General features: G+C 39.8%; 5 protein-coding genes and 1 pseudogene across 15 annotated transcripts; 1 reads left to right on the forward strand and 5 right to left on the reverse strand.

Annotated features, from left to right (window-relative positions):
* Positions 1–11,835: 11,835 nt before the first annotated feature.
* On the reverse strand, positions 11,836–101,283 carry LOC106827904 (uncharacterized). The gene is made up of 6 exons (XM_070499717.1): positions 100,683–101,283; positions 77,059–77,138; positions 52,730–52,801; positions 52,369–52,535; positions 22,225–22,306; positions 11,836–12,534 (listed from the first exon to the last, which is right to left on the reverse strand). The coding sequence occupies exons 1-6, from the start codon at positions 101,281–101,283 to the stop codon at positions 12,520–12,522; spliced, it is 1,017 nt and encodes a 338-aa protein (XP_070355818.1). The 3' UTR covers positions 11,836–12,519.
* A 2,261-nt stretch (positions 101,284–103,544) lies between these two features.
* Positions 103,545–280,979, reverse strand: ADAM9 (ADAM metallopeptidase domain 9). Of its 3 annotated transcripts, none has more exons than XM_070500114.1 (22): positions 280,617–280,979; positions 259,806–259,903; positions 254,826–254,884; positions 238,575–238,653; positions 230,821–230,897; positions 229,676–229,871; positions 228,476–228,541; positions 226,554–226,625; positions 225,238–225,407; positions 221,876–221,957; positions 221,227–221,360; positions 193,152–193,323; positions 185,023–185,115; positions 183,839–184,034; positions 166,083–166,188; positions 159,698–159,881; positions 126,659–126,739; positions 126,301–126,406; positions 120,372–120,513; positions 118,833–118,920; positions 106,848–106,915; positions 103,545–104,958 (listed from the first exon to the last, which is right to left on the reverse strand). In XM_070500114.1, exons 1-22 carry the CDS (start codon positions 280,711–280,713, stop codon positions 104,865–104,867), a joined length of 2,460 nt encoding a protein of 819 aa, XP_070356215.1. In that variant the 5' UTR covers positions 280,714–280,979; the 3' UTR covers positions 103,545–104,864. The 3 variants fall into 3 exon arrangements, 2 of the variants coding, with proteins under 2 accessions (XP_070356215.1, XP_070356216.1); XM_070500115.1 differs by lacking the exon at positions 280,617–280,979 and adding an exon at positions 280,261–280,551; XR_011498901.1 differs by lacking the exons at positions 103,545–104,958; positions 106,848–106,915; positions 118,833–118,920; positions 120,372–120,513 and adding an exon at positions 137,091–137,217 and having other exon boundaries at positions 280,617–280,961.
* On the reverse strand, positions 185,652–187,138 carry LOC106838944 (chymase pseudogene; annotated as a pseudogene).
* A 78-nt stretch (positions 280,980–281,057) lies between the features above and the next one.
* On the forward strand, positions 281,058–288,314 carry TM2D2 (TM2 domain containing 2). The gene is made up of 4 exons (XM_014867856.3): positions 281,058–281,531; positions 282,349–282,436; positions 284,124–284,239; positions 285,202–288,314. The coding sequence occupies exons 1-4, from the start codon at positions 281,305–281,307 to the stop codon at positions 285,413–285,415; spliced, it is 645 nt and encodes a 214-aa protein (XP_014723342.1). The 5' UTR covers positions 281,058–281,304; the 3' UTR covers positions 285,416–288,314.
* A 372-nt stretch (positions 288,315–288,686) lies between these two features.
* HTRA4 (HtrA serine peptidase 4) lies at positions 288,687–298,023 on the reverse strand. Of its 2 annotated transcripts, XM_044762410.2 has the most exons (9): positions 297,490–298,020; positions 296,959–297,058; positions 295,999–296,203; positions 294,934–295,128; positions 294,468–294,500; positions 292,981–293,095; positions 292,527–292,584; positions 292,007–292,102; positions 288,687–289,168 (listed from the first exon to the last, which is right to left on the reverse strand). In XM_044762410.2, exons 1-9 carry the CDS (start codon positions 297,968–297,970, stop codon positions 289,003–289,005), a joined length of 1,449 nt encoding a protein of 482 aa, XP_044618345.1. In that variant the 5' UTR covers positions 297,971–298,020; the 3' UTR covers positions 288,687–289,002. The 2 variants fall into 2 exon arrangements, with proteins under 2 accessions (XP_044618345.1, XP_070356217.1); XM_070500116.1 differs by lacking the exon at positions 294,468–294,500 and having other exon boundaries at positions 297,490–298,023.
* Positions 298,024–298,648: 625 nt separating this feature from the next.
* PLEKHA2 (pleckstrin homology domain containing A2) lies at positions 298,649–372,011 on the reverse strand. 8 transcript variants are annotated; one of them, XM_014867851.3, is made up of 13 exons: positions 353,697–354,016; positions 353,291–353,384; positions 342,682–342,845; positions 329,943–329,999; positions 324,047–324,095; positions 322,224–322,321; positions 316,572–316,712; positions 315,843–315,989; positions 315,448–315,516; positions 314,999–315,069; positions 311,642–311,705; positions 302,936–303,013; positions 298,649–302,491 (listed from the first exon to the last, which is right to left on the reverse strand). In XM_014867851.3, the coding sequence occupies exons 3-13, from the start codon at positions 342,820–342,822 to the stop codon at positions 302,129–302,131; spliced, it is 1,278 nt and encodes a 425-aa protein (XP_014723337.1). In that variant the 5' UTR covers positions 342,823–342,845; positions 353,291–353,384; positions 353,697–354,016; the 3' UTR covers positions 298,649–302,128. The 8 variants fall into 8 exon arrangements, with proteins under 8 accessions (XP_014723337.1, XP_044618325.1, XP_014723338.1 ...); XM_044762390.2 differs by having other exon boundaries at positions 353,725–353,898; XM_014867852.3 differs by having other exon boundaries at positions 353,291–353,365; positions 353,697–353,888.
* Between the last annotated feature and the right edge of the window lie 32,346 nt (positions 372,012–404,357).

The raw sequence follows: 404,357 nt of genomic DNA on the forward strand, positions 1-404,357 counted from the left end.
ACAGAGTAGGTGACCAGGAAGACCGGCTGCTTTTCAGCTGCTGAGACCGTGGACCCCTGATGCAGAGAGTGGACTCCTCGGCTGACATCCTCAGTCACCTGGTCTGGTCTGTGGGGTGGGGAGACACGGAGGAAGGCACCAGCAGGGGATCCGGGAAGGGGGCTTTAGGGGTCCCAGAGCTACAGGAAGCTGTTCATCAGGAAGAGCCCAGCCCTGCTCTGAAGCAAAAGGAGAAGGAAGTTCAGGCTGCTCTGGTCTTACCCAGGCGGGCGTGCAGCCTTCCAAGCTCAGCGAGCAGTGCAAGGAGAAGGAACATGGCTGCACCAGAGCGCAGGAAGCACGGCCAAGGTTGAAGGCGGTTGGCGGCTCTCAGGCTCGCGGGCACGAGGCCTCAGGAGGACAGCGCGCCAGCCTGGGCCCCTGGGCAAAGGGCTGCAGCTGCTTTCAGCCGCGCTGCTCCTCCTTAGGGATCCTGAGCGGCCGGGCACTTCCACCAAGTGGGGAGGGGAAATGCCAGACACAAGCGTATGCGAATGTGCACAGCCAGTTTGTTGGACTAAGTTTACATTGTTTAAACCTTCAGTAGTGACGTGGGGGCAAGTAAGCATGATAGGCTTTTCTGGTGAAGTTCTTGGTAATTTCATTTCTCCATGACACAGTTTTCTGCCATTTTTTATTTACTGTGGTAGGGGAGAAAGAGGAAAATAGAAATGTTAATTTTTAGGAGAAATTTTCTACTTAAATCATGCCGATGACAATAATTTATTGTCTTTGCAAATAAAGAAAAAGTAAGAATATTGAACTTGATCTGGCTAAGGCAATTTAAAAGCACTTTTCTTCAGCTGAGTGCCTGTTCTTACAGTGTTCGATTATAATCGATGGAGGAGAAGGAAAGGAAACTTGAAGACCCAACCTAAGTGTATTTTGTTAACAATTACTTTAAAGCGCTAAGGAAGCTGGAGAGATGGGAAGGGCAGCACGACAAATGGAGAGAGGAAAATGACACCACTGGAGAAGAGCAGGCAGTTGTCTGAATTTTCTGACAACTATCTTAAACTGCACAAAACCTAACTCAACTTCTATCCCATTTCTCACCCAAACCTTCTTTTATCCCAGTACACCCCATGACAAGGATGACTTGTGGCAGCAGTTGCAAAAATAAACTCTGGCCAGGCTTAAAACCTGGGCCTACCAGGTAATAGTACACTTGATAACACTGATCCTCAGAGGTTATCAGAATAAAGCAGGCCTGTGATCATAATGCCCCAAATGAGTGCAGTGAGGATGACGGAAACTTAGGGAAGAATGAGTCCTATGTGTACTTTTTTACCACACAATTCACCCACTTGAAGAGTACAACTGAATGATAGTAGGACTTTTAGTATCTTCACAGATATGTGCAACCATTACCACAGTCAATTTTAGTTTCATCATCTCAAAAAGACATCCTGTACCACTTGGCTATCACCACCCCTCACCTCAGCTCTTCATCCCCCAGCCCTACTCCCAGCCCTAAACAACCACCGATCTTTGTCTCTAAAGATGTCCCTGTCCTGGACATTTCATACAAATGAATCATGTTTGGTGTTTGTGACTGGCTTTATTCACTCAGCATAATGGTTTCAAGGTTCATTCATGTTGTCGCAGTATCACTGCTTCATTCCTTTTATGGCTAAATATTCCATTGTATGGATAGACCATATTTTGCTTATCCATTCATCAGTCGAGGGACATTTGGTAAAGGAAACTCTTGGGCTCTGTGGTGAGGTACTCCCACCCTTGACCCAGGAGCATCTTTGTTTATTGATGGAGGCTCCATAGGTCCTATTAGACTCCAGGTAGGCTGATGGTTCCTCAATCCATGTAGAATGCTTTGAGGTGTCCAGAAGTGCACTCATCCAGTAAGAGGGAGATGGGGAGAGGGAGCGCTGAAGCAAGAAAATCTTACCCAGAAAAGCTCAGTTTCAGTGAAGAAAGAGCAGCAAGTCGGGGTTCCCCCAAAGGACAAAGATATATCCTAGATCTCAATTCACATGAGGCCAAGGACGTATCACCTGGAGACAGAACAGTTATCTATGACCAGGAACTCAGTTTGAGCAATTCTTTGAAGATAGAATGGATGCTAGTGACTATCTGGGGGCTCTGGGGCTGGCCATACCTAGTAACACTTCCTCTCAATATCCCAAAGCCGGCAAAGGACAGAGCAAGGGAATCATGAACTATTGGAGAGGTGCCAACTGTAGGTGTTCTCTCTTGAGATGGGAGCAGTTTGCGTAGGCATCTGAAGGCAGGCAGTTAGCATGAGTATCTCAGGGCAGGCAGCGAGCATGGCATCTGAGGGCAGACAGTGAGCATGGGCATCTGAGGGCAGGCAGTGAGCATGGGCATCTGAGGGCAGGCAGTTAGCATGAGTATCTGAGGGCAGGCAGCGAGCATGGCATCTGAGGGCAGGCAGTGAGCATGGGCATCTGAGGGCAGGCAGTGAGCATGGGCATCTGAGGGCATGCAGTGAGCATGGGCATCTGAGGGCAGGCAGTGAGCATGGGCATCTGAGGGCAGGCAGTTAGCATGAGTATCTGAGGGCAGGCAGCGAGCATGGCATCTGAGGGCAGGCAGTGAGCATAGGCATCTCAGGGCAGGCAGTGAGCATGGGCATCTGAGGGCATGCAGTGAGCATGGGCATCTGAGGGCAGGCAGTTAGCATGGGCATCTGAGGGCAGGCAGTGAGCATGGGCATCCGAGGGCAGGCAGTTAGCATGAGTATCTGAGGGCAGGCAGCGAGCATGGCATCTGAGGGCAGACAGTTAGCATGGGCATCTGAGGGCATGCAGTGAGCATGGCCATCTGAGGGCATGCAGTTAGCATGGGCATCTGAGGGCAGACAGTTAGCATGGCCATCTGAAGGCAGGCAGCAGCAGTGGACAATGGATTGTTTTCAGCTTGGGATGTGACAGCCTCCCAAGTTCGAAAGAGGCAAAGCTGCTTATTTCCTACTAAAGGATCCCAGAGGGGAGAAGAATCAATAGACAGAAACCTACATACTTTCACTCACAGGATTTATTTTGGTTTGTGAAAATGAAAGCTCTAAGTCATAGCAAAAGGACAGAGAAAGCAGATTTTTTCGTTCTTGGATCAGGCCAGTTAATGGTGAGTTTCTTAGTAATATCCTTTCTCCAACCTCTAGCTTTTTGACATTATTGTTTACTCACTGTTCTGAAAGAAATAAAGAAAAATAGAAGTGCTAAGTTTTAATTAACAAAAGCTGTCTAATTTTACTACACAACTACCGGTATAACAATTAATTAGTGCAGTAAGACCCTGGTTATAGTCTCACAATCTATGCCTGTGCTCCACAAAATATGTAAAGCCAAGTTCCTTTTCCTGAATCATTTGTGACAGCCACCTTAGAAGGAAATATTATAAATTGATGTTTGTATATGTTTCATTTACATGGTCTCTATACTTTAGGTGGGTAAAACCATTCTTCACTCCCCTGCACTTCCTCACTCCACGCCAAACTGGTTCTTAGTCTACTATACGATATGTCACTAGTAAAAGGTGTCATTATCCATGGTGTCAGAAATGTTTGTCTTCGTAGTTCTCTCTTATTCCAACCCACATATGTCCCTCCAGTCACCACTTCGCTTGAGTCTACCTCTGTTACTTCTCAAGACTTTTCTGTTCTTTTCCTCTTATCCAAGCCTGCCCTCACCACACCTTTCCTGTGGATTCTGTAGTCTCAGCTGTTTCACTGGTCTCCAGTTCTGACTGAATCCGACTGAATTCTCCCCTCCCTTATCCCAGTGGAATTTGTAAAAAGCAAACCATACCATGCTGCATCCCTTCTTTACCACCTCAAAATTGGTTTAACTATGTTCTTATTCATATACGGGAAAACTTAAACTCCCTATCATGGCATCCCAGACACTTGTCGTGGCTCCCTATTACCTATGTATATTTTATCTCTCATAAATTTTAAAATGTATTAAGAGCACAAACTTAGCAACAGGGAGGTCTGGCTTTACATTTTACCCTTGCTATCTTCCTGCTTTATATCAATAAACATTATTTAAACACTTTTTATTACACTCTACATCCACACTGTCAATTAATCCTGTTGGTTCACCTTCAAAATTTATTCCTAAAGCCATCCTCACTGTCCCTGGTCTGAGGTACTATCCTTTCTCTCCTGGATTAGTGCAGTAGTTTCTGCACTAACTGGTTTCTCTACTTCTACTCCTGCCACCATACAGACTACTTTCAACAACCCAGACATTAAAAGTGTAAGTCATGTGCTTGGAATCTAAAGCTTCCAGTGATTCTTCCCATTGAATCAGGGTAAAACACAGATGGCCTCCAAGACCTCCCAAACCCTACAGGAGTTTGATTTCTCTGACCTAATCACCACCGCAGCCCTCTTGCTAACTCTGCTTCAGGTACATTGGAATCACTGTTACTCATCAAACATTCCTGACATTTTTTCATTGGATCACCGTGTGCTTGGAAAGCACCTGACCAGATGTATGCATGGATAGCTCTGCCAGCTCTATGCCTGTGGAAGATAGAGTTGATTTACAACTGGAGTGGAAAAGGTCTATCTCTATGTCTGGGAAAGGCTAGATGTCTGGTTTCACTTTGTGCCAAGATAGGGGCAGCGGGATTTAAGATGGGATATCTAAAATTTAAAATATGGAACCTTGAGACCTTGAGCACGAGGTGCCTCCCTGACCCCCAATGCTTGCCTGTACTCTCTTCTGCTGCGCTGCATCCTTTGCATTTACATAAAGCCTTATGTGAGCGGCCCCTGTGAAGTCAGATGACTCATTTCAAATGTCTAAACTGGGTAAATACTTGCACCTCCTCCAATTATTTGCTTACATGTCACTTAGTAATGCCTACTCAGTCAACCATATTTCAAATTGCTATCCAGTTCCTCCCTCAGCATCAACTCTCCCAATTATGCCTACTGCTCTGATCTTTTCCATATGATTAATCACCTTTCAATACACTAGATAATAAACTTATAAAATATGTTTATTACTTATGGATTGACGCCTAACGCACTATCTCAAATTCTTGGGGCAAAATCTTGATGTAACTATAAAGTGCTATTGGCAGGAGAAGGCTGTGAAAAAATAGTAAAACAAGATATTGAATTTATGACAAGAGTTGGAAGAAATCAGGGAATTGGCAAGCTCACTATATTGCTTTGGAGGAAATGACTGAAGTTGGGTGATGTGAGGAGTTCACGATGATGGTAAGACCATGACTGAAGGACGTGAGAGGAAGACAGTGAGCCAAGGGCCAAAATCCTTGCCTAAGATGTGGGCTTTTAATAATGTTATCAAAGAAGAGGTAGAGATTGTTCTTGGCAGAAATAAGACTATTTTACTTTGAGGGTAGGAGATATAAATGTTTTCTGGTTTTCTCTAAACAGAGATCCATTGACCTAACTCTGGATTGAAGTCAGATATGGGAATTAGCGGATAAGTAATTGGATTAACTCTTGATCTCACTCTTGGTTGAATTTGATTTTTTCCATTTACTCCCAGTGATAGGTCTAATATGATAAATATCGTGATTTCTTTACACACATGAGTTAGAAATTTGAACAATATATGCTGACGCCTACTTTATCCCATTTTATAGTAAAGAGTTGTCTTTCTGCCTTGGAGAGAGAGTGCCTCTAGCATTTTGCCTGGCATCTAATAGGCCCTCAATAAATGTAAATTCCATTCCCCATTCTCAGTCATGTATCAAGCATATGTCAAAATCATGGGGTTCTTAAGAGTTTAAACCCTGGAGACTGATTGTCCTAAACTCCAACTCAAAACTCTACTAAAATTCTACACACATGGGAAACTATTTAAATTCTTTATGTCTGTTTCCTCTTCTCTAAAGTAAGGATAACAATAACCGTGGAGCCTTACTGAGGAAGAAATGCAAGTATCGGGAGACAGTCTCTGTGAATCTACCAATTAGAACCTTAAATACAGGAACAGGATGCATGATTGCTCATAAATATTTTAAGAACATATTTAAAATATCTTTAAAATCATTTCTTACTGCAAAAATATTGGTTAATAAATCTCTGGCTAATATTAGTTAACATGAAATATTCCTAAATTAGTATAAAACAAAGTTGATATCAAATGCTTTGTTTTAGTATATGATATTGACAAATAGGAATCAGGATGATGAAACATGGAAACAATACCTTTCTTATACTTAAATATTCCTAAAAAATTTTTTAAAACTATTTCATGAATTATATCATTTTGTCAATAATTTCACTCAGTTCACCTTTAACTCTATATGTGACTGGATGCTGTTACTATTGCTGTCTTCTGATATAGATCTGCATAAAATAAACAGCATTAGTTTTAGGGTTAGGAAACAGTATAATCTTAAACAAATTCAAGAAAAGTAAAATAGGTAGATTTGTACTAATTGCTCAATTACTATGTACCAATGTCCACTTTACTTCCTATGTCCCACTCAGTGATCGTCTGTTCTAGTGTTTGGTCTTCTCTAATGTTGATTTAACTTTCAAAGATTTATGCATTTTTTAAATTTCAAACTAAAAATCCATCTATTATTTTTCTCTATCTTACCTACATGGAAGACAGGAGGACATATTAATATATCTATGCTAAGGCCTCTCCAAAGTTAAAAGGTAATTTACATGCAAATATTCAAATTCTTAAATTATTATCTGTGCAATTATAATATTTCTATTAGAAATCTACATAAATAACGAATATTTCACTTTTATTAATGAGTTCCTTAATGAAGTCTCTATGTCTTTCAGCTATGCTTAGTTACATTTTGTAGTATTTATATAGCTTATGTGTTTGTCCTTAGAAAATTCCTATACATCCCTAGTTCCTGTTGAAAAGGAGTGTCATGGTGTCCGGGTTCCTACTACATGGCTACAATTCCTTGGTCACAGATGATAAGATTTGAACACCTAACTCAGACAGACAGAACACTGACTGAATTTAGGTACGCTTGCACGGCTATTTTCTTCTGTCTCTTGAGAATATGAACTAAAAGGCATTGGCTATGGACAGATTATTGGTGTTTTATTTGAAAATGAATCTACAAAGGGTTGAGATATGTATGCTGGGCCATGTGCAAGCAGAGCAGTCATTTTGGAGAAAATGGGCATAGACAAGAAGAGACGATGTCAATCATAAAGCCTTTGGGTGAAGGACTGAACGACCTAGTTCCTGACCACCTAGATTATTGCCACCCTCCTGTGCTTCAGCTCTAAATCATTTCTTACTCTTGCAGTCCTGAAACCACTTGTTGCTCTAGTAGACTTAGCCTGTCATGACCAGATTTGTTATTTATGATCAATGATCCTTTAAGATAACATCTCTTCCAAAAGTCAGATTTACTTCTAGCAACTATTCAGATTTTTCCAAGATGTCTTAAGTAAAAACACTGGAGGGTTTATGCCAGATATCATTCAACTAAGTCAATTTATAACAATTCAATGATCACGTAAATTTGTATATAAATCATGCAGAATACAACCCTGAATTTAACTAATTGCTGCTAACTTGTTAATAAATAACATTAACTAACTTGGGAAATAGAGGTGTTGGTGGAAATTTTATCTCCGTCTCCATAAGTAAGAAAGAGAACCATTTTTGTTTAGTACAGAATGAGACCCACTTATTTATCCTTACTTCTGCATTCTCATCTTCCTAAATATTCACTAAGCAAATTGTGCCTTGCATTCGTGTTAAGGCAAAGAAAAAAGCTGTGCAAGTACCTTAATTTTAATTTTAGAAACACATGAACAATATTAATTATGTGTAAAATGGGGACTATCCTATCTGTGTTCTCTCCCTCATTCTTTGCTATGTCATACTTTTCTCACCTTCTACATATTTTATTCACAGAATTTGCTTCCCTATCTCTATTAATCTCCTTGACACAACTGAATGTCAATGCAAGGAAGATGGGGTTGCTTGGGAAGTAGAACCTCCTAAAGCAATTATAGCCACCATGGCTCTCTATTTGAAAGGCACTGAGGATTGACTGAGTAGCTTCAATTGTTTCTGGGCCTATTAGAACGTAAAGGATACTTAACTACCTGAAATCTGAAAAAAAATTTGGTACATACTAAGACCCAGTAGTTTTAAACATCAACCCAATCCATCCAAGGATCTCTACTTGTAATATTCTGAATTACATTTGAATTATTCCTATAATGCGTTTTTAATATTTACTATGAAAAATAATGAGTTTACTTACCCTCCACTTACTATTCCCTCTCTATTCCAGAATTTCTTCATTTTATTCCATTTAAGAGCAATGATGGCACTTAAAATAAGGAAAGGTAGAAAAATGTAGAAACTGATCAAGAGGCCATTTTCTCAAGGAGCAGCATGTCATTTTACAAACAAGTGTGTAATTTTAGCTGAAAATGTGAGATTACCTTGTAGCTTTTTCAAAAATGGTATTTAAGGTTATTAGTAGTTTGAAATTATAACAATTTTGAATTCAAATAATACAGCTATGGAACAAATAAACTTAAATTTAAAAGTGTTTTCAATATTCTGTGACTATTCCCCAAAGTGCATTATATATTTATGTCAACTCAGTCAATATAAATATATATCTCATTGATATGGTTTATTTTTAATCTTCATATGCATATTTCATCTTTATTTATGTGCTGTATTCTATTTTATTCTATTATATTCCCTTCTATGAATTGCTGCTTATAATACATTAAATTTACATTATCTGATAAGTTTTCCCATTTAAAATATAGAGCTATAGAAACGTGGTCCAATCAAACAAAAGAAATAAACCAGACAAGTAAAATACAAAAAACGAAATCAAGCAATCAGAATTACCACCAAAGCAACTACGATGATATTAAATGCAAGTGAATTTAATGCCCCTGAAAAAAGACAAAAAAATCGGTAACTTTAAAACACACACAATTCAATTATATGTTGATTAGAAGTGACTTACCTAAAAGAAAGTGATTCAGGATGTTTTATGTATTATGGGAAATAAATTGGCGAACATAGTCCTGTGCCACATAATGAAGTTTCAGTCAATGACAGACTGCATTTACGATGGTGGTCCCATAAGATTAGTACCATACGGCCTAGGTGTGCAGTAGGCTATACCATCCAGGTTTGTGTAAGTGCACTCTATGATGTTGACACAATGACAAAATTGCCCAGTGACACATTTCTCAGAATGTATCCCCATCATTAAGCGACACATGACTGTACTAGTTTGAGCATGCTGGAAAAAAGAGCACCAAGAAGATCCCGATTTCTCCACGTCCTCATTAGCACATTTGGCCTGTATTTTTTATTACAATCCCAATCAGTGTAAAGTAATATTTGCATTTTCCTAAGACGTTGAGCATCTTTTCAGGGGCTTATTAGCCATTTGTATATCTATGGAGATGTGTTCATTTAAACCCCTTTCCATACTTAATTGGGTTATTTGTCTTTTTATTATGAACTTGTGTTTTTTATATATTCTGGACACAAGTCCCATAAGAGATAAAAGATTTGCAAATATTTTTTCCCATTCTGTAGTTTGTCTTTCACTTTCTTGATGGTATCATTTGCAGCACAAAAGTCCTTAAGTTTGATGAAGTTCCATCAATCTATTGTTCTTCCCCTCACGTGTCCTTTGGTGTTTTCTATAACATAGCCTATGCCAAGGTCACAGAGATTTCTTTATATGTGTTCTAAGTGTTTTGTAAGTTTAGCTCTTATATTTATTATCTATGATCCATTTTCAGTTAATCTTTGTGAATGTTATGACGTAGCAGCTAACATCTTTCTTTTGCATGTGGCTACGTACTTGTCCCAACACCATTTGTTGAAAAGACCGTCTTTCCCCACTGAAGTGCCATGGCATCCTTGTCAAAAATCAAAGACTGTAAATATAAGGCTTTATTTCTGGACTCTCTATTCTAGTCCATTGAACTGCACAGCTATCCTTATCCTTAGGACAGTACCACACTGTCTTGACTATTTTAGTTTTGTAATATATTTTGGAATTGAGAAGTGGGTTTTCAGTTTCAAGTTTTCTGGAAAACTATGTTTTCAAGATTGTTTTTACTATTCTGTGCCCCTGGAATTTATGTATGACTTTTAGGATCAGCTTGTCAATTTCTGCAAAAAAGACAGCTTTGGTTTGTTAAGGATTTTGTTGCATTTTCAGATAATTTTGGGAGTTTTCCTATATTAACAATATAGAGTCTTCCAATACATGAACATGAAATCTCTACATTTATGCAGATCTTTCTTCCCATAATGTATTTTTAGTTTTCAGTGTATATCTTACACTTATGTTCATGAGATTATTTCTAAATATTACATTATTTTGGGTGATACAAGTGGAATTTTTTCCTAATTTACTTTTTTATTGTGTTAAAATACACAACACAGAAAATTTATCATTTTAAACATTTTTAAGTCTACAATCAGTGGCATTAAGCACATTCACAATGTTGTGCATCCATTACAACCATCAAACTCCAGGACATTTTCATCCTCCCAACTTGAAATTCTCCACATTTCCCCCTCTTGTCAGCTCCTGGCAACTACATTTCTGCTTTCTCTCTAGGAATTTGACGACTCTAGGTACCTCATAAAAGCGGAATCATCCAATATTTGTCCTATTGTGGCTGGCATGTTTTAGTTAGCATAAGGTCTTCAAGTTCCACCCATGTTGTAGCATATGTCAGAATTTCATTCCTTTATAAAGCTGAATCATATTCCAATGTATGTATATATCACATTTTGTTTCTGCCTTTACTTATCAATGGACATTAGGGTGTTTCCACTTTTGGGCTATTCTGAATAATGCCGCTATGAACATAAGTGTACAAATATCTGTTTCAGTCTATGCTTTTAATACTTTGGGGTATATACCTAGATGTGGAATTGTAGGGTATGGTAATTCTAAGTCTAATTTTTTGAGGAACCACCATACTATTTTCCACTGAGTCTGATTCATTTTATATTCCCACCAGCAATGTCCAGGGGGTCCAATTTCTCCACATCCTCATCAACACTTGATATTTTCTGAATTTTTTGGATAATAGCCGTCCTACCAGGTGTGAATTTATATCTTGTTATGGTTTTTACCTGAAATTCCCTAATAATTAGTGGTGTTGATCATTTTTTTCAGGCGCTTAATGGCCATCTATGTATCCTCTTTGAATAAATATCTATTCAAGTTTTTTGCATATTTTTAATTGGGTTATTTGTTTCTTTGTTGATGAGTTGTAGGAGTTCTTTACACATTCTGGATATAATCTTTCATCAGATTTATGATTTGCAAACATTTTCTCCCATTCTGTGTGTTAACTTTTATTTGTTGATAGTATCCTTTGATGCACAACAGTTTTTAATTATGATGAATTCCAATTTATCTCTTTTTTCTTCTGTTTCTTGTGCTTTTGGTGTGATATCCAAGATATCATTTCCAAATCCCATGATATGAAGATTTCCACCTCTGTTTTATTCTGAGAGTTTTATAGTTTTAGCTCCTACATTTAAATATTTGATCCATTTGGAATTAATCTTTGTATATAGTTAAAGTGTCCAACCTCGTTCTTTTGCATATTGATATTCTGTCATCCCAATACTATTTGTCGAAAGGCTGTCCTTTCCCCTTTGAATGGTCATGGCACCCTTATTGAAAATCATTAGACCATGTATGTGAGAATTTATTTCTTGGTTCCCCACTGTATTCCCCTGAAAAATTTCATTTTTCTTAATCTGTTGCCAAAACTAATGTATCAACTTTCAAGAAGGTACAAAAGAGCCCTGGAGTCCATTTGTCGTTTTATTTTGGCTTCTATTGAGCACAACGAGAATTCAGAATTTTTTTTTACCGCTATAGTAATAAAGACAAGAATATTGATGGAGAAAGACATTTTATAATTTTTAATCAGACAAATGCAAAGAAACAGAGAGCAAAACTCTAGCCTGTAATGATGATGTTGAAATTGGTCATAGAATTGAAATCCCATAGTATGAGTCTTCTGACGATGAAATCATAATTTTCTTCCAACTCAAGAATCAATGACTGAACAGATTATTTCTAATGACAGAAAGGAAATACGGTATTCTCATCCAGTTAGTCATACTTCAGCAAGCAATATTTTGTCACAAATATCTGGAACATTCTGTATTGTAAAGAAAATCTAAAATATATCCTTTCATCTTTTATAACAAGTGGACATAAACATTTTTTGATATGGTTCACAAGTGGACAAATATGTATTCAAAATTTATTGGAAGGAGTTAGATGGCATAGGAGTGATAAACATTAAGATTAATCATTTTAGGGGGCTGGCCCCGTGGCCGAGTGGTTGAGTTCGCGCGCTCCGCTGCAGGCGGCCCAGTGTTTCATTGGTTCGAATCCTGGGCGCGGACATGGCACTGCTCATCAAACCACACTGAGGCAGCGTCCCACATGCCACAACTGGAATAACCCACAACGAAGAATATACAGCTATGTACTGGGGGGCTTTGGGGAGAAAAAGGAAAAAAATAAAATCTTTAAAAAAAAAAGATTAATCATTTTAATTGGTGTTTATAAATACAAAATAAAAATACGTTTGATTATAGTACATCATTTACAATTGCTGTAAAGAAAAATAACAACTATGAAATAGAAAAATATGAAATAATAAAACACATGCAGCCTGGTGAACATTACAAGATTCTGATACAGGAAATCAAAGAAGACTTAAATAAATGGAGAGACATAATGTGTTCACAGACTGGAAGTTTCAATAATAAATAGTAAAGATGTAAAATCTTCCTAAATTGATCCTTAGGTTTAACATAACTTGTATAAAAGTCACAGGAAGATTTTTTTGTAAACATAGACAAGATTATTCTAAAATGTATAAGAAAAAGAGAGACTCTAGAATAGCCAAAACAATTTTGAAAAAGAAGAATAAAGTGGGAGGAATCACTTTTCTCAATGTTAAGATTACTGTACAGCTACAATAATCAAAACAGTGTAGCATTGGTGGAAAGAAGGACATGTAGATGAATGGAACAGAAAAGAGAACTGAGAAATATACCAACACAAAAATGTCCAATTAATTTTTGACAATGATGCAAAAACAATTCAACAGACAAGAAACAGCATTTTCAAAGAATTGCGCAGGAGAAATTGATATCCATTAATCAAAAAATTAATCTCTTACCCTTTATAAATTGTAACTGAAAATGGATCATGGACTTAAACGTAAAACAGACAACCACATCTTTTAGGAATATCACAGCAGAAAGCCTTCAGGATTTAAGACTGACAAAGAGTTCATACACTTGACACCAAAAGCATCATCGAAAAAGGAAAAAGTAGACCTTATCAAAATAAGAATTAAAAAAAGTTTTTGGTCTGAGAAAAAACCAATTACAGACTTGGAGAAAATACGTTCAAATTACATATCCAACAAAATACATGTATCTAAAAAATAAAAAATTTCTGAAAATTCAACTTTTAAAAAACAAAAAATCCAATTAGAAAATGGGCAAAAGATATAAACAGACTTTTCACTAAAGAAGATATGCAGATGCCAAATAAACACATTAAAGATATTCAACATCATTTCCCCTTAGGGAAGTGCAAATTAAAAACACAATGAGATATTAGTACAGACCTAATAGAATGGCTAAGAAAAAAACAAGTGGTATCATCAAACATCAGTGAGGATGCCAAAAACCTTGGTCATTCATATATTATTGGTGGGAATCTCAAATGTTACAGTGACTCTGAAAAATAGTTTGGCAGTCGCTTTTAAAACTATAAATAGCTTACAATCAACCCAGCAATTTCACTCTTGAGTGTGTTCCCAAGAGAATTAAAAATTTACTTTCATGCAGAATCTTCTACATAAATATTCATTGCAGATCTATTCATAATAGCTAAAAATTGGCAACCACTCAAATGTCCTTCAGTGGGTGAATAATTAAACTTTTTTTTCTTTTTGGTGAGGTAGATTGTCCCTGAGATAATAGCCATGCCAATCTTCCTCTGTTTGTATGTGGGATGCTGCCACAGCATGGCTCAATGAGTGGTGTGTGGGTCCACACTCAGGATTCAAGCCTGTGAACCTGGGCTGCCAAAGCAGAGTGTGCAAACTTAACCACTATGCCACTCAACCAGCCCCTAAACAAGTTTTGAGAGAACCATACAAAGGAATACTAGACATAAATAAAAAGGAATGAAATATTCATACATGCAACAGCTTGGATGCAGTTCATGCAAATTATGCAAGAGAAAAAAGCCAATCTGAAAGAGATACAAGCTGTATGATTCCATTTATATAATATTCATAAAATAGCATAAGTAAAGAGATGGAAAGCAGTTTAGTAGTTGCCCGGAGTTAGGAATGGGGAAAGAGAGGACCAGTGTTGCTATATAAAGGGGTAATATTAGGGGCTACATAGTGGTGATATAGTTCCGTGTGTTGACTGTGGTGGTGGTTACACAATGTGAACCTGTGGTAAAACTGCACAGAATGAAATACACACACACAAATGAGTGCATGTATACTGGTGAAATCTCAATAAGGTCTGTGTATTTTACCAATGTCCATCTCCAGTGTCCGCTGGTTCTGATATTCTACTATAGCATTGAAACATGTTAACATTGACAGAGGCTGAGTAAAATGTACACAGAACTTTACATTTCTTTGCACCTCTTTGTGAATCTATAATTATTTCAACATAAAAAGTTAAATAAAAATCACAATAGAAACCAAAAAAATGACGATATCAAGTGCTTCTGAAGTGTGGATCATCTGTATAGAGAAAATGGAACTCTCACAGATTAAGGAAGAGAAGGAAAAATGGTACAGCCACTTTGGAAAATAGTTCATCTGTTTCTTATAAAATTAAAAATACACTTACTAAACAAAAGAATCTGACTCGTAGGTATTTACCCACCAAAAATGAGAACTTGTATGTACTCAAAAGCATATGTGCTCATGTTTCTAGCAGCTTTATTTATAATTGCCAAAATCTAGAAACAGCTCAAATACCTTTCAGTGGGTGAATGGATAAACAAACTATAATACATCTTTTTAACAGAAGGCTACCTAAGGGCCCGCCACAGTGGCCTAGTGGTTAAGTTCCATGCACTCTGCTTTGGCAGCCCGGGTTACTGTGTATAAATTTGTTTAGAAAACCAAATATGCTAAATAAAAAATAACTATTGAGGGGCCAACTGTCTAATATAGTTGCTGCCAGCCACAAGTGGCTATTTAAATTTACATTAAATAAAGTAAAATAAAAGGGAGATTTTAGTTCCCTAGTTGTCTTATTCACATCTCATGTGCTCAACAGCCACATACACAGTGGAGATGTTCTGACATTTCTGTGAGTGCAAAAAGCTCTAGTGGAGCACACGATCTAATACTAACTTTCCACAAGCCGAAACCCATCATCAGTACTTCCTCCTGGTGATGATGGTGTTGGCTCACAAGATGGAGGAGAATATCCAGCCTCACAGTGACAACTAAGGAGAGTATTGCAAGCCTAAAACCAAAACCAAATAAAAAACAAGAACACTTTATATGCATCATAAAAATTAAATGCATTATTTGTGATTGTCACTCTGTATAAGTTATTAAAGTATTGTAGGTTAGTATATTATAGCTAGGTTTTTTTTACTATGGAAAATAATTTTCAAAATAAAATATAATAAATGTCCATGCAATATCTTTTCAAATGTCATGGAGATTTCCTCTTATTATCTCTTGCATTTTAAAAATAAAATTATGTAACATTCTTGATACATCTGAAATGACTTACTCTCGAAAGGCATAGAAATTATAAAATAGTGGAAGTTGAAATTTATTACAAATTGTGCTAAAATTTTAAAAAGTTACTTTGATAAGAGCCAATATTTACCAAAAATAGAGGGAAAACTAAAGCTTGTTTAATCAGACACAGATAGCAAAATTTATTTTGCTAAAAAATAGGAAGGCTAAAAAATATCTATAAATGTGATCTGGTATATGAATCACAGCAAAGATTGGAAGCAGAATAGAGAATCTAGAAATAGGTTAATGCAAAACTAAATTAAAATTGAATAAGAAGAAAAATAAATAGAAAAGAAACTGTAAATAATAGGATATGTGAGTGATTTAGGAAAAAATTTTGATACAATACACACAGGTCACTTTTTTTATGGATTACTAAAGAAAATATGAAGCACCAATATGGCAGGAGACACTAGCCACAAAGTAAAGTGAAAAGCATGTTTGGAAAAACTTACAAAGTTTATAAAATTTGTATAACCCAGTACTTTCACAATGGATGGACGAATAGAAATGCAAATGGCAAATAATGACCATACATACCTACTTAAGAATTGTACAATTAATTATGAAATAAATGTAAATTAACGATGGATTTAACATGTTAGAGGAGATTAAAAAGACTGAGAAGCTACCCGGCCAGAATTGGACAAAACGCACATTTTTATACATGACAGGTGGGAACAAACACTGGTATATTTCTTGAAGACAATATAATATTTATGAAAATTTAAATGGTGCATATATTTGACCCATCAGATTTCATGGCTAACAATTTAAGAAATCAAATAGATGTGCAAAAGTGAATGTAAAACAAAGTCCATTGCACCACTTTTTATAATAGTTAAGTAAAAGTTTTTAGAGTTTTTGTTTTTATGGTATATTTTCACAATCTTTTACTTCCATTACGTGCCATATTTTAGACACATCAGTTGTAAGCAGAACATGTGCATGCGTGTTTGTCTTGCATGATAATCTCTGTCTTTGCTTTTAATGGATCTTTATCTTTGGTTTTTAATTGCAGTACTTTGTCCCTCTACATCTCTGGAGACTGAGACACTGGTGGGGGCCATTGTTCTGAGCTGGTACAGGCGTGCTGATATGGACACGGGTGGGGGCCATTGAGGTGCATCCCTTGGGCTGTTAGCCCAGGGGTCTGCCACACCCACTAGAGCACAGATTTAATCCAGTTCAGGCAGGGCAGGCAACCTGCCCTAGGGTCTGGCCCCACCTAACAGCAAGCCCTCAGGCTACTTTTCAGCCTGCATTGACTGAGTGCAAGGGTGTCTGCCTCTATGGGGCAGGGCTTGTGTGAGGACCAGGTGAACTGTGGAGGGCATTGGGGCAGAGGTGGGGGCCTCTGCAGTGTGGCGTTGGGGTACCCAATTAAGAGGACAATTGCAATAAGAGTGTGCTGATAGACTTTGTGGCCAACAGTGCTGAGGCCCCTCCAAACTGGATTTACAAAGAGCTGCCCCTTTGTCCCTCTCTTCTCCTTCTGGGACACCTATAATCTGAATGTTAGCACACTTGACATTGTCCCAGAGTTCCCTTAGACTGTTCTCATTCTGTCTAATTCTTTTTTCTCTTTTCTGTTCTGCTTGGGTGATTTCCTCTAGTCTTTCATCTAGCTCACTGATCTGTTCTTCTGCTTCCTCTACTCTGCTGAGTCCCTCTAGTGAATTTCTCGTTTTCAACATTGTATTCTTCATTTCTGATTGTTTTTTTTAAAAATTATCTTCCAGTTCTCTGCTGATGTGCTCACTGTGTTCATCCATTCTTCTCCACATATCTGTGAGCATCCTCATGATATTTTGTTTGAACTCTTTGTTGAGTAGGTCACTTGTTTCTGTTTCATTTAGTCCTTTCTCTGGGGTTTTGTCCTGTTCCCTTGTTTAGAAAGTATTCCTTTGTCTCCTTATTGTGCCTCTTTCTCTGTGCTTATTTCTATGTATTAGGTGAGTCGGCTATGTCTCCTGATGTTGGAGAAGTGGCCTCATGTATGAGATGCCTTATGAGGCCCAGCAGTGTGCTTCCCTCTCCTCACCAGTCCAGAAGATCCAGGAGTGACCCCTTTGTGGGGTAGTTGTGTCCTTTTGCTGTGGCAGGGTTGCTCCCACTGCAGGTACCCAGGGAGTATAATCTTTCCTTCCCTGGCCAGCTGTTTGTAAATCTGGTTTGTGGAGCCTCAGCACCCTTGGCTACAAAGTCTATCAGCACACTCCTATTGCAGTTTTCCTCTTAACTGGGTTGGTACCCAGTGTAGCTGGTTGCTAGGCTCAGGGGCTTACAATTGCTAAATGCCTCAGGCCTATAAGGCTGTTGTCAGTTCTCTTAGGAGTGCAGCTGAGTGGGGCTGGCCCTAGGCACAGGAGCACTCAATTGTTTCAGGCTTTGGAAGGTGGGACTGATCCTTTTTATGGCTATTTGTGAAGCACAGGTCTTCTGCCACTGATAAGCCTCACCCCCCAGAGGACCAAATACACTGTCAACACAGTCCTGGTCCGTGTGCACTTCTCAACCCCCTGCAGCATACCCCGATGCTGCACTGCAGAGGCCCCAACCTCTCCACCAATGCCCCCCCACAATTCACCTGGTCCTCACACAGGCCCTGCCCCACAGAGGCAGACACCCTTGCCTGCCTGTAGAGAATCAAGGCACTCAGTCAATGCAGGCTGAAAAGTAGCCTGAGGGCTTGCTGTTAGGTGGGGCCAGTCCCTAGGGCTGGTTGCCTGCCCTGGCTGAACTGAACTAAATCTGTGCTCTAGTGGGCCTGGCAGACCCCTGGGCTAACAGGCCAAGGGATGAACCTCAATGGTGTCCACTGGGTTCCATGTCAGCACGCCTGGGCCAGTTCAGAACAATGGCCCCCACCAATGTCTCAATCTCCAGAGAGGTCCCTCCTCTCACCAAGATGCCCCCAGAGCCCACCAGGTGAGTCTCGTTTCACCAAAGGACTGTCCACCTTCTCTCTGGTGATTTTAGGTTGCTGCAATGAGTGAGTTTGTGCGTGGGCCTTTTAAGACCCAGGTCTTTTCAGCCTTTGGCCAACAGCTTTTCTGGGGGTATCCTCACTGCAGTTAACAGCCAGCAAAGCCAGACAGTAAGACCACCGTCTCAGTTGGGCTGAGTCTGAAGGATGCTTATAGCAGTATCGGACCCTGCTCCGGACCTCACGCCTCCAGGGAGGGCTGCATACCTTAGGGTGGCTCCTGCCTGGCCAGCTGAGAAGCTCCGCTGCTCCCAAAGGTGGCTTTTTTCCCCTCCCGTAGGAATATCTGCCTCTTCTGCCTTAGTCAGGACTGTCCCTTGTTGTGGGTGTTCTTTTTAACCAGTTTTAATTTTTCTCCCCAGGGTAATTTTTCCAAAAATAGTTGTAACCTGGTTGTGTTCGTGGGCGGAGATGAGTTCTGAGTCTGCTTACGCCACCATCTTGATGAGATCTGTCTCCTATAATTTTTAATTGCTATATTTCCCTAGTGAATTGAACTTGCTATCATTATGAACTAATATTCTACTTCTATCCAGTAACGCTTTTTTTCTTATCATCTACTTTAGCTATACCACCTTTCTTTTAATTAGTATTTGCATGATACATAGTTTTACTTTCAATCTTCAGTTTTCTTGTTTGAAATATATTTCCATATATCTCAGCTTATATTTGGATTATTTTTCCATGCAGTATGATAACCTTTGTCCTTTAATTGGATAATGTAGTCAATTAATGTATTTCTGACATTTTTGGATTCAATTTTTTCTATTTGTTCCAGGTAGTTTATATTTCTTTTTCTATCTTTACTTGTCCTCTAATAATTTAATAGCTCCTCTAATTCCATTTTTCTGTTCATATTTTTACTGATTACCTGGTAAATTACAACATACATACTTATCAAAGTCTAAAGTTAATCAACATCTTTTATCTTCTTCCGGGACAATACTGCTTCTTAAAAAAAAAAAATTTTATCTCCATTTACGCTCCTTCAATCTATATATTATTATATGTACAATTTAAGGTAATGTTAGATGCTGCTATAAACAAGCATCTAAAATCTTAGTTGTTTAATACACACACATAAAGCCCAGTGCAGATACTCCTGGGTAGTGGGTAGACTTCCACATGCTCGTGTTGAAATACTTACATATTGTGCTCCTGTCCTTATTTACAGCCTTTCTATTAAGCTTACCAGCAGAAAGGCTCACACAGTTTTAACTGCTCCAACCAAGAAGTGACATACATTACTCCCATTCATATTATATGGCTTGATCTAAATATAACAAGGTCTGAGAAATGTAGTCCCTGAATTGGCACATGCTTTCCAGCCACAGCTGTAGACAGTGGTATCAGCCTATGACCCATTATTGTTACTTGTTTTAATTTAATCTTGTCTCTATTTTAATTTCATCAGACACCATTATTATTGATTCATACAGGCTATGTTCAAACAATTATTACTTTCATTACTCTTCATTCCCTCTGAATCGCAGATCTCCCATCTGGGATCACTTCCTTCTGCCTGAAGTATATTTATAATTTCCTTTGGTAATATTAAGGAAATATTACCAAATAACTGTTGGCATATAAGTGGAGGCAAAGAAACAAAGAAGAAAAATGGAAAATAAGGTGATAGTGTTAACTCTAAAAATATCAATAATCACAAGAATGCACATAATTTAAACTGAAATTAATTAAAACACATTTTTATATTGAATAGGGAAAAATAGTTCCAGTTATATGCTGTTTAGAAGAAACACTCCTGAATTGGCAAGGATTATATGTAGCTGCATGAGACAGAAAACTCAAAATAATAACTAATAATAATAAGTTTATTTCTCTCTCACATGAAAGTAGCTTCTTGATCTTTAGGGACCTGGACTCTCCAGCTACCTAGTCCATCATGCCTAGGTAATGACCTTGTCTTCACATGGCATTTTAAATAGCAGATTGGAGAAGACCACAATGAAGAATTGGTACCATGCCTTTAAAGAAGCTTCATGGAAGTTCCAAATATTATTTCTGCTTGCATCTCTCTGGATGAAACTTAGAAAAATCTAGCTACAAGAAAAGCTAGGAAATGAAGACTTCTATATGAGCAGGAGTATGCATATCTGAAAACTGAGGTTTGTTTAAAAAGAAAAGGATCAAATAGAAACTGGAAGAGGTATGTAGAGAGATATTTATGAAATATTGTTTGTAATGGCAAAAATAGAAACAACCAAAATGCCCAAGAAAAGTGTAAAGGATACAGTGCAGCATATTCATATAATGAAACATTACACACCAGTGCAAAAAATTAACTAGACACAAAGGATTTTGAGGACAGTGAAACTACTCTGTATGATAGATCTAACTCTAAAATGTTAGATATATGTCATTATATATTTGTCAGAAGTCATAGAATGTACAACACCAAGAGTAAACTCTAATGTAAACTATGGACTTAGGGTAATTAGAATGTGTCACTGCAAGTTCATCATTTGTAACAAATGTACCACTCTGTGATGGGATGTTAATAGTAAAGGAGGCTATGCGTATGTGGGAGCAGGGGATATATGGGATATGTCCATGCTTTCCTCTCTATTTTGCTGTGAACCTAAAATTTATCTTTAAAAAAAAGTCTTAAAATAACTAAAATTTCATGTATCAGGATGGATAAATCTCAAAATTCTAAGTGGAAACAAAAAAATTCAAATTGCAGAATGACACAGTATGATACGATTTACATTATGTCTAAGGCATAAGAAACAATTCTTGTTTAGAGATATGTTCAATTGTTGCAAAAGTATAAGAGTTTTTAAACGAAATGTTTTGTAAAAGTATAAGTATAAAAGCTCTGAATTCATCTCCTCCAATGGTTCTATGCTACACCCTGCCTCAGTCATACATTCCTATGGCTCCCACCCTATGCCTTGTCAACAGACCTGTATCAATAAGTGCAACTCCTCCATCATCTCTCTAAAGTGCATCCCACATCCTGACCACCTACTTTCTTTCCTGATCACTCCTCCAGGACCCAACTGCAACAATCCATGTACCCACCAGCATATCCAAACCATGGTTCCCACATTTTCACTGTTCCTGACTTCCTTAGTGACTTCTCTCCTTCCTTAACCAGTTCAAATTCTCTTACAAACTGAGGAAGCTGAGGAAGCTGAGGAAGATTCACCCTGAGCTAACATCTCCTGCCAATCTTCCTCTTGTATGTAAGCCACCACCACAGCATGGCCACTGACAGACAAGTGGTGTAGCTCTGTGCCCAGGAACCAAGCCCAGGCCACCAAAGCAGAACGCACCAAACTTAATCACTTGGCCACCAGGGCTGGCCCTGGATAATTCTTAAATGTACAAATATTTTAAATAAAAAGATTAAATAATTACATACCAAAGCAATTCCTGCAGAATAATGGGTAATGCACATCTTTCCAGGAAACGCTGCTCCCACATAATCTGGATAATCTTTATAGCTAAATAAATAGGTATACGTTTACAATTAATTTTGACAAACAATTCAAAGGAGAGAAATTCCAGTAATAATTTATCTGTAGTTCATAAAATCCTAATCTAAGGCAAATTGGGGTATGATCTTTCCATATGTCCTTAATTGTTTTGATTTTGGAAGATAGTCTTCATTAAACAAGATTAAGCACTCTGGATTTCTAAAACATACCCCACAGATCCAAGTTTTTGATGGCTTTACTGTTCTCATCACATTTGGTTAGGACTGCCACAGACTTTGACCAAATATTTTGATCAAAAGCATTATGTTGAGTGACAATGAAAAAATTTTAATGCATGGATTAAAAATTTCCTTCTCATGTAAAAAAGCTCACCAGTTTCTCATAGGAATGACTTTATTGTTCTACAACTTAACATTATTATTTTGAGCAAGGGCCCAAATAAATTGTTATATAATAACAGCACTGTTCTCAGAGATATACATAAATTATTCCATTTACTCCTCAAATCAAGCCAGTGAAAAAGATGTTATTTTTATCCCCATTGAACAAATAAAACATCAGATGGAAACTATAAATAACTTTCTCAAGGTAGTATGATTAATAAGTGCTACTGATGAATTTGAACTTGGGCAATCTGAATCCAGAGCCATACTCTCAATCACTAAGGTATAGACACTCCCAACATATTCTGCCATCTTAGAGCCCCCACCAAAACAAACATTCCAGAATGTGTGTAAAGAAGCTTGGTATTCAATTCTCAATTCGAAATGCTCCTTTGGTCTCAACTGCACTTCAGTTCACAATTGCACTGTGTCCTCTCTGCTGCCTTTACTCTGGCTCTTTGATATCGTTTATACCTAACCCTTCCAGCACTTGTTTCCAAGTATTTGCTCTCAACACCCAACTCTGGCTTTCTAATTCAATGTCTAAGTATTGTTTACACTCTTCTCCATCCAAGAGACTTCTCCCAATAGATAAGAGTTTCCCTAAAACTCTAGGCATACTCCTAATAAGCTGGACTCAGTAATAGTTATTTTTTACTTAATACTGCCCACCCAGTCTCCACATCAAATCAGTTGTCAAGATCTACCGTTTCACTTCTTCCATGTTTCTTGTATCCTTTCCCTCATTCAAAGTTCCAGCTCTAGTTCTAACTATGAATTCCATATTCTTTGAAAAGAACTACAAAATTATTTAGTCTCATGCCTCTAAGCACATTGTTTCCATAACCTAGAACACCTTCCTATCCCTTCTCTGAATTTAAACATACCTAAACTCTGCATTCCCACTTTTAATTTAATTAGTACTTGTTTAATTTGGGCTTTTCGTTATACATGACTTTGAGTCAATCTCTCTCTCTCTCTTGCTCTCACTCTCATTCTTTTTTCTCCTGTAAACTATAAACAAGTAGAGATAATGCACTAACATTCATCTGTGGAGTAACATCAGCAAGATAGCAGAAGGGGTGTTTTCAGCCCTCATCTCCCCACAGAAATGATTTTGACAACTACCCACGGATAAGAGTACTTTCTGGGAGTCCAAGAGTCCAGAGGAGAAGTCCCAGCACCTCATTGGAGGGAAAATCCAAGAATAGATACAAAGGAGGAGGAAAGAACAGTTTCACTTTACCCCAAGGCACTACAGCTCAGTGCTAAGAGAGACACCCTGAGCCATGATTTCTCAGGGGAAGATGAGAGCATATTGAGTGCCTCCAGCCATGTGGGATTCTGCACAAGAGGCCCACTTCTTAAGTGTCCGTTGACAGATGAATGGATAGAAAAAATGTGATATATATATACAATGGAATATTATTCAGCCTTAAAAAGGAAGGAAATTCTGCCATTTGCAACGTAGATTAAATTTGGAGGAGATTATGTTAAGTGAAATAAACCAGACATAAAGACAAATACTGTATGATCTCACCTAAGTGAAATCTAAAATAGTCCAACTCATGAAAACAGAGAGAAGAATGGTGGTTGCCAGGGGTTAGGGATGGAGGAAATAGGAAGATGTTGCTCAAAGGGTACAAAGTTTCTGTTCTGTAGGATGAGTAAGTCCTGGAGATGTAATGTACAGCATGGTGACTATAGTTAATAATACTGTATTGCAAATTTGAAATTTAGTAAGAGAGTAGATCTTAAGTTTTGTCACCACAAACACAAAAAGATGGTAACTATGTAAGGTGACAGGTATGTTAATTAGCCTTACTATGGTAATCATTTCACAATGTATACATATATTAAAACATCACACTGTACACTTCAAATATATACAATCTTTATTTGACAATTTTAATTCAATAAAGGTTGTAAAAAAAATAAGAAAAATAAAGGTGAGGGAACTGAGGCAGAGGTGGCATTTGCCCTAGGTGACAGAGCTAAGTTAAGGCAGGCAGTTGGCCTCCAGAGCTTAAATTCTGAATCACTATACTATACTATCTCAATAAACATTTGATGTAAAATGTTTAAAAGAACTTAAACTTGCAATGTTCATAGTACCTACTGTATGACTTATTCATACCAGATTATAAGCTTCTGGAATACAGAGACCATAGAAAATTATAATTAATTATTGTATTTTAATAGTACCTATTCTAGGACCTTACTCATTGTAGATATGCAAAATATGTTGCTGCAGTAAAATAATACCAAGATACCAAGGAGTATTACTGAAGTTCTAGGATGCTGATTGTACCCTAATTTCTCCATTTCTAATGGGATAAATTCTCTTTCAGCAATCTCACTTATTAATGGAATCAAAGTTCAATGTTCTATTTAAAAAATAATACATCATGCCAAAGTGATGTTTCTTCTAGGAATGCGAGGACAGTTCAAGGTTGGGAAATATATTAATATAATTATTTGTTTTAAGAGAGCTAAGGAGAATATCTTATATCATCCCTATAAAAGCTGAAAGATTATTTTTCAAACTGTTTGTATAACGTGGATCTATGGCTACTGCCTTAATATTATACACACACAAAGATATGGGCACACATGTGCAAGTGCACACACACACACACACAAACACACATTTTAGCCCAAAAAGCTAAAAAGCATACTACTGAACAAGGTAATATTCCCACTAAAGTAAAGAAGAAAACAGACATGACCCATGTTACCATTATTACCACTACTATTTAACATTGTATTAAATTAGCCAGAGCAGTAAGATTAGAGAAAGAAATTGAAAATACAAAATTAGGAAAAAAAGAGATAAAACTACTTGTACTTATAGATGGCATGATTGTATGCATGAAAAACCAAGGTAATAAACTTAACTATTAAAAACAATAAATTTAGTAAGGCAGTAGGATATAAAATAAATACAGGCATACCTCAGAGATATTGCAGATTCAGTTCCAGACCACCACAATAAACTGGATACCACAATAAAGCAAGTCACAAGATATTTTTTGTTTCTCAGTGAGTATAAAAATTACGTTTACACTATACTGTAGTCTTTGAAGTGTGCAATAGCATTATGTCTAAAAGAATGTAACATACATTAATTTAAAAATACTTTATTGCTAAAAAATGCTACCCATCACCTGAGGCTTCAGTGAGTTTTAATCTTTTTGCTGGTGGAAAGTGTTGTAAAAAATACAGTTATCTGAGAAGCACAATAAAGCAAGGAGCAATAAAATGAGGTATGCCTGTATATGAAAATTAAGTAATTTTTATACATAAAAACAACATCTTGTTAGTAGACAGCTGACCCACTTATAACAGCAACCAGAAAGATAAAAAACCTAGGAAAAGTTATCAATAAATTTATAAAACCTATAGAGAGAAACTAACTTCTGAAGGACAAAACAAGTAGAAAAACATGATACATGTGTGATTTGAAGACAACAATTCTCCATAAGTTGATTCATAAATTTAATGTAGTCCTAATAAAAATACCATCATTTTTTAGAAGCTGGACAGGTTGATTCTAAAATTTCCATGGAAAATAAATTTAAAACTTCCTTTATAACCATGAAGTGGGAAGGCCTTTTTAATTATGACTCAAACTCCAGAAATCATCAAATAAAAAACCGAATCAATTCTGCATCATGAAAATATAAATATTTTGTATGGCAGTTTAAAAATACGCACACAAAAAGCCAAGTCAAAAGACAAATTACCAATTGGGAAAGAAAACTACTTCTCATTGCAAGGGAAGGAAATTTATTTATCTTTATGTCTATATCTATCTATCTACCTGCCTATCTACCTGCCTATCTATCTATCTATCTATCTATCTATCTATCTGTCTGTCTATATGTCTCATAAAGAAGAAATTAAAATGAAAACTATGCCAAGGTACCACTTCTCACATACCACACAGGTAAAAACCCAAACTTTGACCATACGCTTTGTTGGCAAGACTGTGGGGACAGAGACCCTCTCATACATTATTGATGGGTATGCAAAGTGCTAAAATCTGGTATTAGCTATCAAAATTATAGTTACACTACCCAGTAATCTCATTGCTGGGAATTTACCTTCCAGACACATATGTACATACATAAAATGACACATATATGAAGTTTTTTTACTGTAAGATTCTTTATAACAATAAAATATTGGAAGTTAGCTAAGTGCTCATTATTAGGGAACTAGATAAATAAACTACACACAATCACATGATGATTTCTAGCCCCTATCATATAGTGGTTAAAAATAAGAAAGAGCTTTATGTTCTTATATGAAGAAGACTCTCAAATATTAAGAAACAAGGCAAGGGCAAAATAAGAGTCATATGACAAGCATCATTTTGTTTAAGGAGACACAATAAGAATAAATAAATAGGAATAAATTATATTTGCACAAAGACCAATAAAAGAATACACAAGTTACTAATAAAAATGATTTGAGTCCCTGAACCAAGAAGCAAAGGATGGAGGTGGGAGTGTGAAAGGGAGAATTTTCTGTAAAGATGGTTACATTAGTGTTAACTGCTTGCTATGTTGAGAACACTGTTATTTCAGGGAATGGATGTGATAGCCATTCTGTAATACATTTAGAAAAGTGTTTAAAAATGCATGTAATATATCAAGATGGCAGCATAGGCAGACTCTAAACTCACCTCATGCCACAAACACAACCAGGTTACAACAATTTTTAGAACAATTACCCCTGAGAGAGAACTGAAAACTGGATAAAAAGAATCCCCACAACAAGGGACAGTCCTGACTGAGGCAGAAGAAGCAGAAATTCAGGTCTGGAGAGAAAATCCCACCTTCACAAGCTGCAGAGCTTCAGGGACGGCCAGTACACAGCTTTCTCTGGAGGAGTGGGGGGCCTGAGCAGGGGAGTGTTGCCATTATAAGCATCCTTTGGACTAGCATGACAGAAAGGCATCTCATAATATCTGGATTTTCTGGCTATGAACTACAATGGGGAATGCCCCTAGAAAAGCTAGCAGACACAAGTGGAAAACAAGCCAGCTCTTAAAGGGCCCACACAAAAATTCACCATTTCAGAAGGCAACCTAAACTCACCAGAAAGAAAGGTGCACAGTCCTCTGGTGAAAAGAGACTCACCTGATAGGCTCTGGGTGCGTCTCAGTGAGAGGTGAGACCTCTTCAGGGACTGAAACATTGGTGGCAGCCATTATTGTGATGTAATACATGTGTGCTGACACAGATGCTGGCAGATGCCATTGGAGTTCTTCCCCTGGCCTGTTATCCCAGGGTCTGCCCCACCAACTAGAGCACTGACTTAATCCAGCTCAGCCAGAGCAGGCAGCCAGTCCTAGGGACTGGCCCCAGCCAACAGCAATGCCTCAGGCAGCTTTTGGGCCTGCAGAGATGAGGTGCCTGGATCCTCTGCAGGTAGGTGAGTGGGTTGGCCTCTGTGGGGCAGGGCCTTCATGGGGAATGGATGGAGAGTGTGGAGCATTGGTGGAGTGTGCAGGGGCCTCAGCAGTGGGGCAACAGGATCCACTCCAGAGGTTCAGGAACTATGTGTGGGCCAGGACTGTGTTGACGGTGGGTGTGGACCTGTGGGCCATGGGGCATATCAGGGGCAGAAGATCTGTGGTTCTCAGACAGCCACATAGGGGATCAGCCCCACATTCCAAAGCATGAAACAATTGGGTACTCCCATGGCTGGGGCGAGCCCCACCTAGCTGCAATCCTAAGAGGGCTGAAAACAGCCTTGCAGGTTGGAGGCCTAGAGTAACTGTAAACCCATGAGCCTAGAAACCAGCCACACTGGGGACCTACACAATTAACAGAAAACTCCAACAGGAACATGCTATTAGACCTTACAGCCAACTTTGCTGGGGCTCCCCAACCCTGATAAACTGACTGAAGGATCCACAGCAGCCACATGCAGCTAAGCACTACAACCAGCTGGTCAGGGAGACAGCCTAGACTCCCTGGGCACCTGCAGCAAGAGCAACACTGCCAAAACTGGACACATGTAGCCCATACAGGGGCCACTCCTGGGACATTTGGAAGTGGTGACAAGAGGTAAGCATATTTCTAGGCCTCAAAAAGTGTGTACTACATAAGGCCACTTCTCCAAGATCAGGAGACATACCTGGCCCACCTAATACACAGATATAAGCAGAGAGAAAGAGGAACAAAGAGGAGGCAAAGCAATACATTCCAAGCAAGGGAACAGGACAAAACCCCAGGAAAAGAACTAAGTGAAACAGAAATAATCTACCTGACAAAGAGTTTAAGGAAAAAAGTCATAAAGATGCTCATCGATCTTGGGAGGAGAATGGATGAACACAGTGAGAATGTCAACAAAGAACTGGAAAACATAAAAAAGAACAAATCAGAGCCGGCCCAGTGGCACAGTGGTTAAGTGCGCACGTTCTGCTTCTCGGCAGTCCGGGGTTCACCGGTTTGGATCCTGGGTGCGGACATGGCACTGCTTGGCATGCCATGCTGTGGTAGCCGCCCCACGTATAAAGTAGAGGAAGATGGGCACGGATGTTAGCTCAGGGCCAGGCTTCCTCAGAAAAAAGAGGAGGACTGGCAGTAGTTAGCTCAGGGCTAATCTTCCTCAAAAAAAGAGAAAGAAGTAAAAAAAAAGAACAAAACAGAAATGGAGAATACAATACTGGAAATGAAAAATTCACTAGAGAGAATCAATAGCAAAGTAGATGATGCCGAAGAATGGGTCAGCAAGCTGGATGAAAGACTAGAGGAAATAACCCAAGGTGAACAAAAAAAAAGAAAAAAGAATTAAAAAGAATGAGAACAGCTTAAGGCAACTCTGGGACAATATCAAGCCACTAACATTCATATTATAGGTACCAGAAAGAGAAGAGAGACACAAAGGGGCAAAGAATCTATTTGAAGAAATAACAGCTGAAAACTTTCCTAACCTAAGGAAGGAAACAGACATCCAAATATAGGAAGCACAGAAAGCACCAAGCAAGATAAATGCAAAGAGGCCCACACCAAGACACATTACAATTAAAATGTCCAAAATTGAAGATAGAGAATCCTAAAAGCCATAAAAGAAAGACAACAAGTGAGATACAAAGGAAATCCCCTAAGGCCATCAGCTGACTTCTCAGCAGAAACCTTACACGCTAGAAGGGAGTGGCATGATATATTTAAAGTGCTGAAAAGAAAAAATCTACAGCCAAGAAAACTCTACCAGGCAAGGTTATCAATCAGAATGGAGGGAGAGATTAAGAGTTTCACAGACAAGCACAACTTAAAGTAATTTATCAGCAAGGAACTAGTTTTAGAAGAAATGCTAAAGGGACTTATTTAAGTGGGAATGAGAAGATCACAAATAGGAATAAGAAAATTATCAACAAAAAAAGAGGCAATATAATTACTGTTAAAGGCAAAAGTACAGTGAAGGTAGCAGATAAACCACCTATGAAGATAATATGAAGGTTGAAAGATAAAAGTACTAAAATTACCTATTTCAATGATAACAGGATGATGGATACACAAACACAATATAACAGGTAGATACGATATCAAAAACATAAAATGTGGGAAGAGAGAAGGGAAAGAGTAAAGCTTCTTAGAAAGAGGTCAAACTAAAGAGACCATTGACTCTATATGGGCTGCTATATGTGTAGCTTATTATATATGAACCTCATGGTACTCATAAACCAGAAACCTATAACAAATACACAAATAATTATGAGAAAGGAACCCAAACATGATACTAAAGAAAGCCATCAGATGACAAGAGAAGAGAGCAAGACAAGATGAAACAGAGAAGAACTAATAAAACACTCAGAAAATAAGTAACAAAATGGCAGTAAGCACATATTTATCAATAGCTACTTTAAATGACAATGGACTACATGCTCCAATCACAAGGCATAGCATGGCCAACTGGATAAAAAAACAAGCCCCAAATATACACTGCATACAAGACACACACTTCGGACCTAAAGACACTCACAAACTGAAAGTGAATGGATGGAAGAAGATACTCCATGCAAATAGCAATGCTGGGTTAACAATACTCATACCAGACAAAACAGACTTTAAGACAAAAACTGTAACAAGAGACAAAGAAGTGCACTAAATAATGATAAAGTGAATAATCCAACAAGAGGATATAACACTTGTAAATATCTATGCACACAGCATAGGAACACCTAGATATATAAAGCAATTATTAACTGACATAAAAGGAGAAATAGTAACAGAATAATAATAGGGAACTTCAACACTCCACCTACACCAATGGATAGATCATCCAAACAGAAAATCAATAAGGAAACATTGGGCCTAAATGACACATTAGACCAGATGGACATAGAAGAGATATATAGAACATTCCATCCCAAAACTAAAGAATGCACATTCTTTTCAAATGCACATGGAACATACTCCAGGATTGATCACAGATTAGGCACCAAAATAAGTCTCAACAAATTTGAGAAGACTGAATTAGTACCAAGCATATTTTCTGATCACAGGTATGAAACTAGAAAACTACAAGAAGAAAATTGGAAAAGCTACAAATATGCAGAGATGAAGGAGAAGGCTACTGAACAACGATTGGGTCAATGGAGAAATCAAAGGAGAAATCAAAAAATACCTAGAGACAAATGAAAATGAAAATATGACACGACAAAATCTATGGGTCACAGGAAAAGCAGTTCTAAGAGGGAAGTTTACAGCAATACAGGCCTAACTCAACAAACAGAAAAATCTAAATCAACAATCTAACAGTGCACCTAAAGTAACTGGAAAAAGAAGAACAAAACAAACCCCAAAATCAGTACAAGGAAATCATAAAAATCAGAGAAGAAATAAATGAAATCAAGACTAAAAAACAATAAAAAAAATCAATGCAAGCAAGAGCTGGTTCTTTGAAAAGACAAACAAAATTGACAAACATTGAGCTAGACTCACCAAGAAAAAAAGAGAGAAGGCTGAAATAAATAAGATCAGAAATGAAAGAGGAGAAATAACAACAGACAGCTCAGAAATACAAAAGATTATAAGAGAATACCACAAAAAGCTATACATCAACAAACTGGATAATCTAGAAGAGATGGATAAATTATTAAAATCACACAACCTTTCAAAACTGAATCAACAAGAAATAGAGAATTTGAATAGACTAATCACAAGTAAGGAGATAGAAACAGTAATCAAAAACCTCCCAAAAAATAAAAAGTCTAGGACCAGACAACTTCCCTGGTGAATTCTACCAAACATTCAAAGAAGACTTAATACCTGTCCTTCTCAAGCTCTTCCAAAAAATTGAAGGTGGGGGGGGTGGGGGTGGGAAGCTTTCTAACTCATTCTACAAAGCCAACATTGCCCTGATACCAAAGTAAGATGAGGACAACACACAAAAAGAAAATTACAGGCCAATATCACTGATGAACATCGATGCAAAAATCCTCAACAAAATACTAGCAAATTGAATAGAACAATACATTAAAAAGATCATACATCATGATCAAGTGAGTTTCATTCCAGGGATGCAGGGATGATTCAACATCCACAAATCTATCAATGTGATACACCACATCAACAAAATGAAGAATAAAAATCACATGATCCTCACAATAGGTGCAGAGAAAGCATTTGACAAGATACAACATACATTTATGATTGAAATTCAGAATAAAATGGGTATAGAAGGAAAGCACTTCAACATAATAAAGGCTGTATATGACAAATCCACAGCTAATATCATTCTCAATGGAGAAAAATTAAAAGCTATCCCTCTAACAACAGTAACCAGATAAGGATGTCCACGTTCACCAATCTTATTTAACATCGTATTGCAAGTCCTAGCCAGAGAAATCGGGCAAGAAAAAGAAATAAAAGGTATCCAAATTGGAAAGGAAGAAGTGAAACTGTCACTATTTGCAAGTGACATGATTTTCAACATAGAAAACCCTAAAGAATCCAACAAAACATTTCTAGAAATAATGAATATGGTAAGATTGCAGGCCACATTATCAACATACAAAAATCAGCTGCATTTCTATACACTAACAACTAAGTAGCAGAAAGAGAAATTAAGAATACAATCCCATTTACAATTGCAACAAAAAGAATAAAATACCTAAGAATAAACTTAACCAAAGAGGTGAAAGATCCATACATTGAAAACTATAAAACATTGTTGAAAGAAACTGAAGACACAAAAAAATGGAAAGATGCTGCACTCCTGGGCTGGAAGAATTAACATAGTTAAAATGTCCATACTTCTTAAAGCAATATACGGATTCAATGTAAACTCAAAAGTTCCGACGACATCTTTTACAGAAATAGTACAAAGAATCCTAAAATCTATATGGAACAACAAAAGAACCAGAATAGCCAAAGGAATCCTGAGAAAAAACAACAAAGCTGGAGGTATCACACTCCTTGATTTCAAAATATACTACAAAGCCATAGTAACCAAAACAGCATGAGACTGGAACAAAAACAGAATCAATGGAACAGAATCGAGAGCCCAGAAATAAACCCACACATCTATGGACAGCTAATTTTCAACAATGGGGCCAAGAACACACAGTGGAGAAAGGAAAATTTCTTCAATAAATGTTGTTGAGAAAACTGGACAGCCACACACAAAAGAAGGAAAGTAGGCCACTGTCTTACACCATACACAAAAATTAACTCAAAATGGATTAAAGACTTGGATGTAAGATGTGAAACCATTAAACTTCGAGAAGAAAACATAGGCAGTATGCTCTTCCACATCAGTCTTAGCAGCATATTTCCAAGTACCATGTCTGACCGGGCAAGGGAAACAATAGAGAAAATAATCAAATGTGACTACATCAAACTAGAAGCCTTCTGCACAGCAAAGGAAACCATCAACAAAATGAAAAGACAACCTAACAATTGGGAGAAGATATGTGCAAATCATATATCTGAATAGGCATTAATAGCCAAAATATATAAAGAATTCAATATCTCAACGATAAACTAACAATCCAATTAAAAAGTGGGCAAAAGATCTGAACAGACATTTCTCCAAAGAAGATATATAGATGGCCAACAGCACATGAAAAGACATTCAACATCACTAATTATCAGGGAAATGCAAATCAAAACTATGAGGGGCTGGCCCCATGGCCAAGTGGTTAAATTCACGCACTCTGCTTCGGCAGCCTGGGGTTTCACTGGTTCAGGTCCTGGGTACAGACATGGCACCACTCATCAGGCCACACAGAGGTGGCATCCCATATGCCACAACTAGAAGGACCCACAACTAAAATATACAACTATGTACTAGTGGGGTTTTGGAAGAAAAAGAAAAAAAATTGGCAACAGTTGTTAGCTCAGGTGCCAATCATTAAAAAAAAAAGAAACTACCATGAGATATCACCTTATTCCCATCAGAATGGCTAACGTTAACAAGACAGGAAACAGTAAGTGTTGGAGAGGATGTGAAGAGAAGAGGACTCTCATACACTGTTGGTGGAAGTGCAAACTGGTGCAGCCACTATGGAAAACAGTATGGAGCTTCCTCAAAAAATTAAAAACAGATCTACCAAATGATCCAGCTATTCCACTGCTGGGTATTTATCCAAAGAACTTGAAAACACAAATGCATAAAGATACATGCACCCCTATGTTCATTGCAGCATTATTCACAATAGCCAAGACTTCTAGCAACCTAGATGCCCGTCAAGGGTTGAATGGATAAAGAAGATGTGGCATATATACACAATGGACTACTACTCAGCCATAAGAAAGGAGGAAATCCAGCCGTTTGTGACAACATGGATAGACCTTGAGGGTATTATGCTGAGTGAAATAAGTCAGAGGGAGAAAGTCAAATACCGTATGATCTCACTCATAAGTAGAAGATAAAAACAATGACAAACACACACATAGAAACAGAGATTGAATTGGTGGTCACCAGAGGGGGAGGGGACAGGGCCAAATGGGTGATAAGGCATATGTGTGTGGTGATGGACTGTAATTAGCCTTTGGGTGGTAAACATGTTGCAATCTACACAGAAATCAAAATGTATAGTGATGTACACCTGAAATTTATATAATGTTACCAACCACTGTTCCACAATAATAAAAGAATAAAAAAGAAAAAGAAAGAAAAAGGAAAAGAAATGGCCCAATTGTTTTCCAAAGGAACTGTACCATTTTGCATTCCCACCACTGATGCAGAAAAGTTCGTTGTTCTGCATAATTTCCAGCTGGTGGCATTGTCTGGTTTTTGTTTTGTTTTGGTCTGATTTAGCCATTATAATAAGAGTGCAATGGTTTCTTATTGTGGTTTAATTTACAGTTTCCTAATGAGTAATGATGTTAAGCATCTTTCCATGTATTGATTTGCCGTCCATATACTTCTTTGGTGAAGTAACTTCAAATACTTTGTCCACTTTTATTGGGTTGTTTTTTTATTATTGAGTTTTAACTGTTCTTTAAGCATTCAGGTCTATGTCCGTTATCAGATATATGATTTCAAATATTTTTATGAGTATTTGGCTGCAGTTTGTCTTCTCATTTTCATAACAGTATATTTCAAAGAATAGAAATATGATAAATTTCTTATCAACTTATCAATTTTTTATTTTATGAATCATACTTTTGGTGTTGTACCCAAAAATATCTTTGCCTGACCAAAGGTTACAAAGATCCCTCCAGTATGTCTTGTACTAGAAGTTTTAAGCTTTACTCAGTTACATCTATCATTCATTTTGAGTTACGTATTGTATATGCTATGAGGTACAGACAGAGGCCATTTTTTGCATATGAATAACTAACTATTCAGCACCAATCCTTGAAAAGACAATAATTTCTCCATTTAATTGCTTTTGCACTTTTGTCAAAAGTCATTTGATGTTATATGTGTGAGTCAGCTTTTGGTCTATCCTCTTGTGAATAAAACACTGCCTTGATTACTGTAGCTTTATAAAAACTATTTAAATCAAGTAGTGTAAGTTCTCCAAATGTGTTCTTCTTTTTGGAAATTATTTTGGTTATTCTAAGTTTTTGCCTTTCCACGTAAGTGTTAGAATCAGCTTCTCGATTGCTACAAAATATCTTGCTAGAATGTTGACTGAAACTGCATGGAATCCATACATCAGTTTAGGGAGAACTGACAACTTAACACTATTAAGGCTTTCAATCAATGAACATGGTATATATCTCTCCATTTACTTAGGTTTTCTTTTATTTTTTTCCTCAGTGTTTTATAGTATTCAGTATATAGATCTTTCTCATACTATGTCAACTTTGTATCTAAGTATTTCATGTCTTCAGTGCTATTTTTTGAACACAAAATGAAAAAACTTTTATTTAATTCTTAATTTTATTTATTATTGAAATATACTTGACACATAACATTGTATAAATTTAAGGTGCCCTTAAACAATATTAGTGCTGTTGTAAATGGTTCATTTTGTTTCAGTTTCAAACATTTTATTGCTAGGATATAAAAATCAGATTGATTTTGAAACATGGAAACTTGCTAAACTCATGCATTCTGGTAGCTTTTTTGTGAACTCTGAGATTTTCTAAGTAGACAATCACATCATCTATAAACAGTAAATATTGTATTTATTACTTTCTAATTCATATGCCTTTTACTTTATTTTCTTGCTTATTGAACAGGCTAGAATCTCTAGTGTGATGCTGACTACCTGTGGCAAAAGCAAACACCCTTGCCTTTTTCCAACCCTAGAGGCATAACATTAAGTCTTTCAAGATTAACTATGTTATTCATAGTAGGTTATTAATACACGCCCTTTATCAGAAGAATGAAGTTACATTCTGTTGCTAGTTTGTTGAACGTTTTTATCATGAACTGTGTGTTGGGTTTTGTCAAATGCTTTTTCTGTGTGTATTCAGATAATCATATAGCTTGTCTTTTTTGGCGTGTTAATAGGATGAATTTTATTAACTGATTTTTGAATGTTGACCTTGTATTTCTGGGGTAAACTACATATGGTCAAAACATATTATCTTTTTTAGATATTGTTGGATTTGACTTGCTAAAATTTTGTTTACAATTTTACATCTATAATCATGAAGGAAATTGGTCTTTAGTTTTCTTTTCTCCTAATATCTTTGTCTAGTTTTGGTATCAAGGTAATTCAGGCTTCATAAAACTAATTAGGAAGTGTTTCCTCCTTTTCAATTTTCTGGAAGAGTTTATGTAGACATGGTATTGTTTCTTTTTTAAATGTTTAGTAAAACAAGTGGAGTCTAGACCTGGAATTGTTTTTTTTTTTTATTGGAAGATTTTTTAACTGCAAATTCAATTGCTTCTTTAGATGTAGAGCTAAAAAGGGTCAGCTGTTTCTTCTTCACTGAGAGTAGTTTGTGTCTTTTAAGGAAGTTTTTTATTTCAATTAAGTAGCCAAATTTATTGGCATAAGATTGTTCATTATATTCCCCTACTGAATTTTTCATGTCTATAGATTCTCTTATTCCTGATATTGGTAAATTGAATTGGTAAAACTTTGACACTATTTTGACTGTGATAAGTTATGCATATTTAATGTAATAGCTATGGCAACCACTTAAAAAGTTATATAAAGAGATACACTCAAATAACAATAGATAAATCAAAATAGAATTCTAAAAAATGTTCAAGTAACCAACAGAAAGTCAAGAAAAAAAAGAAAACAAAGGAACAAATAACAGAGAGAAAAAACAGAAAAAAAAATTAAATGGCAGTGTTAAGCCCAACATATCAAAAATAACATTAAATTTAAATAGTACAAATACACCAATTAAAGGAGAGATTGGCAAAGTGGATTAAAAACCATGATGCAACTATACACTGTCTACAAGAAACTCACTTCAAATATGATATAGGTAGGTTAAAAAGATATATCATGAAAACTTTAATTAAAAGAAAGCAGGAGAGGCTATATTAATATCATTGTAAAGTAGACATCAGAAGAAAACAATTATTAGAGCAGGGAGGGACATTATATAATGATAAAAATGGTCAATCCACCAAAAAGACATAGCAATCTGAAATCAACATGTACCAAACAACAAGCTTCAAATTTTGCAAACCAAAAACTAATAAAACAAAGAGAAATAGATACACCCACAATTACAATTGGAGACTTCTACATGCCTATCTCAACAACTGGTAGAACAATAAGACAGAAAATCAACAGGGATATAGAAAAACTGAATGACACCATCAACCAATGGATTGAATCAATATTTATAAAACATTCCAACCCAATTCCACCAACTTTTCAAGTGCCCATCAAACATATACCAAGGTAGACCATATCCTGGGCCATAGAACAACTCAACAAATTTAAGAGAATTTAAATTATATAAAATGTATTCTTGACCACAATGAAATCAAACAATAGATCAATAAGAAAAAGATAATGGGGAAATCTCCAAACACTTGGGGGAAAAAACAACATACTTTGAAATAAACCATGGGTCAAAGAAGTCTCAAGGAAAATTTTTTTAAATTACATTGCACAGAATAAAAATTTAAAAATAACATCTAAAAATTTGTGGAAGAAAGCTAAAGCAGTTCTGAGAGGAAAATTTATAGTACTAAATGCTTACATTAAAAAAAGGAAAAGTTTCAAATCAATAATCTAAACTCAAATTTAAAGAACCTAGAAAAAAGAAAAGGAAAATTAACACAAAAAAAACTAATGAAAGAGATAATAATGATCAGAGATGAAAATGAATACAGAAAATAAATGAAATAAATAGCTGGTTCTTTGAAGAAATCAATAAAATAGACTAACCTGTAGCAATGCTGACAAAAAAAACAAGAAAACAAAAATGAACGAAATAAAGGCTATCACTAAAGATTATACAAATCTATAAACAAATCTACACACATAAATCTGACAACTTAGATGAAATAAATCAACTTCTCAAAAAACACAAACTACCATAATGAAATAGATTATTAGAACAACCTTATAACTACTCTAGAAATTGGATATATAGTTTAAAACTTTTTAAAAAAGAAATCTTCAGGACCAGATGATTTTACAGGAGAATTCTGACAAACATTAAAGAATAATTAATACCAATTCATACAATCTCTTCTACAAAACAGAAGGGGAGGAAAAACTTTCAATTCATTTTATGAGCTAATATTACCCTGATACCAAACCAGAGCAAGACAGTACAAAAGTGAAAATTACAGACCAATGTCCCTCCTGAAAATAGACACAAAAATATTTAATAATATAGCAAATAGAATTCAGAAATACATAAAACACTATGGGCTCATGGGATTCATTCTAGGAATGTAAGACTGGTTCAATATTTGAAAACCAATCGATGTAATCCATTGTGTAACAGGTTAAAGATGAAAAGTCACATGATCATATCAATTGATACAGAAAAAGCATTGGACAAAGTTCAAGACTCATTTTTGACTAAAAATCTAACTCTCAGAAAACTAAGAATAGAGGATAACTTTCTCAAATTGATAAAGGGCTTTTACAAAAAAAAACTTACAGCTAACATTACAATTATGGTGCAAACTGAAGGCTTTCCCACTAAAGTTTGGAACAAAGCAAGGATGTGAGCTCTCACCACATTTATTCAACATAGTACTGGACATTCTACCAGTACAATATGGCAAGAAAAAAACAAAAGACGTACAGACTAGAGGGGGAAATAACCCACCTGTCCTTATTTGCAGACGACAGACTGCAGATGCAGACTGTCTTCCAACATAAGGCTGTTTATCTACATTGAAATCTGTTGTCTAGAGTAGCCACCTTCGTTAATTGTCTTCACTAGGTCTGGATAACTTGCTGCAGCTTCTACATCAGCACTTGCTGCTTCACCTTGCACTTTTATGGAGACGGCTTCTTAAACCTCATGAACCAACCTCTGCTAGCTTCAAACTTTTCTTCTGCAGCTTCATCACCTCTCCCAGGCTTCACTGAATTGAAGAGAGTTAGGGCCTTGGGCTAGATTAATCTTGGCTTACGGGAATGTTGTGTCTGGTTTGATCTTCTATCCAGACCAGTAAACCTTTCTCCATATCAGCAATAAGGCTGTTTCACTCTCCTATCATTTGTGTGCTCACTGGAGTAGCACCTTTAATTTCCTTCAAAAACTTTTCCTTTGCATTCACAACTTGGCTAACTGGCACAAGAGGTCCAGTTTTTGGCCTATCTCAGCTTTTGACATGCCTTCCTCACTAAGCTTAATCATTTCTATTTTTTATTTAAAATGACATATGTGCAACTCTTCCTTCCATTTGAACATTCAGAGGCCATTGTAGGATTACTAATTAGCCTATTTCAATGTTGTTGTGTTTCAGGGAATAGAGAGGCCCAAGGAAAGGGAGAGAGACAAGGGAATAGCCCGTTGGTGTAGTAGTCAGAATACACACAAAATTTATTAAGTTCACCATCTTATGTGGGTGCAGTTCACGGCACTCCAAAATAATGACGATGGTAAGATAAAAGACCACTGATCACACACTACGATACAAATATAAGAATAATGAAAAAGTTTGAACTAGTGCAAGAATGTGACACATACCAAAATGTGACACAGAGAAGGAAGTGAGCAATGTTGTTGGAAAAATGGCACCAATAGACTTGCTTGACACAGGGTTGCCACAAACATTCAATTTGTAAAAACACACAATGTCTGCAAAGCGCAATAAAATGAGGTATTCCTGTGTGCCCAACTGATTATTGACAAAGATGCAAAAGAACTTCAATGGGGGAAGGATGGCCTTTTCAATAAATGGTGCAGGAACAATTGGAAATCCACAGGGTAAAAAAGAACCTCAAACTAAGCTCAGCTCCCATACAAAAATTAACTCAAAATGGATCACAAACTCAAATATGAAATGTAAAATGATAAAACTTTTAGAAAAAAAGTGTAGGAAAAAGTCTTTGGGATCTGTGGTTACACAAAGAGTTCTTATGCTAGACCCCAATTACATGATAGATAAAATTAAAAATTGATATATTGGACTTCATCAAAATTAAAAACTTTTTCTCTGCAAAAGACTCACGTAAGAGGATAGCAAACCAAGTTATTGACTGGAATAAAATTTGTGCAAACCACATATCTGACAAATAATTATTTTCTTATATATACAAAGAACCCCAAAAACTCAATAGTAAGAAAACAAACAGTTCAGTTAGAAAATAGACAAAATACATGAATAGACATTTCAACAAAAAGGATATGCAGATGGCAAAAAGCACATGAAAATATTTTCAACATTATTAGCCATTAGGAAAATGTAAACTAAAACCACAATTAGGTATCACTACATACCTATCAGAATGGTAAAATTACAATTAATGACAAAATCAAATGCTGGCAAGGATGCACACTCATATATTGCTGGTTGGAATGTAAAACAGTCGAGTTACTCTGAAAAACAATTTGGTAGTTTCTTTGATTAAGGGGTAGCCCCTGGACAGCAGCCGCAAAAACTGAAGCACCAGATGAGCGCACAAGCTCCTTCCAGGAGATACCAGTGACCTCAAGTAATGCAAAAGGAGAGTGCAAAGATGGCACCTACAGGCCTCTGTCTTCAGAGAGTAATTCAGTAGGCCCTTAGATGTGTGCTAAAGTTGATGCCTGCCTTTCACGATGAAGCTTTAAGATAAGCAAAAAAATCTTCTTTCACAGAAAGACTGGACATTTCAATCTGCTGCCTCTGCATTAGGTTCTGTGGGGTAGCCAGATGAGTCCACACGAGCCCTTAAGAAGTGTTTCTGTTTGCTATATAGCCTCTGGGTCTCCTGACACAAGCCCGGTTGGTTTTCAAAGCTAGATGTTTTGGGGGCTTGCCTCTCAGGCACAGGACTTAAAAGTTGGGTTGCAAGACGTGGGGTTCAAACCCTTCATTGCTCAGGAAGAAGCATGGAGTTGGGCTCCCTCCAATTGTGAGTCACCGTGCCAGGGGTATTATGGCAAGATTGTGTCTCAGCCTCTCCTACCTGTTTCAATGGAGATTTGTTCTCATTTGCCTGATGTGCAGCAGTTGCTCAGCTAGTTTTTGGGTTTTTTCCAGAGGAAATTTTTGCGTATGTAACTGTAGATTCAGTGTGTCTATGGGAGGAGGTTAGTTCAGGATCCTCCTACGTTACCATCTTGAACTGGAACCTATTTTTTTTAATTGTAGAAAAATAACACACAACACAAAATTTACCACTTTAACCATTTCATTTGTACAGTTCAGTAGTGGTAAGTTTATTCACATTGTTGTGCAACCAATCTCCAGAACTTTTTCATCTTGCAAATCTGAAACTCTATACCCATTAAACAACTTCCCATTTTCCCCAGTACCTGACAACAACCTTTCTAATTTCTGTTTCTATGGATTTGACTACTCTGAATACTCCATATACGTGAAATCATAAGAGTATTTGTCCTTTCCTGACTGGCTTATTTCACTTAACATAATATCCTCCAGGTTTGTCCATATTGCAGTATGTCAGAATTTCCATCCTTTTTAAGATTGAATAATATTCCATTGTATGTACGCACCACATTTTGTTTATCCATCAATCTGTCGGTAGACACTCAGGCTACTCCCATCTTTTGGCAATTGTGAATAATGCTATGAACATGGATGTACAAATATCTCTGAGATTCTGGTTTCAGTTCTTTGAATGTATACCCAGAAGCTGAATGCTGCATCATATGGAATTGTACTTTTACTCTTTGAGGAATCTCCCTCCTCTTTTCTATAGTGGCTATACCATTTTAAATTCCCACCAACAACACACAAGCTTTCCAATTTCCAGACATCCTTACCAACACTTGTTATTTTGTTTGTTTTGTTGATAGTAGCCATTCTAATGGGTGCAAGGGGTTTTGTGTGGTTTTCATTTTCATTTCTCTGATCATTACTGATGCTGAAGATCTTTTCATGTGTTTATCAGTCACTTGTCTACCTTATCTGGAGAAATGTCTATTCAAGTCCTGAATAGGACTTTTGTCCATTTGTTAATTGGGTTATTTGTCTTTTTGCTGTTGCGTGGTAGGAGTACCTTACATATTCTGGATATTAAACCCTTATCAAATAGATTATTTAAAAATATTTTTCCCCATTCTGTAGGTTGCCTTTTCACTCTGTTCTTCAGGTCCTTTGTGATGTACTCCAATTTATTTTTACTTTTGTTCTTTGTGCTTTTGGCATCATGTCCAAGAAACCACTGCCAAATCCAATGTCAAGAAGCTCTTTCCCTGTGTTTTCTTCTAAGAGTTTTATAATTTTAGATCTCACATTTAGGTCTTTGATCCATTTAAAGTTAATTTTTGTATATGCTGTAAGGTAGTTGTCCAACTTCAGTCTTTCCCACATGAATATGCAGTTTCCCCAATGTCACTTGTTGAACAGACTTTTTCCACCATTGAGTGGTTTTGGCACCCTTGTCAAAAATCATTTGACCATATATGCAAAATTTTATTTCTGGGCTGTCTTTTCTATTCATTGCTCTGTATGCCTGTCTTTATGCCAGTAACACACTATTTTGATTACTGTAATTTTGTAGTAAGATTTGGTTTTAGTTTTGTTTTGTTTTTTAATTGATGTAACACTGGTTTATAACATTATGTAAATTTCAGGTGTACATCATATTTCAATTTCTGTGTGGATTACATCAGTTCACCACCGGAAGAGTAATTACACTCCATCACCATACACACGTGCCTAGTCATCCCTTTCACCATCCTCCCTCCACCCTTCCCCTCTGGTAACCACCAGTCTAATCTCTGTCTCTATGTGTTTGTTTGTTGTTGACTTTATCTTCTATTTGTGAGTGAGATCATACGGTATTTGACTTTCTCCCTCTGACCTATTTCATCTAGCATAATATTCTCAAGATCCATCCACATTGTCACAAATGGCAAGATTTCAACCTTTTTTATGGCACAGTAGTAGTGCACTGTGTATATATACCACATCTTCTTGAACCATTTGTCCCTTGATGGGGACCTAGGTTGCTTCCAAGTCTTCGCTATCGTGAAAAATGCTGTAACAAACATGGGGTGCATATATCTTTATGCATTCATGAATCGTCTTCTTTGGATAAATACCAAAGACTGGAATAGCTGGATCGTATGGTAGTTCTATTCTTAATTTTGGGAGGAATCTCCTTACCATTTTCCATAGTGCCCACACCAATTTGCACTCTCACCAGCAGAGTATGAGAGTTTCCATTCTCTACATCCTATTGAACACTTGTTATTTCTAGTCTTGTCAACTATAGCCATTCTGATGTTAACTTTTGTGTATGCTATAAGATAATGCTCTACTTTCATTCTTTTGCATGTGGCTGTCCAGTTTTCCCAGCAACAGTTATTGAAGAGACTCTCCTTTCTCCATTGTATGTTCTTGGCTCCCTTTCTGAAAATTAGCTGTCCATCGATGTGTGGGTTTATTTCTGGGCTCTCAACTCTGTTACGTTGATCTGTGTTTCTGTTTCTGTGCCAGTCCCATGCTGTTTTGGTTACTATAGCATGTAACCAAATTTTTGCATATTTGTAGTATATTTTCAAATCAAGGAATGTGATACTTCCAGCTTTGTTCTTTTTTCTCAGGATTCCTTTGGCTATTCGGTGTCTTCTGTTGTTCCATATAAATTTTAGGATTCTTTCTACTATTTCTGTGAAAAATGTCATTGGAACTTTGAAAGGGATTGCACTGAATCTTCAGATTGCTATAGGAAGCATGGACATTTTAACTATGTTAATTCTCCCAATCCAAGAGCACAGAATATCTTTCCATTTCTTTGTGTCTTCTTCAATTTCTTTCAACAATGTTTTACAGTTTTCAGCATACAGGTCTTTCACCTCTTTGGTTAAGTTAATTCCTAGGTATTTTATTCTTTTTGTTGCAATTGTAAATGGGATTGTATTCTTAATTTCTCTTTCTGCTCCTTTGTTGTTCATGTATAGAAACACAACTGATTTTTGTATGTTGATTTTGTATTCTGTAACTTTACTATACTCATTTATTATTTCTAAAAGTTTTCTGGTGGATTCTTTAGGGTTTTCTATATATAAAATCATGTCATCTGCAAAGAGTGACAGTTTCACTTCTTCCTTTCCAATATGGATATCTTTTATTTCTTTTTCTTACCTGACTGCTCTTGCTGGGACTTCCAATACTACATCACCTATGAGTGGCTAAAGTGGGCATCCTTGTCTGGTTCCTGTTCTTAAAGGGATAGCCTTCAGATTTTCTCCATTGATAATGATACTAACTGTGGGTTTGTCATATGCAGCCATCATTATGTTTAGCTACTTTTCTTCTTCACCCATTTTATTGAGAGTTTTTATCACAAACGGGTGTTGGATCTTGTCAAATACTTTCTCTACATCTACTGAGATGATCATGTGATTTCTACTCTTCATTTTGTTAATGTGGTGTATCACACTGATTGATTTGCAGACGTTGACCCATCCTTGTGTCCCTGGTATATGTCCCACTTGGTCTGGTGTATAATCCTTTTAGTGTATTGCAGTATTAAGTTTGCCAATATTTTGCTGAGGACTTTTGCATCTATGATCATCAGTGATATTGGCCTGTAATTTTCCTTCTTGTGTTGTCCTTGTCTGGCTCTGGGATCAAGATGATGTTGGCCTCACAGAATGAGTTAGGAAGTGTCTTGTCTTCTTCGATTTTTCAGAACGGTTTGAGAAAGGTAGGTATTAAATCTTCTTTGAATGATTGGCAGAATTCTCCAGAGAAGCGATCTGGTCCTGGATTTTTGTTTTTTTGGAGGTTTTTGACTACTGTTTCAATCGTTTTACTTGTGATTAGTCCATTCAGATTCTCTATTTCTTCTTGATTCAGTTTGGGGAGGTTATAGAAGTCTAAGAATTTATCCATTTCTCCTAAGTTATCCAATTTGTGGGCATATAGTTTTTCACAGTATTCTCCTATAGTCCTTTGTATTTCTGTGGTATCTGTTGTAATTTCTCCTGTTTCATTTCCAATTTTATTTATTTGAGGCTTCTCTCTTTTTTCCTTAGTGAGTCTAAGGGTTTGTAAATTTTATTTATCTTCTCAAAGAACCAGCTCTTTGTTTCATTGATGCTTTCCATTGCTTTTTTGTTTTGAATTTGATTTATTTCTGCTCTAATTTTTATTATTTCCCTCCTTGTGTTGACTTGGGGCTTTGTTCTTATTCTAGTTCTGTTAGGTGTAGTTTAAGATCACTTATTGGAGATTTTTCTTGTTTGTTGAAGTAGGTCTGTATTGCTATAAATTTCCTTCTTGGTGTCACTTTTGCTGCATCCCATAACAGTTCGTATGTTGTGTTCTCATTTTCATTTGTCTCTAGGTATTTTTTGATTTCTCCTTTGATTTCTTCATTGATCCAATGGTTGTTCAGTAGCATGTTGTGTAGTTTCCACATATTTGTGACTTTCCAGAATTTTTCTTGTAGTTGATTTCTACTTTCATAGCATTGTAGTCACAAAAGATGCTTGATATGATTTCAATCTTCTTAAATTTATCGAGACTTGCCTTGTTTCCCAATATATGGTCTATCTTTGAAAATGTTCCACAGGCACTGGAGAAGAATGTGTATTCTGCTCTTTTTGGATGGAAAATTCTACACATATTTATTAAGTCCATCTAGCCTAGTGTTTCATTTAAGGTCATTGTTTCCTTGTTGACTTGCTGTCTGGAAGATCTATCCATTGATGTAAGTGTGGTGTTGAGGTCCCCTACTATTATGTGTTGCTGTCAATTTCTCCCTTTAGGTCTGTTAATAGTTGCTTTATATACTTTGTTGCTCCTGTGTTAAGTGCATATATATTCATAAGTGTTATGTCTTCTTGGTGGGATATCCCTTTCATGATTACATGCTGTCCCTCTTTGTCTCTCATTATCTTTTTTATATTGAAGACTGCTTTGTCTGATGTTTAAGTATGGCAACACTTGCTTTCTTTTGCTTGGCATTTGCTTGGACTATCATCTTCCATCCCTTCACTCTGAGCCTATGTTTCTCGTTAGAGCTGAGATGTGTTTCCTGGAGGCAGCATATTGTTGAGTCTTTTTTTTAATCCAGGCAGCCACTCTGTGTCTTTTGATTGGAGAATTCAATCCATTTACAATTAGAGTGATTGTTAATATATGAGGGCTTAATATTGCCATTTTATCTTGTTTTCCAGATGTTGTATATTTCCACTGTTTCTTTTCCCTTGTATTTCTGACGGCCATTTCAGTTTGGTGGTTTTCTCAGTTTTCTCTTTCTTTATGATTTGTGGCTCTGCTCTAATGTTTTGTTTAGTGGTTACCATGAGGTTTGTATAAAAGATCTCATCAATAAGATAGTCCATTTTCTGAGAGCCGATTATCTCCATTAGCCTAAGTAGGTTCCATCCTTTCCCAACTATCCTTCTGTATTATTGTCACAAATTATTCTTTTTTGTGTTGTGAGTTTGTGACTAAATTGTTTATAGTTATTTTTGATGTCCTCCTTCCCTTTATCTATTATAGTTTGCTAACCTATTCTGATAGAGAGCTGCAACTTTCTGATTCTGTCATTTATCTCCTTTCTCAAAGCTTAATAGACCTTTGCCTTTTTGTTTCAGGTAAGAGGATTTCCTTAATCATTTCTTGTAAGGGAGGTCTAGTGGCAATGAACTCCCTCATCTTTTGTTTATCTGGGAAAACTTTTATTTATCCATCATATCTGAAGGGTAGTTTTGCTGGATAGAGTATTCTTGGCTGAAAGTTTTTGTTAGTGTTTTAACTATATCATTCCATTCTCACCTAGCCTGTAAGGTTTCTGCTAATAAATCTGCTAAAAGCCTGATGGGTGTTCATTTATTTTCTTCTGCCTTACTGTCCTTGATATTTCTTGCCATTGACTTTTGAGATTTTTAATACTATATGCCTTGGAGAAGGTCTTTTTTTTCTTTTTTGGAGGGGAAGTTTCACTCTAAGCTAACATTGCTTGCTAATCTTCCTCCTGTTTCTTTCTTTCCCTCCACTAAAGCCCCAGTACATAGTTGTGTATAGTTGTAAATTCTTCTAGGAGGTATTTTTGCATTGATGTAATTCGGAGTTCTATTGGGTTCATGTACTTCTAAGTGCAGTGCTTTATCCAGGTTGTGGAAGTCCTCAGCTATTATTTCTTTGAACAAGCTCTTGCCTCCTTTCTCCCTCTGAGATACCTATAATCCTTATATCACTTTTCCTAATTGAGTCAGATACTTCTTGAAGAATCTCCTTTTTAAAAAAAATCTCAGTTCTCTCTCCTCCTCCACCTGAAGCATTGACATATTTCTATCTTCTAAGACACTAATTCTGTCCTCCATAAGGTCTGCTCTATGTTTTATGGTTTCTACATTATTTTTAATCTCATTAGTTGTGTTCTTCATATCTAGAATTTCTGTACAGTTTTCTTAAGAGCTTCAACTTCTTTGATGAAGTATTCCTTCTGTTTATTAATTTTATTCCTGAGTTCACTGAACTATTTTTTGTGTTTTCTTGTAACTCTAGTTTCTTTATGACAACTATTTTGAATTCTCTGTCACTTAGATTATAATTTCTGTGACTTCAGGTTTGGTTTCTGAAGACTTGTCATTTTCCTTCTGATCTGCAGTGTTACTGTAGTTCTTCATGGTGTTTGATGAATTGATCCTTTGCCAGCATATTTGTGGTACTATCAAGTCGCAGATTCCACCTGCCACTGCTGGCTGTGGGCAGGAAGTGTATTTTCTGATCCTGCCCTGTCTGGTGGTACTTGTGCCAGTGGGGTCACTCTGCATTCATGTTGGCTGGCCACAGCCACTCAGCAGGTGGAGCCAATTGAGCTGGTGCACTTGATGGGTGGGACAACTTCTCATGGGTTCAGGCACCACCACTCTGTGGGAAGCATTCATGTGGGTGGGGCCACCTCAGTAGGTGGGTGCTCCCGCAAGCTGGGCTACCACTCCAAAAGCACTCATGTGTGGGCTGGGCTGTCCCCATCTCCACTCATAATTACACCAGCCACTGTGTGAGGATCCGCAACCTTGATCACTCTGCCACTGGGGAGGGGAATGGGTCCACTCACCTAGATCCACTACTTCTCCGGGATCCAGTCCTCCCACCTTTAGATGTGTAGCTGTGTGGATCTCTCTGGTGCCGTGTTGTGTAGGGAATCCTCTGTTGGTTAATGAATGTCCATTTAGTTGTAACAAAGAGGGGATAAACAAGAGGAACGGTTCACTCCACCGTGATACTGATGTCACTCTCCAAGGCAAGAATTGTTAACTAATGTTAAGACCAGTTGGTGAAATGTTGCTCCTGAACTCATACGAAAAAAAAAAAAAATCTTACCTCTTATTTTCAAAAATGCTGCTGTCCAATAGAGAAACCAGGTTATATTTCCCTAATTTAGTTATCAATCTTAGCATCATTGATGGTACCACAGCCACATATCATGCTTTACTTGTGCGATGTAATAAGAGGTATAAATCATCAGTTATCATGTATTCTAGTCACACATGCATACTTGTATCTATCAAACTTTTAGATTTAGCTTCCAGTTTACACGAACCAGAGAGACAGAAGAACAAACTAATCTAAAGGATACCACTAAGAAACAATCAGACAAGTCCAAACTGTGGAACATTCTGTAAGTCAAGTGGCCCACATTCCAAAGAGTTGATGCCTTGAATAGACAAATGAGACCTCAGGGACATAACAACCAAATGCAGTTCATGTTCCTAGATTGGATGCTAACTAGGAAAATGCAGCTGTTTAAGTACATTTTGGAAGTCAACAGGGAAATGTGAAAATAGACTGAGTATTAGATGAATTACTATTTTATTAAATGTAACAATGCTATTTAGGCTATGAAAGAAAATGCTCCTTTTAAAAGAGACATATCCAAGTGGCAGGATACAAAATCAACATGCAAAAATCAGTTGTGTTTCTACATATGAACAACAAAGTCACAGAAAGAGAAATTAAGGATACAATCCCATTTACAATTGCAACAAAAAGAATAAAATATCTAGGAATAAACTTAACCAAAGAGGTGAAAGACCTGTACACTAAAAACTATAAAACATGTTCAAAGAAACTGAAGACACAAAGAAATGGAAAGATATTCCATGCTCTAGGATTGGAAGAATTAACGTGGTTAAAATGTCCATACTTCCTAAAGCAATCTATAGATTCAATGCAATCCCTATCAAAGTTCCAATGACAATTTTCACATAAATAGTACAAAGAATCCTAAAATTTATATGGAACAACAGAAGACACTGAATAGCCAAAGGCATCCTGAGAAAAAAGAACAAAGCTGGAGGTATCACATTCCCTGATTTAAAAATATACTACAAAGCCATAGTAACCAAAACAGCATGGGATTGGCACAAAAACAGACACACAGATCAGTGGAACAGAATCAAGAGTCCATAAATAAACCCACACATCTATGGACAGCTAATAATAAATAAATAAATAAAGGAGATATACTGAAGCTAAAAAGAATTTCCTGTAAAAGTATTAACAAATGGAATTCCAAAACTTTCTCTTTACCTTACACTGGCAGGATGGTAATACTTAAATAAGAAAAAAAAAAAAGCTGAAGAGAATGCACTACAGAAACTTGGCAGAGAGCAATGAAGAGAAAAAGTTTGAAAAGAATAAATTCCAAAGTTGGGACTTCTGACCAATTTCTCATTCTTGCAGTTTAAGGTCAAAACAAAGCTTTTATTGCTATCCTATGAAAAATATGAAATAAATTATTAGATTGAAAAAAAAACTAAAGGAGCTACTCCTACACATCAGGTGCACAAGAAAAACCCATATCAAAACAGGTAGGAAAGTCTGATACACAATTCATTAGAAAAATTCTTAGATTAAAAAAATGAATTTATAACACAAAGAGTGAACTCTACTGTAAACTATGGGCTTTAATTTAATAATGTATCAATATTGATTCATCAGTTTCAACAAATGAACCACACCAATGCAAGATGTTAATAATAGTGAGCACTGTGGTGGGGGTGGGGAGGGAGAGGGAATATACAGCAACTTTCTAGACTTTCTGCTCAATTATTCTGTAAAACTAAAACTCTTCTAAAAGTAAAGGCTATTAATTTAAAAACATGAATTTAGCACTTACAAAAATCTATTACATTTCTATATATCTTCAAACATGTGGTCAAAAGTTAAAAAATATATTTATATTAGCACAAAAATTGTTAAATACCCAGAAATAAATCTCACAGTTATCTGGAAGACCTCTTCCAGATAATATAAAGAAACTATACTATAAACTATAAAGCTTTTCTGCAAGACTTAACGAAGGCCTTAAAAATATGGAGGGATATATGATAATCAATGACTAGAATATTCAGTGTTATAAATTTGCATGGATTGGAAGACTCAACATTGTAAACATGTCAGTTCTCCCCAAACTGATATACAGATTTACTTTAATCTCTCTAAAAATTCCAACAGATTGTTTGTGGAACTTAACAAATGCACGACAAAGTGGTAGTTAAATTTATTGCAAAACTGGCTATCAATGTAGCAGAATATTAAATTGTAATTCACTTTTATATTATACAAAAATTAGCTGAAAATGACTTAATTATAAAAAGTAATAATATTAATCCCTCCAAAAATTATAAAAGTAATAATAATAATTCCTCCAAAAATAATCTAGCAGACTAAATTTAGAGCTGGGAGAGATCTTCATCAAACAGAAAATGCAGAAGTAAAAAACAAAAGATTAACAAATTACCCCTATAAAACATAAAAGATTTTATGTAGAAAAAAGGTTTTTAATATCTATAGAAAAACTATAGATATGGAAAAAATGTTTTTGATACAGATAAACAAAGGATTAATAACTAAACATTCAATAAACCCTTATGAATTACAAGGAAATAGTCAAATAACATGAAAAAGCAATTACAGAAGGACAAATCCAAATGATCAAGAAGCATATATATGAAAAGTTGCTCAAATCTACTAGTCGTTGGAAAAGCAAATTAAAAAACACTACATCAATTTATTTCCATTAGACTAACAAAAAATGAAAAGTGCAATAACACTTATTGTTGGCAGAGATGTGGGGAAAAGATTAATCTCACATATGCAAAAGGAAATGAATGTTTACCAACTCAAAAAATACATATATACAGATTTATTGAAAGACATTTGCTGATTATAATTGCTAATAAATTTAATATGAATAAAATTATGAATATAGACTTATAATTGATCATTAGAAAACTAACATTTAAAAATAATGAGGAAAATTTACTAGGGTAAAATATTTTTAACCTATTTTATCAAGCCTTTGATCGAAAACAACAAAAATATAAACTTCACAAGATAAAACCCATCTCTTTATGTAATGGTTAAAATTATGGGCTCTGGAGTTAACAAACTGTAATTTCAAACCCTAGATACACCACTAGATCCGAGAGTCCTGAGATAGTTTAACCTCTTCAAATCCCAATCTTCCATTTGTAAAAGGTTGATAAGCATAGAAATAAATTTTAGCAATCTTTTTTTATTCTCTGACAACCAGAAAGAGAGCACAAGGCCTGAATAAAGCACATAATGGTCAAAGTGCAAATAGTGAGAAATGAATAACAATTCCCTAAAATTAAGCAACTTCCATTGTCACAGATTTTTGTTTTCTTTCTAAGAATACTCAAACATTATTCTTACATGAATAAATATGCAATATCATGAGGCCTTAGGGTAAGATAGGACTTTTTCCATTCTGAAAATCTACTCAATAATTCATCCGCCTCACCAACTGTAGAAACCTTATTTTTATCTGACCACAACTCCAATGATGACAGCACAACAGTAACTTTAAATTGGGCAAACATCTAAAAACAGAAGAGATAAATAGATGAAAAATTAATCTTTATGTTATTTTACCATAACCACGAAATAGATTCAATGTCTCAACAAATCCTCACTCGGTTTATACGGATGACTTAATTCTAAAGCAAATTCATGCAAATTATCACTCAAAACCAGGATGAGTCTTTCTAACTAGTACGAAAAGGACAATACTTACCGAATTTACAAAGCCAATAATTTCGATGATTTTATTTGTTATAATCATGCGATCAGAGCCCAAGTAATCATACTGAAAAACAAAATTAATTTTAAACACAATTTGTTATGTAATATATTTGAGATTTGCTCTCCATCTACTCTCAGAGGTTTGAGGCTGCTTTGGGGTTAAAACAGTTCAAAATAAGACAGTAATGAAAAATGAATATAAGTTGGCTCAATGATACATACTGGTGGGAATGTAAAATTGTATAGCCATTCTGGAAAGTAGTTTAGCAGCTTCTTTCTTTCTTTTTTTTTTTTTTTTTGAGGAAGATCAGCCCTGAGCTAACTACTGCAGTCCTCTTCTTTTTTCTGAGGAAGCCTGGCCCTGAGCTAACATCTGTGCCCATCTTCCTCTACTTTCTATGTGGGACACCTGCCACAGCATGGTGTGCCAAGCGGTGCCATGTCCACACCCGAGATCCGAACCGGCGAACCCCAGGCCACGAGAAGTGGAACCTGCAAACTTAACCACTGTGCTACCAGGCTGGCCCCAGTAGCTTCTTTCAAAACAAATAATGAATGTATCATATGACCCAGCAATTGTACTCCTGGGCATTTATTCTAGAGAAATAAGAACTGATGCTGACAAAATCCTATAAATGAATGTTCACAATATCTTTATTCATAATAGCCCTAACTTGGAAACAGCTTATATGTCCTTCAAAGGTTAACTGGTTAAATAAATCGTGGTACATTCATACCGTACCATAATACACTACTCAGCAATAAAAAGGAACTGAACTGGTGATATATGGAACAGTTTGGATAAACCTCAAGAAAATAATACTGAATATAAAAAACACCTCAAAAGGATACATAATACATGATAGCATTTATACAATATACCTGAAATCACAGAGATGGAGAACAGCTTAGTGATTTGCCAGAGGTAAAAAAAGTATAGCGAAGGGGGGAGAGATGGGTATAACTATAAAGGGATAACGTAAGAGAGTCTTATGGTGATGGTACTGTTGAGTGCCTTGATTGTGGTAGTGATTACACAAGGCTACATATGTGATACTATCACATAAAACTACAGAAAAACACACAAAAGAGTGTATATATAACTGCTGGAATCTGAATAAGCTCTGTGGAATGTGCCAATGTCAAATTCCATATCTATAAATCATCTCTCTAGAGAACACCATCCCTTGGATGCTCCAGAGGACCCTCAAATTAAACATATCCAAAACTAAACTCATCAGGCTCCCTCAAAAATCTGCTCCTACTTACATTTCCAGTACTTTAGTGAACAGCATTATTATCTATGACCTCCCACACTTATTATACTACATGTTCCATGACAGCAGAACATTCTCTGTTTTATTCACTGCTGTGTCCTCAGTAAATAGAACTCTAACTGGCACCTAGATGATGCTCAATAAATTTATTAAGTGAATGAATAAATCAAATCAATTTACAAGTCTTTCTAATTCAACCTCATCAGTAACTTTTAAAAGTGTCCTTTTCCTTCTATTCCTACTACTACTAATTTATAAATTTTTACTTTAACTACTTCAATAGTCTCTTAAATTGTTCTTCCTTCTCCAATTTTCCCACCAGCAATCCAGTCCCTACACTCCTACAAAAATTAGGATTCTAAAATGAAAACATGAACATGTCACTCCCCTGCTCAAAATCTATCAATGACTCTCCATCACGTTTAGGATAAAATTCAAATATCATGTCAATTCTTCATTTCTTTCCATTTCCCTTCTTCAATCCTGTGTATTAATCATACTAAAATTCTTGCAGTTTTCTGAAAAGAACCTTCTCTCATACTTATCTGCCCTTGCAAAGGAAGGTTTTTCACAAAGTCTTCCCTGGTCCTACCCTCCCCCTGTTACCCAACTAATCAATCCAGAATCCAACCCACAACCACCTCCATTATCAGGCTCTTATACTCCAAGCCATTATTCCCCTGCCCTAATCACCCAAGGGCCAGGTACCAGACAACCAGAGACAACCGCTACACCCCAGAATCCACTGAAACTAGCCTAGTCTAAACCTGTTTACCTTACCTTGCCCGTTCCTTCCCACAGAAACCACAATCGAGGCTCCTTGCTCATGTTTTCCCCTTGCTCTCTCTGTCTCCTGACCTACCCTGTTGCTCCCCTATGTGGTTTCTGCATGATGTGGTGTGCCCTTTCCTTTTAGGAATTCTGAATAGTAAACTATCGTTTTTATTGTTGGTTACAGTCATTTAAGGAAATCTCTATCAATTCATTAGCTGACCATTAATGGAAAATAGACTTTAGAGACAAATCATAGTCTATAGCAAAAATAGTTCAGAAAAATCACTAAACAAACAAACTACAACCCACAATAAGCAAGAATGGCAAACCATGAGAAGGGTGGGAAATTTGATTTCTAGAGTTACCACTTTGTAATATTCAAAATGTCAGTTCTCAACGAAAAAATATGAAGCATGCAAAGAAACAAGAAAGTGTGGTTCATTTGCAGGGAAAAAAAGAAACAGAAACTATTCCTAAGGAAGCCTAGACATTGGACTAACAGGCAAAGATGCTCACAGAGCTAAGAGAAACCATGGAGAAAGAACTAAAGGAAACAAGAAGAATGATGACTCACCAAGTAAAGAATAACAATAAAAATATAGAAATAATAAAAGAGAAATTCTGAAGCTTAAAATACAGTAACACAAAGGAAAATTCAAATGTCAAAACAAATCAATTGGGGCCGGCCTGGTGGTGCAGCAGTTAAGTTTGCCCGTTTCGCTTTTCGGCGGCCCGGGGTGCACTGGCTCAGATCCTGGGTGCGGAAATGGCACTGCTTGGCATGCCATGCTGTGGTAGGCATCCCACATATAAAGTAGAGGAAGATGGGCATGGATGTTAGCTCAGGGCCAGGCTTCCTCAGCAAAAAAGAAGAGGACTGGCAGTAGTTAGCTCAGGGTTAATCTTCCTCAAAAAAAAAAAATCAATCAAGGTTATTCAGTATGAGGAACAGAATTAAAAAAGAATAAGAAAAATGAAGAGTCTAAGAGACCTGTGGCACATCATCAAGAATATCAACATATGCATAATAGGTGTCCCCAGAAGAAGAAAAAGAGAAAGGAGCAGAAAGGAAATTTGAAGAACTAATGGGTGGAAACTTTCCAAATTTGTTGAAAGACATGAACTTACACATCCAAGGAAATTGAAAAACTCTAGGTGGGGTAAATTCAGAAGGATCCACACCAACACACATTAAAATCAAACTGTCAAAAGCCAATGATAAAGACAGAATTTTGAAAATAGCAAGATAGAAAGCAACTCATCATGAACAAAGGATCCTCAAAAATATTAACATCCAATTTCTCATTAGAAACCATGGAGGCAAGAAGCAGTGGGATGACATTTAAAGTGCTGAAAGAAAAAAACTGTCAACCAAGAATTTTGCATCTAAGAAAACTAATCTTCAAAAATGAAGGGGAAATTACGACATTCCCAGATAAACAAAAACTGAGGGAGTTGGTTGCCAGGAGATCTGCCAGTTATGGGCTGAATTGTCTCCTCTCAAAATTCATACACTGAAGTCCTAACCACCAGTAACTATACTTGGGGATAGGGCCTTTAGAGAAGTATTAAGTTTGGTCATTAGGGTGGGCCCTAGTCATAACTGGTACCCTTATAAAAAGAGAAAATTAGGATAAAGACACATACAGAAGGGAGACCATGTGAAGACACAGGGAAAAGATAGCCATCTACAAGCTAAACAGAGAGGCCTCAGAAGGAATCAACCCTGCCAACACCTCGATCTCAGATCTCTACCTCCAAAACTGAGAAAACAAATTTGAGTTGTTTAAACCACCCGGTCTGAGGTACTTTGTTTTGATAGCCCTAATACACTATCCTCAATAAATACCAAAGTTAGTCTCTCAAGCCAGAATGAAAGTACATTAGGTAACTCAAAGCTGTACAAAGAAATAAAGAACATGGTAAATGGGACTACTTTGGTAAATACAGGAGCCAGTATTATTATCTTTTGGCTTGTAACTCCTCTATTTTCTCATACTATTTAAAAGCAAATGCACAAAGCAATAATTATAAATTAATTTCAATGAGAGTACAATGTGTAAAGATATGATTTATGACAACAACATAAAGGGATTAGAAATATATAGGAGGAGAGATTTTTGTAAACTATGAATGCTAAATTAACATTAATTAAAACCAAGATTATTATAAATTTAAGATGTTAATTATAATGTCCAAGGTAACCACTAAGAAATTAAGTAAAAATATACAGAAAAAAATGAGAAGGGAATCAAGACAATACACAAGGAAAAAATAAAATAAACAAAAGAAAGCAATAATGGCATAGTTGAAGAACAAAAATATATATAAAACATAGAAAATGATAAAATGTCAGGAGTAAGTCTTTCCTTGTCATTAATTACTTTAATTGTAAATGTATCAAACTCTCCAATTAAAGGACAGAGATTGGCAGAATGGATCAAAAAAATATGATCCAACTATATACTTTCTAAAGAGACTCACTTTAGATCCAAAGATACAAAAAGTTGAAACTGAAAGCATGGAAAAAGATATGCCATGTAAAAGTAACCAACAGTAACTGAGATGGCTACACTAATATCAGAAAAAATATATATATATTTTAAGCCAAAAAATTTTAAGAGACAAAGAAGGATATTATATATTGATAAATGGGTCAATCTATCAAAATACACAATTAAAAACATATACATACCTAAAAATAGAGCCCCTGTGGGGGCCTGGAATTGGCCACCCCAAGGTATGTCTCTTTGGCATGAGGATTATTTGTGGCTCGTTACTTTGCAGACAGGAAAGCAACTGAAAAGTAGAATTTACTTACCCTTTGTAAGAGACATTTACACTGTAAAGGAATTCTCCATCTGTAAAGATATCTCCCTCTCTACCAGGAAGAAGGGGAGATGACCTTATCTCTACAAACTCTTAATCAATGGGGAAGGCAAGGACTTAAATCTGCACTTATTTATTGTGCTTGCCTGGTAACCTTCTGTAACTGACTCCCCCCACCCCCAACATCCTCCTTTGTCTTCAGCTGGATATGATATTTCAGCTGTGGGGGTTTCAGCCATTTTGGCGAGTTGCTCAGCTTGCCTGAGCAGCTCCCAGGTATACATTGACAAATAGAAATGGCAAGCAATAGGATATATTGGAGTACATGAGGAAGCCATTTGGTGTAAACCTAATTCGGCCTGACTTTGCTATTTCTTCCAAAAGGGCCTGACTGTGGCCATTGAGCACGCATTGTATATCTGCTTTAAAACAGTTACTATGGCAAGAACAAAGGCCCTTGAGATAAAGGTGCAACTTCCCTCCCCCTCCCAACGTTGGCATTTCCTTAAGGATTAAGCATCATTCCTTAGGCTAGGAATTGATTGCTGCACTCACCTGTGACCACCCAGCTTGAGACAATAGACTTGCCTCCTGCTATGCCCTCCGAGATAGCAGACCCACTACCTGCTGTGTCCATCAAGCCCTGTGCCAACAGGGCAATCTTGTGACTATTGTGGGAGGGACATTTCAATCATATGTGAAATGTCCTGTTTGGGGATATATAACCACTCTGTACACCTCACTTCTTTGGTGCCCTTTCTTCCTTCGGGAAGAAAGGCCCCAGGCCATGGTCCTCAGATTTCAGCTCAGAATAAACTCTCCCAAATTTTCATTTATAGATTGGTTATGGATTATTTTTGTCGAGAAAAGGAAGATGGGCATGGATGTTAGCTCAGGACCAGTCTTCCTCAGCATTAAGAGGAGGATTGTGTGGCAGATGTTAGCTCAGAGCTAATCTTCGACCCCCCCCCAAAAAAAGAAAAAAGAAACTTCTCCTCAGCTAAAAAATTTCATTTCTTCTTTCTCAGAAAGCATTCACCTGAGCCTCCTCTTTTTTCTTTGTCTGCCCAATGGTTTTGAAAAAGTTATTTACGCTTACTACTTTCGGTTTCTCACAATTTGCCTCTCCCTAATACCATGTAGTCTAGTTTTACTCCCAAAATTTAACTGAAACTATCCTCTTGAAAGTCACAAATTAATTCCAAGCCAAGCTTTTTCAACTCATTCATCAAAGAATGAAACCCTATAGAAAGTTATTTTGATTATTTTCTCAATTCCCTGAAGGATGGCACATAGCTAGTACTATTTTCCATAAACTTCACCAGCTCTCACAATAGTGTATGATCTAATTTCTACATTAAATCCCTTATTCCACATCCCTGCTGGTGGCCCTGCCTCCCTGATAAACCCTAACTGATACAGTCAGTTACAGGTTCACTTCTTAGTGTGATATCCTGTCCTGATTATAAAGGCCCTGCAGGTTCTGCTAATTTAAGATTGTATCGATTTTTCTTCAGGAGGTGAGTCACTATTTTTTCCCTTCCTAACCCCCCTAACAAAAGACTACTTGAGGCATTAGGACCAAAAATTTAATTAATTCACAGGAGAGCGTTTATTCATCTGAAACAACTAAAAATGTTAATAACAACTATATTCGTAATTTTTAATACTCAATTTTTTATTATAAGTAAACAAATTCATATAAATAAAATAAAATGGAAAACTAAAGAATAAAAAATTACCTTCACTTAAGGTGCACAGTATATGGTTTCTCATCTATTGGAATAATATAGGATATCTGTTCCTAGAGAGTCCAGAACAACTGAGAGTGAGGACAAATGTAATAGAAGAAGCAAAACAACAATTTTACATCAATTAATCCTTTCAAACAGTGCTTAAAATTTGTTGATTAAAATGTCTCAGACTACGTATGATATAAAATCTGCAACAATATATCAAAAATTATAACTTGTATTATAAAATTTGTTGATTAAAATGTCTCAGACTACGTATGATTTAAAATCTGCAACAATATATCAAAAATTATAACTTGTATTATATAAGCCATTCTTACTATTTCCAGAAAAATAAGCCCAACCTAAGGGTTAAAAATCTATTTGTCACTGAATTTTAAACTCTTCTGAAGGAGAGACTGTGTGCTGTCCTGCAGTGTCTATCCAGGTGGAGTCACTGGGAGAGTAAGCTATTCAATATCAGTGAAGTTCACTCCACTAGGCACAAAAATTATTTATTTTAACCATTTTACTAAAATGTATTGCCCGTTTCCTATATTTTCAAACAGAAGATTATTCAACAAAATTTGGTATTGTTTCTGACTCTATCACTACTGTTCTCAAGTTAAAACATGGAGAGCAATAAGCTGTAACATCGGTAGGTCAGTGAACCTGACTGATGAGATTTTATCCAGCAAAAGAGAACATATGCAAAACAAGAGTTAGAGCATCATGAAAAGAAAACTTAGAGCACATAAAGCCCAAAAAGACACAAATATCAGAACACAGAAAAGATGAGCATTCCAGGATCTGTGAAACTAAGAAGCAACAGGAAGACCATACAAATCAAAAAAGAATAAGGCAGGTTGTTAAAGGGTCTAATGAATGGTCAAAACTGAAATAGGAAGGTACCGTCACTGCGATAAGTCAAGTTGCTTTCATGTGCCCCCTGCTGTGATGTGATGAGAACAGTATTTAACGCTGCGGTAATCTTCCCTAAAACTCACAACCTCAGTCTAATCATGAGAAAACATCAGAGAAATACAAATTGAAGGACGCTCTACAAAATGTCTGACCAATAATCTTTAAAACTGTCAAGGTCATGAAGAAGTAAGGAAAGACTGAGAAACAGAGCCAAGGAGACTGCGGAGACAGGACAACTCACTGCAAGGTAGGATCCTGGAATGGATCCTGGAACAGAACAAGGACGTTAGCGGAAAAACTGGTAAAATCCAAATAAATCCTGAATTTTGTTAATAGTAATACATCGATGCTAATTTCTTAGTTTTCACAAATATAATGTATCAACATAGTTATATAAGACGTTGACTTTAAGGGAAACTGAGTGAACATATACGGGAACTGTGGAGCATCTCTGCAATTTTTCTGTAAATCTAAAATTATTCCAAAATTGTAAAACTTTATCTTCTAAAAAGTAAAATCAGAAATAAATTGAAGACAGAAGCAAAACAGGTATATGGGAAACATAAGACAGCAATACCACACATGAAAATCCTGACACTGAAGCAGCAGCATGTCCTGGGGTTCAAATTTGCATAGGTGAGAAAATAGCCCCTTAGTGAGCCTGATCTGAATATAACTGAACATAGACCCTGGAGCATTTTTATCTCTTTTTCTTTTTTGTGTGTATGTGAGGAAGATTGGCCCTGAGCTAACACCTGTGCCAATCTTCCTCTATTTTATGTGGGTTGCTGCCACAGCATGGCTTGATGAGCAGTGCTAGGTCCATACTCAGGATCAGAATCTGCGAACCTCTGGCGGCCTAAGTGGAGCTCGTGAACTTACCACCAAGCCGCTGGCCAGCCCCATCTTTTTTAAGTGGATCTGCTGAGCAAGTTCTCCTAAGTTGTTCTTGGATGAATATTCTTCTCAAAGCAAAAACTTAATAATCGTTAAGATGTTAGTGTACCAGACACACTTCCTTTAACTGTCCTTTCACTAGCATGAAATGCACTCTATTTGCAGACTATGTAGAGAAAATTAGCTAGATCTTTAAAGAATGTACAGGAGTTGATTAACGAAAGTCATAAGAGAATTTACTGAACAATACTGGCAAATTTGTGTTTTAATTTTTAATAACAGACTTTAGATGATCAAGAAATTCTATCCCTTCTGGAACTTCCCCCATATAATATTTCAAATAAGTCTGCCAGAATGTTATTTGCAAAGTGTTATAATAATTTCAATAGTTTCAGAAAACACTTTTCCTTATCACCTGCTCGTACAGTTCCAAAATCACTCCCTTCACGAAATATATTTTAGTAAATGTTTGGAAGCCCTGTAGATCTTTAAGCATTTGGGGACTGAGAAGAAGTAGATTGATCTGAATTTACAGTGACCTACATTGGCAATTTATCTTTCTGTTTCACAAAACTATGGATTAGTTGGATAGTGTCTTAGGCCGGGTTCCCTAGAAGCAGAGTCTGAAACAAGGATACTTTTGCAAGTGCTTTATTGAGGGAGCACTCTCAGGAGGAACCTGGAAGAGAGTGAGAGAAGCAAGAGAGGGAGGAAGATGCAGCTAAAGTATACGATTTCAGGGAAATTCTAGCCTTAGCCTGATGCCCTAGGGGACCTCTAGAGTATAAATTGTGCCTTAGAGTCTTTCCCACCTTGAGACAAGGGGGCTGGGCTTTTGTATCCCCTGTACCGACTGTCTTCAGCTGAAGGGCTGCCCTGGGGGATGGGGTCAGGGAGTAACTCCAAGACAACTCCAGGAGAGGTAACTCAACAGCCAAAAGGCAATTCTCCAGAGAAGATTACCAACTCTTGGAATAGTACCTCAACTCTTGGAATAGTACCTCAAGAGCCCGGGAACAAACAACACAAACTGAACCTATAAAGCAATTCTGGCCAGGGACTTGGGGTTGTAGGCACACCAACAGTGCCTGCCACCTCCCTATCCTAGAAATTCATCTTGATGCCCTAATGGACACTCATCATCTCCTTGCTCTACTGTCTATTCTAGTTTGTCCTTACCCTCAGTCATCACTTCTTCTAGATGGCTAGCCTGATAGGGTGAACCAGAGACCTTCATCATCCCTCGGGGTTCTAAAGCCCCAGTTACCATACCCTTATCAGGCCATACTTGCTATATTTTCCCATTTACAGCTAAAACTAGGCATGAGAACTTTCAGAAAAGCCTCAGTGGATCACTTGAGTGCCAAACACTTGCCTTTCTGCCCCTCCATACCCATTGTTCAGCAGCATCCCTAGCTCCTCATGATAATCACAGTAAATTATCCTGAAATATGGTAATTTCTTTTCTTTCCTTTTTTTTGGCTTGTTGTTCTACTGTCACAAAGAATGAAAAATGACTACATGGCAGCCGTAGCTTTAAGGTTAGTGGGAGATTTACGCTGTTCCCTGGTAGAAGCATCCTTCCACTGGGATCCAGAACCTTTATACCATCACAGCATAAGGTTGTAGGTAATGGAATCAAATACCCTCAAGGTGTTCACTGGAAGTGCTGGTGAGTAGGGGCACTTCTACTACCACTCTGCGGTTCTTGGACAATATCCATTTGTTTAATGTATAGACTACACTCTGTAGTACCTCATCCTTCCAATTACCACCTCCAAGCTGGAGTTTAACTGCATTTTTAAGAGGCCAATCCATTACTCTATCAGGCTGGTTGCTTCTGGATGGTGCCTTATGTGGCAGGGACCAGTGGATCTCACAGTCATGCACCCATTGTCACACTTTATTTGGCATAAACTGGATCTCTTCATCTGATCCCATGTCCATAGATCAGACATACGGTGAAACCCTGGATAATCATGCCAGACAATGCACTGCAGAGAGTGATGCTGGCCAAGTTGCTTTGGTCAGGAAAAGTAAGTCCATATCCAAAAATATGTATCAAGAACAGTAAGCAAAAAGCCTTGCCCATTCAACAATGGAAAGAGTCTGATGTAATTAACATGTTAACAAATAGATGGTTGATCTCCTCGAGTGTACCATTATGTGGGGCTTAGAATCAATCTCTATTGCTAACAGGTCAGACATTCAGAAGTAGCAATAACTATAGCTTGGTGAAAGAGAGCCTAAGCTGTTGGACTCATGCATAGCCTCCTTCTCTACCATCCACAGCTATTTCATCCATGAGTCCATTTGTGGAAGCACTGGAACAGCCAAGGACAGAGGTTGACTTTCATCTGCTGGCTGCGTCATCCATCCATTTGTTTGTTTTGTGACCCTTCCATAGTGCATGCTCTCTGGTATGCATTAACATGCAACACAAGGTCCACTCACATGCCTTTTCCCCAGATTCCTCAATCCAGTCTTCCTGACAAAACACCCAAAATTATTTGCCACAGCACATGAACCTGTGTATATTTTTACTTGGCCTATTTCCTTCTTTAAAAAAAATGGATTATCAGGTGTACCACCTGAAGCTCTCCCATTAGGAGGACGTCCCCTAACCACTGTCTTTAAGGGCCAACACCAATAGGAGGGATAGTGAAGCAATAATCCAGTTTTGGTTTATACCAATATCCCAAGCTAACTCATTCATGAACCAAACTCAGTTTATGTTTTCTTCTTTCATTACATGCATATAGAGACCCCTCACAAGTCCACAGGTGTGAGCTAAAAGAGGGGCATTAGTGCAATAATAAGTGATGACATGAAACTTACTTGTGCCCTCTAGATGTACTCAATCTCAGTCTCAGATGTATTGCCATTGGGCCTAACCAACTTTACAATTTAGTGAATCTAATAGCGCCTGTTTGTGATGGGTGGTTCTGGTTGCAGAGTCATTTAATATCTCACGGTCAGATTCTTAGTCTCTATCAAAGACCAGCAGTATATCAGGAGCTGCTTTTTTGAATGGTGTATAGTTCTCTGATGAAGACAATATGGCCTTGCTCCAGAAGTCCAGAGTTCTGGTGCAGAACTCTCTTATTGGGTTTATCTGAGACTCCATACAGCATCTATTTGCACCATAAATACTTCCAGTGCCATGGGGTCTACTGGTTCATATAGCCCAAGAAGCAGGGATGCCAGTACTGTAACCTGTATCTGATGTAGAGCTTTCTTACTTTGGACTCCCCTTGAAACTGGCAGTCTTCTAAATCACTTAATAAATGAGCAAGAATAGTATTCCCAAGCGCAAATTATGCTGCCTCCAAAACCAAAAGAGGCCTACCAAGTGTTATGGCTCTTTCTTAGTGATAGAAGGTACAAGGTGCAACTATCTATTCTTCATCTTAGAGGGGATGTGGCAGCATGTCACTCACCACTAGACTGTAAAAATATCATTGATGCATCAGATACCTGAATCTTTATAGGATGCATCTCTCATCTTCTTGGGGCTATAGTTTACCAGGGCTCTGGAATACTTGCCATTTTTTATAATGTCTATTAACTTTATGTAATTGGTATAGAGGACCAACATGAAGTTCTATGGAATGTCCAGATGATCTAGATTCCTTTGACTATATTATGACAGAGAACAGAATTAATATGGCAAAACTATGAATTTAAATGGTTGTCCATCACAGGCAAGTGTGAACTTCTTTTGATCTCCTTCCTGAGATGCTGAAAACTCACTGACAAGATCAGTAGCACTCTGAAGTTTTGGAACTCTTACAACTAAGCCCTGGGCTTTCAACCACATAAGTCCTCTAACTGCAAGAGATGAGGCTCATTACGAAGCTGGTCCCCTGACGTTCACATGCCATTTAAAATTAACGACTAAGTAGCCTGAGCCTGTCATTTACTCTTTTCAATGCCTTAATGATACTGAGCAACAGCCATCAATTCCATAATCCTCACAATTACCGTTTCCCCTGTACCTGTCAAACACATGAGCTACTGTGCTAGCCAGAACATCTATTCCATCTATTTACCATCACAGCTCACTGCAACTGAAAATTTTAGTAATTTCACTGCTATACCTGTCATAAATCACCAGCATCCCACCTTTCACGAGGGTCCTCATTGCCAACCGAATGGTAGATAATCCAACTAGAGAATCCCATTCTTAAAGTCAGCTTCCTAGAACCACCCCATTTCTGGTACCAACTGTCTTAGCTGGTTTCACAAGGAGCTGAGTCTGAAGGGAGTGTTATCTTGCAACTGACTTAATGAAGAAGCGCTCTCAGGAGAAACCTATTGGAGAGTGAGGGAAGCAGAATTGGCAAAGGGTAAGAGTTCAGCATGGATATAGTTTCAAGCGAAGTCTAGATTCAGCCTGATCCCAAAGGGAGCTCTGAAGAGGAACTGTACCCCAAAGTCTATCCTGCCTTGAGGTATGAAACCAGAGTTTGTAAATCCTCACACTTGTCAATCATTGGCCCCTGGAACTCTGGATGAGGTAGCTCCAATACCCCAAGGCAATCTTCTGAAGAAATCTGTAGGTGTGAGCCATTAGCAGTAGCACCCATCGCAGCCTGATGATGGGAAAACTCAAGCAAACCAGTAAAGGAGTACCTTAGGATCAGCGTAAAACACTAGCAGTGTTTGCTGTAGATGAATTGAAAGGATAAACAAATCCCCTTTATAATAGAAAGACCTATAGGCAAGACAAAATTATGATGACAGTGTAATCACTAAATCCCTTCTAAAATCAAAGAGAGAAACTAGAATATTAAAAAAAAAATCAACATCTCCATCAGTGTATCCTCATAAACCAAAGATTATGGTGCAGGGGGAAGGGGCAGAGGAATGCAAATCAAAGACAACAGTAGAACCTCCAGAAGATCTGTACAACGTCATCAGCTGTTTGGAGAAGGGAAAAGAGAGGGGAGTTCTTCTACTCCGAAAAATCCTAGGACGAGAGAAATTACCAATTCTTTCAAAAGGAGTGAAGCCCACACTAAATGGAAAGCCTCGGTAAGCATGGTGACCTGCAAAACCATGACATAGTTCCACACGGCCCAATCTTCAGGAAATGCAAAAAAGACCCCATAAACAGAGACACACTAAGTGTCTATAGGAAGATTAGATGCAGGTTGACCTAAGCCTGCTAGGGTCTTGGAAACACCCAACAAAGTCTTTCTTTCAGAAGGATAGAGGGCCTGCTCATAGTAGAGTACAAGCAACAATGTAGGCAAACGAAAGGTTCAGCTGCTGGGGGAAAGAGTTCCAGAAACTCAGCTCTATGGAGCTGCCTATACAGAGAGCCCATACTGATAATGCTTTAATTTAAAACACAAGAAGGGAACCCTTACACTATGAAGCTAGAAAAGACATTCTGGCCTCCCACCACTGAAAGATAAATCTCATCATAAACTGCAGAAAAATCCTTATCATTTAAAAATGAGAAAGAGAAAAAGATCGCAATTGCGCCCTATACAAAGATATTGTAAGAGAAATGATAAAAATCAGTAGAATAGTCTACGAATATCTGAGGAAGGCACACCAGAAAAATATGACAATACATCAGGTGAAAACTGTCACCTAATATGACAAAATAATCCAAAATAAAAATAACTATAAAGCTACAAAACAACAGCAAAAAACAGAAATATATGAGATGGCTAAACAGAAGAGAATGTGAAATAAGGGATAACAGAGCTCAGGATAAAAATTGAAATTAAAAAATTATTTCAGAAATTAAAATTAGACACAAAATCCCATACATCACAAAGCATAATAAAGAAAAATAGAGACTAGAAGGAAGAAGTATTTTAAAAATCAAAGGGGAAAAACTACACGAACACAAAAAATTAGAAAATAATAAATGGAAAAAACAAGCAACGAAGATTTAACATATTGAAGTTCTCAAAAGAGTAAGCCAAATTAACAAAAATGAGCAGATATTTAAAATTATTATTCAAGAAAACATTCCTGAAATAACAGAAGACTTGAAGGAACATTGAGATATATACATGAGAAATGTATATAAATATGAAGTATATAATGTTATATGCATTATATAAATTTATTTGTATATAAATATGCAAAATAGATACTTTAGATATTTCAAAGTAAATAAAATGTATAAAATACAAAATGCATATTATATAAATACATAAATTTATATATGATATGTTATTTAAGTAAAATGTAATACAAATATATAATACATATATCACATTATATATGGTTTATTCATATATAAATACTGAAATTTAAAAATCCATGTTGATATCAATAAAACCCAATGGGCTTAAATCACTTATTAAAAGGAAAATATTTTCTGATTACTTAACAATGTAAATTTTAATTCCATGCTAAATTTAAAGACATACTTCCAACAGATTTTAAACAGATTCTAAAAGGTTAAAAATAAAGGATGGCCAAAGATATACCAGGCAAATGCAAATAAAAAGGAAGAAGAAATCACAAACTTAATACCAAATAAGGCACAACTCAGGCCAAAAATGCATGAAATGAGAAAAGAACAGACTTCTTAATCATGCTAAAGTTTGCAATTGACCAAGTTAAAATACTCACTATATCTATGCACCTAGTATCACAGCAACAACTTACAGCAGAAATCACAAGAGCTGCAAGGAGACAGACAGAAACAAACTAATATTAAAATATTTTAACCAATCTCTCTCAGTCCAAGAAAGAAGTGGTTTGTAGTAAACAAAGGTAGAGTGATATATAATAAACTTTGAAACCCCTCCCCAACAGAGAATTCACCTCCTTTTCAAGCGCATGATAAATTTCCATAGAAGACATACAAAAAGTAGTAACAGAACTCTCCTATCAAAAGTTATCGAGGCCAGATTTTTTCATACAGAAATTCTACTAGACCTTTAAAAATCAGATAATATTAAAGCAATTCTAAATAGAAAAGAAGGAAATTTTTTGAATTCTTTTTTTGAGCTAAGTATTACCTTAATACCAAAATCTGACAAGATTACACACACATAATACCCCATAGACTAAAAAGTACTTATAAATCTCAGTACAATAAAACAGACAAAAATGTTGGCAAACATAATCCAATAACCAAATGGGAATACAAATGTAATTCCATTTTAGAAAATCCATTACTATATTTCATTACATTAACCTATCTAAAGAAAAAGTCAGATGATCATTCCAATGCCAAAATCCAGAAAAAATGACAATTTTAAAAATCACTATTTTATAACATCTAATGAAATAATGGAAATGGGCAATAACTAGGATCAACACTAGGAGAATAATAAACACTAGGAGAAAAGCTGAGGGAGGATTTGTTAAAGGATTGGACAAAAACACCTTCCAGCGATCAACTTTAGCATCGTTAAAAGAGGTGCAACCATTTGTGTCGTGTACCGCTCATGCGATACAATCCGCAGTGCTCAACTCCACCCAGGCAGTGTTTTCGTCCCTCACCCAAAAAGAGGCTAAACCTAATCAAACCTGTAGGTCAATGATTGTAAAACTTTAGTGAGCATCAAAATTATCCCCAAAGATTCTTCTTCAATAGGCCAAGAGTAAAACCCATAAATTTGCATTTCTAGGTAATCCCGATGCTGAGATGGTCCACAAAACATACTTTCAGGAATACTTCCAAGTCCTGTTTGGAATCAGCTAAAGCCAGACTGGGGGACACCCCATAAGATAAATCAATGGCATTCAAAGAAAAGGGGGGTAGCTATAGAAATAAAATTTTAAAATAGAAACACAAAATACAGTGTTTGAGCCTTATTTAGATCCTGTGTCAAACTAAATGTAAAGAAATTTTTAGAAAATTGGAGACATTTGACAAGGTACTAGGATTGGATGATATAAATGATTTTCGTCTTAATTTTGATATGATGTGACAATTATATGATTGGTTATATATAAAAATGTTTATATCAGTTAAAGATGCGTGCTGAAGTATTTATGGATTAAATGACTGAGATTTGCTTTGAGATACTCCAGCAAAAAAAAAAAGATTGGCAAAATGTCTATAACTTTTGAAGATGGGTGCTAGTTACACAGGGTTCGTTTTACTCTTCTCTCAACTGTTTGTATTCTGAAAGTTTCATAACACAAAATTAAAAATAATAGTAGAGCTCTTCTCATCATAATCACAGTTATAAATTTCTAAAGAAATGGTAATATATACACTCAGAAATTTTTGTGGCTTTTCTCACTATATATACTCTATCTGTTTATAGTTTGTACATTTTGTTCACCCTAGAGGCCTAAAACAAGCCAAAAGATCAGGAATCAGCTTATCCACTTAACTGATGACATAGCAAATACAAATGATAATGATAAGTAATAAGAAATGACAAGCAATAAAAGACTAATGACACCATCATAAAAGACCAGTCTTGATTCTAAGGCTTTATCAAGTAGTAAATGCAGGTGTAAACACAACTCTACAACAAAAGCACTTTTCGGACCACTAGATGACAGAAAGAGTTGTTTATCCGTCTCTTCCTTTAATGATGGACCATTTCTCCCGTTCTCACTGCGACTGTGCTTAGCAGTTCTCTACCTTGCTTCCCTCTACTTACTCCTCTCTAGTAAGTTACTACAAATAGCCCATGGACTGAGAAACCAGATAACTGAGCACATTTAGAATTCTATGATATCGCCTTCTGAAAAACTATAATGAACACATTTTAGTGAAAGTACAAAAGCCAAAGCCAAAGAAAAGATTTTTAAAAGGAGTCAGAAAGAAAAAGACAAAATTCAGAACGAATGACAAACAATCTGAAAAGGCATCTCAAAACAAGAGAATTGAGGGCTGGCCCGGTGGTGCAGTGGTGAAGTGCATACGTTCCACTTCGGCAGCCCGGGGTTCTCCAGTTCAGATCCCGGGTGCTGACATGGCACTGCTTGGCAAGCCACGCTATGGCAGGTGTCCCACATATCAAATAGAGGAAGATGGGCATGGATGTTAGCTCAGAGCCAGTATTCCTCAGCTAAAAAGAGGAGGATTGGCAACAGATGTTAGCTCAGGGCTAATCTTCCTCAAAAAAAAAAAAGAGAGAGAGAGAATCGAGAAGACAATATCTTCAAAATCCTGACACATGCAAACAAAAGAGTTAATTTAGAATTTTGTGCCCACATAAATAATCACTGAAAAATAAAGGTGAAATAAAGACTTTGGGGACCAAAAAAAAAAGTGTTTGTCACCAACAGATGCACAGCAAAGAAATAGCAAGGAATCTCTTCAAAAATAAGGGAATTTAACCCAGAAGGAAAAACTGAGATGTAAGAAGAGATGGTAAGCAAAGAAATTGGAAAGCATCAGTAAATCTAAACAAACATTGGCTATAAATGATCATATTTTATACTTTTTATTATAATTATTATTTAGCAATTTTAAAAAACAAGGAGGATCTAAAACAGTGGTTTGCAAATGGGAACAAATTTTGCCCCCCAGGTGTCATTTTGCAATATGTGGAGACATTTTGATTGTCACTGATTGGGAAGATGTTACTGACACATAGCGGGTATAGGCCAGGAATACTACTAAACTACAATGCACAGCACAGCCCCCCAAAAGAAAGAATGATCTGGCCCAAAATGTCAGTAGTGCTGAGGCTGAAAAATCCTGATCTAAAATAATAGACAGTAATAATATGTAAAATAAGTAGGGGCCATTCAAGTTTTAAAAAACTCTAATTCATTGCAAGGTCAACGAGGAGGGTAGAGATAGTGACTAACTTTAGACAAATATTTGTGTCAGTCAGAGTTCAGTCAAGAAAACAGAAGCCACTTATATATTCCAAACATAAAAGGTTTTAATACTGAAAAATAGAATAACCACTAGAAGAGCTAAGTGAGCAAAGGTCTCTGATACTGAAGTGGGTGGGTATCAAAAGTTCACCAGAAGTTCTTGTAAATCTTAAGAGCCTCTAGGAAGCACTTGCCAACTATCTCAAGCTGAAGCACCATCTGAGTGATTCTTCAGAATCTGCCACATGCTAACTCATCTAGTTACAACACTTTGGCAGATGATTCACAGGATCTTGGCTGAAAGTTATTGAATAACCTTAAGTTTGCCCTCTGCCTATGCATCTCTCTGCAAGTGCTTTGACATACTTTAGCCTCCCCTCCTGCATCTTGAAAATTTCTTTCAGTGTCTCTTACCGAAAGACTCTAACCCAGAAACATACCAGGGAGGGGAATTACGAAACCTATATCTCCTCTGTGATACAAATGAGACCACACAAGGGAGTGGCATAGTACCTAAGATCTGACTAAGATAAAAAGACAAAAGGGAATATTATGTGCAGCTTTGTATGGAATTAACAAATTCCTTGAAAGTAAGAAATTATCAAAACTGATTAAGACAAAATAGAAAATCTGAATAATTATATATACATATATATATATATCAAGTTGAATTGCTAATTTAAAGCCTTCCCTCAAGTGAAGCACTAGGCCCAGATGGCTTCACTGGTGAATGCGATCAAATATTTAAAGAAGAAATACTATTAATCCTTTCTCAGGAAACAGAGGATAAGGGAACACTTCTCAACTCATTTTATGAGTCCAAAATGGTACCCTGACACCAAAAGCAAAGACATTAGAAGAAAATAAAACTATGACTAATAGCCCTCTGAATATAGAAGCAAAAAAATCCTCAGTAAAATATTGGCAAATCAAGTCTGACAATATATAAAAATATTAAAATAACATGAGAAAGTGGGGTTTACTGAGAAATGCAAAGTTGACTTGAAATCTGTAAATCAATCAATGTAATTCACTATATTACATACATGACATAACATATACATAATGAATAACATATTAACAGAAAATTTGGGGGAAAACATGATAATGACAATGTATGCAGAAAACTCATTTGACAAAATTTAACAGTTATTCATGATCAAAACTCTCAGAAAACTGAAGAGAGCTTCATCAAAATGATGAAGGGCATCTATGAAAAACCTACAATTAATAACATACTTGATGAAAGTTTTCCCCCTAAGATGAGAACAAGACAAAGCTGTTTGTTCTCACCACTACTATTAAAACTGTATTGAAGATACTAGCCATTGTAATGGCTAGAAATAAAGGAAGAAAATAAAAGGCAAAAAGATTGGAAAGGAAGATATAAAACTGTCTTGTGGAGATGATGATGAGCTGCCATGAACTTAACCAAGTTATAGCCCCAGTTGAAGCTGCTCTGCTGGATGCCGTATCCACTAGAAGAGATTAGCACAACCTCTGGCACTTGGTACACGGCTATTTTTCTAGTGAATACATTTTTCAATTGCCATCAAAAGAATTAAAATTAGTATGCATTCACTTGCACTGAATATCAGTACACATTCACAGTCTTGTCCTAAGGCTATGCTAACTCTCCTCTTCCCAATGACGAATAGTCCGAAGGGACTATTAATCATCTGAATAGTCTACAGAATATCTCAATGGTCCATCATACTGATGACATGTTGTTCAGACCTGCGAAGAAGGAACTGCCTGAGAAGTACACTGGGAGCTCTAGTAAGACACATATGATAGAGAGAAAAATATTACAAAGAGTAAGAAGCTTGTCATATCAGTGATTTTTAGGGGTCCAGTGATTGTGGACATGCCAAGACATCCCTTTCAAATAAAAAAACAAGTTACTACCGCTTGTATCTCCTAACACTAAAGAAAAAAGCAGACAACTTGGGTTTGCCTTTCCTGTCCTTAGTGACTCAGCAATTTGTACTATCCAAGGATTCAAGGACTGTCTAAGTATGTCATTATGCTATTCCACATAACACTGCCTTGGACAATAGAACCAAAAAACTTTACAGTGGAAGAGGGGCAACAAAGGAAACATGATCGTACAATCCACTGGTCCTACCATACATCGTGAAAGTACTGAAATGATCTCTTAGAAGTGCAAGTAAGGTGTCAACTCCTTGTTCTTCGAGATTCTTCAAGATGTACTATATACTTTGAACAGTGGCAAACAGGTAAAATTTAACAGGTTCCTGAGAACAAGAGGTAGAAGTAGGAATGGATTAAGAATGGCCCTGGTCAGTGACATTCTTCACATCTAGAGATCCTGGTTCCCAGAGGAAGTAAACTTTTACTGGACACAGTAAGGGTTCCACAAAACCTAAAGCTATGACTTCTTTCCAGTCAACAAACAACAGTTACTACACTAGCAAAGATAATTGATGATGATTAACAAAAGGAGAGAGGGCAGCTATGATATAATTGAAGAAGCATGGAATATCTCTGGAACTCATGGGATTCAGTAGGACATCTCCTGTACTTTCATGCACAGAGATAATACAAATGAACTATTGCAACAACCACAAACCTGACAAAGGTAGAGTAATCAGGGGTCCAATCTCTCAGGGATGAAGTTCTGGATTACTCTCTGGGCAAGCAACCTCTACCAGCCATTGTAGTGTCAGGACAACCTGCAAAAAGACTGTAGATTGTCAATAACCCTCATGTTGTACATATTTGTTTTTATAAATTTTCACCAGATACACCTTGAAAACCAGGGATGGGATACAGTGAACAAAAGATCTGAGATGTGCAATAGATAGGCTGTAGTGCATGACATTAGTGTTCCACACTTAGACCCTAAGGCCTTATCATTGTAGCTTACACCAGCCCAACTTCCAACTGGCAATGGCAACCCACTTTGCCTGCAAACACCAAAGACTGAAAATGTTTAAGAATTAGTGCCCCCTGCCCCAGAAGTAACTCTCCACCAATGACTGTTAGGAGTTGGAATGTAAATGCCCCAGTTTATTTGTTCCTTGTTTGAATAATTCTGATGTGCTTTTCAACTGACTCTCAGAGTTTTCCAACATGATTATGTTCCAGTTACCCACAGTGGTAACTAGTTTAATAATGTACCATTTATATGCTGCCTTTCCTGTTCTGTCTCACTTCCCCACTACTAGTATAGGATCACCTCACAAATAAACTACTTCCACATTAATCTTTCTACAATGAAAACTCAAACTAAGACAATAAAAGAATTTGTCAAAGTTAGTGGATACAAGATCAACATACAAAAATTAATTGTGTTTCTCTCTATCAGCAACAAATAAGAAATAAAATTTTTAAATGACATTTCTAAAGGTATCAAAAAACATGAAATAACTAGAAAAAATCTAATGAAAAAATTTGCAAAACTTCTGATTGTACACTATAAAATATCATGAAAAGAAATTTTATTTCTCTTCCTATAATAATAAGACCCAATAAGTGGGGGATGTATCATGTTCATGGATTAGAAGACTCGCTATCGTAAAGATGTCACTTCTCCCCAAATCAATCTATAGATTCAACTTAATCATAATAAAAATTCCAGAAGGCATTTATTTTGCTGACATTGAAAGGCAGATTCTAAAATGCATTAAAAAATAGAAGGAACCAGGGCCAGACCCATGGCCAAGTGGTTAAAGTTCCACATGCTCTGCCTCAATGGCCCAGGTTCTCAGGTTTGGATCCTGGGCACAGACCTACACCACACATCAAGCCATGCTGTGGTGGCGACACACATACAAAGTGGAGGAAGACTGGCACAGATATTAGCTTAGGGATAATTTCCTCAAGCAAAAAAAAAAAAGGAAGATTGGCAACAGATGTTAGCTCAGGGTGAATCTTCCTCAGGGGAAAAAAAAATACAAGGAACCAACAATAGCAAAATAATTTTGAAGAACAATAAAGAATATGGAGATCTATTAAAAAGATGGAGTAATTAAGACAATGTAGTATTGGTGCAAGGAGACACAACCCTACTAATAGAACAGAATAAAGAGTCTAGAAACAGGACCAGACATATAGAGCCACCCGATTTATGACCAAAGTAACAATACTATGCAATGAGGAAAGGATGGGTTTTCATTAAATGGATCACTGTGTTTGAGCACAACTCTCATTCAAAAATTGGAAGACACTAAACTACAGAGACATAAGGTTAACCTCTAGGAAACCAGGCTTACAGAGAAAAATAGGAATTTTTTTAAATCAGTAGCAGCATAACATGGAGAAGACCCATTTCAGAGATTTAGCCAAGACAAGTTACTAAACAAATAATAGGACAACCTTCAAAAGGAAAATAATCAGAATTCAGAGTTGCTATACTAACTAAAATGTAAAATTTTCAACAAAAATTATAGGACAGGCAAAGAACCATGAAACTGTGACCCATTCTCAGAAAAAAAAAAAATCAGTCAATAAAAATTGAGTGTCTCAGTATTGGATTTAGTAGACAAAGACTTCAAAGCAGGTACTATAAGTGTTTAAAGAACTAAAGGAATCTATGTTTAAAGAATCAAAGGAGAATATGGCAACAATGAATCAACAGATTAAAATTCTCAATAAGGATCCAGAAATTTTTTTAAATAAAATATACATCCTGTAGTGGAAGAATACAATAATTAAATGCAAAACTCTTTAAAGGAACTCAACAGCAGATCAAGGTTGGCAAAAGAAAGAATAAGTGAACTTGAAGGGAGGGCAATAGAAATTATCTATTCTGAAAAACAGAGACAGCATAGACTTACCATATGACACAGCAGTTTCACTCCTAAGAACCGACCCAAGAGAAAGGAAAATAGATGTCCACACATAAATGTTCAGAGCAGAATTTAATAGCCAATATCTGAAAACAATCCAAATGTCCTTCAACTGGTGAATGGATAAACTAAATGTGTTATGCACATCTACTGAAAAATAAAAATTAATGAACTATTGACAAATGCTATGAAATGGATAAACCTAAGTGAAAGAAGCCCAATGCAAAGACCAACGTATCATGTTTCCATTTATATGAAATGTCCAGAAAAGGCAAAATTATAGTAACAGAAAACAGATCAGTGGTTGCCAAGGGCTGGGGACAGAAGCAAAGAACTGCAAATAGGTATGAGAGTACTTGCTAAGACAATAGAAATATTCTAAACTGGATTGTGGTAATATTTACAAAATTCCATTTATGTACTAATAATCATTGAGCTCAATGGGTGAATTCTGTGGTGTCTAAATTATACCTCAATACAACTTTTAAAAATAAAGTGTTACCAAAAGATCGGCTACTTACAAGCAAGGCTTGCTTTACTGTATTTCTTTTTCTTACCCCCTAAGACATTTAGCATATAGTTATGCACATAACAAGTCCAGAGAAATATCTGTTAAATAAATCAATGAATAAGATAAAGTATCTCCCCTTCTAACAAAAATAATAGAATAAAGGGTTTCTTCTCTCTGAGAACTGGTAGAATAAAGGGTTTCTTCTCTCTGAGAACTGGTAGAGGCATGGCAGGGGAGAATAAGGCATGAGGCTTTCGTTAAAAGAGATTCTCCTCAATCATTTTGGAGAAAATTGTTCTCTTCATTTGAATTATCTAGATATCCTTAGATAAGACCCTAATTCTGCTACATTATTATCTGTATTTGAATTTTTAAAAATAGTTTTACCATGAGGATATGAGAAATGTTAGACAAAATAGAACATTCTTATTTATGTATTTGCTTTTACCATCAAAACTTTAAATTCCTTATCAGTAGTGATACTGGATTCTTATATTCATACTACAGTCATGTGTCACATAACATTTCAGTCAACGACAAATCACATATACGACAGTGTATGATTAGTACCATATAGCCCAGGTGTGCAGCAGTCTACACCAGCTAGGTTTCTGTAAGTGCACTCTATGAGGTTTGCACAAGGATGAAATCACCTAATGACGAATTTCTCAGAATGTGTCCATGATGCTAAGGGACACATGACTGTATAATGGGCTTGATATATCTCACTGCTATGTAATAAAAATAAGAAATTTCATATAATAATATTGATGGCAGAAAATATCTCTTACGTCTTCTACTTCTGAACCATTGCTTGTATTTGCTTGGATTTTCTCTGGAAATATAACTTGTATAAATGAGTTTTCAGAACCTGAAGAAAGCGAAAAAAAAAAAGCAGTTAATAACTGAGTCAAACATCTGTTCAGGTTCTTTCATAAGATTCACTTATGCAAGTATGAGTCATCACTGTGTACTCCTATAAAAAATCTTGAAAACACTTAATTTAAAAACAGAAAAAATAGTTAAGAAAGACCAAAAAAGGTCAGGGGGAAGTATTCAACTTACACAAAATTTGCTATTTCTGAAGAAAATAGAACAAATACACCAAAAAATAATCAAAAATATACTTCAAGAAAACTTTCCTGAGGGGCCAGCCCAATGGCACAGTGGTTAAGTTTGCACGTTCTTCTTCAGCGACCCGGGGTTCACTGGTTCAGATCCTGGGTGCGGACCTACACACTGGTTGTCAGACCATGCTGTGGCAGGCGTCCCACATGTAAAATAGAGGAAGCTGGGCACAGATGTTAGCTCAGGGCCAGTCTTCCTCAGCAAAAAGAGGAGAATTGGCACCAGAGGTTAGCTCAGGGCTAATCTTCCTCAAAAAAAAGAAAACCTTCCTGAAATAAAAGATTTGAAACAATAGACTGGAAAGTACACTGCATTTCAGCAATACCTGTTAATAATTAAAACTGAGACATATTCTACTAAAGTTACTGGATGTCTACTGGATGTCCCATAGGATACACGAGCAAAAAGAAAAAACCATATTGGTCATTACAGGAGAAAATAAGGCTGGCTTGAGAATTTTTTACGACAGTATTCAATGTTAAAATACTGAAGAACAGTGTCTTAAAAAATATCTTCAAGAAAAGACAGTGTGGCCCCAGGAATTTTATACCCAGAAAAACTGTTATTCAAATATAGAAGCAAAAGATAGACATTTATAAGCAAAAACTCAAGGAAAATAGTTTGCATGTGCCTGTCACAAAGGGCAGACAAACTTTTCCCAATAAATACATCCGTAAAAGGACCTCACAGTGAGCATTAAATAAACTTAAATATAGAATAAAGGCTAAAACAACTGTGGGAATCATAGTCCTTTAATAGGATGTAATGTCATAAACTATGACTATATAGACACACTGATATGCACAATAACGTGTAGCAGAAGAGGAATACCATATGTGAATACTGATTTTCTGAAATTTATAGCTGTGTGGTAAAAAAACTGTGACTTAAATCTGATTAAATATTCCAAACTAAGAAAGATCATACACAAGGCAACCATAAAATAAATCAAAAAGTTACAGATTTTTACAGTGAAATACTTTTTATCAAAACAAAAGCATAAAATCAGAAAAGTATGACATAAATAAGAAGCACTAAGATTAAAAATCTCAGTCATATCAATAAATGTATGTAGGATGAACTCAACGAGAAGAAAAATTCTCAAACTGGATCCACAAAATCAAAACACACATACCCAGACTTTCTATGGAATATTAAACACTGGCTCTAAACTAATACTGGTTTTTGAGGACCTAAAATATCACTGTGGTTCACTTCAGGAAGAGATGTATGCTTTCAAGGAGGAGTCAGTGATGAATGGAATTTAGGTTCCATTGAACCCAAATGGGTCTACAAGTTCCTCCTATCATAATTTGCCCAATTATGGAATAGTGTGTGGAAACAGATATAATTACTAACTTGTGGAATCCCCATCTTGTCTCCTTGACCCATCAGACAAGGATTATTATGGTAGAGAGAGCCAAATGGAAGCCTCTGAATATCACCTGCACCATCATCAAAACATTAAGTCAAAAGTCCTTCTGAATCCAGAAAGTAGTCACACCATGAAAAGAATTGAAATATACAAGGGCAGGGATTCCTATTATATTTCCATTTTACTTATTTGATCTGTGCAAATGATAGATAAGCAACAGAGAATGACAATGAGTTGTCTTAAGTTTAATTAGGTGATGACTGCAATAACAAATATTTTCCCAAATATGGCCTCTTTGCTGAAACAAATCAACACAGGCACTGGCACCTGTATGTAACCATTGATAGCGAAAGGTGCTACTTTCTTTTTATCAACAAGCAGAGAATTCCAGGAGCAAGTATGCATTTTCGCCTGGCAGTGATGGCAGTATACCTTTACATCCATATTGCCTCAGGTCTTTATCATCTCTGGTTCTGCTTCTACCTGGATCCTAAACATCTCAATATCTACGGGTAGAATAATCCCTCCCAAAATGTCTATAGGCTATACAGTATGTAGCCTCTGGACCATTCCAGATTAGGGTGGATTTAGGAATCCAGTGACAGGTGTCCTACAAGAAGAGAAGGGGAGAAGACACACAGAGGAGAGGGCAATACAAAGATAGAGGCCGAGGTTGGAGTAATATGTGTACAAACCAAGGAATGCCAAGGATTGCTGGCGGCCACCAGAAGCTAGGAAAGAGGATGGAATGCATTCTCCCTCAGAGCCCCAGAAGGAATCACCACTGCCAATCCCTTGATTTTGGATTTCAGGCCTAGAGAACTGTAAGGGAATAGATTTCTGTTGTTTTAAGCCACCCAGTGTGTGGCACTTTATTATGACAGTCACAGGAAACTAATACAGTATATAACAATATCTCTTTTATGAAAGTTTCTAGCTCATCACTAGAGTCTGATAGAGGTTAAAATTCAGACCATGTGATACTATATGGTCTTGCAACCTGAGCCACTCTTCACAGACTGACATCGTCAGGCATTCCCAGGAGTACTCATCAAATGTTAAGTGTTATATATAAGATTGTGTTTGAACGGATCCTGAAAACTTTAAGTTGCATAACCAAGTAATTCATATTCTGGTAGGTCTACTCCTATCACAATTCCATCACTTCTTAAAACCTGCATTCATGGTTTCCTATGACCAGCTAACTGAGGGAGGAAAAATAGGCGCACGAGATGCCAATAATACTCAAAGTCAGTCAACTGGTATAACCTTACAAACCCATTTATACTTGGCCCCAAAAGAGAGTAGACAAAGGAAACGCTCCCAGTAAGTGGAATTTCAGGTGATACACTTATCTGTCTAGTTCTCCTGTATAAGGAATGATTATATTAAATGAGGCAGAAAAAAGTTATTTTTTGTGTTGTTTCTTGAAAGTTTAAGAATGGTAAGAAAGATGAATATGAATGTTAAGTAGCACACCTAGAGGTGGACTGTGGGATACTGTTGATGGGCTCAATCATTCTACCTACTTCTACCTTGTCTCCCTCTGCTATCAGAGGGTGGGAACCAAATAACTCATATACTAGACACCGTTGCAAGTAGGGTGGAGTATATGACTAGGTCACACACCCAGATAAGACTTAGATGCAGAAGCGAGCATTGTCAGGTTGTAGTCACCTGTGAAGATTTGGTCCTGCTGACATATGTGGTGATCGAATCGTCTGGTCCTTTTGGATCGCTGGGACAGAGATTAAAAAGTCTACAGGAATTTTTTGAAACAACACAAGATGATTCTAAAGTTCATATGCACAAAAAATAAACAATTAAAACTTGGCCAAAAATTTCTGATGAAGAAAATTAAAGAAGAGGGACACAGCTAGGAATAGAAGGAAATTTCCTTAACTAGAAAAAGAGAATTAGAAAGCAAACATAAGAAATTATTTTAATGATGAAACACTAAGGAGAATTTCAAATGAAGCTAGGTAAAGAAGTCTATTATCACTGCCATTTTAAAAAATGTTTTGAATGCCCTAGTTAATATGATAAGATGATAACAAGAAAGATGTGGTATAAATACTAGAAAGGAAAAGACAGTACGTCATAATTTGCAAATGATATAACTATTTAAAGTTCTTAGAGAATCAATAGAAAAAGTCTAAACTACTATAATTAAATAACTGAATTAGGAGTCATCAAAAAAATAATGGAATAGAATATACGAAAAGGTAGCATTTCAAATCACTGGGGGAAAATATTCAATGGATGGTGAACATCCATTTAAAAAATAATTAAGTTGGATTCCTACGTGTGTGTGTGTGTGTTGCATATGTATGCAAACATGTACAATTCAATTCAAATATGTATTTTGAATATCTGTATTCAAAACCCAAAAGTCAAAAGATAAACATATTTTAATAAATAGAAATATTTTTAAAATCCTTAAAGACATAGCAAAGATTGGAAGAAAATACATACTATGGAAGACAAAGGATTAACATCCATAATGTGATTTCTGATTAAAGATAGCTGACTCACCACATGTTTCTCTCTTCTGTCAACCAAAACCCTTCTAAAAGTATAAAAACGAAAGGAGCTATCAGCAAATAAGAGGTTTCAACAATTTTCCAGAAGGCGAACTAAAAATGAAAGTGGTATAATTCTTGAGAGATCCTAGAAAAACTCCAAAGAATTTCAGAAATCAGATGTGATAAGTACACTAGAAGGTAAGAGTAAGACATAAGCCAAAAAAGCTTAAGTGAAAGTCTCTATACAAGACTCAATTTTCATAGGCCACAAATTCAAGTGTGCCAAAAATACAACTTCCTTTTTCTTTACCTTGTATGACTAAGCCTATAAGTAGACTATTGCAAAAATGGCTACAAGAATCTCCCTCCCCATAGTCTCTCCCATTGGTAGACCTCTCATTAACTCTAGACTTAGCCATGTGACTTACTTTGGCCAATTAGACAATAACAAATGTAACACAGGCAGACTTGAAAAGTGCTTGTGCACTGTGGCTTGTCCTCTCACTGCCTTAGAATCCTGAAATCACACGTAAGCGAGCCTGAGCTAGCCTACAGGAGGCTAAGTGACCCCTTGAAAGGGAACCAAAGCACCCTAGCTGAACAGATTCCAACTGACAGACCAGTGTCTCAGCCCATCCTAGATCATCCAGCTGCCAACCAACCCAGGAGCTGACGACAGATGCAGGAAACAGCATAGCCGAGCCAGAGTTGAGTTAAGCCGGTCTAAACCTGAGAACAGCACAACCAACCTAGAGAATCATGTGATGGAATAGAGAATGCTGGAGGTGAAGGTCAGTTTTAAATAAGGCAGTCAGTGAAGGCTCACTGAAAAGGTGACATTTGGGCAAAGACTTGAAGGAGGTGAAGAAGGGGGCCAAATGAACATCTATGGCAGAACACTCCAGGGAGAAAAAACATCAAGTATAAAGGCTCTTTTGGAGGAGTTGTCTGGCACGTTTGAGGAGTGGTAAGGAAGCTACTAGAATAGCTGGAGCAAGGAGGAAAAGAATAAGAGATGAGGTCAGGGAAGATTCAAGCTGTGAGATCCTATAGGGCATTATAGGTCATAGTTAGGGCTTTAATTTTTATTCTTGGTGAGATGAGAAACATTGGAAGATTTTAAGCAGAGGAGGGCTACGATCTGACTTACATTTTAACAAGAAAACTTTATGTTGAGAATAGACTGAAGGATGATGTATCAGTTATCTATTACTGCACAACAAATTATCCCAAATTTAGCAGCTTAAAATGATGAACATTTATTAATCCCCAGCGTCCTTAGGTCAGGAATCTGGGCACAGCTTAATTGAATGTCTCTGGCTCAGTGTCTCTCACAAAGCTGCAATCAAGGTATTGGCCAGGGCTGCAACCATTTCAAGGCTTGACTAGGGTAGGATCCACTTCAAAGTTCATGCACTTAGCTGTTGACAGGCCTTGGGTTCTCCTAGGCTGTTAATGAAAAGCCTCAATGGCAAGGGCCAAACAGATCTCTCCATAAGGCTACTCACAGTATGGCAGCTTGCTTGGCCCAGAGCAAGGGCTCTGAAATAGAAAGATTGAAAGAGGGCACCCAAGACAAAAGCCACAGTCTTTCTGTAACCTAATCTCAGAACAGACATCCCATCATCTTTACCACATTTTATTCACTAGAAGCAATCGTAAAACATAGCTTGCATTTAAGAGGAGGATTTACACACCAGTGTGATTACCAGGATGTGAGGAACATTGGTAACCATCTTACAGGCTGCCTACCAGAGGGCAAGAGAAGAGAGCGAAAAATTTGGAGTTATCGGTATCAAGATGGTACTAAAAGTTGTAGACTCAATGAAATCAACAAGAGAAGGGGGAGGGAAGGAGCCAGCTACAAGGAGTGGATCTTATTTGGACGCTGATTCAAACAACGTGTAAACATTATTTGGTTGATGATTACAAACTGTAAGGAAAAATATTACACTCATGAAACAATTGAAAATAACACAGACTGGATATTGGATGATATAAGAAATCATTAATTTTTAAGCTGTGAACTTGATACGGCAGTTATATTTCAACAGCATCCTTTTTGTCATTTAGCAATACATACTGAAATATTTAGAGATGAAATAATGTCTACAATTTGCTCCAATTAATATGAGAACAGAGGAAGTGGTGGGGAATATAAAAATGAAACAGAATTAGCCAAGAGTTTATAATTGTTGAAGCTGGGTTGCTTATATTCTTCTGCCTACTTCTGCATTTATTTGAAATTTTCATAATTAAAAAGTTTTTTATATAACAATAACGAAAGAGGCCAAAGAGCAATGGAGTAATATTCTCAAAGTGCTACCGGAAAAACAACTGTCAGTCTCAAATTCTACATCAAGCTAAACTGTCATTCAAGAGTGTGGGAGATATAAATATATTTTCAAGTGAATAGACAGATAATTTACCGCTGAGACTCTTGACGAAAAAGCTACTGAGGAGGAAGGAGGAGGGCACTAGAAAAAAGGTAAGCAAAGAAAGTTGTAAACTTGTGGATAAATCTAAGTGAGCACTAAGTAAACAAATAGTAATAAAGAGGATGACTAATTTGGGAAACAATAAATAAAAGGTGCACTAAATTCTAAATAACAGTATGTAAGGAGATGAAGGTGGTGCCTCACAACTTTCTAAGGTCATTGTAATTTTTGGAAGAAAATATACAGCTTAATTTTACACTTTGTAAGTCAATTACACGTTACACTAAAATTATAAATACAAAACACATAAGACAGGAAATGAGATTTTTTTAATGATATCAAATAAAAAGAATACTAAATAGAGAGCATACAATATCTTAACAGACACATATAAGTATACCCTCCTTGAGAGTTGAATGGCTTTTTCAGTTTACTTCCTGTATTTGGAAGTTTCCCGGCTTAAGGGTTATTTTAATTCTCAAATAGTCAAAATCTTGCTTAATCTGAGTTTGAAGTTCCTTTGGCAACACACGACCCTCAAAAACTCAGCAGTTTCTCATCTAGTTGCTTTCAGTAAGTTCGATGTGCAAGTAACATACATACAAAATTTTTTCAAGTCACAATTTTCAAATCTGCTTTATTTCTTTGCCTTCTATATTCTGGATACTAGACCCTTTCCAGACAAATTATTTTCAAGTATTTGCTTTCATTCTGTCATTTCTTTGCCTAACTCCTATTTCTCCCTCCCTCCTCTCTCATTTCTGTCTCTCTCTCTCAACTTAATGATGGCAAACTTGAGTCTATCTAGAAAAATATAATTTAAGGCCACACCTTAATTACAGCTCTGCCCTGAATAATTTTCTCTAATTGAGAATTTTTACTGAGGCTTTGGTGCTCAAACTTTGTGGTTTTTTTTGAGGAAGATTAGCCCTGAGCTAACTACTGCCAGTCCTCCCCTTTTTTTTGCTGAGGAAGCCTGGCCCTGAGCTAACATCTGTGCCCATCTTCCTCTACTTTATATGTGGGATGCCTACCACAGCATGGCATGTCAAGTAGTGCCATGTCCGTACCTGGGACCCAAACCGGCGAACACCGGGCCGCCAAGAAGCAGAATGTGTGAACTTAACCGCTGCACCCCGGGCTGGCCCCAGTGCTCAAACTGTTCAAATTCCATTTCTTACTATTTGGAATCTGGAATCAGTCACCTTTTAAAAACTTGCAAGGCCCCAAGTTTCTGGACTTATTCCCTACCATTTCTATTTGCAAACTAGCCAACTGTTTCCTGAGATGCTCTCTTTCTGTTAACACTTGGCCAAACTTGGGCAATGAAACCCACTCCACTGCTAACATTCTGTTATCTAACTACTGTAGAATGTAGGCTGTCAGAGCTTGCTCTGATTTTACCAAATGTTTTTTGACTTCCCAGCACAGATCTCCATTTTTTTCCAGCTGGTTTCAATTTCTTGTGACCTGCTATGCATCACCCACCACTCACTGCCCAGCAGCTAGGTCAAAGGCACATATTTTAAGTTTGTTATGGCAGCACACCACTTCAAAGTTCCAATTTCTATATTAGTCAATTTAGGCTGACAAGGCTATAAAATGGTAAGACATAAGCCTTGAAATCTCGGTGGCTTAAGACAATAAGACCTTATTTGTTTTTCATGCAAAGTCTGATGAGAGTCACCAGGAGCTCTCACTGAACTAGTGACTCAGAGATCCAGGCTCCCTCCAAGTGGTGACGCTATAAATTCAGCTTACGGCTTCTAAGGTTACTGTGGCAGCAGAAAAGAAAAATGGAAGAAGGATACCAGTTCTTAATTGACTTGATCCAAAAATGACACACATCTTTTCTTCTCAACCCCATGAGCAAGGGCTAGCTCAACTGACCAAGTCTAAATGGAAAAAGGCCAAGAAATCTAGGCAGGAACATGGACATTCTGTGATCAGTAGGCGCTCTGACACATAAAAGGATGGAAAAAAATGTTTACAGCACATGTTAACCAAGGAAAAACTGGCCCAGCTACATTAACATTAGCACAAGTGGATTTTAAGGGAAGAATAAAGTATTATTAGGAATAAATAGGGGCAGTATATAGTTTAAAAACAAAAGAGGGCCAGCCCAGTGGCGTAGTGGTTAAGTTTGCACGCTCCACTTTGGGCAACTCAGGGTTCGCAGGTTCGGATCCTGGGCATGGACCTACACACCACTCATCAAGCCATGGTGTCAGTACATCCCATATACAAAATAGAGGAAGATTGGCACAGATATTAGCTCAGTGACAATCTTCCTCAAGCAAAAACAAGAGGAGGATTGGCAACAGTGCCAGCTCAGGGCCAATCTTACTCACCAAAAAAACCCCAACAAAACTAGAATAAACGCAAAAAAATTAAGTTGGAACCCTACCACAAAAAAATACACAAAAATTAACTCAAAATGGATTAACATTAATATAAGAGTTAAAACAATAAAATTCTTAGAGGACAGGAGTAGGGGCTGGCCCCACAGCCAAGTGGTTAAGTCTGCGTGCTCCGCTTTGGCAGCCCAGGGTCTCAGCGGTTCAGATCCTGGGTGCAGGCCTAGCACCACTCTTCAAGCCATGCTGAGGCTGCATCCCACATAGCATAACTAGAAGGACCCACAACTAGAATATACAACTATGTACTGGGGGATTTTGGGGAGAAGAAGAAAAAAAAGAGATTGGCAACAGATGTTAGCTCAGGGCCAATCTTTAAAAAAAAAAAAAAAGAAGAAGAAGACAGGAGTAAATCTTCTTCATGACTTTGGATTTGGCAGTGGATTCTTAAATATGACACCAAAAACATGAGCAACAAAAAACAGATATATTAGACTTCATCAAAGTTAAAAACTTTGTGAGTCAAAGGAAAGGGAAGACAACATACAGAATGAGAGAAAATATTTGCAAATCACTTTTCTGGAAAAAATCTAGTATCCAGAACATAAAAGGAATTCTTACAATGCAACAACAAAAAGAACTAAATTTTAAAAATGGGCAAAGTACCTGAATACTTATTTCTCCAAATAAGATATACAAATGGCTGATAAGCACATGAAAAGATACTCAACATCACTAATCGTTAGGGGTAATGCAAATCAAAGCCACAATGAGACACCATGTCATACCCATTAGGAAGACTATAGTCATAAAAAATAAAGTAAAATAAAAATAACACGCATTAGCAAGAATGTGGAGAAATTGGAACCCTTGCGCACTGTTGGTGGAAACGTAAAACTGTACAGCCACTATGGAAAAGAGTGTGACAATTCCTCAAAGAATTATAAATGCAATTACTGTATGATCCAGCAACTCCCCTTGTAGGTATACAGACAAAAGAATTTAAAGCAGGGACTCAAACAAGCACATGTAGATTCATGTTCATGACAGTATTATTCATAATAGCCAAAAGGTAGAAGCAATCCAAGTTTCCGTCAACAGATGAATGGAGAAACAAAATGAAATATATGTTTTTCTATATGTATTTCACACAATGGAAGATTACTCAGCCTTTAGAAAGGAAGAAATCTGACACAGGCGACAACATGGATGAACACTGAGGGCAACATGCAAAGTAAAATGAGCCACTCACAAAAATTTTTAAAACCGTATTAATTCCATTTATATAAGGCACCTAGAGTAGTCAAATCCACAGATAACAGAAAGTACAATGGTGGTTTCCAGTAGCTGGTGGGATGGGATAATGAGGGGTTAATGTTTAATGAGTACAGAGTTTCAGATTGGGAAGATGAAAAAAAGTTCTGGAGACGGATGGTGGTAATGGTTGTACAACAAAGTGAATGTACTTAATGCCACTGAACTGTATACTGAAAAATGGTTAAAATGCATACCAAACAAAATCACAGAGCTGACAAATACAATAATTGAACTAAAACATTCAATAGAGGGATTCAAAGGAGACTAGATCAAGCGGAAGAAAGGATCAGTGATCTTGAAGACAGTGCAATAGAATTCATCCTATCAGAGAAGCAAAATGAAAGAAGAATGATGAGAGTGAAGATAGCTTTAGGGACTTGAGAGAGACCATCAAGCAGACCAATATACACATTATAAGGGTCCCTGAAGGAGAGGGGGGCAGAAAGCTTATTTCAAGAAATAATGGCTAAAAACTACTCTCACCTGGGAAATAGACATCCAGATCTAGGAAGCCCAAAGAAGACCAAAAAATATGAATTCAAAGAGACCCACAGGAAGGTACACTATAATTAAATTAATTGCCAAGTAATTAAATTGCCAAAATTTAAAGACAAAGAGACACTGTTAAAAAGCAGCAAAAGAAAAGCAAATTGTTACATACAAGGGAATCCCATAAGACTATCCGTGGATTTTTCAGCAGAAACCTTGCAGGCCAGAATGAAGTGGGATGATATATTTATTCTAACTGCTGAAAGCAAAAAATTGCCAACCAAGAAGACTATAACCAGCAAAGCTGTCCTTCAGAATTGAAGGAGATACAAAGAGTTTCCCAGAAAAACAAAAGCTGAAGGAGTTCATCACCACTAGACTGAACTTACAAGAAATGTTAAAGAGTTCTTCATGCTGAAAAAAGAGACATGAAACAGGAACAGGAAAAATTATGAAAGCATAAAACTCACCAGTAAAGCTAGAAAAAAGAAGAATCTAAAAAAGAAAGGGAATACTGACTACAGATGTTTTCCTCAATTAGATCCTATTTAAAAAGAGGAAATATCAGCAAAAAAATGTTAAAGTAGGAAATTTTATGTTATGAATGTTTTACCACATTTTTAAATTTACTATATAATAGGCACACAGCTTCAGTTTTGCAAGATGAAAAGGCTTCTTGGTGGCAGTGCATATAGAGGAGAGTCAGCCTGGGGAACTCAGTAAAAGAAATGTTGCTGATATCATACTCTGGCAGGCTCAATGCCCAGCAGAGCCCAGGCCGTGCAGCTGGAGCTGCAGGAATCTGAGATTCCCATAAGGAGTTTCTTTCCCGTGTACAAGGTTGGTGTAAGAGGGTTCCATAGGCAGACTCCGAACTCACCTCCCCCCATAGATGCAACATCTACTATTGGAACAATTACCCCTCAGAGAGAACTGAAAACTGGATAAAAAGAACCCCATAAAAAGGGACTCTCCTAACTGAGGTGCAAGAGGCAGAAACTCCTTTCTAGAGAGAGAAAAAGCCACAATTGCAACCCACAGTGCTTCATCGCCAGCTGGGAGCAATCCTAAGGTACACAGCCTTCCCTGGAGGAGCAGGAGACCTGAGCAGGGGAGTGTTACTGCTATAAGCATCTTCTGGACTCAGCACAACCTAGACAAGTGTCATAATATCTGGCTTTACTAGCTACTAACAACAATGGAGAATGCCCCCAGAAAAGCTATCAGACATAAGGGGAAAAAAGTTGGCTCTTAAATAGCCTTTGCACAAATTCACCTGTTTTGAAAAGCAACCAAAATCACAGTCCTTCGGTGAAGAGATTCACCTGATAGGCTCTGGGTGCATCTCAGTGAGGGGTGAGACCTCTCCAGGGACTGAGACATTGGCAGCCGACATTATTGTGACCTAGGACAGGATGCTGTAACAGAAGCTGGAAGACACCAGTGGAGTTCTTCCCCTGGTCTGTTAGCACAGGGGCCTGCCACACCCACTAGAGCGCCAATTTCATCCACCGCAGACAGGGCAGGCAGCCTGCTCTAGGGACTGGTCCCACCTAACATCAAGCCCTCGGGCAACTTGTGGGCCTGCATGGGGGGGTGACTGGATCTTCTGCAGCCAGGCAAATGGATCCACCTCTGAGGGGCAGGGCTGCGTGAGGAATGGGTGGAGCGTGTGGGGCATTGGTGGAGTGTGTGGGGCCTCTGCAGCTGGGAGGCTGGGTCTGCTTCAGGAGGTCAGGGTATGCACACAGGGTAGAACTGTGTTGATGGTGTCTGTGGCCCTGTGGGTAGTGGGGCTTCTTAGCTGCAGAAGACTTGTGCTTCACAAACAGCCAGATAGGGGATCAGTCCCACTTTCAAAAGCCTGAAAAACTGGATTCTCCCATACCTGAGGCAAGCCCCACTCAGCTGCAATCCTGAAAGAACTGACAAGAGCCTACAGAAGTTGTAAGCCTAGCAACCAGGCATGCTGGGGGCCTATTCACTTAACAGAAAAGCTACAAAACAAATGTGCTATTAGACCTTGCAGCCAACTCTGCTGAGGCTTCCCCCCACGGTAAAGTGTCTAAAGGGTCTATAGCAGCCACACAGAGCTGAGCATTACAACAAGCTGGCCAAGGGGACAACCCAGCCTCCCTGACTCCCTCAGCAAGAGCAACCCTGTCACAATAGAAGAACACACATAGCCCAGACAGGGGACACAACTGGAAGATTTAGGAATGGTGACAAGAGGGAAGCAAACTCCTGGGCCTCATAAGGCATCTCTTACACAAGGCCACCTCTCCAAGATTGGGAGATTTAGCTGACCTACCTAATGCATAGATATAAGCAGAGGGAAAGGGGCAGATGGCGGAGACAAAGGAATATGTTGAAAGTAAGAGAACAGGACAAAATCCCAGAAAACGAACTAAATGAAACAGAGAAAAACAAGCTACCTGACAAAGAGTACACACTAAGAGTCACAAGGATGATCACTGATCTTGGGAGAAGAATGGATTGACACAGTGAGAACTTGAACAAAGAATTGGAAAATATAAAAAAGAACCAATCAGAAATGAAAAATAAATACTGGAAATGAAAAATTCACTAAAGAGACTCAACAGTAGAGATGATACAGAAGAAGGAGGTGAGCTGTCAGCAAGCTGGACAAATGACTAGAGGAAATCACCCAAGCTGAACAGATAAAAGAAAAAAGAATTAAAAAGAATGAGAAGAGGGGGCTGGCTCAGTGGCACAGCGATTAAGTTCACATGTTCTGCTTTGGCAGCCTGGGGCTCACCAACTCAGATCCTGGCTGTGGACCTATGCATTGCTTGTCAAGTCATGCTGTGGCAGCATCCCACATATAAAGTAGAGGAAGATGGGCAGGGATGTTAGCTCACAGCCAGTCTTCCTCAGCAAAAAAAGAGGCAGATTGGCAGCAGATGTTAGCTCAGGGCTAATCTTCCTCAAAGAAAAGAAAAGAAGAACAAGAACAGTCTAAAGGACCTCTGGGACAACATCAAACACATTAACATTTCATATTATAGGTGTCCCAGAAGGAGAAGAGAGAGTCAAAGGGGCAGAGAATCTATTTGAATAAATAATAGCTGAAAACTTTCCTAACCTAAGGAAGGTAACAGACATCCAAGTACAGGAAGCACAAACAGCACCAAAAAACATAAACCTGAAGAGGCCCACACCAAGACACATTATAATTAAAATGTCCAAAGTTAAAGATAAACAGAAAATCCTAAAAGCCGCAAGAGAAAGACAACAAGTGACATACAAAGGAAATCCCATAAGGCTATGAGCTGACTTCTCAGCAGAAACCTTACAGGCTAGAAGGGAGTGGCATGATATATTTAAAATGCTGAAAGGAAAAAACCTAAAGCCAAGAAAACTCTACCTGGCAAGGTTATCATTCAGAATGGAAGGAGAGATTAAGAGTTTCCCAGACAAGTAAAACTTAAAGGAGTTTATCACCAAGAAACCAGTTTTACAAGAAACACTAAAGGGACTTATTTAAGTGGGAAAAAGAAGACCACAAATAGAAATAAGAAAATTATCCAAAAAAAGGCAATAAAATCACTGGTAAAGGCAAAAATACTGTAAAGGTAGCATATCAGCCACTTATGAAGATAATATGAAGGTCAAAAGACAAAAGTACTAAAATTACCTATTTCAATGATAAGAGGGTAATGGATACACACACATGAAAAAAATCACAATATAATATCACAAACATAAAATGTGGGAGGAGGAGAGTAGAAGACTAGAGCTTTTAGCAAGAGGTCAAACTGAAGAGACCATCAACTCTATATAGATTGCTGTATACGTAGGTTATTATATATGAATCTCATGACAATCTCAAACCAGAAACCTATAATAAATACAAAACAATTAAGAGAAAGGAACTCAAACATAATACTAAAGAAAGCCATCAAACTACAAAAGAAGAGAGCAAGAGAAAACAGGAACAGAGAAGACCTACTAAAACACCCAGAGAAAAAGTAACAAAATGGCAATAAGTATGTTCTTATCAATAGCTACTTTACAGGTCAATGGACTGTGCTCCAATCAAAAGGCATAGGGTGGCTGACTGTATATAAAAAAAGCCCCATATATATGCTGCATGCAAGAGACACACTTCAGACCTAAAGACACTCAGAAATTGAAAGTGAACAGATGGAATAAGATGCTCCATGCAAATGGCAATGAAAAGAAAGCTGTGCTAGCAATACTTATATCAGACAAAATAGACTTAAAAACAAAAAATGTAACAAAAGACAAAGAAGAGCACTACAAAATGATAAAGGGTACAATCCAACAAGAGGATGTAACACTTGTAAATATCTATGAACCAAAACAGGACCACCTAAATATATAAAGCAATTAGTAACAGACATAAAAGGAGAAAGGAGAAATCAAAAAAATACCTGGAGACATTTAAATGAAAATAAGACATGCCAAAATCCATGGGACACAGAAAAGCAGTTCTAAGAGGGAAGTTTATAGCAATACAGGCCTACTTCAACAAACAAGATAAATCCCAAATAAACAATCTAGGTAACAGTGCACCTAAAGAAAGCAGAAAAAGACGAACAAAGTCGAAAATAAGTAGAAGGAAGGAAATAATAAAAATCAGAGCAGAAATACATGAAATAGAGACTAAGAAGAACAATAGAAAAACTCAATGAATCCAAGATCTGGTTCTTTGAAAAAACAAACAAAATTGACAAACTTTTAGCCAGACTCACCCAGAAAAAAAGAGAGAAGGCTCAAATAAATAAAATCAGAAATGAAAGAGGAGACATTAGAGCAGACATCTCATAAATACAAAAGACTATATAGGGGCTGGCCCGGTGGCACAGCAGTGAAGTGCGCATGTTCCACTTCAGCAGCCCAGGGTTCGCCAGTTCAGATCCCGCATGCAGACATGCCACTGCTTGGCAAGCCATGCTGTGGTAGGCGTCCCACATATAAAGAAGAGGAAGATGGGCATGGATGTTAGCTCAGGGCCAGGCTTCCTCAGCAAAAAGGGGAGGATTGGCAGCAGGTGTTAGCTCAGAGCTAATCTTCCTCAAAATAAATAAATAAATAAATCTTTAAAAGGAAAAAAGATTATAGAGAATACTACAAAAAGCTATATACCAACAAACTGGATAATCTAGAAGAAATGGATAAATTCTTAGAATCATACAAACTTCGAAAACTGAATCAAGAAGAAATAGAGATTTTGAATAGACCAATCACCAGTAAGGAGATCAAAACAGAAATCAAAAACTTCCCAAAAGATAAAGGTCCAGACTGATGGCTTCCCTGGTGAATTCTACCAAACATTCAAAGACTTAATACCTATTCTTCTCAAACTCTTCCAAATAATTGAAGAGGAGGCGAAGCTTCCTAACTCATCCTACAAAGTCAACATTACCCTGATAACAAAACCATACAAGGACAACAGGAAAAAAGAAAATTCCAAGCCATTATCATTGATGAACATTGATACAAAAATCCTCAACAAAATACTAGCAAATCGAATACAACAATACATTAAAAAGATCATACACCATGATCAAGTGGAACGTATTCCAGGAATGCAGGGATGGTTCAACATCTGCAAATCAATCAACGTGATACACTACATTAACAAAATGAAGAATAAAAATCACATGATCATCTCAACAGACGCAGAGAAAACATTTGACAAGATACAGCATCCATTTATGATTAAAACTTTAATAAAATGGGTATAGAAGAAAAGTACTTCAACATAATAAAGGCTGTATATGACAAATCCACAGCTAATATCATTCTCAATGGAGAAAAACTGAAAGCTATCCCTCTAAGAACAGGATCCAGACAAGGATGCTCACTTTCACCACTCTTATTTAGCATAGTATTGGAAGTCTTAGCCTGGGCAATCAGGCAAGAAAAACAAATAAAAGGGATCCACATTGGAAAGGAAGAAGTGAAACTGTCACTATTTGCAGGTGACATGATTTTATATTCAGAAGACCCTAAAGAATCCACTAAAAAACTTCTAGAAATAATAAGTGAATATGGTAAAGTTGCAGGATACAAAATCAACATACAAAAATCAATTGCATTTCTATACACTAACAACTAAGTAGCAGAAAGAGAAATTAAGAATACAATCCCATTTACAATTGCAACAAAAAGAATAAAATATCTAGGAATTAACTTAACCAAAGAGGCAAAGATTTATACACTGAAAACCATAAAACATTGTTGAGAGAAATTGAAGAAGATGCAAAGAAATGGAAAGATATTCCATGTTCTGGGATTGGAAGAATTAACATAGTTAAAATGTCCATACTTCCTAAAGCAATCTATAGATTCAATGCAATCCCTATCAAAGTTCCAACAACACTTTTCACAGAAATAGAACAAAGAATCCTAGAATTTATATGGAACAACAAAAGACCCTGAATAACCAAAGGAATCCTGAGAAAAAAGAACAAAGCTGGAGGTATCACACTCCCTGATTTCAAAATATACTACAAAGCTATGGTAACAAAAACAGCATGGTACTGGCACAAAAACAGACACACCGATCAATGGAACAGAATCGAGAGCCCAGAAATAAATTCACATGTTTATGGGCAGCTAATTTTCGACAAGGGAGCCAAGAGCATACAATGGAGAAAGGAAAGTCTCTTCAATAAACAGTGTTGGCAGAACTGGACAGCCACATGCAAAAGAAGGAAAGTAGAGCATTATCTTACACCATACAGAAAAATTAACACAAAATTGATTGAACACTTGAACATTAAGACCTGAAATCATGAAACTTCTAGAAGAAAAACACATACGCAGTATGCTTTTCAACATCGGTCTTAGCAGCATATTTTCAAGTACCATGTCTCACTGGGGAAGGGAAACAATAGAAAAAATAAACAAATGGGACTACATCAAACTAAAAATCTTCTGCACAGCAAAAGAAACCATCAACAAAACGAAAAGACAACCTAACAATTGGGAAAAGATATTTGCAAACTGTATATCAGACAAGGGGTTAATATCCAAACTATATAAAAAACTCATATTTCTCAACACAAAAAAACTAACAACCCAATTAAAAAATGGGCAAAAGATCTGAACAGACATTTCTCCAAAGAAGATATACAGATGGCCAACAGGCACATGAAAAGATGTTCAACATCATTAATTATCAAGGAAATGCAAATCAAAACTACAATGAGATATCGCCTCACTCCCATCAGAATGGCTATCATTAACAAGACAAGGAAACAACAAGTGTTGGAGAGGATGTGGAGAGAAGGGAACTCTCATACACTGCTGGTGGGAGTGCAAACTGGGGCTACCACTATGGAAAACAGTATGGAGATTCCTCAAATAATTAAGAATAGGACTACCATATGACCCAGCTATTCCACTGCTGGGTATTTATCCAAAGAACACAAAAACACGAGTGCATAAAGATACATGCACCTGCATGCTCATTGCAGCATTATTCACAATATGCAAGACTTGGAAGAAACCTAGGTGCCCAACGACCAGGATGAATGGTTAAAGAATTTGTCGTATATATACACAATGGCATACTACTCAGCCATAAGAAATGATGAAATTTGACTATCTGTCACAACATGGATAGATCTTGAGGGTATTATGCTAAGTGAAATAAGTCAGAAGGAGAAAGACAAATACTGTATGATCTCACTCATAAGTAGAAGATAAAAACAACAATAACCAATCACATAAAGACGGAGACTGAATTGTTCATTACCAAAGGGGAAAGTGGATAGGAGGAGGGCAAAAGGTGTGATTAGGCACATGTGTTGTGGTGATGGATTTTAATTAGTCTTTGGTTGGTGAACATGATGTAATATACACAGAAATCAAAATATAATGATGTACACCTGAAATTTATATAATGTATAAACCAACGTTACCATAATAAAAACTTTATTTTAAAAAATAGGCTTCTAGAGATACGTTACCAACAATATGAATGTACTTAACACTACTGAACTATATAGGTAAAAATGGTTAAAATAGCAAGTTTGCAGGATACAAGGTTAATATATAAAAGTCAGTCACTTTCCTACATACCAGCAAGGGATAGTGAAATTTGACATTTAAAACACAATGGCATTTACATTAGCACCCCCAAAAATGACATACTTAATTATAAATTTAAGAAAGTATGTACAAGATCTCTATAAGGAAAACTATACAAGTGATGAAAATTACCAAACAAAAAGTAAATAAATGGAGAGATAGTCATGTTCACACATAGGAAGATTCAATATTATCAAAGTGGCAATCCTTCACCAACTTCTTCTATTGATTCAATGAAATCCCCCAAGAAATCTCACCAAGTTATTTTGTGGATATCAACACATTTATTCTAAAGTTTATATGAGAGGCAAAAGACCCAGAATAGCAAACTCTATATTGCGGAAGAACAAAGTTGAAGGACTGACACTATCTGACTTATAGACTTATACACTACAGTAACCAAGACAGTGTGGTACATGCAAAAGAGACAGACAGATCAATCAGATGGAATAGAGAGCCCAGCAAAAGACCTACATAAATAGTCAACTGATCTTTGACAACAGAGCAAGGGCAATACAATGGAGCAATGATAGTCTTTCCAATAAAAGAGGTTAGAACCAATGGATTTCCACATGCAAAAAAAATCAATCTAGACACCTTTACATACTTCACAAAAATTTACTCAAAATGGATCATAGACCTAAATGTAAAATGCAAAATTTATAAAACTCCTAGAAGTAGGAGTAAACCTACATGACCTTAACTATGGCAATGACTTGTCAGACACAACACCAAAGGCACAATGCATGAAAAAAAACTGATAAGCTGAAGCTTATTAAAATTAAACCTTCTGCTCTGAGAAAGTCAACATCAAAAGAATGAGAAAACGAGTCACAATCTGGGATAAAATATTTCCAAAAGGCACATCTGATAAAAGACTGTTATCCAAAATATACAAAGAACTCCTAAAACTCACTAAGAAATCCAACCCAGTTAGAAAATGAGCAAAATACCTGAACAGACACCTCATCAAAGAAGACATATAGATGGCAAATAAGATGAGAAGATGCTCTCCATTATATGCCACTAGAGACTTGCAAATTAAAACAATAGTGAGAGAACACTATACATCTACCAGAGCGGCCAAAGTCAAGAATGCTGACACCACCAAATGCTGGCAAGGATGTGAGGCAACAGGAGCGCTCACTCATGGCTGGTGGGAATGCAAAATGGTACAGCCACTTTGAAGGACAGTTTGGCAGTTTTTTACAAAATTAAACATACACTTACCATATGATCCAGCAATTGTGCTCCATAGTATTTACCCAAAGGATCTGAAAACTTATCTTCACACAAAAACCTGCACATGAACGTTTACAGCAATTGTTTTCATAATTACCAAAACTTGGAAGCAACCTACACGTCCTTCATTAGGTGAATGGATAAATAAACTGGTACATCCAGACAATGGAATATTACTCATCACTAAAAAGAAATAAGCTATCAAGCCATAAAAAGGACACAGAGGAAACATAAATGCATATTACTAAGTGAAAGAAGCCAATCTGAAAAAGCTGCATACTGTATGAGTCCAACTACCTGACATTCTGGAAAAGGCAAAACTGTGGAGACAGTAAAAATAGCAGTGGTTTCCAGGAGTTAGGGGGAGGGATGAACAGGCAGAGTGCAGAGAATTTTAAGGGCAGTGAAGCCATTCTATATACTATAATGGAGGATATATATCATTATACACTTGTCAAAATTCATAGAACATACAACCCCAAGAGTGAACCCTAAGGTAAACTACCGACTCTAAGTGTTAATGATGTGTCAGTGTGGGGTCCTGACAGACGTATCACTGTGACACAGGATGTCAACAGCAGAGGCTGTACATGTGCGATGACAGAGGGTGTACAGGAAATCTCTGTCCCTCCTCTCAATTTTGCTGTGAACCTAAAACACTCTAAAATATAAAGTTTATTCATTTTTTAAATGGTTAACATGGTAAATTTAATGTTATGTGTATTTTACCACAACTTAAATTAAAAATTTAAAAATGAAGGTAATACATTAAAAAACACATGGGTAAAAGATCCACTAAAGTTCAAGATAGACCAATAAATTTTAATATAGCATATTAAAAAAGTTCATCGGTAGGTTTTAGCTTCTGCATTGCAACTAACCTTTACCACTTAAGTTTTGGTGTAGTATCAAAAGAAGAATATTGGTAATTATCTGAAAAGCCTATCAAAACACTCTTCCCTTTTCCAACTACATAAACTGGATTTTCTTCATGTATTTCAAACAAAACATATAGCAACAGACTGAATGCGCAGGTAGGTATGAGAATCTAGTTGTCATCTATTAAGCTAGACATTAAGGAGATTTATAAAAACGTACAACAATCTCCCTCTCTAAATTCTTTTTGTTTTGGAAAATATAGTTTTTATTTTTAAAATGTGTTACTTATGTTAACACATAATAAGTCAATCCTGTTATTTTTAAGTGAATTAATAAAAATTCTTAAACTTCCATATTATGTGGACAGTGACAACAAAATGAAGTAACATTTGTCAAGGCTTCTAAAAAGGAGCTGGGAGGGGCCAGCCTGTTGGGGCAGCGGTTCAGTTCACGCACTCTGCTTTGGCGGCCTGCGGTTGGCTAGTTGGGATCCCAGCCACCACTTGTCAAGCCATGCTGTGGCAGCATCCCACATACAAAGTAGAGGAAGATGGGCACGGATGTTAGCTCAGGGCCAATCTTCCTCAGCAAAAAGAGGAGCACTGGCAGCAGATGTTAGCTCAGAGCTAATCTTCCTCAAAAAAACAAATAAATAAAATCAAAATCAAAATGGAACTAGGAAGCCATTAAGAGAATGGGACTTAGGCACACACACTACATCTCTACCCAGATAGGACATAACTTTTCAACTGGGCTATACTGCTGTCATCTTGGCCTTCTGTCAAGAGATACCCTTATTCCCATAGAAAAGAACCTTTTGCCTTAGAGATGGCCTTGGCAACGAATCAGTATAGCCAAGAAGTAACAGTTGTTGCCAGTACAATTCACAAATTTTACAAAACCACCTGTATGATTTCTCTTTTTGCTTTTATAAACCCTTGCCTCTTTTGTCTTCCTTGGAACACATTTTGGGTTTCTACCTGACTCTGTGTCTCCCAAATTGCAACTCTAATTGCCCAAATAAATATCTGCTGTTTGAATTCTAGTGAATTTTTCCTTGGTCAACAATTAATTTCTAATATGATAAATATCGACACATTTAAGCAAAAATACAAAAGCTCTTTGAGACTTTCAATAATTGCTAACCTCTAAGGAAAAATTCTAAAAAGTTTGAGAACCATTGCATTAAAATCTTTCATGTGGGGGCCGGCCTGGTGGCGCAGTGTTTAAGTTCGCACGGTCGGCTTCTCAGTGGCCCGGGGTTTGCGGGTTCAGATCCCGGATGCAGACATGGCACCACTTGGCAAAAAGCCATGCTGTGGTAGGTGTCCCATGTATAAAGTAGAGGAAGATGGGCATGGATGTTAGCTCAGGGCCAGTCTTCCTCAGCAAAAAGAGGAGGATTGGCAGCAGATGTTAGCTCAGGGCTAATCTTCCTCAAAAAAAAAAAAAGTTATATTAAAAAAAGAAAATCTTTCACGTGTTCTGGTGAAGTTTTGTGTGCCCCGAAAATTCATGTTGAAGCCCTAATCCCCAATATGATGGTAAAAAGTGGGACCTTTCAAAGGTAATTGGAGTTAGATGAGGTCATGAAGGTGGTGCCCATGATGGAATTAGCGCCCTTATAAGAAGAGACAGTTTGCGCCGTCTACACACAAAGAGGAGGTCATGTGAGCACAGCAAGAAGGCAACGGTCTACCAGACAGGAAGAGACCTCACAGAAGACCCCCCTGAGGGCACCCTCATCCCAGTCTTGCGGCCTCCAGAACTATGAGAAAATGAATTTCTGTTGTTTACGCCACCCGGTCTTGGGTATTTTGTTACGGCAGTCTGAGCTTACCAACACAGCACATAATAGCAAAAGAGACTGGAATCAACCCAAAAGTCCGTTACTCAGAGAGCTGGCTAAATAAATCGTGATGCCTCCAAACCCGGAACGCTCTGCAGAGGGGGGCGGGGCGGGCATTCCAGGACTGAGCGGGACGGCAGATTCGGAAGAGCGGACAAAAAGGGAAGGAAAACAACATAGGCAAAAATTTCACTCGCACCCAAACCTCTCCTGATGTGTTTTATGTTTGAGGACTCTGTCTACTGTTCTTCGTTTCCCGCCATAATCTACCTCTGTCGGTGTCAGCGGAGCAGGCACTGAATGCTTTTTTGTCGCAGGACAAATTACTGTACGCAGGACAAGCTATTCTGCCGGAACAAACGCTCCTCGGGGACAGTCAGCTTTTTGATGTCTGGGTGGACTTTCTAGAAGGTTCTGGGATGCTTTTGAGCGAAGGAAATTTGGAGGCACTTCTGTGAAGCGCACACGGGCCCACCACGAAGACTGGGATTCAAAAGAGCAAGAGCCTCGACCCTGAGCCGGTCACACGACCTGCCCTCTTCTGAGTCCCCTCTCTATCCCGACGCGGCGCCCACACTCGCCGGGTGGCAGGGTGTCCGGACACGAGGAGCCGACCAGCGGGGGAACCCGGGTTTTTCCCGGAGTTCCCTCACAGTCCGACGGGAAGGGAGGAAAAGAAGAACCTTCCTCCGCCCCAGAGCGCAGCAGCAGGGTCTCCAGCGGCTTACCAGGTCTGGACGCCAGCGCGCCACCGAGCCCCGCAAGCAGCATCAGGAGGCGGAGCATGCTGTGGCTTCCCGGCTCCGTGTGGGGACTGGGCCGCCGACCGTTGGGCCGGCTGGAGGCGGGCGCCGCTCCCGCCGACCCGGGACGCGCGGCCCCTGAGGCCGCCTCCCCGCGCGGCCGCTGCGCCGGCCCAACGGTCGCCCCGCCCCGCCCCGAGCGGACCCGCCCCGAGCCGCCCCGAACCGCCCCGCGCCGCCCGCCCCCCAGCCGCCCGGAACCTCCCCGAGCCGCCCCGCGCCGCCCGCCCCCCAGCCGCCCGGAACCTCCCCGAACCGCCCCGCGCCGCCCGCCCCCCAGCCGCCCGGAACCGCCCCGAGCCGCCCCGCGCCGCCTCCCGGCCGCCGGCTCTCCCCTCCGTCGCGGTCGCCGTCCCCCGCCCCCCGTCCCCCTTTCGCCCCGTGGGGACGGACCTAGAAGAACTAACACGCCGACTGTGCGCTGTTTTGTCTCAGGCACTTCCATGTGCTTTAAAAGGCGAACGTGTAATACTTTCTGCATTGAAAATACACCCACGCACGCTCGCACACAAATATACATGTTCATTATTACTGAAGCTGGGTTTCTCAAACTAAAAAACAACTAACCAGATGTGTGAAGAAGATTCCAAGAAAGGGAAAACCGAGTAGATTTTGCTCTCCTTGGAAAGAGCCTGCTACGGCTTTCCTCCAGACCCACTTGCCCAAACGCACTTTGTGACCGGGCTGTGTCTACTTTTTCCTCCCATCGACCTGGCTCTCCACGAGCTCTCGGCTAAAATTCATGGGTTGCCATTCTCCTGTTCAGTAATTTCTCCGGACAAGGAATATTCATTCACTCACGCAGTGAATGAGATGCACGAGATTCTTGCCCATAATTACAGTGTGTATGTTCCAGTAGAGAGTTCTAGCCAAATTCCTCAGCAGAGTATTCAGTTTTCTGAATTCGGAGCGCAGGCTCTGCGGCCCGCTTTCTCCCGTCCCCAGGGCTCAGCCGCCTCGACCTCGGGTCTCTCCTGAGTGAACAGCGGCTCATGCCCTGGGGCTGCAGGGCCTCCTCCCTCCCACCCTCACCCCCAGTCTCACCTATACACACCATCTTTTGTTTCTTTTCAAATCCCAAAGCACGAATTCATCCCTCATACTAATTAACAGAAAAGCAAACACGCAAACTAACAGGCCCCGTGGGAACACAGAAGCTCACTTGGGGAATCACATCCAAACTGACAGCTGGGATGAGATTTCATGGATGCAGAGGATTTCGGCAGGGCAATCGCAGCCTGAAAAGCAATAGCGTGAGCAAAAACAAGGCAACAAAAATATACACTTAGCTAGTATCTCAACAGGAACAGCCAATGCTAGACTAACACTGCTTTTAAGTAGTTGAGCCAAAAGTTGGGTTCAGAGTATTAGAAGAACAATTACAGTAAATGCTTAGACTTGTCAGCGGTGTTTTGAATGAATTTCTAGTCCTTTCCTTTCTTCGTTACTTCCCTCTCCTCAGCCTTTCCTGTCTCAATCTTTAATAGATTAGATTTTATATTATTTTTACTTGTGTATATAGCCCTTTCCGTAACAGGATGCATGTCCCATCCAGAACTTAGATATCACAGTACCTAATATGGTACCCGCAAGAGGTAGTTTCAGTAAACATCTATGAAATTTAATAAAATCTGATTTGTGCTTAGAACACTGGGATTGTGCTTAACTATATGGTTAGAGACCCAGGTATCCAACTGATAGAAAGGGAAAATGCAATACAGTAGTCCCCTTTATCCAAAGTTCTACCTTCTGTGGTTTCAGTTACGCGTGGTCAACCAGGGTCAGAAAATATTAAATGGAAAATTCCAGAAATAGACAATTCTTAAGTTTTAAATTGTGCCCTTTCTGACTAACACGATGAAATCTCCTGCTGTCCTGCTTCCTCCCGCAAAGGATGTAAATCATCCCTTTGTCCAGCGTGTCCATGCTGTATGCGTCACCTGCCCACTGGAATAGGAAAATACATAGTACATATAGGGTTAGGTGCGATCTGTGGTTTCAGGCATCCACTGAGGTTCTCGAAAGGTATCCCTCACGGATAAGGGGGGACTACTGTACCCTGAACAAGGTTAATTTTCGAACACATAGTCACACAGTGCTATCAAAGATACACATAATTTATCCTTGATTATTGAAACATCTTTTGCAGATGGCAAGAAAGCACTTTAATATTTTCAAATTTTGAAGTGGCATCTATGACTAAGAAATTTTACAATTTTTAATAGCAATGCAAACTAAATCAAGGACAAACCTAAGTGAAAAGCATACAAAATGTGTAAAACTATCTAAATAAGTAAAAGAAGTTTAGGCTGATCAAACAGTCTTTTAGAAAAACTTTCTAAATATTCAAAGATCCGAGGAAGTATCTATTTCCGAGGAAAGCTTTAAGTTATGTAGTTAATATATTACCGACTATAAAATTTCAGTGATATGAATTACAATTGCAAATATTGAGACAGATGACAAACGTTTAGTCTTCTATGAATTCATTCAGAGATTTAAATTGAGAAGAAGACTCTTAGTTTGGGATTGTTGACAATTTTTAATATATACCTGATTGTTAAAATAATGTACTATCTTCAGAGAACTGAAATCTCTCTCTTCAAAACTAATCTGTCTACCTTTAATAACAAAAAGCCATAGTGCACAATTTGGCAGAAGTCTGAGAAACTAGTGAGATAATATCTGTAAAAGTTTGACTAGTAGTTTTATCTAAAACTAGTATAATGTTTTAATTAACAAAGTTATAAATAGCTGAACATTTAGAAAGTTACTGGGCGACACAAATGAGAATTTCAAGTATTTTATTTATTGTAAATGTTATATTTGTATACGTATATATACACAAATCAAAAATTTTTTGAAAAACTAATGAAATTCAGTTAATAAAGCTATATTAAACTTTATTATGAAAGGTTATGAAAAATTTTTAAATGTTTAAAATTTTACCATCCATACCATTTCTTCCACAGTAAAAATTTATTTTTTTAACACAGCTGGGATGATAACTCACAGATACCACACTAACTTTTTTGCATTTATCTAAGAAAACCTTTTCTTCCTTCCTTTCTCCAGGCCAATTTCTTTGAAAATATTAGTGTCAACAGAGACATGATCCAGCACACCTTAGAAAATGTAAACATTCTAAATTATATTAATAGCAAGCTTCAAAGTTTCAGATTTTAGACTTAAAGTGCTCATGAAATTCTAAAGTGGTTTTATGACAGCTCAGTTGATTGAAGATATTATAATTGCTCCTGCTTTATTATAGCCATGAATCAACAGCATATCTGATTAGTTCTATTAAATACTTCGTACCTTAAAGTTTATAATTTATTTAAAATAATGCTATTGTAAAAGGATGTCATGCTTTAACATGATTCATAATAGAATTTCTACTATTAAATTAAATTTTCTAACACTCCTTACCCATAGATAGAGCCACAGAATCATTTATCCATAGAATGATCATAAAAATGGAAGAAAATAACTGTGTGTGAATACACACATACACACTTGTAGTGTACTTTGTACTTTCAAAATATTATGATATCTCAGTTGTGGGTTTTGTGCATTCTTCTGAAGACAAAATATTCCTTTATTCATGTAGTGAATGAGATATGATGATTATTAGTCTGTGCAAGATGAAAAATATTAGATATTATTGGTAATCAGTTTTCATAGGTATTAGATTATCACATGTTCAACCAGAAACTACATTAATGATAACTAAGATCAAAATTCAGAATTACATTTCAGCACATATTGACAAATCAATACAATTTATTTGAGAATCATTACAATAACATGTTCAAAATAATATAATCCATGTTAGGTGCATTAACCTCACACATGACTGAATAAGACTTATTCAGGGATGGAAATGGAAATGTTATTCTAAATTCCTTGGCTTTACTGCATTTCTTATATTTCTCAATTCCTACTATTCAATTTCTGGGTTTTCTGCGTTAGTAAAATTTGTTTTGCAGTATTGTGTTCTCATTCATATTGCAGCAGGAAGAAAGGCTTTTCAAGAAAGTATCAGGAGAAAAAAGTATTAGCTCAGTTCCCTGAAGATATCTGCAAAAGGAAAGGTAACAAAAAAAATCAAGTGACGGTACTATACAAAGGAGGTGCTGGAGCAGGACGAGCAGGAATGAAATTTCCCTGAGATGATACTTTCGGTTGTGGTGGAGGTGGCCTGTGAGGGGAAAAAAGACAGTTAATCGTGTGTTTCAATTCAATGAAATAATGCTACATTCATTACAAGCCCAGCATAACACCATCCTTAACATCACTGACAATTCTTAAGGGTACATTACGGTCTGAGATTATTATTAATCTGATATGCAATGGTTAGGGGCCTCCAATCAGAGTCTAAAATGGAGTAACTACCTTAAATCAATGCTATTCTATAATTGACAATGCTGGATGAAGGTTCTGCTTTATATGTTTTTAAAAAGAACAGTACATGACATTGAAAAGATAAATTGTAAAAGATAAATGAGGACACTATGTAGATTAAGCATCTCTTGTGCTGTTAGGATTTAAGGGCAGTAAATTACTGCTAAGTGTAAACCTTACCTATATACATAGGGCTGAAATTCCAGCTCTCCAAAGCATAATATCCACTCTGAGAATTAAACCTGCTGTGACTTCTAGACCGTCCTTCTTTAATCTATGGATAGCCTTCCTTAAACTCTTCATCCAATTCTAGTATACCTGTACTCTAATAACACACTGTCTTGCTATTTATATATTCTTCTCTTGATGCTCAGTTGGACTTCAATGCCCTCTTATTGCATAAAAAGATTATACATAAGACACTACTCACTGTTGCAATTCAATTGTAATTTGAAGGACTTTTGGAGGTAGGAGAGGCGAAATACATTTTATGTGAAGCAAAATATAGTAATAAATGTTCTCCTTTCTTGCTGATTTCAACCCCTCCGCTGAGTCTTTAATTTGAGTTCTTATTTTTTTCAGTTCTAGAATTTCCATTTGATTCTTTTCTTTAAGTTTTTAGTTCTGTGCTGAAATTATCAATCTTGACTATTAATTCCATGACATAATCATCACAGTTATTTCAAAATCCATGTCTGATAACTTTAGTAACTGGATACCCTCTGAGTCTGTTTCTATGGTCTATTGCCTTTCTTGGTTTTAGTCACAATTTCTTTTCTTATATGTCTGGTTGATTGGGGGCCAAACATAAAACATTGTAGAAGTAAGTTAAGGATCTAGTCCAACCCTACTCCCAGGTCCCAACACAAAGCCTGGGATGTTTGCAGGTCACTTCCTCCTTGGCAGGTCTCCAGTTTTTGTCCCATCAGCCCTGGGAGTTTGTAGAAAGCTGTCCTCGGCATGCTAGCCTCTCAGTTCTCACAGAATAGATAGACACAGCTAGGACAGAAAAATGGCCCCCAAACCTGGGATCATCTCCAGACTGCCTTCCTCTCCTGGACCTTAGCCCCACAACTCTTCATTTCCTTGGTGGTTCTCTGATGCCTTCAAACACATATTTTCTTATATTGTCTAGCTTTTCTAGCTGTTCTTAATGGGAAGGCTGGTCCAACCCCTCCGGATTCCCATTGCTGGTTGTTTTAAAGGCCCTTGCTTCTGAATCTTATGTACACCAAAGCTGCACTAGCAGCTGATTGCCTTGCTCAAGTTTCTTTAAAATTTCACTTTGACACCACACTAAAATGACAAAACTTATATAAAGTTCTTAAAAATTTTTCTGCAATTTGTGCTCTAAACTGTTGTCAATAAATACCTTGTCCTAAATTAAATTAAAATACAAGGGAGGGGCCAGCCGCATGGCTGAGTGGTTAAGATCGAGTGCTCTGCTTCAGCAGCCCAGGGTTTCACTGGTTGGGATCCTGGGCACAGACGTGGCACTGCTCATCAGGCCATGCTGAGGCGGCGTCCCACATGCCACAACTAGAAGGACTCACAACTAAAAATATACAGCTATGTACTGGGGGGACTTGGGGAGGAAAAGCAGAAAAAAACAATACAAGGGAAGATATTAGACATTAACCCTGGGTTTCGTTCTGGTCAAGTAATCTAAGCTAATTCACTTCAGACCTTGATGGGAACTGCTGAGGTTGCTTGGCTGCGTAAGTTGGTACTGGAAATCTGTTTGCATATACAGGCTAAAAAAGGAAAAAAAAAGGTATTACCGCAATGCACTCATAAATATATTTTCTATACAGTCTATTTCCCATATAAAAGTAATCAATATATTGAAAATCAACAAATAGATGATTGACTTATAATGCTGACATTTAAAAATATTTCTCTTATTCAACATACCTTTGCCACTGAATGTGGAATACTTAATTCTTTAAAAGCTATATCTTTTAATTCAATAATACTTAAGTATTATAATCTTGGTCCTAATCAACTACCTTAGTTAAAAGGTAACATATTTCCTCTGTCAATATATTTTAAATAAAACATTCCAAAAATGTATTGCCAATTATAGTACCTAACTGGTACTATAAATACCACTAATCTACAACCCTTGATTTTGGAATTCTTCCTTGATGAGGTAGTTGACATGAAGCTTTGCAACAAGTGAGACTCTATAACATGGCCTCAAATAAGAAAGTAAAAGTAGGAATATTTTTCACAGATCACATTACAATAGGAAAAGTTAGGGAAAACCAGAGGGAATTACTAAATCACTGACGAAGTGACCTTGACCAAGATGTTCTCCACCGTCATCTACCATTATTTCCTAAAGCTCTGTGAATTGCAGAATATGCACAGTGTTGGAGAAGAGCTTGAATATTCCCTGGGTCCCAATGTGGAACTGGTGGTCTATCACCAGCTATTTTTTGCTCCACACAGTGATTTGCTTGTACTGTAAAAATGGAGAAAAGACGCAAGAAAATGTCTCCATCCCTTTCTACCAAGCCATAGGAGCAGCACTTCAAAGGAATAAACTCCACTTCTTAGAATTTACCTGACATATTCTTTTACATGTATGCAGAGACCCATAGGCAAGGATGGTTGATGCCGCATTTTTTGTGGTAACAATATTTGAAACAACCTGTTTTTAAACTTATGTTAAATCCTTAATATGGGAAGGTATGCAGTTATTAAAAAGAATAAGTACATGCTCATTACTCACAAAGAGTGGACTAAAATGTTCCAAGTAGAGGGCACCTAAAATGCTGGTTAAAATATTAACTATGTACTTTTAAATGCTTGGATGAGTTTCTAGGAAGTGAAACATCTTATAGACCAAAAACAATAAGAAAGTATGAGAGTCCAGAGTGTGTAGTAGCATTTTTCCTGTCAATATCTTCCCATCCTTGGTGGGCTACATTATGCATTTTCAAGTAATATAGACCTAGAAGACGAAACCTGGGGCCTGAGTTGGATGGAATACTGAAGATAAGACCCTCCATAAAGCCTAGACCCCCGAAGAGCAATATCCCCACCGGGTTAACGAGATAAAGAAACACCTGTCCCAAGGAAGAACAGTGAAGGGACTGACTATATAGGCCTTGGTACTGGTAGAGGGAGAATAAAAGAAAACGATCATCATGGAGAATTTCTAACCAAATGCCCACCCTTACAAGGGTTTAGGGGCCAGAGTTCATAACACTTGTGTGACCCAAAAAACACCAACAAAATTTTAGTTCAAAGGCATCAAAGATTGACCATGACCCCAGGCATCTGACCAAGGAAAATATACACTCTCTGTAGGAACTCACGATAATTGAGGACTGAAATAATTTCCCCATATAAAGTTCCAAAGAACATAAGTTTACAGTCAATATCACAAAGCACACTAAGAAAGAAGACACTGCAAGACAGTCAGCAGTAATAAACTACAGAAGCCACCAAGACCGCACACATTAAAATGATCAGATAAAGGACCAAAAGTAGGCATTTTCATATGTTTAAAGAAATAAATGCTTTTAAAAATACAATGAAGCTACAAGAAACTATCACAAATAACCAGCCAGATTTGAAATCTAATTTATTTAACAATGTGTCTTGAGACTAGCAGAGGAGGAAAATGAAATGGGGCAAGGGGAAACTAAATCAACCCAAAAGAATACAAGAGAATTTCTGGTGTGGGGAGGAAACAGAAAAAGCAGGAAAACAGTGAAATCATAAAATAATATGGTATAAGAACTATATTAATAATTGCAATCAATGTAAATTGATTAAAGTCTCCAATAAAAGGCACAGAGATTACTCCAAAGAAGATATACAGATGGCCAACAAGCATAGGAAAAGATGCTCAACATAATCAGCTATCAGGGAAATGCAAATTAAAACTGCAATGAGGTATCACCTCACTCCGGTTAGAATGGCTATAATTAACAAGACAGGAAAGAACAAATGTTGGAAAAGATGTGGAGAGAAGGGAACCGTTGTTCACTGCTGGTGGGAGTGCAAACTGGTGCCACTATGGAAAGCAGTACGGAGTATCCTCAGAAAATTAAGATTAGATCTACCATATGATCTAGCTATCCCACTGCTGGGTATTTATCCAAAGAACTTGAAAACACAAAGGCATAAAGATACTTGCACCTCTATGTTCACTGCAGCACTATACACAATAGGCAAGACTTGGAAGCAACCTAGGTACCCATCAAGGGACAAATGGATAAAGAAGATGTATTTATACGTGATGGAATTCTACTCAGCCATAAGAAATGGTGAAATCTGGCCATTTGTGACAACATAGATGGACCTTGAGGGTATTATGCTGAGTGAAATCAGTCAGAGGGAGAAAGTCAAATACCATATGATCTCACTCATAAGTAGAAGATAAAAACAACGACAAACAAACACACGGCATTGGAGATTGGATTGGTGGTTACCATAGGGGAAAGGGGGAGGAGGGCAAAAGGGGTGATTAGGCTCACATGTGAAGGGATGGATTATAATAATTAGTTTTTGGGTAGTGAACATGATGTAATCTACACAGAATTTGAAATATGTACATCCGAAAGCTATGTAATGTTATAATCCAATGTTACTGCAATTAAAATAAATAAATAATTTTTAATCCAAGATATTCTGTTTACAAGAGACAACATAAGGACAAAGAAAAGTTGCATGTAAAAAGATACAAGATAAATAGTAAACAAAAAGAAAAATTTGATATTGCTGTATTAATATTTTAAAAAATGGATTTGAGATGAGAGATTATTTTTCCCAATCTCACACATAAGGACTTTACTGACAGTTGAAAACCTAAACACAGCTATCAGGGACTACTTTAAAGACTTCTAACAATCAATATGAAAGATGTCACTGGAAGAACATGGGGAAATTTTTAAATACGCCAAGGAAACCAAAAGCTTGTCCCCCTAAGATCAGAAATAATGCAAGATGCTTGCTTTTACCACTGCTATGCAACACGGGATTGGATGATCTAGCAGAACGACTAACAAGAAAAAATAATAATAAAAGGCATCCAAATTGGAAAGGAAGAGGCATTACTATCTCTATTTCTAGACAACATGATCCTATATGTAAATTGAAAAGCCCAAAGAATCCACAGAAAGCTACTAGAGGTAATAAATGAATTCAGCAGAGATGCAGGATATAAGATGAACATGCTTTAAAAATCAGTTTTGTTTCTATACACCAGCAATGATGAACAATCTGAAAAGGAAATTAAGAAAGAAATTCCATTTATAATAGCATCCAAAAGAATAAAATATCCAGGAATAAACTTGACCAAGAAGGTGAAAGACCTGTACACTGAAAGTTACAAAACATTGCTGAAAGAAATTGAAGTAGACCTAAATAGATGGAAAGACAAGTAGTGTTCATGGATTCAAGGACTTAATATTGTCAAGATTTGTCAACACAACCCAAGGTGATCTACAGATCCAACACAATCTCTATCAAAATTCCAACAGCCTTTTTTGCAGAAATGGAAAGTAGATTCTCAAATTCATATGGAATCATAAGTGGCCCTGAATAACCAAAACAATCTTGAAAAAGAAGAACAAATTTGAAGGATGCACACTTTGCAATTTCAAAACTTATTATAATGCTACAGTAATCACAATGGTGTAGTACTGGCATATGGATAGACATACAGACCAACTGAATGGAATGGAGAGTATAGAAATAAACCCATACATCTATGGCTGATGGATTTTCCACAAGATGTCAAGTCCATTCAATGGGGAAAGAATAGTCTCTTCAAAAATAGTGCCAGGACAAATGGAGTTCACATGCAAGAGAATGAAGTTGCATCCCTACTTCACATCATATACAAAAATTAACTCAAAATAGGTCAATGACCTAAATATAAGAACTGAAAAGACAAAACTCTTAGAAGTAAATCTTCAGGACCTTGTATTTGACAATGGATTCTTAAATATGATATCAAAAGCACAAGCAACAAAACAAAAAAATAAATTAGATTTCATCAAAATTAAAAATTTTGTGCATCAAAGGACATTATCAAGAAAGTGAAAAGGCAACCTACAGAATGAAAGGAACTATCTGCAAATCCTATATCTGATAAAGGGTTAATATCCAAAATATGTAAAGAACTCCTACAACTCAACAACAAAAAGACAAACAACCCAATTAAAAAATGGGCACAGGACTTGAAAAGAACTGAAAATAGAGACTCAGACAAGTACATCCATGTTCATGACAACACTATCACATCAGCCAAAAGGTAGAAACAACCCAAGAATCCATCAACAGATGAATGAATAAACAAAATATTTTATATACATGATAGAATATTAGTCAGCCATAAAAAGGAACAATGTTCTCATACAAGCTACTATAGAAATGAACCTTGAAGACATTGTGCTGCATGAAATGTCAGAAACAAAGGAACAAATATTGTATGATTTCACTTGTATGAGGTACCCAGAATAGGCAAATTCATAGTGAAAGTGGAAAAAGACCACAAACAGCCAAAGCAAGCTTGAGAAAGAACAATGAAGCAGGAGACATCACACTTTCTGATTTCAAACTATAAGCCAGAGTAAACAAATCCATACAGTATGGTACTGGCAGAAAAACAGACACATAGGTCAATGGAACAGAATAGAGAGGCAAGAAACAAACCCACACATATATAGTCAATTAATTTACCATAAAAGATCCAAGATATGCAGTGGGGGAAAGGACAGTCTTTTCAATAAATGGTGGTGGGAAAACTAGACAGCCACATGCAAAAGAATGAAACTGGACAACTATCTTACACCATACACAAAAATTAACTCAAAATTGATTAAAGACTTGAGTGTAAGACCTGATACCATGAAACTAGGAAAAAAACATAGGCGGTAAGCTCCTTGACATTGGTCTTAAAGATGATTTTCTGGGTTTGACACCAAAAGCAAAGGCAACGAAAGCAAAAATAAACAAATGGGACTACTTCAAACTAAAATGCTTCTGCACAGCAAATGAAACCATCAACAAAATGAAAGACAATCTATAGAATAGGAGAAAATATTTTCAAATCATATATCTGACAAGAGGTTAATATCCAAAATCTATAAGAACTCATACAATTCAATAACAAAAAAATAAACAATCTGACTAAAAAACGGGCAGAAGATCTGAATAGACATTTTCCCAAAGAAGACATATAAATGGCCAACAGGTACATGAAAAGGTGCTCAACATCACTATTCTTCAGGGAAATGCAAATCAAAACCACAGTGGAGAAGGGGCGGAGCAAAATGGTGGGGTGAGCTGACCCGGGATTCTCTCCCCTCCAAAATACAACAAAGGATTGGAAAAACTGAATTTCAGAGAAAAAATCTAATGCCAACACGTTAGAGACCTACAATACCAAGAAGGCGGAGATCATAAACCTTCCTTACGGCCTCGGAGGTGCTGGAATGGTAGGAGAGAACATCGCTCCCTCCCCTAGAGTCTGCCATTGCTGCTGCGCGGGTGGGAAGGAGTGGGGGAGGGGCCGTGTGACTGGGGATCATCCAGGACTCCTGCCGCTGGTTCAGTGGAAACCCACTGACGGGGGAAAGCTCCCATCCGCAGGGAGCCCATAAACTCAGGGCCTCGGGAGACCAGAGAACAGAACTGATCTGAATGCAGATTGGCGCACGAGAATAGCAGCCCCTCCCTCCTAGCAAAGCCACTGGGCGCAGCAATCTTGCCGGAAGGCGGAGAGCTCATAACACACGGCTCTCGACCCCCATCTAGTCGCGACAGGCTGTAACTGCAACCGAATTCTACCACCATGTGAAAAAACCGCTCCTCTGCCATCCAGCAATTTATAAAAGCCCCAGACCAGAAGGAAAACAATAAAAACATAGAATTAAGTCCTAAGGACTTGGAATTAGGTAAACTAAGTGAGAATGAGTTCAGAGCAGCTATAATCAAAAAACTCAATGAGGTAGAGAGAAAGATAGATAAACAAGCCGAGTTCTGGAGTTACTTCACAAAAGAGATTGAAATCATAAAGAAGAACCAAACAGAATTACTAGAGATGAAAAACACAATGGACCCGATAAAACAGAATACGGATTCCCTGAATGCCCATGTAGACACTATAGAAGAGCAAATTAACATAATTGAAGATAGACAGGCGGAATGGCTCCAAAGGAAGAAAGAGAACTAAGAATTAACAAAAACGAGGAAAATCTCCGAGAGATAATGGATTCAATGAGGAGTAAGAACATAAGGATCATAGGAATTCCCGAGAACGTGGAAAAGGAAAATGGAGCAGAAAGTGTGCTTAATGAAATTATTGAAGAGAACTTCCCAAATCTAGGGATTGACGGAGAAATGTGTGTAGGGGGAGCTTTCAGCTCTCCTAGATTTGTCAATGTAAAAAGACCTACTGCAAGGCACATAGTAGTAAAATTGGAAAGAAGGAAAGATAAGGAAAGAATACTCAGGGAAGTAAGAAAAAAGAAGAGAATAACCTATAAAGGAGCCCCTATCAGACTTTCAGTGGATTTCTCTACAGGAACCTTACAAGCTAGGAGAGAATGGAGTGACATATTCAAAGCTTTAAAAGATAAAAATCTTCAGCCAAGAATACTCTATCCAGCAAGAATTTCTTTCAGATATGAGGGAGAAATTAAATCTTTTCCAGACAAACAAAAGTTAAGGGAATTTGTAACTAAAAGCCCTCCACTGCAAGAAATCCTCAAGAAGGCTCTCATACCTGAAAAAAGAAAAAAGGGAGAAAGGGGTCACAATCCACAGACTAGGGAGACCGATGGATAGAACCAGAACAGGATAGCAAATATTCAACTATAGCATTAGGGTAAAGGTAAGGAAACTACCAAAGCAAGGATGATCTTATCACTCTAACTACAAATTCATAACATGAGTTGGAATAAGAAATGAAAATAATTATTTAGGAGGGGAAGAGCAAAGGGTCTAAATCAGTATTGGTCAAGTAAGTAAGAGACCACCAGAGAATAGACTATATTATACAAGAGATTCTAAATACAAACTTCAAGGTAGACACTAAAATAAAACACAGAACAGAGTCACAAATCATAAATAAGGAAAAATCTAAGAAACCCAGCATAATAAATTGCACTATTAAATGGGTAGTCTAAAGCACACAGGAAAAGAAAGGCAGGAAAACAAGATAATGAGCGACAGATTGACAGCATTAAGTCCACATGCATCAATAATCACTCTCAATGTAAACGGATTGAACTCTCCAATAAAGAGACACAGAGTGGCAAAAAGGATTAAAGAACAAGATCCAACAATTTCTTGCCTCCAAGAAACACACCTCAGCCCCAAGGACAAACACAGACTCAGGATGAAGGGGTGGAGGACAATACTTCAAGCTAATAGTAAGGAAAAAAAAGGCAGGTGTTGCAATTCTTACATCAGACCAGGTGGATTTCAAAATAAGACAGGTAAAGAGAGACACAGAGGGACAATATATAATGATCAAAGGGACACTTCATCAAGAAGAAATAACGCTTATAAATATCTATGCACCCAACACAGGAACAACAAAGTTCCTAAAGCAACTATTAACAGACCTAAAGGAAGATGTTAAAAACAACACAATAATAGTAGGGGACCTCAACACCCAACTCACATCAATGACAGATCATCCAGACAGAAAATCAACAAGGAAATACTGGAGCTAAATGAAAAACTAAAACAATTGGACTTAATAGACATATATAGATTGCTTCACCCTAAAAGAGCTGAATACACATTCTTCTCAAGTGCACATGGAACATTCTCAAGGATAGACCATATGTTGGGAAACAAGGCAAGCCTCTACAAATTTAAAAAAATTGAAATAATAACAAGCATCTTCTCAGATCATAGTGCTATAAGGCTAGAAATTAATTGTAAGAAAAAAGCTGAGAAAGGCACAAAGATGTGGAGACTAAACAACACACTACTGAACAAGCAATGGATCATTGAAGAAATTAAAGCAGAAATAAAAAAATACCTGGAAACTAATGAAAATGATAACATGCCATACCAACTCATATGGGATACAGCAAAAGCTGTATTAAGAGGAAAGTTCATCGCAATACAGGCACATCTTAACAAACAAGAAAAATTCCAAATAAGCAATCTTAACGTACACCCAACTGAACTAGAGAAAAAAGAACAAATAAAGCCCAAAGTCAGCAGAAGGAGAGAAATAATAAAAATCAGAGCAGAAATAAATACTATTGAAACGAAAAAGGCAGTAGAAAGGATCAATGAGACAAAGAGCTGGTTTTTTGAGAAGATAAATAAAATTGACAAACCACTAGCCAGACTTACAAAGAAAAAAGGGAGAAAGCGAAAATAAACAAAATCAGAAATGAAAGAGGAGAAATAACAAGACTCTGCAGAAATACAACGGATTATAAGAGAATACTACGAAAAACTATATGCCAACAGAATGGATAACCTAGAGGAAATGGATAAATTCTTGGACTCCTACAATCTCCCAAAGCTCACTCAAGAAGAGGCAGACAATTTGAACAGACCAATCACAAGGAAAGAGATTGAAACAGCAATCAAAAACATCCCAAAGAATAAAACCCCAGGACCAGATGGCTTTCCTGGGGAATTCTACCAAACTTTCAGAGAGGATTTAATACCTATCCTTTTCAAGCTATTCCAAAAAATTAGGGAAGATGGAACACTTCCTAACACATTCTATGAGGCCAACATCACGCTGATACCAAAACCTGACAAGGACACCACGAAAAAAGAGAACTACAGGCCAATATCACTGATGAACATAGATGTAAAAATTCTAAACAAAATTTTGGCAACCAGAATTCAACAATTCATCAAAACGATCATACATCATGATCAGGTGAGATTCATACCAGGGACACAGGGATGGTTCAACATCCTCAATCAATCAACATGATACACCACATCAACAAACTGAGGAATAAAAACCACATGATCATCTCAATAGATGCAGAGAAAGCATTTGACAAGATCCAACAGCCATTTATGATAAAAACTCTGAACAAAATGGGCATAGAAGGAAACTTCTATGGGGTGGGGTGTGGGCACAAAGGGTGAAGTGGTGCACCTACAACACGAATGACAAACATTAATGTACAACTGAAATTTCATAAGATTGTAACCTATCATTAACTCAATAAAAAAAAAATCAAAACCACAGTGAGATATCACCTCACACCTGTCAGAATGGCTATTATCAAAAAGCAAGAGATAACAAGTGTTGGCAAGGATGTGGAGAAAAGGGAACCCTTGTGCACTTTTGGTAAAATATAAATTGTTATAGCCACTATGGAAAACAGAATGGAGGTTCCTCGAAAAATCAGAAATAGAACTACCATATGATCCAGCAAATCCACTTCTGAGTATTTATCCAAAGAACATGAAAACACTAACTTAAAATGACATGTTCATTACAGCATTATTTACAACAGCCAAGTGCTGGAAGGAACCTAAGTGTCCACCGATGGATGAATGGATAAAGAAAATGAAGTGTGTGTGTGTGTGTGTGTGTGTGTGTGTGTGTGTGTGTGTGATGGAATATTATTCAGCCATAAAAATGAAGGAAATCTTGCCATTGTGACAACATGGATGGACCTTGAGGATATTATGCTAAGTGAAATAAGTAAAACAGAGAAAGACAAATACTGTATGATGTCACTTTTGTGTTGAATCTCAAAAACATAACAACGAACAAACAAATTCATAGATAAAGAGAACAGACTGGAGGTTTGGGGCTGGGGGACGGGCAAAACGGGTGAAGGGGGTCAAAAGGTACTAACTTCCAGTTCTAAAATAAATAAGTCCTGGGGAGGTAGAGCACAGCATGGTGAATACAGTTAAAAATACTGTACTGTATATTTGAAAGTTGCCAAGACAGTAAATCTTAACAGTTCTCATCACAAGAAAAAAAAAATTGTAACTTATTGTGGTGATCATTTCACAACATACACAAATATCAAATCATTATGTTGTAATCTGAAACTAATATAATGTTATATGTCAATTATACCTCAATTTAAAAAAAAGTATAATAGTGGTGGCAGGGGGTTATGGGGAGAGGAGAATGGGGAGTTATTTCCTCATGGGTACAGAGTTTCTGTTTGGGTAATGAAAAAGTTTTAGAAATAGATAGTGGTGATGATTGCACAACATTGTAAATGTATTTAATGCCACTGAATTGTACACTTAAAAATAGTTAAAATGGCAACTTTTATGGCACATATATTTTACTGCAATTAAAAAAATACATCAAGGATGAAGAAGAGTATATATGTAATTTCTAACCTGTATATATAGGGACTGTGTGATCATCCTATATATGTAGTGATATGGAAAAATCTCCAAGATATATGGTTAAGGGGGAAAATGACATCATAATTTTTTGTTTGTTTTTTATAAAGGAAAAGGAGTAGAATAAGGAGATCCCATATATATACTTACATTTTTTAAAACATGAGGCAGGATACCTAATCATTTTACCTACACATAATTGGAAAGACTTTAAAATCTGAAAATACCAAGTGTTGGCAAACATATAGATCAACAGGAATGCTCATACACCACTGACGATACAATCACCCAATCGTGTAACCTCTTTGGAAAGCAATTTGGCAATTTCCAGTAAAAAGTCACATATCTTTCAACCCAGCAATTTAATTCCTATATGCCCCTAGATCGGTGCTAATAGACTCTTCTGCAGTGATGGAAATGTTCTATGTCTGTGCTGTCCGATACAGTAACCAGTGGCCACATGTGATCTATTGAGCATGTAAAATGTGAATGAGAAATGGAATTCTTAATTTTATTTAATTTAAAATGAAATTTAAATAGCCACATGTAGATAGTAACTACTGTATTTAAAGACAGCACAGTCCTAGAACTCACACACATGCATGAGAAGACTATATAGAATGTTCATCTCAGCCTTGTTCATGGTAATGAAAAACTGGAATCTGGTAATAGGAAAATGCACTTTTAAATTGTGTAGTATTTATGTAACATAATATCAACAGCAAAAATGAATGAACAAGAGTTATACGTATCAATAGAGATAAATCACACAGCAATATCAAAGGAAAAAGCAGGTTGCAGATATATGTGTAAAACAGCAAACAAAACATTATGCAAAACTTAAAAACAGATAAAGTAATCTCGTATACTTCTTAGGGATATATGCATATAAGAAAAAGTACATCATTATCCCCATGTTCCCTAATACATTCAGAGGAATAGTGATTACTGGTCCCATTGTTGGGACAATTAGGCCTATTCCAGGAGCTCAGCACCAGATATTTGGTGACATGCCTGAGGGAAGCCAGCATGAAAACACAAAGATCACAGACATCGGAAAAAACAGTGATAGCAAAGGTCCAATATCTCACTTCCCAGGCTTGGTTTCAGGGTGAGGCATTCTCAATGTCTAGGTGTTGTCTTCTCTCGGTCTCCGCTGAGCCAGGGACCCAACTGGTATTCGTCTCACTAACCCAGAGACAACCTAAGGCCACGCTCCTAAATTCTTAAGAAATTATCTGTTACGTCTATATGCATGTAACAATTACTTTTTCAATCTTTAAAAATGTGATACCATAATGCGTAAAGAAAAAGAATTTTTCATTTTAAACTTACAACTTCTCTGGAAGGAGTCACTGGAGAAACATGTCGAGGAACACTCACTGGTTGTCTAGAAACTTTTGCTTGGTTTTTGCCATCTGACCTGAAAGATACAATTACTTTTGAGCCAAATTAAGATTAAAACACTTCTGCATGACATATCACACATACCTCACATTCTCCCAAATACAGAATAGTGACATTGGTGGTAGTGATGACGATGATCATGACGACAGCTGAAATTTTTATGGGATTTTTAACAGCTTTCACACTTTTTTTTTGGTGAGGAAGAGTCACCCTGAGCTAATATCTGTTGCCAATCCTCCTCTTTTTTCACTTGAGAAAGATTAGCCCTGAGCTAACATCTGTGCCAATCTTCCTCTATTTTTTGTATATGGGATGCTTCCACAGCACGGCTGATGAGCAGAGTAGGTCTGCACCTGGGATCTGAACCCACAAACCCCAGCCGCCGAAGCGGAGCACATGGAACTTTAACCACTCGGCCACGGGGCTGACCACATTTCACACATTTTTAACCCCTGCAGTCCTAGAACATTTTATTAACCCCATTTTACAATTAAATAAACTCAAACTAGAAGAAATTATGAAATTCGGTCAATTAGGCCAGTGTTCTCTAACTTTTCTCCTCATGTCTTCCTAAAATCAGAGAAGAGTAAAAGCATATTCTTAAGCTACACAGACAAAACTTGTAGTCATCACTAAAAATTCTAATGCCAACATATCAGAAGGAACGGTTGAGAGACAGTTGTACAAGAGTCCAACACACAGACTAGAAATGTCAGGTGTCTGAATTATGACAACCCTTTCTTCCATCAAAACTTATTTCTTAAAAGCTTATAATTCACATCTGTTTTTCAAAACTGAGATTTGAAAGACTCTTCCTCTGTGAGAACTGATGCTTGAAATAGGCATGGAAGAACATTTTCAATATTTACATTTTTTTATCTTTATCCTGTATTTTAATCTCTAATTAAGAGGTCCAGAGCCAGCCCTGATGGCCTAGCAGTTAAAGTTCGGCACACTTCACTTCGGCGGCCTGGGCTCAGTTCCAGGGTGCAGAACCATATCACCTGTCTGTCAGCAGCCATGCTGTGGCAGTGGCTCACATAGAAGAACTAGAAGGACCTACAACTAAAATATAAAACTACGTACTGGGGCTTTGGGGAGGGAAAAAAAAAGACGGAGATTGGCGACCGCTGTTAGCTCAGAGAAAATGTTTACCAGGAAAACAAAAAGCCCAAATCAGAAGTTGTAGTCCAGAATTCTACTGACCCCACTATCAGAAATCAATGTCAAGCAAAATGAACCCTAACGGCCATTTTCAGTAGTGTACAGGCTGGTCACCATAATCCTTTCCCCTCCCATTATAAGAGACAGCTGAGTCACCACTGTCCTTTAGTCCCTGCAAATCATGTCAAAAAACAGAGAGATAACCTAGGATGCTATTTTCAGGCCAGCCTCTATGATATGACTATCACCATAAATAATTACTTTACCTAATTTAACATGAATTTAAAAGAAAAATCTAAGTACTCATATGTTTGTGATCTCTTCTTTCTGAAGCAGCTTTTCCGTAGCTGATGTCTCTTCATGAAGACAAAAGCAGCCAACACAGTAAGGGGAACGATTACGAAGAAGAACACCAGAAGCCCATCCCTCAGTGCAGTATTCTTTTCTAGAGAGAAGAATTTTACATTAGTGATCATTAAATTAGAAGTTAACTCATACTAACTAGAACATACTAAGCGATTCTAAATGTTTTGCATTAATTTTCGCATTGTTCAAAAGTCAAACTGATATAAATTGAATACACTGAGAAGTCTTGGTTCACACCTCACCCTGCCCACTTCACTTTTGCCTTTCCAAAGATAACCACTTTCATTACTTTCTTACATAATCTTACAGTATTTCTTCATGCAAATATAAGAACAGAATATGTTTTTACTGTCAACCTTTTCTCACATGAAAGGTAGCACAGTACACCACAAACAGTATTCAATAAATCACTTTTTATCTTCCCAAATCACTTATCTATTTATCGTCCCAAACCATACATACAGGACTGCCTCATTTTCTATACAGCTATACAAAACTCCATTGCAAGTATGTCCCACAGTTTATTTAACTAGTAAGTACACGACTGATATTTTCATTTTTCCAATCTTTTGCTATTACAAAAATGATATAATGAATAACCTTGTACATGTGTCACGTCATATGGGTGCAGGTATATCTATAGAATAATTTCCCAAAAGTAGAATTGCTGTGTCAGAGGGTAAATGAATTCTTCTTTATAAGGCATTGTCAAATCGCCCATAGGAGTGGTGGTTACAATTTAGCATGCCAGCTAGCAATACACAAAAATTCCCCACAACCCCACGCACAGAGTCAAATTTCTGCAGCTCTGCCAACCTGGTAGGTGAAAAACTACACCTTCTGTAATTTTAATTTGCATTTGTTTTTTATACTATGAGTTAAGCAACTTTTCCTGTTTACAGAAACACTATTCTTTTTTTGCTCAGTCCTTTGACTATTTTTCTATTGGTCTCTTGGTTTTTTTCTTCTCCGTTCTAAAAGCTCTGTATATACTTGCGAGTTTAGCTTTGTCTGTGATATGAGTTGTGAACATTTTCCCCATTTTGTCATGTGGTACAATGCTTTTCTTAGGTGGTTGAATTTATCAATCCTACTTTTTATGGATTCTGGATTTTAAGTCTTGTTATAACTTTAAAAAATTCATTAACATAATTTTATCTGTTCCATGTTCTTTAGGGAAAGAATATAGCAAATATGAACAGGAGTCATAAACTGTGAAATTTTCCTCATAATTTTAAGTTTTTAAAAGTATCAAAACTTTCCATTTAAACTTGTAGGAAACTACATGAAACAACATTCAACCCAATTAAAAGTAGAAATATGAAAAATTAAAGCAAGCTTGATATATCATTTTATACTTACAAAAGAATAGACAAAATTTAAATTATAGCATCCAACACTGGTAAGGTTATGTTGAAATTGGTACCTTCATACTGTCAGTGGCATTGCTCAAATTGATTTGGAGTTTTTATCAAGAACCATAAAAAGAATTCAACCTAATAATCTCACTACTGGCAATTTATCCTTCAAGTGGAAAAAAATGCATAAGCATTAAGATGTGCACTACAATGTTATCGGTGCATATCAAAAACTTAGAAACAAGCTAAATGTCAAATAATTAGAAAACATCTAAGTCAAGTTATGGCACATCCACTTGATAGAATGATACACAGCTATTAAAATCCATAGTTCTGACTTCCATTTCTAGCCAAGCCAGAGTAACAGGGACCAGATTTATCCTGCAAGCTATAATAACCAGAAAACCAGACAAAATACATGATGCAACAGCTTTTAAGACATTAGACATAGGCAACAGAGAACAGTGATCCCAGAGAGACACAAAAGAAATAAGATGAGCTTTGTAACTGTCCCAGTATGCTGCCTAGAGAAAAATAACAGATCATGACGAGGGATGAGAGAACCCAAGCAAAGCTCGGTGTCTCCTTGAATTGAGGAGATGGAGCTGGTTGTCTAAGGAAGCCACGGCAGCTAGAGTTCACTGGGCAAAGTACCAGAAGGGAGACCGCTGCACAGACAGAACTTGAAAGGTCTGTAGAGGGTTCTCCTCAAATATTCAGCTAAGTACTGATCAATGTATGCACGTAAGGAAACCACCTGAAGCCAGAGAAAGAATCACCTGAAAGGCTTAGTGGGAACAAACCCCTAATTCACACAGGACTAAAAAGGGTGCCTGTTCCTACCATGTCCAGCAGGAAACAGAATTAATATGGCATTGAGTAGAATGAACAGAAGGGATTTTGCCTCAATAATGGGGAAAAATCAGCCTTAGACTAAATGCTGCTCAGGTCCTCCCTAATAGAGCTTAAAAGCAAGACCCAAAAGGATCAAGCTATGTCCAAGTAACTCAAGCACACTAGAACAAAGTTCATCAATAGAAATCCAAAAATAGCTAATATCCAACAAGGCAAAATTCACAATTCCTGGCATCAAATAAAACATATAAGGCATGAAAAGAAGCAGGAAAGTATGACCCAAAATGAGGAGAAAAATCAATTAAGCAAAACTGACTAAGAAACTACACCGTTGATAGACTTAGTAAACAAGGAGATCAGAAGTTATTACAACTGTATTCCATATGTTCAAGAAGCTAGAGTAAAGACTGAACATGCTATGCAGAGACATGAAAGATACAAAAAAAGGAAACCAATAAAACTTATAGAGATAAAAACTACGTCTGTGATGAAAAAGACACTGAATGAAGTTAATGGCAGATCAGATATCACAGAAGAGAACTCGAAGAATAACAATAGAAACTACTCAGAACTAAACCCAGAGAATAAAGAAAGTTTTTAAAAATCAAGGCAAATCATTGAGATGTGAAAGAACTTCAAGTAAGCAAACGTTATGTAATTGGAGTCCCTGAAGGAGAGGAAAGAGGAAGACAGAAAAAAATTTTGAGGAAATAATGGCCAAAATTTTTCCATAGTTGAAGAAAACTATAAAAGCACAAATTGAAAAGGTTCAACAAATCCCAAGCACACCAAGGCATATTATAATCAAATACTAAAAACCAGAGATAAAGAAAAAATCTTACAAGCAATCAGAAGGTAAAAAAGAAGATGATAGTACAAACAAAAGAGTAAAAAAGAAAGATGATAGTACATTTCTCAGGAAAAAAACAATGCAAACTAGAAGACAATACAGAAACATCTCTGAAGAAGTAAAAGGGGGAGAAAACTGTCACACTAGGATTTTTTACCCAGCTATCATTCAAGAAGGAAAGTAAAATAAAGATTTTTTTCAGATATACAAAAGCTAAAAGTATTTGTCACTGGCAGACCTGCATTATAAGAAATGTGAAAAGTCCTTCCAGTAGAAATTAAGTGATGCCAGAAGGAAATCTGACTTTACACCAAAAAATGAAAGAGCACCAGAAATGGTAACTGTGTGGCCAAATATAAAGAACACTTCTGTTATTTAAATCTCTTTAAGAGATAATCAACTGTTTAAATCAAAAATACTAACAATGTATTGTAGGGTTTATAACATATGTAGAAGTATGACACAACAGTACAAAAGCCAGGAGAGAAATGAGGCACACTGAAGTGATGCAATATCACACAAAGGGAGACTGTGATACAAAAATATCAATATGGTAGCTTTAAGCCCAAACATATCAATAATCAAAGTAAATGTAAATGGTGAAAACAACTCAATTAAAAGGCAGAGATTGGACGACTGGATAAAAAAGCAAGACCTAGGGCTGGCCCGGTGGTGTAATGGTTGAGTTTGCGTGCTCTGCTTCAGCAGTCTAGGGTTTGCAAGTTCAGATTCCAGGCACAGACCTAGCACACTCATCAAGCCATCTGTGGCAGTAGCCTACCTAAAAGAGAGGAAGACTGGCACAGATGTTAGCTCAGCAACAATCTTCCTCAAGCAAAAAGAGAAAGACTGGCAACAGATGTTAGCTCAGGGCCAATCTTCCTCACACACAAAAAATGCAAGACTCAGCTATATGCTGCCTATGATAAACCTGCTTTAAATATAAAGTCACAAATAGATTACAAGTAGAAGGAAGAGAAAGTGTTTCCCAAGCTGATTAATCAAAAGAAATCTGGAGTAGCTATATTGATATCTAATTGTAGAGCAGAGAATATTATCAGGTATAAAGACAGCTATTTCATAGTGATAAAGGGGTCAATATACCAAGAGGACAGAACAATCCTAAATGTTTTTGCACCTAATAACAAAGCTTCACAATACATAATTTATAAAATTTATAGAATACTCCACTCAATTATAGAAGAAAAGTATATACAGAACTTATTACTAAGATAAACCACATTCTGGACCATAAAAAAGGTTTCAAAAAATATAAAAGGATTTAAATCATACAGAGTATGTTCTCTGACTACAGTGGAATAATGAGAAAGCAAGAACACTAAGATATCTGGAAAATCCCCCAGACACTTTAAAACAAAGTAACACACTTCTAAATAACTTGCGAGTCAAAGACAAAAAAAAGTATATTCGAGTTATTTTGAGCTGAATGAAAACGAAGACACAACATGTCAAAATTTGTGGGATGCAAAAGCAGTTCTTAGAGGAAAACTGATAGTACTACAATGACTATATTAGAAAAGAAAAAAGGTCTCAAATCAATGACCTTACCTTCTACCTAAGAAACTAGAAAAAGAACAACAAATGAAACCCAAAGTAAGCAGATTGGGAGAAAAAACTTACAAAGTAAGTATTTCATAAAAGACTTGTATCCAGAATAAAAAATTATCAAAATTAAAGAAGGAAGACAACCTAATTAAAAACTGGGCAAAAGATCTGAAGAGACACATCACCAAAGAAGATATGTGGATTGCAAATAAGCACACGAAAAGATGCTCAATATCGTTAGTAATTAGAGAAATACAAATTAAACCCACAATGAAATACCACAACACACCTACTAGAACAGCTAACATTAAAAAGACTGACCATACAAAATACTGGAGAGGCTATAAAGAAATTGGAACCCTCACATACACCTGGAGAGAAGGTAAAATGTACAACCATGTTGAGAAACAGTGTGGCAGTTTCTTAAAATGCTAAACACAAACCTATTCTATGAGCCAGCCATTCCACCTAGTATTTACCCAAAAGAAAGAAAGTATATATTCTCACTAGGAAGATACTGCTGAAGAAGGAGTTCATTCATAGTCTATCAGGGAATAAAAATAAGTAAATAAGTAATTACTATAGTATGTGATAGTGTTTACAGTAACAGGAGAACACATAGAAGACGCATATTAATTCAGATTTAGGCACTCAGGGAAAATGTCCTAGAGGAAATAAAGGATAAGCTGAAATCTGAGTAGCAACTAGCCACGTTCCAACAATGTGAATATAATACAGTATGAAGGCCCAGAGGTAAAAGAGAGTAACTTTTTAGAGGAAATAAAAGAAGCCACAATATCTTAAGCATAATGAAATGAGGCTGGAAAAGTTAAACCAGGGGCAAATCATGCAGGGTACTTAAGCCATGTTAAAGATTTTTGGACTTCATTCTAATAACAACGCAGAAACACTAAATTTAAAGCAGCACACTGACTTAATCAAAATCGAATTCTTGAAGAAACAGTAAAACTCTGTAATGTAGTGTGGATCATGGATTATAGGAAGCAAGATGGGAAAGAGGGACCCTAGTTAAGAGGCTGTTACATAAGCCCAGGCAAGAAACTGAAGGTAATTAATGGGGATGAAAAAAATGAAAACATTCATGAGGAATTTAGGAGGTAGAATCAACATAATTTAACATATAACTGACGTGGGAAGTGAGGGAGAGGTACAAGGATGCCCAATTTCTGAGGTGGGCCGTGGAAAAATCACACTAATTTTCTTCTATATTACTTGCCATTGTATGTAGGTCCACTGTCCACACTTCCTCCGTATCCTTTAGTCTCACAATTTGGGGGAGCCCAGCCATTTTCACAGTGACAATTCTTATTGTTATTACATACCTTCAAAACAATCAAAATACCACTTTTGTTAATTGTGAATGTTGCTCTAAATCATTAACTCAAGAATGGAAACCAGGAGAAAGGACTAAATTCATGCAAATTCATAGACACTCTTTTCAAAAATGAAAAATTTATTGGGTATCTAAATTCTCCAATATCTAAAAATCTTGAGAAGTTTCATCTAACCCTCACCAGGAATTCTCATTATTCAGCACTACTTCCATGAACAAACCAAAAGAAAGTATCACCTACCCCATGTCCATGACACTTTTTCTGTATATCACAGTCATAATTCAGAACAGAAGCATTTACACACTGGAAGTTTCTACAGACCTGAAAAAGAAAATGAAGTAATGAGTAAAGAAAAATTGAACATATTAATAAACTAGCCAGAAAAAAAGACCTGGACATAATTATCTTATTGGTGAATTCTTTCAAATTTTTAAGGAACAGTTAATTCCATATTATACATTTGAAAACATAGAAAAAGAAGTGAAATTAACTAATGGACATATAACTAATGATCAAGAAGACAAAAATGAAACAATGGACAAAAACAAAGATAAAACTATAATCTATCCTTCCATACAAATATAGATTTGAAAATCCTAATATCACAAGTGGAGTTTTTTCAAATCAAAAGTACCCAGATAGAGGTAATCCCACTAGTACAAGAAAGGCTCAATGATAGGAAATCTATTAACAATTTCTCACATAAACTGTCACCGTTAAAACAGATACCAAAACAGCATGTGATAAAATTAGAAATATTTTAATTTTTAAAATTCTTCCAAAAATAAGAATAAAAGGATACTTTCTTGATAAAACAAAACCTATCTTCCAGTACCATGATTAATTATGAAACAACAGAGGCATTTCTATTAAAAGTACTATTGAAAATAAACCATCATCTTCTATAGTTCTAGAAATTCTAGTTCATGTAATAAGATATGAAACAGACATGAGTCCTAAACATTGAAAGAGATATAAAAAGTATCATTATCTGAGAAAAATATTAAAGATCTAAAGGAATCAGCTAAAAACTTAGAAATTTTCCAGTTTTCTGGAAAATTGACATCTTTATGAAAAACTGCCTTTTTGCGATGTTAGAAAAAATGAAGACTAACCTTTTTTTTTTTAAAGAATGTTGAGTGTTATTTTAAAGTTTTATTAGGTAACCAACTACACAAAATCAACATGTTTAAATGCTCTAATGAAATAAAGAGCAATTAAGAGAACAAACAATGAAATATCAATAGAGCCCTTTACTATTCTAAAAACTACATAGGTTCAACAGCACTATAGAGTCAGAGGATCCTCAAAATCTGTTTCCTTTGATAATTTTCAATTAATTTTTTAAATATATATATATTTATATGATTAAAACATTTTTAAGTACAAAAGATTCCACAGTCGTAAGTCATTCCTCAGCTGTCCTGCACCCACCCATTTCTCCTGCATAAAGATTTTAAAATACTTTTTTGTATATCCATAAGTCTTTTGAGGACATATTTACCAATAGGTTCCCTATTCAGCCAAAAGGAGACTTTTCTTTCAATACTGATTTACAGTGGACACTTGAGGCATTAAATCAGATCAAAGAAATACGATGAAATGTGTTAATATCTGGAAGATTTACTTTAAGGAGCAGAAAAATTCCAAGTTCTGAGTGGAAAAGGGTGTTCTGACTGGCAGTGTTTACTTTCTGGAATGGGTAGAACCAAACTGGGAGGAACACACTGATAAACATCTTGGAGTAGAAAAGTAAGCCCGTCCGCTCCAACACCACCCACCCCCGCCACCACTGACCACCACACACAAAGGAGGGCAGATGAAGGTAGCTACAGGTCTTCTCGTTTACAGATTTCAGGATATGAGTTTAGAGCCAAAGAAGAGCTATCTTGGGACAACAAAAAAAAGAAGCTGAATGAGTTTTCTTTTTCCATTTTTTTCCCAATTAATGTTTAGCTTCTCCACTAAATAAATGTTGGATACATATATAAAGAATATAGGTCTGAAGTAGTACCAAATTGTCAGTCTGCTCAAAGTGCCCAGAATCCACCCTTTAGTAAAGGCCAGAAAGGACAGGATCCAACCTATCCTACCTTATGGCTCTTCAAAATGTTTGGTGTTTGATTCCATCAGAGTGACAGTATACACACATACCAAGCATTTGCCATCCTTCTTGTACACAAATGTTGTTGACATAGTAAGAAAACTAACAAAATGAAAAAAGACAAAAGGCCTTAACATATATCTATATATGTTAGTAATAACCTGGAGTTTGAAGCCAATATTTTTCCAACAAAAAAAAAGCACGTGGAGGTTTGGAAGTAACAGTGATACATCTTACATGGGAGAAATCAGTGAACACTACTTTCATTCTTGACGTCAGTGGGGAAAATATATTAATGTGTTTTTCATGCTATAAAAAAACAAATAGTATAACAGAAAGAAAAAGATATATAATTGCCAAACTGAACTCATACACACACATACACGCAAACATACAACTTGTGCAGTACAGCAAGAGGAAGATAAAGCAGGAAATATTAAGAAAACATTTAAAAACAGCAAATAAGAAGTTCTCTAGGAGGCAGGACCAAGATGGCAGAGTGAGTAGTCTTCTTTGTCTCTCCCTCTTCGAATCTACAACTAATTGGACATTCACTGGTTTACAAAGGATATCCATATAGCATCTCGACGCCTGAGAGACCCGTGCTGCTATACATCAGATGGCAGACGGACTTCCCCCTGGGAGGAGGTGGAGATAGGTGAAAACTCTCCGATCCCTGACCCCCGGACAGCCTAGTACCTGCAAGAGGCTCTCTTCCAGCAGACTACCCCATAGCATCGCCACGCACCAAGGGCAGGAGTGTGCACTCACCGGCGGAGTGACAGTGGAAACAGGTGACTACAGCCCTACCTAAGGCCCCCACGATTACACCTAAGCCCAGGGGGAAACTCCAGGGTCCCGCACCTGCCGGCAGGGAAAGCCTCTGCTCGCCATTAGCACAGAGGCCCCACCCAGCATTCAGAACACCGGGAAGCTCCCAAACTTTCCCGGCAGGGCACCAGCCCACCAGCCACTGCCAGGCCCACAGACCCTGGCTGTACATGGGACAGTGCAAGAGGCGCCGCCCAGAGTTCCCGTGGGCATGCTTGGGGGCTGGGTGGAGCTCCAGCACCTGGCTTGGTGGCCCAGGGGGAAACTCCAGGTTCCCACAGCAGCCTCAGCGAAAGCCTCTGCACAGCACTAGTGAAGAGTCCCCCACTGGCAATCACAAGGATGGAAGGCCCTGGGGCAAAAGTAGCACAGCTAGGTGAGCTAACCCCAGACTGCAGAAGATACCCATAGCTCTGCTGGGACCTATAGAGGACAAGTGAGATCTTGTGGGCTCTGACAGTGACAGAGCTGCGATTATAGGTGATCCTGCTCCCGGCTGCTGGGAAAGCCCATAACATCACTGCAGACCATAAGGAGGGAGCATGTCTAGGTGGTCTGCAACAGTAGGCACCAGCAGCCTGAGGCCCCCTTGTGATTGCCCCCACAACTGACGAGGGACCCCACAGGACCACTGTGAATACGAGGAGGAGCCCAGGTCCAATAGGTAACAGCTGACAGGGTTGCTGGTCGGTGCAGTCTAACCAGCTGCTATCCCCCCCCCAACACCAGTTGCAACAAGTGGAAGCAGTAACTAAACTCTATCTCTATGTGGAGGCACAAATCCACACAATCAAGCAGTATGAAAAAATATATTAAATCTCCAGAACAGAAGGAAAATGACAAGTAGAAACAGACCCCAGAAAACAACCCCAAAGACAATGAAATCTATAACCTAAATGATGATGATTTCAAAACAGCCATTATTAAAAAACTCAACAAGTTAAAAGAGAATTCAGATAGACAACTCAATGAGTTCAGGAGCTATGTCACAAAAGAGCTTGATACTATAAAGAAGAACCAATTAGAAATACTGGAGATGAAGAACACAATGGAGGAGATTAAGAAAAATATGGACTCTCTGAACAGTAGGGTCGATAATATGGAGGACAGAATTAGCAATTTGGAGGATACAAATATAGAAATGCTGCAGACAAAGGAGGAGAGAGAACTAAGACTAAAAAGAAATGAAGAAACTCTCCGAGAATTATCCGACTTAATTAGGAGATGCAACATAAGGATTATAGGTATATCACAGTGAGAAGAGAAGGAGAAGGGGGCAGAAGGCCTGTTCAAAGAAATAATGGCTGAGAACTTTCCAAACTTGGGGAGAGAGATGGAACTTCATGTGACAGAAGCCAATAGATCTCCAAACTTTATCAATGTAAGAAGACCAACCCCAAGGCATATAGTAGTGAAGCTAGCAAAAGTCAATGACAAAGAGAAAATACTAAGGGCAGCCAGGCAGAAGAAAATAACCTACAAAGGAACCCCCATAAGGCTATCAGCAGATTTCTCAGGAGATACCTTTCAAGCTAGAAGAGATTGGAATGAAATATTCAAAACTCTGAAGGACAAAAACCTGCAGCCAAGAATACTCTACCCAGCGAAAATATCCTTCAAATACGATGGAGAAATAAAAACTTTCCCAGATAAACAAAAGTTAAGGGAGTTCATTGCCACAAGACCTCCTCTTCAAGAAATGCTCAGGAAGAACCTCATACCGGAAAAATCAAAAGAAGGAAAGGGGTTAAAAAATCCAGAACAAAGGAGATAAGCAGAAGGACAATAACAGAAAGTAGCAGCTCTCCATCAGAACAGGTTGGCCAAAGTTAAATAAAACATTAAAGATAAATGGAACAGAAACACCAAGAATAAATATAACCTTGTCATTTTAACCACAAACTCACAACACAAAAAGGAAGAAGAAAAAAAAATCTGACAATAACAACCTAGAAGGGGAAGAGAAAAGGGATGGAACGTTTTAATTTAAGGAAATAAGAGGCTATCAGAAAAAGGACTATCTCATCTACAAGATGTGTTATACAAACCAGCTGGTAACCACTAAACAAATAACAAGAATAAAGACACAAATTACAAATAAGAAGAAAGCCAATACAGAAATTTACCTACTTGAATTAGGAATCCAAAAATCATGGCACGAGAAACAAAGGAAATGCAAAAGAATGGAAATCATGTAGTAAAATGACAGCAGTAGGCCCCCACACTTCAATAATCACTCTAAATTGTAAATGGATTGAACTCTCCAATCAAAAGACACAGAGTGGCAGGATGGATCAAAGAACAAGATCCAACAATATGCTGCCTCCAGGAAACACACTTCAGCCCCAAAGACAAACAGACTCAGAGTGAAGGGATGGAAGACAATACTCCAAGCTAATAATGAACAAAAGAAAGCATTTGTTGCTATACTTATATCAGACAAAGTAGACTTCAAAGCAAAACAGATAAAGAAAAACAAAGAGGGACAGTATATAATGATAAAAGTGACACTCCACCAAGATGACATAACACTTATAAATATATACGCACCCAACACAGGAGCACCAAAATTTGTAAAGAAACTATTAACAAAACTAAAAGGAGACATCAACAACAATACAATAATAGTAGGGGACCTCAACACCCCATTAACACCAATGGATAGATCATCCAGACAGAAAATCAACAAGGAAATTATAGAATTAAATGAAAAATTAGACCAGATGGACTTAATAGATATATATAGAACACGTCATCCAAAAACAGCAGGTTACACATTCTTCTCAACCGCACATGGAACATTCTCAAGAATAGAGCATATCTTGAAAAACAAAGCAAGCATCAATAAATTCAAGAGGGTTGAAATAATATCGAGCATCTTTTCTGATCATAATGCTGTGAAACTAGAAATCAACTACAAGAATAAAGTTGGGAAAGGGCCAAAAATGTGAAGACTAAACAACATGCTACTGAACAAACAACAGATTATTGAAGAAATTAAAGAAGAAATCAAACATTATCTGGAGACAAATGAAAACGAAAACACGCCACACCAACTTATTTGGCATGCAGCAAAGGCAGTCCTAAGAGGGAAATTCATTGCAATGCAGGCTCACCTCAATAAGCAAGAAAAATCTTACATAAACAACCTCAAACGACACCTAGCAGAATTAGAAAAAGAAGAGCAAACAAAGCCCAAAGTCAGTAGAAGGAGGGAAATAACAAAAATTAGAGCAGAAATAAATGATATTGAAACAAAAAAGACAGCAGAAAGGATCAATGAAACAAAGAGTTGGTTCTTTGAAAATATTAACAAAATCGATAAACCCTTAGCAAGACTCACTAAGAAAAAAAGAGAGAAGTCTCAAATAAATAAAATTAGAAATGAGAGAGGAGAAATCACAACAGATACCAAAGAAATACAAAGGATCATAAGAGAATACTATGAAAAACTATATGCCAACAAATTGGACAAACTAGAAGAAATGGATAAATTCCTAGACTCATACAACCTACCCAAACTGAGTCAGGAGGAAATAGAGAATCTGAATAGACCCCAATCACAAGTAAAGAAATTGAAATAGTAATCAAAAACCTCCCCAAAAATAAGAGTCCAGGACCAGACAGCTTCTCTGGAGAATTCTACCAAACATTCAAAGAAGATTTAATACCTATCCTTCTCAAACTCTTCCAGAAAATTGAGGAAGATGGAGCACTCTCTAACACATTTTATGAAGCCAACATCACCCTGATCCCAAAACCCGACAAGGACAACACAAAGAAGGAAAACTACAGGCCAATATCACTGATGAACATAGATGCAAAAATCCTCAACAAAATTTTGGCAAACCAAATACAGCAATACATTAAAAAGATTATACACCATGATCAAGTGAGATTTATACCAGGGACACAGGGATGGTTCAACATCTGCAAGTCAATCAATGTGATTCACTACATTAACAAAATGAGAAACAAAAACCACATGATCATCTCAATAGATGCAGAAAAAGCATTAGACAAGATCCAACATCCATTTATGATAAAAACCCTCAATACAATAGGTATAGAAGGACACCTGTTAGAACGGCAAAAATATTCAAAACCCAGAGTGACAAATGTTGGAGAGGCTGTGGAGAAAAAGGAACCCTCATACCCTGTTGGTGGGAATGCAAACTTGTGCAGCCACTATGGAAAACAGTATGGAGATGTCTCAAAAAGTTAAAAATAGAAATACCTTATGACCCAGCCATCCCACTACTGGGTATCTATCCTAAGAACCTGAAATCAGCAATTCCAAAAGTCCCATGTACCCCAATGTTCATCGCAGCATTATTCACAATAGCCAAGACATGGAACCAACCTAAGTGCCCAGCAACTGATGATTGGATAAAGAAGATATGGTATATATGTACAATGGAATACTACTCAGCCATAAAAAAGGACACAGTCGTCCCATTCACAACAACATGGATAGACCTTGAGGGTATTATGTTGAGTGAAATAAACCAGACAAAGAAAGATGAACTCTGTATGACTCCACTCATAGGTGGTAGTTAACATACAGACAAAGAGAGCTGATCGGTGGTTACCAGGGGAAAGGGGGGGTGGGGGGAGGGCACTAAGGGTGAAGTGGTGTACCTACAGCATGACTAATAATAATGTACAACTGTAATTTCACAAAGTTGTTAACTATCATAATCTTAATTTAAAAAAAAAAAAACAAATAAGGGGCTGGCCCAGTGGCGTAGTGGTTGGGTTCGCATGCTCCAATTTGGCAGCCTGGGGTTTACAGTTTCAGATCCTAGGCATGGACCTACACACCACTCATCAAGCCATGCTGTGGTGGCATCCCACATACAAGATAGAGGAAGACTGGCACAGATGTTAGCTCAGTGACAGTCTTCCTCGAGCAAAAAGAGGAAGATTGGCAACAGATGTTAGCTCAGAGCCAATCTTTCTCACCAAAAAAGAAAAAGAAACAAAAAAACGGCAAACAAAATCACAGAAATAAGATGAAATGTTAACAAATTACACTGTCAATAAAAGTCAAAGCCTAACAAAATTATAAAAATACAAAAAGCAAACAGTTTATATTATATTCGGATATAAAAACATTTTCTAAGCACGACATAAAACCAAGATAAAACAGACAAAACTGGAATGATTCCATGATATTTTAAAATTTCTTCATGACAAAGACAAATGACAAACTGTAAAAATTTTAACAATAGACACAACTGACTGTTAATATTCTTTATATATGAGGAGCCCTTAAAAACAATAATAATATGACAACTCCACAGAAAAACAGAAAGATAAGATCATGGACTTATAAAAAAAATACATAGAGCTAATAAAGATAGGAAAAGTAGCCCAAGAAGGGAAATGCAAACTAAAATAATAATGAGGCTTTTTGTCACTTAACCAGGATGTCAAAAATTAAAAGGATGAATAACATACAATGTTAACAAGAATGTGGCAGAAAATAAGACACCTTCACATACAACTAGTGGAACGTAAATTGTTACCACCTTATTGAGAGGCGAATTGGTAATTTCTACCAAATTTTTACTGTATATCTCTCTTAATTTAAAAAACCTACTCCTAGAAATCTATCCTACAGAAGTACTCACAAAAGTAGGTGAGCTTAAATGTCAAAGACTGCTCAGTGCTAGTAAAAAACATATATAAATAAACTGCAGACAATATAAATTTCTACAATGTGGTTAAGTAATTGGTATATCTACAGTGGAATGAAGTGCATTATCATATAATGAGATAAAGGATCTCTGCACTGTGTGGTTGAGTAAAAACATTTCAGATTATTTAAAGTCTAGTCCTAAAGTCTAACGGGGGTGGTGGGTAGTATACATTTGTACATGCCCAGAAAGAAGACTGGACAGATATACAACATAGTGTTAACAGTAGTCACCCCTAGGAAATGAGTTTGAAAAAAGAAACAATGAGTAGGAATTCAGCAGGGGATCTTTATTTTTTGTTTTACACAATATTTTTGAATATTTTAATAATTAAAATATGATAGTCCCATAATTTTTTTAAAAAACCTTTTCCAAACAAAGAAAAACTCAGATTGAGCCATAAAATAAAATATAATTATATGCTATTCACAAGGCACACACTTAAAACAAAATGACCCTGAAAACAGTTGGGCAAAATTCTATTAGGAAAATTTAAATATAAAGAAACTGTGGTAATAGTACCAATTAAGGTAAAATTTAAGATAAAAACATGAAGATATAGCAAAATACACTTTAAACTAATAAAAGATATAATCCACAACTAAAATGTAACAGTCAACAAACATAGTTTCAGCATTCTTTGTGCAAAAAATGTTGTAACTGCAAGGGAATATGAAAAGAGAAAGCTACCAGGAGACTTTAACAGTCCTTTCTTTAAATCTTTATCATGTTAAGAAGAAGAATAAAGGACTAGCCCCATGGCCTAGTGGTTAAGTTCGGCGCGCTCCACTTCAGTGACACAGGTTCAGTTCCTAGGCACAGACCTACACCAATTATTGGTAGCCATGCTGTGGTGGCAACCCACATGCAAAATAGAAGATTGGCACAGATGTTAGCTCATGGAAAACCTTCCTCAGAAAATATATAAATAAATAATAATAATAAATAAATAAAATAAAGCTATAAGAGGAGCAATAAATAAGAATGTGAAAGATCTGAATATATAATTATCAAGCACTAAATAAGTAAGAATACACTCTCTTCAAACTCAGAACCTTTATCAAAAAATGAACATATACAGTCAACTCATTAAGTATGGGTTTCATTCCTAGAAATGACCAAAAACATTAAACCAAGCACAAAACACCTGGTGGTTTTTAAAGCTATCAGAGCATGTTCAATTTCTAAAGCAAAGAGTCATTTTCATACTCAGTAAATCTTTTTGCCTTCTCTCACATTACATTTTGGGAAAAGAAAAAGGTATGTTTTTGGTTATGATTTTCAAACCAGGCAATCAGCACTTTTTTCTGTTACAGCAACAGTTTCCAAGAAAAATCTCATAACCTTGGTAACATGTAAATTTTTAAGTAATCAAGCATTCCAGCAAACTGTATCACCACTATCATGAATTCTTCCTGCTGTAGATTCACTCAGCCTATGATGTCAATCAAAGCCTCTGAATGAACACGCTGTGCTACTCTCAATCAAGCTGACAGAACACTTCCAAAGTAACTTCTAAAGAACAGGGTACCACTTAACCTTCGTTTTTCATTTAATTTTTTTAAAACAAAATAATACATGCACATGGTTAAAAATCTAATATTGCTAAAAGTGCCTATGATGAAACCACTCCATGACTCCATTCTATCTCCTCTGCCACTCTAGCAGTCGGGAGGCAATCACCATTGCCTCTATTTTAAATCAGTATACTATTTCTTGACATCTATTCCAGACGTCATCAATTAACATCCTTGATGATAGATAAGAAGTCAGCTTTCTAACACAAAACCAAATTCCCCTCCTCAACCTTCTCAAAGTAAACATTGCTTAATATTTACACCATTAATACCAGGATACAATCCAGTCAGTAGACCAAACGCCACTTTTCCTTGAGCTCAGAACTAGGTGACAGACGACAGGGGAGGAGGTCAATTGCCAATAAAAGTACCATCTTTATTATCAATAAAGCATTTAACACGACTTAAGTAAATAGCAAAATGGGCTTCCTAATACTGCATCCCAAAATCAAACTTACCTGCCTAGTCCCAGGCTGCTCTGGACAACCACAGGCCTCCCCCAACATAAGCAGAGGCTACCCTGCTAAATTTACTGCATGGTTGAGAGAGCAGGCCAGAATGCACCCTCTCTGCAGCCAGGTAGATCTGAAAAGAGAAGACAGAAGGGGCTGAGCCACCCATGCACATGTCTTCTCCCAAACTCATTACTTGCATCAGTCACTTTGCTTCCCTTGGAGCAAAGTGAAGGAGGAACACACTGAGACCAGGAGTGTTACTTTTTTTCCAGCTTTATTGAAATATAATTGATGTATTATGTTGTGTAAGTTTAAGGTGTACGACATGTTGATTTGATAAACTTGTATTTTGTGAAGTGACTACCACAGTAGCATCAGTTAACACCTCCATTACTTCACAAAATTGCCTTTTTTTTGTAGTGAGAACATTTAAGATTTACACTCGTAGTACTTTCAGGTATATAAATACAGTATTGTTAACTATAATCACCATACTGAATATTAGATCCCAGAACTTATCTTGTAACTGGAAGTTTGTACCCTTTGACCAACATCTCCCCATTTCCACCACCCCACTCCCAGTCCCTGGCAACCACAATTCTACTTTCTGTTTCTATGAGTTCAACTTGTGTGTATGCATGTGTGAGGAATAGCTGCCTTGAGCTAACATCTGTTCCCAATCTTCCTCTTTTTTGGCTTGAGGAAGATTAGCCCTGAGCTAAAATCTGTGCCAATCTTCCTCTACTTTGTATGCAGGATGCCTCCACAGCATGACTGATGAGTGGAGTAGGTCTGCACCCAGGATCTGAACCCGTGAACCCTGGGCCATCGAAGCAGAGTGCACGGAACTTTAACCACTTGGCCACAGTCTGGCCTGAGTTCAGCTTTTTAGATTCCACATATAAGTAAGATCATATAATATCTGTCTTTCTCTGTCAGACTTATTTCACTTAGCATAATGCCCTCAAGGTCCATCCATGTTGTTGTAATTGGCAGGATTTCCTTTTTTCTCATAGCTGAATAATAGTCCCTTGTGTGTGTATATATATATGTATATGTATACATATATATCCCATATCTTCTTTATCCATTCATCCATAAATGGACACTTAAATTGTTTCCATATCTTGGCTATTGTAAATAATGCTGCAATGAACACAGGACCAATCCATGAGAATGGGATATCTTTCCATTTATTTGTGTCTTCAATTTCTTTCATCAAAGTCTTATAGTTTTCAATGGACAGACCTTTCACCTCCTTGGTTAAATTTATTGATAAGTATTTTATTTTTCTGATGCTATGTGAATGGAATGGTTTTCCTTTTTTCTCTTTCAGATAGTTCATTGTTAGTGTATATACATGTAACTGATATCTGTATGTTGATTTTGTATCCTGCAACTTTACCAAATTTGTTGATTAGTTCCAAAAGTTTTTTGGTGGAGTCTATAGGATTTTCTATATAAAACATCATATCATTTGCAAACAAAGACAATGTCACTTTTTTATTACAATTCGGATGCCTTTTATTTCTTTTTCTTGCCTGACTGCCTTGGCTAAGACTTCCAGTGCTATGTTGAATAAGAGTAGTGAGACTGGGCACACTTGTCTTGTTTCTGATCTTGGAGAAGCTTTCAATTTTTCACTGTTAAATATGATGTAAGCTGTGGGCTTGTCATACATGACCTTTATTACATAGAGGTTCATTCCTAATATGTCCAATTTGTTGAGGGGTTTTTATCATGAATGGATATTGTATTTTGTCAAATGACTTTTCTGCATTTATTGAGAGGACCATATGATTTTTATCTTTCATTTTATTAATGTGGTGTATCACATTTATTGATTTGCTTATACTGAACCATCCTTGCATTCCAGGGATAAATACCACTTGACCATGGTATACAATCTTTTTATTGTGCTGCTGAATTTGGTTTGCTACTATTTTGCTGATAATTTATACAGCTATATTCATCAGGGATATTGGATTGTAATTTTCTTTTCTTGTAGTGTCCTTTTCCAGCTTTGGTACCAGGGTGATGCTGGTCTTGTAAAATGAGTTTCAGAGTGTTTTCTCCTCTTCAACATTTTGGAAGAGTTTAACAAGGATTGGCATTAATTCTTCTTTAAATGTTTGGTAGAATTCACCACTTAAATCATCTGCACCTGGGCTTTTGTTAGGAGATTGCTGATTACTGATTCAGTCTCCTTACTTGTTATTGGTCTCTCCAAATTTTCTATTTCATTATGATTTAGTCTTCGTAGGTTGTATACATCTAGAAATTTACCCATTTATTCTATGTTATCCAATTCATTAGCATATAATTGTTCATAGGAGTTTCTTATGAATCTTTGTACTTCTGTGGTATCAGTTGTAATGTCTCCTCTTTCATTTCTGATTTTATTTGAGTCTTCTCTCTTTTTTTCTTAGTTACTCTAACTAAAGGTTTGTCAATTTTGTTTATATCTTCAAGAAATCAGCTCATTGTTTCTTTGATTTTTTTATTGTTTTTCTGGTCCCTATTTCATTTATCTGCCCTGATCTTCATTTTTCCTTCCTTTCACTACCTTTGAGCTTAGTCTGCTCTTCTTTATATATTTTCTTGAGAGGTAAAGTTAGGTTTTTTTGTTTGAGATCTTTCATTTTTCTTAATGTAGGATTTATCCCTATAAACTTCCCTCTTGGAACTGCATTTGCTGCATCCCATAAGTTTTGGTTTGTTGTGTTTCCATTTTGTTTCAAGATATCTTTGATTTCCCATTGGTTGTTCAGGAAGGTGTTGTTTAATTTCCACATATTTGTAAATTTTCAAGCTTTCCTCTCATTGTTGATTTCTAGTTTCATACCACTGTGGTCAGAAAAGATACTTCATATGATTTCAATCTTCTTAAATTTGCTAAGACTTGTTTGGTGATCTACCATATGATCTATCCTGGAGAATGTTCCCTGTGTGCTTGAGAAGAATGTGTATTCTGGGGCTGCTGGATGGAATGTTCTTTATATGTCCGTTAGGTCCATTTGATCTAAAGCATAGTTCAAGTCCAATGTTTCTTGATTGATTTTCTGTCTGGATGAGTTATGCATTGTTGAAAGTTGGATGATGAAGTCAGCTACAATTTTTGTATTGGTGTCTATTTCTCCCTTTAGATCTCTTAGTATTTGCTTAATATATTTAGGTGTTCTGGCGTTGTACTCATTTATATTCACAATTGTTATATTCTCTTGATGAGCTGACCCCTTTATCATTATATAATGACCTTCTTTGTCCCTTGTTACAGTTTTTGACAAAGTCTATTTTGTCTGATATAAGTACAGCTACCCCCGCTCCCTTTTGGTTTCTACTTGCATGGAAAATCTACTTCCGTCCCTTCTCTTGGAGCTTATGTGTGTCCTTAAAGCTGCAGTGAGTCTCTTATAGGCAGCATTTAGTTTAATCTTGCTTTTATTATCCATGCAGCCACTCTAAGCCTTTTGACTAAAGAATATAATCCATTTATATTTAGAGTAATCATTGATATGTAAGGACTTACTAATGCTATCTTATAGTTTTCTGGCTGTTCTGTAGTCTCTTGTTCCTTTCTTCCTCTTGCTGCTCTCCTTTGTGAAATAGCAATTTTTTCCATAGTGGTATGCTATAGTGGTATCCCTTTCCTTTACCCTTTGTGAAACTACTGTTAGTGTTTGCTTTATGGTTAGCATAAGGATTACATAAAACATCTTATACATACAACAGTTGATTGTATGGTTGACCACACACAAAAGCTCTACCCTTTTACTCCTCCCCTTTTATGTTTTTGACGTCACAATTAACCACTTTTTATGTTGTGTATTCATTAACAAATTATTTTCAATACAGTTATTTTCAATACTCTTGCCCTTTAACCTTTATACTAGAGTTAAGTGATTAACACACCATCATATTACAGTGAATTTGGCTATATATTTACCTTTACCAATGTATTGTATATTCTCATATGTTTTCATGGTACTAATTAGCATCCTTTCATTTCAACTTAAACTTTGCAGCATTTCTTGTAAGGCAGGTCTAGTGGTAATGAACACCCTCAGCTTTTGTCTGGAAACATCTTTATCTCTCTTTCATTTCTGAAGAACAACTTTGCTGGATAGAATATTCTTGGTTGGCACTTTTTTCTCTCAGTACTTTGAATATATCATCCCACTCTCTCCTGGCCTGTAAAGATTTCTGCTGAGAAACCCACTGAAAGCCTTGTGCATGTTCCTTTGTAAGTTATAAGCTTCTGTTCTCTTGCTGCTTTTAAGATTTTTTTTTGTCTTTTATTTTTAACAGATTTATTATGATGTATCTTGAACTGGATCTCTTCAAGTTGAGCTTGTTTGGTGACCCAATTGCTTCATGAACTTGGATATCCAATTCTCTGCTCAGCTTTGGAAAGACCTCAGCCAGTATTTTTTTTTAAATAAGCTCTCTGCCACCTTCTCCTTCTCTTCTCCCTCAGGAACTCCAAGAATTTGCCAATTGTTTCTTTTGATGTTATCTCATAGATCATAGCAGCTTTCTTCACTCTTCATTCTTTGTTTTTTCTTTTCCTCTGAATGGATAATTTCAAAGTTCCTGTCTTCTAATTCATAGATTCTTTCTTCTGTTTGATCCATTCTGATGTTGATGCTCTCTATTGTATTTTTCATTTCATTTATTGTATTCTTCAGCTCCAAAATTTCCATTTGGTTCTTTTTTTATGATTTCTATCTCTTTGTCAAACTTCTCATTTTGTTCATGTACTGTTTCCCTGATTTCATTAAATTTTCTTTCTATGTTTTCTTGTAGCTCATTGAGCTTTTCTAAAACAGCTATTTGAATTCTTTATTGGTAAATCACAGATTGCCATGTCTTTGGGATCAGTTACTGGAAGATTATTGTAATCCATTCGTGGTGTCATGCTTCCTTGGTTTTTCACATTCCTTGAAGTTTTGCACTGCTGTCTTTACCTTTGAAGTAGCAGTCAACTCCTCCAGTCTTCACTAAATGCCTTCAGGAGAGAAACACCTTCCTTCACTCCAGCTAGGGATTCTGAGGCTTTCTCAGAACTTCTATAGATATGCCTGTATCACACTTCTTGCTCCCTCTTGTGGCAGAATTCTTAAGCTTATTACCTTCTCTCAATCCTCCAACACAAGCCAGGTGCTGACAACCTCCTTTTTGCTTTCCCCAGAGTGGCACTAAAGTCAAGTTTGTGGTCTCTCTCTGGCTCACAGATTTTGGCTGGTTTTCTGCACACACTACTACCTGTCTGAAAAGCTTGCTCTTGTCACTGCTGTTGGGAGGGCACATAGGGTGCTGGCCACAGGGTGAGGGGGTGTCTAGGTGAGGCAAACAAAGCACTGAGGGTACCCACAGGTCACTTGGGGGGATCCACAGGCAAGGCTTCCCAAGCTGCTTCTGGGTGGGCTTCTTGATGGAGTCCAGTACACAGTTAGTAAGATCCACAACACTTTAATGTCCTCCAACAGTCCTATGTGCCACTCTCCCATGCTCTCCCCATCTACCAGTCATGCAGCTCACAAGTAAGTGCTCTGGATGGGGTGAGAAAGAATGGGCCCCACACAGCTGGGGAAGCCAGGCGCTTACAAATCCACTCTCATTTTCCCCCTGCAGGAGAAACCAAGGGCTGAGAAATCTCTCCTGGTCCTAAGCTGTGCCACCTTGGGTGAGGGGTGATGCAGGTAAAGTCATACTCTTATTTTTACCTCTCCATTGCACCCAAAGTCATATTTTTTTTGCTCCAACATTGTACTGGAACTTCTCCACTTGAAACCTGGACCTTACAAAGGTTCTCTCATTGTGGCTGACTGTCTAGGACAATGTTTTCCAGGGGCTTCCAGACCTTGGCCCAGAAGGGCTAGAGCCAGGCACAGGCCACTGCAGGGTCCACAGTAAGGACTGAGGTCTGTATGCCTATTACCTGACTCATCCAGGGTCTCTTGACATATGGTACTGGATCCCACCACTCCCACAAAGGCACTTTTTTCCGTGGATGGATGCCAATTGTTCTTGTTGGTGGGGAGGGGAGGACATTGACAAGGAAACAAGGAAGTGGAGAATAAGTACCCCTCGCCAACAATTAAGACAAAACACCGTTGATTTCAAAGCTATGTACTAAGGGTATATTTCCTTTATTATATAGCTTTTGTTTTTACTATAGCTGACACTTGCCTTTGTTCTTACACAACTGGCCTTTGTCATATCAATATTCAACCTCCACCAAAAAAAAGCTAGCCTGTTACTTCCTCTTTTTTCTTCTTTCTCTAGAAGCCTCCCTACCTACAGGGTTCCCTTGCTCCAGTCTAAACTAATTCTCTCCTGGCCTGATACACAGCTGTTATCTTGGAATTTCTCTTTGACATTCTTCTGCATCCTAGATTACAATTCTTTCTCTTTTTGGTTTACTTCCTCATTTACTGGACTATTATGTTAGATGATTTCCTAAGAAAGGATAAATAAAAGATAAATTTACTGAGCCTTCAAATGTGTCAAATGTTTTTATTGTGTCCTCTCACTTGATTGAGACTTTGGCTGTGTATGGAATTCTAGGTTGAGAATCTTTCAGAAAGATGAAAGTATTGCGCCCTTATCTTCCAGAATTCAGTTCTTAATCTCATTCCTTTATATCTGACCTACTTTTTCTTTTGGTCTCTGGAAGCTATTAGGATTTTTCTTCACAAGTATTCTGAAATTTTACAACTGTCCACCTTCTCTGTTTCTTTTCTGTAAAATAGAGATTTAAATTTGTTGGATTTTAAAATCTTTGATCCTCATAGGCTTGAATCTTTTCCATTTTTTTATCTCAGTCTTTTTGTTCTGCTTCCTCAGAGCATTGTCCAACTGTATGTAACAATCCGTCTACAGTTCAGTTATGCCTGCACCAAGGGGAGCAGTGCACTAGGATTAAGATAGGGAGACAGGCGTCTCAAAGGAGGATGGCCAAATATAATACCAAAAATCTTACCTCCTCATCTCCAACCTAGAGAAACAGGGAACTGCTTACTTATGCTTTGTTGACAGGATAAGAGAAGTGGACAGATAGGAGAAGGAGTTGGCCTCTCCATTAGTAGACTAAAAGTAATTCCATTTTCAGTCTCCTGCTTCACTCCACTCTTGCTATGACCATTCATTCCAAATCACCAATTTGTTTAGGGTTCTGCCAAGATACGGTCTTCTTATTCACATCCTATCAGTTTGCACTGCAAGTTGTAGGTTCCACTATTCTGTACTCTTTCAGTTTTTCAAAACTTGTTGAAATCTTTATCTATTGATTCATTTAGTATATTTCATACTTTGGGAGTTATTCCCTATTTATTCCTTTATCTTTTGAGATGTTTTGGCAGACAAAGAAGATAAATGAACATTACAACCCACCATCTTTTACAGATGCTTTTTTCCAATTCATACTTTTACTGGGAACTTCATTAATTTGCAGCAACTGACTGTGATGATTACTCTTATGTGTCCACTCATATGGACACAGGGTGCCAAATATTACTCTGAATGTTTCTATGAGGGCTTTTTGGTGAGTTTAACATTTAAATTAACAGACTGAGTAACACAGATGGCTTCCCTAATGTGGATGGGCCTCATCTACCCAGTTGATGGCTGAAATAGAACAAAAAGGCTGACCCTCCCTTGAATAATACAGAATTACTCCTACCTGCCTGTCTCTGATCTGGGACTGCAGTTTTCCCTGCCTCCTGATTTGAACTAAAACATCAGCTCTTCCTGGGTCTCAAGTCTGCTGGCTTTTGGACTAGAACTATCATCAGCTCTCCTGGTTCAGAGGCCTTTGGACTCAGGCTGGAACTACACCACACTGTCTCTCCTGGATCTCCAGCTCACCAACTGCAGATCTCGGGCCTTGTCAGCCTCCATAATCGTGTGAGTCCATTCCTTACAATAAATCTCTTTATATATATATATACTTCCTATTGGTTCTGTTTCTCTGGAGAACCCTGACTAATGAAGATATTGATACCAAGAGTGGTTCTATAAAAACAGGTTTTAAGGATGAGTTTTCTGAATTGCTTCCTGGTTTTCTGGAATTGGCACTTTTACCCAATTACATTTGAAGATATTAATGACTATTTCCAATAGTAAAGAGACTACTGATGGTCCATGGCATGATCTGGAAATAGAGACACAGAAAATATCACTACCAGTTATTCCTAATCAACCACTTATAAGAATCAAGGATCTGGGTAACTGTGTATGATACTTTTGAACACTTTTGTCAAACTAAGAAATTTGAGATTGGATGGTTACTCCTAAAATCACTGGACAAAGTGGGGAAAGAAAAGGATGAGCACATAAATTTGAATTCCCAGCTCAAGTAGGGTATAAATGAGCTTAAGCTTCTAGGTGTGAAGGAGACCCTCACTTCCTTTAGTAGAAGGGCTGAGATGTCTGAAAAGCAAACCCAGAATCTCATCCTGCAAATGGCAAGATTACAGCACAAGTGGAACTCCCGGTCTCGCAGGGTATCTACCATCAAAGTGACGGAACCGACTGGGAAAGAATGAGATCCTGAAAGTTCGAAGGCGGATGTGTGGGAAGACCCTGATGAAGCTGGGGACACAGCTCCTAAATTCTGATGAGTCTTCTTTGCCGGTAGAAGCAGCCTCCCTACCCTCAATAGAGGCCTTTCCACTCCCAAGAAAAGGGATTAGCACTGCATTGCCTGAAGAAACTGTAATGGCCTACTTTGAGGAAACTGCCATGCAAGACAATGTTGATTGTCCTCGGGACTTACCTCTACTACCCTTGCATCTAGACCTATAACTAGACTCAAGTACCAGTAGGCCCTTAAAGGTGAGGTACAAAGTATGACCCACGAGGAGGTGTGCTACATACCAAAAGAACGACTTGAGTTTTCTAACTTATACAGACAGAAATCCAGGGAGCATGTGCGGGAATGGATATTAAGGGTGTGGAAAAATGACAGAAGGAACATAAAGTTGGGTAAAGTCTAACTTATTGATATGGACTTCCTATGTAGAGATTCTGTATTCAACGCTGCGGATCAGGTATTTAGAAAGAGCTACAACAGTTTGTTGGTTACTCGGCTAAAACATGGAACTAAAAGGTAGCCCATGGTGAGCAAGTTGGAAATGCCGGACCTGCCTTGGTTTAAGGCAGAAGAAACAATTCCAAGGCTTAGGATGATTGGAATGTTAGAATGGGTTTGCCATGTAAGACCTACTCACTCGCTAGAAGGGTCCAGAAGATACATCTTTCTCCACAATTGTGAGAAATAAATTTCTGAGGGGAGCTCTAGCATCTCTGAAGAGTTCTGTGATCGCTATTCTCTATAGGCCAGACCTTACAGTGAGAACTGTGGTCACTGAATGGAGAAACTGAAACACAATGGGAGTATTAGGATTCCAGGGTAACAGGGGCCAAGTGGCAGCTCTCAACTGTGAAACAAATATGAGCAAGTTTAAAGTAATGGAGGTGTAGAATCAAAGTAGCAATCAGAATAATCCAACTCTCAGAGACCTGTGGTGTTGGCTAGTTGATCATGATGCTCCTGAAAGTGAAACAGATAGGAAAGCTACTAGCAAATTCTTACTAGATTTGTATAAGCAGAAAGTTCTAGGTCAAGGGAACAAGAGTATAACCTGAATTTAAAAAACACAGTCACAGGCCCTCAACCGATTCCCAGACTTGAGCCATATTACAGACCCGGAACCCCTTAAATGAAGAAGAGGACAGGTCTCCTTTAGGAAGGACCCTGATACACTGCCAAAAATTTATACTGTTAATCTTTCTTTCTCCAACAGGACCTGTCTTTTTACCAAGGTAACTGTGCAAGGTGGAAAACGAAATACTCAGACCTTTCAGGGACTACTGGACACTGGCTCTGAATTGACACTAATTCCAAGAGACCCAAAACATCAGTGTGTTCTACCAGAGTAAGGACTTATGGAGCTCAGGCGATCAATGGAGTTTTAGCTCAGGTCCTTCTCACAGTGGACCCAATGGGCCCCGAAACCCATCCTGTGATTATTTCCCCAATTTCAGACCACACAATTGGAATACACATAATCAGCAGCTAGCAGAATCCCCACATCAGTTCCCTCACCTATGGAGTGAGGGCTATCAGGATGAGAAAGGCTAAGCGGAAGCCACAGAAATGCCACCACTGAGGAATCTAGTAAACCAGAAGTAATATCACAGTCCTAGAAGGACTGCAGAGATTAATACCACCATCAAGGACTTGAAAGATGGAGGGGTGGTGATTCCCACCACATTCCAATTCAACTCACCTATCTGGCCAGTGAGAAAGACAAACGGATCTTGGAGAATGATAGTGGATTATCATAAGTTTACCCAGGTGGTAACTGTAATTGCAGCTGCTGTAGCAATTATGGCTCCATTGCTTGAGCAAACTAACATATCTCCTGGTACCTGGTAGGCAGCTACTCAAATGAAAAAATGGTTTTTATCCATATTGGTCAATAAGGACCACCAGAAACAGTTGCTTTCAGCTGGCAAGGCCCACAATACAGCTTCACTGTCGTCTCTCAGGGGTACAGCAACTCTCTAGCCCTACGTCATAATTTAGTTTGCAGGGACTCTGATTGCCTTTCCTTCCACAAGATATCACACTGGCCCATTATGTTGATGACATTATGCTGAGGGGACCTAGCGTGCAAGAAGTAGCCACTACCATAGACCAATTGGTAAGACATTTGTGTGCCAGAGTTGGAAAATAAATGTGACAAAAATTCAGGAGTCTTCTACCTCAGTGAAATTTCTAGGGGCCCAGTGGGGTGGGACATGTCCAGATTTCCCTTCAAAAGTGAAGGATAAGCTGTTGCATCCGGCCATACCTACAACCACAAAAAGAGGTAAAACACCTAGTTGGCCTCTCAATTTTGGCAGCAACATATTCCTCATTTGGGCATGCTATTCTAGCCTATTTATCAAGTGACCTGAAAAGCTGCTAGTAGAGTGCAGACCAGAGCAAGAGAAGGCTCTGCAACAGGTCTAGGATGACAAGCAAACTGCTCTGCCACTTGGGCCACATGATCCAGCAGATCCAACGGTGATTGAAGGGTCAGTGGCAGATAGTGATGCTCCTCTGGCAGTTTCCTACAGGTGAAGAGCACTGCAAGCCCTCAGGATTTCAGAGAAAATCTCTGCCATCCTCTGCAGATAACCACTCTCCTTTTGAGATACAGCTCTTAGCCTGCTGCTGGGCCTTTGTAGAGACTGAATGCACAGCAGCATTTCATCATCAAATGAAAGTGGTACATACATGATACAGCCTGAGCAGGCCCTGAAGGGACTAGTGAGTTACATGAAGAAATGGCCCAACAGATGTTAGCTCAGGGCCACTCTTCACCAGCAAAAAGAGGAGGATTGGTGGCAGATGTTGGCTCAGGGCTAATCTTCCTCAAAAAGAAAATAAAAGAAATGGCCCAATTGCCCATGGTCTCCATTCCTGCTACACTGTCTTCTCTCTCGCAGCCTGCACCTATGGCCTCATAGGGAGTTCTCTCTGATCAGTTGAGAGAGGAAAAGAAGACTTAGGCCTGGTTTTCAGATGGTTCTGCACAATACGCAGGCACCACCCAAAAGTGGACAGCTGCAACATCACAGCCCCTTTCTGGGACATCCCTGAAGAATAACGGTGAAGGGAAGTCCTCCCAAGGGACAAAATCTCAAGCAGTGTACCAGGCTGTTCTCTTGGAAGTTTGCTTGGAAAGAGAAATGGCCAGACATGCTTTATATATCAATTCATGGGTTGTGGCCAATGGTTTGGCTAGATGGTCAGGGACTTGAGAAAAGCATGATTGGAAAATCGGTGAGAAGGAAATTTGGGGAAGAGTTATATGAAAAGAACTATATGACTGGGCAAAAAATGAAAATATTTGTGTCCCATGTGAACGCTCACCAAAGGGTGACCTCAGCACAGGTGGATTTTAAGAAGCAAAAGTGGATAGGCCGCTCCATTTGTGGATACCAGTCAGACTCTTCCCCCAGCCATCCCTGTCAATGCCCAGTGTGCTCATGAACAAAGTGGCCATGGTAACAGTGATGGAGGTTATGCATGAGCTCAGCAACATGGACCTCCGTTCACTAAAGCCAACTGGGCTCGGCCACTGATTCCCAATCTTCCAGCAGCATAGAGTAACACTGAGTCCCCGATATGGCACCATTCCTCGGGGCAATCAGCCAGCTACCTAGCAGCAGGTTGATTATATTTGACCTCTTTCATCCTGGAGGGTGCAGAATTTTGTTCTTATTGGAATACACACTTACTCTGGCTATGGATTTGTCTTCCCTAGATGCAATGCTTCTGCCAAAACTACCATTGGTGAATTGACAAAATGTCTCATCCACCATCATGGTATTCTACAATGCATTGCTTCCCATCAAAGAACTCATGTCACAGCAAATGCAGTGATAGAACGGGCCCATGCTCACGGAACTCACTGGTCTTATCATGTTCCCCACCATCCTGAAGCAGCTAGTGTGATGAAATGGTAGAACGGCCTTTAGAAAGTTCAGTTACAATGCCAGCTAGGTGGCAGTACCTTGCAGGAAGGGGCAAGGTTCTCCAGAAAGCTGTGTATGCTCTGAATCAGTGTCCAATATAATGTGCTGTTTCTCCCACAGCCAGGATTCATGGGTCAAGGAATCAAGGGGTGGAAGTGGAATGGCACCACTCACTACTTCTCCTATTGACCCACTGGCAAAATTTTTGCTTCCTGTTCCCACAACCTTATGCTCTGCTGGCCTAGAGGTCTTAGTTCTAGAGGGAGGAAGGCTTCCATCAGGAGACACAACAATCATCCCACTGAACTGGAAGTTAAGACTGATGCTCAGCTACTCTAGAGTCCTCAAGCCTCTGAATGAACAGGCAAAGGGAGTTCCTGCGCTGGCTAGGGTGGACTGATCCTGACTACCAAGGGGAAACTGGACTGCTCCTCCACAGTGGAGGTAAGGAAGAGTATGTCTGAATACAAGAGATCCCTTAGGGCATCTCTTAGTACCACCATGCCCTGTGATTATGGTTAATGGAAAACTACAACAACCCAATCAAGGCAAGACTCCTAATGGCCCAGAGCCTCCAGGAATAAAGTTTGGGTTCACCCTGCCAAGTAAAGAATCATGACCAGCTGAGGTGCTTGCTGAAGGAAAAGAGAATATAGGATGGAAGAAGTGGAAGAAGATAGTTAAAAATATCAGCTATAATCATGTGACCAGTTACAGGAACAGGACTTTAACTGTCATGTGTATTTCTTCCTTATTTTGTTATGAGTATGTTTGTATGTGTGTACATGTATGAAATACCTTTGGCTTTTTCCCCTCTCTTATTCCCTTGTCATGTAACATAAGATGTATCGACTTTATATCACAGTACTTAAGTATTGTTAACATCATAGGATTTCAGCTACAGGATATCAAGAAAAGTAATCAATGCTCAAGGACTTTATCTCTCCTTTGAGGCAGGATTTAGTGCATTTTCAGTTGTATGCAGGTTAGTTGTATCATGTTAGGTGGGATTATGACCATGTTGTTATCTTCACTTGGAGACTATGTACAGTATAAGGAGAGGCATATGGGCACCAAGCTGACAAGGGTTGGACTTATGATGATTAATTTTATGTATCAACTTGACTGGGCCACAGAGTGCTTAGATATTTGTGCAAATATTATTCCAGGTGCTTCTCTGGGGTGTTTTTGGATGTGCTTAACATATAAATTGATCAACTGAGTAAAGCAGATTGCCCTCTCTTATGTTGTGGCTCACCAATCAGTTAATGGCCTAAATAAAACTAAAAGGCTGACCTTTAACTGAATAAGACAGAATTTCTCCTACTTGTCTGGCTTCAAGCTAGGACACTGTTTTTTTTTTCCCATTTCTGGATCTAAACAGAAACATAAGCTCTTTCTCGGTCTCGGACCTGCTGGCCTTCAGACTGGAACTACATCATCAGCTCTTCTGGGTCTCCAGCTTGCACAATGCAGATCTAAGGATCTGTTAGCCTACATAATCATAAGGCAATTCCTTGTAAGAAATCTTATATACATATACATACACACACACACACACACACACACCATTGGTTCTGTTTCTCTGGAGAACCCTAATACACTGATCAATATTTCTCACTCATGCCCAGACCAAGAACAAACAAACACTCGAAACAACTGAAACATGCAAATGTTGAGGGAAAACAGACTTTAGGCACACTGGGCAGGATGCACAACTCAAGAGCGAAAACTACATGGGCATGAGGCAGGAGCGAAATTATCCCATTTCTACCAACCAAAGTCCATTCTAGCGGCTCTGTGTTATGGACTCAACGTCTGTGCCCCCTCAAAATTCGTATCTTGCAGCACTAACCCTCACGTGACGGCATTAGGAGATGAGGCCTTTGGGAAGCAATTAGGGTTAGATGAGGTCATGAGAGAAGAGCGCTCATCCAGTGGATTAAAGCCTTTATAAGAAGAGATGCCAGACTTTGCGCTCTCTTTCTCTCTCTTCCCCTGCATGCACAAAAACGAGGTCACGTGAGCACACAGCAAGATGGTAGCCACCTACAAGCCAAGAGTAGAGGCCCAAGGAGGAAATCTACCTTGACGGCACTGTGATCTTGGACTTCCCAGCCTCCAGAACTGTGAGAAATAAATTTCTGTTGCTTAAACCACACAGCAGATGGTAATTTTTATGGCAGCCTAAGCAGACCAAGACACTCCCACTAATGCCCAACCTCAGGTACTGAAACTGCAAAAAACAGATAAGACTATAATAAAACTTGGCTGTAGTGGTGTCTAACTATTTTATTACTTTCATTTCTGTATTTTGTTGACTTTTTTCCCTTCTCCTACCCAATATGATTTCCCATCTCTTTTTCTTTTTTCTGAGAAATTTACCTAACTCTCCATCTCCCCTCATAGCAGAGGATTAAGCACGTGGGAGAACACGTACTCCAGGTCCTAGCAATCGTATTCCTTTATTCCTCTGGACATTACAACTGGTCCTTCAAGCTGTACATTACATTCTTTTTCCAGAATGTCTTGACTTCCAGCTGGAGAAAAAACAAACCTACCTAGCTCTGAGGTGCTGGAAAAATGTGAGGTTGGTTTTTCCCTGTTATATGGTAAAGATCTGTGTGTAGCATGAGGAAATAAAGCCAACAAGAGAGGAGTGACATCAGCAAGATGGCCAAATAAGATGTCCATCAACTACACCCCCCTCTCCTCAACAATAACAATTTGGAATCCATCCACAGACCAAAGTGCCTTTGCGAGAGCTCTGGAATCCAGGCAGGAGACTATGAAACCCGTGCAGTCCAAGACTGAGGAGAGCACATTTTGAGAAGGCAGGCTCACACCCAGGAGGCTGACTTACCAACCATGGTCCTGGCTACAGACACAGAAACAGCTCCTTATCCCTGAGGACTTGGCTACAGCCCCATTTGGCTTTGGGTCTGTCACCAGCACCATACACCAAGGCACCCATGAGGAGTCACATCCACCTGTGCATCAGGTAGTAAGCATACAGACCTCAGTCCCTGCTGTAGACTCTGAAGTTGTCCATGAACTGGCTCTAGCCCGTCCAAGCCGCGGTCCAGGAGTCCCTGGAGGTAGGCCTGCCAAACTCAGTCAGACTATAGATTCTGAAAGGGCTCAACTCCAGGCCCCTCCAGCCACAGTCCTCAAACAGGCTTGCTCACACAGGAACCCGGAGGGAGAAAGTCCCATCTATGCCCCCAGAGATCCTGAAAGGGTCCTATACTAGGCAGGCCTGCTGGCACAGGGACCAGGCAGAAGAAAGTCCTTTTCGTACCTCCAGAGGTCCTGAAAGGGCCCTATACTTGGCCCCAGTCCCTACCAACTGCAGTCTATGAACAGTCCTGCTGGCACAGGGACCCAGAAGGAGACACTCCCAGCTGCACCCCCAGAAATTCTGAAGGACTCTATACTCAGCTCCAGCCCCATCACAGCCACAGTCTACCAACAGATCTGTCAACTGAGGGACCCAGTAGGAGGCACTCCTATCTCCTGCATGCTCAAAGATACTGAAAGGACCCTCTACTTGGCTCCAGCACTTCCCATTCGCATCCACAGCAGTCTTTCTGGCCCAGGGAACTAGAAGGAAACGCTCCCATTTTCACTCCTAGATATCCTGAAATGGCTCCACATTTGGTTCCAGCACTTTCCAGCCTCAGTCTGCAAGCAGTCCTGCCAACACAGGGATCCAGAGGGAGATACTCATGTTTATGCCTCAGGAGATCCTGAACTAGCCCTATACTCAGCCCCAGCCCCTCTAGCCAAGGTCAGGGAGCAGTCCAGCAACATCCAGGGACCTGGCAGGTGACACACCCATTCGAGCCTCAGGAGCCAGGTCTACAGACCTCAACCTTGGCTATGGAAGCTGAAACAGCCCTGGGATTTGGTTCCAGCCCATCTCAGCCACAGTCCTGGGCCAGTCCTGCCCACTGAGGGATTCAACTAGGAAACAGAGAGCAGCCCTCTGAGTTACCTAGTGGGAACCACACCTGTCCATGTACCCGGTAATAGGCCTTCTGTCTGAGGACCCAACTGTGGACTCTGAAGCAGACCTTTGTCCCAGGGCGACCCTACTGAACAAGGTACTGGAGCCAGTTCAATCTACCTAGGGAGCAGTTAGCATCCAAGACCCTGATAACAAGCCCATCAATCACAGACCCCACAGCAGACCCAGAGACAGCCTTGTAATCAGCTGTAACCCAGCCTGAGATTCTGGAGGTAATCCCATCAGCATAAAGAACAGACAGGAGGTCTCCACCTGCTGAAACTAGTCTGTAACGACTAAAAGAGGTGTTTGCTCCTTCAAATGCACAGACACCAGTGCAAGGCTACATTAAAGAATCAGGCAAATATGACACCACCAAAGGAAATTAATACAGCTCCAATAAAAGATCCCAAAGAAATGGAGATCTATATTTTGCCTGACAAAGAATTTAAAATAATCATTTTAAAGGAACAGAATGAAATGAACAGAGATAGACTGCTAAACAAAATCAGGAAAACAATGAACAAACAAAATGAGAAATTTAGTAAAATAGGAGAAACCATAAAAAGGAACCAAACAGAAATCCTGGAGCTGAAAAATACAATGACAGAAATGAAAAATTCAACAGAGAGCTTCAACCACAGACTTAATCATCCAGAAGAAAGAATCAGTGAACTCAAAGACAGATCATTTGAAATTAGCCAGTTAGAAAAACAAAAAGAAAAAAAGAATGAAAAAGAGTGAAGAAAGCTTATGTTAATTATGGCACACCATCAAGTGAAAAAACATTAGCAGCATAGGAGGCCCAAATGGAGAAGAAAGAGGCAGAAAGTTTATTTAGAGAAATAATAGTGGAATACTTCCCAAATCTTGAAAGAATACGGACATTCAGGTACAGGAAGCTCAAAGGACCCTAACCAAGATCAACCCAAAGAAGAGTACTCTGAGACACACAATAATCAAAATGTTAAAAGTCAAAGATAAAGAGAGAATTGTGAAAATAGCAAGAGAAAATGACTCATTTCATACAAAGGAACCCCTATTCAGCTATCAGTGAATTCTTCTAAGGAAATCTTGCAAGCCAAGAGAGAATAGGTTGATATATTCAAAGTGTGGAATGAAAAACTTCCCAACCAAAATACTATACCTGGCAAAACTGTACTTCAGAAATGAAGGAGAGTTAAAAATACTCCCAGACAAACAAAAGCTAAGGAAGTTCATCATCATTAGATTTGCCTTACAAGAAATGCTAAAGAGAGTTCTTCAAGTTGAAATCAAAGGAGACTAAGTCACAATATGAAAACATATAAAAGTATAAAACTCACTGGTAAAGGGTAAACATATAGTCAAATTCAGAATACCCTAATACTGTAATGATGGTGTATAAATCACTTTACTTCTAGTATAAAAGTTTTTTAAAAAATATTAAAAATAACTATAGGTACCATAGTTTGTTAATGGATGCACAATATAAAAAGATGTAAAGTGTGACATCAATAGCATAAAATACACGGAGAGGAGAAGTAAAGTGTATAGTTTGTGTGTGCAATTGGAAGCAAATTGTTATCAGCTTAAAACAGACTGTTATATCTATAAAATGTTTTATGTAAGACACATGGTAACCACAAAGGAAAAAGACTTAAAGTAGATACACAAAAGAGAAAGGAACTAAAAGCATACACTACCAAAAATAAATCACAAAGGAAGACAGTAAGAGAGGAAGAAATGAACAAAAGAACTAAAAATCAGCCAATAAACAATTAATGAAATGGCAATAAGTCAGTCCTTACCTATCAATAATTACGTTAAACTTAAATGAACTAAATTTCCATATCAAGACAGGAAGAGGCTGAATGGATTGAAAAAAACAAGATCTAATAACTTATTGCCTACAAGAGACTCACTTTAGCTTTAAGTATACACATAGGTAGAAAGTGAAGGGATGGACAAAGATATTCCATACAAATGGTGACCAAAAGAGAGTAGGAATGGCTACACTTATATTACTTATAAATAGACTTTCAGTCAACATCAGTCACAAGGGACAAAGAGGGTCACTAGTGAGAAAGGGATCAATTCATCAAGAGGACATAAGAATTTTAAGTGTATATGCACCCTACATTGGAGCACCTAAATATTTAAAGCAAATAATAACAGAACTGAAGGGAGAAATAGACAGCAATAAGATAACAGTAAGAGACTTCAATACCCCACTTTCAACATTGGATAGATCATCCAGATAGAAATTTAATAAGGAAACAATGAACCTGAAGAACACTGTAGACCAAAATGGACCTAACAGACACACACAGAACACTCGATGCAACAGCAGCAGGATAGATACTCCTCTCAGGCGCACACAAAACATTCTACAGGATAAATCATATGTTGGGCCACAAAGCAAGACGTAACAAATTTAAGACCAAAATCAGATCTAGTAACTTTTCCAATGGTAACAGAATGAAACCAGAAATCAATAACAGGAGGAAAACTGGAAAATTCACAAAAATATGGAAATTAAATAACATATTCCTGAACAACCAATCCTGCTATTTGCAACAACATGGATGGACCTTGAGGGCATTATGCTAAGTGAAATAAGTCTGACTGAGAAAGACAAATACTGTATGATCTCAATGATATGTGGAACCAAAAACAAAAAGCCAAATTCATAGAAACAGAGAGTAGAATGGCTAGTGGGGGCTAGAGAATAGGAGACATGGAGAGACGTTGGTCAAAGGGTACAAACTTCCAGTTATAAGACGAATACGTTCTGGGAATCTAATATTCATCATAGTGATTATAGCTCACAATACTGTACTTGAAAGTTTCTAAGAGAGTAAATCTTAAATATTCTCACACAAAAAATGTCGTATTTATATGAGGTAACGAATGTTTTACCTAAATTTATTGTGATAAACATTTCACAACATATACATGTATCAAATCAACACATTGTACACCTTAACTTTATATAATATGTCAATTATATCTCAATAAAGCTGGGGAAAGAAAAGAGCCAATGAGGAAAGGCAGAGATGAGAGATATGGGAAAAGAATTGCAGAAACATTATCTGCGATTCTGGGGTCCAAAGCTCTTTAATTTTGTGATTTAAATCAATAAATTTCTGGTTATACTTTAATTCAGTATTAGCTGAGTTTTTATGAGACTTAAGAGTACTGACTATAATCCAGAGTAAAATTTCATAAATTCAAAAAAAAATTGTAAGTATACAGCTTCAGAAATACAAAAGTATATTCACCAGCACATAGAATCCAAGAATATATCTAAAAAAATTCAATGTTACAAATGTTTGCTCCAGTAATGTAAAGATAATTTGATGTTAGGGAATTTATTGATATAACAGCACATCAATAGTTCAAAGGAAAATAATGGTTATTTCAATAGCTGTTGAAAAAACTACTTATAAAATTTTAAATCTATTACTTTATTATTCTTATTAATTAGGATTAAAAGGATACTTCATTAAATGAAAAATACTCTCTACCCTAAGCCAATAGCCAAAATCATACATAACCTTACAAAGTTAGATGCAGTCAAGCTAGGGACAAGACAAAGACGTACACTATCATCATTATTATTTAAAATTATTCTGAAAGTGCTATCATTGCAATTACCCAAGAAAATAAGTCCAAAAAGTAAATATCAAAAGAGGAAATCAACTTTTTATCTTTTATAGACGATGACCGTTTACCCAGGAAATTCTAATACAACCAACAATAAAAATATGTATCACTAAGTATATAGCTGATAACAAAATAAACAAATACAAATGAAGATTTTTTTCTGAATATCAATAATACTCAGTAAAAAATATAACCAAAATAGCTTTTATTCTCAATAAAAACCAATTTGAAAGTATAACCTAACAAATTAGAAAATATAATAGGAGAAAAGGGGCCTATTCATAATAGCAATAAAACATAAAATACCTAGGAATAAAACTAACAAAAAAAATAGAAAGGATCTTTATAGCTAAATCTTTAAGAAAAGACCCCCCCAAAATGAAGAGACATCTCATGCTCTTCCATGAGAAGAATCAATAACGGAAACATGTCAGTTTTCCCCATTATAAACTTATAAGTTTAATGTCATCCCAACCAAAATTCCAAAGCTCTTTTATTTATTTATTTTGCACCTTGACAGAATGATCTCAAGTTCATCTGAAATGATAAATGAATAAAACAGCCAAGAAAACTATGGGGAAAAACTGAGGGTGCATTTGTATGGCCAGACATTAAAAATATAAAACCAACAAAACTAAAACAAAGCAGTACTGACACGAGTAGTCAGATCAATAGACACGAAGAGAAAAGCCAAAAATCAAGCCCAAGTATATATACAAATTTAACAAGTAATTTAAATAGGATTTCAAATTAGAGGGGAGAGATTATAACTGAGCTTAAGGCAAATGATAAACCATTCTGAAAAAAATAACATTAGAACTCAACATATAGGAATCATTTCTGAATGAAAATGACAAAAGGAGAAAAAAAATGCCAACCTCATACTATACACACTCAATATTCCCCTGGATTAGAGACAAGTGTTAAAACAAAAGACCTACTAGAAAATACAAGAGAATAATGATCTGATACTATACTGAGAAAGGTCTTGTAAAATATGTAAGCAAATTTAGAAACCATGAAGGAAAGGAATAACAGATGTGAATACATAAAAATGTAAACATGGAAAAAAGTACTAAAATCAAAAGAAAGAGAGACGCAATAAACTGGGCAAAAATGTCATATATATTACATTATGTTTTATATGACGTAAGTTAAAGTTATTTAAAATCGATAAGAAAAACACACCAATTTTTAAACACACAAGGAACATCAATAAGCAAATCATAAAAAAATAAAGAAATATAAGAGAGAAAAAAATTCAAAATCACCAATAATCAAGAAAAAGTAAAATAAAAAGGAAATTACCAATGAAAGCTTTAAAACAACAGCAGCTAATCTTGACTGTGGTGTGAAGAATTAAAACATTTATTATTGAAAATTGGTTGGAAGGCAAACTAGTAAAAACATTTCTAAAGAGAAATTTGGCAAAACTATATATAAACCTTAAAAGCATGCATACCGTTATGGAAGTTTAACCTCAGGAAACAATCAGGATGTTCTGAAAATTTATTTAGAAAGCCATTTACCTCAGCTTTGTTTATAATACCTGCAGCAGTCAAGCTTATGTAGCAGCAAGGACAGGCACAAAAATATCAGGGTCTTTCTGTAAGAGGTGAGGAACAGAATTGGAGCTGAAAACTTGGCAGGAAGTGAGTTAACTTGAAGGCCCGCCTGTCTTTGGCATGTGTCACATCATAGGTCAGCTGTGTTCTCTCTCCTCCTCCTCCTCCCTTCTGCTCTGAGTCGGTTTCTTCAACTTGCTGAACAATCCTGCTCCCTTATATCTCTTGTATGAGGCTTAAGCTCGCCATAACTCTTTTAGCCCTGCTCCTACTTCATGGCATCTCTCAAACAATTCTTAGCTCCTACCCTACTCTTAACTACCTTTCTTTAATTATATATTCTCAAAAAAAGGAATTTGGTCTAGCTCATCTTCGCATATGGAACCACTGATAATAAGTCTGGGGCTGACCAACTCTTGGCTCATATCTGATCCAAACAGCTGTGGTTAAGGGAGCAGGGAGCATGAGCAGGACAAGAACCATGACGTTTCTAATGCAGAGACATGCATGCATGCATGTGCACACATATCCACCCAAAATCCTGGAAATCACCTAAGTGTGCCAATAATAGCAGCCTGACCAACAAATTATAGCACATTGATAGGGGACAGAAATATGCACAGTATCTTGCAACACAGAAACCACAGGTTATAACATTTGACCCCAATGAAGAAATCTAGATAGAAGATTTATAGCTATTCTTAATCTTGTTCTTGGTGGGCTTTGTATTTTCCAAAATCTCTACAATAAATATAGATTTCTTTCATAATCAGAAAAGAACAACCACTTACTGTGTATAACAATTTTTCAAGTTTTTAAAATTTTACTTTGTAAATAGAAAACATTTTGATTACCTTTCCAACATCACATCTCGTGCCTTCATTCACCATCCCAGGATCTGGAACATCTGATCCTAGCTGGAAATCCACACCCCAACATTTGGTGCCTCTACTGGGAGTCTGAATAATAGCAGGCACAATTCCAAATACAGGCATGTCTTGTACATTCTCACATTGAAGTTTTCCACATAAAGCATTCCTATAAAGAGAGAGAAATAACACAAACATAAAATGCATCCAGTGTAGACACAAAAGAAAGATTATACATTTATATAGAGACAGAGATTTACGGAGACTTAGCTGAAGGGACTCTCAACAGAAAAAGAGTGTAAGAGCAACAGAGACCAATGCAGCTCTCCTTAAATATGGTAGAGAGAGAATAAAAGAGATAAGTGGATGCTAAGGTTTAAATTAGTGGGGTACCAGGTGGTGCTGATGCTCCCTCTTTCCCCACACCTAATCCCTCCTTGCTATCTGTCTAGGGCTCAGAAACTAATAAAGTTGTTTATAAATATGATATAATTTTATAAATACTATTACACAGAAAATAACAGAACTATACCAAAATTCAAGTGTGTCTTCTTACAGAATTAAGGTAAGGAGAAAATTAGACTCTGTAACCTAAAATGACTAAGAAAGGATTCCACCCTTCTTGGTTTGGCTAACTCTTAGTTAATTACTTAAAGACTCAATTCATTAACTCATTAATTCACTAATTCATTCATTAATTCAGTATTAGAACTCTATGAAGCCATCCCTGACTACAGTTCCTATCACCAAGGCTGTGCGAGTCAAATGTCCTTCCTACAGCCTTTCATAACACACTGAGCACCCCTAACATCAACTCTTATGATGCTGTACTGAAATTTCCTATTTGATTGTCTTCTCATCCAAGCACCTACCCTATACTTGAATCTCCTCTAGGATATCACTGCCAGGTCACTATACGATATTGTTTTCTAATTCCTCTAACTTACTACCTCCTGAAAATTCCCATTCTGGCTATCATAACATTCTTTTACTTCTTGAGATAAAATCTATCTCCCCATACCTTTTCCTCATTGGTCCCAGATCTTCCACATGAGACCATACAGATAGTGTCTTTTCCTTCTTCCACATGATAGCTAACTCAGGACAATTAACATGGAGCTCCTAAATACTTCACCAGGACAATATCCTACAATCATTTCTCATGCAACAAGGAAGCTCCCCTCTAAATATGTTCCAGTTTGTCTCACTGCCTCTTGAAGCACAGTGCTCAGAGCGGAGCATGAAATTTCAGCTGTCACCTGACAAGCAAAGAAGAAAACGGAGCTCTCATTTCCTTTATCCTACATACTTTACTCTAGTAAGCCCAAGATTACAGTAGCTTTTACGGTAACTACATTACACAACTGATGCCCCCAAACTTACCACTAGCTAAAAGCCCTATTTATTTTTTCCACATGCCACTATTACGTCTCCTCCTCCTTCCATCCGGTATTCAAGAGTTAGTCATTTTGTCCCAACTTTATATTTATTCACTAGATAACCTAAGTAAAGCGCTTAAACTTTCTGAGCTTCAGTCTCTTCATCTGAAAAACCATAGAGAATAATGCCTATTTCACATACTTGTTTGAATTATATATGAAAACTTCTAAAATAAAGCATACTGCAAAGTAGACCTCAGTTAACATGTGTTGGAACCTACCAGAATTTGTGTTGCTATGACATACTCAGTGTTTCATAAGTAGTCCTGACAACATATTAAAGATTAAAAGGAAAATACTCTTAATATATAAAAAACCGTTACAAATCAATAAGAAAAGGATAACCATTTCAAGAGAAAAAATTCAACAGCAAAGATCTAAATATGAAATTTACAAAATAAGAAATGCAAACAGCCAACAAAGCTAAGAGATGTTCGTTATCATATTAATAAAAATAAAATTCTATTTCAAGCCTCAATAGAATAATTGCTTCAGACAAGGAGCATCAATGTATGCTAAAACCATGAGGTGAAACATTGGTGGGGAGCTCCATACTCATATGACACAAAATCACCACTTCACATATTACTTGACAGTTGCAATGAGAGAAACATAACTTTACAATAGCAAGATCTAGTCATGGCCACTTAGTAACACTTATATAAGACAATCCAGGATTATGTGCCTTCTTGATATAATACACCACTTATGGCGTATTCTTCCCCAAAATGTTTAACCTGAATCTAATCAAGACTTTAGATTTAACTTCTGATTTATAGAAAATTCAGGGGATAGAGATACAAGTTAAGCTACATTGAGAAAAAACTATCAAACAAATCCAGAACACGGGCCATTCTAAAAGACCACTGGCCCAGTCATTTCCTTAGCTCACTGTCACTGAAAAGAAAAAAATAAAGTGAAGAAGAATATTTTAGATTAAAAGTGACTTAAGTGACATGACAACTAAATGCAATGAGTGATCCCTGTTTGAGTCCAGATGTAAGAAAAAAACAGCTATGAAAGACAATTTGAGAGCAATTGGAGAAATTTTAATATTGACCAGGTATTATGCGATATTAGGAAACTGTTAATTTTGTTAGGTATGATAATGGTGTTGTGAATGGCCTTATATGTTGGAGATGAATGCTGAAGAATTTAGAAGCAAAGTATCATAATGCCTATAATTTACTTAAAAATGGTTCAGCAAAGTCTAGACAAAGTAAATATAATATTAGCAGTGTTTCAATCTGGGATATATGGATGTTCATCATACTATTCTTTCTACTCCTCTGTACATTTGAAATTTTTCATTTAAAAAGTTTAAAAAGATGATGCCATCTACGTACTAAGAAACAAGACAGCTCTTTCAGTGAAACAGAACAATACAACGTGTACAGCGGCATCTGCAGTATGCACAACAGAAAGGAGGAAGTGGGGTGGGGAATAGGAGTATATATTTCCATAAAGAAACTCTGGAAAGACATACAAGAAGCTAAAAGAAATAGGTACCTCAGGGGTAGGGTGGGAACAGAGAAAAAGAGGATAGGCATGCAAGTCACATTTTCTCTATATCCCTTTAAACATTTTTTCAACAATAGAAAAAATTAAGTAATTATTTACAAATTCATTTAAAACAAAACTGAAATATCTATTTGACATAACACATGGGAAAAGCATTTTTTAAGATAATATGCTGGCATTGGTAAGGGGGCAGTGGAAACACAAATCAGCTAACCACATTAAAGGTCAATTTGGAAGTATCAATGAAGACCCTAGAAACTATCCTCCCTATCCTTTGACTGAGAAAAATCTACTAAGAAAATAATCAGAGAAACAAAAAAACACTTAAACTCTATCACAGCCTTGTTAAAAAATAGCAAATTACTAGAAACAAATCAAATTTCTAATACACAGAAATGATTAAAAGAAGCTGGGTTCATCCTATAAATGCTCCTAATATAGTGGAAAGTCAACACATCAATTTAGAAAACAGTATAAATCATAGGAGGCAATTTTGTTTATACATAGAGATGTGGGTTTCTCTGCACACATACGTGTGTGTCTATATATATGTATGACATACATAGACATGTTTATGAATATATATACACGAGAAGGAAATACCACAAAAATTTAACGGGGTATTTCTGGATGTAGGGCCACATGTGATCACTTTCTTTAGGTTTTTCTAGATTTTATACATTTTCTATGATGAGGATGATTATAAAGACACTGACGATGATGACAATAATAATGAGTCCTATAAGGAACCAGACACTCTTCTTAGTACTAACATCCATCACCTCATTCAGTCTTCAGAACAACACTTGGAAATAGGTACCATTATTATCCCCATTTCACAAGAGGAAAACGAGTTATAAGTGAAGTAACTTGTCCAAAGTCTCAGAGATCTTAAGTGGCTGAAGTAGGATTCGAACCCAAAGAGTCTACCTTCAAATGTGTATTCCTAATAACATAAGCACCTAAGAAGACAAATTCAAAACATATACAGCAAAAATGTATAAAACTAAAAGGAGGAATAGACAACTTCATAATCACAGCTTGAGATTTTAACATACCTCTCTCAGAAATTGAAGGACAAACAGATAAAACACACACACATCAAAGATATAGAAGGGTGGGAAAGACCATTAACTTACTTAACATTTACAGAATAATACATCCAACAACTGCAGAAGGCACTTTTTTTTTTTTTTTATTACAATTGCACATGGAACACTCACCAAACAGACCATTTGCTGGGCAACAATTCACATCTCAAGAAACTGTAAAGAATTCAAGTCATACAGAGTATGTTCTCAATGGAATTAAACTAGAAATCAAATACAAACACATAACTAGAATAGTCTCAAATATTTGGAAATCCGCAATACGCTTTCAGTAACTCATGAGTCAAAGGAGAAATAACAATGTAAGTTAGAAAGTGTTATGAACTGAAAACATATCAAATTCAACGAAAAAGAAGCATACAACTTTTTAACCAGTTTATCCTTTCTTCAACCTTCAAGTTGCTACTTTTCTCACGTTGATTTAGAATAATTATGATAGCCAAGATGGGTCCAATCTCCCCAAAATGCAGGACAGAGCCCTCCGTGGTTTTTTCTAAACACCATAAAAGAATCATGAAAATGTTATGTCTAGAACTGTATCTTACTTTCCTTTTATCTGGAAAATTACCTATTAAACTACCTATTTTATTCTAAGGCAGTATCATTTTTAAATGATTGCTCTTGCTAAGGCAGTGGTTTAGACATAAAAATCTCCTCATGGAATTGAAATATACTAAAAATTTATTGAGAATAATAGTTTGAATTCCCCAGAAAAACAATGCTATATAAATGCAAGAGAACTTATCTCTACAACTACTTTTGAGACTACACAAGATAGATAATCGAAACAATTATGTTCATATCCCCTTTTGAAATACGTTCTTGGTTTTTAACCTCCCTCAATCTATTCTGTTTTATATATTAAGAAAGGTATATTCTGAATATTCTGTGAAATACACCTTAAGTGGATAACTAATTTTTAAAGAATTAGAACAAAATTAACTTAAAATAAATTTAAAAAAATTTAAAGAAGCTGATAGCATTAAGAACACCTATAAAAGGGACATCCAGTCCTGTTAAGGCAGTTGAGGAAGTCTTGCTTAGAGAAATCATACTCGAACTAAGATCTGGAAGGGAGAGAAAAGCATGCCAGGAAGAAGGAACAGCATGTGCAGAGGCCCTGTGGCAGAAGGCCAAAGTAGCCCAGTATAGCTGAAGCATTTCACAGCATTTAATGTCTGGGTATAAAAAGATGAGCCTACAAATAAACACATTAAAGAAGTATCCAGAAACATAGAAAAAATACTAGAAGAACATTATACACAAAAGCCAAGGAAAGAGGTTTCTTAAAAAGGAGAAAATGGTCAACATAGTTGAATGGTACTGAAAGTTCAAGGAACGTCTGTTGGATTTAGCAATATGAAGGTCATGTTGTTATTTCTTCTTAGTAAGCATCGTTTCACCACAGTTGTTTAGCCTAACAGGCAGAGTAGGAGGTAGAGTGGGTAGAAGAAAAGATACACAGTATTAGAGAATAATTCCAATTATGTAAAATGTCAATGTGTATATACACAGTGCACAGAAACAAAAAAGGGAAGAAATACACCGAAATTAGTGCATATATATGGATTGAGATTGTGGATGAGTTTTCTCTTATATTATTTTTTAATCTTATTAATTTACAATGAGTAAACGTTATAGAAAAAAGGTTTCGGGGCTGGCCCCGTGGCCGAGTGGTTAAGTTCGCGCGCTCCGCTGCAGGCGGCCCAGTGTTTCGTTGGTTCGAATCCTGGGCGCGGACATGGCGCTGCTCATCAGACCACGCTGAGGCAGCGTCCCACATGCCACAACTAGAAGAACCCACAGCGAAGAATACACAACTATGTACTGGGGGGCTTTGGGGAGAAAAAGGAAAAAATAAAATCTTTAAAAAAAAAAAAAAAAGGTTTCAATTTGTCACTTTAAAATTATATAGAGCTAGAAGAAAATAATGAAGTACAGAATTAATTCTGTAGGTATCTTTAGGATTACCTAAATTCCTGCTAAATTCTGTAGGATTAGCAGCATGATCTTTTAATGAAAGGAAGAGGAGGAAGAGTGTTTACTTGGGGTTCTCATGATAGAACAAAAACAAAGTAAGATTCTAAAAGCCACTATCTTTTAGACAGGTGACGTCAAAGGGTGAACTATTTTACCCGTTCGATTCAGGGTGTCTCTGAAGCCTTGTTTTACAACATCGTAAGTCTGAAAAGTTAGGCATTTAAGCGGGAGAAAGTCGGCAGTCACAAGGAGTCAGAGAAAAGACTACGATGACTGGTCTCACAGCCTGCCATACTCCTTTACGACCTGGCCTCCACTTACCCAGTGGCACACTTCTTGTATTCATTGCCAGAGAAACCACAATTGCCAAATCTGTCACCTTTAGAATTCACATCAATGAAACAATCTTTGGGGGCAGCCTTGGCTTCTGTAACATTAAAAATTAAAAAGAAAAAGTTATGGCAAATTTAATTCAGAAATAAAAATATTCCCTATGACAGTCCATACACCTGGATGAACTGCCTCAACATCTCTGACAAAGCTTCAGGTCTTACAGATAAAACATTTTTGTTCCACATTTTATACATAACAACAGAATGTAAAAATAAAGCTTAGATTGTATTTAAAAGTTAGCCTGGACTCGAACACTCAGGACCTAAAAGAAATGTCATTAAACAGATGAAATTACAAATTATAAATCACGCACAGTATGGTAGCATTTCCAGCATATTCATTCTGACTGCTCTCAAACACATATCTACTGCACCCCTGGTTAGAGCAGGCTTGGGAGGGTTGGTGAAAACATTGCCAGCTATTATTATTTATTTTTTATTTATCATATATAGATGTTTAATTTACATAATTCCTACTAATTAGACGGATAGAAAAACAGCCATGACAGCTGATAAAGCATCAATCCATTCTTGCTTTCCGATATTTTATATAGGTATGACTTAATGATGACTCTTTCCACTTAATTATACATTCCTAAAAATGGTTTATTTGGAAAAATTCTTAAGCCAAGTTGCTAGTTCTTTCTATTTAATAAAGGAAATTCAGTTGCCTAATTTACACATTCAATACTATATTGTCTAGTTTAAAAGAAAATGGATAGCAAGTGAAAGGAGTTGGAGCAGAAAAAGAGGCAGGGAATCAGAAAATACAAAAAACGAGTGCAGAATTCTTGCAGAAGGTAAATGTCACATGGCACTATCCCTAGCAAAGCCCTTCTACAGAACAGATGTAGCTATAAAAATTCCTGATAATCTCCAAAGAAAAAAATAACTGTGGTCCCTTTACTCCTGGACTTTTCTGTAGGCCTCTATGAAGATAATATCTTTGCCAAATAATAGTATTTACTTCATTGAATGCCTATCTGTAATTACTTTTGTAGTATGGAATAACCTACCTATTCCTTCAAAATATATCAGAAGTTGACAGATCTCTACCACTCTATCCCATGACCTCACATAAATAAGGCCCATTTAATTCTTAGATGGTCTTCTTTCCTCAGGCCCTATGACCCACCATAAGATAAGAAGTACAGCAGACAGAAACTAGAGACAGCAGAAGTCTGGTCAAAATCAACAACACTAGCTTTAGAGAATCCAGTCCAGTAACCACACCTGATCTTTCAAACTAAGTAAGAGAAACCAACATAAAAATAGAAGATTTGGGTTTTCTTTCCTTTCCTTTCTCTCCCTCCCCCCCTTCCTCCTTCCCTTCTCTCTGCCTCCTTCCCTTCTTTCCTTCATTAAATATGTATTAATCCCCCACTAGGTGTCCCGCACTCTGATAGGTAATGGATATAGTTTACCAGTAGCTCACTGAGGGGAGACAGAAAAGCTCCTATTTTTTCCTACAGGAAAACAGGACTCCAGTATGGTTTTGGCATAAACTATCGCTGCCAATTATCAACCAAAGCCTAGTTGTGCAGAAAAGCAACCTTTTCCTTGAGAACCTCAGTCACCTCAAGCCAAGAAAGGAAACCCAAGGATACAACACAAGGTAGAGTATCTACTGTTGGAGCACTGTTAGCACCAATGTGTAACGCAAACAAAGCCGACTGGAGATGCCACCATGCCTCAATGTAAACTCTCCATGGGCTCTCACCAGGACAACTACAAAGCAGACGTCAGCATCATTCTATCAGCTGGAAGAGTGAGTTGTTTATTTTGTCTCTTCCCTCCAAGTTACAACTAAATGGACATTCATTAATCAGCAGTGGATTCCTTACACAGCACAACAGGGTGCCTGAGAGATCCACGCAGCCATACTTCTGAAGGTGGGTGGACTGGATCCCAGGGAAGCAGTGAAACTAGATGAGCACACCCTTCCCCCTCCCTGGCAGCAGCAATCCAGGTCTCAGATCCTCACACAGGGGCTCAGTACGAATGAGTGAAGGTGAGGGTAGCCCGGTCCATGTGCAAATACTTTCAGCATGACAGTGTGGCCGGCAGGAGCACCCCCCATGCCACAGCAGGCCTGTCCATGGGAACACTTCCAACCCACTGGCAGCAACCAAGCCCCTGCATAGGCGTCCCTCTCACCTAGTGAAGCAGCACAGCAAGCCTCCTAACAAGCGCAGCAGCCCCACCCACGTGAGAGTAACCTGCCTGCCAAGCACAGAGCCACTACTGGCAATGCACAACCTGCCCTCCTAGTGCAGAGGCCTCGTCCATGGGAGTGCAACCTGTTGAGTGGCTGCAGCCAGCCTGCACAAACACAGAACGGCCCTACCAGCACAACTACAGCAGACGGGGAGGGATCAGAAAACAGCTGAAGCCCTGCCCCAAGTGGTGGCAGGTGGAATCTGTGACCAGATACTACAACAAATGTGCTAGCAAAGGATCAACTCATCAAACACCATAAACTATAGTAAGACTTCAGAGAAGAAGGAAAATGACAAGTCTCCAGAAAGCAAACCTGAAGTCACAGAAGTTTACAATCTAAATGACAGGGAACATTCAAAATAGTTGTCATAAAGAAAGTCAACGAGCTACAAGAAAACTCAGAAAGACAATTCAATGAGCTCAGGAATAGAATTAATGAAAAGAAGGAATACTTTACCAAAGAGATTGAAAGTCTAAAAAGAAAACAAACAAAATCTGGATATGAAAAACACAATTAATTAGATAAAAAATAATGCAGAAACCACAACAAATAGAGCTGATGTTATAGAGGACAGAATTAGTGAATTAGAGAATAGAAATATACAATTGCTTCAGGAGGAAGAGGAAAGAGAAGTAAGATTTTTAAAAAATGAAGATTTTTTCAAGAAATATCCAACTCATATAGGAAAAGCAATATCAGGATTATCAGTATTCCAGAGGGAGAAGTGAGGGAGAATGGAGCAGAGAGTTTGTTCAAAGAAATAACAGCTGAGAACTTCCCAAACCTGGGGAAAGAAATGGACTTAAAAGTAGATGAAGCCAATAGAACTAATAACATCAATGCAAAAAGACCTTCTCCAATAGTAAAACTGGCAAAAGTCAATGACAAAGAAAAAATTTTAAGGGCAGCAAGGCAGAAGAAAATGAGGTACAAAGGAACCCCTATCAAGCTTTCAGCATATTTCCCAGCAGAAAACTTACAGGCTAGGAGAGAATGGAATGACATATTCAAAATACTGAAAGACAAAAACTTTCAGCCAGGAGTACGTTATCCAGTGAAACTATCTTTCGATATGAAAGAGGAAAAAAAAAGCTTTCCCAGATAAACAAGAAATACCCACTGGATCAATGAAGAAATCAAAGGAGAAAATACCTGGAGACAAATGAAAATTAAAACATGACATACCAACTCTTAAGGGATGCAGCAAAAGTGGTACTAAGAGTAAAATTTATAGCAATACAGGTCTACCTCAACAAACAAGAAAAATCTCAAGTAGACTTAAACTACACCTATCAGAACTAGAAAAAGAAGAATAAAGAAAACCCCACGTCAACAGAAAGAGGGAAATAATAAAAATTAGAGTAGAAATAAATGAAATTGAGACTAAAACAATAGAAAGAATCAATGAAACTAAGAGCTGGTTCTTTGAGGAGATAAATAAAATCAACAGATCCTTAGCCAGACTAAGAAAAAACGACAGAAGGTACAAATAAATAAAATTAGAAATTAAAGAGGATAAATTACAAAACACACCTCAGAAATACAAAGGATTATAAGAGAACAGTATGAAAAAGTATATGCCAACAAATTAGATAACCTATAAGAAATAGATAGATTCTTAGACTCATACAGCCTCAGAAAAATTGAAGCAAGAAGAAATAGAGAATCTGAACAGACCAATCACAAGTAAAGAAATAGAAATAGTAATCAAAAACTTCCCAAAAAACAAAAGTCCAGGACCAGATGGCTTCTGTGGAGAATTCTACCAAAAATTCAAGGAAGATTTAATACCTATCCTTTCTCAAACTGTTTCAAAAACTTAAAGAAGATAAGATGCTCCCTAACTCATTCTATGAAGCTAACATTACGCTGAGACCAAACCCAGACAAGAACAACATAAGGAAGGAAAATTACAAGCCAACATTACTGATGAACATAGATGCAAAAACCTTCAACAAAATATTGGTAAATCGAATACAGCAATACATTAAAAGGATCATACACCATGATCAAGTGGAATTTATTACAGGGATCTAGGGATGGCTCAACAACTGCAAATCAATCCATGCGATACATCACATTAACAAAATGAGGAATAAAAAAATCAAATGATCATCTCAACAGATGGAGAGAAAGCATTTGACAAAATCCAACATCCATTTATGACAAAAATTCTCAACATAATGGGTATAGAAGGAAAGTACCTAACATACTAAAGGTCCTATATGACAAACAAACCCACAGCCAACATCATACTTAATGGTGAAAAACTGAAAGCCATCCCTCTGAGAACGGGAACAAGATACAGGTGCCCACTCTCACCACTCCTGTTCAACATAGTACTGGTGTTTTGGGCCAGAACAATTAGGCAAGAAAAAGAAATAAAAGTTATCCAAATTGGAAAGGAAGAAGTAAAACTCTCACTGTCTGTGGACAATATGCTTTCATATATAGAAAACCCTAAAGAATCCACCAGAAAACCATTAGAAATAATCAACAACTACAGCAAAGTTGTAGCATACAAAATCAACCTACAAAAAGCAGTTGTATTTCTATACACTAATAACAAACTAGCAGAATGAGAAGTCAAGAATACAATCTCATTTATGATCACAACAAAAAGAATAAACTATCTAGGAATAAACTTAACCAAGGAGGTGAAAGATCTACACACTGAAAACTATAAGACATTATTGAAACAAATTGAAGAAGTTATAAAGAAATGGAAAGATATTCCAAGCTCATGATTGGAAGAATAAACAAAGTTAAAATGTCTATATTACCTAATGCAATCTACACATTCAATGCAATGCCAATCAGAATGCCAATGACATTCTTCACAGAAATAGAATAAAGAATCCTAAAATTTACATGGAACGCCAAAAGACCCCTAATAGCCAAAGCAATCCTGAGGAAAAAGAACAAAGCTGGAGGCATCACAATCCCTGACTTCAAAACATACTACAAAGCTATAGTAATCCAAACAACATGGTACTGGCACAAAACCAGACACATAGATCAATGGAACAGAACTGAAAGCCCACAAATAAACTACACACCTATGGACAGCTAATTGTTGACAAAGGCACCAAGAACATACAACGAAGAAAGGAAAGTCTCTTCAATAAATGGTGTTGGGAAAACTTGACAGCCACATGCAAAAGAATGAAAGCAGACCATTATCTTACAGCATACACAAAAATTAACTTAAAATGGATTAAAGACTTGAATGTAAGATCTGACACCATAAAACTCCTAGAAGAAAATATAGGCAGTACACTCTGACATCAGTCTTAGCATCTTTTTTAACACCATGTCTACTCAAGAAAGGGAAATAGAAAAAAATAAACAAATGAGGCTACATCAGACTAAAAAGCTTGTGCAAGGCAAAGTAAACCATCAACAAAACGAAAAGACAACCCGCCAACTGGGAGAAAATATTTGTAAATCATATATCCAACAAGGGATTAATTTCCAAAATATATAAAGAACGCATGCAAATCAACAACAAAGAAGCAAACAACCCAATCAAAAAATGGGCAGAGGATATGAAGAGACATTTTTCCAAAGAAGATATATAGATGGCCAACAGGCACATGAAAAGATATTCAACATCACTAATTATTAAGGAAATGCAAATCAAAACTACAATATCACCTTACACCCATCAGAATGGCTATAATTAAGACAAAAAATAACAAACGTTGGCAAGGATATAGGGAAAAGGGAACCCACATACATTACTGGTGGAAATGCAAACTGGTGCAGCCGCTATGGAAAACAGTATGGAGATTTCTCAAAAATTCAAAAATAGAAATACCATATGATTCATCTATCACACTACTGGGTATTTATCCAAAGAACAAGAAATCAACAATACAAAGAGCATTATGCATCCCTATGTTCACTGCAGCATTATTCACAACAGCCAAGATGTGCAAGCAACCCAAGTGCCCATCAAAGGATGAATGGATAAAGAAGATGTGGTATTTATATACAATGGAATACTACTCAGCCATAAAAAAAGACAAAATAATGCCATTTGCAACAACAACATGGATGGACCTTGTCCATGGGTATTATGTTAAGTGAAATAAACCAGACAGAGAAAGACAAACACCATATGATTTCACTCATATGTAGAAGATAAACAAATACATGAATAAGGAGAACAGATTACTGGTTATGTGAGAGGAAGGGGGGTTGAGGGGGCAGCAAAAGGGGTAAAGGGGACATATGTATGATGATGTATAAAAACTAGAGTATCAGTTATGAATACAATGCATTCTACACAGAAATTTATATATAATAAGGTACACCTCAAATTACACATTTATAAACCAATATGACCTCAATAAAATAATTTTTTTAAAAAAAGAACTACTACATATCATCTTCTTGATATCCTTTCTCTGCTCCTTCAAAACTATTCACAATGTTGCCAAAGAAATCCCAAAAGCAAATCCAATCATGCCATTTCTATGCTTAAAATCCACAGTTCCCCATTATCTAGGGAGAAGATGATTCCCCACTACCTAGGGGAAAAATTTTAACCTGAAATTCATGACCCAAAAAACATTAAGATTAGCAATCTGGAGTACACAGTCAAAATTCCTGGAAAAGTCTAAATTTGACATCTAACTCTCTTGTCTCATCTCGTCTCGTTCCCTCTACCTGTACTGAAGTTCTGGGAGGATATATTCTGGCCTATGAAATAACAGTAAAAGCCAGGATTTCCCATCAAATAATCCTGTAAAAGCAAGAATGTCACAAGAATGTCTTCTTCTTTCAGCCAACTACTGGGACAAAACAGAAAATCCAGAAATAGACTCAAGTATACATGATGTTTGGCATGTTGATATAAGTGTTATTTCAGATCAGTAGGAACACTGAGTATTTAATAAATCCCAGAACTAAAGACTTAAATGTAAAAATAAATCATAATAGTACTAAAAGACCAAGTAAAAACCCTGAGGAATGAGAATTTCTAAGCATGATACCAAAGACAGAAATCATAAGTGAAAATATATATTAAATGAGAAAAACTTGGGATACTATCAAGAAAACGAACAAAACTAAAGGACAAAATGAGAGAAAATTTTGGCAATGTATGAAAAATAGTTAATCTCTTTAATCATAAAAGAATCTTTTAAGGGCCAGGCCGGTGGCGCAGCGATTAAGTGCACACATTCCGCTTTGACTGCCCAGGGTTCGCCAGTTCAGATCCCAGGTACAGACATGGCGCTGCTGGCAAAAAGCCATACTGTGGTAGGCATCCCACATATAAAGTAGAGGAAGATGGGCACAGTTGTTAGATCAGGGCCAGTCTTCCTCAGCAAAAAAGAGGAGGATTGGCAGCAGATGTTAGCTCAGGGCTAATCTTTCTCAAAAAAAATTTTTTTTAAATCTTTTAAAATAAAGTAACAAGGAATAAATATCTTAGTAGAAAAAATGAACTAAGGACAGGAACAGGCAAGACATAAAAAAACACAAATGGTCAATATCAATATAAAAAATTGAATTTCACTAGTAATAAAAACACATTTAAAAATAAAAATATGGCTTGCACTTATTAAATGATGTAGGTCTTTTTTTAAAATGGAAACACTCAGTGTTGGAAATATTTGAGGAAATAAACACACATGTATAGCTAATGAGAGTCTAAAACAGCATAATAATTCTGGAAATTATGTGGAAATGTCTTAAAAGTCTTTAAAGAACATACTTGTTAACACTGCAATCCCACTTCCAGGAATTTATCCTGAAGAACAAAATGGATGGTGGCAAAGACTAAAATAAACTATAGAGATAGTCACAATCAGCATTGCTGGCTAGTTAAATAAATGATAGTATGTCATTAACATGATGTTGTAGAAAAATACTTAATGACATGGAAAAGTATTCACAACTGACTGTTGGTTTTGAAAAAAGTGTAGTTTTGAAGCAGTATGATGCCCTCATATAAACATAAAAAAAGATGTGAGAGACAGTCATCAGATTTTTAACAGTGGTTACTTATTCAGGATATTAAGAGGATAGGCAATATTTATTTTCTACTTTGTGATAATCTATATTTTCAGTATTTAAAAAAACATGTACTATTTCCATTTAAGAAAGTAAACCAACTGAAGTTATTTTCTTTTACTGATCTCCTTGATAAATTCCAGTAGCAGCTCTTCACACTATAGTGGTTAAGATCACGGCTCTGCTGCCTTCTATCTGTGTGACCATGGGCAAACCTTGTGTTTCTCTGAGCCTTAGCTTTCTCATGAGGTTGTTTTAAGGCCCAAATTTGATAATACATATCAACACCCCTCTTATACATTCCCTCTCAAACTCTTCATTTTTTAATAAATATTTAGTGTTTACTATAAGGAATGAGGAATTTGAAAATGCATAAACTAGCAAAGGACTTTCATATCCATAAGTTCAAAAGTTCATAGGAATGAAAACTAGACCTATAACACTTCAATTAACCATATCTTTAAAATTACAAGCCATCAGCAGATTTCCGGTAAAAAGTTTGAACACATGTATTTATTTTCCCTCCCTCCTGAAATCCCACTTGGACAAAGAAAACGGCTTTTTTTTTAATTCATAAACTCAAACAGACAGTGGAACTGGGAGAGGAGACAGCACAAAATATTAGAAGCTGAAAAGCAGACCGTTAAGTGGTAAATGACTCAGTGTATCTGAAAGAAAACAAATGCTAAGCTGACAGTGCAGAAAGCAGAGATCAACCCTTTTAACACCACAGAATTCTCCAAAGATAAGAAATTGGTAGTACCAGATACCTCTGAACACAGGGGTAACGAAGGGCAAGCGGCTAAAATAAAGAAAAGAAGCTGAAAGACTGTTGAAGAAGCAGCTAGATCCTCAGATCACCTCTGCTCTTTGTGCAGCCGGGTGGCTGTCCCTTCCCTACCCTAGCAAAAGACCTGAAGTTTAACCTCTGGGTAGACTAAAGATAGGGGTTCAGGACTCAGAGATATCACTAAAAAGCTGAGAAACTATTCCAAAAGTAAGGGGATGAATCAGACACTTGCCTACCCAATTCTGAGATCCCCAGTCTTATTCTCCCCACTTCCCTCTTCACTCTCAGGATGCTGGCAGCTTCCAGCATTCTCAAGGACTTTACCCTCCAGACTGGAGATAGAGTAAGTCTTTACAAGGGACTCTAATGAGCCTAAAAGGAAAAAACCTAAAGATGTGGATTTTAGCATTTCCTCAATTAAAAAGCTCATCCATGTCACTCTACAGGAAAGTTTACAGTTACGAAGCCTCACCCAAGAACCTAGTGTGACCCATCTGGTCCTTCTTCCCTTCTCTTGGGGAAATCAGGTATCTTCCTATCAGACATCTGAGGAAAACTTCTAATACAAAAGACAGATATCCAAATACACAAAAAAGGTAACTTGGAACACAAAGTATGCAAAGAAAACTTACAAAAATTATCATTAACATACTGAGAGAAATAAGAGAAGATGTTCATGCATGGAACAAGAACAGAATATTATTTCTTAAAAAGAAGTGTGAAAACACTCAGAGAACATAAGAGTTCATGACAACCAAGACTGTGGTGCCTGAAATGAAAACCTCAGTAAAAGAATCAGAAGATGAAGTTGAAGAAGTCACCCAGAAAGTGGGCACAAAAAACAAAGAGATAGAAAACAAGAAAGAAAAGATTATAAAAAAAAAAAATCCAGGAAATGCAATATCCAAATAATGTGAGCTATAAAAAGAAACCAGAAAAAAAAAAAAACCAAGGGGAAAAAATTTCCAGAACTAAAGACACGAGTTGGCAAATTGAATGCACCCACCACATACACAACAAAATGGGTAAAAACAGACCAACATCAAAGCATATCACCTTGAAGAGACGACCCTTCAAGCCTTCCGAGAGACAGAAAAAAAAAGGCCGTATGCAAGAATCAGAATGGCATCAGACTTCTCAACAGCAGCTGTGGAAGCTAAAAGACCATGAAGCAATGACTTCAAAATTGTGAGGAAAAATGATTTCCAATCTAGCCAAACTACCAATCAAGTATTTAGATAAAACAAAAATATTTTCATACTTCCAAGATCTCAAGAAATTTACTCCAAGCTCAAGATTTCTAAGGAAACTACTAAAAGGAAAACTCCATGGAAAGGAAGAAATAAATCTAGACAGAGAGAAAGCAATGGGAAATGGGAAATACAAACAGGAGAGAGACAATGGGCCACTCCCGGATTATGATGAAACGAAATCTCAGGATGAAAGTTGAGATAGATACAGGGGGTGTGACGGTTTATTGCAACTGTCAATCTTGATTGCACCAGATATTTGGCCAAACATTATCCTGCTTGTTCTGTGACAGTGTTTTGGGATGAGATTAACATTGAAATCAGTAGAGTGAGTAAAGCAGATGACTCTCCCTAATGGGGGTGAGCCCCGTTCAATCAGCTGAAACCTGAATAGAATGCAAAGGCTGACCCTGACTTGAGTAAGAGGGAATTCTTCCTGACAGCCTACAGACTGGGACACTGGCTTTTTTCCTGCCTTTGGAGTCAAACTGAAACATTAGCTCTTCCTAAGTCTCAAGCCTGCCAACCTTGGAACTAGAACTACACCATTGGCTCTCTTGGTTCTCAGGCCTTTAAAATCAGACTGTAACTACACTACCGGCTTTCCTGGGTCTCCAGCTTACAACTGCAGAATCTTGGGACTTAGCCTCCAATATCACATAAGCCTATATCTATATCTATGTATCTACCTATCTATCTACATACATCCTACTTTTTCTGTTTCTCTGAAGAACCCTGATTAGTACAGACTTTGGTACCGAGAGTGGTTCTAGAGGAGAAGAAGTTAAGGATGAGTTTTCTGAACTGGTTCTGGGGTTTCTGGAATTGGGTCTCTAATCTGATTACATTTAAAGATGCTAATGACTATTTCCTGTAGTAAAAAGAGCACTCATATCCTATGGCATTATCTGACAATAGATATTTCCAAAATATCACCACTGGAGACTCCTATTCAATCACTTATAAGAAGCAAGGATCTGGGTAACTGTGTATGTGATAATTTGAATATTTTTGTCATTTGTCAAACAAATGAGTAGGATGAGATTGACTGATTGTTCCTGATATCATTAGACAAAGTAGTGGGGGCGGGGCAGAGCAGGAGGATGGTGATGCTCAGCTATTCCAATGCCCAGCTCAAGCACTGCATAAATGACCTGAAAGCTCCTCTGTTTGCCCTGAAGAAGACCCTTATCTCCTTCAGTGAGAGGGCCGAGACTGCTGAAACTCAAACCCAGAAGTTCATTCTGCAACCCGCTGAATTACAGCCCAAAGTTGAACTCCCAGCCTCATAGGGTGTCTACTGTTAAGGTGAAGGCATTGATTGCGAGAGAATGAGATCCCGAAAGTTGGAATGGGGACATGTTGAAAGACTCTGATGGAGCTGGGGACATTCAGCCCCTAAATTCTGATGAGTCTTCTTTTTCAGGGGAAGCAGCATCGTCTATACCCTCATCTAAAGGGATTAAGCCTGCATTGCCTGAGGAAACTGTGGTGGCATCCCTGAGGAAACTGCCATGCAAGACCATGCTGATTCTCACCAGAACTCACCCCCACCACCCCTCTTTGCTTCTAGACCTATAACAAGATTCAAGTACCAGCAGGCCCCTAATAAGTGTGACTCATGAAAAGAACTACTTGGATTTTCAAGTTTATACACAAAGAAATCTATAAAACATGTGGGAGAATGGATATTAAAGATGTGGGATAATGGAAGAAGAAACATAAAGTTGGATAGGCTGAATTTATTGATATGGGCTCATTAAGCAGAGATTCCACATTCAATGTTGCAGCAAGGGGAGTTAGAAAGGGCTGTAACAGTTTGTGTGATTGGTTGGCTGAAACATGGACCAAAAGGTCAGGGAGCAAGTTGGAAATGCTGGACATGCCTTGGTTTAATATAGAAAAGAGATCCAGGAGTTTACAGAGATTGTACTGCTAGAGTGGATTTGCCATTTAAGACCTACTTACTCACTCTGGGAGGATCCAGAAGACACACCTTTCACCATGACTGTGAGAAATAAATTTGTGAGGGGAGCCCCAACATACCTAAAATATAGCTCTGTGATTGCTCTTCTCTGTAGGCCACTTTACATTGGGAACTATGGTCACTGAACTGGGGAACTTAAATGCATAGGGAGTAACTGGATTCCCAGTGGCAAGGGCCAAGTACAAAGGCACTCAACTGCAAAGGCAAGGTGGACATGGTTACCATAATGGACAGCAAAGTCAAAGGAGCAATCAGACAAGTCTGACTTGCACAGACATACGGCACTGGTTAGTTGATCACAGTACTCCTAGAAGTGAAAAGATAGGAAGCCTACTAGTAAATTCTGACTAGGTCTGTATAAGCAGAAAAGTTCCAGGTCAAGTAAACAAACGGCCAACCTAAATCAAATAAACAGTTATGAGCCCTCAATCGACTCCCAGACTTGAGCCATATTACAGATCCAGAACCCCTTAAATGAAGCAGAGGACAGGCCCCTCTGGGAAAGACCCTGATGCACTGCCAAAAATTTATCCTGTTAATCTTTCTCCCATCCTTCTTTACTAGGGTAACTGCATCGTGGAAAAGGAAAAGATAAGACCTTTCAGGGACTATTGCACACTGGCTCAGAGCTGACACTAACTCCAGGAGACCCAAAACATCACTGTAGTCTACAAGTCAGAGTAGTAACTTACAGATGTCAGGATATCAACGGAGTTTTAGCTCAGGCCCATCTCACAGTGGGCCCAATGGGACCCCAGACCCATCCTGTGGTTATTTCCCTAGCTCCAGACTACATAATTGGAATAGACATAATCAGTAGCTAGCAGAATCCCCACATCAGCTCCCTGACCTGTGGAGTGAGGGCTATCATGATGAGAAAGGTTAAGTGGAAGCCACAGAAATGCCACCACTGAGGAATCCAGTAAGCCATAAGTAATATCACAGTCCTAGAAGGACTGCAGAAGTTAATACCACCATCAAGGACTTGAAAGACGGAGGGGTGGTGATTCCCACCACATTCCAATTCAACTTACCTATCTGGCCAGTGAAAAACACAAATGGATCTTGGAGAACAATAGTGGATTATCATAAGTTTAGCCAGGTGATAACTGCAATTGCAGCTGCTGTAGCAATTATGGCTCCATTGCTTGAGCAAACTAACATATCTCCTGGTACCTGGTACGCAGCTACTGAACTGACAAAATAGTTTTTATCCATATTGGTCAATAAGGACCACCAGAAACAGTTGCTTTCAGCTGGCAAGGCCCACAATACAGCTTCACTGTCCTATCTCAAGGGTATAGTAACTTTCCAGCCCCATGTCATAATTTCGTTTGCAGGGATCTTAATCCCCTTTCCCTTCTACAATATATCTCTTTATGGGCAAAACACATGACAATATTTGTGTTCCACGTGAAACCTCACCAAAAGGTGGCCTCAGGAGAGGAGGATTTTAATAATCAGGTGGGTAAGATGACCCATTCTGTGCATACCAGTCAACCTCTCTCCCCAGTCATCCCTGTCATTGCCCAATGGGGTCATGAGCAAGGGGCCATGGTGACAGGGATGGAGGTTATGCATGGGTTCAGCTACATGGACTTCCACTCATCAAAGCCAACCTGGGTATGGCCACTACTGAGTGCCCAATCTGCCAGCAGCAAAGACCAACACTGAGTCCTCGATATGGCATCATTTCCCTGGGTGATCAGCCAGCTACCTGAAGGTAGGTTTATTACATGCGATCCTTTCCATCATAGCAGAAGCAGTGTTTGTTCTTACTGGACTAGACACTCTGGCTAAGTACTGCCTTCCCTATATGCAATGCTTCTGCCAAAACTACCATACATGGATTGACAGAATGTCTTATCCAGCATCATGTTATTGCACACAGATTTGCTACTCATCAAAGAACTCACTCCACAGCAAATGGTGTGGTAATGGGCCCATGCTCAAGGAATTCACTGGTCTTAGCACATTCCCCACCATCCTAAAGTGGCTGGTTTGATGGAATGGTGGAATGGCCTTTTGAAGACTCAGTTATAGTGCCAGCTAGGTGGCAATATGTTGCAGGAAGGAGCAAAGTCTCCAGAAGGCTGAATGTGCTCTGAATCAGTGTTTAATATATGGTGCTGTTTCTCCCACAACCAAGATTCATGGGTCCAGGAATCAAGGAATGGAAGTGGAATGGCACCACTCACTACTTCTCCCACTGACCCACAAGCAAAATTTTTGCTTCCTGTTCCCAAAATCTTTGCTCTGCTGGCCTAGAGGTCTTAATTCTAGAGGGAGGAAGGCTTCCATCAGGAGACACAACAATGATTCCACTGAACTGGAAGTTAAGACTAATGCTCAGCTACTCTAGAGTCCTCAAGCTTCTGAATGAACAGGCAAAGGGAGTTCCTGCCCTGGCTGGGGTGATTGATCCTGACTACCAAGGGGAAACTGGACTGCTCCTCCACAGTGGAGGTAAGGAAGAGTATGTCTGAATACAAGAGATCCCTTAGGGCATCTCTTAGTACTACCATGCCCTGTGATTATGGTTAACGGAAAACTACACCAACCCAATCCAGGCAAGACTCCTAATGGCCCAGAGCCTTCAGGAGTGAAGATTTGGGTCATCCCACCAGATAAAGAACCACAACCAGCTGAGATGCTTGCTGAAGGCAAAGGGTATATGGAACAGATAATGAAGAAGGTTGTTAAAAATACCAGCTATGACCACATGTCTAGTTAGAGATATGAGGACTTTAATTGTCATGAATATTTCTTCCTTTTTTGTTATAAACATATTTGTGATTATATATACATATAATATCCTTGTTTTGTTCCCTCTCTTATTCTCTTATCATGTAACATAAGATGTATTGAGTTTATATGATTGTATAAATATTGTTCATTTTACATCCTAGTGTTTAAGTTAAGGGTTATCAAGGAGAAGAGTAAACATCACTCCAGGACCTTACCTCTTCCTCTAAGGAAGCGTTTCGTGCATTTCTGGTTGCACACAGGATAGCTGTATCATGTCAAGTGGAATTATGACCTTGTTATTGTCTTCTTTTGGAGATTACATATGGTGTAAGGAGATGTGCAATGGTGCCAAGTTGACAAGGGGTGGACTTGAGATGGTTAGTTTTATGTGTCTACTTGACTGAGCTACAGGGTACCCAGATATTTGGTCAAACATTATTTTTATATTATTCTGTAATAGTATTTTAGATGAGATTAATATTTAAATTGGTAGACTGGGTAAAGCATTTTGCCCTCCCTAATGTGAGTAGACCTCATCCAATCAGTTTAAAGCCTACATAGAACAAAAAAGCTGACTGTCCTTGAGCCAGAAGGAATTCTTCCTGAGGGCCTTCAGACCAGGACACCTTCAGACTTGACCTGACTCATCCAGTCCTCCTGGGTCTCAGGCCTGCCAGCCTTTGGACTAGAATTACATCATTGCCTCTCTGACTCTACAGCTTGCTGACTCATCCTGCAGATCTGGGACCTACCAACCTCAGGATTGTGTGAGCCAATCCCTTATAACAAATCATATATATATATATATGTGTGTATGTATGTATATATATCCTACTGGTAACATAATACCTGATGCCTCTAATCACTTCAGGCCACTGATGAATAATTTGCAGTCCAATTAGTGGTAAGAACATAAAAAACTAACCAAACCCAAAGACAGAGAGAGAATTATTAACTCAAGAGAAAAAAAAAAGCAAGAAAGCAATTGTAACTTACTACATAGCTCAGCTGTAAATAGCATTAATAAGACTATTATACAATACACAGTTCCACCATGTGTGTGTTTTCTCCACACCACCAAGCAATTCTCTGATACCGTTGGGTGTCCTGTGATGGGACTCAATTCTGACACTATCTTCCTGAAGATCACATCAGATCTTACAGGTTAAAGGGCTCAGTCAAACCACAAGACTTCCCTCCTCCCCTGATTCCCCCCATCCAGGGGCCAATCCTAAGTCCAGGTTGTCACTTGTGCTTCTGACCAACAGGCTGTAGATTGGAGGTTCCTACAATCCCCTCCTTCGGTTTAATTAATTTGCTAGAGAACTCAGAGAAACATTTTACTTACTAGATTACTGGTTTATTATAAAAGGATATAACTCAGGAACAGCCAGATGGAAGAGATGCACAGAGCAAGGTAAGGGGAAAGGGCACAGGACTTCCATGCCCTCTCCAAGTGCAACACTCTCCCTGAATCTCCACATGTTCACTAAGCCAGAAGATCTCCAAACCCTGTCTTTCTGGGGTTTTATGGCGGCTTCATGATTGATTAATCAGTGGCCTTTGGTGACTAAACTCAATCTCGGAGCCACTCTCCCCTCCCTGGAGGTGGAAGAACTGAAAGTTCCAACCCTCTAATCATAATGCTGGTTCCCAGGCAACCAGCCCCCATCCTTAGGTTACCAAGGGGCTTTCCAAAAGTCACCTCACTGACATAACAAAAGAAACTTTATGACTCTCACCACTTAGGAAATTCCAAGGGTTTTAAGAGATGGGTGCCAGGAACTAGACAAAGACCAAATATATATTTCTTATTATAAATCACAATATCACAACCGTCAGCACTGCTCTAACTAAAATTACAATTAATCCATATTAAGAGGATGGAGAATGGCAAATAAGCCTGAGTATGATGAGAGTTGACAAGAGTTGAGAGAAGAGAAGGAAGGAAACTAAATTCTCATCTTGCATGGTGAGAAAACAATAGTTAACACCTATAATGAAAATATCAAAAAGCAGCATTACCAAGAGATTATCTAAAGACCTGGAGCAAGTAATAAAATAGTCAGCTAGAAAAGGTAAAAGTGGTTGCTTCCAGAGATGGGGATATTAGCTGGGAGTACACTTTATTTTTCCATAAAACCTTGTAAATAATTTGACTATAACCTAAATGTACATATAATTTTGATAAAAATGAAAACTTCAAAAAAATAAAAAACATCCTAAATACCTATCAGTAAGAGAACAGATTCCATTTATATAATGGAATATTCTAAGGCACCACAACCTAAATGTATCAATACCAATGGATCTCAAAAGCATTTGAATGGACCATGAAAACAGCAGACCTTCGTGTATAATCCCATACTGTTTCCATAAATTTACTAAAACTAGAATAGAATACTGTGTGTAGATATATGAAACATCATTCATATACATAGGATACAGAGGTGAGAGAGAGAGAGTAAAAGCAAAAATCACCAACTGAATCGCGACACATCAAATTCATGAGCATGACTGCCCATGGAGAAGGAAAGAGGGAGATCTGACAGGAGAAAAGAAACAGGAGAACTTCAATTTTAGCAAGAATGCTTTAATTCCATTTGTAACAAAACTAAAGCAAAAAATAAAACCAAAGCAATCAATTATAAATAAAATATCTTACTTGGGCCAAAGATGACTTGACACTGAGCATCATAATACTGGCACACGCCATTGTAACAATAGGCTTTGTTATTCTGGCAAGGATTTCCATTCTGAATAAAAACATCGGGCTGACAGAACTGAGAAGAACCATTGCAATATTCTGGAAGATCACATTCATTGGTTTTTCCTCGGCATAAAGTACCTCCTGGAAGAAACTAGGGTAATAAAATTCAAATTGAACAGGAATATCAGGACAATTCCTACAAATTGCTCAAATCTGAAACCACAGTATTCATATCTATAAAGAGTGCTAACAACAACAAAAGATTAAATAATCCAAAAGAAAAAGGAACAAAGGCCAATAATAGGTAATTCGTAAAAGTCATGAAATATGAAAAATGAATAAACATAACTTCATTGATAACCAAAAGCAATGCAAATTAAACAAAGATATAAAAGCACTCTACATCTATCAAACTAACCAGGATTATAACACTTGCTCACAACTAATGCCAGCATGAAGAAACAAGCATCTGATTACACTGCAAGTACAGACTGACGCATTTGCGGAAGGTATATAAAATGTGTGTCAAAAATTTTAATATGCATACTCTGCCCCAACAATTTTACTTATAAACAAAAATTGGAAACAAACTTAATGTCCATCATTAGTTAACTAAAGAAATTATAATACAGCCATACAAAAGAGTACTAACCATATAATCATGTAGACCTACAGAAACGAAAGGAAAGTCCACGGCATCTTACTGAAAAAAGCAGGTAGTAAAAATACGTGGATCTGGGTTTACCCACTTACCCACACACACCTATACACATATACACACTCACATTTGTATAGGAAAAGTGACTAAATTAATAACAAATTATCAACAATGGCTACCTGAGGAAGGTAAAATGATAGATGGTCCTTCACTGTCTACTTTATATACTTTGCAATTGTTAAATTTTTAATTAAAAAAGCATAGATTACTCTTAAATCATAAAAAAAGTGTTAACTTAGGAAAAAATTTCACTAGACTATGTCATAAAAGATTGTGACAAAATTGCAAACAAGCGGCATCAAATTTTTCATATAATCATGTAATAAAAATAGAGCTCTTACAAATCAGAGAAAACAAATTTTGAAATACACGTATTTTTCCTTTTTTTATTTTTTTTTCCAAATAGGGAGGAATTCCTTACCCGACAGTCTTTACAACAGTCGCCATATGCACAGTCAGCAAAAGATTTAAGCTTACAAGTACTTCCTTCGCAACAAGGGTCCAATTCACATTCCTATGAAGAGAAAATGACTGTCAATAAAGAAATGAGTTATTGTCATCAACATCCATCAATAAAATTCTTACCTTAGACCTAAAATCTACTTCTTTCTAACCTGGCTAGAGCAGTTACTCTCTGGAAACAGTCACTTAGTATCCTTCTGGATTTATCAATGACTCTTTAGGTAAAACTACTTAGGTCTCAATATATTTCAAAGGACTGAAATCATAGAAAGTACGTGTCTTTGTCTGCTAGGACTGCCAGAGCAAGACAGCACAGACTGGTGGCTGAAACAAACAAAATTTATCATGCCACAGCTCTGGAGGCCAGAGATCCAAGATCAAACTTCCAGCCTATGTGGTTTCTGGTGAGGACTCTCTTCCAGGCTTGTAGGCAGCTGCCTTCTTGCTGTGTGCCCACATGGCCTTTCTTCAGGGTGTGTTTAGAGAGACAGAGAGAGAAAAGACAAGTGAGCTCTCCCATGTCTCCTCTTCTTTTTTTTCTGGAAGCTGGGTCTTTATTGAGGTTTACTGAGAATTCTGTGACCTGGATGAAACTTCTTGAAGTTTAAGGATATGATAGGACTTCAGCAGGAACCAGAGGCAGCTCCAGAGTGAGTGGCACAGAGAACCTCCTCAGGTCCACTTCCAGATTTCCCCTCAGGCTGGTCCAGGCTCCAGGGTTAATTCCCCTTAAGAACACTATTGATCCAGGGCTGGCACTGGGAAATCTGGGTGAAGACAGCAGAAGGCTTTGCATCCCACCATCCACAAGAGACAGTGCCCTGGGCTATCCCAGCACACAGAAGAGGACGCCCTGAGTCTCCCTCAAATGTAGATTTTGTCTTCCTGGGATTGTCAACACACAGCTGGAGATTGTGGTCAAAAGTTGTGAAGTGTCTGCAGGCCTGGGGATCCATGAGTGAAGTGTCTGCAGGCCTGGGGATCCATGAGTCTCAGCTTCACCTCTTTTGCACTACAGTGCCTGATTCCTCCACTTCTGTTATTTCCCAGCCAGCCACCTGGCACATTCTCTGAGGAGGGATGAAGTTGAATTGGGGTGGAAGGGGAAGTATCCCCACAGCCAGCATCAGGTTGGCTTTCTCCTTCAACTTTAGTAGCTCGATGTCATGGCAAACAGTAAAGTCATCATATTTTGGATGAGAGAATTATCTTATGACCTCAAGCTTCTGCCATGTGTCTACTTTCTCTTTTATGTTATGGGTTCCAAGTGTGACCGTTATAGACCTTCAGGCTTAGTAAGCAGCCGTCAGCACAAAGTTCTGTCTTATCAGGAAACCACCACAAGTCACCAGGTCATCTTGGGGAGTGACAATTTCCAGGTGGGCCAGGTAGGAGTGGGAGTGCGGCTTACACTCTGTGACCCCAATGATCTCTCCAGTTTCAGCTGTGGAGCACAGGAGAAAGAGCAGCAGGGGGAGAGGAAGATGATGCGTCTTCTCAGAAAGGCTGCCCAGGGTAGGCGCTACTTCTACTGTCCAGTCTTGGGTTTTATAACTCCCAGCAAGCAAGGGAAGGGCAGAGCTGGTAACCACAAAAACTGCATGGTCATGTTTTCCAGGGGTTTTTGCTTTTTATTGAGGTAAAACTGGTAGATAACATTGTATAAACTTCAGATGTACAACATTATAATTGGATATTTGTATATACTATAAAGTGATCATCATCATAAGTCTAGTTACCATCCATCAGCATACAATTCTAGTGTCTCTTCTTATAAGGACGCTAATCCTATCAGATCAGGGCCCCACCCTCAGGACCTCATTAAACCTTAATCACTTCCCTAGAGGTCCCATCTCCAACTACAGTCACATTGGGGTTAGGGCTTCAACATACAAATTTCAAGGGGACACAACATTCAGTCCATAACAGTATGTTTAACGATCACTGGAAAGCAAGCTTCCTTGAACGCATTTCTCTTCATGCTTGGGGGGTCTGATTTCTCTGCTGGGTGGTCTTCACCTTATGTGAACATTCTTTGTATCTAGCTTGGCTTCTCTCACCCTACTCTGAGCCATTACAGCTCTCCACACCTCCCCAACCTCCCACCCACAGAGATACCTACTCTCCTATGTGCCAACTAATGTCTTCAGGTCTGAATTGTTTGAGAAGGGAAGGAGATGGGGGAAGGGGAGAGAAGACAGGGGGAAAGAGGAGGAAGAGAGACGGTGCAGGGGAAAGAAGCTTTCTCTAATGTTTGAAGAATATTTTTGCTATGTATAGAATACTAGGTTGACAGTTTTTTCCTTTCAGAACTGTAAATTTGCTGTTCCTCTGTCTTCTGGCCCTTCTGTTTCAGAGAAGAAATCTGCTACCATTTGTAGTTTTGTTCCACATTGTCTTCTGGATTTTTCCATTATTTTCTGTTTGTCTCAGCACTTTAATTACAATGTAGTTGGGTGAATTTTCTTTGTAATGATTCCGATTTGGGTTCTCTTACTGTTTTGGAATGTAACTCAATGTTTTTCCTTAATTTGTATTTTCAGCCATTGTTTCTTTAAATATTGTTTCCCTCTCATTCTCGCTCTCCTCCTGGGATTTCACTTATGGTTATATGAGACTATTTGATATTGCTACATGTCCCTGATGCTCTGTTCTTTTTTCTTTAACCTTTCCTATTTGTTCTTTAGATTCGATTATTTTTTTTTCCTACTTCATGTTCATTGACTCTTCTTTTTTCTGCCATCTTAGTCTATTATTAATTCTCTCCAGTGAATCTTTCATTCATTGGACTTTTCAGTTCTATAATTTCCATTTGGTTCTTTTTTAGTTTACATTTCTCTGCTGAGATTCCTTATCTGTTTACTCATGAAGATCATATTTTTCTTTAATTCTTTGATGATAAACAATGAAATACATTCATAGCAGCTTTATTCATAATAGCAAAATGTTATAAACAATCCAAATGTCCTTTGATGGGTGAATGGTTAAACAAACTCCAGACAGGACCTCTGGGCTGGTGAAAATAACAGCATAAACACTATTCCAAGTTCTTTGCAGTAATAGCCATACAATGGAATATTACTCAGCAATAAAAATGAATGAAATATTAATACATGCAGCAACCTATATTAATCTCAAGTGCATTACACTTAGTGAAAAAGTCAGTCTCAAAAGGTTACGTATTGTATAATTCCATTTATATAACATTATTGAAATGGCAAAAACACTGATGGAGAACAAATAAGAGGTAGCCAATGGCAAGGATAAGGGCTGGAGTTGGGGTAGGTGTGAATACAAAGAGGTAGCAGGAGGGAGCTCTTTTGTGATGATGGAATAGTTCTGTATTTTAATTGAGGTAGTGGTTACATAAATCTATATATGGGATAAAACTACATACACACACACACACACACACACACACAAATGCAGGTTAAAAATGGTAAAAACTGAATCAAGTCTGTAATCTAGTTAAAGTACCAATGGCAACATCCTGGTTTTTATAAGATGTCACCTTTGTGGGAAATTGGGTGAAAAATACATTTGCAACTTCCTGTCAGTTTATAATTATTTCATAATAAAACTTTTAAAATAAATGAGCTATAATCTATACCTAGTGCCATACAAAAAAATCAAGTCAGAATGGATCATACACCTAAACGTAAAACCAAAAACTATAAAGCTTCCAGGAGAAAGCCTTTGCAACCTTGGATTAGGCAAAGATTTCTTACATATAACAACAAACGCACAACACATAAAAGCACAAATTGATAAAATGGGTTTCATCAAAATGTAAAACTTCTACTCTTCAAAAGATACTATTAAAGTAATTAAAAGACAAGCTACAGGTTGGGAGAAGATATTTGTACATCGTATATCTGATAACGGACTTGTAAGCAGAATATAAGAAGTACTCTCAAAACTCAATAATAAGAAACCAACCCAATTTTTAAAATGGGGAAAAGAATTTAACACAACATCACCAAAAAAGATACACAGATGGCAAATAAGCACATGGAAACATGCTCAATGTCACTAGTCATTAGGGAAATGCAAATTAAAACTTCAATGAGGCACAACTTTACACTAATAGAATGGCTAAAATGGAAAAGACTGACCACATGAAGTCGCAGCAAGGGTGTGAAAGAACTAGAACTCTCATACACTAATACTGGGAATGTTAAATGGTACAATCACTTTGGAAAACAGTTTGAAAATTTCTTGAAAAGTTAAATATACACCTACCATATGATTCAGTCGTTTCACTCAGAAGTATTTACCCAAGAGAAATGAAAACATAAGTAAGTCCACATAAAGACTTGTATATGAATGTTCACAGCAGCTTTATGTGTAATAGCCAAAAACTGGAAACAATCCAAATATACATCAACAGATGAAGAGATAAACAAATTGTAGTATATCCATACTACTCAACCATAGACAACAATAAAAAGAAATGAACTACTGACACAGGAGCAACACGATGAACTGCACAATAATTATGCTGAGTGAATGAAGCTAGACAAAAAAGAGTCATTCCGTTTATATGAAATTCTAGGAAATGCATACTAATGTATAAAGACGGAAAGCAGATCAGTGATTGCCTGAGGAGGATGGGGGAACAAGGGGTGAGATGAAGGGACTACCAAGGGTCACAAAGAAATTTTTGGGATGATGATGCGTTCATTATCTTGATTGTGGTGATGGTTTCACATATGTTTACATGTATCAAAACTTATCAATTTGTATGCTTTAAATACGTGCAGTTTACTATTGAGCAAATGTTCATAATTGCCTATTATCTTTTACTTTGTCTTGACCAAACTTTAGTAAGGCCCCTAAACTCTCCTTGTCCCCACAAAAAAAGTGGAAAGTGCCCCCGCACCCTCATCAGCTTCTCTTGGAAATCAGCTGACCACAGCAGGTCACTTTCCTATCAGACCTCATTGGTCCTTGCCCCTTACTTATCCAGCTTCCCCTTAAGACTCGGCTTACCTCTGTTTGCCCCCACCTTTGCCCTGTAAAGGAAGACCTTCTTCTGTTCGACTGTGAGATGCTTCAAGATTTATGAGATAAGAGCATTCTCCCTATTACAATAGTCTTTCTTCCGAATAAAGCCTTTCCTTATCTAAGTCCGAATTTGCTTTTTGACATTGTTTTCAATTATACTTCAATAAAACTGTTAAATTTTTTTCAAAACTACTGTGCAAGTCAGACAGATGGCCTCATAAAAGAATGGAGAATCAGGAAATAGACTATGTATACAGGAATTTTGTTTATTATAAAAGTACTACTTTAAGTGTTTTTGCAACAACTGATCATTAGTGGATAATAGTTAATTCTCTAACTCACTCCACATGAACCCCCCTCAATTAAAGAGCTAATATAAAACTTTTAAATTAAAGAAATACTAGAAGAAACTATAGAGGGATTATGATAATAACCTTGAAACAGGAGTACTAAAAGCCTGATCAAAACACAAAATTTAAAAAGTCTTAAGAAAAAAAATTGATAAAGTTGCCTTCACTTAAATTTTAAATTTCAATATAATAAAATACATCATATGAAAAGCTAAATGCCAAAAGTGAGCCCTAACATAAACTACAGACTTTGGGACAAAATGACGTGTCACTGTAGAGTCATCAATTGTAACAAAGGCACCACTGTGCGGCAGGATGTGGACGGTGGTGGAGGCTGCGCGTGTGTGGGGACGGGGGGGATACAGGAACTCTTGGAACTTTCCATTCAGTTTTGCTGTGACCCTAAAACTGCTCTAAAAGATAAAGTTGATTAATTTTTTAAAAAGCCAAATGGTAAGCTACAGACAGAAGGGAAATATTAGAACATACACAACGAAGGACTTTGCCTATAATATACGGATTTCATCTAAAAATCAATATAAAAGAAGAATCAATAACCCAACAGAAAAATTGACAAAGGATATAAAACAGTAATCATAAAAGAAAATTATGCATTTGGCTTATAAGCATATGAAAAGATATAAATTAAAACAACATCTTATTTTTCACCCATCAAAATTAAGAAAACATTTATTATCCCGCGCTGGCAAGTCTACGGAGGGGCATTGAATGCCATGAGATACCGTTGACGGAAGTGCAAATTGACAAAGCTTTTTTGTAGGAAATTTCATAGCCTCTAATAAAATTTAAAACGCACATACTTTTCAATTCAGCAATTCTGCCTTTATCTATTTATCTTAGAAAAATACTCGTATATATACACATGCAGCGTGCACAAGGACGTACTGTTCACAACAGAAAAACACTAATTACAGTAAGTAAATGCCCATCAATGAGAGTATGGTTAAAGAAATCCTTATATTGGAAAACAAATCAGTAGATTAAAGAATTATGTCTACATAATGTAATGACATAGAAAAATCTCCAAGATATATTAATAGAAAAAAAACCTCTGCACACAACATAGTAAGTCTGATTTCATTTATGTAAAAAAAAATCCAACTATTTACAAATGTACATAATGTGTATATTATGTGTGTGTGTGTGTGTATATAAACATATACAGAACAAGAGAGAATAAAGTCTAAAAAGAAACACACTAAACCTGTAAGAATGATTACCATTGCAAAAGGAAGCTAAAAAATTTATGGGGGGAATAAAAGTAGGAAAGGGGAATTTTGTTTGTACTTACTATTTCAAACTTTTTTAAAGATTGGCACCTCAGGTAACAATCGTTGCCAATCTTATTTTTTATTTTTTCTGCTTTCTCTCCCCAAATCCCCCAGTACATAGTTGTATATTTTAGTTGTGGGTCTAGCTGTGGCATGCGGGATGCCACCTCAGCACAGCCTGACCAGCGGTGCCATGTCTGCGCCCAAGATCCAAACCGGCGAAACCCTGGGCCGCCAAAGCGGAGCGTGAGAACTCAACCACTCTGCTACGGGGCCAGCCCCTTGAAACTTTTATACCAAGAAAAAAACCTGTGATGTTTGAGGGGGCAGGGGGTACATTTTTAAAGAGTAATTTTGTAGTGTGAAAGCTCAAGAAGCAAACAAAGACTATTTCAATAAGTTTGATAGCGAAGTAAACAGTCAGGAGAAAGCAAAACATATAAAATATTTAAGGAGAAAGATCCAAGAATGCCTGGAAAGGAGAAGGGCTTGGTCATGCTAACGGCATAACGTTAATTTAGAAATTAAACATAACCTCATTAGGCCTTATTTTCCTCATCTGAAAGTGAGAATACAAAAAAATATCAATCTTATAGGGTTACTGTGAGGATTATACCATGTAAGACATTTAGCAGAAGTGCCTGACATGCAACAACAGTGCGATGAAGGCCCATTACAATTTCATCATAAAATGCATACTGCTTTTCTAGAACATGAAGCCTTCTGGCAAAAGCCAGGTGTGGTCAGGTAAAGAAGCAGCAGCAGCACTTGTGGAAAAGACTGAGAATACAGTAAAGCTTACACAACTGAACAAATTTCTTTAAATTTAGTGCAAGGCTTAGGAGGAAACGGCTTCAGTGGCTCATTTTGAGAGGAGGATGGCTAAGATACAGAACAATAATAAAAATAGACATGGGCTTACAGCAATAAATGTGGGTAATACGTGTGATAGAGCAGGACACCAGTAGGTAAACTGAAGCTTAATAAGAGAGAATGCTAATGTGAGTAGCAAGAATTTTGTAATGGAAGGACTCTGGAGAATGGGCCGGCTTCAATTTATTATTGAAATGAGTTCAACTGAATAAAGATTTCTGCAACGGCAGTGCCAGAATAGTGAAAGCTTACAAGTAAAGAGCCACGGGAAAAACTGGTTAGTTCTTTAAAGCAAATACATGACTCAATGACCATAAGAGAAATGGCAGAAGGTAGCAAAAAGTAGATGAATAAACATGCTGCTTTCCTTGACACCAGAATAGACGACTCCATTAGTTATGTTCTGACCAATCCCAGGAATACATCCCCACAAGCAAAATACCTATCCTCATTTTGTCACTGAACTTTACTTTAGCTCCTATGCCAGAGTTGCTCACAGCAAGCTATTTTATTTTTTGCAAACCCTGAAGCAACTTCACAAAGCAAAAATCAAACATTACACTAACCTTAGGAGTACCACAGTCACACTCTTCCCCGGAGTCCACCAACTTATTTCCACAGAAGGGAGCACTATAGGCTTCGTCTGGCTTCGGAATATTAAGAAGGCAGCTTCCTCCTTTATTTAAAGTTAACTTCTCAAAGTCCTCTGCACTGCAACTGCTAAAGTTTCTGGAACCTCTATAATAAACATTAATAAAAAGATCTCATTGTCATATATATAAACAATGGAATACTACTCAGTCATAAAAAAGACAAAAATCATCCCATTCGCAACAACATGGGTGGACCTTGAGGGTATCACGTTAAGTGAAAGAAGCCAAACAGAGAAAGACAAACATCATATGATTTCACTCGTATGTGGAAGATAAACACATGGACAAAGAGAACAGATTAGTGGTTACCAGAGGGGAAGGCGGTTGGAGGGTGGGCATAAGAGGTGAAAGGACACAATTATATGGTGACTGACAAATAATAATGTACAACTGAAATTTCACAATGTTTTTAACTATTATAACCTCAACAAAAGAAAAAGAAAAAGACCTTATGTCATAGCAATTACTCATTTCAAAAATTTTAAGTCATGTCTTCAACCAAATGAATATTTAAAATGACAGAAAATAAGCTAATAAAAATAGAGAGAATGGGAATTAATCTCTATTTCTAATAAATATAGACCATTGTTTCAATTACTACATAATTCAGTATTTTGGTTACAATATATTATACCTCCATGAAAATATCTTCCAAACACATCACTTACATTGAAAATCAAAATCATAAATCTCATCATCAGGAGAGACCTTAAAAATTATCTATCTAATCCTATCCTGAATTAAGTTTTACTTACCTTCCATAGTAAAAGTTCTTCAAATATTTGAAGCTAACTATATGCTTCCCCAATCTTTTTTCACTCTGCACAGTAACATTCTTATGTTCCCTCACTGCCACTTACAGGGAGTCATATGAAAATAGCGTGAATGGGCAATTCCAGTGAGGGCGCACTAGAGTCATCCAGTAGTAGAACGCACAGGGGAGAACTTAAGCTTCAGTTTGAGGTTTAAATACCTTTTATGATAACTCCTAAGAATGACAGTTTATACTCTGAACGCTAGATGGGCTTCTAGAAACTCTTCAACTGCAGCTATGTGAGATTTATATGTACACAATTACACATACAATCTTGATGTATTCTACATGTTGTTGGGGGTTTTTTAGTTACTCTTTTACTCAATAACTATAAAATATTTTCAGATAGTCCTATTGGCTATTTTTACTTTTTTTTTTTTGGTGAAGAAGATCAGCCCTGAGCTAACATCTGTTGCCAATCTTCCTCAATTTTCTATGTGGGACACTGCCACAATATGGCTTGATGAGCAGTGTGTAGGTCCACACCCCGAATCCAAACCCATGAACCCCAGGCTGCCGAAGTGGAGCATGCAAACTTAACCACTATGCCACTGGGCTGGACCCTATTTTTACTTTTGAAGACTAGTGGGAAACACACCAATATATACAACAAGAATCTCTGAGAAATCTAAGTCACATTAAATTTCATCAGGGGAATATGGGGTGCCCTGAAAGAATCTGTTTTCCATTGGTTTGAGTAATGGTGCCAAAAGTAGCAGTGGGAGTGAAAACCGTTGCATTATAGCGATTGAGGAGGTCTCCCAATCTAAGCTGAGTCTTTTGCACACTCGTGGAATCTAAGAAACAGTTCCTTCGTATGAGACTTTGCCCCCTGGGTATACGTGTTACACTCTTCTTTGCTAACTGGCCCAAATCTCCAGGGAAGTAGACAGTTCTGGCTCTTTTCTCTTGGGAGTGGAGAGCAGTCTGCCTGGAACATTTTAGTACTGTTAACTATTTCACAAAAAGGTCTTTGCACGGAGGATGCTGAAGGATTTTAACAGATTAACCGGCAGAGAAAGAAAGCAGAAAGAACATGAATAATCAATTGTCTATAATAAAAAGCTAAACAAAGACAATATTTGAATTCATATGGAAAGAAAAGACTTACCACAAGGTTTTTGACAGTAACAAAAATGCTTATTTTCTGTATTCTTTTCCTGCTACTCTCTGTTTAAGAATATTTTGAGTAGGAGTCCTTTTGTACAATATCATTCATTCAACAAATATTTGTCAAACATCTATTATGTACAAGGCATTCTTCTTTTTGCAAGGGATAAAATAGTAAAAAGAAGCAGACAAAAATCCCCACTCCTGTGAAGGTGACATTCTAGTGAGTGGGACAGACTACAAACATAAGGAAGTAAATTTGATAGTATATGAGAAGATAAGAGCCATGGGGGGAAAAGCTAAGCAGGTGAAGGGGATGACCTGTGCAAGGGGTGGGGGGGGGGGGCCAGTGCAATTTTTAAAAGAGCAGTCAGGACAGACACTCCATACATTGTGACAATTGAATCAAAACTGGATATCTAGGGGGAGAACATTACAGGGAGAAGGAAGAGCAAGTGCAAAAGCCCTAAGGCAGTAGCCTGCTCCACAAGTTCAGGGAACAATAAGGAAGCCAGGGGGTTGGAATGGAGTGAGCCAGGGAGGGAACGCATAAGGAAGAGCCACAGTCAGAGAAGGTGGGAATAGGCCATTGTAAGAATCTGACTTTTTACTGTGAGTGAAATGGGGAGATTCTGGCAGGGGGGATGAGACAGTGGAAAGTGTTGAGCAGGACGAACATGATTTGACTTCTGTTTTGATAGAATCACCATGCTTGCTATGTTAAGCAGGAAGACCACACAGAAGGCTCTTTCAGAAATCCATTCAAATGATGATGATGGATCAGCAGGGTATCAGCGGAAGCACTAACAAGTGTTTGGATTATTTATATGTTTTAAAAGAACAGCCATTAAAACGAAGAATGTGGGGGAAAAAAGAGAGATGTCAAAGATGACTCCGAGGCTTTCATCCTGAGCTACCAAAAGGAAGGTGTTACCATTAACTGACATGGGGGAGACTGTGGGTAGAGCAGGTTTTAGGAGGGACAATAGTAGTTTGAGTCTAATAGACATCAAGTGGAAATGTCAAACTAAAGTATACAATAATAATTTGATAAACAAGAGACTTCCATTTAAACAGAGGTTTGTAATTGTTTTTTATTTCCTATTATTGGTCTTTATATGGTCAGTACAGTGTCTGCCACATAGTACACATTCAACAATGTTTTCTGTTAGAATATATTAATCAGCCAACAGCGATGGCAGTTGTGCAGACATACGCATATTCCTATATTTGAGTCTTCAAGTTTAATCTACACAAAGTCCACCACTTCTAAACAGGTTATTTTTAAATAAGCCTGTTGTTTTACAGATGGAACACATTTTCTCATAGAAACAATGCTTTAAATGTTTGATCCTAAAGCAATCTACAAAAAGAAAGTCTGTTTCACCCACAATGAAGTTGACTATAGTACTGAAGAGGATAACAAAATCATAAGCACTTCTGGCACTTTTTAGCAGATGGAGATAGTAACAAACATCCCCAGGTTGGCCTTCAGCAATGCTTTCGAAGCTAAAATGAAAACATTCTTGTCCTAGTCATCCTTGGATGGCACCTACAGCAATAAGAAGGATAATCTTTCTCCTGATACTTGGCTTGAATAGCAAGTAAAGTTTTCCTACTCTTCTACCTATCACTTCTGGGCAATAGGATATTAATTTAAAATATCTCCTTATCTCTTTTCTCACATCTAGGTGAGTCTCCCAAAACTGCTTCAAAAGGAGATAGATGTGACTGAGAATAACGGAAATGGTCTACCAGAATATGATAAAAAAAAAAAAAAATCAACTATCATGTAGAACATTCTTTATACCAATAATCTAGAAATAACCAGAACACATTCCCACCATTAACATCCTAACACCCACAGCCTAGAAATAGGAAGACCTAAGAGAAGACTCTAAGTGATGGCACTTAGATTTAAAAAGGAAAAAAAAAAAAAAACAGAGCACTCTGATTTTGGAGACCTTTGGTGTAGGTGGCACTGAGGGGGAGTTAAGAAAGCCATTTCTCCAGAAAAATACCTCCCAGGAAGAGCACCTTACAGTTCCAGGAATCCAAGAGCTGTGTGTGAGAAGAACACTACCAGGTTGCCCACATATCTTAAATAATAATGAATATCATGTTACAAAGTTAGATTATAACTAATATTTACCAAATAGCATATGAAGTAGAAGGTGAAAAATCTGTCCTCAAAAGAATAAGATTTAACACCACCAAGGATAACAAATTCCTACTTGTCAAATTATTCTTGCCAAAAATTATTCAAATACAATGGCCAATACATTATCAAAACACAACATAGAGACACAAGATACTATGATAACCACTATGAGAAAAAGAGACACTATAAAGAAAAAAAAAAGATACAGTCCAATAAAGTCTCCAGATACTAGCATTATCAAACAATAACCAAAAAAAAATCCCTGCTTGCTACAGTCAAGGAGAAGAATGACAAGCATGAAAATTTTAGCAGGGAATGAAAATCCACAATATAGGAGATTTGAAAGAGAACCAGATAGAAATGTGGCAAATGAACCATAAGGGGAAAAATTAAGAATTCAGCAGATAGGTTTAACAGCAGACTAAATACAGATGAAGACAGGATCAGTGAACTGAAAGATGTCAAAAAAATTACCCAGAAAGGGGCTGGCCTGGTGGCGCAGCAGTTTAGTGCACACGTTCCACTTTGGCGGCCCGGGTTTCACCAGTTCAGATCCCAGGTGCGGACATGGCACTGCTTGGCAAGCCATGCTGTGGTAGGTGTCCCACATATAAAGTAGAGGAAGATGGACACTGATGTTAGCTCAGGGCCAGTCTTCCTCAGAAAAAAGAAGAGGATTGGCAGCAGTTAGCTCAGGGTTAATCTTCCTCAAAAAAAAAAAAAAATTACCCAGAAAGAAACACAAAATGATAGAAAATATAAAAAGAAAGAGTAAGAGACAAAGAGCACATTGTGAGGTCTCACACACAGTTAGTGAGAATAACAGAAGAAAAAAGACAGCAAATATGCAGAAGCACTATGTACAGAGGCAATATGTGAAAACATAATGACTGAGAATTTTTCACAACTGACAAAAATTATCAAACCACAAACCTTTAAACTCAAAAAACCCTAAGTAGGATATGAATGCATATTTTGTATGTGTTTCTGCATGTTATATATATATTTTATATATACATATATACATTTATTATATATACTTACAAATATATTTATAAATATATTACACATATTTATATATATATAATATATATATTTAACTTGAACATGATAGTGAAACTTAAAAAAAAATTAGGGTGGAAGATGATACTCCAAGCAATGGTAGTTGAAAGAAAGCAGGTGTTGCCATACTTCCACCAGACAAAACAGACTTCAGAAAACAAAGGTAACAAGAGACAAAGATCGGCATTATATAATAATAAAGGAGACAATCCACCAAGAAGACATAAACATTTATTAATATATATGCACCCAACATAGGAGCACCAAAATATATAAAGCAATTGTCAGACCTCAAGGGAAAAACTGACAGCAATACAATAATACTATGGGACTTTAACACCCCACTTACATCAGTGGACAGATCATGGAGAGAGTCAACAAGAAAACATCAGCCTTAAATGACACATTAGACCAGAATGACTTAACAGATATATATAGAACAATTCCATGCGAAAGCCGTAGAATACTCATTCTTCCAAGTGCACATGGAACATTCTCAAGGATAGACCATATGTTAAAATATAAAACAAGTCTCAATAAATTTAAGAAAACTGAAATCACATCAAGTATCTTTTCTGACAAGAGTATGAAACTATAAATAAATTACAAGAAGAAAACAGGGAAAATCACAAATTTGTAGAGATTAAACAACATGCTACTAAACAACTATTGGGTCAATGAAAAAATCAAAGGAGAAATTAAAAAATACATGGAGATAAATGAAAATGAAAACATCACATACCAAAACCTATGGGATGCAGCAAAGCAGTGCTAAGGAGGAAGTTTATAGCAATGAAGGACTACCTCAAGAAACAAGAAACACCTCAAATAAACAATCTAACCTTAACCTACAGGAATGAGAAAAAGAAGAACAAACGAAGCCCAAAGTGAGAAGGAAGCAACATGGAGGCAAAAAAAAAAGAGTGAAATACCAACATGCTGACAGAAAATAACTGACAATATAGAATTCTATATTCAACAAAAATATCCTCAAGAATGAAAGAAATAAAGACACTCTCAGGAAAAAACAAAAACTAAGAGATAGTAAATACTATCAGACACACACTAAAGGAAATTCAAAAACAGTTCTTCAAGGACGTTAAAAAATGATACCAAACAGAAGGTCAGAGATGCAAGAGGATCAAAGAGCAACGGAAGTGATCAATATGCAGGCAAATCTAAATGAATAGTAATAAACAATGCTCATTAAACATTAATAACAAACAATGATAACAATATCTTTCTGGCACATAGCTATACAAGTCAAGAAGGGAATTTGTTGTTAGTGCTATTGAGTCAATTCTGACTCCTAGTGATCCTGTGTACAGAGAAGCAAATGCCCTGTTTTGCTATCCCATCCTCTCATCTTCTGGTGTTATATCAGACGATGCTCCACTGTTATTCATAGCGTTTTCATGACCAATTTTTTCAGAAGTAGGTGGCCAGGTCCTCCTTCTTAGTCTGTCTTAGTCTGGAAAGTCTGCTGAAATCTGTACACCATGGGTGACTCGCCATGGGGTATTTGAAATACCAGCATAGTTTTCAGCATCATGTCAAGACCACAGCCACCACAGTATGACAATCAACAGACAGGTGGTGTGGTTCCCTAACCTGGAAATTAATCCAGGCCTCGGTGATGAGAGCACTGAATCTCTGCCACTGGACCACCATAAGAACGGGAGAAAAGGAGTTAAACTGCTCCAAAGTCCAAGAATTGTGTAAGGAAGGAAATGATTTAATATTAGATACAATAAATTAAGAACATGTGTTTTAATTTCTAGGGTAACAGCTAAGAAAAATAATATAATAAAAGACTAAATAAGTTCCATTCTAATAGAGGGGAAATAATGACTATCGAAAACACACTACCAATACAAAAGAAGAAAGAAGACTTTTTTAAAAAGAACCTAAAAGAAGACAAAAAAGACATTATAAGATGGTATTTATACTACTACTACTGTATTTCATTAATCCTAAAACATATTTTTTATACATTTAAAATACTCTGAAATTGGGATTCATCTTACAATTAAAGTATTAATTTAATTGGCACCATTTTTTCTTTTTTAGTGATATGTAAGGGTATATCTTATAATCAATGACATCTACATTGCAATAAATACAGTATAGTACTAATTACATTAATCATAAGTAAATTAAGTGATACAATTAAGAGACAAATATTGTTAGGCTGGATTTAAAAATAAAACCTAAATGCATGTTGTTTAAAAGCATACACCTAAAACAGTAGGATAAAGAGAAGTTCAAAGTAAAAGGATGAAAAAAATACACTGTTGACATTACAAAATATATCTGGGGAAGCTAAATTACTATCAGGCAAAATTGACAGTCCTAGCCAATGCAATAAGAAAAGAAAATGAAGACATACAGATTGGGAAGAAAGAAATAAAACTGTCTTTGTTTGCAGAAGACATGATCATCTACTCAGAAAACCCAAAAGAATCAACAAAAAAATTTCTGAAACTAATAATCGATTATAGCAAGGTTGTAGGATAAAAGATTAATTTACAAAAATCTATTGCTTTCTTATAGTTCAGAAACAAACAATGGAAATTTTCAATTAAAAACACAATACCATTTATATTAGCAGAAACAAAGACAAAAAAACAAAAGAAATATTTAGGTATAAATCTAACAGAATATATACAAGATCTATGAGGTAAACTACAAAACTCTGATGGAAAAAATCAAAGAAGATGTAAATAAATGGAGAGATACTCCATATTCAAGAACAGGAAGATTCAATATTGTAAAGATGTCAGTTCTTCCCAACTTGATCTATAGATTCAATGCAATCCCAAACAAAATCCCAACAAGTTATTTTGTGGACATCAACAAACTGATTCTAAAGTTTATATGGAAAGGCAAAAGTTTCAGAATAGTAAACACAATACTGAAAGAGAAGAATAAAGATGGAAGACTGTCACTATCTAATTTCAAGACATACGATAAAGCTACAGTAATCAAGGCAGTGTGGTACTGGCAGAGAATAAATAAATAGATCAATGAAAGAGAATAGAGAGTCCAGAAATAAACACACACAAATACAATCAACGTATCTTTGTACCAAAAAGCATATCTTTGGAACAAAAGCAATTCGATGGAGACAGGATAGGCTTTTTAACAAATGGTGCTGGAATAAATGGACAACCGCATGCAAAAAAAATGAATCTAAACACAGACATTATATCCTTCACAAAAATTAACTCCAAGTCAATCACAGTCATAAATACAGAATGCAAAACTATAAAATTCCTGAAGATAACCCAGGAGAAAATCTAGGTGACCTTGGGTTTGGTGATGACAGTTTAGATATAACACCAAAAGTATGATCCTTGAAAACGAATTGGTAAGATTTTATTAAAATTAAAAACTTCTGCTCTGCAAATACTCTGTAAAGAGAATGAAACAGCAAGCCACAGACTGGGAGAAAATATTTGCAAGACACCTATCAGATAAAAGGCATCTAAAATATACAAAGAACTTTTAAAATTCAACAATAAGAAAACAAATAACCCAACTTAAAAAATGGGCCAAAGACCTTAACAGAACCTCACCAAAGAAGATAAACAGATGGCAAATAAAAATAACACATTATGGGTAATACATTATTCCAGGAATAATTTTACATTACAATATCAATGAATATTATCCTCTACTTTGAAAGAATAAGAAGAAAATCATAGGATTATCTCACTAGAAACAAAAAAGAGCATTTGACAACATTAAACATCCATTAATAATAAAATCTCTTAGATCACTAGGAAGAAAACAAATTCTCACCAGAATGTTGGTTCTGCAAGGAGAGAAATCTTTGTATTATTAATATATCTGAGGCACTTAAATTAGGGCCTAGCAGAAACACTTTGCAACAATTACTTCTTCTTGAATAACCCAATAAGGGATATTTACAAAATCTTCAGCAAACATAACATTTAATGGCAAAATGCTGAAAGCTTCTCTTTTGATATCAAGAATAAGACAAAGATGCACATTACCATCACTTCTATTTGAACATTGTACAGGAGCTCCTAGCCAGTACAATAAGGTAACAAAAATATATAAATAAGTTTTAAGGACTGATGAGAAAGAAAAGAAATTATCATTATTGCCAGATGATATGATTGTATAAGTAAAAATCCAAAAGAATTTATAGGTAAATGTTTAACACTAATATAAGAGTGTAATAAGGCTGCTAGATATAAAATAAATTTTATTTTCATATAAAGAATTAGAAATTGAAGTTTTAGAAGATACTTTCAGCAGCTTCTAGAAATATTAAGTAGAGAGAAAACACTAACAATACAGGAAGTTTACATCTCTACAGAGATAACAAAAGTATTATAAGAGGAATTAAAGAAGACTCCATACTGAAAATACGTTAATTCTTCACCAAACTAACCTAGAGATTTAATACAATACCAATCAAACTTCCAATAAGACTTTTTGTGGAACTTGACAAGCTAACTCTAAAATTTACATGGGAAAGCCACAACTAGCCAAGACCCTCTTAAATAAGTAGGTCAAAGTAGGATAACTTGTTTAATATAACCCATTATAAATCCGTGGGAATTGGGAAAGTGCAGCATTGATGCAAATATAGACAAACAAACAAAAGAAATAGAAGCAAGAGCGCAGAAACATACACATATATTTGTGAACACCTGATTTATGACAAAGGTGACACTGCAAAGGAGCAATAAAGGAAAGTCATTTTAACAAATTGTGCCAGTTCAACCAAGTATTCATATTGGAAGAAACAGGACCTCTACTTAGACAATGCACAAATGGTAATTCTAGGTGGATGATGAACCTAAATAGGAAAGTCAAAACAGATGAAGAGTTGGGAAGACAACACAGAAGGATATCTCTGTGACAGCAAGCTCAGGGAACAATTTCTTAAGACACAAAAAGCAATAGTCATAAAGGAACAGATTGTTATACATGACTACAGTAAAACTATAAATTAAGAACTTTTCACTTAAAGTCATCAAAAAATTTATTTAAAAACTTCTATAAACCAATAAAGATAGACACCCCAGTAGAAAAACTGGGAGGAAATTGAACAGTGTCTTCACATAAAAGGAAATCCAAATGGCCTATAAGTATGAATAAGCGATCTAACCTAATCTCATTAGTAATCAAGGAAATGCAAGGTAAAAGCACAATAAACTACTACTACGTACCCAACTTATTATTAAAGTTTCAAGTAGAAGAATATCAATTGTTGATGAGGTAGCTAGTGGGAGCTCATTGTGCCCCACAACACACCTCCTCCACCCACCTTTGATTTCAGCAAAGTCATAGTGGACAGTTCCCCACAACTCCTACCTCTAAGCTTATTTGCTTCAGGTGTAACTCAAAAGTACAGGGGAGTTAAAATCCCTGGGGGCAACCCTCAAACCAAAGGCAGTGGAAGCAACAAAAATTAAAATGTACTGCAGCTACCTGCATCAGGATGGGCAAACATCCCAAACACAATGTCAACTAATAAAAGCCACACCAACAGGAAACATACCATATAACTCTGCTTATTACTCTATTTTATCTATTCTATGATTAGAGCTCAAAAGAGACAAAAAAATTAAAGTATTTAAGAATACATATTTAGGTTGCACAACTGTAAAGAAAAGCAAGGAAAGGATTACCATGAAAATCAGGATAATGGTTAACTTTGGGGAAGGAGGTATGATGGGGAAAACCACAAAAGGGACTTCTGAAGATACTTGTAGTGACTTGGGTAGTTACACAAGTGTTCACTTTATAAAATTGTGCTCAGCTGTACACTTGTTTAGCTAGATTTGCTGTATATTTTATTTTCACAATAAAAATTGGGCTTTTTTAATGTAGCACAAGTTGCATCAGAATAAGAAGGCCCAGCAAGAGTTATCCTTGCAGCTTCCCTTCCTGCAGTCAGGCTCCGTGGCATCTAGTAGACCAGAAGGGTACTCAGTGAGGACTGAGAAATCCTTTAGGAGAAAAAGGATGAATTTGCTCAACCTGGTGGGGGTTGTCAGAGATCAGAAAGCTGACATGGAGTCATAACTTTTACAGGAAGTAACCATCAATAAGAAAATAGAATCATAAATAAGAGGCAAACATATTTGAGACAATCTTATATTCACGCTTAGGTTTTAATATGCAGTAAATTTTAAATGTAATATTCATAAGACAATTATTTTCAAACTATTTTATAATTACTTTAGACTTTAGGTCTCTTCTTTGACACAAGATTTACTTAGCAGAGCATTTTAAAATTACCAGTCCATTTAGGGGTTTCTGTTATGAACATTTAGTTTTACCACTTTGTAGTCAAAGAATGAGAAATGCTCTGTTTCTGCTTTTTAGAAATTATGTATGTCTTCTTTTGGAAAAATATATGATCAATTTTTGTTGAAATTCCTGGACACGTAAAATGAAGATTTATGCTCTGCTTGTGCAGAGAGTTATATTTTTATCTATTAAACCAATCATATTAATATTTATTTATGACATAACAAACAATTATGAAGAATGCTCATGAATGATTGTATATCTCATAAATTAAAAGTGTTCATTTTTGCCTTATATTGAGTCTCTTTGCTTCAGCTATGTTTCCTGGATACAACATAAAATTACAGTGGTTTGTGATCTAGTTTAAGAGGCATTTCACATATATTTGTCAAAACTGTTACATTTGGCCCTAAATCATTGTACCTTACACTTCGTATTTTGGAACACTTTAGTGATATGTTTTTGCTTTCTTTTTTCTATGTAAAATAAATTTCCTGTTATCAATTTTACTTAGGGGTTATTACCATAACAATTTAAGATAAATTAGACAGAAGCAAGATCAAAATGGCAGAGTAGGAAGGTCTGTAGCTCACCTCCTTCCACAGACACATGAAAACTACAATTATATAGACAGCAACTATCGCTGAGAACAACCTGAAGACTAGCAGAACAGATTTTCCACAACTAACGATAGGAAAAAAAAGCTACATCAAGACAGGAAGAGGGGTGGAGACAGTCTAGTCAGGACCCACAGCCCCCAAACAATGACACACAAGTAGGAGGGATATCACAACTGAAGAGGTCCTCCCAGATGAGCCAAGGGCCCAAGCCCCACATCAGGTTCCCCAGCTCAGGGGGCCTGCACCAGGAAGATGAGCCCCCATAGTGTTTGGCTTTGAAAACCAGTAGGGCTGACACCCAAGAAAATGAGAGAGCTGGAAAAACCGAGACTCTGTTCTTAAAGGGCGTGCACACAAACTCATTCGTTCCAAGTCCCCGTGCGGAGGAAGCAGTTTGAAAAGTGCCTGGGTTATATATGAAGGAGATTCATTGACTAATTTTAGGACACATGCCAGAGGAGCAGGGATCTGTTGGAACTTTCTCTGGGGACAGTAATGCAGGGTAGAGGTTTTTTTTCTTAACTTTCCTTCTACCTAGCTTGCCCGGTACTGGCAGGTACCATTTCTGATACATTCCATCTACCCTCCCAGCACCATTCACCCCACTCCTGTTTTCTGCTAAGGACCTGCCCTGGTTCTTGCCACACTCCACACAGTAGGTGGCCCCGGTTGGCACCAGAGCCTCTCCAAAGCACCCCCATCCTGACTTACCCAGAAGCCCTAAAGGAAGCCCCTGCCCCGGCCCACCCAGCAGGTGGACACAGCCAGTACCAGAGCCCCTGCAAAGCAGCTCCCACCCCAGAGGGCCAACCCTGCACATCAGTGCACCCACAGCAATTACAGCTCAGGCACAACAGCTGGGTGCATGCAGCCTACACAGGGGTCACACCTGAAGCACCTGGCTCCAGTGACTAGGGGGCCTGTCTACTAGGCCCCACAGGACACCTTCTATTTAAGGCCACCCCTTCAAGACCAGGAGATGTAGATGATCCCTAAAACAGAGAAAGAAACAGAGTTAAGCAAAACGAGGAGCAGAGGAGTATGTTCCAAAAGAAGGAACAAGACAAAACTTCAGAAAAAGAACTAAACAAAACAAAGATAAGCAATCTACCAGATAAAGAGTTCAAAGTAATGGTCATAAAGATACTCACTGAACTCAGGAAAGGTATGGAGGAACACAGTGAGAACTTCAACCAAGAGTTAGAAAATATAAAAAAGAACCAATCACAGCTGAAGAATATAACTACTGAAATAAAAATACACTAGAAGGAATTGACAGGAGACTGGATGATGTAGAAGAATGGATCAGCATTCTGGAAGGCAGGGAGATAGAAAGTACCCAATTGGAACAGCAAAAGAAAAAAGAACTTAAAAAACTGAGGATAGTCTAAGGGATCTCTGGGACAACATCTAACATTCACATTGTAGGGGCCCTGGAAGGAGAAGAGAGAGTGAAAGAGACAGAAAACCTATTTGAAGAAATAATGGCTGAAAACTTCCCCAACCAAGAGAAGGAAACAGACATCCAAGTCCAGGAAACATGAAGAGTTCCAACTAAGACAGACCCAAGAGACCAACACCAAAACACACTGTAATTAAAGCATCAAAAGTTAAAGATAAAGAGAGAATCTTAAAAACAGCAAGAGAAAAACAAATAGTTACATACAAGGTAAGCCCCCTAAGACTACCAGCTGATTTTCTGGCAGAAAGTTTATAGGCAGAAGGGAGTGGCATGATATATTCAAAGTGCTGGGGGTAAAAACTTACAACCAAGAATACTCTGCCTGGCTAGGTTATCATTCAGAATCGAAGGAGAGATAAAGAGTTTCTCAGACAAGCAAAAACTAAATGAGTTCATCACCATTAAACTGGCCCTACAAGAAATACTAAAGGTTCTTCTTTAGCAGAAAAAACAAGGCCATAAGTAGAAAAAAGAAAATATATGAAAGAAAAAAACCCCACTGGTAAAGGCAAACATTTAGTGAAGGCAATGGATCAGCCACTTAAAAAGCTAGTAGGAAAGTTAAAAGACAAAAGTACTAAAATCAACTATAATTACAATAAGTAGATAGGGGATAAACAAAATAAAAAAGCAGAAAATATGATATCAAAAACATAAAACATGGGGGAAAGGAGAGTAAAAATGAAGTGCTTTTAGAATGTGCTCAAACTTAAGCAACTATCAACTTAAAATAGACTGCTCTATAAATTTGTTGTTATATATGAATCTCATGGCAACCACAAATCAAAAACCTACAATAGAGACACAAAAAATAAAGAGAAAGGAAAACAAACACTAAAGAAAGTCATCAAATCACAAGGGAAGAGAGCAAGAGAAGAAGGGAACACAGAAAAACTATAGAAAGAACCCAAAAACAATTAAAAAATGGCAATAAGAACATACCTATCAATAATTACTTTAAATATAAAATGGACTGAATGCTCCAACCAAAATACATATGGTTGCTGAATGCATAAAAACACAAGACCCATCTATATGCTACCTACAAGAGACTCACTTAAGATCTAAAGACACTCAAAGTTTGAAAGTGAAGGAATGGAAAAAAATATTCCATGAAATTGGAAATGAAAAGAAGGCTGGAGTAGCAATACTTATATCAGATAAAATAGACTTTAAAACCAAGACTATAACAAGAGACAAAGAAAGACATTACATAATGACAAAGGTATCAATCCAACAAGAGGATATAATGCTTGTAAATATCTACACACCCAACATAGAAGCACCAAAATACATAAAGCCAATATTAACAGGCCAAAGAGAGAAATCAACAGTCATACAATAATAGCAGGAGACTTTAACATCCCACTTATATCAATGGATAGATCATCCAGACAGAAAAGCAACAAGGAAACAGTCGTCTTAAATGACATATTAGACCAGATGGATCTGGTACATATATACAGAAAATTCTACCCAAAAACAGAATATACATCCTTTTCAAGTGCACATGGAACGTTCTCCTGAAGAGATCGCATACTAGGCCACAAAACAAGTCTCAATTAATTTAAGAAGACTGAAATCATATCAAGTATGTTTTCCAACCATAACAGCATGAAACTAGAAATCAAGTACAAGAAAAAAACTGGGAAAAAACACAAACATGTGGAGGCTAAAGAACATGCTACTAAACAACCAATGGGTCAAGAAAGAAATCAAAAAGGAAATCAAAACATACCTTGAGACAAATGAAAATAGAAACACAACTTTCCAAAATCTATGGGATGCAGCAAGAGTAGATCTAAGAGGAAGTTTACAGCAATACAGGCCTACCTCAGTAAAAAAGAAAAGTCTCAAATAAACAATCTAACCTTACACCTAAAGGAACTAGAAAAAGAAGAACAAAGCCAAAAGTTAGTAGAAGAAAGGAAATAATAAAGATCAGAGCAGAAATAAATGAAATAAAGACTAAAAAAAGAAAAAGTAAAGATCACTGAAACTAAGGGCCAGTTCTTTGAAAAGATAAATGAAATTAATAAACCTTTAGGGAAACTCCAAGAAAAAAAGAGAGAAGTCCCAAATAAACAAAATTAGAAATGAAAGAGATGAGGGGGCCAGCCCCATGGCCTTGTGGTTAAGTTCAACATGCTCTGCTTCAGCAGACTGGGCTCAGTTCCCAGGCGTGGACATACTCCACTCATTGGCCACCATGCCGTGGCAGTGACCCACATACAAAATAGAGGAATACTGGCATAGATGTTACCTCAGGGCCAATCTTCCTCAAGCAAACAGAGGAGGATTGGCAACAGATTATGTTAGTTCAGGGTGAATCTTCCCCTGCCAAAAAAAAAAAGAAATTTATTTTTTAAAAACAGAAAACAACAAGTGCTGGCAAGGACTTGAAGAAAAGGGAATCCTCATACACAGTTGATGGGAATGTAAATTGGTGCAGCTGTTATAGAAAACAGTATGGAGGTTCCTCAAAAACTTAAAAACAGAACTACCATGTGATCCAGCAATCCCACTTCTCGGTATTTATCCAAAGAAAATGAAAACACTGATTCAAAAAGGTATATGCACTCCTATGTTCATTGCAGGATTATTTACAATAACCATGATATGGAAGCAACCTACATGTCCATCAACAGATGAATGGACAAACAAGAGTAATGGAATATTACTCAGCCATAAAAAAGAATGAAACCTTGCCACTCGCGGCAACATGGATGGACCTAGAGGGTATTATGCTAAGTGAAATAAGTCAGAGAAAGACAAATACCATATGATTTCACTTATCTGTGGAATCTAAACAAAACAAAACAAAACAAAGCAAACAGAACAAAACAGAACCAAACTCATAGATACAAAGAACAAACTGTTGGTCACCAGAGGGAGGAAGATGGGGGGATGGGCAAAAAAGTGAAGGGGATTAAGAGGTACAAACTTCCAGTTACAAAATAAATAAGTCATGGAGGTGTAATACACAGCATAGGGAATATAGTCAATAATATAATAACTTTGTATGGTGACAGATGGTTGACAGATGGTTACTAGACTCATCAGGGTGATCATTTTTTATAGGATATAGTTGAATCACTATGTTGTACACCTCAAAATACCACTGTTGTGCTTTGCTTAACAATGGGGGTACATTCTGAGAAATGCATCCCTAGGCAATTTCGTCACTGTGGGAACATCACAGAGTGCACTTACACAAACGTAGATGGTATACAGCCTACCACACACCTAGGCTATATGATACTGATCTTATGGGGCCACCTCACACATGCAGTCTGCCATTGAAGGAAACGTCATTATGTGGTGCATGACTGTATAACACTGTGTGTCAACTATACTTCAACAAAAATAAATGAGAGGAAATTTCAAAATAAAATAAAACACAATTAGACATATATTTCTCCAATTATCAGCAATTTTCTACCTCGCCCACTCAGTTACTTTTACTTTTTTCTAATATATATTTTAAGTTGCATTTGTTCTGGTTGCTTCTCCAGTAAGTCCAAAGGCCCTGAAACTGTCTTTCCACTGTGTTCTCAACATCTATCATATCTTTCTTTTAGTCTCTATGTCCCTTCCCCCTGGAATCTGAGAAAATTTATCAAGATTGACTTGCAGATTGTTTTCGAACAGGCATCAAGGAGGAGCCACCCAACCAGGGCCAAAATGAATTTCCTATACTAGGACTGAGATAAATTCAGACCCCTAGAACCCACAAACAGAGGTCAAGAGGGAACCCTAAACACTTTACCCTTCTCCACCCCTAACACACACACGTGGCCTTGGCACCACTATCTGCCTTTATCTCATTATGTCCTTTATTCCTGTTTTCATCAATCACCATACGAAGCTGCAGCCCCTGTGTAGGCCCTTGTCTCCTGCACTCTAATACCCACGAGGCTTCACATGTATCCTGTTCTCTTACCATGCACTCTAATACCCACGAGGCTTCACATGTATCCTGTTCTCTTACCATGCACTCTGGAAATCACAGTCCACCATCAGCAAAAACTCCCAGATCTTCAACCTCTTCTCTGAAAGTAGCCTTCACCTTCAAGCTCTACTTGAAATTCAACCAGCTCCTGATTTCACAGCTTCCACTAGAACCATCTCGAGTGGTGGCAGCTTTTTCCCACAACTCTCATACATCTAGAGATGGAATCAGTGTTCTCCCTTGATTGCTGCTTTTAGGCCATTCTGTCTCCCTCCTTCCTAAAACCTCCAAGCTTTGAATCTTTTAACATGAAATTAGCCACTATCTTTGTTACTAACATCTACCAACCCCCAGGTTACTCCTTCTCATATCCTTCTTGCAAACACTTTGACGTAACATTACCCTTGTCTTAATTTTTGCTGATTTCAATATACAGGTCGATAATCTTATCAATCTCTTGGGCTTTCAGTGGCTTGAACTCGTCTCCTCCAACAATCTTATCCTCTACCATGTCAATCACTCATGCCCACGATTTTAATGGACACCTTCTCATTACCAATAACCATAACTTACAATCTCAACTTTATGCGTTCCACTCTCCCTTTAGGATAGCTATAGTCTCCAAAATCTCTTTAATCCTACCAGGACATCCAATCCATTGATGTTTCCCGTTTTTACTTCTCTCGTCCCCTTGATGTCCTCTATTTCCTAAGCCTTATCCAGTTTAAATGTCATGGTCCACCAGTATAAGTACTGCTTTGCATAAAGGTTTGACTTCCTTGCCCCCTCTTACTTTATTGTACTTGGCCTAAACACAACCAACTCTCAAGTACCTATGCAATTGAATATGGCTGGACAAAAACACAATTCTATACTGATTAATCTCACTTAAAATTCATAACTGTGAATCTCAAGTGGCCCCATTAAAGCTGCCCAGGGGCCGGCCTGGTGGTGCAGGAGTTAAGTTCACACTCTCCACTTCCATGGCCTGGGGTTCGCCAGTTTGGATCCCAGGCACAGACCTATGCACTACTTAGCAAGCCATGCTGTGGCAGGCATCCCAAATATAAAGCAGGGGAAGATGGGCACAGATGTTAGCTCAGGGCCAGTCTTCCTCAACAAAAAGAGGAGGATTGGCGGCAGATGTTAGCTCAGACCTAATCTTCCTCAAAAAAAAAAAAAAAAAAAGCTGCCCAGCAAACACACTCTACTCCATTTACTCTCCCATTCTACTAGATGCCTATTTCATACCTTCTCCTATTTCCTGAAACCCCCAAGAGCTCCTCCCAATCCTGTGTTTCAGCTGAAGAACCTACTTCCTACTTCATTGACAAAACTGACCCACAGACTCCCACTACCACATCCCTCCATCTACCAGCAGCTACCTCCATTTACTCCTGTTACTTAAGATTAAGATACCCCACCACTTCTCCACTAAAGCAAAGCCCTCCACTTGTGCCCCAGCTCCCAGACCCTCTCATATACTCAAGGAAGACTCTAGCAATGTTGCCCTCTCCATCCTAGATCAGCAATTTTGCACCCTCTACTAAACCAGTTCTATCAGTGTATAACCCTGCTGTAATTTCTTCCATCTTGAAAACAAGAATCTATCCTGCCCGCACTGTTTTTGTACTTGCTCTTCACTCAGATACCCACATTGCTAACTTTCTGCTTAACTTTCTTCAAGCATTTGGGCCAACGTCATCTCAAAGAAACTTACCCTGACGATACAAATTTAAAATTGAAAACTGACCTCTACCACCACCACCACACCACCCCTGGCCCTCCCCATCGTCCAATCCTGCTCTATTTTATTTTCCATAGGGTTTATCATCTTCTAACGTTCTATATTATTGATGTATTTATTATGTTAATAGTTTTTATTCCCCCATTAAAATATAAACTCCATGAAGGGCAAGTCTTTATCTAACTCACTGAGACATTCCAGATGCCTAAAACAAAGACTCCCACAAAGTCAGGGCTCAATAATTATCTGATGATTGAATGAATAAAGGATGAGTCCACCCTTCATCAGTTCTCACATCATTTTAAATTCCACTATGGCACTGTTTCATGACATTCCTTCCTTAAATCTGAACACTCCCTTTTTCATCTTAGTCTCCTGTCTTATCACATTGTTGATTATTCATTTCTTGTTCCCTGAATTCATTTCTTCCTCAACTTCACTGTCCGCCAAAGCAAACACTAAATTTACCTCTCTCTCCTACAGGGAATCTTTTACAGACTTATGACTTTTCTTGTGAATATCACTATTTTTTTATTAAGTATAGTTTTTTCATAAACACTATTCTATTTCTTCCTTTTCTATTTTTCAGCCTAGTATTTGCTCAAAAACAAATCCTGCAGTAAATTCAACTTGAGTGCTTCCCTTTACACCAGGATGTGATTAGAACTGTACTCTCAGATCTGAAGATAAAGAGCTGGCTAATACAAACTGTTATGATTCTTTCAGTGCTCCAGGAGCTGGAGGGAGGCAGAAAGGAGTGAACACTGGGGGTCATAGATATACCCCACATGAAATCTTCACTTGTGTTTGTTAAAGATGAACATCTTTCATATCTAATTTAGGATTGAACAGTGGGGGTCATGGCTATACCCCACATGAAATCTTCATCTGTGTTCGTTAAAGATGAACATCTTTCATATCTAATTTTTCCTCTGGCTCAGCTTCTACTCCACATATGCATTGTGGCCATGCCCAGCTCTCTGCTTAGCACTACTGCCTACTAAATTAGGAAGGAATCTTGTTACCTTATGAAATCTGCATCAAAAAGCAGCCCAGCAAATTCAACGGTTTTGTTTGCCCTCAGACCCTCTACTGTAATTATTTTTGAACCCTGCCAAAGGAAGGGGTTCTAAGATCCCCCACAGCCTCTGGACTCAGACATCCTGACTTCAAATTCCAGCTTTACCACTTATTTAGATGTGTGACCTCATCGTAAAAAGAGATAACAAGGTAGCTACATCTCAAGAGGGTGTTGAGCATTAAGTGATTAGTATCTTTTAAGTACTTAGACCAGTGGCTAATACATAAAAAGAGTTCTATCAATGTTACCTCTTGTTTCTCCTCCTCTTTGTCTTCCCTCCCACACTTATCTATAAAATTGGGGATGTTAGCAGGACTGTGTCAGGACTTCTTTTACTTACAGTGACAATGCAGCACTTTCTCAAGGAGGAGTTTGTGAGTAAATTCTCCAATCTAATCCAACCTGCACTGAATCTAGCAGAAACTCTTGCCTAGTTTCTACTTCAGATGCAAATTATTACAGGTTCTTATAGTTCTTTGGTCTGTCAATTGGTTTACAACAGAGTGTAGCTACATACCTGTGCCTACCTAAATGTTTCTTTCTTAAAGCTCCCTGGAATTATTTATTTAATTTAAAAATAGACTTTTGAGTGGTGTATCATGTAATTAATTTCAGGGAAGCAAGGAATAATTTTCCTGTTTTTTCAACATAAGACATGAGTATAGCACAGTTTAAGAAACACTGATCTAGAGATCTCAAGATGGCGGTGTGAGCAGATGTTGAACTCGTCTCCTCCCACAAACACAACCAGGTTACAACAATTTTTGGAAAAATTACCCCAGATTGAAAACTGAAAACTGGATAAAAAGAATCCACAACAAGGGACAGTCCTGACTAAGGCGGAAGAGGCAGATATTCCTTCTGGAGAGGAAAAAAGCCACCTTTGGGAGCAGCAGAGCTTCTCAGCTGGCTAGGCAGGAGCCACCCTAAGGTACGCAGCCCTACCTGGAGGAGTGAGGTCCGGAGTGGGGGCGATACTGCTACAAGCATCCTTCAGACTCAGCTCAATTGAGACAGGGGTCTTACTGTCTGGCTTTGCTGGCTATTAACTGCAGCGAGGATATCCCCAGAAAAGCTACCGCTGAAAGCCGAAAGGACCCGGGTCTTAAAGGGCCCACACACAAACTCACTCAGTGCAGCAACCTAGAATCACCAGAGAGAAGGCTGACAGTCCTTTGGTGAAACGAGACTCACCTGGTGGGCTCTGGGGGCATCTTGGTGAGAGCAGGGACCTCTCCGGATGCTGAGACATTGGTGGGGGCCATAGTTCTGAGCTGGTCCAGGCATGCTGACACAGACCTCAGTGGGTGCCATTGAGGTTGATCCCTTTGCCTGTTAGCCCAGGGGTCTGCCACACCCACTAGAGCACAGATTTAACCCAGTTCAGCAAGGGCAGGCAACCAGCCCTAGGGACTGGCCCCACCTAACAGCAAGCCCTCAGGCTACTTTTCAGCCTGCATTGACTGGGTGCCTTGATCCTCTACAGGCAGGCCAGTGTGTCTGCCTCTGTGGGGCAGGGCCTGCGTGAGGACCAGGTGAACTGTTGGGGGGCATTGGTGGAGAGGTGGGGGTCTCTGCAGTGCGGCATCAGGGTACGCTCCAGGGGGTTGAGAAGTATGCATGGACCAGGACTGTGTTGATGGTGTATGTAGTCCTGTCGGGGGTGAGGCTTATCAGTGACAGAAGACCTGTGCTTCAAAAATAGATATAAAAAGGATCAGGCCCACCTTCCAAAGCCTGAAACAATTGAGTGTCAAGGGCCAGCCCCACTCAGCTTCACTCCTAAGAGAACTGACAACAGCCTTGTAGGCCTGAGGTGTATCACAACTGTAAGCCCCTGAGTCTAGCAACCAGCTACACTGGGTACCAACCCAATTAAGAGGAAAAGTGCAATAGGAGTGTGCTGATAGACTTTGTAGCCAAGGGTGCTGAGGCTCCACAAACCAGATTTACAAACAGCTGGCCAGGGAAGGAAAGATTAGACTCCCTGGGTACCTGCAGTGGGAGCAACCCTGCCACAGAAGAAGGACACAAGTATCCCACGAAGGGGTCACTCCTGGTTCTTATGGACTGGTGAGGAGAGGGAAGCACACTGCTGGGCCTCATAAGGCATCTCAAACATAAGGCCACTTCTCCAAGATCAGGAGACATACCCGACTCACCTAATACACAGAAATAAGCTCAGTGAAAGAGGCATAATGAGGAGACAAAGGAATACTTTCCAAGCAAGGGAACAGGACAAAACCCCAGAGAAAGGACTAGATGAAACAGAAACAAGAGACCTACTCAACAAAGAGTTCAACCAAAACATCATGAGGATGCTCACAGATATGGGGAGAAGAATGCATGAACACAGTGAGCACGTCAGCAAAGAACTGGAAAATATACAAGAAAACCAATCAGAAATGAAGAATACAATACTGGAAATGAGCAATTCACTAGAAGGACTCAATAGCAGAGTAGAGGATACAGAAGAATGGATCAGCGAGCCAGATGAAAGACTAGAGGAAATCACCCAAGCAGAAGAGAAAAGAGAAAAAAGAATTAGACAGAATGAGAACAGTCTAAGGGAACTCTGGGACAATATCAAGCATGCTAACATTCGGATTATAGGTGTCCAAGAAGGAGAAGAGAGAGACAAAGGGGAAGAAAATTTATTTGTAGAAATAATAGATGAAAATTTTCCTAACCTGAGGAAGGAAACAGACATCCAAGGTCAGGAAGCACAGAGAGCTCCAAACAAGATAAGCCCAAAGAGGCTCACACCAAGACATATTATAATTAAAACATCCAAAATTAAAGACAAAGAGAGAATCCTAAAAGCAGCAAGAGAAAGGCCACAAGTGACATATAAAGGGAAGCCCATCAGGCTGTCAGTGACTTCTCAGTTGAGACCCTACAGGCGAGAAGAGAATGGCATGACATACTTAAAGTGCTAAAAGGAAAAAACCTACAGCCAAGAATATTCTATCCATCAAGCCTGTCATTCAGAATGGAAGGAGAGATAAAGAGCTTCCCAGACAAGCAAAAATTAAAGGAGTTTATCACCAAGAAACCAGTTCTGCAAGAAATGCTGAAGGGACTTATTTTAGTGGGAAAGCAACAACCACAAACAGAGTAAAAAAAAAAATTATCAAAAAGACAAAACAACAACAACAACAAAAAACCAAGACAATAAAATCACTTGTAAGGTAAAAATATAGTAAAGGTAGCAGATCAACTACCTGTGAAAATACTATGAAGGTTAAAAGACAAACGTACTAAAATCACCTATTTCAATGATAAGAGGGTAATGGATAGACACACACTAAACAAGAGACTAAATATGATTTGAAAAACATATAATGTGGGAGGAGGGCAGTGAAAAAGTAGAGCTTTTAGAAGTAGGTCAAGCTAACGAGTCTATGAACTCAATATAGACTGTTATATGCATAGAATACTAAATAGGATCTTCCTGGTAATCACAAATCAGAAACCTGTAACAAGCAAGAAAAAAAGACAAAAGAAGTCAAACATATTACTAAAGATAGCCATCAAACCACAAGGGAAGAGAGCAAGACAAAAAAAAGGAACAGAGAAGAACTACTAAAACACCCAGAAGAAAAAGTCACAAAATGGCAATAAATACATATTTATCAACAGCTACTTTAAATGTCAATGGACTAAATACTCCGAGCAAATGCAATAGGGTGGCCAACTGGATAAAAAAACAAGACCCATGTATATGCTGCATACAAGAGAGACACTTCAGACCTAAAGACACTCACAAACTGAAAGTGAAAGGATGGAAAAAGATATTCCATGCAAATGGCAAAGAAAAGAAAAGGGGGGTAGCAATACTTATATCAGACAAAATAGACTTTAAAACAAAAACTGTAACAAGAGACAAAGACGGGCACTACATAATGATAAAGGGAACAATCCAACAAGAAAATATAACACTTGTAAATATCTACGCACCCAACATAGGAGCACCTAAATATATAAAGCAGTTATTAACAGACATAAAAGGAGAAATAGTCAGTAACACAATAATAGTAGGGGACTTTAACACTCCACTAACACAAATGGATACATCACCCAAACAGAAGATCAATAAGGAAACACTCACCTTAAAGGACACATTAGACCAGATGGACTTAGTAGATATGTACAGAACATTCCATCCAAAAACCACAGAATACACATTCTTTTCAAATGGCCATGGAACATTCTCCAGGACTGATCACATATTAGGCCACAAAACAAGGCTCAATAAATTTAAGATCAAAATAATACCATGCATCTTTTCTGATGACAAAGGGATGAAACTAGAAATCAACTACAGGAAGAAAACCAGAAAAGCCACAAAAATGTGGTGATTAAACAAAATGCTGCTGAACAACGATTGGGTCAAGGAAGAAATCAAAGAAGAAATCAAAAAATTCCTGGAGACAAATGAAACTGAAAACACGACATGCCAAAATCTGTGAGATACATCAAAACGGTTCTAAGAGGGAAGTTTATAGCAATTCAGGCCTACCTCAACAAAGAAGAAAAATCCCAAATAGACAATCTAAAAGGGCATCTAAAGGTACTGGAAAAAGAACAACAAACAAAGCCCAAAATCAGCAGAAGGAAGGAAATAATAAAAATCAGAGAAGGAATAAATGAAATAGAGGCTAAAAAGAAAATAGAAAAAAATCAACGAATCCAAGAGCTGGTTCTTTGAAAAGATAAACAAAATTGACAAACCCTTAGCTAGACTCACCAAGCGAAAAAGAGAGAAGGCTCAAATAAATAAAATCAGAAATCAAAGAGAAGAGATTACAAAGGACACCTCAGAAATACAAAAGATACTGAGAGAAAACTATGAAAAGCTATACGCCAAGAAAGTGGATAATCTAGAAGAAATGGATAATTTCTTAGAAACATACAACCTTCCAAAACCGGACCAAGAAGTAGAAAATTTGAATAGACCGATCACCAGTAAGGAGATCGGCACAGCAATCAAAAACCTCCCAAAAAATAAAAGTCCAGGACCAGATGGCTTCCCTGGTGAATTCTATCAAACATTCAAAGAAGACTTAATACCTATCCTTCTCAAACTCTTCCAAAAAGCTGAAGAGGAGAGGAAGCTTCCTAACTCATTCTACGAAGCCAAGATTATCCTGATACCAAAACCAGACACGGACAACACAAAAAAGGAAAATTACAGGCCAATATCATTGATGAACATCAATGCAAAAATCCTCAACAAAATACTAGCAAATCAAAGACAACAATACATTAAAAACTTCATACATGATCCAGTGGATTTCATTCCAGGGATGCAGGGATGGTTCAACATCCGCAAATCTATCAACGTGATACACCACATTAACAAAATGAAGAATAAAAATCACATGATCATCTCAATAGATGCAGAGAAAGCATTTGACAAGATACAGCAACCATTTGTGATAAAAACTCTAAATAAAATGGGTATAGAAGGAAAATACCTCAACATAATAAAGACCATATATGACAAACCCACAGCAAATATCATTCTCAGTGGAGAAAAATTGAAAGCTATCCCTCTAAGAACAGGATCCGGACAAGGATGCCCCTGTCACTACTCTTATTTAACATAGTGTTGGAAGTCCTAGCCAGAGCAATCAGGCAAGAAAAAGAAATAAAAGGGATCCACATTGGAAAAGAAGAAGTGAAACTGTCGCTCTTTGCAGATGACATGATTTTATATCTAGAAATCCCTAAAGATTCCACTAAAATACTTTTAGAAACAATAAAGCAATACAGTCAAGTCACGGGATACAAAATCAACATACAAAAATTGGTTGCATTTCTATACACGAACAAGGAAGTAGCAGAAAGAGAAATTAAGAATACAATCCCATTTACAATTACAACAAAAAGAATAAAATACCTAGGAATAAACTTAACCAAAGAGGTGAATGATCTGTACACTGAAAACTATAAAACATTGTTGAAAGAAATCAAAGAAGACACAAGGAAATGGAAAGATATTCCATGCTCTTGGATTGGAAGAATTAACATCGTTAAAATCTCCATACTTCCTAAAGCAATCTATAGCTTCAACGCAATCACTATCAAAGTTCCAACAACATTTTTCACAGAAATAGAACAAAGGATCCTAAAATTTATATGGAACAACAAAAGACCCCGAATAGCCAAAGGATTCCTGAGAAAAAAGAACAAAGCTGGAGGTATCACACTCCCTGATTTCAAAATATACTACAAAGCCATAGTAACCAAAGCAGCATGGTACTGGCACAAAAACAGACACACAGATCAATGGAATAGAATTGAGAGCCCAGAAGTAAACCCACACATTTATGGACAGCTAATATTCAACAAGGGAGCCAAGAGCATATGATGGAGAAAGGAGAGTCTCCTCAATAAATGGAAAACTGGACAGCCACATGCAAAAGAATCAAAGTAGACCATTCCCTCATACCAGGCACAAAATTCAACTCAAAATGGATTAAAGACTTGAATGTAAGACCCAAAACCAGGAAACTTCTAGAAGAAAACACAGGCAGTATGCTCTTTGACATCGGTCTGAGCAGCATATTTACAAGTCCCATGTCTGACCGGGCAAGGGAAACAAAAGAAAAAAATGAACAAATGGGACTACATCAAGCTAAAAATCTTCTGCACAGCAAAGGAAATCCTCAACAAAACGAAAAGACAACCTAACAATTGGGAGAAGATATTTGCAAACCATATATCAGATAAGGGGTTAATATCCAAAACATACAAAGAACTCATACAGCTCAACAACAAAAAAACCAACAATCCAATTAAAAAATGGGCAAAAGATCTGAACAGAGATTTCTCCAAAGAAGATATACGAATGGCCAACAGGCATATGAAAAGATGCTCAACATCATTAGCTATCAGGGAAATGCAAATCAAAACTACAATGTGGTATCACCTCACTCCAGTCAGAATGGCTATAATTAACAAGACAGGAAACAACAAATGTTGGAGAGGATGTGGAGAAAAGGGAACCCTTGTTCACTGCTGGTGGGAGTGCAAACTGGTGCAGCCACTATGGAAAGCAGTATGGAGTATCCTCAGAAAATTAACAATAGATCTACCATATGATCCAGGTATTCCACTGCTGGGTATTTATCCAAAGAACTTGAAAACACAAAGGCATAAAGATACTTGCACCCCTATGTTCATTGCAGCATTATACACCATAGCCAAGACTTGGAAGCAACCTAGGTGCCCATCAAGGGACGAATGGATAAAGAAGATGTGGTATTTATACATGATGGAATACTACTCAGCCATAAGAAATGATGAAATCCAGCCGTTTGTGACAACATGGATAGACCTTGAGGGTACTATGCTGAGTGAAATAAGTCAGAGGGAGAAAGTCAAATACCATATGATCTCACTCATAAGTGGAAGATAAAAACAATGACAAACACGCAGATAGCACTGGAGATTGGATTGGTGGTTACCATGGGGGAAGATGGAGGAAAAGGGGTGATTAGGCTCACATGTGAAGGGATGGACTATAATTAGTTTTGGGGTTGTGAACATGATGTAATCTACACAGAATTTCAAATATACTATGACTTACATCCAAAAATAAATTAATTAAAAAAAAAGAAACACTGATCTACAATACTATATTAAGAAGAAGAAGAAGAAAGAATTCAGTTACTCACGATGCTCCTGAATTCATGATGCAGCTCTTTGCTCCACAAAAACAATCTCTCCCATCATCATGATTCATTCCAAGGTTATGACCCAACTCATGAGCAACAATGGATGCGAATGTCTCCACGCTGCTTTGCCCAAACTGTCCAAACACAGGAAACTGTTAAATAGGTTTATGAACAAAAAGGATATGTTTTGTCTCCCAGATTATTTTTCACAAAAGGAAATTTATCGCTACAATGTTGACAGACTATATGATAAATCAAGCATCCAACATCAGTCTTCATACATTGCAGTCTAGTGAGAAACTGTTGTGACTCAACACACTGATGATGGAGGCGGACCCTTTAAGCAATGGAGCAATTTCTTTAGCACCAATAGTCACTCATGGTGGTTCATGGAAAAACAAATTCATGGTCCTAATTTAATTTTCTTAAATAGTGTCTGTATTTCCTTATCAACAATAAAGGACATATAATAAATATTAGAAAGCTTAATCCAGTCTCCAGGGAAAGAACACATCTGCCACTCTATCATGCCCCTCATTATACCCAAAATATTGTTGTGAAGACTAGGGGAGGAAGTATGGAGTCAGTAAATGCTTGACACTGTCCTAATGCAGATGCCCAAAGTCAAACAGCAAAAACAAAAACGTACCACATTAATGCCACCTGCGTGACTCCTTGAACACACTGTCCCCACAAATGCCATTCCTGCAGTCCCACCAAAACCTTTCTTCCTAAACGAAAAGAACAGGTAAAAGTTAAAAAATATATTTGGGAGAAAAAGGGAATACATTGCTCCTATGTGGGTAATCTCAAACTGGATTGGTAGAACCTAAAAAAACGGGAACAATGGCAAAGATAAATAACATTTTAAAATCAGAATACAATTAAGCCTTATCTCTTTTTTTTTGCTGAGGAAGATTCGTCCTGAGCTAACATCTGTGCCAATCTTCCTCTATTTTACATGTGGGATGCCACCATAGCATGACCACTGACGAGTGGTGTAGGTCTGCACCCGGGAACCAAACACAGGACACCAAAGTGGAGTGCTCCAAACTTAATCACTGGCCACAGAGCCGGTTCCTATCTCTTTTTTATTATCAAAGAATGAGATTAATATTAAAAATTCATTTTTCAGACAAATGAAGATATGTTTTAGATACCAAAACAAGTTTTCTTCTACCTTCTAAATGAAAAACCTTCCTAAAATGCATTACGTTTATTTATTCAAAAATCCTAGAAGCTGGCCCAGTGGCCTAGTGGTTAAGTTCACACACTTTGCTTTGGCAGCCTGGGGTTCACAGGTTCAGATCCCAGGCATGGACCTACATACCACTCATCAAGCCATGCTGTGGTGGCCTCTCACATACAAAATAGAGGAAGATTGGCACAGATGTTAGCTCTGGGACAATCTTCCTCACCAAAAAAAAAATTCTCGTGAGGAAAGACAGGTAACAAACTCAGTGAACACATACACACAGGAGGCCACAGGCAGGGAGCACAGGGAACAGAAGAGCCATGATGGCCTCCATGTGTCCTCAATCATCCCAGCCACACCTGTATCTCAGGACCTATTCCCTCTGCCTGGAACTCCCTTCTCCAATATACACCTCCATTCACTCCCCTGCTCCTTTAGGTCTTTACTCAAAAGTCATCCTCTCATTGACGCCTCCCCTCACCACGTCACCTATAATTTCAACCTCACTCCTCCAATAGTTTTACATCTACCCTCCCTGCTTTATTTTTTCCCCTTAACACTTATCATTATTTAACACATTACATATACTTATTTATCTCATTTATGGCCAATCTCCTCCACCAGAACATGAACTCGATGAGAGCAAGAATTTTTGTCTGCCTTGTTCACCACTATACCCCAGTGCCTAGGGTATATGCCTAATAAATATCTTTTAAATGAATGAATAAATCTCTGGGACATCTGACCAACCAGGAGAAGAGGACTGGAGATCCTGACAACAGGGAATTGCCAAGGAAACACTTCGGCCAGATCACCCTAGAGCAAACGTCATGGTCTCCAAGCCCCACTCATGGACTCAGTGCTTCCACAGGCTTTTTAGTGCCCCATCCTTAACCACAACCAACCAACCAGGGATCATCAGACATTTGGGAAACGCCTCTAACAAGACAGACGGAGACCAAATTGGAGGGGAAGAGAGCTTGGTAGGTGGGGCTGGGCAGGCATAGGGAGATGGCTCCACACCTGTTCCTTTGACCTTTGTGAGCCAGATGGTATGCTCACTGGAATGAGGACAATTGCAGGTTCAATTTTACTAAAAATTAACAAAAAGCTTGGGACCAAACCTTTGTGATTATGGGGCCATAAAAATCCATTTTGGCATTTTCAGTGTCTTGCTTTAAATTAACTCACATAACAAAAGAAAACAAAATAAAATCAAGGGAAATCTCTTCTCAGAAAAAATCGTGAGCTTTAGGTACCATCAACATTGAGGGAGGCAAAAAAAATATTATATAAATTAGAACAATTTTTTTTGCAAAAAGCCAGCCTATCAAGCTAGAAAACTCTGAAGAAGGATAAAATGTTTTAAATATTTTTAAGCGAGAGTTTTGCTCTAAGTTTTTGGAATGTATTTGTATTAAGTGATTTATATAAGTTTAAATTTTATTATAGTACCACAAAAATGCTATGTAAAAGAAGAAAATTTTAAAAACATAGATCAGTAATATCTCAAAGAGAAAAGAAAAACCATTATATCCATGAAATAAGAACTTGATTATATAAAAATATTAAGGGGGACAAAAAGCTGTTAAATATTAAAAATAAGAAAGCAAAAATGAAAATCTCAATAAAAAGCTTAGAAGATAAATTTAAGGAAATATCCCAGAAAGTAGAACCAAAAGACAAAGAGAAGAAAGGGGACAAAAGGTAATAAAATTAGAGGACACGGCAAAAGAAACTCAATAGACAAGTGACAGGAATCCCAGAAGAAATGAAGAATAAAAATAAACAGGATGAAATCAGCTACAAAATAATTTGAGAAAAATTCCTGAAACTTCAGGACATCAGTTTCAAGATTGAAATCATCCACTAAGAACACAGCACGATGAGTGACCAAGCATATCATCAGGAAAATTCAGAGGCCTGGCAGCCAAGAAGATCCTACAAGTTTCCAGAGAACCTAAAAAAAAGAAAAAAGAAAGGCCACATATACAGGATCAAGAAAAGAATGGTCTAAGCCTTCCCAATAGTACTCCTGGAAGTCAGAACACAACAGAGTCACGCCTTCAAAGTCCTAAAGGAAAAGGATTTCATACCAGCCAAGGAGTCAAAACAGGTACTAAGAAAACTAGCAAGCACACCTCTGAGAGGCTGAGTTACCTGGGCACTAGGCTAATCGGAGGTCAAATTGAGGTAATTTTTAAATTCTGTTCTGAGACTGTGAAACACATCTTCTGACATGCAGGATGTCAAAATTTTTTCTTTCCATATGTATTCTCACAAGAAAAAACTAGAAAACATGCCATGCCAAAATGAGGAAGTAAATACAAGCAAGAAGCAGGTCATGGGATAAAGGCGACAGAGAATCCAACACAAAAGAGAGTTCTCATTCTCATACTGTCACTTGTCCTATGGGTATCAAACTAAGTTTTCCATATCTAAACGAATGCCCAAGAACTTTAAGAAAATATGATTCTAATAAAAGAAAACAAGGAAAAATTACTCTGCCATTTCATTAATAGTACTTCTTTTTCCTGAGGAAGATTTCCCCTGAGCTACCATCCATTACCAATCCTCCTATTTTTTTTTTTTTTTTTTGCTTGAGGAAGACTAGCCCTGAGCTAACATCCGTGCCAATCTTCCTCTATTTTTTCGTACGTGGGCCACCTCCACAGCTCGGTTGGTGAGTGGAGTAGGTCCGCATCCGGGATGCAAACCCACAGACCTGGGCTGCAAAAGCAGAGCTCATGGAACTTTCACCACTTCGCCAGAGGGCCAGGCCTGATAGTACTTTTTAAAAAAAAAAAAACACTTACAGAACTAGCTGTGCACTGTCATGTCTCCGACGTGTTATAAGAAACTTTTCCCGCCACTGTACAAAGTTCCCCAACACGTCATCAGCACCTCCAAGAATGCTGATCTGGTTTCCAGTTGTCCAAATCTCCAGTCCAACCAGCACAATTCGAATATTTAACATAATATACATCTAAGAAGAAAACAGAAATAAAAGTATATAAAATACCTTAAAGAATACGAGAGTTTTTTAACTTATGATGAAGTCACACAACAACGTCTATTAAAAATAGGACTCCTCCCCTCCAAAAAAAATATTTCCATCAATATAATGAGATTCTAGCCTCTCAAGGGTCTTGGTCTCCTCATCCATAAAATAAAAGTAATGTAATTTCAAAATTTTACCTTCCATTCCAAAATCTGACAAACTCTGGAAATTTAAAGTTTTTGGTAAATTGGGTTTCAAAACTTGCCCCAAACTAATACAAGCCAACTAATAGTCCATATTTATCTCACTTAATGTAAATATTCATAGATTTCACTACAGAAATATCAATGAGTTGGATTACAAGGTGCTACCCCAAGATCCTGTTGGAGGTGTTATGTAATAAATACACAGTGAACCACATTACCTTTCTAAACTTTTATCTAAAATTCTAATTGCATGTGCCCCATAGGTTTCGGATAAAGGATTACAGAACTCACATCTATTTCACAGAGATACTGGAAGGAATAAATGAGTTAACAGATGTAAAGCACTTGGCTCGTTTCTAGCATATTATAAATACTCAGTAGGATGCTATCATCATCATTATTATTATGGTTGCTATTCAGACCAGGGGAAAGCCTTATAGATGAAATTATCTCATAAGAACATGCATCTGATTATTCAGCATCTCCTACTGGATGAATGAAGTCCAAAATCTCAAGCCAAAGCTCTGTCCCTCTTCCTCCCCTCCCACCCCTTCCTCTCCCCGACAAACACATTAATATCGTCATATCATGGTGGCAGAGGAGGAGGCAGCCTTATTCAAAATAAGATTCTCTCAGTAAACGTTCAAAGATCTTTTCATAAACACCAAAGTACCTTAGCCTGCACTCTGAAGATAAAGCAGATGCTAAGATGAAATCTCTTGCTTGTCTCAAAGTCTCTCTACAATTGTACTTTCTTTTCAAACATAAAAAGTTACAAAACAAACTAGAAAACAGAACCCTGAAAGATTGAGTTATTTAGGCCCTAGGATAATCAGGGCTCAAAATAAGACAATTTTAAAATTCTGTTCTGAGACTGTGAGAGGAACAGAGAGAATAATCCCAGCTGAAAGGAAATACGACTTACGCTATCCAAGTAGTTTGCTAAACGAATCATCTCTTCTCTCACTGCAGTCTGATTTCTCCCCATCATGTCATACTGAAAAGCACAACAGGAAAATTATCACCAAAGTAATTGAGAAAAAGATCTCTATAATCTGTTACAATAAAGCTAAGAATCCAAAAATTTCCTCTGAACCAAAAATTGAGGCATTTAGACATTCACCTGTATTTCAAATTAATAAATCTAAAGGATACATTTTAGTGATAAATAGGAATAAAAGAAAAACAGGTACAAGCATGAAATGAATAATAATGTAAAAGCATTGAAGTCTTCATTTTTTCCAAATCAGTACTTTGAAGTGAATTCTCTTCTTAATGTTCTTTTTATTCATTTTGATGCAAAAATATTAAGCATTTCACAAAGGTAGAGTTTGAAACAATCAAAATGCACAGATAAGGGAATAAAGACAATCTAAAGGATTTTCTGACCCTTTCACCCCCCAGGCTAAACACATCACCAATAAACCATTTCTAAACTCTGGGCTAATCTAACAATGAGAGATTAACCAATGAATGTTCACTAGTTGAAACACATTATATGTGGGTAAAATATAGAGATATTTAAAAGTTTAAGTGTATTAAGCCAAATAGCTGACATGACTGATTCTTTTCTTTGAGACCTGGCTAAATCCAAACGTCTACTATTTTAACATTATTTTAATACAACCAACTTAACAAAAAGGAAATTTTTAAAAGAATGTATGATTTTGCGCTGTGATAAGGGCATTAATATCAGAATATATCAAATCCCATCAATTAGGCATTTTATCACGGTTCTCCTAAACAAGAAAAAAAATGTAATACATTTGACGAGGTTTGATGAAAATGGAACCATTTTTATTTTGAACCATTTTCTACCAGTATATAACAAATCTATCTGGAGAGAGTGATAAAGAAAAACATTTCAAATCTCTATTTTTGTCACTTGTTCCAACATTCTACAGAAACTTTTTACCCATTATCTGGGGCAGAGTTCATGCTTGTTCATATTCCCTGTGCCTTTTCCTTCTACCACTTGAGGGTAACAAACCTATAATGAACAATTCTGAATATATCTCTATCTCAATAAATATGGCTTGTTCTCCTCCAACCTACACACAATAAGGGATTTTTTAAAACCATAAAAATCCTTGAAACTGTCTCTGCAGCTTATAAGAAAGGAATTCCAGTCATGTTAAGTTTCTACAAACAAGCCTTTCACACAAACAAAAAGTTGGCAATAAAAGACAAAACATTTCAAATAATCTTATGTGTTAAATTATATAGCAGCTATATCTAAAACTGATAATCCTGTAAATGCTGAAATAGACCCATTTCTTTTCTTAGTTAAGTTAAACACAATTCTTAAGTATGAATAAGGAAAATTCCGGGTGTTATTCTGTATATTGAATTTAACAGTAAATGCTAAAATGAACCATTCTCCTTTTTCCCTCTAAAGCATGCCAGGAGCTGGAAGATTTCTCTCTCTTTAAGCAAAGCAAAGGTTAGCTGAAATTCTAGAAGGCAAAGCAATTTTTATTAGTCAACAAAGAAATATATGATTAACTGGTTTTATCACCACAATCCTGTACAGTCATTTGAAAAGGTCTCAAGGCTCTGAAAAGCAGTATAATTTCACTTAAATTAAGCATATGCAAATCACTCAAAAGGGCAGGAAAAAGAATCACAAGTGAAAAATAAAGTTAGAGGTAGTCTCATTTGCTACATTCAGCTTCTGGTGGAATCTTGTGAATCTTAAGTGTGTTTAAAGGAAAAAAGCCATTTTAGTATTAAAATCACATTTAAGCAAAATCAATACAAATATACTCTATTTTATATTTCCTTCATGGGATGCTCACTTCTCATCTGCTTTTCATGAAAAAGAAGAAAAACTGTCACCAATCCTACCCTTTCCTTGTCTACAACAATGAACAGCTCCACATAGCGGGTCTGCGGCAGGACAGCTCTTCTTCTCTGTCAAAAACATGAACATCATAGAGGAAAAACAGTTAGAAGCCTGCACGACTTTCATATGTAATGATCTTACCCGAATCTCTAGTCACTTATTTCAAGTCTGTTAAGAACATCATAAAATTATTATACTTACCACATCCTAGATCAATAAAACCAAAAACATATGTTTTTAAGTGATATCTCCTATTTGTACTCATCTAAGAAAAATTATACTTAAAGACAACGTGAGTTATTCAAGCTTCCAAAGCAGACTTACTGGTTTTCTAATATCAACCACACACACACACACACATTTTAATGGGAAACCCCATTACTATGTTGAGAGTGAAAGAAAGAATATCCACTAATAATCCAGAACAGAAGTGAGGACAACATTGCAACTTTAAAAAAATGACTAATTTTGTGATTTTACAGAAATTCATATAAAGTAGAGAAGAAGCTAAAATTTAAATGTTTTCCAATGATTAACATTAAAAAGAACAGTTCAATAGTCAAAAGAGTGGATGGCAGGTGAGGCAATGAAAATAACACATAAACTAGTATGAGTTAATGAAAACATACAGGAAGAGGCGCACGCCTCTCCCAACACGGTAGCAGCATCTCATATGTAGGAGGTGCATTGCCTGCAGCAGAGGATGATCTATTTCTAGAAACACTTCAGTCTAAGAGACCCATGTCAAGGGTAAGTCAAGAAATCCCAATGAAGACCCAAAATAGGGATACAAACAAGTGTTCCTGGAAGACGTGAAATAACTAGTCCTAAAGCCCTACCTCTCTTTCTCCAATCCAGAGCTCAAGAATCACCATTCCAGTTTGTATAAAACGTATCCAAATAAAAAAATTCTACTGCTCTCTAAAAGACAGTATAACAGACTATTATGTAGCAATGATAAAAAGAAATACGATTACTGTTTAAGATTTAAGCCCCAGTTTCTAAAACACATAGGAGCTTGACTGTATCCAACTTGGTGGCAGGAACGGCATTCTGATCATCCTTTTATCCCCTAGTACTTATCACAATGTCTGGCACATAGTTGGCAAAAACACAGCAATAATAAGTATTGGTTTAATGTACAAATACATGATTTTTTAAAACTCTAGTCTGAGCCAAGAAGAAATATATTATTTCCTTACTCGAAGTAGTTGAGTGATGCTAGGAGGCTCTTCCTCTTCGTCCTTTGTGGTTTCTTTCTCTATATCCTTGTTGGAAACCCCACATTTCAGAGGCTCGTTGTGGACATCATCCATTCGATAAAAGATGTGCTCAAAATGAGAGCTGTCTTGCAGGGGCTCAATCCCATAACTCACATTGTCTATGTGCAGCAGTCCTCTGAGAGTTGCATTAGACATACACAATTTTTAAGAATGAAGACAAAAAATACACAGGAAAAGGAATCAGAAAACCTGAATGCAAGTGCTAGTTGTTAACAAGTGTAAGAAAGGGCAGCATGGTATAGAGAAAAATATAAGGCCTTAGAGTCAGGCAGACCTAAATTTCAAGCTCCAGACTACTTACCAGCATTGCTTCCTGAACACTACTGAAACTCTCTGAGTGATTACTGTATGATGGAAGGCAAGACAGGCGAGCCAGAGAACCAGTCTGAATCACAAACGTTTCCTACCAACTGTGGGACTCTGAGCAAGTTATTTAACCTCTGCGTAGGGTTGAAAACTAAATATTTAGAACGTTGCCTGGCACACAGTAACTGTTCTACAGGTGTTATTACTTAAATAAAGCTAATCAGAGCCAACTTCCATAGTTGGTTTGCGAATTAAAAGTAATATTTATTAGTTCAATCAATCATGCAACCAACCAATCAGCACAATATGACAATATTGCCAGGCCCTCAATAAATGTAATTTTAATATTATCATCACTTCACCTGAGACGTGATACAAGCCTCTGAACCTCAGTTTGTTCAACTCAATCTGGAGATAATGAGCCCCTTTTCACAAGTCATTATGAGACTTAAGTGAAAGAATATAGGTGAAAATTTATAAACACAAAGTGCTACAGAAATTTAAAGTATATTTTATTTTAAATAAAAAGTATTTATCAGTCTCAAAAGACAAAATTTTCTTTTTAGATATTAAATTCGTTAACTGTAATAATTTCCAAAATAAACATGCAAAGAATGATCTCCGAAACACAGTTCTAAACACCCTCAGCAACATCAAAGTAAAATCTAATTTTGTTAAGTCCTCCAAAATGACTTGATCTGGAAACAGTAAGAAATAGAGGAAAGAAAAAAAAAAAGCTGATACAGAAAATTCCTTACCTGAGTCCAAAACAGTCGCTAAGAGCAATGGATGAATTATAAACTCCCTCCACATAGCCCCGATAATGACAATGATTCTAAATGATAAAAATTATATTATCTTCAAATACTGTTACTTTGCTGAAAATCATCATAGAAATTCACAGAGCTAACAAAATTATTTAAAGTCAGTAAACTAAAATTTTTACTTATATTATTGGCATCTTATAACATCACATGGCAGTCTTTGGACTATCTTCAGACTCTACTATCGCCCTACAAGTACACAATGTTTAGGCAGAATTCCAGAGGATAGTAAGTATAAACAGCTCTACCCCAATAACCTGTAAGCCTAGAAGCAAAACAAGATAACATTATGTCATGTTTAACATTTTAAATGACAGTCAAACCAAGAAGAAACAGTAGCCAATTGGCATGTAATACGGAAGAGGACCTTGTGACAGGCTAATGATACCAAGGGAAAAGAAAGACAGTATATGGGGAAAAAAAGGTGATTTTGATCAGGTGATTTTCTTTTCTTCCTACAGGTATATTGATTATCTTATTATTATTATATGCTATACATTTAGCCTTATTTAAAAACCAAAGAGACTTTATCCTTAATTTTGAGCAAGAAAATGACTAGTGGAAATACAAGCATAATATCACTTACTAATATCACATTTTTTAGTACACAATGAGATTTTCTGATCTTTAAAACTATTACAAGACACTAAAAAAAAACCCAAGGTGGGGAGGTGGGGGGGTGGCTGGTACTAGCCATACCAGATATTAAGACATATCACAAGGCCTTAACAATTAGAACAGTCAGGAGCCAGCCCTGATGGCCTACTGGTTGAAGTTCAGTGTGCTCTGCTTCAGCAGCCTGGGTTGGGTTCCCGGGTACGGAACTACACCACTTGTCTGTCATTAACCACGCTGTGGTGGTGGCGGCTCACACAGAAGAACTTACAACTATACACAACTACCTACTGGGATTTTGCGGGGGAAAATGAAGAAAAAAGGAGGAAGATCAGCAACAGATGTTAGCTTAGGGTGAATTTTCTCTTGCAAAAAAAAAAAAGTCAGTATAGTACTGGTGGTGCATTAATTGAGAGAGCAACCAGTGGAACAGAACACAAGTCTCAAAATAGACCAAAGCACATATGGAACTTTATATGATAAGAGTGGCATCTCAAATCACTGGGGCAAGATGTACTTTTTAATAAATGGTGCTTGGGCCACTGGTTAGACATTTGGGAAAGGATAAAAATTGGATCCATACCTCACATACATAAGAACAAACCCCAAATGGATCAAGAATCTAAACCCCAAGAAATGAAACCATACAAAACCTAAAAGAAAACAAGATTCAATTCCTCTTTAACCCTGGGTGTAGAAAAAGGCTTTCTAATTATCACTCAAGATCTAGATGCAATAAAAGAAAAGATTGATAATTTTTACCATATAAAAAAAGTTTTTTAAACTTCTACATGGAAAGAAACACCAAAAAACAAAGTTAAAAGAAAACTCACAGACTGGGAGAAAATATTTGTAACATAATAAACAAAAGGTTAATACCCCTAACTATAAAGAACCCTTAAACAATGAAGGGGAAAGCTTAAAATCTCAACAGAGGAAGGAAGAAGTAAAAGTGTCACTATTTGCAGAGGATATGAAATTATATAAAGAAACTCCTAAGGACTCCAACCAAAAAACTGTTAGAAATAATAAGGAATTCAGTAAAGTTGTAGGACACAAAATCAGTATACAGAAATCTGTTGCATTTCTATACACAAATAACAAACTATCAGAAAGAGAAATTAAGAAAACAATCCCATTTACAATTGTATCAAAAAGAAGAAAATACCTAGGAATAAATTTAACCAAGGAGGTGAATGACCTGCACTCTGAAAACTGTGACATTGAGGAAAGAACAGAAGAAGACACAAATTAATGCAGAGATATTTCACGCTTACGGATTGAAAGAATTAATATTGTTAAAATGTGCATACAACCCAAAGCAATCTACAGATTCAAAAACAATCCCTAAAAAATTCCAATGGCATTTTTCACAAAAATAGAATGAACAATCCTAAAATTTGTATGGAACCTCAAAAGACTCCGAATAGCCAAAGCAATCCTGAGAAAGAAGAACAAAATTGGAGGCATAGTGTTCCCTGATTTCAAACTATATGACAAAGCTATAGTAATCAAAACATTACAGTACTGGCATAAAAACTGACACACAGATCAATCGAAGAGAATAGAGAGCCCAAATATAAACCTACGCTGATATGGTCAATCAATTTACAACAAGGGAGCCAAGAATATACAATGGGGAAAAGACAGACTCTTCCATAAATGGTGTTAGGGACACTGGACAGTCACATGCAAAAGAACGAAACTGGATGACTATCTTACATCAGACATAAAAATTAACTCAAAATGGATTAAAAACTTGAATGTAAGACCTGAAACCATAAAACTCCTTGAAGAAAACATAGGCGGTAAGCTGCTTAACATTGGTCTTGGCAATGAGTTTTTGGATCTGACTCCAAAAGCAAAGGTAACAAAAGGAAAAATAAACGAGAGCGACTACATCAAACTAAAAATCTTCTGCACAACAAAGGAAGCCATCAACAAAACGAAAAGGCAACCTACTGAATGGGAGAAAATATTTGCAAGTCATATATCTGATAAGTGATTATCCAAAATATATAAAGAACTCATACAACTCAATAGCAAAAAAACCACAACAAGCCAATTAAAGAATGGGCAGAGGATCTGAATAGACATTTCTCTAAAGAAAACATGCAGATGGTCAACAAGTACATGAAAAGATGCTCAACATCACTAATCATTAGGACAATGCAAATCAAACCACAATGAGATTATCACCTCACACCAATCAGAATGGCTATTACCAAAAAGACAGGAACTAACAAGTGTTGGTGAGGATGTGGAGAAAAGGGACCCTTCGTGCACTGTTGATGGGAATGTAAGTTGGTGTAGCCACTACGGAAAATAGTATAGAAGTTCCTCAGAAAATTAAAAATAAAACTATCTTGTGATTTAGCAATTCCACTTCTGGGTATATATCCAAAGAAAATGAAAACACTAACTCAAAAAGATATATGCACTCCTCTGTTCACTGCAGCATTATTTACAATAACCAAGATATGGAAACAATCTAAGTGTCCATTGATGGATGAATGAATAAAGAAAATATCATATGTATGCAACAGAAAATTATTCAGCCACAAAAAAGAATGAAATCTTGTCATTTGCAACAACATAGATGGACCTTGAGGGCATTAAGCTAAGTGAAATAAGTCAGACAGAGAAAGATAAATACCATACAATCTCACTTATATGTGGAATATTAAAAAAAAAAAAAAAAAAACCAAGCTCATAGATATAAAGAACAGATTAGTGATTGCCAGAGGTAGGGTTTTGGGGGTAGGTGAAATGGGTGAAGGGAGACAAAAGGTACAACTTGTAGCTATAAAATAAATAACTCATGGGGATCAACATGCAACATGGAAACTATAGTTAATAATACTGTAATGCATATTTGAAAGTTGCTAAGAGGACAAATCTTAAAAGCTCTCATCACAAAAAAGAAATTTTTGTAATATGTATAGTGATGGATGTTAACTATTGTGGCGATCATTTCACAATATATACAAATATTGAATCATTACGTTGTACACCTGAAATAATAGAATGTTGTATGTCAATTTTATGTCAATTAAAAAAAATTTCTGGGGGCCAGCCTGGTGGCACAGCAGTTAAGGTTGCACATTCTGCTTCTCAGCGGCCCGGAGTTTGCCAGTTCAGATCCCAGGTGCGGACATGGCACCACTTGGCAAAAAGCCATGCTGTGGTAGGCGTCCCATGTATAAAGTAGAGGAAGATGGGCACGGATGTTAGCTCAGGGCCAGGCTTTCTCAGCAAAAAGAGGAGTATTGGCAGTAGTTAGCTCAGGGCTAATCTTCCTCAAAAAAAAAAAAAATTTCCTTAGGAGGCTGGCCCAGTGGCATCATGGTTAAGCTCATGTACTCCACTTTGGTGGCCTGGGGTTCACAGTTTTGGATACCAGGCATGGACCCACATGCTGCTCACCAATCCATGCTGTCGTGTCCCTCATACAAAATACATAGAGGAAGAGTAGCAAGGATGTCAGCTCAGGGACAATCCTCCTCAAGAAAAAGAGGAAGATTGGTAACAGATGTTAGCTCAGGGCCAATCTTCCTCACAAAAAAAAAAAATTTCTTAGAGGGACAAAAAAATTTAAAAACTAAGCAAAAGAACACAAACAGAGGATTCACAAAAGAATATAAAAATGCCCTTACATATGTGAAAAGATTTTTAATTTCATTCACGATAAAGTAAAATCCATGAGTCTGCATGATACAAACAAATGACAAGGGAAAACTCTTCCCTACAAGTAGAAAGCACTAATGAATATAGAAGCACAATGAAATTAGGAAACCACCATTTCAACAACCATCCTAATAACAACTGATTGAGGCAAACACTAAATACTAAAACTAGTGGGTAAAAAGTTGAGAAGTAAGAGGATATTCACATAATACCAAAGTAACCATAATATTAATTAAAAAGGTAAAAACAGTAAGTTTACAGAGGAGACAGCTGGCAGACAACTCCTTAACCAAATGATCAGTTTTAACCCTATCAGTAAAGGGACTCACAGCAGCACATCCTCGCTGCTGCGATATACTGAGGACACGAGCACTCGGGTGGTATTCCTACCAAAAGTGCACAATCTGAATCTGATCATGTGTAAACACCACACAAACTCAAATGACAGGACAGTCTACAGAAAGGAGGCCTGTACTTCTCAAAAACGCAGTGTCACGAAAGACAAGGGGAGCTAAGGATTGCCAGGTTAAAGGAAACTAAAGAGACATGACTCCCGAAGGCAACACGTGAACGTGGATTTCCTTTGGCTACAGAGTACATTATTGTATAGCAGACAAAGAAATACCAACGAGATCTGTAGACCAGACGACAGTATGGCTTCAATGTCAACTTCCTAATTTTGATGACTGTACTTTGGTTACATAAAAGGATTCCCTGTTTTTAGGAAATTTACTCTGAAGTATTTAAAGGTAAAGGGACACCATGTCTCCAACATATTCCTACAAGATTCAGGGAAAAAAACAGAAGAAAGAAAGCATAAAGCAAATGTAGTAAAAGGTTAACGTTTAGAGAATCTAGGTGAAGGGGATGCCTCAATGTCTTATATTATTCATGGAACTTTCCCTGTAAGTCTAAAACTGTGAAAATAAAAAAATTAAACCATTATTCACTGAGCAATACAAGCTGAATTTCATCATTTTACCACTTTTTCTAGTGTGGGGCAATTCACAACCACTAATGCTTTTCTTTCTAGTGTTTTGTAGTTAACGTGTAGCTTTGATATTGCCTTCTTCTCACTAGGGAAAATAAATACCTTCTGCTACTACGGATGAGGTAACACTCACAAGATAGTAACACAGTAATTCAGGCAATGATGGACTGCACATACAACGGTGGTCCCACGAAATGAGTACCATATAGTATACTCTGTGATGTTCACACAAAGAAACAATTGCCTAATGACACATTTCTCAGAACATACCCCCGCTGTCAAGCGAGACGTGACTGTAATAGAAGCTCTCTTATGTGACATGACTGAAATCCAGCACTTGGTTACTTAATCTACCACCTTGATGGTATTTTTTTTAATAACTAGGTTTTATTAAATCCCTCCAAGGCCTTCAATTTAGTTTTAAAAAAATAACAAATCATATTCCATAAGTTTACAAAACACCTAATTAAATGCCATGATTACAGTAAAGTTGCAAATGGCATAAACAGTTTTGGAAACATACAAACTGTAGGCAAAAAACTGAACTAGTGGGGGCAGCAGTGCACAGAGCTGTCGGAGAACAGCCCGCGGACCACAAGAGCCCAGTGAGCCTCGGGCAGCCAGTGCATTTTTCAGAGGAAACAGAGCATTGATTTATTAAAGGAGTTAGCTAAGAGGCTTTCTAGTGTGCTTGCAAGGTACCCCGAAGTTCTAAGGCAGAGCAATTTGGAGCTTTATTTCACACAGCAACTCACAGAAAGTGGTTATTGAAACTTTGTTTCCTTATGAAAAATGGCCTTGTGAAAGACACGGATGATGAAAGCCAGATAATAGCTTTAGAAATTACTTTAATCGTATACAACACATCTTTAAATTTTCTCAGTGTAACTTAAATTGCATTTTATAGACAAAAGTATATGTCATTATGATATCTAACAATACAGCCATACGCAAAAAAGTCCCAATACCAGTCTTAATTTGTATCTCAAATCTACAGTCAGACTTTCATTTATCTGAATATTCAATAGCCAAGAAAAAGTAAAAGATTCCATCTGCCTTAGTTTGTATTTTTCAAACACCCAGGAAAGTATAGTTACATAGTAATACTTTAAGATAAGAGTTGCATAAATTTCTACGTAACTGAAATCTATTTTAGCAGTTTTAAGCATACAGACTTTCAATAACAAAAATAATAATACTTACTGAGTTAAAAATTGTCAGACTGACCGTTGTAAAGTATCTTACAAGCACTAACTCATTTAAGCCTCCCAGTAACTCTGTGAGGTTGTAACTGCTATTCCCATTTTAAGGTGAGGATACTAAGGCACAAACAAGTTAAAATAGGTTGACCAGCAAATAAATGCTAGAGCTGAGGATTCAAATCCAAACAGGGTATGCCTCCAGAGCTCATGCCAGGAAACCCATGCCAAGAAAAAAAAATGCCTTTTTAAGATCACTGCTTTTGTAGAGTGGCATAAATTCTGTGGTCTCTGGCCTCGTGCCATAGCAATGTTTGGATGGACGACAGGATAGGTGGATGAAAGGATGGATGGATGATCTGTGATCTGGTTTATGCCATCATGTAAACTGAAGCTCCTCCACTAATTTGCCATTAAACAAGGGACAAACAGAACACTGAGACAAAAGAAGCAGAAAGTGGACCAGAAAAGGAAACAGCTAAGTCAGCATTTCCTTTTTATTTTTTAGAGTACTAATAATTAACCTAAAACAGAGTTTTTTCCTTCAGTTTATGCAAGGAGTTGCAAAAGAGCATAACTAACATAAACAATTTAACCTAGCAAACTTTACAAAGCTCAGGGGAAGAATAATATATGTTTAATGGGAAGGAAGACTTCTCATGAAAGCTATTAAAAAAGATAAAAATAAATAATACCTCACTGCCAAAAAGGACAGCAAAATAGTCTTCCCGAATAAAACTGGAAATGTTTATGATCTAATTAACAATATATAAAGCCAAATTCTACATCTGCCAATTATTTCAAGTATTTGTTTTTTCTTTAGTGTTTGTTCTTTAATAAGCAGTAATGGCAAAGACGTGCTTCCAGAGATATTAACTTTCAGCAAAAAAAAAAAATCTACTTTCAAAATATATCCAACTTAATATATAATCAGTAACAATTATTGAATAGAAGAGATTACTTTGCTGGTCTTTAAAAAAAACACTTGAGTACTGAGTACCTAGAGAGCTCTAAGGTACAGTTCGGTTAATGTAAATGCCGCCGCCACCCCCATCCAGGACAATTCCATATATTGTAACCTCAAAGATGGCCCTTGGAGTTCTGCAATACAACAGTACTGAGTGTCTGAGTAGAATTCACTTTAGAACTATACTTGTCTTAAATTCTGCTACAGGATCAAGAGGAGAACATACTACCTGTATATCAGGATGGTCAGACATCAGAGCCCCTTCACTGTCGTAGGTATAAACTACAAAATCTTCAGGCAAAAGGTCTCTGGAAGAAGAATAAAACAGACCATTTAAAATTATTTTAAATTTTAAATAATTCAAACATACAGTGGCATTTGGAATTCTAGCAAAATTACTTTCAGGGTGAACCAAGGAGTCATTACTGTCTTGATCAAGCCTTCTGATGACAGATCCAACAATCCAAGAGGTTTCTCCCTTTTGCAATAAATTGGGAAATGTGAACAAGGGCATTGTCCTTCCAAGAAAGACAGGGAGAAAATAAAGTAAGAAGCAACAGTGAGAAACGGGTTAAAAGCCTGGTCCGCTCATCGTGGGAAAGCCGTCTCCTTCGGATGCCGTCAGCTTCAATTCCTAGAAATCTTCATTTCAGGTAACTGGATGGTATGTGGGTCCAGCCAGGGTGCGCTGCCTTCTCCAGGTGCGACACCTGAATCCAGAGTCTGAATGCCAAACTCTGGAGTTTGGCAGCACAAGCGTCAGTGAGCAGTGCCTGATAGGGGCCCTGAAAGAGCGGCGGGAGTGGCTACTTTGGGAGGTGTCTTTTTCGGCAGACAAAATCTCCAGGTTGAAAGTGTGGTGTGTGGGTTTTTGTCTCCAGGAGCACGCTGTGAAGAGATTGCTCTGCTAAAGGGTGGTTATCGTCAACAGAAGCAATCAGGCCTTCACGATGTTGAAGTGTGTCTCCCTTTAAAAAGCTGTGAATCGAAAGCAGCAGGAGCCAAGTGCATGGAACGTCCTGTAATTATCTCAAAAGGTAAGTTTTTGAGTCCCGAAGGACCTAAGATTGAGAAGAACCAGTGGCAGGGGTTTTAGCCAGGGTATGTGGAGGGTTTCTACAAACTTCACCAAATGAGTCTCAATAACACCGTTAGCAAGTTTGACCAGACCAGGAGACCGAGGATGATAAGCACAGCGAAACTGCTGCAGAATTGGCCAAACAGCACAGACTTGTCGAAGCACCTGGTGAAATGAGTTCTCAGTCACTATCAAGTTCCAGCCGGGCTCCCCAGGTGGGGATAATCTTTACTAAAAGAACTTTAGCCACAGAAATAGCAGAGGCGTGTCAACAAGGGAAGGCTTGAGTCCAGTGAGAAAACATACAGACCACGACCAAGACACATTTATCCCCATGAGACGGGGGAAGCTGTATGAAATCCATCCGCGAACCCCTGAATAGTCCATTGGGCAGTTTAAAGTGTCCGGGAGCAGTGAACACAGGTTTTCTTGCATAGTATTTCGGTCACGTATAGGCACTTCTGGTGGCTTTATTAATATTTGCCCACCAGTACTGGTGCATAAAGGGCACCATTTTATCAGTAGAACAACAGCTCGAGGCATGTACAGCGGTTTGCAGTCAGAGCTTTCGAGCTTCCGATAGGACTGGGCTGCAATTTGGCCTGAACCAAAGCTTTCTTTTTGTCAAATCAACAATTGTTGACTTGTTTTTTCCTTTACTGAGGTCAATTATTGGGCTTCTCTAGCCAGTTTTTCTAAGTTATTATTTGGGGAAATATCCCTTTGGACCATGACAGAGGTTCCTGTAAGGGCTGCATTCCTCGTGGAAGTGTCAGTAAGGTGATTTCCTTTAGCTTCCATAAAGTCAAGCTTAGAATGTCCTGGGATCTTAATAATAGCTAAAGCAGAAGGTAAAAGCATCCAGGGGCTGGCCCAGTCGTGTAGTGGTTAAGTTCACACATTCCACTTTGTTGGCCCAGGGTTCGTGGGTTCAGATCCTGGGCACAGACCTACACACCGCTCATCAAGCCATGCTTGTGTGATAGTGGTGGTGTCCCACATACAAAATAGAAGACTGGCACAGATGTTAGCTCAGAGACAATCTTCCTCAAGCAAAAAGAAGTTTGGCAATGGATGTTGTTAGCTCACAGCCCAATCTTTCTCACACACACAAAAAAAATGTAAAGCGTCCTGGACATAGGGGACATTTTTTATTTTATTTCCGATAGAAGGAAACCATGTTGCTTTCACAACATTCCAAAATCACGAGCTACTGAAAAGCATATCTACTATCAGCATAAATATTGCCAGTTCTGCCCTTGGCTAGGGTGTGGGCACATGCAAGCGCATATAATTCAGCTCACTGGGCCATAGTAGCCAAAAGCAAAGGCACTGCTTCAGTTGCATCAAAACGTGTTATACCGCATATTCAGCACGACATTTGCCATTGAAACCGTTTAAATAAGAACCAGCAGTGAACCAGGAGAAGCTGAGTTCCCTGCAGATCATCACGAGGGGTCAGGAGGTGATCCGTCAGGGTTAGGCAGCTGTGTGGGACTTAGTCAGAGACGGAGGGTGGAAGAGCAGCAGGGCTCAGGTTATTGCAGCCAGAAGGAGTTATGTGAGGCGCAGTTAGTAAGAGATCTCCCAAGAGGTGACACGGCTGGAAGATGTTGAGTGTCGTAAGAAGTTAGGAGGGCTTCCACTACATGGGGTACAAAGATGGCTAAAGGAGATCCCACAACAATTTTCTCAGTGACCTTAACCAAAAAGGCAGTGGCAGTATGGCCCTAAGGTAAGGAGGGGACCCTTGTGCCACAGGGTCCAGGTGCTGGCTCTAACACCCTAGGTCAATGGTGGCCCCTTGTGTTTTTGGGTGAGCACCCAAGGGGGATTCCCTTCCTTTTTATATACAAAAAGGAAAAAGGGAAGCTGATAATCGGGATGTCCAAGGGTAGGGGGCTTCATTAAGATCTCCTTTAAGTCTTTAAAGCCTACATCATCCTGTTCTCCCATAAAATTGGATCAGGGTTATTGTCCTTTGGTAACTCATACAGAGGTTTGGCCAAAAGAGAAATTTGGAATTCAATTTCGAAAATAGCCAACTAACCTAGAAAACCTCACAGCTGACATTTAGTTTGGGTTTTGGGAAACTCAGGCCACCACGAAGCCTATCTGGATCTAGGTGTAGCCCTCGTTCTGATATCAGATGCCCTAAATACCAAAACTGGGTTTGGACAAGTGCAATTTTTCCTCCGTGACTTCGTGTCCCTTTAAGACTAAAAGCTTTAGCAGGTGGATGCTGTCTTCCTGTGAGGAGGCCTAGGAGGGAGAGCAAAGAAGCAAATCCTCCACAAATTGCAACAAAGTAGAGCCTCTAAGAAACTTTATATCATCCAGATCAGCCTTCAGGATTTGTGAGAAATAAGAAGGACTTTCAGCATTACTGTCCAGGTGTGTTGCCATTCTTCCCAAGTGAAGGCAAAAAGCTAAGATTCCCGCCTTCCCAACTGGAATACTACGGAATGCACTGCATAAATTAATTAGAGTGAAAAATGTGCTTTCAGTCGGACTGGATGTCAGCAGCACATGGGGGTTAGGAACAACAGGGTGCCAAAGGATGGTAACAATGTTGTTTATTGCTCAGGTCCTGGACAAACCTCCATCCTCCGCCACTGGGTTTTCGCACAGGCAGACAGGAGTATTATAGGGACTAGTGCAGGGGACAAGAAGGCCTGTGGCCTCATAGTCCTCTATTATCAGCTCGATGCCCTAGAGGTCCTCTTTATTTAGAGAGTATTGATTACTTCTGGGAAAAGTCTTTGAGAAATCTTTTGGGACCTTAACAGGCGGTGCACTGTGGATTCTGCCAACATCTGTTTTGAATTTTCCCATAAAGAGGGTGGTAGCTGATCAAATAGGGACAAATAACTAATATCCTTGGAATTTGCTTTAATGTTGTCAGAGACAGAGCAAATAAAAGACGCTGAAGGGTCATTTAATTCACCTAGTTGACCACTTTGATTGCTGCTGTCAAATTCTAGAATTATTTCCCCCTTTTGAGAGAAAGAGATTCCAACATGGTATTTTTCTAAGAAATCTCCACCCAATAAATGAACAGGAGCAGAGGAACAAAGAAGAAAAGGATAGGTATTTCTCAAAGGGCCTAAATAAAAGAGAATGGGTTTAGAGACAGGGACCCCTTGCGGTTCGTTTGAGACCCCACCGTTTGAACTATTTCAGTATTCTGGGGCAGGGCTGTTTAATAACACTGGGGTGAGCACTGAGAGCGTGGCTCCAGTTAATAAACACAGGAAAAGATTCATTCCCAATCTGGAGAGTGGTTTCCCCAAGGTGATTAAGGGGAAAGACTTGGAGCCTCATCACTGGGGATTAGGAAGGCACTGGGAAGGGTGGTTAGAGGGTCGAAAACCCCTGGAGTGCTTACACTTGAGACAGTGTCTCTTCAAATGCCCTGGATTTTCATAATAATAGCAAAGACTGGAAAATTTCTGGTTCTGTCTGAGGATCTCCATTTGGTGAAGTTCAAAATTAAGGATTTTTGTGGTCCTCCTTTCAGCTGAGTAATCTAGGGCATGAGAGAGCCAATTTGCCAGACTGACCAAATCTGGAGTGGACACAGTCTCCCATTCCATCCTGGTCCTTCTTACTAGAAGAGAACGGTCCTGGTTCAGCCCATTAATAACCATACAATTAAAGGCTACCCAAATGGATTTAACACCCATGGCGAGGCCAGAGCTCTCTCTAAAAGCGATCTGAAGCTGATCATAATAGTCATGAACAGACTCACCTGTGAAACCCTGAATTCTGTACAAGCCTGAATCCTGTTCTAATCAACAGGCTTAGGAAAGCTACCGTACTCGTTCGGGGAAGCTCTCTAGTGAGTGTTCCAGTATCTTGCCAAATGTTAGGGGTCTGTTTTTCTAAATCCCTTTCAGGGTTTTCCCATCAGGCAAGTTTCATCCAATGCTGGGCCTGACCTTCACCAACAAGCATGTGGACTAATTGATATAAACCTGAGAAGCCAGGTTGATAAGTCTGAAAAACTATGTCAAACTCTTCAGCAAACTTATGGGGGTCCTCAGTTACTTTGGGAGACTTGAACTATGGTTCACCACTCAGCTTTAGTCCAGGGAACATAAGAAATGTGGGCTTTATCTGGATCCTCAGAAGACTTAACTTTAAAGGGGCAGGTTCTGATAGGTTCAGAGGAGGAGCGGGGAGAGGTTCAGAGATGGGAAGTTTGGCAAGAGCATTAGAATGGGGAAGTGGAGGGTCTAGAGAAGGTGGGGCAGCACAGAAGGGAAAGAGGAAGACGGTGCTGGGAGTGGCACAAGCGACGAAGGAGCAGGGAGAAACCGACAAGATGGTGCCTAAGACAAAGAAGCCAGAGGAGGGGAACATGAAGATTTAGAAGCCATTTCGTTCTCCTTTAGTTAATTAATTAGTTAGTTAATTCTCCTCTCGGTTAATTTAGTTTTGGTGTTCTGCAGAGAGGCAATTTTAGAGTCCCGAGTATGTTTGGAGGCCTTGAGGTAGCTATTAAAATAGATATCCCATTCAGTTTATTTAATTTCAGAGTGATGGGTTTTCTCTAATTTAGTACTGAGAAAAGCAAGTTTGGGAAGACCAAAAATCCCCCATAATAGCCACTGCTGTTCTGAATCACTTTTGGTTAAATCAGTTCATTTAGTTAAAAGTGTGCATGAGGAGGGACCATCGTTTTTAAACATGAAATGAGCCAGGGCACCTAAAGACGGGCTGCCCTTAGAGCACTTAGATGACTGGGATCCCATTTCTCAAATTTTCCTAAGGGCAAAAGAAAATTCTTAGCTAGCCTGATCCCAAAAGGATCAGATTCAAAAAAAAGTTTCAGCGTGCTTCCAAAAGGAAAATAACCATATATTCACCAAGGACAAAGCCTTGACAATAAGGATGAGGCCCTGAACCAGAAAGGACAAAGTCTTTCACAATCCCGAACAAAATCAGAGCTTGAAACACAAGGAGAGGGGAGCTCAGAATCCAAGAGGAGAGTCACGGAAGCGATGAGCGCAAGAGGCTCAATGCAGGTACCCGCTCGATTCCGGGGGTCGTCATCTCTCAAGGGTTGCCTCCTTCAGATCCCACTTTTTAACACCATTTAATGAGAACTTTAAAATACAATCGCCAGTTATTTTACCAGGAAAATGAGTTTATTCAGGAACAGCAAAGGAATTGCAATTCGGAGCATGCCAACTATGGTGAACAGCAGGTAAGTCCAAAGAACAAAAGAGGAAAGCTCACTTATAGAGAAAGAGGGAGAGTTGGGTGGGGCTGTTCTAAATGAAAGTTCATTGGAGGGGAGCAAGAGTTGAGGATGGCAACAGCTCCTCTTTGGCTGAGCTGCAGCATTTTCCACGGGCTGGGCTTGTTGCCAGGTGAAAAGAAATTCTTCCTTCCTCCTGCTGGAGTAGCAAAGTAGCAGCCCACTTCCTGTTGGAGATGCAAGGTCTGTCTCTTCCTGTTTTGGGTAATTGATGAGGAGTGGCAGGGCATGAGAGCTCCTCTACAGGCCTTCCTGACTCAATTTTAGTTGAGGTTTCCTTTTTTAATTTTTACGTACAACTAGGGACACAACTCATAAGGCATTATCCCTACAAGAGATGAGTAGGAATAAAAAATTTCACCTGAATTAGATTACTTAAAATAATTAAATTATTATAAAAGAACGAGGTACCATAACACTAAAAGCTCATAAATGGACTTGCATCAGAAGTCGTGTGCTTTACTTCCTCATAAAGAATGTTAGGCTGCACGTTTGTTCCAAATGTCAGAAAGTGCTGGTTGCAAAAAACTTAAGTAATGTCCTTAAATTTTTCTGATACATCTCATAGGAATAGTATAAATTAGGTAATATTGTAATCATATTTCTGGAAGAAAAATAAGTGCTTTTACTCTTTTCTAAAAGTCCTATGTAAACAAGAAGCACTCATTGCCTTACCTCAACTACAGAGGCAAAATTTGTGTCAGTTGTTGGAAGAAACAATTACTGCCGATTCCTTGCATGTTAAGGGAGCTGAGTAATGTAAACCACATGTGTAAAGATAGGGTTATCTTTGTTTAAGAAAAAAATGTTCAATGACACTTTACTCAGGACCATCGCCATAGCACAGGGACCACAGCAATGGGATTTTATAGTGGGGAGAGAGATCAGGCTCAACTCTAAACACCAGGTGGACAAGTGGGAATTTACAGCCAAGGAACAGGGTGGGGTCTGTGGATGGAAAATTACTAAGAGAAAACATCAGGAGTGAGGGGGGTTCTAGGTAAACCAACCTAACACATTCTTGCTGAAGACAGGCCAGGGTGATCAGACATCCAGAATGATCAGATGTTGGGGGGGGGGGGTTCCTGATAAACCGATTTAGCAGGGTTCTTACTGGATTTTACAAGGAAATGCACCCATAGGCCTAGGAGAAGGTCCAGCAGTCTGACTAAAGTCTAGTCAAGCAAAGAATCTTTGTTAGTCTCTCCTGTTGTTCAAGGAAAGAAGAGACATTCTTCTTTCTTCTGAACAATATAAGTCCATTTTCTCAATTGGTTGCCTTTTGTTCATTAAGCACCAGCTGAATCATCTACTGGGACTTGGCAGTAGAGGATATTTGCTAGATGGTGCTGGCAGTCCAGCATTTAATGAGGGGAGTTGCTATGAAAATAAAAGAAAAACAAAGACTAATAGTTAGGAACCCAGTTTCAGAGTCCAGTGGGCAGCAGTCAAGACTTTTAGACCTGAGCTTGAAGCATCTTTAGAGGGTAGAGTGAGGATGGCATTGGCCATCTGACAAATTTTCCTAGTTTGCAGTTCGAATGTCCCTGGTGATGGCATCAGGTGTTCTGGTGAACTTTCCGAGTGGTCCATACAGCAGGAGGCACAAAGGCTGCCCATAGGTGATCTGTTATGGTAATTTTTTTTTTTTTTTGAAGTTTATATCAAGTTGTCTAGCTTCAGCTTGCAGAGCTTTGGCAAAAGCACAATTTTAGTTCTCAATGATTCCAAGTCAGAAGGGAGAAAAATCAGAACGTTAATTTGGAGACTTGTAGCCAGATATTGGAGGAAACTGGAAGAATTCAGGATTTGGTAAGGACTGGCAAAATGTGCAAGAAAGAATCAGCAAGAGTATGCTATAGTTTTCCATTGAAACAAAAAAATTTCTCTCTATAATCATTCCCATTGTGCAAGAAAGAATCAGCAAGAGTATGCTATAGTTTTCCATTGAAACAAAAAAATTTCTCTCTATAATCATTCCCATTTCTGCCAAAGAAAATCAAAGTAAGACTAATTTTTTGGAAAGTAAGTCTAGTCTCATTAAACCTGGCCTGATCATTTGCATAAGTGCAGCAAAAACAGTGTTTGACCACAGAGGCCCTTGTTTGAGTTTGCTTTTCTGGAACATTTCACAGGAAATCTCAGATTGGACTTTTAAAAGCCTCTCAGGGCTGGGAAGCCATGTCGACTTGCCACCAGATCCTGCCTGCAAGACCTATAGATTTGGGTGGATTCCTCTCTTTTTGAGGTCCCCAAAATATCTTGAGCTTCCTGAACCTGCTAGAAGTGACCTTCCTTACTCACCTGTGAGGCAGGAAACCCTGTAAAAGCCAAGTACAGGCTGGCTTTTCCAAGGAGGGCTTTATAAACCTTGGATCCTTAACGTCAGCTTTAGTTCATTAAAGCTGTCTGGTCATATCTGATTCAATGCACTTCATTCTCAAATAAGACCTTCCAGTCAAAGCCTTGGTGATATAAGCAAGGTTTCCAATTGTGTTCTGTTACAAGGAAAACAGATTCTTACTGAACTTATGCAAATAACTATATTGCCATGACCAGAAGAATACTCTTTCTAAGAGTTTCCAAAGTCTGGAGGGCTTAGGTAGGGAGAAAAGATAAATGCCTCAATTATGTTTACAAAGGTATAATTTACCAAGTTGCTATAAGCTATACATAGCTTAAGAGAAAAAAGAAAAAGGTTTCCTTAAATCTAGAAAATAAAACATTGAAGAACCAAATGTTCCAAACAAATCATAAAAAATTATAATCATCCTCATAAGTTCATTCAGTCCCATGTAATTAAACTCTTGTTCTGCTTGATCTTGAGTTAGCGGTTTTATGAATCCATCAGCTTCTTCACTAGTTCTAGAAACTCTCAGTCCAGTGGCATGGTCTCAAAGTTTTCAAATAATGCCATCATGGACCATTCTCACGTGTAGCTGATTATGAACGCTTTCAGAAAAGAATCAGGGTAAAATAATAACTGTGAATGACAAAAAACTTAATAGTCATGGTTAAAGATATGATGAGCATTCACTATAATGCTATTGACAAGGAAATTTGGTTATTTCTGTGATATACAATAATTTAAGATAATAACAGACAATAAGGATATTGACACATTTCTATGAAGTTCATACAATTTCTGAAATACCTATATTAGTAACATATATCCATACACATATAACCTAAGGTATACCATCACTTCCTATTTGACAATGCTTGCCACATAACTTAACATATTAAATAAGCCTAATTAGTTCAACATCTCTCTTTTTATAAGAAGAAAGACTGGGGCCGGCCCGTGGCTGAGTGGTTAAGTTCACCCACTCCACTTTGGCAGCCTGGGGTTTCACCGGTTCAGATCCTGGGCACAGATGTGGCACTGCTCATCAAGCCATGCTGAGGCATTCAGAGCCAGAAGGACCTACAACTCAAATACACAACTAGGTACTAGGGGGCTTTGGGGAGAATAAGTAAAAAAAAGATTGGCAACAGATGTTAGCTCAGGTGCCCATCTTTTAAAAAGAAAAAGAGACAAATCCTTTGAGATTTTTCCAGGGGCCCTCTGGGAAATCACAAAGTTAGTTTGAGGTCAAAAAAACCCCACTTAGAATTTGATTTGGGTACACTGCAAAAATGTCAAAAGGCTTGAACACTTGACTAAGTAGGATTACAGGTCCTTTTAATTGTGATGAAACTCACAATTAAAAGATTTCAAAGGCAAATACAGACAGTTACACAGTTGTAAAAAATTCTTAGCTCTCTTAATATTGAGAATATTGGTTTTCTTAAATAATCAAAGACCTGATAAATATGAAATGAAGCACAGGAAATTATTTTAAAACACAAAATCTTGTTTTCCCAGGTAGATTAATTAAAGAGTAAAGAAAAACAACCTTTTTAACAATTTCTTATTAAGAGAAAACCAATAATCTAAGTAAAACTTTGTTGTTTTAACAGAGAAATAAAACCAAACTCTAGTTTTGCATCAGTGTACTATTGACACGAAGGCAAATTACAAAAAAAAAAAACTTACAAATAAACCCATCCAATCTTAGCCAGCTTTGACCACATAAGGAAAAATTCCTATTCCAAGGTTCCTTTTCCATAAACCTAAAAAAATTTTCTTATATCCGTTCAGTTTTTGTCCTACTCTTTCCTTCTTATTCTACTTTAGCCATTCTACTTTAGGACAAATTACTCTCTTTTTCCCTTAACACACCTTTCATATGTTTCCTTGCATCCAGAGTTTTATTTTCTTTACCCTTTTTCCTAATAGTTGCATTTACATATACTGATTATATTTTTTTAGCCATTCATAACCCTGATTTTTAGTGAAAATTAGGAAAGCAGGCAACTGCAAACCATCTGCCACATACCATCATTTTGTAGCAAATTTATGAATATATAATTTCATAATTTCTAGAGACATATGTCTTTTTCATAGTACAATTCCTCATGTTTATTAACAGACTCAAATATATTTAGCTTCTCTATACCATATAAAAACAAGATGCCAAAAGTAAGTAAAATTAAATTTATGTTTCAATGTTTTCTTTGGAAATGATCTAGACAGTAAATGAATATCTATCATTAACTTACTATAGCTTTAAGGTTTCAAGTTATGAAAAAGACTTTTGAAACAATTTTTAAAGAGACATGATAAAATATAATTATCATTGAAAAGTTCATAAACTTTTATCTCATTTACATATATTTAATTTACTTGTGCTTAACAATTATGCTTGAATTACTCATGAAATTTCATGTGGCATTAATCAAACAAAGCTAGCCATCCATCATCTTAAGTGATTTTTCTTGTTGACAAATTGGGCAAGTATCAAAAAAAAAAATCGCAGAGCAAAAAACCTAAAAAGTTATACAAATGATTCTTCCCTCATTTTTTTTTAACTGCTGTGCCTGACACACATCAAGCGATTTCTTTTTGTGATACATTTTGTTCTGAGGTTGGATTTATAGTTCATAATCTTAAACATCTAGTAAAGACAACATAAGCTTGTCTGACTAGCAAACATAGGTAGAAAAATATATCTGCATTATACATTTAATACTGACAACTTTGAAGTTGTCAGAGTTTATCAATAATTTTATCAACAATTTAAAAACTAGCTTTATTTACCAAAGATTATCCCAGATCATTTGAGCTTAAAAAAAAAAAAAAAACACTTAGGTTAGTTTCTATATTTCTGAGAGTTTTAGGAAAACAATTTATATAAGTGCTGATTTATCCCTAAGCCAATCTGAACAGAACTCCTTTAAGGGATTTCAGAAAGTAAACTGGTAATACCATCCAGAGGTAGGAAACTATCACACATATATAACATACTCCTATAGAGACATATACATATACATGTATGCAGACAGACACAAATAGAGATCTTACAGCTTCCATTCTAAAATGTTAGCTATGAGTCAGTAAAATAGTAACTACAATCTCACTGGTTTATCTCCACTTTGTCTTTTGGGGGGTTTTTTGGTGAGGAAGATTGGCCCTGAGCTAACATGTGTGCCACCTGTCCTCTATTTTGTATGTAGGATGCCGCCACAGCATGGCTTGATGAGCGGTGTGTAGGTCCACGCCTGGGATCCGAACCAGCAAATGCCAGGCCACTGAAGTGGAGCATGTGAACTTAACCACTAAGCCACAGGGCTGCCCCTCCACTCTGTATTTTTGTCCAAATTGTGTTTCCGGCAAATGAAACAAGTTGAGGTTATCCACCTAACAATATTTGTGTAGGAGACTTTTAAGATCTTCTTTTGCCCTCAGACGTAATCTTATGGAGGCTGTGGGCTAAGGAGACATCCATCTGCTGTCTGGACGTTTCCAAAGCCCATGTGAGTGGACAAGTCATCCAGCTCTACTTCCAAAGAGACTTCTTTCTCTTTTCAGCCTCAGGTAGTTGCCTTCAGGGATATCTGAGGCCGCTGAGAGCCCCCAGTGGAGGGCAGGGGACCTAAAATTCAAGTGACTGTGGGGAAATGAGGAGCTGAAGTGGGAAGGGAGAAGTCTAACAGGGGCGGACAGAGGGATGGAGGAAGTAAGGGTTTGCTGGAGGACATATCAAAGGATTCCAGGGAAGTAGAGGGAACATGGAAGGTGGTAAGAGGAAGGAGCAGCAGAAGCAGTGGGAAGGGAGAAGTACTAGAAGAGTCCATTTGAGATCTTAATTTTCCCAAAGAGGCCAACGAAGTTCCAAATTATCCTCAGCAAAACCATGCCAACAAGAAAGGAAGCAGGCACAGCAGAACGTTGCAGGAGTTTGAGAAAAGGGTTTCAGCTGACTGAGAAGTGCCTATGGGAGAAACGGGATCCAACAGAGAGAACAGAGAGACCTCACAGAGAGCCAGGAAGAAGAGACTTCCAGTGCAGGGAGGTACCTTTCAAAAGAAGCCTGGGACTCTAACCCAATGTCAGAGAATACACTCAAAATCTTAAGAATCAAGACCCCTCCTTACCAGCTTCAACGGACGTTTGTCCGGAACAACAGTTTAAGAGTCGGACACAGCAATGGATCCCCAGTCAGTCAGGGGTAAAGACAAAGCCTTCAAAGGTGCACACTTACGGTCCTGGGTGAGAGATGCAGGGGCCCAATAATGAATCTGACCCTGAGTCATGGCACCATGACTGGCGAAGAAAACAAATATTCCATGACCCTTGTTAAAGATGGTAAGGCAGACTTTATACTCAGGACCATTGCGGTGAGTGTAGGGACCACTGCAATGGATTTTACAGTGGGGGAGAGAGAGCGCAGGCTCAACTCCAAATACAGCATGGGCAGGTGGGAATTTACGGCCAAGGAGCAGGGCGGGGTCTGTGGATGGAAAATCACTAAAAGGAAACATCAGGGTGAGGGAGCCTCTGGCTAAACTAACCTAACAGATTCTTGCTGAGACAGGCCAGGGGGATCAGACATCGCCTGGGGGGCGGCGGAGGATGAGGAAGCTGATCAGATATCCAGAGGGATCAGATATCGAAGGTGGGGATTCTTGCTAAACTGACTTAGCAAAGTTCTTGCTAAAGCTGGACTTTACAAGGAAGTACAGAGACGGGCCTATGATAAGGCTCATGAGCCTGGATAAAGTTTGGTCAAGCAAAGAATCTTTGTCACGTGCAGAACTGGAGCAGCTCTTCGCCTATCTCCAACGCTTACGGACAAGTCAGGAATGCAGTGCGCTAGCTAGCGATTTACAACGTGACATTTCAAGTTCTACACTCCCCAGGAGGCCTCCAGGACCAGCCGGTCTACATTGTTTAGAGATGGATAGATCGATGGTTTGCATGCAGTTTAATCAGTCACACAGCCTGACTTCAGCCATATGACCAGCGTACTATAAAAGACCCCTTCTGTAAACTCGCGCCTTGGCTCCTAAGCTCCCCTGAAAATATCTCAGTGGTTCATATCTTCACACATATCTCAGTGGTTTGTAACCTGAAGACAAAGCATGTCTGCGCAACTGAGAAAGGCCCCTGGGGGGCGGTGCCTGGGAGTTTTCAAACCCCCTGATGATTACTTGCACTTTCTTTTCCTGATGTACTGTATCCTTTACCTTTATTAAAGTCTACTGAGTGAGCTTGGGCGTAGCTGTGGAGTCTTGAGTCCTTCCAATGATCCAATCTTGTCCAGTCACGGTAGTCTCCCTTCTCTCACTCTCCCTGACAGATCCACCCGCTGTGCTCCCTCTAGTGGTGAATTTGAAAAGAATAAATTGCAGATGCTTGGCGCTGCTCTGCCCTTCTTCCTCTCTGGGAGTCAATGCCTGGCCAGTGAGAGCACAAGTTCCACTAGGCTTCTCCAGAGCAGGCCTGCCACCATGTAGCACTGACACAAATGGCTAAATCTGCCTTATACTGGGGTTCAAGACCAGCAGGTCCACCAGGCTCTCATGCTAAGCTAACCCTCCAACCCAACCTTTATCAATAATAAAAGTGATGTTCTGACCACCTATTTAACTTACCCTTCTATTTTATTTTTAAATTTGTTAAGCACAGGCAGTGAAAAGGTGTGCTATCTTCTTTCCCACAACCCCAGTCCCTGCCAGACACCCCAATTAAATGATATGTACACTCCTCTACAAGGGGGTTTCATAGCTTGAATCAGATTCTCAAAAGATTTGAGACCCAAAAAATGTTAAGAACACTATCCTAAAGGCAATGGGAGGAAAAGTAAGCATTTATTCAAATACAGCCACTCTCTTATTGAATTTCATACTTTCCCCATTACTAGGGAGAGTGTATCTGAGCCAGTTTATTCTGGGCTATCTACTCTAAATTTTTTTCCTTGGTGATCACTAGCTTTGATGACCACCTTTCAAAAACATTGAAAGGCCTAACGAGTCTTACAGATGCCTAGAAAAGTACCATCTTCCCACCAATTCAAGAAGCACAGGAATGTAGACCAGACAGAGTACATATATAAAAATCACTAGGCTTCAGGTCAAGTGACTTGGATTTGTGCCCCAGCTTGAAGATTTGAAAACTACATGATGCTCAGCAAGTCAATGAACCTTCCTGAATCTTTGTATTCTTATCCATAAAATGAGGACAATAAACACTGCTCCACAATGAAGTTGTTATGACAATATGATAAATGAGATAAAGGTTAAGAAAATGCTTTATAAGCTGAAAACCATGCAAACATAAGGAACTATTATTTTGTTGAAATAATTTTAATTAACTTACATCTCTTTGTAGAAAGGAAGAGTAGGAGAAAATATTTAGACCTACTAGATTTTTGTACATATTGACATCATTACCCCTATAGGAGTCAAGCAGGATCCCTGAGGAGTTTTGTGGGAATTAAATAAATACTACACTTAAAAGTACCTGGTATGATGCCTGGAACATAGAAAATATTTAATAAATGTTAACTTCCACCAAATACAGCAGAAGCCTTCAGAAAGTCTCTCTGTCTGAAAATGTCTGTCATGCTGCCTGAAATTCTGCCAGGGTGACTCAAACCCTTTGGCTCAGCATCCTCTTCTAAGATAAAAAGTGTTACTCAAATCTGAGGATGCATAAAAATCATCTGGAAAGCCTGTTAAAACACAGATTGCTGTGACACTTCCCAAAATTCCGATTCATTCTAGGGCTGGACCTGAGAATGTGCATTTCTACAAACTCCCAGCTGCTGCTGCTGCTGGTTCCTCGACGGGCACTTCGAGCAGCACCTCCTTAAACAGCAACACTTCATGTCCCATCATTCACGCCTCAGTGTAAATGGGTTTATTAGGGAGCTCTTTTTCTCTCACTAAAGATACTGGAAGTTCTGCTACACAAGAAAAGGGAAAGAGGGAACAGGACAGGCCACAGGAAAGTGCGGGGCTCAGCACAGTCAGAAAGCCTGACATTTCAAAAAGGCAGCCAAAAAAGACAGATTACCAGGGTGGGATCAGGTGAAAACATGTCAAAATTAGGAGATGGCATTAAAAGGGCGAGGTGAGAGACTACTGTTATGGACTGAATGTGTCCCCCTTCCCCACAAAACTCATATGCGGAAGCCCTAAGCTCCAGTGTAGCTGTATTAGGAGATGGGGCCACTAAGGAAGTAATTATGGTTAAATGAGGTCATACATGTGAGGTCCTGAGACAACAGAATTAGGATCCTTATAAGAAGAGACATGAGAGAGCTTGCTCCTCCCCCTACCCCCCACCCTGTGCACACACCAAGGAGAGGGCAAGCGAGCACACGGTGAGGAGATGGCCATCTGCAGCCCAGCGGACAGCCCTCACCACACACCACCCCTGCTGGCACTCTGGTCTCCAGCACTGTGAGAAAACACATTTCCGTTGTTTAAGTCTGTGGTATTTTGTGATGGCAGCTTACCAGACTGATACAACTATTAAGACTTCTTTACCCCTGCTCAGTTGTTACTTGGGCTGATCACAATTAAAAAGTTTTCTTCTAAAATACAACTTTCCCTTACTTTAATTGAAATTTATTTTCCCTTGCTTGAATGTCAATGGAAATGCGAAATAGTACGGCTTTTTCCACACTTCTACTCTTATTATTCTCACTTTTTAATCAATCTACTAAACAATACCTAAGAAAGGAAACCAACACACTATTGGAAAAAAACATTACTGAAAAGCCAAAGCAAATTAAATTTCTTACTTGTTCCTTTCCAAGTGAATAATATGTTCTTTTCCTTCAGCTTGAATGACATAAGATACCTAAATGCACAAAGAAGAAGAAAAGAACAATAAAATATCATCTTATAAATTACTTTTCAAAACAGGTACTTTTAGGGGACAGGAAGTTCCATCCTGAATTAAAATAATTTGGTATTGACTGAAATTGTTTTATGGAAGAAACTTATATCTTCTCTTAAATAAAAAAAATACACTCTGATTATCTCTACGTACTTTTATAACCTATTGTGGAAAATGACCTGCTCGTTTATCTAAACTCTTCTGAAAATCATTTATAATTCAGCTATAACTTCAGGGATTATTTTTATTAAGTCCACACATTTATTACTTCAAGTATAAAGTACTTCCTCCTTTTGTTTGAATGAAATGCATCTGTTAGTTTCAAGAGATTATCCCTAGTTCTAGTTATCCAAAAGTTGAAAATAAAATTCCTGCACTTTGATGATTTTACATCTTCATATGGATTACCACAGCTCATCAATTCTCAAACACACTCCCCCGTCCCCGGAACATCTCTGAAATCAGGATGCACTGTACAGAGGCACAGCACTCTAACTGGTAGCACTCTGTCTCTTTCATAATTAGTGGTACGTTAAATAACAGCGTGCCTTAAACTGATGGCATCTCGAGTCAATGAATTGAGATAAGCTAACTTGCCCTTACACATCCTCAAGCCCACTGGATCCTCTTCTCTACTTCAAACAACTCTGAAACAACTTCCCCAGCAACTCACCACTTCATTAGCCAGAAGCAGTTATTGTGATCACTAAAACCAGGAAATGCAATTTTGCCTTAACTCTTTAATAAAACAGGAAGTCATGGAGGGACTCGACAACATACAATATCATCAGAAGTGTCCTCTTATTTTCCCTACTGTTTCTGGACTTTAAGTTAACATTTTGCCAAGAAATAGCGTGATCTCCTCTTCTAGGGCACATCGTCTGACTCCTAAGGCCTAGAGCAAGTTCTAGATCCCAGCATTCTACTTCCACATCCTGAGTGGAAACCTGAGAACTCTGTGTGATTCACCTCAGTCCCTACTGAGGCATCAAAAATACCGAGCTCCATCTATCACCACAGTTTTGGCATGTGCCTTTCCATTCTTTCTGCTCTTGGCCAATCATAGGATGTACAAACATCACTGTTATCTCCTCTGAGAAGAATTCTGAGAATTGTATCATGATGCTATATTCTTTCCCAAAATATCTGCCTCGATTGCTCATTCACCCTCCTTTTGGTCCTTACTCAAGGTCACATTCTCAGTAAGACCTTCTCAGGCTGGCCTATTAAAAAACACAAACCCACCTACCCACCATTACCCCTACTTCCAGCACTCTCTATCCCCCTTCTTGCTTTAATTTTCTCCAGAGTACTTATTATCATCTTAAGTGTCTACATTATTCATCTATGTTATTTGGTTATTGTCTCCCCTCCCCCACTAGAATGGAAGCTCCATGAAGCATGGATTTGTGTCTGTTTTGTTTACTGCCATATGTGCAAACAATGCTTCCACTTCTCCAACTATTTATCAGGGAGCATGAATGACATTTATTATGATCAAAAGTATCTATGTGTGCGGTACTAATGAAGATACGACCAGAGACACAGTAAAGTGGAAAACACAGTCCCTGAGCTAAAAAAGTGAAGAAAAGGAGAAAAACAAAGCAAGCATAAATTAATTCTATTCTAAGGCAAAATATAATCAAATGGTAGAATGCCCAGTTCAAAACAAAAACAGGAGAAATTACAAACTGTTCCACTGGAAGGAGATCTTACAGTCATTTATTCCTTACTTATAGAAGAGTAAATGGAGTTGATGGACCTACTCAACTAGTGGTGGTACCCAGAGGGAGGGCTAAAACTAAAAGCTCCTGATTCTAAACTCCAGTGTTCTTTTATCTATGACCAGTCCCTATGCAATGAGCAAGCTGCCTTATCTTTATAAATATATCAGCAATTCAGAGGTAATAAGCTAAACTCTATCCTTCCTTATCTGTTAATGTTAAATTATAATAAAGTTAAATTATACTTCTATAAAGTTGAAGAGTTTGCAAAATCAGTTGAAGTCCAAATATATGTTTCTGAACTTTATAGTGAGAGAAAATAGTCTTAAAAAATGATTTTTGTCTATTGGTTACCCTATTAGCACAGTACATTTCTTCCGATATGGAGATGAAACTTACTTTTGAGTCAACATTCCCAGATATGAAATATATGCATGTAACAGACTACTATTCTCCAGTGTCCGTGACGATACACTATGAAATGTTCTACCTATCACAAACTAAAAGAGAATGACACCAACATCATGGCAGGGTGAGCACACCTGGTGATCTCTCCCCTCCAAGATACAATGAAAACGACACTCATCCTCCAACAAAGAACATCCACACAACACAAAAGACATCTGAGAGGCCCATGCAGCCATACGACGGAGGGTGGAGAGGCTGGAGCCTGCCTCAGAGGAGGTGAAATGGGTTAAGAGAAATCTTCATTCCCTCCCCAAAAGACTGGGATTTGGGACTGCCCACAGCCTCCAAGAGGGAAGGAAGATGGAGGGGACACCCCTTCAGGGGAACATCGAAGGTCCTTGAGGTCCCTCGCAGCCTTGGGGAAAGCCCCCTACTGAGGTAAAAGCTATCACAGGAGTGACTTCATCAAGCCAACACCCCAGGAGAGTAGATAGCAAAAGCAGAGCAAGTAAGCCCACAAGAGCACACAGGAAAAAGCAGCCCTCCTTCCCCACCTGCCCAGCACCTGGGATTCTGGTGGAATGAAGAGGGCTCAGAATATGCAGTTCTTGACCCCCACCCAGTGATGATAGGTAGTAACAACAATCAATAACACCAGGAGGCAGAAGAACAGGGCCATGCCCTCTAGCAGTATCAAAAATGATATTAAATCATATCTCCAGACAAGAGAGAAAATGACAAGTACCCAGAAATCAGCCTTGAAGACACAGAAATATGTAATGTAAATGACAGAGAATTCAAAATAGCTATCATCAAAAAACTCAGTGAATTAAAAGAGAATGCAGAGAAACAATTCAATGAGTTCAGGAGCTAGTTCACAAAAGAGATTGAAACTATAAAGAAGAACCAATCAGAAATAATGGAGATGAAAGACAGAATGGATGAGATAAAACAAAAGATGCACTCCCTGAACACTCAAGTGAACATCATAGAGGAGTGAATCAGCATAATCGAGGAGAGACACGTTGAAATTTTCCAGACAGAGAAGGAGAGAGGACTAAGACTAAAAAGAAATGAAGAACATCTCTGAGAAATATCCTACTCAATTAGGAAATGCAACATAAGAATTATAGGTATTCAAGAAGGAGAAGAAAAGGAGAATGGAGCAGAAAGCTTGTTCAAAGAAACAACAGTGGAGAACTTCCCAAACCTGCAGAAGAAAATGGAAATCCCATGAAAGAGGCTATCAGATCTCCTGACTATATCAATGTAAAAAGATTTACTGCAAGGCATATAGCAATGAAACTGGGAAAAGTCAACAAGAAAAAATATTAAAGGCAGCAAGGCAGAAGAAAATAACCTACAAAGGAACCCCTATCTGGCTTTCAGCAGATTTCTCAGCAGAAATCTTCAAACCTAGGAGAGAGTGGAATTATATATTCAAATCTTTGAAGAACAAAAATTTTCAGCCAAGAAAACTCTATCCAGCAAAAATATCCTTCAGAAATGATAGAGAAATAAAAACTTTCCCAAATAAACAAAAGCTAAGGAAGTTTGTAGCCACAAGACCCCCTCTACAAGAAATTCTTATGGAGGCCCTCGAACCTAAAAAAAAAAAAAAAAAAGGAGAAAGGGGTTACAAAGCCTGGAGAAAGGAGATAAACAGGTAGGCAGAATCAGAAAATAGTAGCTATACATCAGCAGAGGTTAGCAAATACTCAAGTATAACATTAAAGATAAAGGGAAGGTAAACCCCAAAACAAGGATAATCTTGTCATTTTAACTATAAAATCACAACATAAGATGGAATAAGACATTACAAAAACAACACAGGAGGGGAAGGGGAAGAGGTGGGGGACTGAATCGGTTTAGTCTAAGGAAATAAAAGGTCTTCATAAAACAGACTATCTTATCTACATTTTGCGTACATACCTCATGCTAACCATTAAACAAAAAAGCAGAACAAAGACACAAATAATAAATAAGGAGTAAACTAAAAAACTCAACTTTAAAAACTACATAACTCAATTGGCAGACCGAAATACATGGGACAAGAAACAAAGGAAATGCAAGAGAACTGGAAAACGAGTGATAAAATGGCAGAATTAAGCCCTCATATATCAATAATCACCCTAAATGTAAATAGATTGAATTCTCCAATCAAAAGACACAGAGTGACAAGATGGATTAAAGAACAAGACCCAACAATATGCTGCCTCCAGGAAACACATCTCAGCCCCAACGACAAATACAGGCTCAGAGTGAAGGGATGGAAGACAATATTCCAAGCTAATGGCAAACAAAAGAAAGCAGGTGTCACGATACTTATATCAGACAAAGTAGACTTCAAGATAAGACAGGTAAAGAGAGACAAAGAGGGGCAGCAAAGGCACAAACAGAGGTTAATTCCTATTACAATAACAAGACCACTGTAACTATCACCAATCAGTTAAGGGTCAGAAATCTATGTAATCAGCATCCTACCCTGGTTATAGAATTTTTTTTAACTGACTATTTCATTCTCCTATGTTTCAAGATGACCATTTTGTCTTTATAAAAAAAGATACTAAGAATCAATATCTCCCCTTTACTAGAATAACGTCCAGTGGACACCAGTGCCACGTGTGTGGTACTGCACTAATCATTGGCCAACATCACTCACTGAGCCAATCACCCCTGAAATGCACACACTTGTCTTAAAAAAAAAAGGAAAATTTAAATACACATATATTTCTCAAGAGATAACTCACCTGTTTTGAATAGGGCCTAGGGGCTTCTCTTCGTTCTCTAGTTAATCTCCAAGGAGTTATAATTTCATAAGAAGAGAGATGTGAGGTCTGTTGAAAGCCTAGAGAAAAGGGAGTAACAAATATTATATAACAAGTGAACTTGAAAAACTACATGGTACCAAAATATAATGGAAATCAAAAGCTAAATATTCAAATCACAGAAAAAGCATCTGACATTATCATATTTAAATTTACAGAGATATAAATATATATAGTTTTACATGAAAACAGCAACATACTAGATAAGTATGAGATGCAAAAAATGTTATTTCCTGGGAGCAGCAGTTAGCTTTGCACATTCCACTTTGGTGGCCCAGGGTTTGCCGGTTTGGATCCCAGGCGTGGAGCTATGCATCACTTGTCAAGCCATGCTGTGGCAGGCATCCCACATATAAAGTGGAGGAAGATGGGCATGGATGTTAGCTCAGGGCCAATCTGCCTCAGCAAAAAGGGGAGGATTGGAAGCAGATGTTAGCTCAGAGCTAATCTTCCTCAAAAAAAAAAATTTTTTAATGTATTTCCTAAACCAGATATCAGTCTCTATCCAAACAGTATATATACAGCAATCATTTTCAAGCAATTTTTAGCTATAAATCTTAACTCCTTTTCTTAAAAGAAATTTTAAGGTATAAACACAAGGGGGGATAAAAAGAACTGATTCAGTGGGGAAGTGAGGGGAAGGCACCTGAAGCCCAGCACTATCACTCATCTCCCATTTCCCATCCTCACCCAACATGTATGACATCCCCTGAGAGTGCACAAGGGCAATAAGGGGGAAAAGTAGTTACTTTTAATGCCTGATGGATTAACTCTAATAAATAAACACTCAACAATGTAGCAGTTGTCTCAAATGTAATTACTGCCATTAATCTGTCCTAAAAATAAAAACGTTAGATAAAATTTATTAACAGTGAACAATTCAAAACAATTATGCAGGGCCAGGCCAGTGGCATAGTGGTTAAGTTCATGTGCTCCACTTCAGTGGCTCGGGGTTCTCAGGTTCAGATCCCAGTTGCAGACCTATTGCCACTTGTGAGCCACTCTGTGGCAGCAGCCCAGGTACAAAATAGAGGAAGATTGGCACAGATGTTAGCTCAGCAACAATCTTCCTCACAAAAATAAATTCATGCAGATTTACCCCCTATTTCAATCCTGTTCAGTTTACCACGCAGTAGAATCACATCTAAGTGGGACTTGGGTTCTACAGTCATCCTTCAGTAAAAATTGAGTATAATCTTACATCAATAATCACCCTCAATGTAAATGGATTGAACTCTCCAATAAAAAGACACAGAGTGGCAAGATGGATTAAAGAACAAGATCCAACAATATGCTGTCTCCAGGAAACACATCTCAGCCCCAATGACAAACACAGGCTCAGAGTGAAGCGATGTAAGACGATACTCCAAACTAATGGCAAATAAAAGAAAGCAGGTGTCACAATACTTATATCAGATAAAGTGGACTTCGAGATAAGGCAGGTAAAGAGACAAAGGGGGCAATATATAATGATCAAAGGGACACTCCACCAAAAAGAAATAACTCATAAATATCTGTGCACCCAACACAGGAGCACCAAAGTTCATAAAGCAACTATTAACAAACCTAAAAGAAGATATTAAAAATAACAAAATAATAGTAGGGGGACCTCAATACCCTACTCACACCATTGGACAGATCATCCAGACAGAAAATCAACAAGGAAATGGTGAAATTAAATGAAAAGCTAAACCAGTTGGACTTAATAGACATATACAGAACACTTCATTCAAAAACAGCACTACACACAGTCTTCTTAAGTGCACACAGAACATTCTCAAGGATAGATCATATGTTGGGAAACAAAGCAAGCCTCTATAAATTTTAAAAAATTGAAATAATGACAAGCATCTTCTCCAATCATAGAGCTATAAAGCAGGAAATTAATTACAAGAAAAAAGCTGCGAAAGCGACAAAGATGTGGAAACTAAGCAATATGCTATTGAACAAGCAATGGATAATTGAATAAATTAGAGGAAAAATCAAAAATATCTGCAGACAAATGAAAATGGTAACATGCCATACCAACTCATATGGGATGCAGCAAAAGCTGTATTAAGAGGAAAATTCATCACAATACAGCCACATCTTAAGAAACAAGAAAAATACCAAATAAGCAATCTCAAATTACACCTAACTGAATTAGAAAAAGAACAAAGCCCAAAGTCAGCAGAAGGAGAGAAATAATAAAAATCAAAGAAATAAATGCTATTGAAACAAAAAAGGCAGTGGAAAGGATCAATGAAACAAAGAGCTGGTTCCCTGAGAGGATAAATAAAATTGACAAACCCCTAGCGAGACCTACAAGGAAAAAAAGAGAGAACGCTCAGATAAACAAAATCAGAAATGAGAGAGGAGAAATAACAACAGACTCCACAAAAATACAATGGATTATAAGAGAATACTATGAAAAACTATATGCCAAAAAAACAGATAACGTAAAGGAAACGGATAAATTCTTAGGCTCTTACCACCTCCCAAAACTGAGTCAAGAAGAAACAGACAATCTGAATAGACCAATCACAAGGAAAGAGATTGAAAGAGCAATCAACAGCATCCCAAAAGATAAAACCCCAGGCCCAGACGGCTTTCCTGGGGAATTCTACCAAACTTTCAGTGAGGATTTAATATATATCCTTTTCAAGCTATTTCAAAAAATTAGGGAGGATGGAACACTTCCTAACACATTCTAGGAGGCCAACATCACTCTGATACCAAAGCCTGAGAGCACAAAACAGGAAAATTACAGGCCAATATTGCTGATGAACACAGATGCAAAAATTCTCAACAAAATTTTGGCCCTCCAAATTCAGCAATACATCAAAAGGATCATACATCATGATCAAGTGGGATTGACACCAGGGACACAGGGATGATTCAACATCCACAAATCAATCAACATGATACACCACATGAACAAACTGAGGAATAAAAACCACATGATCATCTCAATAGATGCAGAGAAAGCACTTGACAAGATCCAACAGCCATTTATGATAAAAAGTCTTAACAAAATGGAGATATAAGAAAATTACCTCAACATAATAAAGGCCATATATGGCAAACCCACAGCCAATATCATACTCAATGGGGATAAACTGAAAGGCCTCCCTCTGAGAACAGGAACAAGACAAAGATGCCCACTATCACCACTTTTATTCAACATTGTACTGGAGGTTTGGGCCAGAGCAATTAGGCAAGAGAAAGGAATAAAAGGAATCCGAATAGGGAGTGAAGAAGTGAAACTCTTGCTGTTTGCAGATGACATGATCTTATATATAGAAAACCCCAAAAGATCCATTGGAAAACTAATAGAAACAATTAACAACTACAGTAAAGTTGCAGGGTACAGAATCAACTTACAAAAATCAGTTGCTTTTCTATATTCCAATAACGAACTTACAGAAAGAGAACTCAAGAATATAATTCCATTTGCAATCGCAACAAAAAGAATAAAGTACCTAGGAATAAATTTAACCAAGGAGGTGAAGGACTTATACAATGAAAACTAGAAGACATTACAGAGAGAAATTGATAATGACTTAAAGAGATGGAAAGAGATTCCTTGCTCATGGATTGGAACAAAAAACATAGTTAAAATGTCCATACTACCCAAAGCAATCTACAGATTCAATGCAATCCCTATCAGAATCCCAATGATATTCTTCACAGAAATAAGAGCAGAGAATCCTAAAATTCATATGGGGCAATCAAACACCCCGAATTGCTAAGGCAATCCTGAGAAAAAAGAACAAAGCTGGAGGTATCACAATCCCCGACTTCAAAATGTACTACAAAGCAATAGTGATCAAAACGGCATGGTACTGGCACAAAAACAGGCACACAGATCAATGGGACAGAACTGGAAGCCCAGAAATAAAACCACACATCTACGGACAGCCAATCTTTGACAAAGGTGCCAAGACGATACAATGGAGAAAAGACAGTCTCTTCAATAAATGGTGTTGGGAAAACTGGACAGCCACATGCAAAAGAATGAAGGTAGACCACTATCTCATGCCATACACAAAAATAAACTCAAAGTGGATCAAAGACTTGAAGATAAGTCTGAAACCATAAAACTCCTGGAAGATAACATCGGTAGTACACTTTTTGACATCGAACTAAAAAGGATCTTTTCAAAGACCATGCCCTCTCTGACAAGGGAAACAAAAGAAAAAATAAACAAGTGCGAGTTCATCAGACTAAAGAGCTTCTGCAACGCAAAAGAAACTAGGATCAAAACAAAGAGACAACCCACCAACTGGGAGAAAATATTTGCAAATCATCTATCTGACCAGGGGTTAATCTCCATAATATATAAGGAACTCACTGAGCTGAACACTAAGAAAGCAAACAACCCAATCAAAAAGTGGGCAGAGGAGATGAACAGACATTTTTCCAAAGAAGATATACAGATGGCCAAGAAACATATGAAAAGATGTTCAACATCACTAATCATCAGGGAAATACAAAACTACACTAAGATACCACCTTACGCCTCTTAAAATGGCTATAATCACTAAGACTAAAAATAACAAATGTTGGAGCAGGTGTGGAGAGAAGGGAACCCTCACACACTGCTGGTGGGAATAAAAACTGGTGCAGCCACTGTGGAAAACAGTATGGAGATTCCTCAAAAAACTAAAAATAGAACTACCATACGACCCAGCTATCCCACTACTGGGTATCTACCCAAAGAATTTGAAATCAACAATCCAAAGTAACATATGCACCCCTATGTTCATTGCAGCACTATTCACAATGGCCAAGACATGGAAGCAACCCAAGTACCCATCAACCGATGACTGGATAAAGATGTGATATATATATATAATGGAATACTACTCGGCCAGAAAAAAAAGAAATTCGTCCCATTTGCAATAACATGGAAGGACCTAGAGGGAATTATGCTAAGCAAAATAAGCCAGTCTGCGAAAGACAAACACCAGATGGTTTCACTCATATGTGGAATATAAACAAGTACTTGGACTAAGAAAATAGTTCAGTGGTTACCAGGGGAAGGGGGGTGGGGGGCCACAGGGGGTGAAGGGAACACTTATGAGGTGACAGTCAAGAAATAATGTACAACTGAAATCTCACACTGATGTAAACTATTATGAACTCAATAAAAAAATAAAAATTAAAAAAATAAAGGTTCAGAAGGGGAAAAAAAATTTTTTTCCCAGAGATTAGATAATAACCCATTTGACATCAGTATATAAAGGCTACTCCTCAAAAAAAGTAGAGGGACTTACTAATGGCAATTAAATAAATTACCTGAAAGTCAAAAAAAATTGAGTATAATCAAAATTGCCCATGCAAATCCCTTAGGAAAACACTCCATGTTGGAGTCTGATACAGTTTCTCAACACATCCAACACAATCTCTTCTTCTTCCTGCATCATTGCAGACAGCATGTCAATTTTTTCAGTGAACTTGATGAAGTAGATGGTCTCCATCCAAGGAACATGGATGAAATATCTATATTTCTACATATCTGTATACTGAAACCACATGCAGTATGAGGAGGCTTAAGACCGGCATATGCAAACAAAAAGGCTAAGAGAACAACAAAGTCACATCTTCCACTCAGTGAATCAATATAGGAAATAAACTCATTAAGTGTAATTTCTTCAACAAATAAATGCCATGAAAAGGGAGAAGAGGGGATTTTCATAAATTAAAAGAGTCTCATAAACATTTGGATCCTAATTCAAATAAATCAACAGAAAAAACATTCTGAGACAATCAGGGAAATTTTAACACTGCATAGATATTTTGATGATCTTGAGGAATTACTGTTAATTTCTTAAGTATAATAAGTATCTTGTGGGTAAGGTTTTCTTTTAAAGTTCTTTGTCCTAGAAATTCATTCTGAATAATCAAGAACAAAATATACAATATCTAGGATTTTCATCAAAATAGTTTGGTGTGTGTTTGAGGGAGGAGATACACGGGAAATTATATTAAAACTGGGTAATGAGTACACAGGAGTTCATTACTCTTCTCTCTACTGCTATATATGTTAAGATTTTCTATAATAAAATAATTTTTTTTTAAGTAGTTACCTATAGGGAGTGGGATGAGGCGAGAGATTTTTAATTTTCACTTTACATAACTGTACTATAGTGTTCATGAAATATTACAATTACATCACATATCATATATATTAGACTATAAAAAGTATCATAAATAAACATGTAAAATTCATAAGTAAACGTAAGAAACTTGTTAAAAGTAGTTACCACAATGGAATAGAACCAGAGAGTAATGAGATAAGAACTCAGACTATTTCCTACACTCCTGTATGTCTGTATTCTTTGAATTTGTTTTTATAATGAGTATGTATTTTGTAACCCCTGTATCACTTTTGAAATTAAAAGGAAGAAAAACAGTGTTTCTTCAATAAAAAGGCATAAACTGAGAGAGTAACATCAGCATCATGGCAGAGTGAGCTCTTCCCTTAGTCTCTCCTACCTAAGATACAACAAAAAGGACATTCATAAACCAACAGAGGACATTTACACAACACAGTAGATGTCTGAGAGTACCAACCAGTCATATGTCTGAAGGTGGGGGTGCTGCACCCCAGCCCAGGAGGCAGTGGAAGTAGGTAAGCAGATCTCCTCTCCCTCCTGAGTGGCAGTGATCTAGGGGCAGGACCACGCATGGCAGCTGCCAGTGCACGACCCTGAGAGGAAAGGGGAAGCAGGAGAAGGCAGCCCTCGGTGGAAACACTTACACTCTTGGAGTTGCCCCCCAGCCTGTGGAAACGCTCCACACCAAGGGAGCTAAGCAATCGCAAGGGTGTCTGCACCAAGCCAGGCAGACAGTGACAGCAGAGCCAGGATGCTCAGGGTCACATACATGAAAGGAAGTGCCCCTCCCCACCCCACCTGGGGCACCAGCTCAGCCTGACAGCCTAAGCAGAGGATCCCTCCCAGAGCATCTGCACCTACGTGTGTAAAAATAACATAAAGGAAAATCTGTAGTCCTTCAAAAACAGAGCTGACTTTATGGAGGACAGAATCAGCAATTTAGAGACAGAAATACAGAAATGATGCAGATGGAGAAGAGAGAAGAAAGACTAAAAAGAAATGAAAGAAATTCTCCGAGAAATCTCCGACTCAAGTAGGAAATGCGACGTAAGAATTATAGGTATTCCAGAGAGAGAAGAGAGGCAGAAAGGAGCAGAGAGCTTGTTCAAAGAAATAATAGCTCAGAACTTCTCAAACGTGAAGAAGGAGCTGGAATTACATGTAAATGAAGCCAACAGAACACCTAATTACATCAGTGTAAAAAGACCTTCTCCAAGGCATACATTAGTAACCACTGGCAAAAGTCAATGACAAAGAAAAAATATTAAGGAGCACAAGGTAGAAGAAAATAACCTACAAAAGAACCCCTATTAGCAGGATTTCTCAAAAGAAACCTTACAGGCTAAGAGAGAGTGGAATGATATATTCAAAATTCTGAAAGACAAAAACTTTCAGTTAAGAATACTCTACCCAGCAAAATTATCCTTTAGATAGGATAAATAAAAACTTTCCCAATAAAACAAAAGCTGAGGGAGTTGACCGCCACAACATGTCCCCTACAAGAAATTATCAAGAAGGCCCTCATACCTGAAAAAAAGAAAGGGTTTACAAAGCCTTGAGCAAGGAGCTAAATGGACAGACAAAATCAGAAATATGCAGTTCTCTATCAGGACAGGTTAGCAAACATGTAACTATATCATCAAAGACAAAGGGAATGAAACCATCAAAAATGACTATAATCACTTCATTGTCACCACAAACTCACAGCACAAAACGGAATAAGTTATGACAACAATAACTTAGATGGGAAAGAGGTAAGGGATGGAATCTTCTTAGGCTAAGGAAATAGGAGGCTATCAGAAATGGACTATCTCATCTATGAGATCTTTTAAACAAACTTCATGGTAACTAATAAATAAAAAATGAGAGCAGAGCCAAAAATCATAAATAAAGAGAAAACTGAGAAAAACATCACAGAAAATCACCAAACTGAAATGGCAGTCAGAAATACAAGGGAAAAGAAAGAATGGAAACATACAACATCCGTAAAGCAAGAGATAAAATGGCAGCATTAAGCCTTCATATATCAATAATCACTCTAAATGTAAATGAATTGAATTCTCCAATCAAAAGACACAGAGTGACAAGATGGATTAAAAACAAGACCCAACAAGATGCTGCCTCCAGGAAACATATCTCAGCTCCAATGACAAACACAGGCTCAGAGTGAAGGGATGGAAGATAATACTCCAAGCTAATGGCAAACAAAAGAATGCAGGTGTTGCCATAGTCTAGACTTCAAGATAAAAAAGACAACGAGAGACAAACAGGGGCAATATATAATGATAAAAGGGACACTCTACCAAGAGGTCATAACACTTATAGAGGCACCTAACACAGGAGCACCAAAGTACATAAAGCAACTATTAATTTACCTAAAAGGACAAACTAACAGCAACACAATAACAGTAGGGGACCTTAACAGCTCACTTACATCAATGGATAGATCGTCCAGACAGAAAATCAACAAGGAAATAGTGAAATGAAATGAAAAACTAGACCAGTTGGACTTAATAGATCAATATACAACACTCCATCTAAAATCAGCAGAATATACTTTCTTCTCAAGTGCACATGGGACACTGTAAACATAGACCATATGGTGGGAAATAAAGGAACCTTCAACAAATTTAAGAAGATTGAAATTATATCAAGCATCTGTTCTGGCCATAATGCTATGAAATTAGAAATCAACTACAAGAAAAAAGCTGGGAAAGTGACAAATATGTGGATTAATATAACTACACAACATGCAACTGAACAACCAATGGATCAATGAAGAAATTAAAGGAGAAATCAAAAAATATCTGGAGACAAATAAAATGAATATACACCATATCAACTTGTATGGGGTGCAGCAAAAGCGGTCCTAAGAAGGAAATTCATAGCAATACAGGCCCACCTTAACCAACAAGAAAAATCTCAAATAAGTATTCTTAAAATATACCTAACACAACCAGAAAAAGAAGAACAAACAAAGCCCAAAGTTAGCAGAAGGAGGGAAATAATTAAAATTAGGGCAGAAATAAATGAAATAGAAACAAAAAGAACAGCAGAAAGGATCAAAGAAACTAAGAGCTGGTTCTTTAAGATAAACAAAATTGAAAAACCTTTAGCCAGACTCACTAAGAACAATAGAGAGAAGGCTCAAATAAATGAAATTAGAAATGAAAGAGGAGAAATTACAACAGACATTACAGAAATAAAAGTGTTATAAGAGCATACTATGAAAAACTATATGACAACAAATTGCACAATCTAGAAGAAATGGATAAATTCTTAGATTCACACAACCTCCCAAAACTGAATCAAGAAGAAATAGAAAATCTGAATAGAGCGATCACAAGTAAAGAGATTGAAAGAACAATCACAAACTTCTCAAAAACTAAAAGCCCAGGACCAGATGGCTTCTGAGGAGAATTCTAGCAAACATTCAATGAAGAGTTAATACCATCCTTCTCAAACTACTCCAAAAAATTGAAGAATACTGAACACTTCCTAATGCATTCTACGAGGCCAACATCATCCTTGATCCAAAAGCCAGACAAGGACAACACAAAGAAGGAAAATTACAGGCCAACATCACTGATGAACACAGATGCAAAAGTCCTCATCAAAATATTGGCAAACTGACATAGCCATACATTAAAAGGATCATACACCATGACCAAGAGGGATTTATACCAGGGATGCAGGGATAGTTCAACATCTGCAATCAATCAATGTGATACACCACATTAACAAAATGGGAATAAAAACCACATGATCAGCTCAATAGATGCAGAGAAAGCATTTGACAAGATCCAAGAGCCATTTAAGATAAAAACTCTCAGTAAAATGGGTATAGAAGGAAAGTATGTCAACATAATAAGGGCCGTAAATGACAAACCCACAGCCAACATCATACTCAGTGGGGATAAACTGAAAGCCCTCCCTCTGAGAGCAGGAACAAGACAAGGGTGCCCATTCTTGCCACTCTTAATCAACATAGTACTGGAGGTTTGGGCCAGAGCAATTAGGCAAGAAAAAAAAATAAAAGGTATCCAAATTGGCAAGGAAGAAGTGAAACTCTCACTGTTTACAAATGACATGATTCTATATATATAGAAAACCCTAAAGAATCCACCAGAAAACTATTAGAAATAATCGGGAACTACAGCAAAGTTGCAGGTACAAAATCAACTTGCAAAAATCAGTTGCATTTCTATACTCTAATAACAAACTAACAGAAAGGGAAATCAAGAATACAATCTCATTTACAATCACAACAAAACGAATAAAATATCTAGGAATAACTTTAACCAAGAAGGTGAAAAATCTATATAATGAAAACTATAAGACATTATTGAAAGAAATTGATGATGACATAAAGAAATGCAATGATATTCCATGTATATGGCCTGGAAGAATAAACAAAGTTAAAATGTCCATATTACCTAAAGCAATCTACAAAGTCAAGGCAATCCAAATCAAAATCCCAATGATATTCTTCACAGAAATAGAACAAAGAATCCTAAAATTCATATGGGACAACAAAGACTCCAAATAGCTAAAGCAATTCTGAGGAAAAAAAGAACAAAGCTACGGCATCACAATCCCTGACTTCAAAATATACCACAAAGCAATAGTAATTAAAACAGCATGGGACTAGTACAAAAACAGACAAACAGATCAATGGAACAGAACTGAAAACCCGAAATAAAACAATACATCTATGGACCACTATCTTTGACAAAGGAGCCAAGAACGTATAACGGAGAAAAGACAGTCTCTTCAACAAATGGTATTGGGAAAACTGGACAGCCACATGCAACAGAATGAAAATAAACCATTATCTTTTGCCATACACAAAAATTAACTCAAAATGGATTAAAGACTTGAAGGTAAGATGTGAAATCATAAAACTCCTAGAAGAAAATATAGGCAGTACACTCTTCGACATCAGTCTTAGCAGCATCTTTTCGAATACCATGTCTACTTGGGCAAGGGAAACAAAAGAAAAAATAAAGAAATGGGACTTCATCAGACTAAAGAGCTTCTGCAAGGCAAAGGAAACCAGGAACAAAATGAAAAAGCAACCCACCAACTGGGAAAAAATATTTGCAAATCATATATCCAACAAGGGGTTAATCTCCAAAATATATAAAGAACACACACAACTCAACGACAAAAAAAAAAACCACCCAATCAAAAAATGCGCAGAAGATATGAAAAGACATTTTTCTAAAGTGGATATACAGATGGCACATGAAAAGATGTTCAACTTCGCTAATCATTGGGGAAACACAAATCAAAACTACACTGAAATATCACCTTACACCCATTAGAATGGCTATAATCACCAAGACGAAAAATAACAAATGTTGGAGAGGACATATAGAAAAGGGAACTCTCATACATTGCTCGCAGGAATGCAAACTGGTGTAGCCACTATGGAGATTTCTCAAAAAATTAAAAATAGAAATACCATATGATCCAGCTATCCCACTACTGGGTATCTATTCAAAGCACTTGAAATCAACGATTCAAAGAGACTTACGCACCCCTATGTTCATTATTCACAATAGCATTATTCACAATAGCCAAGACGTGTAAGCAACCCTAGTGCCCACTGACTGATGAATGGATAAAGATGTGGTGTATATATACACAAAGGAATACTACTCAGCTATAAAGACAGACAAAATTGTCCCATCTGCACTAACATGGATGGACCTTGAGGGTATTATGTTAAGCAAAATCAGCCAGACAGAGAAAGACAAACACTGCATGATTTCACTCATATGGGGAATATAAACAAACACATGGACAAAGAGAACAGATTAGTGGTTACCAGAAGGGAAGGGGGCTGAGGGGTGGGCATAAGGGATAAAGGGGTACATATATATGGTGACTGATAAATAATAATGCACAACTGAAATTTCACAATGTTATAAACTATTATGAGCTCAATAAAATATTTTAAAACACATCTAACAAAAAGCATAAATTATTTAAAGTACTGATTATCTAGCATCTCTCAACAGTTCCTGCCTTTCCATCCTTTAATCAACCTCACATCTAGACTATTAGGATACCTTCTTACCTGGTCTCCCTACTCCCACACTCTCCTCCTTTGAATCCAACCTATACATTCATTCACTCATTAATTGCCTTATGCCCCTCAGATTTCTCAAATACAGATTAAAATGAAGTATTTACATCTAACTTCCCCCACGATAACACTATATATATAAAAATGTCTACGACCTTGCCTAGTTTGGGATTTTAAAAGATACAGTGTAGACACTGTTAAATGCTACGGATACAGAGTTAAAGCTAAAAAGTTTTTTAACTTAAGGTATTATCAATGTAGTGGAGAATATAGCAGGTATATAAATAATCACAATACTGTGTGAAGTGTACACACATCATTTATTCAATAAATAGTGAAAGCCTCATTTACTGAACACTGTAACAAGCCCTAGGATATAGTAATGAACAAGACCCTAGGAAAACAAAAATTGTATGGTGTTCAATACAATACAGTCATGCGCCACGTAACAATCTTTCAATTACTGACAGACTGCATGTATGATGGTGGTTCCATAAGATAAATATCACATCTATTTACCCAAAGAACTGAAAATCAACAACTCAAAGAGACTTATGTACCCCTATGTTCACTGCAGCATTATTCACAAGAGCCAAGACATGGAAGCAACCTAACAGCCCATCAATGGATGATTGGATAAAGAAGATGTGGTGTATATATATACAATGGAATACTACTCAGCCATAAAAAAAGACAAAATCGTCCCATTTGCAACCACATGGATGAAGCTTGAGGGCATCATGTTAAGCAAAATAAGCCAGACAGAGAAAGACAAATACCATATGATTTCACTTATATGTGGAATATAAACAAACTTATGGAAAAAGAGAAAAAATTAGTAGTTACTGGGGGAAGAGGGGTGGAGAGTGGGCACAAGGGGTGAAGGGGCATACTTATATGGTATATGACAAACAATAATGTACAACTGAAATCTCACTATGTTATAAGCTATTATGACCACAATAAAGAAAAAAAAAGATTAATATCATACATTCTAGGTATGTCGTAGGCTATACCGTCTAGGTTTGTGTAAGTGCACTCTAGAATGTTCGCATAACGACGAAATCATCTAGTGACACATTTCTCAGAACATATCCCTATTGTTAAAGGATGCATGACTATGCATGTTACTACCAGTTTCCAAATTTTTACTTATCAATCCCTTATGTCTTTATAATATGTCTTATTAAACTGTCTAACTGTGGCTCAAGTCATTACATTAAAACACCAGAAATGGACTCCAGTATTCACAAAAGCAACCATGGGCTGATCCAAGGCATATTTATGACATACTATGATAAAATATTCAGATATTTGTAGTTGTCAATTGGGAACCATGTCAAAAGAAATCCTTGGCCTTAAGAGATGCAGGTTTTAAACCCAGGTAGAACAACCCTAAATCTAAATTAACTGAGGTACAGGACTATTTCCTTACACAGAATAACCCTTTTGATGACCTTCAGTTTTCTCAAATTTCTAAAAACACAAGTTTCAATATTATCCTTAATAAGTTCATTTGGATCATAGAGGGACCAGGACAGTCACTCTAGAAGTGATGTGGTGCAGGAATAGGTGGCAGGAATAAAATGCTTTCAGTGGGGAATAGATTAGAAGCTCTCTGTAATAAAAAGTAAATCATCCTGTATATTTATTTTCAACTTCCTGTGACCTTATAATTATTTCAAAGTAATAAGATTTTTTTTAAGTAAATCATTACAGGCAAGGATATATATGCTAATAGACACAGACAATTGTTACACCAGAAGCTGAACAATATGCAACTACACTAAAATTTTTTCATCACAACTCAAAACCAAATATCCCAGAGAAAAAGAAATGACTCAGAAAAGAGAACTACAAATGGGCTGGCAAATATTTAAAGAGGTCTCATTTTGAAACAGGTTAGGTGACTTTATAAGGTCCCACAACAAGCTTCAGGACAGTGGCACTATTCCCTGACACTATGGATCTTTTATCGACATTGCCAGCAAAGAATAAAAGTCCAAAATAAGAATACAAGATGCAACATTCTTTCCTTCTCTCCCATTTTAAAGCACAATTCGTTTTTTCAAAGCTTTCAAAATTATAGGCCCCCAAATAACTTTTGCATGTAAGAGCTGTTATTCAAATATTGACTTCTTGGTTTTAAAATCCAAGGGTCCACTTTCTGAGTGTCATAAGGAATTTCAAAACGTCGTAAGAAACGCACATATTTGGGTTATATCATTCAAAAATAATATACATTAGTTGTATGAAAATCCTCCCTCCTACATTTTTTCAAAATTCCTTTCTTATCTCTAGTTCTGGTTGCTTTTTTTTTTCCTGTTCACACCTTGCGTAGATTTTTCCCAAATTCCCTTTTTTTTAATTCCAAATAGCACCTTCTCATGGGAACCAGAATAACATGTTTCCCACGTTACTATGAAGAAAATGCATTAATTTTTTTTGTATAAAGCCTCAACCTCAGCACTATTGACATTTGGGGCCAGAAAACTCTTTCTAGTGGGGGCTGCCCTGTGCAATGCAGGATGCTCAGAAGCATCCCTGGCCTCTACTCTAGACTCTAGAAGCACCACCAGGGTGACAGCTAACAACACTCCCCAGATTCTCCCGGTTGAAAACCAATGGCATAAACATACAGTTCACAATGAAAATAAAAATCTTAATACAATCAACGCTACGGAGAATACAAACTGTTATATTAGAATTTGACAGAATAAGCACACCATCAAAAGTCACACTGCTAGAAAACATGGGCTGGAGATAAAAATAAGAGTTGAAACTTGAAACTTAAAAGTGTCTTAAACTAAGAAAAGAGAGAAAAAAATGTTAGTTGCACTTCTTTCTTCCTCTAAATTCTTGGATCTTTTTAAATACTGTGTTTTTGAGGAAGTCTAATTATATGCTTTTTAATAGTAACTGTAGTAGACGGAAATAACTTATAAGAATTCCACCTAATTGCAAAGCAAACAAACGTGAACTCAACCACAGGCTTTTCTGCTTTCCTTCCTGCCTATCATACAAATAGCCACCTTTAAGTACTTTCACTATAGAGAATAAACCTGGGTTCCACATACAGGATGAATAAGATAATTCTGTTGTCTGAAGGATTTCTTAAAGAGAAACTGTTGTAATTAGATCCATAAAGCAGTTATTCTGAGCCACATACTTCCATTCCATTTACAAGGTCACTCCCAAATAAACATATATCATGAATTAATAATTATCTTCAAACATAATTATAATTTCCACTACTATGTCCTACATTCTTGCATTTTTTGAGCGTGATTCTTTTCTTTTTAATTACATTTACCCATCTTTACATTTAAAAAGAAATGGGTTTGCTGTTTGTTTTTAAGGGGCCTTTGGGAAAAAAAACAACCCTTTACAAGATTAAAGCCCTAGAGAATTTACGTTCCTCAAGCAAGGAATTTAAGTTTATTGAGACAAAGAATAGTATTGATGAATAAATGAAAAGCAATTAGAAAAGTTAACATATATTGTGAGATATGAGGAAGCCACTGGTTTAAAACTAATTCAACCTCACCTTACTTTTCCAGGAAGGCCTGACACGGTCTGTCAAGCATGCATTTACATCTACTTTAAACGTTTACAATGTCCCAAAGCTGACAATGATGCCCTTAAAGATAGGGATGTTGCCTCGCCCACACATACCAGCATTTTTTAACAGTTAAGCATTTCTTCCCAGAAACTAAGGATTACTTACTGGCACACTGTGCTTATCTCACGACCACTGACCTCCTGACCACCAACCTGCTGTGCTCACGCTGTGACCGCTGACCTATTATGCTGGCAAAGCATCTCGTGATTGTAATAAAAGGGACATTCCTGTCATATTTGATGTATGTTCCTTGTTCTAAGACAGTATACAACCACTCTGTACACCCCACTTCTTTGGAGTGCTTCCTTCCTTGCAGAAGGTTGTTTTCTCCCGGGCTACAGTCCTCAAAACTGGCTCATATAATAAACTCACCCAAATTTTGATTTATATATTAATTATGGATCATTTGCATCGACAGCATTTTACTCACCATGTGTTTCCCGTACTGGTACAGTAAGTATTTAAATAAACGTTTTGAGTAAAAGACCTCTTCAGATCCTTATGCCTATACATACATAGATCTCATCATTGTAATTATCATGTACAACCTAAAGTAAGCTTTATTTTTATGATTAGCATCTTTTATATCTATCTTCCACAAATCTACATGGTCCACACAATTGTCATTTTAAGGGCAACACTGTATTTCATTGTATTGCTATGCCACAGACTGCTTACCAATCCTTTCAAGCAGCCGGAATTGGAGCTTCTATGCACAACAGGATTCTAATGTGTCAATGAAGCTAATCTGGAGCATGGTCTCCAGGGGTCCACTTGCAAAAGGGGTCTAAGGAGCTACCAAAGGGAAGGGGAGAAAAAAATCCTCCTAAAATGAGTTAAAACATGAAAAATCTCATTAAAAGAAAAATTTGTCAAAGAGAAAGAGGCATTTCCCATCTTTGGGAATGGGTTTTGTCCTACAGTGTAACAAATGTTTGGTGGTGGTGTTACCGCACAAAGGGCATGATCTGCTTGCCACAAGACAAAAGCCAATCGTCAAGAGGCAAGATGGTGGCAGAGAAAGGGCACTTTATTACAGCTTGCTAGCAAGAGGAAAGATGGCCAAGAAATGTCCAAAAGAACCATCTTAAGAGGGGCACAGAATCTTGAAGCAGTTATATAAGCCAGTGGGTTACAAGGGAGGGGGTTAGAAATGTTGACCCAGGAGTCACCACACCAGATCTTTCAGTTGTCATTGATGATGGCTATCAGCATAGACTCTCTGTTCGGGAGGTCATCACATTCCTAGGGAACTCAAAAGAATGAAGTTATCATCATATCACCGCTGGAAGGTATGTGCACAAGCAAGGATCACAAAATCTCCGGAGCAAGTGGATCTGCTGGAGGGTGCAGATCCCGTCAGGTGAGTTAGTCAGAAGTCATTCAAAGTTACAACATGGTTTCTTTTCTACCATGTGGCTTCCCTTCTGTCAACCTTGTGCTGAGCCAGCATCAGTGGCATCATTTTTACGTACTATAAGCTGAAATACTCCGATTCTTATGTTAAGGTAAACATACAGAAATACAAAAACAACTGCATATTTTAAAACTGACCAAATTAAGTGAAGTTCTCAGGTTCCCTAAATCATTCTTAAAAGACGTGATTCAAGCGGTATCCTACACACAATCACTTTGGAGAAATGATTTGACTAAAGTAACAGTCACAAAATGAAAAATAAACTACAATAATTTTTTTTTTTTTAAAGATTGGCACCTGAGCTAACAACTGTTGCCAATCTTCTTTTTTTTCTTCTGCTTTTTCTCCCCAAATACCCGCAGTACCACTACCTAGTTGTGTATTTTAGTTGTGGGCCCTTATAGTTGTGGCACGTGGGACGCCGTCTCAGCGTGGCCTGATGAGCGGTGCCATGTCCAGGCCCAGGATCCGAACCAGTAAAACCCCGGGCCGACAAAGTGGAGCGCACGAACTTAACCACTCGGCCACGGGGCCGGCCCCCAATAATTTTTCAGTATACAAACAAGATTATACAATTCAAAGTGCAATTTGACTTTAGTTCAGTCTATGTTGGACTCATTCAAAGGTAGTGAGGCTTAGTTACTGAGATCCCAAGAGGACCAGATTTACTTCTGAGGCAGTCCCACAGCCCTGACTCTAAAGATGGCATAACTCCAAGACTGAAATATACTAGGTATCAAAAGGAAAAAAGAAATATCATGAGGCTACCTATGCCACATATCTGAGCTTGTGGCTATTCCAAGAAAACGCTTCCAGTTACTTAGAGCTTGCATCTTTTGGAGGATTCTATAGTAAACAAGGATTTTTCACAAAAAAAAAATATAAACTCAACTTGGGTAAGGTAAAATTTAAAGTGCTTTTTGAAAACTGTCTTAAAACTCAGTCACTTGTTTTGTACAAATTTTAATTATGTGTTCCTATTTTTTACTTCAAAATGTGAAAACCAGACTATCTTTAAATTTAAAGATTACATTCTCCTATACAGCACAATCAGAATCATATCAAATCCAAACAATTTGCTGGCACTTAAAATTAGCATTGACCTAAGTTCTTACTACAGAGTTCACTTTATAGTGATTCACCATGAGTAAGCTTAAAAACTCATTTTCTTTAGAATGGTAGTCTTTAAAAAAAAAATTCTACGTCTATGAATCATGATTACTACCTTAATAGAGAAAATCAGAAGAGGCTTCACACCTGATTCCCCCTGTTATTTTTCACAATGATACATAGTTACTTTTGTCAGCCACAGTTTAGGAAAAAAAAGTTTAATGTTAGTGTCAGCTGTTTGGAATTTATACTGCATTTCCTCACTGACACATTGTTATAAATGGCAGTAAAAATCCTACCAAAACCTGCTTAACTCCTAGTGTAACTGATGTGTGGGTGGCACTTAGAGACCTCAAATTCCTCTTTCATTAACGGGAAATGTTTCAGAGAATGTTTTAAACATCCTGGATTGCAAAAATTGAGTCAGCTGATTTTGGAAGAACATTCCCCTAGGGAACATGGGTTGACTCACTGCACACTATTTCAAAAGCCTCTTAACTGGTCTCTCTCAGCCTCCAGTCTCTCCCTCCTATCTTCTGCCCTCCACTGTGTAGCCAGTTATCCTAATCCCAAATCTGTTTGTCACAATCCTACCTAAAAACCTCCTTGCCCAAAGAACTTCCTACAGGGTAAAGTCCAAACCTCTCAGCACTGCATAGAAGGCTCTCCCCAACTGGTACCTTAGTTTTTCCCTGCTTCCCTTTAACGCAGACTGCCTGGAGACATGCTCATCATTTCCTAACAAGTCATGTGGCTTCCCCCCTCTACCACTATCAGCAAAAACTCTTTCCTCTCCTTAGAATGCATTCCTATCCATTTACTTGGACATTCACCGATACAGACCAGTTCAAATATCACTTTCTCAATAAAACCTTCCCCAACATCCCTCAGATAGACTTAGCACATTTGGTCACCCTTTCCCCCTCCACAAGCATGGAGCGTGGTGTTACAGGGGCTCGATAAACACTAACTTTTGAAAGCATTCACATGCTTAAGTGAGGGACTGGCCATAAACTGATAAAGCCACAGTTAAAAACCATAAAGATATTCCATATACAGATATGTAATAATCAATACATACATTAACATTAAAAATACAGTATGTTTATAGTAACAATAAAAATATACATGATTTGTATTTGCAGACACACAGAATCATGGATTACTAAAACCCCAGACGTATAATCTACTTCACCTTAAATATTGGTAAATGTTAAGCACCCATAACACCACAGCAAAAACAGTCTCAACCAGAAAAGATTTGGTAGCTTCCTATTCAATAAAGTGTCAGTATTTAGAGCTTCAAAATTCCTGCAATGGGGCAAATTGTCTGAATTGAAAAAGAATAAACTGGGGATAAGAAAAAAATTTAATTAGCTTTCTGAAGGTCAGCAGTCCTGACTTTCCATCATCACCTCGGAACAACTCTCAAGGCAACGATTTAGCAAAACTCCCCATTCTCCATCTGACTCCACGGCTGATAAAGAAAATATAGCCATGCAAACAATAATTTAATACAAGGGCCAAAATAAATCAAGAAGTTGTTTCCAGACAGAAACTAGAGTGTTGGCGATTTGTTTCCACTATGTTTGGGCATCTCCGATATAAATACCTTACATAATCAAGAGAAGTTTCATAATTCAAAAGCGGTTTCACACATTTAATTCCTACGATAATCCTGTCAGTGAAGCAGATCAGGGATTATATGCCCGGATTTAAGACATTACGAATCCAGTAAAAACGTAGATAAAAGACTGGCTATAGAAATGTAGCACTTCGTTTCCAAAAAAGAAGTGTTCTTACTACTACAACAAAACGGCCCAAGAAAAATGAGCAAACCCCCCCCCCTTATTCCATCACGAAATTGAGTTCTGTGGACCTACTAAAATGAATGTCCAAATGTCAAATCATGATAATCTGAAGCAAAAGTTCCATCTCTTGGTCTCTTCCCAAGTGACATTAACTCTACAAGCTAGACCGAGCTCATTTCTCCAAGCAGTTTAAACGTGAACACACCCTCGGCGCTCACCCACCCTCCAGGGCTCGCAGCCGACTCCGAGGGTCACAGTCGAACCCAGAGTAGTCCCGGGAGAGTCTGGGGGACCTGCTTTGCGCGAGATGGGGGTGGGGCGCAGCGCGAGAGGCTCTGCCGAGCAGGAGACGCACGAAGAGGAAACAGACTGGAGAGCAGTGCCAAGCGGGGTTGGGGCGCCTGACCCCGAACCTCGGGTCCGAGCGCTGTCCACACGCAGCTGGAGCGGCTCCGCCTCCCGACCCCGGGTCCAGTCCCCTGGCCAGGCCCCTCCACTACCAGGCACCCCAGGGTAACTCCGAGCGTCCCAGCAGTAGGAAACAGAAATCCCAAAGGTCCCTGGGGGCGGACACCCACCTGGCCGAGCCCCACCGAGGACTGGGCCCACCAAGCCAAACAACAGCAGCCACTGGAAGCGGAGGGTCCCGAAGGGCGAGCCCGCGCCCGACCCCATCTCGGCCGATTCCGCAGGTTCCACTCAGCAATCGGTCGCCTGTGCCTCCGCCGGCTCCATCATTTCCCAACCCTGCCGGGGCCCCAGCGCTGGCCGGGTGCGCGCGCCCGCGGGCGAACACGCGCTCGGCACTGACGCAACTCGGCTCCAGTCCGAGCTCGCGCCTGACATTGGGCTCGCTGCGCTGACGTCAGGAAAAATGCAGTCCCCGGCCGGAGAATGGGTTGCTATCTGGCCGCTAACACCGCGTATTAGTCAGCCCCGCCCATTCACCATCCGCCCCACCCTCTACTTCCAGGCCCGCCTACCTGGGGGGTGGAAGCAACCGACAGGAGGAAGCACTCGGAGCAAAAGGAGGAGGAGCGTGAGACACAGAAGAGGAATTGAGAAGAAGTGAAGTGCAGCCCCGCCCCCTGCACAGCCTTTTCTGATTGGTTGGCGGGGTTGGGCGGAGCGTCGATCTGCGCGCCCATTGGCTGTTTGGGGCGGGGGCGGGGCTACGCGGAGAGGCCTCTCCAGGCCGGTGTTGGGTCGGCGGTGCCGGCGGGGGTTTGTGCTTGAGGCCGGGTCTCAGCCGCTGGGCCCGGGAAGATGGTGCTGGGTGGTTGCCCGGTGAGTTACTTACTTCTGTGCGGCCAGGCAGCTTTGCTGCTGGGGAATCTACTTCTGCTGCATTGTGTCTCTCGAAGCCACTCGCACAACGCTACCGCCGAGCCCGAGCTCACATCCGCTGGCGCCGCCCACCCGGAGGGCTCCGCCGGCGCCCCGAGCTGGGAATATGGCGACCCCCGCTCTCCGGTCATCCTTTGCTCTTACCTGTAAGCTACCAGTCGTCGACGCGGGTGGAGATGGAGATGAGGCCAGGGATATATGGGTGTTGTGCGGCGGGAGGAGAGGAGGGAGGCTGCTTTTTTTCTTTCCAGACCTTCACCTGAGGACCTGCTAGTCAACGCGAGGGAGGTAAATATCATGACAGGTGTCTGCCTCCTCTCCCCATGCAGAGGAAAACCTTGTGTGTCGGTGGCAGATCCTTTGGGATCCCGAAAGAGGAGAACTAGGGAGGAGTGACATCATGTAGCCTCCGGAAGAAGGGTCCGAGGTTATGCCTTCTCTGTCCTGCTCCCTTTAACGGAAGGAGAAGCCATCGTAGGTGCTGGTACTGAGTGAGGCACAAATGGAGTAAATACCTTCCCTGCCTACAAGGCACTTCCTAAAATATATATATATATCTCCTTATCGTTGCAGAACCTTAACATCTCTTTTAGTCAAATGCGAAAAGGTGTTTGGGAAATGCAAAGAGAACTGGGAATCCTTTGGCTTCAATTTTGCCCCCATGGCCTTGTGGCTGTTTGCCTAGGGGAGAGATGAAGCCGTGGGAGAAGTAGAATCCGTGCAGAAATAGGACCAGAAACACCCCCCGCCCCAATAAAAAGGTCATTTGGATGGCCGTCTATTTGACCTGATGTGCCTCAGTCTGATTGACACCATCTCTTGTCTTGGGCAAGAGTCAGAATGAAATTAAACCCCAGAAAATTTGAAGAAATGTCTCTTGCCTGTTTTGGTAATACATCTGTGAATAGCCATGTGCAGAGATAATATGATGGTGATGATCAGGATCTTACTGGTGATTTACAGACCTGATGAATTTATAGAATGTGAAGACCCAGTGGATCATGTTGGAAATGCAACTGCATCCCAGGAACTTGGTTATGGTTGTCTCAAGGTGAGTTTTTGTTCGGTTTTATAAGCAGACTCTTCCATAGAGAAATAGTACTGGCTGAATGTTGTAAGAGAAAAGTCTAAGGGCTTCATTAGAATGACTCTTGATGGAAATTTCTAGCACGGCCAGGGTCAGTGGCTGAACAAGACATTTAGTTTCCTCAGGAAGAAGCCATCTCTATGCCAAAACTACCCAAGTGCAAAGACCAACCTCTCTTTGGTTCCTTTGACCATTAAGATTGACAGATTTGAAGCCGAAATGTCACCCTGACCGTCCTTCAAGGCATGCACTTTCCTGAAAAAGCAAAAGAAAGGCTTATGCACTTTCTAAATCTGATGATGGATTGAGCAGTGTCTTTGTTACACATGCATTTGGGGCAAAGCTCCTCTTGCCAATGACCTTTCTTTTCATCAGGCATTCAGTTTCTACCACATCCTTGGGAAATAGATAGGGTCTATCAGTATGTGCCTTTGTAGGAGGTTATGACATTCAAGGAGAAGCCTTTGGTAACAGTGGCCTCTTGGAATGGAAGGAAGCCATTAAGTTCCACTAATAGTATCCCTAAAGCTGGGTGCACACTTCCTTGTCAGTCTCCCCCAAACCAGTGAAGTTCATGTACTTCCTCCCCACTGTGGACTCACCATTATCTTGTATTATGCTGCATAATGCAAGTCAAGACACAGTCAGGTGTAAGAGAATTATGGGAAAACTTACTTTGTACTAAATCAGAATAAACCTGAAAGTAATAAGACCAAAAAAGCAACTCTTACTGCAGTCACGTGTGAAGAAATATTTGCAATACAATGAGATTTTGTTCTATTGGTAATTATTGATAAAAATTTGGGTTAGCATTGTATAGAGATCACTTACTTTTACTCATTTTAACTAAAAACTGGGTTGATCCTGTCCAGGCACTCAAACTGTCACTTCCCCCAGAAGTCCTAGAGGACTGGCAGTACCCAGGCACCTGAGTGCTGGAGGAGGTAGGAGGAGTAAGCATCCTTATTTCCCACTCCCTTCCCTTTGAGGAATGCTCCAACAGAAATAGCAGTGAAGCGCTTAATAAGGTGCCAGGAGAGAATGAACAGCTGTGCTTTCTCAGCTAGAATTCAGTTACACAAAGGGTCAGAGGGCCTGTTCTGAAATTTTTGCTGGAATTTAAGCTTATACTATAGATGTACTACAGATATCTGATAATCACACATTCATGACCTAAATAAAGTCCTGAGTCAGCTGATATTCTGAGTTCTTTCCTAATTATGTTCATTTATAATTTACATAAAACAGCCCTCTAATACACATTGACCTTTTAAATACCCATTCCCACATGCTCAGTAATGTGCTCTTTTTCCTGTAAATGTAGGATAACTAAAGCATGGTGTCCATCTATTCTAAACGGCATTTAATGAAACTGATTATAAATTTTTTTGCTATATTATTAAAGAAGCCAGTCATAAAGAAGAAAAATGAGGAGTTTCTTTAAAACAATGTACATTCAGGATGGACTAATTTAAAATCACTTGAAACATGTTACTAAACTCCTTGCTCTTTAGCACAGCTTTACCCCAATTTTGTTAGAATATTTATCGTCCTGAGTCAGCTTTTTTAAATTAAGATAAAGATATATTTTGTGTTACTTGCTTTGGTGAGTTTGTTAGTTTCGTTTGTTTTGGTTTCGCTGCCGTCACAGTTCGGTGGTCAGGCCTACAATGATGTGGAACACACTGCAGTCCAGTGTCGGGCCCTAGACGGAATTGAGTGTGCCAGTCCCAGGACCTTCCTACGAGAGAATAAACCTTGTATAAAGTAAGTGCTACTAAGAATGGGGTAGCTGATGCTTGGATGAAGGTAGAGCTATTTTCCTTGTCATCTCTTGATGTGGCTTTTTCTTTTACCTTAAATGTTAAAGGGGCAACAGGATTACTACTGCACATAATCCATGGACGGGGCAATGTGATTATAATAGAGACTGGGCTTGAGACCAGAGGCCGTACGTTCTAAATGTCTCTTTCACCAACTACCTAAGTACCTTTGGACACCCAGAATCTCTGTCCCCTCGCCTGCGAAATGAAGCACCAGATGATCTAGCTCCAAAATTCCTATGATGGGCATAAATCCAGTGAAGTTGGCCTTAGTATTTCAGGAATAAAGATTTTATTATTAAAAGCGTGGGCCTCTCTCCCTGGAAATCAGTTTATTTTACAGTTAAAGAATTAGGATTATTTCTGTCAATTCTGCTTGAAGGCACAGAACTTACTTGTACCTTTTGCTAATGGAGAGTCTGTGACTGTGTTTAGTGATGACATTAGAGCAGCTGCAATTCAGTGTCGTCATAGTCTGTAAGGCAGAAGTCCTTATGAAGAAGTCCCATTTTTAGTTGCCACAAAAGAGCAAGACCGGTATATGGAGACCAGTGTTCATTTAAGGAAAGACAACACTTCCTTAGAGAACTACATCCAGAACTACAGGAAAGGAGCCTGTGGGGGGGGAGTGGGGTCCCAGACTCTACTACTAGGATGCCTGTGTGCAGACGTGCATAATTTCTTGTCCAGTCCAACTCAATATTCGTCTTATAGGTCCTCCATAGCTTAGCAAGTACTCTCTTGAGACTCTAGACCAACTGGAGACTTTGTTTTCGTGGGAGCTAAGGGAGTAAGAGCCCACAGAGGGACTCTTGCATCATCTTTTCACTTCTGTTGAATTCATTAATCACTCCATGTGTTAATTTTCATATGGTAAACATCTTCCATCTAATTTCTTCTGTCTAGGTATACCGGACACTACTTCATAACCACGTTACTCTACTCTTTCTTCCTGGGCTGTTTTGGAGTGGATCGCTTCTGTCTGGGACACACGGGCACAGCAGTAGGGAAGCTCTTGACACTTGGAGGTCTTGGGATTTGGTGGTTTGTTGACCTTATTTTGCTTATTACTGGAGGGCTGATGCCAAGTGATGGCAGCAATTGGTGCACTGTTTACTAAAAAGAGCTGCTGTTATGGCCCAGAGAGGCACATCTTCTGAATCCATCTCTACAGGCTCAAAACTCTTCCTGGATATCAGACCTGACCATTACTTTCCCTCTTTGGACAGAATGGGTTTGGTTAGGAAAGTTTCTTTGGACTGTGATTTTCAACCCAAATTTTACCTTGCAGACTAGAAATGACAAGCAAACAGTATTGTGGGAATCAAGTTTGTACCCTTCCTTGTGTATAAAATACAAAGGAGAGTGACTAACTTATGAGCTGCGGAAGGGTTTCCATACTCTTTATTTCTGTACATTGCTTTTTCTTGAATCCTTTGGAACGAGCGGACCCAACAGGAGGAGCAAAGTGAATACTTTTAGCCTTTGCCTTTCGTGATCCTGAGTCTTCCTGCAGAGAAGATCTGAAGCTGAACCAACGAAAATCTTCAGCAAAAGTAGAAATGGCCATGGATTTTAATACACACCGAAATTCTGACTTTCTGATTTAAATTGCAGAATAAATTTTGCCAACCTGGAATGCTGTTTGAGTATTTTCAATAGGTAGCATGAAACTCAAAATTATATTTGTTTTGCTAAAAGCTAGGCATTTGAAATGAACCACTGTATTAATAAACCCTATTGTTTCATCATTATGATGCTTGAGAGGCAATATGTACAGTACAATAATTTCTTCATTTAATTATGTTTTGAAAGCCAACAGTATCAGACATAAACTATCCTCTTTTTTTGTGTGTGTGAGGAAGATTGTCGCTGAGCTAACATCTGTGCCAATCTTCCTCTATTTTATGTGGGATGCTAACAGAGTGTGGCTTGACAAGCAGTGCTAGGTCCGCGCCCAGGACCCGAACCTGTGAACCCCAGGCTGCAGAAGCAAAGCACGCGAACTTAACCCCTATGCCACCAGGCTGGTCCCTAAGCTATCCTCTTGACAGAATTTTCCTATCTAAAAATTTTAGTATTTACCAGTTTAGAGAGCCCACGTTGTAGGCTGGTAAGGAAGATCTCATATAAGTAACTCTGAAACTATTCTTCACGATTAGGTAAGATAAGGTGAGGAGCCTCAGGCCCTTGGAAAGAAAAAGAGTTTTACTTAAAGGATATTATTACTGAATGCTGGGTGCAGTTAGGATGTGATTTATGGGGCAAAGAGAAACAGAACATATTCTGTCAAAATAAGCATGGTACCAAAAGCTCTCAGTGTGGACCACAGCAGTCAGCCATGGGGAAGAGGCGCGATCAAGCTTTCACATTCCCAAATCACTGGGAATAAAAGCAAATGTTCGAAATTATTAGTGGTTTTAGAAACTTTGTTCCCATCGTTTGCAATCTAAGTTGAAGAGAACTTAATATAAAGTAAATATAAATTAGAAACAGGACTTTGTGGATAAGTCAAACGAAGGCTGCTATTTGGGGTAACATAAATTCTAGAAACCCTCAAGGTAGAACTGCTCAAAGTTTGGTCTCACAGTAATTAACTTAAAGACCAAGAGTCACAGTTAAAATAACTCTGGATATGCTCTGTCATTATGAAGCAGCTTTCCTGAAAGTTTCAGCTTTATTATCCCAAAGTAATGTCATCACTGGTCTTACATTATTTTTTTTTTTTAAAGATTGGCACCTGAGCTAACAATTGTTGCCAATCTTCCTTTTTTTTTTTTCTCTTCTTCTCCCCAAAGTCCCCCAGTCCATGGTTGTATATTCCAGTTGTGAGTGCCTCTAGTTGTGCTATGTGGGACGCCGCCTCAACATGGGCTGATGAGCGGTGCCATGTCCGCACCCAGGATCCGAACCGGCGAAACCCTGGGCTGCCGAAGCGGAACACAAGAACTTAACCACTCAGCCACAGATCTGGCCTCCGTTCTTATATTAAATGGTGACAATTCTGTAAAAATTAAAACAGATTATTCTGCTCTGTCTGGAAAGTTCTGTACTACATTGACCTTCACCTTCTTTATAACAGTAATAATTGGTAGATTCTTATTCATAATCTCTGTACTCTAAGGCAATATTTTTTATTTATTTTTTTAAAGATTGGCCCTAAGCTAACATCTATTGCCAATCTCTCCGTTTTTTTTTCTTCTCTCCAAAGCCCCTCAGTGCATAGTTGTATATTCTAGTTGTAGGTCCTTCAAGTTCTGCTATGTGGGACGTCATCTCAGCATGGCTTGATGAGTGGTGTTAGGTCAGCGCCCAGGATCCCAACCAGTGAAACCCTGGGCCGCCAAAGCGGAGCGGGAACTTAACCACTCAGCCATGGGACCAGCCCCTAAGGCAGTATTTTTTAAATTATTGTGGGTCATGAAGAAACTGGACCCTCTCCCCAGAAAAATGCACATTCACATAAAATTTTGCATAAAATTTAAGGGAGTTCAAGGATAACATTTTTTTTAAAAAACTCACTTCTAAGAGAAATCTGGAAAACAAAAACTAAAAAATCTTACCACAAATAACATACTACCTTAAGTCACAAATCCTGCCTCATCTCACACTTTTTTTTTTAAATCTACAGGATATTGACAAACCCCAATAAAAGCTATTTTCTTAAAAACAACAATAACAGCAGCTACTACTTTGGCAGCCTTCAGACTCAAAATCATTAATGTTTCCAGGAGAAAGAGCTTGGGTAAAAAGGCAAAAGTCTAAGTTATTGAAGTATCTGTTTTATAGAAGCAGCCCTTCTCACAGTGAAAAGCTGTGCGAGACCAAAGTTGTGTCCACTGCTAGAGTGATGACTTGAGAGCCTTCAATATTCATCTGTGACAATCCGACATTGTCAGTTTCATTTTGGCTTCCAAATGATGCCCATCCTCTGTATCTACAAACCCTGGCCAAATGTGATACAACCTGAAAAGCTGATGGAGTAAAAGAATATTAATAAAAATTTGATTTCCTTTCCACTCTGGATTCAGGTTGTTTCTTAATATTTGGTAGGTAGGTCTATTGTGTGGGTGTGTACATTTGTGTTATATCCAGTTTGTGGCTATAGAGAAGTTTCAAAATACTGAATTGTCCTGTCAAGGTTAAATTAGGAACTGTGCCTGTTTTTCAGTTGTTTCGTATCTTTAAATAAAATTTTATCAGCTGCCCAGACTTCCTGGCACCATGTCCTTCTTCCACTTGCTTTAGTAAGGCTTCTTAGCAGCAGCAGAGCATCCCCAGACTAATGGTCTCTGAACATGTGTGTGTGTGTTATTAAAGCATTCATTTTTCTTTATTTTTTTTTAAACAGGTGTCTTTTTTTTTTTAAGATTTTATTTTTTTTCCTTTTTCTCCCCAAAGCCCCCTGGTACATAGTTGTATATTCTTCGTTGTGGGTCCTTCTAGTTGTGGCATGTGGGACGCTGCCTCAGCGTGGTTTGACAAGCAGTGCCATGTCCGCGCCCAGGATTCGAACCAACGAAACACTGGGCTGCTTGCAGCGGAGCGCGCGAACTTAGCCACTCGGCCACGGGGCCAGGCCCGCATTCATTTTTCTTTATAAGGAAGCGATCCTAAAACCCCTTGCCATCTTTGGCACATCTTCAATGTAAACCAGGTAATGTAAGCTTTGGTTTTGTTAGATAATTTCTCTTTAAAGCAAGATACTTAATTGATTACTTCAGGTGTGACCGTCAGAATCAGAGTTTGACTTCCCCGACGAACCATGATGGAAAAGGAATCATGGTCCTTAACAGCTTCAATAACGTCACTTGTGGTGGTAACAGGTTGCCCATTTATGCTGACAATGACGTCGTGGTCTCTCAGCCCAGAGCTGGGAGGGGGGAAAAAAAGGATCATTAAACTATAAGAGTTTTACTTGTCCCCATCTAGAATTTAATGTCTGTCTCTTATGGCACTACTATTTTGCTGGCATTAAACATACAAACCGGGAAACCAGAAATAGCCTCAGTCCTTCCAAATGTAAGGGCTGTTCTAAGATATGCTACAAAATCACCTGGAGGACAACATCCTATTTACCTTTATAAAACTAATATTCTATCAGAATCATGTGTAAGAACTTTACTCCTCCTGTATATTGGATTTGGTTTGGAATAGGGAGGTGGGCTTTTAAGTTTTCTTAATCTCTGACCTCTGTTAACTTCAAGCACACTCCCAATCTTACCAGCAAATGTAAAAAGTCCAAGCAATATATTTTTCTGATCAGTTCGATTTTGACAGCCCACTTACTTGCCCCATCTTCACCACAGCTTATGGAACTGGAGAGTATATTGTGCTGCATGACAGAAGCTCTGCTTCCAGAAAGTCAAAAACCAGTCACACAAGTCTAAATATTTAAGGCTCTGTTTCTAGGCTCCTTTTTCCTGTTGTGATTATATTCAATCTCCAGTGTATTTGCTTCACGTAGAATTTGTGTATTCTAGAAACAAAAATCACCTCCAAATAGGAAACTGCAATAAGTATATAGCCATGCTGATGATTTGTCTTAAAGGCAAAAACAGACTGGAAAAGGAACATCAAATTAAATGACTCCAGGATACACCATTTAAGAGAAATGGGAAGCCCATGGAATAATGATAATGTGGGAGGATTACCAAGATATGTGAAGTTTATAAAAAGGAGAAATTTAAAGCAGGAGGATGTGAAGAGAAGTTTGAGGGTGGAGCTAAAAGCAGGGACAGCCTTTAGAACAAGGACAGTTGAGGATGACCGGGACCGTGCACAAAGAAAGAACCGAAGGCATGGTAGTACTACAAGTTATTACTGAGTACAAACTGTGCACCCAATGTGAGGAAGTGAGGCCCAGACAGGATAAAAGACCTTTCCCCTGTCTCATAGCTTGTATGAGGCTAAAGTAGGATTTATCCTGGTCTTTGAGACTTGAAAACCCATCTTCTTGCCACGCAATCACTCTGCCTCTCAGAAACAAGCAAAGCAGGGCAATAGAGGGATTTCGCTGGGTTCCGCATCCCTGCTCTCTGACTTACACTATAACTGTCAAGTTAATTAACCTCTCTGTGCCACAGCTACTTCCTCTGTAAAATACTACCTCTATCATAAGACTACTGGGGCTCAAATAAATATACAAAACACTTAAAATGGTGCCTGACATGTAGTAACTGGTTAATAGATGCCAGCTGTTATTACTGTAATTATCATCATTATTGTTAGATATATTAGATATACGTGGGTGAAGCCAGAAAGAATAGATTTCCAGTTTATCGGTGACTTCAAGCAAGCAGGAATTCCTACATTTTCATGTGCATCCAAATCACCTGGAGATCTTGTTTAAAATGCAGATTCTGCTCCAGTGGTGAGCCCGTCATTCTGCATTTCTAAAAAGCTCCAGCTGATGCTAATGCAGCAGACCACGTTTTGAGTGGCAAGGACTTGGAGAGCTGAAAGAAATAATTTTGGCCTTGAACCAGAAGTTAAAAATAAGGGGAGTGAGGGGGAGGGCAGGAACCGAGAAAGTCTAGAAAAGCCTGTGACAGGCCAAATTTAGCAACATGAGACCTAACACTTAGCTATTCTGAACAGTTAGTACCCTATGGTTTCTTCCCCCTGCTAAAGGAGTTGCCGTAGTCTAAACTGATTATTGAGCTCTTGAAAAATAAAGAGAGAGAGGGATATTGAGGAAGTATGAGAGACCCAGGAGAACAATTGTAGGACAAGCCACCTCTTCCCTCAGTAGTGAGTATAAATGTTTCAAAAGAACAGTAAAATCAGTGGGAGCATCTTCTTTGCAGAGCTTCTGTGCGTTTGCTTTATTTACTTTCTTTCTTTCTCTATCTTTGTATGTATTTATTTATTCAGTGCTGGCCTATGACACTGTCATGCAGAGTTCAAAGAAAAAAGTGTTTTAAAGTACCTAAAATATGTTCTTAAACTTTTAACCCTCTGGATCCTTCTGGTTCTTTTTCTTTTTTAATTGAAGTATAGTTCACATACAATATTAGTTTCAGGGGATTCTTCTGATTCTTAATAACTAAGGTTTTGAAAGAGTAGATTTGGAAATTCCTAGCAAATTTAATTTAAACTTAGGCTATTAACTCATATCATGAGTTCTTCAGCTACAGAGGACCATCCCTTTCCAAATAAAACAGTCCCTTCCAAGTGCCCCAGTCTAAATCAGCACTGACCAATAGAAACGTAGGTCAAGCCACATATGTCATTTCACATTTTCTGGTAGCCACAGCTTAAAACAATTTTTTTAAACAGGTGAAACTAGTTTTAATAATATGTTATCTAACTCAATATATCTAAAATATCACTTTAACATGTAATATTTTAATAATAAACATTTTACACTGTAGGTCTTTGAAATGCACTAGGAACAACACCACCCAATGGGCTACGATACAATGTAATATCTTCACAATACAAGGATTAAAGTGGAATGCAGTACCCTCAAAACTAAAAAGGCATGCTTAACGGAAAAACATTTTACGTTACTTCTATTTGTTTAAATAAATGAAAAGTAACTAAAATTAAGAATTCAGTTCCGCAGTCACACCAGCCACATCTTGAGTGTTCAGTAGCCATGTGTGGGTAGGGGCCATGGGCCTGGACAGCACAAGCCTAGATCCTGCGCATGGTGACCATGGCACACACCTGGAGGAGGCTGGGCAAAGGCCTGAGCTTCTCTTACCTTTCAGCAGCTGTTGCTTGAATCACTTCATATACAAAAACCCCAGAACTCACATCAGGGAAATCTGGATCTTGCCTTTTCAATTCCTGAAGAAGGCTAAGAAAAGTGAGAAGAGTGTTCACATAAGGCTAAAAAGCACAAGGAATGAATCTCCAGAGCCTTGGTCAAAGCCTCCAACACTCAGTAGGTACTCCATCTGTTCTGTTCAAGGATCATAGAGGCCAGCAAGGACTCCTTCAAGCCAGTCACAATTATTCTTTCCTGGGGGGTGGTCTGATTCTCTATGTCAAAGCCTAGAACCATTGGACGTTATAAAGTACAGCCACGGTGAAAGAAACTACTGAAAAGTACAGCGAATCCTGGTGCAGGCAGAGCCAGAGACCTACCCTGTGACAAATAGGGCCTATGCTCACAAGACTACCTAGCCGTAGTCCAAAGGCATTAGCTTCCCTGTTAAGACTGTCCAGCCGTGGCTTTTGCTTCTGAAAAACAACCCAGACGTATTCAAACCCACGCTTACTTCATAGTGAGGGGCAGCATTCGCAGACCCAGATATTTCTTCTGTGAAAGAGCCTTTCCTGGAAAGGAAAATGATAACCTGTTACCAACAACAAAACTTCTTTCCTTTTGCCGGAGCTTAAAAGACACCCAAGTCACAGAATATCCTTACTATTGTAGCTGCCTTTCAGGCTGTCAGCCATGAAATACGTGCTTCTGAGAACCTCTGTCATTAGCACAGACACTCCTCCCACCTCCAGCCCACAGGTTTCCTTTCCACAATAGTTCAAATATTTCCGGGTACAACTCATGCCTGGTTTTGTGCCTAGTCCCTCAATATTGCCGCCCAAACCACCCTGATAGGAGCTCGGTACCAGTGACTCGGTACTCTACAGAACTCAAATGGCCGTCTCCACAACACATTGCATGCTCCTGAAAACCAAACAACGGGAAGGAAAAGTCTTAACTCCCCTCACCCTTCAACTGGCGCTCGTGGAATTCTGCCAAGAACTGTCGAATTCGATCTGAGGGAATTGCAAAGGAGATTCCTGCGGTCACCTTCAGTGTGTTTATGCCAATCACATCACCATCCTGGTAAGGGAGGAGGCATCACTCAGTCACCAAGTTGTGCAAACCAAACAAGTAGAGGAAGGAGTGAAGCTAGTCACTTAGGGTCGGAATTCAGAGGGGCTGGAGAAGACGTGTGTTTCTTCAATACAGAGCAATGGACGTTACCTTAGGGTGGAAATAGTGCGGTGGCTTGGCCAAAGGGACCTACACATGTGCAAATTCCTGCTGAGGAATTTTTTTTTTTAAATCTTGAGCTCATTTTTTCCTTCGCTAAATTACATTGTTTTTTAAAAGTGAACCACAGTGTGTATTTTGACACAGATAAGAGAACAAGGAATACTTGCCTTTTCATTCCTTAAATGAAACTAAAAATAAACATGGAAAAGGCAAAAAGCTGTTGGATTTTCAGCAACATTTCAATGAAACTCTTCAGAAGAATTAGCAAATTGACCTTAGGAACAGAGTTCTACTGAGCTAAAGCTATGAAGTGGGAAATACTTTCCTCTTCGTGCACTTCACCATCCTTTAGCCTTTTTTAGGTAATTGAAAGGATAGAAAAGAAAGTTCTGATCATATTAAAATATGGATTATAAGACAATAGGTCTGCAGTTTGGCCTGAAATTCTGCACGTCTTCCTTGCCCTTGTAAACTCATTGTCTACAGGAGAAAGCAGGCACAAAAAATTACATGTGATATTATGAGTAAAAAGCACTCAGTAATTTCACACACAATTCTTTCTCCTACAAGCAAGTGAAATATGTAAAGATGAACCAAAAACATCAGCTCAAAGGGACTCAGAGAGCATGATCACAGACTGTGTGTCAAACAGCATTGCACTCTTTGTTTTCACATGTGTTTGACTAGAAACCCTGGCATTTCCACTAGAGATGATGAATAAAATTTAAGAGTTAAATACATGACAGAGCAATGGATTCTTGTTGTGGCTTTTCTGTCATCTATAAGCAGGTCAAGACTAAAAACCTGGGCAGACCACATCATGTAATTAGCATTTTTGGATGAGAGACAGTCTTCGTATGTAACAGCAGGGGGTCTTCAAGGATATACATTATATAGTACAGTTGGTCATCTGACATAAATTTGGGTTTACTACCCAGGAATTTTGTTAACTATCCAGTGAAAACAGAAGGCATGATGAAATGATGTAAGGGTAAATAAACCCAGCACTCTCCATTGGATGAAATCACACACTGGGATGAGAAATCCATCATAGGTCTTTAATTTTTCCTAACCATTTACTTAAGATGCAATAACAGAAAAGCATCATACCACAAATCTCCACACAAGAGTGACATTCTAGTCTACATCATGGGATCTCTAAAGTCTTTTGAAAGTTAGGAAGAGATGTGAAGGAGCAAGGAAAGTAGCCACTTACCAAATTCACCAGAGGCCCCCCAGAATTCCCGTGCTGAAGACAGAATTTGAAAAAGCTGTCAGTACTTTTCTCCTTGTTGTTGATATATAACTCCTAAAGAGGTTTACCAAAAGCAGCCTTCTCTAGTAGGCCGCTGTTCCCCCAAGGCAGGCAGAGTTGTGCCCCCCATCATCACTGACACTGAAGTCAGGGCAGGTGAAGGACAACAGCAAGAGGAGCACCACATTCTTCAGCAGTGGCGACCTCTGTGACATACCCTAAGAGACCACCCAATATCATAGATGCCAATCATCACATTAAACAGGCTGAACTCTAACATGGCAGCCCCTCCCTCACATAAGGATCTAATGGAATTCTGGACATGCCCGAAAAGCCAACCAAAGGCAAGAGAAGGCATTCTGAAGTGTTCTTCTCACGGTACTCCCAGTGTCTTACAGGCAGAGGATGGCCCTCCCAGGTGACTTACATTAATTATGGCATCAGTCTGGATATAGTCCATGTCAGAATCCTTCAGCCCCAGCTCTTTGCCTCCTCGCTGTGTGGTGCTGACAATTCCTGCAGTCACTGTGTTCTGCAGAGAAAACGGGCTGCCCAAGGCCACCACGAACTCTCCAGCCCTCAGGTCAGATGACTTTCCCAGCAGCAATACAGGAAGGTCAGTCTGCACATGGGCAAGAAGATGGGGAGGACAGAAGAGATGAAGAACAAATCAAGAAGAGAATCGGCCAGTATCTGTGCACAACACATATATGACACAGTCTCCATCATCTTGGCACTTACAATCCAAGAATCATCCACCCACTCACATAGGGTCTACAACTGCCTGATGCTGCTTCTTCAAATTCCAGCTACCACCAAACTCCCACTTGCTAAGATGATCAGGACCAACCACAAAGTCTAAAATTATTGCTTGTAGAAATTGCTATAAGTAAACCACTAGTGAGTAACTGATGAGCATAAACTGACATCAGCAGTTTACTGAGCACCGTTCCAGCTCAAAGTTTACAAAGTCAAGAAGCCACAAACAGAAAGGAGATCAGCCAGAGCAGTGCTTCACAACTCTAACGTGCACACGAATCACCTGGGGATCTTATTAAAATACAGATTCTGACGTAGTAGACCTGGGTGGGGTCTGAAATTCTGTGTTTCTAAAAAACTCTCAGATGATGTCAATGCTGCACTTTGTATAGCAAGGAACTCAAAGTATTCCTTAGCTTTGAATCCATTGCGATCATTCCCAGCATTCTAAGACAAGCAGAGAAATAAGTTTCCCAGAAGCAGCATCTGTTGAAGGAGGTGAAGGAGAAAAAAAGACTGCTGGATAGTTAATAGAAATTGTTAAGGATGTACACACAGGCATGAAAGAAAATAAACAAAGGTGGGAATGAACAACAGAAAGACAGGAAACTAGAAAAAAGCATATACCAGGTAGAAAAGATATCCGTGTGGGAGTAGGGTGGAGAAGAAAACATCAGCAAACTGATGAAAATTCCCAAATCCACAAACTCTGATTCGGCTCTTGAATACTCACATTTGGCTCAATCTTAATCAGTGCAAGATCCAATTTATGGTCAATGTCCTTGATGGTGGCTTCATATTGGACCCCACTCTGGAGCTCCACCTGGATCCGCTGCTGGTTGGTGAGGACATGGGCGTTGGTAACAATGAGCCCATCCTCAGACACTATGAACCCAGAGGCACTGGATGCAGGAATATCCTTGTTGCTGAGAGGTGACCTGTCTCAGCAAGACAACAGCATGAGCAGGGGGCAGGAAGTTCAAGGAGTCCATCTTAGTCTGGAAACACAGGAACCTCACATTTATCAGACATGCCTCCACCGGTTTCCTCAGGCATTTTACTTCTCCCTGTCTCTCCACGTGTAAGTGGACCCTGCACGTTCAGAGCTCTGGCCCTCTCTTGTGAGCACGACAGGCTGATCTAACTCTCCTTTCAGGGATGCTGCTCCCTTCTTCAGAGCGGGTCAGTGCAATACCCCTCTGCTCCAAAGAGGCCTAAGCTAATCACAATAATCTGGGCAAAAGTGGACCTAGTTCCACAAGGACAGGCTCCAGCAGAGAGGGAGTGAAAGAAGTCTCATTCCAGCTTAGGTTCCACTACTATCTGGCCTCCTGACATAAGACAAGTTACTCCTACTCTCTGGGTCTGGGTTTCCTTCCATGCCAACAGGAGGCTGGGCAAGATCATCATCGGATGCCTTCTAGCTCTTACATCTGATCTTCAGGTTTGTCCTGTGGGAGATAGGGGAGAGAGAACCCCCAGCTGCCTAAGTGCAGCCGAGCAGCCCAGATTTGGAAGTCAGAATCCCTGTGCCTCCGCTCTTTGGCTAAACGACCCTGAGCAGTTTATTCAACCTCCTGGAGCCCCGATTTTCACGACTAAATGATGCTCATAAAGCCGTAGCTCGGGGCCTGGAGCAGGGAGGCACTCAGAAGCAGTCCCGGGGGAGCTGGCGTCCTCCTATCTCCTTTACCTGCGAAACAGCTGCAGGTGAACCACAGACGGCGCCACCTTCTCCACCACCGCAGCGATGAAGTTGTATTTGCTCCTGAGCCAGCCTGCGCTTCTGGTCCCTGTGAAGAAATGCTCCATTCTTGGGGGCGGCGGGACCCTCGCGGCCTGACCGTATCAGATGTCATATTTCAAATCTCTCAATTTCCCTCCTTCCTCCCTTCACCGTCCCTCCCCTTCCTCTCTTCGGTGTCCCCCTCCCCTCTATTCACTGCGATCCCGTAAATATACGTCTTGAGGCACCAGACCTATCACCCTGTTTGGAAAGAAAAATGAAAAAAGGAAGACGGCATTCAACAAGCGTGGGGAGGAAACTGAGGGGAAACCACATGGGAATCGGTAAAGAGACACCTAAGGAGTAAAGACAATCGGGAAGGAGTTGACTCCCTGAAGCATATGGAGCAGGGAGGAACCCGTGGCGAACGGCGCGATTGAGATGCGCTCCTTAGGAAAGCCCTCAGAGTGCCCGAGAGCGCGCGGCCCTGGCGCTCACCTGGGTCCCTGCAGTCCCCCTTCTGCACCGGCACGGCCGGGAGCGCGCCACGGAGGCGCGCGGCGCGGTTCTCGGCGCGGAGCGCGCACAGGCTGGGGTAGGTGCGCCCGTCGCTGCCGCACACAGGCGCGCCCGTCGCCAGGCAGCCGCAGGTGCCCAGCCACGCGGCGCCCGGGCGCCGTGGGCGGAGCGGCTGGCGGCACTGCAGCCCCGGGGCGCAGGGCCGACCGAGCGCCCCGCCGCAGGCCTCGCCCTCGGCCGCGGGGCAGACGCGGCAGCAGCGGCAGCGGTCGGGCACCGGCGTCGCCCCCGCCGGGCAGGTGGGCAGCGGAGGGCAGCGCGTCGGCTCGCAGGTGGCGGGGCAGGGCAGAGAGGGCCAGGACCGCCTAGCCTCGACGCTGGGCACAAGCCCCGGGGGCAGCAGCAGCCACAGCAGGAGGAATTGTCCAGGCCCGGCTGGCTGCCGCAGAGGTCGGGTCATCCTGCTCCCTTCTTTCTTCCCTCCCACTCTTGCAATTACATTACTCTGGATGGACCGCAACTGCTCTAAACTGAGCAACACTTACTCCCGGCCAGGGTGCCGCCTCCGCGAGCCCCCAGACTTTAAGGGACAGAACCTGGCAGACCTCTCCACACATACACCCTTACATCCCCCACCACCCGTGGCCTGCGCGGGGCCAGGTCCGCCCCCGGCAGTGAAGAGCCGTCCCTGGCCCTACGCTGAGCAAGGACCTACCGCGTGAAATGCATAAAACCAATAACGGGGGCAGAATGACGAGAGATCACCCACCCACGGACAGAAGGTCAGCGTCAGTAAAACACACACCATATTTCAGTATTTCACATGGTTTTATTACAAAACAAGCAACAAAACAGTTTTAGAAAATTATTTTTTGCTACAGACCAATTAGGAGATCACATAAAATGAGAAGCGTAACAGTTTCCATGCACTCAGCCCAGCGCTTACAGTGAGTGCACTTCACAGCTGAAACACGCCGGGTCAAAACAGGAGTCATGCGGCACCTTCGTAAGCAGCGGGGAAGGGGTCTATGTTTTCTACCAAACATTCCCTTTATTCAAACTCTACCTAGCATGAGTGACCGTAATTGACTGCTGCAGGCAATAACGGAGAGAAAAAGGAAATGACGGGAAACAGTGATGTTGGTAGAAAAGATTTAATAAACCATTTCTGACATGTTCAAAGTTTATAGACAAAGCTGACTTGGGAAACTCATTTTCCAAAATACTGCTACCTCTCTATATGCCTGCTGATCTGGTTAATAGTGAAAACATACCAAACCCCACTGCTTGACTACTGAACCTGCTATTTATTCTTTCAGACCGTTTAGCCCCTGTCAGAGCACAGTTCTACTCAGGAAGGAAAAAAAATCTTTTGCTTCAAGCGAACTATGAAGCAGGACCCTAAATCTACTCTTTCTCATGGGAGCTCAGCATCCTACTCAAAAATAGATGGGTAACTCCAATACTTTGACCTGAGGTCACTCTACTCCATGTACACTTTAGTATGTTTAGGATGTCTCATAGAATGCAAAAGGCCAAACTGTGTTTACCAACCATCAACTGAATCTGAGTGAGCAAATCCTTAAGCTTTCAAGAATAGTGGATGGTAGGGGCCAGCCTCGGGGCCGAGTGGTTAAAGTTCCATGTCTTCAGTGGCCCAGGTTCGAGGGTTCGGATCCGGGGTGTGGACCTACTCCACTCATCAGTCATGCTGTGGAGGCATCCCACATACAAAGTAGAGGAAGACTGGCACAGATGTTAGCTCAGGGCTAATCTTTCTCAAGCAAAACAAGAGAAGGATTGGCAACAGGTATTAGCTCAGGGTGAATCTTCCTCACACACACACAAAAAGAATGGTGGATGACCAATAGTTCTGCTATAGGGAAGATGCCCTGAAATACTGTTCACACAGTGGGTCAAGATCAATTTAAAAGGCTTATGAAAACAGCACAACCCAGAGAAGGTTCTTATTCCACAAAGAAAATGCGGTACCCTTTTTCTTTTTTTTTAACTCCGATTTATCCAAGAGCCTATGCACTTAACTACTAGCCTATACTGCATCCCCACCCTATTTTTTCCATTTGTTTCCATTTCATACATTTAAAACCAAATGCTTTGGTCATATATGCACCATCTTTGGCTCACATGTGTAAGTGACATTAAAAGGCTGTAATGTGACGTTGGCCAGAGGGTAAGAAATTCAGACACAAAAGGAATTCTGAAATAAGGTTTGGGAATGAGAATGGTTTTAGGCTTCACTGAAGATAGGTATATTGATCTGGTGCTGGAACTACATTAACAATGTTCTAATTGGGAATTCTCAAGTATTTGCCAACTAGAGTGCTTGTTTTCCCTCTATCATGATAATACAATCAGGATTTATGTTTAATTTAACATATTCTCAAAATAGGCCTTGCTGAATAAGAAACATATCAGCTACTATAATGGCCAAGTAATTTAGCAGTAGTTACCTAGCAGAGAGTTTATCTTAAAAACAGAGAGAAATGGATGGATTTTCACACTTTAAACACCACAAGATGACATCTTTCCATGACTTTGGGAATGTTTCATGAGATCTCCAAAGTTCCTAATTTATTGTCATTAGTTGAATATCCCTTCTTGTGCACTTTCTTTGACCTAGCCAAGGAATTTTCCTGAGGAAAATTTGAAGATGAAACCAGAGACAGGGAGCTTTAAGAATTTAGAATGGCTGCTTGAAGTCAGGCTACTTGAAGTATGTTGTAACCTCAATCACTCACAAGTACATAATTCCCCAAACAAGAATTTATGAGGACAAAAATAGACAAGAGTCTGCAGAAAAGAGAAGAGGAATAGAGAGCAAGAGAGATCCAGTAGAGATCCAATTTCCTTTTTTATACCAGGACCACTAAGCCAAACAATTTAAGTGGACAGCTCCAATGCAGTGCAGTCAGGGAAAGTTCTCAATGTGACAAGACTTCAAGGAAACGACACTGCCTGAGAGAAACTTCAGATTTCCTTCAAGCCACTAAGGATTTTCTGATCACATGTTTTCACCTCTGCATTAGATTTGAACAAGAGATTTCCTGAAGTGAAAATGGATCTCTTAGTCTCTTCCTCTGGTCATTAATTTTTAACTTAAAGATATAACCGATCTAGCTGATAAAAGTTATAGACAGAAATGAGTTAAGGGAACCCTGTTAAATTCCTGGTAGCAGTTCACCGCATTGGTTGGACAGACAAATTCTCCCAGGGGCCCTGGAAATAGTATCTTCTTCTCAAATGGAATAAGCTACACCCTAAAATTGGGGTGGGAAATGCAATCTATGCTCTTCTACCTGGGAAATCTCTAGTCAACAATTGCATAGCCTCTAAATCAATGCTTCTATGCAGTTTCTATTCTATTAAAAATATAAATATCTCTCAAGATTATCTTTGTATCTCTCCACTGTTAAGTACATGGAACCTCACAGATTACAAGGTTTGATCATGCAGGTCCACAAGGCTTCATTCAAAGAGCAACACAAAGAAAAGAAAGACAGCAAATCTGGCAGAGTACACAAAACATAGCACTCAAAATTAGACTAATATTGGCCCATTAAAAAAGAGCTGTGAGGCAAGGATTCAAGATAATCCATCTTTGCTAAAACAGACCTTTTCTCCTGCTGGAAAAACACGGATCCAAAAAGCTTAACTGGATGAACTACAATCCATCTTTTCCCAGCACCTGCTTTAACGCAAATCTAAAACTCTACAACAGAGATCTGATCTATCACACAAGTGAATTATCATACATTTATCACCCTTCCACACGTTCCAAGTAACGCCACATCAAGGCAAATGAACGTTCTGTTCTCAACAGTCATAACATCTAACACTGATAAACCCATCCTGGGACCTGACACAGAAACCAGGTGGGCAGGTCTGTCACTCACACTGACAGTATTTGGGGTCAAGGAACATCTAAAAGAGGAAAGAGTGATTCCCAAAATTGGCTGATGCATTGGGCTGAATCATTCCCCACACCTTACAGGAGGTCCCTGTTTCTTCCCCTATGGAGGTCCCAGGGGGATCAGAACTGGCAGACATTCTGAGGGCCATCACCAGCCCCAGATTTTAACACCTCTCCTTAGAATGTATCCCAGGCAAACTGGAGCCTGGGTCATCCACCACCCCTCTCTCCCTTCAGCTGGGTTGGTTACCAGCCTCCTATTCACAGTCAAACATCAGCCAACAGGATCAGGATAAAACCAGATGACTGGCCTAAGATTCTGTGCCTGGCCTGAAAACAAGGGAAGAAACTAAAACAAGAACAAGGAACTAAAACTCAGTTAGGGATGAAACTGGACTCCCAAACTCTTCTCACCAGGAAGACCTTGGAAGAGTTGAACAAGAGGCACCCCACTCTCCACTGGGCATGCCTACAGGTCTAACCTAGTGATCTTCCCAAATTAAATATACTGCATTGATATTAAAAAAAAAAAAAAAAAAGCCAGCTGGATGGGCCCTTCCCACAGAGCATCCACAGGAACAAGAGTGGCATAAAGGCCTCTGACTGTCCTCCAACAGGTAAAGAAACTGAGTCATGGCCTCTTTTCCGTGAGTCCCCACCCACTCCCTCCCAGGGCACTATGCCTCATCACACATCAGAGGTCCGTATGTTCTCATCATCAAGGTTGAACATAAATGGTTTCTCCTTGGGGTGCTGGGGCTCTGATCGGTGCCTTATCCGGGAGCTGGGCAACACCCCAGCAGGATTGCTCTCCCCAAGTCGAGGTGTGAAGAAAGAGTCCTCAGGAGTCTCTTCAGCTGGAAGCAGCTTTTCCCCAGCCTGCGGGACAGGTGTCCAGGGTTGCCAGGAGGAGGCCAGGGAGGGGGCCTTGCAGAGGGTTTTTTTCTCTTCCACAGGTGGCCGCCCTCTGCACAACACAGAGTTGGGCCCACCTGAGAGGCTGGAGCTTCCAGAGCGAGTCAAAGAAATGGATCTAGAAAAGGACATTTCCTACAAAAATAAAAGGGAAGAAAAAAAAAAACAAAGGAAAATAAGAGTTTTCCTGACAATGTTTATCCCAGAGCCCCAGAAAGAGGACCCCATCAGGATCACCACCTCAGAGATCCAGAGACACTTGTCTACAAAAATCAGACACATCCAACGGGATTCCCTCCAGATGTGTCAGGTATGCCCAGCAGGGAGATGTCCAGGACACACTGGAAACTCTGTGTCTCTACCCAACCCTACCTCACCTTCTCCAACAGCCAAAAAAACCAAAAAATAAAAATTGGTACCCAAATCAGTCAAAAGAGAAAAACAAACAAGACAGCCTGGGGCTTCAGCTGCATCCAGGGACCAGGCCACCAGCCCACATCACCAAATAAAACCTGCCCCCTCAGGGACAATTCATCTCTAAGATGACAGTAACTGTGCGACAGAAAGGAAGTGACTTACTCTGGGATGGCACTTGAGGGCCTGGACAGCTGCCCCAATCTCCTTAATCCAGCTGTGCATGTCTTCTGGACTGTCCGCCTGCAAAATACCCACAGCACTTACAGAGAAATTTTGGGCACTATGATTTCAGCTTTGAAAAGTCTCTGACTCAATTTTAAGTTTATAAAATCACACAATTAGAGCTGGAAGGGATTTCAGAGATCATCTAGCTCAGTGGCTTTCAGACTTTTGAGGACTCTTTTTTCCTGCAAAATCTTATTTGACACCCCATAAATAAAACAGCTCAAAGTGGAGCTGCTCTGCAGGGGGCAGAGGTCATGAGGGAGGGGGGGCATAAAGGCCCATCCCCTGCGGAAGTCCCTCACTCGCTCTGGAACACAGTCGGCCTGGTCTAGCCTCCTGTTTTATAGAAAAGGAAAATGAGGCCCAGAATGCCAAAGGTCAAGGTTTAGGACTGGTCTAGATTCCCATTCTCCTGACTCCCAATGCAGTTATCTTTCCAATATGGCTATCTGAACAGAATAATCCCATTTTCAACTCCAGTCCAGATAAAGCCAAATCCTCCACGAATCACCCCAGATACGTATCATCACCAGGCACTGGGCTTCTCTCAAAGCACAAGCTGTCCAGGTCTGTCTTGACTCCATCCAGGCCTGGAGAGAGTCGAGAATTGCTCAACTTGGAGCGCCATGCTTGACAACACGTAGGACACTGCTGAGACAGTAAAAAGCATTTCCCCAGAAATACCTACCAGCCCCAGAAGGGGGCAGCAGCCGCTCTGGGAAGAAAGGGAGGAAAACGAAGAGGCGAGCTGCGGCAGGGGTCCCTCGGAATTCTCAGTGCTGTCCAGCTTTAAAGGGGGTGAGTTCAAGTGAACCCAGCAAAGCTTTACTCAGTGTTACACATGGCACCACGTGCTGGCTACTAAGGAGGGACCAAGACCCAATCCTCCACCTCCAGGAAATTACATTTGTCAACCTCTCTCTGTCCCGCTGCGCTTTCCCCTAAGAGTCCCACCCAAAATCACAAGTATGCCTTTGCGTGCCTCTGCATACATATATGCAAACACCACAACCCGGCCCAGAAAATTCTCCACATATCCTCCTCACTTTCCCCACCCCCCAAATGGTTCTGTCTCTTTGCTTTATATCAGGATAAAACATGACTAGTTTTTTAAAAAAAACCCTCAAACTGCCCCTACCCTATCTGTCACCGCGAACAAGCCCTCCTTGGTTAGGTGTGTGCAGGAGACACCTGCACGGGAACGAGGACCGGCTTCATGCCCACACACGCTGGGTCAAAGGGCATAGCAACAAGTGCTTGAGGTGAACACTCTCTCCCATGCTAGGGCTGCAAACTCACCTGCACTCTCCCTCCACTTCACTTTTCCCCATTATTTGACAACCTGGTGGTTTCCCAAGAAAAAGACAAATCCATCCCTCATCTAAAAAGATGTCTCCAAGATTCTTCCAGAAAGTATTTTACCATTCTCGGGGCACGCCTGTTCCGCAAGCACCATTCAGAGAATTAAATGGACTCATTTAGGTAAAACAGTTTGAACAGTGCCTGATACACAGAAAGGGCTTTGTAAGTATTAGTTATTATTGTTGTTGCTGTTATCATTGTTATTATACATGAGGGATGGAAATGAAACCTTAAATTCCAACGCTATAAATATGTTCACTGTCCTCTCCCTGAGACTTAATTTTTTCAATTTCCTCATACCCCAACTGTAGAAAATTGCTACATAAAGGATCAAACTGTCAGGATGAAATAAGATAATGTATTTGGGAGGGAAGACAGGTTATTTTGAGCTGGGATGAACTGGAGGTAACCAAGCTGTCCATTAACAGCATTTCCTAGAGGTCTTCCTTCTAGGGAAACAGGAGATGACTGGGTAGCGGGATGTTAGAAGGCGGAGGGAAAGACGGAGACGGGAGCTGAGGGACAGACGCACGTCTCCCACATCATACAGGCAATCTGGCATCTTCAGTAAACAGACTGCAAGATCCCCAGAATGACAGTCCAATACCCAGTTTCCACGCTGTTAAGCTACTTCAACTCCTTCCACCGCCCTAGCAAAATACCCGCCCCCTCAGGTCAACTGCTACCCCCCAAAGCCAGAGGCCACCCGTTTGACTGTCCTTTGAGGCCTCACCAACCAGCCCTCACATCTTCCCTAGTTGGGAATCACCTGATTTAACACCTGGGACTCAAGCGCAAGAATCAAAATCCGCTAAAATGCATCTGGATCATTTTCAATTCTCCTCTAATATAAATAATGCTGCTACTCGTGTCTTTACGCATAAAGCTTTTTTCATATTTAAGATTCTTTGGCTCATAGGGAAATTGCTAAATTAGAGTATGTATTTTTTTTTAAAGATTTTTTATTTTTTTCCTTTTTCTCCCCAAAGACTCCCAGTACACAGTTGTATATTTTTAGTTGTGGGTCCCTCTAGTTGCGGCATGTGCGATGTCGCCTCAGCATGGCTCGATGAGCGGTGCCATGGCCACGGCCAGGATTCGAACTGACGAAACACTGGGCCGCGTGCAGCCGAGTGCGCAAACTTAACCACTTGACCATGGGGCCGGCCCCGAGTATGTATTCTTATAAACAAACTTACAGACAAAGAGAACCAATTAGTGGTTACTGGGGGGAGGCGGGTGGAGGGTAGGCACAAGAGGTGAAGGGGCATACTTATATGGTGTATGACAAATAATAATGTACAACTTGGGGCTGGCCTGGTGGCACAGCAGTTAAGTTCGCTTCCACTTCGGTAGCGCAGGGTTCACCGGGTCGGATCCCGGGTGGGGACAAGGCACCGCTTGGCAAACCGTGCTGTGGTAGGTGTCCCACATATAAAGTGGAGGAAGATGGGCATGGATGTTAGCTCGGGGCCGCTCTTCCTCAGCAAAAAGAGGAGGATTGGCAGCAGATGTTAGCTCAGGGCTAATCTTCCTCAAAAAAAATAATAATAATGTACAACTGAAATTTCACTACGCTATAAGCTGTTACAACCACAATAAAAAGATATTTTTTTAAAGAGTATGCATTCTTTTCAGGGTCTTGGTACATATGGCCAGAGAGATTTCTGGCCAACAATATAGATTTCATTTACCAACAATATACTATTTTTTTTACATGCACCCTTGCTAGATTAAATATTACAATTTTTAAAAATCTTCACTAATATGATGGGCAAAATAATTAAATCTCTCTCTTAAGACATTTAGTAATAGAGATGAAAATTGTTTGCTAATTATATTTCTTCCCTAATTCTCTAATTTCGTTTGACATTTTTCTGCCAGATGACCTAGATAGTTAGCCCAGACATGAGGATAATAATAATAAACATTAGTAAATATTTTAACATTTAACTAACAAATGTTATTTTAAAATATTATTCAAATAGAAAAGCAGATATTGTAACTGATCCCACATGAGAAGAAACAGAATATTACTTTACTGAGATCACATGACAATCTCTATTAGCAGTTTTAAGAACTAGGACCCACCAGAAACAAAAATTCAGTGAAACCTCAAAAATCGCATGCAAAAATTATGGTGTATATCTATCTTTTATGGAAAGCCTGTGCTTACCTTTCATCAAACACTCAAAAATATCTTAAGACCATATCACAAAGGTAGTTTCATGAACCAGAGGTGAACACAGAGCTGAAGTCCACCCCACTTATGGTGAATTACTAAGAGACTAAAACATTCTTAAAACTCAATAGAAAAATGCTTGAAAAAGGGAAGTGCCAAGCTCAGACCTTCATCGCTTCCTGGTGTGCTTAAGCATGTGTGTGTTTCTGGTGCTTGGTTCAGAAGAAAAAGTAGGGTTTGTGTCCTTGGGTGCAGTTTTTGAAGTGAGAGGAACATAGAGTATTAAAACCAGTCCTTGCCATCTGTGGTTTTATCACATCCAGTGAGCTTTTACGAGCCCAGCACCCTAACAGATGCAATGGTGTGAAGCAATGAATGCTAGAGGTCATTAATACAAGGCTTCGCATGTCTACTTCTGGTTACTTACATTGCAGCTGTCCAAAATTTTTAGGCAACTCCTTCTTCATTCTGTTCCTAACCTCTGCACCCCCCCTCCCCCACAGCTGATAACCCCTGCCCTCTCCCCAAGAACCAATGCCATCTTTAGACACAGCCCTGCCACATATGATTGCATGGGTGTGCACTACATAGTTCTAGGTGCTGTCATTCACCTTGTAGTCTAAATTAAAACAGTAAGTATCCAAAGAGATCTAGCCCAACCCTCTGCAGTTCATGTGTGAGCCCTCTTATTACTACTCTTGTCCTGGCATGGGCCCCAGTTCTGACAATTGGGCTTATGTCAAGTCTGCACTACATTTCTCACTTCAAATAAGTAATCCTTCTCTTAACAAGTTACCTAATACCCCCAACCTTCTATGACTGGGAAATGGGGAACCCCACTTGCCTGGTATTCCAAAGACTGAAATTTCGTTTTGAACCCTTCCCCAGAACTGAGAACCATCTACCTGCTGACGAGCTTGCTGACATCTCAAGCTTAGAAACCTGATTAGTGCCAGATGCTGCATCTCTGTCACCATCATCCATCTGCAAGACACCCAGTTACCCCAAGCTGGTCTTCTCTAAGTCAGAATCAGACCCCCTGGCTCTCTATGGCCACGCCCTCTATATCTTGGGTTCTGTACTGGCTGCTTATAAACAACATCAGTGAGGAGGTCTTGTTCTAGCACCTGGTACCTTTGAATCAAGTCTAACAGGTTTACGATCTTGAACAAATAATTTACCTTCAGACACTGCATTTCCTAATCTATAAAATAGAGATGACCTCAGAGACTGCTGAGAATTAAGCGATATGCTGCCTGTAAATTAGTTAGCACCATGCCTGGGACATCTAACTGTCCAACAGATGGTAGTCTTTTATTAACAGAAAAGACTACTACAGTGTGAGAGATCACAGGGTACAAATTATACATAAATGTGACATAGAAGGTAAATGACCAGCACATAAGTAGTTGGAATCCAACCCATTCTGTGCCCAGGTCTTCTCTTGTCCAAGGAGTTTGTTTTCTCTGCCTAGATCTGCCCTGTTGTCTGGTCTGGCTTTCCTAGAGACCGAGGACACACGGCTCTTCCGGTAGACTGACTAAACATAAGTCAGGAAGTAGGTCAGGATGCCACTTTGACGCGGTGGGTAAAACTGTGGGCACCCAACTGTATGAGTCGTCATTATATTCTTTCACCTTCTGCATGAAACACGATTTTGACTTGGAACAAATGACAGACAAACTGTCAGTCAAACTTATTCAGACTTAGGCATGTGGGAGACTCTTCTCAAAAATGAATGAAATGAGCCTGTATGTCAAGAAAAACCATGGAAGTATTTTTTTGCAAATGATGAATTTTGAAGTTTCAAAGCAAAAATTAGAATTTCAGAAAACTTCTGTCTACCTCCACGAGCTTGACAGTTTTCCATACTTAAAGACTTTATTGGTGATAGTGGTGGTGGTATTAATGGATGTGAATTTTTGATATTATACAATAAAATGTGCCAACATTTAGAAGATCTGCATACCTCAGTTGAGACCACTGCTTTCCAGACAACCAATGCACACTTACAAAATCATGCACGGGTAAAAAGGACCCATTCAAAGTGCAAAGCTGACCAATGGATTTTCATGTAAGAGTATGAAAGTTTATTGATAATAGCTTCCAATTCCACATTGCACCTAAACAGTAAGAAACTACCATTTACCAAGTTTTGGTATAAAATCAAAGAAGAATATCTACAATTATCTGGAAAAGCTATTAAAATATTCCTTTTTTCCAAATACGTATCTGTGTGGGACCAGAATCTCTTCATAGTCTCCAATCAAAACAACATATGGCCACAGACAGAATGCAGAGGCAGATATGAGAATCCTGTCTCCTCTTAAGCCAGCCACTAAAGAGATTTGCACAGCACAAAAAACAATGCTACTCTTGCTGCTTCTGTTTTAGAAACATAGTTATTTCTCATAAAATGTTACTGTGTTAACATAAGCAGGCTTATAGTTGCTACCTTGAAATGAATTAACACATATTTTTAATGCTTTTTAACCTATATTCTCCTCTAACTTTCCATTCTCGTTGACTTAGGTGCTATACTCAGATCTGTCCACTCACTCATCTATTTATTCAGGGTGATGTTAGTGTTCTTCTATCCCAGAAATGTGGAAGCAGAAGGCAAAGGAGGACAGAAGTGATGAGAAGCTTCTGGTAAATGTGCACACGCTCATGCAGATGATGCAATGTCTTCTGACTATTTCTTTTGTTGGGGTTCATGTTTCCCAAATCACCATCTCCACTCGCAAGCTCCGTCCTGTACTCTTACCCAGCATAACTGTCCACTTGACAGCTATTTCTTTAGCACCACCAATGTGTCAGGCTCTGTATATGGAAGGACCTTCCGAACATGTCACCTTGGATGTCCTGCAGAGGCTGTAAACTCAGAACCACCTCTGCTGGGCTTGTCTTTGTTCTAATAGTCCCTCCTTCTGTGCTCCCTTCACAGTGACAGCTGCCATCAATCACTCTGAGGCCCAGGCCAAACATCTGGGCAGTGTCCTTGCCCCACCTCTCTCCTCTCACTCCACGTCTAACCAATAACCACGTCCTGGAAAAGACTGTCCCATAGCTTTTAAAGTTCCACTTTTCTCCACCCATCCTAGTTCGCACTTCCTTTACCCCTCACCTAAATGACCAGAACAGACTTCAAACTGCTCTCTCCTATCTTAACCTTTTGTCCTCTGTCCTCGATGCTGCACCAGGCCATGCAATTCACACAGCACATAGCCCAAGGGGTCAGGGTTGCAGACTAACATCCCCACTTTACAGATGAGGAAAACAAGGCTCTGAAAGTCAGATGCTTGCGCAAGTGATAGTTTTAGAAGGCAAATTTGATTGGGCCACTCCCCTAGTTTAACTTCGAGGGTCCCTAACCCTCAGGATATAAACAAGGCACACAAGGCCATGAGCCCTCTGCATCTGCTTTCCAGCCTCCTGTATGTTCTGTGCTCATTTTATCTCCAGGCGTTTTCACACATGCTGTTCCCTCTGCCTGGGAGGCTCTCCCCCAGCAGACTCAGCTTGGATGTGTCTGCCTTCAGGAAATCTGCCCTCACTCCCTGAGACGGGGGGGGGGGGGGGGGTCCAGCTGATGAGTTCCCATGGCAACCACCACTCACTGCAAGGGCCGCACTTATCACATTGTTTTTTTGGTTTTTGCTTTTGGTTTTTATTCCCCCAACTCCCATCAGTGAGGTTGTTTCATACTCACAAAACATTTAGGTTCTTTTGTCATATTCCGCATTCTATGATGGGATCACCTGAGCTACTAAATAATTCTTCTAATTTGCATATATTAAGGTTTACACCTTGTGCTAGAAAGTTCTATCTCATGCATCTGCCATTACAGTATCATACAGAGTCGTTTCACTGCCCTAAAAACCGCCCGTGTTCATCTATCCAACACTCCCTCCCCCAACCCGATCACACAGTTTTAACTGCCTGTTTACTGGACTGAGTCTCTCTCTCTCTCCGGTTCAGGGTCTGTTCTGTTTAACACAGTGTCCCCTGCATGAGGCAAAATGCCCGGCGCTCCGAGGACACTCTGCAAATATCTGTCAAATGCAAAAACTGAAAATGTTTTTGTTGCACCTACAGTTAAACTTTGTCCCTGAATGGCAATGGTGCCAGCTCTAACACCCCAAGTGACACTTTCCACAGCCCCCTACGCCGTCCCTTGCCTGATGGCGCAGGCTTGTCTGAATGAATGGAACCCACAGCTGGCTCAGGCTGCTAGCATGTCTGCTGAGCTCAGGCAGGAGGGCCAGCTCGGCGAGCTCAGTCGGGAGTCAGGACGAGCAGAGCTGCTGCCCAAGAAATGGCGGAGGGGGCAACCCCCTGTGGAAGGGAGGGTGTTCAGTGGGGAGAGACACGGAACAAAGAAGAAAGGGTGCAGAGAACCCTGCAAAGCTTCGGCTGGGGAGCCCCACATTTAAACCAACACCCTACATGGCAGTCTTAATGCTAGAAATGCGGCATTACCACGATCCTGCATGAGTCAAGGCACACTGTGGATTGCTAGGCTGGCTGGGGTAGGGACTTGGCCTTGAAAGTCTAGGCCCTGCTTGGAAATCTGCCTTCCTAGCTCCTGTGATTTTGGAAGGAGCTGGGAGAACTCCAAAGCTGTGGGTGGAGCGAGAAGCTTCTGAGAGCCGAACCATCAGAGCCCAAACAATGGCTTTCTCTGTGCAGCTGGGCTTTGCACCTGGTGCCTGCACAGGGCCCTCTGTGCTTTTGTCCTTCCGCACACAGTGATGTCCACACAGAGACGGGGCTTATAAATACCCTCCAAAGGAGAAGTGAAACCACTGACCAGTTCTCCTTTTCTCTGCTTAGCTGGCGCCCAGCAGCTAAGAGCAGCTGGTACGAGCTCACATTCTCCACTACAGCGGCCTAACCTGCTCTTATTATTTCATGGTTGGGAAGCTTTTGGCAAACATCCTGTTCAGAAGAAAATGGGACTCAGACTATCAGGGGCTAAATTTACCACCTAGAAACTTCAAACAAAATAAAAGAGAAAGCAAAGAAAAGGGCAAGACCTGTGAGTGCACCATTCACAGAAATGGAACGCCAAAGTCTTCCCAGAGTGAGCGTCTTACCTGGATGTAGAAGGTCCTGGAACTTGTTATTATTTCAAACAGGTTGTCCCTCATTAAGAGGTCACTAGACAGAGAAAGAGAAGGAAAGTTACCAGGCATGCTGGTGCACACATTGAGGACTCAGTTTGTCCTGGGTCAAAGCACCAGTGCCCTCGACCGTAAAAAGGGGGCTTCCAGGCCATTCCTCCCTTCAGCTCCTGCCTCAAAAAACGACAGGGCTTCCCTCTAGATTCACTTCCTGGAGGGTCTTGGGAGGTCTTGCCATCCTGACAGAATCCCCCAACACACACACCACCACCAGTTCTAACAAGATAAAGCTCCTTTCTCTCTTAAACTTCCTAATATCCACCATACCCCACACCACCTACAGCTGTGGGTTTTTTAGTGGCTAAGATATATCAAGTGCTTTGTACAAAGCACTGTTTTGAGTGTGGGGTTTTTTTAGGGTCAACTAGATGAAAATGTTACTGATTATATATATATTTACTGAGTTATAACTGATACATAACACTGTATTAGTTTAAGGTGTACAACATGATGATTTACTATTTGTATACATTGCGAAATAATTACAACAATGTCTAGTTAACATCCATCACCCCACACAGTTACAAATCTTTTTTTCTTGTGATGAGAACCTTAAGATCTACTCCCTTAACAACATGCAAATATGCAATATGGTATTATTAACTATAGTCACCATGCTGTATAGTACACGCCCAGGATTATTTTATAACTAGAAGTTTGTACCTTTTGCCCACCTTCACCCATTTTGCCCACCTTCACCCATTTTGCCCACCTCCCACCCCCTGTCCCTGACAACCAGGAATCTGTTCACTGGAGTGTTTTTTTGTGCGTTATTTCACCCAATCTTCAACAATCCAATGAGGCATTTTATGGATGAAGAAATCCTGGCTCAGAAAGGTTACATTACTTGCCCATAGCGCCAGTGTTAGTAAACAGCAGAGCCAGGATACGAACCCAGGTCTGACTCCAAAGTCTACATTTTCAATTACTCCACTACCGTCTGCCTCTCCTAAGGGAGCCAACCCTCTCATTTCCTCCCCCTAAGCAGCAACCTCCTCAGCTTCGAAGAATTCTCGCTCTGTGCCTCACTGTACTGTGCTGAGGAGACAGGATGCCGAAAAGAAGAAAAGGAAGGAGAGAGTAGACTACTTTAAGATGTTTCAAACTGGGTGTGAGTTTTGGAAGAGGGATCCTGACTTGTGCAAGGAAGAAGGCGAGAAGTGGCTGATGCTCAGTGACAAAGCTCACATCAGCAGAAATCATTTACAGTGTTAAATGCGTACTGCAAGCCTCCAGTCACTGTGGAGAATACATAAAGAGTGAAAGATCTAATTCCTTCCCAATAAAAGAACATAAAGCAAAACGATACAATCAGATGTCAGACTGTGTGTCATATGCCAAGTGTCAGAATAATTCCAAGAAAGGACTGGCCACAGGCAGTGCTGGTTTCATGAGTGAGGACTTGGGAGGAAATGGCAGACACCAGACCAGTGACATAGGCACCAGGCAAGGGAGGAGTATGAAGCTGAAGACCCATGTGGGAGGGGACAAGATGTGGGCCAGACAAACCTGGGGCCAAATCCTCATCCTACTTAGGGAAAAGGTATTTTAGGAATATCTTTAAAACTTTGTGAGCCTTTGTCTCCCGACTGTAAAATGGAGACGAGAAGACCTCCTTTATTGGGCTGGTCACTGCAGAGATCAATTATAAGGTAAATAAAGCATCTGCTATAATGCATGCCACTGAAACACATTTCACTATTATTATTGTCTTCTGAGTTTCTGAGGAGAGATGGCTTTTCTTTCTGGCTAAAATGTTTTAACCTTTTAAACTGTTTCCCCACATATGGTACAACTATGTAATCAACTACTGAGGAGGTGAAAGCAAAGCAGGGAGGAAATCCTCATTCTTTTCACCTCTATTTCTCAGGCTACATGTTGCCTTTCACTTCACTTCAATTCAATTCAACAAGTGTTCACTGACTACTCGGATGCCCTACACCCCCTTGAGTGGGTTTGGGAGAAGCTACACAGTCTCATAGGCCTGGAACCTGCAGAGCCTTGGGACTTCCTTCCCTGATGATCTCCAGAGCCCTTAATTCTTTTACTCAGAGTTCAGTCTGACCCTGGCAGTCAGAGATTTAGGTTAAGTGCAAAGCACTCTGAGGACTGAACTTTATCCGGGTTTGCTAAGCCATCCCCACCTGCCCAGGCAGTCAGACATCTATCTGCACAGGCCCTCTATAGTCAGGAACCATCTCCGAGGATCCAGTCATGTCTAATCTTTCCTCTATCCACTGTCAACCTCTGGAGGCACAATTCTGGAACCTTCCATCTACAGCTACTTTCCTGAATTATAAATTGTCATTGGGGGAACCTTCCCAATCTTCTGTACTCTGCAACTGCCATTTGCAGGACCCAGTATAATGCTTCTGTCCCTGCTTCCCCGGTCATACAGCACTTTGTTGTCACACAAGACCCTGCCTTGCCTTCACGTGAAAACAGTCTGCCTGCTGCTAACAGCTTCCCTAATGATCCTGGCTCTGCATCACAGTCCATGGGATGGAGAGACACAAACATAAGGCGCTAAAGACTGAAGACTGAGGGGCAAAATGAGGATTTCTACATGCCCAGATGCCCTTGGGGTTTCTAAAGTTTAGTGCTATGGACATCTGCATTTGGTGGGCACCTGCATACAGGAGAGCCCTTGCCTAGGGGCCCCAGGTCCCAAACTCATCCTATGCACCCTGGCACTTGGAAGGTAACCATTCCTAGTGGAAAGAGGAACACATTAAAAATACTTGCTCTTCCTGCCCAACAGGAGTCACAGAGAGTTGCTGTGAATCACCCTTGTATTAAGGGGATGGCAGGGACTTTGTCAAAAGGAGAAGAGAAAGGCATACAAAGTTCAGGGAAGAGGCACTAGCCTAAGCAGTGATCTGACCAGAAGTGCTGAAAAGCCAGTGACTAAGGCACAGTCCCCCTAGGAGCCCCAGTCCTCCTGTGGAAGGAGCATCTAACTGCAACAGCTGAGAAGCATCTCGACACCACTCTCATCTTTATTCCTACATTCTTTCTTTTTGTCTAACAGAAAATTATTAGACAGGCTCATCTCCTCAGGAGCCAGAGAAGGGTAATGAGAGGGCGTAGGTGTGCTCAGTGTGGTCTCATGGCTGCATCATCTTGAATGTGGGGAGCCGGCCACAGATGCCAGGCCCCATCTCTTGCTCTTGGAAGAAGACTCTGATAAAGTCTCAGAAGTGCAGGAAATGAAGATTTAAGAGGGCAAAAGGGGGTTCTGATCAGAAAAGAACAAGCAAAGACAATTACCCAGACTTGACTAGACACTCATGGGTCTTGAGCACGTCCTTGAGAAATATAGTGCGCAGTGGTTCTCGGTCCTGGCAGAAAAAAATAGAAAGACAGGTAAATGAGGCTGTCCACATAATGCCAGGACCCAGACCCGCTGACCGATGAGCCTCTCTCATCAGAGATGGTTGGCTAAAACCAGGTTGTAAACAAGTCAAGGTCTCGAAATAATCGAGAGAAGAAAATCTAAGAAGACGCTCTGTGGCTCTGAGCACAGAGCAGCTCACCGCGTAGAGGGAGGGAGGAAGTTAAGGCCACTTCAACATCACTGTAAAGATGTGCACACGGGATGGATGCACCTCCGAAGCCTGTGTGTGCCCCTGCCTCTACTCACGCACACACACGTGGGTGTTCTTCGTGGGCCTCTTGCTCCCATGACCTCTCAGAAGGGCCCCAGAGCCACTACAAACCTGCTCACACTTGAAGTAGCAGATGGTAAAGTCATCAAGTGCAAAGAAGCGACGTTTCCAGCTCTTCCGCTGAAACGAAAAGTACAAAGCAGAACATTTGAGATCCCAGCATTCTTCCAAAGAAGGTGTTCCAGTTCGAAGCTCCCGGGGATCCAGCCCCATGGAAGCTGGGTTCCCACATTCAGGTTTGTGGGGGAGACTTCTTCCTATCAGGAGTAATACTTCCGACCTACAGGGACGAGGGTTTGGTCCCAAATCTCTCACCACCCAAAGGTGGTGGCTTGCACAGATGACTTGAGCTACTCCTTCCAGCCTGTTCTCCCCTATAAGCCCACACCCACGGGCCCCAAGGAGGAGTCACCATAACCCGTTCCGGCCCCCATGCCAACACTCACCACATTCCCTTGCTTCACGCAGTAGCCGCTCTTAATGAGGGGGGGCCCAGTGGGAACACGGCCGCCTGTCGTGGGGATGTAACTCTGAGACCTTCGAAGGAGGGCGTGGGACCCCGGCTCACTCCCTTCCTGCCCATCCCCACCGTTCTACAAGGAAACAGTGTCAGGATTAGCACCTCCCTCCTCTCTTTATACAAGCACACCCCACCCCACACAGCGCCCTCTGGCCAATCATCCCTCACCTCTTTGTCCCCTATGGCAGTCAAAGAAGAACTAAACAAGAAATAAACGTTTACTTTGCTCCCACCAGGTACCAGGTACTTTCACAGAACATGACTTGGGGAGGTTGGACAGACCCAGGAGGGAGGGAAGGACAGAGAATGCATACCAGAAAGGGGATAAGCACAGAAGGGAAGGAGGGACGGTGGGCTTGTTTCCAGCCTCACCTGCTTTCCTTGGCCCCACTTCCCATGGGACTTACAAGCGCTAGTCTCTTGTGTTTGGTATAGAACCACACTGGCCACAGAGCTTCCGGATGCAATGACCTCGACTGCTGCACTGCCATCCCTCACACCCACCCCTGCCCTATATCTTCTTGACCACCCCATCTGCACTGGCTCCCCCACTCCCATCCACCCTGTTCTCAGTGCAGCCCTCGGTGCACATCACTGGCATACCATGGACACTACCATTCCTCCTCTAGCCCCTGGCAGCCCCAGGCCCCAGCACCTGGTTGATGGGTGTGTGTACCACCACCCCTCCGATGATCTCTGTCTTGTAGGCCACCTGCGGCTTCTTCTCTAGGGCCGGAGGAACTGCTATACTTTTGAGAACTTCGGTAGTCAGGGGCAGGCTCCCAGCTTTGGGTACCTGGGAAGAATGACAACATGGTCAACAGGAAACCAAAGGTTAGGAAAAGCAGGGAGCCAAAAGCAGGGTGGGGGAGGGGGGTGGGTGAGAAAAGCTAATATACCAAATTATAGAAGACAGCCTCTCCTCCTCAGCCCTTCCATCGATCCATACCTAAATATGAAGAACTCTGCCAGAACCACTCGCCATGCACGCGCACACCCACACAGGGATGCACTTAATAAATGCCCTGAGCACCCACTATGAGCCAGCCCTTCCCTGGCTAGAGACCAAAGATAAAACAGCAAACACAGACACATATTGGGGCACTTACATGCTAGAAGGGGAGACTGGCAAAAGATGCAAGCAAACAGAGTAATCACACATCATGGTGAGCACCGTAAAGAAAACAAACAGGAGCTGAGACAGCAGCAGGGGAACTATCTGAAATGGAGTGTTTGGCGGAGGTCTCCAGAGGAGGAGATGCTGAAACAGTAACCTGAGGGATGAGAAGGAACCAGGAATGTAAAGACGGGAGAAAGCAGGCTAGGCGGAGGGACAGGGGACACACATGTGGGACAAGGTATCGAACTGGGGAGCCCAAGGTCCTGGGGTATAACTCCTGACCTGCCACTAACTGAGTGGCCTCTGACAAATGCTCAAACTTCTCTCTCTAAGCCAAAATTGTCTCATGTAAGATGGAAAAAGGAATAACATTTATGTCATAGAGTTGTTGTGGTTATCAAATGAGAGTATATAAATTTAAAAACTTTAGAAATGCAAATAAAATATAAAAGCCTTACAAAATATCTTAAGTAACATTTCACAAACAGTGTTAACATTTACAAACACAGCCCCTTTGGAAAAGCGAGTTATTTCTATTCCTCCCCTTGACAGAGAAAGAGCACCACGGATGATCAAATGATCACAAAATTTGTACTGTTAGTTTGAAACCACAGGTCACAGGTTGCCAACTGGTGGCCCAAAGGCAGACTTTGCCCAAACTGTGTTTTGTTTGTCCTATGCACTGTGTTTTTCAATCTACATTTAAAATTTGGGATATTTCACATAAAAATCCAGATTTCTAGCTAAGCAGCAGTTCCCTCTTTAGACAGGGAATACATTCTTCAGTTTGCCACTGTCCCTACCATTCTCCCAAAAACCGAGGCCACATGTTAGATGCCATTTATCCTCATTTGTCTTGTTGTTTTTCTTCCTCCTCGCCCACGTCACTCATTTATACTAGAATCTGCAAATGCTGATGAAATTTTTCATGTTGTACGAAAAAAGAGGGGCCTAGAATAGTCATTTGCCCAAAGCCATGATTAATAAGCAAACAGAGAGTAAAACCTGACTCCCTGCTGATACGGCATCTACAGCATCGCAAAGCCCCTCCTTCGCAAGAACTCAACATCCTCAGTGGATCTGCCAGGAAAGTAACGGCAGCTAACATCCAGGAGAAAAGCTAACATCTTCTTCCACTCCTTCTACAGCCTTGGGAGCCAGAAAGACCTAAGAATCCAGAGCTTTCAAGAGCTCATACCTCAGGGCCACATGTGAGAACTCTGCCAAGGATGGGGACTGAGGACCACTCCATTTGGTCTCTACCCAAAGGAGGAAGACCACTGTGATTATGCTGGGGCCCCAGAAAGAAGATGAGACCTCTCTTCCTGGTGTGCACACTCAGTTTACATAGACAAGGGTGACCTCTGCCCACCACCTCTCCAGATCGGGCCAGAAATCCACCTTCTCTTTTCCTTCTACCTGTCTCAGAGACACAACAGCAGTTCCCATTTCTTTGAGCCTCCATTTAGTGCCAGGCAACGTACTAAACTCTTTACTGTCTTATCCCTAAGCTCAAGCAATCTTATCAAGTAGGCATTATTTTCCCAGGACTGCCTGACTCCCAATCGCTAAATACCACTACCTACCTACCTACCCTATCCTTTCTGAGTTTTCCTACTGTGTGATGGAATTCTTCGGGGATGTTGATTATTGCTGGGATGTTTAGTGATAAAACCTCCATGAAACAGCAGAAATTCCCCCCAGATGAATTCCCGAAATCCAGCAAAGAAAGAGGGAAGAAGCCTTTGAGAGTTCCAGTGGCCAGAAAAGAACTCAGAGAAGCTTTGGCTGTTATGTGGCCTCGCAGAGTCATCAGCCCACCCAGAGAACCGCTGGTTGTCACCACTCATGCCCCTGCAGTGTGGGTTGCTTCTCACCAACCACCCAGAGCCTTTCCAAAGCCGGTTCTGCTTTCCAAGACTTTAGATCAGCCTGTGGATGACAAACTCAGCACCAAGTACACTCCATATCTTGAAAATGAGGTCATTCTTATGGTTTGTCCATATCCCAGAAGCCTAATTGAGTGTGCCTCTTCCATCCACCTCTGATGGGGGAGATCCACATGGATCTTATCTGCAACGTGAAATGAAATTTGAAGGGACTCATCTTTCTTCCCACCAGGCATGGCTAGACCACTATGAGGAATAATCCAACTTAGGGGGGAGCTGTGCTGTACTTTTACTGCTCAGTTTTCAACCGTTTTCGGAAATGTAGGGAGTTGAATAATGTCCCCCTAAAACTGTCCACCCATAACCCCAGATGTGATCTGATTTGGAAATAGGGTCTTTGCAGATATAATTAAATCAAGATGAGGTCATACTGCTTTAAGGTGGGCTCCAGGTCCAACGACTAAGGTCCTTATAAGAAGAGGGTACAGAGACCATACAATGACAGGCAGAGATGGAGTGGTGCAGCTACAAGCCAGGGAATGCCGAGGACTGCTGGGAACCACCAGAAGCTGGAAGAGGCAAAGGACTCTCCCCCAGAGTCTTCAGAGGGAACCCAGCCTTGCCGACACCTTGATTTCAGACTTCTGGCCTCCAGAACTGTGAGAAAATAAATTTCTCTTGTTTTAAGCCACCCAGTTTTGTACAGGAGCCCCAGAAAACTAATACGGGAATACTAATACTTTGAGAGAACCCAGTTCTTTAAATGCCATATGTTAACCATTTTCTTTAGTCATAAGGACTCAATGACCTTAGCATAAAATGAACAGTGATCTATGGGGAGAAAAACTGGATCCATCCTGGCTCCATAACTTTGGGCAAGCCACTTTGATCTCTAGGCATTTCCATTTCCTCATTTATAAATGGGGATAACAACACCTGTCCTTCCTACCTAAGGTTTTTATGAGGCTAAAATGAAGCCACATATGTACAAGTGGTGTGTAATGTGACATATTTTAATACTTGCTCGTTTTTAATATTTTTATAGACTCCTAGGTCTTGAAAGTCATAGGGTCCCAGGTTGGAATCCCATCTCTACCATTTATTAAGGTCTAGGCTTTGAGCAAGACTCTGATTTCCATTTTCCTATCTAAAAAGTGGCAGTAAAACCACCTGTCTCACAAGAGTGACGTGAGGGGAGAACAACAGGGCACGTGTGAAGCTTGGCTCTCTACATTACCTGTTGCCTCTGTCACCTCTGTATCCCCCAAAGTGCCTGCTGCTTCACTTTGCACATAACGTGCCCTAAAATAAATATATGTCTGTACCCAGTGTGGTGTCCCAGCCTCCCTAAAGAAGGACACACAGTACAGGATGATGTAGAAGTGGTTGTTGTTGTTAGCGTCATTGAGTTGATTCCGACTCCTAGCAACTCGGGCTCTACTGGATTTTTTTTGCACCATCCACTCAGCTTCCAGAGCTATCTCAGACAATATTCCACTGCTACTCATAGTGTTTTCATGGTCAATTTTTTGGAAGTGGGTGCCCAGGTCTTTTTTCTTAGTCTGTCTTAGTCTGGAAACTTCACTGACACTTGTCCACTATGGGTGACCTGCTGGTATCTGAAAAACCTGTGGCACAGCTTTCAGCATCACAGCAACATGCAGCTACCACACTGTGACAACCGACAGATGGGTGGTGTGGTTCCCTGACCAGGAAATGAACCCAGGCCACGGTAGTGAAAGTGCCAAATCTTAACCACTAGACCACCTGGGCTGGCTTGTGGAAGTGGAGAAAGGAGTAAACCCGTCCAGGATACATAAAGGTTAGGAAGTCGAGCCCCCTTCCTCTTTCTTCTACGCCACAGGACCTTTGGCAGGAGGGGTGAAGAGATGTATAAATGGAGCAAAGGAAAGAAGAGGGAGGCTGGAGACTCTGGAGAAGCTGAAGAAGGCTTTGACATTCTAGCAGGCCTTTGAACTTCCAGCCTCTGGGCACCATCATGCTCATTCCCACTCCTGGAGCCTGTAACTTCTGCTCTGTGGGGCCAGAAAAGAGGCAGGGGGAATGAGCCGCTTAGAGCAAGTCCATGCTCAAGGTACAGAAAAAAGGCAAAGAGCCCCCCCACTGCCTTGCAAGCTGTATGGCCCAGTTCACCAGGCAGGAACAGAGGCAGAAATCCTGGAGGAAAGAATGAAGTATTAGATGCTGAGAGACTCTCCAAATTGTGGAAGACACAAAAGAGTGAGGAGCCCAACATGAACGAAGAAAACTTTTACTCCGATCAGCACTCTAGAGCCACATACACAAGCACATGGGTTGGCAGGCATATGTGAGTTGGCAGTAGTCTCCCTCCCGCCCACCATTCCTTTGTCTTTTCACGGGTTTACCAAGGTTCATCAGAATAATAAAGTAACCAGCAAAACCACCTGGGTGACTGAACTGTGCTCTGCTTGGGTCCAGCATCACAAGTGCTGGAGAGGTGCAAAGATCTCTTCTGTTAATTTATTCATGCGAACCCTGAGGTATCTGGGAGAATAATTCACTCCAGTACATAAGGGTTATTAGTGGAAGTCACTAGAATGTAAGCATTTCTGACTGTATGATATAGAAAATCCAACTTTTCAGCATGCAAACTATGGTTTACAGGCCAGAAGTCTGCCTATATTATTGGCTAAAGGTCTAGTTTTTTCTCCAAAACATACAGTTTTCCCTCTCTTCCTTCCCACCTTTCTCCTTTTCTTTTTCTGCATTTCTAAGGAAGAAAGGAGTTCTTCATCAACCAAGTCAAGGAAAATGGGAGACTCACAGGACAGTCAGTGAACTAGTTCAGTGACGCTTTTACATGGAAGCTTTCCCAGGATGCATTGGTGGAGTGGCCTGGACTGATCCGCCAGGCAACCTCTCAAAGGAGGAAGAGCATCCTCCAAGCCAGGAAAAAGTTCTGACTCCCTCCTCATATGCTTTCCCTTTATTTCTCATAGTCAGCAATCCATTTTCTAATCCCACCACATTCTGAATCAGCATCCCAGAATGACCCAAAACATAACTGCCCAGGAGCCCTCCCAGGAAGCACAAAGGGGACACTCCATAAACTTCCCCCTGAACTTGATTCAAACTCAAACTCTCAGTTCAACTTGTGGTTAGTCAGCCAAGGTGTGAGAAGAGGCAGGGGGGAACTGGGTCTGGAACAAGCTCTTGGGAAAGGCCCTGCTACCATCTGAGTTGCTCCCCACCCAAACAGGCCACATGCTGGGAGAGGCTCCAACTCCCTCCAGAAAGGAGAAGGAATCATACGTACAGTGATTTTGCTGGCGTGGTTCAGGGCTTCAACCCAGTCCTTCAGATCTTTCTGGTCATTGGCTTGAAGAAAATACCTCTGGGAGAGGGCATTGATGACTGCAAAAGTCACAGGGAAGAAGGGAGAAAAACCCAGGTTAGAACACACACACTACAAAAACACTCCACAAAACTAAGGTGCTTGAAGCAGCAAAGTAGAAGACACTCCTCACGGTGTAAAGTGACCTGCATGAATATGGAGGAAGCAGCAGGCTACACTGCTCTGTCTCTTTAAAAGTGTGCATTCTTGGGGCTGGCCCCATGGCCGAGTGGTTAAGGTTCTGCGCGGTCCGCTTCCCCAGCCCAGCTTCACAGGTTTCGATCCTGGGTGCAGACCTACTCCACTCATCAGCTATGTTGTGGAGGCATCCCACATACAAAATGGAGGAAGACTGGCACAGATGTTAGCTCAGGGCGAATCTTCCTCAAGCCAAAAAAGGAAAAAAAAAAGAGGAAGATTGGCAATGGATGTTAGCTCAGGGCAAATCTTCCTCAAGCCAAAAAAGAAAAAAAGAGAGAGAGAAAGATTGGCAATGGAGGTCAGCTCAGGGCGAATCTTCCTCACCGGAAAAAAAACCCATGGATTATTCCATTGGCTACAGGAATGACATCTGACAACATTAACAGCCTTAACAAGCTGCTGTGCAGTGAGGGGGCTGCTAGTCAGCCATTACCAAGACACACGCTTAACTGCTTTTTAGAGGTGCTAACAGATTTACAGTCATGACAATACATATATAATTTCGGTCCCGGGGCTCCTTGTTTCCACGGGCACAAGTGGCCTGGGTTAGGAGTCTCATCTGTAGTTGAGAAATGGAACAAAGCTTGCATGAGATCAAGTCTGTGACCTTGACCTCACGTTCAACCTGTTCTTTCCTCTGAGCACTCCATTAGGTCAGCAATTTACTTCTGGGTTTATATTTTTTTTCCAGATCTGCTGACCACAAAATCTGAGTTATTTTTGAGCTTAGCAATGATATCCCAAAGAAATGGGAGAATGACAGCATCAAAGAAGCTTGAACCAACCTGAAGTTGGGAGAGAGGACAGCTCAAGGGACCAATTTATTCTCCTAACATAAATAAGCCTGCACTATAGGAGGTGAGCATCACGGAGTAAACATAGAATTCATTAGTTCACTCATCACTCAACAAATATTTATTGAGCATCCGCCACAGCCAGGAACCTGTCCGCATCCTCAGACACAGCAGTGACAACAGGAATACCCCTGCCTTCATAGAGCCGATATTCAACAGAAACTATTTCCTAGCATCTGCCTGTAGCACTTAGTACAGTACTGAGAACATAGTGGGAGCCAAACAAATAACTGATGACTAAATGACTAGAGGCATCCACTGAGTGGCTCTGCTTCCTATGTCACTCTCAACACTGTCACTCATTTGGCAACACTGAGACCCTCAACAGAACATTCCTTCTCTTCTATTATCCCTCCCATTCCTCCAAGTCTCTACGTTTCCTGAGCACATCATTACTCAGCTCTGAGATGAGGGTTTCTAGAAACTTCTAGTAAATACCTTCACCCCGCCCCACAGAATCAGGAAAACTGAAATATCACTGGCCCCTGTTCCTCTGTCTTATGTTATTAACAATCTTTGCAGTGAGACCAAGGGAAGCAGTACTGCTTGAGACCTGGGAACATCGCTGCCACTGAAGTCACTCATACACACAGGGTGTAAGTCACATGTGGTCACAGGACTGTCTCCACACAAAAGAGGAAGTTGCTGGAGGCGTGTTCAGAAAACTCACCCTCTGGCTCAATTACTTACCAAAGCAAAACGGAGTTTTTGGTTTCTGCTTTGGGGTAGCTATGCTCACCTAAATCAAATAAAATATAAAAGAAACGTGAATATGTTTTTAGCAATTTTTTTCAAATTTTACTGTGAAACTTTTCAGAAGAGTATATAAAACATAAGTGAACATTTTAAAGAATAATAATTAAGTGGAAATCCTGTATTACTCACCATCCAGATTAAGAAATAGCCCGTTATCAGTCCCATTTCTTAGAAGCCCTGTGCATGCTCCTCCCTCACAGAATCCCACCCTCACCCCTCAGAGTTAACTACTATCTTGGTGTCTATGTTCATCTTTATCTTTGCAAAAACACTTTTAAAAGCCACTGAGTCCTGACAAAATTCTCTTTGGACCACAAAACCTCTACTGGTCCCATTCACACTAGCAAGATTCCACTGCTCTCTCAACCACCAAGCCCCTCCCCAAACAGCTGTCCAAATTGAAGGTGGTACTGCTACAAATACACAGATTCCAATTAGGGCTCGCAGAAAGATGAGGCCGCATGTCACTCACTGCATCTGGACACACTGATCAATTCCCTTTATATCCACCCTGGCTCCTTAATCATGAAAACAAGCACTTTCCACATGCCCAGAGGGGGGCTCATGGAATCAGAGAGATACCTATGGATTCAGGAAAAGGGCATAAGAAAGCAGAAACATTTTTATACCTCCTGTTGTGTTATTTCATCCTGCTTTTTCAATCCTACCCTTTGTGTGTACAGTCCTGAGCATATGTATATGTGAGCCCACATATTCAGGTTCAAGTACACTGAATGAATAAAGGAAAGCAAGTCCTACCCCATCATATGCCCACAAAGATTAGGACTACCCTCGACGGAGGGTGAACCTCCCTGGAGCAGGCCTCCACCACTGTCCCTGGGATTCCTGAGGGGGCAGCCACCTTCCCCCGAGCCCTAAGCTAGGAACTATTCACGTGTTGTCATAATCCTCTCATGGACACTGTTCCTTCAATCCCCTTTCCAGCCAAGAGCATCTCTACTTGTTCTCACCTATGGGCTCCAGGAGTGCTTCTTGCTTTAACAGGGGGCATATTAGAAGCCAAGAGCTGAAGAAAAATCTTGAGTCAAAATTAAGATCTCTTCATAGCTCACAGTTGCTAAATGTCTAACAATGACTGACCTGCCAGTCTGTCTGGACTCTCGCTCTTGGTTCTAAGTTCTTTCGATAGACCTGCCCAGCTTCCTTAACAACCAAAATTAATACTGCCCCAAATACTGAAGACGGGAACTGGGGCGGCTGTCTGTAAAAGACCAAATGAAGGACAGGCAGGACAGCCTGGCCTTTGGTGCCAAGGGGCCAGGGCTCAAGTCCCAGTGTCCCCATTGTGTGACCCCCATTTCCTGTTTTCTCAAATACAGAAACAAGATCACGTTCTCCCAGGGTGATTGTGGGGATTAAATGTGGTGGTACAGGTGAGGCACTTAGCCCGCCCTGTCATACAGAAGCTGCCCAATCAAGGAGGGACTATTTATAGCTCCCAACACCTTGTTTCTTTTAAAATCCCACTCCACATGTTAACACAGGCAATGCCATGCTTACACATGGTCAAAATGCTGAGGGCCTTGTGAGCTTCTCAGAGGGCTACAAAAACACATGAGGTCTGAAAATAAAATGCCCGGCCTCCAACATACAAAAGACACATGACATACTCAACATTAATAAATATTTAATTAAATATCTGTATAACATTCTATCAAGCTCATTGATAAGTATTTAATTAAATGCCTACAAGATGTCACATGAAGTCAACTTCACTAATGTGTCAATTAAACATTCACAAAAATTTCATCACATTTGAAAATAATTAGTAGCTTCAATTTTCTTAGTTCACAAGAATCCTTGGGTGTGCAAGGTGATTGCCAAGAAATGAGAGCCAATCATAAATTAAATGAGTTACTCATAGCCAAATTATTCCCAAAGTAAAAGGATTAAATTCCTTTCAAATATTTTACAGCCAAACAATTACATTTAACGAGGGATGTGGGTGTGTTTTGATATGTTTACCATGGTGTGAGGTGGAGGCCACAGGGCCTAAGAAAGTCTTGAAATAGGCCTAAAAACATGTAGATTTAAGCAAAGGCGAACGCACGTATCCTGAGTTCAAACACAGACTATCCAAATTTAGGAAGGTCTCCCCACTCCCGGGAACCGTGCACCAGAGCTCCAGGCCTGCCCCTGGGCTCTTGTTTCCCCGGGTTTCAGACCCAGGAATTCAATCTGAACCACAGTGTGTGTCTTCATCCTGCTTGTGTCTGATGTTCCGACCTGTCAGTGACGCATTTTCTTGCTCTATCCCTCTGCCTCCACATTCTTGCGGGTCCTCATGCCCATAAACTCATGGGTCCTGCCCACGGTTCCTGTATGACCCTCACCATCGTAGAACTTCCTTGGTCAATGTGGCCCTCAGAACCCCCCTATCTTACGGCTCCCCTTCCCTTTTCGGCTTTAGAACGTCTTTGAAAAGCTGGGACTTCCAGACCTTCCCTGGCTTATTAGGAAACTCGCCCTTCCCCCCAAAAACTGACCTTTATCACCAGCTAGAGAGAGCACCAGTGGCAGACACTTTTCACGCTGGTTGGAGGACAAACGGTCCGCTCTGACGACTCATTCCCAGCCTCCACTGGGATGATGCTACCCATGTGCTCATTACAGGGACTGAGGCTTCCAAAGAGATAGCCTCGTTTTTCGTTTCCTTGTTTTTATATGTTTACGCAGTTCTCAGTCAGGGGGTATGCGTGATTACACGCAGGCACACCTATAATTTGCCTCGTGCCTCGTGGGTTACCACAGAAAGATTGTTCAGCAAAGCAGCTCCTTGCTGAATTAGCAGGACATCAGTTCGGGTTCTTCCCTGATGGGCTGCTTAACAAGGGTGAGACCCTCAATATCTCTGATTGGCTTCCCAACTGGCAAATCCAGAGTGAAATCACCAGTCCCCTTTTTACAGTCATAAAATGGCAAAAGACAAAAATGAAATCATATCAACCTGTTGCTGTGCCCCTCAGAGAGAAGAGCCAACATGGGTCCTCCCTTCCACCATAGAAAGATAGCTCTGGCCTCCCACTGACATCCCAGTGACCGCAGAAGCAGAAGCCCTGCCCACTGGGAGGTATAACCCTTCTCCCCCCTACCCCTACCACATGTTGGTGATCAGGGAGGCTGTGCAGCCCCCTTCAGACATAGTGAAGGAACAGAAGACCTTGAAGAAGTGTGGCTGACAGGCTGACTCTAGTGAGGGTGGCCAAGCACAACCATCTGCACACCCCAAGGTGGCCACAGCGCTGAGTAGCTACACAACAGTGGTTGACTGGAAGGCCCTGGTTTATGTAAGCAGTGAGAGGAGGTTGGGGATGTGAGGGGAGAATGGGCACAGGTCACCAGTAGATTGACGCAGATGAGGCCGCTCCATAGCTTGACAGACTCTCAGGAACTTGCTCTTATCAGATCAAACACAGACCACAGGAGCAGCAAACTCATGGCGGCAGGGCACTGCTAGCCAGCCCCACCCTGTCTGCCCTTGGCCGGAAGTGGAGCTGGGGCCCCTCTGGCAGAGCAGCAGCAGCAGAACAATCTTGGGGCTCTGGTGCAGCTCAGCCCCTGGGTCCAGAGGAAGCAGCAGCCACCCACACAGAATGATGGGAACGGTTCTCAGTCGGAGTCTCTAGACCAGCATCAGGGGCTCCACGAGCCCTAAAATTACAGGCAAAATCAGGGTGTGTACACACATATTTAATTTACCTGGAAAATGAGTCTACTTTTCATCAGACTCTCCAAAGGATTCATGACCCCTCCCAAAAAAGTTAGGAACCACTGTTCTAGGAAGGTCTTTCTTACAGCTAACTGAGGGCAAGGCCCTGACAAAACAGGACACAAGCTGGGAGGTCGGGGGGAAGAGTGGGGCTTGCTGTGCAGAAGAGATGGCCATCAGGCAAAGTGAGAAGGTGGGTGGCACCAAAGGCCAGCATCAATCATCTTCTAGTTTGCCCAAGAACTGGTTCCACTGCCATCGATGCCCTGGATGACATCAAGTCAAGAACTTTCATCTCTGTTCTTCCCAACACTAGCGCTCAAGAAAGAACTGCGGAAGAGCACCCCTGAACAGAGAGACCACATGCACACCACAAGGCGGGCTGACACTGCGGTTCAACGCTCTCCTCTGGGAGGGAATACCTAGGGGTTAACAAGAAATAACCCATAACGCAGAATTTGATACCAGTACCCAGCTAAATGTTTTTCAGGGAAAACCCTTGCTTTCTGGCATTGGGTCAGGCAGGAGTTAAAGGCTCTCGGCTCTGTGAAACCTGACCCAGTGGCAGCTGTGGGTTTTGCAAAACCCATCAGGCCTGCCCCTCCCATAAAGGGCTAAGAGGCAGGTCCATCCTTTCTAAATGAGGCAGCCTCCAAAGCTGAGAACTCTAAAAACCCTCATCTGAGCTGCATTTATAAATCATGATTCAGCAGGAAATTGTATTCACTCTTCCTCCATCGAAAAAAAAAATCTTCTCAAACAGGAGAGTGTTGGGGTGTCATTAATATTGATGTTCTCTGCTCCCCTGTCTCCGAATGCTCTGTCTCCAAGCCTTCTGGAGAAATAACCTAATGAGCACTCAGCAAGACCGGACAGGAGAGGGGAGGCTCAGGCCTCCGGCCCGCCTGGCCCAGGAGGCAGCCACATTTCTTACCACACGGCAGGCACAAATTGCCCGCAGATGTGCTAGCAAAGCTTCGCTTTCAAAGGCCCTTCCCCCAGGTCATTATCTCCTGGCTCTAATCCGCTCAGACACAGCTGGGCATCGGCCGCCTTTGCACCCAGCTGTGCCCGCCAGACTCTGCCTGCAGCCCCTGCAGCCACCTCCACCTCCAGACTCGCCCTTAGACCAGCTGGGATGGAAGGCTGAACCCAAGGACCCCCAAAGCTTGTTACAAAAGGGAGCCAGCAGCCACTCAGATTAGGATCCCCCTCCCCTCAATCCCATGAGGGTGGGAGAACATGGACAAGGAAGCAGAGGTCCCCAAGAGGCCTGAAGTAAGGAGTGCTCAGGAGAGCATGACTTCCGTAACCTCAATGCTGGCTGGGCGCCACCTGGCTCTCCTCACTGGACAAAGAGTTCCTCTTTCTGGCAAGGCCCTAAATCCCCCCCGTCTTTTTATCACTGCTGCATCACGGGTCAGCAGTGGTGCCAGCTCCAGGGAGGGGCTACTAAAAGAAGCTGAATTCAGCAGCTACGTGTTGGCATCACCAATCAGCTGCGGCCCCCACCCTGGTCTCACTACTGAAGGGGGGTTGCCACCGCCCCATCTGCACAAACTGGACCAGGGGGTGGATGGCCGGTCAGCCTGCCTGCCAGGCTCTCCAGCAGTTATCTGCTGCTGAATGATTTCCTGGCACGTCTGAGGACCTTCTCGGGCATTCTTGGCCTTCCCTCCACAGTAATCCTGTTCGGGTAATTGATACAATTCCAGAGGAGCCCCATCTATTTCGGAGCTGCTCCTGTTTAACTATACCTTTTGGGAGAATCCTTTACAGTCACTGGGTTTTCTGTTGTTTTTGTGTTCCTCTTTGTCCCAATTACAAAAAAGGTCAAGTCTCACTCCTACCCCCATCACCTATACCTCCTTTGCAAGAGCTGGGAGCATGGCTGACTGATGTGTCCCAGGAGTCAAGAACTGCTAGCCATGCCCCACCCAGCCCTGGTCAGCCGCAGACCTTCCACAGGAACCATGAAGAAAGGGGGCACCCATGCAACACCCCCAAATGCTAATGCCAGAAGGATCCAATACTTCCTCTTGTTTAGATACTAAACCTACTTGCAGAACACAAATTCCCAGAGCTTCAGGCCAACATTACCTTCGAGATGTAGGTCAGCTGCAAAGATCCAACGGCTCCTGCCCCAATTGCCAGGTTCTGAAAGACACGTGTTTTTTGTTTTAAGAAGGATGCCATGTGAGGCAGTGGAAACAGCTCTAAGAAACAGAAGACCAAGGTCCTAGTTCTGTGTATGCCACTTACTGGCTTTGTGACCTTGAGTCAGTCACTTACCCCGTTCTTTAGCTCAGTTTCCTCATCGGTACAACAGTGATCATTCCTGACATGGATATGTGTACATTAACGTTGCCCATGACCTTAGTTATTATAGAGAAGTATTCTAATACAGTGGTTAAAAGTGTGGGCTCCAGTACTTGACTGTGAATACGTTCCTTGACCACTAAGCCTCAGTTTTCCCTCCTGTAAAAATAGGGATAATAGTACCCACCTCACAAGGCAGATGTAAGGATGCATTAATAATACATTTAAAAGCACTTAGAATTGTCCCTGGTCCACAGATGACTCCCCACAAGCGTTAGCTATTCTATTTTTTTCTGTCCTGACTTCTCTGCTCTCCTTGTTGGCTTGCTTCTGTTTTATGCCACTTCAAAGTTTTTATTGTAATAAATAGGATACAGATTCACACAAGACAGAAATAAAAAATACAGCTGTTCAGTCTATTTCATAGGGCTATTAGGAGTACCAAATGGAACGATGTCTGTACCTATAAAACACTAAGTAAATGTACTCTTAAAATGGCAAGAAATTCAGACACCTTGTCTGGCAATATTCTACCTTGGCACAATCTCTGGTTGTCTATTTTCTCCATTGTCAGAAACAAAGCATTATAGGGATGGTAATGTATCAAAGAAATGGCCAAGATCAGAAATCACAGCTGTGGCCTTTCCGATTTATAATTGGAAAATCCACCCCCCTCCCCATCATGGACCTGAGAACCTGTCCACAGCTCATGGTGACCTCTGAAACCTTTTACATAAGCCTCAAAGAATAACCTTGAAGCACCCATTACCTGGGGTCATCTCAAAGCAATAAACAGACGTAAATCTTGGATAATGGGAATTTACTAGATTTCTTAAAGGGTTAACAGTGAAATGACCTGTCATTCCAGGAAACTGCTCTTAAGAAGTATCTTAGATGGGAAGGAAGAGTTCTTCTGGGCCCAATTATCCAAATTAATTATAATATCACTGAAGCAACCGCAATGTGTGAAATTTCCCATTCACGAAAAAATGGATGGAGACAGTACCACAATAAAAGGATTCCCAGAGCCCTAGAATTTTACAGTGACAGATCTAGAAAGCACATCTCCCCCTTTTGCAAATGAGGCCATAAACCTACAAGCTGCCTCTGAGTCACCAGATTCGCATTTCAAATATGGATGATTTGATTGACACACTTTTTTCAACTACATAGTGACTGCAATTTGTTTATTCTTTTAGGAAACCTCTATGGGGGAAAAAGAGATAGGGCTTGTACCCCTAAATCAGAGTCCAGAAAGGAGCCACAGCACCCAAAAGACCAGTGAGTAACTGACACTGTCCAGAGGAGAACCTGAACCACTCCGAGCAAAGACAGCTCCACACGCAGTGAGACTGCCAAAGGCCACCCCACATCGGCATGGCCTCCAGCGACACATGGAGCCACAGCCTCTGCTGGACACTGAGCACCTGGCCCACCCCCAGCCCCCTATTTTGCACCTGAGTGAAGTGACTCATGAGTGGGGGGATTTGTACCAGGTCACATAATTGGCGGTAGACCCAAACTATAGCTCAGGCTCCCTGACTTCCACCCCAGTGCCCTAGAAGCAGCACAGTGTAAGTGAACAAGCTTGAGCTGCTGATATTCTAGCTGCAACATTATCGCCCTATGACTGTAGGCAAGTTTCTTTACCTATAAATGCAGATAATAAGCCCTGTTTCATAAGCCTGTTGTGAGAATTACATGAAAATACACAGAGAGAGCTGAGCACATGGTAGTTCCTATCCCCGACCCACAACACTAATTACAAGATGCAGATGCCAAGTCCCAGGGCTGCTCTTGCACAACTCACTCTCCTCACCCCAAACCACAGTCCAAAGGCCTCCAGAGCCCTATCTTGAATTATGAGTGATGAAGTGGGATTTGGGGAACTATCTGGGCACTAACCCACAAGTAATGACAGATATGAGCCGATCAGATTTCAGCTACTTTGTCCCCTCCACCTCTCCAGGGTTGCTCCACCCTCAGTCCCCTGCCCTCACTTTAGCTCTCCCACTTCAGAGGGAAAGACATAGCAGTTCTCTGGACCCAGCTATGGGGCAGGCGGGGAGCGGTGTCCTCACGCCCTTCATCCACAGTCTGCTCCTAGGCTCACAAGTACCTCCTCTCTCCACCATGAGAAGCCAGGAAAATATGACGAATGTCTGAAAATGCAGCTTCCCCCCACCTTCCTCCCCACCCCAGGGGAAAATAAATGACAGGCGAAAACAGCCCCAGGATCACTGAGGCTTGATGCAAAGTGACGAGTCAGTGTCCACTCCAATTACTGGACCTAGGAGATTCATGGTGACAGCTGGCTGCCAGTGTGGCAGCCCCAGGCAGACACTTCCTGGTCAAGAAAGAATGTGCCAACATGCCTGAGCTGAGGGCCTCAAAAGTCAAGTGCCAGGGCAGGAACACCAAGAAACAGCACCTGGGGAGGGGCAGGGTGTCAGAGCGGGCGGGGGAGCCTTTGCCAGCTTCCTCTCCTGGCCACAGAACATACCCTCTAAGGAAAGGACAAAACGAGGACCCACCTTCACGAAGCCTTCTCCACCGCTGCAGCCTGCCACGACCTCCCTCCTCTCTGAATTCACGTACACTGACCCTTTGCCAACTTTGGTGCACATCAGAATCTCCTGGGAGCTCATTTTAAAAGGCCCAGGCTCAAGCCTCACCCACAAAGCACTGAATCGGAATCAAGTGGAATGTGGTCAGAACAAGTACATTTTTTTAAATGCTACCAAATGATCCCTAAATAGGCCCAAGTTGGAGAACAACTGGTCTACATGACAAAACCTATCCCTGGATTCTATACTGGAGGATATCCTACTGTCTCTTCTTAACTAGATTTTAAGCACGTTGAGGACATGAGTAGAATCTTATTCCTCTACACAGCGTACTCCTCAATTTTTAAATGAAACACCATTTGCACGGTGGTTAAGTTCCCAAACCAGTCCATGAAAGCCTGCTACAGTCAGAGAGTAACGGGAGACCTCTACCCACCACTGGCAGACAATATTTCTTTGGGAAGGTTTGTTCATATTTCGAACTTGGGTTTCACTTGAGTTTTCAGTTCCCATGACCTGGGGCAAGGTTCCTGTGGGATAGGAATTGGGTGGAGGGTGCATAAAAGGACTGAGTCCCAACAAAGACAGAGTAAAGGACTTGGGGAGACGGAGTTGAGGAATGGGCTAGGAAGGAGGACAGAAAGCATCTGAAATGATAGAATCTGAGCAGATGGAGAGTGGAGACAGGTTGGTGCGAAGGCTGCTATGTAAGTCACCTGGGGAGATTTTTAAACAACCTGATGCCCATGCTTCATCCCCAGGGTGTTATCTGATCTGGGGTAGGGACCAGGCACCTGTATGTTTTTAAAGTTCCCAGGTGATCCCACCATGCTGCCAGGTTTGAGGACCACTGCTGTAGACACCGGCCGGTCCTGCCGACTCTGCAATGGAGATGCAGCAGCTGGTGAGAGAAATGGCCACACCCAGCTGCGGCCAACCAGTGACGCTGACTGCTGCACCAGCAGTGAACAGGGAAGAGGAAGAGAAGAGCAGGGCAGTGGGCAAGGAGAGAGAAAGGAGATTCCACTGCCACAAGGGCTAGCAGCCATCACTGGCGAGGATGGCCTTGTTTTTTGCTCAAATGTTCTTCTGCTACCAAGGACCTCAAAGGATCTCCCACGCCCCATGAGTGGAAAGCACAGGGTTTATTCTTTTCCATCATCAAGCAAGGAGCTGAGGTGCCCACTGGGTGACCCACCTCCTGTGGTAAGCCTTCTTTCTGGAAGCAACATTACTTCTTGTTGAAACAGAAAAATTTTCCTAACTTCTAGTAAGAGAAACAAGAAGCTCAGAAATGACCAGAGGACCCAACTACAGATTCATCAATTCACAGAATGTCAGCACTCAAAGGCTCTGTGCATGCCTGGTCAGTCACCATGGGAGTCCTCTAAGGCTCAACTTGGGAAAGTGACTTCCTCAAGGAGCAGCCAGATGAAGACAGACAGAGCTCATAACTCCTAACACTGATCTGGAGTTTGAGCAAAGCACAACCTGAGAGGGGAAGAAGGAAACCGACACATATTTAGAGTCTATTATGCACCAGGCCTGCTGCTAGCTACTTTTGCACACTGTCGCTTAATCCTAACAATCCCATTTTACAGACGAAGAAACGAAGGATGAACCAGGTGAAGCCACTTGCCCAAGGTCACGCAAGTACTGAGTAGCCAGGCCCGTAGTGAAACCCAACCCTTCCTGATTCTCAAATCCCATGCACTTTCTTCTATACCAGGCCACCTCCCATGAGACAATCCTTCAAATGCACAAGGACCTGCTCATTATCTAAGAGTTGATTACCAATGAAAGATAAATACAAGAGCAGGACCAGCAGGGTTACACTGAAAGAGGCCCTATATAGTTGCCCAAGCTGGGCAGGGCAGGAACTGGTCAAACTGGCTCTTGGGTGCCAAACTCCAAAAGACCAGGGATTCAGAGAGTAGAAAGGAGGAAGGAGAGATGCTGGTGCCCTCTTACCTTCTCTGTATCCCTCTGGGGAGCCTATCGGACAGCAAGGAACACAGCAGGCAGTCAAAACCAGCTTGCTGGTTAACTAGTGGGAGGAGGGGAATGTACATGGAAATCCCACAGCTGGGGCATGAGCCACCATAGCTGCCCACAGGCAGAAACCACAGCTCAAACCACCAAAAGCCAAGGCCAGGCAGAGACTCTCAGAAAAGAAGGACTTGCCTAAGAAGAGCAGCATGATGGAAACGGAGGGGAGGGTGTAATTCCCTCTGTCCCACATTCCACAGCCCTTACCCGGGCATGAGAGAATAACCAAAAGGAAAGTAACCAAGCTATGCCCAGGCCTTAGGTGACCCAGACAGTGGCTTTACCTGCTGCTCTGGTATCTAACACACCCCCTCCCCTCCACCCTGTAGCTCCACTTCCTGATAGTAACTTGAGGAGAGGTGAAACGCCCATGCCTACTCTCCCCATTCTCCAGCTCAAAACATGCACTTAACCCTTCCCCTAATGAGAAGTGCGTTCTACATCGTAAATTGCTGCATTGCTGTAATGCTTTCATTCTCTTCTCTGATGTCCCTTTCTTGTTGACATATACCAGCACTGGCTTTAGCCGGGAGGGACTCCATGACGTAAGTCTCCTGGCCACCACATTCCCCAGCTCCTCTACCTCCTCTTCCAATCCTGGTGATAGTGACCTAAAGACATGGTCAAAGGCCTGGGCCTCTAGATAAGCCCCTGGACAGTCCAAGATTCTAACTACTGGCCATCTAAACCTCAATAAGTCAATTCCTTCACCCCTTTCCTTAACTCAGCCTCCTCCACATTTGCCTCAAACTCAATCATCATTTCCCTTCCACCCTCTAATTGGTTCCCTTCTCAACTTCCCCCTCTCTGTCAGCAGCTCCACCTTCTCTCCCCAGTCAACCAGGTATTAAACCTTTGACTATTCTCTTTCACCCTCTGATCAGAGAGCAAGCCCGTCATTTTCTTCCTTCATACGGCCTTTAAATCTTCCCTTTCCTCTCCATTCCCACCACACCACCACCGCAGACATATCAGGAAACTCTAGGACAAATTTCTGGCTGTCATCTCCACCTCCAGGCTCCCCCCACTTCCCCATCCATCCTGATGACACTGCCAGAACAAACTTTCTTAACAAGTAACATCTCTGTAGCACTTTAGAGTTTATCAAAGCACTTGACATGCATTACTGTTTAATGTGCACAGCAACTAGTCAGAAACAGAGATAATTCATCTCATTACCCCTATTTTGCAGATGAGGACAAGAGGCTCACAAAAACAGATGTTTTCCTAATGAATGTATTCATCAAGTTGTCCTATGCACAGCTGAAATAATAAAAATGGGCTCTGAAGCAAAATCTAATATGCAGCCCTGCTCGCAAACATATAATTGCCTGCTTTGCCTTAGAGACATTTTAACACTAAAATGGCATTCTTTTGTATATAAGTAGATACATAAATATATAAAAAAGATATATATCCTAGATGTACTAAATGAATGCTGAAGGTTAAAATGTAAAGCAAAACATAACAATATAACCAAAGATGAATTTTAAGAAAACTTAAACAGGCATCACCATGGTTCTGTGTTAGTAAGACGTCTGCTGAGTTTCACAGCTTCTCTCTCTCTAGCGGCTTGGACTTTAACACCGAGGAGTGCTAACTCTTAACATGACTGTCCCATGTCATGGCCGCTTAGTTTTTACTTCTTTTTAATTTAGACAAAGTACATCTTGTTATAAAAACAAGAATTGTTTAAAAAAATAAGACTACTACAGAAAACACATAAAACAAAATTGCACTTACAGTATTTTTTTAACTCTCAAAAAGTCCATGTATAATTTTAATTCTAAAAACACTAATTTCATAATTTACCCTTGGCAGAATTTGCATTTTGGTGAAAGTACAGATCTGTCGCTTGAAATCTTCTTTTGAGATTTTTTTTCCCCAATGGAATTCTGCATTCTTACTCTAACACACTATGGACAAAAGCATGCCAGAAATTCCTCTTAACTCTTGAAATCGTGTGTCCACATGGATAGTTAATATACCAATTACACAAAATCCATGACTTAAAAATACCTTGCCCAAACAATTGCTGAAGATTTGAAAGTTATCTTGATGCTTCTATATCCAGAGAATATCTCTGGAGAGACACACAAGAAACTAGTAATACTGGTTGCCTCTGGCTAGGGGAATATGTGGCTGGGGGACTGGAATGGGGAGGAGAAAGTTGTCACCACATCAGCTTTCCCACATTTTGAATTTTGTACCATGTGCACGCATTGGCCATTTTTTAAAGAAAGTTATCTTACTGCTTCTTGGCATTTTGACAAGCTGAAGCATATTACACAAAAATCTTTTAAATATTGTTGGATTTCAGCCAAATTTTTCTCAAGGAGTCTTCTGGTACAGAAAATGTAATTTTTTTTTAAAAACACCAATTTTCACTTAGTCTTTAAGACAAAACTATTGTCCACTATACATTATGCACTAATATAATTTCCTACCACTCTTCTGTATTCTTTCTACTACAATGCAGCCAAATATCCATCTTTTGGTCAACATAGCTAAAGCTCTGCCTCTTTTAATGGAAAGAACTGCTTTCAACTTATTTAAAAAAAAAAAAAAGCAAAAATGGAAGGGCCCAAAGTTCGCAGAGAGAGGCAGAGATACAACCTTTTTGGATATTATGTTCCATGATTCACATCATGGTCTTTGGAAAGTAAAAACATCTGAGTGTTTTTTGGCAAAAGAAAGAAAATACATCTTACAGAGTAAATTTGACAAGAACAACAATCTAGTGCAACACTGTTTTCATGCTTCTCTTTATCCTTTGTTCAAAGCTATATAATTCAGCTGTGCAATTACTTAGCCAACTGGGCATGAGAAGGGTGGAACTGAGCGTTGCTGTGCAACTGAGACATAGTTACTCGTAGGTCACAGCAATAATGTAGAGCAGCCTATTAAGGAACTTCATCTCCTCTCTCATGATAGGAACCAACGTCAAATTAAGATACAAGTGCTGGTGCCATAATATCAGAGTAATATTTTAAGGGAAATCCAGCCAATGTTTGTTTCTATTCAAGAATTATTTGTGTGCTTGATGTTGCCAGCATATTGATTTTTAAATGCATCAGCCATATCAGTGGCCATAATCAATAATTTTGAAATTTTCCATTTATAGCAGTCCTTTATAGATAATGGGTTTCAGCCTATATCAGTTTGTGTGACCACCACCCGTATTATAAACCTTTATTCCTTACTTTACCACATCGACTCTAAATTCTGTCAGGCATTCAAGGCTGGACCTGGTCTACACATGCTGACCCTAACACGCAGCTATGATACACCCCGTGGGCAGACACTGTCGCCAGCCTCCTAACTCTGTCGCTGTTTGGCTATGCTCACAATGGTGGCTCCTGCAGCTCTGCTTCCGAGGGCTGCCTCCAGGATATGGGAGCCGTGTGCCCACATTTGTAGAGCTGGAACCGCGACCGTCCAGCAGGGCATGCAGAAGCCCTGCTCCCTCGGGACAACTCTTTGGCCTAACTTACTGCGAACCCCTGAGCATCAGGCTAAGGCGTACCTTTTGCAGACTTCTCCTGAGCTCACACCCTCTTCTGGCTTCCTCCCCTTCCCTGTCCTGCTTCCTAGGCTCTTGCCAGTCTCAGGGGAACATTTCCTTCATAAAGAACTTGCCACAGATCCTGTCTTGGGGTCTTCTGGGAAACCCGGCTGTAAACACCCTCTAACCGGGTAAGCTCCCTTCCCTCCCTGGTGCTGCCTCTGCCTCACAATGACCGCTGGTTCCCTCGCTTAGAATGCCCTCCTCTTCCTCTTCTCTCTGCTTAGGACGGGGTGCGTAACAATCAAATAAGCTATTGTGCGTGAAAACACTCCAAAAGCCGTGAGGTGCTCTATAAATGTGCATCACTTGTAGTAATAATTGCTCTAATCTCACCCATCCTTCCAGATCTGGATCTAGCACCATCCCCTCTATGAAGGGGTGCCTTGCAGCCCTCCAGGCCACATTTTTATTTAACCATCTGCTTCCCCAGCTACAGTGTACACTCCACAAAGGCAAAGGCTTGGTGGTGTTCTCTGTTGTGGCCTCAGCATCTAGACTGGCGTCTGGCACACAGGGCACGTTTAGCAAATCTGTGTTAAATAACTGCTGACCTCCAGGACCTTGCTCTGTTCTTCCCCCTTCACGAAATGAAGGGCTATGGCCATGGGAAGGATCAGCTCAAGTGCCCACAGCCCAGGGAGGACAAACGACGTGCCTGACATACAAAACCGCAGAGTGGTGAAGCCAGGATCTGACCCTTGATCTCTTGTCTCTCAGGCCTGAAAACTTTCCAGCTGAGTCTCCAGCCCCAGGCCCTACATATTCCCTGGATGGGCAGCAGCAGGGGAAACTATGACCTCTTCTCCTTCAACCAAACTGTTGGCATCTGGGCCGTTCAACTGAATGAGACGCTGTCTTGTCATAAAGGTAGACTGGGATTTTTAGCACCATAGTTTTGTGTGTGTTGTTTTCATCTCCCCAACTAAACCTGAAGCTTCCTGGTGTAAAGACCTCCCCGACTTCACCTCCACATCGTTTACAGAACTTTGCGCAGGGCTGCGCACAAATAGCAGCAGGAGGAAGGAAGCGGACAGAGGTGAAGTGTACAGACTCCACAGTCAGACAGACCTGGCTCCAACTCCAGCTCTGTACTCACCACCTGGGCAACCCTGAACAAGTCGCTGAACTTCTCTGCACCTTGCTGAGTACCGCGAGAGTGCTAACAGTCCCTGAGTCCCAGGATTATCGAGAGGACCTAATGAGGCAACATACGTAAAGCCTTTCACACAACGGCTGGTATAAGGCAACCACTCAGCAAGGATAACCTGCACTTAGTGATAATAGTAGTAACAGGGGTAGTAAAGACAGGTTCCATAAACACCAACTACCAAGGGGCTTGAACAGGCAAAGATCAGAGACCTGGGTTCAGAAAATCCCCTGCTTATTAATGCCTATGAAATAACTAAGATATCATATCAAGTGTCTCCTTTTCCCCGTAAAAGTAAGATGTTCAGGGACCAAACAGTTCCCCGTGCCTTTCTCCATAGGGACAGACCAAAAACCCCCTATGTGCTCGTGGGGATCACCTCTCACCCATCTTCTCCTGACTCCCAGCACGCTGCTTTGCCCCACTCTGCAGGGCTTCCCTTCAGTTTAGGCCAGGAGAGCGGTGTGGGACACTGCATTTCATAAAGACCTCCTTTCTGACAGCCTCCTTACCTGGCCCTCTTTAGAATGTTAATTTATTCAGTAGATGAGCACACATTTCACAAATGCTGGACATTATGGATCAAAAGCTAAACCAGATGAGCTCCCTGGCCTCCAGGATCTCCCAGCCCTGAGAATCCTCTGGCTTTTCTTTCTTAATCAGAGACAACCTTTGAAGGCTTCCCTTCCTCTCAAGCAACGTTAAGATGACTGCCTCATTATCAGCAATAACAGCAGGGGAAGTGGAGTCAGACTGCCAGGGTTAGAACCCTGGCTCTGCCACTTTCTTATTATGTAACCAGGACAAACTTCCTCCCTCTCTGCCTCACCCACCTGACCTATAGAACGAGGATAATAATACCCACCAATAAGATTTGTCGTCAGAATGAAATGAAAACCCAGTGAAGTCTTTAGAACAGTGCTTGGCATCTGGCAATAAATGTTTGCTAATAGTATTTTACAACTTAGAAAAATCTCCACTCTTAAATCTAGAATGGCTGTTTGGCCATTAACATAACAAAGAGCTAAGCCAACAACTGAAGAAGTAAAATGTTCTGAACTATTGCTATGTCACAGCAAGACGCTCCTTTTTTAGGCATATGCTGAGCCAGCTGAAATCTCTACTTCCAGGGAAAGTGTAAAGAACCTCCAGCAGGGGCCACAAGTTCTATTTGGTAACTCAGACTCAAAGAAAGCTCCAGCACAAGGAGCAGCCTGAGAGCTCAGCTGGCAGGGAAGCGCAGGAGGCTGCCCCGGGCAGGGTGGTGGAACCTGCTGCAGAGGCTGACCCCAGAGATCTCAGTAAGGGCGCCCGAGGCCCAGCATCCCAGGTTAGTGCAGGTTCTGGAACCAAGGGACAGTCAAATCAGAGGGCAGGACAGAGCAAGGGAAGTCCTGACAACTGGCAACATTACCGAGATGGTAACGATGTGGTCCTGGGTGACATGTCACTGACAGCAAGACTCTCAGCCTGTGGCCCAGGGTAGGAAGGAGGGTCCAGCTCTCGGGGAGGAGGCTGGCAACAGAGATGCAGGATTCCCTAAGCAAGTGAGTCTGGGGTAAGAACGGTCCTAGTAGGAAGCCTGGTCCCAAGCAGGTAAGCCAGGATGAAATCCACTCGAATTACCTGAACTAATATGGCTGATGAGCGGGAGAAGTTACACAAAGGGAGAAAAAGGAAAAGGGAATGATAAGACCCAAAGGCCACAAGTCGCCTGAGACTTATCCCGGGCAGGCCAGAAGCCAAGACTACTGGCAACGAAGACTTGATTCCAGGCTCCTCCACCAGCGTGGAAGTGGCACCTTTCACAGTGGATCTGTTGACCCAGCTGTGGACACCTGTGCAGAAAGGCAAAGGCAGGAAAATGACACATCAGGGCCCAAAGGCAAACCCAAGACCAAAACATTGTAAGAAGTAAGCATTCCGGACTAAGGCAGGGGTGTGAGTGTCGGTACGTAGCTCTCATTCTGCATGCTCAGCACTGTCAATGTAAGTATTCAACAGCAGGGTTATCAGGAATGCGGGGTGAAACAGGGGGCACAGTTCTATTTTGAGTTAAGCCTTTCCTGGAGAACGCAATTAGTGGCAGCTGACCTAAGTATGTTTTCTGTATCGATAGCGTTTTCTCTCAGCCATCAAACCCAGAGGATGAATGCCAAAGGCCTCTAGAGGGTTAGTCCCTGGTTAACAACCTAGCGACTCACAAGACTTTTCCACTTCACATCCTAAAGCACAAATCCATCCCCCAACACTCAGACATTCCTCTTCCCAAGTCTCTGGACCAGAGCTGGATTTCAGCCCCACACCCACCCTGCCCCAAAATGGCTGTGACCCACGATCTTGCTGTTGAGAGGCCATGCCAGTCTTTGGGGCCTCCTTCCACAGACTGCTTCAGGGCAGTGGAAAGAAATGAGCCAACACCACACACAGTGCCAGAAAAAAAGACAAGATCCCAAGTCAAGGGGAGAGCAACTTTTTCCAGGACCAGTGACGACGCCAGGGACTCCCAGGCACAGTAATAAAACTTTGGGGGCCCCCATCTTTGTGCCTGACTGCCACAAAATGCTATGCAAGTCACCTAATTCTCGTGGTGTGCTTGCCAAAGGCAATTCCAACGTCGGAGACTCAGTTCTTTCTCCATCTGTAGCATGAGGAAGCAAAACTAGGTGACTTCCAAGGTCAACTCCAAACCAGGATTCCGATTCTCTGATGCAAGAGACCAAAGAAGGTCAACACTCGTCCAGTCAGGGAACCAGGTCACATTCTCTGCTGGGGAGGGGCCCCAGACTGGAAGAGCAGGAGTGGCCATGAGGCCACAGCCCTACCAACAGAGGTGAGAGGAGGCAAGCCAGGCCTGGGAGACCTGACCTCGCCTGGCCGGCCTCTGCCTGACTTTTGCAAGTGTTAAATTCCTGAGCATGAGAAAAGACACCAGATCCCCAGGGTCAGGAGAGATGAGCTTCTTTCTCCTCAAGCTAAGATCTGGGATGGCTTCCTGTGCGTGTGTGACTGTGCGCTTGTGTACGTGTGTGCATGTGCGTATGCGTTACGGGTTTTTTCCCTCCTTACTGACCAGCAGACTGGTGCTGCCCGTGAGAGATGAAGCCCTTGAGGCTAAGCCCGTGTGCATTCCTGCCGGGCAACGATGGGCAGCCGGCCGCCCTGCCACCTTCCCACGTGGCCTCTCACCTGGGGGTTGTCCATGTACCAGAGAAGGCAGTTGGCCTGGGTGTCCAGAATAAAGTACCTCCGCAGAAACTTGCCGCTGTTCTCATTCTCCTCGATGTCCAGAAACCCACAGATTCGGTTCTGCCGATCCACATAAGGCATTCCTGGGCTCTGCTCACATCACCCTGCACAGCAGGAGGGGGGAGACACTGGTGAGGAGGGGGAAGCGGGCCGGGCTCAGGACCTGTCAGAACCTCACTTTGCCATGATCCACCTCTGCGAGGAGCGAGGCCGGCACTCTCTCCATCAGCTTCCTTCCCCAGGGCACCCAACGTTCCACCCCAACCAGACCCTGGAATCCTCCATCAATTCCATTCTGTAAGCAGTCACCAAAAACCACTAACACGTATTAAACGACCTTTCCTGAGGCTCCACTGTGTGCCACGCAGAGCGTCAGGCAACTTTACATATACAGAGGATATGAGCCTAGGCTTTGGGTCAGGGGCCTGGGTTCAAATTCCAGTTTGGGCCACTTACTAACTGTGTGACTACAAACTGTCTCATCCTTCCGTGCCTCAGTTTCTGCATCTGTAAAATGGGGATAACAACAGTACCTAACCCTCACAAGATTCTGGTGAGAATTAAGTGCTTGGCACATGCAGTAGGTATTATTATTACTCTTCACAAAAGCCTTGTAAAGTAGACCATGACCTAATTTTATACATAAAGAAACTATCTCAGAAAGGATTTAAGCTCTGGTTCAAAGATGAGCATTTTCCACCACAGTTACACCCAACCTGGATGCCCAATATTGTGGTCCCACAGGTGTCAGAAAACACCACACGACATTCAGACTTTCAAGGACAGACAACACCCACCACTGGCCCTGCTTTACTGTGGCCCAAGTCCATCATGGCCCTCAGTCCACAGCTAAGCAAAAGTGTGAGACAGCTGGCTTAGAGCCATTCCCCGCACCACAACCCTGGGTCAGCAAGTAAGCTACCGAGATGCCACACCCGCAGCCTTCCAGGCAGGGGGCGGGAGCAAGTCCCACATTCCCAGGGGATTAGGCTGATTCTAAGGGGGTGGGGGGTCGACTGGTGGTGTGGTCTGTCCTCTCCCACCCCCACAAGGGGCCCTGCAGTGTTGAGAAGCTGTCTCAAGAAAAACGTGACCCCCTCCCTCACCCACCACACACAGAGAAGGATATCAGGGAACGGTGAATCTCTTGATTCCGAGTAAGGTCAGGCCAGAATCCAAACAGGGACAGATGACTCAGAAGGGAGACGGGTCAGGGGATCTCACAGCTACTCGCTGGGTAACGATGGGGGACAAAGAGTAAAGACGCAGGCAGGGAAACAGCACAAAGGTGGAAGACTACAGCTGAAGAGGAAGAAAACGGAGCAGAAGCAAGAGAGAGGAGGTGAGAAAAAGATAAAACGCGGAAAGAGGAGGTTTAAGAAGATGGCAGAGGAGAAGCAAGTGGCAGTACAGGGAAGCGGAGGGCAACGGTGGGAGCAGAGGGGAGAAACGCCGGGCACATAGCAGCATCACGGCAGCCAGATGCCCTGCTGCTCGGCGCCTTCCCTGCCTAAGCTGCCAGTGAGCTCCAGTTCCACAGCAGGGCAAGCATGAGTTCAGGAGAGGGAAAGAGACGGGCTGGAGCCAAGAGTGAGGAACAAACACCATGGGAGGAACGTTAAGTCTCCTCGCAGACACTGGGTCAGAGATGGGAAGGCAAGAGGCTTGGTGTTGGCTGGGGAGGGAGCATATGCCTGAGAAAGGATGCAGCTTCCCCTCCAGGGAATCAGAAGTCCCATGGAGAAAAGCTGGGTCAGACTTACAGGGAGAGGACACAGCTGTCTGGCTGGGATGAGGGAGCTCACCCACCCCTAGGAAAACTCAAGTTCCCTTGACGCCAGCTCAGGCACTGGAAACAGAATTTCTAGGGGCTTCAGGGCTGGTGCCCTTCCTGGGACATCTCTAAGAGAAAGCTTACGAACTGCATGGGATAACAGAGTCAACTGTCTCCAGGCTCCTTTGGAAGCACGGCATCCAGATTCATGCTGGCTTTCCAATGTTCCCTGCTCAGCCTACAGGATTAATCATGCCTTTTTCTCAAGTCAGAGACTGGAGAAGCCGCTCTTTCTGAAATCCCCCAAAAGTCTACTTTTATTGAGGGGGCTTCCCATTTGCATGGATCCATGGGTGGGAGAGGACCCTCGTGTACCAAAAGAAAGGGAATAAAAGGAAGAATTCTGGTTCCAACAGTTCCTAACTGTGGTTCTCTCCCCAGCAAAAATCCGCTCAGTTGTCCTGAGAAGCAGCTGAGTCACAGAGCTCACCAAGAATGTGGGAGGTTGGGGGAAGGCTCGGCTGCAGGAGAACCGAGCATCACAGGGAAACGTGCTTATAACCAGCCGACCACAGCAGAGGGAGGTACTCAAAAGATGGTACACAAAACACAAACCTGAGCTCCCAAGCCCCAATCCTGCGACAGTTCATTCTGATCCCATGTGTGTATCCCTTGTCACAACAGCTGCTAAGATTTGGTAGAGAGAGTCTGGCACTCCCCAGCCCCCAATCCCCCTCTCCCTGCATCTTCAACCTGTCACCATCATCTTCCAAGTCTCTGCTGCCTCCTCCTTTTGTTCCCAGAGAGGCCCCCAATCCAGTTAACACTGCAACCCCATGCCCAGCCCCAACAACAGGGCAGGGAGGGAGAAAAGGGAAGAGCTAGCAATCGTGCTTAAGGGGAGGGAAAAAACACCTTGATGCACACATAGTGTCACCCCAAAATTCCCCTAGCAAGACCAAGGCAAAGCTTTCAACTCTTACAAGCTATATAGTTTTAGCCATTTTCTGACTCTCTAAAATCACCTGTTGTCTTAAATTTCTTGTTAAACTGAGTTCCCCAGTGTAAAACTATTGGGTGGAGTGCAACATTGGGCGGTTTGTCCTACAACTTGCTCCTCACCCCATGTCCTGAGCCCCACACCCTGGTAATGATTCTCCCTTCCTCTCCCAGGACAATGTGCAGAGTGTCCTCACTGGCTGAGAGCACTGGATAGCCCTCTCTCGGGCTGGCTCCCTCACCTTTACTCTAATATCATAGCAAAATCACCCAGCCAATAGCTTCTTAGCCTTCACAACACATGGATGACAAAGAGCACAGAATATTTGTGTAGGAAGGGACCTCGGCCACCCCACTCAGCATCCTATCTTGCCAAACCATCCCAAATCTCCCTAGTGTTTTCCGTTTTTAGTGCAAAAATCACAATATAACAATGTTTGCATTTAAAAAAAATCACGATAGGCAACTGTTTTCACTTTTGCATGCTTTTTCATGCCCCTGTCCACATAATTGGCCTTTTTAAAATTCTAAACTATATCAAAAACATGTTCCATGTTGCTACAGTCTTTATAATCATTGTTTTTAATGATTGCATAATGTTTCTGGACCAGATTTACTATAATTTACTTAACCATTTCTCTATGATTAGACAGTTAGATTACATCCAATTTTTCTAATGCTAAAATTCATATTTTCATGCTTTGTTTCTTCTTTTACACGGAACCAGCAAAAAGTCCAAGTAATAACATGACTAGATCATAGGTTATGATCTTTGACAATTCTTGAGGGCTATTACAAAATTGCTTTCTAAAAATATTTCATCTGTTTACATTGCAGTCAGCAATATATTGTTACCATCGCTATAATCTCATATACATTAAATGTTCTCATTATTTTAAACTGTTGCTAGTTTTAAATATATAATGATGCTCAGTGAGGCTGAAGATATTTTCATGTTTGTTTCCTGCTTCATCAGCCTTCCCAGACTTTGTTAAATGCAAATCAAAATTATGTGTACACGCAATCAATTGCCTCCCCCCACATACACGCCAAACCAAACCAAACCAAACCAAAACATGGTCTCACATAATACAAATAACTAATGTATTTTAATAAAAATTAAAATAGAAAAGAAGGAAGTTCTATATGATCTAGATTTCTTCAGTATATAAGCTCCTAGGTATGTGCTGCAAATGAAAAAATGTTAAATAATTTATTGTAAAAGTGAAACTTCAGAAAGAAAACGAATTTGCACAAAGTTACTCATTGATCAGTAGCAGGAAATGGGTTAAATGTCGATTAAACCAAGGATCCTGGCCAACATTGGCCAGTTGACCAGATGAACCTCAAGAGAAAACAGAGTCAATGGCTGTCTCTCTTAGAATGAGATGAGGGGCACTGGGAGACATCTCTGGCCAAAATATCTCCTCTACTGCCTATTTCAATGCCTTAGGTTCCATCACTGGAGGAGATTCAAGCCAAGAATAAAACCACCCCTTAGAAATTGAGGCAACTGACATCTTTATCAGGCTCATTCACATACAAGAGACAGCTGGGACCAAGACTCTAAGAAAACAAAACATGCCCCAATGGGAGACAGAGGTACCAGAGGGGCTAAAACGTAAAGAGAAGACTGCCGCTTGAAACAAATGTTTCAATGTCATCTACCTGAAAAAATTTCCTAGAATTCTTTACACCTGGGACAGGAGTATGAAGCTTTCTGGAAAGAAATCTCTGGCAATATGTAACAAGAGAGCTAAAAATGTTCATACTCTTTGACCCAGTAATTCTACTTCTAGGATTCCATCCAAGTAAATAAACAAAGATGCAAACAAAGATTAAAATAAAAAGATGGCAACTCCAATAGAATTTATAATAACAAAAAGTTGGAAATGCCCTGAATGTCCCAATGATTAGGGAATAATTAAATTATGGGACATTCATGTAAGGAAATGTTACACAATCACTGAAAACTATGTTTTCAAGTGATTTTAAATGAATTAGGGAGAAACGATATCATGATAAGTTGTTTAAAGATATAATATGATTTATAATATGATCTCAACCTCTAAATATTACTTTTGTATTTCTATATCTGGATAGAAAAAGACTGACATACAAAGACCAAAATATTAGCAGTTATTATCTATGGGTTATGGGTAAATTTTATTTACTTCTCTATATTTCCCGTATTCTCCAAATTTCCTACAGGGGATGTGTGTTACTTTATTTAGTAGGGAGGAAAGCACTGCTATCTCTAGCATATAAATTTTGAAGCTGAGAATATATTTCTCAATTCTCCGGAGTCCACAAACAAGCAAAACCTTGCCTAAATTATAGTTCTCTTGGGACTTTTTTGGTGTTTCAAAGTCTTAAATCTAATAAAGCAATATCCCACCCATCAAAATTGCCCAAGAGCCAGGTACCTACCCAGAGGGTCTTGGCAACCTCTAATCTAGCTGGGTTTCTTACTTCCTATTGCAACATCCTCTTAGAGAGGCTTATTTCTTCCCCTGCGGGTTTGGTTCCTTACTCTCTGGTCTTCATAGAAGATCTCTGTCCTTGAGGCTAGGGGAATATTCACACCCAGGCTGATGCCTCTATTCCTCTACTGCCCAGCGCTCTGGGAAAAGGAAGCAGAGACCCCGACAGAGACACCCAGTAGAATTTTCCTTTTTGAAACTTGGAAGATGGGGTTGACATTTTTAAATAAATGGCTGGATAGATGAATGAAGAGATGGATAAATATAGATTTTTTTCAAAAAGAAAACCTATAGAGCTATTAAGGCATGAAAGCAGTGGCTTGCTGTTTTGGATGTCTTATTTTAAGACCACTAACGTAGTTTGGAGATGCAGGAAAGAATAGAGTGAAAGAAAGGAGATTCATCTGCCTGACGGCTCTGACACTTCTGAGGTAAATAAAAACGAGAGAAAGTGACAACAGAGATAAAGCTTAAATGGTGTTGGCCCCATTTTGAAATAATCCACCATAACCACCGATATCTCAAAAATGAAAAAGAAATTAATTCATTTTTTAGATTTGGAAATTTTTCTTTCACATTTATTTGTGTTGGCAGGATGTAACGTCAGGAATTTTGCTTCAGAAACAGTCAGGAAGGCACGTCTTGACACGTAGTGGAGCAGGCAGTAAGTGCATCTCCTGTCTCGTTACCCTCCTAGGGTGGGAGCTGGAGATGGCAGCATTGGTGGTGAGCGAGAGGGATACCAACAGGAAACTGCTAAACTTCTACAGGAGAAAGTTTATCGGGAAATGACATCAGAGGTCTCCGAGAGGACTGTAATACAGCAGACAGGAACTGGGGTGTGGAGCTTAAGAGCAGTCACAACTCTTGCTAGATATGCATAGGCCATATGAAAAGAGAGTTCACCCGTGTTTAAGTCTGCAGTGTACATCAGTGTGTATTGTGCAGCCTCAGCAATGCCCAGGGCCTAGTAAAAACCACAATAACAACAAACAGCAGTACAGCTCTTTCAGAACACATCCCTGAGAGGTGGCCAAGAGGATAACTTAGGAAGTGCGGGAGCATCTATTTCCTACCGTTATAATATCACTGCATTTTGAAACTGTCATAAGAGCGAATTCCAAATAGCGTAAGGCGGGAGAATAATGGGACAGGGAAGGGAATGTACCGAGAACACGTTCCCAGCGGAAGTGCAGGGTGAGGAATGCAAACATGTGCAGGAACAGGGAGGCTAAGAAAAGGGGCCCAGCTGACACACAGCCCAGTCCCCAGTGGACCCGAGAACTCTGAGTGGAGGGCAAGAGACACTCAAGAAGGAATTTTTAAGGGAAAAAATATTGGGGAAAAGGCAGGAGTAAGTGAACGTTGACACCACCGCAACAACGCTGCCAAACACAACAAAATACGTTAAACACTCATGACTGTCTCAGCAGCCTCCTCTGTGTTCAGAGAAAGTGTGCTCATTGGAGCCGACAGGAGACAAAGGCCTGCCTGTGGCTCAAGGCTCCTTAGACCACCTCCACCAGAGAGCTTACCAGTGCAGGCGAGCAGCCACAACTGGTTTATAAATAGCCCATAAAAACTGAGATCTCCAACTTTCAGAACCGTGCAAGTCCCGGCAGTCAGAAGACACAATGAATTCAGTTTCACGGTAGGGCTTCCTAACCACAGCCACATAGGAGACCTGGAGCTACAATCTTCGTTTAAAACTTGACCGTGCCACCCACTAAAACAAGGGCAGTAGGAGAATAAAAAGAAAATGTCATTTTTTCTCCTACGTACCAGGCTCTTGCGAAGTGCCGGGTAAAGTGTAGATGGCCTATGTGTATCTGGCTAACGGCGAGTGCTCCCATGTCTGGATTCAGGGAAAGAGCAGGGGCTGGGTGTGGCAAGGAGGACATGCAGGTGACAGGGATCCATGAGGGCATCCGACAAAACCCTGGCAAGAAGATGACCATGGAAAAGGGTGGGCTGATTCCAGTTGCCACCGAGGCAGCAGAGTGAAGTGAAACGGCACAGAGTTCAGAAGAATCTGCGTGACTCTTCTGAACTCTCCTGGGCCTATTTCCTCCTTCGCAAAATGGAGGGAATCACTGTACCTATTTCAAAGGTTGCTGCGCTGATTAAATGAAATAATGTGTGAAAAGCACTTCACAGTAGGTCTGGTAAAGGGTGAACACTGGGCAAATGTGTTGCTAAGATATGTGTGTGTGTGTGTGTCTGTGTGTGTGTGAAGCGCCTCACAAGGAGTACAAGATCACCATTACTACCACAAAGCAGCTGCTTGACCCGGGGCAGGCAGCGCCACGGGCCGTGTCTACCCCGCAAATATCAGTCAGCTAACATCAATAGAAGGGCCACGACCCTGAGATCCCTCACAAGGAAAGGCATAAGCTTCCTGTACCCTTCCTGCTACTCCAAGAACCATCATATTTTATGTCTCTCAAATTCTCCAAGAGGTTAAAAAAACCAAGAGATCCACAGACTCCATCTTGGCCAGGCTCTGCAGAGAGTGAAAAGAACCCAGGCACGCCTATCAGGCTCCAGGGAAGGGACTCTGGAGCTGTGTCCTGCTCCGCCCCCACCACTTTGCAAGTAGATGGCCAAATCTGAGTCCCAGCTGATGGCACAGTGAGCCCCAGCCTTTGCACGTTAACTGCACTGTTTCTCAAGCGTGTAAGGACAAGAAGACCTGGCTTCCCACCCTGTTTATCTCAGCAGGCCGGCCTCTCGGGGCAGAAAGGCGCACCACAGGCCCAAAGCTGAAAGCCTTTTGCCCACACCGGGCAGTGTCAGGAGCTCCGCCCCAGCAGGGCTGGGACCTCCAGCGTGAGAAAGCCCAATGCAACCTTTAAGCCTCTGCAAGTCACTTCAGTCAACTGGGCTTCAGGGCAGAGAAGGACTTTCAGCAGGAAGGTAAGTCACAAAGCCTAACAGGTTGAATGGGCTTAACAGTAGGAGCCAGAGGAGGGGAGAGCAGAGCAACCCAAGATTCGGAATAAAGGTCAGTGGGGTCTTCCAATTATACCCCACCAAGCACAGGCCTCCTCAGAACGGGAAGGCAGGGACCCCAGCCCTCCCACCTCTCAGCCACCCTATCTCCCTGCCCTGTCCAATTCCCTGTCTCAATAATGGGCTTATATTGGGCAGGGCTAGGATTCTTCTCTTCCCATAGGCTGTCCCACTATAATATTTGCTCTGCTTCCTTCCTTTCCAAAGCCTAACAGATTAGATTGCCCAAGTCCTACCCAGCTCACAAAGGCAGACGGAAAACTGAAAGTAAGGCAACCCAACTGCTCCTGGTGGGAAGACAGAAGAGGCAGGGCACCCAGTGTCCCAGCACCCAGGCCCTCTTTTCCAAGCTCTAGGACTGTATCAGCCAGAATAAGCAGTGCCACAGTAGTCTCAGTGAATCAGGAGGAATATTTAAGGCACTGTGGCCCATGGTAAGATCTAATTTGGGACACTCCAGCCTTTTAACAGGGCATCACCCACCTATCCAGCTGCCCCATAAAGAAGACAGGAAATCAATGAAGTACCAGCTGGAGGCACACAACGAAGACAGCACTCCTGCTGCTTGGGTCTTCCTGGCGTCCCAGCACTTCCAGCAAACACCCGGCAGGCCAGCAGCAGGCCTGCTCAGGGGGGCTTGGCTGATCCAGCTGATGCCTCCCCCTTCCCACTTTTGCAGTCTCTTCAGGATTTATTTTAACCTCAGTAAAATACCAAGCTGAACACAGTTCAGCTCACTATGATGACATGATAGGATTTGCAGGCCCTACTTCCTTATACAGAAGAGAGAAGGCACCAACAACAAGGGAAAAGGAGGTTTGCACCCTCCACCAAATGGCAGGTGGTTTCCAAATCAATACCCATGTGACTACCCATCTGTGAAGTGAGCAGCGTTCCCATCAGCTAGCTGGAACTCCACTAGGAGTGCCACCACGCATTGTAAAAGATGGGGCTCACAAAAAGAGCAAAAGGATTCTTAGGTCTAAAGGCAACATCCAAAGTAAACCCTCACGAACCAGCTTGGTGGACCGAATCTCTACAGGCTTGAGGCACTGCCACACTGTTCTTTTTTCTTCCGTTTGGACAGGTGCAAACAACTCATGCGCTTGCATTTATTCATTCACTCATTCAGCAAACATTTACTTAGCACCTAGTAGATGTCATACACTGGCCTGGTCACAGGTTCTAAACCACAAGCTAGACCTTTGCTATGGCAAAAGTCACCTGCCTTCAAGGGGCACACAATGGAGAAGGCTAATATTTGAAATGATGATGATGCTTTTTAAAAGCCTCCTCTGGTTTCTCAGAGCACGCTGGATCTCTATTTTAGCAATCCGCTTTGTGCTCTAGGCACGTGCATATAGCCTGTGTCCTCCATGAGACCGTAAGCTCCCTGAAGACAGGGGCTGCGTTCTGTTCATCAGTACCTTTCATGTCCTTATTATCCAATAACGTCAAGTGAGTGCAACTGAAATAGTAAACACTTCTGTTCTTTCAAGATCTTTGGCTTTACTGTTTCTGAAGGCTTTGCCACCAAACAAAGAAAAATGATGAAGTTCCAGAAAAGAGGAGAAGGGACCGACGGAGTCAGATATATTAAGAACAATACGAGTACAATTTTGGAACTTCAGCCCAAGTGCAACTCAGTGCGCTGAGGTGCCTCCAAGAGCCACAGCCGGCATCCTGGTAGAAGGCTTATTCCCTCCCTCTTCTCTGCTGTTTACTCTCCTCTGAAAAATCCCATTTGGAGTCCCAAAGAAGGATAGGAGGAGGACACCAGAGGGAGTTAGAAGGGGAAGACAGAGCTTGAAACCATACTCACCAAGAAGGAAGGAAACCAGGCGAAAGGCAGGGGGCAGGGCTGTCCTGGGGGAGGAGACGTGAGTCCCAAGTGGAGGTGGCCCTGCTGCGCCTCCTCTCTGGAGGTGCCGAGACACTTTTCCTTCCTACAAGGCCTCTTTTTTTTTTTTTAATTTGATGAAATAGCTCAGAACTGGAGCAGAAAAGGTAAGCGTGTGAGGTGAGGAAGAAGTTGGTGAGAGAGAGACAGACAGCTCCTCTCGAGGTGCTCTCCCAACCTGGCACCGAACCTGCACTTTAGGACAGGTTTCCTTCAAGTCACTCCCATAGCCTGGAGTTCCAGAAGCCCGAGGGCCCGGACTGGCCCCAGAGGAAAGGAAGGGATCTCCCTCGAGGCGCATTCTAGGCCTGTCACGTAATAAGGGAATAGGGGAAGAGAAAGAAGAGTCCCCACGGCCCAATCCCTGCCCAAGGGACTTGCCTGGACGTTCTCTGCTCTCCTGCCCTACTCGCAGCCCCGGCAGTCGTGGCGGGGCCGGTGCTCCAGCGCCAGAACCTGCAGAGAAGTTTCGCCGCTGCAAACGTGAGAAAATGCAGCTCAGCAGATCACCCGCCCCCACCCTGCCAACGGCCCCACCCCCGCAGCCCGACCCCTGGCGGTGGCGACCTTGGCCACCCCGGACGCTCCAGAGGACTGGAGGAGGGGCTGCGCTCCGGGCTTTCCCGGGGCTAGAGGAGGCGGCCAGGGGCTGCAGCGAGCTCCCCTTCGCCGTCAGCCAGCAGGGCCGGCGCCCCTGACCGGACTCCCCCTGCGCCCCAGCCATCGCCGGCCCCGCGCGCCCCTCCGCGCCTCTCCGCTCCCAGGCCCGCGAGGGCGCCCAACTTACCCCGCCGTGCAGGGGCAGGGTGCCTTACATCGGGGTGGGACGCGCCTCTCCGGCCGGCAGGGCCGTCGCTCTCGGGGGATTTCTTTATGTCGCTGCCAAACTCTCGGTGTCTCTCGCTCCTCTCGCTCCTCTCCCCCACCCGCCACCCCTCCTTCTCTCTTGTCTCTCGGCTCTTTTTTCCGGGTTAATTACGTTTCGCATTAAAGCAAAACCCAGCCCCGGATGTGAGTACAATGCTCCGCCGAGCCCGCCGGGGGAGGAGAGGGGTGCCGGGGCGCCGCGGGCTGGGAGGGGGCGCGGCCGGGCGCCGCGGGCTGCGCGGAGGAGGCGGGGCGGGGCGCCCGCGAGGCTGCCCCGGAGCCTGCCTGCCCGCCCGGCGCCCGCCGGGCCCCCTCGCGGCGGCGGCGGCGCAGAGGGAGGCCCAGCCTCCGCCGCCGAGCCCCGGGCAGCAGGTGTCCGGAGCGGGAAAGGGGCTGGGGGCCAAGGGCATCCTAGCAGGAGGGAGGCGGCCGCAGCGCGGCTCTCTCTTTCACCCCATTTCTTCGTCGCAAAGCCCCACCCAGTGACTAAAGCCGGGCCTCTCTCGGATCCTGAGCCCTTCACCTTTCTAGGGCCAGGGGATTAGGTTTGGGGAGGGTTAGGGTCGAGAGAGGAAGCTCACAACTCCCGGATTGTCATGAATGTGCCCGAAGAGCCCAGTGGGGCGTGCGTTCTAACGCGGAGCATAAGGACTTTTTCAGAGTGTGGTCCAAAGACGCCCTTCCAGCCCGCAGAGCGGGAGGGTGCTCTGGAAAAAATGGGAAACGGACAAGCATGTATTAAGTGAATATTGCCAAGGGGAACCTAAGACGATTACTCTGTGCCGGTGTAGCCCCTGCGTTGTTTCATTTAATCCACACAGCAACGCTGTGGGTATCAATCCCGTTCACGGTGAGGAAACCGAGACTCAGACCTTAAGTAATTGCCTTAGGTCCCACAGTTAATCAATGGCAGGTCTGGCAGGTTCTGACACCGGCCTCCCACGTGGGGAGATCGACTTTTAAATACACCTAAAGTCAAGCACGCACCATCCTAAGCACAGAAGTAGTAGTGGGTTCATCTGGGATGGAGGACCGTGTGATAGTGTTTCTGGGGACTCTGATGCAAATGTTAATAAAGTCTGAGTGCCACTGGCTTTGAGGGAGAGGCGGGCAAAAGAAGACCCTTCAGGCTCTAGAACTGGATATATGGGAGTGACCGGAGGCTGGTCCACATCCCAGTGTTGTGGCCGAGATGCAGACTGTTAAAAAGTCTCCAGGACCTGAGGTAACACACGCCGGGGGGAGGGGGACCGAGCCAGACAAGCCAGAAGGGAGGCAGAAGGACAGCGCGCAGCACACACCCCGAAAGCACCAGTGATGAAACCACACAAGTTTCCTCTTCCATTTTGATTGCCAAAGTAAAAATGAGCCACCCGCTCTCTCAGGTGTGAAAAAAGGCTGTTTGCTTTAGAACATTTTGCTTTGAATGAGGAAGGAAAGGGGGACACAAGAAAAAAAACTTTTTTCCTTTGAAACAAATACATCAACGTCAATTTTTTTTCCTGCTCATGAAGATTTTTGCCACTCATAGGTTTCAGGCAGCATAGCACGTTGAACAGCATATTCTCTGGAACCAGATGGCCTGGGTTTGAATTCCAGCTCTGCCGCTTGGTAGCTTTGATCCCTAGACAAGTGGCAAATTTTCAGTGCCTCAGTTTCTACATCTGGGCGGCTATGAAGATAAAATGAATTAACATTTTTAAAGTGCTTAGATTACTGTCAAACATGAAGTGGGCACTCTGTAAATGTTTTTGAATTTAAAAATTAGATTATGGTTTTCAGCGTGAAAAGAAACAAAATTCTATCCGCCTCCAGGCAAATCCGACTGGAACTGAAGGTTTCCAGTATGAGCAATGAGGTAAAAGTCTCAGATTTCATGGTGTGGTTCATATTAAAATCCATAAAACTCTGCTCTCCGTGGGGCTGCCTGAGTCACTCAGTCAGAGAGCCACAGATATTTCCTGAGCTCTACTGTATTGGGTGCCTGGGGGCAAAGAGGAGCCGAAGGCCTTGAGTCTCGTTGAGAGGATACAAGTGTCACTAGAAGGTTGAGACGGCCTTGTATCCCTCCTGGAAGTGCCCTGGGAGTGACGCAGAGAGTAAGTACTGTCAGCCTTTAGAGGAACAAGACATCTCTCTCTGTGGGCTGGGGTTGGAGGGTTTCAAGAATGAGGTGGACTTTGAAATGGGCCTGAGAATACAGGCACCATTTGGCTCCAAAGAGGGGAGGCGAGAACATGATGCGCTGAGGGGAGGGTCATCAGCACACTCTTTTTTTTCTGAGGAAGATTAGCCCTGAGCTAACATCTGTGCTAATCTTCCTCTACTTTATATGTGGGTCACTGCCAGAGCGTGGCTGACAAGTGGTGTAGGTCCACACCCAGGCTACAAACCCTTGAACCCCGGCTGCCAAAGTGGCACCAAACTTAGCCACTACACCACTGGGCTGGCCCCATCGGCACACTTTGGGCAATGCTCATACTTCACTGGGAGGCCCAATGACTGCCACATTCGCCCCTGACCAGGACCTGGCCCCAGTCAGACTACAATTTCTTCCCTGATTCCACTCCCTTATCCCTGGATTTCAAGGTGCTTCCTCAGAGGACCCCCCCACACACACACACCTCCTCCTCTAGTGAGCATCGCAAAGTGGGCGTCAACTGAGTCTGAGCTCTGCTGTAGTCCTTTTGCCATCTCTTGACACCTCTTGAAAGTACAGGTTTCCCCCATTATCTGAAAGTTCGCTTTACACCCCTTGGCTTTGACGAAAGATATACATTAGTACCTGTTTTCATTAACAGAAAGAAATCCAGAGGATTTTTGTTTTTACAAAAAAAGGCAAAAGCAGTGTTTAGCATTTGTTTTGCAGCAAGCCATTGCAGAGCCTAAGCAGTCAAGCAGACTGTCATATTTCAAGCCTCCTACGTCGGCCACATCAGCCACATCAGCTACAGCAGACCAAGACGAACCTCAACCTTCTACGTCGAGGCGGCAGACGTACAAGAAGGTATAGACATGAGTGACCCGCCTGCCCTGATGGATTCAGATGATGATGGATAAGATGTTAACAGATGACCCTCTTCCTCTCGCTCCTACACCCCAATCTCCTGTACCTCCCACCACCCCAACCTCCAACGACTCGGCCTGACACCCCATCATCACCACCACCACCTCTCAGCCTTCAGGGTGCTCACTGTCTTCCCGACTCTGGTGAGTGAAACTGCACTGTACAGACATTATTTCTACTTTATACAGGCCGTGTATTTATCATATTATTCCTGCTTTTGCTATATATTAGTGTTACTTATGTGTTGTTTGGTATGACTTGATAGGTTATTTTTTGGGTTTGGGAACGCTCAAAAAACTTTCCCTTATAAATTAATGGTAATCGCTTCTTCATTTTATGCCATTCTGGCTTAGAAAAGCTTTCATAGGAACGCTCTGCTTTCAGATATCAGGGAAAACCTGTATTACCATTGCCAGATTTTATGCATTAATTTTTTTCAGTGCAGTGAACAGCCCTGATGTCTGAAAATGTGACTCTGCCTGTGGGAAAAGGAATGTCAAAAAATGACCTTCACGTCAGCTATTTCATTCCTCTCATATCCATGCAAGATGAGCTTCAACAGTTTGCTCGAGGTTTTGCAGCTAGTTAGGGTAGTGGTAGGGTAGTTAGTTCTAGTATCCAGGGTTGACTACCCCCAGAATCTTCCAGTATTGGTATAGGAAGCTTTGCGTGAAGATAGAGACTTCTGCTGCAGAACCTAAGAATCTAAACAGATAGCTTTATACTCTAGTCCAGCCATTTATTTATGCACTTTCTATTCATTTACAATGTTAATGGCTGGGTAACTAGATGACCTAATAACCTTCAGTGGTGTGCGGGCACCCTCCGCGGAGATGCATTGTCGTCTGTCCTTAGAGACACCCATTATATAAGGTACCAGGCTGCAGCCAGGACCAGTCAGTTCTGTTGGGAAAAGTGTGGGACCAAAGAGGCCAAGGACATTGGTTGATCTTGGTTCAAGCCAGTTAATTTTGCACAGAGATAAATTGCTCCGAGGCCACAAATTGCACCTCTAATGCTAGCTGGTCATTTATAAATAGTTGTTATTGGTTTTAATAGCAAAGTATGAATGGTTCTGTACCATGCAGTTCCAGAAAGATTACTCAAACCACTATTGTTCTGTTTAGTCCTACTCATTCAACAAACAATTATCTGAACCTATTACCATTTTCCCTCCCATATATCTAGCATTTACTTACTTTCCGGGTACTTACTGAACGCTAATTACTTTCCATGTATTATCTAATTTAAGTCTTAGAACACTGGGAGCAAGGTAGTATTATTTCCACATTTTATAGATGAGCTGACCAAGGCATAGAGACCAAGCCTAGATATAAACCTGTGCATCCTGATGCCAGAGGCTGCCCACTGAGTTTGTGAAGGATGCAGAAAGACATAAAACAAGACTCTTTTCCCTCCACATTTTCGATAATTTCATCATTTAGAATCTCCATTCCATTTCACCTAGCAATTTCATGTCCAAGGATATGTCCTATAGAAAGTCAATTGGAGATCTATATAGTGTATATGGAGTGTATATGCATATGTATATATGGAGTCTATTTATATGGAGTATATACAACATACTGCATCATTGTTCATAATGGTGAAAATTGGAAATCACTCTGATGCTCATTAACAAGAGATTGAACAGGTAAATATTGGTATATCCATACAATCTTATACTATACAGCTGTTAAAAAAGAATTATATAGGGGCCGGCCCCGTAGCCGAGTGGTTAAGTTCACGCACTCCGTTTCGGTGGCCCAGGGTTTCACCAGTACGGATCCTGGATGCGGACATGGCACCGCTCATCAGGCCACGCTGAGGCGGTGTCCCACATGCCACAACTAGAAGGACCCATGACTAAAAAATATACAACTAGGTACTGGGGGGGACTTGGGGAGAAAAAGCAGGAAAAAAAAAAGAAGACTGGCAACAGTCATTAGCTCAGGTGCCAATCTTTAAAAAAAAAAAAGAATTACACACATGTCTACATGAAAAACACTGAATATTTTAAGCAGAAAAAGTTACAGAGCTGTCTGTGTAGTATAATCCCATGTCTATAAATAAAAATTAAACATGTTTATTACATGAAAAAAGTCTAGAAGCCTACATTCCAAACTGTTAACCAGAATCCTCTTAGGGCAGGGGAGGAGAGGTTATGATGGTGGATCTCACTTTCTAAGAGATGTATTTCTGTAATATTTAATTTTTTTTGCAATAAGCGTGCATACATTTGATTATCAAAAAAAGAACAATAATGATTTAAATTTTTAATAAAAATTAAAAAGCTCTATCAGAAAGCATGTCACAGCCGTCGAGGAGCCCATCCTTTAGTAGGGAGGGAATATAACCTTTACAGAAATAACTGTCATGAAAGCCAGAAACTGATACACATGGAAAGGAGAGGAGAGAGAAAATTCTGTGGGAAAACCGCAACCAGCTGGGGTTGAGAGGTGTAAGAGAACATGTATGCAGGAGATGGTACCGTGTAAGGACCTTGAAGACCTAGATAGTGTAAAATGTAGAAGTTGGAGACAGGGATTCCAGAGAACGAAGTTATCAACCGCAAAGCAAGAGGCAGGAAAGCATGGGATCCATTCAGGGAAGTGTGACTGGTCCAGTTCAGCTGGAGCACGAGAGGATAAGATGGAGGATTTTAATGGGGGAACGAAAAGGGAAAGAATGGTACCTGGAGGGTCTGTTTTGATACGGTAATGGGTTCTACTTGTTACTTCAGGCTTCAAGAGCCACTGAAGGCTTTTTAGGCAAGGAAATGACACAATTCGAAGTGAGTAAGCAGCACTTTCATAGTTAGTGACTGCATAGTAACTATAGCATGACTGCATAGCACCATGCTGCCAGGATTTGACGCCTGACTCTGTCGCTAATTATTAGCTGTGTGACCATGGGCCAGTTACCTCACTTCTCTGTGTTTCTATAAAATGGAGAAGGTAGTGATAACAGATAACGTATCTCATACCATTGTTGTTGAGATTGAATGAGTCACTGTTTTTAGGGCACATAGTAAGTGCTGAGAATATCTTTTAAATTAAAAAAAATAGTATCATAACTTTGGATTAAAATCTTTGCATTTCATTTTGAAACTTTTGTTACAAAGAGCTAACATATGATAAATTATTAACTATTCTTTCTCCCCACTCTCACAGGATTATAGAGTATTCATCTCATTTTACAGATGGAAGAATTTAGGTTTTAAGGAGCGAGATATAATCTCAGAATCACATAGCCAGTCCTGAGTTGAATCCATGAGTTCTGAATCCTAGTTCCGTGACAACTGCCCACACCCAGGGTTATCTCTTAGCTCAAATTCACAGAGCCTTAGTGTAGGAAAAATGGGGAGTGGAAGAAACTTTGACATTTCTGTTTATAGGAGAAGAGAAAGAACAATAAGGGACAGTAATAATGTAAAATCAAAAAAGATAAAACTTTGGTGGAACACCTGGAAGTTTGTATGTAAAATCAAACTTGTAATATAAATATATAAATATATATATGCTGAATTATGCCCTCCCCCCCCAAAATCTTATGTTGAAGACCTAACTCACAATGTGACCGCATTTGAAGATAAGGCTTTTGGGAACTAATTAAGGTTACTTGAGGTCATAAGGGTGGGTCCTAATCTGATAGGTTTGGTGGCCTTATAAGAAGAGATCTCTCCCTCTGTCCACACACACCAAGGAAAGGCCATGTGAACACACAGCAAGAAGGCAGCCGGCTAAAGCCAAGAAGAGAGACCTCACCAGAACCCCATCATGCTGTCAGCGTGATCTCGGACTTCCAGCCTCCAGAACTGTGAAAAAGTAAATTTACGTTGTTTAAGCCACCCTTTATATAGCCCTTTTTATACACATACACACACACACATATACACACACTACACAACGTACATACACGTGCCAAAATTATTTCCTATTAACGAAGTTTGGAAAACATTGCTATACTGCTAAATCTGACACTAATATAAACCTCAAAACTGAGCGCACATCCTGTCCCCAGAAATTACAGTCTGCTGACCAAATGCACCGTTCCTATTAATTCGTGCTGACGGCATTATTTTCCGTCAGTTTGAATAAGCACAGTGCACTGCTAGGATCCTGCATCCCCACTGATGCCCAGTGATTGTATGGGAAGAACTGGGGCTGTGGAATCAGAGAGAAAGAATGAATAGATACCTCAGCTTTGAGTCTATGACTGTGTTTTAGAACTAAATTTAACTTTATTTTTGCTTAAACTAGTTACATAATTCATTTTCTCAGTGCCGAGCCTACATGAGGGCCAATATTAGTAAATACTTGTGGGTGAAGATAATCAAGTCATTAGCCGGAATAAACTGCATCTAGTTTATTCCAAGAGATGCCTATGGTAGTCAGTGAAGCGAGGGGGCTTTTATATTAGTGGTTCTCAACAAAAGCTGATTATTACAAAACAAAGAAAACCAAAAAGGATATTTGGACAGATGGATTTATGTCCTTGCATTATTTTGTTAGTAGAAAATACATGCAATAAACTAGAAATCAACTACAAGAAAAAAGCAGAGAAAGGTGCAAAAATGTGGAGACTAAACAACACGCTTCTCAACAAACAATGGATCATTGAAGAAATTAAAGAAGAAATCAAATATTATCTGGAGACAAATGAAAATGAGAACACGACATACCAAATCATTTGGGATGCAGCAAAAGCAGTCCTAAGAGGGAAATTCATCGCAATACAGGCTCACCTCACTAAACAAGAAAAAGCTCACGTAAGCAACCTCAAACGACACCTAACGGAACTAGAAAAAGAAGAACAAACAAAGCCCAGAGTCAGTAGAAGGAGGGAAATAATAAAAATAAGAGCAGAAATAAACGATACTGAAACAAAAAAGACAATAGAAAGGATCAATGAAACAAAGAGTTGGTTCTTCGAAAGAATTAACAAAATTGACAAACCCCTAGCCAGACTCACCAAGAAAAGAAGAGAGAAAGCGCAAATTAATAAAATCAGGAATGACAGAGGAGAAATCACAACAGATACCAATGAAATACAAGAGATCATAAGAGAATACTATGAAAAACTATATGCCAACAAATTGAACAACTTGGAAGAAATGGATAAATTCCTAGACTCCTACAATCTCCCCAAACTGAATCAGGAAGAAATGGAGAATCTGAATAGACCAATCACAAGTAAGGAAATAGAAACGGTAATCAAAAACCTCCCCAAAAACAAGAGTCCAGGACCAGACGGCTTCTCTGGAGAATTCTACCAAACATTCAAAGAAGACTTAATACCTATTCTCCTCAAACTGTTCCAGAAAATTGAGAAAGATGGAGAACTCCCTAACACATTCTATGAAGCCAACATCACTCTGATCCCCAAACCTGACAAGGACAACACAAAGAAGGAGAACTACAGGCCGATATCACTGATGAACATAGATGCAAAAATCCTCAACAAAATTTTGGCAAACCGATTACAGCAATACATCAAAAAGATTATACACCAGGATCAAGTGGGATTTATACCAGGGACACAGGGATGGTTCAACATCCGCAAGTCAATCAACGTGATACACTACATCAACAAAATGAAAAACAAAAACCACATGATCATCTCAATAGACGCAGAGAAAGCATTCGACAAGATCCAACACCCATTTATGATAAAAACCCTCAGTAAAATGGGTATAGAAGGAAAGTACCTCAACATAATAAAGGCCATATATGATAGACCCACAGCCAACATCATACTCAATGGACAAAAGCTGAAAGCCATCCCTCTGAGGACAGGAACAAAACAAGGGTGCCCACTTTCACCACGCCTATTCAACATAGTACTGGAGGTGCTGGCCAGAGCAATTCGGCAGGAAAAAAAAATAAAAGGAATCCAAATAGGTAACGAAGAAGTAAAACTCGCGTTGTTTGCAGACGACATGATCTTATACATAGAAAACCCCAAAGAATCCACAGAAAATCTATTAGAAATAATCAACAACTACAGCAAAGTAGCAGGGTATAAAATTAACGTGCATAAATCAGTAGCATTTCTATACACTAACAATAAACTAACAGAAAAAGAACTCAAGAACTCTATCCCATTCACAATCGCAACGAAAAGAATAAAATACCTTGGGATAAACTTAACCAAGGAAGTGAAGGATCTATACAATGAAAACTACAAGACTTTCTTGAAAGAAATAGGCGATGACATAAAGAGATGGAAAAACATTCCTTGCACATGGATTGGAAGAATAACCATAGTTAAAATGTCCATACTACCTAAAGCAATATACAGATTCAATGCTATCCCAATCAGAATCCCAAGAACATTCTTCACAGAAATTGAACAAACAATCCTAAAATTCATATGGGGGGACAAAAGACCACGAATTGCTAAAGCAATCCTGAGCAAGAAAAACAAAGCCGGCGGAATCACAATCCCCGATTTCAAAACATACTACAAAGCTACAGTGATCAAAACAGCATGGTACTGGTACAAAAACAGGTCCACAGATCAATGGAACAGAATTGAAAGCCCAGAGATAAAACCACACATCTATGGACAGCTAATCTTCGACAAAGGAGCAGAGGGCCTACAATGGAGAAAAGAAAGTCTCTTCAACAAATGGTGCTGGGAAAACTGGACAGCCACATGCAAAAGATTGAAAATTGACCATTCTTTTTCACCACACACCAAAATAAACTCAAAATGGATCAAAGACCTAAAGATTAGGCCTGAGACAATAAGTCTTTTGGAAGAGAATATAGGCAGTACACTCTTTGACATCAGTTTCAAAAGAATCTTTTCGGACACTGTAACTCCTCAGTTGAGGGAAACAATAGAAAGAATAAACAAATGGGACTTCATCAGACTAAAGAGCTTCTTCAAGGCAAGGGAAAACAGAATTGAAACAAAAAAACAGCTCACTAATTGGGAAAAAATATTTACAAGCCACTTATCCGACAAAGGGTTAATCTCCATAATATACAAAGAACTCACACTGCTTAACAACAAAAAAACAAACAACCCGATCAAAAAATGGGCAGAGGACATGAACAGACATTTCTCAAAAGAAGATATGAATATGGCCAATAGACACATGAAAAGATGTTCATCATCGCTAATCATCAGGGAAATGCAAATCAAAACTACACTAAGATATCACCTTACCCCCGTTAGATTGGCAAAAACATCCAAAACCAAGAACGACAAATGTTGGAGAGGTTGTGGAGAAAGAGGAACCCTCATACACTGTTGGTGGGAATGCAAACTGGTACAGCCACTATGGAAAACAGTATGGAGATTTCTCAAAAAGTTAAAAATAGAAATACCCTATGACCCAGCCATCCCATTACTGGGTATCTATCCTAAGAACCTGATATCAGATATCTCAAGAGTCCGTTGCACCCCTATGTTCATCGCAGCATTATTTACAATAGCCAAGACGTGGAACCAGCCTACATGCCCAGAAACTGATGATTGGATAAAGAAGATGTGGTATATATACACAATGGAATACTACTCAGCCATAAAAAAAGACGAAATTGGCCCATTCACAACAATGTGGATGGACCTCGAGGGCATTATGTTAAGCGAAATAAGTCAGTCAGAGAAAGACGAACTCTATATGACTCCACTCATAGGTGGAAATTAGTATATTGAGAAGGAGATCTGAACGGTGGTTACCAGGGAAAAGGGGGGGTGGGGGGAGGGTACGGAGGGGGAAGTGGTGTACCCACAACATGACTAACAAAAATGTACAACTGAAATTTCACAAGCTTGTAATCCATCATAACATTAATAAAAAAAAAAAAAGAAAGAAAATACATGCAAACAGTATAAAGTCCAAAAAGGACAAAAGAGTCAGAGTAAGCAAATATCTCTCCCATTCATATCCATCAGACACTTTTCTCCTCCCTAGAGATAATCAATTTGTGTGTGTTTAACAATAAAAATATTCAGTTTTGCAAGGATATACTTAAAGACATTGACAGTAATTATCTGAGTGTTAGGTTTATAGGTGATTTTTTTTAATCTTTTTATTTCTGAATTTTCCAGATATTCTTCAGTAAGCATATATTATTTTATTAGAGAAAAATTGTTAGTTTTATAAGTAAATAGTTTTTAATTTAAAAGTATCTTAGACATCTCATAGCTGCTTTCAGATTTTTTTTTTTTTTTTCCTTTTTCTCCCCAAAGCCCCCCGGTACATAGTTGTATATTCTTCGTTGTGGGTCCTTCTAGTTGTGGCATGTGGGACGCTCCCTCAGCGTGGTTTGATGAGCAGAGCCATGTCTGTGCCCAGGATTCGAACCAATGAAACACTGGGCCGCCTGCAGCGGAGCGCACAAACTTAACCACTCGGCCACGGGGCCAGCCCCTCAGATTTTTTAAAAAGCCACAGAACTAACTTTGTCTTCAACTTAAAAACACTTATCAGTCTCTGAATAAATTTTTCAAAAAATTTTAACCGATTTTGTATCCATTCCACATTAAAACTCCTGCCACTGGAAAAGATACACAAAACCTGATTAGCAGCTTGAACCCTGAGACCTAGTGAAACTCAGTATGAGCCACTGGAGACAGGCATTTTGCTCAGGAATCTTCTTTCAAGTTTCATCATAGTTCGTACGATGACTCCACATGTCTATCAAACTATATTAAAATTAAGTGTAACGCTAGGCTGGAGAACTATGCCTGGTCCAGGGTAACTCCTTCATTAGTAATTAAACAATAAGAAGCTAAAGTTATCCTTAGACCTAAACTTAATGATGCTGTGGATGTTTTAACTGGGTAAATAGCCAAATGCACCCTCCAGCATCTGATGTCAGAAGATGTCACAGTCCTGGCTTGCTGAAAACACATATACAGGAGCATGGCCCTGATCTGGAGATCAGCCTTCGGACTACTTCCGTCTCTGGAAAAGAACTCCGAACACAGAAGGTGAGAGAGGAAGGGCCTCTGAACAGCCAAAGTCCCTGCATTTTCTTAGGCTTGCTTGTGGATGCTGATTGAATACCTAATTTCAATAGGTCTAGTTATGTGGTTTCCTAGTCCTCAGCAGATTAGAAACAGCAGGAGAATGGAGAAGCTATTGGAGATGGAGGGGTTTGGATGGAGGGAGAATGACTTTATTGAGTTCATTCCTGTGTCTGTAAATGGATTAGCTGAATACAGCAAAGCAGGGGAGAGAAAAGCTAACAAGCACTCCCAAAGCTTACATCTGCTCAGGACAATCTTCATCATTCCTGGGGATGGCCTTGGGGTAGGAAAAAGTGATTGCACTGTGATCAGCGCCTTTATTTTTGGTGGAAATTTTCATGTGGTTTTGCTGGTGGGAGTGGTTTTGCTCCTCTGGAGAGGAGATCACCTCTGAGGTGGTAAGAGGAGACTAAGGATTCACCCATGCTCCTTTATACTTTTAAAATATATCATGTGCATTGTTTCTTTTGCTTAATAACATATTTTTTAATTATTTAATGTCCATACAAAAACTTTACAAATAAAAAGTCAGTGAAAAGAAAATTGTATAAATTGAAAATATTGAAGACCTGAAACCATAAAACTCCTACAAGAAAACAGTGGGTAAGCTCTTTGACGTCAGTCTTGGCAATGATTTTTTTGGATTTGACTCCAAAAGCAAAGGCAACAAAAGCAAAAATAAACAAGTGAGATTATATCAAACTAAAAAACCTCTGCGCAGCAAAGGAAACCATTAACAAAATAAAAAGGCAACCTATGGAATGAGAGAAAATACTTGCAAATAATATATCTCATAAGGGATTACTATCCAAATTATATAAATAACTCATACAACTCAATAGTAAGAAAACTAACAATCCAATTAAAAAATTGGCAGAGGAAGTGAAGAGACATTTTTTCAAAGAAGACATACAGATGGCCAACAGGTACATGGAAAGATGCTCAACATCTCTAATCATCAGAGAAATCCAAATCAAAACCACAGTGAGGTGTCACCGCACACCTGTTAGGATGGCTGTCATCAAAAAGACAACAGATAAGTGTTGGTGAGGATGTGGAGAAAAGGGAACATTCGTGTGCTGTTAGTGGGAATGCAAATTGGTGTAGCCACTGTGGAAAACACTATGGAGATTCCTTATAAAATTAAAAATAGAACTACCATATGATCCAGCAATTCCACTTCTGGGTGTGTATCTGAAGGAAACAAAATCACTATCTCAAAAAGACATCTGCACTCCCATGTTCATTGCAGGATTATTTGCAATAGTCAAGACATGGAAACAACCACTTCCATGACAAGTGAATGGATAAAGAAAATGTGTTCTATATACACAATGGAATAGAAGGAAATCCTGCCATTTGCAAAACATGGATGGACCTTGAGGGTGTTATGCTAAGTGAAGTAAGTCAGACAGAGAAAGACAAATACTGTATGATCTCACTTATATGTGGAAAAAAACAAACTCATAGAAACAAAGAACAGGTTGTGGTTGTCAGAGGTGGTGGGGGGCGGGAATGGGTGAAGGTGGACAAAAAGTACAAAATTCCAGTTAGAAGATAAATAAGTCTTGGGGACATAGTGTATAGCATAGTGACATCACAGAAAAAAAATTTTGTAACTATGTGAAGTGATGGATGTTAACTAGACTCATTGTGATCATTTTACAATATATACATGTATCAAATCATCATGTTGTGCACCTGATACTAATACAGTGTTATATGTCAACTATATCTCAATAAAAATGGAAAAAAATTCAAAAGATACAAAAGAATATATTGTACCACAATGAGTAAAACCACAATAAGATATCACTACACACCTATCAAAATGACTAAAATGAAAAATAGTGACAACGTCATATGCTGGTGAAGATGAAGAGAAACTGGATCATGGTACATTGCTGGTGGGAATACAAAATGGCACCACCTCTCTGGAAAACAGTTTGGCAATTTCTTTAAAAACTGAACATGTAAGTATCGTATGACCTGGGAATTCCACTCCTGGGCATTTATCCCAGAGAAATGAAGACTTAAGTTCACACGAAAACCTGTACATGAATGTTTAGAGCAGCTTTATTGCTAATAGCCAAAAACTAAATACAACCCAGATGTCCTTCAACTGATGAATAGTTAAACAAACTGTGGTAGAGCCATACTGTGGAATACTATTTAGCAATGAAAAGGAACAGACTATCGATTCACCCAACAACGTGGATAAATATTTGGAGAATTATGCTGAGTGAAAAAAAAAAACAGTCCCAAAAGGTTACGTACTGTATGATTGAATCCATTTATATAACACTCTTGAAGTGCTAAAATTATAGAAATGGAGAACAGATAAGTGATTGGCAAGAGTTAAGAAGTCGGTGAGGTAGGAGGGAAGCGTGTGTAGCTGTAAAAGGGGAGACAGGGATGCTGGTGCTGATGGAAACGTTCTGTCTCGGCTGTATCGGTGTCAACATCCTGGTTGCAATCTAGTACTATGGTTTACAAGGTGCTACCAATGGAGGCAACTGGGTAAAGGGTACACAGGATCTCTCCGAATTATTTCTTACAACTACATGTGAATCTACCATTATCTCAAAATACAAGGTTTAATTTTTTAAAAACTGTAAAGCTAAAAAAATATTGTGAGAGTTTTGTGCTTAAATAGATGTTATCTATCCTTTTGAATCACTTGTGGTAAAACACATTCCTCTTGACCCTAGATTAACTAAGGCATCACTGCCTATGACCTCCACTCTCTGGTTAAGCACAGTTTCACATATTGTGGCTGGCAGTACTTACATCGTGGCAAACTACCATTTAGTTTTCAGTTCTGATATGAAGGGCAGTGCTTCATTCCTCTCCTACCTCAGCTGCCACAATCCTTGTTACATAGCCTCCCCCATGTGTGTTTCCTCTGCCACTTGGGCATATGATTGCTTCCATCCATTTTTCTGCCTTCTCTAAAAAGAAAGTTTTTAATATTTGGAGATACTCCACCAGAACCTCAGCTGGTATGCGAGAAAGTCAGTCTCCTATGACAGGATGCACATGGGGGTTGGTTAGATCATTTCAATTAGTTACCATAAAACCCTGCTGTGGCTCCCCTATGTTCAGAAGGTGACAAGCAAGCATTACAGTAGAAGTCCGTTAGAAGGCAGCTTGTAATTATGTGTTACTGAGTACACCATGAGTCAAATCATGGCCACTGAAATGTAACTGCATATTCTTGAAATAGTTCAGCCGTGAGGTCTAGGGGCTGATTTATTTCTGGTTTCTCCAATTTAAGCCCTTGTACCATGATCCTGTAACTACCACTCAGTTCAGAGTAGATGGGCAGGCAGCATGGGGAGGTACAAAGAACTCTGGCCTAGGAATCCTCTGAAATTGTGGGTAGAGTAATGCCTACAATTTTTATTGTTCAAAGTTGTAAAGGATCTGGAAATAGAAGTACTACATTATGAGCAAAAACGTCAGGAAGAGAATGATATAAAGTAGTGGTCTTTAAACTTTTCTTCACCTACGCTCCCTAAAAAATGCTGAAAAACTATGTATCCCTTCACAGATTTTTAAGTAGACATCTGTAATTTTTAATCATAGGTTTGAGGGGTTGGAAAGGATGTATTCTGCAGATCGTTAACATGGAACGTTTTAAAATAAAACTGTTATGTCACTCTTTCTCAATTATCCAACAGAATGTAAGTACCACAGTAATTTGACACTTACCATCTTTCCTTTTTCAAAATGAACAGGCAGTTCTATTAAAGAAATGTTAAATCACTCCCTTTTCTTCTTGAACTATATTTTCATTCCATTTCCCCTAAAGAATTGTATCCAAATGTCATATATTTTATGACATCTTTTATTATTTGAATAGCTAATATCTGAACATCTTCTTTTTACCCTATCATATTTTCTGAAACAAAAATGCATATGTAAATTGATTTGACAATTTAAAAAAAGATCCTGTGACCATAAGGCTCCAAGTGTTGAAACATCTTTTGAGACTAAGTCATCATTACAATTATTAGTAACAAGATAAATATATATTTTATTGATCATTAAATGTAAAACAGAAAAATATTATTGGAAATTATTTTCTTAATGAGATGGATGAGGATGGATTTTTAAATAGATTTATTTTTCTATGTTTACATGAATCTGTAATTAGTTCAAACATCCATCAATGTTACTTATTGCAAGAATGAGCAGGCTTAGCATCAGTATTATCCCTATTTCTCATTTTTATGAACACAAGCACTGAGAAACATTGTTCACATTAATAAGGAGATGGGGCTGTAAGGAGTTTTGTTATGACAATGTCCAGGGCTGATGAGAAGAAAGAAAAATTGGGACATATTTCTGGGCTTATGCCTTCAAGGGGGGCCTGCAATGACTCAAATCCCTTTGAATGCAAATCCTATGTGAAGATTTCCAGTCAGTCCACCTTTGCCAGGGAACTTGAAATTTGTTTTTCAGCAGGGCTGAATTTGGCAACGTCATTCAATTCTTTGAACTCCTTCAACTTATAGGTCAGACATCACTTAGAGATCTTCCTTCAAAAATTATTTTAGGGGGGAGATTATGCATGTAGGGGGAGGGAGTGTATGGGAACTCCCTTTGCTGTGAACCTAAAACTGCTCTAAAAAATAAAGTCTGTTTTTTAAAAAATTATTCTAACAATCTAGCAGTGGTCAACTCAATTAGGTTTTTCGCCCAGTTTTATGGAAAGCAATAAATTGGGAATCACTTGTGAAAAAATTTATATCTCAATTATGAAAGGTTTCTGCTTTCTCAGCACAAATATTTCTAACTGTCCCTTGTCTAAAAACCCTGGAGGTTTTGACAACCAAGGGCCATGACTTTCTTTCCTTTTTTAGAAGTGAGAGAGGGCTAGTGTGAAAGGAGAGGTGGGAGCAGAGAGGACCCGGCGTGAAACCCAGCTCTCCCTCCATCTCAGGCAGATTGGGAAACTCGTTCCCTTAAAACTGTGTTCCCTGTGGGTACCCATCATTTAAACATCACTGTAACGCCATTTCAGAACTGCCTTAAATACACAGAATTGCAAATGCCAGATTTTGAGTAATTTATTTGCTGTCTGAAATTCAAATTTAACTGAGTATCCAGTGTCTATCTATCCGGCAACTTTATCTAATCCAAATCATTCTTTGTAAGAAATGAGGAAAAGTGAGACCTGGAAAGACTAAAACACTGGAACAGGGTCTTTTATTTCTCCCTCCATCTAATTCTCAAACGTAATTATGGCGTTCTCACCTCTCATCATTGTGTCCATCTTTCTCTCTCCTCCCACAATTCTTTCATCCTCCTTATCCAAGCAAAAACGTAAGCAGAAACAACAATAACAAAACTGACAACATTCGTGAAAGGAGGAAAGCATTGGAAGGAAACCAGGGCAATGAATCAGGTTTGAGCAGAGCAAAGAGTGTGGGTACAGTGTGGGCAAAACATCTCTGTCCTGTCATCTCAAAAATAGAGGCTAAAAAAAGGAGAGCGAGCAGCAACCGCTTCTTTCAGGGCAGAAACCAAATTTATGTAAAATGTGTGAATATTCTCCTTTACAGTCTAGCCCGTGTATATTTATTGCAGTAAAATAAAAAATATTATTCAGGTCCAGCTACATTTTTGATCCTGTTTGGTGCTCTCTCGAGCTGTTCCTTAGGAAAGATACCGACCAGCCTTCCGTTTTTTCTTTCTCCTTCTGTTCCTATTTACTAGCGCTGCCCTCTCACACTCCCCTCTGATGTCCCAAGCACCAAAAATAATTTGAATTTCAAGCCTTTTTTTGGCCTTCCTGTGGGTGTGGGAGGAGCTCCTTTGGGAATTGTTCTGGATCCAGTCGGCTCCATCTGTAATCTGGCAAAATCTCTGTCTGCAGCCCGCCTCTACCTCCGTTTCTTAATACGTGGGGAGTTCGGATTCCCCTCACCCCCAAGAACGTTCTCTACCTAATCCTCCGATAACCAAAGTGAGAGGAGCCCCCGGGGAGCCCCTGGGATCGGCAGCCTCCACTTACCCCACCGTTTTTGGAGAACAAGGGCTCTGGTACAAAGGAGCCGGCTCCTGGCTAGCCAGAGGAAGCCGCCTCCCGCCGACAGCTTCAAAGGACAAGGTGACTTGCAAGGAGGAGGAAGGCAAGAGCTGTGTCCTTCGATTCAGGAGACCCAAGGCAAGTTCCTGTTTCAAAGACAGAGTTTTAAAAACTGATGAAGTTCAGAGAGTTGTGTGTGTGTTTCCCTCGCCCCAACTCACCACGTGATTCTCCTGCTCTTCCTCTGGGGAACCCCTGATCTGCCGTTCTTAAAAATCTCTCTAGACCTAACCCCTCAACGCCAGCCCTCCTCCCCACCCCTCTGTCATCATGGCCATTCCTTACGTACTGTCTCAATACTCTGGTAAATTTTTGTTATTGACAGGAAAAAGGAAAGGGGGAAAAATGAGACAGAGAAAAAGGATGGTACATCAAAGAGTTTCCTGTGGTTTGGGACAGTTTTAGTTCAAGATTTTCATGACTTGTTTTCCCCTTATCCTTTCTAAGCTGAAGACCCTGCTCAGAGACACTGTCAATTCGCCGTGGAACGTGTTTTCTTCCTCTGATCTTACATAAGACATTCTCCTTAGATCTGGAGTTGGAGGGAGGAGATAAAAGGGGTGATGTCCAAGGAGGAGGAGCCTGTTTCAGGCAGGATCTTCTGTGCCAACCAGAGCCTCTGCCTTCAGCTCTGCAGACTGTGGACGGCTGAGCCAGGGAGAGTATGCCTCTGGGTGCCTGGCCAGAGCCCCAAAGAGAGGGCTGACCTCTCTGTTTTCATAGTACCTGTATATTCCTCTATGTTGGCAGTTTTCTTATATTAAAATGGGTATAATAATGCCTAACACACAATGTTATTGTAAGGAATAAATAAAATGGAAGGGTCTAGTATAGTGCCTGACATACAGTGGACACTAAATTAATGTTTGTTCAGTGTGAAGTACACTTGTCAGGTTACATTTGTTTACCTGTTTGTCTTCCCCACTGGACTCTGAATGTCTTACTCATTTTTATGTCTCCTCTACCTTCGACAATGCCTGCCTGGAATACAGTAGACGCTAAATACATATTTTTTGATTAATTCATCAATTAATTAATATCTGTTCCTACCCTCACCCCAGCCCCATTTCCCTTGCTGGCCAAGAGTATAGTCTCTGCCCTCTCTCACTATGTTCTCTGGACCAAGGTTCTCAAACTCAAATTCTGGCCAAAAGTTGCTGGCCCCCAAATGGATGAAATGCCAGTACTCTACTTCCTAGAAATACTCAGCAAGTGCACTGAAAGGAAGAGATTAGGAAGCACAGACTCTGGGGGATGTTGGCATTTCTAAGTCTATTGCAGAAATGTGATACATTCAAATTAAAGCAAGAGTCCAAGGTACTGTTTATATCCAAAGTATTTTAAAGAGCAGAGAAGATCAGCTTTCCCAATACCCTTCAAGGAGAGAAGAATGGCATTCTAAAAGAAAGAAAGAGAGAGAGAGGATTGAGGAAGGAAGAAAGAAAAGGAAGACAGGAAAAAAAGAAGGAAGGGAGAGAGAGAGAATGAGAGAAAGGAAGGAAGGATGCAAGTAAGAATGAAAGAAAGAAAGAGAAGGGAGTAAAAGGAGGAAGCCTAGAAGAGTGGATTTAAAAACAGGCACATGGAAGGGCTGGCCCATGGAATAGTGGTTAAGTTTGTGTGCTCTGCTTCAGCAGCCCGGGGTTTGTGGGCCCAGATTCCAGGCGCGGACCTACACACTACTTGTCTGTCAAGCCATGCTGTGGCGGCATCCCACATGTAGAAAAATAGAGGAAGATTGGCAAAGATGTTAACTCAGGGACAATCTTCCTCAAGTAAAAAGAGGAAGATTGGCAATAAATGTTAGCTCAGGGCCAATCTTCCCCACCAAAAACAAAACAACAACAAAAACAGGCACATGGAAATCCCAGTTAAGCACGGTCTACTGAACACATAATTTTATCCCTGCTCTCTCTTAAACCTCCACTAAAATGAGAATGAATAGAGGAAAGGAGCATACATCCTCAAGGATGAAGAGAATGTGAAACTATCAATCACCAACAATAAATGTTAAACCTTTAAGAAACATAAAAGCTATGATAAGTGGAAACTAACCTACCATACCAGAAAAACCTAGACCTGCAATGATTGGAAGCCAACAAGAAACCAGATATGTTGCATCTCCAAACCCTAGACAGGCTCAGGGGTTAGGTGACCAGGAACTTTGAAGGGCGTGGCAGGGCAGGTGGTGGTTTGGGTGGGGCTGAAAACAGGAAGATTGGTTGAAAGCTTGCGTGGTGAGGAAGAAGACTGAGAGGTTGAACAAGAAAGGCTCAAGGCTTAGGATCTAAGATCCACCAGGGACAGAAATCAGACAATTCACTGACAACCAGGGGTGAATTCATCATTGAAAACCTGTATACTAAACAGTAATGCCACCACTCGTCCTCCATCCCCTTACCCATTTTGGCTGGAAGAATGCTGAAAAAGGCTTATACTTCCCCAATCCCCACCCGCACCCCCAGGTGGGAGTGTGGAGGGGTAATCTCCTCGGGGAGGTCCGCTCAAGGGAAAACCTCTACAGAATCAGGTGTTTGTCTCCCAGTACAACGGCTTTGGTGCAGCCCACCTGTCTTCAAACCCCACACGTGCTTAGCACTTTCAAATAGACTTTTAGTGCCTCACTCATGACTGTGAACCAACCATCAAGGACCATCAAATATTTGAGGGGATCCTCCAACATCAAAGGTGGATCGAGATAAACAAACGGGGAAAGAAGCGGGACTTGTAAGAAACAGAGACAATGCAGGGAGGGGAAAAAAAATTCCTGTCATACTGAGGTAAAAGAAGATACCATGTTCATTTTTAAAATAATTATAGTTTTTTTTAAATACCAAGATGCTCCTTAAAGAGAGCATTCAGAGAACCAGAAAGAAAGAAATGGAGATACAAATATTATGACAGGAAAAAATCCAATAGGAGAGTTGAAAGATAAACTTGAGGAAATTTACCAAAAAGTAAAAGAGAAGGACAAGAAATTGAAAAGTAGGAAAGATGAAAACAATTAGATACAAAACCAGGAGGCTCAATATCTGCTAAATGAGAGTGTCAAAAAGAGAAAACAGAGAGGGCCAGCCTGGTGGCACAGCGGTTAAGTTCGAATGTTCCACTTCGGTGACCCGGGGTTGGCCGGTTGGATCCCGGGTGCGGACATGGCACCACTTGGCAAGCCATGCCGTGGTAGGTGTCCCACATATAAAGTAGAGGAAGATGGACATGGATGTTAGCTCAGGGCCAGTCTTCCTCAGCAAAAAGAGGAGAATTGGCAGCAGATGTTAGCTCAGGGCTAATCTTCCTCAACAAAAACCACAACAAAAAAGAGAAAACAGAGAAATTAATTCAAGGCAGACTCCCAGAACTGAAGTACGTCAGTTTCCACATTAAAAGGGCCAATGAGCGCCCAACACAGTGTCTCACACTGACACAGCACCGTGAAATTTCAGAACTTCAGATTTAGAGAGAAGATCCCAAAAGGTTCCAGACGGAAAGAAACAGGTCATGCACAAAGAAGTCAAGGAATCAGAGTGACATCAGGCTTCTGAACAGCAGTACTGGAATTTAAAGAATAAAGAGATCAAGGCCTTCAAAAAAGGAAAACGATTTATACCCTGGACTTCTACACTCAACCAAAGAATAAACTAATCATGAAGAAAGAATATAGGTATTTTTCAAGCACACGTTGTCTCAAAAAATTTACTTCCCATGCACCCATTTTCAAGAAGCTACTGGAAGATGCTCTCCTCCAAAACAAGAGAGGAGACAAACTAAGAAGCTCCCTGGAAGAGCCAGGCCTAACAGAGGGGAGAGGAGGAGGGAATTCCCAGGATGAAGGTGAAGGGGGGCTTCAGAATAATAACTATGCATCAGACCGAGAGAAAAGGCAGTCCGGATCAGAGCTGGAGGACAGAGAAATTCCGGATCGCTGGGCCTTGGACACCTCCAAAGAAAAAAATAAGAAATTGAGAGATTACCTGACGTGTGTGTATATATTGGGAAGGATTTTATAATTCTTCATTCTTATTAATTATAAAATTAATATTTTATAATTTATAAAGTTGGAAGATGAATTCATGACAGATACATAGGAAAACCAATTAAACAACGATAACAACAGCAGGGGCCGGCCCGGTGGCACAGCGGTTAAGTGCACACGTTCCACTTCAGTGGCTGGGGTCAGCCCTTCCGGATCCCAAGTGTGGACATGGCACCGCTCATCAAGCCATGCTGTGGTAGGAGTCCCACATATAAAGTAGAGGAAGATGAGCATGGATGTTAGGTCAGGGCCAGTCCTCCTCAGCAAAAAGAGGAGGATTGGCAGATGTTAGCTCAGGGCTGATCTTCCTCCAAAGATAAAAAATAAAAAATAAAAAATAAATAAAATAAATAAAAAATTGAAAAAACAACAACAACAAAGAGGCAGTTACTAACTCTAGGAAAAACAAAAAGTTATATGGGAAGGAAAAGTAATTGCAGTGTGCTACAAGGCTCTTCTCTGAACAATGTTTATATAAATACTAATGTAAACATTAAACATTGATTTGATAAAAATTGTAACTAGAAGAGAGAATAGTATGGGAGCTAAAAATCTCATGTTCCATAGTAAGATGTACATAGAAGGAAAAATCAAAAACTAGCAGCGTAAGCATGATACAGGAAACTAAGAAGATAAAGAGCATTGAAAACCGCTGAGTTTAAAGTGATTGTCTCTCAGATGAGGGCAGCAATTGAAGCAAGGAGATGTTTTTCATTATAAGCCTTTAGCACTACTTGATTTTTTAAACTGTATGCATCTGTTGCTTCCATAATGATAATTTGAAACTCAACAAGACAGGCGTTCTGAGTTCTGGTCCTGGTTTTCTTCCTCCCAAGCTATAGGATCTGTTTCTCGTATGTCAATTGAGGGACGGATGACGCCCGGCTCCCTACTTCTCAAAGTGAGGTGATAATCAGAGACCAGGGGGTGGAGACCTCCAAACACCTTTCTTGTCCTCTGAACTCCTGGCATTTGAGTTGTCCCTTTTCCACAATAATTATAATATTTATTCAACCACTAGAGTAAATTGGAGGAGATTTGGGGACACCTTTATGGAGCTTGGGAGAAGTTTTTATTACATTTTCTTTTATATAAGATGATGATAAGATCCAAAGAGTAAGTGCAGCCTTGGGAAGCCGGTCTCTACCACCTGTTTGATAACGTCATGACTGTCCTTGTGTCCTAAATCTGATCAGATATTTTTGGCCTTTCTCCCCAAACCGTTGAAAACCTTCTGATGGTAGGGACCATAACTAACATGTTTCTTGTTTGTTTGGCTGGTGGGGTTTTTTGTTTCTGCATTCGCCACTGAGCGTGACAGTGGCTTGATAACTCGCTGCTGAGCAAGCAGGGGGAGGCCTGTTCCTGTCTTGGTGAGCGGACGAGGAGTGCACGTGTCCCTAAAGGGGACATATTTATTGTAAAAGAAACTAAAAAGAGCAGGATGACCCTGGGGGATTTTGGTCAAAGAGCCTGATGAACTGCTTGAGTGGTTCTCTGTGCCACCCCTCTTTGTATTTTTTGCTGGTTGCTTGGTCCAGGTCCTTGACACATCACTGGATTAGGACCAGAAAACATCCAGACGTTAGCTATACTGTGCCTTTAAGATGCTGGGTGACCTTGAGAAAGTTAGAAATGATCGTTTAGCCTCATTTATTCTCCCTCCACCCCAATCCCCAGTAAAATAAAAAGATTGGACCAGCTGATTGCTACTGGCCCCTCTAGTGCTAAGATCATAGGAGTCATGACTGTTTACACATTAGAGGACACACTGACAGGGCTTCTGGGGGCCCCATGCTGCCCTGCGGAAAGGAACGGCCTGAATGATAATGGCCTTGTTAAATGTGGAGAAAAGGAGGAATAATAGACAGCACCAGGTGGCAGAGGGTGCAGCCAGGCAACAGATGTGAAAAGGGAAGTAAAATAATGTGCGCGTAAACTGCAGGTGGAATAGTTCATGAAGAAAAGAGCACCTCCACCCAATTCACTCCAGGTCACCTTGGCAGGAAGGTGCCGTTCACCTGCACAGTTTGTGCAAAGCTCAGTAATTCCAGAAACCGGGAACAACGTTATTTCCACCCGAGTCACTGATTTTAATGAGGATCACTGGTAACTATGTGAGGAAAAAAGCCAGTGAGCATCTGGTGCGAGGGCTGGGAGGGTGGAGGTGGGAGGAAGGGAAATCTGGAAAGCAGTTGAATAATTACCAGGGATGGAGAACTGGTTACAGTGTCTACCCAGTCCGTGTGTACACTCCTCCACTTTGGAGAAGGCCCCTCCCCACACCGCAACTCTCCTGAGACATGCCCTTCTCCCTCCCCAGCTCTGGTTCCAGAGGGGAGTCTCCATGGTGGTTGTCAATGGACACCTGCTCCAATTTGAACCCATCATGGTGTCCCACCCATCTGGCTCAGTTGATTGGTCCAGGGATGAGTCTGTGACCTGAGTCTGGCCAATTAGTCAAATTATTTGGGATATTTCAAATTAGAGCTGGGTAAGAAAAAATTCCAGATCTTCTTGTGTGTGTCAAAGCTGGCGGTAGGACAACCCATGGCTACTGGAGAAAGTTGATCTGAGATAATGAAGCCCCCAGGCAGGAAAAAGAAGAATATTAGGAGTTCTAGGGGCTGCTGAGCAGTCGGTTCCCTACAGCCCTAGGAGAGCTAACATGTGAGAAAGTAAAAACCCCATGTGAGGTTCTAGAAGCTTCTCATCGAATCCCCCCTTTTCCTTAAGCTATGTTGCGTTATTTCTGTTGCGTGTGACTGAGTCCCACCTAATGCTCCAAATCTAATTGGCTTTTTAAAAATGCAGACCTTCTTATTTAATTTCAAATAAGTTCCTACAATTAGTAAAAATCCCTGATTTGAAATGCACTTTCTACCAGTTTTGGAGCCAGTCAAATAATTTTGGTTAGAAATAAATTGATGTCTAAGAATTTTCTGCACATTTGGTCTAGACTTTTGAACAATGAACCTCTCAGCAGTGAAATAACACAGTCAGGCAAACGTATGAGATGTGGAACAAGGGCATTATCTTGCTGTTTGTTTAACATAGTCATGTTTTTCAAGTTCACTATTTAAAGTGAACATTTGACTCTAAATGCTCTTGACGTGGCTGCTTCTTCTTTGGCTAAGCCTACCAGATAATCTGGGTTTGTCATTATGTGACATATGTGCATTATTTCCCTCCTGTGCCCACACTCAACACAGCTAACTGACCACGGGGTCCTCATCACCTCAGTCAGAGGCTCTCAATCTCACCACAGCCTTCCAGGCAGCTCACTGGTTGACCAGAGCTGGTAAATGAGTGAAATCTCTTCACCCTCCTTGAACTAGGCAGTTTCAATTCTGTCTTGCATTAAGCTCCTCAGTGGAATGCGTTCATGCATTTATTAATTCTTGAGTGCCTTCTTTGTGGCAGGCCCTGTTCTAGGTGCGCGGGACGCAGTGGTCAAGAAAACAGCCCCTGCCTCATGGAGGGCACGTGTACAAGGAAACACACAGTGATGTAAGTGTGGCAAGTACTCTGAGTAAAATGGAATGAGAGCAGCAGAGAGTCACTGAGACCCGAGGTATGTTTAAAATATGGTGGTTAGGAAAGAACTCCCCTGAGGAGGTGACAGTTGAGCAGAGACCTGAACGGGGTTAAGACTGAGCTGTGACAAGATCTGGGGGAGGAGAGGTCCAGGTAAAGGGAACGCAAGTCAAAGGGCCTGTGTGGCACTGAGTTCTGCTCATTCAAGGAATAGCAGGAAGGCCCTTGTTGCTGGAGCCCAGTGTACACGGGGAAATGTGTAGGAGACAAGGTCAGAAAGATGGGCAGGGCCATGTCACGTGCCGACGTGGTAGGAGGTATGATCAGCAGCATTTCACATCTGAAACAATGAGTAGTTCACACCTGAGACAATGCATTGACGTTAAGAGTTTGGCTCTTTTGTTTTATCTTTTTGCAACCATATTTAAAAGTATAATTGGGTCTCATGGTGACTTTTCACTTCTCCCACCTGTGCCCCCAGCCACCCATTTCCTGTCCCCACAATCACCCTTGATGGCTTCTTGTGCGTCCTTCCAGAGATATTTTATGCATCGGTAAGAATATTTGCATACATTTTTTTAACCTCCTATTTTACAGAAATGTTAACATACTATGTAAATTGTTCTTTACCTTGTAAGGAATTTTGGAAAACTAGGCTCACAATTAATCAGGAATTGAATAAAGATGGTAGAACATGCACTTTAGCCTCTCCCTCCCACCTCTCCAGAATTGTCAGAAAATGTACTAAAGGATTTGGGAATACTGTACTACTGACTCTAAAATATGGTCTGCTCAGCATTCGGTTTCAAAAGCCTTGTGAAATCTAAATTCAACCAGCAACATGTAGTCATAAACTCATTAGGCTACTTCCGCAGAGTCAATGACATTCTGTTTAGAAATGGTGCAAAGGGCAGAAAACTCAGGAAACTAGGCCTCAGCTTCTTCTGGCTTTGTCACCAAATTTCTCTATAACCTCAGGTAAACCACCTCACAATCTGAAAGAAGGAAGGAAGGGTGGGAGGGAGAGGACGTCAGTCTGGGCTTAGTCTTTCCTGAGAGTGGAAGTCTGTGTGTATGATAATAAACCAAAGAGAGAAACTCCGTGCCCTCATGCAGTCTACATTCCAGAGGATGAAAAAGACAATAAATGACATAAATAATTAAAATATATAGTACAGTCACATGTCGCTTAACGACAGGATACGTTCCGAGAAATGAATTGTTAGCCTATTTTGTCATTGTGTGAACATCACAGAGTGCACTTACACAGACCTAGATGGTATAGCCTACTGCACACCTAGCTATATAGTGCTAATATGGGATCGCCAGCACATATGACGTCCGTCGTTGACTGAAACATTGTTATGTGGCGCATGACTGTATATTAAATAATAATACGTGCTAAGAAAGAAAAATAAAGCAGGAAAGTGGGAAGGAAGTGAAGGAGCCAGCAGGGGGAAGTCTGGGGGTCAGAGACAGAGAGAACAGCAAGGGCAAAGGCCACGGACGTGAAAGCCACCTGCTCAAGACAGGAGAAGATGGGAGAGCAGAAACGAAGAAGGCGCCTCGGACATTGGGGACACCATGGAGCCGCTGTTTGTTCTGGATTGTCTTCTGGGCTTCTCTGTAAGTCATAAAATTAACCCCTATTGAATTAAGTCATTGGAGATGAGTTTCTGCTGGATGTAGCTGACCAGAATCCTTAGTTGATTCATTCACTTATTTTAAAAATAATTTTTTTAAGTGGATTGCTGTAGTAGCAATTGTTACGTTCTTTGGGGAGAGCAATTTTCAAAAGCCTTAAAATAGTTTTACTTTTTGGTCCAGTGATTCCAACTCTAGAAATCTATCCAAAGGAGATAATCTGAAATGAAAAAATTATGCACAATATGTTGTGAGCTGAATTGTGTCCCCACAAAATGCATATTTTGAAGCCCTGATGCCCTCAGAATGTGACCGTGTTTGGAGATAGGGTCTTTAAAGAGGTAATTGAGTTAAAATGAGGTGTTAGGGTGGGCCTTCATCCAATCTCACTGGTGTCCTTAGAAGAAAAGGAAATTTGGGCACAAAAGGAGACACCAGGGATACACACGTCCACAGAGAAAACCACGTGAGGACACAGCAAGAAGGTGGCCATTTGTAAGTCAAGGAGAATGGCCTCAGGCCCAGCCCTGGCGGCCCAGCGGTTAAGTTCGGCACGCTCTGCTTCAAGGCCTGGGTTTCATTCCTGGTGCGGACCTACACCACTCTGTTAGCAGCCATGCTGTGCTAGTGGCCCAAATCCTAAAAAATAGAGGAAGATTGGCATGGATGTTAGCTCAAGGCAAATCTTCCTCAGCCAAAGAAAAGAAAAAAAAAAAAAGGAGAAAGGGCTCAGAAGAAACCAAAACTTCCAACACCTTGATCTTGGACTTCTAGCCTCCAGAACAGTGAGAAAATAAGTTTCTGTTGTTGAGCCACAGTCTGTGGTATGATGGCAGCCCTAGCAAACTAATGGGCAACAATTTTTTCTAGAAGTGTATATTATATATGTATATTGAAAATAGAGAGAAATTAGAAATAGCCTAAAACTGCATAAATAAGGGAAAGGATATTATACAGTCATCAAAATGCTAAGGCTGTATGGAAAAAACGCTTACAAGATAATGTTTAGAGAAAAAGCAAGATACAATTATGTATATACCTATATCTGATAAATATATAGGACCTTAACTATTTTAATGTACTCCCACAGAGTAGACTTCAGAAAGGAAACTGTATCATCTAGACTGAGGATCTGGTTCTTGGTCTCAAGTGCACATATTATATCGATTAAATTCCTGCCCAAATAGTCAAAGCGGCGGGTTAAACGCCATTCTGTACTTCGTCCCTTGGCTGGCCCGCAGGGTGACTAAAACCTTTTGTTCTTTTCTCAGAGAGGCCAGGCAAGGGAAGGCATCTCTCGCAGCCCTCTGGAAACTCTCCTTTGGGTTGTGGCATCATGGACACCCACCTAAGCAGCAATGGGGACCACCATCCCACGAAGTCTGAAGGAAGGCCTGCACAGTCAAACGTTCCTTCTATCCGCGTGGGAAATGTTCTCAGAGAGAACCAGGGCTCATCTCCTCTTTCTCCCATGCACAAGCATACCCTTTCCTTCCCCAATTTAACTGATGCCTCTCCTTTGACTTCAGATACCCTATGTGTTGACAATTCCTAAATATGTATCTTTAGCTTGGACCTTTCTCCTTAACTCTCGATTCCCATGACTAATTGCTTCCTAGTGTGCTACCCCTGAATGCCCTAAACTTGATATTCCTAAGACTGACCTCATTGATTGTGCCTTATAAATCTCTCTGCTGCATTCCCTCTCTATAAAGGATAACCATCTACTCAGTCACCCAAGCCAGAAATCTAAATGTCATTCTTACTCCTCCTCTCTCTCACCACCCACATCCATTTAGTCATCAAGCCATATCGATTCTCACTGCTTCACATCTCTTTATTCCGTCCCCTCCTCTCCGTTCCCCGCCTTAGTTCAGGCCCTTATCAGCTCTTGTTTGATGTATCATCATTCATTCATTCATTCATTCAGGTCTAGGGACATGTTGGGGAATAAGACAAGGATGACCCTCCAAGAAGCCATGGAGAAGCAGACAGGGCCCTTCTGGGCAGTGATTAGAAGCCTGGAGTTTCTTTTACTCTCTTGGGAGATTTTGAGCAGGAGAGTGAGATGTCTTCCTGGGCCTGCTCCTCCAGTCCTTCTTCAGTATGGCTTCCAGGTTGATCTTTCTATAACAAAAATCTGATTATGTCTCTCTGTGCTTTTAAAAACTTTCAATGGCTCCCATTTGCCTACAGAATAACACCCAAAATCCTTGGGCTGGCCTGCAAGGCCTTTCATGATCTTTCCTATGTTTCTCTCCATTCTTATTCCTCCCTGTGCCTCCTTATCCCCTTTGCTTTGGCCGTGCAAAGTGACTTTCAGATCCCCTGATGGCTTCTGCGATTTCACCGCTGTATCTTTACTCATGATTCGTCTCTTCTGAGCACAGTGTTCCCTACCCCACCTTCAAACAAAAATCTACTCATCTTCCAAGACAAAGATCAAATGTCGCCTCATCTGTGTCGTCTTTCCTGATCACTGCCCCCAAATAGAAGAACCAGTCCCTCCTTTGTGCCCTTGGTATGCACTGGATGAACTTCTAGTGTAATCCCATTAACACTTACGGCACTTCTCAGTTTACATGCATCTTCCCTTGTTCACATATGACCCTCTCTTACTCATATTTGTTCCCAACCACTTAGCATAGATCTTGGAATACTTTGTTGTGTAAAGAGAATGAGTTTCCCTCCGTTTTGCATATTTAGAATACACATGACAGTTCTGCCAAAGGAGTAGGAGCCCAGATGCTTGAAGCTCAGGAAGAATTTTAATGAAAATGTCAGATGAGACTTACAGCAGATCTACCTGTCTTGAGCTATTAGTGTCCCCACCATTTGCTGCATCATCATGTTGATCCTCCTTGGTAAGGATGGAATGGGGAAAGAGTTTGAGCAGGTAAAAATATCTATGTGGCAGGGGTTGTTTTGAAACCTATTTACTTGTCAGGCTCCTCTAAGCGTTCTGGACTGTGCACATCACCACACGTCTCTGCAGTGCGCACACCATCACACACGGTACCAGGGGGTCCATCAGCTGGTCCGTGCAGCACCGTTGGACACTGAACTCATCACTTTCTAATTTCCTCTAAGTGTTCCGCACTGTGGAGTGTAGGCTGGGGAGAATAAAGGACTAAACACTTGTTCCCTATAGTTGGGGAAGGGAGATCATGACTACATTCATAGAAGACACTAATTGATATTTGTCAGTTGACACACTGATATGTGAGACGTAATTAGAAAGTGACCTAGGACTGTATGATCAAATGCTGAATGGTATGTTACAGGCAGTAAGTGCTGTAGATTTTTTTCAGGGTCTCTTAACCTTGATGTCACAGGTCAATATGTGGCCTCTACCAGCTTGTGTCTGCTTATCATAGGCTGGGCCACAAATGAGGATGAACCAGAAGAGAATCAGGAAGTGACTGCCCAGCACTCAGAGTAGTTTCCCTGCTACATAATCAACGTGCTTGCCACGGACTGAGAAATACATTCGGAACGCGTGCCCGTCCTGCCTTTTCAGCAGCTGCGTCTCAGAAGAAGGTGAGCGAAAATTGACCTGGAGCAGCCTGGAGGTTGCAAGCTTTGCTGAACCCTGGGAAATATATATGGGACCAGAGCTGTCTGTGCATTCTGCTGTCCAAGGTCAAGAGAACTGTTGTCACAGATTACTCTTTTATGAGTTCTCACTGAAAAAAGGCATAATGGGCTACCAAAGGCAAATGTGCTTCTCATGAAGAAGACCAATGCTAGTAAATTTTCTTGCTCCCTAAACAGCTGCAGCTCCAGCAGCTTCACCAAGAAGACATCATGGCCTGCGCCAGGATCGCAAGTAGCCGTACTCAGGAGAGGGCAGCTGGCTGGAGCTCAGATGAGATGTAATCATTACCAGTTTCTGAAGAAAGATTTGAAAACTTTACATCAAACTAGAGGTTATGATGGCTCACCCTTCCACAAGTCCCATTTGCAGTGACTTCACTCCGTCTTATGCAGCAAGCAATGTGCAGCTTCTTGGTGAAGTTTAAGTCAGTGTTTCTCCTCACTTAATGGTACAAAATTTCAGTTGACTTTTGTTGTAGCTTTCCATACGTTTACTTCTTGACTCACCAATCTAATTTGATACATAAGACACAATGTCTTCAGAGCAGCCTATGCAGTTTTGCACACAACACTCTCATACTAAATATCTTTGCTTGACCAACATATGGAGTTTTAGCTTTTTAGATGACAGTGAGACATTTCCTACTGATTAAATATCACCTAATAGAGAGTCCATATTCACATAGTTCCAATTGCACACAAAAAGTTCTTTATTGCAGTTTTCAGCTGGTTTTTACCTCTGAACCTCTGAGACAAGAGTTTCTTATATTCCCATTTGCTGGATCACAATTTTCTTTGTTTTTTTTTCCTTTCCTTTTCTTTTTTTTTTTTTTTTTTTGGTAAGGAAGATATGCCCTGACCTAACATCTGTTGCCAATCTTCCTCTTTTTGCTTGAGGAAGATTGTTCCTGAGCTAACATCTGTGCCAGTCTCTATTTTGTATGTGGGATGCCACCACAACATGGCTTGATGAGCAGTATGTCAGTCCACACCCAGGACCCCAACCCACGAAGCCCAGGCTGCCCAAGCAGAGCATGCGAATTTAACAACTACACCACCAGGCTGACCCCGATCTTCTTTAATCTTTTCTTCTTCAGAGGTAGAACTTGTGTCTTCAAAGGCAAAGGAGGAGTTGAATTCTATAGCTCTTCTCTGTGGATAAGAGCTAGCACAATTTGTCAAGTCTATTGTGTAGCCAACGCAAAGCCCCGTCTCCAATGCGGGTTTCAAGTGAGGTGTGGGGGAGGCAGGCAGTGTTCCTATCCTTGCTATGAACGTCAGCTGTAAACACAAACTCACTCTGGAACTAAGACCCTAAATCTTGGTTCTAAAAAGTAAAACAAAGCTATTGATAACATGTGTGACTACATCCCAATTAGCTAATTTGTTTTTTGATTAGCTGCTTACGTTAGCCACATCACCCCAAGTAATCAGGTCTTTGCTTTCTAACATAAGCTTAGTGGTAGTCTTTGGGTAAGTCACTCCAAGTTTCACTTAAAAGGGACCAAGAAACTCAAAAACTGAAGACAGAATTAGACACACCAGCTCCAAAAATTATGTACCCCAAATTCAGCTTTGGTTAGTTGGCATCTCCCCGCCCCCATCTTCCATAATTAAAAATTTGGAGTGTGCGTGTGCACTAGATGATTCATCCACGCTGCTCTGGAAATTGTCTCTGGTGGTGACAGGAAAGCTGATCCACCCTCTGCCCTCCCCGCTGTGGGGTGGAGATGCAGAATATCAGCTCTGCGGCACTGTCACCGGCGCGTCGTGGCCTTCTTTATTTAGGTACAGCGCTCTTAGGCATCCTGCTCCCACCGGAGCTTTTCATCTCCTGATCACATTTCCCCATCATCTCCATCTGCCTTGACACCCAAAGTGTGCGTGCCCTAAAAGAGGGTGAGGACCCCAAGATCCCTAGGGTCCTTGGAACCCACAGAACAGGCGCCTCCCACAAATGGTCTCCTCGCTCTATGGTCTGCACATCCAAGGAGATTACATACTATTTTCCAGCTTTATCGGTGTGAGAGCCTGGCTCTCTCTTCCTGCTTCTCTAAGATTCTCCTCTGCAAAGGTGCCAAAAATTCATTTTCTTTGAACTTTCAGTAATTCTGATGCTGATTATATTAACAGAGATTCTGAAACTTCTGGTGGTACCAGCTCTTGGGTTTCTTTTTACAACATTTGGGGGGCACATCGGTGTTCTGAAGTTCAGGCTGACCACCCTAAAAGCAAGAGTACTTCTGTGGGAATCGCCCTTTTCCCCTCCCTTCTCCAGGCCCTCTCTAGATTTTCACTTTCTGGAGGAAAGCCAGACTTTTTTTTTTGCTTTTCTCAGCTGTAGATTTTCAAGTTAGCCCCAGCAGGCTTCCAGCCCTCCTTCCTGCCTCTCTCTTCTTTCTTTCCCCTCCTGGCTCCTGTTCAACGACGACAGCTCTCCAGGAGTATTTATGGACCAGGGTGTCTATTGTGACCTTGTGGTGGCACTAATCCCTCGGCTTGAGGCTGCTCTGCTCTGACAGTCTCAAGGGTGACTGGGGGTGGAGCAGGGAGGAGGATAGAGCATCATCCAGGAGTGGTGTGGGTATTTATAGAACAGGCCTCTTCCTTTCCTTTCTGGAGTTGTCTGTAATACGGCAGATGCCGTATCCTCAAAAACTCCCCCTGGGATATGATGATGGAGACCCAGTGCTCCAGAGGGAAAGGCCAGTGTTCTTGGAGTCCGGGCACAAAGGGCTGCTACCCCCACCTCCATGGGACAAACCCAAGGAAGCCACAGTTGCTAGGGATGATCGACCACTGAGCAGTATGACTTCCTCAGAGCCCCAGAGGTGCGTCCATATGCTCCTGCCTGGGGACACCTGACTCAGCCGCCTCGGGGAGTGTGAGTCAAATTCCTGGGAAACTCTAGCCTCATTCTGGCAGTATTTGGGGTCTGGCAGGCCTGACAATCCCTTTGGAATGTTTGAAAAGCAGTCTGGGAAATTGTTGTTAGAGTAAGAAAGAAGACAGATGAAAGGAGGCCTGACTTTGGATATCTTGTAGAACTGAATTGCCACTAACTGGATTAAGAAAAAGGAGAGAAAAAAATCAGGACTTTGAGAAAGGAGTGAGACTGAAGGCCATCTGAGTAAAGCTGGAGGAGGCCTCTTGGACTGAGCGGGCACAAGGTAGTGCATGGTGATATGCTGCCTTGGGTAACTGTGATTGCGTCTTGGGTTCAAGTTCTGACTCAACTAGACTGTCAATCACTTGAGGGCAGGAACCTTAGGGCACAGAGCTGGGTGCAAAATTAGTGCTCAGTAAGCCCTGCGAGTTCTCGTAGGTGGATTCTTACAAGGGACTATTATTAGCATCAAAAAGGTTTTTAGAAGATCATGATGATGATGAGGAGGCTCACCCTACTGAGGCTGGAACCCTGTGACTTTTTTCTCTTCTTCTGCCTGGAGAGTACAGAGCGCGTGGTAGGTTTTCAAAATCATTTGCTAGGTTTTCATTAAATAAATGATGATTATAATAGTTCCATGTCTGTCACATGGAACTTCTAACCTGCTTACTAGTGACTTTGACTAGATTTGAAAATTTTCTTTCTCTAAAAAAAACAAAAAGAGAATCTTCTGAGCCTGGCGGTCTGTCCTCCCATCTGGCCCCTTGGAGTGCGTGATACTGTGAACGTCTTAAACTTCAGCCTTGCGTCAGAGCCACCAGGGGAAATGGTGAAAACACTGTAGCTGGGCCCCAGAGTTCCTAACTCTGTGGGTGTGGGGTGGGCCTCAAGAATGTACATTTCTAATGTTTTCGTGGCTGCTACTAGTCTGGGGCCCACACTTCTGAAGCACTGCCATAAGGGTGTGTTAGAATTATCTCGTGTTCTCCTACCTGGAGCTTTACGGGAGGATTTCAGAAAAGCCCTAGGAGCTGGGCTCACAGCTCTGTGTGGAGAGGCCCTCTGTCGAATTCTTCTCAGAGGGATGATGGCTCCACCTCTGCACAGGGTCCGCTTTCTCTAGAATTTAGAAGTTGCTAAAGTGGAACAAAGGTTGCTGAGAAACCGCTTGGGGATCCCAATCTAATTTGCCTCCAGACGCACCCCTCTGCCACTCTACTCTCCTCACTCCAGCCCAGGTGACCTCTCTAAATTAGAAATCTGATCATCTCAGTCTCCTGCTTAAAAGCCTTCAATGGCTTCCCATTTCCTCTGGCATGAAGTCCAAATTTTGGGGTACCTTAGCCTTTTCACAAACCCTTCATGATTTGACCCCTTCAACTTGGGATCCTGCCACTCCCCAACTACCATGTTTCCCAGAGATGACCTCTCTCACCCTGATCCTCCGCACAAGCTTTTCCCTGGGCCTACAGTGTTCTTCCCGGTCCCCTCTCACTGCATCCTACCCACAGGGCATCCCTCAGTGCTTTACTCTCAGATTCGCCTCATCAGACTACAGAGCGACCAGGACTGGCCTTTTGAATCCCTAATATTTAGCATACCAGCTGGATTGCAGAAGGAGCTTGGTGAAAGTTTGTGGAATGAATGGAAATTGCTGAAGACTCAGCGATAACAGATCAGGCTTATCACTAATTACTTTGGAGACTTTTTGATACAAAACAACAGAGTTAAAAAAAACAACAACAACCGTGGGGTAGGGGGTGGGGAGGGGAGGGTTTGCAGGGAGTGAATGGAGAGAGCGGTGGGTGAAATTACCACCATTCCCTTTGTCACCTGCGGTAAAACTAAGTCCTCCAGCCTTTGTTTTCTAAAGCACAGCGACAAAGTGTGTTCAGAAGCAACAAATGCAGGTTTAGAGGCAGGACTGTAGGACTTGGCCGCCGTGGGGGAGGAAGTCGGAGGTTTTAGGGGGCGGGGAGAAGGAGCGTCCTGAAGCGACGGAGCTGGTGGCGAGTGGCCTACCTGCAGGCCTCCACTCACACTCTGAGCTCCCCTCTCTCCGGCTGGATGGCAGCATCTTTCTCATTCCCTTTTCATTTGATGACCTTAGATGGTGACAAGTTGCTTCATGGTCTGGATTCCGTGTGATGCCTGGGGACATTAGGCTTCTCGTTCAGTACTTAGTACATAGATCAACTTCATTTTTGAAGCGATTATTATACTTACAAGGTTGACTCATATGACATAGGATCAAGTTTATAAAATGAGAACTAGACTGGGAATCGGGAATCCTGGCTCCTCTCTCTCCTCCAGCGACGGGCTGGCTGCTTGCAGTTGGGCGGTTGTGTTTTCAACTTCCTTCACTGCTGAGGCTGTGCTTGTTAGGACTGCCCACTGGGGTTTATTTATGACCCTTTCCAACCGACCGCATCGTTGTTTTCCATTCCTAAGATCGCTCCTTAGACAACTTGGACCCGCTCTCTAAGTTCTCTTGGTGATATCACTCCGTGAACTCCCATGGCCAGGAAAGTCTGATAAACAAAAGCAACCCCAGAGGGAGTTTCTCAAGATCCAAATGTTTGATCTCAACTCTGGCTGAATTTATCAGCTGAAACTACCATTGACAGAATATTTCTGGCTGACCTCTCTGCCCTCCGCACCCGCCACCCCCATTCTGAATACTGAGCTGCTCAGCCCTCCTATTAGCATCTCCACAGATCCCTCCCCTGGGACAAGCGCCTATGTTCTTCCTGGAACCAATTTAAACCCAAAGGAGCCTTAAAAAATATGTTTAATAGTTGGAGACGATCCTTCTACTTTTAAATTCTTAGCTCATGCCCTCTGGGAATCAAGTGACATTTAGATTCCGGTGTGTAAGCTGTTTTTTCTTTAGATTAGCTTTTGTGTAAACATTCCTCTGCAAATTATTTTCGAATTTTAAGGCGACTTCTTTCAAACGTCCAGTCAGACTGATTCCTATGCTGTTCCCTTCACTACCCCCACCTCGACTCTTTCTCACTCACCAACTTCCCCATTTCTCAGCAACTCAAATGCAAACTGATTCTACTGTTTGTTAAAATATTTCCCTAACTTTCTGGAATTTCCATTTCTCAAAGTTATCTCCCCCGGGCTTCAGCCAAAGCTAGGCCCATTCAGATGGGTGAAGCCGGCATAGGTCAGGAAGGGCGAGCCACCGTTGTCCCAGCCAGGTGCGGTCAGTGCGATGCCAGAGCTGCCCCAAGACAGGCAGCAAGACAGGCCTAGAGGGAGGCGGACGACCGTCACCAAGGCCAAGCAAAGGGGAGAGCAGCTTTCCAATTATGACACTTACAGGAGCCTGACAGTCAAACAGAAAAGCAGGCAAATTAGGTCCTCTACTTCAGCCAAGAACTCAGTCACCCTTTGCGACAGGCCCACAAGAGTAGCCTCTTCTCATGTCTTTTCTTGTAATGTTGCCACTGAAAGCTTTGTCTGATGTGGTGTTCCTTATACGGATTCTTCATCTCTCAGTTTTAAAATATGTCCCTTTATCAGGGCTACCAGGAATAGCCACATGGGCTGGTCGCAACTCCAGGGGGCGCCACTCACGTAGACTACAATGATCACAATAAAAAGCCACTTCCCTTGAAAACTTAGGGATGTCTTTTATTTTTCTTCTGTACGTTAAGAAAGTAAAATGATTGAGAGGAAAGAATACCTAAGTAAACAAAATTACTCTGTGGCCTTGGATGGGTCACTTTGCTATCCACATCTCTCATCAGTAAAATGAAAGGGTGGGACTAGATCATCTCTAAGGGTCTTCCCCTTTGGCAATAATTTCTGATCAGCAGAAAGTGATGTTTCTTTTTCTTCTTCTTCTTTTTTTTTTTTTTTTGGTGAGGAAGATTGGCCCCAAGCTAACATCTGTTGCCAGTCTTCCTCTTTTTGCTTGAGGAAGATTGTCACTGAGCTAACATCGGTGCCAGTCTTCCTCTACTTTGTGGTTTTTTTTTTTTTTTTGAGGAAGATTAGTCCTGAGCTAACTGCTGCCAATACTCCTTTTTTGCTGAGGAAGACTGGCCCTGAGCTGACATCCGTGCCCATCTTCCTCTACTTTATATGTGGGATGCCTACCACAGCATGGTGTGCCAAGCAGTGCCATGTCTGCACCAGGCATCCAAACCAGCGAACCCCACGCCACTGAAGCAGAATGTGCGAACTTAACTGCTGCGCCACCGGGCCAGCCCCATTCTTCCTCTACTTTGTAAGTGGGATGCCACCACAGCGTGCCTTGATGAGCAGTGCATAGGTCCACACTCAGGATTCAAATTGGCGAACCCTGGGCCACCAAAGCAAAGCACATGAACTTAACCACTGTGCCACTGGGCCAACCTGGAAAATGGAGTTTCTTTGATAGAGAAGTTACATGATGGGAGCTTTTGCTTAGTCATTTTCTTTTTCACTGCCACTCTGGCATTTCAAGCTGCTCACCTTGGTTCTGACTTTAGCTTTCTCTTTGCAATGATGTAGGGTTTTTTTCTACATTTTTTTTTATTGAGTTCATAATAGTTTGCATCACTGTGAAATTTCAGTTGTACATTATTTCTTGACTGTCACCACATAACTGCTTCCCTTCACCCCCTGTGCTCCCCCCACCCCCCTTCCCCTGGTAGCCACTGAACTGTTTTCTTTGTCCATGTGTTTGTTTATATTCCACATATGAGTGAAATCACCTGGTGTTTGTCTTTCTCAGTCTGGCTTATTTCTCTTACCATAATTCCTCCAAGGTCCATCCATGTTATTGCAAATAGGATGAATTTGTCCTTTTTTATGGCCAAGTAGTATTCTATTGTATATATGTACTACATCTTTATCCAATCATCAGTCAGTGGGCACTTGCATTTTTTCCCTGTCTTGGCCATTGTGAATAGTGCTGCAATGAACATAGGGGTGCATATGTTACTTTGGATTGTTGATTTCAAATTCTTTGGGTAGATACTCAGCAGTGGGATAGCTGGGTCATATGGTAGTTCTATTTTTAGTTTTCTGAGGAATCTCCATACTGTTTTCCACAGTGGCTGCACAGGTTTGCATTCCCACCAGCAGTGTCTGAGGGTTCCCTTCTCTCCACACCCTCTCCAACATTTGTTATTTTTAGTCTTAGTGATTATAGCCATTTTAACAGGCATAAGGTGGTATCTTAGTGTACTTTTGATTCGCATTTCCCTGATGATTAGTGATGTTGACCATCTTTTCATTTGTTTATTGGCCATCTGTATGTCTTCTTTGGAAAAATGTTCATATCCTCTGCCCACTTTTTGATCAGGTTGTTTTTTTATTGTTCAGTTGTGTGAGTTCTTTATATTATGGAGATTAACCCTTGTCAGATATATGATTTGCAAATATTTTCTCCCAGTTGGTGGGCTGTCTCTTTGTTTTGATCCTAGTTTCTTTTGCGTTGCAGAAGCTCTTTAGTCTGATGAACTCGCACTTGTTTATTTTTTCTTTTGTTTCCTTTGTCTGAGAAGACATGGCATCTGAAAAGATCCTTTTTAGTTAAATGTCAAAGAGTGTACTACCTATATTATCTCCAAGGAGTTTTATGGTTTCAGACTTATCTTCAAGTCTTTGATCCATTTTGAGTTTATTTTTGAATATGGCGTGAGATAGTGGTCTACCTTCATTCTTTTGCATGTGGCTGTCCAGTTTTCCCAACAGCATTTATTGAAGAGACTGTCTTTTCTCCATTGTATGTTCTTGGCAACTTTGTGGAAGATTAGCTGTCCATAGATGTGTGGTTTTACTTCTGGGCTTTCAGTTCTGCTCCATTGATCTGTGTGCCTGTTTTTGTGCCAGTACCATGCCGTTTTGATCACTGTGGCTTTGTAGTACATTTTGAAGTCAGGGATTGTGATACCTCCAGCTTTGTTCTTTTTTCTCAGGATTGCCTTAGCAATTCAGGGTCTTTGGTTGCCCCATATGAATTTTAGGATTCTTTGTTCTATTTCTGTGAAGAGTGTCATTGGGGTTCTGATTGAGATTGCATTGAATCTGTAGATTGCTTTGGGTAGTATGGACATTTTAACTATGTTTATTCTTCCAATCCATGTGCATGGAATCTCTTTCCATCTCTTTATGTCATTATCAATTTCTCTCAGTAATGTCTTCTAGTTTTCATTGTATAAGTCCTTCACCTCCTTGGTTAAATTTATTCCTAGGTACTTTATTCTTTTAGTTGCGATTGCAAATGGAGTTGTATTCTTGAGTTCTCTTTCTGTAAGTTCGTGTAACGCTGAGGATTTTGAAGTCCAATGAATGTGGACTCGCTGTGCCGATTCTCTTCCTGGATATTCCGAGTGTGTATCTTTTCTGCACCATTAAAACCAGAGGCATTGGGGCCGGCTGGTGGTGCAGCAGTTAAGTGCACACATTCTACTTCAGCGACCCGGGGTTCGCCAGTTCCGATCCCGGGTGCAGACATGGAACCGCTTGGCAAGCCATGCTGTGGTAGGCATCTCACGTATAAAGTAGAGGAAGATGGGCACAGATGTGAGCTCAGGGCCAGTCCTCCTCAGCAAAAAGAGGAGGATTGGCGGCCAATGTTAGTTCAGGACTAATCTTCCTTAAAAAAAACAAAACAAAAAAAACAAAAAAACTCCAGAGGCACTAATTTGAGGAATTAACTGAGATGATCACTTGAGGTCATATAGCTGCTGTGGCCCTTCAGGGTCTCACTTTTGCAAAGAAAACAAAAAAAGAGACAAGAAAGTTGACCTGATGACTTCAGAAGCTTAGGAAACAAAGCCCTCCATTCTCAGTTTTCAGCTTTGGGGCTGAGTCTCAGCTCCTCCTGGGTTTTGTTCCGTATCAAATCACAACTTGGCCAACATTTTCTGGCAAAAATCATAAACCAGCGCTGTGGAGGACAGCGGAGAAACACTTACTCGACCAAGCGCAGAGCAGTTCTGGTATACGGTCCCGGGAAGGAGGGTGGGGAGAGAAGCCTCTTTAAGTTGCTCCCTGCAACAAGCCTTTGTCAGGAGCTCCAGCTGCGAGGAGACAAGTGCAGAAACAGTACTCTTGAACCTTGAAACCGATTTGTAATCTAACATGTGTGCAAAGTTAGAAAGTTAGAGCAACACTTCTCAATCACCCGGGAGGGTTTATTACTAATTAATACTTAAGTTTTAAGAAAGTTTTTCAAACTTTCTTATTTATTTATTTTTGAAAATATAAATTAGAGTGGATTCAAGGTCATCCTTCAACACTGAGATCTTTTTTTAAAGTCCTCTGTAGGAATCCCTTTGAAGGAGGGAACTGTGTTTATTTAGTGATATACCTTGAAGGGACATTTAGGTTTTAAAAGATGGGACAGAGCCTGAAAAGCCAGATCCAATGGAGGAATCACTGAATCGCTCTACATAACAAAGAGGATGGATTGTATTCTTTCTTTGTTGTTGTTGTTGAAAATAGGTAAACCAAGAGGTGGAATGGTAGTGTGGGCTGGGCTATGGCATTGAAAATGGGGACTCCAGAGTTAGGTCACCTAGGCTCGCATCTACAAAACTCGCCACTATGCACCTTGCAACAAAGCACATTTAGATATAAGAGGATTGGTGCTTAGTTTCCATCCTCTGCCCAGCTCCCATTCTCATCCAGGGTTGGGCTAAGATTCTTTTTATTTTTAATTGTGGTTGTATATATATAACATAAAATTTACTATTTAACCATTTACAAACAGTTCAGTAGCATTAAGTACATTCACATTGTTGTGCTGGGCAAAGGTTCTTATTTTCTCTGGGGGGAGGAGAGAATGTGAGGAAGGGCGACACAACCTCAAAAAGACAGAAGGAGCATTCTGCATCCCCAGTGTTCTCCCTGCCCATCTGCCTGTCACCATCTGACTGGGAGATTCCTGAAATTGTTGCTACCATCCTGGAAGTCCAGCAAACCGCAGAGGGAGACTGGCTCTATCAACGTTTAAGCCAGAGGGGTCAGTCATCGCTAGTTGGATAGTACCAAACCATAGAATGGAATCAGATAGCTTAGCTGGACCTCTGGAACGCCCGGCCAGCAAGTTGCGCAAGCTCACCTCGGTCATTTCATTAACCTCACAATAAGGCAATCCTGCATTTTAGGGGATTGAAAATTTTGGACCCCATATATTTCTTATGGAGGAGTTTACTGTGTATATAAATAAATAGGTAGTACCCAGCACATAAGCACTCAGTAAGTACAAGATATTCCCAGCCATATATAATATTCAAATTGACGTTGTTGCACTGACGTTAACTGGTTCTGCAGTAGTTCCACATCCACAGGATTTCCTTACTATTATTATTACTTTGGTGAAGATTTTAAAAAAAGATGGTAAGGTATATATTTGAGTCAATGCAATTATAGAGATATAGAAATAGCCACTAGATTCTGAATAAAAAGCAGGAATTCGGTGGAGGAAGGAAGCTAGATCCAAAGCTCACTGTAAGAGGGTAAACCTCTGCAGAATGCTCAGTGATCTGGGCCATTGGACTTTCCCTAAGTCATGGAATGGAGAGTCAAGTCAACCTTATCCATATCATCAAGAGTCAAGGAGACCCCTAGATGATAACTAAGGCAACCATAAAGTCATCTCATTCAGTGCTTTCTTTAATGAAAGAGACGGGAGTGCCCTATGGGAACTGTGCATATCCTAGATGTCCTGCCCAAAGGAGTATGTGGTACAGATGAGCGTCATTCACGACACGCACGAGTACAGATGCTTTGAGCCAGCCAGTCTGATTTCTAACGCCGACTGCCACATGCTAGCTTGGGTCCCTGGGCAAGTTAACTTGCTCTGGATGCCTCATCTATAAAATGGGGAAAATAATACAAGGTATCCATAAAGTCTGGAAACATAAGTAAATATACGTAATGTTGTCAAGGGCATCTTCAATCTATAAAAAATACATTTTATAGACACACCGCAGTACTGATTTCTGTCAGAAAAAAATTGTGAAAGAGTGAATAGGAAAAAAAAAAAAAGCTTAGTGAGTCCTTAGATGAGCTCACTCTTCTGTGTCATCTCCATCTTTCATCTTTGAACTCCTTTTCAATTCTGTAAATTGTAGAAAACTAATAAAAATGATTCTCGTCCATAGAAATGAATATGAACTGTGTAAGATAAAATGCAATTGATTACTGCCTTGAGGACAGACTATTCTGCTTCTATTTATAAATTTAGTTCAGAATTCCTTATTCTCTCTATATGTCTACATTCTTTGAGTTCTTCTTTGAACCACTTATAACATTTTACCTGTTCCCTTATTAATTATTGAGTTTAATAAAATCTTTGACATGTGTTCATTTTATATATCTGTACAAAAGTCATGGTAATACTCTCTTCTACAAATTCTTTTAACCCCTCATAGGGTTATTGTGAAGATCAAGTGGGTTAATGCACATACTGTCCTTAGGCTGGTGCTTGGCACAGAGAAGGCACTAGTGTCACTGACTGCTGGTATTATCTATATTATAGCACTCCATACACTGAGCTCTATCTGTTAGGGTTTCTCCTTCATTAGGCTCCCTCTGCCTCTACCCGGTAAGGTTCGGTAGGATAGGAACTTTGTAATTCCAGCATTGAGAACAGTAGAACCAGCACCAAGAGAGAACGTAGCAAACAGTCAATAAGTTAATTGAATAATATAACAGAAGTTGGCAAATTATTTTTAGTAGGTGGTTAATACTGCAAACTTGCCGAGTCAAAAGTTCTGGGTCCCAACTACCAGCTCTGCTGGTGTGGTTCTAAAGGGCCATCAGCATTTTCTAAACGAACGAACATGACTGTGTTACAATGAAACTTTATCTATGGACATTGAAATTTGAATTCAACATAATTTTCACAAGACGCGAAACATTCTTCCTTTTATTTTTTTTTCCCGACCAGTTAAAAATATAAAAATCATTCTTAGCTCGAGGGCCATACACAGACAGGCAGTAGGCCGGATTTGGCCCCCGGCCATCGTTTGCTGACCCCTGAATTAGATAGTGGGTAACTGAGGGCAAGAAGTATGCCTTATTCACATAACCCTAATCTAGTCCTTCTCATGTGACAGATGTTCAAATATTTGTCAGATTAAGTAACAAATGGATCGAGGCAAAAGGGAGACATTTTAGGAGAGTAACTTGCTAAATCTTTTCAGAAAGATTCAATTTGTAGTGATGACAGGATGATCGCTGGCTTGGCCAAGCCTGTCATGTGGGTGGGGTGGCAGTGACTGGTCCCAACTGCATCAACCAAGTCCTTTGTCATAATCACTCTTAACTGAAATCTTCAATGACGTTGATAGCTTTATACTCTGCCTGTAAACTGCCTTAAATCCTTTTTAGAATAAAATGGAATTATAAATGTCTAAATAATATCTGCTGATCCAAAAATGTGACCAGACTCACATGACAAGATATGACAAGATATCTTCTCCACAGTAACTGGAAAAGCTGTCAGACTATATGATATTGGCATTGTCAATTTCATAGACCAGAATTAGGAATTGTCCAGAAATAGGAAAATGGCAGATCAGTGTCAAAATGCACAGATAGGCCCTAAATTTGATCCACCTACAGAACTGAAATGGACCCAGCTAGAATCTCCAGATGCTGCCTGCTTTGCGTCCTGCCTCATAGGTCCATGAACACTGAGTGACTAAAGTTACACACACAAAGGTGCAGCTATATTTTTGCTTAGGGGTTCGCAATTCCGTTTCTTTTTTTGTGCCTATGATTTAATTTCATTTAGGGCTCAGGCAAATGTTAATTTGGATGGTGGACTTTCAAACAGGAATTCCATAAAAAGTAGCATTTCTCAGCGCAGAACTATGACCAAATGAATCAGGAGAACAGTTGTGTCAGGAGAACATGTCTGGAATATGAAGGAAACCTGAACAGAAATTGAAGAGCTCAAGTTTTAAAGACACATTTAATATGTTAGCATACTGAAACACATACGTAATTTTAAAAATAGTTTAGAGCCATAGAGTGAGGCCAAGCTTCTGGGATTCTATAGGTGAGGGAAGAGGTCCACGTATTGCAGTGACTGTCCAGAGCTCCAGTGTGTAGGCGGGTCTTGAACCCAGCTCTCTTCTCAACTTGACTCAGGTTCTTTGCATAGAAGATGCAGGCAGGAAAAGGAAAGGGGCCTTTCTTTCATCTAAGGAAAGTTATCACATATCAGTTTGCAGCTTTAACAAAAAATAATTAAGAAACGGGGCCAGCCCCATGGCCAAGTGGTTAAAGTTCCGCACACTCTGCTTTAGTGTCCCAGGTTCGCGGGTTTGGATCCCAGGTGGGGAACTACTCCACTCATCAACCATGCTGTGGAGGCCTCCCACATATGAAACAGAGGAAGATTGGCACAGATGTTAGCTCAGGGCTAATCTTCCTCACTAAAAAAAAAAAAAAAAAAGGACTTATTAAGAAATATATGTTAACTTAGCTATAACCAGGATAAAGTTTATTTCTAAGATGGAGTGAAGAGCTCATGGTCCTTTCTTGTCCTTTGTGTAACAAACCACATAAGTACAATAATGCTCGAAAAAAGAGGGGGAACACCTGGGAAAGAAATGGACAAAGCTTCTCCCCTCAGCACCTGGCCAGGCAGGACTCGGCATATGGTGAGTGCTCAAAAAATGCTCCAACCCTCTTGGGACATCCTAAAGGGATGAGAGACAGGGAAGGGCTGAAGTAGACAGCTAACCACAAAACAAGGAAGAGAAGGTTAGAAAATCCTTGAAACTTCCCTGTAAGTCTAAAATTTTTCCAAAATAAGTTAAAAATGTTTAGAGAAGCTGGTGGTTATTTCAGCAAATATTGCAATTGACTAATTATTTTACCAGATCTCTGGAGCTCTCTGAGTTCGACCTGTGTGACATTGTGGTGAATCTTCTCATTTTCTCCTTAGGTTTATACCCTTACCTCAAACACTCAGACTCAACTTCAAATTTTATCACACTTTTGAAAATATGCAGTAACCTGGTGACTTAGTCACTTATTCATTTAACATACGTGTGTTAATTGTTTGTGGTCACTCAAGTGAAGAATGGCATTGATGGCAACAGAAAATCAACCAAATCTAGTTAAGATTTTAATAAGAGATCTCCTTCTGCATTTATACAAACATTTATAATCTAGACTCGAACTGTGTAAAGAGAGTTTAGAATACGAGCTTGTACCCAAGGAGAATTCTTGCTTCTCACAGAGGAGGTTTCGTTTTCTCAGGTGTGAGTCAGGTTAATTTTTAGCGGTGGTAGCAAACAGAAATGGAGCTCTGAGCTCAGCAGCCCGCCCTCTGCTGCCACGGGGAGGGGAAGAGCTATGGGCATGGAGGAAGGAAGGAAGGATTTGACTTTCATTCTTTTTTTTTTTAATAGACTATTTTTAGAGCAATTTTAGGTTTATAAGCTTTTCTTCTTTATATGCCCCCTCCTAACTTCCTCTTTTCTTCTTTCCCTCTGAACTGAGCATTAGAAAGGAATTTTCCTTACGCCCTGTTTTCTGGATGCAGCCTCATGTCCCTGTTCGACTTCTGATTTCTTCAGTTACCATAAACTGCGCTTGTCAGTACCTAAGTGCTCTGACTCTGCAGCTTACTTCGAGAAGACGGACATTGCCATCGTAAGTTATTTTTCGCTTCCCTAAATTCCTTGACTGAGTCAACAATCTCCCTCCCCCATAACCTAAAGTCAGGTTTTCAAACCTTCAAACTTTAACTTTTCAGGCCTCTAACCCAAGACGTTTAAAATTGCAACCCCCACACATGTACACATGCATACATGTAAATGAATTAAGTTTCACGAAACAGTACTTTGCTTCACTATTTACTTTCAACCAGCTCTCTTCTTTTCTGTTCTAATTCATATCCTCTAAAACGGGTTTGGACCGTCAGTTTGAAAAACATGGCCCTAAAGACTCTAAGTCTTTGGGAGTGGAGCCCCCCAGCGACCATTCACACGCATTTCCACTGGAAACTGATGCAGGAAATAAAATCATATTTCAGATGTCTTATTTTTGCTGAAAATTGGTGATGTTACAAAGACAGCTGAAAGGGAGAAAGGAAAAAACGTGTCTGGGAAAATCAAGACTTCATAAAAGACAAGTTACACGAAGTATTGGCCTTTGGGTGACACAGAAGGCATATTTATTATACACATCACCCACAAGGTCTGAACCGGTCTGTCCCGACTCTTCAAGATTTTATAAAATACTGTGATTATGCCTGAATGCACCGAATTAGTTAATTGTGCTGTCACTTTTGATGTCTAGAACAAAAATGCCTTTCTAAGTCTATACAATGTCTAATGGTTGAATATTCGTGTTTATGAGTTTGCACATCTGAAGAACTTGACACATTTTGTCTATTTAATCTATTCTCAAAGATGCAGATGACACAGGCTGGCCATCTTCACAGGGCATGCAACGGGCAAACATTTAGCACGTGCCAGCTTGAGTCATAGGAGAGTTGGGTACAGTGGTTGTAATGACACCGTCTCTCGGGAGAGGCTTGGAGGACAGAACCCAACTTCACATCCTGTGGACAAAACTGAGGGCCAGAGAGCAGCAGTGGCCAGAGGAAACGAGAGCGCAGCAGACTTGGATGTCAGTGTGGGGCTTGAGGCCTTTCCCCTTCTTCTGTGATGTGGGCTGGTGTCCACCTCTCTGAATGCGGCAGCCACAGTGGACTTGGCAGAAAGTCCTATGGACTCGCCATCTTGTGGCAAGTCCACTCTAGTCAGTACATCTCAAGACAGGCGTTTCCAGAGGATTCTGAAAGGGAAACTAGGGGAGCTTTGCCTGAGGGTCAGCACTTTAGGCAAACTTGTAAAATCAAAGGCACCTTCTAGCATTCTCAGTCCAAATGAGGGTGTTAAGGGCCTGCCCAAAGCAGTTGACAAAAATGAGGACTAGACCCCGCATCTCAGCCTTCCACGCCAAAGCTCCTTCTGCAAAACATGCCTGAAACGAAGGAGAATAGTTTTGTCTTCCCTCGAGAGTGCCTCTCCAAAACAGTCATGAATTAAGGGTCTTTGACTAGGTTTCATGTTCTCCCTCTGCTGAATTTTGGTGACATGATTATGTAAAGGCTTCTGTAATATCCATTGAAATAGTCACTCCAGATGAGAGCAAGAAAATTCATTTAGTGAATAAAAAGTCCTCCTTTTCATTATTGAAGAAAATATTCCAAAGTATGTCCCAACATGGCCTTAAGGAGAATGGGACTTGAAATCAAGACCTGGGTCCACATGCCAGCTCCACCTTCTTAGCTAACTGTTTGGTGTTGTGTTTTTTAGCCTCATTTTTTCCACTGGTTAAAAAAAAACAAAAAACAATTCCACCTACATGGAACTATTAAAGTGACATATTTGCAAAGGCACCTGGCACATAGGGGACTCAAATGTCAATGACTCTTTCCTTTAAATTGGCTAGAAGATGAATTTCTGTTGTTATAGCTTCAGTCTGTTCTTGCATATATATTCCCACGGGAACCAAACTTCAAAGAATGTACCCATTTTGGCAAAGGAAAAATAGAGACCACAGAAACCTAGTATTTCATGGCTGGTACAGGTCTGGGGAGTCTTGGAATGTCTGTAACACACCAACAGAGCCCTCCACTCCCCATTTAATAGCTCCATCACCCCAACTTTGGAATCTGTCTTCAGCAAATCCTCCTCCACCTCCTACCAATCTCAAATAAAAGAACAGAGTTAGGTAACTCGCAAGTTTCCAAAACCTTGTTATTTTGAGATGTCCAATAAAACAAGGAACCAAATCATTTGGTTCTAAGGGGGAGCCACCATTTGACAATTTCATAAACTCGAGGTTTTAGGTGATGGTAATCACTAGCGTTTATTAAGGACCTAAGGGCCCTTAATGCAAGTATTATTGCCGAGTCCTCACGATCACCTCAGGAGGTGGGAACTACTATCCCCAGAGTGAGGCAAACTGAAGCCCAGGCAGGTGAGATAACGGAGAGGCTGGGAGGTGAAGCCGGGCCGAGCCCAGAGCGTGGTATTCTACACGGCCCCACTCTATGCAGTTACTGCGTCCTTCCGCCTGGACTCTCGGCACTAGTGCCACGTTCCTTGTCAACCCCACGCCACCTTTGTCCTGTTTGGGGTTAGATTTATCTTATAATTGGATTGTAAGCACTGCTGTGTCCCCATCCTCAAGCACACTATTTAAATAACCTACAAGTCACAACTGGGCTAAGAAATGTAGAATGGGGATGCTTTCTTCTGGGAAAGAGCAGATTTTTTTTTTTTAAAGATTGGCACCTGAGCTAACAACTATTGCCAATCTTATTTTTTTTTTTCCTCCAAATCCTCCCAGTACATAGTTGTACATTTTAGTTGTGGGTCCTTCTAGTTGTGGCATGTGGGACGCCACCTCAGCATGGCTTGATGAGTGGTGCCATGTCCATGCCCAGGATCCAAACCTGCGAAACCCTAGGCTGCCGAAGCGGAGTGCGTGAACTTAACCACTCGGCCATGGGGCCGGCCCCCAGGGAAAACACAGTTTTAATTAGCAGATCATTTATACTTCAGTGGAGTTTCAAACTTGAAAACAATTTCTCTCTAGCTACCCAGCCTCGGGAACTTTTGCATGTTTCACTTTAAACTCTGCCAATGCAATTAGTATTTGGTAAATGAATGAATGTAGGAAAAAGATATTTGGTTTTGATTGGTCCTTAAATGCCTACAAACTTAGAAAATGATCCAAACGTACTACCCAAACCTGGGAGAGCTTGGATTTAAGGAGCTTAAAGAGGACCAAGTGACAACTTCGTCCATTTTGAGGGCGACTCTATACAAGCTCTGGTCTTGGTGACATCGCTTCTCTCTCTGGCCTGTTTCTTCAGTTGCAAAATGACTTCAGTTGGTTAGATCCAGTTTTCTCATGCTTTGACACGCCATAGCAAGAAATTCATTTTTCATCATGACCTAGTAGACACACATTTTTAACTGAAACAAATTTCCTGACGCAATACTTACCCTTACCTTGTACAATGTACTTTGATATTTCCTGTCATATTTCCTTATTAAAATACTGATTGCCACTCACTAAAATGATCCCATGAACCTCTATTTGTAAAAGTGTGAAAAACACTACTAATCTCATATTATCTAAGAATAAAATTCTCATATTATCCAAGAATAAAATTCTGTAAGAGAGTAGAAAGGTAATTTCCACTTTATTCATGCTACTAATTCTTAGAGAATGATAATTTCTGTCTGTAGCATTTAGTACAAGGCAGTGCCGAGACCTCCTGTAGTCATTCTGCAGGACGCCCCGCCGGCAGTTCAGGAGCACACTGGTGAGAAAGATTCTTTCCAGGAACCTTATAGACTGCAATCACTTCAGATGCGGCGAGTACCAAGAAGGCGACAGTGCTCTGATTTTTCTCAGTGGATCCCCACCTAAGTTGTAAAATGGAGCCTTAACTAGCCTCCTAATTTATCTTCTCCTGTGGTAAAACTCACGAAATTTCCTGCCCAGTTCCCTACCCCTCAAGGCACCGAGTTGGCCTGGCCAGTACTGAAAAAGTTTTTCCTGCTATTAACCTAGAAGAAACGTAAAACGTCAATTATTTTCTGTGGGCCGTCCTGCCATGTTTACACAGTTCTGCCTTATCCTGTGTCCTTCAACGAGTCAGAAAGCTTGGGGTGACTTGGGTTCTTATGACTTGGAAAATGCCAGGGCAGACAAGCAGTCTCTGAG

This window comes from Equus asinus, chromosome 27 (assembly GCF_041296235.1).
Source record: "Equus asinus isolate D_3611 breed Donkey chromosome 27, EquAss-T2T_v2, whole genome shotgun sequence".
Lineage (NCBI taxonomy): Eukaryota > Metazoa > Chordata > Mammalia > Perissodactyla > Equidae > Equus > Equus asinus.

Bases quoted from the DNA above. Each gene is read 5' to 3' on its own strand.
- HTRA4 (XM_044762410.2), bottom strand. From the start codon at position 297,970: ATGACCCGACCTCTGCGGCAGCCAGCCGGGCCTGGACAATTCCTCCTG. The intron at 294,501-294,933 runs GTAAGTCACCTG...TTCTGTCTTCAG, and splicing joins AGACTGATGCCATAATTAAT to CACGGGAATTCTGGGGGGCC. The intron at 292,585-292,980 runs GTGAGGGGAGTT...TTTCCTTTCCAG, and splicing joins CCACGAGCGCCAGTTGAAGG to GAAAGGCTCTTTCACAGAAG.
- LOC106827904 (XM_070499717.1), bottom strand. From the start codon at position 101,283: ATGAACATGTATATTTGTGTGCGAGCGTGCGTGGGTGTATTTTCAATG. The intron at 77,139-100,682 runs GTAAGCCGCTGG...CGCTTTCTTCAG, and splicing joins CGCGCTGGCGTCCAGACCTG to GTTCTGAAAACTCATTTATA. The intron at 52,802-77,058 runs GTAAGAGATATT...TTTGTTTTTCAG, and splicing joins ATGGTTCAGAAGTAGAAGAC to TATGATTACTTGGGCTCTGA.
- TM2D2 (XM_014867856.3), top strand. From the start codon at position 281,305: ATGGTGCTGGGTGGTTGCCCGGTGAGTTACTTACTTCTGTGCGGCCAG. The intron at 281,532-282,348 runs GTAAGCTACCAG...GGTGATTTACAG, and splicing joins GTCATCCTTTGCTCTTACCT to ACCTGATGAATTTATAGAAT. The intron at 282,437-284,123 runs GTGAGTTTTTGT...CTGCCGTCACAG, and splicing joins TTGGTTATGGTTGTCTCAAG to TTCGGTGGTCAGGCCTACAA.
- PLEKHA2 (XM_044762393.2), bottom strand. From the start codon at position 342,822: ATGCCTTATGTGGATCGGCAGAACCGAATCTGTGGGTTTCTGGACATC. The intron at 322,322-324,046 runs GTAAGTAATTGA...TGACTTTTGCAG, and splicing joins AAAAACTCCGTTTTGCTTTG to TCATCAATGCCCTCTCCCAG. The intron at 315,517-315,842 runs GTGAGTGTTGGC...TTTTCGTTTCAG, and splicing joins GCGTGAAGCAAGGGAATGTG to CGGAAGAGCTGGAAACGTCG.
- ADAM9 (XM_070500114.1), bottom strand. From the start codon at position 280,713: ATGGGGTCGGGCGCGGGCTCGCCCTTCGGGACCCTCCGCTTCCAGTGG. The intron at 159,882-166,082 runs GTAAGTGGAGGC...CTCTCTTTATAG, and splicing joins TACAAGAAGTGTGCCACTGG to GAATGCTTTATGTGGAAAAC. The intron at 120,514-126,300 runs GCAAGTAATATA...TCTTCTCTCTAG, and splicing joins CAGTGGACCTACATACAATG to AAAAGAATACTGCACTGAGG.